Source organism: Alternaria postmessia (genome assembly GCF_024291825.1).
Source record: "Alternaria postmessia strain BMP 2775 chromosome Unknown scaffold_1, whole genome shotgun sequence".
Classification (NCBI taxonomy): domain Eukaryota; kingdom Fungi; phylum Ascomycota; class Dothideomycetes; order Pleosporales; family Pleosporaceae; genus Alternaria; species Alternaria postmessia.
The window spans coordinates 1-538,015 of NW_026260074.1; the positions used below are offsets into that span (position 1 = coordinate 1).

The 538,015-nt window shown below is 51.6% G+C and overlaps 187 protein-coding genes and 2 non-coding genes across 189 annotated transcripts in view; 82 read left to right on the top strand and 107 right to left on the bottom strand.

Moving 5' to 3' along the window:
- Positions 1-522: 522 nt before the first annotated feature.
- On the top strand, positions 523-1,370 carry J4E82_000001 (uncharacterized protein; the record flags this gene model as incomplete). The annotated part of the gene is made up of 2 exons (XM_051726325.1): positions 523-667; positions 724-1,370. 2 exons carry the CDS (start codon positions 523-525, stop codon positions 1,368-1,370), a joined length of 792 nt encoding a protein of 263 aa, XP_051593507.1.
- Positions 1,371-1,578: 208 nt separating this feature from the next.
- CRP15 (40S ribosomal protein S7) lies at positions 1,579-2,421 on the bottom strand (the record flags this gene model as incomplete). Its single annotated transcript, XM_051726326.1, has 4 exons — positions 1,579-1,945; positions 1,995-2,077; positions 2,205-2,282; positions 2,338-2,421. 4 exons carry the CDS (start codon positions 2,419-2,421, stop codon positions 1,579-1,581), a joined length of 612 nt encoding a protein of 203 aa, XP_051593508.1.
- Positions 2,422-2,878: 457 nt separating this feature from the next.
- On the bottom strand, positions 2,879-3,775 carry J4E82_000003 (uncharacterized protein; the record flags this gene model as incomplete). The annotated part of the gene is made up of 1 exon (XM_051726327.1): positions 2,879-3,775. The coding sequence occupies one exon, from the start codon at positions 3,773-3,775 to the stop codon at positions 2,879-2,881; it is 897 nt and encodes a 298-aa protein (XP_051593509.1).
- Positions 3,776-4,662: 887 nt separating this feature from the next.
- On the bottom strand, positions 4,663-5,241 carry J4E82_000004 (uncharacterized protein; the record flags this gene model as incomplete). The annotated part of the gene is made up of 3 exons (XM_051726328.1): positions 4,663-4,681; positions 4,731-4,956; positions 5,013-5,241. 3 exons carry the CDS (start codon positions 5,239-5,241, stop codon positions 4,663-4,665), a joined length of 474 nt encoding a protein of 157 aa, XP_051593510.1.
- Positions 5,242-9,224: 3,983 nt separating this feature from the next.
- Positions 9,225-9,943, bottom strand: J4E82_000005 (uncharacterized protein; the record flags this gene model as incomplete). The annotated part of the gene is made up of 2 exons (XM_051726329.1): positions 9,225-9,431; positions 9,530-9,943. 2 exons carry the CDS (start codon positions 9,941-9,943, stop codon positions 9,225-9,227), a joined length of 621 nt encoding a protein of 206 aa, XP_051593511.1.
- An 855-nt stretch (positions 9,944-10,798) lies between these two features.
- On the bottom strand, positions 10,799-11,830 carry ADK1 (adenylate kinase; the record flags this gene model as incomplete). Its single annotated transcript, XM_051726330.1, has 4 exons — positions 10,799-11,261; positions 11,330-11,484; positions 11,558-11,610; positions 11,668-11,830. 4 exons carry the CDS (start codon positions 11,828-11,830, stop codon positions 10,799-10,801), a joined length of 834 nt encoding a protein of 277 aa, XP_051593512.1.
- A 502-nt stretch (positions 11,831-12,332) lies between these two features.
- YME2 (mitochondrial escape protein 2) lies at positions 12,333-14,977 on the bottom strand (the record flags this gene model as incomplete). Its single annotated transcript, XM_051726331.1, has 3 exons — positions 12,333-13,905; positions 13,952-14,857; positions 14,919-14,977. The coding sequence occupies 3 exons, from the start codon at positions 14,975-14,977 to the stop codon at positions 12,333-12,335; spliced, it is 2,538 nt and encodes an 845-aa protein (XP_051593513.1).
- Positions 14,978-15,599: 622 nt separating this feature from the next.
- On the bottom strand, positions 15,600-22,296 carry GLT1 (glutamate synthase [NADH]; the record flags this gene model as incomplete). The annotated part of the gene is made up of 6 exons (XM_051726332.1): positions 15,600-16,886; positions 16,938-16,993; positions 17,047-18,553; positions 18,610-21,959; positions 22,014-22,054; positions 22,109-22,296. 6 exons carry the CDS (start codon positions 22,294-22,296, stop codon positions 15,600-15,602), a joined length of 6,429 nt encoding a protein of 2,142 aa, XP_051593514.1.
- Positions 22,297-25,713: 3,417 nt separating this feature from the next.
- CHZ1 (Histone H2A.Z-specific chaperone) lies at positions 25,714-26,162 on the bottom strand (the record flags this gene model as incomplete). The annotated part of the gene is made up of 3 exons (XM_051726333.1): positions 25,714-25,886; positions 25,943-25,952; positions 26,016-26,162. 3 exons carry the CDS (start codon positions 26,160-26,162, stop codon positions 25,714-25,716), a joined length of 330 nt encoding a protein of 109 aa, XP_051593515.1.
- A 506-nt stretch (positions 26,163-26,668) lies between these two features.
- ADE17 (bifunctional phosphoribosylaminoimidazolecarboxamide formyltransferase/IMP cyclohydrolase) lies at positions 26,669-28,560 on the bottom strand (the record flags this gene model as incomplete). The annotated part of the gene is made up of 3 exons (XM_051726334.1): positions 26,669-27,102; positions 27,152-28,489; positions 28,542-28,560. 3 exons carry the CDS (start codon positions 28,558-28,560, stop codon positions 26,669-26,671), a joined length of 1,791 nt encoding a protein of 596 aa, XP_051593516.1.
- Positions 28,561-29,168: 608 nt separating this feature from the next.
- On the top strand, positions 29,169-30,634 carry J4E82_000011 (uncharacterized protein; the record flags this gene model as incomplete). The annotated part of the gene is made up of 2 exons (XM_051726335.1): positions 29,169-29,680; positions 29,767-30,634. The coding sequence occupies 2 exons, from the start codon at positions 29,169-29,171 to the stop codon at positions 30,632-30,634; spliced, it is 1,380 nt and encodes a 459-aa protein (XP_051593517.1).
- A 1,935-nt stretch (positions 30,635-32,569) lies between these two features.
- J4E82_000012 (uncharacterized protein) lies at positions 32,570-34,405 on the bottom strand (the record flags this gene model as incomplete). Its single annotated transcript, XM_051726336.1, has 3 exons — positions 32,570-33,681; positions 33,735-33,855; positions 34,160-34,405. The coding sequence occupies 3 exons, from the start codon at positions 34,403-34,405 to the stop codon at positions 32,570-32,572; spliced, it is 1,479 nt and encodes a 492-aa protein (XP_051593518.1).
- A 3,905-nt stretch (positions 34,406-38,310) lies between these two features.
- On the top strand, positions 38,311-39,777 carry FAH12 (Oleate hydroxylase fah12; the record flags this gene model as incomplete). Its single annotated transcript, XM_051726337.1, has 1 exon — positions 38,311-39,777. The coding sequence occupies one exon, from the start codon at positions 38,311-38,313 to the stop codon at positions 39,775-39,777; it is 1,467 nt and encodes a 488-aa protein (XP_051593519.1).
- Positions 39,778-40,745: 968 nt separating this feature from the next.
- NUO78 (NADH dehydrogenase (ubiquinone) 78K chain precursor, 5-prime end) lies at positions 40,746-43,208 on the top strand (the record flags this gene model as incomplete). Its single annotated transcript, XM_051726338.1, has 5 exons — positions 40,746-40,863; positions 40,916-40,939; positions 41,000-41,382; positions 41,433-43,021; positions 43,079-43,208. 5 exons carry the CDS (start codon positions 40,746-40,748, stop codon positions 43,206-43,208), a joined length of 2,244 nt encoding a protein of 747 aa, XP_051593520.1.
- A 647-nt stretch (positions 43,209-43,855) lies between these two features.
- J4E82_000015 (uncharacterized protein) lies at positions 43,856-45,811 on the top strand (the record flags this gene model as incomplete). The annotated part of the gene is made up of 4 exons (XM_051726339.1): positions 43,856-43,973; positions 44,060-44,733; positions 44,788-45,279; positions 45,332-45,811. The coding sequence occupies 4 exons, from the start codon at positions 43,856-43,858 to the stop codon at positions 45,809-45,811; spliced, it is 1,764 nt and encodes a 587-aa protein (XP_051593521.1).
- Positions 45,812-46,173: 362 nt separating this feature from the next.
- On the bottom strand, positions 46,174-48,987 carry J4E82_000016 (uncharacterized protein; the record flags this gene model as incomplete). The annotated part of the gene is made up of 4 exons (XM_051726340.1): positions 46,174-48,487; positions 48,535-48,686; positions 48,740-48,897; positions 48,951-48,987. The coding sequence occupies 4 exons, from the start codon at positions 48,985-48,987 to the stop codon at positions 46,174-46,176; spliced, it is 2,661 nt and encodes an 886-aa protein (XP_051593522.1).
- A 418-nt stretch (positions 48,988-49,405) lies between these two features.
- J4E82_000017 (uncharacterized protein) lies at positions 49,406-50,996 on the bottom strand (the record flags this gene model as incomplete). The annotated part of the gene is made up of 3 exons (XM_051726341.1): positions 49,406-49,902; positions 49,950-50,734; positions 50,797-50,996. 3 exons carry the CDS (start codon positions 50,994-50,996, stop codon positions 49,406-49,408), a joined length of 1,482 nt encoding a protein of 493 aa, XP_051593523.1.
- A 1,077-nt stretch (positions 50,997-52,073) lies between these two features.
- Positions 52,074-53,579, bottom strand: J4E82_000018 (uncharacterized protein; the record flags this gene model as incomplete). Its single annotated transcript, XM_051726342.1, has 2 exons — positions 52,074-53,261; positions 53,331-53,579. 2 exons carry the CDS (start codon positions 53,577-53,579, stop codon positions 52,074-52,076), a joined length of 1,437 nt encoding a protein of 478 aa, XP_051593524.1.
- Positions 53,580-54,308: 729 nt separating this feature from the next.
- Positions 54,309-55,135, bottom strand: J4E82_000019 (uncharacterized protein; the record flags this gene model as incomplete). Its single annotated transcript, XM_051726343.1, has 3 exons — positions 54,309-54,493; positions 54,546-54,638; positions 54,694-55,135. 3 exons carry the CDS (start codon positions 55,133-55,135, stop codon positions 54,309-54,311), a joined length of 720 nt encoding a protein of 239 aa, XP_051593525.1.
- An 804-nt stretch (positions 55,136-55,939) lies between these two features.
- On the top strand, positions 55,940-57,512 carry J4E82_000020 (uncharacterized protein; the record flags this gene model as incomplete). The annotated part of the gene is made up of 7 exons (XM_051726344.1): positions 55,940-56,335; positions 56,408-56,488; positions 56,538-56,600; positions 56,650-56,746; positions 56,795-57,144; positions 57,204-57,305; positions 57,363-57,512. The coding sequence occupies 7 exons, from the start codon at positions 55,940-55,942 to the stop codon at positions 57,510-57,512; spliced, it is 1,239 nt and encodes a 412-aa protein (XP_051593526.1).
- A 350-nt stretch (positions 57,513-57,862) lies between these two features.
- J4E82_000021 (uncharacterized protein) lies at positions 57,863-58,535 on the bottom strand (the record flags this gene model as incomplete). Its single annotated transcript, XM_051726345.1, has 2 exons — positions 57,863-58,361; positions 58,411-58,535. 2 exons carry the CDS (start codon positions 58,533-58,535, stop codon positions 57,863-57,865), a joined length of 624 nt encoding a protein of 207 aa, XP_051593527.1.
- Positions 58,536-60,211: 1,676 nt separating this feature from the next.
- Positions 60,212-61,879, bottom strand: J4E82_000022 (uncharacterized protein; the record flags this gene model as incomplete). The annotated part of the gene is made up of 5 exons (XM_051726346.1): positions 60,212-60,864; positions 60,917-61,447; positions 61,499-61,601; positions 61,726-61,766; positions 61,855-61,879. 5 exons carry the CDS (start codon positions 61,877-61,879, stop codon positions 60,212-60,214), a joined length of 1,353 nt encoding a protein of 450 aa, XP_051593528.1.
- A 352-nt stretch (positions 61,880-62,231) lies between these two features.
- J4E82_000023 (uncharacterized protein) lies at positions 62,232-63,051 on the top strand (the record flags this gene model as incomplete). Its single annotated transcript, XM_051726347.1, has 3 exons — positions 62,232-62,522; positions 62,594-62,843; positions 62,891-63,051. The coding sequence occupies 3 exons, from the start codon at positions 62,232-62,234 to the stop codon at positions 63,049-63,051; spliced, it is 702 nt and encodes a 233-aa protein (XP_051593529.1).
- A 71-nt stretch (positions 63,052-63,122) lies between these two features.
- J4E82_000024 (uncharacterized protein) lies at positions 63,123-63,584 on the top strand (the record flags this gene model as incomplete). Its single annotated transcript, XM_051726348.1, has 1 exon — positions 63,123-63,584. One exon carries the CDS (start codon positions 63,123-63,125, stop codon positions 63,582-63,584), a length of 462 nt encoding a protein of 153 aa, XP_051593530.1.
- Positions 63,585-63,836: 252 nt separating this feature from the next.
- On the bottom strand, positions 63,837-67,571 carry RPC2 (DNA-directed RNA polymerase III subunit; the record flags this gene model as incomplete). The annotated part of the gene is made up of 3 exons (XM_051726349.1): positions 63,837-64,000; positions 64,052-67,508; positions 67,557-67,571. 3 exons carry the CDS (start codon positions 67,569-67,571, stop codon positions 63,837-63,839), a joined length of 3,636 nt encoding a protein of 1,211 aa, XP_051593531.1.
- Positions 67,572-68,199: 628 nt separating this feature from the next.
- Positions 68,200-70,013, bottom strand: J4E82_000026 (uncharacterized protein; the record flags this gene model as incomplete). Its single annotated transcript, XM_051726350.1, has 3 exons — positions 68,200-69,298; positions 69,350-69,868; positions 69,970-70,013. The coding sequence occupies 3 exons, from the start codon at positions 70,011-70,013 to the stop codon at positions 68,200-68,202; spliced, it is 1,662 nt and encodes a 553-aa protein (XP_051593532.1).
- Positions 70,014-70,851: 838 nt separating this feature from the next.
- On the bottom strand, positions 70,852-72,623 carry J4E82_000027 (uncharacterized protein; the record flags this gene model as incomplete). The annotated part of the gene is made up of 2 exons (XM_051726351.1): positions 70,852-72,483; positions 72,543-72,623. 2 exons carry the CDS (start codon positions 72,621-72,623, stop codon positions 70,852-70,854), a joined length of 1,713 nt encoding a protein of 570 aa, XP_051593533.1.
- Positions 72,624-73,004: 381 nt separating this feature from the next.
- J4E82_000028 (uncharacterized protein) lies at positions 73,005-73,999 on the bottom strand (the record flags this gene model as incomplete). The annotated part of the gene is made up of 3 exons (XM_051726352.1): positions 73,005-73,551; positions 73,603-73,762; positions 73,813-73,999. The coding sequence occupies 3 exons, from the start codon at positions 73,997-73,999 to the stop codon at positions 73,005-73,007; spliced, it is 894 nt and encodes a 297-aa protein (XP_051593534.1).
- Positions 74,000-74,825: 826 nt separating this feature from the next.
- Positions 74,826-77,907, bottom strand: PMA1 (plasma membrane H+-ATPase; the record flags this gene model as incomplete). The annotated part of the gene is made up of 6 exons (XM_051726353.1): positions 74,826-74,887; positions 74,942-75,481; positions 75,532-76,002; positions 76,053-77,456; positions 77,504-77,828; positions 77,899-77,907. The coding sequence occupies 6 exons, from the start codon at positions 77,905-77,907 to the stop codon at positions 74,826-74,828; spliced, it is 2,811 nt and encodes a 936-aa protein (XP_051593535.1).
- A 5,219-nt stretch (positions 77,908-83,126) lies between these two features.
- Positions 83,127-84,059, top strand: J4E82_000030 (uncharacterized protein; the record flags this gene model as incomplete). Its single annotated transcript, XM_051726354.1, has 1 exon — positions 83,127-84,059. One exon carries the CDS (start codon positions 83,127-83,129, stop codon positions 84,057-84,059), a length of 933 nt encoding a protein of 310 aa, XP_051593536.1.
- Positions 84,060-89,965: 5,906 nt separating this feature from the next.
- Positions 89,966-90,844, bottom strand: J4E82_000031 (uncharacterized protein; the record flags this gene model as incomplete). The annotated part of the gene is made up of 1 exon (XM_051726355.1): positions 89,966-90,844. The coding sequence occupies one exon, from the start codon at positions 90,842-90,844 to the stop codon at positions 89,966-89,968; it is 879 nt and encodes a 292-aa protein (XP_051593537.1).
- Positions 90,845-91,465: 621 nt separating this feature from the next.
- On the top strand, positions 91,466-92,530 carry J4E82_000032 (uncharacterized protein; the record flags this gene model as incomplete). The annotated part of the gene is made up of 1 exon (XM_051726356.1): positions 91,466-92,530. One exon carries the CDS (start codon positions 91,466-91,468, stop codon positions 92,528-92,530), a length of 1,065 nt encoding a protein of 354 aa, XP_051593538.1.
- Positions 92,531-95,085: 2,555 nt separating this feature from the next.
- On the top strand, positions 95,086-96,239 carry J4E82_000033 (uncharacterized protein; the record flags this gene model as incomplete). The annotated part of the gene is made up of 4 exons (XM_051726357.1): positions 95,086-95,743; positions 95,797-96,011; positions 96,063-96,155; positions 96,201-96,239. The coding sequence occupies 4 exons, from the start codon at positions 95,086-95,088 to the stop codon at positions 96,237-96,239; spliced, it is 1,005 nt and encodes a 334-aa protein (XP_051593539.1).
- Positions 96,240-96,378: 139 nt separating this feature from the next.
- J4E82_000034 (uncharacterized protein) lies at positions 96,379-98,270 on the bottom strand (the record flags this gene model as incomplete). Its single annotated transcript, XM_051726358.1, has 3 exons — positions 96,379-97,763; positions 97,823-98,061; positions 98,116-98,270. The coding sequence occupies 3 exons, from the start codon at positions 98,268-98,270 to the stop codon at positions 96,379-96,381; spliced, it is 1,779 nt and encodes a 592-aa protein (XP_051593540.1).
- Positions 98,271-98,815: 545 nt separating this feature from the next.
- J4E82_000035 (uncharacterized protein) lies at positions 98,816-100,228 on the bottom strand (the record flags this gene model as incomplete). The annotated part of the gene is made up of 1 exon (XM_051726359.1): positions 98,816-100,228. One exon carries the CDS (start codon positions 100,226-100,228, stop codon positions 98,816-98,818), a length of 1,413 nt encoding a protein of 470 aa, XP_051593541.1.
- A 2,013-nt stretch (positions 100,229-102,241) lies between these two features.
- On the bottom strand, positions 102,242-104,557 carry J4E82_000036 (uncharacterized protein; the record flags this gene model as incomplete). Its single annotated transcript, XM_051726360.1, has 3 exons — positions 102,242-103,707; positions 103,826-104,041; positions 104,101-104,557. The coding sequence occupies 3 exons, from the start codon at positions 104,555-104,557 to the stop codon at positions 102,242-102,244; spliced, it is 2,139 nt and encodes a 712-aa protein (XP_051593542.1).
- A 4,109-nt stretch (positions 104,558-108,666) lies between these two features.
- J4E82_000037 (uncharacterized protein) lies at positions 108,667-113,333 on the top strand (the record flags this gene model as incomplete). The annotated part of the gene is made up of 4 exons (XM_051726361.1): positions 108,667-108,675; positions 108,939-109,118; positions 109,234-110,547; positions 110,613-113,333. The coding sequence occupies 4 exons, from the start codon at positions 108,667-108,669 to the stop codon at positions 113,331-113,333; spliced, it is 4,224 nt and encodes a 1,407-aa protein (XP_051593543.1).
- A 551-nt stretch (positions 113,334-113,884) lies between these two features.
- Positions 113,885-115,121, bottom strand: J4E82_000038 (uncharacterized protein; the record flags this gene model as incomplete). Its single annotated transcript, XM_051726362.1, has 3 exons — positions 113,885-114,043; positions 114,143-114,650; positions 114,766-115,121. The coding sequence occupies 3 exons, from the start codon at positions 115,119-115,121 to the stop codon at positions 113,885-113,887; spliced, it is 1,023 nt and encodes a 340-aa protein (XP_051593544.1).
- Positions 115,122-115,568: 447 nt separating this feature from the next.
- J4E82_000039 (Delta(14)-sterol reductase) lies at positions 115,569-117,164 on the top strand (the record flags this gene model as incomplete). Its single annotated transcript, XM_051726363.1, has 3 exons — positions 115,569-115,642; positions 115,701-115,999; positions 116,050-117,164. The coding sequence occupies 3 exons, from the start codon at positions 115,569-115,571 to the stop codon at positions 117,162-117,164; spliced, it is 1,488 nt and encodes a 495-aa protein (XP_051593545.1).
- Positions 117,165-117,734: 570 nt separating this feature from the next.
- On the bottom strand, positions 117,735-118,637 carry J4E82_000040 (uncharacterized protein; the record flags this gene model as incomplete). The annotated part of the gene is made up of 1 exon (XM_051726364.1): positions 117,735-118,637. One exon carries the CDS (start codon positions 118,635-118,637, stop codon positions 117,735-117,737), a length of 903 nt encoding a protein of 300 aa, XP_051593546.1.
- Positions 118,638-119,238: 601 nt separating this feature from the next.
- On the bottom strand, positions 119,239-120,725 carry J4E82_000041 (uncharacterized protein; the record flags this gene model as incomplete). Its single annotated transcript, XM_051726365.1, has 2 exons — positions 119,239-120,066; positions 120,117-120,725. The coding sequence occupies 2 exons, from the start codon at positions 120,723-120,725 to the stop codon at positions 119,239-119,241; spliced, it is 1,437 nt and encodes a 478-aa protein (XP_051593547.1).
- A 665-nt stretch (positions 120,726-121,390) lies between these two features.
- Positions 121,391-122,007, bottom strand: J4E82_000042 (uncharacterized protein; the record flags this gene model as incomplete). Its single annotated transcript, XM_051726366.1, has 2 exons — positions 121,391-121,755; positions 121,809-122,007. The coding sequence occupies 2 exons, from the start codon at positions 122,005-122,007 to the stop codon at positions 121,391-121,393; spliced, it is 564 nt and encodes a 187-aa protein (XP_051593548.1).
- Positions 122,008-122,297: 290 nt separating this feature from the next.
- On the top strand, positions 122,298-122,897 carry J4E82_000043 (uncharacterized protein; the record flags this gene model as incomplete). The annotated part of the gene is made up of 1 exon (XM_051726367.1): positions 122,298-122,897. The coding sequence occupies one exon, from the start codon at positions 122,298-122,300 to the stop codon at positions 122,895-122,897; it is 600 nt and encodes a 199-aa protein (XP_051593549.1).
- Positions 122,898-122,976: 79 nt separating this feature from the next.
- J4E82_000044 (uncharacterized protein) lies at positions 122,977-124,044 on the bottom strand (the record flags this gene model as incomplete). The annotated part of the gene is made up of 4 exons (XM_051726368.1): positions 122,977-123,190; positions 123,252-123,397; positions 123,446-123,708; positions 123,756-124,044. 4 exons carry the CDS (start codon positions 124,042-124,044, stop codon positions 122,977-122,979), a joined length of 912 nt encoding a protein of 303 aa, XP_051593550.1.
- A 1,032-nt stretch (positions 124,045-125,076) lies between these two features.
- Positions 125,077-125,924, top strand: J4E82_000045 (uncharacterized protein; the record flags this gene model as incomplete). The annotated part of the gene is made up of 3 exons (XM_051726369.1): positions 125,077-125,266; positions 125,322-125,745; positions 125,861-125,924. The coding sequence occupies 3 exons, from the start codon at positions 125,077-125,079 to the stop codon at positions 125,922-125,924; spliced, it is 678 nt and encodes a 225-aa protein (XP_051593551.1).
- Positions 125,925-128,028: 2,104 nt separating this feature from the next.
- On the top strand, positions 128,029-131,262 carry J4E82_000046 (uncharacterized protein; the record flags this gene model as incomplete). The annotated part of the gene is made up of 1 exon (XM_051726370.1): positions 128,029-131,262. One exon carries the CDS (start codon positions 128,029-128,031, stop codon positions 131,260-131,262), a length of 3,234 nt encoding a protein of 1,077 aa, XP_051593552.1.
- Positions 131,263-132,861: 1,599 nt separating this feature from the next.
- Positions 132,862-133,899, top strand: J4E82_000047 (uncharacterized protein; the record flags this gene model as incomplete). The annotated part of the gene is made up of 3 exons (XM_051726371.1): positions 132,862-133,004; positions 133,057-133,492; positions 133,546-133,899. 3 exons carry the CDS (start codon positions 132,862-132,864, stop codon positions 133,897-133,899), a joined length of 933 nt encoding a protein of 310 aa, XP_051593553.1.
- Positions 133,900-134,684: 785 nt separating this feature from the next.
- J4E82_000048 (uncharacterized protein) lies at positions 134,685-136,295 on the top strand (the record flags this gene model as incomplete). The annotated part of the gene is made up of 1 exon (XM_051726372.1): positions 134,685-136,295. One exon carries the CDS (start codon positions 134,685-134,687, stop codon positions 136,293-136,295), a length of 1,611 nt encoding a protein of 536 aa, XP_051593554.1.
- Positions 136,296-136,898: 603 nt separating this feature from the next.
- J4E82_000049 (uncharacterized protein) lies at positions 136,899-138,850 on the top strand (the record flags this gene model as incomplete). The annotated part of the gene is made up of 2 exons (XM_051726373.1): positions 136,899-136,981; positions 137,245-138,850. 2 exons carry the CDS (start codon positions 136,899-136,901, stop codon positions 138,848-138,850), a joined length of 1,689 nt encoding a protein of 562 aa, XP_051593555.1.
- A 552-nt stretch (positions 138,851-139,402) lies between these two features.
- J4E82_000050 (uncharacterized protein) lies at positions 139,403-140,632 on the bottom strand (the record flags this gene model as incomplete). Its single annotated transcript, XM_051726374.1, has 1 exon — positions 139,403-140,632. One exon carries the CDS (start codon positions 140,630-140,632, stop codon positions 139,403-139,405), a length of 1,230 nt encoding a protein of 409 aa, XP_051593556.1.
- Positions 140,633-141,006: 374 nt separating this feature from the next.
- J4E82_000051 (uncharacterized protein) lies at positions 141,007-142,297 on the bottom strand (the record flags this gene model as incomplete). The annotated part of the gene is made up of 2 exons (XM_051726375.1): positions 141,007-142,120; positions 142,167-142,297. The coding sequence occupies 2 exons, from the start codon at positions 142,295-142,297 to the stop codon at positions 141,007-141,009; spliced, it is 1,245 nt and encodes a 414-aa protein (XP_051593557.1).
- A 252-nt stretch (positions 142,298-142,549) lies between these two features.
- Positions 142,550-143,101, top strand: CWC21 (RNA-splicing factor; the record flags this gene model as incomplete). The annotated part of the gene is made up of 1 exon (XM_051726376.1): positions 142,550-143,101. One exon carries the CDS (start codon positions 142,550-142,552, stop codon positions 143,099-143,101), a length of 552 nt encoding a protein of 183 aa, XP_051593558.1.
- A 1,023-nt stretch (positions 143,102-144,124) lies between these two features.
- Positions 144,125-145,861, top strand: J4E82_000053 (uncharacterized protein; the record flags this gene model as incomplete). Its single annotated transcript, XM_051726377.1, has 2 exons — positions 144,125-144,569; positions 144,732-145,861. The coding sequence occupies 2 exons, from the start codon at positions 144,125-144,127 to the stop codon at positions 145,859-145,861; spliced, it is 1,575 nt and encodes a 524-aa protein (XP_051593559.1).
- A 1,123-nt stretch (positions 145,862-146,984) lies between these two features.
- J4E82_000054 (uncharacterized protein) lies at positions 146,985-148,025 on the top strand (the record flags this gene model as incomplete). Its single annotated transcript, XM_051726378.1, has 2 exons — positions 146,985-147,149; positions 147,552-148,025. 2 exons carry the CDS (start codon positions 146,985-146,987, stop codon positions 148,023-148,025), a joined length of 639 nt encoding a protein of 212 aa, XP_051593560.1.
- Positions 148,026-148,459: 434 nt separating this feature from the next.
- Positions 148,460-150,953, bottom strand: J4E82_000055 (uncharacterized protein; the record flags this gene model as incomplete). The annotated part of the gene is made up of 3 exons (XM_051726379.1): positions 148,460-150,534; positions 150,586-150,755; positions 150,811-150,953. 3 exons carry the CDS (start codon positions 150,951-150,953, stop codon positions 148,460-148,462), a joined length of 2,388 nt encoding a protein of 795 aa, XP_051593561.1.
- A 309-nt stretch (positions 150,954-151,262) lies between these two features.
- On the bottom strand, positions 151,263-154,046 carry J4E82_000056 (uncharacterized protein; the record flags this gene model as incomplete). Its single annotated transcript, XM_051726380.1, has 1 exon — positions 151,263-154,046. One exon carries the CDS (start codon positions 154,044-154,046, stop codon positions 151,263-151,265), a length of 2,784 nt encoding a protein of 927 aa, XP_051593562.1.
- An 848-nt stretch (positions 154,047-154,894) lies between these two features.
- J4E82_000057 (uncharacterized protein) lies at positions 154,895-158,133 on the top strand (the record flags this gene model as incomplete). The annotated part of the gene is made up of 5 exons (XM_051726381.1): positions 154,895-155,903; positions 156,330-157,068; positions 157,116-157,272; positions 157,339-157,671; positions 157,741-158,133. The coding sequence occupies 5 exons, from the start codon at positions 154,895-154,897 to the stop codon at positions 158,131-158,133; spliced, it is 2,631 nt and encodes an 876-aa protein (XP_051593563.1).
- A 114-nt stretch (positions 158,134-158,247) lies between these two features.
- J4E82_000058 (uncharacterized protein) lies at positions 158,248-159,293 on the bottom strand (the record flags this gene model as incomplete). The annotated part of the gene is made up of 3 exons (XM_051726382.1): positions 158,248-158,610; positions 158,675-159,059; positions 159,124-159,293. The coding sequence occupies 3 exons, from the start codon at positions 159,291-159,293 to the stop codon at positions 158,248-158,250; spliced, it is 918 nt and encodes a 305-aa protein (XP_051593564.1).
- A 498-nt stretch (positions 159,294-159,791) lies between these two features.
- J4E82_000059 (uncharacterized protein) lies at positions 159,792-160,706 on the top strand (the record flags this gene model as incomplete). The annotated part of the gene is made up of 2 exons (XM_051726383.1): positions 159,792-160,041; positions 160,093-160,706. 2 exons carry the CDS (start codon positions 159,792-159,794, stop codon positions 160,704-160,706), a joined length of 864 nt encoding a protein of 287 aa, XP_051593565.1.
- A 656-nt stretch (positions 160,707-161,362) lies between these two features.
- J4E82_000060 (uncharacterized protein) lies at positions 161,363-165,882 on the top strand (the record flags this gene model as incomplete). Its single annotated transcript, XM_051726384.1, has 5 exons — positions 161,363-161,393; positions 161,452-161,727; positions 161,777-161,989; positions 162,037-165,794; positions 165,850-165,882. The coding sequence occupies 5 exons, from the start codon at positions 161,363-161,365 to the stop codon at positions 165,880-165,882; spliced, it is 4,311 nt and encodes a 1,436-aa protein (XP_051593566.1).
- A 415-nt stretch (positions 165,883-166,297) lies between these two features.
- J4E82_000061 (uncharacterized protein) lies at positions 166,298-167,460 on the bottom strand (the record flags this gene model as incomplete). The annotated part of the gene is made up of 3 exons (XM_051726385.1): positions 166,298-166,492; positions 166,542-167,376; positions 167,435-167,460. The coding sequence occupies 3 exons, from the start codon at positions 167,458-167,460 to the stop codon at positions 166,298-166,300; spliced, it is 1,056 nt and encodes a 351-aa protein (XP_051593567.1).
- A 374-nt stretch (positions 167,461-167,834) lies between these two features.
- J4E82_000062 (uncharacterized protein) lies at positions 167,835-169,645 on the bottom strand (the record flags this gene model as incomplete). Its single annotated transcript, XM_051726386.1, has 3 exons — positions 167,835-168,105; positions 168,154-169,009; positions 169,060-169,645. 3 exons carry the CDS (start codon positions 169,643-169,645, stop codon positions 167,835-167,837), a joined length of 1,713 nt encoding a protein of 570 aa, XP_051593568.1.
- An 839-nt stretch (positions 169,646-170,484) lies between these two features.
- J4E82_000063 (uncharacterized protein) lies at positions 170,485-172,018 on the bottom strand (the record flags this gene model as incomplete). Its single annotated transcript, XM_051726387.1, has 2 exons — positions 170,485-170,983; positions 171,042-172,018. The coding sequence occupies 2 exons, from the start codon at positions 172,016-172,018 to the stop codon at positions 170,485-170,487; spliced, it is 1,476 nt and encodes a 491-aa protein (XP_051593569.1).
- Positions 172,019-172,888: 870 nt separating this feature from the next.
- On the bottom strand, positions 172,889-173,678 carry YPT1 (GTP-binding protein of the rab; the record flags this gene model as incomplete). Its single annotated transcript, XM_051726388.1, has 4 exons — positions 172,889-173,083; positions 173,138-173,365; positions 173,420-173,467; positions 173,523-173,678. The coding sequence occupies 4 exons, from the start codon at positions 173,676-173,678 to the stop codon at positions 172,889-172,891; spliced, it is 627 nt and encodes a 208-aa protein (XP_051593570.1).
- Positions 173,679-174,469: 791 nt separating this feature from the next.
- Positions 174,470-175,580, bottom strand: J4E82_000065 (uncharacterized protein; the record flags this gene model as incomplete). Its single annotated transcript, XM_051726389.1, has 4 exons — positions 174,470-174,805; positions 174,858-175,283; positions 175,339-175,418; positions 175,466-175,580. The coding sequence occupies 4 exons, from the start codon at positions 175,578-175,580 to the stop codon at positions 174,470-174,472; spliced, it is 957 nt and encodes a 318-aa protein (XP_051593571.1).
- A 634-nt stretch (positions 175,581-176,214) lies between these two features.
- Positions 176,215-177,066, top strand: J4E82_000066 (uncharacterized protein; the record flags this gene model as incomplete). The annotated part of the gene is made up of 1 exon (XM_051726390.1): positions 176,215-177,066. One exon carries the CDS (start codon positions 176,215-176,217, stop codon positions 177,064-177,066), a length of 852 nt encoding a protein of 283 aa, XP_051593572.1.
- Positions 177,067-177,264: 198 nt separating this feature from the next.
- Positions 177,265-179,835, bottom strand: LYS4 (mitochondrial Homoaconitase; the record flags this gene model as incomplete). Its single annotated transcript, XM_051726391.1, has 2 exons — positions 177,265-179,730; positions 179,785-179,835. The coding sequence occupies 2 exons, from the start codon at positions 179,833-179,835 to the stop codon at positions 177,265-177,267; spliced, it is 2,517 nt and encodes an 838-aa protein (XP_051593573.1).
- Positions 179,836-180,255: 420 nt separating this feature from the next.
- J4E82_000068 (uncharacterized protein) lies at positions 180,256-181,714 on the top strand (the record flags this gene model as incomplete). Its single annotated transcript, XM_051726392.1, has 2 exons — positions 180,256-181,462; positions 181,644-181,714. The coding sequence occupies 2 exons, from the start codon at positions 180,256-180,258 to the stop codon at positions 181,712-181,714; spliced, it is 1,278 nt and encodes a 425-aa protein (XP_051593574.1).
- A 1,840-nt stretch (positions 181,715-183,554) lies between these two features.
- On the top strand, positions 183,555-185,821 carry J4E82_000069 (uncharacterized protein; the record flags this gene model as incomplete). The annotated part of the gene is made up of 4 exons (XM_051726393.1): positions 183,555-183,826; positions 183,874-184,037; positions 184,090-184,466; positions 184,514-185,821. 4 exons carry the CDS (start codon positions 183,555-183,557, stop codon positions 185,819-185,821), a joined length of 2,121 nt encoding a protein of 706 aa, XP_051593575.1.
- A 1,286-nt stretch (positions 185,822-187,107) lies between these two features.
- On the bottom strand, positions 187,108-189,030 carry J4E82_000070 (uncharacterized protein; the record flags this gene model as incomplete). Its single annotated transcript, XM_051726394.1, has 2 exons — positions 187,108-187,962; positions 188,011-189,030. 2 exons carry the CDS (start codon positions 189,028-189,030, stop codon positions 187,108-187,110), a joined length of 1,875 nt encoding a protein of 624 aa, XP_051593576.1.
- Positions 189,031-189,427: 397 nt separating this feature from the next.
- Positions 189,428-192,618, top strand: J4E82_000071 (uncharacterized protein; the record flags this gene model as incomplete). Its single annotated transcript, XM_051726395.1, has 2 exons — positions 189,428-190,039; positions 190,090-192,618. 2 exons carry the CDS (start codon positions 189,428-189,430, stop codon positions 192,616-192,618), a joined length of 3,141 nt encoding a protein of 1,046 aa, XP_051593577.1.
- A 1,670-nt stretch (positions 192,619-194,288) lies between these two features.
- On the top strand, positions 194,289-196,273 carry ATP2 (atp2, beta subunit of the F1 sector of mitochondrial F1F0 ATP synthase; the record flags this gene model as incomplete). The annotated part of the gene is made up of 9 exons (XM_051726396.1): positions 194,289-194,299; positions 194,366-194,518; positions 194,568-194,580; positions 194,644-194,730; positions 194,784-195,143; positions 195,193-195,401; positions 195,453-195,499; positions 195,551-196,144; positions 196,194-196,273. 9 exons carry the CDS (start codon positions 194,289-194,291, stop codon positions 196,271-196,273), a joined length of 1,554 nt encoding a protein of 517 aa, XP_051593578.1.
- A 2,652-nt stretch (positions 196,274-198,925) lies between these two features.
- On the bottom strand, positions 198,926-199,687 carry CYA4 (Cytochrome c oxidase polypeptide 5, mitochondrial; the record flags this gene model as incomplete). The annotated part of the gene is made up of 3 exons (XM_051726397.1): positions 198,926-199,024; positions 199,089-199,285; positions 199,465-199,687. 3 exons carry the CDS (start codon positions 199,685-199,687, stop codon positions 198,926-198,928), a joined length of 519 nt encoding a protein of 172 aa, XP_051593579.1.
- A 2,009-nt stretch (positions 199,688-201,696) lies between these two features.
- J4E82_000074 (uncharacterized protein) lies at positions 201,697-202,988 on the top strand (the record flags this gene model as incomplete). Its single annotated transcript, XM_051726398.1, has 5 exons — positions 201,697-201,708; positions 201,767-201,816; positions 201,872-201,935; positions 202,049-202,733; positions 202,786-202,988. The coding sequence occupies 5 exons, from the start codon at positions 201,697-201,699 to the stop codon at positions 202,986-202,988; spliced, it is 1,014 nt and encodes a 337-aa protein (XP_051593580.1).
- Positions 202,989-204,697: 1,709 nt separating this feature from the next.
- J4E82_000075 (uncharacterized protein) lies at positions 204,698-207,845 on the top strand (the record flags this gene model as incomplete). Its single annotated transcript, XM_051726399.1, has 9 exons — positions 204,698-205,307; positions 205,355-206,384; positions 206,433-206,544; positions 206,595-206,687; positions 206,736-206,827; positions 206,876-206,955; positions 207,008-207,123; positions 207,240-207,410; positions 207,615-207,845. The coding sequence occupies 9 exons, from the start codon at positions 204,698-204,700 to the stop codon at positions 207,843-207,845; spliced, it is 2,535 nt and encodes an 844-aa protein (XP_051593581.1).
- A 1,315-nt stretch (positions 207,846-209,160) lies between these two features.
- On the top strand, positions 209,161-210,461 carry J4E82_000076 (uncharacterized protein; the record flags this gene model as incomplete). Its single annotated transcript, XM_051726400.1, has 3 exons — positions 209,161-209,556; positions 209,605-210,269; positions 210,332-210,461. 3 exons carry the CDS (start codon positions 209,161-209,163, stop codon positions 210,459-210,461), a joined length of 1,191 nt encoding a protein of 396 aa, XP_051593582.1.
- A 1,172-nt stretch (positions 210,462-211,633) lies between these two features.
- J4E82_000077 (uncharacterized protein) lies at positions 211,634-212,946 on the top strand (the record flags this gene model as incomplete). The annotated part of the gene is made up of 2 exons (XM_051726401.1): positions 211,634-212,424; positions 212,478-212,946. 2 exons carry the CDS (start codon positions 211,634-211,636, stop codon positions 212,944-212,946), a joined length of 1,260 nt encoding a protein of 419 aa, XP_051593583.1.
- A 1,320-nt stretch (positions 212,947-214,266) lies between these two features.
- J4E82_000078 (uncharacterized protein) lies at positions 214,267-216,753 on the top strand (the record flags this gene model as incomplete). Its single annotated transcript, XM_051726402.1, has 3 exons — positions 214,267-215,073; positions 215,137-216,304; positions 216,356-216,753. The coding sequence occupies 3 exons, from the start codon at positions 214,267-214,269 to the stop codon at positions 216,751-216,753; spliced, it is 2,373 nt and encodes a 790-aa protein (XP_051593584.1).
- Positions 216,754-217,419: 666 nt separating this feature from the next.
- Positions 217,420-220,756, top strand: J4E82_000079 (uncharacterized protein; the record flags this gene model as incomplete). Its single annotated transcript, XM_051726403.1, has 3 exons — positions 217,420-217,744; positions 217,807-219,497; positions 219,548-220,756. The coding sequence occupies 3 exons, from the start codon at positions 217,420-217,422 to the stop codon at positions 220,754-220,756; spliced, it is 3,225 nt and encodes a 1,074-aa protein (XP_051593585.1).
- Positions 220,757-221,414: 658 nt separating this feature from the next.
- On the bottom strand, positions 221,415-222,485 carry J4E82_000080 (uncharacterized protein; the record flags this gene model as incomplete). Its single annotated transcript, XM_051726404.1, has 2 exons — positions 221,415-222,098; positions 222,165-222,485. 2 exons carry the CDS (start codon positions 222,483-222,485, stop codon positions 221,415-221,417), a joined length of 1,005 nt encoding a protein of 334 aa, XP_051593586.1.
- Positions 222,486-222,834: 349 nt separating this feature from the next.
- On the bottom strand, positions 222,835-225,132 carry J4E82_000081 (uncharacterized protein; the record flags this gene model as incomplete). Its single annotated transcript, XM_051726405.1, has 5 exons — positions 222,835-222,861; positions 222,915-223,881; positions 223,929-224,830; positions 224,881-225,005; positions 225,060-225,132. The coding sequence occupies 5 exons, from the start codon at positions 225,130-225,132 to the stop codon at positions 222,835-222,837; spliced, it is 2,094 nt and encodes a 697-aa protein (XP_051593587.1).
- Positions 225,133-225,750: 618 nt separating this feature from the next.
- On the top strand, positions 225,751-227,685 carry J4E82_000082 (uncharacterized protein; the record flags this gene model as incomplete). The annotated part of the gene is made up of 2 exons (XM_051726406.1): positions 225,751-227,416; positions 227,468-227,685. 2 exons carry the CDS (start codon positions 225,751-225,753, stop codon positions 227,683-227,685), a joined length of 1,884 nt encoding a protein of 627 aa, XP_051593588.1.
- Positions 227,686-229,461: 1,776 nt separating this feature from the next.
- On the bottom strand, positions 229,462-231,201 carry J4E82_000083 (uncharacterized protein; the record flags this gene model as incomplete). Its single annotated transcript, XM_051726407.1, has 1 exon — positions 229,462-231,201. The coding sequence occupies one exon, from the start codon at positions 231,199-231,201 to the stop codon at positions 229,462-229,464; it is 1,740 nt and encodes a 579-aa protein (XP_051593589.1).
- Positions 231,202-237,881: 6,680 nt separating this feature from the next.
- On the top strand, positions 237,882-238,628 carry J4E82_000084 (uncharacterized protein; the record flags this gene model as incomplete). The annotated part of the gene is made up of 1 exon (XM_051726408.1): positions 237,882-238,628. The coding sequence occupies one exon, from the start codon at positions 237,882-237,884 to the stop codon at positions 238,626-238,628; it is 747 nt and encodes a 248-aa protein (XP_051593590.1).
- A 197-nt stretch (positions 238,629-238,825) lies between these two features.
- On the bottom strand, positions 238,826-239,593 carry J4E82_000085 (uncharacterized protein; the record flags this gene model as incomplete). Its single annotated transcript, XM_051726409.1, has 1 exon — positions 238,826-239,593. The coding sequence occupies one exon, from the start codon at positions 239,591-239,593 to the stop codon at positions 238,826-238,828; it is 768 nt and encodes a 255-aa protein (XP_051593591.1).
- A 551-nt stretch (positions 239,594-240,144) lies between these two features.
- Positions 240,145-240,768, bottom strand: J4E82_000086 (uncharacterized protein; the record flags this gene model as incomplete). Its single annotated transcript, XM_051726410.1, has 4 exons — positions 240,145-240,228; positions 240,279-240,411; positions 240,467-240,694; positions 240,749-240,768. The coding sequence occupies 4 exons, from the start codon at positions 240,766-240,768 to the stop codon at positions 240,145-240,147; spliced, it is 465 nt and encodes a 154-aa protein (XP_051593592.1).
- A 417-nt stretch (positions 240,769-241,185) lies between these two features.
- Positions 241,186-242,618, top strand: J4E82_000087 (uncharacterized protein; the record flags this gene model as incomplete). The annotated part of the gene is made up of 3 exons (XM_051726411.1): positions 241,186-241,747; positions 241,796-242,454; positions 242,505-242,618. The coding sequence occupies 3 exons, from the start codon at positions 241,186-241,188 to the stop codon at positions 242,616-242,618; spliced, it is 1,335 nt and encodes a 444-aa protein (XP_051593593.1).
- A 2,136-nt stretch (positions 242,619-244,754) lies between these two features.
- J4E82_000088 (uncharacterized protein) lies at positions 244,755-247,415 on the top strand (the record flags this gene model as incomplete). Its single annotated transcript, XM_051726412.1, has 4 exons — positions 244,755-244,791; positions 244,869-245,068; positions 245,255-246,798; positions 246,851-247,415. The coding sequence occupies 4 exons, from the start codon at positions 244,755-244,757 to the stop codon at positions 247,413-247,415; spliced, it is 2,346 nt and encodes a 781-aa protein (XP_051593594.1).
- Positions 247,416-247,617: 202 nt separating this feature from the next.
- Positions 247,618-247,716, top strand: J4E82_000089. The gene has a single exon. It is a non-coding gene; the product is annotated as a tRNA-Glu (tRNA).
- Positions 247,717-248,970: 1,254 nt separating this feature from the next.
- On the bottom strand, positions 248,971-250,587 carry J4E82_000090 (uncharacterized protein; the record flags this gene model as incomplete). Its single annotated transcript, XM_051726413.1, has 3 exons — positions 248,971-249,211; positions 249,260-249,818; positions 249,870-250,587. The coding sequence occupies 3 exons, from the start codon at positions 250,585-250,587 to the stop codon at positions 248,971-248,973; spliced, it is 1,518 nt and encodes a 505-aa protein (XP_051593595.1).
- Positions 250,588-251,257: 670 nt separating this feature from the next.
- On the top strand, positions 251,258-253,470 carry J4E82_000091 (uncharacterized protein; the record flags this gene model as incomplete). The annotated part of the gene is made up of 3 exons (XM_051726414.1): positions 251,258-251,419; positions 251,501-251,902; positions 251,953-253,470. 3 exons carry the CDS (start codon positions 251,258-251,260, stop codon positions 253,468-253,470), a joined length of 2,082 nt encoding a protein of 693 aa, XP_051593596.1.
- Positions 253,471-253,828: 358 nt separating this feature from the next.
- Positions 253,829-255,167, bottom strand: HEM13 (Coproporphyrinogen-III oxidase; the record flags this gene model as incomplete). Its single annotated transcript, XM_051726415.1, has 2 exons — positions 253,829-254,848; positions 254,904-255,167. 2 exons carry the CDS (start codon positions 255,165-255,167, stop codon positions 253,829-253,831), a joined length of 1,284 nt encoding a protein of 427 aa, XP_051593597.1.
- Positions 255,168-256,233: 1,066 nt separating this feature from the next.
- ATG8 (ubiquitin-like protein atg8) lies at positions 256,234-256,703 on the top strand (the record flags this gene model as incomplete). The annotated part of the gene is made up of 3 exons (XM_051726416.1): positions 256,234-256,323; positions 256,384-256,616; positions 256,667-256,703. 3 exons carry the CDS (start codon positions 256,234-256,236, stop codon positions 256,701-256,703), a joined length of 360 nt encoding a protein of 119 aa, XP_051593598.1.
- Positions 256,704-258,794: 2,091 nt separating this feature from the next.
- J4E82_000094 (uncharacterized protein) lies at positions 258,795-260,322 on the top strand (the record flags this gene model as incomplete). The annotated part of the gene is made up of 2 exons (XM_051726417.1): positions 258,795-259,669; positions 259,719-260,322. 2 exons carry the CDS (start codon positions 258,795-258,797, stop codon positions 260,320-260,322), a joined length of 1,479 nt encoding a protein of 492 aa, XP_051593599.1.
- A 327-nt stretch (positions 260,323-260,649) lies between these two features.
- Positions 260,650-261,538, bottom strand: J4E82_000095 (uncharacterized protein; the record flags this gene model as incomplete). The annotated part of the gene is made up of 2 exons (XM_051726418.1): positions 260,650-261,403; positions 261,465-261,538. 2 exons carry the CDS (start codon positions 261,536-261,538, stop codon positions 260,650-260,652), a joined length of 828 nt encoding a protein of 275 aa, XP_051593600.1.
- A 1,181-nt stretch (positions 261,539-262,719) lies between these two features.
- Positions 262,720-263,214, bottom strand: J4E82_000096 (uncharacterized protein; the record flags this gene model as incomplete). The annotated part of the gene is made up of 2 exons (XM_051726419.1): positions 262,720-263,146; positions 263,207-263,214. The coding sequence occupies 2 exons, from the start codon at positions 263,212-263,214 to the stop codon at positions 262,720-262,722; spliced, it is 435 nt and encodes a 144-aa protein (XP_051593601.1).
- A 1,004-nt stretch (positions 263,215-264,218) lies between these two features.
- Positions 264,219-266,114, bottom strand: J4E82_000097 (uncharacterized protein; the record flags this gene model as incomplete). The annotated part of the gene is made up of 2 exons (XM_051726420.1): positions 264,219-264,298; positions 264,344-266,114. 2 exons carry the CDS (start codon positions 266,112-266,114, stop codon positions 264,219-264,221), a joined length of 1,851 nt encoding a protein of 616 aa, XP_051593602.1.
- Positions 266,115-266,728: 614 nt separating this feature from the next.
- J4E82_000098 (uncharacterized protein) lies at positions 266,729-269,416 on the bottom strand (the record flags this gene model as incomplete). The annotated part of the gene is made up of 5 exons (XM_051726421.1): positions 266,729-267,093; positions 267,152-267,470; positions 267,528-267,790; positions 267,866-269,225; positions 269,279-269,416. 5 exons carry the CDS (start codon positions 269,414-269,416, stop codon positions 266,729-266,731), a joined length of 2,445 nt encoding a protein of 814 aa, XP_051593603.1.
- A 457-nt stretch (positions 269,417-269,873) lies between these two features.
- J4E82_000099 (uncharacterized protein) lies at positions 269,874-270,740 on the bottom strand (the record flags this gene model as incomplete). Its single annotated transcript, XM_051726422.1, has 1 exon — positions 269,874-270,740. The coding sequence occupies one exon, from the start codon at positions 270,738-270,740 to the stop codon at positions 269,874-269,876; it is 867 nt and encodes a 288-aa protein (XP_051593604.1).
- Positions 270,741-271,510: 770 nt separating this feature from the next.
- Positions 271,511-272,461, top strand: J4E82_000100 (uncharacterized protein; the record flags this gene model as incomplete). The annotated part of the gene is made up of 1 exon (XM_051726423.1): positions 271,511-272,461. The coding sequence occupies one exon, from the start codon at positions 271,511-271,513 to the stop codon at positions 272,459-272,461; it is 951 nt and encodes a 316-aa protein (XP_051593605.1).
- A 384-nt stretch (positions 272,462-272,845) lies between these two features.
- J4E82_000101 (uncharacterized protein) lies at positions 272,846-274,222 on the bottom strand (the record flags this gene model as incomplete). Its single annotated transcript, XM_051726424.1, has 1 exon — positions 272,846-274,222. The coding sequence occupies one exon, from the start codon at positions 274,220-274,222 to the stop codon at positions 272,846-272,848; it is 1,377 nt and encodes a 458-aa protein (XP_051593606.1).
- Positions 274,223-274,489: 267 nt separating this feature from the next.
- Positions 274,490-275,349, bottom strand: J4E82_000102 (uncharacterized protein; the record flags this gene model as incomplete). Its single annotated transcript, XM_051726425.1, has 2 exons — positions 274,490-275,270; positions 275,324-275,349. 2 exons carry the CDS (start codon positions 275,347-275,349, stop codon positions 274,490-274,492), a joined length of 807 nt encoding a protein of 268 aa, XP_051593607.1.
- A 447-nt stretch (positions 275,350-275,796) lies between these two features.
- J4E82_000103 (uncharacterized protein) lies at positions 275,797-279,521 on the top strand (the record flags this gene model as incomplete). The annotated part of the gene is made up of 4 exons (XM_051726426.1): positions 275,797-275,843; positions 275,894-276,054; positions 276,115-278,773; positions 278,825-279,521. The coding sequence occupies 4 exons, from the start codon at positions 275,797-275,799 to the stop codon at positions 279,519-279,521; spliced, it is 3,564 nt and encodes a 1,187-aa protein (XP_051593608.1).
- A 2,702-nt stretch (positions 279,522-282,223) lies between these two features.
- On the top strand, positions 282,224-283,260 carry J4E82_000104 (uncharacterized protein; the record flags this gene model as incomplete). The annotated part of the gene is made up of 2 exons (XM_051726427.1): positions 282,224-282,809; positions 282,863-283,260. 2 exons carry the CDS (start codon positions 282,224-282,226, stop codon positions 283,258-283,260), a joined length of 984 nt encoding a protein of 327 aa, XP_051593609.1.
- Positions 283,261-283,983: 723 nt separating this feature from the next.
- On the bottom strand, positions 283,984-289,285 carry J4E82_000105 (uncharacterized protein; the record flags this gene model as incomplete). Its single annotated transcript, XM_051726428.1, has 2 exons — positions 283,984-284,742; positions 284,798-289,285. 2 exons carry the CDS (start codon positions 289,283-289,285, stop codon positions 283,984-283,986), a joined length of 5,247 nt encoding a protein of 1,748 aa, XP_051593610.1.
- A 761-nt stretch (positions 289,286-290,046) lies between these two features.
- On the top strand, positions 290,047-290,640 carry J4E82_000106 (uncharacterized protein; the record flags this gene model as incomplete). The annotated part of the gene is made up of 2 exons (XM_051726429.1): positions 290,047-290,073; positions 290,200-290,640. 2 exons carry the CDS (start codon positions 290,047-290,049, stop codon positions 290,638-290,640), a joined length of 468 nt encoding a protein of 155 aa, XP_051593611.1.
- Positions 290,641-290,866: 226 nt separating this feature from the next.
- J4E82_000107 (uncharacterized protein) lies at positions 290,867-292,387 on the bottom strand (the record flags this gene model as incomplete). The annotated part of the gene is made up of 5 exons (XM_051726430.1): positions 290,867-290,914; positions 290,971-291,048; positions 291,108-291,867; positions 291,992-292,167; positions 292,223-292,387. The coding sequence occupies 5 exons, from the start codon at positions 292,385-292,387 to the stop codon at positions 290,867-290,869; spliced, it is 1,227 nt and encodes a 408-aa protein (XP_051593612.1).
- A 5,274-nt stretch (positions 292,388-297,661) lies between these two features.
- Positions 297,662-298,378, top strand: J4E82_000108 (uncharacterized protein; the record flags this gene model as incomplete). The annotated part of the gene is made up of 2 exons (XM_051726431.1): positions 297,662-298,048; positions 298,103-298,378. The coding sequence occupies 2 exons, from the start codon at positions 297,662-297,664 to the stop codon at positions 298,376-298,378; spliced, it is 663 nt and encodes a 220-aa protein (XP_051593613.1).
- Positions 298,379-298,990: 612 nt separating this feature from the next.
- Positions 298,991-299,552, bottom strand: J4E82_000109 (uncharacterized protein; the record flags this gene model as incomplete). The annotated part of the gene is made up of 3 exons (XM_051726432.1): positions 298,991-299,197; positions 299,250-299,313; positions 299,362-299,552. The coding sequence occupies 3 exons, from the start codon at positions 299,550-299,552 to the stop codon at positions 298,991-298,993; spliced, it is 462 nt and encodes a 153-aa protein (XP_051593614.1).
- A 696-nt stretch (positions 299,553-300,248) lies between these two features.
- Positions 300,249-301,155, bottom strand: J4E82_000110 (uncharacterized protein; the record flags this gene model as incomplete). The annotated part of the gene is made up of 5 exons (XM_051726433.1): positions 300,249-300,454; positions 300,526-300,742; positions 300,806-300,881; positions 300,959-301,024; positions 301,079-301,155. 5 exons carry the CDS (start codon positions 301,153-301,155, stop codon positions 300,249-300,251), a joined length of 642 nt encoding a protein of 213 aa, XP_051593615.1.
- A 1,773-nt stretch (positions 301,156-302,928) lies between these two features.
- On the bottom strand, positions 302,929-304,203 carry J4E82_000111 (uncharacterized protein; the record flags this gene model as incomplete). Its single annotated transcript, XM_051726434.1, has 1 exon — positions 302,929-304,203. One exon carries the CDS (start codon positions 304,201-304,203, stop codon positions 302,929-302,931), a length of 1,275 nt encoding a protein of 424 aa, XP_051593616.1.
- Positions 304,204-304,723: 520 nt separating this feature from the next.
- J4E82_000112 (uncharacterized protein) lies at positions 304,724-306,895 on the bottom strand (the record flags this gene model as incomplete). The annotated part of the gene is made up of 2 exons (XM_051726435.1): positions 304,724-304,829; positions 304,884-306,895. The coding sequence occupies 2 exons, from the start codon at positions 306,893-306,895 to the stop codon at positions 304,724-304,726; spliced, it is 2,118 nt and encodes a 705-aa protein (XP_051593617.1).
- A 1,079-nt stretch (positions 306,896-307,974) lies between these two features.
- Positions 307,975-309,608, bottom strand: J4E82_000113 (uncharacterized protein; the record flags this gene model as incomplete). The annotated part of the gene is made up of 6 exons (XM_051726436.1): positions 307,975-308,142; positions 308,195-308,763; positions 308,809-308,989; positions 309,037-309,393; positions 309,451-309,506; positions 309,560-309,608. 6 exons carry the CDS (start codon positions 309,606-309,608, stop codon positions 307,975-307,977), a joined length of 1,380 nt encoding a protein of 459 aa, XP_051593618.1.
- Positions 309,609-310,719: 1,111 nt separating this feature from the next.
- Positions 310,720-312,531, bottom strand: VEL1 (velum formation- protein; the record flags this gene model as incomplete). The annotated part of the gene is made up of 1 exon (XM_051726437.1): positions 310,720-312,531. The coding sequence occupies one exon, from the start codon at positions 312,529-312,531 to the stop codon at positions 310,720-310,722; it is 1,812 nt and encodes a 603-aa protein (XP_051593619.1).
- Positions 312,532-319,466: 6,935 nt separating this feature from the next.
- Positions 319,467-320,084, bottom strand: J4E82_000115 (uncharacterized protein; the record flags this gene model as incomplete). Its single annotated transcript, XM_051726438.1, has 2 exons — positions 319,467-319,923; positions 319,978-320,084. 2 exons carry the CDS (start codon positions 320,082-320,084, stop codon positions 319,467-319,469), a joined length of 564 nt encoding a protein of 187 aa, XP_051593620.1.
- A 2,392-nt stretch (positions 320,085-322,476) lies between these two features.
- Positions 322,477-323,180, top strand: J4E82_000116 (uncharacterized protein; the record flags this gene model as incomplete). Its single annotated transcript, XM_051726439.1, has 2 exons — positions 322,477-323,082; positions 323,142-323,180. The coding sequence occupies 2 exons, from the start codon at positions 322,477-322,479 to the stop codon at positions 323,178-323,180; spliced, it is 645 nt and encodes a 214-aa protein (XP_051593621.1).
- Positions 323,181-324,180: 1,000 nt separating this feature from the next.
- Positions 324,181-326,089, bottom strand: J4E82_000117 (uncharacterized protein; the record flags this gene model as incomplete). The annotated part of the gene is made up of 3 exons (XM_051726440.1): positions 324,181-325,521; positions 325,576-325,765; positions 325,911-326,089. The coding sequence occupies 3 exons, from the start codon at positions 326,087-326,089 to the stop codon at positions 324,181-324,183; spliced, it is 1,710 nt and encodes a 569-aa protein (XP_051593622.1).
- Positions 326,090-329,742: 3,653 nt separating this feature from the next.
- Positions 329,743-330,816, bottom strand: J4E82_000118 (uncharacterized protein; the record flags this gene model as incomplete). Its single annotated transcript, XM_051726441.1, has 1 exon — positions 329,743-330,816. The coding sequence occupies one exon, from the start codon at positions 330,814-330,816 to the stop codon at positions 329,743-329,745; it is 1,074 nt and encodes a 357-aa protein (XP_051593623.1).
- An 894-nt stretch (positions 330,817-331,710) lies between these two features.
- Positions 331,711-333,218, bottom strand: J4E82_000119 (uncharacterized protein; the record flags this gene model as incomplete). Its single annotated transcript, XM_051726442.1, has 3 exons — positions 331,711-332,081; positions 332,133-332,934; positions 333,018-333,218. The coding sequence occupies 3 exons, from the start codon at positions 333,216-333,218 to the stop codon at positions 331,711-331,713; spliced, it is 1,374 nt and encodes a 457-aa protein (XP_051593624.1).
- Positions 333,219-333,737: 519 nt separating this feature from the next.
- J4E82_000120 (uncharacterized protein) lies at positions 333,738-334,600 on the top strand (the record flags this gene model as incomplete). The annotated part of the gene is made up of 2 exons (XM_051726443.1): positions 333,738-333,978; positions 334,029-334,600. The coding sequence occupies 2 exons, from the start codon at positions 333,738-333,740 to the stop codon at positions 334,598-334,600; spliced, it is 813 nt and encodes a 270-aa protein (XP_051593625.1).
- Positions 334,601-335,565: 965 nt separating this feature from the next.
- J4E82_000121 (uncharacterized protein) lies at positions 335,566-336,606 on the top strand (the record flags this gene model as incomplete). Its single annotated transcript, XM_051726444.1, has 1 exon — positions 335,566-336,606. The coding sequence occupies one exon, from the start codon at positions 335,566-335,568 to the stop codon at positions 336,604-336,606; it is 1,041 nt and encodes a 346-aa protein (XP_051593626.1).
- A 199-nt stretch (positions 336,607-336,805) lies between these two features.
- Positions 336,806-340,862, bottom strand: J4E82_000122 (uncharacterized protein; the record flags this gene model as incomplete). Its single annotated transcript, XM_051726445.1, has 11 exons — positions 336,806-336,975; positions 337,031-337,322; positions 337,387-337,482; positions 337,773-338,456; positions 338,510-338,968; positions 339,647-339,683; positions 339,737-340,409; positions 340,460-340,556; positions 340,613-340,631; positions 340,692-340,716; positions 340,769-340,862. The coding sequence occupies 11 exons, from the start codon at positions 340,860-340,862 to the stop codon at positions 336,806-336,808; spliced, it is 2,646 nt and encodes an 881-aa protein (XP_051593627.1).
- Positions 340,863-341,669: 807 nt separating this feature from the next.
- J4E82_000123 (uncharacterized protein) lies at positions 341,670-343,237 on the bottom strand (the record flags this gene model as incomplete). The annotated part of the gene is made up of 4 exons (XM_051726446.1): positions 341,670-342,776; positions 342,831-342,963; positions 343,019-343,083; positions 343,139-343,237. 4 exons carry the CDS (start codon positions 343,235-343,237, stop codon positions 341,670-341,672), a joined length of 1,404 nt encoding a protein of 467 aa, XP_051593628.1.
- A 1,154-nt stretch (positions 343,238-344,391) lies between these two features.
- J4E82_000124 (uncharacterized protein) lies at positions 344,392-346,634 on the top strand (the record flags this gene model as incomplete). Its single annotated transcript, XM_051726447.1, has 5 exons — positions 344,392-344,499; positions 344,578-344,923; positions 344,978-346,011; positions 346,061-346,265; positions 346,312-346,634. The coding sequence occupies 5 exons, from the start codon at positions 344,392-344,394 to the stop codon at positions 346,632-346,634; spliced, it is 2,016 nt and encodes a 671-aa protein (XP_051593629.1).
- Positions 346,635-347,401: 767 nt separating this feature from the next.
- On the bottom strand, positions 347,402-349,472 carry J4E82_000125 (uncharacterized protein; the record flags this gene model as incomplete). The annotated part of the gene is made up of 2 exons (XM_051726448.1): positions 347,402-349,366; positions 349,425-349,472. The coding sequence occupies 2 exons, from the start codon at positions 349,470-349,472 to the stop codon at positions 347,402-347,404; spliced, it is 2,013 nt and encodes a 670-aa protein (XP_051593630.1).
- A 474-nt stretch (positions 349,473-349,946) lies between these two features.
- On the top strand, positions 349,947-350,753 carry J4E82_000126 (uncharacterized protein; the record flags this gene model as incomplete). Its single annotated transcript, XM_051726449.1, has 3 exons — positions 349,947-350,008; positions 350,064-350,268; positions 350,337-350,753. The coding sequence occupies 3 exons, from the start codon at positions 349,947-349,949 to the stop codon at positions 350,751-350,753; spliced, it is 684 nt and encodes a 227-aa protein (XP_051593631.1).
- Positions 350,754-351,392: 639 nt separating this feature from the next.
- On the top strand, positions 351,393-353,397 carry J4E82_000127 (uncharacterized protein; the record flags this gene model as incomplete). The annotated part of the gene is made up of 5 exons (XM_051726450.1): positions 351,393-351,635; positions 351,688-352,065; positions 352,127-352,892; positions 352,943-353,125; positions 353,201-353,397. The coding sequence occupies 5 exons, from the start codon at positions 351,393-351,395 to the stop codon at positions 353,395-353,397; spliced, it is 1,767 nt and encodes a 588-aa protein (XP_051593632.1).
- Positions 353,398-354,104: 707 nt separating this feature from the next.
- On the bottom strand, positions 354,105-355,755 carry J4E82_000128 (uncharacterized protein; the record flags this gene model as incomplete). Its single annotated transcript, XM_051726451.1, has 4 exons — positions 354,105-354,442; positions 354,504-355,138; positions 355,188-355,533; positions 355,584-355,755. 4 exons carry the CDS (start codon positions 355,753-355,755, stop codon positions 354,105-354,107), a joined length of 1,491 nt encoding a protein of 496 aa, XP_051593633.1.
- Positions 355,756-356,298: 543 nt separating this feature from the next.
- On the top strand, positions 356,299-357,288 carry J4E82_000129 (uncharacterized protein; the record flags this gene model as incomplete). The annotated part of the gene is made up of 1 exon (XM_051726452.1): positions 356,299-357,288. The coding sequence occupies one exon, from the start codon at positions 356,299-356,301 to the stop codon at positions 357,286-357,288; it is 990 nt and encodes a 329-aa protein (XP_051593634.1).
- An 813-nt stretch (positions 357,289-358,101) lies between these two features.
- J4E82_000130 (uncharacterized protein) lies at positions 358,102-360,053 on the top strand (the record flags this gene model as incomplete). Its single annotated transcript, XM_051726453.1, has 5 exons — positions 358,102-358,635; positions 358,697-358,821; positions 358,868-359,016; positions 359,069-359,241; positions 359,289-360,053. The coding sequence occupies 5 exons, from the start codon at positions 358,102-358,104 to the stop codon at positions 360,051-360,053; spliced, it is 1,746 nt and encodes a 581-aa protein (XP_051593635.1).
- Positions 360,054-360,115: 62 nt separating this feature from the next.
- Positions 360,116-361,014, bottom strand: J4E82_000131 (uncharacterized protein; the record flags this gene model as incomplete). The annotated part of the gene is made up of 2 exons (XM_051726454.1): positions 360,116-360,603; positions 360,699-361,014. 2 exons carry the CDS (start codon positions 361,012-361,014, stop codon positions 360,116-360,118), a joined length of 804 nt encoding a protein of 267 aa, XP_051593636.1.
- A 1,255-nt stretch (positions 361,015-362,269) lies between these two features.
- Positions 362,270-363,436, bottom strand: RFC4 (replication factor C subunit 4; the record flags this gene model as incomplete). Its single annotated transcript, XM_051726455.1, has 3 exons — positions 362,270-362,401; positions 362,449-363,292; positions 363,345-363,436. 3 exons carry the CDS (start codon positions 363,434-363,436, stop codon positions 362,270-362,272), a joined length of 1,068 nt encoding a protein of 355 aa, XP_051593637.1.
- Positions 363,437-364,781: 1,345 nt separating this feature from the next.
- Positions 364,782-366,328, top strand: J4E82_000133 (uncharacterized protein; the record flags this gene model as incomplete). Its single annotated transcript, XM_051726456.1, has 2 exons — positions 364,782-364,853; positions 364,970-366,328. 2 exons carry the CDS (start codon positions 364,782-364,784, stop codon positions 366,326-366,328), a joined length of 1,431 nt encoding a protein of 476 aa, XP_051593638.1.
- Positions 366,329-367,491: 1,163 nt separating this feature from the next.
- On the bottom strand, positions 367,492-368,689 carry J4E82_000134 (uncharacterized protein; the record flags this gene model as incomplete). The annotated part of the gene is made up of 2 exons (XM_051726457.1): positions 367,492-368,524; positions 368,571-368,689. The coding sequence occupies 2 exons, from the start codon at positions 368,687-368,689 to the stop codon at positions 367,492-367,494; spliced, it is 1,152 nt and encodes a 383-aa protein (XP_051593639.1).
- A 614-nt stretch (positions 368,690-369,303) lies between these two features.
- J4E82_000135 (uncharacterized protein) lies at positions 369,304-374,231 on the top strand (the record flags this gene model as incomplete). The annotated part of the gene is made up of 6 exons (XM_051726458.1): positions 369,304-369,415; positions 369,462-370,899; positions 370,950-371,634; positions 371,682-371,773; positions 371,827-373,519; positions 373,569-374,231. 6 exons carry the CDS (start codon positions 369,304-369,306, stop codon positions 374,229-374,231), a joined length of 4,683 nt encoding a protein of 1,560 aa, XP_051593640.1.
- A 734-nt stretch (positions 374,232-374,965) lies between these two features.
- On the bottom strand, positions 374,966-375,967 carry J4E82_000136 (uncharacterized protein; the record flags this gene model as incomplete). Its single annotated transcript, XM_051726459.1, has 1 exon — positions 374,966-375,967. The coding sequence occupies one exon, from the start codon at positions 375,965-375,967 to the stop codon at positions 374,966-374,968; it is 1,002 nt and encodes a 333-aa protein (XP_051593641.1).
- Positions 375,968-376,262: 295 nt separating this feature from the next.
- Positions 376,263-377,847, top strand: J4E82_000137 (uncharacterized protein; the record flags this gene model as incomplete). Its single annotated transcript, XM_051726460.1, has 4 exons — positions 376,263-376,412; positions 376,462-376,542; positions 376,596-377,031; positions 377,081-377,847. 4 exons carry the CDS (start codon positions 376,263-376,265, stop codon positions 377,845-377,847), a joined length of 1,434 nt encoding a protein of 477 aa, XP_051593642.1.
- Positions 377,848-378,351: 504 nt separating this feature from the next.
- J4E82_000138 (uncharacterized protein) lies at positions 378,352-379,661 on the top strand (the record flags this gene model as incomplete). Its single annotated transcript, XM_051726461.1, has 2 exons — positions 378,352-378,682; positions 378,754-379,661. The coding sequence occupies 2 exons, from the start codon at positions 378,352-378,354 to the stop codon at positions 379,659-379,661; spliced, it is 1,239 nt and encodes a 412-aa protein (XP_051593643.1).
- Positions 379,662-381,824: 2,163 nt separating this feature from the next.
- On the bottom strand, positions 381,825-383,372 carry J4E82_000139 (uncharacterized protein; the record flags this gene model as incomplete). The annotated part of the gene is made up of 2 exons (XM_051726462.1): positions 381,825-381,876; positions 382,771-383,372. The coding sequence occupies 2 exons, from the start codon at positions 383,370-383,372 to the stop codon at positions 381,825-381,827; spliced, it is 654 nt and encodes a 217-aa protein (XP_051593644.1).
- Positions 383,373-385,975: 2,603 nt separating this feature from the next.
- On the bottom strand, positions 385,976-387,676 carry J4E82_000140 (uncharacterized protein; the record flags this gene model as incomplete). Its single annotated transcript, XM_051726463.1, has 1 exon — positions 385,976-387,676. One exon carries the CDS (start codon positions 387,674-387,676, stop codon positions 385,976-385,978), a length of 1,701 nt encoding a protein of 566 aa, XP_051593645.1.
- Positions 387,677-392,703: 5,027 nt separating this feature from the next.
- J4E82_000141 (uncharacterized protein) lies at positions 392,704-393,534 on the bottom strand (the record flags this gene model as incomplete). Its single annotated transcript, XM_051726464.1, has 2 exons — positions 392,704-393,414; positions 393,466-393,534. The coding sequence occupies 2 exons, from the start codon at positions 393,532-393,534 to the stop codon at positions 392,704-392,706; spliced, it is 780 nt and encodes a 259-aa protein (XP_051593646.1).
- Positions 393,535-394,508: 974 nt separating this feature from the next.
- J4E82_000142 (uncharacterized protein) lies at positions 394,509-395,697 on the top strand (the record flags this gene model as incomplete). Its single annotated transcript, XM_051726465.1, has 3 exons — positions 394,509-394,521; positions 394,621-395,585; positions 395,641-395,697. 3 exons carry the CDS (start codon positions 394,509-394,511, stop codon positions 395,695-395,697), a joined length of 1,035 nt encoding a protein of 344 aa, XP_051593647.1.
- Positions 395,698-397,302: 1,605 nt separating this feature from the next.
- On the top strand, positions 397,303-400,132 carry J4E82_000143 (uncharacterized protein; the record flags this gene model as incomplete). The annotated part of the gene is made up of 2 exons (XM_051726466.1): positions 397,303-399,675; positions 399,728-400,132. The coding sequence occupies 2 exons, from the start codon at positions 397,303-397,305 to the stop codon at positions 400,130-400,132; spliced, it is 2,778 nt and encodes a 925-aa protein (XP_051593648.1).
- A 258-nt stretch (positions 400,133-400,390) lies between these two features.
- Positions 400,391-401,431, bottom strand: J4E82_000144 (uncharacterized protein; the record flags this gene model as incomplete). Its single annotated transcript, XM_051726467.1, has 1 exon — positions 400,391-401,431. One exon carries the CDS (start codon positions 401,429-401,431, stop codon positions 400,391-400,393), a length of 1,041 nt encoding a protein of 346 aa, XP_051593649.1.
- Positions 401,432-402,224: 793 nt separating this feature from the next.
- J4E82_000145 (uncharacterized protein) lies at positions 402,225-403,001 on the top strand (the record flags this gene model as incomplete). Its single annotated transcript, XM_051726468.1, has 1 exon — positions 402,225-403,001. One exon carries the CDS (start codon positions 402,225-402,227, stop codon positions 402,999-403,001), a length of 777 nt encoding a protein of 258 aa, XP_051593650.1.
- A 2,582-nt stretch (positions 403,002-405,583) lies between these two features.
- On the top strand, positions 405,584-406,114 carry J4E82_000146 (uncharacterized protein; the record flags this gene model as incomplete). The annotated part of the gene is made up of 1 exon (XM_051726469.1): positions 405,584-406,114. The coding sequence occupies one exon, from the start codon at positions 405,584-405,586 to the stop codon at positions 406,112-406,114; it is 531 nt and encodes a 176-aa protein (XP_051593651.1).
- A 219-nt stretch (positions 406,115-406,333) lies between these two features.
- On the bottom strand, positions 406,334-409,460 carry J4E82_000147 (uncharacterized protein; the record flags this gene model as incomplete). The annotated part of the gene is made up of 3 exons (XM_051726470.1): positions 406,334-406,775; positions 406,831-409,198; positions 409,391-409,460. 3 exons carry the CDS (start codon positions 409,458-409,460, stop codon positions 406,334-406,336), a joined length of 2,880 nt encoding a protein of 959 aa, XP_051593652.1.
- Positions 409,461-409,927: 467 nt separating this feature from the next.
- J4E82_000148 (uncharacterized protein) lies at positions 409,928-414,816 on the top strand (the record flags this gene model as incomplete). Its single annotated transcript, XM_051726471.1, has 2 exons — positions 409,928-413,665; positions 413,716-414,816. The coding sequence occupies 2 exons, from the start codon at positions 409,928-409,930 to the stop codon at positions 414,814-414,816; spliced, it is 4,839 nt and encodes a 1,612-aa protein (XP_051593653.1).
- A 736-nt stretch (positions 414,817-415,552) lies between these two features.
- J4E82_000149 (uncharacterized protein) lies at positions 415,553-417,094 on the top strand (the record flags this gene model as incomplete). The annotated part of the gene is made up of 2 exons (XM_051726472.1): positions 415,553-415,755; positions 415,828-417,094. The coding sequence occupies 2 exons, from the start codon at positions 415,553-415,555 to the stop codon at positions 417,092-417,094; spliced, it is 1,470 nt and encodes a 489-aa protein (XP_051593654.1).
- Positions 417,095-417,253: 159 nt separating this feature from the next.
- Positions 417,254-417,567, bottom strand: J4E82_000150 (uncharacterized protein; the record flags this gene model as incomplete). Its single annotated transcript, XM_051726473.1, has 3 exons — positions 417,254-417,341; positions 417,393-417,502; positions 417,553-417,567. 3 exons carry the CDS (start codon positions 417,565-417,567, stop codon positions 417,254-417,256), a joined length of 213 nt encoding a protein of 70 aa, XP_051593655.1.
- Positions 417,568-418,009: 442 nt separating this feature from the next.
- On the top strand, positions 418,010-421,575 carry J4E82_000151 (uncharacterized protein; the record flags this gene model as incomplete). The annotated part of the gene is made up of 2 exons (XM_051726474.1): positions 418,010-418,144; positions 418,192-421,575. The coding sequence occupies 2 exons, from the start codon at positions 418,010-418,012 to the stop codon at positions 421,573-421,575; spliced, it is 3,519 nt and encodes a 1,172-aa protein (XP_051593656.1).
- A 590-nt stretch (positions 421,576-422,165) lies between these two features.
- BST1 (GPI inositol deacylase) lies at positions 422,166-425,617 on the bottom strand (the record flags this gene model as incomplete). Its single annotated transcript, XM_051726475.1, has 2 exons — positions 422,166-424,979; positions 425,027-425,617. The coding sequence occupies 2 exons, from the start codon at positions 425,615-425,617 to the stop codon at positions 422,166-422,168; spliced, it is 3,405 nt and encodes a 1,134-aa protein (XP_051593657.1).
- Positions 425,618-432,356: 6,739 nt separating this feature from the next.
- Positions 432,357-433,330, bottom strand: J4E82_000153 (uncharacterized protein; the record flags this gene model as incomplete). Its single annotated transcript, XM_051726476.1, has 2 exons — positions 432,357-433,205; positions 433,265-433,330. The coding sequence occupies 2 exons, from the start codon at positions 433,328-433,330 to the stop codon at positions 432,357-432,359; spliced, it is 915 nt and encodes a 304-aa protein (XP_051593658.1).
- Positions 433,331-435,789: 2,459 nt separating this feature from the next.
- On the top strand, positions 435,790-436,422 carry J4E82_000154 (uncharacterized protein; the record flags this gene model as incomplete). The annotated part of the gene is made up of 2 exons (XM_051726477.1): positions 435,790-435,828; positions 435,880-436,422. 2 exons carry the CDS (start codon positions 435,790-435,792, stop codon positions 436,420-436,422), a joined length of 582 nt encoding a protein of 193 aa, XP_051593659.1.
- A 952-nt stretch (positions 436,423-437,374) lies between these two features.
- Positions 437,375-439,717, top strand: J4E82_000155 (uncharacterized protein; the record flags this gene model as incomplete). Its single annotated transcript, XM_051726478.1, has 1 exon — positions 437,375-439,717. The coding sequence occupies one exon, from the start codon at positions 437,375-437,377 to the stop codon at positions 439,715-439,717; it is 2,343 nt and encodes a 780-aa protein (XP_051593660.1).
- A 683-nt stretch (positions 439,718-440,400) lies between these two features.
- Positions 440,401-441,867, bottom strand: J4E82_000156 (uncharacterized protein; the record flags this gene model as incomplete). Its single annotated transcript, XM_051726479.1, has 2 exons — positions 440,401-441,629; positions 441,684-441,867. 2 exons carry the CDS (start codon positions 441,865-441,867, stop codon positions 440,401-440,403), a joined length of 1,413 nt encoding a protein of 470 aa, XP_051593661.1.
- A 935-nt stretch (positions 441,868-442,802) lies between these two features.
- On the bottom strand, positions 442,803-446,510 carry J4E82_000157 (uncharacterized protein; the record flags this gene model as incomplete). Its single annotated transcript, XM_051726480.1, has 3 exons — positions 442,803-446,344; positions 446,400-446,444; positions 446,492-446,510. The coding sequence occupies 3 exons, from the start codon at positions 446,508-446,510 to the stop codon at positions 442,803-442,805; spliced, it is 3,606 nt and encodes a 1,201-aa protein (XP_051593662.1).
- A 2,670-nt stretch (positions 446,511-449,180) lies between these two features.
- On the top strand, positions 449,181-451,850 carry J4E82_000158 (uncharacterized protein; the record flags this gene model as incomplete). The annotated part of the gene is made up of 3 exons (XM_051726481.1): positions 449,181-449,285; positions 449,336-449,502; positions 449,549-451,850. 3 exons carry the CDS (start codon positions 449,181-449,183, stop codon positions 451,848-451,850), a joined length of 2,574 nt encoding a protein of 857 aa, XP_051593663.1.
- A 535-nt stretch (positions 451,851-452,385) lies between these two features.
- Positions 452,386-453,959, bottom strand: J4E82_000159 (uncharacterized protein; the record flags this gene model as incomplete). The annotated part of the gene is made up of 2 exons (XM_051726482.1): positions 452,386-453,550; positions 453,910-453,959. 2 exons carry the CDS (start codon positions 453,957-453,959, stop codon positions 452,386-452,388), a joined length of 1,215 nt encoding a protein of 404 aa, XP_051593664.1.
- Positions 453,960-454,164: 205 nt separating this feature from the next.
- On the top strand, positions 454,165-454,812 carry J4E82_000160 (uncharacterized protein; the record flags this gene model as incomplete). Its single annotated transcript, XM_051726483.1, has 1 exon — positions 454,165-454,812. One exon carries the CDS (start codon positions 454,165-454,167, stop codon positions 454,810-454,812), a length of 648 nt encoding a protein of 215 aa, XP_051593665.1.
- A 200-nt stretch (positions 454,813-455,012) lies between these two features.
- END3 (endocytosis defective- protein) lies at positions 455,013-456,280 on the bottom strand (the record flags this gene model as incomplete). Its single annotated transcript, XM_051726484.1, has 2 exons — positions 455,013-455,981; positions 456,041-456,280. The coding sequence occupies 2 exons, from the start codon at positions 456,278-456,280 to the stop codon at positions 455,013-455,015; spliced, it is 1,209 nt and encodes a 402-aa protein (XP_051593666.1).
- A 456-nt stretch (positions 456,281-456,736) lies between these two features.
- J4E82_000162 (uncharacterized protein) lies at positions 456,737-462,148 on the bottom strand (the record flags this gene model as incomplete). The annotated part of the gene is made up of 3 exons (XM_051726485.1): positions 456,737-458,114; positions 458,162-461,800; positions 461,850-462,148. The coding sequence occupies 3 exons, from the start codon at positions 462,146-462,148 to the stop codon at positions 456,737-456,739; spliced, it is 5,316 nt and encodes a 1,771-aa protein (XP_051593667.1).
- A 1,778-nt stretch (positions 462,149-463,926) lies between these two features.
- Positions 463,927-469,560, top strand: J4E82_000163 (uncharacterized protein; the record flags this gene model as incomplete). The annotated part of the gene is made up of 3 exons (XM_051726486.1): positions 463,927-464,207; positions 464,258-469,429; positions 469,479-469,560. 3 exons carry the CDS (start codon positions 463,927-463,929, stop codon positions 469,558-469,560), a joined length of 5,535 nt encoding a protein of 1,844 aa, XP_051593668.1.
- Positions 469,561-470,352: 792 nt separating this feature from the next.
- Positions 470,353-473,711, top strand: J4E82_000164 (uncharacterized protein; the record flags this gene model as incomplete). Its single annotated transcript, XM_051726487.1, has 3 exons — positions 470,353-470,820; positions 470,877-473,416; positions 473,468-473,711. 3 exons carry the CDS (start codon positions 470,353-470,355, stop codon positions 473,709-473,711), a joined length of 3,252 nt encoding a protein of 1,083 aa, XP_051593669.1.
- Positions 473,712-474,025: 314 nt separating this feature from the next.
- On the bottom strand, positions 474,026-475,248 carry J4E82_000165 (uncharacterized protein; the record flags this gene model as incomplete). The annotated part of the gene is made up of 3 exons (XM_051726488.1): positions 474,026-474,614; positions 474,663-475,034; positions 475,088-475,248. 3 exons carry the CDS (start codon positions 475,246-475,248, stop codon positions 474,026-474,028), a joined length of 1,122 nt encoding a protein of 373 aa, XP_051593670.1.
- A 1,889-nt stretch (positions 475,249-477,137) lies between these two features.
- On the top strand, positions 477,138-478,787 carry J4E82_000166 (uncharacterized protein; the record flags this gene model as incomplete). The annotated part of the gene is made up of 1 exon (XM_051726489.1): positions 477,138-478,787. One exon carries the CDS (start codon positions 477,138-477,140, stop codon positions 478,785-478,787), a length of 1,650 nt encoding a protein of 549 aa, XP_051593671.1.
- Positions 478,788-479,751: 964 nt separating this feature from the next.
- Positions 479,752-480,373, bottom strand: J4E82_000167 (uncharacterized protein; the record flags this gene model as incomplete). The annotated part of the gene is made up of 2 exons (XM_051726490.1): positions 479,752-480,254; positions 480,316-480,373. 2 exons carry the CDS (start codon positions 480,371-480,373, stop codon positions 479,752-479,754), a joined length of 561 nt encoding a protein of 186 aa, XP_051593672.1.
- Positions 480,374-481,967: 1,594 nt separating this feature from the next.
- Positions 481,968-482,456, bottom strand: J4E82_000168 (uncharacterized protein; the record flags this gene model as incomplete). Its single annotated transcript, XM_051726491.1, has 2 exons — positions 481,968-482,305; positions 482,393-482,456. The coding sequence occupies 2 exons, from the start codon at positions 482,454-482,456 to the stop codon at positions 481,968-481,970; spliced, it is 402 nt and encodes a 133-aa protein (XP_051593673.1).
- Positions 482,457-483,790: 1,334 nt separating this feature from the next.
- On the bottom strand, positions 483,791-484,887 carry J4E82_000169 (uncharacterized protein; the record flags this gene model as incomplete). Its single annotated transcript, XM_051726492.1, has 4 exons — positions 483,791-484,387; positions 484,434-484,515; positions 484,580-484,686; positions 484,834-484,887. 4 exons carry the CDS (start codon positions 484,885-484,887, stop codon positions 483,791-483,793), a joined length of 840 nt encoding a protein of 279 aa, XP_051593674.1.
- Positions 484,888-486,495: 1,608 nt separating this feature from the next.
- On the bottom strand, positions 486,496-488,464 carry J4E82_000170 (uncharacterized protein; the record flags this gene model as incomplete). Its single annotated transcript, XM_051726493.1, has 3 exons — positions 486,496-487,601; positions 487,649-488,226; positions 488,274-488,464. 3 exons carry the CDS (start codon positions 488,462-488,464, stop codon positions 486,496-486,498), a joined length of 1,875 nt encoding a protein of 624 aa, XP_051593675.1.
- Positions 488,465-489,286: 822 nt separating this feature from the next.
- J4E82_000171 (uncharacterized protein) lies at positions 489,287-492,319 on the top strand (the record flags this gene model as incomplete). Its single annotated transcript, XM_051726494.1, has 1 exon — positions 489,287-492,319. One exon carries the CDS (start codon positions 489,287-489,289, stop codon positions 492,317-492,319), a length of 3,033 nt encoding a protein of 1,010 aa, XP_051593676.1.
- A 1,101-nt stretch (positions 492,320-493,420) lies between these two features.
- On the bottom strand, positions 493,421-497,784 carry J4E82_000172 (uncharacterized protein; the record flags this gene model as incomplete). Its single annotated transcript, XM_051726495.1, has 3 exons — positions 493,421-495,270; positions 495,318-496,787; positions 496,839-497,784. 3 exons carry the CDS (start codon positions 497,782-497,784, stop codon positions 493,421-493,423), a joined length of 4,266 nt encoding a protein of 1,421 aa, XP_051593677.1.
- Positions 497,785-498,870: 1,086 nt separating this feature from the next.
- Positions 498,871-500,234, top strand: J4E82_000173 (uncharacterized protein; the record flags this gene model as incomplete). Its single annotated transcript, XM_051726496.1, has 3 exons — positions 498,871-499,087; positions 499,136-499,264; positions 499,315-500,234. 3 exons carry the CDS (start codon positions 498,871-498,873, stop codon positions 500,232-500,234), a joined length of 1,266 nt encoding a protein of 421 aa, XP_051593678.1.
- A 2,947-nt stretch (positions 500,235-503,181) lies between these two features.
- J4E82_000174 (uncharacterized protein) lies at positions 503,182-503,814 on the bottom strand (the record flags this gene model as incomplete). The annotated part of the gene is made up of 1 exon (XM_051726497.1): positions 503,182-503,814. One exon carries the CDS (start codon positions 503,812-503,814, stop codon positions 503,182-503,184), a length of 633 nt encoding a protein of 210 aa, XP_051593679.1.
- Positions 503,815-504,707: 893 nt separating this feature from the next.
- Positions 504,708-505,505, bottom strand: J4E82_000175 (uncharacterized protein; the record flags this gene model as incomplete). The annotated part of the gene is made up of 1 exon (XM_051726498.1): positions 504,708-505,505. One exon carries the CDS (start codon positions 505,503-505,505, stop codon positions 504,708-504,710), a length of 798 nt encoding a protein of 265 aa, XP_051593680.1.
- Positions 505,506-506,750: 1,245 nt separating this feature from the next.
- Positions 506,751-507,566, bottom strand: J4E82_000176 (uncharacterized protein; the record flags this gene model as incomplete). The annotated part of the gene is made up of 2 exons (XM_051726499.1): positions 506,751-507,369; positions 507,394-507,566. The coding sequence occupies 2 exons, from the start codon at positions 507,564-507,566 to the stop codon at positions 506,751-506,753; spliced, it is 792 nt and encodes a 263-aa protein (XP_051593681.1).
- Positions 507,567-508,815: 1,249 nt separating this feature from the next.
- Positions 508,816-510,447, top strand: J4E82_000177 (uncharacterized protein; the record flags this gene model as incomplete). The annotated part of the gene is made up of 1 exon (XM_051726500.1): positions 508,816-510,447. The coding sequence occupies one exon, from the start codon at positions 508,816-508,818 to the stop codon at positions 510,445-510,447; it is 1,632 nt and encodes a 543-aa protein (XP_051593682.1).
- A 227-nt stretch (positions 510,448-510,674) lies between these two features.
- Positions 510,675-512,478, bottom strand: J4E82_000178 (uncharacterized protein; the record flags this gene model as incomplete). Its single annotated transcript, XM_051726501.1, has 3 exons — positions 510,675-511,370; positions 511,432-512,341; positions 512,390-512,478. The coding sequence occupies 3 exons, from the start codon at positions 512,476-512,478 to the stop codon at positions 510,675-510,677; spliced, it is 1,695 nt and encodes a 564-aa protein (XP_051593683.1).
- Positions 512,479-513,789: 1,311 nt separating this feature from the next.
- J4E82_000179 (uncharacterized protein) lies at positions 513,790-514,959 on the bottom strand (the record flags this gene model as incomplete). Its single annotated transcript, XM_051726502.1, has 3 exons — positions 513,790-514,201; positions 514,250-514,749; positions 514,798-514,959. The coding sequence occupies 3 exons, from the start codon at positions 514,957-514,959 to the stop codon at positions 513,790-513,792; spliced, it is 1,074 nt and encodes a 357-aa protein (XP_051593684.1).
- Positions 514,960-516,300: 1,341 nt separating this feature from the next.
- On the top strand, positions 516,301-517,548 carry J4E82_000180 (uncharacterized protein; the record flags this gene model as incomplete). Its single annotated transcript, XM_051726503.1, has 1 exon — positions 516,301-517,548. The coding sequence occupies one exon, from the start codon at positions 516,301-516,303 to the stop codon at positions 517,546-517,548; it is 1,248 nt and encodes a 415-aa protein (XP_051593685.1).
- Positions 517,549-518,809: 1,261 nt separating this feature from the next.
- Positions 518,810-519,235, bottom strand: J4E82_000181 (uncharacterized protein; the record flags this gene model as incomplete). Its single annotated transcript, XM_051726504.1, has 1 exon — positions 518,810-519,235. One exon carries the CDS (start codon positions 519,233-519,235, stop codon positions 518,810-518,812), a length of 426 nt encoding a protein of 141 aa, XP_051593686.1.
- Positions 519,236-520,372: 1,137 nt separating this feature from the next.
- On the top strand, positions 520,373-522,775 carry J4E82_000182 (uncharacterized protein; the record flags this gene model as incomplete). The annotated part of the gene is made up of 3 exons (XM_051726505.1): positions 520,373-520,388; positions 520,438-521,191; positions 521,239-522,775. The coding sequence occupies 3 exons, from the start codon at positions 520,373-520,375 to the stop codon at positions 522,773-522,775; spliced, it is 2,307 nt and encodes a 768-aa protein (XP_051593687.1).
- A 776-nt stretch (positions 522,776-523,551) lies between these two features.
- J4E82_000183 (uncharacterized protein) lies at positions 523,552-524,976 on the top strand (the record flags this gene model as incomplete). The annotated part of the gene is made up of 4 exons (XM_051726506.1): positions 523,552-523,711; positions 523,760-524,174; positions 524,224-524,755; positions 524,812-524,976. The coding sequence occupies 4 exons, from the start codon at positions 523,552-523,554 to the stop codon at positions 524,974-524,976; spliced, it is 1,272 nt and encodes a 423-aa protein (XP_051593688.1).
- Positions 524,977-525,239: 263 nt separating this feature from the next.
- On the bottom strand, positions 525,240-528,578 carry J4E82_000184 (uncharacterized protein; the record flags this gene model as incomplete). Its single annotated transcript, XM_051726507.1, has 3 exons — positions 525,240-526,267; positions 526,317-528,299; positions 528,347-528,578. 3 exons carry the CDS (start codon positions 528,576-528,578, stop codon positions 525,240-525,242), a joined length of 3,243 nt encoding a protein of 1,080 aa, XP_051593689.1.
- Positions 528,579-529,221: 643 nt separating this feature from the next.
- Positions 529,222-529,293, top strand: J4E82_000185. Its single transcript has one exon. It is a non-coding gene; the product is annotated as a tRNA-Met (tRNA).
- Positions 529,294-529,641: 348 nt separating this feature from the next.
- Positions 529,642-530,821, bottom strand: J4E82_000186 (uncharacterized protein; the record flags this gene model as incomplete). Its single annotated transcript, XM_051726508.1, has 2 exons — positions 529,642-530,380; positions 530,445-530,821. The coding sequence occupies 2 exons, from the start codon at positions 530,819-530,821 to the stop codon at positions 529,642-529,644; spliced, it is 1,116 nt and encodes a 371-aa protein (XP_051593690.1).
- Positions 530,822-532,249: 1,428 nt separating this feature from the next.
- On the bottom strand, positions 532,250-533,809 carry J4E82_000187 (uncharacterized protein; the record flags this gene model as incomplete). The annotated part of the gene is made up of 1 exon (XM_051726509.1): positions 532,250-533,809. The coding sequence occupies one exon, from the start codon at positions 533,807-533,809 to the stop codon at positions 532,250-532,252; it is 1,560 nt and encodes a 519-aa protein (XP_051593691.1).
- A 493-nt stretch (positions 533,810-534,302) lies between these two features.
- On the bottom strand, positions 534,303-534,947 carry J4E82_000188 (uncharacterized protein; the record flags this gene model as incomplete). The annotated part of the gene is made up of 1 exon (XM_051726510.1): positions 534,303-534,947. The coding sequence occupies one exon, from the start codon at positions 534,945-534,947 to the stop codon at positions 534,303-534,305; it is 645 nt and encodes a 214-aa protein (XP_051593692.1).
- Positions 534,948-536,358: 1,411 nt separating this feature from the next.
- The window catches only part of J4E82_000189 (uncharacterized protein), a gene marked incomplete at both ends in the record, with an annotated part of 1,953 nt that continues 296 nt past the window's right edge, over positions 536,359-538,015 (bottom strand). Inside the window, one exon of the mRNA XM_051726511.1 lies at positions 536,359-538,015. This exon is cut by the window's right edge and continues 296 nt beyond it. Within this exon, the coding sequence (XP_051593693.1) occupies positions 536,359-538,015 (1,657 nt within the window).

Consider the following 538,015-nt stretch of genomic DNA (forward strand, 5'->3'; position numbering starts at 1 on the left):
GATAGCTTGCGATTAACAGAGGCTGTCTCTGATCGTGGCTGGGTACCGCGGAGGCGTCGTCGGAGCGTCGTTCGTGGAGCGTCGTATAGCATGGCAGCTTGACGCTGGCTTGTAATACGTTTCTCTTAAAGCGCACGAGATGCTAGAAGAACTCTACCTTTACGAGAAGTCTGTATAGAGCGTTGTTGTCGCGGCATAGTGGTGGTTGTGCAGAGCGTCGCGTCAGGTTAGGTGGGGTGGGCCACTTACTGGTGTGGGCCGCTTACTGGTGGTGCACGTTACCTTTGAACCAACCTTAACCCCACAATGACGCCAAACAATCTGCACGAGTGCCTCCAGCTGCAATGGCACGTAAAGCTGACATGGGGTACTCTCGCCCTACTTATAACCGTCCCCTAGGGCAGCAATTGCAGCTGCATGCTTCGCATTTCCTCTCGACTTCTCCGCACCCTCTACAGCTTCCACAAGCTACCTAAACACTACAGACAAGGCTCAATTGGGATTCGGTATCATACCACCACCATGTCTGCGAACAAGAAAGCACGCACCCAACCTCCGTACGAGCTGTTGTACTGGCCTGGCATTCCAGGACGCGGAGAGTTCATTCGCCTGGCGTTCGAAGCAGCAGGCGTCTCCTACAAAGACGTTTGCAATGAGTCTGAGGACGGTATGCAGCATAAAGCCACATCCCACTCTGTACTGCCCTAGCTAACAACTTGGTAGGCATGAAAATCATCGGCACCCTCACCGACCAGTCCTCCACAGGCTCCGATGGCAACCCTCCCGTCTTCGCACCACCTGCTCTGCGCGTTCCCGGCGAAGGCAAGAACGGTGCTGCGCTGGTTCTCTACCAGACGCCATCGATCCTCTCTTACCTTGGCGACAAGCTTGGTCTCAGTGGCGCAGACGAAGCAGAGAAGTCGTGGATCCTGTCGCATACTCTGACGGCGCTGGACCTCAACAACGAAGCCCACGATACGCACCACCCCGTTTCGATGAGCTTATACTACGAGGACCAGAAGGAGGAATCGCTCAAGAAGGCTACCGACTTCCGCGAGAAGCGCATTCCCAAGTTCCTGAAGTACTTTGAGCGTGTGCTCAAGGGCAATGAGGCGCAGGGACAGGGCAAGTTCCTGGTTGGGGATAGTCTCAGCTATGCCGACCCTACAGTCTGGCATGTGCTGAGCGGATTGGAGTTTGCCTTTCCCAAAGAAATGGAGGCAAGGAAGAAGGACTACCCACTCTTGTTTGGAACCTTCTATGACAGCGTCAAGGAGACCAAGGGAATCAAAGAGTACCTAGCTAGCGAGAGGCGGAAGGAGTTCAGCATGGGTATCTTCAGGCATTACCCTGAGCTGGACCGACAGTAGACAGATGAGCATGCCAAGGCACAGGCACCATCACAGTAAAAGAAATCAATTGCAAGTGGTATCTTGAAGGGGTGCCTAATACAGGCTCATATCATCTCATTCTCATTCCTTTTTGATGCCGGTACATGACGCATAACCGAAGCCCTGCCGTACTCCTGACCCATGTAGATATAACGAGATCGATCAAACCCAACGAACCCGCCTACATCTAGTAGTCGGTCTGCTGGCTCTGGGGGAACTCGAAGTTGACGCCCTTGCCAGTGAGGCGCTTGTAGACCTCGCTGTAGGTGTCGAGCCTGTAGTCAACACCACCGCGCTCCTTCTCGTCAAGGACAACCTTGAGGATCTTGCTGCCGTCCTCACGGGTACGGAGACGCTTGCCGACAATCTCGACGGGGAAGACGAGGTCGGTCAGGATGGCGTCGTGGACAGCGGTGAGAGTCCGGGACTGGGGACGCTTCTGGGTCTGGTTGGTGCGCGAGCGGTTGGAGCGCTTGGGGCGGGGGAGAATGCGGCGGGAAGCAACGATCAGGACGTGGCGGTCAGAGAACTTCTTCTCGAGCTCACGGGTGAGACTGAGAGATGTTAGTATGGGAATTCTTTCACTTCATAAATAGGACATACCGCTGCTGGGCCTTGTGCCATCCGGACAGAAGGGGAACAGGGACGAAGATGACAATAGCCTTGCGTCCGTGGCCAACCTCGATCTAAGAATCCTGGTGTCAGCTTGATGTTGCTGCCCAGTGCCCACCGCCTCTTCAATGTATGGGTATGGGTGTAGGTAGGTGTGTAGGCGACGCTCGATAGCGCATGGTGGTGTTCGGGTTTTCATACCTCGCGAGCAGAGACGAACTGGAGAGGGCGCAGAGAAGCCTTCAGGTCGGGGACATTGTTCTCGAGGTCAGTCAACGCCTGCCGTGCGTGTTAGTGCTGGCGTCGCCCATGTGCAATTGACGGGCAAACTTGCGCTGGCGATGCTGGTCTCGATCTCAGAGGGGTTCTGCCTCGACGGGCTGTTGGGCGCGATCTTGTTCAGAGAGTTGGCGGACATTTTGGCGGCTTGATGTCGAACTGGTCGGAGTCTGAAAGTTCGAGGTCGATTGCGAGAGACGAAATCACTCACGGCAGGTGGGCGTCAAGCGAGGCACTAGTCTTGTTTGGGCGCTTAGCGTAAGCTCCAAGTTCAGCAAGGCGCCATGGACGCAGTTGAACACGAACACAACAATTCATCGCCGACATTCCGAAATAAGCCCCACCTGCTTTGCTTTGCCATTGACAACCATCACCATCACTTAGCTGGCGCTTGATCAATAATATGTCTCTAACTTCAGGCTTATGTACAGAACAAACTAGCGCAGTACTTGATTTTGATATTGCTGTAACTACTGTCTATGTCCAATCCAAGGGGTATTGTTCATTTCGCTAGGCTATACGTTCGCAGAAGAACGCGTAAGAATCTTTCATGCCTTTTCAATCGCTTCTGCAGACTAGGTATACCTAGGTAGGTCTCAATACTCCTCGAGCACATCCTCGCAATTCGCCTGCTGCACAATCTGATTCCTGATCTCCTTCATGGCTTCCCAGCGTTTCGCTGCCTCCTTCTTGCCAGCGCGGGTCTTCATCATCTCCGGGTATCGAGCATGACGCTCGTCTGCTATATGTACAACCCGTCGGACCGTACCAGTACCACGTGGCTCAGTCACGCCTCCGTACACTGCCCCGCGTACGATGCCCACTGCGCCTAAGCCATCGAGACGGTCGGCGTCTTGAACGAGCTGAAGGGCAGGATAAGCGGCACATTGTTGGGCGACCATAACCGGATTTCGAATCTCGCGTATGAAAGATACCAGGGCCGCAACGTGCGAAGCAGGACCCCAAATGTACGGCGGGCACTCGGGTGCGGACTCTCTAATGAACGACTCGATAAAATCTCGCTGTTGCTCCTGATCAGCTTCATCGGTTTCCATCTTGACTAGCTCATCCGAGAGGTATTTTCCATCTCCAATATCGTGCACCATAGCCGCGACGTAGACAACTAGGGGATCGACGTTCCGGAACACTTCACGATCCTTCTCCGCATGCCAGAGGCGATGTGCATTCATGATTACGCGTTGAACGTGCTCGAAGTCATGAGAAGGGTCGTAAGCTGAGGAGTTCATCTTAGCGCGGACGGCGATGTTGATCTTCTCGAACCAGCGCCTATCATTGTCAGCTATCGCAGCACCGTCCATCAGCTTGTCAAGAGATATGAGTCGCGTATCACGTTCGTCGTTTCGACGCTTAGTATTGCTCTTCACCGAGCTCAGTGGCGATAGGCTATGGGAAGAAGGAAGCTGGTCCGCGACTGAGGACGTTGTCTCGTAAGGTAATTTGGGAGTCCCCGAGGGTTTTCCGAAGTTGGACATGCGACGGTGGATGTTCTTGAAGACTCCGTCTGTCTTACTGGTCTTAGTTTTGTCTTGAGACATGGTGACTAAATAGGAGTACACAGGGCTTGATTGACTGAACAAGTTGATCTTGGTGATCGATCCGGGTCAGAGTTGATAGTAAGGAATAGAAATTGCTCGGGAAATGTGGAGGAAAGATCGTCGGTTTTATTGTATGGAAGAGCTTGAACGTGCACTTGGGAGAAAGGCTACAGTGTAGTTTCACTTTTCTTCGTGTCTGCTGCATCTCAAGCTCCTGTTTGGTAAGTGAATTAACCTTTGCTGTTACGGCAACTCAGTTTGTGACGAGGTGGCCAAGCTTTGCAAAGCGCTCGCTATAACTCACGGGAAAGTCGCGTGGCATTGGAGTATGTAGACTCAGTGCTGCTGCATAAGTATCACATCTCGCGACTCGTGGTTATAGTCTAAATGCTACGTACACAATGCCTCGCATGGCTCTGCTGCCAACCACTTAGCTAGGTGACGACAACCGCTGGATTGCTGGCCCAGTGTATTGGCGAATCTGTTTGAACATACTACTGACATAGCCTGTAAAAGAGTCGAGTACACAGTCTTCAATATTATGATGTTTGTATTACTATTCCAGAAAGAGGTATGTCAACCGTCGAGTAAGAGACAAAAGAAACCCCTGGACAACTCCTCGCTGATTGGGGTATACATGAAAATTCATAATTGACAAGGATGCGATCAAACTTGCTAACAAGTTCTCCAGCATGGTTTCCGATAGCACAACTCAAGCATAGCCAAAGAATGGCTTGTATTTCTGACAACCCTTGTGTAAAGCCTTTCTCGTATAATGGGGTATGGTATCGATTGGATGGTTGTGGTGGGTGATAAAGAGACGCTTAGACTCGCGAGCCACGACTGCAGTGTTGTTAGCTAGAGCTTCACAAGATAACGACGAAAGACTTACCCAGCAGCACGGCCCCTAAGGCGATGTACTGTCAATATTCCAAGGATAGCAGTCGCCAACCAAAGGATCATGGACAAGAAGGAGAAGGCTTGAGCAGCGCGCCATTGACCGCATGAGTTGTTGCGGCTAAAGGATACACCGCTCCAAGCCCACGCACTACCACAGCCGCGGCCGTTGAACCAGCTAACAAGAAGTCCGAAGACAGCGGCCCAACCGGCTGTAAATACTGCGCAACAGTTGTTAGTAGTTGTTCCAATCATCGTGGAGGATCGAGGCACTCACTAAAGTCGGATGTGTAGCCGGTGATACTAGAGCTGGTGGGGATAGCCCAGATGACGGCGAAGAGAATGGAGAGCGAAGACCAAATTATGGCGAAGATCAAACGACCTAGAGGCCCGACATGATATCGCGATCTTTGGTAAACAAAGTATGCCGATAGACCCAAGACGATAGCAGCAAAGACCCATTGCGCCGTGCGCAGGATGATTGAGAGAAGACGTGTGAAGAGCATCCTTATCAGAGGAGTAGATCGGAATGGATAGTCGGTGTCTTTGGTGAACTGATACTGTGATGCTGGCAAGACTCGGTAGTTGAATTGATGCTTTGTGGTAATAGTATGTGTTGGCCTACTGCAGTATATATACATCTGGCACCCACGACTGTGCCTTGCTTCGTCAGAGGAACCACCAACAAACGTCAGCCACGACCATTGCGTAGCATTCTTGGCATCCAAGAACGGCCGACAGTCACACAACCGTAGGGTTTGCGGTTTCTCGGCCTCGTCAGCCACGCATGTTTTCTGTCTCTGAATAGTGTGGCTAGTGCAGTGGAGCCGCATAGCCGTGCAGATCGCTGGCTTTTAGCGCACTCGCTTTGGTATGAGATCATCGTGTCTTGGTTATCCCTGCCAGGACGCGTGGCGCATGCGAGTGTGGCGCTGCCATTTGTTGACGCTGTCGGATATTAAGAGCAAAAACCTTGCATCGTGATTGCCGATAACCGCATAGTTTTGGTGTTTTCTTGACTGTTGATGGCCTGGACCGATGACGATGAAAATTTGGACTCTGACCTAGGAAGTGTTGAAGCGACAGCAAGTTATTGCAAATGAGCACAGGATCGGCTCAGATGAAAAGCAACCACATGCCACGTACCCATGCGTTTCCTGGGGTGTCCTGCTGTGGCAGTTACTTCCTGTCTTCGTACGTCGTCAAGAGACGTTAGAGCCCAAAGACGACGCTCCATCTTCCATGTAGCGACCACGTAATAACCCGGTATCTTGGGAACAGGCACAGGACAGAGCCAATTGCTTTCGGAGTCGCAAGAATCAAGGAAGACAGTTGTCGCGAACCTCTGGGGGATCCTTGACTTCCAAAGTCGTTATGCTCCATCTAGTCGTGCGCTGCGTAGGGCTGCGCTGGGGCCAAGCCACTGCATTACGCATGATAAGGCCGAAGTGAACTCTACCTAGGTAGGGTCTCAAACCTGGTACCTGTCTCGATTTGGAAAGGAGTGACCAAGTTCTCCCATCGCGTGTACGGGTTGCAAAAAAGTAATGAGCGACCAGTACTCACCAGCAGACAGCTGTTAGTATCTCTCTGTCGAGCCTGCAATATGCGGTAGACCGACTGACAGCATGTATATAGCAAGACGATCGCAAAGGCTAGGAAGTTTAGGTAAAGGTTCTTGGGCCATCTAAAATCAGCACGCATGTCGATTTGATGTAGAACGGAGCCCGAAAAGGTATCGTGACCCTTAGAAGGGTCAAGGTTAGTTGATGACGCGCAGTCCCTCCTCGAAGCGAGCACGCGGCAGCTCTTCGACGCGTCTTCTTCTTCTCCGACATTCTCATCACCACACTCTTTCACCAACCGCGATCGTGAAACAGTGAAATCCAGTAGCTGTCAGGGCTTTGATCGTGTTCACAGTTGTACGTCGTTTAGGTCCGGTCCGGCGATGGCTCCGGTGACCTCTCAGGGCTCGATCGCCAGATGCACTGTCAAGCACTACATCCTATGATGCCTCCGTAGCAAATCGCGTAAAGAAGTCACTCATGAGGGTAGTTGATGCTTGAACTCATGATGTGTCGTGATGATGACCGGCCACAAAGGTGTGCCGGACCGCCATTGGGTATTGCCGCTCACAAATCTGAGACTCAGCCTCGCGCCACAAGCGCTTAAGGAGATCACATTACGCTGCGGTATTCAAACGCAAGTCGCAAGGTCGATGCGTTCTTGTCCAAACTCTCGAATCCTTAACTATAAGATGGCTGCGTGTCTCGCGATACAAAGGCTTAAGCGGCGGAGAGAAAACTCCTACCTGTACACCAATGAAGCGTCTCTATATGAGTTGGCCCAATGCGGGTGCTACTACTGTCGTGTTCTATGCGAGGCCAGGCCAGAATATGCCAGTTTAGACGAAGTGTATCTGGAACTGCTCGATACAGCCTTAAACGCAACATATTTCCAGGAACATCATGGAAGTAAACGCTCGCTGCTGAGAGAATTCTTCGTTTTGGATTGTGAGTATGAGAGCCTAGGATGGAGTCGTTCTAACAACAACACAGCTCAAGACGACCCCATCATTCCTACGGCAAGACACATACCAGGCAATACTGGCTCAAGACAAAGCTTCAAAACCATCAATGACTGGCTTGATACATGCATTAAAACACACCAAGGCTTGTGCTTGGCGTCGCGTAGCGAGAACGCTACATTGCCTGATCGAGCAATTGAGGTAAGCCTCAACATGCCACGTCGGATCCGCCTCGTCGATACGAAGAACAGAGAAGGGCGATATGCGTGTCTGAGCCACTGTTGGGGCGACAAGCAGCCTTTACGGACGACTCTAAAGCCATACACCCTCTCGATTCATCAGGAGAACATCCGGGAAGAAGATCTGCCGAAGACATTCCGGGATGCGATCACAGTCAGTTTGTCGATTGGGATTCAGTACATTTGGATAGATTCGTTATGTGTAGGTTATTTTCGGATCGATCGTCGCTGCACGTCTCCTTGCTGAAATTGCCTACAGATTATCCAAGATGATGAAAAGGACTGGCAGATCCAATCTGCAAAGATGGCCGCCATCTACTCCAACTCCACTGTAACTCTGGCAGCTACAGAGGCTTCAAATTCAGAAGAGGGCCTCTTTCGTAAGACTCCTGAGGCGCACATAAGCCAATCACTGTCCAGTTCTTGTCACATTTATGCTAGAAAGCCAGTTGATCACAGAATAAGTCAATCGCCGCTCCTCAAGCGAGGTTGGGTCTTTCAGGAACCCCTCCTAAGTCCACGGATACTTCACTTCGCTGAGAATGAGCTGATATGGGAATGTATGCAACATCAGCGCTGCGAATGTGGGTTTCTTGACTGGCGTCATCAATGCCAGCCAGCGGTATGGGAGCTGGACCTAGCACCCAAAAATCATTACCATCCAGCTGGATGGCGCTTGCTCAGGGGTAAACTATTAGGAGGAGATAATCCATGGACAATCGCCGCCTTCGAGTTCGCGTGTCTAAAGCTTTCAAAACCAAACGACATCTTCCCAGCAATCTCAGGTATCGCAAAAAGCTTTGAGGAAGCTACTGGCTGGACATATGTCGCGGGGATATGGAGAGAAACGATGCCACTTGGACTGTTGTGGCGCACATTCAAAAAAGGCCATCGGCCTGTTCGTTGGAGAGCACCGTCGTTCTCATGGGCGTCTATCACCTTTGACGACCTTGGAGTGGGCCGGGGAATATATCACGTTGGTCTTCAGAGCCCAAAAGTTTCAGCATTTATCAAGGAAGCCAAAGTCTCGCCTATAGGCAAGGATCCTACGGGTCAGTTGAAGGGCGGATACATTGTCTTATCAGGAACCTTGATACAGGCATTCATTAGTCATGTAGGAGTCGACGACAGGGACTGGCACCAAGCTTTCCTCACGCCGTTAGGTAGAGAACGTGAAGATTCATATCGCTTTGGCACCGACTTCGATCTGACACAGTCAGGTCATGTGGTAGAAGATGGCGAAGCTGTGTTTTGTCTAGAAATAGCTCAGGGGGAAGTTGAGTCTAAAGAAATGATATGGTATATGGTGTTGGTAAAGAGAAACCTACGACCGTGGAAGTTTAATGGCCACAGGTACGACGGCGAATTCGAGAGGATAGGTCTCTTCACGGAAATCATTCCACAGGACCGAGTTAATCGCAAGCCCTTCGAGGAAGCGTCACCAGAGTATGCAGTTGAGCGCAACGCTGTAGTGAAAGTCATCTGATACGCACCTCAGCCGGAGACGTGGTATATGGCAAGTTGAAGCGCATGTAGAGAACCGTGGTAGCAATGTAATTGAAGCGTCCAGACGATACTTTGTCAATCAAACGCCTTACACCATGCCAGATGCGACTCGATGCAATGCAAACCCCTCTTTCCCAAACGTTTCTTTCTATAGTCAATAGATCATCAACGTCAAGTATACGCCAGTCTATCTTTCCTCTTGTTCTGGCATCCCCCATTAACCTAACCACACCCACCAAAACAGTAACATAACCGCGGCAAAGAACCCAACCCAGGCTTTCCAGCCTACGCCCGTCTTTTGCGCCATCCTCAACATACGATTCATGGTACCCTTGATCTTATGTCTCGAGTTCTCAAACTGATCGTTCATTTTCTCGGCGAGACTAGTGGAATCGCGGATTTCATCGCCGATGAGATGGGTCAACTAGTAGATGTTAACACAACACTCTCCAAGTAGTGCGATTACAGGAAAGAGGAACAGTAGAGAAGAGGATGCAGAAGAGAAGAAAGAAAGCAACATACGTCCTTCAACATCTTGACCTTGCTAGTCAGCACACCAACATGCTCATCATTCTGGCTCTCCAACTCATCCAACACAGCCGCAGAGTACTGTCCCCTTGAATTCGGTGTCGCAGCCCGATATATGCCATCCCTTCCATCATCACTCCCCCTTCCGCCCCCTACACCATAACCCCCATAACTACTCCCTCCGCTCCCAGGATATAAGCTCCCATTCGCCTTACTCCCACCAGCACCAGGATATGCGCCAAAGCCTGGCCCGTCGGCGGAGGAAGGTGGTGTGTAGCCGTAGCCGCCAGCAGCATTGTAAGGGCTTGCGCGAGCTTTGTTTTTTGATTTCGAGGGTGAGGCGCTGCGGTTGTAGGAGGAGAAGAGGTCGTCGCGCGCGTCGGCGCGGCTGCTGAATCTACTTGACATGATTGCGATGTGTGTGAATGCGTGTGGTGTGGTACGCTATGTTGTTGGACGTCTCCCTTCTTAGTGTCCCCTTTCTGGGTTCAGGGTCGAGGGTCGAGGGGTTTGATATTCGGTGTCTCGTTTCGTGGTTGAGGCTTAGGGCGGCGCGTGCAGTCTGGCGATACGTGGTCGAATTGCGAATCTGGGGTAATGCGCTTGTACGGGAGCCTAGTTTGTGCTCCGGGGGTGGATAATATGTGGAGGGTTGTCGGGCACTTTTTCGGGAGTGAGAAGTTGCCCGGAGGTTAGAAGATGTTGGGCAGTGCTAACGCCGAGTGCGCGACTAGGAACACGTTGTTGGAACGGCGGCGGGTAGGAGCACGTGTTGGTGGCGCAAAGGAAGCTCCTAGCATGAGAGCGCACATGTGTATTCACAAGATCAATACGAGGTATGCGGGTAACTTGTAGTTATGAGTACGTCGTTAAAACATGTCACAGAATTGCGGTCAGAGTACAGGCCACATTTGTAACCACGGGTATCTTCATGAACATTTCTAGCATTTCCGATCTTGGTAGACTACCAGAAACCAGCTTGCAAGAGTCATTTGAAACACACAGGTGTCCCCACAGACTACCCACACCACCGTATGCATCTGTACAAGTACAAGGAACCCATCCAAACCATATGTGCATTCTTCATTCCAAAGCGTGAAAGTGGACTTTTCTCATACGTGGCTCTGAACATGACCAGCGACTCTTGGACATTGTAAGATTCTGCGTGTGCCTGGCGGTATGACACGTAGGCGTGACTCGTAGTATCGTTGAACAATATTTTCCAGCCTGGGATCACGCCCCTGCTCACACAAAAGGCCCAGTCTAGTTCTTAAGACCAACCTTGTTGAGCAAGCTGCCTGTTCGTCCAGCAACCATGGCCTTGTCGTCGAAGATCTTGAGCAGGCTCTTCCATACCTGGCCTGGCTCTTGACTTGCGTCAATGGGCTTCCAGATACCCGTCTTCTGGTAGTATGCAACAACGGGCGCGGTCTGGGCGTGGTAGGTCGAGAGACGCTTCTTGAGCGTGTCCTCGTTGTCGTCGGAGCGCTGGATGAGCGGCTCACCGGTTACGTCGTCGGTCATGGGGGCCTTGGGTGGGTTGAAGATCTTGTGGTAGGAGCGGCCGGATGCGGGGTGAACGAGGCGGCCAGTGATACGCGAGACGAGGAGGCCGTCGTCAATTTGCAGTTCAATGGCGTGTTGAAGGGGCTTCTTGGTCGCAGCAAGCATACCGTCGAGCTTCTCGGCCTGGGTTACTGTTCGTGGGAAGCCATCGAGGATGAATCTAGGGAGACTCCGCGTTAGCATGCCTTTCCGATATATCCAAAAGAGACAAATCGTCAGAGTACGCACCCCTGGGCGCACTCGGCGTTGCCCTCGAGCTCAGTCTTGATCATGTTGATCATGATCTCGTCGCTAACCAGACCGCCGGCATCCATAATCTTCTTCGCTTCCCGACCGAGGGCTGTCTTGGCCGCGACTTGAGCGCGTAGCATGTCTCCGGTAGCCTACAATCTGTCAGCCTGCCATTTCCGGCTTCCCATGCCGCAGCTTGGTGTCGTGGATAGCGGTAAAACGTACAAGATGGCATGCGCAGAACTTCTCCTTGATTCGCGGCGCTTGTGTGCCCTTGCCTAGACCCGGTGTAAGCAAAATGCCACATTTCGACCCTCTCGAGCGGAACTACGCACCAGCACCTGGTGGTCCCATCAAGATCATCCTGACGCTCTCCGCCGACGTTGATGCACCCCCACTCTGGCCAGACAGCTTGTTCTCCAGCTCAGCGATGCGCTTCTCGAGCCTGTTGACGGTGCTCTTGAGGTCATCGACCACGGTATCTGCTATTGGTGCCATTGCGCCGAAATGTGAGGAAAAGTTTTGGGGGGAATTGCAAAGGGCGATGAGAAGGACAAGAAGATGCGCGGGCCGCTGGGAGTGGAGAAGGGACAAGTGCGCAATGGCAGGTCGCGTTGTGGACGAGGTGGAGCTCACGGTCGTTCGCTAGCTTGCTTCTGCGTTCGGCTGCTTCGCGGGAAAATGCTTCCTCCTGCCCGATCCTCGGTCACGTTAGCCTTAGCAGGGTGATGTCAGAGCAAAACGTTCCTGAGCGCACGAGGCTAGCCGCACCATTAGCGGAATATTCTCGGAATATTCACTGCTGTTATTACCTGCCGACACTGCTATGCTTCGTACGAGTCGGGACATGGCACTAGAAGGGCCAATGCATCGTACGTAGTAGTGAACGGGTGGGGTCACAATGCCATTTCGGCACGGCTGCACGCATAGCACCTTGATAATGCATTCAGAGGGGATGGTATCATTGTATACGTTGCTCTCATCAGAGCCTTCCAAAATCCTAGTACTCATTTCCAAGCACCTTCTTCAGTCCCTTGATCTCCGTCTCGTACTTCTCCACCTTGTTTTGACTAGTCATCAACTTTGTCAACAAATAGTTGATACGCCCAGCTGTCTGTGCAGGCTGGTTCTTTAGCTTGCTCAGTAACAACAACTCGTTCTCGCACTTGTCAATCGTCGCGTTCTCAATCTTTGTCAAATGCGTCAGGATGGCAAGGTCCAAGCGGCTCTTCAGCACCTTGTCCTCAGTCAAGCGCTTGAAAGCGGGGTGGTAGACAGGCTTTCCTGGCTTGATGATAGATGGACGTCCATTCGCACCAGAGACGATGGAAATGAGCTCAGCCTGTTCGAGGGCGCGAAGGACGGATTCGCCGCCAGTCTTCAGAATGTCGTCGATGAGAACTTCATTGTATCTTAGACTTTCTTTCTGAGCGAGCTCCTTGATGAGAAACCAGGCTTGCTCGGCATTCCAGTGTCGGTTTCCGCCTTCATCCTCTGCGCCAAAGATGTACATCTTGAGAATCTCAGAAGCTGACTGGTCGATGATCTCGTGCACAGCTTTGGTGGGTGTCTCACCAGTCTTGATGCGTCGGGACAAGAACTCAAGATCGGTAAGGCGGCCACCCAGCAAATCGATACAAGTGTCGAGCTCATCAAGGTCGTTGCGGTGCTCAGAGGGCAGCTTCTTAGGGGAGCCGTCCTTTGGCGCTGGGTCATCCTCAACATCGGCGTCAAGATGCGTGATAACAAACCGCTTCGCTACCTCAGGGCTGCAGTCGGACAAAGAGATTTGACGGAACATACGGTCCGGCATGGCCTTGGAGAGCGATTTGCTGAACGCGACATCGTTGGTCAAGAAGATAACATGAGCCACATTTGTCGTTGTGAGACGGGCGGCCCATTCTGCGATCTTGTCATAGACGATACCGCCTTCCTGGCTTTTATGCAGGAAGTTGTCAACTACAACGATCGGCCTGCGCTCTGGGTGTGCTTCAAGCCACTCGTCGTCTCCCAAGTGCGCATCCTTGTCGTTCTTATGACGTGTGTCCAAAGCGATTTGTCGTAGTGCCGAGGTCGTAGTGTTCCAGATTTTGCTGAGTTGAGAGTCAAGAGTCTCGGAGAAGCCAGTCTTGACACCTGTAGCACCCTGGGCAGCCATGTCGATCATCCCGGATATACTGTTCATCCAACTGAACACAGGTCTATAGCCAACAGACAACGCTGCAGCATTGATGGTAGCGCTCTCGCCTCGGGCCTCCTGGATAGGTTTGCAGTCGATCACAAGCTTGAGCTTCTTATCCTCCAAGGCCTCGTCAACGACAAGTTCGCGCTTGCCAGAGCCCCGAGGACCCTGGACAATGATGAAAGTTTCAGCAGTCTCCATCAACCAAGTTCTGATTTGTTCAATGTCATCTTTCCTATCATCCCAGATAGCATCCATGCTGTCATCGTCGTCGCGCTTATTGCCACCGTGAATGATATCTGTGGCATATCCCTTGATCCACTGGTACCACTTGTTGTCTTCAATGTGGAAGTTGCGCGTGATGTGGGCTTTCACAAAAAATGTTCGGATACTTCGCTCTTGTCAGCTCACGCTATCTATGTAGAGGATGGACTTACGGGTCAAAGACGATGGCAACGGTACCAGCGATAAGAGCAGCTACAATCGGGATGATGATGCGAGGATGGCCAAAGATCCAGTCTCTGATATATCGAGGCTTGATCTTCTGCTCGTACTTCAACCTTAGGATTGTGCCCTTCTTGCCACCTCCTTCAGCTTCTGACACAAGATAGCCATGCATACAGTTCCTGGCCATGATAGCCTTCCCAATGCTAGAATAGTCCAGATATGCGAACTTTGGGAGTACTTTCGAGTCGGGAGGCTGCATAACGATGTCTGATAGCTTGCCGTATGGCCTGAAGAACTGGAAGAGCTGTTCTTGGCTCATTTCTATAGCGTCAGATGCCGGCACGCCTGCCTCAGCAGAGACAAACTCAACTCGCAGACGTGAAGCTGGGAGACGCATGAGATCTTCAACCCATGGCTTTCCCTTAACCATCTTCGCGCGCATCCTCTTCCATGGACTCCACCATGGTTTGACTGGTTCGTCTCTTAGGTACTCTTGAAGCACTTTTTCAATCTCAGAAGCAGAGGCATTTCCGTCGTGAGTGAACTTGACGAATGCTCCTCCTTCTCGCATCCGTGGAAGTACCTCCGTGCCAGTAATCTGCAAGTTTCGTTTCGCACTCGCTCTTTCAATGACGGCTTTAGGGTCGGTACCAGATATGTTCGGACTGATGAGGCGATCTAGTATCCCTGGCAACGGGAGACCTAGTACCTTACGAATCTGGATAGGAAATACATTGTTGAAGAAGAGGATGCCCTCGTTAGGTCCTGCGCTGATGTGACCGGTTTTGTCTTCACCAGCCTGTAGTCCAGTTACATAGCGAGCAGGGACGGTCCACGGTCTTCGACAACCTAGACTGCTTGGTTTACATGTCGCTCTAAGTGTCGGATGTACGATCCTGATGGCCTGTTAGTATATTTGCGATGATCGCCAACAAGGATCCAGCTTCGTAAACGCACCTTGTCGGCCCATGCAGAGGGCGACGACACGTCTGATGCCAGCCGGTACGGGGTAACATATTCACGACCTAATTGTCACCGGGGCATGGCGATATACAGAATACAACGAAGGTCAGTCGACTGATGTTCGCTGCCTGGAGTACCGTTCAAGACTAGCGAATCTAGAGATTAGAGGTGCGTGACGTCACTAATCTTGAATCTTGGCTTTGTGCATCTGCCGCCTGGCGAAGCGAAGTAATCAATGCCACCAATCGCGATGTCTAGAGCACAGGCGAAAAAAAAAGAGCATCCGTGTTCTGGATGCTATCGCAATGATTGTAGTCTCCATCATGCGACTTCCAATCTTGCGAACAAGGCAGGATGATTGATTACAGCGATAAAGAGGCGAAAGCGTTATAAGCATCACACAGCAAGTTGCAAAACGTCAATTTGAACATAACATTCGCCTATATATACAAATTGGGTGCGAAATGAATAGAGCTAAAAGACATTGTACACTGCAGGTGCCGCCCAGCTGACTCCGCATACTGAAAAGGTATCGTGCAGGTAAACGAGGGAAAATGCGCGTACATAAATCAAAACGCCAAAGAATCATGATATACCCGAAACCCATCTTTTGCCGTGACCATCTTTTCCATGCACCTTTACTTCATACAGTAACAATCATAATCATAGATTCATCTAAGCGGCGACAGTCACCAGCTTCTCGTTAGGAGCAGCACGGTGCTTGTGCATAGCCTCGTAGGGTGGGCGCTTGACGATACCACCAGTGACGGGCAGGGAAGTACCGTAGCCGGTAAGGAAGGAGTCGACGTCGCGAGCGCACTGGCGACCCTCGTTGATACCCCAGACGATCAGGGACTGACCGCGACGGCAGTCACCAGCAGCGAAGACACCTGCCAGGTTGGTGTTGTAGTGACCGGGAGGGGTCTTGATGTTCTTGCGGCCGTCAAGCTCGATAACGTCGCTCATGACACGCTGCTCGGGGCCCAAGAAACCCATGGAAAGCAAGACGAGGTCGGCAGGGAAGAATTGCTCGCTACCCTCGACGTGCTTCATGTCCCAACCACCGGAGGCGGACTTAGTCCACTCAACACGGACAGTGTTGATACCCTTGACCTTGCCGCTACCATCGTCGACGAAGTCCTTGGACATGACACAGTACTCACGAGGATCCTTGCCCATGTGAGTCTTGACTTCGTTGTGACCATAGTCAGTTCGGAAGATACGGGGCCACTGCGGCCATGGGTTGTCGCGAGCACGCTCAGCTGGGGGCTGGGGCAGCAGCTCGAAGTTGACGACAGACTTGGCACCGTGGCGAACGGAAGTACCAATGCAGTCATTACCAGTATCACCACCTCCGATGACAACAACGTGCTTGTCCTTGGCCGAAATGTAAGCATCGTCAGCCAATTCGGAGTCCAAGAGAGACTTGGTGTTCTTGTGCAAGAACTGCATGGCGTAGTGAATGCCGTCCAGGTTGCGGTTAGGGATGGGCAGGTCACGAGCGACAGTAGCTCCAGTCGCGAAGACAACTGCGTCGTACTCCTTGCGGAGAGCTTCGAGGTTGGTCTGACCCTCCTCACCAACGGTGACACCAGTCTTGAAGTTGACGCCCTCAGCAGCCATGAAGTCGACACGGCGCTGAACGACCTTCTTGTCGAGCTTCATGTTGGGGATACCGTACATGAGGAGACCACCGACACGGTCGGCACGCTCATAGACGGTGACAGTGTGACCAGCCTTGTTGAGTTGATCAGCACAAGCGAGACCAGCAGGGCCGGAACCGATGATGGCAACAGTCTTTCCAGAACGGGTCTGGGGTGGCGAAGGAATCATCCAGCCCTTCTCAAAACCGCGGTCAATAATGGCGCACTCAATCGACTTGATGCCAACGGGATCCTCGTTGATGCCAAGAACACAGGCACCCTCGCAAGGAGCCGGGCAAACACGACCAGTAAACTCAGGCTATATGGGATTAGTACACATCGCGTATGTAGCTGATACAGGAACACTTACGAAGTTATTGGTCATGAGGAGGCGGTTGAGGGCGTCGCGCCACTGACCTTGGAAGACTATCAAAAGATTAGCATGATGTATGCTCCAAAAGAAGACACTAAGCGCTTACCCAGTTCGTTCCACTTCGGGATGATGTTGGAGATCGGGCAACCAGTGTCAGACTGGCAGAAGGGTACACCACAGTCCATGCAGCGAGCAGTCTGGTACTTGAGTTCGTCCTCGTTCAGACGCTGGTTGAGCTCTGCCCAATCGCGAGTACGGGTCTTGGGGTTGCGGTACTTCTCAGAGCGACGCTGGTACTTCATGAAACCGCGAGTCTTGTCAAGGACGAGCGCCTTCTTCTTCTCAGCCTTTGCGTCGGTAACACTCTCTTCAATGTCGAGGAGGTCGCTCTTCTTCTTCTCCTTGGCCTCCGCCTCAGCTTCCTTATTGCGAGACTCCTCGTGGGCGTTGCGGACAGCGTTGCCAGCGAGCAGAGGAAGAGGGTATTCAGACTTCTTCTTCTCGGCAGCCTTTGCCTTCTCCTCCAGGAGCACGCGCTTGTAGTCAACAGGCATGACCTTGACAAAGCGGGGCAGTGCGCGAGTGAAGTCGAGGAGGATGCGAGCGGCAAGCTCAGAGCCGGTGTAGTGGTGGTGGTCCTCAATGAGGCCGCGAACAAAGGCAATCTCCTCTGGCTCCTCGATGCCGGAGAGCTCAACCATCTCCTGGTTAACCTTCTGTTCGAAGTCCTTGTGGATGTCAAGGACGTACGCAATACCACCAGACATACCGGCAGCAAAGTTACGTCCAGTAGAACCAAGAACAAGGACACGACCGCCAGTCATGTACTCGCAACCGTGGTCACCAACACCTTCAACGACAGCCGTAGCACCAGAGTTACGGACACAGAAACGCTCAGCAGCGATACCACGGAAGAAGCAAGTACCGCGAGTGGCACCGTACAAGCAGACGTTACCGATAAGAACGTTCTCCTCGGCACGGTATACGGCGTTGCGGGGAGGGTAGATGATCAAACGACCACCAGACAGACCCTTACCAACGTAGTCGTTAGCATCACCCTCAAGTTCAAGAGTGACACCAGGTGCCAGGTAAGCACCGAAAGACTGGCCAGCAGAACCACGGATGTTGACGTGGATGGTGTCTTGGGGCAGACCAGCCTCGCCGTAGCGCTTGCTGATGTGGTACGAGAGAGTAGCACCAAGAGCACGGTCAGTGTTGACGACATCGCACTCAATGCGGGCAGGAAGACCCTTCTCCAGAGCAAGTTCGGACTCAGCAATGAGCTTGTTGTCGAGGCGGACATGAAGACGGTGGTCCTGCTTGCGCACGTTGAACGTGGCAACACCTGGGCGAAGGGTGTGCGCGGGAGTCAGGATGAGAGACAAGTCAATGTTCTCAGTCTTCGCAGTGCGGAGATCGTCACGGATGCGAAGCACCTCACAGTGACCAACCATGTCGTTGATGGTCCGGAAACCAAGCTTGGCCATGATTGCACGGAGCTCGTTGGCGATGTAGTAGAAGAAGTTGATGACGTGCTCGGGTGTACCAGCGAACTTCTTCCTGAGCTCAGGGTCCTGGGTGGCAATACCGACAGGGCAAGTGTTGAGATGGCACTAGTGGTGGTTAGTAAATAGTTTCTTTTATGATATATCATGGGGAAGATATTTACCTTGCGCATCATGATGCAACCCATGGCGATGAGAGGCGTGGTAGCAAAGCCCCACTCCTCAGCTCCAAGCAGACAGGCGATGGCGACATCGCGTCCAGTCCTCAATTGACCGTCAGTCTGGACAATGACACGACCACGGAGGTCGTTGAGAACAAGAGTCTGATGAGTCTCGGCAAGACCCAACTCCCAAGGGAGACCGGCGTACTTGATACCAGTCCATCGAGAGGCACCAGTACCACCGTCGTGACCAGAGATGAGGATATGGTCAGCCTTGGCTTTGGCCACACCAGAAGCGACGATACCAACACCAGTCTCGGAGACAAGCTTTACGGATACACGAGCGCGGGGGTTGGAGCACTTGAGATCGTAGATCAATTGCTTGAGATCCTCAATGGAGTAAATGTCGTGGTGGGGAGGAGGACTGATGAGACCGACACCAGGCGTGGAGTGACGGGTCTTAGCAATGGAGCCAGAGACCTTGTGGCCAGGAAGCTCACCACCCTCACCAGGCTTAGCACCCTGAGCCATCTTGATCTGGAGCTCGTCGGCATCGGCAAGGTAGTTGGAGGTAACACCGAAACGTCCGGAAGCGATCTGCTTGATCGCAGAGCGCATGGTGTCACCGTTCTCCATACGCAAGCTGCGCTCCGGGTCCTCACCACCCTCACCAGTGTTGGACTTACCGCCAAGGCGGTTCATAGCAACAGCAAGGGTAGAGTGGGACTCCATGGAAATGGATCCGTAGGACATGGCACCAGTGACGAAGCGGCGCACAATGTCGGTCCAAGGCTCGACCTGGTCGATGGGGATGGGAGCACGGTCATCGAAGTTGAAGTCAAGGAGACCACGGAGGGTGCAGTCCTTGATGCGCTCGTACTCAGCAATAGAGTATGCCTCGTACGACTTGTCGTTCTTGGTGCGGACGGCATCCTGGATGTTGGCCATGGCAGTGGGGTCGTTGACGTGAGGCTCACCTCCGTCACGCCAATGGTACTCGCCAGTCTCAGCAAGACCGGGAACCTCGACGATGGCGCGCGATGGGTAACCCCTCTCGTGGAGAGCGAAAGCGTCGGAAGCAATCAACTCGAATGTCATACCCTTGATACGGGAAGCAGTTCCAGTGAAGCATCGGTCAACGACAGAGTCATCAAGACCAAGAACCTCGAAAATCTGAGCACCCTTGTAGGATGAGAGGGTAGAGATACCCATCTTACTCATGACCTTCAAGATACCACCATCGCAAGAGTGCTTGTAGTTATCGATGAGCTGTTCGGGGCTCATCTTCTTGCGAATGACACCCTCGCGGTGCATCTTCAAGATACACTCAATAGCAAGGTATGGGCAGACGGCATCAGCACCGTATCCAACCAAGACACACATGTGGTGGACCTCACGGGCCTCACCAGTCTCGACAACAAGGGCAGCGTTGGATCGCCACTTGTTGCGGACGAGATGGTGGTGAACCATACCAGTAGCCAAGCAAGCGGATACGGCAACACGGTCAACAGACGCAGCGCGGTCGGTCAAGACAAGGATGTTGTCGCCGGCCTTGATGCCCTCGGTTGCAGCCTCGCAGATTCGGTCGAGAGCGTTCATGTAGCCATCGAGTCCCTCGCTCTTGGGGAATGTGATGTCGATGGACTTGACGGTCCAGTCAGAGTGCAGAGTGTGCGTGTTGGTCAGCGCCTTGAACTCTTCGAGGGTCAGGATGGGCGATGGAAGAAGCAGACGGCCACACTGTGACTCGTCCATCTCTAGAAGGTTACCCTGGGGACCAACGTATGTCTCCAAAGACATGACAATCGCCTCACGAATAGGATCGATGGGAGGGTTGGTAACCTGGGCAAAAAGCTGACGGAAGTACTCGTACAGCAGACGAGGCTGGGTAGCCAAGCAAGCCAGAGGAGCATCGTTACCCATGGATCCAAGAGCCTCCTTTGAGTCGGCAGCCATAGGACCAAGAAGGAGACTGACCTGCTCAAGAGAGTAGCCGAATGCTCGCAGACGAGGGTCCTCATGTAGCTTGGTCTCGGTGAGCGAGTGTGAAAGATCAACGCCCTTTGCGCTGATCTGCTCGACAATCTTGGGAAGAGTGAGCAGGTTCTTCTGAATCCAGGAACGGAAGTCAACACGCTCTGAGACGGTCTGCTTCAGTTCGGCATCATCGACAATTCGACCAGCGACAGTGTCGACGAGCAACATCCTACCGGGCTGGAGACGACCCTTCTGTACAACGCGCTCTGGCTCGATAGAGATGGTACCAACTTCAGACGCGCAGATGATGCGGTCGTCGTCAGTAACGTAGTAACGGCAAGGACGAAGACCGTTTCGGTCGAGGTTAGCACCACAGTAACGTCCGTCGGAGAAAGTAAAGAGAGCAGGACCATCCCAAGGCTCCATCATGCAGGCAGCCCACTCGTAGAAGGCTTGCTTAGCCGGGTCCATAGTGTGGTTGCCCTGCCATGCCTCTGGAACCATAAGCATGACTGCTTCTGGGAGTGACAGGACACCGTTGATGGTGAGCAGCTCAAGGACATTGTCGAAAGCTGCAGAGTCGGAACCACCGTCCTCGACGATGGGGTAAAGGAGATCAAGCTCCTCGCCGAAAAGGCTGGACTTCATAACACCCTCGCGGGCCCTCATCCAGTTCTTGTTTCCTCGCAGGGTGTTGATCTCACCATTGTGAGCAGCCCATCGCAGAGGCTGAGCACGGTCCCAACTGGGGAATGTGTTGGTAGAGAATCGAGAGTGCACCAGAGCAAAGTGACCCTCGTAGTCAACGTTGAGCAGGTCGTGGTAGTACTCGTAGACCTGAACAGGAGAAAGTTGACCCTTATAGACAATGTTCTTGTTTGACAAGCTGCAAATGTAGAACCAGTTGTGGAGGCCAATGACGTGTGTAGCCCGCTTTCGCATGACATACAGTTGTCGCTCAAAGTATGCGTTGTCGTACTTCTCCTGGAAGTCAGCCTTGGGCTCCCGGGCGTCGCCGTAGGCGGTCTTCAAGACGACAAACGGCTGGAGAATGATGGGCTCTCGTGAAAGTGCCGCGGGTCCAAGAAGTGTGGAATCGCGGGGCACTGTTCGCCATCCGAGCACCCTCAAGTCAAGCTGGTCTGCAACGTCCTCAAACATGGTCTTGGTCTCATCCAAGATGTTGGCGTCCGGCTTGAAGAAAAGGTTACCAGTAGCATACTGGCCAAGCGATGGTAGCTTGTAGCCTTGTTCGCGCTCGAACTCCTTGAGGAAGAAGCGATGGGGGATGGAGGTCATTACACCGGCACCGTCACCATCGCGTGCGTCAGAGCCAACGGCTCCTCGATGTGTCATGTTGCATAGCAACGAACGGGCTGGATATCCGTTAGCATTCTCGTCTACTCATTCCTTGAGTTGTTCGCTCTTACCATCGGAGACGATCTTGTGGCTGGCCTTGCCCTTGATGTGACTACGCCATTGTCAGCCCTTGCATCTCCCACACAAACCAATTGCCATGACTCACGCAGCGAAACCGACACCGCAAGCATCCTTCTCGAGCTCCGGGTCATACAGACCTTGCTTCAAGGGCAGTGCGCCTGCCCAAGACTTGTTCTCGGGGCCATCTTGATAAGCAAATACCGTGCTTTGCTCCTCTTCGATCTGGGGTTCCTGGGGCAACTTTGTATCTTCGGCGAACGAGACCCGACCCATTATATCGGCGAAAGGCCGAAGTTCTGGGTTCGTTGGTGGTGGTAGTGGGGTTGCGGTATCGATATGGGAGAGTGGCGGGGTCGCTCGAGGCGTGAACTTGGGAGCTGTTGCTCTGGTATTTGAATCAAGTCTGGAGGCGGATATTAGTTTTCAGGTCTGGTAAAGAGTTTGTCGCTGACTGCGGGCCAAGGGTCGAGTGTCGATGATATTTTGGTACGGATGCGCCTAGGGCTCTAGCTCAAAAGCAAAGAATGTGGGTGGGGAACAGTTGGTGGGAAGATGGAGTCGCCGGTGTCAATCACGCCCAAAGCCAACAGAAAGATGGGCTGGATTCGTCACCAGCTTCACCCGGCCGGATATAGGCGATTGATGGCTATGACGTTCTCCCCCCATCTCCAGCGGCAACTGATAGCTGCTCGAAGCACAAAATCGGCAGATAAGGCAGGCAGCGAATAGGCTAACGCGGGGTGGCAGGCGCAGACCAGTAGGAAAGTGGCTGATGCCTCTCACGCAGGACGGGTGGTGGAGAAGCACAATGTTTGGCCACGGGTGGTGGATGGGTGCAGCGGGTGTACATGTGGGAGGCAGGGCTACTTACTTGCTAGAAGGGCTGGTGGAACAGGCCTTGTGCTGGGCTCGCGATGTTCCTGCAAGCAGCTTGTAGCGATTGTGTCGAGAGTGCAAGAAGAGACAGAGGGTCGCGGGAGGTTTCGCGGGCGTGCTTATGAATAAGAGAGCGGAGGGCTCCTGGTGGGGTGGATTATTTTCCCTATACGCTAACAACTTGACTTCACCTCTGTCCAATTACCGGTCTGGAAGCGCGTCGACGGAGGCGTTCGTGCTGTCAGTTAGGCCATCTCCGCTTGTCTACCGCTGCGAACTGGGAACTGCCCGGTCTTGGAGGTGGTCTTGGTACTTTATTTCCACGTATATCAAGTTGGGCATGTTGGAGTGGCACCTGACGCGCCGTCTCTCCGGACGAAACATGACGATTGCGTGTCTGTCGATGTGCAGTCGCGCTCACTCTACATGGAATTGCTCTTGTGATGTTCTTCTTCATGTGTTGCTACCAATGCTCGTATGCGTATGCGCAGCATCACTGCCTCCTGCGGCGTGTTGCGCATGGAAAATTGGCCTACCCCACGGTTTTTCTGCCACTCCATGACCAAAGGCCGGGGCATTATTGGCTATTTGGCCGTGACCGCCCTGCAGCAGTCCGGCCGTGCACCCTATCCTGGGCTCCGAAGGTCGGTTTGACATCTGATGACCAGGTCTTGCATGTGTTTCCGCTCTACCATAGCTCCACCGGCTAGATTGCCGCTGCAGCCCACGCCGCATCATCTGAAAAGCGACGTGTGCAATTGGCCCGGCGGCCTCGCCTCGGCAACACACGACTTCTTTGTCGTAATTTGAGAGGGTCATCTCAGGCCTTATCTCTCTCCAAGCGCGGCCCAGGGCGGACTGTCGCGCTACGGAATACTTCGTGTTGACGCTCACTGGACGGGAGATCATATAACCCCGCCATTTCGCAGCGGAGCGTCGCTGAGGCTTCCCAGGTGCGCACTCGTCGACATCATCGCGGACCCGGACTTGCAGTGATTATCCTCTGCTTAGCCGCAAACTCAAAAACCAATTCATCTGCCTCCCGCACAGCTCACCCTCGAGAATTGGGCGATTCTAGCGACCCGCCACGCCACGGCAGGCGACAATACATCAATGTCCTCATCATGCTTCGGAGAAGACCGGAACGCTCCTGCCTAGCTGACGGCAGTACGTAGCGGGAGACGAGTCACGAGAACAGGCAAATCCACGCAAATCCGTGTCGCGTAGCCAGTCCAGCCGAGCCCGTTTCTAAGGATTACTGGTTAGGCCGATGTCGCCTCTTTTGCTGTTCGCTGGCTGTGCAAAGCCCGCGGCGGATACTCCAGGCAGTGCGCTTCAAGACCCTGAGCTAGCAATCCAATCCGGTATGCATGCAACAAAAATTTCCGTAGGATTCGTGTACCTAATACATTCCGCGTTGGGTCATCAATGGCAAGAATGGGAGGCAACGAGCATTTCCCGGAATTAAGATATACAAAGTGTTACGTGGGTCAATTTCTAGGGTCTCGATGCGGTGCCATGGGGATCTGGGCAATGGAACCTTGCGACAAGGCATATCCGTAACAAGGAAGATCATCCTGAGATCGCTGGTCTCGTGACGCAACCAGATGTTGTTCCAGCGACCTTACATCTATCTGTAGGCAGTCTGGCTCTTCTAGAGGATCGTACTCACCATTTACCTCGCCCGTGATTGTAACTCGGCCTTTCTGCTTGACACGCCCCACAGAAAGATCTAGAGAAACAGCATTTTTGCCCGTCTGAGATGGGGTTATCTCGCTGGATGTCGGCGCCAATAGGATGGTTTCGGTGCAGGACGTAGTGGACATTACATCCACCACATCCTAACTTCATCGATTACAATCCCTGAACTCTCGCTTCTCTTTCCATTTCCTCTCGTCCTCAGTCGAGGCACTATTCTGGATATCTGATCGCTTCCTATGTATCACTATCCATCTTACCACGTTGCTTGTTGTTTTTAGTAACGACAAGCATCACTATAATCGCGTCCAGTATCACGTAAATTTCCCGAGGATCTGCTTCGCACGTCACCAACAACACTTTCAATCTAGCAATCTTCGGTAGTTTCCAGGCTCCGATGTCCGAAAGAGAATGTCACAGATATTGTATTGCATGCACACTGCAACTGGCTAGTTCATTGGACCCTAGATTCATGATCTAAGTGAGATACCTTGGTACCGACGTGTTGTTTTCGTGTCATCGCATCGGTTACCCTGCATGCTCGTGGAAGGGATACGAGATCTTCAGGGAAAGGCGGGGTAGGTGTGTGCTGAGATGTCTGGGTGCTTTTATTCTTCTTTTGCGATTTTACGTTTCGGCGAACGAAGCTATGCAGGCCAACGATATGATCAGCATGATCTCTGCTGGGGATTTCTTTCTCCTTCTGCATAATATGTGCCATGTTCACGTCGTAGATGCATGCAAGTCAGGTCAAAAGTATGGGTATTCTTGTTTTCATTCATAACGCATGCCAGTGCTGTGTATGCGCGAGGTATCCAGTCCACAGTCCATGTTACACATCCACGTGCACATAGCTCCGTGCCCAGCTACCTCAATCGCGAAAAGTCGCGCCGCGACTCCAACGTCGGTAAGAGTCTTTTCCCCGCTACCCAAATGCCTTTTGTGCGTATATCATAACCCTAGCCAGAATACGGAGCTCGCAAAGATTTGGTCGAACGCGCCGAAGAAGTCCTGTAACAAAGCGATTTGGTTAGCGGGGTTCATCGAGGACAAAGGGCTCTTCTTGGCTTGGCTGCAAACGTACCGAAAGACGGAAGTTGACGATACAACTCCACTCTAGTCCTTCATTTGGTCATCGGGGTCGACAAAGTCCTCGTCATCATCCTCTTCGTCCTCGTCGCCGAGTTCCTGGTTGGCCTTGGCAAAGTCGATGTTCTTACCGCGCGTGCGGCTTTGCAGGACATTGGACGTGTCAATCTCCTCCATGTTATCCTCATCAGGCTCCTCGGCTATTCTACTGTCAGTTTGAAAGCTCAGTCGCATGGTTTTCGCGGGAATAGCTTACGTTCGCCGGCCTAGACGCGATTGTGTTAGCTACTTGCGCATAGAGTTGTAGCGGTGAGGCGCGATGAACATACCTGGTCCTCAGCACCAGACTCGTCGCTGGAGTCGTCGTCCATGGACTCCTCGACAGTCTCGCCCTCTTGAGCCTTGCCCTTGCCCTTGACATCGGTAGCGGGGTCCTGGACGCCCTCCATCTGTTGGTTCTCTGGCTGAGCTGACATGTTTGAGATGGTGGTTGTTTGTGTAAGAGTCTTGTGAATCGCGGTAGCGAGGGGTAGTAGGTTCGGGTGCGATTGAGAGGTTGGTAAGTTGTTGTTTGTGGCAGCGGTGTAGAGCAAGAAGTCGAGGTGAAGCGCTGTCCATCTATTCCTTCCGTTGCGGCTTGCTGCAAGGGGTTTAGTCTGGCGATCCCCTAGCCAACCCTTGCTTCTTACAGCAAATAGCAAACATTAGCGCGCGTGGTCTCGACCATCAACATTTGCGCTCTATGAACATCCATTCGCTGTCCTGTTTTACTGTTGTTGATGGCATCTGAACACAAACGAAGGACATGCATTTGGCATCGCGGCACAAGATTGAAAAATAGCCAAGTTGGAATGTTGAAGTATCCACATTTTGAAGGTATCGTAATCTCGTGTCGTCTCATCAAGACTTTTCATGTAGCCAGTTCATTGCACATCAATGTCATCGCCAGGTATCATTTCCAAACTTCCTCGTCATCAATCTCTTAGTGGTGGAACAACCGGATGTGCTGCTCAACAAAGGTCATGCCCAACTTCTCGGCCGTCTCCATTACTGCGCCGTCGTTCTGACTTCCAGTGGGCGCAGCAATGTACTTGACACCACTCCTGTGCGCCCTGAAGACGTTGTCGATGAATGGGAAGAACGCATCCGAGCTGATAGCGACGCTCTCCATCTTCGAGAGCCACTCCTTGCGCTCATCCGCGGTGAATGGCTGGGGTACCTCTTCGAAGTTGGCCTCGAAGTCATCGCGCTCGATGCCCGCCTCAGGGACGAGGCCAGAGCACAGGAGGTCGATGGCGTTGGATTTTGAGGGGCGCTTGGTGCCCTTCTTGAACTTGAGGTTCAGCGTCTTCGAGTGGAAACGCATCCACCAGTTGTCAGCCTTGTCACCAGCCAGGCGAGTGCAGTGGATGCGTGCTGTACAGATATTAGTGACTATGCATCAAGCAAGATTGGTCGTACTTACATTGTTGACCAGCTCCAAGGCCAATGACCTGGCCGTTGAGCGCGTAGCAGACACTGTTAGACTGGGTGTACTTGAGCGCAATGGTGGCAACAGTCAAGTCTCGCTGAGCGGACTCGGGTAGAGCTCCAGAGTTCTTGGGCACAATGACAGTGTTGAAGGTATCGGAAGGAACGATCTTGGCGTCGTTACGGTGCTGCTTGAGCGTGATGCCGAAGACAGTCCTGGTCTCCTCGGGGCCTGGAACGTATTCAGGGTCCATCTGGAGAACCAGGTACTTTCCGCCCTTCTTCTTGCTAAGGATCTCCAAAGCTTCAGCACTGTAGCCAGGTGCGATGACACCGTCGGACACTTCACGGCTGATAATCTTTGCGGTCTGGACATCAACCTCGGCTGACAGAGCAATCATGTCACCGAAACTTGACATCCTGTCGGCACCACGCGCCCTGGCGTATGCTTGTGCCAAACCGGACTTCTCAATGCCCTCAATGTCATCGACCATGTATACCTTGCGCTCCACCTCGCTGAGAGGGACACCGATAGCCGCACCAGCAGGCGAGACGTGCTTGAAGCTGGCCGCAGCTGGGTAGTTGAGCGCCTTGGTCAGCTCCTGCACCAGGGGCCATGCGTTGAGTGCATCAAGCAGATTGATGTATCCTGGTGAACCGCAGAGCACCTTGAAGGGCAGAGATTTCTCTGGCATGGATACTGTCGCGGGTTTTTGGTGAGGGTTGGCGCCGTATCGGAGGGTGAGGAACTGGTCGCCGTCACCTGCGTACTTCTTCCTGAAGAACTCGGAGATGGCAGTGTCGTATGATGAAGTCTGCTCGAAAGCCTTCAACGCGTAACGTTGCCTGCTGTTCTCTGAGACCTCGCCATCTTTCTTGAGTTCGGTGAGAAGGTCATGGTAGTCGTTGGGGTCGCTAATGATGGTGACGCGCGCGTGGTTCTTCGCGGCGGCCCTGAGCAGAGTCACACCTCCGATATCGATCTCCTCAACGGCCTCGGGGATTGTAACATTGATACGCGCGACGGTCTCGGAGAAGGGGTACAGGTTGCATACGACGAAGTCGATCTTGTCAATGCTGTTGGCGGAGAGGTCTGAGTCGTCCGAGTCGAGGTTGCGCGCGAGAATGCCTCCGTGAACGGCGGGGTGGAGAGTCTTGACGCGTCCACCGAGCATCTCAGGCGCCTTGGTAATGGCAGAGACATCTTCAACAGGGAAGTTGGCCTGACGGATCATCTTGGCCGTACCACCTGAGGCGAGTAGTCGGACACCACATTCATGGAGTCCCTTGGCCAGATCAAGAAGACCGGTCTTGTCGTAGACTGACAGAATCGCTGTCGCAAACGATTAGTAGTAGACTGCAAGTCTCTTCAAATATTTGCTTACCTGTCTTTTGGCCTGCCATTTTGACTAATGTTTTTGAATTTCAGAAGTCAATTGAGAAGAAACAGTCAAACAAGACAGTGACCTGGGGTATAAAGCAATGGCGCACGACACATGTGGAGATTTTTTTGGCATCGCGGGGCTCACGGGTGACCTCATTTGCCTGCCCCTCCATGGCGAACACCCGATTGGCCAAAGCTTGTCTCCGCTATGCGATTGCGACGGCGAGGAAGCGGCTTCACTTATTGTCCGCCTGGTACACACGTTACTTCCGATGTGGGTTGCTTGTCTCCTCGAACTCGTGTTCTGTTCCGACTCTGAAATGGTCTCACCGATTCTCAGCTCCCCGACGTGGTGCTGAGCCATGTAGCCAATCGCTATAGCCATGACAATTCTCGCGCCTCGGTTCTCCGTTGCGATAGCGATATAACTGACTATGTGTCTCTGAATAATCACATCGTCTAGTGCTCAGACGTCGTCGCAAACATACGCGTTTCTTTTTTGTGTCATTTGTATGCAACGCAGCACCCGCGACAACTCACCTCTCACAACGTGCCGTGGGCCTCTCGTCCGTCATCATCGACATCGCATCGCATCGCATAGTCAGCGCACTGAGCCTCTGTAGAAACCATGACGGCGCACACCAATACCGAAGACCTCGCTAGTCATCTGCAATCCGTTCTCCTCGAGCTCAACGCGAACCCCTATCCAGATGTCGCGTGTCCACCAAACCTACCGAAACGCGCTTCAGTAGCGCTCATACTGCGCATTCAGCCAAGTTATTCGCATTGGCCCGATAGTGACGACAGTCCCTTACCAGCTCGACGCAGACGCTCCTCTGTCGCACAACCCAATGCCGAGTTCGACTTCGAGGCCTCGCTAAGCAACTTCTTTTCACAAGAATGGGTGAAGCATGGGGACCCAGAGCTATTGTTCATCAAGCGAGCTACACGAGTGGGCGACAAATGGAACGGACATGTCGCACTACCAGGTGGAAAGAGAGACCCAGAGGACGAGGACGATCAGGCTGCAGCTGCGAGAGAAGCCTTGGAAGAGGTCGGGATTGATCTGAGCCCCGAAAATGCTATTGCAGTCGGCAATCTACCCCAGCGGATTGTCACGACGAGCTGGGGTAAAGTACCGTACGTCTTCACATTCAACAGATACGAGATCCATGCCCTAGAACATGAAAAGTACCATTGCAAGGGTTCAGGCTGATCACAAGCAGACTCATGGTATTATGCCCATACATCTACCTCCTCACCTCCCCAGCCTACCCACAGCAACGCCTGCAGCCTACCGAAGTAGCCTCTTCACACTGGGTACCCATTCGCGCGCTTCTTAGCCCAGCCCTCCGTACACACGAATATGCCGATGTCTCAGCGCGTTTGGCAAAGTCTGAATTGGGCATCAAGCGCTGGTTCTTACAGGCCATGTTGAGCAAGATGATGTTTGCTGCCATACAACTCGTGCCAGCAAACTCGACGCACTGCGCAACCATCCCAGACTTTATACCCGTGGAAGCAGCGCCACACGGTGTGGTGGATACTATTAGAGAGGCATTGGCGGGCGCTGAAGGGAGATCAAAGGACCGTAGGCCTCCTTTGCTGCTATGGGGATTGACACTAGGTGTTGTGAGCGACTTCCTCGAGCACATGCCACCACACAATGCCCTGGAACTGTGGACGTACCCTACTTTCACCAACTGGGATGTGAGATTCGTGATGTGGGCAATGTCTTATCGTTTCCGCAAGCAGAAGTCTCTGGACATGAGCACAGCTGTGTCTAGCATAACAACGACGTCTCAAGACACGACCGAATTGCCTACGCAAGACTTCCCTGGGATTGGCAGTGAGGCGATCGGTTCTTTGGAAGAAGAGAAGCCAGGCGAGGTCGGTATAGCTGGCTTGGGCGTTGGAAGAGGTTGGGGACAGAGTGGGAGAGCGAAGATGATGGCTCGAGGAGCTGCAGTCAATTCAATGCTAGAAGGGTATTATCCGTTAGTCAGGAGAGCTGTGGCTACGGCACTAGTTGGTCGGATAAGTGTTGTGGCTTTGGCGGCATACCTGACATGGAGAAAGTTGAACACTAGATAGCCTATGCGCATACGAAGAAGCTCGTTTTGTCTAAATTGTATCTGAGGAGACCGTCATATGAAGGTCTTAGCTATGTCTTGAGTTGATCTGCGTTGATGCTGAGTCTACAGGGTACCTTGAGGCCATACAATCATCTTGGTATGACTCAGAAAGAACGAGCTTCTTCGGATGACTCTGACATCCTGTATACAATCATCAACCTAGCCACTCAGTCCATCCAGGCCTGGAAGTGCCAGTAGGGTCATAACTGAACTTGTAGTACAAGAGACCCGTCACTATTTGAAGCACAAAGAAATACCAAGCTGACACCTGCTCTACCTTCTTCCGCTGGTCCTCCTTGCCATCTTGTCTGACGACTCTTGTGGTTTTGTTCGCATACAAAAGCGCAATCGCGCCCCATACACCAGAAACCACCGCACACACGACCTCGAGCACAATAGCTGGTGTGTGTTCCGGGACGTATCGTCCAGCAACGATAAGGCTGGCAGGAATTCCGAGAACAAAAGGGAGAAAGATCCACGAATGTTTGACCTCTCTTCTGGTATCTGCCTCTTGATGTTTGTTCGCGTAGACCATGGCGGGAACAGCCAAGATACTTCCCAAGCCTAAGATCCCGATGCCACTCCAATATAGCAGCGTATGATCTGACTGTCCAGCGATATCTCTAAACGCTGATGATGCAAAATAAAGCATGAAAACGACAGCCAGCGCGATAGATGTATGCTCTTTGACAGCAGATGGGTTCTTTTCAGCATCCTCGATTTCCTTCATGTTTGCTACGGGCCAGACCACTAATAGCTCGATGAAGAGGAATGATCCCAGATATAGTGCAGCAATGACTTTGGTCCAAATCAAACCTCCATATCCAAGTAGCTTGATAAATTGTGAAACATTGAGCAAGAAGGCCAAAACTCGAAAGGCCTGTTCGTTGGTTCGGTTAACTTGAAATCCGGCGAGTTTGGCGTGCTTGAGTCCCTTATATATCTCGCTGTGAAATCGGCGCCGTATCACGTCCGTATGGGCGATCTGACACGATCTTTCGGCCCAAGGTGTAGTGAAGTATGTGTAGAGAAGTTCACAGAAGGCCAGAGACGCGTCGAGAATGCACATGATGGGTGAGCTTTTTAACAGAAACCCCACATCCGCGTCGGCGCCGCATACCATGCCTGCAGGCTGTGTCATGGAGTTTATGGCGAAGGCAACCAAGGCAAGATAGAGGGAAGGCCAGGGCACGGTATTCGGAGAAACAGCTTGTGGCGATACAGTGGAAGTCGTGTTTGTATCCATGTTGGGCTATGACGAAGTGTTGTTCTTTTGAGAGAATTAATAGTTCTGTAGAAGTGAGTATTGATCAGCGTTCGCCGCGCCTGAAGGATGTTTGGGTTCCATCGCGCCTGTAAATATATGACTTGAACACATATCAGCATATGCCAAGCAAAAACAACAAGAGTCCAGGCGCACCGAATGACGACAATGTGAAGCAAAAGAACAGCCTCGCACGATATGAGGCGTTCGTGCATGGTTCGGTGATGCTCAGCTCAAGCAGCTAGTGACACATGGCTGAACCTGTAGATAACATGTGCGAACTCGAGAATGGATTTGGTCTACCACAAGACAAGATTCTAGGTAAGGCAGGAGCCCAGCTTGAACCTAGATAGAACAGTGTTACACGAAACGTCTAAAGGCTGGAGAGCTGAAGCTCACGTACCGCGAGCGAGGTGTAGACACGCACCTACCATGCACCCCCACTTTGTTTACGCTAGACTATATTAGTGGCGTACATTCATGGGCCGTCCTTCCATGCATCACAAAAGGCACCGGCAAGCTTTAGATGCTGTAGAAGCTCGCCACTTCTTGATTCATATATATCGAAGAGAGGATATATAGAGCAACCACTCGGCCTGGTCGAATCCGCTGACCAACCCTCTCTACTGTCTACGACATACCTTGCAAAGCCCCAAGAGTGATGTTACCACAATGCGCGTCGTACTTCTCGGGCTTCGCAAATGTCACCTTAGCTTTGTTGTCCACGGCAATCTCGCCCCAGCTCTTCTTCTCTGGGTCGAAAACCGGCCACCCCAATTTGGTCAGCCCTTCCTTCGGATCCTCAGTAAACGCCGCAACAGCGCGCTGCACAAGTCTGACAGTATCTTTCTGAACCTGCGTTTCAGGAAGACCACTGGCATCTGCAGAGCCCCCTAGGATCATGTGTAGTTCTGTTCCATGGTATGCACCGGATGTAGGGTATAGACGTGTGTTGTCCCAGTCACCATAGTACCGGTAAACCCACGTGGGAACACCAGCATCGACACGTGCTCTAGCTTCGTAGGAGATGGGACAAACGAAAGACTCTAGGAGGAATTGACTGGCTTGCTGCTCCGTAACGTTTCGACCTTGAGCAAAAGCTGGTATGACGTAGTAGCCCTGCTCGTGATCATTATGGCCATGGAAATAAGGTAATTTGGCGAAGTGGCCAGATGCCGAGCGAGAAATGTAGTCAGCGAAAACCGTCTCGTTGTCAACCAGAGGGTAGAACGGTGGCGTTGAGCGGACTGGACTGCCACCCGGACTGGGAGCAATCTTGGTTACGGCTTTTGAGAGCGTCTCCCAGGGTTGGCTGCGCATGCAGGCCATTGTGTCGTTTGAGGAAGCGCAGCCTACTAGAGAAGTGATGTTGTCCCAATTAGACCTTTGTCGCTCTGGCGAGTTCATAGGGAAGCTGAACGTGTTGCCTGATGTGGACATGAGACCATGGACGATAGGATCCTCTTGATAAGCATAAGACCACCAGTCGACAGCTGCACCGCCAGAAGATTGGCCAGCGATAACAATCTTCTTTGCATCTCCGCCAAATGCTGCAACGTTCTTTTGGAGCCATTCCACCGCCAGACGTTGGTCACGCAGTCCAAGGTTAGTATCTGCGTTTGGTGCTCCAGGGAAACCGAAAACGTTCAGTCGATAGTTGACGGAGACAACAATGATATCCTCGTTGTTAGCGAGGTATTGGCCATTTGCGAATGGTGTGTTGGTGTTACCGCCAGCAAAACCTGTAGAATGAGCAAGTGAACGTGAGCATACTAGCGGGCGGTAGATGACTTACGTCCTCCATGGAATAGAACGAAAACAGGCTTCTTCGCCTTGACCGATTTTAATGTTGGCTTTGACCATATGTTCAAAGTGAGACAGTCCTCACTTCGAAGTGTCCCTGCACCAGCGGTAAACTAAAAATGCGGTACAGAGTAAGTATTTTATCGTAGATTCGTGGGATGTATGGTCACGTACTACAGAATGTTAGCTCAGTCTGTAGTTGAGAGCATACTATCCCGTACCGGCACTAAGTATAGTCAAGGCTTGATCAGTGAAACCAGGAAATGCAGGCTGGGTGGCAGCGATTTGCGGGCAGTCACTGCGCGCGTATCGTCAGCTCAATGATAAACAGGGTTACTACATGAAGCACCTACTATCCCTGTATCAATTGTCAGCCGCCTTTGCTCGATACAACGGTAATTCCTGTTAGGTACTTACGAAATTGGCTGCAATGTATGTTCCATTGCCCTTGTACCTCTGGGGTGCAGCGAATCGCAATGCTCCGAGCGGCGGTTGTGCATACGGGATACCCAAGTATTCCCAGACCTCGTTTGCCTCAAGCGAGCGATGGCCTGTGATACGTCCATTCTCTGTCTCGACGTTCTCGAAGGAAGATGTGTTCGGTACGGCCAGGGATAATCCAGCTGCGCAGAGCCATAACGATAGCGCCGCGAGACTATGCATCTTGAAATGGCGCCGTGGTGCAGAAGGAACGAGTCTCGATCGAAATGTATGAATGGAGGCTGGTATTCGCCCAGTCCATACACTATGACAATCTAAGAGGCGACGGGAATGCTCGCCGCAATCTCACCGTAGATTAAAGCCTTGCGGGAATTATCTAGATATTCCTTTGATGGGGCAATGTTCCGACCCGTCTTTGAGAACGGGTCGTATAACATACCGCACGGCAGCTCCCTTGGCGCTTTTCCGCGAATGGAAGGCCAATGTGTGAAGGATTGTCGCTTACATGTATCCATGGGGGTACACCAACACCATTGGGTTAGTATGTCCCGAAGACCACCACGAATGCCCCATGTGTGAGCCGTATGCTATGCTGCAACAGCCAGTGAAATTGTAATCGCGGAAACAACGACATGAAACATGTTATCTGGGTTCTGCAGGACGGGAAGCATGGTGGCAAACAGAAGCATGGAAAGTAGGCGCCTAGATGATGTTTCTCCACTCGGAACATTGACATAGCGATGCTTCTTGAACAGCATACTCATCTTGAGAGACACCAGATTTCTGAAAGATGTTCTCCACCATGGGGTTTCCGTCGAAAGATGAAGACAATCAAGGATGGAAGCTTTACTTGACTTCTCTAATCATGATCCTTGCCGCTGGACTTATCGTTATTGCCAGGGTCGTGATACGACTCCAGATCGGTGTGAAGTTACAACTTGACGATTATACAATTATAGCGTCCTTGGTGAGTCGAGCACACGAATGCACACAAGTGATTTCGGTTGACATGCCTCAGATGTTCTCCATTTTATTGTCCATCACCATCCAGTTGTCCGTAGCCCATGGCTATGGACAGCATAAGGTTGACCTTTCGACCGAAGAACTGCATACATGCCTCAAGTTCTTCTGGGTTGCGCAGACGCCCTATAAGATCGTGGTGTGTTTGAATAAAGTATCCGCTATATTATTGTACATGCGTATCTTCATCTCGCGTCACTTTCGATGGCTGTGCTGTGGCGCGCTCGCAATTGTTGTTGGCTCAGGGATCGCGACGGTTTTCGCGACCATTTTCCAGTGTGTGCCACTACAGCGGTCTTGGGATAAAAATGTCGAGGGAACTTGCATCGATAGCTCGAAATTCTGGCTGGCCAATGCGGTGCTGAATATCTTCACAGATGTGATCGTATTGGCACTGCCTATCCGCGAGGTCTCCAAGCTCCAGCTGAAACTTCAAGAAAAGATTATGCTGCACAGTGTATTCTTGTTAGGTAGTTTGTAAGTCTTTCCCGCATTGCCATATATGTCGATTGCGTTAACAGCATATGCTGTGCGTCTACTAACAGCCTCGTTAGTGTCACAATAACATCTATCCTACGCGTCACGGCTGTAGCCAATAGCGTACGCAACCAACAAGACCTGACATGGAATTTCATCGAGCGAGGCATCTGGACCATGATCGAAGCGAACTTGGGCATTATCTGCGCATGTCTACTCGTGTTAAAACAAGTGGTGAAGCGCTGTTTCCTGTCCGTGTTGGGAACGATTCCGAAAGTCAAATACGGTTATGGGTCTGGAACCAGCGGCACTGTAGGACCTGCCACTAGAATGTCTAAGCGAGAGACACAAAAACACTTTAGGCTCGACGATGCGGTGGACGACGAGCACACGTGTGGGCGCGAGATGAACGATATCTATACGTGGCCGGATATAAAGTCATACAAGATGACTTCCCTGGCATATCGGAGTGCATCAGAAGATGGACGAAAGAGTGATGAGAAGCACATCGTCTCCACGAAGGGCGTAGAGAGGGGCCCCAGCCAGAGCAGTGCAGCCAGCGCGGACAGGCCTGCCAATTGGCCATTACATCAAGGCATAACAAAGAAGATGGACGTCCGTGTCGACTCTCATTACTTGTCGTCTATTGATTCTGAGCGTTAAGGTGTAAAGGGCTCGGTGAGGGTGATGTTGTGCTTCCTCTTGGCAGTGAAGAGGGCATTGCTCCACTTCAATCGTGTAAATGCCCATGATGAAACAAATACCTCGGCCACATGTGACAGCCTTTTTCAAAATCCCGAAGTTTTAAAGACCGGTTTCCAGCACAGGTTCTTCTCGAGTGCACCGGATATGAGCACCGCCCACAACGGCAATTTGGCCATAGGTAGAAATTGTCCAAATCTGCCCTGTGGCATGCTAGTTTGCGCTAAGATTAAGGTTGCGAGTTCCAGGATCGATCAGAGGGGCCCGATACTGCGTATGAACGGGCTTTAGGGGCGATCCTCCGCTCTTTATCTTCCGTGATCCACTTCCCGGTGTGTGAATGGTGGAGTGGGGTTGACATGTGAAAGTCACCGACTACACAGGTCGTGTCGGTGCAGCGTAACCATGTTTTTCGGAAGAAAATGAACAGAAAACAACAAATTCTTCCGATCAATTGAAGTACCAGAGAAGAGAAACGTTTGAGAGGAGATTGGAATGCTAATTGTTCTCGGTTCGAGAGAAGTGAGACGTCTTCATGTAACGGGCCGAAAAGAAGTAAGAGTCAAAAGAGGTTAGCAAATGTCATTGAAACATACACAGTACCATGGGTTCCGAATGTAAAGATTGAGCGTAGTCGAAGTGACATTCTAGCCGCCAAGCCAACGGCCACTTGGGACCGTTGTGGTATGGCTTGCGAGTGTGTGGTAGTAGCGATAAGATAGACTAGCGTTACCAAAAGCGCCAAGCGATCTATCGATGGCAGTAGCCAGACGTGCGATGACGGTGGAAAGTTTGTTGGGACAGCGATGGACAAGGTATGTAAGCCGACGGTTGGACAGATGCTGCAGACGAGCGTGTAACGGCTGTCATGGCTTCACATGCCACAGACAGGCGTCTGGTAGCGATAGCAATGGGGATGCGAGGCTCGTGGCGTGGCCCAGAAGACCCCTCACGTGTGGAGAGGGTTCACGAGATGAGGGAGGAACCTCGGCGTCGTCTTCGGCGAATCAATCTGGTTGAATGGTGCCTGGCACGCTAAGCCAGACCCTGCAGCAGAGGGGTGCACCACCCTTGAGAGACATTCCGACTTTTTGCGACGCTGCACCCACAACGTTTTCGAGCCATTGCGGGTCTCTGTGAAGTGCGCGTTTCTTTTGCTGGTGGCGGGGGAGAGTGCTCGCTGTGCAGAATGCCATGTCGGGTTTGATTCGGCGCCATGTCACGCTATCGCCCCTCGTTCAAGCCCGGCAGGTGGCTACATGGTACCTGCGGGTTCCAACTCTAGGCGAGGTGCTGGAATGCGGGTGATGATGGGCACAAACAAGCGGTCTGGTTGCCGTACTTGTGCCTAGCGAAGCGCCAAGCCAGCGGGTGAGAGGGATCTACTGAAAATTAGGATCCTGGACGGCATCGATGCAATTGTGGACAGGCGTGCTGGTGGATATGGAAGCGTGTTCCACGTCGCAAGGACAGTGCTGGCTGTGTCCAGTGCGGTGGCAAGCGATTGCAATAGGCAGAGTAATTTTTCCCGAGTGGAGTGCGATGTACAAGTGTAGAGAGAAAGCGTGCTAGTGGGCTGAGCTGGAGCTGTCTGATTATCGAAGCGAAACGGCTTCTCGAACGCCCCTGGTCGTAGACTGCCCATTCCTACTTTGGCCGCATACCCAAAAGTCCAATTGACACCGCCTTGGAGTCCCTGGCTTAAATTCGCACCCATCCCGCACAAAATTCGCCCTCCTTCACCTGGTTACTCTCTCACTCGTCTCTGAGACTCTCACTCACTCACTTGCCCTCCCCGGCACACTCAACATCTGCAGCCTGCCCTGCATCTCAACAGTTGATAGCCCTTTGGTGCTGCAACTGCTCAGGCTTGCTCCCCACCCCAAACCCTCTTTTTCCCCTCCACCACACCTCAATTCCTCACCACCATGGCAACCTCAACTGCCCGCGCCCAGCAGCCTGTGCTGAGGAGGAACCAGACAGCCGACTCGGCTGTCAACTCAGTCTCGGCTTCGCCGTTTGACTCCCCAGCCGGCTCAGCCTCCAACACCTCGCTTTCCTCGCTGGACGAGCAGCCACAGACCAAGAAGGCTAACGGAAAGCTTCTCGACACATACGGCAACGAATTCGTTATCCCCGACTACACCATCAAGGAGCTGCGCGATGCCATTCCCAAGCACTGCTTCGAACGCTCCGCCCTTCGTGGTCTGGGCTACGTTGCCCGCGACATCGCCTTGCTCGCCACTACCTTCTACCTGTTCCACAACTACGTGACCCCCGAGACGGTCCCCTCTATGCCCCTCCGCACCATGCTCTGGGCTGGATACACTGTCTTGCAGGGTTTCTTCGGCACTGGTCTGTGGGTCATGGCCCACGAGTGCGGCCACCAGGCATTCTCACCCTCCAAGGTGATCAATGACACCGTCGGCTGGTTCTGCCACTCCGCCCTTCTCGTCCCATACTTCTCGTGGAAGATCTCCCACGGCAAGCACCACAAGGCCACCGGCCACATGGAGCGCGACATGGTCTTCGTTCCCAAGACACGCGAGGTATACGCTACCCGTGTCGGCAAGGCGGTCCACGAGATCTCCGAGCTGGCTGAAGAGACCCCCATCTACACCCTGCTCCACTCCATCGTCCAGCAGCTCGGTGGATGGCCCATGTACCTCGTCGCGAACGTCACCGGCCACAACAACCACGACCGCCAGATCGAGGGTAAGGGCAAGGGCAAGAAGAATGGCGTCTTTGGCGGTGTCAACCACTTCAACCCCTCCAGCCCCCTGTACGAGAAGCGCGACGAGCACCTCATCCTGCTCTCTGATCTCGGTATCGGTCTTACTGTCGCTGCTCTCACTGTCATCGGCAAGACCTACGGCTTCAACAACCTGCTCGTCTGGTACATCCTCCCCTACCTCTGGGTCAACCACTGGCTTGTGATGATCACCTTCTTGCAACACACCGACCCCACCCTCCCCCACTACGACGCCGACACCTGGACCTACACTCGTGGTGCCGCTGCTACCATCGACCGTGAGTTTGGCTTCATCGGACGTCATCTCCTCCACGGTATCGTCGAGACCCACGTTCTTCACCACTACATCTCCACCATCCCCTTCTACCACGCCGACGAGGCCACCGAGGCCATCAAGCCCGTCATGGGCCGTCACTACCGCTCTGACACCAAGGATGGTACCGTCGGTTTCCTCAAGGCTTTGTGGAAGAGTGCACGTTGGTGCCAGTGGGTCGAGCCCAGCGTTGGTGCCGAGGGTGAGGGTAAGGGTGTTCTATTCTTCCGTAACCACAACGGTCTCGGTACGCCACCCCAGAAGCTCGATGCTCCAGGAGCCAAGAAGGCTTCCAAGATGGAGGTCGGCCCTGAGAGCGACAACGAGTAAGCGACGATTACGACTGTTTATGTTTTAGAGCGGATTATTCTGCCACGGCGTTCGGGAGCCGCCCGACGAGGCTAGGCACTTTGCTTCTCGGTGTGGCGCATGGACTAGACGGGCCAGTCAAACATGAGCCTGGTGTAGTTTGTAGATTTGTTGTAGCAGACCCTTGAGGGTTCGAACAAGTTCAAAAGTTCATCATCAACCAGAGATAAACATGCTTTTTGTGAATGTTTGTGAATGTCAAGGAGTGAGATGGATAGCTTGGGTTTCCCCGCACATGGTGTCCGCGGTGACCCGGCGTAATCGTGACTATGCCAGAGCCGCATCTATGAACGGACGTGAGCAGCCTGTCGACGCACGCAGAGCGAGTTTTGCACATTTTAATACCAGTGACGTCGCTCTAGGTTGCTGTGGATGATAGCTCGTGTATCACTGCCAGATTGCAAGCTTAGTAACGTTGGAAAGCTCTGCTGCACGCACACACCGCCTAGATGCAGCATGGAGAATTCGACAGCATGAGAGGTATCACACGGCCAAAGAATGCGCATGGTGTATTCTTCAGCAAGAGCTCTATCGCATAGCAGCATCACAGCTTGTGGTGCGCTACCCAGGTACCCCAAGCTCCAGACACAAGCAGCTTCTTCAATCAAAATGTAGCGACGTTGGTAAGGAACAAGATATCATCAGAAAACCTCGTCTGCTCCAGCTACCTCGCACGGTGAGTCGTGCTATAGGGCACGTAATAGAGGATAGCTAGGTAGAGTGCCAAACTTTCCTACAATAAATTGTGCCCATAATGAGTGAAGAAGAGAAAGTCGGAGAGCGGCCGGCGAGAATTTTGTGGAAGGCGCGGGCGGCGCTTTGGCCAATCACGGGTGGATTATTCAAACGCCAAGCCATAGCGCTCCCATCGTGAACGTCAGTTGAAGCTCCGTAGCCACAAGTCCATCGCCATCGCTCAGAGCCTCACAATGCTGCGGCAACAGATGATCCGGTCGCTCAAGAGGCCTGCCTTCCGCGCAGCCCTCAATGGCAGCCGGGCCTTGAGTGCCTCGGCCCGCCGACCAGCAGACATTGAGCTCACTATCGGTTTGTGCCACTCCCCATTGCGGGCGGCGAGGTATGCTAACGGCCTTTGCAGATGGAAAGAAGGTGTCAGTCGAAGGTACGAGGCCGGAGCCAATCCCCTTGTGACGGCAGAAACAGTTCTAACGCGCTCTTACAGCCGGCTCGTCCCTCATCCAAGCCTGCGACCAGGCCGGAGTTACCGTCCCCCGATACTGCTACCACGAGAAGTTGATGATTGCTGGATCATGTCGTATGTGCTTGGTCGAGGTGGAGCGGGCGCCCAAGCCCGTCGCCTCTTGCGCATGGCCCGTACAGCCCGGCATGGTTGTCAAGACCGACTCGCCTCTCGTCCACAAGGCGCGTGAGGGTGTCATGGAGTTTCTGCTTGCCAACCACCCTCTAGACTGCCCCATTTGCGACCAGGGAGGCGAGTGCGATCTCCAAGATCAGTCAATGAGATACGGTGCCGACCGCGGACGCTTCCACGAGCTCGAGGGAAAGCGTGCGGTTGAGGACAAGAACGTTGGACCATTGGTCAAGGTAGCCTCTTACAAACTCTCTCGTCCCAAGAAGCATGCTCACAAAAGTAGACTTCCATGAACAGGTGCATTCACTGCACACGTTGCGTCCGTTTCTCCAACGATATCGCTGGTGCACCTGAGTTTGGATCTTTCGGCCGTGGCAACAACCTAGAAATCGGCACATACCTCGAAACCGCCCTCGACACCGAACTGTCTGGAAACGTCATCGATCTCTGCCCCGTCGGTGCTCTCACCTCCAAGCCCTACGCTTTCAAGGCCCGCCCATGGGAGTTGTACAAGACCGAGTCCATTGACGTTCTCGATGGCTTAGGTTCAAACATCCGCGTCGATTCCCGTGGTATTCAGGTTATGCGAGTTCTCCCCCGTCTCAACGACGACATCAACGAGGAATGGATCAACGACAAGACCCGTTTCGCCTGCGATGCTCTCAGCACACAGCGCCTGGTCAACCCACTCGTCCGTGTTGACGAACAGTTCCAGCCCGCAACCTGGGAGCAAGCGCTCGTCGAGATTGGCAACGCATACAAGAAGATCGCGCCCAAGGGTAACGAGTTCAAGGTTGTGGCTGGCCACCTTGTCGAGACCGAAGCGCTGGTCGCCATGAAGGATCTTGCCAACAAGCTCGGCTCAGACAACCTGGCTCTTGACCAGCCCGGTGGCAGCGAACCCATTGCGCACGGTATCGATGTCAGGTCGAACTACGCTTTCAACTCCAGGATTTACGGCGTTGAAGATGCTGACTACATCCTCCTTATTGGCTCCAACCCCCGATGGGAGGCTGCTGTCCTTAACGCTCGTATCAGGAAGCAATGGCTGAGAACAGACCTTGAGATCGGCTACGTTGGCGAGGACTTCCAAAGCACCTTTGAGTACGAGAAGCTTGGAAATAATGCCAACGACCTCAAGAGCGCTCTCTCCGGAGAGTTCGGAAAGAAGTTGGCCAACGCCAAGAAGCCCATGATCATCGTTGGCAGCGGTGTCACAGAACACGTTGATGCTAAGTCGATCTACGAGCAGGTCGGATCTTTCGTCGAGAAGAACAAGGACAAGTTCCTTACTGAGGAGTGGAACGGCTACAACATCCTGCAGCGAACTGCTTCCCGAACTGGTGCTTACGAGGTTGGCTTCACTGTTCCCTCGTCCGAGGTTGCCCAGACCAAGGCCAAGTTCGTCTGGCTTATGGGTGCGGATGAGATCAACGAGGCCGACATCCCCAAGGACGCTTTCGTTGTCTACCAGGGTCACCACGGTGACCGTGGCGCACAGTTTGCTGACGTTGTCCTACCTGGTGCCGCATACACCGAGAAGTCGGTCACATACGTCAACACTGAGGGCCGCGTGCAGATGACCCGTGCCGCTGTCGGCCTCCCTGGTGCTTCAAGAGAAGACTGGAAGATCGTACGTGCAGCATCAGAATATCTCGGTGCTGAGCTACCCTACGATGACGTTGAGCAACTGCGAGACCGCATGGAGGAGATCTCGCCTGCTCTCAGAAGATACGACCTTGTTGAGCCCGCGTCGCTACCTAGCCTGAGCAAGGTTCAGCTAGTAGACCAGAACCAGGGTGCACAAGCGACTGGTCAAGCGCTGAAGAACCCCATTGAGAACTTCTTCTTCACAGATGCCATCTCGAGAAAGTGAGTTACATCGACATTCCCCATCCGTCTTGTTACATCATGCTAATAACTTCACAGCTCACCAACAATGGCCCGTTGCTCGGCGGCGAAGGCCCAGAACAACCCAAAGACAAACTTCATGGCACCTGGCGAGCCATACCCACAAGTCGGATATGGACCTCAGGTAGCAGCGGCAGCGAACGTATAAATGTGCATTCGGTCACGGTAGAATTTTGGGCTTTATTGGGATTGTAAATAAGCATTGTGAAACGTTTTTCTCGAATTTGGCACGTGACCTGTGGAACGTAGAGAATCAGAGCGCTATCCGCGCCAAATTGTTCAAATTTCTGTACCGTTGCAACCAGTGAACGATGAGGCATTTAAACTCAGAATACCAAGCCTTAATATGGCCTTGGACAAGCCGTCAGCCAAGGCGCTACGCGTGTGCGACCCACGTTCGCCTTCCTTGTGAACTCTCCAAAATGTCAACGCTCCCCATATTTCCACTTATATGACTGCCTATTCACCTCTTGCGAGATTCAAGCTTCTCGTCATTATCAACAAGCTTTCGCTGCTGTTTGTCTTGCGGTGAAGGTATTGCAGACCGCCACGATACCATTGCGCCGAATCACCCCACAGATCAGCGGACCATCTGTACACCAACGACGGTTATCATCTTGAACGAAAAAGAAAAGGTTGCAGTCGCTCTCGTCGGCTCCAAGAGCTTCGTGAAGCAGAAGAGATATCTGTTAAGCTTTGCCGTCAAGCCTCGCCGAGAATTCAGCAGAACCAGCGAGGAAGCCGACATAGCCGTTAGTCGGGTTTGAGGATCCGATCTAAGGACGGTGGCCAGTCATGCCTACCTTGGCAGTTAACAACTTTAACATTGTCTGTGCATCTTTGGGAGGGTTTATCACGCTTTTCGGGCTGGTTAGTTATTTGCTGAAAGAAAAGTATTACCTGAGCGAAGCTTGTAAGTCGATGTCCTCCGGTCCTGCCTCGGGACATATTGGGTAGGCTATTTCACAATCACAGCGTGTACTAACCAACTTGTTACAGTAATATCACTCATCGCTGGAGTCGTTTTCTCACCACATGCCACGAATTGGATCAAACCAGAGGAGTATGCGTTGAATGATGTTGAAACACTTGATACCATCACCCTTTACTTTACGCGCCTGGTGCTGGGTGTCCAACTTGTACTTGCGGGTGTGCAACTACCGTCAAAATACCTAAAGACAGAATGGAAGAGCCTGTCTTTGCTACTCGGTCCGGGTATGACGGTTATGTGGCTCGTGACCAGTCTACTCGTCTTCGCTTTGGTCCCACACATCAGCTTTCTACATGCGCTGGCTGTAGGCGCTTGTGTCACACCCACGGACCCTGTCTTGTCGAACTCCATCGTCAAAGGAAAGTTTGCAGACAAGAACATCCCGAAAGAATTACAGAAGATCATCGTAGCTGAATCCGGGGCGAATGATGGACTTGGTTACCCGTTCCTCTTTCTGCCGCTTTACCTCATCAAGCATATTGGTCACGGTGGGCAAGGTTCCGACAACAGTACCAGAGTTGCTGTCGGACTGTGGTTTGGCGAGACGTGGGGATATACCATCATACTAAGTGTCATTTATGGAGCTGCAGTGGGATGGATCGCAAAAGAATTGCTTCATTGGGCCGAAGAGCGGAAATACGTCGACCGCGAAAGTTTCTTGGTTTTTGCCATCACTCTGGCTGTAGGTTCCCAGATCTGGTCTGTTATGTTCGAATTTCACTGACATTGCATGCAGCTCTTCATTGTGGGTACATGTGGCATGATCGGTAGCGACGACGTGCTCGCCTGCTTCATCGCCGGCAATACGTTTACTTGGGATGACTGGTTCCGCCTCGAGACGATGGATGACTCTTTCCAACCAACCATCGATATGCTGCTCAATGTCTCTATATTCATCTGGTTCGGTGCCGTTTGCCCTTGGCGCCTCTTTGCGCATTCTCCGGTCATCCCCATCTACCGACTCATCCCATTGGGCATCCTGGTATTGCTTCTCCGCCGGCCACCCATCATCTTCGCTATGCATAAACAGATCCACCAGATCGAGCAAAGGCGTCAAGCGCTCTTCGTAGGCTTCTTCGGTCCGATTGGTGTGAGCGCCATCTTCTACCTATACATCAGCCTCGAGTTTCTGGCTGAGATCAAAGTCGACGGTGAAGTCAGAGAAGATGCAGCATTTCTTATGGAAGTCATGAACGTGGTCATCTGGTTCCTGGTAATCTGCTCAGTCGTAAGTGCACTTTTCTCTTCAATACTTCAGTATTCCTTCTAATATCGACTAGGTTGTTCACGGTCTCTCCATTCCATTAGGCAAACTCGGCTTTTTCATTCCCCGCACCCTCAGTACAGCGCTCTCCTTTGCTCGTACTGGATCTACCTCTGCCGACGAACCCGAACCAGCTTTCCACATCGAAGGTGCCGATGGCCCTACAACTGACGCTGAAGTGCGTTTACGCCGCCGTCCTGGCTGGTCGCGCAACGGCGGCGATTCTCTGCCCAACCGGGTTGTACGCATTGGCAGGACTTTGATCAGTTCGGGGACTACCTCGGCGAGTACATCAAGAGCACCTAGTTCGGCACGCGCACCTAGCCAGATGCCATTGCCTATGGGAAATGTCAATACCGCGGCAAGGGATGGCGAGGATTCGCGAGTAGATGGTGGAGCCAATAGTAATGTGCCGGGTGCAGATGAGGGCGTCATCCCTGGACGTACGATTCGTTTCCATGATGAGCAACAGAAGGCCAAGATTGCGGAAGACTAGTAGCAAGCGGATAGGTGAGGTTTTTGATTGTACTGATATAAAATTATGTATGCTTTTGCATGTCGAGCTGCATTAAGCATATGTCTAGCATCTTAATAGCGAGATTGAGAGAATGCATACAAGAAAGAAACTAGACAGATACAGAAATAATAAGCTATACCCTGCAGCCTATAGCCTGCATTATCTTCTAATAAGAAAACTTACAAAGATTAGCAGTATTGTAGTCTTCTAGTAGCTCTGAATATGCTCTTTTATAGTAGGAACGAGCATTCTTAAAGGGGAAGTTTGTTTTTTCTCTTTGATACAGTGGCTATGCTGCTCAAAAGACATCGTCAAGAAGGTGGTTCTACTATGGTACTAGCCTAAAATTCTTCTTCATCATCTTCCCTAGCCAGAGCCTTCTTCTCAGCCAACTCCCTAATCTTCTCCCCAAGCATCTCACGCCCATACCTACTCGCCACTTTACCTGCGAGGTCCAGCATCTTGCCATTTGCATCCCTCATTAGACTAACAATCTCCAAGGCCTTCATGCCATGGTCCTCACCCGCCAGACATTCCAAGCCGAGCAACTGGAGCAACGCACGGTCAATCGCCACTTCCAGCGTGCTCAGCGCGGATTTCTGCGATGCTGTGGGACGGGTGTGCAGCAGTGTTGAAGAAAGTTGTGAATGCAACGTCGAGGCAAGGACAAAGGCTTGTTCATGATCTTGCTGCTTTTCCTCGTTACTCTGCGGCTTATCGTCGTCGTCATCTTCATCTTCCATGTCACTCTCCTCGCCTCTCTTATTCTTCTTGCTCTTGGCCTTGTCGACTACACTTGTGAGTGGGATTTCGAAGCCAAATTCGGAGAGATGCGGAACAGGAGCTGAAGGGTATTGTTCTCGCCCCTTGATGATCATGCAGTGGAATTTCGCGCCTGTACCATCAGAGGATGTGGGGGATGAGGCAACACCGACGGGCCAGTATGATTCTTCTTTTCCACCGCCGGCACGTCGCGAGAGAAGCTTTGTGTCGAGCATAGGTACCCATCGGGCTTGACCAGTATTTCTCCAGCCAAGGAGGGTCAGCAAGACGCCGTCAGAGTCATAGATGTACGGGTCGCCTTCCACAGAGAAGAAGACTGAGGTTAGCGTTGTGCCAGGAGGTAGAGCGAGGATGTCAGAGTCCTGGTACACGATGTCGTGCTTGATGTTCTCGATGGTGTAGAGGAGTTGTGTGCTAAGGTCGTTCTGAATGGGTCCGTTTCCAATGGTCAGGATGTAATCGCGCCACGCCGCACAGGTAACTGCTGGCGAGCTCTTTTGCCTGTAGACGCGTACCGGCAGGCCGAAGAGAGAATATATGCGTACGTAGTTCGCTGACGTAGTTACGCAGACATATGAGTCCGACAATGCAATGGCGGTGACAGACTCCCCAGTGGGGAGATTCGTCCGCCACTCGGTTCTTGTCGTCCAAGTCTCATGCGGCCGGTAGTATATGATCGCAGGGTTACCGTCCCCAGTGCTGTTGGGCTGGCAGGCAAATAGTGTACCATTCTCGTTGAGGCAGGATTTGTCATATAGGAAGATGTCGGTGAAGTGGAAGTTGCGGAACGTATGCTCGTCGTAAAACTTGACACTCACTGTATGGTGTTTCCCTTCCTGTTCCACAGTCTCGACGTAGCCAGTCAAAGAACAGCAGAGTAACCGACGATTGCCACGCCATGGTGTACTGCCTGGTTGAAAGGGCTCGTGGACTTGAGGACGGAATAGGGCAGAGCTGTATGCGCGGCGTTTGGAGGCTGGTTCTACGCCGCTGGTAAGATGTCCATTCGGACGTTTCTTCGCTGCCGTGACCGCGGGGACGTATCCAGCACCATCATCGTCGATAACAAAATCCTCCATCTCTTCGTCCCCATCCACTTGGGCTTCGTCATCTTGGAATTCAGGGCCCAAGATATCCTCTAGAGAATCTGGTGTCCCGCTTCTTTGCCTTGGCCGTCCGGGAAGAGTCTGTACATTGCCATTTGTGAGCTTCGCTGGTTGTGGAACACCAGCTCGGCCTTCTGACGGGTCGTGGAAGAAAGGCGCGGAAACGGTAGGTTTCTGCAGTAGAGGAAGATGTTCGTCGGGCACGAGGTCGGTATGGATGAAGAGTTCGCCTTCGTTGTTGGTGTATGAGAGAATGTTCTCTGTTGGATGCCATGCCATAGCCAGGATAGTAGCTTTGACATCGTCAAGCTTCTTGAGTTGCTTCTGTGTCTTGGTATCCCAGAGGCATATGCTCAGGTCGCTCGAGGTAGTCGCCAGCAAGGCTCCGTTAGGTGACCATGCCGCTGCCGTGATATCAGCTGTATGACCTGTCTTGAACACTCGCTGTCTCTCCCAATCGGCCGTTGACATGACCTGTATTTGACGCATTGCCGTGGGTGTAGCGAACGCTCGGCCATCTGGATGCCAGAGGACTTTGGAACTGGTCTCTGCATCTGCCTCTAAGCTTTTGATCATTCCCTCTACCTTGTTGACCATTTCAGGCTCATCGCCATCCAGCTTGTACATATAGAGGTGACCGTCGGTGCAGGAAACGGCGAGTTGTGTTCCGGTCTTGTCAAAGGAAACATGCTTTACGGCTCGTGGCTGTTCACGCAGTGTTTTCATGCTCTTGTCTTTGGTGTTTACGAGGTTAACGACGAGTTCACTGTGGCTGTTAGTGACAGAGGCGCATAGCTGAAGCCATATACATACTCGCTCGCAACAGCGATCCAGTTCCCGTCCGGACTAAGAGCAACGTCTCGTACCGGCAGCGTGGTCCTGACCAGTATCTCTTCGAACTTTCCATTCTCTAGCGAGAACCTACTTACTGTGCCGTCCTCTGAGCCTGTTATAAAGTAACCATTCTACGTGGAGAATCAGTGTATTGCCTCAACCCCGACCGTGCGATACTACGTACACCAGCAACCACAGCGGTGTTGTTCTCCTGACATTCATCCACAGTGACCGGTTCATCGTCGGATCCAGTAGTGAAGACGCGGCAGTAGTTGTCGACTCCGGCTGTGACGAGTTTCTTTCCGTTCGGTGTGTATGCGAGGTAGGTTGCGCCGGGGGCATCTGAAAACTTCCATTAGCGTGACGTATCTAGACCATGGATCTAGTTTACTTACGAGCCTGTCGAGCACGTAAGCGCTGTGTTGTAGCCATTGTGGTATTGAGTGATGGTTGCTACTCGGGAAGTTCACCGCGTTTGGGTCGACGCGACCGCGTAAAGTGGGTGAGGCTAGCGCGCTTTCGAGGCGCATCCCCGCCGTGCTCCATCATCTCTACCATCACGATGCACTACCTGCGACAGGACCATGCCCGATGAGCATTTAGTATCTACTGGTTCTGCATAGCTCAAATCACCTTGAAAGTTCATTACTAAGTGTGTATCTACGTCACTCATGCCGAGTTCGTGGCTGTCTCAGGTGTGCACCTTCCGATTCTTAGAAAACCTAGAAGACCTCAATACTACTAATCTTTATAAGTTTTCTTATTAGGAAACGTAAGCTTTAAGTTAGAGCTTGTTACTTCTATATCTGTCTGTTTTTTCTCTCGTATGCAATACCTGCTCGGTTATTCCTCAAGAGTCTTTCGTAAACTCTGAATGTTGTCGCCACTTCTCTCCAAATTTGAAGATCGACATCGGAATGATTGCCAAAGACAGGCTCAACGCGCCCAGGATGCTGAAACCCAATCCATATCCGAGAGCATCAGACAGTGGCCCGGTGGTCAGTGGCAGGAAAGTACCCATGAGACATCTGGTGACAATGACGCCAGTCATAGCCGAAGCAGAGTACATGCCACAAGCGTCAACGACGTAGGCAGATAACGGTATGACTGTAAGAAGGAGCGAGAATCCCATGAGGGCGACAGAGGCAAGAAGCAAGAGTACAGGGAGACGATGCTCAGCGATCCAGCCATACGCTGTTACGGAGAAGGGTAGCAGGATCGCACCGATGATGGAGAGAGGAAGGCGATATTCTGGCTTTCCTTTTGCACCATCTGGACCACGAAGCTTGACATATATCCTATCGAGTGTGAAGTTGCAGACTAGGACACTGCAGAAAGATCCAACGCCTGAACGTTCGTTAGCTACTGCGATGAGAAACATTTGGGCCACTTACTGAATGAGATGAATGTAGTACCAATCATGGCGAGTCTGAAATCATACTTCTCGATCAAAATAATCGGTAATGAAACACTGACGACGTAGAAGAAGCTGAACGCTACGGAAGCGAACAAAGAGAGAAGCATGAGTACGGTCGACCCGAACAGTACCGCGAAGGGCCGGGTCATCGAGTGCCATAGCTTCGCTAGATGCTCATGTGTAGTCTTGGATTCGGAGATTTCTCCGGTTTCCTGCATCGTCTTTGCTGCTCTCCTCCTCAAGATAGTCATCTTGTAGGTCTCTCTGAAGTAGACAAGGAACAGGACCTCGCACACAATGGCCAATGCCGCGGCAATGGTCAACATGCGACGCCACCCTAGCGTCTGCGCGATTGCGCCCGAGATGGCAGGGCCGATGGCCCCTCCAATTAATGGTGCAAGCATGACCAGAGACATTGCGGAACCACGTTCTTCGCTCTCAAAAATGTCTCCAATGATCGCTGGGTTGAGAACATTTGAGGCGACGCACAGGCCCGTGAGCATCCTGGCAGCAATGAAAACGCCGCTGTTCTGGCTTAACACTGCTAGAATAGTTGCAGCGATGAATCCGATGTTACAAGCGTTGAAAACAGGATATCTTCCAAAGATTTCTGACATTGGTGCGATGAGCAGAGGTCCGGCAGCTTCTCCGAGTTCCCAGATAGTAACGAGTAAGGCGCTGTTCGCAGAGCTTGAGTGCTTTCCATCGAGATCCTCAACAATCGTGCTAGCCACCGGCACAACGCCGATGCAAGTAAACGTGCTGCGAACATAGTCAGTCTCCATGCTTTCGTAACGACCACAATTCTGATCGGATGTGCATACACTGTAAATGCCATCAGGGCAAGCAGAAAGACGTTTCCCCATTTGAACGTTTTCGACCAATTCCTAGGGTTTTCAGGGTCCAAAGGTTCAAAATCAAGCGCGTCATTCCCGGCTTCTTCACCATCGCGCTCCTGTTGAATACTTTCGTATTCGTGTGATATAATTCTGAGCAGAGGCTGCTCTTCGTCCGCAAATACCATTGCGTTTGCTTTCCAGAGAAGTTCAAGATGAGATTGTTGCGAGGTTTACCAGGCCCAGGAACTTTTTTACAGGACGAGGCGGCGTATTGTGACTAATGAACGCCCTAAGGCGTGTTTAGGTATGGGGTACATTTTTAGTGTCGGTCGACTGTGATAGCGGAGAAGCTCGCATGTGTTGAGCCGTCCATGTCCGTGCATCATGTACCTAGGTATGTATCTGGGCTCGTATGGCGTGATTGGTCGGTACATAATTATCCCGTCACCTTACAATATCATTGGACCTATCTCATATTGAGATACAGTCAAGACGAGTGCACGCGACTCTTTGATTTACCATGACCGTAACTGTATCGAGAACTTCATATTTCTTTCTTTAATGTCTCAAACAATCCTTGGCCCTACTCAACTATGATTATGACTCCATCACTCAAACCACGCCAACAACTCCCTTTTCTCCAACCTCCCTCCTTGCAATATCCTCCACATCCACAACCGTCCCCTCCCGAGCACTCCTCTCCAACTCCTCCCTTTTGATCGCACACTTCGCACTATATGTCGCCTGGTCTCTCTTACACTCCTTTTCCCAGAGGAAGTTCTCGCCCCAGCAGGACACGCCGACCAACTCCAACACCAGCACAGACACAACCAAGCCCGTAGTCGTTGCTATCAACTGCAGACTATCGAGGTGCGCAAGAGGCAGAGTTATTATGACTATAGACACACAAACGCGGTAGGCGAGACGAACAGGTTTGCGGAGGCGTTGATTAGGGATCGTGCGATGAACATGTGTCGCAGAGATGATAGCAAGACAGAGGAGAGAGATACCCAGACCGCCGCAGTAAAACCATGCTAGGCCCTCTGAGATGTGGTCTTCGGAACGGGAGACGAAAGTTTCGGATAAGGAGTCGAGAGGTGCTGAAGATATGTCGTGAGCACGAACTAGGACGCCGAGGGCCGATGCAGATAGGACGAAAGACATGACGAAGGGTAAGTGAACGGAGAACCATGTCAATGCTTGTGGTAGTCAGCAGTGTCGCCAGAGAAAGATGGGTTGGGTTATGGGGAGAAATCGAAATCTCACTTACCAGAGTATACATGCCTCCGAATCGCATGCGTGTGCAGATTGAAAGAGTCCATCTCAAAGTAGATCCAGTTAAACACAAAGGCCTGTATAAGTCCCAAGACAGCTTTGCCGAAGAAAGCGTTAATACCCATCTCAACATTGCTCTGGTACAATAGACCCAGCACGCAAGATCCAAAGACCAACGTGACGAACGCGTTCGTACGCTCAATCCGATGCTCGATGTTCGTCGCTGGAAAGAATTCCAGACTTCTCTTAATCCAACCGGGAACGAACTTGAATACTGGCGATCCAGGCCGTTGAAGCAGCACCATGCCAAACTGGCCAAACAGGTCAAACACGATAGCCGTCCAGATGACTCCCTGTCTTGCTGGCTCCTCAACATGTATACTGCCAATCCATAGTGCCGCAGGAATGAGCATGATAATTCCATTGCCGAGCATGGTTCCTCTGACCATGGGAATGATCCACGCGTACCACAAGAAGCTCGTTGCTACAAACAATCTGGCTGCCAGATAGAACGCTACGAGTGGCGCGTACGTCCTCTCCCATGCTTCAGCCATATTTGTTGTGAACCCCAATAGGCAAGTGAGCAAGAAAAGCACTGAAAGCCGCCTCACAACGTCGTCGCTATCGAACCACGAAACCAGGACACCAATATCTGTCCAGAATTTCCAGCCCATGATGAAGGTGATGGAAAATCGGAGTAGAGACTGGCCTGTTGGGTGTTCAGCCGCAGAATCGCCGGTGATGGCAATAATCCCCACGTAGAAGAGGTCGATGAATAGTTCATACGAGGCGACTTCTTGGGCTTCTTTTGCGCGCCATAGAAGACCTTTGTGGAAGTACTGGCGTACTATAGGCTTTTGGTAGAGACGGATGCTGGCGCCGTGGTGGCGGTCTGCATGCCATGTTTCTTTGTCAAATGAGAAAGAAGAGGCAGATGAGTCTGTAGGGTCTGCTGTGTTGAAGTCTTCTTTGGTGCGAAGATGGGCCGAGTAACCGTATTTGGAAAAGTTGGCGTCCAATTGCACGGCGTGTGAGGTTAGCATGTGGAGTTCGGTAGATAGGGCGTCAAGATCGCGTATTACACGCTCAAATTCTTGGGCTAGGTCGCCGTGGTCCTGATGGAGTCGGCGGCGGTGCTCTGTGTGGTGGGCGTGTGTATGGCGGAGTGCTTCAATCTGTGACATGTAATCAGGCATCTATTGCTGTCGAGGAATGGTTTCCAATCTCTATCCACTAAGACTTACATGTTCGGGAGATCCATGGACGACGAGATCGAAATCTTCCTTCTCCTCCGCAGTGCTGAGTTTCCTCCTCATGTGGTTTGCTTCATCGGGCGAACTCGCAATGTGTACTTTTCTTCCATCGGGTCTGAGGAAATGTCTCAATCTCTTGCCTGTGTGGTGACCGTGATGCGAATGATGATGCTGGTGAGATTGGTGCTCTGCTGTCGTGCCTGCTGGCGTGTCGGTGCCGGTATGTGGAGTGTCTGCCATCTTACGAAGGGAATTCGTATCTTCTAGGTTATCCTCCCAAAATGACACCTAGTTACATGCAACCTCAAAGGCACTTCTGGTACCTTACGCTAGATATCTATTGAGATAGTAGTAGTGCATACCTCTGTAGGGTACAATCTGATAAAACGAGCTTCTTCGCGCTTATCACGAGGCGGAAGGGACCCTAGGGCAGTCAAATCAAACGACAAGAGAGAATCGACCCAGCGGGACTATATAGACACCGCGCCGAAAGTTTAATGATGCTGCCTCATTGGCACGGATGACTGATGCTTGCCTGTATCGGGGCTAACAACTACCCGATTGGCTAGGATGTGTACCAAGAGCGTGAATAAGCAGTCACCACGCTTGGGTAAGCTGCGGGGCGGAAGCCGATTAAGAGTGTTTTGCTGTTTCGTATAGCAGCTTGGACATCTAGCAAGAAGCCTCTGTGAGACAAAATGCTTCGAGTCTTGCGTAGGCGGTCCAGCTTACTAGTATAGCCCCGGGAAGATTAGTCATCGCTCATGCATTAGGGTGGCTGTTGGCTAGGCAAATGAGTAGACTTCATGTGAAACATGGTTTCCCCTATATTGTAGATTTGTCCCGTAGGTCAAGAAAACAGACCTGAGGTGATGATAGTGTGTATTGCTCGCTAGAGATGTACGAACGTACTCTGCCTCGGACCATCTAAGCACTTTGCTGCTTTCCGAAGCCATGCGTATCCGCCATCTATCGTTTCTTGGCTTGCCCGGCAGGGCTCTGTGTACGCGCGCTCGTGCTGCCCGAATCCGTCTTGCCCGCCATCCACGAAGCAAGGTCGAAGTTCTGTAGCTGCTGTGCGGTATTGGTGGAGCCGGAGCCGAGGACGCCTTGCTTTTGCATCTCTTCGAATTCTTCCTTCATCTCGGGATCCACTACATGATTGTCAGTAGGTGTCTGCATATAATGAACATTCCAGAGACTTACTGTTCTCCATCAACTTGGGCATGCCGAAGATAAGGCCCATGGAGACAACGGCCATAAGAATCATGGGGTTCTTCAAGAATGACAAGGGCGAGACTGGAGTATGTTAGCAAGGTCGCCGAGCAGCACGTGGTCACAAATGCCGACTTACAGCCCTGTCTCTCCTGGTAGAAGTACTTGGTTCCCACCGGGCGGGCCTCGACCACCAAGCCGTTTCCCCCCTCACCGCGACTCTCTCCCTTGTTGTCCCATTCATTGCCCAAGAAGGTCTGCCATGCCCTGATCATCTCCTTCTTCTCCCCGCTGCCCTCAACCGTCTCCTCCACGGTGACATCAATCCTCAGTGGCTCGAAGGCATAGTCGCGGCAATGCACAGTAGCCAGGTAGCTGCCGGCGCTCACGTTGTTGAAGTTGAATGTGTTGGAGCGCGTGAGGTAGGCGTCGATGGGCGGGCCAGAAGACTGGAGCGTTGCATGCGTCGTCGAGGGGAGGGTGGACGGGTTGACCAGGACCGTGTTTGGGATTTGAAGGAGCAACCGTGCAGCGCTTGTGAGGGTCGCAAACGAGGACAGTGAGGCGAGTGAAGTCTTCATTGTCGCGTGGGTTGAGCGGGTCGTTGGGTTGGCGATGTTGCCCTGCTGGTGGGCGTCCGCTCAATGCGCGAGAACCTCCGCGCACGGGCCTACGTACGTATGCGAAATACTACTCTACATAGGGCCTGATTTGGTCACTTAGGTCCCGCGTTTAGTATGCCCGTGTAGTAATAATGCTCGTCTTCTCGACAGTAGTGCAACATTCATCGTGGTTTTGATTAACATCCTTCTCTCCACCCGATCATCCTTTCATCGAATTGATCACCATATGTGGTCAGAAAGGGATAGAAAGTAATCGAGTCACCGCGTAGTTCGCTGCTCCGGATTATCGGCAGGGAACGACTCTGCCAAGCTTCCCCCGCACCCAGATTAAGCTTGAGAAGCATCGTTGCTGTCTTGTATGCCAACATCTAGCTCATCTCCGCGCTGATCCCATCGATCTTGAACTGGAAACTCCTGATGTCGTTGTCTTATACACCGAACGGCCGAACGGCTCCATACCATCCCGCGTATGCAAGGCATGTATTCACGCAGGGTGTCAGATCCTCCTAGTACACCGGGTTGGAGTTGAGGGCTCGAATCCGCAGGATCGTCATACCTGCATCAAATTCATATATAGGTGTGAACGAAGCTTAAGGACGGAACTCGTATTCCCTCTGTTCAACTCCAGTAATTGTCAACATGCAATCCAAGTTGTACCTCTTTTCAGTGTTTGCCGCATTCGCTGCGGCATCCACGACTAACAGCCACCATCTCCCCAAGCGGCCAAGCATTATACCTGCCCCGTATGACTCTGGAAAACCAATGCCGTGTTCACCGGCACGAGAACCCAAACGCTTCTGTTTTGTTCAGCCGGGAACAGCCCCAGACCGCGATGACGCAGCACATATCCTTGACTCTTTCCACAAGTGTAATGATGGCGGTACAGTCGTGCTCGATCAATCTTACCTTATAGGTTCACCTCTTGATCTGACCTTTCTCAAACACATTGACGTCGTCATCACCGGCGAAATACACTTCGACGCCAGTGACGTCTACTGTTGGGCGGAGAATAGTTTCAAGTACGACTTTCAGAATCAGTCTGTATACTGGAAATGGGGTGGTGAGGATGTGAATATTTACGGCGACCTGAGCAGGGAGAAGAGCGTTATCGATGGACATGGTCAACCTTATTGGGAGGAGATTCAGACCAACAAAAGTGTGAGTAAAGACTTTTCTTACAGTGGTAGAGGTATTGTCTTAAGGTTATGTTCTGACATTTGTATCTTGCAGTTGCGGCGACCTATGTTGTTTGCCTTTGATGGGATGGAGGGCGCCACCATGTCAAATCTGCGCATGCGAAATTCACCACATGTAAGGACGAAATCACACCTTACATCTCGTGCTTATTGACATGTCATAGTGGTTCAACATCATCGCAAACAGTAGCGACATCCTCATCAGTAACATGGATCTGCGAGCAGAGGTAAAGTATCCATTAAAGTTGCTCAGCCACTGGACTCACAACTCTGCAGAGTTTGAACGACGTCGAGATCGCAAACTCCGATGGCTGGGATACTTACCGCTCAGATCGCGTCGTCATCCAAGACTCATACATAATCAACACTGATGGTAAGAACCTTTGATTTCCTCCGACACACCCATACTGACCATCACCAGACTGCGTTTCGTTCAAACCCAACAGCACCAACGTTGTCATCCAAGGCCTAGACTGCACGGGTTCCCACGGGATGAGTGTAGGCTCTCTGGGACAATACGCCAACGAGACCGATATTGTCGAGAACCTTTACATCTACAACGTCTCTCTCACAAATGCTAGCGACAGCGCCCGTATCAAAGTGTGGCCCGGTATTCAAACAAGCTTCCAGACGCTGCTGAACGGCGGCGGCGGTCTTGGACGCGTTAGGAATGTTACATATGACACGTTTCGTGTTGATAACAACGATCGCGCGATTACCATCACGCAGTGCTATGGGCAGAAGAACCAAACGCTGTGTTCAGAACATCCGGTAAGCAGGGCAACAACCAAGCTGGAGATATCGTATCGAAGCTGATGAACTTCACACAGGCAAATTTAACCATCTCCGATATTACTATCAAGAACATGTATGGAACTACATCCGGTAAAGAAGATCCCGAAGCAGGTACCTTGGTTTGCAGCGCGCCGGATGTGAGTGCAGTCATATTCAGATCAATCGTGAAGCAGTACTGACGTATTTCATTGTAGCGATGCAGTAGCATACGTGCCGAGAACATCACCGTCCAAGTACCTAGTCGAGAGCCGCCGGTTTACGAATGCAGAAACGTCGATCCGAGCCTGCTGGATATCAGTTGCATGGCGACCAACGAGACGGAAAGGGACACCACGCAGGGCTGAGTCGAAACTGGTATTGTACGAAATGAGATGATGTCACATTGGATGGTGTCAAGAAGGCCTGTTGCTAATAGTAGCTTCACTTTACGCAAATGACCATCGCTTTGACGTGATTCATCTTTACACCGCGTCATGGTGCATGCATATTGACGAGAGAATTACAGTTCAGCGGAATTGATTGTGTCGTTCCAAGAATGTGAGGAAAGAAAACTAACAATAATAAGGAAATAAAAGTCCCCAGGACTTCATAACCACTGCTAGTAAAGCACCATGAGCAGCAACCCTACTTACCCAACCAAGACGTATGGCACTCACGTCTGAGAAGTGTGACGTGGTCCTCGACTCCCACCTCATCAAGCCCAAACTCTCTGAACACTAACCTTTGAACAACTCGAATCCAATGGCTCATTGGCCAGACCCATGTTCCACATCAGATATTTGGTACATATATACCAATTCGAGACCTTGATTGCCGGTACGGAGAAGGCAGGTGTGCTACCAGTGTCATTGAGACTGACGATAATGTACATGGTGCTGTAGCTGCTGTTTCTTTGTTCAAAGTACACATTCTGATGACTCGCCTTCCCAGGTGCAAAGATCATGCTCATAAGGTAGGGTGTGGCGGAATACTGGAAGGCCATGGCAGAAGACGCGATGCCCTCACCGTTGTTGTATCTCAGGGGCCAATTGAGGACACCTGCCGTATCGTTTGCGTTTTTGGGGTTGTCGTGGTTGTAAGAGGTTGTGTTGTGGTAAAAGGTAGTGGCATAACGAGCTGGGTCGATAATCGTGTCGTTTGTCAGACACAGGCTTTCCTCAGCTGCGCCTACATGACAAGGACCGAGTGCGTGGCTGGTATTCATTAGTTTGAAATGTGTTCAAGAGTGCCGAATCTTCTCACTTGTTATAGGCGGAGTTGTTGGTTGGTGATTTCAAGACGAGACGGAAGCCGTCGGACTGGACGTTGTAGGCTTGGGCAACCGCCTGAGCCAGCAAGGTCGCGAACGCTAGGATAGCGAATTTCATGATGAATATAGGTCTTGACGCTGAAATACGTGCTCGTGGCTGGATAGAAACTTGCAGATGTTGATAGTGATGGTATCGAGGAAGAGTCGAGCAAGGAGGAATGAGACATTCTAGAAACGACAGGCAACGTGTAATCTCAAAGAAGGTGCTGCGCACACAAATACCCAACAGAAAAACGCGATTCGGGAAACGACATATATGGATATGGTATGCGTGGCAGGTGCAAAGGTTTCATGAGCTTCAGGAGATCATCGCCGTCACAGTAGTTGTCGATAACGGCAGTACTATAAGGAATTCAGGTGTAGCCTGGAGAACTTCAAGAAATTTCCAGCCTCTGGAAGATTTGTGAAAACTAGGCCAGGAGATCCTTGGGGTTTCTGCCAGAGGTAACATCGGACTGATATCTAGGGCTGAAAGATACCAACACATTCACTCATGGGAGAACATATTGGTGCCAAAGCATTCCAGATTGGATTTGCTCTCGATGATCCTCCCGCATGTTGGGCATGACATCTGTTCCACAGTTCGACAAGTACCCTGTGCGATATGCCTTTCCAGATTTGCCATCTGCGCAAACTCCCTCTGGCAACCACCATATGTCAGCTTAGCACTTCTAGCCGCATCTCGCTTTGGTTTGCACGCAATTTCTGAATCTTGGTGCCTCTTTAATTCCGTCTTGTTGGCAAAGTTCAGACCACAGTCGTTGCAAGGGAACTGTGCGGTTTTCTTGGCTGTCTTCGCTCTTTTCCGTTGATACTCGTTGACGTGCTCTTTGTTCTCTTCATTCCATTGCCGCTTCACTTCCTTCCTATGCTCTTTATTCTCCTCGTCCCAAATCTTCTGTGTCGCTCTAATTTCTTTCTTGTGCGTTGCTCTGTAGAGATCGTGCTTCTCTTTGTTTCTCTTAGCCCGTTCTTGAAGTAGTTGAGCAACCTCCTCTGGCCTTGTTTCTTCCAAACTCCGACTCTCATACATGCAGCTGTGAGAGTTGGCGCCATCGTACTCTTGGTCCTCTTTCTTCCATAATGCAAGGCGTTCGCAGTTCTTCTAGGTGCCAACCATGGTCCAGAGTCGGAAGGTGAGAGTGTGTTCAACAGCAAGCACGAGAGTCTGTACAAACCCTGAAGTGACGAACTTTTCGAATCATCTGAGCGACAGCACTAAGAGCACTCTTTCCTACTACAAAAGAGCATATTAAGAGCCATATAGATGTAGATCAAAAACCTAGAAGACTACAATACTGTCAATCTTTGTAAGTTTTCTTATTAGAAGATAATGTAGACTGCAAGGTAAACCTTGTTATATCTACACCTGTTCGGTTTTTCCCTCCTATACGGTGTAGCGAAGACTTATTTGCCGATTGCCGATTCACGTAAATCACGTCAGTCATACACATATCGAAGTTCTATCAAACAATCATGTGAAGGTGCCATTCGACAATTTATTGGCATTACTAAAGGTAGTAGTAACATAGAAAGAGGACAATTGATCCCAAATCGCTTCATGTATGGAGAAGAAGGTACGCTAGCAGCTCTCCTTGTAAACGCCGTAGCTCGCTATTGTCAACCTGGTGTCTGTCTCTCTTCAAAAGCGAGGCTTCGAACAAGAAACATTCCAATCAACAATGCAGAGCCATACTGCTCCTCACAACGCTACAGAGTACAGTAATAAGCCGTTTAGTACTCTGCCTCAACACCCTCGTCGTCGCCGAGGCTGTCAGCGGCCACCTCCTCGTAGTCCCGCTCCAAAGCTGCGAGATCTTCGCGGGCTTCAGAGAATTCACCCTCCTCCATACCCTCACCAACGTACCAGTGGACGAAAGCGCGCTTGCTGTACATGAGGTCGAACTTGTGCGAGAGAGCAGACCAGGCCTCGCTGATGGCCGTGGTGTTGGACAACATGCAGACGGCGCGGTTGACGGCGGCGAGGTCGCCGTTGGGGACCATCTGAGGAGGCTGGTAGCAGATACCAACCTTGAAACCAGTCGGGCACCAGTCGACGAACTGAACGGTACGCTTGGTCTTGACCTGGGCGATGGCAGCGTGGGTGTCCTTGGGGACAACGTCGCCACGGTACAACAGGCAGGTAGCCATGTACTTTCCGTTGCGAGGGTCGCACTTGACCATCTGGTTGTTGGGCTCGAAGCAGGCGTTGGTGATCTCCATGACCGAGTTGGCCTCGTGGGCGGCCTTGGCAGCGGAGATGACGGGAGCATAGGCGACGAGAGGGAAGTGAATACGGGGGTAAGGGACCAAGTTGGTCTGGAACTCGTTCAGGTCGACGTTGAGGGAACCGTCGAATCGGAGCGAGGCGGTGATGGATGAGACGACTGAGTCATGTTAGCAGGCTGCATTTCTAAGCAAAAAGTTCTGAGAGCTTACCCTGAGCAATGAGACGGTTGAGGTTCTCGTAGTTGGGGCGCTCAATTCCGAGGTTCCTGCGGCAGATGTCGTAGATGGCCTCGTTGTCGACCATGAAGGAGCAGTCGGAGTGCTCAAGGGTAGTGTGGGTGGTGAGGATGGAGTTGTATGGCTCAACAACGGATGTGGCAACCTGGGGAGCTGGGTAGACACAGAACTCGAGCTTGCACTTCTTGCCGTAGTCGACAGACAGACGCTCCATCAACAGGGCACCGAAACCGGAACCAGTTCCTCCACCGAAGGAGTGGAAGACGAGGAAACCTTGCAGACCGGAGCAGTTGTCGGCAACGCGGCGGACCTTGTCGAGGACCTGGTCGATGAGCTCCTTTCCGACGGTGTAGTGACCACGGGCGTAGTTGTTTGAGGCATCCTCCTTGCCTGTGATCATCTGCTCGGGGTGGAAGAGGGAGCGGTAAGGGCCGGTGCGGACCTCGTCGACGACGTTGGGCTCAAGATCGGCGTAGATGGTACGGGGGACATACTTGCCCTGACCTGCGCAGAGTTAGTCTTCGGAAACGGCGCCTCGGGACGGATTGTGCGTACCAGTCTCGGAGAAGAAGGTGCTGAAGCCGTGGTCGTCGTTCAGGGCCTTGCGCTCCTCGGTGAGGAAACCATCAGGCTGGATACCGTGCTCGAGGCAGTAGAGCTGTGAAGGCAAGTCAGTATAATCGCGCACTGGCGGTGAGGTACCCGCAGCCCCTTGTTTTGCCGTGCAGTGCAATGCAGTACAGAAGAAGGAGAAGCCGGGCGTGTCCTCGTCTTGTACTCACCTCCCAGCAAGAGTTTGCGATCTGGCAACCGGCCTGGCCGACTAGACGCGTGAAAGTCAGTATCAACAAATAGTCAGGGATGTCCCGCCCAGGCGGTCAAGGCGCGTATCAGCGTATAAGGCGACATACCGTTCAGACTGATGACTTCTCTCATGTTGGATTAGAAGCAGAGTAGTAATTTGGGTATCGGAATGCGGTCTCGGGGATGGCTGGGCGAGGTTGAGGAGCTGCTGTCGGTGGGAGTGGAGCAGTGGGGGAGAGGTGCTGGTGTTGTCTGTGGAATCGAACTTTTAGGCTGTGCAGGCGCGGCCTAGCGCGGACAACGGCGCTAAGCAACACGTCCAATGCCGCTGCCTGGCCACTGCGTAGACATACACGACTCCAGACGACTCTGCCATTTGGACGGCTAACATTGCTGTTCCAATGCTACTGCTCTGGCCCACGTGAGGGACCATGAACTGCTTCCCACCCAGCTCCTCCCCATCCTCACGTGCTATCCGCCAAAGATGCGCCTCTCCGCCGCGCTGCTCTGCATCGTCTCACAGCTCTGGACGGTGAATGCCAACGTCGAGAAGACGATATTCCTCGGTCCCAAGCCTGTGACTCTCCCCAATGTCCGCTCCAGCTCGTATGACTTCGGTCTGAACTACTTGTCGCCTGACTTTACCATCCTCCCGATCCGTGTGCCCGTACGGTTTCCCACCGAGTCGGTGCCCCGCGGTCTCGAGTCCTGGTATCTGCTTCGCGGCCTGGAAGACGGGCGGAGGTACGAATTGCGCATCTGCTGGCCGGCAACTGTGAGTCCAATGCGCCTTCCCGTTGCATGTCGCGTGCATACATACGCGTTTGCTTGTACTGACATGCCCAGCAACCTACCGACTTCTGGCTCGACACTTATTCTGTCACCCAAATACTCGACACGCCTGAATTGACATCTTCGCTGGTACAATTCAACTCGGAGTTTCGACGCTACCTAGTCGACGACGACATCACCACCAAGGAAACACCGTCTGCAGCCCCAAAGTCGATGCTATTTCTGCGCCTCCAGGCTGCAGCATCTTACTACTCGACCAATCGCACATTGATGGACTACCCGCCTCCAGTCGATGCGGATCTCAGTACGTCTCCTCGCATGTACAAGTCGCATGAAACCTAACAGTCGCAGTACTTGATCCCTTTATACTGAACGTCTTCCCCCAGTCACTCGCTCCCGTCGCCATATACATTACCGCAGTCGCTGTAGGAGCCTGGTTTCTCTCTAGTTACATCTACCGTTGGTTATTGTCAGTCGCTGCCGACGCACCTAGCAAACCGCACACCGATTGAGCAAACGGTGTCCGCCCTTGAAACCACAGCGGCTATTTCCACCTTAGTCATCTACACTTCTGCACGCAAACATGTCTTCGGCTGCCGGACCGCCTCCACCGCCTCCACCTCCGCCGCGCAAGCCATCCTTCAACGGCAACCTCTGCGACAATCTGTTCGATCTTCTCCCCGCCGAATTGTTGCTTATAATCTACGAGTATGTGGGTAGTGGTAATCTCATGAACCTCGCTCTGGCCATCTACCCTACCCTGGAGCAGCACAGAATTGTACCACAGCTTACAGCCAGCACGTACCTTAGCATAGTACGCGGGGCACAGGGTGCGACGGCGGCGAGACGATCACTAGTCTTACCACCACCTTTGGATAGGATACCCATGGAGATTTGGCTCGTTGTAGCTCGGGATCTAGAACCAATCGCTATTCTATCAATGATGGTGGCTCTCGGCAGATACCCGCGAGAGTCGATGACCCCAGAGACGGCAACGCGCATGAGATCATGGTGCCGTAGGTCAAAGAGAAAGGATGCATCGTGATTATGATTGACGAGGACATGGTAGTGTATGGTGACATGGACTTCACGGTACACATGTCGCTTTTGCCGGCTACATGGCTTTGGGTGGTCTAGCTTTGGAACGGGACAGTATAGCCTGACGAATAGCATACTTATGATACGAGAAGTTTCCATAATTATGTACATTGGAATAAAGACGATCATGACAAACGCCACGCTATGCACCCAAGCCCAGTCCAGTCCAGCGCCAAACATGCATCGACGTCTTCTCCGTCTACGCATCCCTAGGGAATTCATCCTCCAATCCAATCGTCACCTTGACATTCATGCTACCCAGTTCCTGAATCAGAAGCTTAGCAGCATATGGCATAGTGATCTTGCGGACTGCCTTTTCACTTTCGCAGAGTTTACAGTAGCCGCTGTAGCCCATTTGGCCGCCTGTTGCATTGTTAGTAAAATATTGAGCATCCAAACATGGACAAGACTTACACTTCTCGCAAACATCAACATTGTGCGCATCCGAACTGATCATCAATCGCTCAAGCAGCAGCTGAGAAGCACCGTATGCAATCAAACAATCACGTTCCATCTCACCCAGACGCAGTCCACCGTCCCTCGCACGACCTTCGGTAGGCTGCCTCGTCAAGATAGCACGCGGACCTCGAGCACGCGAGTGCATCTTATCCTGCACCATATGCTTGAGCTTCTGGTAGTAGATCGGGCCAAAGAAGGTGTAGAACTGATGTGCTTCTCCCGTGATACCACTCGTCAGGTAGTCTTTGCCAGTGTACGAGAAGCCCTTCTCCACAAGAATTTGTGACATGTCTTCAACCGTGGACCCACCAAACGCAGTTCCATATTCGAGGGTGCCGTTGAGAACACCAGCTTTTCCGGAGAGCAGTTCCATCATCTTGCCGACTGTCATACGCGAGGGGAAACCGTGGGGGTTCATGATAATGTCGGGGCAGATACCTTGGTCGTTGAAGGGCATGTCTTCTTGTTGGACGATGAGACCTGTCGTACCTTTTTGGCCGTGGCGCGAAGAAAACTTGTCGCCGAGTTCTGGGCGGCGGGTTTGTCGCATGAGGAGCTTGATTAGTGTGGTTCCTGCTTCATTCTCGGTGATGCATGCTTTGTCGATGTAGCTGCAGTCGGGCAACTTGTACTTGTCGGGCTTGTCTTTGTAAACGTTTGTTGCGGGTCCTGCGGTGTCCTGGGGGATGGACTTTAGGAGGTAAGCATCGCCAGCTTCAATGCGGGCACCGACTTGAGCGATACCGTCTTGACCGATGGCTTGGTGGCTGGAGTTGTCTACGTCTAGAGCGCCAGCATTGATGCGATCAGAGGTACCGTTGGCATACGTCTTGAGAGGCGTGACGTGCTTCTTGAACACCTGGCAGCGACCGAAGCCGCGGTCGCAGGAGGCTTTGTTCAGAATGAGCGCATCCTCAATATCGTAGCCGGAGTAGGACATGACTGCGACAGTTGCGTTTTGACCGGCAGGCAGTTTGTCGTACTTAGTGAGCTCGATAGTCCGTGTCTTGACCATAGGCTGTTGGGGGTAGACCATGAGATATAGCAGTGTATCTATTCTGTTGAACTGGTTGTAGGCGATGGCGCCAATAGCTTGCTTACCCATAGCGCATTGGTAAGTGTTACGAGGGGATTGATTGTGGTGAGGGTATGGGATAAGACCAGCGACAGCACCCAGGATGGTGAAGGGTTCAATCTCGAGATGTGTGGTGTGCTGGTTGATTTCGGTCTCTTTCAAAGCGATGTTCGTGTCGTTCTCTTCATTTGTATCGAGATACTCAACTAGACCTCTGTGCAAGAAGTCTTCAAACTCCATTGTTCCCTTGCGAAGGGCTTTCAGGTACCTCGACGTAACTTTAGAGCGTTGGTTCTCAACAATAATCATTGGACGGCAAATTCGCCCTTCGTCCGTAGCGATGTGGACTTCGCAGTGGTCGTGGTCAATGTGAATGCTGGTGAACTCAGAGATGCGACCCATCCGCCTGAGTTTCCGGAAGCTGTTGAGGAATCGCTTTGGTGTATCGGTGACAGCGATAGGTGTACCGTTGAGACACACACTGTACACACCCTCCGAATGGATCTCTTCTCCTGTTTGCGAACAGATATCTTCAGCGCCTAGCATGAACACAATCTTGCGCACTGGATCGTCATCATCTTCGGTTGTGATATGTGTCATCAACGCCAAGTTCTTGACAAGACCGCAGGCTTCTCCTTCTGGGGTATCTGATGTGCAAAGCATACCAAATTGCGATGGCTGCAGCGCACGAGGACCGGAAACCTTACGCGTCTTTTCGAATTGTGAACTGATTCTCGTCATCATACCTAGCGCAGCGATATAACTCAGTCTGCTCAAGACGTGTGTAACACCAGCTCTCTCCATCTTGAAACGCTTCAAACTCCAGTTTCCAGTCGCAATGGCACGTTCGACACCCATGGTGATGTGATTCTTGTGTACACTGAAGTGGGAAAAGGCGTCAAACTCTTGCGCTCGGACCGGCTTCTTCAGGACCTTGTCGATACTCAGCTTGAAGTCGTGGTTGAAACGCTTGAAGTGGTCCTCGAAGAGAAGCGACAACATCTGACCAGACAACTCGAGACGCTTGTTTCCGACATAATCACGGTCATCCACTAGCTTTGGGTCTTGCATGGCCATCAGAACTCTACGCGCCATGAGGGCGACGTAGAGGGCCTTTGGTCGGTAGTTTGTGCCTTCGACTGGGACGTGGGGAAGTACGACGTTGGACAAACACTCAATAGCCTCCAAGTGATAGTTCCGGCTGCGAGACGTACCAAGCGGCTTCTTCACTAGTCGTACGCGATGGCCGATGTACTCAAGCGCTCGTTCCTGGGTGTGGATCTGTTCCCTTGCGCATGCCTCGAAGTTGATAGCAAAGTTGTCCTGATACGCGCTGTCCTCGCCGGCTATCATCAGCAGGATTTCCTTGTCGGAGTGTACGCCCAGTGCCTTCATTACGAATACGATCGGAATCTCTTCGGAGAGCGTGTTGTGTCGGAGGTACATGAGGCCCTTCTTCTGAATCACGTATGTCTTGGTTCGCCTTTCGTGCGTAGAACTCGTTACGCTGGCTTGCATGATACCCTTTGCGCTCTCAACAATGACTCGATTCTTGTTCAGCTGCTCTTGAACCAAGATGACCTTCTCTTGCCCTCGAGTAATGAAGTAGCCTCCTGGGTCTAGCGGGCACTCCTCCATGACTGCCATCTCGCGATCGTTCTTTCCTGCGAGCACACACTTGTTGCTCTTCAACATGATGGGCATTCGCCCAATTTTGATGCCCGTCCGCTTGACCTTGGCATTTCCGCGGGTGTATATAATGTCCACCACTATCGGCGCAGCATATGTCATGTCGCGCAACCGACATTCGTTGGGTGTAATGGTACTGCGGTGGTGTTCGAGGTCATCTTCTTCCTGTCGGTTCGGAGAAAGGACGCGAATGTCTGTGTACTCGAGGAGGAACTTGGGGTCGAAATCGCTGCGGACAAAGCGGTTGGCCTTGATGATTTTCTTGAGTTCCACATCGACAAAGTGGTTGTACGAATCGACGTGCTGCTTGACGAGACCCTTGGTCTTCAGGAACGCCGGCAGTAGGTTCCATTTGTCGCGCGCAGTATTGATCGGGTCGGTCAGGCTCTTTCCGTAGTAGAACGGCTCGAGGAGGGCGGCGAACTCGTCTTTGGCATGAGTAAGCGGCGCCCGTCGCTTTCGTGTCGCTCCGGCCGATGTTGAAGCATCAGGATTGAGGTCGGTCGCATCATCGCCCGCTGTTGGCTGAGGGTTGGCACCCCCAGTATCTACATCCATATCGCCGTCAACTTTCTTTACCGCAGGCGCAGCAGTCGCAGCATTCGCCTTCACGGCCCCGCGCGGGGCAGCTTTGGGCTTCGCGACTTCCTAAACTCACGTTAATCCTTGGTCGCCGTTAAGCATAGAGCTCCATACCTTCTTGCCTACCATTTTTCTGGAACAGCAAGGCAGTCTGCGGAAGTTGAGGCGACGGATGCGTTAGTTAGAACAGCTGCTGCAACAATTTGGCGTTCGGCGAGTCAGAACTGCAGGTGGGTGGAGAATCAATACTAGCCAATCGGTAATCCGCAGTACATCCAGCCCTCTGCGCCGGGTGAGTGACCATCAAACACCTTAAAGACATACTCTAGTACTTTCTCTAGAGATCTCTAACACAATATGCACTATGCACACCTTAAATGTGCGATGTGGGTAGACCGCCAACTCCAGAGAATAACAAGCCTCTTTTATGTGAAAGTTCGTTCCTTCGAGTCGTATCCTATCAACCATTTCATGATACTCACCAACACTGCACTAATACGAATAAAGCCGACTCAACGAACACAATGATAGGACAACATATTACAAGTTGCGAATAACAGTAAGACGTTCAATTGATCGGCACCTGATTGCTACCAACGTGTTCCACTCAACAACCGCTATACCTCCCAAGACCTTACTTCCAAGCCGAAAACTACCATTCGTACTTCCCAAGATCAAAACCGCCCTGAGCTGTCAGTCAGCTTCGAAACTACCATGTATATTCCTCAAGGTCATGAATTAGTAGGCACAGCCCCTCCTAGAAGGCATCACTAACATCCGCCTCTCCATTTATGTTTCGCAATGAACCCTCAGCAAGATCAACCCTCAGCTGGGCCGTTTCTGCCTCACGTTCAAGACTGTCCCATTCCCTGAGTTTCTGTCTCTTCGCGTCCTCTTTCTTATCAATCATCTCCCTCAACTTTTGAGCCTCTGCCTCGAGCTTCAAGATCTTGCTCTTGTCGTACAGTTCAGGGGCTCTCTGACCCCCGGGAATCTCCTTGGGGAGGTCGGAAAGATGGTCTCGGAACCGCATTGTACGAGGGTAGGTCGTAGCAGTCGAGTTGTTAGACCCGCGGAACGAAGGAGCAAAAGGTGCCGCTCCACCAGGGCCGCTGCTGGAACCGCGTGGGCCAGATGGCGCACCGCCGTAGTAGCCTCCTCCTCGCGGACCTGCACCCCAAGACCCTCGTCGTGAGGATGGACCAGAAAAGTCTCCTCGTCCTTCGTATCCTCCAAACCCACCACGACCACCACCTCGCGGTCGTGTTGGCGCTGCTAGCACAGGGTTGTTGCCCCGAGGAAAGGCAGGAGGTTGTGATGCCAGGCTTGACGGGCCAGCGGGAGGCGAAATCGCAGGGGAGGGATAGCTCCGGCTGGAAGGCCCTGTTGGTGGAGCTCTGGCAAAGTTACTGTCACCATTGCGGTATGAAGAGGAAGATGGTCCAGTAGGCGGCGCAAAGTCCCTATCTCCGCGCGGTCCCGTAGGAGGGCTTTCCCGACGGCGTGGAGGCGAACGCTCTCGCTCGCGACTGTAGTCCCGTCCTCTGTCGGGGAGGCGCTCACGGAACGGCGATCGCGGTGCTGAGACGGGCTCTCGAGCTGGTCGGTCTTCTACCAGTGCAGCCCGGCTAGGATGGATAGGTGGCGGGGAAGAGCGACGAGACGTTGCCGCAGAATCCCTACCCGATGCATCATTTGAAGCGTAAGTCGGTCGCGCAGGCGAAGGGGACCTACGACTTCTCCAGGTATCCGCAGTGTAAGGGTCAGGACGGTCGCGCCTTGGAGAGGGCGAGCGGCGTCGGTAGTCGCGTGTGTCCCGAGTGTCGCGGAGAGGGGAGTAGCGGCGAGGAGGGGGGCTTCAAACAGATTAGCAAGTGAAATGGCATTGCGCTGGGCTCAGGACAAACCTGTTTACTCGAGAGCGCGGCTCTTCGTACCGGCTCGAACGGACAGGCGAACGCACGCCACGGCTCCTGGCTGGAGAAACATCGCGCTCTCTGGGCGGTGGAGACCTCTCGCGTGGGCGTGGAGAGCGAGTGTACGAGTCGTACTGATCGCGATCTCGTCGCGGTGGCGGCGACCTTGCCCTGTAGTCATCCCGTCTAGGTTCGTCCCTTCTAGGTTCGTCCCGTCGCGGTGAGAATGCTCGGCGAGGTGGTGATCGAGGACGTGCCCTCCAGTTGTCATCGCGACGTGGGCTTCGAGATCTTCTTCGGAAAGCTGGCGACCGACTGCGAGGACGCGACGAGCGGCCACCAGGAACATATGTATCAGCCGATGCTATACCGCGGCGAATGGGTGAGACACGGCGAGGAGGCGAACTGCGACGGGGAGGAGGTGAGCGTGCTCGATAGCTGTCGCCGCGTGGAGAGCGTGGACGTGGGCCAGGGGAACGAGGACGGTATGTGTTGGAGTACCTATCATCTCTATGTGGGTGTTAGTAGATGCGCTCGTATTAGATCCCGCGTGTCTGGTAGGGTATTTGCTCGTCGCAGCCTAGGCGACAACTGGTTTGGAGTCGACAAACCTTCGGTCTCCTCGGTCTCTGTCTCGCTCACGATCCCTGTCCATCTCTGCAATCGAGGCGATATGTTTGGCCGATCGCAGCTAAGTAATACCAAGAGATGCGCTGGTAGAGATTAGTCGGGGTGGACAGCTAATAGCTACGGTTGCTGCGTGGTGGTGGCTGCTCGTGTGTTAGGTCGCAAAAAGTGAAGTTCAGAGCCAAGCCCTGCGACTGGACGCGTTCCTTTGTCACGTGCCGGAAAGCGTCCACGCTTCAGCCGCTGCTCATTCACAGTATGCAAACAGCGAAAGTGTGTCTTACCCTAGTTGCTCGCCGGACATAAGATCGAAGACGAGGGTAGCGAGTGCGGGTGTGCGGTAAATCCAGCGTTGTGTAAGTGGTACTTCAAAGAAGATTTGATGTCTTCTTTCCCTTGCGTATCCCACCATCGCTTCGTCGTCTTTCCATGGCCGGCTAGGTATTGACATGGAAGCCCACATCCAGCTCCTCAGTACGGACGTAGTCTTTCCGTGTCTATCTTTCAAACCTGAGGGTATGCCATCCCCAACTCACGCTTTCAGCTCGTGTCTTTCACATCCCTTGCTTTGTGTGTCGCATCCTTCGGGACTTTTGTTACAGCGAGGCGTACTACCGCCTTCGCAGTCAGTATGCAATTCTTCCATCAGTCTTGTCCTTGAAATTGGAAAACTCTTCATCTTGATTATGTTCAACTGCGGTCAGCCTTGGCTGCCGCATGTAACGCCGTATCCCAATGCTGAATATGCCGAAGCCCTACTGACCCTTGACATCCGTGACGCCCGCTCGCTCATAGAGCTCTTGAGAATGCAACCCGTAATCTTTTGTACAAAACACATGTCCTCTACGGACTCTTAATCAACAGACCTAGCGCTTGGTCTTTCGCTCATCCTCCCTCTTCGCACGCTTCCTGCTCTCCTGATTGATCATGTCCGCCAAGTCATCTTGATCGATACTCTGCCATTGCCCTTGTGCTTCGGCTCTTTGCCTTGACTCATACTCTTTCTTTAGCGCGTCCTTGTCAAGCTTATCGCTATCTGCCAACTGATCAACGTCGACAGAGACGTCAATGTCCCCAGCCTTACGCTTCCTCTGTGCGTTGCCGAGCGCATCGCGCCTAGCTGCGTCAAGATCATAAGCGTGCTCGCCGCCGAAGAACCCAGTCGCCGAAATATTCTTTTCGGGAAGCACTGTACCTGCGCTGCGTGGGATGCCCGGCTCTTCCGTCTCGATTCCTTTCCGCTGCTTTCGGAGCTGGAATTCTCCACCAATGCTCTCTGCACCTCCAATCTCTGATGGCATGGCGGATGCTGTTGTCATGGATGTCTGAATACCAGACGCGTCTTCGTCACCCCCCTCCTCGTCCTCGTCCTCATCCTCCTCTTCTTCGTCACTTTCCTCGTCTTCGCTCTCGCCCTCGGCTCGTAGTGCTCCCCAGATACCGCGCTCTACAGGCTCACCGACGTGTGTTGGTTGCTGCTGCTCTTCCAATATGGCTGTCCCGTAAAGATCGCCTCCAAACTGTGGCTTACCAGCATCGTCGATAGGGGGTTTGCCCCACTGGCCAGGCTGGAACCCCCAAGAAGAGCCAGGTGGGATAGGTGCGTTTACACCAGGGACGCGCATGTTGGGGTAGGATGGCGGAGGGCCGAAGCGCTGCATGTTGATGAGCCAAGGTGGCGGATGGCCTGGAGCCATTCCGAGTGCCTCCCGGAGCTCCTCACTCAGCTCACCAGGCTTGAGGTTCACCAGATTGGTCTCGAACTCCTTGCCCTCGTAGTAGACCTCGCCATATCGCGTCAACTCTGGCTTCGTTTGTCGCCTGAAGAAGGCATCGTATAGTTTCGCGTAGTCGATATCGAGCTTGCCGAGCTTTCCTTGCACGCGTTCTCGCTGCTTTTGCCTCATCGTCATGTCTGCTTGCTTCTCTAAAACCGCATCTCGCATCTCTGCAATGCCTGTCTCCTGGATAAACTTGGGCAGGGCAAACGGAGGCTTCTCGATACCACGTTTCGACGAGAGATATTCGCGTTTGAGCGACCAGTGGGTCGGAACTGGTATGACATTCTTCGCTCCCTTGATCGAGATTAGCAACTGGGGATTGGAAGATGACACATCCGTCCACTCGACCAACTCAGGCCTGGGAACCAACGACTTGAGTTGCGCGACCGACAACTTGTTCATCTGCTTCCTCTGCTTCTTGGAAAGCTTGGGCTTCCCATCGTCCTCGTCCTCGTCAGGGATGTCGTCGTCGGAGAGATAGATTTCTGGCTTCTCCTCGTCCTTGGTCGCCGCCTCCTCCTCTGTCGGCTCCCTGAACTTTTCGAATACGCTCTTGTATTCCTCAAACACGGGGTCGTCAAGGTCGTATTGGTTTGCGATGTCGTCAACGGTGAGAAGGTTCGCGGGCTTGACCGCCTGTGCTTCGTTATTGCTGTCGCTTTGTGGTGCGGGAGATTCGCTCTCACGCGCAGAGTCACCGGCTTCCGATGGGGTCTCCTGTGGCTGATCAGTACGATGGCTTGGGAGACGCGAAGCGATGCATGTGTGCTGCTTACAGAGCGCTGTTGCTTCTTCTTTGCCCGGCGATAGGCGTTCTTGTTCGCCTGCTTCTTGCCCTTTGCAGTTGCGCCTGACATGGCGGCGGTGATTGCGCAGCGCGACGCTTGGACTTGTGTTAGATGTGACGGTATGCGCGATCTTATGCGTAGATGCCAATCGCGCGATGTCGGTGGGCGTCAAGGGTGGATGCGCGACGAGTGGAGGTGGAGGTTGAAGTTGCTGAGCTCGCGCGGAAAGATTGAGCGACTGTCTTGGCGCCCCAAGTGTTCACCCCGACCGAGCCAACGGGCAGCAGTCTCGAATCACGCACACCAAGACCTGTGCTCATAACATTACATACTGCTCACATGGACATGTACAGCGATATGAGATACCCTGGTTAACCACTGCTTTGTATACTAATATAGGCTCAGAGCTCTGCGTCGGCCAAATCTACGTGCTGCTCAATAGAGACTCTACTACGACCGATCGTCACCCTTGAAGACATGGTTCCAGAATCCGCGGAAGTGCTTGTTCTGTCCGATCTCGTTGATGTCCTTGACCTCCCTTGGTGTCAACTTGAACGTAGTTGCCCTCAGATAATCACTCAGTCTCTGCTCCTTCCCGCTTGTCGTGATCGGCACAATGTCCTGATCCATGCACCACCTGAGGTAGATTTCATTCTCGCTTACCGCATATTTCTTCGTCAGCTTCTCCACGTAATCGTCCAGTGGGCCAGGCTTGGCCTTGGTAGCAGGAGTTAGAGGCGCGTAGGCGGTCGTGGCGATGCCGTTCTGCTTGTGGAATTCCAGAAGCTCCGGGCGTTGCAAATAAGGGTGGAGCTCGATCTGATTGCACACGGGTTTGACTTTGGCAGTCTTGAGAGTTGCGGCAAGATGGCTGGGAAGGTAGTTGGAGACGCCAATGGATTTCGCGAGACCAGACGCTTGCACGGCTTCCATGTCTGCCCATGCTCTCTGGAGGTCTTCGTCTGAGCCTGCGAACCAGGGCTGGTGAATGAGGTACCTATGCTTGTTAGCATTGAGTCTACCTATCCATTGGTTTTACATAACTTACAGATCGACGTAATCTAGTTGCAACTTCTCCAAGCTGGTCTTGATAGCTCCAGCAATGTTGTTGATGTTGTCATTGTTCACCTTGGTAGTAACGTACAACTTCTCACGCGGGACACCACTTTCTTTGATGGCTGTGCCGAGTTCAGTCTCGGTCTTGTAGACTTTCTAGCATCAGTAAAGCCCTCAGATTTAAGAATGGCGCTGTAATCACCCTCTGCACCGTCAAGATGAGTGTACCCCAACTTGGTTGCGATCTTGACTGAATCAATGATAGCCTGATCTATCTTGCTTTCCTCTCCAGTCTTGAACCAGGCGGTGCCGGTACCATAGCCGAGCATTGGCATTGAGGTTCCGTCGTTGAGTTTCAACTTAGGAATGGTGATGTTGAGGTTGGCCATTGTTGCGAATGCCTGTGTTAATGGTAGGAGGGGTAATCTTGGGCAGTGTGACGAAGTGTGATTGAGGCTGAGCTGACGTCGAAGGTAAGAGTTGATGCTTCTTGAGTATTTGAGCATCAAGTAGGCTATAGTGTGATATTGATCAAGTTAAGTTGTGTTACGTGATCCTTGATAGCTGCGCGTGTTTCAATGCCGAAGGTGGGGTTACGATGCTGGCAAGCGACGTCACCACGTTCGCCGTGCCCCGGAGCCCGATGTTTGTTGTGCATGTTGTTAGCCCACCTCTGAACTCGGGATTTGCATCGTTGTTGTAGAACGATTGTCAATTGCGTATAGCCGAGTATTTCCGTAACCTTGTAGCTAATCGCTTCCTAGGTGATACTCATGCATGTCAGACGCGTTTAAGCCACATCGCACTAGCCACAGCAGAGCAGCAACAAACCTAAGGAGAGTTTTCTACAGGCTTCAAAGGGAAACGGAATGCAGTGCAACTCTACCAGTGTTGCACTTGACCGTGCAATGCCCACGTCGTGTTGGATGTGTTAAATTGAGATAAAGTTGCTTGTCATAATCAACACGTCGCCCCTGGCATACAGGTGGACTTCCTAGATGTTCTACAATCCCCTGATGTTCGCATCTATCCTAAACAGGTATGAATACAAATATACTTCCAGAACCCAACCATGAACAGTGACTAGGAATCAGGAGTGCCGCCAAACGCCCTCTACTGACCCCCGCAGTGTTGCAGAGAAGGACCAAACCACGCTCACGATGGCGTAATGTTGGATCGCTAACGTGGTAGTGAAGGCCCGGTATGGTGAAGATGCTATGTCATCTTCTCATGCTGAATCTTCTCGTGCTGTGTTGACACCCTTTGCAGCGAAACAACTAGATGTGGTTAGCGACTGTCCTGTCTCGGATACAGAGAACCATCATGCTTACCAAAGTCTTCAAGGTTCCTCTGCTTTTGCTTTCTCTTGAGAAGCTTTCCGTGCATGAGGTTGTCGAAGCCTTGACTGCCTTGCAAAATGTAATACACTCCTGCCATAATACAAAAGATACCGAAGGAAAAGGCCCAGACACGGACCACGGCAACAATGTTTGTTCTTCCACCCACAAACCACCCGAAAATGGTAAAACACGTAGCAAGGATGTCGACAACCAGGATCGCCCCGGCGAGTTGCCATGAAGGAATCGATGACCAGAACGGGCCATTGGCGCGGGTGATGAAAATCAGCCAGTTCTCAGTCAATGTAATCTCGAGGAACAGGATTGGGTCGCGCTGGCCATGGTTCTGAACAATGCCACCTTCGACACGCTGCTGCTCGCCAGTAAGGTAAGGCAGCATGGTTGTCATTGTGATCCAAGTGCCTACAGCCAGAATGACGCCAAGGAGGATTGACATTCCCCAAAGTTTTGGCAGGTTCCATTTGACCGGAGTTCTGCTGTACGGTGCATTATCGTAAGCGATAGCCAAGGTCGCTGCAATTCAGTCAGTACATGCATACTAGAACCCAGGAAGCAAGTCTTACCAATATCAGCGAAGATAGCAATGAACACTACCAACTGTAGGTTTAGACTCTCGTTGAGGATAGCGATCCAAAGACCTAAGAATATCTCGAGGTGCAGTGACAGAGCGATGCGGTAGACAACGTAAGCGTACATGCGATGGAAAATCTGGCGTGACGTTTTGAGGGCGTCAATGATAGCAGAGAGGCCAGGGGCAAGAAAAACGATGTCGGCAGCGGAGCAAGCAGCGTCGGAAGCGCCTTGCACAGCGATACCAGTATCTGCTTTTTTCAACGACGGCGCGTCGTTCACACCATCACCGGTCATCGCGACAAGGTATCCTCTCTGTTGTAGAATTTCTACAACGTTGTACTTGTGCTGTGGGAACACTTCTGCAAAACCATCTGCACCTTCGACGAAGTCGTAGAACTCCGAGCCAGGCATCTCGCCACCTCCACTCAATCCGAGTTTTTCAGCATCGAATATGTTGGTACCTGCATCCAAAGTTAGTAATGGGCTACGCGTGACAAGTGTTTGTTCTTACCTAGACCAAGCTGGCGTGAAGTTTCTCGCGCAATACCAACGGCGTCCCCAGTCAACATCTTGATTGAAAGGCCCAAAGACTTCGCCTCGTTAATCGTACGATATGTGTCATGGCGTGGAGGATCTGAGCATGGCATGATGCCCAAGATTTCCCAACGTTCATCTTCCCGTTTGCGAGCAACACCGAGTGATCGAAAGCCGCGCGTAGCGAACTCTGCAACCTTGTTCTTGTAGGCCAATTCGACCTCGTGTGGGACGGAACCATCTTCTTCGACAGTCCGAAGCACAAAAAGAGGAGCGCCTTTGACGCATGTTATGCGTTCGCCTTGAGGCGACTCAACGACAGCCTGGACTTTCTTGGACACTGGATCGAACGGATGGAAACGGATGCATTTGTACTTGCTCAGCACATACTTGGCACGCGGATAGTGGCGTAGAGACTTGAGAAAAGCTTTGTCGATAGCATCGATGCCCTTCTTCTTTCTTGACGCTGCTAAGCAGGCAGTAAGCATAAGGTCCTCTGGATCGACACCTTGAACGGTATATGGCTCAGCCAGCGAGAGCTTGTTCTTTGTCAATGTTCCAGTTTTGTCAGAGCACAGGATCTCGACACCCGCAAGCGATTCGATGGCGGAGAGCTTCTGCACAATGGCTTGTTTCTTCGCCAGATACGCCGCTCCCACTGCCATAGTTGTAGTGACAACAGCAGGAAGGCCGACCGGGACTCCGACTATCGTGATCGCGAGTGTGAACCGGAGGATAGTGACGATGTCGTTGGATCGATAGAAAGAGCTTATCCAAACGACCAGCAATGATACAATGACCAGAACCAGAAGAATCGTCCCAATGCCGTGCAATACTTGTGTGAAGTGACCGGGTCCGCTGGAGGCGCTGGCAACAAGTGATGCCGCACGTCCAACAAACGTCGAGTCGCCTGTAGCTGTGATCACGACAAAAGCCTCGCCGCGTTTCACCGCAGAAGACGCGTAACAGGTATCTCCACGGTGTTTGTCGACAGCCAGTGATTCTCCAGTGATGGAGGACTGGTCAACCTGCACAAAGGCATTCTCCGTAACGATGCGTCCATCAGCTGGAACAATTACACCCTCCTCTACTTGCAGGATATCGCCGGGCACTACGTCTGGTGCTTCGATCTCAACCAAAGTGCCGTCGCGCAATACGGTAGCCTTCAAAGCTAATGTTTTCTTCAACTCTTCGACGATGGAGCCGGCTTGATACTCTTGGATGAAGCCAACACTTGCGTTCAGGAGGAGCAAACCACAGATGACGCCAAAGTCAACCCAGTCTTGGAGCCCTGCAGCAAGGATTGCAGCAGCTTCCATGACGAACTGAATTGGACCAACGAAAAACATCAGAAACTTTACCCAGTTATTTGTTGACTCCTCTGCACATAGTGAGCAAACGCGAATCAAGGGATAAGATAGTTGGTACCTTTCATCTTGTTCTCGCCGAACTTCTTGCGCCGTATCAGTACTTCAGCCGACGTCAAGCCAGTGCGTGTGTCGGTCTGCAAGAGTTCCTCCGGAATCAAACGCGCACCGCCTGGTTGTTGCGCTTCCTCCTCTTCGTAGTCGGCATTTTCGCCATCTTGTGACTCAAGGTCTTCGATAAGTTGATCTATATCCTCGTCTTCTTCTTCATCATCCAACTCGATGCCTTGCATGTGGATATTCTTTTCCTGAAAATGATACTTGTCGTACGTCCGGCCATTTGATGGATAGATGCCGTCGCGATCCGGGGATGTACCGGTCGGTGACTGTCCTTGGTCAGTTCTGATGTGGATGTGCGGCGTGGCAAGCTAGTCATGAGGCTGGCAGCCAACTTACTTCGGACATATTGAATGTCGAGCTAGTCGCTAGCAATGTTATACGTTGTGCGTGGTTTGCTAATATGAAGTGGTACAAAGAATGCTAACAAGAGGTCCCGGCCTGGCACAAGATGCATGAACCTATACTGCAAGTGCATCTGACGATACTGTTGAATAGTGGTGTAAATGGCCAATGCGCGTTCATCTGTAGAAGGAACTCCGAGGCATCGTTGCGCAGGCGAGGACTTCAAAGCGCGCAGAAACGACTCTGGACCTGGCTACGACACGTTATCGCGCTGGGAAGCACAGTCGCGATGGCGCAACGTAACTGTTGCCGCCGAGAGTGCCTGTGAAAACGGCCGATATGGGTTGGGACGACTCCAGAGTGTTGTGCGAACCCCACGGTCGTGATGAGGCCACAAGGACGCGCATGATCAGTCTAGCCTATTTAGAAGTTAAGGGTCATGGTCACGTCGAGAACCAGTTGCCAAGATAAAGTGGCCAAGTTTGTGGGATGGGAGCTGCGGCCGGGCGAGCTGCCCAGGTGAGCATCCGTAAGATTAGCCCAACCCCTTGGGTTAGCGCATTTGGCTTCGCAATCTGCCATCTGCACGTATCCACATTACGTTTGTTTAGACAACTCTCATCAGGCCAAAACTGCATCGCCTGGGAACCTCAGTCTGTACTGCCCTCACCGTGTAGGCGGCATCTGTGATGTTCTATCTTGGTAGTGGTTCTGGTCCTTCGCGAGAGGTTTCCCGCGGTTGTTTTTTAAACTCATGGCTAGCCTGGTCACTTCGCGTCACCAAATTGACCATTCCCGGGGATGAACTTCTTTACGTCACGTTTGCGGAAATCACTACGCACCCACAGATAACTTGCAAAACTCTGATCATTGATTTTGATATTTCCGGGTGTTTGAACAGTCCCCACCAAAGGGCGCAGCTCAATGCGCGCGATGACAATGCTGAGTGATGCGACAGCATCCTCTTCTCTCGACGCATCGCAATGGAGATTGGCTTCTCGGCCAGTTGCTGTCCCGTTTAAACAGACTCTGGTTGAAGAATGCTATGGTTTGTATGGAGGCAAAGTCAATATAGCCTTCGTGCTATCTGAATGCATGTCAAGTTCCGTTCATGTGTCAAATATCTAGTCATTCAAGAAAGCGTAGCCCAAGTCATGTCCCAGGGACAGCTCCGCCTATGCCGTGGAGACATGTTACCCGCTGCAATGTATGCGTGTCAGGCGAAACCAGTCCTTGACTTCTGCTGTAATCGTCCTTCCTCCGGGTAGAGACTTCTCTAATGGGCTTCAGCGAATATACAAAAGACTTTCTTGACCAAGGACTCCAATTAACTTTTATGTGGCTTTAAGTAGTCCGAAAAATGCTCCAAGGGAGCATCGAACAGAGTTGTCAGTCCTGGACTCTAAACCAAGCGTTATGCTTTTGTAGCAATCCTCAAAAGTGATGACAAGGTACCGGTCAATTCATCGTCAGCCCAGATTCAGTCATGATTCTATTGCTTGGAACCGAACCAGAATCGCTGGTGCACGGTCTCTGGAATTGGTTGCCCCAATCCGCCCTCAACACTGTAGCCTACCTGAGCCTTCTAGACAACATGAAGAGGCCCGTGATGCTCTCTTGTCGCTAGAGAAGGCTACATGACCAATGCGCTGTATGCAGCACATTATTGTCTGATCTTAGCTGTTAGCGACCTAGGGTTCCTGTCTACAGACGACGCACAAGATCGCTAAGAAAGCCCGATGTGGCCGGATGATCCGCCTGTCGAAATACAGTTCCTGCCTTCGTCATCGCGAGCCAAGGCGCCTCTCCACAAGAAGCGACTTGATCAGAGCGACTCCAGACTGCCGAGCATAACGTTTTTCACTGCACGCATCGTAGCCGATCTATCAGATCACTTACGAATATCTCAAAAAGAGCTGCAATGCTTACATTAGCTTCCTCAACAGCTCCTTAGCTCACGGCCGGGCGCTTTGTCGCGTCTCCTCCATCACGAACCAACGTTCGCGAATCGATGTTGTCACCGAGATGCAAGGGCATGAACACTGCGACCCCTCGAGGTGCTGTACGCGGCTCCCGCGTGACTTGACGCTGGCTCGACTGCTCAAGTTGAGGTTCAATTCCGGCGACTTCAAAGGTTTTCGGCTTGTCTTTGGACAGGACGTCCAAGTGAACGATAAGCAGTGATACAGTGGAATCCCTGCCTCAGTCTTGGCCTCTTCTACTTGTTTGCCGGAGATGCAAGCTAAGGACAGAAAGAGAAAAGGGGCTGTCCGAGTGAATTCAGCGAAGGTCGCGGATGGACGGCTTGGATACTTCGTACTGGGAATACATGATGCACAATGCACGCCTCACGAGGTTGCCGAGTATGTGTGCTCACCTGGAGAGTCGAATGGCATTACGGCCAAGAGACTGAACGCACTTAGTAAGTTTGTCAAGAACAAAAGAGATACTCAAAATCTGGTGGGGCGGTGCTCGTGCGCGGGCCGAGGACAGCGTGACAGCTTCGCGACCACGCGCCGACGCTTCTTCTTTCCATTGGAAACCTCACCAATCTGACAACCCAAGAAACCTCCAACTTTGATCCTCTGGCTCGCATCCCAACTCCAGCTATTATGCTGTTTAAGGTCTCCGAACTCTTCTCTGAGTTATGAAACCTGCCACGATTATTCACTTACTCTGCAGTTGCCAGCCACTCTTCATGGATCTTTGTAGGATGCCTCATTTACTCTGTTCTCCGCTGAAGAAGTCGTGATACTTGGAATAGTGTATCTTGATGCCAGTAGGTTTCTTCCTGTCCCTTATTGAATGTAACGTTCCGTAACTTTCACCCTTCCAATCAAGTCTGCGTCGGAACCATCCGCTTGGTTGACTATTACGTTTCTACAAGGGCTTTGTTATACTTTTTTGGCCATTACAATGCTCCAGGGGCTTTCGAATACCCGGTCAACGACGCGCTGCTCTTTAGATTCAATGATTATTGATCACACACTATCCGGACTGCACTGCTCCAACAAAGGGCTCCTTTGAAGCGCATGATCTTCCTTGATTCTACAAGCTTCACTGAAGAAGATGCCACATTCCTTAGGAACCTGGGCGAGTTCCGACACTTTGTGTACTTGGAGGCCAAGCAGTGCTTTGTGTTTCCCTCCAAGATTCGGGGCATCGGACAGAACCGCAAGGATCACAAAGCGCTGCTGGAACACTTCCTGAAGTCTCTCAAGACACTGAAACTCCATGGTTTTACTTGTACAATGGCGCTTATGGTTCTAAAGTTGGCTGCAAAAGGCCAATGCTGGCCTAAGATGGGTACTCTACAACTGACTTACCTCCCACGTAAGAGGAAGCTCTATCGCCTTCGCTCGGAAATGAGTGAACTTGTCAAGAGCAGTGAAGACTGAGGTATCGGTGTCCATGTTAAAGAGAACTAAAGTTGGTGGCCTGCAAGGAAGTCGTCTTGTAACTGATGAGATTTGAGCCCCTTAGTGGAGTTGCTCTTTAGGCATGAGAGAACGACGTGTCGCCTTCGCCACAATCTTTTCACGGGATTGAGAACTAAGCGTGCGATTGTCTTAGGTAAGCGAGGGATGTAAGTCTTGACGGTAATCAGGCAAGTTCTGGGGTAATTTTATCTGTTTATGCGACTTCGCGTCCACTGTTGCGACCAACATCGCCGGTAATGGGCATTCTTGTGGTAGGTAGTAGTAATTTGGCATCATCTCATGGTCCTGAGGCTATTCAGTACCACATTTTTCACTTGTCACGTAGAATGGACCGGGTGTGTTTTGTGACAATGTTACAAGGTTGGCCTACCATATCCTTTGGAGAAGCAAAACCCGGTCAAGAATTCCATTAACGAACAAGGTTACGGACGCCGACGTCATGGCTCATCATTGCAAGTGGACATACAAAAGCAAATACTAAGGGGTGTGCAGGGAATGTTGCGTTCTTTAGTTATGGCGATCTGGACACAATGGCAGACAGCATGAAGAGCAAGAACATCTTTTTTGACGCGCAACGCTTTTTAGAGAATGAAAGCGGGAACTGCCATTCATCTGGTGTTCAAGGGAAAAGTAAGCTTGTTGGAATGGCATGGATCTAGGAACTTGATGTTTTGTTTTGGAGTTTTCACAACGTGCAGAGCAAAAGTGTCGACACTCGGTTGAGCTAGGAGGTCTGAAGACACAGATAACGCATAGCACGCCATCTCACTACTGTTTAGTAAAGTGTTATCTTCTCCCACTGTTGATGCAAGTTATTCGGTGACTATCGCACGATAGTTAATGTGGAGATGTATCCATAGTATACTTCGAGCGAAGGTAGCATTCCGGCGGTTATTGCGGCATGTGGCCCAAAGCCGGGCCCAGAGAGCTTTTTGGTCGAACGTCGAGAGACTGCCGCTAGCATGACTACCTAGGTACCTATGTACCTAGGTATTGTTAAGGTTTCGTCAATAATCTCACAACCTGCATCTTCGAGTGTTTCTTTGGAAGCGAACAACGAATTCCTCTATGCGTAACATCGTCCGATTCCATTACGCCCTGCGCGCATCCCGACAGATCTGGGCGCATGTAGTATGCGGCTGAGAAGCAAGGCTGCGTGCTTGGCACGAGCTAGCACCAAACCAGCCACACCACACTCTTTCAAGCGCGCTACCCCTTCGCCAACACCATTGGCCCACCTGAGCAACAACCAATTCCGGCATCACAACGAATAATGCGTCGGAGACAGGTGTATTGCTGTGAACGCCATCGGAAGCCCCGCAGGCACCGGACGATTAACAACGTGCCGTCATCAAAGAAGGCTAATGAATCACAACGCCTGGGACACATGGTGTGGGGCGTAGGGCTGGCGTGAGGGTTCAATCAATGTTAGTCCAAAGACGATCTGGTTGGTAGCTGCTGACCTTTGCATGATGATAGCGCCTAGACGTTGATGTTGGTCCACAACAAGACTGTTGTGGCGTCGCTGGAAGATGCAATTGTTGACCTGAGAGCCTTGCTATGGCTAGCTGTACCAATTCTCCAAAATATCGGTGCGGTAGAGGTGCCGCTGGCAACGTTTTGGGCGCTTGATCCCTAGGTATATCATGCACCCATTTCTTTTGCCGAAACCTCCTGGCGACTGGACGATCTCCTAACACGGAGTTGGAAGCAAACGTTCATAGCAGGCCATCGGCACTCCACTCTCTCTTTTCGACAACTCCCTGCCCAACTTTCACTACCATGAAACTGTTCACCTACGAAGCCTGGGGTGTACCCAGGGCCGGCTTCGACACATCACACTCATTCGTTCGATCTCACTTCATCTCACCAATCACTCTCGCATGTATCCGCGCCCTACTAAGCTTATACTGCTTCACGACAATTATAACATGCTATTCCTGGCTGGCGCACGAGACAGCCACAATTAAGCTCAAAGATGTCAACATTGGATCCTACACCATCCAGCAAGGCGACGCAGCTATCGGACAATCATTCAGTTTCTTCACATACCTTACTTTCTGGTCACTTGGCTTTTACTTCCTCGTATCGAGCGTGCATACCTTCATGTACGCGTTCCGGCAGAGGACATGGCTACACGACTGGCCTAAATACCTGCAGCTGTTGCATAGCATGTACTACTCCACCATGACTTCGTTTCCGTTTCTAGTCACGATTGTCTTCTGGGGTACCATGAACTCTGGATGGCCAGCCGGACGGTTTGAACAGTGGATCAACATATCTGTCCATGGCCTCAACAGCGTCTTTGCTGCGACTGAGATCGTGCTATCGGCTACCGAACCATTGCCGTGGCACCATCTATCCGTTGTCCTTGGGGTCCTGTCGGTATACCTCGGCCTTGCGTACCTCACTCGATATGCGCAAGGGTTCTATGTGTATGAATGGATGAACCCAGCTCACGGCAACGTTAGCATCATTCTTCATGTCTTGGGATATGCCGGTGGAATGATTGCACTGTTTTTGCTAGCAAGATACGCAATGGTTGCGAGGAATATGCTCGCACAGAGACTACAAGACCAAGATGATACTGAGTATGGTGAGAAAGGAATCCAGCTCGATGATCGGTCTGACACTTGGTCGGCGAAGGTCGGGGTGGTCAAGCCGACGCCTATGCGCGTGCAAAAGAAGCCAGAGGCAATTGTTTCGGAAGTCTAAGAAAAGGGAGTTGAACTAAAATCCAAGTCTAATTACAACATGTTTCGTCAATTCGTGATAGCGTTTCGCGTAATAGTGTATCCTCGGCCCAAAATAAATTCGCATTGATGCGATGTCACCAGGCCGTCACAAGCTTACTTTTCTGTTACATTGCACACCTTTGTTTGGCGCATCCAATAACTGTCTAGCAATTAATTGGTACCATCACCCGGCTCAAGACCGTACAGATGTGTATGCTCCGACTGGTGTAGCGCACTGTAGCTTCACTAATTAGAAGGGTATGCCATGTGGAGGGAGGTTCTCAAATACTGGTGCGCAGAAGCAATGCTGCAGCTATGAAAGATCAAACAGAAGACATAGAGTGACAGGGAATCCAATGTGGAAGCAGGCGGCCTAAGGCCCAACGATGAGGGGCTGATGGAGAGTGATATACCCTTAGGCCGTCCACATTATGATCTTCCAACCTTAAATCTTGATCTGATGGAAGAGAGTGAGACAGAGATCAATACAACAACGTGTCGCATGCGACTGAGCCAGCGGCCATTGCGGCTACTCGCATGCACATCGCCGAGACGGTGCTGAAGGCAGTCCTAGGACCGTGTGTACTCACCGTGGCTTTGTTGTTCAGACATTATTCATGATATCGTTGCGCTAGACTTGCAGTCGCTGAACTACATGGTGGGCTACTACGCCTTGATGCTGCGACCTGTGACCGCCTACATCTGATCTACTGTACGTACTCAGGTATGTACGGAAGATGTGTTCGCTACTACCTCCATACTGACTGCACACATGATGGAGTGAATATGTTTCCAAATAAACAGCTCTTGTGGTCAACCGAAACGGTGATACACGATCGGGCAGAAGTATGCTATAAAGAGTGGTAGAAGTGTGCAGTGCCTGTGTCAGATTTATCGTAATCTCGGTGTTTGCGGATGCAGGCCCGCCACGGAAGCGAAGGAAGCGATCAGGCGAGCACCGTGACGCCCTGAGTGGGCGTTTCCAGGTGTTTTACATCGCAGATGACAATCTCAGGGCCATGGTTCCAAAGTAGAAAGCGATAAGAGAAGTCTGCCTTACCGCTGAATGTCACTGAGAACCATGGCCAAAGAGTCATTTCTCAATCGACAACAACAGGCTTTTGTGACGCTTCTGGCATATGACAACCTAATAGTGACAACAAAGGGGGTATCGATGCTGCATTGTTGTCACTGCAGCTGAAAACAGCACGAAACGATGGAATGACGGGCTGATGTCATGGGTTGTTTTAATCGATGCGCATCAGCACCTGTGCGTTTCTGTGGCTCAGTATTCACCGACCCTAGCGAAAAGCTAATTCTAGGAACAAACTTACTAGAGAAAAGAAATTCAAAATCGGAGGATACTCACCATGACCATTGACAAGGTGCAGTGTTGTCGAAGGCGATCCTGATGGTTGGGGATAGACAACGGTGGGCAAAGACAGGGTTGTGTGGCAGCCTCGGTTGCTTGCCACGTTAGAGTTTAGCGTTTCCTACATCTAAAATTAGGGGAGGCAGTGCACGCGTTCCGTCCTTTACCTGGTCCTTGATGATCGCTTCTCCCGTTATCCATTGCCACACATCCAACTCATTGCATACCCAGAGTAGGATTATTGCCGCTGGGCGCGTTCCCTCGGCACTATGATATCCCATGCGCTGAACGCTGAGGCGAGCGGCTGGCTGTACAGAGGTCAAGTGATCACGTACCGTCTTGAGCCTCACCGCTTGCAATTCGGTAACATTATGTTACCCATGCTCCGGGCGCTGAAAGGGGTCCTGATGTGCCGTACCCGTACTGAGCATGACGAGCCTCTCCGAAGCTTTGGCGTTTGGCCTGAAGAGTTAGGCCAGCAATCGTCTAAAAATCCTTTCAGATGATCCCAGATATGGACTGTCAAATTCACATCCATTTCCGTCGAGACCTGACCTTGAATTGGAATACTCTTGTATATTCGCCCCGTTGAGACGATTGGGACATGCACACTTCAAGCAGTCTGCAAATCCTTCTGTAAGGACACTCCCTTCCGACATCTACACACGGTAATCTAGCAACGGACGCCTTACCCCTGCGCCCGTTAACCACCGCCACCCTTTACCACGCCGCACTAACCTTTCCGACCATATACATCGCTCTTGTTCCACTGGTGATACCACCCGCCCGGGATGTCGGAAGCATAGAATAATTGGAGCTGTCAGATCTGCGAATCGGCTATCAGCATCGTTTAAACTCGCTCGAATACTACAGTCGTGCAGTAGCGCAACGCCATCAAGCCGCACTTAACCTCCACATTCAACACCAAGCTCTTAGGCCTGGCCTGCACACCCCTGCTTTCAGCCTTGGATACATTTGCATACGAAGCAGCTCTCTTTAGCATGCTACCCGACGCCCAGCTGCTGACGATCCCACCAACATCTTTCAACTATAAGCTTGCGGATTTACCGTCAACCAACAAGCTAGTCGCAGCTTCTAGTCCATTCTTCCTACACATCAACGCTAGCTCAACATACGTGGAAGATACAGAACATATGGCACACCACAATCACCGTTCCAGTCGAGTGCAGACCGAGAACGAGCTGTGGCTAAACATGCCAGCTTCCACAAGGCGACAACAAGAGCACGACTGTCGGCCAGAACGATCGGCGTATCAAACAACCTCGCAGCGGATTAGTGTATGCTCCAGCAGTGGAATCAACACGTCGATGATACCTGCTATCACAACCAGTTCGGACCTTAACAAACCACTCCCACCATCACCGTCCGGCCAAGATAAACGATCTCGCAAACCACCTTCCTTGCGCGGGTTTCTCCGACGCGAATCTTCAAGTCAGACAGAGTCAACCCATCTCCGACCCGGATCATCCCATCAAAACCGATACTCCACTAACCTAAATGTGGATACGAATGGTCATCATAGACACAACTACTCACGAAGCATGCCAAATTCTCCCTACGAGTTCAGCCAGTCCTCTCATCAGGATCCAGCAACCCTTCCTCGAGCACATTCCTCTGCGTCGGACTACTCAGACGTGGTGCAGTATCAGCCGTACTCTCCACTACCACAACACCAATACACTCGTCCTCAACAGCAGCGCGCGGTGTCAATGAACCCCTACTTTGAGACCACATCGCCTCCACGATCACGTACCTTTCCCGAAGCTACACTTGGCGTTACGACACGCGACAATTTTAACAGTCGGCCACGGCCACACACAACATGGGTGTCACCCACAGAGCCATTTACAGATGATTCTCAATTCCATCTATTTGCTGAAGCGATGACCGGACTGCCAAATGATGCCGAGCCTTTTTCACCAACCGGTCCACCACAGCTTCAGGGCTCACTTTTCGCTCGAAGAAGTGCTAATGACACCATTCCGATACCTCTGCAAAATCCCCAGTATTTGTCAAGAACACAACCGACACGACGGCCTCATAGAGAGCAGAGAGATGATTGGCAGAATTTTGAGCCACCACCGCATATCTCGTTACAAGCAGGGTCCGCACAAAATCATCCTCTCCCTGTTCAAAATCCGCCTCTCCACGCATATGAACAATGGCAACCACCATCACATATGGGTGCTATCACAGCGGAATTAGAGCTGCTGGGGCTGGAAGATCCTCAGGGTTCAGACGATGAACTTCCAGACTACCAACAGAGCCAAGCGGAGATGGCGGCGAAGAAGAGACAAGAAGCATCAGCAAGAGCTCGGGAACTAGAGGCAAGATGGCGAGGTACACGCAGATGATCATGGTTCTGAGTATTGAGAGCTATCTGGAAAAACACGAAAGCAGAATTGTATTCCATTCTGGATAATTCCCACTAGCCTAAACCAGAGCATGCGGATTGCGCTCTTGGAGGCCAGGGTTCGCATCTGGAACTCGTACGGTATTGGGATAGCCCAAAGCATACCGGTTTATGAAGCAATACTTCGGCCTTTTGGCCCCAAACCACCGTTCCAACCACCTGTTAATGCCACAATCACGATAAAGGACTAAGTGTCTGCATGCATGTATATAGCGAAGTGAAGCGGGTACGTACTGCGTATGCCCTGCAGTAGTACAAGCGCATTGACTCATTGCGGCACCGCCCCCACAACTCAACTACCGAGACAAGGTGTGTATAAACCGGCCGCTTTGATGTTATACCCAAGCGAGTTGTACAAGATGAATGACAGCCGGAAAGGGGGAAGTGGCCCCTGCATAGAGTATGATGACATGCGCCAAACGGCTGTTTACATTTGTGCATTTCCCAATGCAGCTGCAGTTGTCATTGTAGGAGTTGGAGCCGGTAACGCGTTCAGTGTACATAGGTATTGTTTCCGAAGCAGATATTGTAATGCACTCAATAGCCTAGAACAGCCTTTCCGCCCCAACATCTAGCGGATGGTCACACACCAGATGAACTCTCATGACTAGCTTTGCATCACTTGATCAGTCTGCTGCTAGCGAAGGAGAAGTTGTCAGGCAGAGAAGTTTTCATCTCCACGTGAGTAGATTAAACGACGCAAGTATGCCTTGTGGAAAGCCTTATACGGAGCGGAAATTTGAAACTACGCAACGTACCTAGGTACCCGGCCAGTGGTTAATCCATGCGACAAGGGTTTGAAATGATCACGTTCGGCAATACGCATCTATGAGCTCTGGCATGTAGTCTAGAATCTGGGCGCGAGTTTCTGATACTCCATCGTCTGCTTTACCTCATTAGCATTTGCTTCATCACCTGAGCAGATCAGAGAGGACGGCGTGACCGTCATCCTACGGCCAACTGCCACTTTTCATACTGCCAACTGACGAGCTCATACTTGATCTACCTATACCAGTGGTAGCATTGAAGTATCCAGAGACGCACTAGAATCCACGTAAGGCCTAAACGAAGAACACACTGGACGCGGGGAGTTTGGGGGCGGAAAAGCTTATTTCGCGGACGTTGTGCTACAACGGGCTGTCCAATACACCAATCCAGGGTTTCGAATGCATCGGATGTATTGATTGCAACAGAACACCTGGTTTCCCAACGTGTATCACATGAAAGTTTACTTTCCCAAACATGCGGTGTGGTATGTAAAGAGCCCAAGTGGCAATGCTATACACCAGACCTAGCTGCATGTAAGGCTTGACGCGAGAACCACCACGATTCACCTACAACAACCTTCCTAGGTAACACACCCGCTCCTTCGCCCAACTGTGACTTCAGGTGATCAGGATGCGCCAGCCTGGGCGCAACGTTACGTGGGGCAAAGGGACGGTTGCTCCTACCGTTATCAAGATTCACGGAGGATGATCATATCCGCCAACCCGGTAGTGAGGCTGTGCAAAACGCAAGTGAGATGCACATGCGGGCCGGAACGATCGTCGTATGTTTGAAAATAGAAGATGGTGCATATTGAAGGAAAGAAAGGAACAGGTAGTGAAGAGTATCATGGAATCTGCAGTGAAGATCACAATGCGTTGTAGAACAAAGATGAATGGGAAGGCTGGTCATGGGTCTAGAGAACAATGAGCGTACATGTGCAGCTGGGTCAAGGTCGCATACTACCTAGCCATCGGCAGCAGTCTTGACTTTGCAAAGATGACTGATAGATTGTCTGCATCATGTAGTGCTTTCGCAATGGCCTTGGTCTTTGTCCATGCAGTCTACTCCTGTGGTCGCACCCTTCTAAAAATGGCTGGTAGCTCGTGGTGATGACGTCATATTATCGCACCTCCCTAGCATGCTGCCCACTATTCCTCGACATCACTTTTCGTTTGCACCAAAACCTCGTTCATTCTGACAATATGTCTTGTTCATTGTAAACACGCTTGATATGCTATGGCTCTCAGCATGCAGATCACTGAACCAGTCGTGTGAGAGCAGGACCTAGACATAGAGTGAAATCTGACGTTCTTCATGCTTGCCAAATCTCCCTCTCCCACCCCATGCCGTCAATCCATCTCTCGCAAACCATATTTCCCTTTCTAGGCCGCTCTGTTGAAGTACCGTGCAGATATTGTGCTTCTCCTGCCATCCAATGCTTCTGGCTGTGTGTGCTAGATAGTTTGGGAAGATTATTCTTTGCCTTGGCTTCCCAGTCCGGATCGACATCTCCTGCTGGCTCTAATCCCGGCACCCAGAAGATGTCTCCCTCGGCTGGTATGCTTTTTGTTTCGAGCCACACCTTGTGTGCTAGCATAAGCATGTGCATGTCTTGTGCGTTCGTCACGACGAGGCCATCGAGGTTGTGGAAGCGACCGAAGCGCGCAGCAAAGTTTTCCAGCCAGGTACAGACCTGCCAGTGGTCGCGTCGAGAGCTACGCGACAAGTCCTCCAAAAAGCGAATCAGTACGCCACCACTGAGCACTCCATGCGGCCAATCATTAGTATCGGACTGACGTCGAGTAGGACCTGGATGGCGAATGTAGCCGGGCGGTGAGCTAACGTGTTCATCGTCGGAGCTATAGTCTGACGGACGCTTTGTAATGTCCACTACCGAGGACGAGGGAGAGGAAGAGCGACTTGGTACAGATGGTCTACGTGAAATGCGTATCTGAGCAGGTGGTAATCCATGACTTAAGGTATGCGAAGATGGATGGCTGAGCGTATCGGAAGACTGAGAACTTTTCTGGAAACCAGCCGGTGGTACAGTCACTTGAGTAAGAGGTGAGGCAGCCTCTTGTGACGCATCCTGCATCTCCATGTCAGTTGGAGATGGATCGATAAACATTAAATCCTCACTGGTAGTCTCCTTTCCGTCCTCACTCTTTCGAGATTTCAGCTTTGGCGCCATTCAATAACTTGTTATAGTGAATTAATTGCTGAGTAAGGGGTTCTTTGTGGTTTCAGCGACTGGAAGGTCGTGAACCCCCACACTATTTGAATCTAAAAGGTTTGCTATGCTAGACAGTTCTGCGTCACATGAAGACTCTCGGTAGACGCACGTGGGCTAAGAGACATAAGTTATTCACTGATCAGATTCACAAGATCATGTCGTTGAAACAACACAGACATGTCTAGGGGATTTCAAACATTTTGCATGAATGGCATTATATATGATTTGCGTCGCACATTCTGTCCCTTGAAGGTGAAATCGAAACGACAACTAGAACGTTGTTATCACTGTTGGCGTTATATATAATGCAACAGCGTTAATTCACTGTCCCTTAATCATGAAAACCCCCCAGTTATAAAATACATAGATCAAATCTAGCGCCTTTTTCGAGACCTGTATAGCTGCCAAATGCAACACAACCCTCTAGTTTTTCTCGAAGCTAGCACCCACTAAGACTGCTAGTAACTTGTTCTAACGAAGGTAGTTGTAAATTCGATGACAAAAATCTGCAAGAAGCTTTCCGTACAGTATCGTCGACAAGCAAGGGAAAAGTGGACAGTGATTCAGCGCCTCGGAACTATGGACGGAGGTCTTAATGGTGGCATAAGCAAAGTCCGATGCGACAACCCAAGCGCCAAGGGCATGGTTTTCATTGAAAAGCGATTCGGCAAAAGATTATTCGAATACGGCATACCTTCTAAAGAAATCCAGATTCTTCATCAGATTCAGGACCATGACTATATTACGAAGATGGTAGACCATTTCCGCGATAAATCTATTCTAGAGGGGGCTGTATACATGGAGTATTGCGACGTGGGAAGCATGGCAGACGTGGCACAAGGGGTTGCCAAAGGGGCTTATGTTAACGAACGCAAGATTTGGCATTGGTTCGACGAACTAGCTAGCGCGCTTACGTATTGCCACCGTGGCCCACAGCCGGAGATGAATGACGAACAGATCTTCCAATCCGGTTGGAGCAGAATCTACCATAGAGACATCAAGCCTGGCAATATCCTGCTAACAATCGCGAACGGCCAGGTAGTAGCAAAACTTGCCGACTTTGGCTACGCAGTCACTGAAGATAGCTTAGCAGCCTGCCCTAACCGAGAAGAAGCAATAGTGCAACCAGGAGGAACACCTGGATTCTTCGCTCCGGAGTTTCCATTCTTCAGCGGTGCTTCCGATATCTGGCAACTAGGACTCAGTATGATCTGCGCATGTACCGGTATCAAATCACCACGAAGCAAAGAGAATCCTAATGGTCAAATGTGGAATAAAGGACGACCGGCAGGCGCCAGGTACTCTGTTGAATTAAGTGGCGTGATCAAAATGTGCCTGGAGGAACACTATGCACGGCGTGTGCAAGCATATCCATTGTTGGTTTTCATCAATAGTTGCTACCAAACGATCAGGAACAAGCTCCCTATCGACAGATGGCCGGCGATGGTTTTCGATAGGTCTGAGGATCACGGCAAGGCGGTGTCACCACCGGAACATCGCCGGCCGAGACACCATTACACAGGATTGGAAGGCGCTGTGAACCCCGCGTATGGAGGCAACTATCCCGGACCACAGTTGCGTGTACCCGGTGGTATGATGCCCTTCTATGGAGCGGGATATCATGGCGATGGCAACGGGTGGTAAGGGAGAGGAGGATGAACTGATCCGGAAATGCTTGGTACTTCAAATGCGTGCGTTCTCGACGTCGCTAGGGTTCTCTCGGAGCACAGACAAGCATTAAAACCACTACAGAAATCCAGGTTGAGAACGTGATAGGCGTTAAGAGTTATGCCAGCCCCAGGATTCTTCAAGTTGGGCAATGGTAGCTGTCGGAGGAAAGCCATGCGACCGTTCGCAGGCGTACCACAAATCGCGAAGCTGCTCTTGATCTTCACGAAGCGTAAAACGATCACCAACTAAACTTGTTAGATGTACTGCTGAGCAAATGGTATACTTGATAGTAAACGCCCAAGTTATGGTGTGAATCGAACTGAACTTACCAAGTGCAATTGCGAAACAAGCAACAAATTTGCAAGGAAACCACTTGGAATTCGATTGCGCCACACCGCATAGTGTCCGGACGTTATCTTGTACCGTTCTATCGACAACAGCGCGTGATGCCTTGTGTGCTGGGCCAAGTTGGGGGATCGTCGGATCATGCACGATGAGGAGCATGTGAGCCAAGAGGTTGTACTGAGTGCCCATGACATGGGTTTTTTGATGGAACCGGATATCTGGGAAGTTCCTTCCGCTGCCATCCCGATCCTGCCGAAAATAGTACGGATCAAAGCTGTCAGGCCTACACTGTGTCCAAGATCTATTTTCGTCCATTAGTTGATTGTAGCGAGCAATGCTATTTCTACCTTCTCCAAACACGAAGTTGCTCACATCACCGAGGTGAGCGATGGTTCGTGTAGCCCAGATAGAATCGTTGGCCGGCTCGAGCGAACGATCAGCGGGGAAGATATGCAGCTTAAACGCTCGTTGCGTCATCAACGATATCCAAAGCTCTTGACGGAAGGCAGCCCAGTAAATGGCCTGTCGTCGATCAGGCCCGGAGGTTGCAGCGTATGACTGTTCGGCAGCGCGGATGATAGCTTGGGTACCGAAAAGATGGCCCTGAGGATCGGATCCGATAATCGAGATGTTCATCTCCTCCAGAAGCCGTAGTATGACAGTCGCCGCAAGGAGTGGCTCTTCTTTGATAGTGACGTTGTCGTTGAGCGCTGGGATGAGTGTGTCGAAGCATCGTTGATAGTACGCATCTGCAATATAAGGATCAAAGTCGGTGGTTCGACTAAGCTGACGAGCAGACAACGCTAGGATGGCATTCCTGAATGACAGCATTGGTCAGCCGAAAATCAATGTATCTCTGTGATACGTGTATTACATACATCAGCGTGCTGTTTTGTTTGGCCATCTGGACGATGTGAACCCCAAAATGATCTCTGGTATCGACCATGTCAAACTGGCAATGGTCAGTAGAAATTTTCTAATTTGATTTGAAAACTTACGAATAAGGCGACATTCTCAATGTAATGCTGGAGGAGCATTGCTTCCTGTTCATGTTCCAGCGGCCATAGCACAGGCTCACCAGGAGGTTGCTGATAGACAAAAGTACTAACACCTTCATCATGGTGCGGATGGTACGCACTCGTGTTTGCTCGGTGATCATGCAAGACTGGGGGCGCTGTTGTTTGTTGTTGCACCGGAGATTCTGAATTCAGTAACGACAGGACTGTAAGGTTTTCCGTTGGAGTAAATAGAGTTGAGCTTGGCGTCAAAGCGGTGCCCTGCGCACTTCCGGGAGTACCGCTGGGAGACGGCACGTGTACCGAAGGGCTGCCAAATGGAGAGTAGCCATCTTGGACATATTGAGAGCGAATTTCGCTTGATTCGTCCAAGAATTGAACTGCCAAGTGGTGTCAGCGAGAGCCGCAGCAAACATCAGCATATCCCTACTTCGTGGAGGGAATGAAACCCAAGGTTGTTCAACACTGAAGGAATCTGAGATCGACGAACGCCGGAATCGTCTTCCGCTCTCATACACGCATTCTTTCTTAGCATGCTCACACCTTCCGCACGCCGGCTGCTTGCCATCACCTGTTGCGCAATCGTCAGTGCGACAGTCTCCATAGTAGACTAATTGAGGCTTACATCGATAATGACGCGTGCGGCATCGGTTGCTATAAATGGTTAAGCGATGTCGTTCTGGCGCGCAAAGGACGCGAAATCTCGTACCATGGCATTTGCGATAGACCTCAACGTGGTTATGGGGTAGCGGAGGATTCCCGTGCGGGCTGATTTACGAAGCTGGGACGCGCGCGATAATGCTGCACGATGGAGTCCAGGACAAGAAATGCCCGCCGAGATGCGCAATGTGGTGTCCAACCACGTCTGGCCTGTTACTAAGGGCGGACGTTGATGATCGCTTCCGCGCAGCAGCAGAAAATCCGGAAAACGCGTCTCAGCGCCGCCCGGCCCCGCTCCTTACCCCACAGTTTAGCTGCGCCGAAAGGGGCAAGTTTCTCCTTGTCCACCTGTCATGTCCTAACAGCCCACGGGAGTAGGCAATAGTACGAGTCTACATAATACATGCGTTATTCGACAGACCTTGCGGATCTATTGTCGCTCGCTCTACATACTTAAAGACACTTGAAAGGTTGCTCAGGTGCTGCTATCTTGTACAACCCTCCATCATGCCTCATGCATTGACCCTAGAGCAAGACGTGCCGAGTTTCGACGGCAAGAAGCTCTTTGTGAACGATGGTTTGCTCCGACCGAGTCAAGTGGGAAAGCTGAAAGAGTCATCTCCAGATCTGCCCATGGAAGAGCTGCGCCGGCGCTACAATGAAGATGGGTATGTGTACCTAAAGGGCCTACTGCCAAGGGACAATGTCCTGAAAGCCCGCGAAGAGTACTTCAAGATGCTCGCGCCAAGTGGCGTCTTAAAGCCTGGTACCCAGCCAGTACAAGGCGTTTTTGATTCCGAAAAAGATGCTTCAGACTTCCCTGGCATTGGAGCTGGTGCGGCTCCAGGAAACGGGAAGCCTGGAGAAGCAACCGCAGAGAAATTCGTCGGCCTCGCGCTCGAGGCGCACTATGCAGATTGGTACAAAGAGACATTCTGCAAGCATCCTGTGCTGAAGGACTTCATCGCCCGCATGACAGGGTGGGGCGATAATACTCTAGGTGTTCGCAGGAGTTTGCTGCGCAACAACACACCAGGAAACAAAGCTATCGGCGTACATTATGATCAGATATTCCTCCGTCACGGTGAGCCTACCAGTGTCACCGCCTGGGTACCAATGGGAGATGTGAGCTTGACTGGAGGCGGTCTTATCTACCTGGAGAATGGTAGGCCATTTACTTTCCAATCACAGTCCAGGCAATGTTGATGATTATTGTAGGCCATACATTAGGTCGCGAAGTGGAAGCAGACTTCAACCGTAAGGCAGAAGAAAGTGGTTTGAGTGAGGAGGAAACAAAAAACGCATTCAATCAGAATATGCTGTCAACGGGATTGCTCGCCGATGGACCACGGGAGTATTCTGATAGCTTTGACAGGCGATGGTTGGTGACAAACTACGAAGCGGGGGATGTGGTACTGCACACTCCATACACAGTAAGCTTACCAAGGGATGACCATACTTGAACGATAGCTGATAGCATCCAGATACATGCATCCACGTTGAACTATGACCCGGACAACGTGATCCGAGTCGGTACTGACCTGAGGTTCGTCGACGGCAGCAAGCCTTGGGACACGGTAAGCAGAATATACTCATCATACGTATTGTACTGACTAGCATAGCGGTGGGACAAGGACTATGAGTTCAATGATGGTGTGTAGACCTGTTAGTCATGTATATTCATCATGAGCTTGATCGAGCTAGGCAAACGGCTCGTATATAGATAGCGTCGCAAATGAGTGTATTCTATAGCGTCCACGATGCAGGCACATCTCAAAGCTTCAATGCACCTCTTTGCCATCAGTACGGCACCTTGGCTGCCATGACTTTCCAGTATTCACATCGCTCACCTCTCCCGCCCTCCCAAGCAGTCGCATCGGCCAGACTGATCTGGTTGCTGACGCCCGGATCGCTATATGTGTAATAGTACAAATCTTCTGTTGCTTGCACAAAGGATGGAACACCTCCTGTAGCATTCAGGTTCAGCAATTTCGGCTCCTTCTCGTTCCACTTTGGCCACGGGACGTTTTTCTCACTATATCCAACTGCAGGCGTGATTGTGGAGTTTGCGACGCCACCCTTCGCATCTTCCACACTTACGATCGGCGAGTTCTTAGTGATAAAATTCCCCCATATCTTACGAAAAGCGTGCTTGAAACTCTGGCCGGGCGTCGGGTTTCCACTCCATAGCGCTTGCAGATCATACCCATGGTAACTTGGGGGCGCGCTGAACTGATACTTCCAACCTTCCGGAAAGGCGGCAGCAGCCCAGTAACTAGGGCAGACAAAAGCATACTCTGCGAAGACGTTGAAAACGCGTTGCTGGTTTCCTGTTCCAAACTCACTTATGTTGAGCGCCGTAGGCACGCCCGTACCAGAAGTGGCGAAGCGCGTAGTGTTGGGTTGCACGTCACTAGTATCACCAGGGAACGAGTATATTTCCTCCAAGCGACGCTTTTCGGAAGTAGAAAAACCGGGAAATGTCTTATCCACATAGTCACGAAAATCTTGTAGTGTACGTGTCGTTGGTGGCGCGAGTGGCACGCCTTCGTTCGCCATGTTACCGGATAAGACACGTTTTCCCTTAAGCGATTTGGAAAGCAGGGATTTAGAAAGGCGATCTTGAACAAATGTGCCATCCGTTACGGGCAGGAAGGCAAATGTACCGAAAGCTCCAGCCTCGGAAACCTTCGCGCTGGCATTCTGGAGAATGATGGTATCGGCTGTGCGAAGGCACTCAATGGTATTCTTTTCCAACGAGCACCCGGAAGCTTCGACGAACTTTGTATATGCTGTTCTCGGTACTTCGTCATTGTAATCGTGCTGATACGGTACCCATGGGCTCGCGGTGATGACGTTACGGAAGAGGCTCTCCCTCTGCTTTCCACCGTAGGCTTGGGCTTGGTACAAAACAGCGCCTGCTCCTGCGCTCTCACCTGCCATCGTAACCTTACGAGGATCGCCCCCAAACTTTCGTATGTTTGCTTGTACCCAACCCAGTGCGAAATTCATGTCGAGGAGTCCAGCGTTGAGCGCACCGTGGTCCTTCACCTCGGAGCTTGAAAGGAAGCCAAAAGCGCCTAGACGGTATTGAATTATAACGCTTATGAAGCCATTATGGTTCGTGGTCATAAAATCGCTCGGGTCTAATCCAGAGGCGCTAAATAGTCCGTAGCCTCCACCATCTTGATGCTGTTAGTGGTGTGTTGATGGTGATTTGCGCGTCGCAAACATGTTCACTTACGAATCCAAAGGAACACAGGCAGTTTCTTTGCGTTAGCTGGCGCATATACGTTCAGAAACAGGCAATCTTCATCTCCAATTGCAGAAGTGAAGCCATATTCAGATGGCGTTTCTGAGGAGGCACCGGTCTGTGGGCAAAATGGGGGGTCGCTGAGAGCTAATGTTGTCGTTCGATTGGGCGTTGGGGCCTGAGGAGCAGCAAACCTGAGCTTGCCTAGTGGAGGAGCGGCATACCGAATCCTATAAAAACAATTAGTTCTTGGAGTCTCGAGAACTCTGTGAGAAACGACCTACCCTTTGAAGATATTGATGCTGGTGTTAGCATCATGAGTCCCCTCGTAGACAGCGTAGCCTAGATCGATCTTCGGGGCTTTCACAGCCCGCTGTATCGGCTCGGCGCTAGACCCCACAACAAGCGCAATTACCAATCCGACTCCTTTGACACGCATTCCGTCTGTTTCCACAAGTGCTTTGAGGAGGAATGCGGACGAGATTGGGAAGCCAGGGAAGTTGCTGCAGCTTGTGTTGCATACCTAGGTAGGTACCTAACCTTGGAATGCTCAAAATGCTGACCCGAGAGTGTGGCAGGCAGCCAACGGTTGGCCAACGCTAGAGACGTGCACTTCCCGTGAGTATATCGCGTAGCCTGACGAAAAGCGAAGAAGCTCTGTTTGAGCATGGCTCCGTGAGTGCCTGACGGAGTTGATTGGCGTGCTCGTACGGACATCCTCCGTTTCGGTGCGTTTGCCGTCTCCCGCCCGCTGCAAAAGCCCCCTAACTAGCCAGGGTGTAATCAACTAGCTACTGAGCGGCGAGGCAGTCACTTTAGACTCGATTTTAACGTCCGAACGGGTTACCGATTTCTTGTGTTTTTCATGCCATCTGTGTATCGCGACAGGCATGTTTACCTTAGGTAAGGTCCGCCAAGGGCCAGCGCGGCATGGGATTTCCCTCAAGCAGTTTTTTGCGCATACACTCTGAAAACATATCCCTTCTAGCACGACCAATCTGTCTGAAAATCTTCGGCGTCTTCCTCTGTGTCTGCCTTCTTCCATAGCTCCTCCCCACCATCCACACCACTTACGTTGACGCTCCAAGAATCATTCTCAACCTGTTCCCACCAATTCACCAGTATCGCAGCAAGCGGTGTTCCATGGTCAGGCATGAAAGGATTACACACACCATGTCGATACAACGCGTCCTGCGCCGGTCTATCTACCGTTGACCCATCACCCATCACTACATGACGTTTCTCACCGAGTTGGAAAGGTAGAAGCAGAGTGCTGGCGTGAGCGTGGAGAACATCAGGTACAAGATAGAGGCCGACACGATCGTCTAGTATACTTTGTTTTCGCGGAGATTGCCACCGGTTCCGTTCATCTTGTGAGGAAAATTGCACACCTGGTGCGCGCCATGGGAACAGTAGAAAGGGTGGGCAGTCAGCAAGTTCATGCTGGTGAGTAGCAAGAGAAGTATCGGGATACCTTGCCTGCAGTTCAGCGCCTACACGGTGGATGAAAGCTTCATTTGGTACATCCAACTGCGGTGCAATGGAAGTAAACCGCGGTTTTTTTGCCCGAGACAGGAAGACGCGCGCAAACGGCGGTATGGCGGGATACTTGTTCGAGACTTCAGCAGGAATTAACCCAAAGTCTTCCGTTTTCCTCCTCTTCTTTGGTGGCGGTTCCTCATCGCCATGATCTTCTTTTGCATCAGACACTCCAACAGACTCCGGTAACCGCGCAGTAACCGCATCCACCAAACTCTCCCAAATATCAAGTACCTGCCGCAACTCTTTTTCCGTCCACTCCGCAATTCTCCAGCCCTGCGTAACAAGCCCATCCCTATTGCCGAACCCAGGATGCTCTGCATCAACAACGAACTTCCCCGACTCGATCGACCGTAGGTAAAGCTCCAAAACCGCATGAAGATCACCCCACATGCGTTCGCGGGGCTCGTCAAACGGGTCGCGCACAAAGCAGACTTGATGGGTAGTCCGACTGTAAACAAGACCACCGGGGTCATGCCCTATACCCTTGTACAGCAGAATAAAGTCCTCATACTCATCAATACCTTCCCACATGTCCGGCCGCAGTTCATTGGGAGCCGAGATACCAATGAGAAACGGGGTAAAAGCTAGGTGCTGATATTCTTCTCCAATAACGATGTCGATGCCGGATAGAAAAGCTACAAGGTCCTCGTCGAGTTCAATGTCGAGGCCCGGCGAGCCTGGATCCAAAGAGTGGGCGGCGAACCAGCTACGTTCTACTTTTGGCTGTTGGTGGAGTGGAAGCTTGGAACTAGCATGCGAGACGATGGAATTGTGTAGTTTAATGCACTTTCCAACGTTCCGAAGTTCATACCCATCTTGCACGCCAGGCTGCGCTGTTGCTTGCTGGACTAGCATCGATAGGTTGTGATAGAGGATATATCGTGGCCAAGAACGTACAGACAAAGATACTCCGATCTTCCAAGGCTGCCGCCTATGCTAATAGGAAATAACAGAGAGGTATACCATTAGGATATCCTGCAATGCAAGCTGCCTACGAATAGAGTTACAAAGAATACGCTAACAGGAAATATGAGTTTTTTCCAAAAGACCTTTTCCGTCTATATTCGGTTAGCCTCGCGGGTGATCAGAACATCAAAAATAATAGTCATTAGCTAGTAACGCCATGCAACTGCAACCTACCTAAGTACTCAGGCATGCTCACATGAGCACAATGGTGTTCTCAATGGCGCAATCAAAGACCTGAAGTATGAGATGCACGCATACAACGTGGTGCTTTGCCCGGTGCTTAGTATGTTTTGAAAAAAATTGTGGTGGCTGGTTGTCTCCGGGTTGTCGAGTTGAACGCGACTAGTTCTCTCAGTCATGACGTAGCTGACAGTTTAGCATCACAGTTGCTACCAGCTTAAGAGGGCATTCGGAATTCTGGAGAATTCTGCGTCAATACCAAGAGCTATCTTCAAGGAGACACGCAAAACATGCATCAAGTTGCTGTTGTCTGCACTGGAACGACATTGGGTCGATGGGTTTGATACCTACCTAGGTAAGTAACCATAGGCGCCGCGCGGGTGTCGGACTATGGACCTTGATGACTCTGTATCAAATGGCTACACAACCATTAACTCTCGCTCTGTTCAGCGTCATATTTAGCATATTGATACCTATTGCTAAACAAACATGGCGGTCTCTAAGAAGAAACTCTTGTTCTTTTATTTCTCTTCCTAAACATTAAAACTTACCCCAAAGGTATACGCACATCTTTACATCTCAGCTTTTGTAGAAAGTTAGTAGTTTATACCCTTGTAGTATTTCTTGGTTAGCAGGATAGGAAGTGGAGGAAAAGAAATTTTTCACAGGAGCAAGCTTGGAAGCATGCTAACTTCACCAATTGCGACTCCAAAGATAGACCGCTTCAAAGAACACATTGTGACTAAGATGTAGCAGGAGTTTTGAAGAGAGAAACACGGCACTGTGATTTCGCATCAAAACAATGCATTATCGATGAGCCACGCGCCATGTAAGAAGTGGCACTACGGGCACTGCCAAATTCAATGTCACCAGGGCAGCGATTGTGGCCTGCACTTTCCACCCTGCTGGCACATATCGTGCAAGATTAGAAAAGCTGTCCATGGTTATTATGCCACCTCACATGACGGTTAGGTAAGAAGGTCTACGTTCTCTAGATAATCACCAAATCTTCAAACTCAAGCACACGTCGAGGCCACGCCTGGTCATCGTGATAGCGAATTCGTCAATATAAAATCGTTGTATATAAACCTTTACGTTTTACACTTGCTTTCGCCTACATACTTGTATACAAAGCTTCGAATTCGAAAAGAGAACCAGCACTACCTGTTGACTTCCAATTACCAAATCAAGCAAGCATTCCTAGCCCGAACTTTCTAGAGCATCAAGCAAGAAAAGACTTTACCAACATTCCCAGATCAACATGTTTCCTGGTGGACGCTCACGCTACCCGTATCAAAACTCCCTCCAGGACCCTGACAATGGCGGCGGGTTTTACCCTGATCGCATGTACTGTAAGTTACGAGTTGCATAAGACAATGAGACATAAGCTGACCTACTCTACTCACAGCGCACACTCCTGGCGCATTGAGAGGCGAAAGTCGCTACAATCATGTCTTCGGGACAAGTTCAAGAAACTGGAGTTATACTGACAATGGAAGATATGGAAGATTTGAGCCCTACGACAGGAGGGGACCCCGAAGGTTGAGACGAGGATGGTGGGAATGAAGAGATGGCTGATGTAAACATCACAAGGATAACGTATGATGAAATGGTGAGAATTGATCAGTGTTCGTCTCCTGGACAGAGTCTGTTGTTTAGTCTATCCATACAATCACTACTACCAACCTACCCTGGAGAGCCTTCCCGTGCTCTCGTTTTCACTTAGTCCTGTTTCGCGAAAGCATATATCTGTCGGAACTGTGTATACGAGACTTGCCCCACACCAGGTCCAGCGTTATATTTGGCGTATCTCTTAATCATCTTCACCTCATCGCTCTCCAGTCGGTCTTCTTCAATAGGTAAGTCCATGCTATCGCCGTTACCTGTAGTTATACGGGCGAAATACTCTACTTGACCAGGCAGGTTTACGGATTTTGCGCTCTTGTTCATCGTCTCATCAGCGACCGATGCAGATGGCGGCGGCGATGGTATAGGTTGATAGGGCGACTGGTATGCTTGTGGGCGTGAGGATGGCTGAGGAAGTACAGAAGAGATAATCCTGCCCATACCGAAACTCAATAGATGGTTATCTGAGGTTCTCGGAGGCAATGAAGGCATCTCTGACATCTTTTCTTGGGTAGCAGGCGCATTTTCTTGAACTTCACCCATCTCCGTATCGCCATTACTTGTGGATAGCTTCTCTTGATTCTGTGGTAGCTTTTGCGACTTTTTCGAGGAATGAGTGAACCGTTCAACTGGTACGTCGGGTTGGATATTTGCTGTCGGCTTGCTGGATGTCAAGGTACCCAGATTTGCGGCAGCCGTTTGTCGAGTGGCTCGACGTGTAGTCATTTGAGGTGGGTCTTCAGCGTCGATGGCGGTCTCTCCCTGTGGTGAAGCTGTATCATGTTGGGATTCCTGACCTTTGCGCTGCTCAGACTTCCTTGGGCGGCCGACTATGCCACCGTGTTTCCCCCGCTTACGGTCTCCCGATTGAACAGTTGGCTCGCTCTTTCTCTTGTTGGACTTCCTCGAATTTGGAGGTAGCCTATCTAGATTTGAGGGGACGGCTTCAGCTTCAGCAGCAAGTAGGTACGCAGAGATAGGTCCGTGATGCGGTGCCGCTTTCTCTTCCTTGGCTTCTGGCTCATCGACGGCTGTGGGAGGTACTAGGGCATGACTAGCTAGAGATACGCTGGCCTCTTCCTGAACTTCATGCTGCCCCTCAGCTTCCTGGCTAAGCACTGCAGGTGAAGATGATTGGGTATCTGCAAATGGTCCTTCACCTTCGGCTGGTGCAGCTTCGGGTTCTTGGGAGATAACCTTGGGCACTGAAGATTCCCTTTTGTTTAGATTGCTTATGCTCGATTGGATTTTCCCTCCTTTTTTTGGCTTCTTTGTCTTCTTTGATCCGGGGGTAATATCGTCTCTGGGCATGTAGCGTCCGTTTGGGCCGCGGACCTTGCCGGCGCCCGCATCTCGTACTGGTGCCTCTGGTTCAAGGTCTCCGGTGGGCTGGGAATCGGAGTGGCGTAACATGGCGTCACCAACAGGTGCTGACAAAGAAGCGCCAAGTTTGTCTTGTGGCATATCGTGATCAAACGCTTCTTCGATTTGAGGTACGTCAGGCCGGAGCGATTCTGACTGGGGCTTTGCCTGGCCGTCTGAGGCGGGGAAAGAACCTTGCGCTTTGTTGTCAGTAAAGTACAATGGAAGAAAGCGGGAGCGAGACAAAGAGGTGATGGGTAAGTCAAGGTAGTCAAGTAAAGTTCGGCAAGCCTGGCGGTAATGAAATAGTAAACGTACCTCTGGACTCTTGAGTATTCTGGAAAGGAGCTACTGAAGATGAAGGATGCTCCAGCGCTACATGTTGCGTTTCTGAGTTCGGTGGATCAGAAGACCTTGCAGAAAGATTGGATGGAAGAGGAACAGAAGTCGAGTGGAGATGATCCTGGAACTGTGACTGATAGCGGGCAGGTGTGGTAAAGTCAAAAGGAGCTTGTAGCTCTGGTCTCGATGACACTGGAGTGTTGGACATTAACACATGTAAACAGATATCTGCGAATTTCACTTCAACTCACCATTAGACTTGGTAGACCCCTTGGACGACAGTCCAGTCAGGTGTGATTTCCTCTGCAGTCCGTCAATTGGATATATAATACCAGGAGCGGCTTCGCCGCGCGCATTGTTTCGAACCGTAGCTGATGACATCTCCTTGAAGTTTCTGTCGAAGAATGGCCACTTGTCCTGGGCTTTGTTGGTAAGAGATCGAACCCTGCGATAAGCCCTGTCCAATTTGCCGAATGCTTGGGCTGTACGGATCTCTGCTGTTGAGGAACCATTCTGGAGGCCATCGAGGTAGTTTTCCCACATCCATGCAGCCAGCTCAATGTCTTCCTGCAACTCGCTTTCGCAAAGGTACCGGTGAATATCCGTTAATGTTCCTAGATCGATATGACCGATTACTTCCTCAGGAAGCATTGAGTTTGGCTCGCCATGATCGGAGGGATTGTACAGGATATCGGGGTTGGGTGCCATGGTTGTAAAGCTGTTGTGAGATGAGTTGACGATACTGGGAGGAGCGTTGACTGTAAGGCGTAACACTGCCCAGAATTTTGCGGACGTTGACAGCCGAAGTGAACGTGGAATTGGTGCTGTTCAAAAAGTTGGTGTAATCATCCAAATTTTGTTATTGTCGCGCAACCAAGCAACACCAGCGGTGAGGATTTTGACCGGGCTGTGGCCGGAGTCGGATAGCACTTGTGGCGCCTGCGCAGCGCAAGCAACACGAGTGAAAGCTTTTAAATGAACCAAGAATGCCTACTGTATAGCACCTCGCAGCAGACTTCTTGAAGAGTTGGGCAGCTGGGTAGGTTTCATGCAAGAAGTAGGGAGTAAGATGGTGACGGCAAAGGTAAGGAGCCCGTGCCCGATGCTGGTGTTCCAGAAATCCCGTAGCTTCGATGGAAACTTCAGCATGGCACCAGCCCCATCATGTGATAAAAGACTCGCCACTAATAGCACACCATGCGGCAAGACTTCAATTAATGTTGAATGTTTTTCACGTTTTCTTTACTTCTAGTTTATCCTAAATGCAACCCATTGGTGTTCAAGCCTGGAGGTCGATGGGTGTGCAGAAGGTGCTGGCGATCGCTCGGAACATTTTCCGCCACTGTCAAACCTTGGAACACAGCATTGAGAGCTTGCGACGCGAACGATCGGTAATGTGACAGTAAACATCCTCATACGATGCTGCAGGTTAAGCAAGATGAAAAATATCCGAGCAGCTCACTTTGCATCTCACCTTCAGGCGTACCAAACACTCTGCCAGACTGCGATGACCATGACGTCTAGCATCTGAATATGTACATTCATGTTCAATATCCGTTACGAACACCAATTTATGTACTCCCAAGCTCTTCCCCCCAGTGTCCCATGTGGTTCTCTGAAATCTTTGCCTCCTAGCCTTATTCCTAGGTGAATTACTTCAAGAAGAGCATAGTTTTTGGTACACTGAAGAGCAGCGGCCAAGCCCTGTCCTCTAATTAATGCCACAAGGTATTCCATCATGTACAAGACTTTTATGTGTTTCATCACTGACTGAAAGCGCGTCGAGCTCATCAGCATGATCATGAAGTTGGAGGTAAAGGCGCTTGTTATGATGCCATACACCGCAGGTGATCCGAAACAACTCTCCTGGCTTAATCGGCCGTTGGCAATGACAATCCCGCTACCCAAGGACATCAAGCGGTCTGAAATCTGATTTATTCGCTGTGTTGTCTCGCCTGGTCCACCGCTTTCGCCCGAAATTTCACCTGTTCGATTTGATAGATCGCTGATTGGACCGAGGGACCATCTCTCAACCTTGTACAAGTCTGTTGCTAATGTGAAGAGTGTACGCATATCAAACGGACACGTATCTTTGTCTCCTTCGAACCGTTCTAAGATACGTGGCTTGCCAAAGAAATGATCGCAAGGACGGAGTAGTACGGGCGCATGGTGTCTTCCTATATAGTCTCCTCGGCATATAGGACAAGGACACGCTGCTGAGCATATCATGACGCGTACCAACTTCTCTATGCATAACTCGCGAGGGGGACGTAGTTGATTTGCGGGCATTTGACTTGTCTACGATCGCAGTTCTAGATGGGGACTTTGCTAGGTGGGATGTACAGCACGGAACAGGGCGAAGGATCTTACATCAAATGTTGCAGAAACGCCCACGGGGTGTGAGAAACACTCGTTAGACAGCGCTCGTGACTTCTGCAAATTGGTATGTGGTGTCGCGCTGGGTGAGGGTTCGCAACATGCTACACAGTTCGCGGTGTGGTTCGTTTGAGCGACATGTCTGAGTATATGTAGGTTAATAAACGTTCGATCCATCTTTGTAGGTTTCATTGAGCTTACAACCCTACAAAATATGTGGTATACACTCGGAATATCAAAAGGTTACCGTGCCTGTTGAAACATGTCTCTGGTCCTCAGGATTATATCGTTACTTATCGCTTGATGGCTTTGTTAACACGACCGCACTCCTGCCTTAGATCTATGCGCCGCTTTCGAGACATACAGAAACTGCTAGAGATAGTTGAATGGCATGCTTTAAGCGATTCTGATTTGGTTTCCAGCAGTGTCTTTGTTGGCTTGGAGCACACTGGCACGGTCTGAGTGAGGCTCTGCACATAAGTCGAGCTAGGCTGTAATCTTGACGGTCGACGTCGTGGGACTGGCACGTTATCTACCTGCAGTTGTGTCTTGTTTACAGGCTTCCAAAGAATCTTCGGATATCGCAAACGAGCGGCCTGTGGTGGTGCCGATACGGAATGTGAGTCTAACCTTCTAGCATGCCGCTTCCACTGCGAGTGGAGAGTTTCCAAATCTTTCTTAATTTCTGGGTGGTCACTTGCCACTATCCAGGCTCCATATTGGTTCGACGATTGGATCTTAAAGTGTATTGCTGGGGCTGCGATGGCAGTTGGCCCTTGCTCCGCAACAACGCTCCAAGTCTTTCTGCGAAACCATTGCGCTATGTAAGACATGGGGACATCGCAATACTCCTTACCTCCAGCATTGTCGGCCAAGGTTTGGTCTGCCCAGATTTTGCGCATTAGGAGGTGTGTGCCTGGTTTCGTCTTATCCTGAGGGTTCATAATGCTACCAAACATGAAATGTTCCCAGCCGTAGCCCCATTCTGTTTCTGGACAATCGATTTGGATATGTGGCTCGTTCAAGTTGCCTCGTCGCAATACACCTATAGCATGGACTATTTCGTGCACAAGTGTCGTGGCGAAGAGAAAATCGTGCCGAAATTGCGCACACCGCGATGCCGTTTGGTACTCACCAGTGGAATAGTAATCACGAAAGCACTCCGCCAATTCGATCCTGCAAGAATATTGCCGCTGGAACGCCGGACAACATGAGGTGGCATGACTCGGTTTTGCAGTATCACGCATCGTGCGGGCATATACTCGCTTCGCAGGCGGTTGAAATTGGAACGAAACGCTGTGTCCGATGCAATGCAATGCTTCACGCACTCCGGCCAGGTATTGACCGCATTTCCCTTTGGACGCTTTCGCCAAGGGATCTGAAAGATGGTTCTTGTGTGCGTGGCCGACAGCGACTGTTAGTTCGCGTCCGTACAACAGCGGTATGAAAAAGGTAAGGAGAGTATCGTGGCTGATGAAATGCGAGGCTAGCTGCAGCATTTGCCGCATAGGCCCTTCACTATCAAACCAATGGAACGCGGGATGAACAGAATTATCTAAGTTTCCAGGCAAAACACTATCGTCATCTAGAAGCTTGAAGCGATCGTTTCTGTTACATGCTGCAATGAGCCCATTTATTCCGGCACTGGTCTCTGGGGCGAAGCGTTTCTGCTGTAGTGGAGCGTGTTCCGTCATGGTTTGCGAATACAGGACCAGCGTCCGGCTACTTGTATTCGAGGAGGTTCAGCGTCGTATACGTCTCAGAGGTAGACCTATCTGGGAGAGTCAACTATAACACAATGACACAAAGCCACGATACACATAAGCGAGACAACTGGTGACTGGGAAAGATGTAGACTAGAACAATGCCGAAACAGCACATTGTGCCAAATTGTTCGAGAAGAAGCGCGAAGAGCTTCAGTGGCTGATCGTCAAAGGAGCCTGATCGTTGTGAAGTCCTTGGATGTTGACATGCAGAGTCGCGATATTGATTGGCGCTTCTCAATCAAAGCCCCCACACGCAGTATAGTCGCAAAGCTAGGATGATAGATGGAACGGAAATCGTTCCGCATGCACGCTGAGAGGTGAGCAGCCGAACTAGTCGCTATCCTGTTTAGCATACACGATGTTAAAATGTGCGACGGAGCTGATAAATTGCTCAGTAGACTTGTTCGTTCTAAATTTGAGAGGCTACAGGATAGGTGAAGATACCTTAGCAACCAATCTAGACGACATTTCAGGTAGCTATGATGCTGCGAGTAGCTTGAGATCACTTCGTGTCGGTTTGATAGTGTTGGTGGGTCGCGCCTCCGATAAGCAATGGGCAACGAAGAGATCGCATCAAAATCGTGCAGTAACCGATACAACAGGTCACAGAGGAGGGGTTGTGCCGATAGAGTGCGAGCCCGCTTCGTGCAGCAACCAACGTTCTGGCTTCAAATGATGGTGAAAGTGAGAAGTCAGACAGAGCAAGACGGACGCGTCATGTGCTAGCGCGACTCTACCGTGTTCTCGACGCGATTACCCCACTCTGTCCTTCAGTGCCGCCATTTGTTTACACTGCATCTCCCTGTCATTGTAATCCATGCTTTTATTTTTGTGATTGCTCTCTCAACAGCCCCGCTACCACTGTTCCACAAGCTGCATGTACCTGCAGGGAGCTACTGCTTGAAGCGTCAACTTCGCTTCTACTGTACATCAATACACATCCACAGCACTTCGCTCATGGTCGCTCTCTAGACATGGACTGGGACGAATTCCAGCGCCGGGCTAGGAAAGTGGTTCCTGAACAGGAGCTCAAAGCACGTCGGTGCTGGATTGCTGTACTCGATCATCGCAAGTCCACCAACGACAGCTTTGAGGAAGCTGATTTCATATGGATGATCGGTCATAGTGTAAGTTTCAGATCTGCGCGTATGCTTTATGTAGTGATGCACGCAAAACAAAATTGGAAGGCGGCGAGGTCCATTTCCCGCGCATGTGTCCACCAACCCACTTACATGATCTTAGAAAATTTCGATGCAAAAGATACGGGAAACATACGAAGAGAGACAAGGATTCACAGCCGTTCAGCTCAGTTTCAAAGGTCGCGTAGTCGATCAAAACGACGTTATCAAATCTCTCTTGCTGCCGGGTGACGACCTGGTAGTCTTCGTTGCTATAGACCCGACAAACGCAACGGTGCAGCATCAGAACTGCGAACCAACATTGCTCGAGGAACAACTAACACAATCCGGTGTCACAATACACGACACTGCGACTAGTGGTCACATCACACAAACGACAAACGGTCATGCCGGTCTCGGAACAACGGGAAGAGACCTACTACCTGAGACTGCCACGACTTCCCTCAGCCCGTCCCAAGGCGCATTAGGCCGTTCGACATCGCTTTCTAGACCAGTTCTTTCTCCATCATTGACACCAAATTATGCCAGTGCATTGAGTAACGTCCCGCCTGTGGGAGACCTGGCCAGGCACCCGTCATGGTACCAATCACGAATTTCTACTCTGCAACCTGTACAGGAAGAGTTGCCTTTGTCATCACAGCGATGTAACAGCGTATCAAACACACCGCATCTTTCAGCAAATGCGTTCCGCGAGACAAACTCGCTGAAAACTATTGCTGCAGGCATGGACAGCGGAACACCTACTGTCAAGATTGAGCATCTAACGGCAATGAGTGACAACGTTCACATTCAGGAAGAAAGACAATCTTCTGCTCCTTTTCAGAATACATCAGTTCTCCAAAATGGTAATGTTGAGCCGGAGAACAGCTTTGAACCTATCAAAATATTCAAGCGGGCGATCTCCCCAGAACTGAGTAGGAGAGAAGAGTTAGGTTCTATTGATCGTTACATTCGCTCAGTCATCGAGCTCCAGGATCCTGACGCCTTGGAGACTGGTGTCTCCACATCCCTCAAGATCCTGGCGCAACTAAATGAGAAATTCTCTCAATACTCAACCTCTAGCGCAGAGGCTGCTTCGTGGGTACAAGCTATTGAGAAGGTTCTTCCTCAGTCGGAGCGAAAGCGCACTGTGGTCGGTGTGGTAGGTAACACAGGAGCTGGGAAAAGCAGTGTCATCAACGCTATGCTTGACGAAGAGCGTCTTGTCCCGACCAATTGCATGCGCGCTTGCACCGCGGTGGTAACTGAAATGTCGTGGAACAACAGCACCGACCCATCATCCAGATACCGAGCCGAGATCAAGTTCATCAGCCCGGCAGAATGGGAGAAGGAACTTACGGTTCTCTTGCGCGATTTTCTCTCCGAGAATGGTACACTTTCGCGCGAAGCGCAAGATCCCAATTCCGATGCTGGCATAGTAAGGAACATCCTCGTGAAAACTGCATGTGAGACATACACTGACTCCGTACACGTACCTTCTAGGCATGGGCGAAGTTTCATTCTGTCTATCCTACGATTCCCAAGGATGCTTTGGGCGCGTGCGATGTCCCTTCGCTGATGTCCGAACGAGCTGTTGTCGAGGTACTCGGGACGACGAAAAGGATTCACGCAGCCGAACCGCAAAACTTCTACCAGAAACTCCAGGGTTATGTTGACAGCAAAGAGAAGATTTCCAAGAAAGACAGGAGCAAAGAAAAGGTATCCAAGAAAGACAAGAGCAAGGAAAAGGCATCCAAGTCAGCTGTTCAGATGGAGTATTGGCCGTTGATCAAGGTCGTGAAGATCTATACGAAGAGCGGTGCCCTATCAACAGGCGCCGTAATTGTGGATCTACCAGGTGTCCATGACAGCAACGCTGCAAGAGCTGCTGTTGCTCAGGGATATATGAAGCAATGCACTGGCCTATGGATTGTTGCCCCTATCAATCGGGCCGTCGATGACAAGGCTGCCAAGACCCTTCTCGGGGACTCATTCAAACGACAGCTTAAATATGATGGCGGCATCTCGAGCGTTACATTCATATGTTCGAAAACTGACGACATCTCTGTTACTGAGGCAATTGACAGTCTCGGACTCGGAGAACAAGTCACAGAGTTTGAGGAACAACAGGACCAATACAACGAGCAGATTAAGAAGATCCAGAGCAAGACTGCAGATTACATTGAGTCGCGAGAGGTCTACAAGATTGCAATCACAGGTGCAAGCGAGGAAATTGAGCTCTGGGAAACACTACTAGAAGAATTGGAGGAGGGGAACCCAGTGTTCACACCGCTGCCGAAGACCCACAAACGCAAGAGGGCTGGCTCAAGCAAGCAACCACGCAAGAAGAAACAGTTTCTCGATGACGATACATATGACGACACAGACGACGGTATTCAAGATACCGATCACAATGAGTCTGAGAGTGACGATGAAGTGATATTCCAGGCCGAGAGAACACGTCTATCCAAGGGTGACATCAAGGAAAAGCTCAAAGAGTTAAGGGAAACGGAGAAGAACGCTAGACGTGAAGAGAGGCAGATCAAGCGCTCTATCGACGAGTTGAAGCCTCGAATTCGCGAACTGAAAGCGAAAAAGGCTGAGATCAAAGCAAGCATTAGTCGTATCTGTATTGCGGGCAGAAACCATTACTCCAAGTCTGCTATTCAGCGAGACTTCGCCACAGGCATCAAGGAAATCGACCAAGAAAACGCAGCCGAGGAAGACGAGGACAATTTTAACCCTGAAGTAGAAATGCGCGATTACGACGAGGTTGCTAGGTCGCTTCCAGTCTTCTGTGTCAGCAGCAGAGCGTACCAGAAGATGTGCGGTCGCATGCAAAAGGATGACGGAGTGCCAGGGTTCGTCGATCCGCAAGATACGGAAGTTCCGCAGCTCCAAGCTCACTGTAGAAAGCTTACTGAAGGTGGGCGCATTCAGACCAGTCGCGCGTTCTTGACGACCGTATGCCAGATGCTGAACACATTCAGCCTCTGGACTTCGGATGACGGAACAGGCCTGCAGATGACAAAAGAAGAGACCCAAAAGCAGGTCATTCACTTACAGCAGAGGCTCAATGAGTTGACAAACGGATTGGAGGCAGCAATTCGTACTTGCGTCAGAGAGATGCGATCAGAGTTGCAGTCTCAAATCTTTGACAAGCTTCCAGAGCTCATCAATGAGGCTATACATACTGCGCCAGCAACGGCGTATGCTTGGGGTGACAAGGACCAAGGCGGTCTGATGTGGGCATCATACAAGGCTGTTGTTCGACGCGACGGCGTTTTCCAGTCTGCAGCCGCCGGTCATCGTGATTTCAACGCTGATCTTGTGAGTCCTATCAAGATAAAGTTAGCAACAGGTTGGGAACGAGCCTTCCAGGTGCGTCTCCCGAAAGCCGTTGATACGTACATCAAAAACTCAAGCACGCTTCTACATGGGTTCCACGAAGCTATCAAAGAGTACACGAAAACCAAGGGTGTCACTTTGGCCAACCTCCCAATCTTAGAGACACAGATCGGCAACTTTGAACAGCTCTTCAAAGATCTTGGAGGTGCCCTTCTTATCCAAATGACTGAGCTCCAGCGTGAAGCAAACCGCGATTTCACACCCTGTATCGCAAAAGTTATGCATACCGCCTACAGCGCGTGCACCGATGAGTCTGGCTCAGGACAATACAAGCGCATGAAAGAGCATATGGCAAACTATGTTGATCAAGAGCGAGACAATATGTTTCGTGAAGTGCTCGAAACTGTCGTCAAGCATCTCGACGACTTGTGCAAAGCACTGCAAGAGTCCATGGAGGCCAAAGCCGATGAGATCCTTGTTCTTATGAACAGGGACTACACTCGGGTGCTGGGTGGTGTGGATGGTAGCCAGCCCGTTTATTTGCAGTCGAAGGAAGCTAGTGAGCTCAGATCAGAGGTCAGAGAGATCTTGGAGGGCGTCAGTGCGCAGTTTGAGCCCATCGCCAATGCGGATATTGCACGAGATGAGGCTGCGAAGACGAACGACGCGTGCAGTGAAGGAGAAGAGCGCAGCAACGTCAATGCGCAAGAAACCCGGAGTATCTTCGATTCTACTCATGAAATTGTTGAGGATGCTGTCGATGGAGCAGATTCAACGAACATCCAGCCATCTGTTAAGAAGCAGAAGGACGACACGGTCACGAAACATGCTAATCTACGTGCCACAGTTGAGGACGACATTGATGAGGCGATGTAGATCGTCTCGCAGCTATGGCAACGTAGCGGCGTGTTAGCTATCAGTGACCTTACTGCTTTCAATCCGCTGCATTATACCCCTGGCGTGTGTCGATTTCTTGAGCGGGCGTTCAACATGGATATCAGTTCACATATCGGCGAGTTGATCCGATGGGTTTCACTTTTACGAGTTGCGGCCTCATGCGGAGAGTGCTGGAAAGTATGCTCTTTCGATGAGCGTTCAGGGAGCAGACTAGAAATCTTCCCTGCCATTTCAATCGGTGCTTCTCCAGTATGTTTAGTGTCGGCTTTGGCCACTGGCGAGCTCTCGTTCGTTGGCCGGCCAGAGACATGCCCATCTTGTAGTAGTATCTTACTGATGCATCTCTTGACTAATCTTTCTGACGGCTTGTGCACTTGTGAATGTGATCCCAAGCAGTGTATGCTGCATGCTGTACTTTCAGACCAAGTATGCTAGTAGTCTATCGTTTGTGCGCTCCTGAGCGACTAATTGTCCATTACCAAACCCCAAAACGCCGCGTCGTTATGCCGTTTACCAACGTACTGCCCCATTTAATCGTCCCACTCCTCATCCAGGTTGTCTATCAACCTATCCTCATCTTCGTTCCTGCGTCCTCTTCGCCCACTGTCCTGGCCAAGCGAGACACGGCTGTAGCCCCGGCGGGAAGGCATAAAGCGCGCACACGAGGAAGTAAGAATGATGAACATGTCCTTCACGATGTCAGCAACACCAACAAGACATTTGTAAATGTGTCATCACCACCGTGCGCTATTACTACTCCTTCTACGACAACATCGGAGTAGACTTACAGAGAAGAAGCGCCAGATACCTGCCCACATGGCGTAGTTGGGCAGCTGTCTCCATCCGCGCTGGTGCATGACTGTGCGCTGGTAGACGCAACCACCAGCAAAGTATACGAGCACGGCGATCAATACAATGACACCAAAGACACCACCAGGGCCTAGAGCTTGGGTGTCCTGATGTACACCACCGCATGCGAAGGGTGAGCGGCCCTCGAAGAAGTATGAGCAGTCGTCTACTGCAGCGACGAAGGATACACTAGTTTTCGCAAGCGGGTCGTTGTCACAAAGTAGAGAGATAATGGTGGTCTTGCGACGCTCGGCATCTTTCTTGGGTTTCTTCTTGTCGCCGCCATCCTTATCGTCGTCGTCGTCGCCGTCGATGATCTCGCGGGTGTCGAGAGAGGTGGGCTCGAGCGTGCGCTTGGACTTGGAGGACAGAGAGGGGCAGAGCGAGCCACCGGTGTAATTGAGAATGAGTTTGCGACCGCGGAAGATGGGCTCTGAGTTCTCGAGACTGAAAGTTGTAAGTTGTTAGCATTGCGCCTCAGTAAATGTTCCTGCCTGGTCGCAATCAAGCATCTCGACTGAGACCCCTCCATCTTTCCCCGCCGTATAGAATGCAGACTCACCCTATCGCCCATTGCTTGTCTCCTCTCTCGTAAAATGCACTGACGTTCTTCCACAGTCCCTTGTCTAGATCCTCCACCTTGTCCAACTCCTCAACTACCGGTCCACAGAAGTTGATTGTGAAGTTGGCATTGTAATCGTAGCCCTTGGCATGCCAGCTGCCCTCGTCGCCCTCCTTCTTGCTGTTCTTCTTGCCATCTGATTCCGATGGTGGAAGGCGCCGCATGGGGTTTAGGTCGAAGAAGCGCTCGGATGTGGGCGAGATGACGGTACATGGCTTGAGCTGTTTGTCCGAGGCGGCCGCTGCGAATGAGCCCGACGCTGCCAGAAGCAGGAGAGAGTAGATTAGGGATATCATCGCGTAGTTGATGATTGGCGCACTACGCAATGCGAGGGTCGAGGCGTGGTGACGGTGGAGGTGGAGATGATATGATTGTTCATGTTCGCAACACGTTGGCTTCCGGCGCCGCGCCCCCATGTCTGGGTGCCTTGCAGCGGCAGGAACCTCGGGCGGTAAGGCCGAAAGGGGTTAGACTGGCCAAGACAGCGTGTGCGCGTCATTACGGCTGCAATGCATTCCGAGATCTTTCCCATCGTCTGATGTGCTCAGCCTCAATCATCGCTATATAGAACACTGCATCCGTAGTCGTCTTTGGTTCAGGCGGCGCGACAATCACCATCGGTGAAGACAAGAATTGAGAGAAGGAATCCTTGTTGTGAAGACGCGACCGGACCCCTATTCGTCGACCTTGCTTACTTTGCGACTTTAACCGCGCAAGGAACGCGACAAGGCGCATTCGAAAACATGTCGAAAGCAAAGACTGACAAGGCGACCAAGTCCATTGCCGAGGAACCTCATGGTTATGAATTTCTAGGACCGTAAGTTTATCCACGCATGCTGCGAGCCTTGACGACCACAGCGCTGACCACATTTCAGCCCTGGAGCTTTCATCATCTCCTTCGGTCTTCCGGTTTTGGTCTATGTCTTCACATTCCTGTGCAATGACATCTCTGGATGCCCAGCCCCTGTTCTACTGCACCCGCACAGCTTCAGCCTTGAACAGCTGAAGAAGGAGGTAGGATGGCCTGGCTTCGCTGGTCTGATCAACACGCAAGCTTTTCTTGGTACCTTAGGTTACTACTTCTTGAGTCTGGCTCTTTATCGATTCCTTCCAGGCCAGGAAGTCGAGGGAACGGAGCTCAGGAGTGGTGGTAGGCTCATGTACAGGTTCAATGGTATGTTCATCCCATAGGAATCTTCTTTCCTCAAAGCTAATAAGATACAGCCTGGAACTCTGCTATCTTCATCATGACTCTCCTTGCCGCTGGCACCATCTCCCACGGTGCGGAGTTCCCCGTCTGGACCTTCATCACTGACAACTACGTCGGCATCCTGACAAGCAACATCCTCATCTCCTACTTTTTGGCCACTTACTGCTACGTCGCTTCTTTTAGTGTCAAGCATCCCAAGGATCCCAACATGCGCGAACTTGCTGCTGGTGGCCGTACCGGTAACATGCTCTACGACTGGTTCATCGGACGTGAGCTGAACCCCCGTATCAACCTGCCCATCTTTGGCGAGGTAGACATCAAGGCTTGGTGCGAGCTTCGACCGGGTATGCTTGGTTGGATCATCCTCGACCTCGCTTTTATCATGCAGCAATACCGCAACTTTGGCCGCGTTACTGACAGCATTATCATTGTCACCGTCGCCCACACTGTTTACACTTTCGATGCGCTGTACATGGAACCCGCTATCCTTACCACCATCGACCTTATCGCTGATGGCTTCGGTATGATGCTTTCCTTTGGCGATCTTGTTTGGGTCCCTTTCACATACTCTATTCAGACTCGCTACCTATCCATCTACCCAGTTGATCTTGGCCCCATGGGAGTTGTTGGCGTGCTGGCCGTCCAGGGTATTGGCTACTACATTTTCCGCTCAGTCAACAACGAGAAGAACCGTTTCAGGACCAACCCCGAGGATTCGCGCGTCAAGCACCTCAAGTACATCGAGACTGCTGCTGGTTCGAGACTTCTTGTCAGTGGCTGGTGGGGTATGGCGCGTCACATCAACTACCTCGGTGATTGGTTCATGAGCTGGAGTTACGTCCTTCCTACCGCGATGTCTGGTTACCTCATCAAGAACGCTGCACAGTCTCCCATCACTGCCACTCAAACCGATGCGTACTTTTTCAAAGACAGCTACGGCAAGTACGCGGTGCCCGGCGAGGCTAAGGGCTGGGGTATGATCTTCACCTATTTCTTCATGGTGTACTTTGCCATCCTGCTCATTCACCGCGAGCGTCGCGACGAGGAGAAGTGCCGCAGAAAGTACGGCAAAGACTGGGACCGCTATGTCGAGCTTGTTCCGTGGAGGATTGTTCCCGGTATCTACTAGAAGGTCCTTGTTCGGACTTTCAAGGGGATGGAAAGGGTGGGTGTGACGCTACCGTACGCTGCGGTTGAAGACGTGCATCCGTTACATTTTTGTTATGTATTTGTAAAAGAAAACTTGGGATGGAATGCTACCGCGAGATCGGTTGAAGACATACATTCACGCAAGAGTAAAGTATTGGGTAGGAGGATGGAATGCTACCGCCCAGTCGGTCAAAGCCATACATCCGCATAGGCTTAAGGGTAGGAGGGAAAGGGTTGCAACGCTATCGCAAGGACGATTGAAGACGTGCGCCGGAATCTTGAAGATACGTAGAGGAGCATGTAGCGCTATCGCTCTCGAGCGATCGAAGACGAACATGCCAATTATATAATGTTTATTACACGTCTCATAAGGAATAGTCCAAAGTGTAGAGGGAAGTTGAAAATTACTATACTAGTCGTCAAGATGTCGCTGACCAGCAGCCAGCAAACCAAATAAAGCGCCTTACACTATCATCTATAAACTAAACAAAAAGAAGGCAAGGCATAATCTCGTAGTGGAAACGTTGGATCATAATCGTCATCGTCGTCATCATCGCACTGCAGCACCCTTGCGATACGTCCTGGTCTTCTCATCCCATCCGTCATCCCCCAACCTCCTACTACCTCCATGGCTCCTCCTTTCCTTACTTGTTCCGTCATAGTCACTCTTGCTCCTCGTGTCAGCGTACTTCCGACCACCGTATCCACCTAGTAATAGCCCCGCTGCAGTGCCCAACCCAGGGAAAATCGCGTCCCCGATGATGGTGCCTGCACCTGCGCCGAGGAAGGTATCTCTGTTCTTATGCTTCTCTTCATGTGCTTTGTCATATGAGTGGGTTTTCCTAGGCTTGTGTCTACGGTGGTCGCGATCGCGGTCGCTGCGGTCGCGGTCGGAATCGTAGTCGCGGGTTGAGTGGCTGCGGTGTCGACCATGGTGTCTGCTGTTGCTGTGGCGGGGCGGCGAATACTCGTCGGAATCGGACATGGAGCCTAGACTTGTGCTGCGATCTGAGTCTTGGTCTGCGAAGCGCACACGTGCAGGTTGCGAGTGGCTTCTGTGGTGTTGGAGGGGAGCGCCTAAGTAACCGTTGTTTTGAGGGGGTGCTTGCTGTGGTTGTGGCATCGGCTGCTGATGAGGGAAGTAGCCTGCCGGTGGTGTTTGTGGGTATGGCGCTGTCATGGCTTGAGCGTTCTTCTCAGGGTAAGGCTGGTATTGTTGTTGAGGTGGATAACCATGTGGTTGTTGCTGCGGTTGCTGAGAGTATGCTGAATAGGACGGAGGAGGCGTATTCGCATACGCAGGATTATGAACGTTTGGTTGCGGGTAATGTTGCGCAGGTGGTTGTTGATATTGTGGCGGCTTCTGTGGCTGAGATGAATATGGGTGTGGTGGGTGACTGCCTGGCAGTTCTTGCGCAGCCTGCGTTCCGAGGTAATATTCTTGGGCCGCCATCTCTTGTGGTCTTTGGAGATTTCTTGCAAAGAGGTTTGTCACTGTCGGGAGGCGAAAATAACGGTACGACAGATGGTATTAGGTGTATGTGTTGGGAGATGTTGCAAACCGTAAGAGATGATAAGATCACAAGGCCTTGGCTAGATAAATACCAAGAGCGCGTGCATCTGTCACCAGTCCATACAGAGTACGCTGTTCATACGTCATTTGATCAACGGATCTACTTTGGGTTGCTTAGCATGCAGCTCGGCCTGTCCGGGGAGCTCGGCAAGCTTGTCGGCGCGAGGCTCACAGGAGGCAGACCTATGGCAAAATCCGGAGAGAAACGTCCACGAGTTTCGGTTGCGCAATAGACAGCTGACGTGATACAAAAACAATTGGAAAGCTTTGACTCGGAAGGAATTTGTGGTTACGCTAAGGTATTGGTAGATATAGTGCCCGTGGGCTGGGTATCTTGATCATGATGAAAATGCGTCTACCAGATTGTGCTTGACGCAACGCCACACTAACCAAACGCCAAGAAAGAAAGAGCAAACTCCCGCTCCAATGAGCGTTTTCAACGAGACTCTGCCTATGCAATGCAAGCAGCTGGGCAAATTTCTCAGGACTTCGTCGCCACGCCTGTAGTCACAAGCGGAATGTTCTGCGCTTCAGCATCGTCTTGCTGGAGCCCATAATCCCTGCGCATGGGCACGCCTTCGACCTTCTTAACGTTCTTGCCTTCGTGCCACATCATGATGCCTGCAATACCTGCCACTATGCAGCCTAGCGCAACGAAGAGGCCAGTAGCCCATGACGGCCTCTCAATGCGGTTGTAGTGCCACATGTAGAAGCACAGAACGATCTGGAAAAAAGTGTTCCATACATTGTTCCAAATGACGAAATCCATCTTCCAACTCTTAGTGGGCGGCGCGCGAATCGCCGTGGGGGGTGGGTCTGGGATCGCCTTGACGGGTATTGGTACAGCTGGATCTTCGGGATCGACAACGGTCGCATCTGCTCCGTCAGGCAACCGATCTGAGCCCGGAAGTCGAAACCATCCCCGATGTATCCCAGCAAGGCGTCGAATGCCCATCTCTTTGCGCTTCGATCCACCAATCCTCCAACATGCCCAATAGTATAGATCACGGAACCGCCAAGGTGCTAGACCAAATCCTGTAACGCAGAAGAGTGCATTCAAGATCTGTGAGTCGTACTCGACCCACTTCCGGCGCGGAGAGTTGATGTCGTCACAGGTAGGTGTACACATGGCAGGTGCGGCGTTGCAAAGAAGGAGGAAGAGCATGCCGCCCCAAGCGACAACGTTTAGGCTGTAAAGTGTAATGAGAAATCCGGCGGGGGTCAGGAACCACTTCCAGAAGCTTTTGAGACCGATCATAAACGACTGGGTCCATGGCAGCTTAGGTGGTGGTACGTAGCCGTTGGCGTACTGTCTGACTGTTAGCACGAACATGTATGAGAGAGCAGGAGAAGACGTACATGGCCTGAAGAGGTCCTTTTTGGCTGGTGCGGTCTGTCATCGTCGAGGTGTTCTGTCCCAGTTTCGGAACTATGCTTCGATTGCACGCCGGCCACAACATGCTCGTCATGTCCGTCGTACCCCGATGCTTGCCGTGTATCCTCTTCAGTCAAGGCAGGAAACGGCTCTGTGTTCAACGCATTGCTCGAAGAGACCTTGCGCTGACCACCGAAGTACGGGCGCTCAGATTGCTCGGTGGGGGACGCGGCATTGGTGGAAGTACGCGACCGCTGTTCGGCTTGACTTGCTCGTGAGCTTGCTCTCTTCCGTTGTGTATCCTCATTCCATCCATCAGAACCAAAAGAGCCCTTTCGGATGTCTGATAGCGAGGGGGCTTTGGCGGCTGTAGTTCCCGTAGCTGCCCACATGCCAGGCGGAGGGTTCACGTCCATAAGTTTTCCGGTCGCAGTACGAATTCTATTCGAGACGGTCGAGGCATTGGTCGAGGTGCGTTCGCGCGTCGTTGCAGAGGGTGACTCTACAGTAGGGCTCGATGCGTTGGGGCTGCGAAGGCCTTCGGGCTGAGGGAACGGCACCGGCGTTGGTACGCTACTATTCTGAGAAGCCATGGTTGCCAGAGGCAGGTCGCGCGTTTGCGCCTGTTTTGTAGGGGAGTCGCCCCGTTCAAGCTTGTGTGCGGCTCAACGTGTCAGCCAAGGTGGTTGATCGCTGGTATGGTTGGCAATGATGCAGTGCCTTGGCGGGATCCTTGCTTTCCGTCTAATATCACTTGGGATGGTATATGCGTATTGGTACGAAACCTGCTTCGAAGAATAACAGGAGTTGTATCATCAACGACATGGTTGCGAATGTGGGATTCCTTATAGTTGTTGACACCGGCGTGATGGGAAGGAAGTGGCCTAGATTGTCGCCGAAGCGGCTCCTGCCAACCCCAGACCCACTGACGTGCAGCGTCAAGCCACCCGCTAGATCGCTCTTTAGTATACGAATACGCGTAGAGGTGCTTCGCCACACATCATGGCGTCGCTGTAAACGCGTCAAGGTTAGACTTGCGAGATAACTCATGAAATTTGTGCAATGCTGTTTATTCGTTTATATTTTGTATCTAGTAGGTTTTTGCTCGGATGCTCCACCCACAACAACCCATCTGTTCGCATACTTTGAGTTTTGCCGAACGGAGTGGCTCCGACGCGACCCAACGCGATCATGGCACTGAATGCTAGTCTGGACAAGCCCAACGCCCTACAGACTACCCCTTACCCAAGCTCCATACTTACAGGAAAGCTAGCGCGCCAGCAATAGCGACCACAATTGGGAATTCGTGACCCATGGCCAAGGGCGCGGCAGCATTCGTCGTCTGCTCTGGTAAACCAGAGCTAGTTGCACTCGCGCCCGAACTGCCGCTCGAAGAAGCGCTAGGTTCAGGTGTCTCGCCCGCCGGAATCGACATGACACCACTAGACTCTTGAGGGGGAATTGACACGTCCGTTGCACTGGGCATAGGAACGGGAGTTGTAACGACAGACTCTGTAACGGGTGGAATCGATACGTCTGTCACGCTAGGCATAGGGACAGGGCTGATTGAGCCGACAGACTCTGTTTCTGTAACGGGTGGGATGCTCATCATGCTACCGGTGCCTACCAAGATTAGGCTTGTGCCAGACTGTGTTGAAGAGAAGGTATTTGCTTACATGGCGGGCATGGAGGCTGCACGCAGTCCATATAGCAAGACCATGGGTCCGGATCAGCAGAGGTCTGAATGGTAAAGATTGCCTCCGACTCGGGCGTGGGACTGACGAATGGCGAGGTCGCGACCGAGGGCGTCTCTTCTTGGGCTGCGGCAACGCTAGCCAGAAGCAGTAGTGTGGGGATGGAGATTGCTGCGAGCATGATGACGGCTTCTTGAAGATGATACCGGGGTTGAACGTTCCTCAACAAGTTCGAAGGAGTCTTGACATGAAAGCAGCCACCGTGGGCAAGGTATAAGAATGTGTGCTGTCTGCTGCCTAGGCCGCGTCGCCGCTTCCCATAGTTGCTCGGCTGCCCTCATATGACTGGTGGGGTGTCTTTCAAGATCTTCGCTCCTTCCGCAACCGAGTAGCTTCCTCTTCCCCCCAACGCCGTGCGCAACCTTGCACCACCAATAAACCCCCAGCACGACTCCGCGCCCAGCCTCCATCATGACGACGTTTTCCGTAAGACCAGACATGAAACATGCCATCGCGCCATCCCCGCTGCAGACTTTCGTATCAACGGGTGCCGAGTCAGCCGCAGGGTCAAGCCACCTTCCGAATGAGATATCGCTCGCCCGCCAGATACTGCACAACCTCCAGTACCAGCACTATTGGTCCGACCTCCACGTACACACGCACTCACCGACTACCCACGAGCCTCTTCCCCGCCCGCTGGTCTCTGGGCTTCCCCCGCAGCGCCTCTACGTCCACCCCGATGAGCAAGTCGAGCTACTGAAGAAGGCCGACCGCGAAAGGAAGGCGCGCGCCGAGGGGGAGGCAGGTGGTTTGGAGGTCAAGGCAGAGCCTGAGCGCGAATGGATACTACCCACAAGGCTGAATGAGAAATGGACGCTGCGTGGATTGGCCCAAACCTTCGATGCCCTCACTATGGTACCGCATACTCCAGACTCGTCAACCACAGTAGAGGAACGCCCGAGCAATCCATGGAGGACAACCAAGCGTGTATTATTGGCATCGGTAGATACGGACAGTACAGTTGTCTACTACATCGTGCACGATGGCGTCGTCAAGCCTCGCCAGAACTGAGCAAGAGATGAAGCATACTATTGTAGACGACAAAGCACTGCTCGCCCAGTCCACTGACACACCCAGCCTCTGCGCTCCCTCATGGGATCTCAGGAAAGATGAAGTCTCCCGGCTTCGGCATCTCGTAGAACCGGCTCATGTTCACCTCTCTCTCTGGCGGAAGCTGGTGCGCTTCCGCCCACTCTCGAACCGCCGCAAAATCTCGGCATCGATGCTTCGTGTTGAAGTCGACAAACGGCGTTGGGTTTGGCTCAGTGTCAGCCTGCCACCACACTTGACCAAGCACCCCGACACTGAACGTGGGTGTACCAAGTCAGTACATGTCTCACATGCAGTTCGCATAGGGATACTTACTCTGGATTGCACTGCAGAACCTGCCTCAGGATATCCAGGCAGTGTGTCGTGTGTAAGCGCACAATGTACTCGCTGTTGATGAAAGGGCCCTTTTTTTGAGACTTGTAGTAGTCAAAATTCCAATGCAGTGTCTTGCGGAGGAGGTTCTTCAAATTTCAGTGACATGTTACCAGCGGACCGCTTCTGCTGCTTACCAGACAGTGTAGGTGATGAAGGCCTTCGACGTTAGCTGGGAAGCCACCACCATACTCTTGGCTGACTTTGACTTGATCGTGGCGCAGCCCCGTCCGTTTAGCTTCGTCTTCGGCTATCACCACGCTTCGATAATTCACACCCAACGCGTCCCATGCAGCGTCAACCTCCGGGCCTGCCGGCTGTCGAAATGCGTTCTGGTGAAGGAAGCTCCCGTTGAACAACTGCGTATGCCAATTCGGTTGCACATCTCTGACAACCGGAGCTATCTCTATTAGTGTCCTATTCCGTCTTCGTTCGTCTGTTACATACAGTATCGCGAAACATGGTGAATGCAAAAGTCATCCGGGTCGGTTATCAAATTTGATCCGTTCACTGTGAAGGCTATCCACATCGCTGCGCCAACATACACAATGGTACACGCTATGAGAGTTCTGACTGCGACTTGTACATCGCGACTCGATCGTTCGTTTGCTTGGGACTTGAGAGTCAATGATGTTGACGAGGATGAGCCGGGCAAAAGAGTGTCGTCATCGTGGCTCTCCGAGTCGCGCTGCAATAGACGCTCGTGCCGAGGACGGTTACGAAGGATGTCGAACATGACGAGACTGTACAGTAGATGCACACGTCCTAGTTCCGGGCATCGATCAAGAACGATAAGACTGGAAGACAAGATCGAGACAGATATGTACTTGCAGCGAGGGGTGCAAGGCTCTTCAATTTCGTTCCCCCTACAATCTCCCGAGTACTACAATCGGTGCAAATTAGACGTCAGCACAGCAATTTCAGCCGTGTATGACAAGTAGTAACACTGTGATGGCCGTCAGACATGTCAAACACGTTAGTCGTGTGATGCGAAAAGCGATTCGTCACTTTTCTCGCAGTACCTGATCCTGTTATATGTTCATAATTGACGTTAGCAAAACTCAGTCTATTTCATTGGAGCATCTGTTACCTCACTCGTTACGATGGTACGGCACTATTGAAGAACCTGCGTAAAGGTATCTCAACACTAGCAAAATTTGACTGAATGACTTACTTCACCCTCTCATCATCCAGAGAAGTTCGGCGCTAGACATGAGTTGAGTTTGCGATGAGCAAGCCTGTACTCTGAACTAGCTGCTGCAACTGAGTCTAGGCATACAACGCTGACTTCATAGCAACGATACACAACTACCCTCATCTCCCGGATTCTACTATCCAATGAATAGCTGTCATCACCGGTATCACTTGTCTTGTTTACAGGGCATCGATGCAGCTAGCACTATAGAGAGCATTTGAACCATGGCTTCACGGAACTCGGGCCTAACATCTCTGTGCCAAACTCACCTCTGCGCAACCCGACGCAACACCTTCATTGCATCTGCGCAAGCTACTCCGTATGTGCGACTTCTCTATGCTTACGATAGATGTGAACAAACACAATATTACGCGCATGCGGATGGAACCTTACGCCATGTGCGCTACAGTCGACACATGCATCGAGGTTGTGCTGAATGCCAACCGCAAACGACATGTACAAAAGGGTGACTCCCGTGTTGAGGACAGGCAGTCATCTTTGACCTCCCCTTGAGATCCCCTTTCAGAGATCCATTGACACATTCAGTACTTATCCACCCGACCATCTTCTGTCATGCATCTCGTCATCGTCGTCGTGGGCCTCGTCGCCCTGACGGTAGCTGCGCCACTCGAAAAGATCAGCGATACCGAGATGCACCAGGCTCAGGATAAAGACTACACCAAATATGCCGGATACCACCCATACTACTCTTACGGGCCGTACTCCTCTGCAGCCGAAGCAGAAGCAGCCAAGACGCAGCAAGGTGCATCCCATACTCGTTCCCATCATACATCAGGACACTTCTAACCACTTAACAGGATCAGAGGCTGCAAACATGAAGCGAGACGACACACAACCCGTAGTGGAAAACTACGCCCAATATGGCGTCTACTACACTACCTACGACCCCTATCCATCAGAAGTGGAGGCTGCGGCAGCGAAAGATGACATGGAAAAGCGAGGTTATTCCTGCTACGAGACATACACTCCTTACTCTGCCGCTGTCGAGGCTGAAGCCGAAAAGGCGTCCATGGCCAAGCGTGGATATTCCTGTTACGAAACATACACTCCCTACTCTGCTGCGGTGGAAACCGAGGCCAGGAAGATGGATGCAAACATGGCTAAGCGCCATATGTTGAGCATGCCCAAAGATATGATGGATAATATCGCGAGCAGCAGTGTAAAACGCGACATGCCCAAGGAAGTGCAGGCTGCTGGTGATTCCTGGTACAGGTCGTACAAGTAAGCTTGCTGCTTCTCTCTCCCCACTCTCACTTCTTTCCGTGCGCACTCTCCGTCAAGCTTCAGCCATCATCCATTGCTTGCGAGCACACAATCTGACATGCCTTACGTACAGCCCTTATTCAGCTTATGGCGCCTACCACGGCGTTGCTGAGACTGAAATCGCCAAGACGGGATAGACTGACACCTACGCAAAATCGGCTATTGAAGGTAATAGGTGGTCGAGGAGGAAGAGGGAAAAGATGCACATTCGCAGTACTTGCTTTTGCATAGTCGCTGTCGCTCCTTTCTTTGTGCTAGAACTCTAGGTGCTTTTCAACGGAAGAAATAAAACAGATCGCTCTTTGTTCCTCTTTCAGGATTGTGCGAGAGGTTGTGAGCGGGTAGTTATTGTTGTGACCAGTGGTTAGGCTAGCGCTTGTGGTTACTTGAAGAACACCCAGTACCACGATACCGCTATACGTGCCATCTCTAAGATTCATAGACCTGATTCAGTTGACCGGTCGTCGCGTATGATTGTACAGACGGTTGCCCCATTCTTTCGCTACTGAGGTGTGCATAGCCTCGGGTAATGTTGTATGCGACTCTCACGGGTTTGCATGCACACATCATATCTCGTACTTGGGACAAACGGCAGCGGACGAGCGGATCAGTCGTGAACTGAGGGGACGACCTTGCGTCTATATCTGATGTGTTCGCTGTGATATACGAGTGGTCAAGTATACAGCACGAGATGTTGAAGGAATATGGATAAATCGACCACTCATATTGTAAGAATGACATGCAAGGATTAAGTGGAGAAGAGCGGCCAGCCAGGACAAATGGAATTACGAACGAGGAAAGATGGTTATCTCAAATCATCGAGCGATTCCAGGACCGTGCTCCCCGAAGCCAGCTAGAAGGCCTGTCATGGTTCAGTCCGTAACATCAAAACTGGGTGCAGGGGGTTGGTGTCTCCAAATCGATGACGTACCCACTCCAAAAGTCGACAGGCGCCCATCTCTGATCCCAACCGCCAGCATATATGTAAGCGCATCTATTACTGAAACGCATTCTTCCGGTGGTGGTGGTGGTCGCGTCGCCTACTTTGCAAACGGTCCACTCGCCCAAGTTACGTAGTAATCATTGTGCACAACCCTCGTGATGCACCCACCGTACAGGTCCAGGCAGCATCGTGGCATCAGGCCTAAGCGACTGGCGCACCGTTTTGCGCGAGAAGGCGGCGTCGGAGATTGGATACAAGTGGTCGAATCGGAAAATAGGACATATGGCTTATATAGAGGCGCAATGAAGAACTCATATACCTCGCGTGCGTCTAACGTGTCGTAACGTTGAACAGGGCGGGCGCCCCGCAAAATAGCGACCACCTGGCACACGACGGGTCCCGCCGTCAAAGTTGCCAGCCACAGTGCGCTCGTCTCCACGGAGACATCCGCGTGATATGCAAAAGCCCGCATCGAGTTATACAAGATATATGTGCTTATGAGGCGCCTCATAACGTTGTATGAAGATAGGCAGCGCAGAAGCCCAGGCGACGATCATTGTCCGCTCGCGGCTTGGAAGGCATCGCAAACTGCTTTGTGATGTCTGAATAATCAGCAATAGGTCTCGAACTGCAAGGATTGCCATGTGGGGAAGGGGCAGGATTGTGTGGCTTGCATCGGCCAACGTGCGGCCAGTGACTTGAGTGGGCCGACAAGCTTGATCGTGGTTTAATCGGACCTCGACGGGAGGCAAGCTGCAAGCGTGCGAATCGTGAAGGCGCCATTACATGGCTCTGGTGCCGTCCCTTGTGCAGGCGACATGGGGAATGCAGCCATAGTATCGGCGGAGGGATAGGCCGCAGCAGCCACCTTTTACAAGGCGTTGATACATCACCCAGCGTCATCATACCTCGTTTCTTGTCTCTTTCAGCCCCGAGTTGTGCCCGCCTGTTGCTCGCTGCTTTTTCGCTCCCGTCTCGCGTGCTATCCTCCTCCCCACATACACAGCCTGCGCTTTGATATAGAGACTAGCGCCCCCACTGGTCTCCAAGCAAGGGCCGTGACTATCCTGTGGAGAAGTCGGAGCTTACCATTTCCCTTTCTTCGGCCGGCGTTCCGATCCAAGCACACGACGTTTGAACGTCTCGACGCCTGGATACGCTTGAAATGTTGTTTTGGGGTTTGAGATGCAGGCGCATGTGAACCATTTGTTCTAATCTTGAAGTTTGGGACCTGATGTAAGACTGACTGTCTCGGCGCTACCCAACAGCACAAAAGACGGCAGGCAGTCGTCGAGAACATGGCCGACTCCGGCGCGACCGCAACCTCTTTAGCCACTCCCTCGCACGCGCGCTTCGACAACGACGATTCACTGATTTTGGCCGAATACGGCCTGCCTGAGCTTCGAGCTTCCCCAAACGCGACCGCAATCAGTCCTACCAACGTCATGGGCTCATTCTCCGACTTCGACATGACATTTGCGCAGAGCCAAGGATTCGGTTCCAATTTCGATGGGATACAACCAAAAATTGAGGCTGGATATGCGGATCACAGAGGCAGTGTTGGCAATATGAGTGAAGAAGGTATGAGTGGCGGCGGGAGTGCGCATCCAAATCGGATGAGCATTGGAGGAAGCCCCGGCCGCGACGGAAACAATACCAGTCCGGAGAGCGCGCCTGCCATGCGCATGCTCGCCATTGATCCCATGAACGAAGCTTCGGCCTTGGCCATGAAACTCAGTGGCAACGACGGCACAGACCATTCGACGACATCGCGCAGGAGTAAGGATGATACGCAAGATCCACCGCTTTGGAGCGAGATGAAAACAAAGGCTGGCAAGGAGAGGAAAAGGCTTCCACTTGCTTGCATCGCATGTCGCAGGAAGAAAATCCGTTGCTCCGGCGAGAAGCCAGCCTGCAAACACTGTCTGAGGAGTCGGATACCATGTGTTTACAAGGTTACTACCAGGAAGGCAGCCCCGAGAACGGACTACATGGCCATGTTGGACAAGAGACTGAAGCGCATGGAAGATCGTGTCATTAAGCTGATACCGAAAGAAAGCTTACCTTCTGTTGCGAATGTGGGCAGGTCTGTCGTTAAGCCCGCTATCCCCGGCGCACCACCGAAGACACCCACCACGAAGAAGCGTGCCGCGGAAGAAGCTTTCGGTAACGAGTTGGACGAATGGTCAAAAGCAAAAGTCGCAGACCCAGATACCGCTGGTTCGACGTCTCGTGGCAAGGAGTCAGATGAGAGCAAACTCTTAACAGAAGGAGCGGAAAGCTTGCCGTCAAAAGAGATACAGGAACATTTGGCTGAGGTATATTTCGATTATGTGTATGGACAAAGCTATCCCCTCCTCCACAAGCCAAGCTTCATGCGAAGGCTCGCAACTGGAAAGGTTCCGCCAGTACTAATACTAGCAATGTGCGCCATCTCAGCACGATTTTCAAACCACCCACAGCTACGCACAGAGCCATGTTTCTTAAGGGGCGACAGCTGGGCTGAGCGGGCACGCGAGATTGCGCTGAAGCGATACGATGCACCCAACATTACCATCTTGATAGTCTACTTATTACTTGGACTTCATGAGTTTGGCACTTGTCAAGGTGGACGGAGTTGGATGTTTGGTGGTATGGCGCAAAGAATGGCATATGCACTGCAACTGCACAAGGAGAACGAATACGACCCGCTCGTCAACGAGTCCGACAGGAAACCCTTAAGCGCTACGGATCGAGAAATACGGCGGCGGACTATGTGGTCTTGCTTCCTGATGGACCGATTCAACTCCTCTGGTACCGATAGACCACTCTTTGTACACGAGCAGTACATCGAAGTACAGCTACCAGTCAAAGAGCATCTGTACGTACACGAAATACATGCGCCAACAGAGAACCTGGAAGGCGCCGTGCCGAATCCCGTTCCACCTGACAGCGGTCAATTGGCGAATCCGCGCGACAATATGGGCGTCTCAGCGTACACCATACGTTTGGTATGCATCTGGGGTAAGCTTATTAAGTACATGAACTTGGGAGGAAAAGAACGCGAAGCAGAACCTATGTGGTCTTCCGATTCGACCTTCCATGCTATCAAGAAGGAGGCGAAGGATTTCAAAGCGGCATTGCCTGAGATGCTTGTTTACAATCCTGAGAACCTCAAAAGTCATGCTATTGGCAAGACAGCGAACTCGTTTTTGTATCTTCATATCTTATGGCAACAGATCATGCTGTTCATGCATAGATTCGCGTTGCCTTCGACGGCAGGTAGCAGACCACCGAAGGATATGCCACATGACTTCCTCACAGAGTCTGCTCGCTCTGCGCTCGACGCCGCGAACCAAATCTCGATGCTCATCAACGAAGCCATGGATCACAACGTCGTCGCACCATTTGCAGGCTACTCGGCCTTCTTCTCTTCGACCGTCCATGTTCATGGCGTGTTCTCGAAGAACCCAAAGTTGGAAGCGCAATCGAAGAAGTATCTGGCATACAATGTCAAGTACCTGACAAAGATGAAGAAGTACTGGGGCATGTTCCATTACATTGCAGAAAACCTCAAGGAGCTGTATCGTCAACATGCCGATGCGCAGCTGAAGGGACCGAACGCGACCGGCGACAAGAAGAAAGGTAGCATCTTTCAGTATGGTGACTGGTTCGACAGATACCCACACGGTGTCTCGAAAACCGACTATGAAGATGCGGCTGAGTCAAACCCAAATGAGCCAGGTACTGATGCCGTCCTGGGACACAAAAGCGATCTACAGAGTGTGGAAGAGTTCTTCGCATCTTTATCTCCGCCATCAAAATCTGATCAACAGCGCAAGCAGGCGCGCAAAAACAAATCAAAATCCATCTCGAAACCCGATCTTGCTTCGTCGAACAACCAAGATATGCCACGACTACAACGGCAGAATAGTCAAGCTCAACAGAGTCATACTGCCCGCTTGCAAGCACAACAGCAAATGAACCAAATGAACATGGCCTCGCAAGATGCAATAGACGCCGCCATCGCCGCTGGCTACGACCCTGCTGCTCTCTTTGCCCAACAACAGCAACATACCTCTCCCCAGCAATTTCTCGCTGATTTCGCCGGTTCTCACCACGCGCATCAACAACATGCTCACCATCCTTCTCTTCCACTCATCAATACCTCACCTACAATGATACACCCTTCGCACGCACACCAAATGGATCCTACAAACCTCTCCCCCTTCCCCGACCTAGCCAGCGACTTCAATAATGCTTTCTGGAATCTCGACGCCATGGGTCTGGGTGCCAGCGCCAACAACAACAATTTCTTCGATCCGATGAGCAGTTACTTCGTGCCATTCAATGTGGAGCCGCCGCCACAACACGGTCTAGGTGATGATGGGGTTTTCGCAGGGCAGGGCGCAGAGGCGTATGGTTTTGCGCTTGGTGCTGGGACGCCAGTGGATTTGGATATGATGCATGGTGGTGGAGCATCAAGGATGCATAGGGGGAGCGTTAGTGGGGGACGACCCACTTTGGGTAGAAGGGGGACGGGTTTGGAGTAAAAGGATACTTATTTCGTCTGACTGGCTTGGAAAGTTCGGGACGGAAAAACTAATGTGGTGATGATTATTGGGTATATACCATTGAACGGAGTTCTCGTCAATACGAGGCTGTGTATATGGCGTCGGTGTCGATAACAATTGGAGCGTCTCCAAGCAGCGAATACTCGCATTCGAAATGCGTTGCTTCACTTTTACTGCACTAAGATGCCTACATTTGACTAAAGAACAAGTTGGTCCTAAATTGGCCCTCGGTTTCTTATGTATATTTTGAGTACTTTGAGAGAGCCGTAAGCCGGCTTCAAATGTGATGGCGAATTTGGATCGAAGTATTGATTTGCTCTTTCAAACTTATGCGACCTTTGAGCCTATTGTTCGGTATGTACTGAAAGTGCCCAGTTATTTTGGTCAGCTAGCATATTCCGCAGCTTACGATTTTCGTATGGACCGCTATCACTTTGGGTGAGCCTATGAGATCAACATTCGCCCCACCTGCCACATTCTGATTGCTCCACATTACCATCGACACCTCGACTCGTCCACTTACCAACCATCACAGCCGCCATCAGCCTCTTCACCTCAGCCTCGGATCGCAGGATCCGTCGCATATGTTACTAGGTCTTGGGTTTTAGGAACAGGCAGTACATGTTTGAAGATCTACTGTATTGTTTGGTGAAACACTAGTGGCGACAAGCCCTGCAACATCATGCACCCACGGGTGGATCGCGGACACTAAAATTCGCCTAAGCTGATGCTGAACAGGATAGAATCGAGTAATTGGAAACTTATGATTTGAGTTGGTTGTTTTGTATGTTCGGATTCAATCGTTTTTGGTCTGACATGTCATGCATACCGCGTGGAGAAACCCTCCTCTATACAAGTTCCAAGAACGATACCAAAGTACGATTGCCGCTGTAGTGAAGCTCTCATGCACTAAAGATGTAATACTAATCATCATGGCCTTCAGTGGGAGTTGATAAATTTACGTGACGCAAGAGTTCCCATAGGTCAATAATCTGATGTGTTATTGTGTGAAACGCAGATGTGTTTGCTTGTTTAGTAGAATGCCGCAGTTCCGAGTACAGCGTTTCGCGAATTACCCTTCTTGCATTGAGGGTTTTCGCCTTGGCGCCTTTAGCCTTCATCCCCAGGCGCAGACGAAACTGGCGGTTGGAACGTTGACACCTCTCGACGCCTGGGAATTCGGCATTCCGCCATGGCCAAGCATCTGAGAGAAACGCCTCACCGCAGCCAAGCACAGTTGGCCTTGCCGGAAGACCTTCGAAAACGCATCTTGATACAAGAGCTGGCATGTCTCCATACTGGCCTTGGGATGCCAATGACGAGCGGGGTGGGGTGGGCGGCTAATATCCCAATGGAGAATACGATGCGAAGTAGATCGTCAACGAAGGACGATGAACCAAATGTATAAGACGACCTATGGAAGTCGAGTCTACAATCATCATCAGCTTCCATTTCTCAACTTCCCTATTAATACTTCCTTCTTGATTAGCCTGGTGCTTCTCGCTCTTCGTCTTCTCTTTCCAAGCAAAACCTTCTAATCCACCGAGTTGATCTCAACTTCACATACACACATACAAAATGCATTTCTCACCAGCACTCATGCTCGCCCTTGCGGCTGCTGTTTCTGCTCATGGTGTAGTCACCGAGGTTAAGGGCGCCAATGGTGTCACTATGCCAGGCTTGACCATCCAAGACGGCACCCCTCGCGACTGCTCTAGCAAGTAGGTTTGAACACCAATGATGTTTAGTAGAAACAACTAACCAGACTTCCAGCGGCTGCGGTTCTCAAGCCGATACTGCCATCATCAGGGACAGGGAAATTGCGAGCGGCAAGGCAGGTCCTCTTGGTCGTACACAGGGTAACGGCATAGTCGATGCTGCCGTTATGGTTGGTGCTTTCATGGGACAGGGTGCTGCACCCCCTGCGAACAACGGTGCCTCTGGAAGTGTTGGTGTCGAGGACAACATTCAGCAGCCCGGCCAGAAGCGTCAGTTCCTCGGTGGTCTTCTTGGTGGAGGCGCTGGCGGTGCTGGTGGCGGTGCTGGTGGCGGTGCTGGTGCCACTGGTATCGCTGGACTGCTTGGCGGGGGTGGTGACAAGGTCAACGGCCCACCAGAGGCACGCGTAGCGGCCGCAGTAGGACAGGGGGCATCGGGCGGTCTACCCACATGTGCTGATGACGGCACCGTCACGATGACCCTTCGACAGGTAAGCTTTTGAGTCCTACTCTTGTACAACTTTGTCTAACGAAGTCGTTTTAGATCAACCAGGATGGTGCTGGGCCATTCACTGCCGATGTCGACGGTACCTCAGGAGGTACTGACGAGGCCGCTATGCAGCCTGCTACCGTTACTCAGGACGTTCCTGGCCTCGGTGTTCAAGGTATCTCTCTCGCCACCAACACCGAGTTCGCGATGAAGGTGCAGATGCCGGCAGGCATGACATGCGACGCGACTGTCGCTGGTGTCAACAATGTTTGTGTCATGCGCGTTCGCAACGGTGCTGCTGCCGGACCCTTTGGTGGATCTGTTGCTTTCACACAGGGTGCCGCTGCCAGGAAGAGGGCCATCGCCTACAGGCTCAAGAAGCGCATGGAGATTGGTGGCAGGAACTAAGCTGGTTGTTCCAACGAGCTGGGTAGGAATACTACTTTACCTCAATGTTAATAAAGGCCTGACTGGTTCAGTGTCAACGATGGATGATAGATGAAGAAATCTGGGTACATATGGGTAATAGATTCTGTAGAGGATTACGAATGATAACAACGGCTTCCTTGACAAACAAACCCACAATCGTGACTGAGCCTTGTTCAGCTCATTTTGCTGCAAGTCGGGACAGATAGATTGCTTGATGATGCTGCAATGAGACGCACTAGGGTTTACCGATTCTTTCCATTGCAGGATTAAGCGACTAAGGAAATCCCATGTCGTGGTAACCGTTGTCGTTGGTCACGATTAGTGGATTTGGGATAGGTATTTTACCGAGAGAAGTGCCGCCTACGTGAAGGATCGAAAATCCGGTAAGCTAAGCCCAAGGTGGACCAAGCTTATCTCAACTGCTATTCTACCGTACGCCCCCGCCACCCGATTGCGATCCTGCTCCAGTACAAGCACCAAACACAGCAACAATTTCTAGGTTATTCGGAGGCGAGACACGGTGATTGAGAGTCTCGAAGATGATACTTTCAGATGCGAATTTCGCGATTCCGCCGTAGAGACACTTAGACCATCTTATCGCGCAATCCACTATGAAAATCGCAACATGCACCAAGCCGTAGTCTATTACTATTCGTCAGAGATCAACCGTTCCCACGCCAAGTGAAAGACTAGGAATTCGCTTATAATGATGACATGCCTAGTTTTGAGCGTCTATCTTCCTGACCACCATCTTCCGGTTCGACATGGCCGTCTTCGACTCGAAAGCTCACGCTGAGCACCCGTCACCCACGGCAAGTTTCAACGACAATGATTTCAACCGGATCGATCCTAGCGGAGTCAAGCGAGGTCTCAAAACTCGGCATCTATCCATGATGGCGCTCGCTGGAATTATTGGACCCGGTATTCTTGTCGGCACCGGTGGAGCATTAGGAGAGGGAGGTCCAGCGTCTCTGCTCATAGCTTTCTGTGTCATCGGATTCATAGCGTTCAGCATCACGCAATCCCTGGGAGAAATGACAACATTGTACCCAACAGGCGGTGCCTTCGTTACACTCTCCGATCGGTTCGTCGACAAGGCCTTCGGAGTAGCAGTGGGGTGGCAGTACTGGCTGGTCTGGGCATGCGTGCTAGCCAACGAGTACAATGTCGTCTCCTCGATTCTGGTTTTCTGGGGCCCACAAGTACCTCTCTGGGGCTATTTTCTGATCTTCTGGTTCGCATTCCTAGGCTTTCAGATGTTGGGTGTGGAATCTTTTGGCGAGGCAGAGTTCTGGCTTGCCCTCGTCAAGCTTGCAGGTCTTTGCGCCTACTTCATCTTTGCCATCATCTACGCTTCTGGTGGCCTCATTGGGCAGAACGAAGCACTCGGGTTCCGGTATTGGCATGATCCTGGTCCGTGGGTCGATGGTTTCCGCGGAGTAGCTACGGTGTTCGTATTCGCTTCGACTTTTTATGCCGGTGTTGAAGCAGTCGCTGTGGCTGCTACAGAGACCAGAAACCCTTCGGTAGCCGTACCGCTGGCAATTCGACAAGTAATTTGGCGAATCCTTTTCGTGTACATTGGAGTTGCTTTCTTCTTTGGTCTCACTTGTCCATCAAACGCGGACGGGCTAGCAAACGGAGCCAGCCGCGCACTCAAGAGCCCCATGACTATAGCGCTGCAAAACGCTGGGTGGGAAGGAGGTGTGCATCTTATCAATGCTTTCATCTTCATTACAGTCCTGAGCGCTGCCAACTCCTCAATCTACATTGGGTCTCGAACAATACTCTTCATGGCACAAGAAAAGATGGCGCCCAAGTTCTTGGGGAAGACGAATAGCCGTGGAGTGCCGGTTTATGCGATTGTCTTCACGAACTTGTTCGGCGCGATATCCATGATGAACGTCAGCACTGGAGGAGGTCAAGCGTACTCCTATATCGTCAATCTGTCCGGTGTCTCTACCTTCCTTGTTTGGGGCTCTATCTCTTTCACACACATCCGTTTCCGGAAAGCTTGGAAAGCACAAGGCCGAACTCCCGACATGTTACCATTCAGGTCGTTCGCCTATCCAGCCAACGCCTACTTTGGAGTATGCGCTAATGTCTTCCTTGCGCTTGTGCAGGGCTGGACAACACTGAGTCCGTTCGATGCGGGTACATTCGTCGACGCCTACATTATGCTACCAGTGTTCGTAATTATGTTTGTGGGGTACAAAATTCTTTTCAAGACGAGATTCAGAAGAAGTCAAGAGGTTGACCTTGACACAGGCATGAGAAAGGACTTGGATATGAGAGACGAATACCTGCAGGGAAATTCAGATACTGGGCCGCAGGGGAAGCAAGGTTTTGTACAGAAACTTTGGCGGAATTTCTAAGTAGCGTTATCAAAATGCTCAGTCGTCCGTGCGACGACATACTGATTGATGACAATATCATGCCAGTGAGAAGGCTTCGTTCAACATATAGATAGTGACAACCAAGGTCAATGCGTGTTAAAGACCTTTTTTTGACGGGCGATACAAAACCCCGAGACTCTGGGATTCGGTCGCTCCCACTTCTTCGGCCTGTACAGCATACCCGAACGAGGGACAAATCCCACATCGATCACTGTAGACAACGTTTCGATCTAATAATAACGGTTCACTAACGTCCAGATGGATGCTTTTCCGTCGACTTTTCTCGTCCTGTTACGCCCTGAAGGATCATAACCCTTGTCGGACTGTATGCTGATTGGCTATGTTCGATAATAATAGCCGTTGGCTTAAGGCCCGCAGCCAATGTCACTGTGGCCTAACCATTTAGACGACCGCGCCGCAATGCTGCATAATTTCATGCAGCCTCAAAAACAGCTTGTAAACCATCGATATCATTTGCGCGATCGTAAAATCCTTCGACCCGACACTTGCTACTTGCTCGCTCGTACACTCGGCTTCGTTGGGTCTTCTTTCATTGGTCAGATCGCACTTGCCCCAATCGCTATGACTACTGCGGCAACCGTGTCCGGTAAACCACGCCAAAGGGCTTGGAAACCTAAAGCCCGCTCAGGTTGCAAGACGTGCAAGTAAGTGATTGCGTCAATGGGCGCGCAAGTTCTCATAAACACGGTACGACTGGCTCTACATCAGGAGTTGGGTCCGTTTCTCGCGGTTGTCCAGCCCAAGATCCCGCAACGACCAGATCGAAAGTTGACCATCGACGCGACAACTTATCATGGAAGTATGAATGGTGCCACCAGTAGGTGTCATCGAACTCTGCACGTGGAGCGATATCATTTGTTCCTTTTGTAATGCTGCATATTCGATGGCCGTTTGCTGATCTGTACAGAATACGCAAAGTCAAGTGTGATGAGGAGAAGCCGCACTGCAGGCGATGCACTTCAACAGGCCGTACGTGCGATGGCTACGACCCAAATTTCAGGCCTGCGCAATCATCAACACCCTCTCCACCGGACTCATCACGAGGCTCGCCTCACTCTGGGTCAAGCTGGAGCCTTACACGAGCTGGATCGCCAGTATTCATTGCGCCAGCCATGCGGCTTAACAGCAAAGAGGAACGGGAGAGCTTCGAGTTCTTCACCTCCTACGCTGTCTCGAACCTGCGCGGATTTCTTGACTCGCCTTTTTGGCAGCGAGAATTGCTTCAGGCCGCTCACCATGAACCTGCAATTCAGCACTGCATCATTGCTCTGGGTGCCATGTATCGACGCTTCTCCGAAGGTAGCGACTCGCACCTCAAGGAATCTGCCATGCTGGACAGGTACTTGCAATTTGCTCTGCGGCAATCAAATCAAGCGATCCAGGATCTGTTGAGAAAACAGAAATCGAGCGAGAAGGTAGCTCGAACGGACAAGGTCACCCTTATGACGTGTGCTATCCTGTTCACTAGCATGTGCTGCCTCCAAGGCTACCAAAGAGACGCAATTGAGCACGTACGTAGTGGCATACGGATGTTGAACGAGGCAGATGAAGAGGAAAACGAGAAATTTGGTCACCCGATAGAACTGGAGTCCTTGCGCACTATCTTTGTGGGATTCGACACGCAAATCAGGGCGATAATGCCCACGCACCTTTCGCGCACATGGGTCGCAAAGCCCAAGACAAAAACCCTGAGCGCGTCACCAACTCATACTTTGAACATGTCTACACTTCATGCGATGCTAGGACACACGCAGAGCTTGATGAACAGCATCCATGCATTTAACCAGAGGACTAAGCTGCGCCCAGAGGATGAAGTCGACGAAGCATATAACGAACAGACCGAACTCATCATGCGTTTCCATCGAGGCGCAGCCGTCATGGAACATCTCTGGAAACAAACCCCTGCTTTCGGCGACGAATTTCTCCAACCTCTCACCGCTCTGGAGCTCACGCAGGCTCAGATGGAGTACCTCTTGCGTGATCCTAGGTCTGACCTGGTAGTCAAATTTCCCTGTTTGGGTAACTTTAAGCAAGCTCATGGGCCGTTTAAACAGCCGTTCGATGTCGCCGCACAGTTTGTACGCATCTTCGAACTCGCTGCCAAGCTTTTGCCACTATCAGGTGCTCTAACACCGATATTCCAGGCCCCAGTGGGACCAACGTCTGCGCTCTGGCTCATAGCAGTCCGCGCACCTTCGTCTTGTCAGGTGTTGCGGAAACGTGCTGTACGGCTCATGCTAAGCCATCCAAGAAGAGAGGGTTTTTGGGATGGTATGCTTGCAGGCCAAATCGCAGAAGAGGCTTTGCGGCTAGAGCAAGAACGAACGCGATCAGAGCTAGGTTTACCGGAGCACGACCTGAATCAAGATCTAGAAGTGCCGGAGCATCTACGCATCATTGCATTCTACCTAACTCATCCGGAAGATAGTGATCGTACTGTCAAAGTCGAGTTTTCGGATGCGCGAGACCTTGCCATCGGTATTCCGGGATCTGTCCGGTGGATTAGCTGGTAGTTGAACGGCTATTTGGGGCGTCAACCAAGACCTTCTTCCTGCGAATCCATATCAACTCATCTCGTCACTATAATCGAGATAACCGGGCTTATTTTCACTGTAAACACAGCACCTCGACGAACACGCCTGTCTCGCCTTAGAAACCACAGCAGGTACCTCAGCTGGCGACGCACAAACGGCACGTTCTCCCGTTGTTGAAGCCCCTCCGAGTACTGACTGAGATATCGCTCTACTGTTACATGTAAAGTAGAGAATTTCAGGGACAACTTCAATGAACTATACACTGCTGAAGAGCCAACAATCGGAAAAGTTGTTTGTAGCCACGAGAGGGCAGAAGAAATGTTCCCAGAAATGATGAAGCACGCCAAGTCCCAACAGACTATCTACATAGTCTGGCGAAGCGCTCGATTGGACGAACATGCAAATTTGAGCGTAATATACTGTACATAGAATCGTAGAAGCAATGGCCAGCACATCTGGACACAGCATGCAGTAACCGTGTCAGCCCAGCAGAATCTTCCCTTCCCTTTCAGTCTCAACCAAACTATGACCCTACGACTCCTCCTCGCCCATCAGGAACGCATCCAAATCACTTACACTCAGCCTACCACCTGCCCTCCTCATGTTCATCGCTCCGCCTCTCCCAGCAATATCGCCCTTCTTCCAATTCACCCAACTCGTGCTCACAATTCTGGTCTCGGGCTTTGGCCTAGCCGTCAACTTGAGTCCTGTCCCCAAACTGCCCCGCATGACCTTCATAGCAATCTTGCCGCCGCGTATACTGCGTAGGATGTGCGAGACAGGGCTGTTGTCATCACCCCAGACGGAGCCGTAGGAGTTTTCCCCGGGAAACAGAATGTGTGTTGTGAGTTTTGCAAGGGGCGTCGTATGTTTGGGGAAGAGTGTGGCGATGAGGTGGGCGAGGGCCGCGAGAGCTTCGTTCGACGTGGACGCGGAGAAGGACGGGAATATCCGAGGCACGTTATTTGCGTGTCGGGATTCGCGGGCGAGTGGAGGGTCAAGGCGGAGGCGCGGACGTGTGGGATTGATTGAGACGCCGTGGCGAGCTGATCGTGTCGAAGGGTTACTAGCAGACCGGGTGAAGCTTGTGGATGGTCCTGACGCTGGGGCGTTGAAGGATGATACGGCGAAACTACTAGAAGGTGTCAAGCGTTCATCATCGCTCATGTCTGGATCTCGAGGATCAAGCCCGTTTTCCGGGCGAGGGGTGTAATAACCAGAGATGTAGACTCTTCGCGCTTGTTTCAAGAGGTATGGGTACTGGTTCTTCAACACCAAGACACCGTATGGATAAGACACGTAGAGTGATAGTCCTTCTTGATTTTCTCCGTCGTCTTGTACCACACCATCGGCATCAACTGTAGAACGCGCCTGCGCGATATGGCTTCGTCTTCGCGTGCAATCGGTCAATTCGTCATTGATCAATCGAGAAGTCAACAACAGCGCCACCGGAGCGAAGAACCCCAGTCTCTCGCCCTCAATATCTTCCATATGCCCATTGTCAACAGGAATCGTTGGTGGTTTCGCGACCGAGAGGAGAGACGGATCGTAATAGCGTCGTGCCAGCGGCGCGAGATCGAGTGGTAGACCGGGGATTTCGATTTTGCGTGCGCGATCCTGGATTCTATTGCCAAAGCACGTAGTGTAACCAGCACTGACTGTGATCGCGTGTTCTTCGGTGAGGAGGTACTCGTAGATCTGGCATCGTATCTCGGTAGGTAACGATAAGAAACCGCTATAACTGCTGTCTGAAACACTCATGTTGTGGTTGTAGGAAATTTGCGATCTTCAATGTTGTTCAAAAGTATAGTCTTTCAGCAGAATTTATTGCATCAGAAGCATACCAAGAGCATAAACAAAATACTTCGAGCTACGTGTTGCTGTAAGGTTGGGTGAGAAAGATCGAAGATGGGATATGGACGAATCATGGATGTGGGGTGTAGAGCGGTGAAACACACAGATGCCCTGCATGAGCGAGTCACGGTGGCGGGCCGAGAGCCTCACGCGACGAGGCTGGCCACTGCTCAGGGCCATATGTCACGAATGCCCAATCACGTTTTTGCAAACGGCTGTTTGTTTACGCCAAGATGTATGCAGTTATGACTCTTCGATTACGCTACGGTAGTCCCTTTAGGTCAATCGTCCTCACTGTCCTCGGCTCTTTGTTGCTCAGCCAACTTCTGCGCTTGTTCCCACTGCATCGCAAACTCTCGCAGTTGACCCTCTCCGCCACTACTTGCATCCACGACGTCCTTGGGGAGCTTGTGCGCACTGTACTGTGGAGTCGAGAAGCCGTAAGCCTCCGGATCGTCTTTCCTTATGAGCCGGAACTCTGGCTGCCATATTTCCTCAATGTCGTCATCATCATCATCGGTATCTTCGTCTTCATCTACGTTGTTATCATCTGCTTTGATCGGCTCGCTCTTATCTCCTGGTTGGGCTATCTTCAGACGCACAGTCGTCTCTTCGAACGCAGGTGCATCAGGTACCTCCATAGTAAGGAGTTCCATCCACGAGAAGATGAGAGGGTCAGTCCGCACAGCCCACGGGTTGAAGTCGACCACCCAGACCTTGTCGTGCGGTGGCGGCACGTAAACGTCAAAGGTGAAGTTAGGGTCGGGGAAGGTGTCTCGCAGTTTCGCATCGAAAAAGTCTTGAATGGTATCGCGTAGCTTGTCCTGCATGTTGAACAAGAAGTCAAAGTGGTTCAGATCCCGCTGGCAAAGGGCAATCAGCCGTCGGTTCCGCACAAAACATCGAAACTCGACACTGGGGTTTAGTGTGATCCACTTCCTTAAGACGAGGTGGTAAGGAATCTCTGGGTCTGGGGTTGTAGACTGGTCGGCTGTGTCGTCAAAGGCGTGCGCCAAATCGTGGGTGACGAAGTCGCTGCTCTTCAGCAGTAGATAGATATCGTTCGGTGTACGGCATTCCATGCTGTTTGTTGCGGCTATCCAGGTCGCATCTTTGGGCGCACTCCAGTTCAACTTCGGCGCAACTTTGCCGCCCAGCTCCTCAATAGTACGCTCGATGGCCTCGTGTGTATCGCGCCAGTGCGCGCTTGGGTCTGGACTCTCGTCTTCATCAGCATCGTTGTTGTCAGCGCCTGAGAAGATGCCGCTGTCGTTGTCCGACCATGAAGGATCGTCGGTCTCCTCGGGGGGTAGGATGATGCCGTCTGAGCGAAGGTAGTCGAGGAAGGCAGACGGGAGAGGAATCAAACGCGCTTTTGGTGTTATGGCACGGTATCTGTTGATGTCAGAAACGTGCAAATTCTTGAGAGGGGGATACCAACTTCGGATGCCATTTGTGGTAGGAGCAGTTCAAGATGTGCTCCTTAGTGACTGGTGGGAAGGGCAGCTCTCGATACCCCACCTCTACTGGTGCAGAGGTGGTGTCGTCGCTTGTCGTGTCTTGTGTGCTCATGGTGGTTGGGACTTGTGTGAGGAGAAAAGAAGAAATGCGCCCCGAGGATATATATCCAGAAATAATGACTCCATCTCTGGGTGAGTCTTCGCAGTACCAAGGGAAAGTTTTGGTGGGGCAAGCGATTCCATGGTTGCGCTTGGACCTCACCTCCGAACTCTCCGCAAACCAGCCCTGATCCATCATCACTCTCGCGCCAGCCACACTCGCCCCAACCCAACACTCACCTTCACCCTCTACTCACCACACATCATGGCCGACAACGTAGGTCTCACTACACCTAGGGGTAGCGGTACCTCGGGTTACGTCCAGAAGAACCGATCCCTCCTTCGACAACGCGACAAAGTTCAGCCGTACCCCAAGGACTGGGAATCAGCCAAACACCGCCCCCGACAACCAGACGCCGAGATCCTCGAACACGAAGCAAAGCGCGACATCGAAGTCAAGGTCCTTGAGCTGCGCGACAAGCTTGAAGATGAGGGCGTTGACGAAGACGAAATTGATGACCAGTGTGAAGGCTTGCGTCGCAAGCTAGATCAAGAGCGCAAAGACGGCAAAGATCTTGGTCCAAACGCGAGGCGCTTGAAGTCGCACCAAGTTCACGACCTTGCCAAAGCGAAAGCGGAGGAGAGCGAGAGGCTGCGGAAGGCACTGGGCATTAGTGCAGACTATGAAGAAGGAAGTCACTGGAGGAAGCAAGAGGAGAGGATGCGCGATAGTCTAGCCAAGAGGGAGGCCGAAGACGAGGAGAGGACTGCCAAAGCCAAGGAAGCTAGGCGCTACGACGAGGGCGACTCCGACTGAGGTCCTGCGGGTTGGCTATCTGGTGTGATGAACAATCTGATACCCACAACTGCCACTGTGCGTCGCCTCTAGAAACGTAAGATGATGCCCGTAGCGGCCAACACTCATACACTCGTCTTTTGCGTATCTACGACAAGGCTCGAGTACCAAAGACAAAAAGTGCCCATCACTGATGCGGGAGCTTCAGGCACAGGCAGGTCAGCTTTGTCTTCTAGCGCTTAGTCTGTCCCTAGACTGACTTGGACAGACCATTCTTTAAACGAGCCTCCTGACTTTTGGTTCTAATGCAGGAACCCTTTACACCATGCCAACTGACTTGACTTGACTATCTTCGTGACCATCTCACTCCACTGATGCGCACCCAGGATGATGAGCGGCCTAAGAGCTAGTTCTGCAATGGCGGGCTACAGATCTCCACTTCGATGCAGTTGCCGGTACCTGGCGGACCGTCAAGAGAAAGAAAGCGTGATGCACCATGCGCAAGGTGCCTCATTATGGTTTCGTCTTCATCATACCTCGCTCGCTTTATGATGGTATACCGACATCTCATACAATGCATGCATATCGCCAGTTACTACAGCTGAGTGAGGGGCTTTGCCATCTGCAACGCACTGGTCAGGTTGGCATTTCTTATCGGCTTAGATGCTTACCCCGGGCGGTCCAGGTATTAGCCCACGTGGGCCACCTGAATGGCCAGTTTTTGACGGAGACGCCAAGCCCTCACCACGACTGGGGTCATGCCGTGCAACTTGGCTCTCAGACGTCGCACGCCGTCTTTTCAATTAACGCGAACGACAAGGCTTTTGGAATGCCTCCTCGTCACAGATGTGGGCGTCGCATACTCTGAACCTCCACGGGAAGCGGTAGCGTACCGCATGCGATAGCCTTCACCCTCAATTGGTCCATTCTTCAACACCACTGTTCCGGTATCGTGGACGTATAAACCAGGTCTCTCCGCATTTGCGGGCTAGTTGTTGCTCCCCGTAGCACCACCACTGCACCTTACGTACTCCGACTGTCACCATGGTCCGGCCTATTGCTGTCATTCGGGAAACATGGAACATCTACACGCCTGTCGAGCGCAGGAACATCGCCATGTACATCGCTGGCATAATGATGTACAAGTTCGGACTCGAGGCTTTCAACGGATCTGTTATTGCGCTCGCGACCAATCGATACGATGATCTTGGCGAGAGGACGCATACTTCCATCACATTCCAGCGTGTCGGTGTGTTGACGGGACTTAATCAGGCCTTTCAGTGTGTCGGTTCAATTCTAATCGCGCCACTTATCAAAAGATATCCAACCAAGAACGTTCTGGCTTGCGCGATGCTGATATTCGCCCTCATGAGCAGTCTTCTACTGATCCTGGATGCTGCAACTGGCGGCAAATTCGCGCCGCGCGGATGGCCGGAGGATGACTTTAGTTACTACGGTGACTACAACACGGACGCCATGATACCTATCTGTAAGTCTGTGCTTTCAGTTTACCTAAGGATCTTATTTTCAGGTTCTTCCCTCCTTGCTGTCTGCCGTCTGAGCCTGTTGCCCAAGAGGGCATCTAGACAAGCAGTGCTTTATATGTGCTTCCAAGGTTGCTGACAGTCACCAGATTGCGTCTGCGGTATAGTTTATGGCATGGTTGAATTGATCCGACGAGTTATTCCTCGAGATTTAGTTGGCGGCCACATTCAGAAGCTCCGACGAATGGACTCTCTCGTCCACATCTTCTACGAGATTAGCGGTACTGCTGGTGCATTCTGCACAGCACTTGCGCTCATTCCTCGCTTCGGCAACAACTTCAGCTTCATCATCACTCCCATCTTCTTCGCCGCCGCATCGATACTCTGGTACTTCATCCAAGAAGCTAGCATGCCGAAGGAGAATACATCTTCGACCTCAGAGAGCCAACCCGCTTACGTCAAAGCCGTGATAAACGGCTTCTACCTTTTCTTCGAGTCGATCGGAACTGGTGCTAAGATCATCTTCACACATCGCAAGTTTATCTGGCTGTTGCCTGGATATGCCGTTGCACTCTACGCGCACCGATATCTCGAGAACGCGATCGCCCCTGCAGTAGCACGACGCTACTTTGGCAACTCGGCCTGGTCACAGATTATAGTGGGAGGTTCAAACTTTGGCGAACTTCTGGGAGCCTTGTTCGTGTTCATGTTCACCAACTTGGTACACACTCCGATACCATGGCTGCGGCTAGACGCACTGGCTTTGCTGATAGTTTGGTACCTGCCGTACTGGAACCCCCCAAAGGACGATGTCGCCCAAGCTTGGATCGTAGCAGCCACATTCCTCCCCATCAGTTTTGGGTGGGCTGCCGGAGACGTATCGCTGGCCGCATACATCCAGGCATCGCTAGCACGCATCGAATCGAAGACACAAAACGTATCCGCACTCGGAGCCGTCATGGCGTTCCTATATAGCACATACATTGTCACTTACGCAATCGCTTCCGTTTCCCTCGGTACATACATCGACCGCGTTTCGGATCGCCACAATGACCAGATTCACGGGGCTATACTGAATGTAGGCGCCGTACAGTTTACCATAATCTGCGTACTGGTCATGACAAGCACATTTGTCCCAAAGGGCGCCTTTTCACTCAACCCAGAAATGCTGAACGAGGAAGACTTGGACACTGATCTAGAGGATGAGGATTTGGAGTATGTGCCTGGAGTTCATGCCAAAGGCAAACAAAGCTATGAAAGCCACGAGATGGTCAGTAGAGCGAACAGCGCAGAGTAGCGCTAAGTTGCGATGATGTAGATGCACTTTCTAGCAAATGTAACTTTCTATACACGAGAACGAAACGTCCATTCAACCGCATTCCATGATGCGAAAAGTTGATACCGATATTCACACAGGCAGGTACCTTGATGTCCAATCAGATAAGATTAGCATCTCCCCGCGGGGTAGCGTCCTGGACTGATAAGAATTAAGGTTACTTCGCCGCACAACCTCGATCATCATGATCTGTCGGTAAACGAGTGCATCGGAGGCCGGCAAAAGCCGAGACAGCATTTGCCATGGTGAACCTCCGACACGTGTCTTCCTCTTCAGCCCTCATTGATCCCCCGGCTTCATATGTAAGATGGCGGCTGTTTCATGGACGACTCCGGATGTAGAAGGTGACCTCCACGATGCTCCGTCGCGGCACTATGGAGTAGCTTCCGCAGCGGAAGCTCGAGCCTGCCATAGAAGGCATGTCACTTGATAACCCTCTTGAGCAGTAAGAGTGGCAACTAAGCACTCGGCGCTCCAGGTTTGAGACAGGGGCGCACCAGCATGCGTCAACACGCCAAGCCCATGTGCTCACGGGGCGAGGTTTGGTTGGCTCGACTACGCCTTCACGCACCTCCAAGTCAGCAACAACACCACGTCTCTGGGTTGCGCCAAGCAAAAGCTTCGCTCACAATCACTCGCGCTGCGGACGCCATTTGCTTTTAACGGCGCCGTGCAAGCATGAGCGGAATCTGTTCCAGATCGCGCGTCTACTACGCCTTCCTGCGACTGCTGCTCTCGACCCATGGATGAGGCCGAACTCGACGGCTTACGCACAAGCTCTCTATCCGCCTGCGACACGGCTGCGCGTGCGCAACTCAGCTAATCAAGCTCAAGGTCCCCAGAGTCTTGGACCCGTCAGTTCCTTACTTTCGCCCTGGTTTTTGTTGGCGTCGTGCTCACTACTTGGTCGTTGTTCTTGTCGCGTCTTGTGCGTGGTAGCCCAGTCTGACATATTCAGCCCGCGTTGGGCATACGTACCCTGGTGCACTACCGCTGCTACTATCACTGTTCCTACGACTGCCTTTTGAGAACTACTGGGTAGCACATACATCGCAAAGAGTCTGGTGTTGAGGTTCGATGAACGATGCAGCCATATCCACAGCCCAATGGACCATCCAATAACGACAGGAATGAGGGCCGGGGGCCGCTGAGTAGAACATGGCCACAGCTGTTCAAGAAGAGGAGGAGATATAGTCCGGTTAGAGAGAGCGCCCAGCAGCAGCAGCAGCAGCAGCAACAACAGCAACAGGTGCAACACCCACAACAGATGCAGACACAACCACCGCAAATGCAACCACAACAGCAGCCAGTACAGTTGCCGATACATCCTATCCGCCCCTTGAAATCACCATCAGTAGCAACACAATCAATCACATCACCAACAGTATCTTCGATAAGGTCTCCATCAATAGCGACAGACAATGCGAGTACGATTTCCTCAATATCACATGCATCATCAGCACCGCCACCAAACAAGGTCGCCATCGCGAGAAGAAGCAGCAGCATCATTCCGGCCGACAGCAATGGTATGCTTCTTTTTCATCTCTGTCGTCATGTCTCGTGACCAATCCGTCCTAATGAAGCTTTGAATAAACGGACATAGATAGCACACTAACTCATGACAGGAGCCGGAGGTGTAACAACCCCCCAGGCAGACCTTCTAGCCTCGAAATCAAACTACGAGCTTATCTCTTCTGGCCAACACCTAGAGATGGGTCTGCACTTTAGCACCGCCATGGCCACAGGCGTAATGATGAAGCGCGCCACCCACCGCGCTGCAGAACAAGCGCGCCGTGACAGGATGAAGAACGCCATGGTGGACCTTGCGGAATTTCTCCTCGATGGTGAAGTTACTTTTGGCAGTGGCACTACGTGTTTTGTTGTCATGCGAGGGAAAGATGGTGCGGACGGCAGCGAAAAAACCTCGGCAGACGATGCCAGTAATGGGAAAAGTGGGAAAGGTGTGCCGCCTGGGGATTCTGTGCCGGGAGAGAAGAAGACGGTCAACAAAGCGAGGTTGATTGAAATGGCGCTCGAGAAGATGAAGGCACAGGAAAAAGAGATTGAGATGTTGAGGAAGGAGATCGAGGATCTGAGGACAGAAGACAAGATGGATGTGTCGTAGTCATACTTGGAAATGGAGCGTGTGTATTTGTCGTCACAGAAGACGCTTTTAGGGACGGGGAGCTGGGCTTGAGCATTTCATCTTGAGATATCCATCATATACGGCGTTCACATTTTCGGCATTAGTCTCCGGCATACAGCTTGACTAGCATAGGCACAAAACACTTGCTGAACACATGGCAGAGTTTGCTGTGAAATCATCTACTACATCCGACGTTGTTGCAATGTACCCGTTGTGGCGTTAGACTAAGTGGAGTTGTACCTGGAGCTTGCGACCGTTGAAACTCGTTCACCTTGCAAGTCTATCCGACGATCCCAAGCCTCCGCGGACGATTTGATGGAAACGCCACTTGTTCGCTCTTACATCATGGTACGATGAGCGAACGAGAAGGGAATGTAAAAGTCTGTGTTATCAGTATCACATCTAGACATGTGCTAAGCTAGCAACGCGAAGAGGAGGTACGTCTTCTTCGCATAATCCGCTGCAGTCTTCCTCAGCCTGTTCACTGCGGCTTCATCCAGATCCGCTAGGTTTGTCTTCTTAGCAAGCGATGCGAACCTGTCATCGTCCTCGCCCGCGTTACTGACGAAGCGCTGGATATACAGAAGATCGAACAGTAGCTGCTTGACTCTCTGCTCCTTTGCCTCAATGTGGTTCGACGTTGATACGGTGAGTTTCGGTTTCTCAGTCTCATCTGTCGTTGTAGAATTTTCGTCTTCCTTCTTTTCCTCGCTCGTATCCTCATCAGGAGAACTCTGCTCTTTCGCATATACGTCAATGGCGTCAAGATGCTCTTGAACTGTTTCGACTATTTTGTCGGCCACCCCACTTCTCAATACCTGAACACTACCAGGTGCCCAAAGATCGCTGCCAAGGGCCCCCATATTCTTGTTCAGCGTGCGCAAAAATCTAAACGCGCTAGGTGACGGCTGGCTTGGTAGTGGTGGATGTCCTTCCCACAGGATATGGCTGTTCGTTCTGACTTTGAGAGAACCTAAAAGCGACGCCTTGTAAGCCTCTACAGTGGGCTGGGTTACACACAAAGCCAGCGTAGTATGCAGAGGCTGAAGACTTTCAGAAGTGAACGGCGATGCGAGCGGTGTTGCCTTATCCTGGAGTCTTAAACGTGGTATCCGATCGCCGATTTCTCTAACCACGCGAAGCATAAATGCCGCCTTTTGGGTTGATTGTTCGCCATCGGATTTCTTGACGATAGCGTTGAAGCTCTGACTCAGGTTCTGCATAGCTTCGCTCAAAGCTTCCTGTGTAGCTTCTTCAAGCAACTTCGGATCGTCGTCACTAAGTAGCGCTTGTTTCGAATCTCCAAGCTCATCGTCGGATTCATCGTCGACGTCATCTGCGAAGGTATCGTCCCATCGTGCTTCTTTCATGCTCTTGACAATGCCCTTGACTTCCAGGACAGACTCCATCCACTTGTCAAAAGCGGACGTCACACCAGTAACAGACTCGTCACGCCCTTGATAGGTGTTGAGTATGGTAGATTTGAAGATTTGCGCACCATTGCTCAAATCTGATGCTTTGGTGGTCGTGTCCCAGAGTGAAAGCGCCACGGCTTTGTCTGACGAGGACACTGCGTCCAGCTGATTCGAAAGCTCGGCAACGACATCCTGTAGCCCATTCGTACGGGATCGCACTATAGTCTCCAACTTGTCATTCATCGTGTCTCGTAAATCATCGAGAACGTTGGCTGACTTAACACCCGCCATTCGCGAACCAGACAGTATCCAAGTCTCAATCAACTCTTGTCTCAAGTCCGCAACCTCTTTGAGCCGTTCTTCTTGCTCTAATGCTTTCTGTATACCTTTGAGGAAAGCAGCGATGACGTCCTTGGACCAGCGGTGCAAAATGCGCTCTGCTTCCGGCCGCTGCAGCTCGTCGTGTCGCGGCCATGGCGTGTAGTTCCGAGCCTCATCGCCTAGCCATCGATCGTGTACGTCCAGATTCAGCTCGTATAGACCGCGAATGTCGGGGTCTTGTATCAGCGGGTGCGCCTTCAGCTTGCTCAAAGCTTCTGCTAAGCGTCGCGGAAAGATGGTTTGTGTATCGAGACATGTCTGTATACAAAGCTTGAGCGCACTAATGCCATGCTTCGCAAGTTCATCGCCCCCAGCCCTAAGCTCGCTGTTCATCTTCTCCAGCCGCATCTTATGAAAGTGGTGTAATACATCGGTCGGCGTAGAGCTCGTCGCAAGCGCATACGCACACATGCTTTCCACCAGGCTCGCCGTCTCGCCTTGTGTGCTCGACAGGCGCTTGTCAATCCTTCTAAGAAGCTTTCTCCGTACCGACAGCAGTCTCTCCCACAGCTGACCAACAATGGGCGCCTTGTGGCTGGGCTGACTGAGCAGCGACTTGTGGAGTAGTCTCGAGATGACCAGGACTTTTGCAATGAGCAGATATGATCCTCCTGTTTTCATGAGGCGCGTCATGACCACCGGCGCATTGCGCATGACTGAGAGCTGGGATGCGAAAGTATAGCGCTCCGCATCTATTGCCCGTCAACCCACAATCTCTTCCCAATGCATTTGTGTAGACTGACCGCGACTTCGTGTATGGGTATCCATCTTGCCCGCATTGTTCGTCATCTTGTCCAGCCTTCGCGAGTTGCAACTCTGCCCTACTCTTGAAAGCCTACTTTCGACCTGCTCCATGCGCACTTCCATGTCGATGATCGTTTCGGCCGTGTCGAGGAGACTGCGATAACTCGCCCTGTATTCCCGTCAGCCTCTTGGTGCTCCTCCCGTATTTGTCTGGTGCCTCCTACCCAACGAGGGACCGCAGCTTCTCCCGATTCTCGTCGGCATTGTTGCGGAGCTGCTGTTCGAGCTTGTGGACTACGGGTATGGGATATTGGAACGCGTCTTCCCATGACTCGAAGGTTCGTGGGTCTGGCGCGTCGGTCGCCATCGCGGTTATGCTCGAGGAATCGCGTATTGGCGTCGTGTTGCTACACGTAGAGGTACACGACGATGCTACGTTTCCCCACCAATCGCACGCTTAGTCATCGCACCTGCCTATCGTTGACTTGTCATCTTGAGCAGGCATGCGCTCTTTGGCAGTATCATGTAGTCTCAGAAAAAGGGGTTCAAAGTGAATGCGTGTGTACAGCAATCGTTGTTAGTGGTGTTGAAACCAGAAATGTCTATCTCTATCTCAAAGCATGGTATCACAGGTTAAGCTCAACAACTCCGACCTTCCAAACTCCTATCAAATGAATCATTCCACTTCCGTAATATCATCGCTCTCGCCAGCAGCGTTTCTTCTCCTTAGCTCGCGTTCCACTGCCCTCAACATGATCTGCGCATCGTCAAGCGTCAATTCCTCCCCACCCCTCATACTCGCCAGCAGCTCCGCAAACTCTGGGTCATCAGGCTCAATGATTTCGACCCTTCTGTTCTTTGTCTTCGGCTTCGGTGGCGGCAAAGGCATGAAGGCTCTCTTAGTGCTGCCAAATTTAGCAATCATTTCTTCAAATTCGCCTTGTGGAGTGCTTTGGCTGGTGACTGCTCCTCCAGCGCCGATACGCCAGACGTCTCCTTTCTCTTCACTTTGTTCGTCGTCAATCTTGATAGCAGTGCGTATGACGACGTTGAAGTCACCGCCGCCTCCGACGTCGAGATAACCAAGCACACCTGAGTATATGCCTCGTCTTGCGCCGTCTTCTACATCCTGAAGAATCTCGCAAGACCGCTTCTTGGGTGCGCCAGTCATGCTACCTGGGGGCAGACTTTCGACGAACGCATCGAATCCTAGGTAAGGAACGGATTGCTTGGCGGGCTTCTTGGAAGCGTATTCTACAGGATCTTCCCAATCTTCTGGAGTGGTGGGTTTGTAGATCCCGCTAGGCACTGCATCGACGACTGAGACCAGTTGCCAGAGCGTTTCGTATTCTTCAACTTCCATGAGCTGGCTTACTCTGACGTTTTCGGAGCCATATACGCCATGAAGCTGGTGGCGAGTAAGATCTACAATCATGAGATTTTCTGCGCGTTCCTTTGAGGATGAGAGGATAGCATGGGCCATCTCAGCAGTCACGCCAGGTTTCTTTTGAACTGTTCCCTTTATTGGTCGACACTGTGCAGTTTGCGACCGGTCCCAGCTTATGTATCGTTCTGGTGAGGAGCAGAGTATGTGTACGTTGTGCATCCTCATGTAGGCGCTGAAAGGCGCAGGGTTTTGGCCGGTCAAGCGCTTGTAGAGATTCCAGGAGTGTTCATTGTCCTCTGCGTGAGAGATTTTGCAGGCTGTTGGCTTGCGAGCACGGATTTCGTTGCGATGCGTGAGGCACAACTCGTAACTCTGACCGTCTGCTATTGCATCCTGGCAAGCACTGACCTTCTTGCAGTACTCGGTTTCGCCAACAGTGAGCTGAACACATGAGTCGATGTATTGGTGCATTGTGCCGTGAGCCTCAAAAGGGTCCGCCTGTCTCATTGCTGCAGAGTTTGGAGTAGTTTCACGCGACTTGAAACCTGCGTGTTCATACAGTCTCTCCGTTGTGTCAATAACCCAGTCTTGGTCGAATGGTCCGCGGATACTCTGGACATAGATCTTCTTGAACTGATGGTCAAACACGATACTTCGCGTTATATAAGCGAAGCAAATGTCCGGATACGAAGCTTCTTCGTGACCATGAACATCGATTGTCTCTAAGCCGGCCTCGTAAGACGCATAGCCCATAAGACCTCCCCAGAAAGGAGCCCATGTTGAGCCTTTTGGCGGTGTTGAAGGCTGAAGGCTCTTCATGACCTCCCTCACATAGGGCCATGGGTCAGACACAGTCCAATCGGTATGTACCTGACCTTTGCCGTCTCGGAGTTCCATCCTTCGGGTGCCTGCGTAATAATGTAGACGTAGAGTTTCCTCGGGAATAACGACACCTATGATGCTGTACCGACCCGTCCCCACAGCCATAGGCACCAGATTCGACTGTAACCCTGACTCCAACACTATAGCTTCGCCTCTTGTCAATTCGAACAACTCACAAGCGTCCGCTACTGTAAGTCTTCCGCTTCCAGTAGTTGCGCAATGTACGGTGCTCGGTGGCAAGTCTGGTAATGACTGTCCGTCTCCGTGTGCGATGAGCGAAGCAAGCTCAAATGGCGTTATTGTGTCGCTATCGAGTTTTGCGACGAAGTCTGTGTAAGAACGCTTGCTCTGTTTCCTGGCGTCGTAAACGCCCAGCTCTCGTCGGAAATCATCAGCAGTCATTGGCGAAGATGGCAAGTTTGGCATCAAACCATGCTTGGGAACGTTCCGGAACATACGTTTCCGGTTCCAGGATTGGGCGTCTTCCCACCAATTCCGAATGATGCGCTTGCCCTCGTCATTTGTGCAGATTGACTCTGGGTGGAACTGGACACCCCAGAATGGCTTCTGTATATGTTTGACGCCCATGAGCACGGCGCCATTAAGATCACTGTCAAAGTCCCATGCCAGCGGCTCCAGTTGGGGACAGGTTTCCGTAGGCTCCCAGAGTTGTGCAGGATACCGTACAGCGCGCTTGTTTTGGATGGGATGATCGAGTTTGACTTGCAAAGAATGATACTGGGTTGCCAGAAGGCTCTCCACACCTCGGAAGATGGATTGGCTCTTGTGTAGGATAGCCGTGATGATACCATGCTTTGGCTCGTTGAGTCTTTCGATATCAGCCCCAAATGCAAGGCAAAGCGATTGAAAGCCGAGACATATGCCAAGCACAGGGACAATCTGTTCGTCTCGCAGTCTCCAAAGTTCTTTCATCAAACCAACATCCTCGTCGCATTTAGCCCAACCAGGTCCTGGCCCAGCAATGATGCCATCGAAGCCCTTCAGATAGTCGGTAAATGCTGAATAGTCCCCGGAAGCTGATGGTTTTGCGAGAACAGGGTCGTCGATAAAGATCTTGACGACTTCTGCGTCTACATTCTGTTCGACCAGCGCGACTATATTGTTGGAAAACGAGTCATATGCGTCCAGACAGAGTATCCTTGGGCGCTGAGTCAGAATTGCGGGCGCCATCGCTCGATTGTTTATACGGAGGCCGGAACAGTTGGTCACTTTTGGGCGATGCCAGAATGTAGTTCGATTTACAGCCTTGTAGAAGCCTGGAAACAGCGTCTGAGCGACTGTTTGGTGTTTTATCGTGGTCGATGAAAAGTCTAAGGAAATGTCGATAGGGCTGAAATCTTATCCCGTGATAAGTCCGGCGGTTCGCCGGCGCGCGTTGCGGAGCCGCGGAAGAGGGCTTCTGTCCGGATCAAATCTGAGTAGGCAAATGGTAGAGGGGCGGTGTGAGAGATGAATGAAGATGATCGTGTCACGCAGTGCAAAATAGCGATCTTATGCCAGGACGCCACTTGGTTAGGTTCAAGTGGCTCCGAATGCAGGGTCCAACGGAAGCGGCCGCTTAGCTTCTCGACGCTTTCGAGGTGTGCATGTCCTCAAAAAGGAATGACAACCCTTCGCTAATGCTGTTTCACCTGGCAGATCGGACTCTTGCCACCTCCTTAAAACCCCCCGCCTTATATTCCAGAAGTCGGAGACGCGTTACACTAGTATGCGACACGCGACACAGCTGCGAAGCCGAACCCTCGCAACATCGTACATTTTCTTGAAAGTGTGTCTGCAGGTTGATACTGAAATGCAACTTGGTATAAGCTTAAACAGTTTCAATTCATGTCTCGAACACGACACAGGTGAAGCGTATCCCTCTGGCAATAAGGCGTTTGGATATGGTCACACCTCGGCATACTAGAGCGGGCAACGCGCATGGGCCCATGTCGTCATGTCGAAATTCTAGCTATCTTTGCATCTGCAACAAGCAAGAACATCATTGTCATTAGAGAAGCGCAAGCTCTACGCACGCCATGTCCTGGCTCAAGCGGCGAGCAGGTCCATTGATAGTTCTCGGAACCTCAGCCGTTGGGGGCGCCGTGTACCGCTTCACCAGATCCGCAGACCGATCCGACGCATCGCTGAACCCGCATGATTTCACGCCGTACACGCTCGTAGACAAGCAACCCGTCTCTTCCACCAGCGCAATCTTCACATTGCGCAACAGCAATGGCGTATCGGACACAGAGAGCGTAAAGGAGGTGTGGAAGCGAAGCGTCTGGAGCGTTCAGATTAAGCAACCACAATTACAGATTGCACGTGCATACACACCGCTGCCCCCTACGCCTCCCGATCAAAAGCATGGCGAGAACGAGCCGGAAGACATGAGGTTGCTCATACGGCAGGAACAGGGCGGCGAGGTTTCGACCTACCTGCACCGCCTACCCGAACAGTCCACGGTCGAATTGCGAGGACCGAATACCGAACTCAAGCTTCCCCGCGACATCATAGAGGTTGTCTTTCTGGCAGGCGGAACTGGCATAGCACCCGCAATGCAGGTTGCGCAGGCGCTGGCAAGAAGGACTGGAAGTCGGATGCACATACTATGGGCGAACAGACGCCGTGAAGAATGCGAAGGTGGCATCAGCGACGATAGAAGCACAACGTCCGCGCGGGGCAGAGTAGGCTGGTGGAAGAGCTTCTTCGGTTCCGGCGAGCCTGTTGCGCAACCACCGCTTGCAGACGACTCACCCGCTGCACCCAAGGGCGTCATAGTAAAGGAACTGGATGCGCTCAAGGAGCAGAGCGGAGTCGCCACAAAAGGCTTGACTGTCAACTACTATGTTGATGAAGAGAACTCGTTCCCAAGCCCGAGTGAGATCGAGAAGAGAATACAAAGGCAACCGGAGGAGAAAGGCTCTAGATTGATCATAGTGTCAGGGCCAGATGGCTTCATCGAACATTGGGCAGGCAAGAAGCTCTGGGCCAACGGCAGAGAGGTGCAGGGCCCACTGGGAGGCCAACTAGGGCGCATGCACTTAGGTGAGTGGAAGGTGATCAAATTGTAAGACAATGCATGTTGATCAGCGATACCCATCTCTGCTATTCTTCAGGCTTCACGTCTTCGTTGGTTAATCTTAGTATACTGTTGGTGTACTCCGCGGATCTATAGCGTGATCCTTGACCTGTTCGTTCTTTGAGTCGGTAATCGCTCGTAAACGTTCTTCCACGTCCAGCCCAGGGATAGCGCAGCCATACTTGCCTAAATAGCGGCTAGACAACATGCAACGCCCCATGGAGCAATTCCGCGCGCTGAATAATTTCATGGTTTACACTTTCTTTTGATCCTTATCAGATCTTGCTTCATCGCTCCCAGCGTTTTTAGATTATCTCTGCATCTGTTCGCTTCGTTTGCCTTGTGTTCTTGTTTTCATACATCATCTGCTAGCAAGATGGACGCTGATACAGATGCCGAACTCGCCACTACCCTCTCACAACCAATCAGCAACAAGGATCCCAACTCGCGACCAGACTGCTTCACATCCACGTTCCAAGAATGCATGTTTATCGTCTCGGTGACGATGGCTGTGGCCATGACGAGCTTTTTAACCGGCTCCATCACCGTCATGAGTTCCTTCGCAGGTCGAGATTTAGGCATGACGAACGCGGAAATCACATGGATGAATGCTGCGACGTCTCTTACAGCAGGTTCTCTCCTCCTCTTCTTCGGCAGCATAGCGGATCTTTTCGGTCGCAAGTCCATGTTCATCGGCTCGCTATTCTTCTTCTCCGTCTTCTGCCTCGGCGCCGGCTTCTCACAGTCTGGCATGACTCTCGACATACTTTGTGGCGTCCTAGGTATCTTTTCCGCTTCCTCTGTGCCCCCGGCTCAAGGCATGCTTGGCGCCATCTATGAGAGACCTAGTCGGAGGAAGAACAGAGCATTTGGGTGTTTTAGTGCAGGAAACCCCATGGGCTTTGTGTTTGGAACTATTCTGTCTGGACTATTCACCCAGGTCTTTAGCTGGAGGGCTGGTTTCTTCCTGTTAGCTATAGTATACTTTGTGACAAGTATCGTTGCGGCTTTTACTGTACCAAGGGATACGCAGCCGAAGCAGACGCTGGACAAGGAGACGTTGAAGAAGCTTGATTTGCCGGGTACTGCGTTGACTATCTTTGGGATCGGCATGTTTTGTGCGGCTTTGAGGTATGTTTTCGAACTAGTTGAGGAGTTACTTCGCTGACGTTGGCCAGTTTGGGAGGCGATGCGCCGAACGGGTGGAAGACGCCTTATGTTCTTGTCCTACTGATTCTAGGCATCATGCTAATTGCGGCTTTCATAGTGTGGGAGATCAAGTACCCATATGCTATGATCGATATGAAGATCTGGTACGACAGGGGTTTTTCTCTCGTAAGTACTGTCCTTCTCTCCTGACTCCCATGTCCCGGCAAGTTACTAACATATATACTAAATCAGCTCCTCGCAATCCTCTCATGCGGGTTTCTTGGGTTCCCGGTTCTATCCTTCTGGATCGCACTCTACTTCCAAACAGAGTTGAACTACAACGCACTTATGACCGGCGTACACATGCTACCCATGGTCGTTGTAGGCCTCACCGCTAATGCCGTCGCTGCCCTAATCCAACACAAAGTTTCCAACAAACTGCTCGTAGGCATCGGTGCCGCCGCACTAACCATATCCTTTACTCTGGCTGCTGTACAGAGGTACGGGGACTCATATTGGGCTTTCTCTTTCCCTGCGCTATGTTTGTGTGTGATCGGGGTGGACTTCCAGTTCATCGTCGCTAATGTATGTCTAATGGCCCATTCCGACTCGGCTTCCGCCACCTTTTTTATTGTTCGTACTGATTACGCGTAGATGTACGTCCTCTCCTCGATGCCTACCAACAAGCAGTCTATCGCAGGTTCGCTCTTCCAGACTTTGACTCGTCTGTGTACAGCCATCGCATATGGTATCGCGACTGCCATATTTGACGCTGTGCAAAGAAATCCTGCTACCTCTGGTTATTATGGCAACAATACTGTCGAGCCATTTGCAGCAGTGTTTTGGTTTGCGGCTGCTGTTTCTGTACCCGGTTTGCTTCTGGTGCCTTTCTTGAGAATTGGTACCCAGGGTCACAAAGGGGATACTGGACGGGTGAAAGTTGGTGGTGCAGAGAGGGGTTTGAGTGGGGACGATGGACATGTCGTTGCTGCAGTAAGTGAAAAGCATGGGCAGAGTGATGTAGAAGTGAGAGGGGGTGGGGTCTAAGGTTCCAATAATATGAACAGCTTGATTGTCTCAATATTTAGACTTGTTTGAAGGCTTTTTACTTGTGTGACTTGTGGCCTCGTGATGGTATTACTAGGCCGATCACATCTTCTTCTATTTATCAGGGTTGTAGTACTTCCGCCAGTTATGTTCCTCCTTGAATCCGAGAACATCTCTGATCTTGCGGTTACTCAGTGGCGCCTCCCACTCGTCCATCTCCCGTGTAATGGGTGTATTCGGGGCGTACTGCTCCAGGAACTGTTTCGTCGGGAACGTAGCGGTAATAGTGTCATTTGTCGCGTTGAAGACCTGGAAGCCTAATCCGTCTTTCGATACACACAAGTCGCATATCTGGCCCAAATCACGAGCATCAATGTACGCCCAGGCATTCCTCTTGCGAACCTCCGGGGACTTGATGTACTTTGGAAAGTCACGCTCATACTCGTGAGGCTCAATGACGTTACCAATGCGGAGCGCCTGTATATGGGTGTACGGAATTAATAGATGTCTCATACGCAGTTTGTACATGGAGATGACTTACATAGATGTCGGCGTCGAAGCGGCGTGCAAACCCGCGAGCTACGCGCTCACCACAGAGTTTTGAGATGGCATATGTGTCCATGGGATTTACGTCCATATCTTCGGTTAGAGGGAAAGCGGCATAGTCGAGATCTCCTTGGCCAAAGCAAACTTCGTATGTTGTCTCACTGCTGGCGATGATAATCTTCTTAACACCGAGTTTGCATGCTGCTTCGATGACGTTGTATGTTGACCTGACGTTGCCAGCGTAGCACTCATTGTCAGGTACAAGCATGTTTCGTGCATAGGCGGCAAAGTGAATGACTGCGTCGGGTGGACCAGGTACATGAGGGCCTTCATAGCCGGCAAAGTTGAAGTGGGTTGTGAGCGCATTGAAGACTTGGCCGCTGCAGAGGTGAAGACAAAAAGTCAGTGTATGTCACATAAACATTTTGTACAGTCACAACTTACCTGTCCGTAAGGTCAGTCTTGAGAGTAAAAACACCAGCGTCCGGGTCAGGAAAATCGGTTAGATCACAGTTGAGGATGGAATGCCCCTTCTTGATGAGTTCCGGGATGACATGGCGTCCGGCTTTTCCTGAGCCACCGGTGAAGACGATGCGCTTTCCAGAGGGGGCCATTGTGGAGAAGCTGGAAAGTTGAGGAACGTTCTTATATCTTCGTAGACTAACGATGGAGTTGTTAGTATTAGCATCGGCATGGGGTAATTGCGGGGTCGCTCTTACCGGCTGTAAACCAATTGATTATCTGGTAGGCGCTCTATAGAATCTGGGGAAAGGGGATTGGATGTTCATACACGCTGGGCCTCAGCAGAGGAAACTCGATCTTTATAGGCGTCATTATGCAAGTCAGGGTCGATAGTCCCACCGGAACATCTCAATGCGAACATGGGCGTGGCGAGGACGGTAGCATACAGCGGGAAGTACAGATTGAGATAGTCGCTAAACCTACGTCACGATCGATACCCCGGCATATGGGAATCGGGAGGGACCCACCCATGCACCATCCATTTCTTTTCCCGTGGTACGACTAGCGCACGAAAACACCGAATCCTCCGCAATTGGCATCTCACCACCTAGCATATCCTTACCTATGGTCGCATATCCCTATCCACACAGATGACCAGCGGTCTGATGCGGCGCTTTTCGACATCTGCCCGCACGCAACTTCTGACTTGCCCAGCACGATCGCTCACTGTGCCCCGGCTGCTGGGGCTCAAGCAGTACAAGAGGAACATCACAGCCGTAGGCGCGAAGCAAGCATCCGTGTCCAGGCACTGGTTTACTAGCTCGTCGCCATGCAAACACCCCGAGCCCGATGAGCGCGGGAAGGAGCGACTGAACGAGCGCAACTTGAAACTCGGAAACAGTAAGTTGGTCCTCTGTCGAGCAGCGCATCAGGCCACTGACACGACCACAGCCATACGGGTGCTCCACGACCGCCTGCCCACGCTCCTCATATCGCCCTTGCCGCAAGACATCCTCTCCCCGCACATCAGCCTCCACCTATTTCCCTCGACGCATCCTCATCTACCCACCGTGAGCGGAAGGTTCGCATACGCAGCTGCACTGTGGACAGCACCAGTCGCATGGGGCCAGGTACCAGTACTCGGCAATGTGAAGCTCGAGATATTATCTGAGCGCATGGTCAAGAACGGCGCCTCGTCAGCGAGCAACGTACGCAACGAGAAGCTTATAGTCCGATGGCAGACATGCAAATCGGAGAAGAAGGACAACGGCCAAGTCAGCGACGTTGTTGAAAAGATTACGAGCATCGTCGCAGGATCGAAACGACCCCACCAGGAGTTTACTGGGCTCTTCAAGTTTGAATTCGACGAAGAGGGGCGCATCTTGAATCACATCATCGAGCATACAGAAGAGGGCCAGCATTGGGACAGGACAGCGAAGGTCATCAGTGTCACTGACTGGCTGCTGGGGCGGGCGTGGGGCAGACGTGAGGAAGTCAGCCCTAGTCTGGCATTTGCTAGATGTTGGAGGGAGAAGAACAGCCGGGGTCGTGGTGAGCGGCGATGAAGATCTTGTTGTTCCACCCTTGGACTTTCACCACTCTTGTACAAGACATGTAATCACGAAGTAATGCCATTTGGATAATGTACAAAATGAATACAATAACAACGACAACAAACACGATGACACAACAGCATCGACTTCAGATGCGTATCCGCCATACTGATGACGACGTGGGTCAAAAAGCGCATCGGAAGATATTCAGAGGGGGCCATTGGCTGGTGGCATTCTGCAGATGCGGAGGCCGGCCATGTGCAGGCCACTGACTGGGTGTTGGGACATGCATGAGACAGCGTGGCTGATGCGCACAAGATTGACAGCTGCCGTGCTCCGCCCAATAAACAGCCATGAGCATCGACCCAGCACTAGGCCAGGTAGCTTCCGCCTAGTAGCGACGACGAGGATCAAGCTTCCGGCGCATCTCCCACACTCCAACAACATCAATACCCCCATCGCCTCTCCCTCCTTCCTCACCGGGCCATCTTCCCTCCTCGAAGAGGTTTTTTCGCGTCTAGCCGCCCACCGCTAGTTGTGCGACTTTCCCGTGCCCGGCCGCCCAAAGCTTCCCCGCTCCATTACACGACAGCGCCGGGAGCTTCAGCCTCATACACCCAGGCAGAAGCCCTATACCCACGAGTGCCGCCCGTTGCGCCCACACAGCCATGGCGGACCTCTCGCAAAGCGGCGAATTGAGTATGTGGTCACTTGTCTTGACAGACACCCGCCTCGAACCCCAGCTAATGCGGCGCAGACCAGCCCGTTCTCAACCTGACGCCCGAGGAGAAGCGCGTCTTCCAGTATCTCTTCCAGCAAGCCGACACGGAGAAGCTGGGCGTCATAACAGGCGAGATTGCCGTCAAGTTCTTCGAGCGCACCAAGTTGGCACCAGCCGTCCTGGGTGAGATATGGCAGATTGCAGACACAGAGAACCGCGGTCTCTTGACCATGGCCGGCTTCTGCCAGGTCCTGCGTCTCATCGGACACTACCAGGCTGGCCGCGATCCCTCCCCAGAGCTGGCTTTCAGACGTATGTTCTCGACGCTTTCCGCCATGACTTTGCGCTGACGCTCATCTAGCCGCGCCCCTGCCCAAGTTCGAGGGCTTGAACATCCCATCGGCAGCCCCTTCTGTTCCTGCACCTCCTAGCTTCTCCCCACAACCCACTGGTTCCATACAACCTCAGATGAGCGGCAACGGCCCCATCCGAGTACCTCCGCTAGTACCTGCCAAGGCTGCTGAATACGCAGGCCTGTTCGAGAAGTCTGGTGCCGTCAATGGCGTGCTCTCTGGTATGTCTTCCGACGACTTGTTAGCACACCTCTCTAACATATACCAGGTGAAAATGCAAAGGAGATTTTCGAAAAAGCGCGGTTACCCAATGAAGTCCTCGGCCGCATCTGGAATCTTTCCGACACCGAGCAGCGCGGCGCTCTCAATGTGACCGAGTTCATCATCGCCATGCACATGCTAGCCTCGTACCGAACAGGCAACATGAAGGCACTTCCGACTGCGCTACCCCCAGGCTTGTACGAAGCCGCCTCGCGACGAGGGCAACTCGCACCTCCCCCAGGACGTCCAGACCAATCAATGTCCATTCCACGCCAGTTCAGCGGCCAGCAAAACGTGCCACGGCAATCGAGTCCCCTTGGAAGGACGCCTTTTGGAGCACCAGCTCCACCACCTCAACCGACTGGCAGCGATTGGCTGATCAGCCCACAAGAGAAGGCTTCATACGACAACCTCTTCAAGACCGTCGACACCATGGGCCGTGGCTTCATTACTGGAGACCAGGCAGTGCGCTTCTTCAGTGACTCCGGGCTACCCGAAGATGTCCTTGCGGGAATATGGGACCTTGCAGACATTAATTCAGAGGGTCAACTATCCAAGGACGAGTTCGCGGTCGCAATGTATCTGATCCGTCAACAACGGAAAGGAGACCAGCTGCCAGCGACACTACCACCTAGTTTGATTCCTCCAAGCCTACGGACCGCCGCCAACCAAGCAGTACCAGTCGCTGCGCCCCAACCTGCACCACCCGTTCCTCGTGCTGCCAAATCAGCTGCAGAAGATCTCTTTGGCCTTGACGCCTTCACAGCACCGGCTCCTGCTCCTCAGCAACCGCAGTCGACAGGTGGCTCTGCTACGTTCAGCAAACCCTTCGAGGCCGACCCATTTGGAAGCAAGCCGACTTCGCCTACTTCACCTCACCCATTCCAGCCTCAACCGAGGAACCCTGCCTCTACGTTCAAGCCCTTCATGCCTAGCTCGTCGTTTGGTCAAACTCTTACCGCGCATTCTACGGGACAATCGGGTGCTTCTGGCCTGCCACAACACTCTACGCCATCCGCAATGGACGATTTGTTGGGCGGAGAGGATGTTGCTGAAATTAACAAGAAACTAACGCAAGACTCAACCGACTTAGCCAATATGTCGAACCAGATGACCACTCTGCGAAACCAGATGCAGGAGGTTCAGAACAAGAAGACCGCAACCGAGGGCGATCTGAACAGTGTCAATACCCAGAAGCGCGACCTCGAGCTCCGCCTATCGCAGTTCAAGACCCAGTATGACCAGGAGGTCAAGGCTGTCAAGGCATTGGAGGACCGACTGGCTAGCTCCCGTAACGAGACCCGGAAGTTGCAACAAGACCTTGCTATGATCGAGGGATCCTACCAGGATCTCCAGAACCAGCACCGACAAGTGGGAGGTCAACTTGAGGCTGACCAACGCGAGAACAACAACTTGAAGGAGCGTATCCGTCAGCTCAACGCTGAGATCGGACAGCTCCGACCTCAGCTTGACAAGATGAGGAACGATGCTCGCCAGCAGAAGGGTATGGTGGCAATCAACAAGAAGCAGCTTGCTACCAACGAGGGAGAACGCGACAAGATTAAGAATGAGATGAGCGACTTGACCAAGTCTCAGGAGGAGGGCACTCGTAGTCCCCAAGCCCAGACACCCGCCGTTGTCAGCCCTGCGGCTTCCACGACCAGTCAAAGCACGAACCCGTTCTTCCGCAAGTCCCCACAGCCTGCTGAGAACACCATGTCGCCGTCTGGCTTTGCCCGTGAAGGACCCCACAAAGACTTTGACAGCGTGTTCGGTAGCTTCGGCACACCCCAAAGCAGTGCACCTCCTGTGTCCTTCCGTCCCGAGAACCAGAGCCAAGGTCCTAGCTTCTCTGTCCCATCCGGCCAGTCGGTACAATCTTCGGAAGGACCTGGTGTTCCCACACCTTCTACATCGCCTCCTCTGTCGTCTTACCAGGAGTCTCCGCGTGGTGCAGACCCACCAGCTCCTCCGGAGTCGCGCCAGTTCGGCTCTTCATTCTTGCCTCTAAGAGAGGGTGGCCAACGATCCGACTCTTTCAGCTCCTCTGTACGCGGGACTGCTCCTGCTAGCAGATATGGTGCCACTGGCAATGAGACACCTACGATCTCACAGGCCTCACCTGCTAGTACTCCTATAGCTGAGAAGCCCGCCGTAGAGCGCTCTGAGACAAACAGGACCGAAACCGACAACTTCAACCCTTCCTTGTTCAACAGAAACTTCTCAGCCTCCCCTGTGGCCAGCGTCACCAGTGACACTCAGCGCTCAACCAGAGCTGAGGATCGCAAGGACACCTTCACGAACTTCGGAGCACCCTCTGCTGGTGTTGGGCAAGACATCCCTGGAGCCTTCCCTCGAGACGGCGCTACGCCTCTCCAGCAGAACCAGACTGGAGAGAGCAGTTTGAGTGGTCCAAACAGGAACAACAACCGTGCCGACCCCTTTGGCAGCACCTCCAATGAACAGCCCCGTGGAGGTAAGGATGATTTCGACGCGGCTTTCGCTGGCTTCGGTCCTAACCGTCAGAACACTGCCACCGCATCTACTACGAGCGCAACTGCGGACAACTCCAACAAGTTCAACAAGGAGTTCCCGCCGATTGAGGATCTTGCTCACGATGATGATAGCGACAGCAACGATGAGCGGGGCTTTGACGACAACTTTACATCCGCGTCGCCCAATCAGAAGCGTACTAGCACCGGACAAGAGCAGCGTCCTCAGCAACAGCAGCGACCGGGTACTGCGTCGAGCGATGAGCTCTACAGAGCCCCACCACCGACTACTCGCCTGGACTCCAACATTGGTGGCTTGCCCTCCCCTAGCGCGCAAAAATCACCACCTACCTACGAGTCCAGTGTGAACCAAACCAGAAGTGGATCGAACCAATTCCCTCCCGAGTTCGGCGGCCTGCTGCCCTCTCGCGAAGACCCTACATCGCCAAGCTCGCCTGATACAGCGCAGGGCCCCGAGAAGTCGTACAATCCCCCCGGTGGTCACGGAGCTGCTCTCTTTGGTGGCCCGTCCAAATCTGCGACAACATCGCCCCCTCCTCTAGACACTCCATCGTCGACCGTACCATCCGATCAATACCATTCTGCTCTGTCGTACGGTGCCAATGACAACAACAACAACAACAACAACAACAAGGGTCCCTCGCCGTCTACTAACGCGCCCCAACTTGGCAAGTCTGCCTTCAATGATGACTTCGACGCCGGATTCGATGACCTAGCGGATGCCAAGGAAGACGACAGGGCTGATGAGGACTTCATGTTCTCTTCGCAGCACCGTGAAGGTCTTGACGAATTCAACCCCGTGTTCGACTCACCAGCTGCCTCCAAGTCCAACACCATGGCTTCGCAGCAGACCCCGACCGGCAAGCCGCGCGGCGATGACAGCTTCAGCGACTTCGAGCACTTGTCGCAGACTTTTGGAGGACAACCTCAGCAGCCTCAGCCCGCTGCCTCTTCTCAGGACTGGGACGCCATCTTCTCCAACCTCGAGTCGTCACAGACCGACAAGGGCTCGCACTCACAGCAAGCATCCACTGACTTTGGCAAGTCTGTCTTTGACACCCTCGACAATGAAGAGGCGGCCGCTTCTTCATCCAAATCGCATCAACTGTCTCCTCAGATGCCATCGCTTGGCCGTGCAATCAGCACTGGAACCGAGCATGACGACCCCATTCTCAAGAAGCTGACCGGCATGGGCTATGATCGCAACGATGCCTTGTCTGCGCTCGAGAAGTACGACTACGACATCAACAAGGTAAGCGGTGTAACTATTCTCTCAGATAAAGAAGCTAAACTAACATATTTGACAGGCCGCTGACCACCTGGCCTCTGGCGGAAACTAAATATCTTTGTCGCTGTCATCCAGATCAACCGTTCACGTACCACGGATCGCTCTTTTGTATGAGTAAATATGTTTAGCATGGCTTGTCACACAAACTTCATACCCTTGAGCGTTTACTCTCTCATTTTCCACCACCGCTGCGACGCACGCCCTTTCCTTTGTTCCGTTACTTTTCTTGTACTAAGCTTACACCTTGAGACGGCGGCTTTGGTCAGTCTTCGTGCTGGCTAGTAGTAGTGTGGATTTGGTCTGAGCGATGCTTTGCGCATAATGTTCGTAACTAATCTAATTGTTTGCTTGTGATGATCAACTTGACTTTTGCGTTACTGCGTCTTGATTGTCTCTACTTTGTGGGTGAACCAGAATGTTTGTTCGCATAGCACATGTATTGTTGACATGATAGCAGGCAGTCACGCCTAATTCTCATACCCGTAACTGAATCCGTTGAGGGCACTATCCTTATCCCAACGCCTTTTCAGAGCTTTGCGAACTCGTTTTTCGAGTAAGTGGTCTTCTACTACTTCATCCGCGTTATTTGCTTCGTTTGCGGCTGTAGGCAGTGCAAGGATATAGTGGGATGCGGGATCCGCGACGGTATCTCCTCCCTTTTCCTTTTCCATGTTGTTAGTGAGGAGAGAACGAGAAAGTAACACAATTTACCTTGAGCCACTCCTCCTTGGTCATGTAGAAGAAATCAGCCTTGTGAGACATCTTTGAATTTGAAGAGCAATAACTTGTTAGATTCCTCTGTGGGATTTGCAAACTTGTCCTGTCCCGTCCATCCAAGTTTTCATGGAGAACCTGGATCGCATGTCCCTTGTGCAGTAACTCGTATACGGGCCATCTGAGTAACTCGAGGATATTGAGCATGATGCGCTCGGCTCCAACTGAATACCAGAATTTGGTGTTGTGATATGGTGTAAAAGACGTGGTGAGATTGACGTGTATGTCCATCTTGCGCCGCTTTTCAGGGATGAGTTGTAGAGCTTGTAGGTGAGTTGCGACACTGGCAAAGTTTACGTCACGGGGATCCTCGAAATCGAGCGTAAGGTCAAGGCGCCGGATATGCTCGTAGGGCTTTATACCTAGGGCCAACGGGTCGAAGGTCAGAAATGGATATAAGAACTCCTCCGAGGTAAGTGCAAAACGATTCAAAGCATAGTAAGCTTCCGCTAGCTCTTTTACTACATCGGTTCCAAAGTATGCTGGGTCCATAGCCCAGGATCTGGGTTGAATTTGACAACTTTCGCCAAACATGGATAAACTTTCGAGATCTTCGGATTGCCCAGGCTCGAAGAAGCCAATTTGAATGATGCCATGGATGTCAAAAGCGTACTCAAGCTGGGCTGACGGTCCCACGATGTAAGTGTAGATCATGTTTCGGAGCTCTCTAGGCAACACGGCGTGGAGTTCGTTGGCCAGCTTGCGGCATCTTCTCCTTCCTGCAATTGCTGCCTCAATTGCTATTTTTCGCTCTTGATTAGAGCCGATATATCTGTATATAGCTGATCGTTAGCAACAACGGCAATGTAAACAAAAGATCTGAACCTCACTCATTTCTCCTGACTATCTCCTCCATGTATGCAGATGTGGTCAAATCACGAGGTGGATCGATGCAATCGACAAGAGAATTTCGTTCCTCGATGGTTGTATCAACGCCAATCAGATTATTGTAGATGGGAAAGAAAGGAAGCAACCTTGTCCGCAGCACAATGCCCCGCTCTCGCAGCAGCCTAGGATGCCAAGTCCAATCATCTCGGACGAGAACTTGGCGATACTGCATCGCATATGTCGAGCTTTATCACATAGGGCAGAATTTAAAGCCAGATGAAGCGTAACGGAGAAATTAATTAAAGTAATACCAAAGCCCATGGGTCCCGTTATATGGAACATGCATCATACGCTCATGCACATTCTTCTCTTTATCACATCGCAACCTAAATCTTCTTGTCATTAAACCTTCGTAACACCAGCAGCAACAGATTCGGTTCTCACAGCAGCATCAACTTTTTCTTCGTAGCGGTCAAAAGCAGCAGTTCCCTGGATATGACTATCCTCAAACACATCGACAGATGTGCTCGCAAACTTGCGCGCGCTAATTCGCTTCTCGAAGAGCAGATCTAGCTCGGCGAAGGAGCGGCCCTTGGGCTCAGGAAGACGGAAATACGTGTAGACGATACTTAGGAAGCAGGACCCGGCCCAGAAGAATCCGGCGTAGTTGCCCCTGTAGTTCATTTAGTATGTTGATGAGTAGGGGACAAGAAGCACTTACCAGTTCCAGGCTCCTGGGTTGAGCATGTAGGGCGTGAGAACGGATGTGATGATGCCGATAACATTGTAAAGGTTGCGACCGAGAACAACAGTCTTGATAGCGAGGCGACGTGTGGAGAGCTCAGCAACGAGGGAGTAGCACACGGTACCGACAGTCAGCTGGTAGAACATGGCCCACACTATCATCATAGCTCCAGTAGCCATAGCACCCGTTTCGCGCTGAGAGTCTGGCACCAAGCCAAGGAAGCCCATGACGAAGAGCATAGCACATAGTCCACAGAGACCTCCTAGATAGAGCGTTCGTCGTCCAAACCCAACTTTCATAAGGTACCATGCGCCAAAGACACCGGCCATGTTGATACCATACTGGCCCATTGCGAAGTCGTAGGAAGTTGATGCGGGTAGGCCAGCTTGTTGAAGGAAGTAAGATGAGTATCCAGAGAAAGCATTTCCACTCAGGTTCTGAATCGCCCAGGCCATGCACACGATCTCAGTACGACGCAAGTCAGTACCTTTGAAGCAGTCCCAGTAGCTAGCTCCTTGAGTGATCTTCTCCTCGAGAGCAGTAGTGTGTACCATCATTGCTACCGTTTCATCGGCATCGAAATCGGTTTCGCGGTCGAGGCTGGTAAGTCGAAGCAGAGCCTTCTTCGCATCGTCGATTCTCCCCTTACGGACTAACCACCATGGCGACTCGGGTGCCAGGAACACACCAATGATAAGAGGAACTGGCCACATCCATTGGAGCGCGTAAGGAATACGGTACGACCACTCATCAGGTCGGTCGACCATGGAGCGAATGACACCAATGCCGATAACTTGGCCTAGGCCCCAGCAGAAGTTGACGTAGGTCGTCACTAATTGATGTAAGCTTGTGTGTTGGGTGGTAGAGTTTGGATAAACGTACAGTATCCGCGTAGAGCAACAGGGCAAACTTCGCAAGCGTACGTGATTGTAAGCGTCTGGAAGACACCCCATGGGATACCACAAAGAATCTCCGCAACCAGCAAGTGCACCACTGTTTGAGCTGTGAAAAAGATCGTAGTGAAGCCAATGATTAGAAGCAAGCATCCCATGACAGTGTATCGGTATCCAATAGCCTCACTGATCCATCCGTTGAGGAACAGTCCAATGATCTCGCCCACAATAACTCCGTTCGAGAGTCCGGCTTGCCATGCTGCTGGAATCTCCCATGAGCCGTCCGGAAGCTGCTCGCCATACTTTTGCTTGAATTGCGGGAAACCGAAGAAGTTGTTCAGTAGACAAACATCGTACCCTTCCATGACGATACACGTGCTGATGAGGACAGACCATCCAATCGCCTTGGGATAGAGTTTGATGCCCTGCATCAGGGTCATCTTCCGTTCATTGTCGGTAGCGAGTCGTGCGTCGTCAACAAGTTTGTTGGCAGCGCGCTTGTGATCAGCCTCATGATCGAAATCATGATCCAGGGGAGGAGCCATGGTAGGCTGGATATCCTTCTCTTCCGCCATGGTTACTGTCGTCAACTTTCTCCAAACCAAACGATCGGGCCGATGGCGATCGCCTGAACTGTTCTAGGACGATAGTGGGGTCTGCGACGCCGCTCCACTCACTCTTGACCAAAACAAAAGTAAAGAATCCGGGGAACTGCTACCGTGACATTGGGTGGTAGGACATGAGGCGGTCTTTAAGCATAAAATTTTGCGGGGTCCGAGTATCGTTAGGGTAAGCGTAGTTGTAGCGGCGAACCATGCACGCCAGGGTCTGGGTCGCGTGCAGACAAGTGGAGCTTTCATCTCCTGCGGCCGTGCTCGAGTATGATTGGGTATCGAAATATGCGACCTTCTTGGTGTAGTTAGCCAGCTCGAAATCAACGCTGAAGGGCTCGGGTAATTCATCGCTCACTTGATCTCGTGCACCCACTGTGCATGCCCAGAGGCCTGTCCTCGGCTAGATCGCCAGTGTCGACGATCGGAGAGTTGGCCGACTAGCTGACCATTGAGCTGGTCGCATCGTGCAGACAACGTGCATGTCTAGGTGAAGACTAGAACCCTCATGCCTAAGATCGGCAACGGGAAACGGTATGTAAGGTGAATGCTAACAACTGTGATGTTGTCGTGTTGACTTGACCTTGTAGGCGTACGGGAAGCATCTCTTTACCTAGGTAAGCCTAGGAAGAAGCTTGCCGAGGTAGGGCCATGTCAGCTTCCATCCGTACCTAGCGGTGTAGCTTCAACAATGGCCACATTGAACGCAGTAGATGCTATGAATCGTACCAAAATTTGGCTTATGCTAACGTCGGTCTACTTAACGTTTCTGGGCCTGCTCGGTCAACTTCCGTTAAAGTACATCAAGCCGTCCTCTGTACGTCCACTGGCTGTTCAACATTGTCATGCTCTTCGACGCCCCTGACTACTTCGGGTACAGGTTCCTCCTTCCGCGGTTGTACCCTTCCGCCAAAGAACGCGAGTAGCAGCAAATCGTAAGTCGCTTTCAAGCTACCCGCTGCAACGAATGCGACCCAGAAATGATTGTTCCCAGCAAGTACACCAGTGACACTTGGTCCACTGCTCTGAGACAGCGTCTTGAGTATGTTCACGACTCCCATAACAGCTGTGCGCTCTCCGGGTAAGACGACGATCGAGAGGAAGGCTGATCGTGGCGCTTGGTCCATAGAGTTGAGCACTGAGCGGCCAACAAGAAGACATATAGTTAGAGCAAGGCCTGAAGGAACCGGGAGTAGCGCAAGGAAGATAGAGGAAGGTAAGTGAGTAAAGACCATGGCTTGAATCAAGCCGAGACGTTTCGCTAGACTTGAAGCGAAGACGTTACCAAGTGTCGATACAAACCTGTTAGTTGATTAGTGCATGGTTCTGAAGTTGGAATTTGCTTGCAAACATGACTTACCACGTTGCAGACATGATGCCGCCTAACTTGCCCTTTGGCAGATCAAATTTGCGTTCCATGTAGTAGTTGATCAAACTGAACGGAACCATCCCAGAGCCTAAGGAATCTAGAAAAAACAAGCTGCATAGCTTGATGAGAGTGATGCGACTTGACTTGGAAATCTTGCTAAGAGAATGCCAGAATCTCTTGGACTTTTTAGGGGATGGTTCCCGTGCCGCAGTGCTTGAATCCTCGGTTTCGTGACCGTTCAGTAATGGTTCGGTCTCGGGCGATGCAGCGGGTTTGTTGCGTTCATCGTTCCAGTCGCTATGTTCGCATCTCTGGCTCAAAAAGAGTGTCATCAAAGCCTTGATACAACCAACACCGGTGTAGATCCAGAATATCGCACGATACGCATCCAGATCCGTCCAACCCTCGATAGCTTGCAAGTTGTCGACAGCCACTCCACCAACGGCCAAACCCGTTGACGTGCCCAGTACAGCCAGGACGACGTACCAAGTGTACACATCTGATCTCTTGTCCTCAGCCACCAGATGCGCCAACGTCGACTCTTCGACGGCTCTGAACGGCCCGATCTCGTTTCCGCTCGGACTGATAACACCGATGATAGCTGCGAGAAGCAAAGCAACATAGTTACTCGTTGTGGCGAACACAGCGCCAGATATGGCCATAGACACCGCTCCGAGGAGTAAAGTGCGACGTCGTCCAAGTGTATCGGCGACGAGGGTAAGAAGAAGGCTGACGACTACGTCTCCCAACAACGTCAATGACATGAATAGTCCGATCTGTTCGTCTGAGAAGCCTTGCTCTTGAAAGAAGAGTGCCAGGATGAGCGCCACACTGCCATATGCGAAAAGACGGATGTAACGCGCCAGGATGATGATGTACACATCTTTTCCGGCTTGTTTCATAGTCGCAAGCCCCAGTTCGCGACCGAGCCATTGTGCTGCTCTGACAGGCGCATTTTGTATAGACATAATCCAGAGTCAAGGGTTGGGTGTGTTCGTCTCGAATGCGCCATTCACGTGAATGCGTTGGGCAAAGCGAAGGGATGGCGTCTGTTTGAGGTACTCAGGTCGATACACCAGGGCCTTAAAGCATTAGAAAAGTTAGGAAAACTCTAGAACAAAAGAGTAAAGAAAAAGCCTTGGTCGAACTTGCTTTTGCAGGCCGATCCAGGACCCGAGTATTTAGTGTTGTCCGGAGGGGATGCCTAGTCGAGGCGCCAGCATACGTCAGCGCCTGCATTCTTCCGGATACGGGAAGGAGCGAAGGGTACGCGGCATGTCGTACACGCCGAGAAGGGCGCTTCAAGGGCTGATTTTGGATGTCAAAATGGTCGCTTGATCCTCGAGTTGGACAGTCGGTAATTAGGTATGTTGGTTGTAACGAGCTGCTGTCTGTTCGATCCGCGGTTGATCATATTTGTGACAATACTGGTGTCTTCACATCACTAGAGCGCAAATTTCAGTTTGTCGAGCGAGCACCGAGAGCTATGAGGTAGAATCTGATTGCCCATATTAAAGAACACCTAAACACACCAAGGAAAGAGACCTAGTGGCCACCACAAATTGTAATGCAGACACCAGCACATCCCAGAAATCCAAACGAGAGCCCCCATTCTATCCGATCGGGTGTCGCCATGCTAGCACACAGGTTCGGAGTGGAAACGTGGAAACGGTGACGAATGGGAGAGACATGGCGGTCATGTAGTCAGTGAGCATTATGGTAGTACCGCACCAATCCTCGCATCGCATAAGAACGGGAGCTTGTTCCACCCACGTTGTATGCCGCTCGTCCGTAAACACTGGTACGTTTCTCCGACACATAACGACTCTTCCTCTTCTCTAGCAGCAACCTCCGCCAGATCCGTTTTGCACACCTTGGCCCTGGCCAATGGGGACTGTGGGCTTGGTGTTGGCAGTTGTGGTACCCATGCGCTCCTTAATCTGGCGGGCCATGGTTAGGAAAGCTTGCTCGACGTTGGTAGCGCTCTTTGCGGAGGTCTCGAGGAATGGGATGCCGAGACTGTCTGCGAACTCCTGGTGATGTTGTTAGATACTGAGGGTGCGTGGCGAGTCACGGCATGAGCGTACCTTTGCTACAGTGTACTCGACAACCTTCTTGTCTGCCATATCGGACTTGTTGCCCACTAACAGCTTGTTGACGCCTTCGGTTGCGTATCGGTCAATCTCCTGCAGCCACTGCTTCACGTTGTTGAATGAGTCCATGTCTGTGACATCGTAGACGACGCAGATGCCGTGGGCGCCGCGGTAGTACGAGGATGTGATGGTTCGGAAACGCTCTTGGCCGGCAGTATCCCACTGTCATGGCTGTTAGTACCTGCTCCCAGACACTGCAACCCCGAGTATACGCACAATCTGTAGCTTCACGGTCTTGCCATCGAGCTCGATCGTTCGGATTTTCTGGTCCTTGTTAGTTCATCGCCGGTCTAGGCTGCAGGTGCGCGGGTGAACGCACAAAGTCGACGCCGATGGTCGAGATGTAGCTCTCGGTGTATGTGTCGTCTGCGAAACGGAGCAGCAGGCAGGACTTTCCGACACCAGAGTCACCGATGAGGAGAAGCTTGAAGAGGTAGTCGTATCTGTTGTAAGGCGAGCCGTCAGCGGGAGCCATCCATGGCGGGGACGGCAGCAACAGGACTGCAGCCGGGATAAAAAGTACTCTGCAGGTATCCAAGTTAGCATGGTCCTAACCCCAGATTTGGCGTCGCCGTTCCCCAGCCTGTGGCGGTGGGCGTCGCGCGGAGGTTACGTACCACTCAGGGTTCATGATGGCGGTGTTGCGGGGTTGAGAAGAAGGTAGAGACTATGGATGTAAGTTGGGGGGTTATCAAAGGCAGTAGTCGTGGGGGTATCGCGGGTCGTCGAGGCGGACGGTGTTAAGTAGAGGTGGACGAGGTGCAATGCGCGGATACCAGATGTGAATTAGCTTGGCATTCAGCCCAAATCCGTGGTCACAAGTTGCCGTAGCTCGTCGCGCCATGGGAACATCACATTCACGCCTGCTGGTCGGCCGCCTAACTTTCTCCAGTGAGATGCCTGCTGCGCTTTCTGACGTATGACACCTAGTCTGCCCCATTTCATTCCAGGGCTCTGAGACAGTGGCAGATCATACATCATAATCCAGCAGATGCCATCGGTGCACGCACGTGACAGTCACCAGGGTCCACGGGTGTCAGCCAGCCATGGCACGCATCATCATCATCACTTTCAGTCCGCAAAGGTGCCATTATTCGGCCTGAGTTCGCTTTTTCATAGAATGGAGAATGTGTCGTTCGTTCGCAGGAGTATGCGCTTCTTCGTACGTCGTTGCCTTTGACGTAGCCCAACCTGCTAGTTCTATAGCACCGGTAAACCCAAACCTCCCATATATTACAGACATCAGGATAAGTTCATCGCAACACATTACATTATCTTGCCAAAGGCAGGGATCAGCGTTTGGGCCAACCAGAAGGAAAACACGAGCTTAGGTCCGGTCATGAGCAGCTTAGGTGTCAGTCCCTTGAAGAAGGAAGTGAAGCCCTCGTGCTTCATCATGTTGGACACGATCCTGAATCCACTCTCGGGGTTCTCAAAGTTCCTGTTCTGAATACGGGTCTTGATGACATCGAGAGGAGCAGAGACGACGAGCGACGCGCTAGCTCCGGCGATGGAGGCAACAAAGTTTTGCGACCATGATGCCGAGTTGTAGTCGGAGAGCTTGTAGAGGTACTCCTTGGCGACGGCGGAACCACCGAAGAGCTGTGTTTACATTAGTATATGCTTTCTTTTTTCGTAGAGTGCTGGAACATACCGCAAACGAGCCTGGCGCGTTACGTGCTGCGGTCCATCCCCAACCACGGTACAGTCCAAATCCTTCGTCTGAGACAATCTTGACCAGACCACGGCCTCGGAAAGCCTCGGGGTTTGTTTGTCGCTTGATCTTGAGTACGTCCAATGGCAGGAGAACGATCTCACCAATACCGATAATGGAACCTGCAGTTGCGTGCATGATGGCCTTGCCGTTGCCCTTGCCGAATGCGCGGTCGAAGCTGTCACCGTGGTTGTGCGCGAGGTAGTCCCGTACAAAGGGCTGTCCGCCAAACTTGTATACTCGCTGGAGCACCTTGTATGCGGCAGCGTAGCCGAGACCGGGGAAGAGAGAAAGGAAACGACCACCGACCGAGGCGTTGGCCGCGTCCCTGAAGACGACCTTGTTAAGATGCGCTGCGTTTTCAATCTGCAGTTGCTCGAGTCAGACATGATCGTGGGGTAATTTCGTGGATATGTCGCACCTTTCCAATGTTGCTCATCAACCTCTTCGCTGTGGTGTCGACAGGGTGGAAGACCATAAGCTCTGCGATACCCGCACATCCTATCCAAGTCAGATGAGTGAAATTGCCTCAAGAATGCCATATGTACCTGCACCCAATACCCTAGCTGTGTTGGACTCCCTCTTGTACACCTTTGCGGACGAGTTGGTGCCGGCAGCGGCTTGCGCAACCTTTGCTACGGCTTCGGAAGGTGATGGCGTCATGATCGAAAACTTCGAGCAACGAGGAAATTGAGAATTGACAGACGTTAGAGGGAGCAACAGCGCAAGGCGATTGCGGTACCGAGCAATGAAGAACGGGAGCTAGAGATAAGATGCCCAACGATACCCGCTCCAAAAAAAAGTCGTCGGGGAAGCGAGTTCAATGTCCGGTGTCGCCCCGCCAAGCCGCGCTACCATGCATATCCTGGGGAGCCCTCCATCTTGACATTGGACAGAACACCGGCATTACCAGAGCTGAAAGTAGTCGTGTCGTATTGAACGCCCATCCTGAACCTTATACTCCTCCAAGTCATGTTGCATGCTTTAGGTAGACACATACACTATCTTTCATCTTGCTAGCCAAAAAATGTAAGACCCCACAAATATCTTGAGGGCAGGTTAAAACCGGTATCATGTGTACTCGGTCGTCATTGTTCACCTGCTTGAGTGGTTGGTTACACCCACAGGACTAAAACGGTCCGACCATTGGTATCTTGGAAGTTGCCATGAGGCTGTGCAACAACGACAAGACTTAAAGACATAAGGCGCGCAGTCAGCGGGTCTTGGGAGTCTTCCTCGCACGCAACCTAACGACAGAACATTCAAGTTCCAGGAAACCTCCCAGAGCCCCGCCAAAATGTTTGATAAACTCCGAGGCAAGTCGCCCTCCAGTCATTCCAAAGGGGAATCAATTGACGACACCCCCAATGATTTATCTGCACCCCCTCCACCTGCCTACACAGCAGCTTCCTCCTCCGGATCTGCATCATCAGCACCCGTGCAAACACGTTTCGCCTCTTTGTCTCTCCACAAGGAAGACCGTCTTCGTTTCCTGCGCTTTCCCGAACCCATCATCTCCAGCTGCCGCGCAACCGTTCTAAGAACCTGGCCTCAAGGTATCGACGAAGAGCGCCGATACGCAAACAGTCAAGAGATAAAACTCAATGGTTACCCCTGGCGCGGACATGGAAAAGAGGGGGTGCACGCACGACGTCTGATGAACGGTCTGTTAGCAACACTACACGCCTCAGGGTGGCTCTTAACACTTAACACCGATATAAGCAAGAGTGCTGTGGACAAAGATACCTTGCTCTTCCGATACCAGAGTCCACCTCCATCGCCGCACGAATGGTGTGTTGTGTCGTTCAGTCGGCAAGATCGGCTGCGCTTTATGGACGCACCTGCTTCGTTGTATAGCTCCCTCCCATCTCGTGTAGGAGCCAACTGGATTTCAGCATCCGAACAGCATTCGCCTGGGATCTGGGAATTTAAACTTAAAGGCTACCCATGGCAAGCTAGTGGCGAAGAAACAATGAGGGTCAGAGAATTGTTGATAGCACTGGTAGAGATGTTGGAGGAGGAGGGATGGAGTGTGTATGCTAGTATCGATCAGAAGAGTAGCGGAGGGCAGGGTGTGAGCGAAACGGATACTTGGCATTGCTGCAGAGCGAAGGGGTGGGAGAAGGGTATGCCCGTCTATCTTCGCTGACGTGGAGGGGAGCGAGACACAAGGGGTATTGCGCTGGAGATCTCTTAGGTCAGTTTACGAGTTTTCAATGTAGAACTACGTGTTTCCTGAACAATGTGTTGCTTGCTTGAAATAGTCTAAATACCACAACGCCGCTTATGCATATCATCAAGAGGGTATACACGAATGTTACAAGCTAATTTTCAAGCTCCATGACGCTCAAGAGGGAGGGCTGCCAATCTCCTTCTTTACCCAGTTCTCCAACCCACCAAGAGCAATGATCTCCTGCACATTGGGAGGCAGCTCGCCGACCTTGACGTTCCACTTGACGCCATTGGGTCCTTCTTGTACGGAGACAGTACTCCTGCGAACGTCCCACTCAAGAGTCCAGCCGGTGCGGCGGGTCAATTGCTTGGCTTGGCTAGGCTGAGCAGCAGCAGCCGGGGGTGGTGAATCAAGCGACTCACGGTTGTTTGAAGGCTCCTTGATAGCTTGCTGTGATGACGAAGCGTCTTGGGAAGAGAAGACTTCGCGGAGGCGGTTGGCCAACTTGGGGACCTCGACACCCATCAAAGCATTGTTGATGCTGTTGCGGCTGAAGATGTTACCGAAGCTACCAGAGACGACGAGCGGAATACCCTTTGCCAGGATAGCAGTTGCAGCCTGTTCGCGACTGCTACCGCAGCCGAAGTTGAAACCTGAGACAAGAACGTCACCAGCTTTTGCAATCTGGCCAAAGTTGGGGTCGTAGTTCTCCATGCACACTTCCGCCATCTTCTCGCGGGTTACATCGTCTTGGTATGTATATTTACCAGGGTAGATACCATCGGTGTTGATGTTGTCTGCGTCGCAGAAGACAATCTCGCCGCTGATCTTCTCGGGGAAACCAGGGAGGATCTCAGTCAAAGGCTCAGCTTCCGAGCCTGGTGTCGCGGGCGGATCCACGGATTGTGTTTCGGGCTCGGCGTTGCCAAAGGTATCGATAGCAGCCTCAGCATCCTTGATGGCCTTCTCGAGCATGTCTTCGATAGTCATCATACGCTCTTCCTCAGGAACACCATCGCCCTCTCCCCGCCGAACGCCTGCATAGCCTTCAGGAGCCTCGTACCATCCAGGACCTGAAATTTTGCCCGACAAAGCACTTGCTGCAACTACTTCAGGGCTAGCAAGGTAGGCCTTGGCGTCAGGCGATCCCATACGACCCTTGAAGTTACGGTTACTTGCGCTAATACCAACCTCACCAGGCTCAAGGAGACCCGTACCGAGTCCAATGCAAGGACCACAGCCAGAAGGCAATGGCTGCGCACCAGCTTCCAGGAGCGCCTGCCAGTCACCGGCCTCTTCCGCGGCTTTTTGTTCAGGAATTGACGCGGCAGCGATGTAGAAGTTGACATTGTCAGGGATTTTGGGGATCTTGCCGCCGTTCAGAACAGCAGCATCTTTGAAGACGTTGGCGGCGGCAGCGAGATCAGAAGCGCGGGAGTTGGTGCAAGATACGAGGTATGCTTTGTTGATCGGGATGTTCTGGCTTTGGAGTTCAAGCAGGGGAGTGGCAACCTTGACCGAGTTTGGGCCGGAGACATATGGTGACAGAGTGGACAGGTCAAGGAAGAGCTCTTTGGCATAGACGGCTCCCTTGTCCGCAGCCAACGCAGGCTTGAAAATGTGACCCATCTTCTCTCCAACAATGCCAGTAGCAGTGAACAGCTGATCAATACGTTCATGAATAAACTGCTGCTGGTGGTGATCCTTGGCTTGTCCCTCTCCCATGGCGGCTAGAGTCGCCCTTGCGCGAAGCCAGCCGTGGAGGGTGGAGTCGATAGGGAAGAGTCCAGTGAGAGCACCCCATTCAGTTGTCATGTTCGCAATGGTAAGGCGATCATCGATGGGTATGCTACCAAGGGTCTCATCGGTTCCGGTGAACTCAATGGCGTGGTTGAGCACTTCGTCCTTGTTAAAGAGACCTGCCAGAGCAACAATGACGTCCTTGCCAGTCACGCCTTGAGGCATCTTGCCATTCAGAGTGACCTTTGCGACAGGTGGGATTTGCCACCAAGTCTTGCCCGTTGCCCAAATACTCGCAGCGTCTGTTCGCACGACAGGTGTACCCAGACATCCAATACCGCCGTACATGTTGGAATGACTGTCGGAAGCCACAGCGAGCGTTCCTGGCCATGCGTAGCCCTCCTCTACCATGATCTGATGGCCGATGCCTCGTCCGGCAGGATAGAAGACGACATCCTGCTTCTGTGCAAACTCCTCGATTTGGCTGTACTTCTTCAAGTTCTTCTCCGTCTTGTTTTGCACATCGTGGTCGAGAGTCATGACGATTTGCTTTGGGTCGTTGATCTTGGTGGCTCCAATGCCCATGAACTTGAGAGCGACGGGCCATGAGTTGTCGTGTGTCATGCATTTGTGTGGCTGCAAAGTGACATAGTCGCCGGACCTGAGGACTTTGCCCTGCGCAACACCGACGGCATGTCGTTGCACAATCTTCTCTGTGAGCGTCTGCGGTGTCTTGGGCGTCTCGTTGAGCGAAGAGAGGAAGCTTGCCGCGGGGCTCTCTTTCATCGAGGGAAAGACATCCTGGGCCTCGCGACGGCTAGCGGTCGTAGCAAACGTCCGTGGCGCGAGACATGGTCGAGGCGAGAACGAGGCGGCACGAAGAGCCAAACCTGCTCGAGGCTACATTTGCAACGTTAGACGGGACGGAGCATGAGACCATGTTTTACAACATACTGCTAGTTGCCTGCGACCCAAGAGCCGCGCTGCCCGTAGCGACATTGCCATTGCTGGTACTTGGAGGATGGCAGCAATGTGGTGTATGCAATGGTGAATGCGCGCTTCCCCGGACAAAAATTCCCCACCGAACTTCGGCGCCAGTCATCCATTCCCTCGCGCTGCCATTGGACACAGCCAGACGCGCTCAATTGCTTCGCATAATGCATTCAACGCCCACGCGGGGAGCATGTAGCATCTGTAGCGGACCATACTTGAGTGCTCTGCATACGTGGCCCGCCATGTCCATATTGCATGCTAGCCCGAAGTCGGAAGCAGCTGTTGGTAAGAGGCGGGCAGTAGAGTCATTCTCCGTATGACGCGACGTGAGAAGACTTTCTGTACAAACCGCCCCTCTTTGCTCAATTTCTCTCATGTCACTTCGATTCTCCTCTGCACACAACACTACTAACCTCCAAATCCGTCGTCGCCATGGTCAACCGCTCTGACGTCAACTACTTTGGCGCTGGCCCTGCACCCTTGCCCACCGAGGTCCTCGAGAAGGCCTCGCAGGTGCTCCTGAACTACAAAGACAAGGGCATCGGTCTTTGCGAGATTTCTCATCGTTCGCCAGAAGCCAACGAGATTCTTGCAGACACCAAGAAGGCACTTGCTGACCTGCTCGAAATCCCTGACGACTACGAGATCCTCTTCCTCCAGAGCGGCGGTAGCGGCGAGTTCAGTGCGACCGTATACAACCTTGTCTCGATATGGGTAGAGAAGAAGCGCGCAAAGATTGCGGAAGAGGTGGGCGACAACAAGGATGAGCTGATGAAGAGGCTGCGCAAGGTCGTCGATGAGGAGCTGAAGCTCGACTACCTCGTCACCGGCTCTTGGTCGCTCAAGGCATCGCAAGAGGCAGCGCGTCTTGTAGGAGCGAAGCACGTCAACGTAGCCACCGACTCGCGCAAGGTCAATGACGGCAAATTTGGAAAAATCGCCTCTGAAGACCAGTGGAGCCTCACACCACGTTCCAAGGGTGGGCCTGCCTTTGTATACTTCTGCGACAACGAGACAGTAGACGGAGTCGAGTTCCCGTCTTTTCCTCAGAGCCTCGAGGGCGACGACGCGCCATTGGTCTGTGCCGACATGTCGTCAAACTTCATCTCCCGGAAGGTCGACGTGCGCAAGTATGCCATCATCTTCGGTGGCGCCCAAAAGAACATTGGCAACACCGGCATCGCGATTGTCATCATGCGGAAGTCGCTTCTTCCGCCACACTCCACTCCAGCTTCGCCCGACCTCATGAGAGAGCTCAACTTGTCTGTTGGCCCCATTGTGCTAGACTATCCCACCATCGCGAAGAACAACTCACTCTACAACACACTGCCCATCTTCGACGTCTGGGTGGCTGGCCAGGTCATGTCTGGGCTAGTCAACTCCTACGGCACTAAGCGTATCGGTGGTCAGGAGGAAGTCTCCAACGAAAAGGCCCGGCTCATATACGAGACACTTGAAAAGTACTCTAATGTCTATCAGGTCGTGCCCGACAAGACTGTACGTAGCAGGATGAATATTTGCTTCCGTGTCTCTGGTGGAGATGCGGACAAGGAGAAGGCTTTCCTTGCGGGTGCAGAGAAGAAGGGCCTGCTAGGCTTGAAAGGACACCGCAGCGTGGGTGGCATTCGTGCCAGTAATTGTAAGTGCCTCTATACTTCCCGCATTATTGATGGTGCTCCCAGTCATGCTTCGAGTCGTGACTTTACAGGGTACATTGGGCTACGCGGCTTGCAAGCCAACGTGGTCTAACGTGCTCAACCCAGGATCCGACCCAAAGCAAAGCTCTCCAACAACCTAGGCTAACTTCTTTGGTGCTGTAGACAATGCTGTCTCGCTAGATGGTACTAAGCTGCTTGTTGCGTACCTTGAAGAATATGCGAAGTCTGCCTGAGCAAGACTTTGCACGATAGCATGAACGTGTCTGCGAACTCGCCGTATGAGGCGACGTGTGACTAAAAAAAATACCCTCTTGTTATGTCGGTGTCATTCAACAGAACACTCGTAATCAACGTAGCCAACTTTTAGTCTGCACATTCTGGTCTTCCTAGTGTTGATCCCACCCACGACAACGGATCAGCATGCTCGCGTCCGCCCAATTCTTGATTTGCATTGTCGGGGATTTCTCTGAGGCATACCCTTGTATCTCGTGCTGTGTGGCTGGGGCAGTGTAAAGACCAGTGGCTTGGTCTTCTCGAAAGTTCTCCTCTTTCCATACGAGCATCATTATGCCTTGACGAACTTCGTGCACTACCTGTTATAGTAAGATTTGCAAGTCCTTCTCTACTCAGTCTTGGCTTCGGTGGCTTGTCACATAAGATTCTACAGCAGAATGGCAGCGGCCAGACCGTCAGGGTAGGTAGCACGATGCGAGTGTGACTGTACCACTATGTAGCCGCTGGAGTCTTGACTACAGCGGCTACGTAGCAGCCTGTGACAACGCACATACTGATCGCCGTGAGGTGGTGCGTACTTGACGAGGTACCGTCGGCTCGAACGCGATGCTTTTCTGCGCCACGATTGCCCATGCGGCTTGACAGGTTCAGTAGTCACAAAGTCTGTTCGGTGGAGAACCAAGCATACCCCATCTGAGCATCTCAATCGGCTCTTTCCGTGTTGCATCCGATGGACGCTCTCGCATCCTTCAATCTTACACTTATGTCTTCGAATCGTTCCTACTGGTCAACTATGCAAAACTGCCCCATCTACAACACTCAATATAGCATTGCCTCGTGGCTTTACCCATCACCCTCCGTTTTCTATAAGATATTGCTTATAACTTGCCGCTAGCCAAATCCACTGCGAACCGTGTCATCAGCTTGCGAGGTCCTCCCGGCGACCGTTGAGCCGACAGGGGTTCTGGAGTTCTCAGTGTCTCGGACAGGGTTGAAGCGAGGATCTGCGGCACAGTCTAAACCCAGCTCGCATCAGAACTCTAGTCCGACCACATCCACCTCACCACCACCGACTTTGCGCCACTCTCTACATCAGCGCTTCCGCGCTTGAAATAGCTACCCAGGAATCCAAGTATAGTGTCCAGCGTCAGAAGAAATTGCGCGCCGCAAAGTCAACGTGAAGAGTATCGTCGCGCTATGACGAGGGCCAAAGGGGTGTTCACTGGACCCTGGCGGATACGTCCACTAGGGCAACGTCAAAGCAATGACGTCTTACTGAACCCAAGACCTGTTCAACCTGGTCAATATTCGAGCAAGGCCAGAGCGAGAGGTTTTCCAAGGCGGCTGGCTAGTCTTCGGGGCAGCGGTACTAACACGGGTTTCGCTGCTTCCGCTGCCCAGGTTACCTAGTAGTATGTGGCTCGCATGAGGTTGAAACCCCACTCCCACCCATTGCGGGAAGATGCGACCTGTAATATGAACCGAATGGATCTTTGCTAATGCGGGTCCCTTCAGCCAATGGCCGGATAGACGCCTGAGGACCGCTGTTCCGAAACCGTGCGTTGCTGCTACCGCCCAGTGGTTTTGTCATATACCGTTTGGAGTCTCATACCCGTCTCTTGTCTCTTACGTCTAATGCTCACGCTCTTTCCCCTTCTTTCGTTGCTCTGCTGGCAGGCTTAGCCATTTCCTTCTTTGACACTGAGCTGGTTACTCGTTCGTTTACGTCAGTCATACGGTCTCCATGAATACCTAGTCGATTTCCTTTCTTCAGCCGCTGCTGGTTACCAGCGAGACAATATTATTCCTTCTACACCTGTTGTAACTGAAGCCGGCAAGATGGAATCATGGGCGGACCATTTCCCTCAGCTCGAGGCCCGATCGCACTTCAACTTGACTCTCAACACTTCGGCCGTTCGTCAAGTTCCCTGGACACAAACAAACACGACAAGAACCCTTATCGCAAGTCTACAGCTGCAACAAGTACAAACGCTCCGAACGACACATCTTACCCTGGGAGCGTTTAGCCTTGCTTTGACATTATTGACGGTCCATCGAATTGTCTCAGACGCACGACGCGCAGCAGCTCTTCAGGTCCTTCCCAGGAAGAAGTAGGTACGAATTGTTGGATAGTTGCATTATTACTAACAGATTATAGGAGATTCAATGCTTTGCACAATGTTCACCCTGCTGAAACTTTTCCACTCGCGTTGGCCTGCGGTGCCGTTCTACAACAAATTATCTTCGTATCAGTGCAGGGCACTACACTCCATAGTGTGTTTTCTAAGAGTTGTCGCGGACTGGCAATGGTCACATTCCCTGGTACGCTTAGCACGCTTTGCGATCTGCGGACAAAGAGACTGACGGGCGGTAGCTATTTTTCTGATCGGGTACATCACCTTGGTTTTCGGCATCGAAGTCGTGGTCAGAGCCTACAAACAAGACCGATTCGCTCCACGCGGCAAGTGGAACACAACAATATGTGTCGCCGTCGTATCGTTTATGCTTCTGCTCACCTGGATGCCAACTGTGGCCTGGCCATCGCCAAACACTTGCTTTGGTGGCCTTATCTGGTTTCCTATGCGATACGATCTTCTCATGTTGATTTTTCTTTCTGTTCTTGTCTTCCTCTTGCTCTTGGTAGCCGCTTTGATCAGTATCCAACTGATGAGAACACCCGAGATCGATCACAATGAGCGTATTTCAGCTTCACGCATGACCTACTTTCTGATTGTGGCTGCACTTATTTACGTGAGTATCCCTACTGCTCTCTTTTTTCCATTAGCTGACAATCGTAGACTCTCGTCATCCCAGTTGAAGTACAGTCTCTTCGACGAGAATTTATGGAAGCACTGGCCGCTTCTCGAATCGCAGAAATCTCGCTCTTCTCCTCAGGAATGGTCATCACCTTCTTCCATCTCTTCCTTCGTACGAATGCTACACGAATGGTCATCCGTCCCATCGAAGAGCTCAAGGCTCCTGCGAAACAACAACGACCAAAAATTCGATTCTTCGGTCCTAGCGATCTGGAAATGCAGATCAGCGGCCCGATGGCACTACAAACAACTCATCGTCTACACAGCCAACAGGGTCTGATCGATGTTGGGCCGGAGAAGAACCGTGGGGACTTTGATGCCGAGTACTTTGAACGACCCGAGCGGGCTTTGACGCCGGCATCGACCAAACCTGGAAGCCCGATCGATCTCACAAAGTGGCCTCTACCACCTGCTCTTGACAATGATGCTACAACACATGAACGCAAGCAAAGTTACTCTCTTTTCCCCACACGCGCGGAAGAGGTACCTCGCCTTCCTCCAACTGTCTACGATCCTAAAGCTACATCAGACGGTTCCTCGGTTTCTAAACTCGCCCTACGGCGCTTCACACGACGAGGCTCGGTTACCAACGTCAGCGATGCTTTCGACTTTCTCAGCAAGCCAAAACTACCATTTGCGGAACGGCACCAACGCATGCAAAGTACAGATAGTAGCGCAACAGTTCAGATTGGTCTCCGCTTCTCAGTAGCGCCTGCAACGCTTGCAGCAGCCAAATGTACGCGAGCCGAACGAGATACACCACCGCTAAAACGAGGGGTCACTGATTCAAGCGAAGATTCATTAGGCCTCCCGATCCAGAAGCCCTCTACGACAGGCATATCACCATCTGAAGAGATGCCTAGCCCGAGCACGTTTCCCCAACCACCCCCGCGTGGTGACTCGCCAACTCGGCCCAGGGCTAACAGCCCGGGACGGACCCCAGCCTTTCCTCTCACGCCGTCAGCTCAGTCCAGCGCCTATCTCCAGGCTCAGCGCGAGAAGTTGCTACCCTCCCCACCACCGAAATCACCAAACCCACCTCCACGCTTCGCAACCCCGACACAACCTGTCGTCCCCGCACCTGCATGCATAAGCGGACTGCGGATGAACCCTGTGACACCCGTTGCATCAGTTGGTTCACCCACTACAGCATCACAACCAGCAACGCCCGTGTCGGTTGCCAACCTTGCACGATCAAACAGTGGCCGTGCATCCCCGTCACCCACAGCCCGCATCCCACTTGGGGCAGGCACAATGTCTCGCACTCCGCGACCCAATGGCTGGATCTGAGGCATGAGAGTGCTTTTCAGGGTCTTTCTTTTCCTTTCTACCGCTAGACCGGGATCGGCGACGAGCCGCTGTACGATAAACTGGGGAGATGCAGGTTCCTGGATTTCTTGTTTCTTTGCTTCGGCGACTTGGGTGGTTCGCGTCTGGGCAACATACCCACACAGGCGTTACGGTTTCGGTTTCATGTTTGCACAACTCCTGCGACAGCGTCTCGCACAGGCCATCTTGGCTTTGTCGCATGAAGACTACGGGCTTACTGTAGGCTTCCAGGCCCTACCAGGCGGCCTTCTCCGTCACGTTGCTTACGATACGAACATTCATTCACGAACACCGGTGCTGCGCACCCTGCCACGGAATTGGGCACAGTACATCCGCTCTTTATACCCACACCCTTCCCTCCCCCTCCTACCTCCCATTTCCCCCAGTTACCTTTCTTCACGTCTCATCTATCTTCCCATTGTCTCTTCATTGAGCCTGTTAATTATCCAAGAAGGTGGTAGGCCTTGATACGTCGTAGCATAGTCAATCTCGCTAGTCCCATTCGAAAGTTGTAGAACTCTAAACAAAGTAAAACCATTCTCCATATCATCACGCGTCCATTATATGTCACGATGCCCACGGACCATTGATAGCCTATGCGAAGAAGCTCATTTCTTTGGTCGTATCAATCACTGGAAACTTAACCCAAAGGTATACATAGTGATGTAAACTGTAATTCTGAAAGAGAAACAACGGTGTATACCATTGAGGTAGGGTTTGGTGTTCGTACTACACGTACGTCCTATTGGTAGCTGTATCAACGTCAACAGACCTCACGATTAGTTAACCAGGAGTTGCAACCATTGATCTTCTCGATCCGTATACCCGTTCCCACTTTTCTCCTTTTCATCCAAGGGCTGGTACAGAATTCCAAATCTTGTGTTGGGCCGGAACCCGGGCAGCATTCGGGCGTGGATCTATGATTTTCTATTCGCCTTTTGTTTCGGGCAGACGAGTCGAACGCATAATGGTGTGATCACCACGTGGCTGGGCATTGCTGTCCAGTATGTGTCTACGTAGGGCTCCTTCGTCAGTAGTTCCGTGAACGATGCCAGGGTCTTGATCTGCCCAGCGGGGCTAATTAATGGATTTTCCATCCGTCATGACTTGGAACGAGATGCGTTGTTGTGCGATGACGTCGATGACAGAGACGATGCAACAGAACCCTTACGCATTATTATCATTTATTCATTTCTACGTAGCTTGTACAACCATGGCGCTTATACTACAGGACAGCATTATCTATTTCATCGTCTCCAACGTTGCCAGAACTTCCATCCTACCTTTTCATTGCCTTCTTCAGGCATCCGAAACTTGTTCTGCTCCTTCCCTCTGCGCCTTCCCACCCATGCAAACCATATCACTAAGCCCACTACCATGAACGCTACAACGAGTAGTGTCTGTAATGGCTCGGCAAACACGGCTCTGCTTAACAGGAAGAGACTAACGCAGCAAAAGATAATGGGCGTGGTGATCCAGGTTTTATATGGACGTTCCAGATCAGGTTCTCGGACGCGAAGGATGATGAGGCCAAGTACTGTTTGAAAATAGAACGCGTACCCTGCTACACCATAGAAGGTGACGAGAGTGTCGAAGCTGCCGACGACGATGTAAATGGCTGTTAGGACAGCATTGAGTACCATGGCGGAAATAGGCGTAAAGAAGAAGCCTGCGTCAGCGTCTGCAAACCAGCTCACTAGCTTCTTTGGTATCTTGCTCTTCCCTTGTGTTGAATTCATGCTGTGCAAGCGGATCGCCCTATGATTCTTTCCCAGTCCAATGTTCCCGAATAGAGATGGGAGATAACCTTCTTTGCCAGCAGCGTAAACAAGGCGGCCAGATGTGAATGTTGTCGCGTTCAGTGCACCGAAACATGATCCCGAGACAAACAATGCGAGTATGAGTGAGCCGATGGGACCAAACACTTGTGATCCAAAGGCTACGGCGACGGTGTTGGACGACTCGATGACGGAGGTGGGGAGTACGAGGAAATAGGATATGTTGGCTAGGATGTAGCAGAGTATGACGAGCGGGAGAGAGGTGTGGATAACGCGGGGGAGATCGCGGGTCGGATTCTTGAATTCGGCAGTCACGTAGTTGACCTGACGCCATTAGCAGAGGCTAGAGGAATTGCGGGAGTCTTGACTTACGTTGTCCCAACCATCGAAAGCCCAGAGTCCGGCATAGAGCGCTACAGCCCAATTGCTAACGTTTTCGCTAGTATCCTCGAACCAGCCTCGGTTCTTCCAGTCTTCATTCGCGTCACCCTTGTATGACAGCCCTGTCGCTGCAACTACGATACCGATTACGGTGACTCCTGTAAGCGCAAAGAACTTCAGAAACATGAAGACATCGGCGCTTCTGGTGCCCAGCTTGGTGGACACACAGTTCAGTAGCGTGACGGCCACAAGTCCCACCAAAGCCACGCCCTTGTTCAACCATGTGCTCGCGTCCACAGCTTCGGCACCAATTATAGCGCGCACTAAATATTCTCCAAAGATTATTGCAATGATGGCTGCTGAGCCTGGTTTCAGCACCACGACTGCACACCACGTAAACAAGAATCCTGCCCATTCTCCGAAAATCTTGGATAAATAGACTTGTGCACCACCATTGAGTGGTATAGCACCTCCGAGCTCCGCATAACTCGCGGCACCCGTCCATGCCAGTATTCCGGCCACGACCCAGACAATAAGGGACGCGCCTGGCGATCCAGCATTCTTGTTGACTTGTGATGGCGAAGAGAAGATGCCGCTTCCTATTATAAGCCCAACTACTAACGACAATCCATTAAGGTATGTCAAACTCTTGTTCTTCTCTAGTGAGCCGCCGTTAAGCGCGTTGGACGGGTCTAGGGCCGGGTTTGAAGGTGCGCCCAGTGCTGTGTATCCCTGCGCAGTGCTAGAGAGAGGAAATAGATTGGGTGCAAAGTCGAAGGCTGAGGATACGCTGTACGAGCGAGTGTGCCGTGGTCTGTTCGGATCGTGACCAGCAGGGTTCAGTTCTGACAAGGGGTCCTCATCGTCAAATGACAGTCTGCGCGAAGAAGGCGCACCCGAGGTAGAAGATTCTTCAGAGGTCCGGCGCGAGGGGTGCGAAGAGGAGGCCAGTGAGGCAAGTTCGAGTGAATCGCGAGTCGGCGGTGGGAGGTTGGAATAGCGACCGGCCATGATGCGGATGGAAAGGCTGCGCGCAACTCTACCTGCTAGCCATGGAGAGAAGATATGATATGATGAGCGGAGTAGCAGATAGGGGTAGTATCCAGCACCCCTTTGTCAAGCATTCACAGCTGCCGTGTATGAGTGGTGAAGCTTGCATGCGCTGTTGAAACCGACGGGCTCCTATGCCGTCATTGGACTAGCTCCCGTTTCGACGCTAGCCCTGGAAGCTACATCGAACTGGGAAAGCTCAAGTTTGCATCTGAATACTTACCGTTGAGGTAACCACTAGATTCTGCATGAATTTCTACGTGTATGAGGAATTGCGTATACCTCCATGGCATGTTATAGTTACAGCGTGGGTATACAATTTTCAGCTTCGTAGTTGTCAGAGATCCAAAGTGTTTGCATGATCCTCGTCTTATCGATAGGCCCAAAAATTGTGGGAGTCGTTCACAAGTGGAGGCTTGGCGTAGATCAGGTCGCGCATCCTTCCGACTATGAATACGACAAGTGTACGACATGCGCATACGACAAGGTGATGCGTGGTCTCAGTCTGCAATCCGTGGGCCGGCGACGCGCCCCACGTCTCCTTTTCCTCCGCCCGCGTATAGGTTTACGATGGGCGAGCACGTTGGAGAGGAAGTCAAGAGCTGAAGGAATCAAGGTCGAATCGCTCACTGCCAAATGGCAGCCACACTGGGATCGACTGTCATCCCAATGGCACGACTTGCGGGAGTCCGACAGAGGAAATGCATACGTGCTGCCCATGTTCCCATACCCCTCCGGCACGCTCCACCTCGGCCACCTGCGCGTATACACGATATCCGATGTTCTCTCCAGATACAAGCATATGCAGGGCTACAAGGTCCTGCACCCCATCGGATGGGATGCATTTGGCTTGCCGGCTGAGAATGCAGCGATCGAGCGAGGGGTACATCCGGAGAAATGGACGCTGCAAAATATCGATACTATGAAGGGCCAAATGAAGGAAATGGGTGGGCGCTGGGACTGGGACTCTGTATGGAAAACAGCAAATCTAGTCGAGCATGGGCTGATGAATGTATGTAGGAGATACGAACATGCGATCCCCATTTCTACAAGCACACTCAACGGATTTTTCTCATGCTCCATGAACGCGGACTAGCCTACCAAGCCGAATCTCTCGTGAACTACGATCCTGTCGACAAGACCGTCCTCGCGAACGAACAAGTAGACGCCAATGGCTGTTCCTGGCGCTCCGGCGCAAAGGTCGAGAAAGTGATGCTGAAGCAATGGTTTCTGAAGATCAAGGAGTTCCAAGAGCCTCTGCTAAAGGACCTGGACGCTCTTGCACGAGATGGAAAGTGGCCCGAGAAAGTCCTTGCAATGCAAAGAAACTGGATTGGCAAATCTGAAGGCGCGCAGCTTTGGTTCGATGTCATCTCGACTAACAGCGAGACGCGCTTTGAGCCCGTCGATGTCTTCACTACCAGAGCTGACACATTGTTCGGAGTGCAATACATTGCTCTCTCGATGCGTCATCCAATCGTCCAGCAGCTAGCTATCGAGAATTCAGAGCTTCGCGCCTTTGTGGAGCGAGCAAAAGAGCTACCCCTGGACACCAAGGAGGGGTTCAGGCTACGAGACATTGTAGCACGCAACCCGCTTGCGCATGTTAGAGGCACTACGGGACCTTCTATACCTATCTATGTGGCTCCATATGTTTTGGATGACTACGGCTCGGGCGCTGTAATGGGTGTTCCAGGCCACGATGCGCGAGATCATGCCTTTTGGCGAACGAATGTCGGTGATGAGCCAGTCAAGGTTGTTATATCTGCTAAGAAAGGCGCTCTACCACTGTCGCTTGTACCTTGTAGTGGCAAAGACATGCCAGTGACTGAGAAAGGTTTTATCGCTGCTGACATAGAGCATTTCGGTGGCATGACCTCGAAGCAAGCCGCGAACGAGGTTGTGCGAGCAATAACCGACACTGGGAAGCCAGCTCAAAAGACAGCAAACTGGCGACTCCGAGACTGGTTGATCAGTCGGCAACGTTACTGGGGTGCGCCAATCCCTATCGTTCATTGTGACTCTTGTGGAGCTGTTCCTGTACCTGAGAAGGATCTCCCGGTGGAATTACCAAACTTGCCTGACAGCTTTTTCGAGGGACGCAAAGGCAACCCGCTAGCAGAAGATGAGAACTGGAAAAAAACCGCATGTCCGAAGTGCGGCTCAGCTGCTGAGCGTGAGACAGATACGATGGACACTTTCATGGACTCGTCTTGGTATTTCTTCAGATTTCTGGATCCCAAAAACGAGCATGCCTTGGTCGACCCTACAAAGACAAATAGCGGCATGCCTGTAGACCTCTACGTTGGCGGTGTAGAGCACGCGATCCTCCATCTACTGTATGCGCGCTTCATATCCAAGTTCCTGGCAACCACTTCATCGTGGCCCAAGGGCCATTTGACGAATGGTGAACCTTTCACGCGCCTCATCACCCAAGGTATGGTTCACGGAGAAACCTTCACTGACCCCGAGAACGGTCGCTTCTTGCGTCCAGATGAAGTTGACTTAACGAATCCTTCCAAGCCCATCATCAAGGCTAGTGGTGTGACTCCAAATGTCAGCTTTGAGAAGATGTCGAAGAGCAAGTACAACGGCGTGGATCCAGGAGCTACAATCGCCAAGTACGGCGCAGACGCAACGCGCGCGCATATGCTCTTCCAAGCCCCTGTCAGTGATGTGCTTGAGTGGGATGAGAAAAAGATTACCGGCGTGCAACGGTGGCTACATCGAATCATCAAACTTTCCACAGCGCCCTGGATACCTGATGATGAAATGGAGAAGTTTACAGTACCGGAACATGTTGACAAGAAACTCCTCAACATCCTGCAGGATACTTCAACAAGCGAAGATTCTTTGAACGCCACACGCGAAAGCTTAGTGTCTATACTCAAGCAAGATGAAGCGAAACTTTGGATCAAGACGCAAGAAACCATCGCCAGTGTTACCGAGTCGTACTCGCAGACATACTCACTGAATACCATCATCAGCGATCTAATGACGCTAACGAATGCCATCTGGGACGCCCCACATGCGTCTCACATTACACCATATCTCAAGTGGTACTCTATGGCACACCTCGTCCGTATGCTCGCCCCTATCGCTCCTGGTGTTGCCGAAGAAGCTTGGCACCAACTGAACACCTGTACCACATCTCAAACGCACGAAGGCAGCGTACAAACCGTCTTCGCAAGAAGTTTTCCAACCGCTGATCTAGCTATTATACCACTCCTCACTACGACGCGCAAGTGTGTTGTTCAGATAGATGGTAAACGCAAATTCGACGTGGATATCCAGAAGCTTCCCGATTCGATCAGCCCTACAGACAGTAATGCTGTAACGAAGTTCGTTCTGCGCGAACTACTTCAGACAGACGAGGGAAGGGAGTGGTTTGATAGAGAAACAGGAAAGATCTGGAAGTTGAGTGCGACCGAGAAAGAGAACGAGGAGTTTGGGGCAGTACCCGAGGGATGGAAAGTTATTGCTGTGAACAGCGGCGCGCTATGCAATTTCGTTGGGCCAAAGAAACCCAAGATGGAAAAGAGTGGATGAAGACCTGTATACATACGATGACTTTACTCATAGCAACATGTACAATATATGCGACATATTCCAACCTTGGAGTATACATCACCTGCCTTAGCACAGCACAGCAATAGTTTTCGTAGCGAAAACCTTCAGGGTACGTTTTGGAGCACGCCCAGTTTTAACTATCTTCAAGTTACCGTGCTATAGCAGAGAGCTGCTTAGTGTCGAACTTAACCTGTAGTTAATGGTCAGCGGCCGTTGTCTTGATGTAACGAAAAGTTTTCCCATCTCTTACGTCTACGACAGCGCTGCCGTTTGTCAGTAAAGAATGCTTAATATATATCTTTATCTTTCTAGTCGTGCCCTAAGAACACATATCAACAGCTTAAGACCCTTCGTTGCCTTAGTTGTTGTCCCAACTTGTTGTGTAAGTAGTTTGCTGTCACATACCCTGCTAGCTGGCAATCGCAGGACAAGATACCACGTAGATAACAATGACATTGTTATTGTTGGCCATGAATATGTTGAATGTAAGGAATATGTCAATCACAAACATATTTCTTGCTTGAAGTTTGGAGCTTACATCTTCCTGTTGTGGAGGAGGCTGTCAACGAAACCCCAGGTGAATACCTTTAGGCTACGTTTTGGCGTAAAACACAGGCTGCACACAGCACAGTTGTACCTGACACGTGGAGAATATATCATCATATCGTTGTGTAGCACGGCGATGAAATGCTCAGTGAAGACCCTCAGGGTATATTGTGGCCTAAAGCATAAATCGGGTAGATAACGCACATTCATAGCTTGAGTCTTGACAGTATCATCATATCCAGGTACGTACCTAGGCAGAATTGCTGGGAGAAAGAGTTCAATTTACTCACACCGCTCGAAGTGTTTGATTCATACAGGGTTGGAGAATGTGGCATTACACACAGCAACAGTCTGCTTGTAGTCTCCAAACCAGAGTAAAGATCAAACCCCGGTGCACCATTTTTATCTGCGAATACCTTTAGGTTATGCTATCGCACAATGGAAGCCAGTCACGAGTAATACGACCCTCGTATCTGCAGTCGACTGGATAATAGTTTCGTCGTGTGTTTGAAACATAAATCTCTGGGTCAAGCCAGAAAGATGGAACGAAATGCTAATAATGATGGCAATTTATTCTTTCCTGCACTTGGCGAGGCGCCTTTTGTTGGTGCACAACCAGATGCCTGTTGTTGATGGGAATATGCCTTCCCTTTGCAGACGTGATGTCACTAAGAGTCCGCTATCTGTTCTGCTTTGGTGACCAAACGAAAGGCTTAGCGTTGCTCATAGCATAGGGATACCACATCAACTCTCTCTTTTTGTGGTTTTATTGTCCCGAGGCGGATATTCAATCGGGGCGAATCGGAAGGCGGGGAGGCGTCGTAACATCAACGGAGAGCATGGTTGTGTAAGATTGAGGTGCGTTCATGAGAGGTCGAGCACTCCCGAAGAACATCGGCAGGATAAAAACGTGTTTGGGGTATCGTGGGAGAGTTTACGATGCGATCCTGGGGTTGTCTCCTCGCCATCAACTAACCTCGTGGGCACTAGTCGCGCACGGATCTCTTGGAACGCCGTCCGCTTTCCTTTCGAGCTGTGAGAAGCTCTTTCCTCACCAACCCACCCTCTCTCCACTCACCAATCCGTCTACCACATATCTCACAATGCTGAAGAGGTAAGCCAACCGCCCATTGAGTCCAATTGATGATGAATTGAGATGGACTGACGCCTATTTCGACAGTGGGATCCAGCAGGCGCTCCGCGCTTCCATGCGCAGGCCGGCCATCCGCCGCAGCGCATTTTCGCCCATGAAGAAGAGCTTCGCCCCCGCGCTCTCCACCCGATTCGCCAGCACCGACGCAACAAAGGATGGCAAGATTCATCAGGTCATTGGGTAAGTCCTCTAGCATAACTCACAAGTATTCTTTACTGACAAAGGACAGCGCCATCGTAGATGTGAGCAGTTCAAGGAAAACTTTTCGTTGCATCAAGACAACGGCCGCTGACCATTAACTACAGGTCAAGTTCGACACCGAGCAGCTCCCTGCTATTCTCAACGCCGTCACCACCCAGAACGGCGACCAGAAGCTGATTCTCGAAGTTGCTGTAAGGACGCCAAGAATTGAAGAAGTGGGAACAGCATCACTGATTCAGGACAGCAACATTTGGGTGAGAACGTCGTCAGATGTATTGCCATGGATGGTACCGAGGGTCTCGTCCGCGGTTCCAAGGCCACCGACACCGGTGCCCCCATCAAGATTCCCGTTGGTCACGGTACCCTTGGTCGTATCATGAACGTCACTGGTGACCCCATTGACGAGCGTGGTCCCATCAAGGCCACCAAGTACGCTCCCATCCACGCCGACCCCCCGGAGTTCACCGAGCAATCCACCTCCGCTGAGGTCCTCGTTACCGGTATCAAGGTTGTCGACCTGTTGGCTCCTTACGCTCGTGGTGGAAAGATTGGTCTCTTCGGAGGTGCTGGTGTCGGAAAGACTGTCTTCATTCAGGAGCTGATTGTAAGGAGACACACTGTCTACTGGCTGAGCATTAGCTAACGGCAGGCAGAACAACATCGCCAAGGCCCACGGTGGTTTCTCCGTCTTCACTGGTGTCGGTGAGCGTACCCGTGAGGGTAACGATCTGTACCACGAGATGCAGGAGACTTCCGTCATTCAGCTTGACGGTGACTCCAAGGTCGCCCTCGTCTTCGGTCAGATGAACGAGCCCCCGGGTGCCCGTGCCCGTGTCGCTCTTACTGGTCTTACTGTTGCTGAGTAAGTCTTGAATTCACTGTGTTGACAACGTCGTGGCTAATGGGAAAAAAGATACTTCCGTGACGAAGAGGGACAGGATGTGCTTCTCTTCATCGACAGTAAGTGCTTGTACGAACTGCCTGTGAGACATACACTGACTTCGGCAATAGACATTTTCCGTTTCACCCAGGCCGGTTCCGAGGTGTCCGCTCTTCTTGGTCGTATCCCCTCTGCCGTCGGTTACCAGCCCACCCTCGCCATTGACATGGGTGTCATGCAGGAGCGTATTACCACCACCACCAAGGGTTCCATCACCTCCGTCCAGGCCGTCTACGTGCCCGCTGACGATTTGACTGACCCTGCCCCCGCCACCACCTTCGCCCATTTGGACGCCACCACTGTCTTGTCCCGTGGTATCTCCGAGTTGGGTATCTACCCCGCCGTCGACCCTCTTGACTCCAAGTCCCGTATGTTGGACCCCCGTGTCATTGGTCAGGACCACTACGACACCGCCACCCGCGTTCAGCAGATTCTCCAGGAGTACAAGTCGCTCCAGGATATCATTGCCATTCTCGGTATGGACGAGTTGTCGGAAGCTGACAAGCTTACCGTCGAGCGTGCCCGTAAGATCCAGCGTTTCTTGAGCCAGCCTTTCGCTGTCGCCCAGGTCTTCACTGGTATTGAGGGCAAGCTTGTCGACCTCAAGGACACCATCCGATCATTCAAGGCTATCTTGACTGGTGAGGGTGACGACCTTCCCGAGGGTGAGTCTCGACTATCTCCGCATTCATAGCGTATAACTGACATTTTCAGGTGCTTTCTACATGGTTGGTGACTTCGAGTCAGCACGCGCCAAGGGAGAGAAGATTCTTGCTGAGCTCGAGAAGTCATAGACGGACTTTGATGGTGGGTGAAGAGTCGGCCAGAGTGTCTAGTGCAATTCGCTGGTAGTCTCACTTTGTACAAAAGATATACCTCTGAAACTGTGGGACTTTTAAGCGGGTGCTTTGATGCGTGGCTTCCTGTAACTTATCGTGCATGAAGAGACCGCTTTTTCTTGTTCAACACACCTCAGTTTTTCCCTGCTCGTGATAAATGCTGTTCTGACCACGGGAATACAGTTTAGCATCTGTGTTCGTGATCTTCCCAACGACATCGTTCACTAGCTTAAAGAGAGAAATTGAACATCTCTTTGAGCAAAATACTTATGCCTACTACAATAAAGCGTGTTAAGACTTTCCTAGACATAGGTAGAGAATCTAGAAGTCTACAATGCTATTAATCTTTCTAGAATTTCTTCTTAGAAGTTAACGTAGGCGGTAAACTAGAGCTTGTTATCTCTGTACCCGATTGAGTTTTCTATTGTATACGGTGGTTCTTGGTCTAGGGAATGGCTGCGACTTGGTTCAGGGATATATGTTGATGCTCGTCCAGAGACATGTTCCAGGACATTATTCTTCACCGCTCGATGATATCAATTCGACGTAATAGCGTATTTTGAACACACGTGGTGATGTTACTCTATTGAACAACAGGTGGCCATACGTATAGTTCTTCTCCCCACGCCTAGAAACCGATTCTCAAGCCTAAGAGCAAACACTGAACTAAAAGCGGCGGGCTGCCGACGTTGGAAAAGAGCTTGGGCAATATACATACAGCTTGCGATCGATACAAAGGGTCTAAGTCGAGGAATTTGTCCATAGTGGTTATAGGTGTGTAGTAGCCAACGCATGTATGCTGTAACCCGATCAGTCTTAAGCTTGGGAGATCACCCGCTTTCGCCCCTTCCAATACAAGAATTGCTAGATGCCGGCAACACGCTGGGATCAAGCGACCAATGAGAATTGGTTCAAGTTACCATACTGTTGATAACAAGAGTCAACATTGCAACTTACCAAGGTACTAGGACATGCACGACCCAATATGAGGAATTGTGATAAATATTCAAATCTCACCATGGGCCTAAAAGTACGTGGACTCATCTGATGCGTACGACATGACACATAATCGTAGTAGTAGCACCGCATTTAAACCTGCTCCTTGAATCCAATATCCAACATTCTCCTGAAGTACCTCGCATATGGTCAAGTGTTTGTGTACATCATTACCATCTTTCCAGAGACGACCCTTACACTCATCCTTCCTTCAACCAAGTCAACGGCATGGATTGTCTTTCAAACAGTGGATGCGTAAAGCAGATCATCGTATTAGAATCAATACAACAGGCTTCCTAAGCGTGCGAGCAGTTTCGAGTGTGGCCTAACGTAGTCAAAACTGCAAGCACTAGCCACACATCTGAACAAACTCTCTCGTGAGCGGTCGGGATGGTATTGCCTCAGATATGTTGAACAAAGAGTGATACACATGTTGGCGATATTTACATGACTGGTTGTTCTGATTCGCAATAGATATTGACTGGCAAAGCTCCGATCGTCAGAAGACCTTTGGTGGCCATAGTCTATATTCTACTGAAACCAGAAAAGTATTTGGTGTTCAGCGGTAGCCATTTACATGGAAGTTGCAGATATACATGAGCACTACACGGGCTCAGCTCTTCAGCTCAGGACTCAGCTGGACTGCAAGTAAGCTTCGCACTCTAACGTAACCGCGGCCGCGGTCTCACCCTCTGTCCACGGCTAAAAGTATGCTATCACGAAGCTGACTTATCTTCATCCGGTGTGTGCTGCAAAGATTACCTTCGGCCGCGGATGTGGTCATGTACGCTCAATACCACTATTGTCAGTTGTGTAACTGATCGCCTCTGTACCATCGGCTCTACGCATATACCCATGCAAGTCCGAGTACGATTCTATGCTTATGCAATCACCACTCGATGTAGCATGGCATTAATGTGGCGTGTTGTTATTGCTTTTGATCTACTGCTTCCTTGTTGCACCTCTCCGGATTGCCACATGCATTACCCGATGTATATGCTTTATGGTCGGTGCTCTGTCATGTATGCTATCGTGCTGATGTCGTTTGCGAGGACGGTTTTGCAGGCGGCCGTGCATCAAGAATTCATTATCATCGATAGTATTGGGGTCTTTAGTTGGGAGACAGAAAGACGTGTTTATTTTCCAGATGGTGTAGTGGAGATAGCACAAGAGCCGTTCGTCGTCCAATATAGGCGATACAAAATGTCCAATCTCGTCTGTAGGCTGTGATACGCGTTCAACTGTATTCGAGGCATTCAGGACAAACTATATAATGTTGAGCATGTTAGACTGTGCATTTAGTTAGTTGTCACTTGACTATCGTGGTACAACCTGACGTGACGAGGGTGGAGAGCCTTGATTTGAGAGTTGGGCAAATCGTACAGCGTGCTTCCTACACGTGATCGAAGTTGAGAACCGTCAGGCAAACGCGAAAAGCCTCTAGATTTCTGTACAATGAGGACTATTATGACAATGGCCGATCGACAGCCGTTCGTAACGCTTTCGATCTTGTTGTATGTGACACAGACAGTACCAAACGGAAATTGACCCAAGGAAAATGTGGTATCGGTATTGGTATGGTGATTGTTGTGACTCTTCTATTCGGACTCTTTACTCGTCGTTGAGCTTCTGGCCCGCTGGGAGATCCTTCTCCGACTTGCTCTGTACCATCATTCCCTTGTAGCCGGTGATGGGCTCGGTTCCTTGCGACTGTGACGTGTTAGTACTGATACATACACAAGGGGCGCTTGATAAAAGCGTTGGAGCTACGCACCTTCATGTACTCCTCGGTGGCTTCTTGCCATTCCTTTGTCATGGTACGGGGTCGGATGGGGCTGGCGAACATGCGCGTGAAAGCGAAGACGGCAAAGGCACCGGCGATGACGGCAGAGGAGAGGAGGAAGACGTTGCGGCCCTCATCCGGAGGCGGGGGTCGGCGAGGACCGTGGGGGCCAAAGGCGATGAAATAGGCTGTATGCAGAGCATGTTGTCAGTGCAATGTTCATATCGATAATTTTCCGGTACGTCGCGATGACCTCGCGTAGCGCGCACCAGATGCCGCGGGCTAGCTCGGGTACCTCGTTCATAACACAAGATACGTCATAACAGCTCTCGCGACATCCAGATGCGCCTCATGGGATTGTACGCACCGGCCTTCTTCTCCTGCATGGTCAACTCCTTCCAGTCGGTCTTCATGCGGTCCCTAAGTGTCATCCACAGGTCGGCCTGCTCCTGGGGAGGCATGTCTTCCCATCGCTTCTCGATGTTGGCAAGGGTTGGGTTGGAGATGGCGTGGGCCTGGCGGGATTGCTGAAGCTGGCAGGCTACCGGGGCAGCTCTGGGGAGAGCGGTGCGGGTCGCGGTCGATGACATGGCGGCAGCCGAGCTCGAGGCCCGGATGATAGATGAGCGCAGCATGGCGGCGGGCGGAGTGGAGAGTGTCGAAAATTGAAAAAGAAAGGGAGAAGCTTCCCGTCGAGGGACCTACAGCTGCCAATGGATCGTGGTGGTGATGGAGTCGATGGTGGGCCAGGAGAGCTGTCTTGCAAAATGTGGTTGCGGGAGGAACGCCAAGGTGGTGGAACGATCAATCTTCTGTGGCCCGAGCGCCCCAGTCGACCTAACGCCTAGCTCCTCATTGGCCGCGATAGCCTTCTATCGTGGGATGTGAGAGCCTCATTCGGATTCAATGCAAGGGTTACCATGAGGCCAACGCTGTCTGATGGCGAGAATAGGACTACAATGACTGTTTTTGAAGCATGCCCTTCACTGGGCGGCTTTTGTACTCTACCGAGGTGATACACAGGATTCGGACATGTGTAGATACCGAAGTACGGTTGCAAGGAGGTCTTCTTGACACTCGAGCATTTCAACAGCATCTCCATATTCGTCTTGGCTCAGACGCGGCCGGCTAAGGGCCTCTGCTGGATGGGTGTGCTTGCTTTCTGTGTGAGCTGTTCGGTTGCCAGCATCACCCTTTGGGCCGAAGCAAGTATTATGATATCGCAACAAATAAGACAAGACGCTTCGGACGTGTTGACTCAGGCGCATCAAAAGACTTGGATTGACTTATATAACTTATACACATTCGCATCACTCCCCTATTTGGGTACCTGAATGAGCACGTAACTTGGAGCAGAATGCTCGCAAATTCCCTCAAGCGCGGGGTAGATCAGTGTTGCAAGGATCGGACAACGCAAGTCAATGGAGTCTGCGTACCTGCAAACCTCGTTGGAAACTATCAGCTACAAACACTGAACTCATCTTCCAATTTGCATGGTAGACGCGTCTGAATTGCTGTAGCTGTCCCGTGATCGGAGGGTCGGTGCACCCCAAACATGTCGGGGCCGGCATTGGCCTACATCGTCGTCTGTAACTCCGAGCTTGAGCTCAAGCTGTAGCTCGAGCTTTCCTTTGCCGCAACAGCTATATGCAGGTACCTAAGCACTTTTTTTAATCGCCGTAGGCCCTGGCGATCATGTGGCGGGCTTGAACTGCTTTATAACACAGCTCTGTCCATCATAGTGCCACCGTGCCGGCCGCGGATACGCCACGCCTCATCTCAAACCATACTCGACTTTGCCTGGCGGAGAGAATCTCGGTGGTGACACAAAACACTCGCCTCCCCACGAACCGGTGATCCGATCAGACTCTGCTGCGCGCTTTGCTTTATCTTATCGAATGACCAAAAGATCCTGCCCACGAGAGCGACAACGGCTACCTAACCCGCGCAGAGGTGTTTTTGATTGCTAGTCTGTGCTCCCGCTGATTACGAGATGCACATGTACTTCTTTCGTAAGAGTTTTGATAGAGTGATGTCCTGCGTGGCGTGCCGGGCCTGTATGCCCGGACAGCCGTATGCAGTGTCTATGCGAGGCTGCGAATACAGTATCACCAGAACACTTGGCGTTTCAGTCACGAAGGCGTCTGGAGACATTTACAGGTGCCTCGGTCAGGTTACCCTCAGGGTGGTTCTGCCCGAGCTGCCCGCCTTGCTCTCCGGTGTAGTCCGCGGCCTCGTGTGATGGCGATATGCGCCCCCCGAGGCTGTAGACAAACGTACTTGGCTTGTCAAGCAGGTAGCCGGCCGGAAGTGTGGGAGGGCGCAGAGGGTGTAATTGGGCCTAGGCGGCGCTGCATATCGGATTACAGAAAAAGAACTAAAACCTGTGACGTCCTCAAGCTGGTTGCTATTTAGCTTGCCCCTCCCTCACCTGGGCACCCCACCTTAGCCCAGACCCAACAAAACACTGCGCCCGACACAAAACTCTGTCTCTCACCACTTCTACATCAGCTTATATCCTATAAAAGAGTGAGCTCTGTTCAATTGCCTTCCTTCTTCCTCAGCTTATTGACTTTCGCAGCACTACACTCAGTTCATCATGGTTGTCAAGGTAAGCTTCATCCATTGTCCCGCTGGGTCAGGAGACAGCTGCTAACATGTCCTCACAGGTTGGTATCAACGGATTTGGTCGCATTGGCCGTATCGTCTTCCGCAATGCGTAAGTTTCGCCTAACTCGTCGATACAATCTACCAGAGCTGACCGCATGCCACAGTATCGAGCACAACGACGTCGACATTGTCGCCGTAAACGACCCCTTCATCGAGCCCCACTACGCTGTAAGCTTCCCCAAGCACCCACACTACAGCCGCGGCCATCCAAGTTGCGAAAACAGTCCTTGCGATGCGCTAGAGCTCCTCTGTGGTCGCAGAATGCAGGCTAACACATTCAGGCCTACATGCTCAAGTATGACAGCACACACGGCCAGTTCAAGGGTGAGATCAAGGTTGACGGCAACAACCTGACCGTCAACGGCAAGACCATCCGTTTCCACATGGAGAAGGACCCCGCCAACATCCCATGGAGCGAGACCGGCGCTTACTACGTCGTCGAGTCCACCGGTGTCTTCACCACCACCGAGAAGGCCAAGGCTCACTTGAAGGGTGGAGCCAAGAAGGTCGTCATTTCTGCTCCCTCTGCTGACGCCCCCATGTTCGTTATGGGTGTCAACCACGAGACTTACAAGTCTGACATCGAGGTTCTCTCCAACGCCTCTTGCACAACCAACTGCCTTGCTCCCCTTGCCAAGGTTGTCCACGACAAATTCACCATCATTGAGGGTCTCATGACAACCATCCACTCCTACACTGCCACCCAGAAGGTCGTTGACGGCCCCTCCGCTAAGGACTGGCGTGGTGGCCGCACAGCTGCTCAGAACATCATTCCCAGCAGCACCGGTGCCGCCAAGGCTGTCGGCAAGGTCATTCCTGAGCTCAACGGCAAGCTCACCGGTATGGCCATGCGTGTTCCCACCGCCAACGTTTCCGTTGTCGACTTGACTGTCCGCATCGAGAAGGCTGCGTCCTACGACGAGATCAAGCAGGCCATCAAGGAGGCTGCTGATGGCCCACTCAACGGTAAGCTCTCACGTTCGAATTCTATCTGAGCATCCATTCTGACGCATTGTAGGTATCCTCGGCTACACCGAGGACGACATCGTCTCCACTGACTTGAACGGTGACAACCGCTCCTCCATCTTCGACGCCAAGGCTGGTATCTCTCTGAACAAGAACTTCGTCAAGCTTGTCTCCTGGTACGACAACGAGTGGGGTTACTCCCGCCGTGTCCTTGACCTCTTGGTCTACATTGCCAAGGTTGATGGCAACGCTTAGGAGTCAGGACAGAGCCAGGCATTGCCTAAACTCTGAGTTCATTTCTTTATGACCGACTAAAAAGATCGGACTACCTTTGGCTAGGCGCGGACACCGCGGGGATGAAAATAGGGTTTGACCATGAATGCGTTATGCTAGACATGAATCAATGAATAATAATTGTCACAAACAATGCTTCCTTTGACCAACTGAATGTGAAGTGACATTAGAGGTCCTGTCGTCCGGATGCATGGCAGTGGAGCTGCCCCTGTTGATGCATTTTCTAGCGCTTGTTTACAAGCTAGTTCCCGAGGTACGACTCTCAGGCGAACATATACATGTACGCGGATCCCTTTTTCCCGCTTAGTTCCCGGTCTTTCGTTTACGTCCCGTAATCTGGCGAAAGATTTTGCGGGGAAGAACGGATGTTCAAGGTGGCTTCCGTATGCGGCATCCGTAGGCATGGAAGTGGTTACTATCGGCTTTGCGGTAAGATGTAGCCATGCTGAGAAGCCGTTCAGCGAATGCATATGGCCTTAAATTCTACAGGTTCCGAAACGTCAATTCTACTCTGCGAAGGCACACCACTTCTGGTCTGTGAAGGCACACAATGAAGCATCGTGGTATCATCGACAAAGAATACTGGGTAGACACGTGGCCTTGCTCTGCTAGCTTTCGAGATGATCGTGCTGAAAAGTGAATGGTAAGACTAGAGAATCACCTGTCACGGCAGGCTCCTTCTCTGCGAAGTCTTCTTCCATACTCTGTCCATGCTCTTGTGATATGCGTTCAGAAGTGAGAGTCGACGGATAGCGCTAAATACCTTGGCATCGCTTAGTCATATAATGGATCTTGACCGCGTAGGGAACTCGCATTGCTACGCTCCACCTTATCCTCTACTTTGAAGCCAAGCATCAGCTATTACAGAAAGCAAAAATCGGTTCTTTACTTTTAACCCACATCGAATTACTACAGCGTCAGCATCACGTAATTAAATAGCGAGCGTGAGTGAACCCTGTGGCGGTTGATGATCCATCTTTGACACGACGCGACCAACAATATTATGACGGAGCTCGTCTTTTCTTAGCTTATAACTTCATGCAGGAAAGGCTATCCCGAAATTAATACCTTTGTTATATTCTCAATTCAACTTAAAATGAAGTATAGCGATTAGCTTTAGGGTACTTTTCCTGCACGAGGCGACAACTTGAAAAAGACGAGCTTATCCATACCATGTCTATGCGTCAACGAACTCTGCTTACGGAACTGCAGGGCAAAATAAGCCTACGATATTGTAAACAGCGCATTAGTACTAAGGCTTTGTGCCTTCACCTGACAATAGCGGCGAAGTGCGACTCCAACCACATTCTACCAAATCATCAGCAACTTATTGGGTCTCAATGCGGTAGCAACCTTGCCAGTAAGTGCCTGCAGTCCTACCAGTATCAAAGAAGCATCTCAAGCAAACATGCAACTTCTTCGCATGGAGCAAGCATCTTTGTATACTAGGTTGCCGACATTCAACGTATTTCCTAGTGCTCCAACCTACTCGTCTTCTAGCATATCTGGTGACTTATCTGTTCAGCGTACTTTCCCCAAAGTCATGAACTCGTTCAGATAGGCCGTGTGACAATCGCGTGTGCCAGTCTCGTCGCTAACGAACATATATAGCTCTCAGCCGGCGACTGTAAGCGAGGCGTTTGACGTCCGCTTTACTCATCTGCGTAGTCATGGACGACGAAGACTATGCTATGGAGGAAGACACTATCGTCACTTCCACAGAGCTTAATGGCGATCATGTACCAGATACCATAAACCCGAACGAGCTCTTTCGTAACAAAGGACCAACATTGTCCAAGAGAGAGCAATTACCTTTCCACAGTCCATCGAAGAACACCTCGTTCCTGCAACCGGGAACCATGCAAAGCCAATCCGGATCGCACCGAACAACGAAGTCACCGAGTGGGTGGTCGGATAAGATGAGCATGTCGCGTCCCACTCCTGTTCGGCGCTCAAGTCCGCAGGTTCGCATACCCCCAAAGCCAAGATCTTCCCTCCTTCCGTATTCGACCAACAAAACAGGCCTTGTGTATGACTCTCGTATGCGCTTTCACGCGGAGCTTCCTGATATGAATCTAATCGACGATATTCATCCCGAGGATCCGCGTCGCATTCACTCCATCTACGAAGAACTCAGGGAAGCTGGTCTAGTGGCAACAAGCGATACGGATGAGGACCAAGAAGACAAGTGCTGGAGAATAATGACGCGCTTTGCTACGAGGCCAGAGATCCTCCTTATACATACAGCAGAGCATTACGCATTCGTGGAGTCGTTGCAGCGTAAGTTCACAACCATGTGTAAAGATCGCGACTGACCGTGTCATTAGATATGACTGCAGAGAACTTGAAAATAGAAGCTGATTCTCGTGACTCGATCTACTTCAATCATGCGACTTATGACTGCGCCAAGCTCGCAGCTGGTGGTGCTATCGAGGCGTGCAAAGCGGTAGTGCAAGGAACCGTGCGCAATGCAATCGCAATTATTCGTCCTCCAGGTCACCACGCGGAGACCAATCAGCCCTCTGGGTTCTGCATTTTCAACAACGTCCCAATAGCCACCCGCGTATGTCAGAATGACTACCCGGAGACCTGTCGTAAGGTCTTAATCCTTGATTGGGATGTGCATCACGGTAATGGTGTTCAGCACGCCTTCTACGATGACCCAAATGTCCTTTACATATCCCTGCATGTCTACAAGGACGGAAACTTCTATCCCAACTTGCCAGATGGCAATCTCGACTATTGCGGTGAAGGTCTTGGCGAAGGAAAGAACGTAAACATTCCGTGGGCTGAACACGGCATGGGTGATTCGGAGTATCTCTATGCTTTTCAAGAAATTGTCATGCCTATTGCTACTGAATTCGATCCAGATCTTGTCATAGTCTCGGCGGGTTTCGACGCGGCTGAAGGAGATCTACTGGGTGGTTGTTTCGTCACTCCGGCATGTTACGGCCACATGACGCACATGCTTATGCGACTCGCGAAAGGGAAGATCGTAGTATGCCTTGAAGGTGGCTACAATTTGAGATCAATAGCACGCTCAGCGCTCGCTGTAACGAGAGTACTCATGCTGGAGCCTCCGGATCGCTTGAGTGACGAACTCTCAGCTCCAAAGGATAGTGCAGTCTACGTTGTCGAGAACGTGAAACGCCAGCATTCAAAGTATTGGAAATCGCTCTACCCCAAACATCTGGACAAAACCGACCCTGGCTACAAGGATACGTTTCGATTGCACGAGGTCATTCGCGAATGGCAGAGCCAACGACTGTCTTCAGAGCACTCAATGGTCCCGCTTCCTACACTGCAAATCAACAAGGCAGGGTTGGCGCAGACCTTCGAGCACAATGTTATCGCTACGTAAGTTCATTGAGGCTTCCGCTAGCTGCTGATGCTGAAACCCTATAGACCAAACTTTATGGAACGACATCCTCTGCTCGTGATCTTCCATGACCCGCCGAGCTTCCACGACCATTCTGATCCGGTGACTGGCAAGAGAGAGTTACACAACACATGGCTTGTAAGTACATTTACAGTCCTGTACTGTGTAATTGCTGACTTTGGATGAAGACTGATGTTACGAAGAGGTATATTGACTGGGCCATCAACAATGACTTCCAGGTCATCGATGTCAATATTCCGAAAGTCGTCACAGTCGAAGATGTGAGACTGCAATATGCTTATCTCAGGAAAATCCGCTAATGACTTCAGTCGATCATCGGCTACATGAAATCCGAAGATTCTGCAGTTCGAGCACAGCAAACTCGCGAACTTGCAGCGTATCTATGGGAAAACTACATCGAGTAAGTTGCTTAGACAGTGCTCACGACTACTTTTTGACGTCATACCAGACCAAACGATGCAACACAAGTGTTTTTCATGGGTATCGGAGACGCATATCTTGGACTGGTCGACCTACTGAGTCACAATGGTAAGCGTCATTTCCCGTTTCTGGCAGTTTTTTCAGGCTGCTGACTCAATAGAAAACTGTACCGACCCCGATAGTCCGGTTGAGTGCTTGATCGGCTTCGTTGGAGAAACGACCATTCAATCGATAAAGCGAGCCACGGACGACACAATATCAAGCTGGTACTACTCAGTAAGTACGATCACGGATCACATCATAGAGACTACCACGGTGGTCCTCATCAACAACAAACCCAGCTAGCACCACAGCCTGACAGATACCATCGTGGCATCAGCTAACATTTGCAGCATTCCATGATCTTTGTGAAGAACAGCCACTTCGTCTGGAATCCAAGTCGCCAACGTAAGATGCGCAAGAAGCTTGGCAATCTTATCCAATCACCCAAAGATGGCTTAGACGACATGCTTGAGCAGCATCTGGAGGAGGTACAGAACCTCCTTCTGGAAAAAAAGGGTAAGGTAGTCACTTTGAAGACAGCTCAGACATCAGACTGACGTTTCAGCAGTACGTTCTTTTTCTCTTTTTGTTGCGTACAGTACCCAAGGGGAAATTAGCAACAGCATCTGGTATCCCAATGCCTACGCACGTAGCCTTGAGCAGACGTTCAATACTCCCCTGCCCATGTAGGAGGCAAGCGTACTATTTGGACTAACATCTAATAGGGCGAATTCGACGAGATGAATGACCTTTCCAGCCGTACCGACGAGGGACCACAGCACATGGCCACGGGATTGCGAAGTCCACCTTTACCAAGCGCGTCACAAACACCTAAGCGGTTCGACCCTGGAAATAGGCAAGAAGGTGCTATACTGAAGAGCCCTAAGATGCCACAAATGGGCTTGTTCAGTGCGAGTCCTGGTCCAAGGAGTCCTATCAAAAGGCCGCCTTTATGAGCTGGCATCAATTGTGTCCATTGCATGGCCTGGTGTTTCTGCGATATGTCGGTATGCGCTCGCGCTTTGGCGGAATCAGTATCTCTCTTCAATTGTACTATGGAAGCGATGTCTCATTTCATATGTGTTGAGTACGCGCTTTGAATTGCTCAACCTGTAGATATCGATAATACGCGTCTTCTAGAGGGCGACTGCGCCTTGAGGGCATGTGTTCGATGATGAACAGAGTGATGAGTGAAGATCTATTGACAATTCTGCAGATGCGATGCAAAATCTCGGTGCAATTGTCCGCTTCAGGATGTTCGGCCTGCCTCGCTTGCAAAGCAGCTAATCATGATGCCAACCGCTATCTAGCCCTATGCCTGGCATCCTTCCCTCCACGCTCGCATGATCCTTCACCCACCGTAGCAATTGCTCCGCACACGTAGCGCATGGCCATCTTCAATCAGCATGCTGCGCCCAAGCCATGAATGCGCCAAGTGGACGGGCCCAGGTTTTCTACTAGCACTAAGCTTACTCGGGGTTAGCGGCTCAAATGCTCGATGCTCATTCCTTGACGACAACTCAGCTGTGCTCCACCGTATGCCAGCTCGTGCACAAGGAAGAACTAGAAGGCATGGCATCTGCGAACAGCGCAAATCGTCGAATACACCCCGCGTAAAAGAGTTGCTTACCGCCCTTGGCCAACAGAACGCGCTCCATACGATCAGGCTGGAAAGAGATTGTTAATAGTCATGCACCGAGCGGCGCAGTCAAGGAAGAGTAGACACGGAAATAGCTCGAGTACCCGTGGACCAGCATCAGCGCTAGCTACCGTTACACATATCCAACCTCCCCTCAACCGTCTTTCTTATTCCCTGCTGACATGCTGATGGTCCGCCCCGCTGGTGAATCTACCAGCATCTAGCTGCGATAGCTGTACGCCTCAGGTGCGCCTGGACAAGGGCGTACCTGCTAGATCGGCATTGTGGATTGTGTTGATTGGTGAAAGGGGACAAACAAAGACTGCTTATGATGGTGGATACAGGAGGGTGGCCTATCGCCTGGTCCGCTATCCGCACCTGCGGCTGTGGGGGCTGAAAATGGCGGTATTGGATCTTGGGCGAAAGAGTGACTTAAGGTTGTCGGTCAGCCTGCTGTGTTGATCTCGCTCTGTTCCCCCTCTTTGAGCATTCCATTGCCAGCTGAACTGCTGGTATTATACTGCTTTCTTTTTTCCGACAACCAGGAACCCGGGACCGTGGGGAAATCACGACCTCTGCGCGGAAATCGGTTCTTGCTATTGTAATCGCCTGATCCTCGTACAATTGTCGCCATGAGACGCTCATGGACAGCAAGGCTAGCAGCTACGATTGCTGTTAGCCATAGCTTCTCTCAATTCGCCATCGCACAAGACCTTGTTTCATCAGTCTCTCAATCGCCATCACCAACGCCCACAGCTTCGGAGTCAGTAAATTCGTCGAGCGCAACACCAACCTCCTCTGGCGAACCAACAGTCCATACTATCAAGGCTGGCTCCGGGGGTTTTAAATTTGACCCACCAGAACTTCATAACGTCTCGGTCGGCGACATCGTGACATGGGAGTTCTATCCACCAGACCATTCGGTTGCGAGGGCAGAATGGCAGTCAGCCTGTGTACCGTATGAATACACTGGGAAAGACAAGGTTGGCTTTTGGTCGGAGACGCAATGGGTGAACAACACCAATGAGGTTTGTCTCCTTGTGGAAGACACAACGAATATACTGACAGGTCTTTAGCTCACATACTTCAACGTTACGATCAACTCGACGGAACCCATCTTTTTCTATTGCGCAGCACCAAATTCATGTTTGGGTGAACACATGGTAGGCGTCATCAATCCAAACTCGACACAAACTCTGGCATCGCAAGTTCACGCGGCGGCTGCGGCAGACTTTCAAGTAGCACCCGGTGAACCAATTCCTGCTGAAGCAACATCAACACTCTCCAATGCCCCCACATCAACTGGGACCACTACGCCAATTAGCGGAGGCAATGGTGGCGGTCATACCCTGTCCACTGGCGCTATAGTTGGCATAGCAGTGGGCGGGGTGGCCTTCTTAGCAATCTGCGCCGCTCTCTTCTTTTTCGTCGGTCGATCCAAGTCACTCAAGGAGGTCATCAAGCGACAAGACGCTGCGAACAACCACGACCCACATATGAGCCAGCAGTACGGCGGCTCGAGTTACGGTCATGGAGGGCTTGCGTCGCCAGGCTTCCAGCCGTCAACCCCAGGTTATGCTACACCACCACCAGGACACCATTCAGACTATGGGTTCAACTCGCCACCACAATATGGGCAGCACAGTGTAGGGGAGCAATATCCATCTGGCTGGTCGAGTCCTGGGCAGCAGCATGGTCATCTAAGTATGATGAGCAGTGTCAGTGGGATGTCGCAACAACAGTAAGTGGTCTTGAGTGTAGATTAAACCTGGCTCGGACGTGCAAGCTAACCACTGTGTTCAGGATTGACCAGTTAAAGTATGCACAGATGAACACGCAACCTGTTGTAGCAGAATTGCACAGCCCGCCGCTGGAACAACAGTCCTTCTCGGCCGAACTGGAAGCACCTGGGCGTGACAAGCCGAGAGGTTGAGTGGATGATGTAGATATGAATTATGATCCTGTTTCTGTACGCAACGTTCGTTGATACTATTTGAAATAGTGTAGTGCATTGCCGAAGAAAAAAGACTCGTGTGGGAAGCGTGATACAGCATGAAACGTTATAAGCAGAGGTAGTCCATGTTGCACACACACACCGACCTGAGACTAGACTGGACCCGGAACTCTCGGCAGCTATAAGATCGGTCTGGCTCACGGTGAACCATACAGCAACGAGCATATTCACGTATTGTATCTGCAATCGCCACACTATACGGATTTCGGCCCTTTTTCTGGTAAACCCTGCCAAGCGGCTCAAATGTCGTCGAGTGATGTTGTGGCATTGTACAACGTGCTCCGGCAGCCAACGGCTAGCGACATTGAGGTACCAGTTTATCGCAAGTAGATAGCAGCAGAGGGGCCGCGGATTAGCTAATATGAGGTTGCGAGTTGGACGAGTCGCGGACAGGTGGGTACCCAGGCGCGTCAGGATAGAATAGTTGCTTCTTGATGGGCCGCCATGCGTATGACCCTTGCCAGGCTTTGGGTACATGGTGAGATAGACGGGCAGCCTGTGTAGTCTTGATGAAGATATACGACGGCCGCGCTATGGTTACCCGGGCTTGGATGCTCCGATCACTGGTGCAGGTTGGCAAGAGCAAAATCTCTCCAAACTACTCGAGTCTAAACTAGCGAGCGCGGAAGCTAACGATCGGTCGTCATCTTCTGGAAATTTTGATGAGAGGATCTTCCCTCCATGTGTAGGGCTTAGTTGCGATTCATTGGCGGTCAGCAGCTCCGCACGGCAATGACGAGCATGCTGGCGCACAGGGCCGACGCCCTTACACACAACGGGCAGGGAAATGCGGTGAAAGTTGCTTGCGGGTGGGCAGAATAGGAAGAGGCAGCGACGGCGAGGTATGCAGTTTGTCAACCTTGGACGCGATGGATGTGCAAGGTTGGCCTGGTAGCCTACTAAAATCCCCGGACGTCACACGTGCTATCGTCGAACGCCCGCCAGCCAAGCCCTTACATCGCTGCCACGCTCACGCCAGATGAAGCCTCTTCCGCGCCCGTCCTCGATGGTTCCTTTCTTCCCCACGTTGCCAAAATGATCCGATATTGTCATCTTCCTCCACCCTAGGAACCGCTACCCGGCCCAACGACATGATCACTTCCTCACCCACAATCTCGCAACCTCCCTCGCCGAACACGACCTTCCACACGCCTAGCCACCGCCCGTACCATGCCTCAAGACGCACATCGGCATCCTCCAGCGCCCACTCGCCCCGCTTTGCCGTGACCACCGTACCCTCACGGCGGTTCGACGCGCCGCCCACCCCAAAGCCCGCCTTCTCGGCGCCGTCCCCAGTGCCCACCTTTGCGCCTTCCCCCCAGGGTCGCAAGAGAAGCTACGCAGACAAGGGAACACAATACTCGCCCTCTGGATTTCCCCCCACCTACCGGCCCCAGCCCAGCGACAACACCAGCGCCGATAACGGCGCCGACACTATCGCGCTCGACCACGACCACGAAGACCAAGAAGCCGGCTCGACGTCTTCGAGTGCTCCCGCAATTGCGCCTGCACAGCGGGGGGATACCTCCGCCGCGCCTGTCGTCACGGAGCCTCCCGAGCCCCAAGTGCGGGTTACTCCGCAGCCCGTGACGCCCGCCTACAATGTACAGCCCCAGGGTCGCCGCATGTCGCACGAGAGCGCGCATTCGGAAGCAGAGCCAGCCGCGGTGTCCAAAGAGTCCAGCACTGTCCTGCAGGTCCCGGCCTCGCCAGCTAAGAGAGCAAGGCCGCAGGAGCCCGACGTCAAGGTCATGCCTCTCCAGTATGAGACGTGCGATGTGAAAGACCTCGGCGTGCTCATCTCTGACATGCTCATGGAGCTGGTGCGCCTGAACGACGGCTATCCGCTGCGGGATGGAACGCTCACAAGATTCCATTCGAGGTGCGTTTATGCAAGACTGACTGAACAAATGCTCGCTGACATTGACCCCTTAGAGCCCCGCCTGGCATCTCAGTACGCGACTACCTTTCTCGTCTTATAGTGCATGCTACGCTGTCTCCGCCCATTCTCCTCTCCATGGTCTTCTACGTAGACAAGCTGTGCGCCATGTACCCCGCTTTTACAATCAGCAGCCTTACCGTGCATCGCTTCCTCATAACTGCCGCTACGGTCGCGGCCAAGGGCCTTAGTGATAGCTTCTGGACCAACAGCCTGTACGCAAGGGTCGGCGGCGTCAGTGTTCGTGAACTGGCGCTATTAGAGCTGGAGTTTCTGCGGAGGCTCGAATGGCGCATTGTTCCAAAGCCAGAGGTACTCGTAGACTACTACAAAGGCCTGGTCGACCGCGGGACTGGATACGTTATAGAGAAAGAGCCGGAATCAGGACCGACTGTCAGCTCAACCCAGATGCCCAATCCCACCGGATCTGCGACAGGCATACACACCAATCAATCAGGCGTATAATAACAGAGGCACACGATGGTTGAGCAGCATCATGCCACAATCCCTAGCCAGCTCACGAAGTTCTTCCAGATGACGTTAGCAGCTCGACTCTTGGGGCTCGTGTCGTTATTATGAGATCGCAGAGACGACGTCATGGGTTGTCTTATCTATTTCCAACACCAAGCCACACCGTGGCCGCCTTTGTGTGGAAGGTTCAGGAGACGACTAGCTGAATTATGATGAGCTGGCGAACCTGACTCGGCAGGGGAGTTATCTATCTCCTAGAGGGTCTCCGCCAACGAGGTGTCTCTTTGAGCTGTCGGAGGCACATCACTACACCATCTCAGGCTCGTGCCATCAACGAGCACCGTCATAGGCAGTTACCCGATGTGCCACCACCACGATTCGTTCGCTGCGGTACAAATGGTAGCTGCCAACAGTGGCCCCCAAAGCGACGGGGCAGCTTGGATTGCAGCAGAACATAGCATTTACGTGATCGCTTGTCTGATAATCGACTGAGCGCAGAACGCATGAGACGGGTGCAGGAGTTTAGCAGCACTTCTACTATTTTGAAAGTATTAGCAGAATCAAATAATCAAACCCCCATCCAAAAGCGTGCTGTTGTCCCGTGAAGAGCGTTCTGACGAGTGCACCACGGTCAAGCCGCTAGGAGCATGCATCGTGAGTAACGTGGACGAGTAAAATGCGGCGACTGGCACATCCCAGTCGTAAGACGCACGGCTGCCGAAAGAGTGAGGCTAACACTCCACCCCTATGGCGTAACTATACATGTCATCAAGCACCTTTGCTGTGACGACGGAGGTTCTTGCAAATGCCACGGCGCAAGGAGAGCCGAAGTATGGTATGCGCAACCTCCGTCAACATTGTCGGCTTAGTGACCCTGACCCAACAGCTGGAATGACCTGAAACCATCTGTCCTTCATTCCCCACCCCCACTACACACTCCACGCGTCTTCCTTTACGAGGTCACATCAGAGAGATCGTGTGCCGGCGCTTACCCCGAGAACCTCGCGATCCAGACGTGATCTTCACTCGGACCCGCGGTAGACGCGTCTTGCTCTCGAGACGGCGGCAGTAGCGCGACTATAGTACTATGAGGGTGAGTGTGTATATGTCACGAGAGCCTATGGACCCAATCGACCGCCTTGTGTTTCTGCTCAGCGTTGACTTCACTTCCCAGTCTTGTCTGAAACCATCGCACGTGCTCACGTTGCCCGTCGATAGTTCCGCCATGCTGCTTCGTCACCTCGCAATCGACAATCCACTGACTTGCACCAGAGTTTCAGGTAATTCTCCAACAAAGAGTGCTATGCGTAAGAGATGAACTCGGAATTCGCTCGCTGGGATGGTAGCAAACACCAGTACGACAGTCAATGGGGCGCGTCTCGCCCCGAGGCACCTCCAGCGCCGTGTGCCCTACCGTATGCCTTCGCCGAGCCTTTCCCACAACTCACGAACGGTTTCCAGCAACTGCAGGTTGGGAAGCATTCGAGAACACGAACAACACCCGTAGTTACTCGCACACACATAACTAGACATGGCTCGGAGCCAAACCCCATGCGACCGTTGTCTAGTGGAGGAGAAGCCCACATGGCCCCTTACCAGAGCCTCTCTCCGCCTCATCGTTCCGCATCGTATTCAAAACCGTCCCCTCTCGAGGACTTGCGCAAGTCAAGACGATGGCCGCCAAAGGGATACAGGTCGGAGGATGCAATGGAGCCTGAACAGGCGGAGGAGCTGATATGTGCTGGAGCGTCATCGTTCAAGGGATACTGCGATGCGATAGCGAACGCACCAGCGGGCTACGATCGCTTCTATGCCGTTATGGAGGCTGAACATCAGAGCCGAACAGATCGTGCAACCTTTCAACAAGAGGCATACCGAGACATTTCGCTCAACATGACGGGTGCATCTGACAGCCAGTTTCCATGGCTTGCTCATGAGTATCCTTGCATGGCGTACGCGTTCGGGAAGAGTGCAGGGACCACAACACTGAACTATTGGGTCAGCAAGTGCGGAAGCAGTAACCCTCCTATGCAATTCGCCAGCGAGGTAAAGCCGCGGAAGATAAAGCTCCTACAAATTTTGGACCGGTTGCAGAACCTAGAGAGTGGCCTAAATGAAGATGTCAGTCAACCGTCGTGCCCGGAGTGCTTTTGGTTCACATGGCCCTAACTTTTGGTTTCGCAGGATCCCGAGGAATTGTACCGCTACCTGTACGGCACGCTCATCGAAGATTCGGAGCAGTTTGACGAGGAACGCCGTCACGTTCGGACTGATCAGCAGATCACAGATCTCATCACAGTGCTAAGCAACCCTAAATGGATAGATTTCTCACACCCAAAGAATCAGGTTGTAGCAAAGTTCTTTGACAGCCCGGATCAGCGCAAGAAACAGGAGTTTTTTCACCAGCTGCTGCTCTCGGTCGAACTTTACCTTCGGATACACTCTAAGCACCATTCAGAGAAATCTAAGCGAAAGCTCATTCTGCAGCTTCCCGCCATCATTACCTGGGACCTGGCAGTGGCCCAACGGTGGCTCGAGAATATGGAAATTTCCAAAACGCGGATATCAAACACCCAGAGCACCTTCAGCTTTGATCTGAGGAGCAAAAGTAGACAAATCGAAGCATTGAGAAAATTTGCGGCGACACTAAAGTGGCCAAACATGGATGAAGTCGAGTATGTCCTGGACGAACAGGACTTGGACGAGAGAGCACTTGAGGACCGGTCCGCAGATGCCATGTCCTGGTTTTCAGGCATCATCCTGCCTGGTCGGACACTGCCTTGGCTCATTATGAACAGCTTGATAGACTGTGATAGGGATACTGGCGACGCTCTCAAGTATCTGACCCATATGCACCCAGCGTCCGGCTTTCAGTATCGAGCAAATACGTACTGGTCATCGCAATCTATCGTTGGCAAGGTACTAGGCGCCGCACGAGGGGTCAAACAGATTGCAGGTTGGATTGGACCATGCATATACACCCCGGACCTCAAACGCACTGAGTGTGTGAAGGTTAGACAACAAGAGTCACCGGATCCTATGTTGTTCTCGGTTGACGTAGAATCCATGGATCAACGCACCAATCCCTTGGGCGCGCCGGACGACAGCTACCCCGTAGACGACTACATAGTTCCTATGCCGGACACGGAAGACGTAACAGATCTAATACGAATGGAGAAGCTTCGCTTTATGCCTGTCAAAGAGCGGCCTGAAGGGACGAGGCACGCTGTCGGTCCTCCGATGGTCTTTGACGCCGCCATCTCATTCGCATGTGGCGGGGAGAGCTGGCCAATGAAGCTACGATATAATGTTGACTTCATCAACGCTTTTCCCTGCCACCAAGGCCCTCACGGTACGCATCTAGCTCTCGATAAACCACCGTTCATACGCTGACCACCATTAGTGCTATTCTACGATTTCAGCTTCAAAGCCATAAAGATTGACGAAGGCCTCGTCGACATTCAAGACTGGGGCAATCAGTCCGGTCGCATACCCCGCCCCACATCCTCTAAATCATCACCTGGCAAGAAAGCCTTGGCGCTCATGAACGAAAAGCAGAAGAGTGCTCACGAACAAGTTACCAATGTGCTCGTTATAGAGGCTCTAGGCGTGAGCGATAACGAAGTTTTTGCAAGAGCGTGGTGTGCTCATCATGGGCATAGTGCTATCGTGGCAAACATCAAGGAGACGTGTATGTCTTGCGCTATTCGTGAGGCATATGCGGCATGTGTGGCTGTCGTCATACTTACGGAAGGGGGTGTGGTGAAGGAGAATGACACTGAGGTTTACGGGTATGCGTAAAGAGTAGGAATCGGACATTGGTTATATGCATTTGCATCTTTCTGGGTCTGCTTTAGCATCCTTTTGTATTGATGGACACGATTTTCTTTTGTCTTGGGTTGGGATGGTGGCACAGGAAGGAGGCTCCAGGACGTGCTTGACGACTGTAACGGTACTCATGGGGCGCTAGTTTATGGTTATGTATCACGTCTGATGAATTGCACGCATTTACGCTTTTTAAAGGAGATGCAGGGCAAGTCCGCATGAGTGACCTCGGGAAGCTGGTGAATGAGCAATCACGTGGCGATAACCCTTATCGCGGCTGCTCTGACGTTGCGCCAACGGAATTGAGCGCGGCTATCTGCACTTCTTCGCTCGCGACCACTCTGTTGAGCATGACTGGCTTTGCAGACTTGGCATACCACCTGACAATTACCTGATTGTCGCAGCCTATATGCTGCATCGGCAGTAGCATAATCTCCTGTTGCGCCTTGCTCCGACGATACTCGCAACTCCCCAATCCGCAGTTTCCCAGTGAAGCTTCCATTGCGCCGCCCGTCATTGCCACACGCTTGTGCGCCCAGTACTGGACCTCTTCGCATGAGGCTGCACGACGACCGTTAATCTGCGCCAACCGGTTGTAGTACACACCCATTACCAATTACCCGCTTACCTTCCGTCTACGCCATGGGCCGGTCAATGATACCTCCGGCGCTCAACGAGCTCTCGAACCCTAGTACACCCGAGGCACAGGTCACAGCACTCCAGAACCTCAAAAACGAGATAGTAGGGCATGAGCAGAGGAAAGAACTAGCAGTGACACATGGCGTTGTGAAACCACTGGCGGGTCTGCTACGGGCAGAAGCTAGGAAGGGTAGGAAGAGGAGGAGGAATGTCACGAATGGACACAGCTCCGGGCTCTTCAACGATTCGAGGAAGGACATGGAAGAATGGACTACCGAGGATGAGTTGAGATTTCAGGCCACGCTCGTCGTCGGCAGCCTTGCGAATGGTGAGTGCCCAGTGTAAAGGACGCTTTGAAGGAGCATATTGGCTGATACATGAGACACACAGGCGGTCCAGCATTTGTCGCCCCACTTCTAGCAGGTCATGTCCTCCCTCCACTGCTCGAAGCGCTGAGGCCCAGCGAGACGCCCTCGAAACTCGTTACCACGACCCTCAAGACCCTCAATCAGATCATTGACGCCGTCAACCAGGAGAAACCTTGGCTCGACACGTCCGACTCATCCTCCCGGTCATCTCTCGCTTTTGCCGTTAACGAGTCGATATACACCAGGTCTGTCATTGACAGCCTCGCCGAGATATTGGCGCAACCAGCTGGGACGATGAAGGCCAATCAGCAGATTGAGGCGACGATCCGGCTCATCATGAAGACGTGCATAGAAGACAACCAGAAGAAGATGCTAGTGGATTCAGGAATACTGGATCTTTTGGCTGACAAGCTTGCTACTGTCGCTGCCATGGACGATCGGATCCCCGCAACAGAGTGGAAGCAGTCGAATCGCGAGCGGCTTCCCCGTGCCTGTCTGCCAGATATTCTGGAGGCAATCTCGGCTGTCATCAAGGACTCACACTTTTACACTGCTCGGTTTCTCTACTCACACTCAATACAGCAACTCTTCGGATGGCCGAAGGAACGCGCCTCAGCGTTAGACGCAAGTAATACATCACAGGCGGCATCCTGGGACAAATTAATTCCGCGGGTACAGACAATGGCGAGCAAATCAGATCCGTACATCAAACAATGGCCGGCTCTTGGTGCCTACGCCTCTGCCGCTGGGGATAGTTATTCTCGTCTGCCAAGTATGGAGTCGTTACAGCAGACTTCAAGTAGAAGTGTCATCACTGACGAATCTGAGTCGCCGTTGTTCATATGGCTCATGTACGTGGCCCGTCGAGGCGAAGGACGAGAGCGTCTTTCTGCTTGTTGGTTACTAGCGTTGTTGAAGAAATTTGGCGAGCGATGGCCTTTGAACGACCCTTCGAAGACCACAAGGGAAAGGCACTTCTCGTATCTGATTATCCCGTTGGTGGAAAAGATGATTGAAGACTCAAGTCCGACATCGGAGCAGACCAAGAAGGCGAGTACACTTAGTCCTGCGGCAAAAGACGAGTTGCGCTTTGTGTTGGAACGCTCACCAGTTGTGCTTGCTGAGCTTGTTGCTGGGAACAAGTCTCTTCAGACAGCGGCTGTCCATACCCGGACCCTACCGACGCTCATTCAGATTCTCAAGAAGTCGTTCGATGTGCCTGCTACGTCTTCGAAGCCCTTATGGCAACCACGGTCATCATCTAACGAAGTTAGAGATCCAAGTATTGACCCTGCGTCATCGACACTAGGTAGATCCGGACTAAGTGCGGATTTGTTGCATGCTTTCAGATATCGAGAGAGCGTTCTCCTGGCCTTGGCGGCAATAGCAGGAGATCAAGATTCTTTAAGGAAGATGGTCATTGAGATGGGCGCTGCAACGCACATCATCGAAGCTCTGGTCCCGTACCGAGAAACCAATGAGCAAGGGGCATCCTCTTCAGCAAAGGATGGCAACCCTGATGCGGTACTAATTGCTGCTTGCAAAGTTACACGGTCGCTTTCAAGGTCTGTCAGTGTACTCAGAACCAGCTTGATCGATCACGGTGTTGCACAGCCAATTTTCGAGCTCTTGACGCATCCGAACGTCAAAGTGCAGATTGCTGCTACCGAGGTCATAACAAATTTGGTACTGGATGTGTCTCCCATGCGAACTGTAGGTAGAATGTTGATCGTTTTGTGTTCTCAAGCTAATGTGAATATTAGGAGATTCTTGAATCTGGAGTATTGGGAACTCTGTGCGAGCAATGTCGATCAGCAAACTTTGACCTTCGTTTCGGCAGCCTTTGGGCACTTAAGCACTTGTGTCTGGGTCTGCCACATGCTATGAAGATACAGTGTCTCGAAGAGCTCGGTGTAGGCTGGCTCGTGCAGGTACTCAACGGGGAGCCATCCAAGCCTGCTATGGGAACACCCAATGCAGCTGGGGAACAGGTCGATATTCTCAACGCTGTCGACGAGCCTCACATGGATGTGGATGACGAGCCATCATCGGAAAATGATGATGACGATGCCATGACTGAGAGCATACCGTCTATGCGACGACATCAACGTCCTGGATCTCGATACACGAGTGCAACGAACATCCGAGATCGATTACAGCAAATTAAGAATGATGAACAGGATCATCGGCTGAACAGTGAGCGCGATGACATACGCATACAAGAGCAAGCGCTCGACTTCATTCGGAACTTCGTCTCCGAAGACAAAGCCTCTGGTGAAATGATTGATCACCTCCTCAAGACGTTTGGCCACAGCCGGTTCTTTGAAATTCTCGATGCTAAGATCCGGCCGAAACACTCTTCCTTGTCCACATCATCGTCCCAGAGTCAAACCAGTCCTAGTGCTCCCAGTTACTGGCCAAGCAACAGCCACCGTACACCCTTTTCTTCTTCCACGAACAACCCAGGGCAATCGAACTGGGCTACATATCCTGCCACCGAACTCATTCTTGCTGCCGTATATATACTCGTACACCTCGCCAATGGCCGACCTCAACACCGCTCCCTCCTTATTTCACAGACCACACTCATGCAACATGTTCTTCCTCTTTTCGCGCATCCTCGTCGCGATGTTCGCGTAGCTTGCTCGTGGATGTTGCATAATCTTGTTTGGGTAGAAGACCACACCGACGAAGCTGCGACGCGCGAACGGGCTATCAGTCTCCGCCAACTAGGTTTCGAGGAAGGTGCCAAGCAGCTGGGACGTGACGTCGACACTGATGTCAAACAACGTGCTATTGTAAGTATTGAGCAATTTGACAAGCTGCTCAACGGTGGCAGTGGTCATGGACGAGGTGGTGGCTTCGGCAGCCCTAGCGGATTCGGTGGTGGAGAGGGCGGGGTTGGTGGACTTGCAGGTATGGGTGGGCGCTTGTCAGCGATGCATGGCTGGAGACACGATTCTAGGGGTTGATTGTTTGGTAAGAGTGTAATAAGTGGGGAGTATATGGGGGCTAATTCTTCGGGTGCATTTTGGGCGTATGTTCTTTCAGCTTTAGCCTATGTGTTAGTTGTATGATTGGGATCGAGGAAACAAGGATATGGCATTGTTTCTAGCAAGCAAAATAACGACTATTCTTATACGTCTACAGTGCCAGATACTCAAGTAAAGGCCAATGTTATGTGTGCACACAGCTCAATCATTGGTCCAGGATGATTGAGGGTGCGAAGTAAGGAACACTCAGATCGCCATGTAATGGCCGACGTGCGAACTGCCTCTCAATCACAGCCCAATCCCAGAAGCTTCGTAATAGGCCCCAGCATTTTCATGGTCAAACTTAGACGGGTTTGGTCGCAGCTTATGTTTGGTCAGATACTAAGGTTTTTGAGGACCATGAGCCTGTTATTCACCCTATCCCTCTTTTTGTTCAAGTCAACATCGATACATCTTTTGAAACCGTAAACACCTTGACATCCACAGCCTTTAGTCTCTTGCATTGGTTTAAGAATGTAACTTTTTAGATTACTTCTATCCAGCGATGTCGCTGTAGTATGCTCATCAAAAGTCATCAGCCATCCCATCATGTGCACCTCCCAAGATACAAATCGAGTGAGCACATTCAAACCTCCACTTAGCCTCTCGCCCTAGCCTTTAGTCTCAGGGTCCCATTGTCCTCTTCTCCGCTATCTTTTTTCAGTTGTGTCTCGATCATCCTCCCAATATTGCCTCCGCCTTGAATGACACCCCCTCTCAACAACTCAGTGATGACACGTCCTTTGACTACCGTCTCTTCAACCACACCCTCAACATTCTCAGGTCCAATTCTACCATACCAGATGCCCGATCCCTTCAGCGCGTTGTCTTCAATACTGGGAGGCAGATAGATGATGACGTTTCCCGCGTATTTGTGCCCTCCAATGTGACTTATCAGGCCTACATCCGCATCTATGCGCCTACGCTTGAACTCGGACCGGAACGAGGATTGCAACAAAGGCCCAAGAATGCCGCATCGCTGATCGCGGCCGCCATGTCCGCAGATCAATACTGTGGGTTTCGTAATGTTTTCCGCCTCTGGTAGTTCGATTGCTTTCGACTCGTCGCGAAGGAGGTTGGCCTTTTGCTCAGCAGAGAGACCATCGTGCATAGAATGTAGTTTTCGAGCTTTCAGATACGCGGTCGCGAAATTCGAGAAGGCTTCGGGCGTGTGAGGAATATTCGGTATACGTTTGAAACTCGGAAACAGTAAAGCCGTTGTTGCGCCGGTCTTTTCACTCTTCGGTAGCGAAGAAGCAGTGATGAGGACATTGGTAAAAGGCTATGGGGCGAGAGCGTGTCAGTTTTCGACGTAGCAGAAGATGAACTCATCGGGAAACAGACCTACATCAAACCCAGGACCGCCCTTTCCAATTACACCTTTGAGCCCTCTCACAAACTCCCCAGTTTCACCCTCTTCCTGTTCGATGTTGCTAACCCAGTCTTCTTTTCCTGTACAGAAGATGACCTGTTCAGAGTATGCCGCCATGGTATTCAGCAATGGCGTTTTGCGATCAATGTCTAGATCAGGAGGCGCTGTTGCGCATTCACAGGTTGGTGACGGGCATGATGGAATATAGGGTATTGTAGATTGGAATCGCGCACGGGTTGTAGAGAAGGAGCGGAAGGCGTGCGGTATAGCAGCCCGAGGAATTCGAGTGAAAGACATGGTTGCTATGTTACAACGCCAGACGGGGCGACAGGGAAATTGTATGGAAGCTTCGGAAAGTGTTCCGCGATGATGACGCGAGGACAAAAGGTCGGACATAACGGAGTTCGGGGCTCGGAGAAGCGAGCTACGCGTACGAGGCTACCCGTATCGACGGTATGGACAAATCAGAGGTACACCAACCAGTATTCAAGAATGAAAGGCTCAAAACTAATGCGCAAATGTCTTCTATTATCTTATCGACACACATGTCGTTTTTCACACCATACGACACGACCACTTCACTGAGTGGGTCAACCCTTCAATTTAATCTTCAGCATCTTGCCTCGTACGCATCTTTCAGGGTCGCTTATAGAGTACTCTCAAGCGCGAGTACCTGTCCTTGGGTTAGCAAGCAATCAATGTAGATTCAGATAGTAGTCGACTTACGATAGCAGTCCTACTAGGAATGTACACCTGCAAGAAGTTCTTCCTCTCGTTCCACGCAAATGGCGTGGTGAAGAACCTCGTAGTCTCGTCAACGTTGCCGTGCCCACCAAAGGCCTTGTTGTCGGTGCTCAAAACGATGCGGTAGGTACCTTCCTGCTCAACACCAACACGGTAGTCAGTGAAGCTCTCCTGAGGATGGAAGTTAAAGATCCACAGCAGTCCAGCACGCTCAAACACAATGACCTTATCGCCCTCGTGCTTAAGGCTGACGTAGGCCTGAGGCGAGTGGAGCCATCCGTACTTCTCCTCTGTCCACTGCATCTTGCTGTCAAATTCATTGAGGAACCTGTAGCGGAGAAGCTCGTCGTCTGGAAGGTTGAACTGGCGGCGAGCGTAGTGGAAGCTGTTGTTGTTGCCTTCGCGTGGGAAATCGAGCCACTCGGGGTGGCCAAACTCGTTGCCTTCGAAGTTCAGGTAGCCCTCACCTCCCAGGCCGTGCGTGATCAGACGGATCAGCTTATGTAGGGACAAACCTCGGTTGATGACGGGGGTGAGCTCTGAAAGAATCGACATGTTGGTGTACATTTGCGCGTCGCAAAGCCAGAAGAGCAGAGTCTTATCTCCGACCAACGCTTGGTCGTGACTCTCTGCGTACGCAATGGTCTTTTCGCCGTGCCTTCGGTTTGTCAAGGTGAAGACAAGCGCGCCCATGTCCCAGTCAATGTCCTGCTTCTCCTTCAACCACTTGATGTAAAGATCGGGTACAGCCATGGCTAATCTGTAATCGAATCCTATTCCGCCTAATGAGAGTGCCACGCAGAGACCAGGCATACCGGACACGTCTTCGGCGATTGTGATGGAGTCAGGGTAGAGCGTGTGCAGAAGCTCGTTGGCGATCATAAGGTACACAACTGCCTCTTCGTCGACTGAAGGACCGAAGTATTCGTGATAGCCGCCTGAAAAACCCCTGATTCAATTAGTGTTTGAAAGTCAAAGTCTAAGTTCGTTACTCACGTTCCAATGCCGTGGTGGGTGTACAACATGCTGGTGACTCCGTCGAATCGGAAACCGTCGAAGTGGTACTCCTCCATCCAGAAGCGCAAGTTGCTGAGCAAGAAGCGCAGGACTTCGTGATGACCGTAGTTGAACAGCCTGCTGTCCCACAGCTCGTGTCGTCCCTTGGCACCCTCGTGGAAGTAGAGATGGTCGCTGCCGTCAAACATGTTGAGACCGTCAAGCACGTTCTTAGATGCGTGACTGTGTACCATGTCCAGCAAGACTGTGATGCCCATTCCATGCGCAGTATCAATGAGCTCCTTCAGATCGTCTGGGAAGCCATAACGGCTGCTTGCAGCAAAGAAGCTGTTGATCTGGTAACCAAAACTCGCGTAGTATGCATGCTCCATGACGGCCATGAGTTGTATAGTGTTGTATCCTAGATGCTTGATGCGAGGGAGGATATCACGTGTGAACTCCTTGTAAGTCGCTACCTTGGGCTCTGGGGAGGAAATGCCAACGTGGGCTTCGTAGATACGCGCGCTCTGGGGCTTGGGCGGTCGCTGGTTCTTCCAGACGTACTTCTGGGGAGGGTTCCAGAAGCGGGCGTCGTATACGGGGGAGACATTGAGGTCTTGGGTCACTCGGGTGATCCAGGCTGGCAGGCGCTCCTGGCGCGCATGGTCGTTGGGTACGACGAAGGATACCTTGATCTTGGAGTCGTGGGGGATGGTGGGCTGACCATTCTGGCCAGGCACGGTAACCTCGAAGACACCGAAGTCGTTCTTGGTCATGGGGGTCGCATCGCGGTTCCAGTCATTGAAGTCACCAATGAGGTAGGCGCGCAGGGCATTCGGGGCCCATTCACGGTACACGACGTCGCCATTGGACTGGACGTTGAAGCCGAACTTCTCGTAACCCTGCGCACGGTTAGCTACACGGCGCTCGTGGAGGCATGCATGGAGCTTGCCCGCGAGAACTTGTCAAGGCCGCCCTCAGTCTCTTCAATGGTCTGAATCCACTTCTGTGCTTTGGAGAAGCGGCTCTTCAGCGCGTCCTTGAAAGGCTCAAGGTAGCCGTCCATCTGGATGATGCCTGGAAGCAATTGGGTCAGTCAATTGGCAGCAGCAACAGAGTAGCGGTGTGTACCAGTTCCATCGTTTGGGACCTGCCCGGGTGTGTCGCTCAGGGTCGAGTTTGCTGAAGCCTTGTTGAGCTCCATGGTGAGGGATGGTGGGAGGAAGGAGCTGTGAAGTTTGCTACCAGAGATGGTAGCGAGTAGATGCAGGTTTCACAGAGACAGCCTGCCAGATTAATTGCAGAGATGATCTCGAATTTGCGGGGTCCCTAACCCGATTGCTGAGCGCAGCGCTCAACCAAAAGTTCGTTGCCAACCCAACAATCAACGTCATAGCTCCGAGCACGCTGTAACGGGCATCGCGCCCACGCCACTTGTCCCAACAGCGGTATCTACGCTGCGACGGGGGTGCGTGTCGGGAGGATTTGCGCTACAATTCGTCGGATCTGCATCCGAGCTGTGAATGCGATGCGCGAAGACCCTGACGGGGCATCACATGGTTTTGTAGACTACCTTTGGGTAGTCGTAGCACCAACGCGCGCGCGCGCGGTCGGCGGCAAGGAGGCCCTTATCGGCATCATCGGGAACCGTGGGGACCTCCCCGCATCTTCTAACGTGGGGAGCTCGCGGCGGCTCAACCACGGTTGCTTCCAAGCCTCGAGCACAGCCGGCGCCATCGTGAGTCCATTAAAGCCCTCGTGATGCCCTCGATGCCCGCGTAACTTCTGTAGTGTGAATTCCTCTGCGCTCTCCTCTTCCACCATGATGTTGCCACGGACCCTCCAGCGCGCGCTCCCCGTTGCCGTCTCGCCCCAGGCCCGCGCGTCCTACCTCGCCCTCTATAGCATCTCGCACCGTGCACCCTTGTCCCAGTCGCACACGCGCAAATCCTCCAGATTCAACCGTTCCGACTTCAGCGGCCAGGGCTTCTCTTCCTTCTATGAGCCCGATCAGCCCACGCGAGGCCCATTGGGCAACACCAGCAATGTGGGCGCTGGTCTCATCACGCCCAAGGTCCTGAGACAGCATCTGGACCAGTTCGTCGTGGATCAGGACCGCGCAAAGATAGTATTGAGCGTAGCCGTCCACGAGCACCATCTCCGAATCCAGGAAATCAAAAGGCAACATCATGAGCAGGCTAGACTCGAGGCGCAGGCGCAGAGGAGAGCATCTGTATACAGACATCCTGTAGAAGGTAGCCCCAAATCTCATTTTGATCCAAGCATCCATGATTTCAGCTCTCATCCCCAGACCTTGCCATGGCTGAGTAGCAGAGCAGACGAGTTCCCCGGTCAGCAGTCCACTGTAGAACTGCATAGTCACAGTGACCCTCTACCCTACAGCGAAGCACCTGCCTACAAACCAGCCTCGTCCACTGCCCCCGACTCCGATTCCTTGCTCGATACTAGCGAGCGCCAGCTGCAGATAGAAAAGTCCAATGTGCTTATACTTGGTCCGACTGGTGTAGGCAAGACACTGATGTGCAAGACACTGGCAAAGACGCTGGGCCTGCCCATCTCCATGTCCGACTGCACTACCTTCACACAGGCTGGGTATATTGGCGACGATGTCGAGTCTTGCGTAGCCCGCTTGTTCTCGGCCGCCAACTATGATATCGACGCAACTGAGCATGGCATCATCGTTCTCGATGAAATCGACAAGATCGCAGGATCCAAGATGTCATACGGCAAGGATGTCGGTGGTGAAGGTGTCCAGCAGGCGCTCCTGAAAATCATCGAGGGCACAACCGTCCAAGTGCAAGCAAAGCCAGAGAAGAGCGCAAACAAGCCCGGCGGTATGCCTGGTGGTCCTCAACCTCCTGGGCCTGGTGGAAACAAAGGCGAGGTTTTCAACATACGAACTGACAACATTCTCTTTATATGCACTGGCGCCTTCTCCAATTTGCACAAGATCGTCCTGGACAGGAAGTCAAAGGGTAGTATGGGCTTTGGGGCGTCGATACGGACATCGAATGCACATGCCGCCGCCGACGGTGTCATGCTCACTGGCCCCGAGGCTGAATCCTTCAAAAAAGACTCGCCATTCTTCGTACCTCCGAAGAACGACGTACCTAATCCCTTCGGCGTCAGGCAGATTCAGCGAGAGGAGAGGATCAACGTACTTGACCATGTGCAGCCAGCGGACCTGCAGAAGTTTGGCATGATACCTGAGCTCATAGGTCGGATACCCACAGTCTGCGCAGTGGCGGCCTTGGACGAGGAAGCTCTTGTTCGCGTTCTTACCGAGCCCAAAGACAGTCTAATACGACAGGAAGAGCACAAGTCGTATCTCAGGAACATCGAGCTGCGCTTCACCAACGGCGCGCTTCGTGAAATCGCACGGAAAGCGAGTCGGATGGGCACAGGTGCCCGTGGACTACGACACGTCGTCGACCAGCTCCTCTTGCAAGCCAAATATGAAACACCAGGTATGTTATCATTTCACCCCGAGGATAAATTCAGAAGACTGACCAAATCAGGCTCAAGCGTCAAGCACATTCTCGTAACACAAGACGTAGCCCTCCTCAAACGCGCACCTCTGTACTTCCACCGCGGCCAATCTGCCGCATTCGAAGCTGCCCACGCGCAAGAAGAAGAACGATTCGAGGAAGAGCTACGAAGCCAAGAAGATCCAACGATTGCTAGCGGCACCAGCAACTTCCAAGAATACAGGAAAGCTAGTGCTGCGGGCTTTTAGCCTACAGTGTGCTACGGGATCGCGCCACCAAGTTGCGGGAGCACCGCAGAAGCCCGCAGAAGAACACGAGGGGGTGTGTAGGCCTGTCTTTCGGCCTGCTTGCAGCGCCCAGTGGGCGCAGAGGCGTGCCATGCATACTAGGATATAGCAGACCCAGCTTATACGCAAGCAAGCGCGGCTTCGGGCCGTTGCAGCTCTTCTGATTGTGCATCCCGGTGCTCAAAATTCCGTCAAGAGCCGAGGGCAATAACATTTGCTATTGATACAGTCCGGTCCTGGTGTTTCGAAAGCTCACCTCAACTCTGTCTGGACTATTTGGCTCCCATTCGCCCCCAGCATGTGCTGCGAAGCCTTTCTGTTTTTAATATCTCTCCTTATTTCTGTATCTTGGGAGTTCGAAATGGTGTTTGGGGTTCTTACTTTTGTTTTCGGTTTTTGACTTGGTCGGCTATTCTGGGAAGGATTCGGATGAATTGAATGAATGCGTGTTGGTGACACAACATATAGTTTTTGGTACAACAATGAGATAATGATCTGCCTCTCGATGAGATTCTGCACTATTCATTATGAGAGCGCCATCATCCTGACTTGCATAAACGCCCCCGTCCCGAAGAAAGGTTGTTTAGACATCCATCCGTCCGAGTGTCGAATAGAAAGGGGTAGGCTCAGGTCATGCTATGCCTTGTTCATATTGATGGCCAAAAATCAAAGGAGCTCAATATACGGTCATGCTCGGGTACCTGCGACGTTCGCGTTGTGAACCCTGAGGGCACATGCTACTTAGCTTGCCGGCTGCTTCTCATCGATGTATGTGGTGCGCATCCCACACCATCCAATCTACCACATATTAACTTCCGTAGCTCGGCCGCTGTATACCAGCATTCCGGCATCGAACACGCTTTGTTGTAGCGAGCCGGGCGAATTGAAGGAAGGTGATGCGAGCGCGCGATAGGCCTTTGCTGTGGGAGTTGACTACTGTTGCTTGTTGGCGATAAGGGTGTGAAGGAGTAATTTTTCTCAGTAATTTTGTTTTCGGTCTTCATGTTGTCGTGTTCTGCCTGTCTGTATCCATTGGTCCCGTTCGATTCCATAATGTTCGTAGTGCTGTTGCATCGGATGAGGTGAAGTCAATATGCAAACTCCGGCTCTTGCAACCAAGCGAGCACTGCGAATGCTGCGAATTAAGATTCTCAATCAATTTTCGCTGTTCTTCGTAATCACACGTCTCACCGAAACTGTACTAGGTATGCATTGTTCATGCAATGGGGTGGCATTGATGAATATCCTGCAGATGTGTTGTGAGCTGGAATTAGCCAAGCCAGGACAGATATCATGATCTAGGGTGGTGCAACCCATAGCGCCTTCTAAGCCCTGTCCTGCTAAAGATCACGCACTGAGGCCTGCACGATTTGTATGCTGATAGTAAAATGATTCATTGAATCTACCAATCCTCGTGAGGGAACTAGTAGTAAGGAGAATTGATACAGGATCTGGTCTAGTAATTAAAGTTATAGTAACAGAACAAAGTCTATGGCGGATCCGCCCGTTAGAACGACATCTGACAGCGAAGAAAAGTACAGATGAGATTTCATGTGGAACAAACGCTTTTTCCAGAAACCAGAGTGGCCGAAGCTAGAATTGTTTCATGTCAGAAAACCATCCACCCAGATCATCATCAAACATCAAAGTGAAGAACTCCGAAAACGCCACTCAAATGCCCGCTGTACATGGCGCCGTATTTGTATTCATAATTCGTGCTTTCGTATCGTCAAGATCTCATTCCTCAAAGTCCTCATACAACATAAACCCAGGCTGAGCGCGCATCTTCTTCGCGCCCCTTCCTTGGTCCCATGTTGGCGATGCTGGCCGAGAGGTGGCACGTGATGGCGGCTGTGACGAGTACATCTGTGGATACGACTGTTGTGTTGAGAATTGAAAGTTGTACGCTTGCGGGAAGCTATCCAAAGAATGAGGGCGGTGAAGGGCGTAACCAGCCTGAGCCGACATCTGGTCTCCTGTGGGACTGAGCATTGTTGGTGAAAAGTAGCTTTGACCGCGCTGGTGAGTGGCATATTGTTGTGTAGGCGCAGGTGCAGGCATTGCAGCACCATAGAAGCCCATACCAGCCTGGTTGGAAGCCTGAGTCGCAGGAGTGGGATTCATCATCCGGGGGTACTGTGCCTCGCGTGGGAAAAACATGCTCTGCGAGTGCGGCAGTCCAGGAGCTTGTGGGACAATAGGCGTCGTGGGTAATGAGTACTGACTGCTGCAGACAGTCGGGGAGTATTCGGACATGGGAACAGTGTACTGAAGCGGCATCGAGTCATGTGGCCCAGTGGGAATGGTCAGGGAGCTCAGGGCTTTTGAGGGGCTTTCCTTGTTCTTGTGGTCGTCTGTGATTTGTACAATCTCGGAGATCTCCTGTGCGAGAACGTTTTCGTTGGCGTCCTTGAAGGTGAATATGACCCTGTAACCAACGGGTGATTTGTCTTCTTGATGCCTGCAGTAGCATGTTATGCGCATGACGAACTCAACCTTTTTGGCATTCAAAGAGTAATCAGGGTTTTCGTTGTCCTGCCACCTCTTGAACTCCTTCTCGTTAATCATGATGATGCGGTCGTCCTCGTAGTTGGACCACTCTTTTTCATCATCTGCCTCGCGCTTCTTTTTGCGGTTAAACCTCTTGGCTTCGCGCTCTTTGCAACCCTCACAGATGATGACTGCACCGCCATTTTGGGGGTGACACCGGTCATCTTTGGCGATGTCTGTGATGGCCACGCCACGTGGGCGCCTTGGGGTCGCTTCCTCGCCTCGAGCACGACGGAAGGCACGGTCCAGTCCTTCGGGCTTTTCCACGGCAGTCGCCAGAACGAGAGTAAGCTGCAAACGGGCAGTGCAATTGTTCTTCTCATTAGCTTCAACCTCTTCAGTGCTGGCCATCTGCTTTGGTTTGGCAAGGTTTTGGCGAGGGAAGCGAATCCACTGGAAGTGCGGAGCGAGCGGGTCCATTGTCACGGTAGTCTTGATTTGAGTTTCGGCCCGGTTCTTGTTCTTGTCGAGCGCAATGAAGATTTTGGCTTGCTCGACGGCCTGCGGGATGTGGATCGCAGGCCAGCTGTCGTTGGTAAGGGAATCATTGCAAGTCTCGGGGGAACTGGTCTGGCTCTGATCCCGGTTGTACTCGCCTGGGGAGTTGGCATTGCTAAAGATGAAGTTGTCGTGTGGTGAGGGTGTGTTGGATGTGGGTGTAGACTGGGCAGTGTTTACAAAACTGCTGAACTCGTCCTCGGCCTTGATGCATGGGTAGCCTTGGGTGGAGAAAGAGGTTAGGTCAAGTGCCGAGTCCTGTTTCCTGCTGGAGCGCTCGCTTGTGCCAGGTAGCACGCCAACAGCATCGTACGAGGGCGAGAAGGTGTTTGGGTCAATGCGCATCTGCCAGAACGAGTCTGGGAAGTCGCCATGGTTCTCGAGGTCCTGGGGATTGACAAAGGTGTTGTAGTTCTGCATCGTGTCCATGGTGGGCAGACAGACGTCTGGGTAAGGAATTGTGGGCCGGAAGAGGGTCCCGCGGTCGATCAAGATGTTAAACGAGAGTGGGCAGTGTGCAGGAGATGCGAGGACAGAGATAACCCGTGGGTCAAAGGAAGCGACAGTCTGGGACTATAAAGCTAGCAATGGGAATAGTGTGGGCGTGTAATCGGTCGTGGCCACTGCTGATGAGGGGTCTGCTCGCAAAACCAAGGGTGCAGGTCAGCGCTGCGTAAGTGATGAGCACGACCGGCTATTGTCCAATGAGACAGCGCGCGAGCCAAGTTGCGCACCGGAGGTGTCGGCGGGCGGGGAGACGCGTCAGGGGCAGCGGAGGACGATGAGACCAAGACTGCTGCAGAGGGCGAATGGGGGTGGGTGAGATGGAAGGTGGTGAGGGGAGTAGTGAGGCAGGCGAGCGGGGTGCGGAGGAGGGAGAAGGTGGGTTATGGGGACGAGTGAATAGAGGGCGGTATTTCTCTTAGCAACACCCCACTGAGGTTCGCCGCAGTCTAAGGCTACTACTAACCAACGTCGAATGATCCCTGCCCATGCGAACGACACCACCAAGAAACGGAGCGGGCGCCTTTGTAGAGGTACATCGATTCCATGACTGTCTGCAAGTGGCAGCGTCGTCGCCCGCCCGGCTACCCAGGCCGATCCACAGCTGTCCGACGCCCCAGAGCACTGGACTCGGCGCTACCCATTATGCCTCAATTTTTCAAACTCCACTATCCAAGGGTAGTGAATTGTCTATTCTTCCATTGCGAAACTCATGCGGTCCACCACGGGAGATGTACCTGAACCTCTGCGCCGTCGAGTGCACGACCCGTTAGCTGCAGATTCTTCATCACCCTGCAACACGCTGATACCGCCTTACTCGTCTGGGTGCGCTGCCTTCTGACAGGCGGCTGGAGTCGGCTTGCCGTGTAACTGCGCCGTTTGTGCTCAATCAAAACATTGCATCGTGTCCGACGCCTTGCAGCCAGGCCATGCGAATCATACTGCACCATTGCGTCGAGGCCTGTCCACCATGCACGCCTCAGATCCACGCCAGTCTGGGACTTGGCTTCTCGCGGAGTCTCATCCGACAGACCGAGCCAAGTCTTTCTGCCACCTGGGCGTCTTTCCAGACGCCTCGAATGGTGCCATCGACCGCCTACCTGACAGAGAGTTTCCAGGGCTGATCGACCACTCAGGCTCTCCAGGGTTCCTCGTCGCGCACGTCCAGCTGCAGCTTCTGTCCATGCCTGTCGACTTGTAAACTCTGCGTTCAGACACAAATTTCGTTCTGGTTTTCGGACGCAGTCTGCCGCAACACGTATCCATATCTGAGCTGTTGCTAGGCTGCCGTCATCCGCCCTGTTAAACCCCAGGATTTTAGTCCTTAGCCCCCGCTTCCAGTGGCGATGGACGCACACCGCTGGGTTTCTCGGAATGCAACTACTCGAGCTGCCATATCCCACTCCATGACACAAATTGATGCTTAAGCAATACGGATTTAACCCCGAATGTGTCTGTAACATGTCCAAAAAAGAGTACGATATTACGAAACGCGCAGGCTGCTACGTCGCAAACTCACCTACAGTCTGGTAGACTGACACGAATCTTTGCTACTTAATGATGCTTTTTGCTCGGCCGGGCTTCCGCGTGGCTTTGCGGATATTTGGTCATTGGCTCTCTGTCGGCATGGTACTCGCTGGTAGAGGTCCGACACACGCGCCAAGTCAACCTAGGAGCAGAAGCAGACCTTCCTAACAGTCGCCCAAGCTGACAACTATCAACTTTTGTTCTACGGTGCTTCGAATACAAGCACGGTCTCACATCCGGTGCTTCCTGTAAGTCGAGAGGATTGACCTCTGCTTCAGATGTGGTTGACATGCAAACTTTTTCTAAAATTCTGCACGTACAGAGTCCCTGTGTTGCGCCGTGCTATAGCAAAAGGTATTATACTACCAGGACAACTGGCACCAGACCACATATAGGAACAATCTTCCCCTGCGGGCGATCCTGCAGTATGGAGATTAGAGAAACCCCCACACCCTATCAAGCACACCGTGCCTAGCATAGTCCCAACCAACGTCTGCAGTCGCGGCCTGCGGGTAGATAGTTGTTTGATAAGATAGCGTTCCCGTACCGTACTTTACATATCAAGTCGACCATGGTACGTTTTGCAGTAACACAATTAGTATGCAGACCCCACCGGCATTAGGTAGGGACATGCAACTACCACGTTCCCAGAGTGTAAGATATTCCGTATACACCCGCATGCATTACACCTACAGTCAACTATGCCACAAGTGTGCTACTACCGTGCCACAACATCAGCCGCTTGACATCTCTAAACAACTCTAAGAGGGTCAGGCGTAGCACAGCAGCAGCGGCTTGCACCTGTCCGGAAGGAATCGGTAGTATCAGTGGCGACGGCCCGCTGATGCTCTGGAAGGCTATCCGTAATTCGTTGTACATACCGAGGGTCTTCATATAGGAAGGCTTCAGGTTTTAGAACTTTCTTGCATTCGACACTCTAATTTTACTGAGCCTGGGTATATCCAAGTGTAAGATAGCTTTAGACAAGATAGTTGTCGTCAGGCTTACCAAACTCGAAGACTGTGGCCATTCGTACATGTTGTGGAGCGTGGAATTGTTCAACGACATCGGTGAGCAACTCGACGCAAGACAGTCTCGCCACGATTGACAAGCTACACCAATGTACCACATATGCCCCTCATATGTAGCACACATACATGTACGATGAGATCTTTGTTACATATGAAGACGTTCGTATTATCTAAGGTATGACACCCAATAGCGGGACTGATTTGACTGTGAAGATATTCACTAGAACCAATGTTATGCTTGAAATACGTAAAACGCCTCGAATACTTCTACAGCACATTATGGCTACACTTGAGAAAGCACGAGCCTCGATATATATACTAGGAGAAAAACCCTCCCAAGATTTCGATACGTCATGCGTGACATGGTGAGACTGCAGAGCCACTGGTCAAGATACCATCTGTCCAACACTGCGATGAGTTGAAGCTTGACTCAACCAGCCGGACATTAATGCTCCAACGAAGAGAAACCGTTATGTATGCACTGTATTCGCAATCGTTTCGCTTACCAAACGCACGAATGAGCCTGCTTGCCAGAACACCACCTTTCGAGCCACACAAAACCCCTCAGGTGCAACACAATGCATGTCCAAGGCTTCGGCAATATCTGCGTACCCAATTTCGTCGTCTTCCCCTGCCCACAACGTCACGGACCAGGTCCATAGTAGCCTACCATTCTGCATTAAGATGGACGCCTTTTCTACATTGAGTATCCAGGTGGTGTGATTGTGGGCTCAGCGGCACGACACGAACTCAACGGTCCTGGAAACGGGCAGATAAGTGGCTCTGGTATAAAGCAGCCCCATGGGAAGTACTCAGTACATAGGATCCTTACCCCTCTCTTCCCACACGTGAACGAACTGCACCCTGTCGCTGTTGCTGACAATCTGCAGCATTCCCATGATACCGTTATCGCGGACGCGCAGCCAGCCACTCAGGTGATATTGCAACCCTAAAATGGCGCCTCTTACGTTTCCGTAGCAAAGTTCTCGACGCTGGACACTGCTAGCGCGCATGTTGGTGCAGTGCGCGTCCAGGTTGTAAGCGGAGCTTCGTTTTCCAAGGACAGGACCTCTCGACATAGCACATGAATAGGCTGGTCTCCACTTCCAACTCTCTCCTGCGTCGTGCCTTTTGCACTACGGCAATATGTTCTTAGCAGCAACCAACCCATACGGACGCCTTGTGGGTTACGGTACTGCCAGCCTCTCCTTAGTCGTAGCAAGATGCAACTAGAGCAACCCATTTTTCTTACCATAGCTATGCTTTGGGATACGTTCTGCTATTGCAGCTTAGAGAACGCCTTCTCTGTGAAATGCTGCACGAAGGATCAACATTCCCTTCCTCGATTGCATGCCTGAACCGCAGTTAGGCATTATTCCCGCTACCCGCTACCCGCTATCCGAAATCTCTTCACCGTGTTTCGTTCCGACGCGGCTTCTCGATCGTCACTGCCACACATCTCAGCCTGTTTACTTTCGCTTGCTCATGCCGCATCCTCTCAAGCCATGGGCTGCACGCTTGGAATCTCGACCCGTCCGTGGGCGGCGAAGCGGCTAAAATGCGCGATGCTAGCGCCAAAGTAAGCATTAAGCTTTAGCAGCCAAGCAACCGTTCTCGTGCGGCGGACGCGCCTCCGGGACTGCTCAATGGGGGATCCCCCAGCACGGCAGACGGATCGCACAGATGTCGCATCGTTAGCCATGCCATATCAAAATAGTCTTTTTGACGGACGCGGAGATTATGGTGATGAGATGCTTTTTTAAGATAGGCTACGTCTACATCGCGTCCGTACCTGCCCACTACCAGCCTCGTACCGGCGCGTGTCACGTCCTTGCGAATCGTTGGATCCGCGATTCGCGATGTCGGAGGCGGAGGTGACCGACAAGCCGGAGCAAAAGTGGAAGAGATCCATGGATGCGCCCGAAGTGGTGCCGTAGACGAAGGACGATTAATTCCAAGCGCAGCAAAGGCTGACGACGTTCGAATGTAACAGCGGGAATAGTAAGGTGGAGATGCGCCGTTCTCCTTCGATCTGGAAGGATGTACAGGTACATGTACACATCACGATTAGTGTCCGCGGAGGCTGAACATGACTCCATGCAGGGCCGATTGAACGATGATATGACAGCCGTTTTCGACATATTGCTGCCCGATTTGTAAACTGCATTCGCAAGGGATTTCCTCGTTGTAGTAGTATTCATTGCTACGAAGCGCTTACTATCGCTTTTTGCGGCCGACAACAAGCCCGACACTTGATCATGAATCCACCCCCACAGACGAAACATGATTAATATGTCAAATCTTTCAGCGCGCCTATAACAGCTTCCGGAGGTTCTGGGGCTCTCTTGTGGATCAACGTCGTACACAGTAGGTTTCATGTATTCCTTGAATCTTCTTGATACCGGGTATGGTACCAGTTGTCCCTGTTCGGGCCGATACAACGAATTCTTCAAGTCTATGCGGCTTTCATGAATGTGTTACGGTCTTGGTGATTGAGTCTGTCATGGTGAGTTTTCGACCGAGTCCATCGATGTTTGCATATGGATCTTGAATCGACCAATATGGAGTCCAGCGTCTGTCTTGTCTCTCTCTTTCTTTCTTGTTGAACAGAGCAAGAAGCGAGAAATAGGAGAGTTGGCTTGATCGTGTCTGGATCTCAAATTCTTAAAAATACTGCAATGTCTTTAGGAGTGGTATTACCAGTTCTAACTTACATGGCTTCCAGTTCTCAACTTCTTAATTTAGAAACGTAAGGGTGATTCATGACTTTCAGAAATCACCAAGATCATTGTAATTTTCATGTTGCTCTGATAGCGTCATGGTCTATCCAGAAAATAGTTGTACGTTTTTACACAGTCAGTCTTTAAGCAACCCAGGTATTGGATACTGCGAGCATGTGATGTAAACAAGAACAGACAACATAATATCCTTGCAGATTCATGGATCTCTTTAGTAACCAGGTGAAAAAGCAGCTCATGCATATAAAATACCACAGTATCTATTCATTTGTCTACACGGGAGTACGTACGTACGACCTTTTGGAATCGTAAGCAGATGCTCATAGCAATCAAGGCCAGAAAACATGTGCCACTCCGCCATCGTCTTTTGTCCAAAAAGTATTTGAAAACTAAAATTTCCTCCTGACCATAACGTCTAGGTTCCAACTAGGTCATTCTAAAATGAAGGCTTGGAAAATTGGTATGACTTCGAAAGTCTAAATGGCATGAATCTCAAGACCCTGAAGACATAATTTCGGTCTTGAAAGGAAGATGCGATGCTGATCGAGTAGAATTGTGGTTGCCCATGATAGAGGTACAGCTGACAAAAGGATCTAGCTCTCTGAATAGTCTACGGGACAAGGTAGATGTATAGAATAGGGTGGAAGGCAGTATGGAGAGCGTACGTGGAGCCCTGTTGGCGGCGACTTGGGCACCTTCCTGCATTAGGACGAACCGAGGTGGGGCCATCAGCTTACAGCAAGCACGAAGGAAACACTAAACGACGCGTCTCGACGCGCACAACTCGCGCCATTGTACTTTGGCGATTTCTTCTTTCCGTCCTGCAGCGTGCTGTTAAGGGATATACAAGCTTCAAGATGTTTTCGTTACCCATGATCGCGCCGCGCCCAGTAAGTACTTTTACACATGTCTTGACTGCTTCAACTGAAGATGCGAACATCCAAAGCTTCAGATCTAAGCAACACTAGAATTGAGTTGACGATATTCCAAGGATGCCAGCCTCTGGCCTTCCCACCACACCACCCACGCCGCCTTTGAGGATACCCACTCGCACTCTCCACCAGACACATCTCATGGCCACAACAGCCGGCGACCAACTTCGCACCACGGCCCACGTCGCCACCAGAACCATCTCCTATCCAGCCTGACTGCCGACGAAAACACAATCGCGCAGCGCAAACTCAATGTCCGCAGATTCGGCGCGGGTTGGCTGCGTCCGCCTGGTGTCACCAAAACACTGCAAGCGATTGACGACGAAAGGCTAGAGAAGGAGGAGCAAGAGATGATGCAGCGCAGAGAGCAAGTAATGATGGATCTAGCAGCCGCACAGCAGGATGCTGCAAACGAGGAGCAAAGGGAAAGAGGAGAAATGGAAGAAGATGCTGGGGAAGGAGAAGTAGAACGGGATCTTGACGATGAAGTTCCTGAGGCACAAAGCACACCCAGTGCATCCGAAGTATCGAGTGACGAAGAATCAGAGGAGGAAGAGGAGGGAAGTGAAGTCAGTGGCGACGTCCAAGAAGAAAGCACTGTACCCTTCAATGAGGATAGTTTCATAGAAGGCAGCATGCTCGAAGCAGAAGTGTCTCATATGCTGGAGATGGAAGAGGCGGAAATGGCAGGCGTGTTGCAAGACGAACGCGATCTCGATGACGATGTTCCTGAAGCTGGGAGCTACGAACACACGGATTCTGAACTCGAAGATGATAGCGATGTGGATACCAGCGCTCTTCCACCTGGACTCAGCTCCGTGCGTTCGAGACGCTCAACAAGGCGCCGTTCAAGTGGACGTCGTAATTCGAGTCGCAGAAGCTCGGGGCTGCCTGGTGGTATGTTGTTTGGGGGTGGACATCCTGCGGTTGGAAGGGTCAGTCTCGGGGTCGATCTGGGAAATGGAAGGAGTAGCTTTGGTATGGACGGGAGTAGTTCATTTCTTGAAGGTAGCTCTTTTCTGCGGAGTTCGCCGGCGGGGAATGCTGCGGCCAATAGGGGCAGCTTGAGAGATAGGTTCTTGGGTGCTGCGAGAGGTGGTGGAGGCAGCAGCAGGAGGGCTTAAGATTAGATGTGGTAATGATTATGATTGTATGATAGAGATACCCAGTAGCTCCACGAAGCCTAGATACCTGTATTGAAAGTGCTCGAATGGTAAAGACGTGTTGGCGGTGTGTATGTCTGGAGGCTTCATCCTCACCTACGCTCGCTTCCATCCATCCATCCTAAACATGACCTCGAAAGTCCCCACAACCCCCATGCCTAACCTACCATCTGATAGAATGCCCTGCCGAGGAAGCTGCCTGCCTCGTCGTAAACCTCTGCGTGCGCTGCCCTTTCTTTCTCAGAGTCCATGCCCAAGCAAGCACCGACACACCGAATCCAATCCTCCAAAGCAATCCTGCCTGTCATCAGAAGATGATACTCCAAACGTGTCTCTGCGGAACAGTCTCCATCGACACATTGGCCAGTGTAGTCTCCAGCGGCCATGCCGCACAGCTGATCGAGGCGACCCTGCCACTCGTCGTCGGCAATAGTGATCATCTCGCACATGGCGCGTAGTATAGACTCCAATGTAGACACATCGCTGTTATGAATGACCCAAAGTGCGTTGTATCTGGCGATGGTAGCGTCGACAAGCTCGATATTGGAGAGCAGATCGTGGGCGAGGGAGCGACGAGCGAGTTCTGGGCTCATGCACTCGCGGTTTGATTCAGCGACCAACGTGCATGGTTGAGGACGCCTGGTGCAGATGTGAGTGTCCCTAGAATAGGGATGACTGTCGATGCGAGTGGAAACAGCCTTCTTGTGGATCTGCAGATGGAAGGGGTATGTAAGGTCCTCTAGAGCCTCAAGTGGAGGATTGAAGACGAGTATATCGGCTGCAACCTCTTCGGGTCTCAAGACGCTGAGAAGATACACCAAGTTACGGCTATTCCAATCGATAGGCTCGGATATGCCATCGGAGATTGGCGAGGTGGGCGGAGTAGAGGCGTCGTCTACATAGTTATCGCAGAAGGGGTTGGACATGACTGATCCGATGACACGCGTAATAGAACCAGAGGGACAACCAGAGTAGTAGATACTCAAGAAACGTGCTACAAGGATGTTGAAGGTATGATGACGGAGAAGTAGATGGTGACTTTGGGTGAGAGAAGGGAAGCAGTAAGGAGTAGCTGCAGCCGAGATGACGAGAACTTAAAAATAATAGCTGCATTGTCGAACAATAGCAGGTGACAGTGAGGATTGAAGCGTTGTGGTGATGGTAAATGGTGAACCACTCGAATTCACTTACGCCAGAAAGTACCCTGAGGTATTCGCATAAAATCTAGCGAGCCACACATACAATAGAACGAATGTAGACATTTAGACTTGGAATGCTGGATCCCAGAAAGAGAAAGGCGGGCTTCTTCGTAGCATGGTCGGGAGATGCGCCAAGTGACATAATGGAACACAGTAGGAAAGAATGGGCTGCTGTCACAATACAAACAGTCATGCAGTGTTTTGTCATAGTCACACATTTCAGGTGATGTCGTTCATTTATCCTTGGTGTCCTTTCCGGCGGCAAATATGTACAAAGCTTAATGAGTCGCAAAGATGTTGCGTGTGCGCAGGTGGACTGGGGTCTCACCCTTGGGCGCATCTGGTATCGTCTTCTCCAATTTCTGAAACCGTGTTAGTGAAGGACGTGAGCGAAAGTAATATTCCAGCATACCAGCTTTTCGAACACACACTTGTTCAGCTTGCGCTCTTCTGACCGGCAGTTCCAGAGTTGCTGGTTGTGGTTCTCTAGGCATTGCCAGTGGGTGCGGAACTCTGCCAGGCAGTTCTCATTGATGTCCTTGATACTGCCACATGTGTCAACAACCAAGGTCTAGAAGGAAGCCTTCTGCTGGTACGTACACGCTAGCCGCACACCTGGTGACCTTACGGCCCTCCTTCATACAGTCGAACTCTCCCCGGCCGTTGGCCTCGGTCTTGCACATCATGTAATCATCGTTGTAGGCCTTGCATCGCGCGCCAATGAAGAACGAGGCACTTAGGAGGGGCGCAGAACTGGCTCCGAGCTCTTTGACCTTGGGGATGTCGTCGGGTAGAGGGGTGGTGTCGATGAGGGCTTGCTGGTTGAACCTGCAAATTATTAAGCGCTTGAAGCTAACTATGGGACGAGAAGAGAGAGTTTACCTGGGCTGGCGCGACGACATCTTGAGGGTGAGGTGCCAATGGCGGGCTATCTGCTTATGAATTGAAGATGATGCTCGTGAGGTCGTCGCGGAACTCGGTCTTGGCGGTTCACTAAAACTGGCAGGGATGCGATCGGCCGCAGCTTGTGCCTGTCCTTTGTGAGTGAGAGACAACACGCTCCCACCATTTAACCTGCACCTCCACTACACCTCTTGCACGGATTTGGGGTCTCTCGGCAATCAGAATGCGCGCGGACTGAGCTTGCTTGAGAATTATCCCTGCGCCAACGTCTCCGCGGTTTCCTCTTCGCGCACCCACGCGCGACCGAAAACAAACATCTGAAGTTCTTCCATTCGCGACTTCAGACAGCACCACTCGTTTACAACAACATCGAATCTGCCTAGGAGTATACGCGCATACCCTGGGCTTTATACAACATGTCATTCAGCTTTGGAAACACGGCTGGTGGGGAGAAGAAGACGGGTACTCTTTTTGGAAGCACTACAGCACCAGCTGGTGGTCTGTTTGGTCAATCGCAGCAGCAACAGCCACAGCAGTCAAACGCGACACAGTCTGGCGGCCTCTTCGGGTCATCGACCGCCCCCCAGAATAACAACAACACCAACAACAATGGCTTGTTTGGATCAACACAACCACAGCAGCAGAACTCCGGATCGAGCTTGTTTGGCCAGCCGCAGCAACAGCAACAGCAGCAAAATGCAGGCTCGAGTCTCTTTGGACAGCCTCAGCAGCAACAGCAACAACAAAACGCGGGCTCCAGTCTGTTCGGCCAACCCCAGCAGCAGCAGCAGCAGCAACAACAGGGGCAACAGCAACAGCCAAACATGGGCAACAGCCTATTCGGCGCCTCGTTGCAGCCAGCACCTGTTCTCAACAACGTACAGGCGCAAAGCGTTCAGCAACAGCGCGAAGGGCTTCCGCAGCTGCGCCAGTCTTCTGCACAACCTTTTGCTGGCTCTGCCTACATGACCGGTCACAGTATGAACCTTTCAACTCATTTGCTGAAGCTATGCTAACACCTATTAGGAGAGAAGTCGGTCATCGAGCAGATACGGATTCTCAACAACAAGTGGGACCCCGAGAACCCTGAATGCGTCTTCCAATACTACTTCTATAACTCGGTCAAGCCCGAAGAAGCGCCCTTCTACGGGCCCTCGCAAGGCGAAGACGAACGGAAATGGGAGGAGGCTTTGTCAAAGAAGCCAAGCCCAGGTGCCATCCCTGTGCTTGCCCGCGGCTTTGAACAGGTTGGAGAACGCATCAAGCAACAAGCAGCTGCCGTCACCGCGCTCCGGACCAGACTGCACGAGATCAACAACAGTCTGTCACTTCTCAAAGACGCGCACGAGCTGACTGTAGCTTCGCGCATCACTGAAGCAAAGCGGAAGCACATCGTTTTCACACAACGAACACTAGCCCTTGCAACCAAGGTCCAGATCCTGCGTAACCGAGGATACGTCATGGATCAGCCAGAGGAGGACCTGAAGAAGAAGCTCATCGAGTTGGAGAAGCAGACGTTTGATCCCGTACTTGGCGGGCGACAAGAAGAGATCTGGGCGCGTATGTCTGGTGTGCGCGAGCGGGCGCGTATCCTTCAGGAGGAGACCGAAAAGCTGGGCAAAACGATTGAGCAGCAACAAAACGGTGAACTCCTTACTGATGAAGACCAAAAGGCACTAGAGAAGGTAAGAAGCCAGCTTCATGACGCCTTGCATACACTAACAATGTACTGTAGCTACTCAAAGACTATGACCGACAACTCGAGCACCTCAAGAAGTGGGTCGACGACACTAGAGACGAGTACGATGAATGGGAGACGGCGCAGCAATCAAGGCCGACAAAGCGATAAGAGCATAATACGGTGGCGTGTTCGGCATGTACGATTCATAGGCGATCTGGAGGTTATATTTCGAAAAGTCGGGCGTCGTGAGATACCAAGCAGCGGACGGATGCATAGAAGGCGTACAATTAAGCGTTGCATAATATCTCATCTTCATCATAGTGTGCGCTGGAGCATTGGTGATCGATTCTTTTATTCACATAGCAGTCCTTTCTAGCTGACTGAAAGCACCAAGTTCACTTCTCCTGGCCACTCAGTGTTTTGTGTTTTGATATGATCATGCATATGCCAGTTGGTCTTCCGTGATTTCCCGCCGATTCTCAAGAAATATGTGTCGATAACATGTATACGGTAAGGGTATTTGTGTCCGTTCAATATGTAGAGCCTACAGTATAGACCAGTATAGTTATAAGCGCATCCCCTGCGCACATGTTATACAGAAATTTGCTGATATATCGCTGGGTGTCTCCAAGTTTATGCTTGTTTACGTCCAGCGTCAAGGTGTCGTGGAAAAGTTCATGATCGCAGGAAGGGTCGTTGCTTAGAAGAGCTTCGAGACGTATTCGACGAGATGAGGTGCTACAGGCAACCTGTTAGTCTTCCATCTGTATACTGCCCAGTCTCTGGTTGCTCTTACAGAAATAAAGCACAACAGCGCTGGCTGCTGTCCACTTGATATCGGTCATAGTCTGTGCTTCGGCCGCAGCAAGCTCCTGCTTGGATGGTTGGGGTGGTGCTGTCATGCACGTTAGTATCATTATCTGTGACTCTCCCGTCATAATTGTTAGAACCAACCTCCAAACATTTTCGTTATGTCTTGTATGATCTGTGCGGTGAATCACAAGAAGGGTTGTAGTGGTGTGCAAGATGGGTATCTCAAAGATGACGTTCACACTGCACTTCGATACGCAAAAGTTTGGATTGTCGGAGTTTGGGCTGCGATGTTTCCGATAAGATTGGTCACGTGCCCGCGCGTCCCTACCCAGATTGTTTGTTATGCGTCCCTCTCCTCCGTCAGCATGAAAGGAGCAATTTCTTCCTATCCTTTTTCTCTATATCGTTGCACGACGCTGATACCCTCATTTACGCAGTCTGCCCGACAGAACCCGGGCATCTTTCCAACATCCGGACATGCCGTTCTGATTGTCTATCAGAGACACCTGGTGGAATCGGAGTGACTTGCGCATCTCTCACTCCGTCTCGAACTTTTCGGCCCTAAGAGTGTCTCGGTGATTTGAAGCAGATGCATCATCCTAACTAGCAAGCCAAGCTTACTCGACTTAACGTGCCTTTGTACAGTATGCCACCCCTTGGATACCTAGCCCAAGACCATCTCATTTCACAGATCACTAAACAAGTACCCCTGTCTCGAACCTACACAGGGCACGGAACCATATTCATGGTTGTCATAGCGTCGTGGCGCCACACTGCCGCGGAGCAAGCTGCAAGCACGTGTTGAGACAGTCGATCCGCATCTCAATATTTGGGGGTGAGGTGGTGTTGAGTTCGTAGTGGGGCTGACACAGGAGACAATTGAAAAGTCCACTTGCATGCATGTCATCTGCAGCGCGTGGTAACATCATCAGCTCTTGTGCATAGTCACACTACATAAAGTGATGGCTCCAAGGCGCCTGGGCAGCCTATGCTCTCACTACCAGAGTTAACATAGGGCTGGCTGGCCCTGTAATGAGGCTTCGCGAACCGTTAAACTAAGTGTTTCAGCCCCCAGAAGTATGCCGTCAACATGTACGCCACATGCACCGCGGTCCAAGTCCGAGCTGAAGTGCACCACACTGCAGCACGGCTTGCGTGTCCAATCAGCCAAGCAAGTAGGCATGACTGATCGCCGCCGCGTAGTTCACTGTCGATCGGCCCTATGACAGCCATTACAGGGAGTCAGCTCTCGCCTTGATATATTAATATGTGGTGTACCGTAAGGCTAGTCGTTTGTCGACTTACTCTGTCTACCTTCCTGTCGCTCGTTATTCTTGCTGTTTTCTTATTTTACTAAGATGTTGGTTCCTACAACTTCCCTCGTGTTAGGGTTGTATTCCACTTGCGCACTCGCGCTGTCCGCTCGTTCCACCAACGGTTATGTCCACGAATCATCCAACTTACGCTTTGCGAGCCGCCACGCCCACCCACATGCTCAGCCTCGTCAATCTGCAAATCAAGATTCGTCGTGCGCCCCATACTGGCTAGAGGACATAAAGCACCAGGGCGTTGCTAGCTTCAATCCGAACCCAAACAATTACACAGTGTTCAGGAATGTCAAGTCTTATGGCGCTGTCGGTGACGGAATCACCGATGATACTGCCGCCATTCAGAAAGCGATTACAGAGGGAAGCAGATGTGCCCCGTCGTCCTGCGAGAGCTCTACCAATGAGCCTGCCATTGTATACTTTCCTGGCGGGACTTACTTGATCTCGAGCAGTCTCATCGACTATTACTACACTCAGGTATGCAGCCCGCAGAGTCCGAATAGCTAGATACACAAACGTGTTCTAGAGGCATACACCATCCCATCACTCGTTAGCAAGTGGATGTGACATGACGTGTATACCTCTCGCAAAGACGTTACGTATCAGGCATAACTCGAAACGATAAGCCTCTCCGTATGAGTTACTTTGACTAACCCCTGCAAGATCATCGGAAACCCAAATTGTCTTCCTACGATCAAGGCTGCAGCCAATTTTTCTTCCACAGGCGGTCTAGGATTAATCGATGGCTCTCCATACCTAGGCACTGGAACCCGACCTGGTCGAACTGGCTTTGGACCTACAAACACATTCTTCCGCCAGATTCGCAACCTTATCCTTGACATGACACACCTCCCAGCTAACTTTTCAGCTACTGGAATTCACTGGCCAACTGCACAAACTACAAGCATCCAGAATGTAGTGTTTAACATGAACGCCGACAACGGAACACTGCACCAGGGACTCTTCGTTGAGGAAGGATCTGGCGGTTTTATGACTGACCTTGTTTTCAACGGAGGAAACAAAGGGTTCAGCGTCGGCAACCAACAGTTCACTACTCGAAACCTCACGTTCAACAATGTCAACACTGCCATTGAGCAGCTCTGGGATTGGGGATGGACGTACAAGTCTGTCTCTATTAACAACTGCCGGGTTGGACTGAACATGTCTGCCGGTGGCCCTGCCGCGGTTAACGTGGGATCTATTACCTTCTTTGACAGTGAGATCAACAATACCCCGATTGGTATCGTTACCTCTAGGACTGCCAACTCTGAGCCTGCTGGTGCCGCAGCCTTGTACTTGGAGAATGTCAAACTCGATAATGTCGGTACTGCTGTACTTGGTCCAAATGGAACCTATCTGGCAGGATCTCCTGGTACTTCGGTCATTGACGCTTGGGCTGACGGACATCGATACCTTCCGAACGGTCCGGTCGAAGCACGAGGCGCTATCGCTTCCACTAAGCGACCAGCAGAGTTGTTGGACGCGGAAGGCAAATACTACGAGCGCTCGAAGCCTCAGTATGGCGAGGTTCCTCTATCACAATTTCTTAGCGCTCGTAGCCTTGGCGTTACTGGAGATGGCCGAACCGACGACACTGATGCCCTCAACGCTGCAATCCTGAAAGCCAAGGCTGAAGGCAAGATTCTTTTCCTTGACGCCGGTTTCTATCTAGTCACCTCGACGATCTACGTCCCACCAGGTTCCACTATCGTCGGAGAAGCCCTCGCTTCTGTCATCCTTTCCTCCGGTCCCTTCTTCAATGACATGTCCCTTCCTAAGCCAGTCGTGCAAATCGCTCAGCCAGGAGAACAAGGTCGAGTCGAACTTTCTGACCTCTTTGTCAGCACAAAAGGCCAACAAGCCGGCGCTGTTCTGATTGAATACAACCTTTACTCTCCTACTGGCGAACCTGCCGGCCTTTGGGATGTGCACACTCGTATCGGAGGATTCGCAGGATCAGACCTGCAAACCGAGCAGTGCGAAAAGACACCCGATCTCGTCACCACTTCCGAGAATTTGGTCGAAGAATGCATTGCAGCTTACATGTCGATGCACGTCACCAAGTACAGTTCAGGGCTGTATATGGAGAACAACTGGCTCTGGACTGCTGACCACGATCTCGATGATGCGCGTAACAACAACACCCAGATCACTATCTATGCTGGCCGCGGTCTGCTGATTGAGAGTCTTCAGGGAACTTTATGGTTGTAAGTTTGGAAATCGTCGTTGTTTCGTTAGCAGTAATTAACGCTCAGGTAGATACGGCACAGCAGTCGAGCACCACGTTCTCTATGAGTACCAGTTCGTCGACACACGAAACGTATTCATGGGTCAGATTCAAACCGAAACTGCCTACTATCAGCCCAACCCTGATGCTCTCATTCCCTTCCCAACCGTTCCAGCCTTGTCCGACCCAGTCTTCACGGCTACACCTTCGAATGGAACAAACTCAACATCGCCAAACACAGCTTCAGGCTGGGGTCTGCGTATTCTCCGCAGCAACAACATCCTCGGATACGGGGTGGGACTATACTCTTTCTTCGACAACTACTCGACAGAGTGCTCGCAGGTTGGCGCAGGTGCGGTGTGCCAGTCGCGCATCCTGTCGATCGAAGGGGATCGCAACACGTATGACATCAGTCTCTACAATGTAAATACTGTGGGTAGCACAGAAATGATCACGCGCGACGGGGTAGACTTGGCGAGCAATGTGGACAACAACAGCACTTTCGTGGACACCATTAACGTATTCAAGATTGATAGTTTTGGACTCAAGTTGTCCGTGGACGTTGGGGTATCGTTAGGCGACGTCTTGAGCAAGTAGATCTTGGTTTCACTAATTGAACATGTGGAGCTGGATGCGTAGTACTAGTAGCGGGGCCTTGGCCATTTGGTGTTCTGATTCTTTCATACCCATATTTTCATAGAAAATTTTCGAGGGCGAAATTGTATTTCCTTTTCAACATGCCGGTCTTTGTCCACTTCTTGGTATAATAACGTCTTTTGGTCCATTCTTTCCATCAAAATCCGATATGGTCTAGTGGCTAGGATTTGCCGCTCTCATCTGCAGAGTCAGTTCACTGTACAGTGCCGGCAAGGCCCGGGTTCGATTCCCGGTGTCGGAAAATGATCTTTTTGCCTTTTTTTCAGACTGAAAAAGAAAGATAGGCCCCCTTTGGCCGCTGGTCAGGTCTTTCTAAGCCGTTGACGACCTAGATCTGGACGTCAAGTAGCGAGATACACTCTCGTACCAGGCTGGTATAGAGGCCAGCGATTTTTTTTTGATCTAATGGGATGCAGTGGTTGATTGGGAGGTATGCATCTCTTCCCTGCCTCGGATGTTGGATCTTTGACTCAATACGAAGCTGGGCCTTGGAGATGCTCACTACATCTTGTATCAGCATGTTGTACAGATATTCTGTAATATATACTCTTCACTACCTTGTATAGCCCCCTCAGCATGGGTTTCGTACTATGAATACAGCTTGATGTCCAAATAATCGCGAGGTTACCTTCACTGTCCCAGATCCCGCCTTTCGTGACAGATATGCAAAAGATGAATTCTTGACACTGAAAATGTCAGCGTGCGCGATGCGGAGATTCCAACTTGGAGAACTGAATGTCTCATGTTCTAGGTTAATATTGAGTGGCAAGACTCGACACATGATATGCAAGGAAAGTCTCCTTGCGCTGCAAGAAGATCACTCTTGTACGCAACTCGTTTGCTGCATCCAGTATCTCGAGAAACAGAGGAGCTTGTGCAATCGTGAGATACCTAGTTACCCTACAGTCATGACGGACATCTACACCATACACTTAACTACAGATCGCGAATCGACAATTAGGAGCTTCCGGAACCGTCCAGCAACGACATGGCCATCGTTTGGTTCATTGAATACCCTGCTATCAGCTCGTGTTTGCGAGCCGTGACAGGGTACCCGAGCCCATGTCAAGCTTTAGCGTCAGTGAAGAGGCACACATGGTCGAAGTGCCGAAGTTGGGGAACGTTCTTTCTTGTAAGGTGACCGAGCTTCCAAGAACACCCTATGGAAACCATAGATCTTGTGAATGAACTTGGTTCTGTCTGAGTTATGCTTCACAAAAGGCACCTACAAGGTTTTTACTGCAAACTGTGTTAAGACACTTGCATGACGAAAAGCAGTACATATCAGAAAAGAACTGCATTGGTATAGTGTACAAGAAGCTGGCGGAATCCACACACCAACTCTAAGTTGCAAGTAACGCCCGCTATGCAATTTTAACATGCTGAACCCTCAAGAGTTTGTAATATTACCAAAGCGATGTCGAGAGCAAGCATCATCGGAAGTAATACTAGAAAGAAAACGCACCCCAAAACAAAGTGCGCTGTGAGATCCAGCTCAACGCCTGCCACCACTGCGACCTCCCCTGATCTGCTTCATGATATCCACATTGCTCGAACGGCTCCGTGCGTTCTCGTTGAACACAACGTTGCTCTTGGGCGCGATGGTATACGTAGTGGGACCAGACTCCATGCGGGCGCGCTGGAAGGCCTTGGGAGCTTCGAGCTGCTTCTTGCGGTTGGCTGCGATGGCCGCAGCTTGGCTGCTGGCAGCGGACCTGTCGCCAGTTTTCATTTGACTAGAGATTATCAGCATGCGTACTCAAGTATGCAAAAGTAAATCATACCTTGGATCGTAATCGGCCTGGGCAAACTCCTTTTTGCGGTAGTCGTCTGTCCGCCTAAGGATAGGGCGCGTCCAGTCTGTAAAGAGGCGCTCGGCTTGTCGCTTGATGGTCAACTCGGGCTTCTTGCTCTTGATGTAGAACATGATGACTTTGCCAATGCCAGATGCAACAAGTGTGTCCTTGTTGACAGGCAACTTCGCCAACGAAGCCATGAGATCCTTCTGGATGTCGTACGCAGGAAGACTACCATCGCTGAGGGGCTCCAGGAAGAAGCGCACCGACTCGAGCAGGTTCACCTCAGGGTCCACGATAGTATCCCTTAATGTGTTCTTGTTCAGCAGGGCTGTCACCTCAGGCAGAAGTTTGAGCTTGTGTCGCGCGGGCTCGTTGCGCTTTCGGCCTTCGTTGTCGGCTTCGGCAGCTGCTGCCATACGGCGGCGCATCTCCTCAATCTCCTGGTCGGCCATTTGTTCGAGGTCAATGCCATCCTTCTTGCGGCGGCGATTTGAGCTGGTGCTGACAATGCTGTCTATCTGGGCATTGAGCTGCTTCTTTCGTCCTACAATCACGGTCAGTTTGGCAACCTGAGTCTAGGTATCAAATTACGCACGCTCTTCTGGAGTGAGATGCTCGTCTGGATCGCCATCTGGGCTTGCGCCGCGGACTCTGCCTGCCTTCTTGGACCGCTTGCTACGCCTGTCGCCTTCAGGAATATCGCCATCATCGTCGCCGTCCTTGTTCTTCTTCCGGCGTGGCTTCTCGGCTCTCTTTTTCTTCTTCTTTGGTTCTTCACCCTCTCCCGCAGTGCGCTTCCGCTTGTGTACACCAATCTGCTTGACGTTGTCTTCGTCAATAGCCTGCGCCGGACGCTCATCGATAGCGACGTTGTTGATATCGAAGTCACCAAACTGCTCGTCCATTTGGTCGTCATCCAGGGCCTCGGAAAGGACCGACTCATTGTCTGACAAGCCGGCCTCGATGTCGTCCTGATCAGGCATCTCGCCAGGCCGGTCCTCTGTCACCTCCATATCTTGGTCTGGATCACCGATGGGTGGGTTTGGAGTAGCATTCTCCTCGTCAATCTCGGGGCGCAGAGGATCGGCTGGGTCGTCGCCAGCCTGTGGAAGCGGCGACTTGGAATGCGACCGGGTGAACTCGACGTCCTCCATAGTGACAATTCCGGCCTGTTCCGTTGGGATCAGGGTATCGATGGATAGGCGCTGAGGATGTGGAGTCGCTCGACGGTGGCCGATCGCAGTAAAGGTGGACGAGGGCAGAGGACGATCGCGAGATAGTGAAAGCAAAGTTCCAGGGAGCGCGACTGCCATGACGCGCGGTGATACGATTTGCCGTGGCCGGGCTTGGCAGTCGCAACCGCGCCCCGGCTTGTTCGCGACCTGCTGTCAAAGACCGCAGCCACTCCACCTTTGTTCGACCACTCACCCGCCTGACCACCATCCTCAGGCCCCCACCACCACGACACTTTGACGAGTCTTTGCGACGAGTTTTGCTACAGAGGCTGACTGCCGCTGCCTTTCTGCTTTTCAACTGACGAGCTCCAACACAGACGGCACCTTGCATAGGCTTCGGCACTGTCGCGGCGCCTGCGAGTGACTCCAGGTCTCTATTGCGACACGTCTGCAACCGCGCGTTGCCGCCTCACTGTTGGCTTGAAGGAGGAAGGGCATACAGACAGAAGGAGGATTGCAGTAGCTGGAGGAGAGCGAATTTGTTACTGCCTAGCTGTACCGGCGCAGTCTTCACACTGCGTCATTTGGCGCGGCCATAGCTAGTATCCAACACAAGCACTGTCATTACGTGTGTTCGTCGAGAAGCGAGGAAGCATATCGTCTATTGTTCATCTGGCATCGACATCGTCAGCATTGCGACTTCCCGACCGCAAAGCCAGCCGCTCACTCTGCCCCTTGCGCGCAAGTTTCCCTTCTTCTTCTAACAAAGCACATATCTATTCTTGTCTAACCCCAGTTCTTGCCCATCATGTCTCTGCCAGCTGCTGAAGTGGCTGCCGACTTTCGGGATGCCTTGCAAGATTTGAGGATGAACAGCAGACCTGAGATTAGCAATCTAACCCTCATCGCCAAGGAAAACACAGAATACGCGGAAGCTATATCCAATGAGCTTCAGAAGCATATCCAATCGGTAAGTCCTGGATACTGGCAGACTAACAATTGCATCAGTCCACAAGCACTCACTTTATCCGCCCATGACTGACATGTGTAGACACGCCCTGAATGGAAACTCCCAGCCCTCTATGTTCTTGATTCGATTGTCAAGAATGTCGGCACCCCATACACTGTCTACATCGGTCGCAACCTTTATAGAACCTTCATGGACGCCTATCTCGTCATGGACCAGAACACTCGCAAGAACATGGAAGGCCTTTTGAAGACGTGGAAGATGCCTGTGCCCGAGTCCATGGACCCACGTCCTGTATTCCAGGCCGACGTGACGCAGGATATTGAGAATGCACTGGCTAAGTTCCGCGCAGCTCAGCAGCAGATTCGACCACAGCACGCGCTTCCACCTCGTCCTCCGTCGCTCAACGTCGCTTGGAGAGGTACGTCAACGCCGCCTCAAACTGGCCCGCGTTATGCTGCTCCTAACGACCCACGTGCTCGACCAGTAAGTCTATATTATTATTGTCTGCAAACAACTGTTAACATTTAGTCCAGACACAACCTCCGACTCCTCAGTATGGGCCACCATCTCACACAGCCACACCACCTACATACCAACAGCCTCAGCAACACGCTCAGCCCATGTCATCGGTTGACCTTGCTGACTTGAAGGTGGAAGTAACTCAGCTCATCAGTGCAACACAGAACATGTTCGCACACAACCCAGCTGATGCTGCTCTACGCACAAAGTTGTCAGCACTGTTGTCCTTGAAGCAAATCCTAGATACACAGACATTACCTCCTCAGCAATTAGAGGCTGTACGCCAACAAGTTCGAGCATTGGCACCTCCACCAGCGCCAACACCGACATTTGCTCCTTCTACGCCAGTATATCCGCCACAACAAGCAATGCCTCCAGGTTATCCGCCCAACTTTTCTCCGATGGGTGCACCTCCGAGCAGTGCTTCACCAAACGTCGCGCAACTTCTTGCAGGCTTCCGACCACCGCAGCAATCAACCCCGCAACCTGCCTCAACTCCTAATACACCCGCTTTGAATTTGGCGGAACTACTCAAACGCGTATCTTCCCCAGCACAATCGAACTCAGTACCCGCCCCAGCTCCGTTTCAAATGCCCTTCCAAGGCTTCCCACCACCAGTCTCGACTCCAGTGCCAGCACCTCAGGCTCCCCCACCGACCCAATCCGCGACGCCCACTGCCAACCTTGCGGCATTGCTTGCACAATTCAGCAAACCTGGTGCGGCACCACCCTCAATGCCACCCACGCCCGTACAAAGTACCCCCCTTCCTCAATTACCACCTCAACCCCCAGCTGCTGCCCCTGCTCTAGGGTCAGCCGAATGGCTCCTAAAAGCTTTAAGTGGTGTGCCTGGTGGCATGCCTGCGAACTCAACTCCAGTTGCGTCTCAGCCGACCACGCAACAGGCACCAGCGCCTATTAGTTTGACGGACCAGATCGAGCTTACCACTGCGTCGATGAAGAAACCTCGTCTACATCTCATATCACGCCTCTACGAAGCCAAGCCCAACATCTGCGCCACATGTGGCCGTCGCTTTGAGAGCACACCCGAAGGCAAAGAGAAAAAGGCACGTCACATGGACTGGCACTTCAAGGTCAAGGATCCTGATGCTGGTAAGCGAGGTGTACACCGCAGTTGGTATATTCCTGAGAAGGAATGGATCGAGTACCGTGAAGTCGATGAGACTTCTCCGAACCACTCCAACGATGCCTCTTCCGGTAACGGTGCCGCTAAACCAAAGAAGCAGGCCAAAGATCGGTATGTGAGCGTACCACAAGACGTCACACTACAGCAGGCGCCATGCCCCATTTGTCAGGACAAGTTCGAGACGCAGTGGAACGTAGAGGCCAATGACTTTGTATGGATGGATGCTGTGAGTGTAGGTGGTAAAATATACCATGCTACTTGTTTTGAGGAGGTATATGGCAAGGGTGTTGGTATAGAGACACCAGGCACACCGGATTCAGTTCTCGGAAAGAGAAAGGCTGACATTGGCGCCAATGGCGACGGAAAGAAGGTTAGGGCCTATTGAAACAGGCTTCAACTTTCATACGATGGCTTTTCCTCTTCTTTTCCAAGAAACGCGGTGATCGTGAGCTTTTGCATGCATAGCGTGGCGTTATAGGGCTCATCACACCCTTCTTGTATATTTTGGCACCGCTATATGATGATGAGGGCCTGCATATAAGCCGTATCAATGATGGTTATTAGCGAATCCACTTTCAGGCCACCAGTTGTATTAATGTAAATATGTTTGAAGAAAAAGATCATCGTCTTCGCATGTGTGTTCATGAACAGTGAGGTGATTGGGAATCAGTGTTTTCATTTGTATGCACATAGACACCACTTTCCTTGTGGCACATGTATGTACAAGTCCGCAATGGAGCTCTCTACACCCACTCCTTTGGCTTTTTGAGCACCTCAAGCAACCGCTCTTCCCTGCTACCCTTTGCAGGCTCGTGCATGTACTGCCACCTCGCTGTGAGCGGTAGACTCATCAGAATACTCTCCACTCGGGCACCGGGCGTGTTCAAACCAAACGCTGTCCCGCGGTCGTGCACAAGGTTGAACTCTACATATCGTCCTCTGCGGATCTGCTGCCACTGCTTCATCTCATCTGTGTATGGCATGTCCTTCCGTCTGTTGATGATGGGCAAGTAGGAAGGCAGGAAGGCAGACAAACAATCTTGAACGAAGGAGAAGAGCTGTTCCTGGTCCTTCTCCGTCTCATCCAAGTCGTCGAAGAAGATGCCACCTACACCTCGTGTCTCACCTCGGTGCTTGTTGCTGAAGTACTCATCGCACCACTTTTTGAATCGTGGGTAGTATGCCTTATCGTGCTTATCGCAAGCTTGTTTGATAGCGCCGTGGAAGTGTATAGCGTCTTCGTCGTAGAGGTAGGAGGGTGTGAGGTCGCAGCCACCGCCGTACCACCATGCATTTGTGTTTCCGGTCTCGTCGGCAGTCTCGAAGTATCGGTAGTTGAGGTGTACGGTCGGTGCATTGGGGTTGTGAGGGTGAAGGACCATGGACAGGCCAGCGGCGAAGAACTCGAGCGAATCGACATTGGGGTCAAGGGCTTTGTGGTTGACGCGCATCTTCTGTATGGCCGCTTTTGGTAGGCGGCCGTATACGACGGATGTGTTAACGCCTCCCTTCTCGAAGACGTTGCCGTCCTGTAGGATGCAGGTAATTCCACCACCACCTTCTGGCCGTTGCCATGTGTCGATCTTGAACTTGGTACCATCTACCTTTTCCAGTTCAGCTACAATTTCCTTCTGGTGTTGCTTTATGAACTGTTCCATTCGCAGGCGCATCGGTGACTGCTCGGAGACGCCATTCTCGCGCTTGAGGAGGGCATCCTTCTCGGCGATAGAAGGTGCTTCGGTTTTGATTGTGTCGTCCGTCCACTGTGACATGGTCAATAAAGTTTGCAACACAAGGATATCACTGGTCTTGATGTACCATGGAATAGATCAGAGCCGCAATGAAGGGTACAAATAGCAACCGTATCCTGTTCGGCCATTTGCTCGGTGGAGGATTACGCCATTCTTCCAGAGGGTCCGGTTTCTCCGGCTTCTTGCCTGAGGGTAAGTCTAGCCGGCGACGTGGAGTACAGTGAAATTGCCTGTTGCGGATGTGATATGGGCGCAGAGTTCGTTGCGGCGCATAGTTGTGGGGAAGCTCGAGAGCTCTTGAGATGCGGAACGAGGATCGGAATGGACGCATGGCGGACAGGTGGGGTATGTAGGAGGGATTCACCATGCAGGAATCATGGGAGGAGTGTTGGAGTTGTGAATTGGTTTATATTGGGTGTGTGAGAGAGGCTAGATATTGCGGAAAGTTGTCGTGCATCACACCACGGTGGGCGCATCATCAGTGGAGCTCCTCGGTACTAGCGGTATCGGTACCTGCATCATACAAATACGGCAAACTTGCCCACTGTCAACCATAGCAGTGAGGAAATACCTGAGGTTCTCGCAGATACTTCCAAACATACTATTGACGCCTTACATCAAGTTGGGACACGGAAGGCGATCATTTGTAAGCGCGCAGTGTACGGTAGCGATAGTTCGCTGGCGGATACCGCCCGAGCAAATCAGTGACTGCTACTACTACTATGTCTTGAACAGAGTTGTACAGTCTATGAGGTATATCCATTCGCGTTTTGATACGTTAAAGAGTATTCGAAGAGACAGCCACGCCGCCATGAGCAGCAAGGTGCTCCTGGACGCGCTATGATGCCAGCGAACGCGCCGTCGAACGCGTTGTAGCGTAACATCGAACGAGGGAGAAGTGCAGCCTGCTTTAAGCCCGGGGTACTGTCACGGCACGTATCTAGAGTGGCGGTGCTTGGAGTCGCAAGATGAGTCAACAGTGGCATACATTCGGGTATTGCTAGGTCATGGGAGCTGAACAAGTGACAACACGGTAGGCGCGAAGCGGTCAGCACAGCCATAGAAGAGTCAGCTCGCCCTTGGTGGGCGAGAAGGGCTGTACTGGAATGACGGAAGAGGGTTGATTGCACTGTCTCAAGGCAAAGTCGCACCTGGCGGGCGCGTGAAGCGTTGGATGTCAGTTGCATGGTTCAGTGACTTTGGGCGTTGGTCAAGTACCAAGGTTATGTAAGGCAGTGCTGCAAGTGATTCGCCCCGCTCTGCTGCCTGCCCTTAAACTCCCACACCGCCCGCACCCTCACCGTCCTACATTACCATCCACACACCCGACAACACTTTCGCCTGCCCACTTGTACACACTCACATACAAATACACAGCACCCTTATCATCACCCAAGATGCGTTCCAAGTTTAAGGACGAGCACCCGTTCGAGAAGCGCAAGGCCGAGGCGGAGCGCATTCGCCAGAAGTACAACGACCGCATTCCCGTACGTTTGCCTCTGGCCTCTTCATCTGCTCTGCCACGCGCAACAGCTAACAACGCGTAGGTAATCTGCGAGAAGGTCGAGAAGTCGGACATCGCGACCATCGACAAGAAGAAGTACCTGGTCCCTGCCGACTTGACCGTCGGCCAGTTCGTCTACGTGATTCGCAAGAGGATTAAGCTGTCGCCTGAGAAAGCCATCTTCATCTTCGTCGACGAGGTCCTGCCGCCTACTGCCGCTCTTATGAGCTCGATATATGAGGAGCACAAGGATGAGGATGGTTTCCTGTACATCACGTACGTAGCATCCACAGCGCAATGCGAAGCAGCTGCTGACAAACTTCTAGGTACTCGGGAGAGAACACATTCGGCGAGGCCATCTAGAGAGCTCGCTCCATCCCGCATCCCCTTATCTATCGGCCATCAAGGCCGCGGCGAACTCACGGGCGTTATCGGATCACGGGTTTCTTTATCATTTCATGGCAACACTACATGGGCTGGGTGATTGATGGGTATTCTTGATGGGCGATTCGGTGCCACGGCAGACTCCCTATTACTCAGCGCAAGGCAAACACTATCTGAGAATGAGGCGGATCAAGCACAAGGCAGCTAGATCGGGCATTCGCTCGAGACCAAGCTCTACGAATATCAAGGGTGGCGGTCGGATAGATTGTCTTCTTCCCTTGCGCTGTACCTGTAGTTTGATCATCATATTTCAGCCCAAATGCACCGGATGTAATCCAAGACCATTATCTTCACATGACCCAATCTGTGACGTCTCGTATGTAGCGCGTGAAGCGCTATCAGTGCCTGATGGAGCAGCGTGACTTGCGGCTCCTCCGGCCTGAAACCCATGACGCCATCACCCGCCTCACAAGACATCGGGTCAGCCTCAGAGCACGGTGACTGCTTTCAAGGCTTGCTACATGGAAAACATGCATGGCAACGTAGAGTGCACTAGTAGCTTCTGCAACACTCTGCCATGTTTACATTAAGCGCTCCTAGAAGCGTGCTTGCTGGAGTAGTGCATATGGGGCAGCCGCGTGGGGAAGCTCCAAGCCGGCGGTAGGCACGGACCACAGCAAATGCAGGTGCAGTGGATCGTCGACGGATGTGATCTGGGAGAAGTTTATCGAGACTTCAACACGGAATCCTGCCCTTTCAGGAACTGCCACCTACGTCGGGTTCTCACATTTGCTCCATCTCTGCAGCGAACGAACAACATCCACACCACCACAAGCAGTCGACCGCATTGTTCCAAAAGAGTATCCAAGAACCCCACAATCATGGCGATCCAGTACATAATATCAAAGTGAGTCGATCACTCTCATCCAACCTGCTCCATGAGCTGACAGTCTGTGTAGACGCCTCGATCCTCTTTTCGCCATATCGATCGGTCTCGCTGCGGCCTTTACACGGATAAATCGCGAAGAGAAAGAGAAGGGCAGGTCGACACAGGAGAGTATAGATGTTTTGAAGAGAAGGTGGAGTCTTGCATGGCAGCAGGGCAATGAGGTAGAAAATAAGGCTTGAGGTCCATGACATGAGAGTCGACGGCAAGAGGAAGGGTTGTAAGACCAAACAGACATGGCAAGCAAAATGTACGGAATCGCACGCAAAGCACAGCGGCACCGAGAGCGAGCGATATGATACCCGGTCACGAAAAGACCATAAAGAGGGACGTGTGTTACATTCAAGAATACCAGAATTCAAAACATCATCAAAAGTTCTACTCCTCGCTTTCTACCACGCGTACTCGGCATCTTCATCTACTGCTTAACCACATGCATAGTCCGAACAAGCTCTAGGACATTCCACCAACCCCTGATTCATTGATTCTTCCCAACTGTAGAACAAGGCCGAACGGTATTTACCACGAAGACATAGTCCGTGTCTCAACAACGCTGGTTGGTCCGGATGTATGCTAAGGAAAAGCACGCCTATCTTGCCGACAATCGGCCCCTTAAAAACTCAAACCAACGCATCTGAGCAGGAACATGTAAGATATCTGCATCGCACTGTGGTATCCCGATTCCCCGAGTGGATGGGTGGGTCTTGATTGGCCTGATAGTCTTGCCTAACAAGCTCTGACGAATAGGAAGTCATGGCGGAGTAGTGCGCGGGAGTGGCAATGTCTGAAAACTTCCGGAGAGTACCACGGTAATGGCATGTCTACTACATATAATGACTGGCTGAGTATGATGCTACGAGTCATGGTAACGTTAAGGATCGTGAGCACCTGACCTCGGGACGTTACACCGCGTCACCGGCTAGATAAGGATCACCGTTTCTTAGGCTTCACCGACACTTGGATACGACAAGACGTCAGAAGGCTCAGACATCCACCGGTTAAGACATCCTTCCAAGTGCTTGTGTCAGAGCCGAAACCCGTTCATATGTACTGACATACCTATGTATTAGTATAAGTGTCGGGCATCCTCAGTTAGACGAGCATCATCAAACTACCTACCCATCATGGATCCGTTGGCCAACAACACGAACCCACAATGGTGGAAAGATTCTGGAATGCGGAGACTCAACTTCCTGCTTCTCGCATGCTACATTGGTGCCATGGCCAATGGCTACATCAGTTCTCTCATCTCCAATCTCATCGCCAACCCCAGATACTTTCAAGATATACAAGGACTTTCCCATCCCAAGTTACTCGGATTAGTAACTGCTGCTCAGTCTATGGGTTGCATCGCCGCTTTCTTCCCAGCGCCATGGCTATCCGACAAGTACGGCCGTCGCGTCGGAATTATCTTTGGCAACATTGGTATGATAGCTGGCTTTACGGGACAGATATTCTGTACAAGGTTCGATCAATTCCTTGGCATGCGTATACTCGTTGGATTCTCCAGCATCTCCAACACGATCTCATCCTCGGCTCTACTTGTCGAACTTGCGCATCCACGCCAAAGAGCTGTTGCTGGTGCGCTCTTCAACACCTGTTATTTCATCGGCTCGATCACTGCCGCTTGGGTATCTTACGGAGCTTTGAGAATACGGGGCTCATGGTCGTGGAAGTTACCCGTTGCTATCCAGCTGTTCTGGTCACTGGCACAGCTGAGTTTGATAATATTCTGTCCAGAGTCACCCAGGTGGCTTGTACGACATGGAAAGCAGGAGAAGGCCAGATCTATCATGATAAGATATCATGCCAACGGTCACGACGGAGATGAGCTGGTATCATCTGAGTTTGCGAGGATGTGTGCATCGACTGCGGCTGAGGCCCATAATAATACAACTGGATGGTTGGCGTTACTTTCGACCCCAGGCAACCGCAAACGCCTTGTTCTGTCTGTTGTCATAGCCGTGGCCACACAGTGGGTTGGAAACGGAATCATCAGGTGTGTACAAATGCATGTACAAAAGGATAACCTACTCATAATTTCACAGCTTCTACCTGGCACCGGTACTACGAACAGTCGGAATCACCAACTCTCTCCACCAACAAGGCATCAATGGTGGGCTTCAGATATACGTCTGGTTCTTAGCTTGCGGTGCCGCACTCCTATGCGAGAAGGCTGGTCGACGCCGCCTTTTTCTGACATCCACTGGCCTGATGCTAGTCTTCATGGTGCTGATAACGATCTGTTCGGCTTTATACTCAGCCACAGGCTCCACTTCTGCTGGCTATGCAGTGATCGTATTCCTCTTTCTTTTCTTCGGCGGTTACGTTATTGGTCTGACGCCCATACCGATCCTCTACGTCAATGAAATCTGGCCAAGTCATCTCCGAACAAAAGGCACCAGTGTCTTTTGGGTATCCCAAGCGGTATCAATTACCTTCAATCAGTTTGTAAATCCGGTTGCCATTGATAAGATTGCTTGGAAGTACTACTTGGTCTATATTGGTGTTCTGGTCGTCGTTATTAACTTCATCTTCTTCTATGTGCCAGAGACGAAGGGTCTTTCTTTGGAGCAAATTAGCAGTATATTTGATCCAGTGCAGGAAGTCGCTATTGAGCTACCGGATGTTAGTCGAGAGGCAAGGGCATGAGGAGTACTTTGCGTAGGCGTTTGTCTTCTTAGTTCAGAAAAGTTTCACGCATCAAGTATGAACGGAGAATTCTTCCAGTCCGCAAAAGTAAAGAGGAAGTCTGAAATACGTGGTGATAGGAATATAGCAACTAAACAAAGATTTGACGACCAGTAATGTAAGAGCTCTTTCTGAACTATATTAAGACGATTGATACAACATCTTACAGCTGATCTCCCCATGGAACCACTTTTGTCTCCTGATTATGTCTCTTTTCTAGAATCACTAGTGACTTTTCTACTAGCCCTCCTCTCATTTATAACTGTCTGATTTGCCGTCTTCCGCTCTTTAGCTGCGTTTCATAGGTATACTCTTAGGCGTGATTCTCTCATAGTAGAGAGTAGTAGCATTGAAGTCCCCTTGCATAGGATTTTCCGTAATTGCATTCGGATGAGCATCAGTCGGCGGCAGATCGGTAATGGCCGCATCATTGCAGAAGAATTGCGCTCTTTCGGCTCGGAATGGAAGCGCCGGGCCAGTGACGCCGGCTGTGTAGTGACCTGCATTGAAACTGGCACCGCTATGATAGGTGGCAGATACGAGCTTATATTGTACTGGATAAGGGTTCTGGATTGTTGCTGGGATGTCCATGTGCGCTGTCAAGTCAATGGTGTCAGGTATTGATATGGGGTTAGTATTCTTGACCACGTTCACAACCATTATGGGATCGCCAGTTTTTTTGTCCACCTTGACGTTGCCGTATTTATCCTTTCTTTCCTCTGAAACTTGTTGAACAAGATTGATTTGAACACGAAGGTACTCAGGTGCAGCTATAATCGTTCTCCTGATCGACTGAGTCGAGTACTTCTTGCAGGAACAACTGGAGGATGCTGAGATGGCTGTGGGATCACTAAAGTACCGGGAAAGGGCATTTTCGACTGTGTCGTCCATGATATTAGCATCTGGAATGATTCTAATTCCCAGCATCTCATTCACGTTGTCGGATCGAGTGGCATCACAACCATCGCAAGTGTGGACTTCACGAGTCCTGACGTGGAAAAGTGAATCATATTCAGCTTGACGCGCTGCTCCATGAATAGTACTGTTCAAAGTCAATATGTGATAACCCAAGAGATTGGAACTTGGAACGAAGATCCACTCACTGAGGATCGTAACTATTCTGGATGCCGTCAAATATCCTCAGTAAAAATTCGTCTGAATCTTGCTGAGCTGTCATGTAGGATAGTCTTGCTACACGAGTTATGCTTTCCTGCTCTGCCTGTGTAGCTAAGAGCTCGACTGTGTCATTGAGTCCTGGTGGATTCACACAGTACCAACGTTCAGCTAACGTATGTAACAGAAATATAGCCTTGTGTTGGTGCGGGAAAGGATTGGGTGCGAAGGTTGGTTGACCACCTATATCAATATCACTCCAATAGTCTATCATCAATCTCTTCAATAGACACGGAGTGCATCCTCTATATTCAAGGTCTTCTTCATCGTCCTTATTTCTCCCCTTCTTCTTTTTAGACTTGCTGATCTCATCTTCAAGCAATTGTAGCGTTAAGGGGTCAGAGGGGAGCACGCGGTTTGGGTCATTCGCGTGGCAAGGCCAGTGATTTCCTCTGTTATGTTTCTTGATCCAATTAACAAATCTAGGGAGATGAAGTAGAGGTTGTAGGGCTCCATGGCGGTAACAGTTGTTTCCCATATTAACAAGGCCTCTAGGGCGTTTGCTTTGGCGCTCGATCTTCCATTTCTTGCTTATGGCGTTGGCAACTCTTCGACGTCGCGCTTGATCCGGGCCTTGTCGAGGCGCCATTGCATAAGTGTACCTAGGTATCGTAATGATATTTTAGTCGTATGTGATGAAGCAGATAGATCGAATAGTTAACTTGTATAAGAGACCGAGAGTAGACGATATTCTCTTAAAATACGTTCGCCGTGGCATCATGCCATGAGGTTTTCGTTTCATTGTTCTTGCCAGTCTTCTATGCATTTGTTTAAGATGTGCAGAGAACAGCAGGTCAAAGAGAGAGACAAGAAGCGGCCTATGCATTGTTCTTACACGTAGACAATGCAAACTCAAAGCGAAGAGAACGAGATGCCTGCCCATTGTTCCCTTCGGCGAAGACACACATAGTTTTAGAACGCGTCCTGGAAGCTCAAGCAATTTGAGTTTCTTCATTTCGATTGTATCTCAGTCAGTCATACAGGTATCAATTCTAGGCAAACTTTTGCGCAGAACGTGAGATAAATGCTCTCAGCAACAAAGAGACTAGCCCTGGTTTTCCCATCAAAGAACAGCAAGATTGCGACTGATTGGTCGCTTTTGGTACTTAAGACCGCAATTAGGAGATATTCAGGTCGTTCGAATAGCTATGCTCCTGGATGTCAGGTGCAAGTACCCTCATGTTTCTAAACCTTCTTGCCCTTGCCTTTTCCCTCACTTCGGTTCTCACCATCATCCTCATTATCCTTGCTTGTCTCCTTCGCATCTCCATCGCTAGTACCGTTGCCCAGCATATTTACCGGTCTTTCCTTTTTTTCTTGGTTACTTAGACCTTGTTCCCGTCCTTGACGGTCAAGATTTTGCGCTTCCATGGTATCTTCAAAAGGAGCCTTCAGTGCAACATCGCTGGCGGTAGAGCTGGGCGTACTATCGTGACTTACTGTGACAAGATTATCTTCTAGATTATCGGAAGTGGTGAATTTCTTGTGACTGGTAGGGGGTTCGGATTCGGAAGACTCGCCTGTTTCGAAATCCGTTTCCACGTCTCTGTGTGGCGCGTCGGTAGGGTCTTCTTTCCAGTATGCGCCGGTGCTGATGTTCTTTGGAGGCATGCTAGAAGAACGCTTCGAATATAGTGGTGATATATGTTGCTTGCAGAGAGCACATTATAACATGACCATGATTGCTACGCATCGTAAGAAGAGATCACATGCAGATAACTCTCATCAGGCCAACTTTAAGCGTAGCAAGCGTCTTTCAAGCATATTACCGTTCATAGTTACGCTTGACATGTCGCCCTGATTGCTGTCGCATAACTGTACTACCAGGTACTTTCTCCAAATCCGTTTTAGCCCAGTGGTGCTGCAGATAGTCTGCCAGTAGTTCCCAGCCCATATAACACATTTGTCGCGCATCAACAAGAGATGAACACTTTAGAAATTACTGAGACCGAAAATATCCAGTTCTTTACTTTTCTAACACGTATAGTCGCCAGAGTATCAATGATCCCAGCCCTGAAAATGATATGGTTTCGGCCGAAGGGCCTGCGTATGCAATTGAATGTGCTGGCATTGACTGAAAAACTCAGGATCTAAGAAGTGTGGTATAGCTCGGCAATCAGAGTGCTCTTGCGTTTCGCTCTCTACAGTCTATGGTTTACGTTGTTGAGGCTCAACGAATCCTTGAGAATGTAAATGAGATCCTTACTAAATTTGACACATACGCTAAACGCTGAATACGTTGATGTTCCCTCGCGGTCTTTGGATAGCTCTGGAGACCGATCCAAGGTGGTAGCCATGATGCGCTATTGGTGACGTTGCGAGGATGGGGAGACGTGTGATTGCGGCACATCGGAACGTACTCCTCTTCTGTTTGCACAGGAGCAAACGTCCACAAAAGAATATCATGCGTTGATGGTTGAAGTAACAGAAATATTAAACTGAATTGCTTCAAAGAGGTCGCGACGTGTTCACATTAAGCAATGCGCAGGCGGGTAAACCTTGGAAGACGCATCGCCGCCCGTCGACCTACTAATAGGTGGTCACTCCACGTCATCGGTCAGCCTTCTGTCCAATCGACTCATTCTATTCTGGTAGAGCCAAACAAATATTGAAACTCCTCCTATAGAGCATCGCCTTACGGTAGCAAGAAACTGATCGGACTTCATAAACCCTGTATGACAGTATCACCAAGGTCCGCCCATACTCTGTGGATGTCCTCCACCACCGCTTCCACCGTGTCCAAATCCATGACGCGATGGTATAACTGCAGCTTGACCGCCTCCAAAGCAATGATTGCCATACTGTTGACCTCGAGCCTGCCCCTGACCACCAGCATACATACCTTGTGTTGGCATCTGGGAAGGCACCTGCTGAGCATACGATATACCCTGGACAGGACTAGGCAAAAGACCCTGTGGTAGTCCGGCCCCACAACCATGTTGTGGTATCTGCTGTTGCTGGGTTCCAGTATATGTCGAATGCGATCCCCTAGTCTGCTGCGTGCTCTGCCCAAACCCATACGTACGATTCGGCTCCAGCATCGCCGTTCCTGCATTGGTGTTGGTCGTCGCAGCGACACCTCGATTTTTGGGTGGATTTAGCGCAAAGCCCCAAGTTCCCTCTCTCAACTTTCCCTTGACGAATCCGACTTTCTTCGCCATACCCTTGGGCATATTGCTTTCGTCACAACCCCCAATCGCCCATTCACATGCCTTGACAACAGCATCCCACATTCCCTTCTCTGTGTCACTGAGTACTGGGTTGCCTTTCTCCTGCCTTACGCGTTCTAGGACGGCCATCATGAGTCCTTGTATGCGATTTGTGACTCTCTCGAGATCTTGAGAGGATTGTGGAATGAGGACGTGAAAAGTGGCAGGACTAGTAGGCCGAATCCTGACCTTAGCAAAAGCAATTTTGACAGGCGCTGCGGTGTAGTAGTCTTGTGTAGATGCGCATGCAGGACCAACCGAAAGTCGTGCAAATGCTGGTACCCCAGCACCAGAGGCTAGAAGAGCGAAAGGGCTATCAGCTAACTGAACAGCATGATGAATCGTTTCATCTTTGCCAGCTGCTCTGCATTTGCTCTTCTCGTAGCTTTCTTTGCTAACGCACATTTTGGCCCAGTGTCTCGCCTTGTTCGCATCGAGATGCTTCTGCACCATCTTGACTACATCACTACCGTATCGGCCTTCACTCGCACTTCGTAGCCTAAAAGCGAACGTGATAAGTTCATCTTGCGCTTTGTGAAGATGGGAGCGGGCCAACGAGTTAGGCAAAAAAGTGTTGATGTAGTAACCGTAGTAGTAAATATAGGTGCCCAGATATTCGAAGTTAAGTAGTTGGCTAGGTGCATCGAGGAAGACAACTGGTATGTCTAATTTCTTCGCGTATTGCTCTAAGCGCTCCAGATCTGGCAGTGTATTCGCGCGCCCAGCAGCGGAAGGCGCGATACATTCCGTGAGATTGAGAGATCCTGTAATGGTGATGGCAGATAAAGCAGATCGTAAAGAGGATGTCGTGATGTTGATCCACTGGAGCAAGAAGTGTAGCACAGCACCGTGATGCCAAACAATCTTCTTCAACCCACTCATTTTCAACACGCGCTCAACTGCCGTATTAACTCTCTTCACTGTCTTAACAAGCGCCTCTTCCTGTCCGGATAAAATGCTGTTATCCCATCCCCTCGCTACCACTATCTTGCTAAACACCACCACTGTACCTTCGAGATGTCTCTTGCCGTCAGCCCCAGTCAGATACTCCACCAATTGGCAAATTCGACCAAAGCCGTTCCGAGACCGGCTTTCTTCGGCAATGATCAGCATACTACCATCACCGTCATTGGCGCCTTTGTGCTTGCGCACCCCCAGGTCGCACAATTTAGCAATGACCGAAGTAAGTTGCAGAAGACCATCGGCATCGGAATTGGATTCCCAAATGTGGAGAACTTTCGGGTCACAGACCTTTTCCAGGGTAGACTTGGACGCATTGGCAAAAGAGGACTTGTACTGATCTGGCATCGACTGCACTGACTTCTTGAAGGTGTCGAGGTCGCTGGACCAGGGGCCGTTGAAGGACGCCATCTTCTCGCGGTGACGGTGCTTGCGCCGATGTTGAGATTGCGAACAAGAGCTACAATGACGAGGAGAGGTAGCAGGGCCGTTGGAAGACTGGGTAGGACGCAAATCGTTGTGCGGACGAATTGGAGAGTAACGATTGATGAAGTGGTTGATATAGTTCATTGAAGGTCTGGTACTACCGTATTTGTCGTCCTGTAGGTTCTAATAGGTGACGAATCGTGGTTTGCTTCTACCGTGTGGACGTAGTGTTGGCGATCGTCGGTGTGAAGCGGTCGAACTCTGTGTGAAGTGCAATATGCGAACTAGACATGTGAGTGCAAGGACTTACAATTGCAATCGTTCATTGTATGGGAAAACAAACATAGCAGCGGGTTCTATGAAGCATGCGTCGCCAGTATTGCTGACGGTGAAGCAGCATAGAGCATATCGTGTGTAGCCAACGTTTGAGGGGGAAAAACGACGTGAATGATGAACGTGGAGATGCGATGTTGCCGATCGCAGTTGTATCTAATCTTGCCAGTGCCTCGTTGAACGTAAGCAACCCTAAAAACCTCGCCAATGTATCCTACCAGACCGTAACGCCATTCAATAATTCCATAAGAGTATCCGGAGTGGGTTTACTTGCCAACGCCACCACCATGCTCCAAGATGGTCTGCTTGTCGAGCTTCTCTACTTTCCTACTCAGTAGTGCGCGTAGCTCAGGGCTGATGACTCTCGCCTCCTGCTCCTCTTCGCCGACCTGTTTTCCTTTGTCTGTGCCCGAGGCCACCGCCTGGTCTTTCGATTTCGATGCATTTGCCACCGTATTGGGTCCCGGACCGGCCACGACTGCAGCAGCCAACTTGCGTTGTCGCGCTTGTGGTGCAGAAGGGAAGTTACCCTTCTTGTCGATCGTCTCTACCGTTCGTTGAAATCTTTTGAAAAGTGACTCTGCGCGAACGAGCGTTGATTCGAGATCCATAGTACCAGATAGTTCGTTGACTACATTGGTGTTAGCATCATTCACAGCCAATATAGATCGTTTGATTTCGTAGCTTACCATACTTGAGCACCTCGTCAAAGTGCTGTAGATGTGCCATGATGACATCTCGGTGCTTTTCCAGAATAGCTAGTGCAATGAAGATGTGGAAATTGCTGCTCTGGTAATCGGTCCAGAGCGATTCCCACAACCGCAGTACATCTGCCCATTCAAACTCGCGCTTGTACCATACAAGCAACATGCGGAAGAAGAAAAAGAAGTTTGTTGACTCGGCAGACTGAAGATGAAGATACAACTTGGGGTCCATGAGCTGTACGAGGTGATCGAGAGTCATGAGCTGCTTGCGCATGCCCGACTGGTCTCGTAGAAAGTTGCGCTCCTGTATGCATGTTAACTGCTATGTCTAGACTGAAATTTCGTCCATCTTGGAACATACCATACGCTCCATGAATCCAACAAAGCCCCAGAATGCGACGGCGTCATCCTGCATGACTGCGTAGATGGGCGCAAGCAGGTCGCTCATACCCTGAACGTAGCCAAGGTCCTTATTGTACTCGTTGTATGTCAGTAACATATCCTTCATCTGCTCCAGATGAACATTGGTGCCCACGTCCGCGAAAGGCGAGTCGGGATCGGGATGAGGAATGTCCTCGCCGGCGAAGATTGGGATATTGCGGTCTGTGCGATGTACATCTTTCTCTACACAACGGACCCCATAGAATGGGACAAGTCAGCCAACTTCCAGGCAAGCGTGTAACGCGCAAGGGGACATACCTATCCTGTTCTTCTGTTCTCTCCACCACTCTTCTTGCTCTTCGTTCTGGTTTCCTTCAACCATGCGCTCCCACCAAGCACCCTTGAGTCGAATGTATTCATCTCGCCGACTGTTGACGTTCGCGCGTCGCTCTTCATCTGAGCTATCCCATTCGTATACTCCGAGAAGGAACAGCCATGCCTCCTTTCTTACGCCGTCATCAGGATCTAGGCCTCCGTGGAAGATTCGGTCTTTGACCTCGTCTGGCGTCAGTTGGAGCCGTCCCTTGGGATCGAAGAAGCCTTTCCACTCGGTCAAAGTGACTGGTTGTCTTCTGTCGGCCATGGTCATCTTGTCCATATCAAGAATCTCAAAGTCACCAACATCACTTTCTTCCATGGCCAGAACATCTTTCGCTGTCCAGATTCGCTGGTTTCGCTCACGCTCGCTTTGTTCCGCAATGCCCATAGCCCATCTTGCGAGATATAGCCGTGCGCTGTCAAACTCCTCTTGCAACGTCTGTACCTCGGGGTTCTGTATCAGGCGCCTAACCTGAGGAGGGATCTTGGGGTTGTCTGCCACGGCCTGGGCAGTCCTCCGCGTGAACGTTGTGACTTGGCTGAGCTTTTCGAGGAAGTTCCATCTAGCTTCCTTGAGTGCCTTTGTGACCGGATCCATTCCACCGTCTCGTTTGCCAGTCTGCTGTGAAGACGACGCGTCTGTCTTGCCTTCGGTGCTCTTCCTTGGTGCGACGTCTTTGCCAAAGGATTTCTTGTCGTCTTCTGAAGGGTCGATAAGGTATATGCTCGGATCGGCTCCAGAACGTTCAACTGTGACGTATCTCTTCAGCCATCTCAGTACCTCGTCGCCGCCCCAGAACATGCCTCCGCCATCGCCAAACGGATCGAAGCTTTCCTTGGCCAACTTCTTCCGCTGCATGATGGTAGACTGACACTCGCTATCGTGGAAGAAGAGCGCAGGAAAGCTGTCACCAGCCCGAGTGTTGATGACGACGCTTCCAAACCACCACCCGATGCTCGGTGGCCGTATGAGGACGGAGTATATCTCGCTGACAGGCAGCGCGAATGCATAGCCGGGAGTTCCGGCGTGAGTGGATGGTGTGGGAGGCGGAGGCACAAGGTATGACTGCCTTGGTGGTGACGACGAGTCGGACAGGTCAACTTTTACGTATGTATCGTATGCATCGCCGAGGTTTGACTCTGGTATCCAAGCGAGGAGCAGCGATGACGCGTTCACGCTTCGAGCGGACGAGGATGAGGTTGGACGCGCATCACCGGCGGTTCGGTTGGACTTCTGCTGCACTAGAGCGACAAAGCCTGGGATGTTGTCCTTTGAGGAAGGCGAGGGATGTACGTATACCTGCACATGTTAGGTTGACTGCATGGTGTCGCGTCAAAGTAGGTTATACATACTTTGCTCTTTGTGTATAACAGCTTCACACCCTTCCCACTGCTAGTATGTCGGATCGTGTTGTATTCGCCCTCTTCATCGTCACTCAAGTCGTAGAAGCTGGCCGACGGCGATGGCGGTCCAGGGGCCGAGGAAGTCATGCGGGGCTAGGCGGCGTCCTACAGACGCGGTGTTGAGGTTTAATGATGAGGTCAAAGCAAGACAGTCAGATATCATATGCAGAGAATATTCACGAGCAATATAGGTATAGGGCAGAAAACATGCGCGTAGGTGTTTGGCGCTTCAGATGTTGTAGGTGCGAGTGCCCAGGTGATTGATGCTCGATGATGACGCGCTGTGGCGGTGCAACACGCCACGCGGGGAACGCGTCGCCCCTCTATCGAATCAAGTAATGTGCTCTAGCTGCGACATGTGGGTAAAGCAACTCTGGACATACATGGGATTTCGAGGCAACTGTGAGTGGGTTGTATTTATATTAAGGGCTCATCTGTTATGTGACGGGCGCCATGCTGTCAAGTCTACAAAACCGATGCTGCCTACCCAGTAACGACCAAGACACAACTCCGTTGCGCCGTGCTGAATGCAATAAGAACATGATCAACGCATGCGCGGTCCGCTCGGCAGGCCCATACGTCCACCTTGTGGCCCGCGTTGCGGTGGAGGTGCGCCACCGCCGTATCCTCCATTCTGTGGCGCGTAAGGGTCGTCGTTCCCGCTCCATGGAGAATTCGAAGACATGCCGCCAAAGGAGCCCTGCTGTCTCCCACCAGCACTGCCAGTGCTTCCATAGCTGTTGCTTCGATCGTCAGGATAGGATGGGCGTCCACCCTGTGCCGACTGTGAGTTGGCGGACTCTGAAGACAGGCCACGTGGGGCAGGACTTTGTGATCGTCCCCATAACCTGGCCTTGAGCCTTTCCTGTGCCGATGTACCTGATCCTGCCCCTGCACTTGGTGGTGGTGAGGCTTCTGTCTGTGGACGCCCTCCCAACGAGCTTTGATAGCTCCCTGCTCTCTGACTGGGTAGTGGCCTCCCTTGTATTTGAGGCTCTGGTGTCAACGAATTGCCCATGGGCCGACTTTGTAGTGGGCGCGCTGCTCCACCCCGTCCTCCTGCTCCTCGTCGAAGTGACTGAGGCTCTTGCGGTGGTTGTTGCGGCGCAGGGTTGTCCCATAGATCGCTCAGTCCTCCTCCTCTGCCCGCTGGCTGTGCCTGTGCCTGCTGTCTAGAAGACGCGAACTGAGAAGATGCAAACTGGGCGGGCGCAGGCTGCGGCGCCTTTGGGTCCGGTGGAAGCCATTGTGGAAACGGTCTTCCTTTCTCCGTGTAATACGCGCGAAGAACTCTGGAAAGATGCGAGTCGTCTTCTGTATCGCCGTCTGCTTCGTCGGATAGGATCTGCCGTCGGAGGTTGTTGTAGCGCGATGTTGTATTTGTGAGGAGATTATTAAGATAGGACGACATAGTTATGTCGTTGTCCCAAATCGTATGTTTTGGCGACCGGTGTGAGTGTTCAAGGCCTTTATGCAGGCGTATGGGTGTTGGTGATTAGTGGTGGTGCGAGGCAGTCGGGTCGCGGTCGGGTCGCTGTTTCCAATTTACTCGGCGTTTGGGAGCGAGGACCCTGGAGTTACCAACCACCCAAACCCACGAACGTTTCTTCACCACACCCGATACGCTCCTCTACTATACGTGATGCTTTGTCTTCATGTTAACATGCGCAATATTTGTCAAAACTACAGACGCGTCTACCAACGGGCTCTCACTCGTGCACTAGACATTTGCAGGCCGAGTTTCGACAGGGGAAATTATGCACGCTGACCGACCGCTTCATGTAAAGCAATGTACCCGAGCGTCGTCCTGCATCTTGAAACATCGTGAAACTATACTTCTACTCAATTATGAAATACGGGTTGAAGTAAGACTTTCTCATCATTTGTGTGTAGCTTCTGGGCTGCCATACAAGCAATAACAACACCCTGGGCCGAAACTAATATAGCTTACTCACCTCCACTAACCTTGAACACGGCGGGGCAGTATTCGAAAAATCTCATGGCAGATCTCCACTGCATACGCACGTATGTGCATATCGCCACAAGCTAGCACCTGGAAACGGCATCCTGAAGGGCTGAAGGGCGTACTTCAACTTCTAAATTATATGTCTCCTGAATGATATCGCCGCTTCCGACATATAGAAAACCCCAATTCCCTCCCAAAAAAGATCTCGAATAAGGATGTCACCAGAAGAACAAAGACAGGCCCGAGAGCAGAAAGAGGAAGCTCGAGAGCGCGAGATTATCAACGCCATCACCAACGTGCAAGATGAAGCTACCCAGATCGACATCATTATGAAAAATCGAAGATGCTTTGCACCAGCCTTGGACGGAGATGGTAAATCCTATCCAATCGTGCAAGACTACATGAGCAGCAATACAAAGGCAGAATACGTCGCAAAGAAACTCCTTACACCCATCAACGACGCTATTCTACAGAACAGGAAAGACCTGAACTTCGGGAATCTCTGGATCTCAATAATCCACTCAGCAAAACGGCTCCCTTTCCGAGACACTGTCGGTCTCAACAAACTCGTCGTTCTTATGAAGGCTATAAAATCCAGCTTTCCACCTCCAACAGCCAAAGACCCAGATATATACACATGTCTACGCGGCTTTGGCTGGGATGCCCGCGAGACCATGAACGACTCCCCCGGCTGTGGCTCCGGATACCTTCTTCCCGAAGTACATGCCTACGCCAACATGCTCTATTTCTACGCTCTCCTGACGGTTGAGAAAGTTAGTAACTTCTGGATCTACTGTATCTGGGAGATGCGTAGTGCACTCGAGACCCCACATGAGGATGATGTGCCGAATGGAGCTCATCACCCAGGTACAGCGATACAGAAATACAACGCTACGATCCCTTCTGCCGCAGTGTGGATCTTCGCCGCGGGGAGGCAGGTTTATGAAAGGGAATACGATCTCACCCCCAAAAGAGCAACGCAGGGCAATCCTGGTAGCGGTGGACCGCTGTGGCACGGAAAACCAGAGTTTAGTAAGAAACGATGGGCGCTTTGGAAGAAGAGGTTCGGAGAACTTGCTGAATTGGAAGGTTTAACGGAGGAAGTGAAAGGCATTGCGAAAGAGGCTTATGAGGCTATGAACAGGATTGATAGTGGGTCGAAGTAGTTACGAAGCGAAATTTACGCTTACTTTACATTTCGGTATGGGACTACCAAATCCAGCAGCAAAGTATGATCAGGTTTCAGCATCCCATAAACTGCAAAGTTACAATAACTACCTGCTTGCATTTCACCCTTTCGGCCCTTTCTTATTTGAGCCCGATCGACCGGTATGCTGGTTAGCGAACGGACGGTCCCGTAGCCCGCGTTGTGGCAGGTATCGGAGTACTGTCCGCGAGCAAGATATGGCTTGTCGGCTATTGGGCGCTTACAATCATCCAAGCGCGACTCTCCCATCAGCATGAAGATGGTATGTAGGAGAAGGATCATTGATCGTGATATAGGGCAACGTTTTGTTTACCTTGGGAGAGCAATCGCCAGGGTTAGTCAGCTAGATGAATTTTTCGCCTCTCAAGCCACTGCAGTGTCCTTGCTCGTCCATCTCTTCATCAATCTTTACAAAATCTACAGCCTCTTCTGCATCGAGGATTGGTTCAGACATGTACACCACCTGCCTCACAGCCATGTCCTTGAAGGCCACATCGACTATTTCCAAGCTCGTGGCACGCATATCGAAATCGATATTTTGACCGCCAGATTGTAGCACCTCCATCTTAGGTTCAATATCCTGAGGTTCTTGCTCATCTTCTTCATCATCGCTATCAGGGCAAACCCACTCGTTTCCACGGTCAAAGGTGTAGCACTCAAGCCGGGGCCCATAGAGAAGCATGCCGTGACCGTTCCGGACCTTGCCGCCTCGGCATAGCGCGTCCGCTAGAATGTCACTGCGATGGACTGTGTTTTCCCTTGAGACGCGTGGGACTTGATCGAAGTTGTCAACCATAATGATGAGGTAGGTGTGTGGGTGCTGTTTGTACGTCACCATGCCAGTGTTCCCATCTCTGACTTCTAATTTACACATGACCACGAAAGCGGCGATGTCCTGAGGCGGGATATAGTCCCATTGCAGGTTCGCCATGTATGCAAATCCATGGTTGTACTCTGCTACCTTGGCAACTTGTTCTGCCCTTTTGGCCCTTTCAAGATCTCTTTTTGTCGGCGCTCGCCGTCGATTGGCCTTGTTGGTGCTGCTGGCCTTCTTCTTGCCCATATCCTTCCAGATGTCTGACTCGTCGTCGGCAGCCAGGAAAAAGTTCATCCCTGTTTTTGACATAGGTCCGGGTGAAGTCGGCACCACAGTGTAGCCTTGCGAAGCCGGGTGATAGTGCGTGAGCAGGGCAAAACCAAAGGCCTTGGCGTACTGTATGCGAGTGGCGTTTGTGGCTGTTGATTGGGGGCCATAGAGACTGAGGTAGGCCGTGCGTAGGGCTTGGAGGCCAGGTATATTGTCGACAGAAGTTTGTCTGAAATCAGGTACCTCAAAACTTACCAAAGTCCGCCAGAACTCTGATGAATACTCAGTCCCTTCTTGTTGTTGGGTGTTGGTGGCATGTTCATCCGGGACTTCGAAAACGCCATGCAACTGATCATCATGCGGTTCAAGATGGTCTGCTGTACTAGCAGGTGTCATCGGCCCTTCGTAGCCTGTACAATAGGCATCACACGGCACAGCATCGGGCATGACCGCATTGTAGCCAGTCGGCTGATGTTCTTGATAGTTGTAATGCTGAGCTGATTCTTGGTACATGTGGTTTCGAGCGGATGGAGCGAACCTGTCCTCAAGATTGGGATCTATGGGAACGTACTGCTGATCGAAGCCTGAAGGCATGTCGGAGTTCATGTTGTCTCGGACGTGGTTGTGATCCATTTTGGCAGTCCAAGTAAGCCGTGAAGGGCAAGTAAGTAGAAACGGTGAGAAACAGAGTAGATATAGTCGACGATTGCAGTAGTTGGCTAGCGTGAGTTAGACAGAGGTAAAGGTAGCCTTGTGGCTACGAGTGAAATACGTGCATCACTCGCACCATCCTGGTACCCGTCCAGTCGAGTGACTATTGCTTGCGACCAGCGTGCTATTGCATCTGATGCTGCTTTAACTGTGAGGCTGGCGAAACAGTGATGGTGTCCTTGACGCGCCTCATGTCGACTCCCCACCGACAGGTTGGCTCTCAGTCGCCGTAGTTTCCACACCATCCATCCCATCTGCGGCGCTTTCAGGAGCGCCATCTGCTGCCCTCTTGGCCTGCTGCTTTGCCTTCTGCTTGAGCTTCTTCTCTCGATTCCTCCGTGTGTTCTTCTCGCGCTTGGCTTCCTCCTTCTCCCGTGCAAGACGTGCTGCTTCGCTTTCCTTCTCCTTTGCTTCCTGTAACTTCTTTCTAATGGCTATGCGGGACTTCTTGCCCTTTCTTATGCGCTTGTTTGCCTTGTCTTGGACAAGGACCAGCATGGGAGGATGGCCAACCAGCACCTCTCTACTCATGCCAGCCGGTGATATCTTGCGTACCTTCCACGGCAAGGCGCAACCAGGCCATGGCTGCTGCGACAGCTCCAGGACGCTCCTTCCCTCTATGGCCGCCGCTCTGAACTCTTCCTCGGCCTCGCTTGTGGGTTCGTCGGCGAAATAATAGCTCCGTGGTTTCTTCAAAACCAGTCCTGGCTCTCCGCTATCGGCGTCTGGAGATGAAATTCGGATCTTATGCGACTGTGGAGCGGCATTTGCGGGCGCAGCGAAGAGACGCAACTCTGTCTCATCCTGGTCGCTTTGCGCGATATCGTTGGTATCATCGACATGATCGTCGGTGGTGGCGATGGTGTAGGTGAATTCGTTTTGTATTCTGGACCGCAGGAGCTGTTCGAGGTCTGGATCCGGCGAGGAGCGCGGCGATGATGTGGGAGAGTGCAGCTCGTCGCGGCGAACCCTAACCCTAAAGGTCAGTATGCGGACAACAGGGACACTAGCGAGTCGACCCACCGCTTCGCATCCGGCACTTCAAACATGGCGTCGTCGTGGAATTGTCGAAGAAGTTGTTGTCTCGAAGATTTGTTGCGCTGGGCATCGGCTGCAGGGCGGGAGATCGGCAATTGTCCAGCATGTGGCTAGGAGGTCGGCTAGCGAATGAAGCGATGCCCACGTCATGCTTTGATAAACGCAGGCTCATCTCGATCGCATAGTCCTCACATTCCCATGCCCAGGGCGCCACGGGCCAAAAAGGAACGCGTTACTTGCCTGTGGTCCGCGGCGCCAGGATATGGGGCGTCTAGCACCGATGCAGTTAACCAAGGCACTCAAAAGGGAAGACAGCGGCAGCCACGAGGAGCGTGACATGCCCCCGTCGCCGCCGCCAGTCAAAGACACCCCACCGTTGTGCCTCTGCCCTGGCATAGATTCTTTGCAGTGCCTCTCTGGAAGGACATGTTGAGCCTGCCTGCAACTATACGATAACAATGGGCTACTCGTGGCCCGAAGCAGCACGTGAGCGCGATCTCCACAGGTTTGGCTCGAGCGATACACACTCCTCGACTGCAGCTAAGGATCCACTAGATATTATCGTCCATGGCTCGATGCACAGAGCCTGGTTGATGCGGCCGACGGTTCTGGCAAAGGCCTGACCTACTCGGGCTACCAGCCTCAGACGTCGCGCGACCGCTCCCTGACTGCCTTTGCGCAGTTGGCGACACTGCGTCTAGACACTCGCCGTTGCAGTAAGTGTCTATGTGCGAACTGTATGTGAGATATACACTAACTTCGAACACCATGTTCAGTGGTCTCGCTGATCGACTCGCACCACCAATACATTCTTGCCGAGGCTACACGCACTCTCTCGCTGTTCAAGCCTGTTGCCGAAGAGCCCGAAGACGAGGTGTGGCTGGGCAACGCAATCTTGACCAAGACCGACGCTGTCTGCTACCACACCTTCACCTCGACGTATACTGCAAAAGAGGAAGATGGGAGCACGCTCACGGGCGAATGCATGGTCATACCTGACTGCAGATTGGACCCTAGGTTTGCCGACAAGGACTATGTCAAGGGCGAGCCGGGCGTGAGGTTCTATGCTGGCGTACCCATCGTCACCAAGGCCGGTCATCGCATTGGCGTCTATGCCGTGTCTGACGAGAAGCCCCGGGAGGGCATCAGTGCTGGCGAATTGCGCTTCATGCAGGATGTTTCCGCTGCCGTCATGGAACACCTCGAGCTGGCCAAAGACAGTGTGGACCGCAACAAGGGTGAGCGCATGGTACGCGGCTTGACGCAGTTCATCGAGTGCTCCTCTGTCCAAGATATCCGCGAGGATGGGAACCGCCCTACCACCATGGAGAAACAGACTGAGAACGCGCGCTTGGTAGCCCTTGACGAAGGAGAGGAGCAAGAAGGCTCCAACACGTCTCTTCCTGTTAGACAGGCCCAGCGCAAGCGCGATGCTGAATCTGACGCAGCCCGCATCTTCCATAGAGCCGCGCGCATAATTCGTCAGAGCACTGAGGCCGACGGCGTCGTCTTCTTCGACACTTCGGCCGCTGGGATAAGAACCCATCTCTACGACTACAACCGCAGCTCCGCTAGTAGCGACGAGAGTGCGACACACAACACCGACACTGGCGACTCGACTGCTTCAAGGAGGCCTAAGAAACAAACTGCCATCACTGCCGATGGAGCGCCCGAAGCAAGTGGAGGTGATAGCAAGGCTTGTCCTGTTGTAGGGTTATCGTTGCGTGAAGGAAATGCGGCCCTAGTACACACAGACTTCAGCTTCAACGAAGCTGCCATGGAACGCTATATCCATCGGTACCCGTACGGAAAATTTTTCAACTACAACGAGGATGGTATCGGCGTCAATTCTTCCGACGAGAAGTCAGAACGCTCCGAGACTGAGCAGTCGGACCGCACAATGGACGGATCTACCGCTAACACTAAGAAGCCGCGCAAAAAGCGAGAAAGATTCATCCCGACCGAATTCCTCAAAGTCTTGCCCAAGGTGAGAAGCCTAATATTCCTGCCACTTTGGTGCCCAGCCACGGAACGATGGATTGCTGGTGGCTTCATCTGGACGACCCAAGCTGGACGACTGATGAGCCCAGACAACGAGCTGCCATATCTGCAAGCGTTCGGCAATTCGGTGACCAGTGAAGTAGCTCGACTAAATGCGCAGAAGGCAGACCGTGCCAAGACTACCTTCATTGCTTCCATATCGCATGAGCTGCGTTCGCCACTTCATGGAATTCTCGGCTCTGTAGAGTTTCTACGCGAAACAGTGGCATCGGCATATCAGGAGTCTCTGGTTTCTTCCATCGAGACATGTGGCAAAACGTTGCTTGACACAATCGACCACGTGCTTGATTACGCAAAGATCAACAAGCTGCAAAAGGTCACTGGCCAGAACAAGCGAAGCCTGGGGCGAAACAAGAGACAGCCTGCTGACAATTCGATCCTTGGCGTTACCTCTGACTTCGATCTAGCGCAATTGGTCGAGGAGGTCTGCGACACTGTGTGCGCCGGTCATACATTCAGGAAGACTCATCACGTCCGAGGATCCGCCATCTATGATCAGGCTGAGAGCAAAGCTGCGAATGGCTCAATGCAAGGCGAAAATGGCAACAACGATGTGGAAGGTAGAGATACCCATGGGTCCGTTGCCGTCTCTTTGATTGTAGCCCCCTACGTTAGCTGGATTGTGCGATCACAACCCGGCGCCCTTCGACGTATCGTTATGAACTTGCTGGGCAACGCGCTGAAGTATACGGATTCTGGTTATATCGCGATCAAGATGCTACAACACAAAAGCTCCGCCAACTTCATAGACTTGTCTCTTAGTGTTGAAGACTCCGGCAGAGGAATGTCACAGGAATACCAGCGAACGAAATTGTTTTCCCCATTCAGCCAAGAGGATCCCTTCAGCTCTGGTACCGGATTGGGTCTTTCAATCGTCAAGCAAATCATAGAATCCTTGAAGGGCGAGATTGAGGTGAGGAGTACCCACAACGTCGGCACTGTCATCAAGATTGGCATACGTCTGCCAATTGGATCCAAGGAGAACGCACAGCAAGATCTTGCCCTCGTTAGAGCACCTCAGGAGTTAAAGAGCACGTCTGTCTCCATTGTGTGCGACATGACTGACACACAAGGTGGCGAACGGGGACTCAAGACCAAAGAGTCCATGGAAAACGCTTGCAAGAACTTTGACATGAAGATTGTTGCATCGAAGCGCTCGAGCACTGACATATCGGTCAACAATATCGACTTCCTGCTCATTGACTCCCCCTCTCTCTATCAGTTAATGCAGAACTCGAACTCTAGTCGTGCTAACAAGTCACCATTGGGAGTGGTTTGCGTCTGCACAGATACGTCGGAGAAGGCCGCCGTGGAGACCCAGCTCGCGAGGCAGGTCGAGGCACTTGGCTGGCTTATAGAAATAGTTACGCAGCCGTAAGTTTCTTGCAGTAACCTTTTGCGCCGCTTTACTAACAGTTTCGATAGATGTGGACCTCGAAAGCTTGCCCGATCACTTCTATCTTGTCAGAAGCGTGCCTCACAACACAACAATGAGCCATCTATTAGTCGATCAATGAGCTCCTCCCTAGTGCAGCCTGAATTCCAGTCCCTCGCCCCGCCTCGCGTTCTATCTCAGCGGAGTCTCAGCGACATGTTTCCACAAGATATCACGACGCGACAAGCCAGCAATGTAATTGGAGGCCCGTCCCCACCGCCACCGCGCCCTTTCCCAACCACCACGACTCCTTTGAGTCCTACCCCAAGCGATGGTGGTGAATACTTCAATCCACGAGTCCTCCTTGTAGACGATAACGCCATCAACTTGAAGCTGCTCGTCGTTTTCGCCAAGCGACAAAATCTGCGTTACGTCGAAGCGACCAACGGCTTCGAAGCATTCGAGACGTTCAAATCAGAAGCCACATCCTCTTCCCCACCAGCTCGTCCTTTTGACTTCATATTGATGGATTTGAGTATGCCCGTTATGGACGGGCTGACGAGTACACGCCACATTCGTCAATTTGAGAGCAAAAACGGATTACCAAGGTCGAATATCGTGGCACTCACTGGGCTTGCAAGTGCGCAGGACCAAAAGGATGCACAGGAGGCGGGTGTGGACATGTATCTCGTTAAGCCGGTCAAGTTCGCGGACATTAAACGTGTTTTTGGTGGGAAGTGGATGTAGTCAGGCATGGTTTGATTGGCGTTACTTGCGTTTTGACAGCTTTCTTTGGTACAAGGCATGGTATCTGTGCATTGCGAGGGTGTTTTGGATGGACTTTTGCATGGTTGTTTAGGAAAGCCAGGTAGACCTTCGTCCCAGGCGGGGCAGTCGTTATGAGATCTCTATGAAACGCTCCCTATATCACTCGTTCCTTACGTTTGCTGTCCGCTCAGTTTCAATCCCGCTCTTTGCCATCTTATCTTCCTCCTTACGGACGTTTCTTCCAACGAAGTCACGCGACCCACGGGCGCCGAACGGGACATTGATTTCAGCTCGTAAGTCATTTGATCCTGCAGGAGCATCCTAGCACACCACCGGCAATGGGCGGTAGTCACGATGCTTCCAAGCCGGCTCATCGGTAAGTTGGCCATAGTCATACCATTTGCTTACTACTGAATCCCAAGTTTATGTACGGAGGTGCATCATAAAGCACTAGTGCCGTGTTGTGCCTGCAGTTCGACAGTCCCCCTCATAGTTGATCCAGTATCGTTACCTTTTGCACGACGCTGCGTCTGATTGCTCGTAATATCTATTGATGGTCCTGGATGTGTTGTGGTATGATTGAAGGCCGCACCTACACAGTTGACACGAAGTCACGCGACTTCGCGTAGCGAGAACCTCTAGGGCTTTGGAGGATGTTGAGATGCGATCTAAACATTTTGTTGGAATTTCCTCGTCTGACTGTGCAATCTTACATGCTTGTCGACATCCACGAAAGAGTGCTGCGATAGCTTGCATTGTCAGCACTAATGCCGTCACAGAGATGCTGCTGCTTTTGCTGCGTCCCTCATCTCATCGCTCTTTCTTGCGATAACAGACACATGCCACCCCATCGGTATCGTAGGCGCGTCGCAATGCATCACGATTATGCTGTCCGACAATATCATCCAACTCCGTCACGACACCTGTTCGCTCGTTCCGAATTCTGATTGAGCAATTCGGCAGTGTGATACAAAAGGGCTCGGGGAGGGATGCACAGCCAAGCACAGGATGTGGCATTCGTCTCAGTGATGGAAGATTGCGCGTGGATGCCGGTCTCGCCTTGTGTGCGACGAGGGCGGATTCTTGAGTGGCGTTCAAACACCGCGTTCTGTGTCCGCGACCTCGTGGCAATAGTGCTGGCAACATTCCCACTGCTGCCATTAGCGCGAACGAATGGATATGCGGTACGTCGGTTGCGCCATCTCGGTCAACGGCTCTAAGCTTTTCGTTCCATCCACGATATCCAGCACCGGTCCAGAGAGCTTCAGTCGCATCCGCAGTAGAGTTCGCGAGGTTGGTGGGTCATGAAATTGCAAGGGTTCAACTCGGCGAGAAAGGTTTCGCTAAAGGGACCGCCCTCTTGGACTATGCTTATAGGGATTTCCACTTTCGGGTCTCCGACATACATGTCCGCAACACTATCAGCGCTATTGCGTCGTCAAACATGAAGCCGATGATTGCGTTCACGATCATTGGCTAGGGCATTCAAATCACATCTGTAACAGTTGACAAGATACGAAAAGGACCCTGCACTAGAGCTTCGGAGAAGTACCGAAGACCCTCTTCCATAAGAAGCCCAGTAGAGCGCACACCAACAGATTTCGCCATCTGCCTCGCCCGGTGGCCGCGATCTTCCGCATACCTCTTTTGAGGTCTTGCAGTAGGGTTTGCTGCCATGTTAGTATTTGGTTGCATACTTGCGTGGGGAAGGCGAAGCGAGCATGCGCGACACATACTAGCTTTGCAGATGCCTGGTTTCGAGTCGCTAAGGTTAGCCCACGATAAACCATTTCCATACTCTAACCCTCGCCCGGTAAGGCTCAAGCCTTGCCATGCGCCTCAAACGTACGGCGTCCATGGTCCAAACTGCGGGGCCGTGTTGATCCTCGTTTATCGGCACTGCAGCTCCTCCACGCTCGCTAGTCTGAAGCCGTCTTGAAACAATAAACAGCATCCCCACATCTTTCTTTAGAAAACTTTCGTTTCGACGTAAAGGGGTATCACTTTCCAAACCAACGGTCTGTTTGTTAATGCGATACCACTAAGAACGCATCGGAAAATTCGCCATTGAAAAGCATTATCGACTTGATTCGGGAAAATACAGTGCCGGTATCCTTGCACGACTGTCATCGTTCTAAGGCTAATTCACCACGCGAATGCCACACTGCATTAACTAGTGGGAATGTAAATGGCTGAGCTCGAGTATATGCAGCGTATCGCGTGAGCTAGATTGCTTGAAGCTACACTCCAAGTTCGAAGGTCATTGGCAAGTTCACTACTACCTGTCATGCTTCAAGTACGATCTATTCTACCGGTCACGTCGTGGCGTTTATCCGTCCTTCCCAAACAGTAGCGGTGGGTCTTTCTCACCATCGCCTTAGCGGCCTGTCACGTCTATTCCAGCGCTCTCTCCAACGCTTACCCATGGGAATCAGGGTTCGAGAGGCATCTGCTCACGCCGTGCTAAGCGTAAGCATGAGTCGTGGCTACTATTCTTACCAGTCTTCAGAAACATGTAGCAATGTATAAAGACAGAAGTTCATCGCTCTCTTACTACTATCATCTCAGGTCGACACAGTCATTCGCTCTTTCGCTTCTTAGCACATCTTGCCTGCCCTATCTTCTCATAATCCTATCAGTCCTCCATTCGATAGGTTTACTATCTTCTCTTCACATACATAATGTATATTCGTAACGTTCTCATCTCTGGTCTTGCGGCTGCCAGCACAGTCCAGGCCTACTCCAATTACACCATCCGAGAAGAGGAGTGGATCGTAGCACCGCCAGCACCGGTACAGGAGAAGCGCACCATAGGAAGGATCCTTGGTCTGTTTGGCGGCCTCTTCGGTGGTAACAAGGAGCCTGCGCAGGAATGTCCTGCCATCTGGACTCAAATCTCTTCCACCCTCACTCAGCAATTCCTCGGAGACGGGCAGTGCACAGATGCTGCCCGTGCTGCTATCCGATCTTCTTTCCACGACTGCTTTAACGGAGCTTGTGATGGGTCTCTCATCCTCGCACAAGAGTGCTCGAACACTGAGAACCGTGGCCTAGAACGCCTTTGCGGCAACCTCGCCAATGTTGCCTCCCAAACTAAAGTCGGTGTTGCCGATCTCATCCAGTTTGCTGCCGCACACGCAGTCAAAACATGCCCTGGTGGACCTACCATTCCCGTCAAAGTTGGTCGCAAGGACTCCAGCGAGGCAAACGCGCTCGGCGTTCTACCCAGCGGCTTCGCTAAAGGAGGAGACTTAGTCAAGCTCTTCGGTAAGCCTTCATCTTCCAGCTTGTCATATCCACGTAGCTAACACCGTTTCTAGCATCAAAAGGCTTCTCCCCTTATGACCTTGCTGCCCTCATCGGTGCTCACACTGCTGCCAAACAACGTGTCACAGACCCTTCCAAAGCCGGTGCCGCGCTCGACTCTACTGTCGGTACCTGGGATAACAAATACTACTCCGAGACCAAACGTGGCTCGGCTCCTTTCACACTCGAGTCTGACAAGAACATTGCACAGAACCCTCTCACCGCCATCCCCTTCTCCACCTTTGCCGCCAGCAAGGGCATGTGGGATTCGGCCTTCGTAGGTGCAATGGTCAAGATGAGCATGCTCGGTGTTGAGGACACGAACTTGATCGACTGCACCAGTGCACTACCTGGCGGCAGCAAGAAGAGGGATGTCAAGAGCAGCAACCTCTTCGACCGCCTCAAATGGTAGAGTGGACGTCATGCATGGTTTGGGCATTTTCGGGCGTTACGATATCTCTTTATCCATCATCTCCTTCTGGAACTTCACGACTCTCATTGATAGCACATGCTAGTCATGTTTTCTTGTTTATATCATATCTTATCTTAAGCGAAGGGAAAGGTGTCTGGTAGTACGCTCCATGACTTTTATGTTAGTAATAATGGAAAAACTCTACACGAATTTATCACTTCATTAGCACTGGAAAAACAAGATCAATGCAATAAGTCTTTGCAACTGACGCAAGAACAAAAACGTAAAGATGAATGAGCATGTAATCTGTCGACATAATTCTTATACCTTACCGTTTCTCCCCTAAGGATATCTAACCCATAACCCCATCCATCCGGCCTTCCGTACTCTCATCCAAACATGCCTATCCACCATCCAACACAACGGAAAAGACGCCAGCGACATCACACTGCGCAAGCGATGCATTAAGACCCTCCAGATTGTGGTACAATACAAACAAATGAGAAACGATTGGCAAGGTAAAGCCAAAAGTAAAGTTAAAAACTTTATAAATGCCATGACGTGTAAAAAAGAAAAGGCGATCGGGTATCGAAGTCGAAAATGTACTATCGCGAAATTATCACCAACTGGTCTCTTCCCCTTTCTTTCTCTCCACAACGGCAGTAGTAGCAACACAAGCCACTGAACATAGGGTGACAGTGTTTTGCTATCAACATGGACTGCTTAACCTTCCTCCGGCGGTGGCGTGGGTAGGTCCCTTCCCTTTTGTTCTGGACTTGGTGGGTGGACGACAGTGACTGGTGTTGTCGGATCCCTTGACTCCTCGCCTTCTTGGTCGACGATGCTATCGCCTTCTTCGGGTATGGCCGTGGGACTCAGAATGCCCCCGTCTTCGCTCTTGGCCGAAGTAGCTTGATTGCGTCGATTCCTCCTCCGTTGTCTTTCAGTGTCGGCGCTCTCTCTTCTTCGCCTAACGGAAAGCGAACCATCTTTGTTCAAGCCAGTGCCTGACTGTAGACCTTCCAACATGGCAGCTGCACGATCTGCGATGTCTGCTTCAGCGGTACCGACAGCGCCAGCAGCAGGGCCAACGGTGCTACTGGCCTCGCTCTCCGCAGTCTCACTTGCGGGGCTGAGCAGCTTGCTCTTCTCATCTTCTCCTTCGGCACCCTCTCCCCCGTCCTCCATGTTGACGCCAATTTCCGGAATCTTCTGGCCACTAGCCACGCGTACCTGGTGCCTGTCCTTTAAGCGAGCGCGACGACGGCGATCGCGTTGGTCTCTTGCTTCGGGCTTTGCAGCACGCAGCTTCTGGAGCAAGTCGTCCATGGCGCCGGTGGAAGCTGGAGATTTGGGCGCGTCGGAGTCTGAAGACAGGGCATTGGGCGAGAGAGGGTTCGCAGTCTGTGCTTGTTTGCGACGCATGGAAATCTCGTTGCGGCGGTGTTGTTCTTCGAGTGTGGTATTCTTCTCTTTGGATTTCTACAGCCAAGTTAGCAAACAAAACATTTGAAATAGGGGACTGGTAATGGCTGACCTTCCATTCCTGAACGAAGTTGGCCAACTTCGCAAAGAAATCCCTCCTCGCACTGTCGTCAGTTGGATCCTCGCCGTAGAACGCCATGATGTCGTCGTAACTCTTCTGCATATCCTCAAGGAAGACCTGCATCTGCTCCGCCTTCCTTCTGGCCTCCTTCATGTTCCTTTGCACAACAATGGCAACCTTATCTTCTGGATGGAATTTAGTTGGGTCAGACAGGTTACCAGAGTCAAGCGACATCTGGACATTCTTGATGTTGTCGATGTACTTCTTGGCATCGGTCTGCAGTTGCTCAACGTTGATCTTCTGCGCTGTTATGACGCCGCCAATCTCGTCGGTGAAACCTTCCCATCCCGAATATTGGTTGCGCACAATTCTTTCGACAACGTCGGCGAATGTGGATTCGTTCCTGTCATCCTTGAGCATACCTAGACGCGATAGCGTAGAGAGCTTGAAACCACTGGCTTGCTTATTGGCGTCGTTCATGAAGTTACCAATGTCCAAGATGAGACCGAGAACACTGATCAAGCTTGAAGAATCGCGCAGACTCTCGGAAACCCTTGAGATTTCCAACAGCTTGTTCGAAATCTCATCGTACTCGGTTTCGTACGTACGAGTCAATGCGAGCGCCCTCATCCTGCTCTTCCAGTAATGGTGCAGCTCGTAAGCAGTAAGAAGGTATATTTGATCTTCTCTTGTAAGTTCGTTCGGGTCCTGTTCACGTTTGCTTTCGCTAGCATTAGGTCCAGTCCAGTCTTTCGAGTACGGTGCCATGAGCTTGGCGGTATTGTCAGGGATATCGCAGAAGTCGTTCTTTTGCAGGAACTCCATAGTGACAGGGTCGTCCAGTATCTTGGTGTCGCAGTGGATGATCATTCTTACGATATCCTCAACTCCGTACGATGAGAACTTGGCCATGCTGATCTGGAAGTTGTGCATGAGGTCACGAGAGATGATCTGCTTCTTGTCATCCTTCTTGCCAGATTTCTTGCCGATCGCCTTGATCTCCTTTGCCAAGAACAGCTTCTCGACTTCCTCTAGTACACCCTTCCTAGCCAACTCCTGGTACTTCTCCTCCTTTTCTTCCGAAGTTAGACCACGTGTAGCCCAAACAGTGGTAGTGGGCTGGTCGACTTTGTCCCAATGAAGAGCCTTGAGCTTCTTCTTGGGCCGCGGTCCAGAGAGAGCAAACTGTTGTGCAGCGCCGAACCCAGGTGCTTTAGGCATAAATCCAGGACGTTTGGCACCTGGCATTGGTGGCGGCGGTGGCGGAGGTGGCATGCTGCCATCTCCAGGCATAGGGGGCGGAGCAGGAATTCCAGGCTTGAAACCAAGTTTGCCAGGTGGTGGCGGTGGTGGTGGCGGGGGCGGGGGACCAGCAGTTCCAGGCATAGGTGGCGGAGGTGGTATGTTGGCAGAAAACCCAAGATCGCCTGGAGGCGGGGGTGGAGGTGGAGGTGGAGGTACAGCGGCTTTGGGTGCTTCACCATCAGCGGGTGTCTTTGGTGAGTCGGATTCGAGGCTGGGATGTGATGGTCCTGTAGTAACGCCATCACCTTCCGCATCAGAGTCGTCGTATCGTTTGACGTTCGAAGTGATATCTGCCATGAGAGCATTGGCTGTCGAAGAGCTGAGCTTTGGCTTGTGCATCTGTACGAGACGGGGCTTCTCGATGACAACATCATCATCATCCATCTCTGACATCTCAGTATCCTCACCAATCTGACCAGGAAGACCAGGGAGGGGCTTTCTGCGTGGGACACCACTCTTGGCCCGGACTGATCCGAAGGAGCTCGATTCGAGGCCGCCATAGCCTTGTTCAGTCATACCAGGCATGTCGCCCTCCATCTTCTCTCGCAGTTCGCGGAGCTTCTCGCTGGGCTGCATCTGTAGGGTCTTGCCTTCAAGCGTCGCCTGTGTCCTGGCTCGCTGCAGTTGGATCTCCAGTCTGTTCATGAGCCTTTCGCGGTCCATGATGCCCTGCATTTGAGCAGGATCCGTGGCACCGAGTCCATCTTTGCCGGACTTCTTCGCTGCTGACGCTGCGACATCTTGAGCATCTCTAAGCATCAAGTATAGTTCACGCGTCTCGAGTTCGTTACGTTGCAGCTCTTGAGCTCGTATTCTCTGCATTTCTGCGAGTTCTGACTTCATCTGCTCTACCTGCCTTCCACGGAGCTCGATAATACGTTCTTGCTCTGCTAGCTGTTTCTGCAGCTTAGAAACTAAGCCATCTGCACCCAGCTCTAGCTGCGCTTTCATCTCATCGCGTTCCGCAATGGCCGAGTCTGCAATCTGTCGCGCTTCGACTGCTTCATCGCGTACCTGTCGAGCCTCGGAATCTGTGTAGAGTTTGTCAAGCAGAGACTGTACAGTGAAATTCAGACTTTGCTTGAGGTCCATGTCTGGCAGTCGGCGGTCCATAGCCACGTAGCTCAGCATTTGGTCGACCAATTGGAACATTCGCAATCGATCCTCGCTTTCAGTGTCGCGCATCAGTAGCAAGTGTTGCATGGCCGACGTGAAGTAGTCTTGGGCGCGGCTGCCATTAATCTTGCTCATGATGGCATCTGCTATCTGAACGGGGTCGTTGAGATCCTTGGTCTCGCCTTCAACGCTGTCAATCATGGAGCTGTTCTCCTTCTGAAGGAAATCCTCATAGTCAACAGCTTCGTTGTCCAGGTAGTGCTCAATCTGCTTGTCGATGACATCGTACTGGAAGCCTTCCATCTTGTTGAAGATGCGCTTGATGCCACATGCTGTGAACTGGGCTCGTACATGCATCCTGAGCTGCAGGTCGCGTTCAGGGGCATCCACAACCATATTGATCAGGAAGAGGGTTGCGATGGCATATTCCATGAGGAGGTTCTCTACGCCGATACCTCCACTACGCACTTCGTCTGAAGCGCCAACCATGGAGCCCATCTTACCACGGCCATCGACCGTGACTTCGACGATGCGCATCCATGCATCGAATCGACTGCTTTCACCGTATTGTGATTTGAGGTTGTCAAGTGCCTGCAGTACTTTCTCATGTCCACTTCCGTTGCCCCAATGGCACAAAAAGGTCAAGACATCTGAGACAAGTTTTCGTGTGTTGAGGCGCGAAGAGATCAAAGAGCCACACAACGCCTGTATGATGGACGGATGGTTGAGAGCGTTGTCGGCACCGTACTTGTTGTTCATCAATGCCTTTAAGCACTTGATGATTTCGTATTCGCGTTCCACATCATTTTCCGCCTTTTGCGCCATGACGCTGGGCGGAGGTGCAGGCCCCGTTCCCTTTCTGCGGTTGATCTTGGCCAATACATTCGTGAGGGCAATCTGACCCTGCGCCTCGATGAAGCCCCTGACCCAAGCAATAGGCTGCGTTCTCAGACTGATCTCCAGACTCGACATCTGTTTTATAGATATCGAGTTGTCCATAACCTTCTTGACATACCACTCGGGCGAGCCCTCCTCTTCTGCGCGCATGAGGATGTCCTGGCCACCTCCACCGGGGCCGCCGTAGGTTATCCGCTGCGTCTGACGCTTCTTTTCTTCGTGCTTGAACTCTGCAAGCTTGTCCTGGTAGACGAGCGTCCACTTCTTGTCGATCTTGTAGGCCTCCATCTGCCGCCTCGCCTGCTCTGGTAAGCTTTTCCATCCTCGTTTCACCATGAGATTCATAAACTCCTTCTCCACGACATGGTCTGGCGGTCTTTGTATGCTAAGTGTATTTTGGTTGAACGAGGTCTGCGACGCGGACGGCGACGAGGAGTTCATGTGCAGCAGATGGCGGTGCGAGTCGCGTGGCGTAGATACGGCGGTGGGGAGGAGACTGCCGGCATCGAGGCCTATGGAGGAGATGGTTGTCTGGGATGGGTTCTGGGGGTAGAAGATGTTGCTGCCGCGCGTCTTGGAGTCGTTGCTGTAGATGCTCGCCTGGTCCGACGAGGTGCGCGTGTTGTTGGACGAGTCGGTGCCGGCATAGTAGGAGTAGTTGCCGTCTCTGCTGCTGCCACGGGCACCCCACTGCTGCATCGACACACCGCGGTCGCCGGGGTTGCTCGAGGCGATGGTGGTGCCGAGCGAGTGCGGCGGTGGGCGCGGCGGCCCGGGGTTGGAGTAGCCGTTCTGGGGCATTGGGGAGGCGTTGAAGACGGGGTATTGATGGAAGTCGCCGCCGCCCTTGTTGAGATGGTGTGGCAGCGGTTCACCGGTCTTGGAGGCGTCGTCGCGCGGGGGGTCGATGGATGATACGGGGCCAGCTCGCGCGAAGATGCCCTCGGCGGTCATGGACACGGGCCGCTGGTCTATCGAAGCGCCGCCGATGGAGTGTCTGTGTGAATGGCGTGACGAGAGCGAGCCATGGGAGCTGCCCGGGGGGCTGTCGGTCGAGGAGGTGGTGGTGTGCTTCGCGTCGCTGGCGTGCTTGTCCTTGTCTTTGTGCAGGCGTCGTCCGAAGAACTTGCCGGCGGAAGATTGCCGACCCTTGCTGTCCATGCCTATAACGAGAGTCTATGCCCAATGCTGCCGCCCTGGGAGCGCGCCGCCCGACGTGTCCCCCGTTCCCCTCCTTCCTGAAGCAGCGCCGTCTCGCTTCGCAGTGACGGCGGGCGTGTGCGAGGGCGAAATTGCCAACGGCTGTCTCTACTCTTGAAACGGGCGTGCGGGGCTGGGGATGGTGAGTCTGGAGGGAATAGAAGCAATTCCTGGAGAGCGCGGTGGTGCTGCACAATGCGGCTGCAGGTGAGTTGCGGGAAGTTGCTGATTAACTAGCGCCGCCCGTGTGACTGCCGCCGGTCAGTATCCCAGGGAGAGGTATAGCAGGAGACAGGACACGGCCATGCTGCACTTGAGCCGTCACCGAGAGGTCTCGACGTTACAGCCAGACAGGGCCACCAGAGCGGGCTTCCCAGCATGCGAACTCGTCTCAGCCGCGTCCGCATTGGCTCCGACGTTCTCCTGAGACGTGCGCACGTCCGTGTAGTGGCGCCATCTGCCAGCCCATGAACTCGCTCGTAGCCGCGCCCTCACCACGTCTCCTCCTGACTAACTTCTTGTCCTGTGGCGCAGCAGGCACGACACCGAGAGTCCCGACACGTCTGGCGCAGTGCGTCTCAACACCACCACCTGCTACCCACACTGCCTGTGCTGCCCGTGCTGCCCGTAGCCCCAGCCCCCAGCCTCGCGTCAGCCCTAGGCGATCAAAACGACGCGCTCCGCCAGTTCACGCACCCTCACTAGCACATGCATCCACAGCCATGGCCGGCTTTACCCATTTCCTCAAGGTGAGTGATTGACAGCTGTCACGTACATGAAGCTTGCGGGCGGTGAGCGCAACAGTGGGTCTTGATGCGACCCCCAGAGCACACACCCCCAATACCCCATGTGGAGGCTGACGATGCCCTCGACAGACCATCCTCGTACCGCTATTCCTCGCTGCCATTCTCTATGTCCTCCTAGCCTTCATCATCCTGCCCTTTGTACGCCGCCATCGAAGCCGTTATAGCCAGTACCTGCCCATGCCCGCGACTGTGACCGACTTCCCTACATCTTGGCGGACCAACCTCTCCGATGCTCTCTACAACCTCTTCGCGCCCTCCACCTGGGTCAGACAGAGAGGTCTTGTAGATGGGAGCGGGCAGCATGACGACGATTTGTTTGACGACGAGGAGGGAGAGGGCATGGTCGGCTTTGATCCCATCGACGAGCGGAGGAGGGAAGCACTAGAGCAACGCAGGAGCATAATGGAGGAAGAGAGGCGCTTGGGGCGTGAGCTAGAGGAAGGCTTCAAGGATGACAGCGAGGATGAGCACGAAGACGAGAGGCGGCGGTCTCTATCGCGACATAGATGATCTGCATAATACCCTTCACATCGTTTACCTTCAATTTGATCACTTGCGTATGCATCACATCACCGGCGTAATTTAGACTTCAGGACATTGGAAATTGGAGTTCAAGTGGGATATATTCATATACATAGGTAGGCGGGAATACCCATCCAGCGCCCAACAAGTACCAAGGAAATTCGTGCGAAATCGCTCAAAAAGGACACCAAGTTGAGAAAGAAGGCTGCTTCTTCTACTTGCGCTGACCGTACGCCTTGGTGGCGTAGTCTCCCTTGTGGACCTAAGTGCAAAGTCAGTGCATGTCCCATATGCAGTCTGTACAGGGAGAGCTCTTACAATCAAGTCCTCGGGCCTGTAGTTCTCGCGGCCGGAGAAGTACTCGTCGAGGATAGCCTTGGTGCCGTCGGCGTAGCGCTGTAATTCATGTTAGTACTGGTGCTCAAAACATACATGTTCTTGGCTGTAAAACTCACCTTCTGGGCATCGATCGAGGTACCGGACATGTGGGGAACCATGGCGTTGCCGCCGCCCCATGGGTTCTGGGCGTAGCGGAGCGGGTGGTCCTTGGGTGCGGGCTGGGGGAACCAGACATCACCACCGTATCCACGGAGGTGGCCGTCCTTGAGAGCCTGGGCAACGTCCTCCTTGACGACAATGGCACCACGGGCGGTGTTAACCAACCATGAGCCCTTCTTCATCTTGGAGATGAGGTCCTTGTTGAAGAGACCGCGGGTCTTCTCGTGGAGAGGGCAGTTGATGGTGACAACATCGCACTGAGCCAACATCTCCTCGAGGTTCTCAACACGACGGCAGCCAATCTCCTTCTCCTTCTCGGGGGACAGAGGCTGGTAGTCGAAGTAGAGGAGCTCCTTGCAGTCGAAGGGCTTGAGACGGCGGAGCACACGCTCACCGATACGGCCAACAGCGACGGTACCGACAACCTTGTTCTCGAGATCGTACTCGTTCTTGGCGACCTCAGCGACGTTCCACTCACCCTTGGCGATCTGCTCGTGGGCGGGGACGAAGTTGCGGACGAGGGTCAGGATGGTCATGACGACGTGCTCGGCGACGGAGACGACGTTGGAGCCAGTAACCTCGGCGACAGTAATACCGCCGTTGGTCTTGTTCGCGGCATTGAGGTCGACGTGGTCAGATCCAATACCAGCAGTAACGGCAAGCTTCAGGTTCTTAGCCTTGGCCAGACGCTCGGCGGTAAGGTAACCTGGGTGGAAACTGTAGATCGCGATCTGTTAGCTGATGTTCGCTCGGATGGTGTTGGCAGCGTTAGCGCTTCCGCTTAAGGCTTGACGCGTGCTTGTGGGGCCCTTAGCGGCGTTGCGGGGTAGGCTTGACGTACGGTGTCGTGATGATGACCTCTGCGTCGACAAGGTGCTTGTCGAACTCGGAGTTCTCACCCTCCTTGTTGGAGGTGGTGACGAGCTCGTGGCCTTGCTCCTCAATCCACTTCCTGATACCTAGCTCGTTCTCGGTGGTTCCGAGAAGCTGAGGCTCCTGCTCGGCGTGGATGCCACCCTAACGCGCATGTTAGATGTGTCGGATGCGCCATCGGAACTCAATGGTCACTTACATCGTAGAGGACGAGAAGAACTTTTCCCTGTTGTGAAGCCGTCGCGGTCAGCGTTCTGAATGCATTTGGTTGTCGGAGCGACGAAGTCAATCGGGGTCCGGCGCGTGCGCTGAGGAGGGAGGAGGCAGGGCGCGCAAGGCGAGAAGCTGAGCGTAGAAATACCATTTTGACTTATTGAACTGACAAGAGAACAATTGAGGCTCCGAAGGAGAGATATATAGTAGAAACCGGCAAAGGTACAACGAATGGTACGTATTCCTGACGCAAGGATGTCAGCCTATCGTCCCAGCAGGGGGGGAAGTGAGGGGTGCGTGGGTCGGTATACCTTTTGCGGGCCGAAGTGACGTCGATGTATAGTAGAGAAGTCGGTAGTAAGACCGGATGCACAAGAGGATGTTGATGTGAGAGCAATTGAGGGGTTCGTGAGGGGCTTTTATAAACCGCCGAGTACCCGCAGATTTCTCTCATACTCTATTGAGACTCTGGTCCCTGGGTCATCAGGCTGACGATGTCGGCCGTCCCCACTTGGTGATGCCACATTCCCACACAGACAAGTGGTTCGTGGCCGTCTGCGGGTGTGACGGTCATGTTTGGAATTACTTCGCATCGTTGATAGTGCGGGGTCGCGTCCAATGGCGCGAACCAGCTTCAATACGCGCCAGGGGAGCTCTGCCAGCTGCTTACCCGTTTGATACTCACGAAGCTTCGCCGAGAAGCCCGTAGCGTAGTCTTTGGGCGTGGGTCTCCACTAGCGTCTGATTGTTTGACCCAAACCAGCAAGAATGTACGTAAATCGAGGCCGGGGGCTGGGGTCCAACAGCGCGTATGCTAAAGCTCTATCTGGAGAGCCTCCGAATAGCTTCAATTCGGGATTGCGGAAGGATCGATATGAACTACACGGCTGACAATGTGACTGTTTGAGGCATGTTCACGATGGTGGAGGATTGCTTCTACCCGTGGACACCTATCCATAGGGCTGTTGCTAGATCTCAGCTTCCGATCTACACATAGGAAAAAGCATATTGAGGCAGAAGTGTGGGCTCGCACGACACACCTACAACACATCTCAGGAGTAGTGCTAGCGATGGCAAATTCAAGGTCAAGTGGGCTTGCATCCGAGCAATCTAGATGCCGCTTTGTACTTTGTCCGCGGCATCGCAAGAGATGCGGAGCAGTAGCGGTTCAACCTCGCAGTCTGCGGATGCGAGATGTCGCCGTTGCTACTGACGAAACTCGCTGGAAAGCAGGGCTACGGTCGGCGCAGGGGGATATGTCTCGGTATACACGGTGATGGGCTGGAGATTGTTCTTATCTCTCGGCCGAAACTCGCCGGCTGAGCGCGCGTGAAGTTCGCGTTTCGGTATCTATGCAGTCCCACCTTTCAAGGTTCCAACGACCCCACCATTTCGACAGAGACCAGACACACAGGACTACGCATCCCTTCTCCCGATGTAGCTGGGAGTTCCGATGGCGTCAGTGTGCTCTCTGGCTGACATTTCAAGGAGGTATATCCCGGCTGTCAAGTCGATCTCTCATTACCGTGTCTATCGCACAGCTTTCCCCTTTGTCTCTGCTCGGTCACCTTCATAACAATTAAAGCCTGAAGTAACTTTTGCCATCTGTCATACGGCCATCTTTGCAGTCACCTAAGCCCATCGTAGCTCAAGAGACGGTACGATACCTAGGTACACACCACGGTGCTACCGCGTCGACACTCCTGGTGGGACTTTTGACGGCGGCAAGGTGGGGGCGGAACAACTTGCGATTTTGCGACACCACCTGAAAGTTGCGCAATCCCTCGAGCAACGTACGGTGACGTCGAGTGCGCGATGGATCTTACACTCGTCTTAGAGTTGTATTTCGCACGACGGCAGGTAGGCGGAAGAAGTACCTAGGTACTGATCTCGCGTTACTGAACTCGAAGATCCAAAGTTTTCCAATAGACGTACCGTACAAGTTGATGACCGAAAAGATTTCTGAACACATCCGATGATGCCACTTGATGCACAGCAATTAAAACTGTACTTCCATACAGAATTCCACTGGATGAAGGTGAAGGTGAAAGTGAGTCGGGATGAGCGGGGGTAAGTATAAGCTTCGGTTTATACCTCAGATTGCAACCTTCTTCTACTAGTCATGATCTTTATAGTGAACTCTTCATCACGACTCTTATTCTCGTAATTGAGCCTTCAACTTTAGTAATCTTCTCAATCACCGTCTCCAGAGGGAGAAAAGTTAGCACGCTGGCTACTTCAAGGAAGCGCAATTACGAAGGTGAGTAACCGCCGGTCAAAACAACTGTGCCGTGACCTAACATCAAGCCAGATTGTATTGCAATGTCGCCAGCCGGAGGCAATGCAGAAGTTATCGCCACGAAGGGCGATGTCATACTTCAACTAGGCAAAGTCGGAGTCGGAGATGGAGTACGCAATGTTCTTGTCTCATCCGTGGTTCTCAGCCTTGCTTCGCCAGTCTTTGCCACCATGTTCGACGGTCGCTTCTCCGAGGGTCAGAGTCTTTCTCCGGCTTCGCCACGTACAGTCCCGCTTTCGGACGACGATCCTGAGTGTATCACCATGATCTGCAAGATCGGACACATGCAGACGTCGCAACTTCCGACCACGCTCACCGCCATAGACTTGTTCAAACCTGCGCTCGTGTGTAACAAGTACGATTGTGTCGGTGTAGTCCGTGCGTGGGCTATAATATGGGTTGCTGCATTACTCGAGATGCCTGCAGCTCAAGATTTCGAGAAATTGTTTCTTGCTACACATCTGCTTGATCTGTCCGGAGAGTTCTCCAGAGTTTCTCAGAGCTTAATACGCGATCAATCAACAACGTTCAGTATCGTTAAAGCTATGGCTGGTCAAGAGTTTCTACCCTGGACTGTGTACCAGTGTATACTGCTTGGTCAAATGGCATATCGGCAGGAAATCAACAAGGCATTTGGTTCGATTGTCACCGGGAAAGAGAGATGCAGTGCATCCCAGCGGTCCACCTGCATGTTTCTCCACAGCCTCAAAAAATGCGGCATATGGCCTACACACGATCACTCGGTGCCGGCTATCAAGTCTAAGCTTGAAAACGTTGGCGAAGCTGCCTTTCCTGCCGACAGCAAGCGATGTGCAAGCTATCAAAATCTCTGTATCTGTGGGGCTGTTAGTTGTACGAAGAGAAACCTTGTATATGAGCTCGACAAGATCTACAACGCAGTACAGGGTCTTTGTCTGAAGTGTGTTCGACACAAAGCCTTTGGAGAAAGCCGAGCCCAGTGCGGCGCCCACCTGATATCCGGAGCTATGGTCTATCTTTGACCGTCCTACAAACATCGCCCCAGAACGCGCATGGCCCGGTCATCGTTTGAAGAACACAGTTGTGGAATTCTAGAAATTCCTCCAGTCCGTGTGTTTCACATCGACCAGAGGCGTAGAGCTTGACATGTTTCGATATCTTGCTGGTGCTGAGCTACAAGGTGGAACGGTTCTAACAACTGGTCCGGAGTCAACTCTTTCATCTACATTCACGCACACTGCGTCAACACTGGAAGCAATGCTATGTATGCACGAAGCTATACAAATCATACTAGAAAGCACTTGCCGAATGAACGAGCTAGCGGATATCCATGGTATTCAACCTCGGTGAATCTATCCCAGCATATTGCAATAGTTCCTCACTCTGAATGGTAACATATCCGTAAACAATTGACAACCAACTCCTAGTTTATGTATATACAATCCACCAAACGCTTATTGTGTTACTCGTGCATGCATTTGCCTGGCTACTGCGCTGTCCTAATGGAGACCACCTAGAGGATCCTCCGGTCTAAGTGCCTCTGAAGTGACGTGACGGAACTCGTCTGTATTACTAGATTGATAAAGAACATGATATCTACTAAGCTTGAGGGGAAGGCGCAGCAATGGTGGCGCATCAACGCACTATGAAGACAGCAACAATCCGGTGATGTTCTGAGTAAACGCCGAGTCCACCAATAGAGTACTTTCGATCATGTATACCGTGGCTCGTGTGGCGGCGGAAACAGGTAACGGCAGAACTTGTACGTGCGATGGCTGCATGGTGGCGGGCTGAAGTAGAACGATCTCTTCGTGGGAAACAATTTAGGCGCGAAAAGGGTTATATGCGCTACTTCCAAGATTCTCTAGTTGGGGTGGTGGAAGTGTAGACCAGCTCGGTCGACTGCAAGTCCGTTTACTAGAAATAGCTCTGAGTCTTCCGGGATATGGCGCTATTCCGGACTTCATGGGTGATGTGTAATGCTGCCGAAAGCGCTAAGCTGGGGTCAGCGGAGATGGCGCGTGAGCTTGCACGTATGTCGCGGGAGATCGACAGGAGCGGCCAGCGTTCGTTCATCATGTCGGACTTTGGTGTCGTGGTGTAAGGAGAGATATGTACCGAACTTCGAAAGCTTCTAAGAAATGGTCAAGGAGAGACATACAGCTTAATGGCGTCAAATATGTCATCTTATCGTCCTGCTTGCCTACCTAGGTACTAACTTCACCGCTCATGTATGTGTTTACATTTTGACCATTCTTACACTCAGATCACGCAGATACTGTGTTCTGCAAATTCGTAAACAAAGCAAACTGAAAGGCTCCGTCTTCTGATTTCATGTAGTAGTACAACGGGTCGATGTTGTGAGCGACAACCAGGTCCAACTCTCGACTAGCGCCTCGGCTAAATGGGTGCTCAACCCTCCTTCCGCTTTGATCTTTGAGTACTCTTCTCCCCACCACTCTTCGCTTACATGTGTGACATATCTACAGCGGCACTTCTGGCTAAACGAAACAAGCCCCGAGGCCGGTCAATGCCTGATCTTTTAGTTCTTAATATCTCTACTGGGTGATGATTCGCCATGTTTCAAGGGATTTGGCACATGGCGCATCCGCCCTGGTAGACCTGTGCACACTTGCACCACGCCTCGGCTCTTAGCACAATGCTGCATACGCACAAACTCTCGTGCTTTTAAGGCCCAACGTTTGATATTAAGTACAAGGTCACGCCGTGTGCTGATCGAGTAGCGTCTTCCTGTTCATTTGACACCACCGAGGTATTTGGGGTTCGTGTTCCTCAACTTGGGAAGCGAGACTGTACCCGTCATCACGAGGAGGGGATCCGAAATTGGTTTTCTGAGGAGATTAATCTATCGTGCAGCATACTTGGGATAACCTTCGCAAGGGCATGCCTCCTCTCCACCTACGATATCAGTTTCTGATCGTAGTGAGGCGGCGTGGTGATTTTGCAGGGTTAATTCATTGTTGGAAAGCGCGGCTTGCTGCGTATGAGCTGTGCGACGGCCGATCAATATAAAAAGTCTGGGTACTTCCTCTCTCTAGAGTAGATTTCATTTCGCTACGATACTACCGACAGAAAGCTTACATTTCGTCTCTCTTCTCTCGGAACCTGAGTCAACCCCTTCGTATCATGTTTGCCAACATACCGACTACGCTTCTTCTTTTTGTCGCCTCCTTCGCTCTCCCTACGTATGCTGGCATTCAGCAAACAGATTTCACTGGTATTGGCCACATTTACGTCCTAGCCTCTGACAACTGGCAGACGGCAACCCCAGAGTCTAGTGTGGGGTGTCTAGATGCACACGGGAAATTTGTCTACGACAGCGGCAGTGCTAAGGAATGCGGTGTGTTCAAGCGTCTAGATGACTATCCTTATACACTCAGCACTCAAAATGGAAACTGCACGTTCCAAGACGATAGCCAGGAAGAGAATGTCGATAGTCACTACGGGAAAGGTGATTTCGCGTGGAACTGTGGAGAGCGCAACGTTGACATCTATGATGAGCTATACACAATAGTACGTGTCAATTCCAGTTCGCCGCATTGAAAAACTTCGCTGATACGTATATAGACAGGATTTCCATACGTTTTCCTCTGCTTCGGCGATATAGCATGCTTCTACGACGCCAAGCGCATCCCTACCGCCAATGAATCCCTTTCACTATGGCAGTTTCGCTGGGGGTCACAGCAACTGGGCATCACGCCAGGGCACATCCAACTACAGCTCATGTGGAAGAAACTTGATGGTCTGCCTAAAAGGGAAAAGGCGAGCGATATACCGGGTCCAAGGGTACACATTAGTGAGGGCTCACAGATAACATTGTTGGGCAAGAAGTCGAAGGCGTAGCGGAGTCAAGACTATGCGATCAATGGCGGACTTTATCAGCGGAAGTGTTAAGCTTTCAAGTCCAATTCGTAGGTATCCTTATCTGCTACATGGATATGTTGCGTCAACTAGCTCCATGTCTCGTGATGCGTTACTTTTGATTGGCGGCAGATACTGATTATACCCTGCAGTCGATCAACTTGAAACGCGGCAGTAGCACGGATGTCTGTATTGTAATATCACATTGCAGCTGTTTCAGATCAGTACGTTGCAACCCTAACGCCGGAGCTTGTGAGGTGACTGCAAGTTCTGGATTCCAAGTGTCTAGCATAGGAGTGGATAAGATGTGTTCTTGTATTAGACATTAATTCATAGATCCGATCGTACACGCTCTCAAGTCTACACCAATACTGCGCCTAGCTCCAGTCTTACATATGGTTATCACATAGGCCTTCAGAGATGTTTCCAGAGATAAGCCCATCGCATGTTGTCCGACCAGTCTTGCAACCCCGACGGAACTGAACAAGTCAGGCTCATAGTTCCGTGGCATCAATGTTGAACTTTTAGCCAAGATAAAGATACTTTTTTTCAGAGAATCAATAGAACATACATGTATCTAAGAAGAACGTGAGTTCATACCTGACCTGAAAGGTCGTTGTTGGGGTCGTGAGGGGTAGTCTCGAGCTTAACAGCGCCGTGAAATCCGGGAGCGTTTGGATCAACAGAATGGCAGGTGTAGGAACCGTATTTGCTAGCTAGAGCAGGAGGGACATCATGGACATCGCCGCAGCCGACCGTGAAGACGGCTTGCTCACCTGATGTCGATCCGCAGCCAGTGTCCTGTCACTTGTCAGCCTACTTACTGGAGTATACTCCCATGGATATGACGCACTTTCCAGAAGTCGCACTCGATGGATTCGACGCATATCATGATAGACCAGATATTGTTATCGTCACTATGACGCGTCAGTGACTATCATGAGAGAATTGGCAGCGTTGCGTACAGCGGATTGCACTTAGGGATCTTCTTGTCCATGAGGAGAAACTCGGGCTTCGAAGCGTACCCCGGCTGAGAGTAAACCGCGCCGACATCACGGACATCGTCGTTGTTTACCATGCCGATGTGCGGGCTAGGAGCTGCGATCGCCGTGGCAAGAGCGAGGACAGTGACGAAGAGGAATTTCAGAAAGCTCATAGTTACAGTGGGTAGTGATATTTATACGTAGTAAGAAGGTAAGAAATCGTAGAACTAACGGGTTCTGCGAGTGGCGGTTGCAACTGTGCGGAGGTATATGGATACATGTTTGGGCGCGCGTATGCATACCTATCCTTATATACTATGATTACCACTCGGGCCAAGCTCAAAGTGCGTGATCAAAAGCGAAGCAACTGCCAAGATGCAGCAGTGAATCTTCAAGATTCGACTTTCCCTGCATGTGACTGCCACGTAAGGCGAGTACAGTGGCCTAGAGCGCGCTTTTCCCCCTAATACAGGGAAACCAGCAAGATAACGGTCCACTTATAGATGTGGTGCCACAATTTGAACGCGCAAGACATTGGCGAAGGTGATACCGTGGAGCAGGACTACTACGAAAGCGAGTTCAAGTATGAGGGTAATGGTGCAAATAAGCGCTTTCTAGCATAGACAAAACGGCGTCAGCATTGCAGTCTTGCATGGTAGTAGCGACATCTTGGTCGGGTGTAAATAGTGGGATATTGATGGACGGACAAGACATGTGTACATTGCGTTCTCGCTTCGATCTGCGTAGCATCTCTCCTGCTCGGTAACAAGTACCTGGAAACCTCCTCTAAAACTGACCTGTGCAGGATTTGGATTGACGTCTTCAGTATTACACCAGCACTATAAAGTCACGGTGTACCTGATGCCGTTCTAGTTACCGGCAGCCAGTCTCCAGCAAATGTTAATCAGTGCCGCCGTTGCAGTGACATGTGCAGCAGTCCTTGGTAAAGCTACATTGCTCAGATAAGACGGGTAATGCACAAGCAATTTGGCAATAACGTGATATCCCAGCAGATTCACTACCTGCGCGTCTTGAGGCGCGAGAACCTGTGCAAGAGCAGCAGCGAGTGCAAAAGCTACAATCAAATCTTCGTTAGCGACTCTCTTCACTGGCGGATTTGACAGCCTTCTTCAACCATCAGCTTACCTGGGAAGTTTTCCATGAGTGCATAATGCGCACTTCTCAACCTCAACGGCAACCCATCCAGCTTGTGAATATGTTTTCTCGAGTGCTCAATGTCCAGGCCCTCTTCTCGTCCCATGGCTTGCCCTGCCGCAGAGAGAGCACCCGAGGCGCCGAAAGTCCAGAATAGGTAAATGGCTGAGAGTGCGGGAATAGCGCGACCGGATGTTATTGCTGTTGTCTAAGGAGAATTATCAGTACAAGATGAAGAGAGAAGCTGAAGTGGGAAAAGGGGGAGGCGTACAGTAACTCCAGGAATTAACTTGATGAGAGCGTGCACCAAGGACTGCATCACGCTGTTTGGTTTTGTGAGGTATGAACTTCGCGACAACGATTAGTTTCTAGCTCGACTTGGGTGGTTGCGCTCTTGAGATGAGGCTCAGGAACTCAGACGCACGTAACAGGTATGGCAGCGAGGTACATTGGTGCAAAAGCAGCGATCATCGCACCTGAAGGGTTGACACTACAACTTATCAGCAATTGTTCCATCATTGGAAATCATTACGAGAATACTCACACGCCGTTTTCAGCCGCAACGCGCTTAGCCTGCTCTTTCTTTTCGTCCGCCATATTGTCAGACTTGTGTTCGTACATAAGAATCCTACTGGGAGGAAGTTGCAGGGCTATAACAGCATGCGAGAGACATGATCTGACCAACTATATATATTGCGCAAACAATACCCATTGTCGTATCTAGGCTGGCCTATCGATGACGTGGGGCGATCCGCGGCGCAGGGGTGGAGTTGTAGCGGAACTATATCCTTGTCTGACAATTGGCCGATGGACCTGCCACACCCGGTTAACCCGCACGACCGTGACAGAATGGGAACAGCTGCCGTACGTGCGGGGGTGATCATCCGTCAATGCAAGGTTATTTGGAAGCATTCAAGTGTATGAATTCAAAGAACAGATGGTTTGAATGTTCAAACTCCGTCATCCGAGGTGTCCTTTTCCGGACGGGTCTGTCCGCTTCTACATGAGTACGGCAGTGGCTCCGAATAGCTTGCTTGATATGGACGGAATCTCCACTTCTAGTTCAACATACCAATGCAGTCTCGATAGTATCATGAAGAAGAAAGGAAGATGGTCTAGGCCTACGTTCTATGCACCTCGTCGTTCTGGCCAGCAAAAGAAAACAGTTTGAAAGCCCCTCATACACTATACCTAACTGCTAACCTTACATCTTCCCGCTCATTTCTCAACTCTGCCCGATCATCATACTGCGCATTCCGCCGATGTTTCATCACCACCTTCCTCGCGCCGATAACAAGATGGTCGACCATCGCGTTCTCAAACTCATCTTCAAGGGGATTCGCATCATGTATCAGCATGATGAGTTGTGCACAAGTGATATTACGTGAACGTGGCGCATCAACCGGCGTTAGTGACATGCTCTCAGCCACGAGATTCCAGGTTCTAGCCCAGAGGTCGGGTACGAAAGTATCGATGGCGGGGGTTCTGGCAGAGGAGGCTGAGAGGGTATATGACGACGAGGAAAATAAGGAGGGTGAGCGGTGGCGGTGGCGGCGGGACCATAAATTGTGAGAGCGAGGTGGTGGGGTGTTAGACGAGTCTGAGGAAGACAACGAAGGAGAGCCAGAGAGAGATAGAGAGGCTCCTCTGCTACAACGTGCACGACCTCCATCCTCCGGTCTAGTTCCCTGCCGCTCCCGCATGCCTTCGTCTTCAACACCACTTCTTTCACTACCTAGGTATCATCACATTCGTACCTTCCACTATCACGCTCATCCAAATGACCACCCATCGGATTATAGAGAACAGCCTTGCAACTTGGGCATGTCTGGCCGTGTCTCAGATGGTAACAATGGAGTATAGCAGCTTGATCATATGAAGCATTGAGACATTTCGACCAACAACTCTCCTAGAACAGTATCGCAAGCTATCGGTTCTAGTTTCAAAAGTGAGCGCTCTTAAACCTGTACAATACCCAACTATGTTCCTACCTCGCGACTAGGAGTATGTACAAAAACAAGTATTATTTGTATTCGCTATTATGGTCGTGATATCGTCGCTTTCGTGAATAGAATGACTATACGAATGCCCAGACATGTAAAGAAGCTCCAAGTTTTGTAGCGAACAGAGATAGAAGAAAGATAGTACCCGGGCCCACACACAGTGTAAGGAAGAGGGAGATGCAAACGGAGTTGACAAAAGGGAAAGAGAAGAGAAACTAGTTGAGAAAGGGGGAACAAGAGCTCCGGCAACGCCTTCCCGTGCACGCCAGGTGCTATGCAAGATATTCCAAGTTAGAGTAGCCGACGTCCACTGTCGCCTTAGACAAGCTTTCGCCAACATGCTCTTGGTATGCAGAACCAGAAACTGGGACTCCAATCATCGGTGTCCGAGTCAGAAGATCTCGTGGCCCAACCCTCCAAATCCATCATCACTGATCTTGACCTTGACTTTCTTTCCCTTGCTCTCCATATCGTGAGGTATGATAGGCACATCAGGTACATCCATACCGTCGGGCACAACCCTGACAGGCTCCTCACTCCTCAAGTTGTTTCTCGAGAACCTCTTCACCAACCTCGAACTGGTTCTCCTGGGACTCTTGCCTGCAGGGCTCTTGACGCTCTTGGGGCGTTTTATGCTGCGCTCAGGCATCTCGGCTTCGGAGGCGGAGTGGGCGGAGAGAAGATCGAGGTCGCCCTCGGAATCGGTGTATATGGGTTTGTATTCGCCGTCCGAGTCGTTGACGATGGCCTTGCGCTTCTTTACAATCTTGCCGATGCTCTGAGGAGGTTCAGTGACTGGGGTGGCACTTGGCGATCTGCCGTCGTTTTCGCTTTGCGTGACGTCGGGTGTAGGTGGTGCGAAGTCGGGGATGCGTGGGACAGGTGGTACGTCGCTGTAGAGGACCGTCTGGAGCTCCTTGCGGGCGGAGGCGAGCTTGTATTCGAGGTCCGAGACGCGCTTGGTGAGCTTCTTCTGCTTGTACAGATCCTTCTTGCTCGGGGTGTGACGGAGAGTTGGTGTTCGTGGAGCTCGGATAGGTGTGGCTGCCTCGGCCATGGCTGCGGTCAAGCCCAGCTGCATCTTCTCGGCCGCGACAGGCTGAGATGGGGTGCCAACCTGCCGCGACTTCATGGCGGGTCGCACGTAGACCTTTGGCGTAGGGAGAAGACCGAGGTCTTTGGCCTCGTGGTACGCAATCTCGGCGGCCTTCTTGCGCTCCTCTAGTATCTGCTGGTACTGGTCCCTCTCGCGCTCTGCATCTGTGGCCCCGGCCTTGCGCTTGCCCAGGACGCTGCCGAACATGGACGCGAATGCGCGCTGGAGGCGGGCGTATGTCCCCTCGGACGGCGTCGATGCCGATCCATGTATGGTTGTCACGACGCCAGAATCTGAAGGCGTCGCGCTCCCGGAAGCTGCCCGTGAAGAAGACTTGACCAGGCGAGGCACACGATTCGCAGAGCTCTTTCGCGAAGTCGGCGGCTTCGAGTTCTCCTCATTGAACTGCTCAATCAGCTCCTCAATGCCAATGTCCTTCCATAGCTCGTCGGGCGGCGGTCGTATGCTGCCATTCGTGTTGGTGTGCTCCTTGAAGCGCGATGCGCGCGGCTGTGTCGACTCGTCGACGTCGTCGCTCATGGCCTGAGCTGCTGCGCGCGTGACGGGCATCCGTTTATCGTGCTCGCGGCGCCAAGATGCAGTTTTGTGATTGGGACAAGAGGAGGTGGAGCAGGTTCGAGGGTGGAATGTGGGAAGGGTTGCGATATTTTGTTTGGACTTGTTGGTCGAGAAGTTGCGCTGGGTGGTTGCAGCTTTGGTCGGACATAAACAATTACAAGGTATCGTATCCGAGGTGAGGAGGACCCTGTCATGCACGACTTGGCGCCCACTGATTGCTCGCTGTAGCCCGCCACGGCCCGTGACACGTTGTCCGCTGTCCTTCACCGCTTGCAAATTGCAAAATCTTCTTGCCAGCAGTTGAGCCGGCCACGTTTCGCAATCTTCTTGATGAACATGTTCTGTTTGTATTATCAACGCTACTGTACACTCGGTCGAGTCTTCTATATGCAGTTCCGTGGTACAACACTTGCACGGGTTGCCTGAGCATCCACGCGTTAGGAAAGCAACCATGCAATCTATCTAGGTATCCTCTTGCGGCCACCACACGCCAAACTTGCAAATGCTTCCTCTACAACTTCGCCTTGGGCTTCGACTCTTCTGCCAGCGCCTCCTCATAACAGTCATCTAGATGCTGCCTGAAGGCCTTGACCGTCTGCGGGCGCTTCAACTTCAATCTGTTTTCTTTGTTAGTCCGTCATCCATCTTGCACCGTGAAGTAGAGAACTTACGTTGGGGTCAAAAGTTGGTTGTCAATGGTCCATGGGTCGACAAACAACCTTACAGCCTTGACACGCTCATAGCTGTTGAACTTGTTCTTTCGTCCCACCTTGTCTAGCTCCTTAAGGACTGCCTGCTCGACCTTCTTGTTCTTGCACGCCTCCTTCAGCTTCTCAATGTCACCTTCCGGAATTTTCTCGCCCAGCACCTTGGACGCGAATTGCGGGAAGATGTCTGGCGCAACACCAAAGAGAGCCACAAGGAACGACTGGTGCGAATCGCCGTGCACATAGCCAGACGCGAGGTAGCTGCAGTTGGCAAGGTACACGTTCTCAATCCGCTCGGGTGAGATGTACTCTCCCTGTGCGAGCTTAAGGACGTTCTTCCTGCGGTCGATGATCTTGAAGCGGCCGAGTTCGTCAACAGAGCAGATATCGCCAGTATGGAACCAACCGTCGGCGTCAATAGCCTTGGCCGTCTCCTCCTCATTACGGAAGTACTCTTTGAACTGCGACGCAGAGCGGATCAGGAGTTCACCACGGGGATGCGGCTTGTCAGTAGACATGTACTCCATATCAGGCACGTCGAGCAGAGCACACTCTGTGTTGGGCCCAACGCCACCACAGTTGCCAGCCGAGAAGTCACCCTCATGCTGGACAAGCGCAACGGCATACGTCTCAGTCAGTCCATATCCCTGTGTGAAGTTGCTTCCAAACACAACACGGAGGAATTGATGCAGACTAGGATCAATGGGTGCAGAGCCACTGACCAAGACCTTGCAACGATCCAGTCCGAGACCGGCAGAAACCTTCTTAGCCCAAATGCGGTCGTAGAGCATGTGCTTGTTGGTTGGGTTTTGCTTGTCGTTGACGGCCGCCAGCTTGGTCGATACCACGTGTCGGGATAGTGCTCCCTTAATGCCAGTTGCCTGGACAGTCGCTTCCTTGATCTTGGCTCCGAAGCGGTTGTACAGCCTTGGTACACCCGAAAAGATGGTTGGTCGTAGCATCTGCAAGTCGTCTACGAGCTCTGCAATGTTTCCGTGGAAGTAACCAATAGCAGCGCCAGTTGCCAGCCCACTGTGTTCTCCCAACCGCTGATAGATGTGCGCCAAGGGCAAGAAAGAGCAGATAATCTCGCTAGGTCCGCTACCCATGATGACCATGGAAGTGCATGTTCCGGCATGCGCGTTTCGGTGGGACAAGACGACACCCTTGGGGTTGCCTGTTGTGCCAGATGTGTAGTTGATGGTAACAATGTCTTCGGGTGTAGGCGGGTTCATCGGAATCGGTTGCCTCTCACCCAAAGCCTCAACATCGCGGATGTAGTGGATGGCAACACCTTGCTCACTAGCAAGCGAATTCAGGAGGTCGCCCTTGGACTCGCCAGGGAGCTCGCCAGCTGAAAGTGGGTCGAGAACCACGATAATCTTGAGCGAGGGTAGTCGAGGCTTCAGCTTCAACAGTGCCGTAACATGGTTCATTCCAGCAACCACACAGTTCAACTCGGAGTGGTTGATAATGTATTCGGTCGTGTCCGGGCCTAGAGTGTCGTAGATGGAGACCGTGTAGAGGCCCTGGGACATGCACGCCAGATCAGTGATTTGCCATTCCGGCCTGTTCTGACACCACAGTCCAATACCGTACTTGTGTGCAGCAACGCCAGCTTGTTTATGTAGATGTACAAGACCAGCGCCGAAGTTGGTTCTCCGCTTGGCGATTGTCTCGTAGTCTTCCCAAACGTAAGGGCCGAAGGTCTTGGTAGCGGTATCATATGGGCGGTGTCCCAGGCATCTGTTCTTGGGCCATTTCGCAACCGAGTTCTCAAACGCTTCATGTGGTGTTCTGATCTCGGGAACCAGGTGGTCCAGCAGAGGCTTGTCTGTGAATCTCCAGTGCCTGTAGATAGCACTCCTTCCCTCTGCCTCCGAGCCCGGCAACGCTACACTGTAAGGCTGTCCCTTGGCCGGAGGCTCATGGAGCTCGGTCGCGCGATCGATCTGAGCATCTGTAGATCTGAACATATTTGCTCGCCTTTATATATACAGGTTCGATTTGATAGGCTTCGAGTGGTCGCTTCGTCCGGAACGGTCGAAAGATACGAGTTCGTGTCGCGTGTGGAGAAAATGCCGACGAGATAGTGAGAGCTTTCTACTTTATAGTATACATCAGCGAAGCTCTTGGTAAACGACAGTCGATGATGGAAGTTGGCGCATGGCACGCCTGAGCTTCCAGCTTCCAGCTTCCATTACGCAGGTGACCTCACATACCTATAGCCCTAGCCACTAGTATCTCTCCTCTTCTCTTCAACTGACAATTATGAACGGAAAAAGATGCAACAAGTCTAGACAACTGTAGTCGGTCAAACAGAATAGAGAAGATGAGACAGGACAGCGATTCGAAAGCAAGGGTTGATGCTACGAACTAAGCCAGAGCCCACAATTTCCCATGGCGCAAAACGTGCCTCGGCAAAGTCGTCATGACGCGCCTGTCCAATTGAAACGAAGATGAAAACTGGGCCAAGGCTCATGCTGCGCTCTCAGCACCGAGAGCCAACGTGTTGCCGGTCATGTGCGCCAAATGTAGCTGAGCCCCCGTGTCTCGGCGCCCGCTTTTCTCCAGACTTGCGCATCAGCGCCTCCCTTGCATGTGTTCGCGGGGAACGCTACGGGGCACTCACCCTTGGTTAGCACTGAGCAAGTTGCGCTGGCGTTGAGTGAATACATTCATTCGACGAGAGGGTATTGACGTGCAAATGCGCATGTGCAAGATCGCGCTTTCACATGCCGCCCCAGTGTGAGATCTTCCCCAGGAAACCACGCGGACACAACCCTTGTTCCGCGATGGAGCGGCCCTATTCTGATTGGCGGGGAAGATGCCTCGGCTTGCATTGTTGCGTTTTCGGCGGCTTTGACCATCACGCACCAAACTAAAGAACGAGCATGCGACCTCGTACGAGATATGGGAGAGACGATTCAAGGAACAGATTACAATTAGTATAAGGAAAAAGTCCGCAAGTCCGACTGCTCTCCCGGGCATTCACAACATAGCCTTCACCTCTGCCGTATCCAACGCCTCACAGTCTAGGAATCACTAGACACTCCTAGGTGGAACCAGACAATGAAGCAGAGGGCTCAGCACTGCCAGTTTTATCCGCATTCTCCGGCTGACCCTTCTCCTGAGGCTTCGTTGCCGACTTCGAGAACGATTGTTCAAAGTCTGCGATGATGTCGTCGATGTGTTCTGTGCCGACTGAAATACGGATGAGATCCTGTACCCTGTCAGCAAGTCATAATTGTGAAGTCAAGTGACGATTTGCCTACCTCGGTTACACCAGAGTTGATCTTCTCTTCGTCGCTCAGTTGCTCGTGTGTTGTTGTCCAGGGATGGATAGCCAGCGTCTTTGAATCGCCAACATTCGCTACGTTGGAGATGAGCTTGAAGTTGTCTACAACCTGGCTACCTGCTTCACCGCCTCCTGTAACACCAAAGGATAGTACGCCTCCGAAACCACGCGGTAAGTACTTTTTCGCTAGCTCGTGTGACGGATGACTCTCGAGACCAGGATAAGATACCCAGCTTACGTTTTTGTTGCTCTCAAGCCACTTCGCCAACTTTAGTGCATTGTATGCGTGTCTCTCTGCTCGTAAGGAGAGCGTCTCCACACCAAGGAGCAGCTGTTGGGCGGCGAATGGATTGAGCGCTGCGCCCAGGTCTCGCTGGATTTCGACACGTGCTCGGATGATGAATGTAATGGCTCCAAATGTCTCCCAGAACTTCAGTCCATGGTAACCGTCTGATGGCTCGACCATTTGCGGGAAGCGCTTGCCGTGCTTACCCCAGTCGAACTTCCCGCTATCGACTATCACACCACCAATCGTAGTTCCGTGACCTGTGTATTTTAGCTTGTGCCTACCAGAGAGTCGCAAACACATACCTCCAATCCATTTCGTTGCAGAGTGCACAACAATGTCAGCACCATGGTCAATAGGCCTGCAGAAGTATCCCCCGGCGCCAAATGTGTTGTCGACAATGACAGGAATACCAGCCTCGTGCGCAATTGCTACAATCTTCTCAAAATCGGGAACATTGTATCTTGGGTTGCCAATGCTTTCAAGCTTGCATGGGTTAGCCATTGTTCAGAGAGTTCTTCGCGTAAACTTACATATATCGCCTTCGTCTTCTCATCGATAGCAGCCTTGAAGTCATCTGGTTTGTCACCATTGATGAACTTAGTCTGCACCCCCAAACGTGGGAAGAAGACCTTGAGCTGGTTGTACGTGCCTCCATACAAGTTCGAAGTCGCTATGATGTTGTCTCCAGCATGCGCCAGAGCGGCTATGGCAATGAACTGAGCAGCTTGACCGGATGCTGTTGCCAGTGCTGCCACACCACCCTCAAGCGCAGCGATACGCGCCTCGAGTACACCGACGGTGGGGTTCCCTATACGACTGTATATGTTGCCAAATTCCTTGAGGCCAAAGAGATTCGCGGCATGCGCGCTATCATTGAAGGTGTATGACTACTGATGTTAGTCCGAGACTTGTTCAAGGGGAGTCTTTGTCGGTTCACAACGTACTGTGGTCGCGTAAATAGGTACAGCACGAGAGTTCGTCGCTGGGTCTGGTTCATGGCCTGTTTCATCAATGTTAGCAGCTATGGAAAGAGAGAGACTGGAAAATGCTTACCAGCGTGCAATTGAAGCGTCTCAAAATTCTTGGACAATTTCTCGGACATTTTGAGTCCTGGTCTTCAGATTGTATATTGTCGTAATGTGTTGAGCGAAGGAGCTTCAGGCGTTCACGGTGCTGTTAGAGGTGATCGAGAGACGGAATTTGGAAAGAGGGGAGGACTAGACGATTAATTGTGCCAAAAGTCGCGTCCGTCACGTCATCCACTCCCACGCGGGTGTGGATTACATTGGTATCCAGAGCATCGTAGTAGCTTCCTACTTCGGAACTGTGCTGACAGCCACAGTCACACTCGTACCATGTTATCATTGGCTAGTGACAGGTATTCCGATGCCCTTTTGGGTATAACTTGAAAACCCTTTGTGTATCCGTTAACCCATTATGTGTAAGAGACGGCCATACTGTATGTCTCGATTGCATAGCGCACGTCCTGGTAGGACACCCAGAAATTGCGTGATCGTGTTTATCTGTTTTGGGACGCGGGGTAGGTTGGAGGGGTACTCTGGAGATGGGCCGGTTCCGGACGGACGCAAGGCTGATGAGATCCACACATGGCTAACACAAAGGCATCATAACTAGGGGTTGACAACGCACAGCGTGCCATAGATTTAGCCTACGGAATGTATCCAAACTACAAGCAACCTCCCATGTCGCATAGCCACGTATGTACTTTCTTATCCCATTATCCAGGTTCGCAACTTGGAGCCTGTGGGAAATAGAATCACGAGTTCATCAACACATGCAAGGAAAGGACAAGGCTCTCATTTTGTTGAGCTGTATGTTCTGTTCAGGACTTCCAAGCAAAATACACGGTAGGAATAATAGAGAGAAGGAAATAGAGCAAGTGATGGCTCGCTAGGGGTATGGGTAGTAAAGTGATGTTTTTGTGTAACAGGAAAATAAAAGGAAAGGTAGTGTGCAGCTCACCAGCTGACGTATGGGCAATAAAGCATTGAAAGACAAAATACAGGTGTACGATGGAAAGCTTGCCGTGACCAGATCGCGCATTCGTCGTACTCAAGGGGGTATAGATGATCAGAGCACATTAGATCCGTAACAGCACACATAACGCCGTACTCCACCAACAGATCCCTATGCAACGTACAGGCTGAAGACCATTCCTACTACGGCAACACGGCCGTCAGCAGTGAACAACTTCAGTGACCGACTGCAGGTACATGACGTTGACGTTGCGTTCCGTCCGCACGCCGATAGCTCATGGCCGCTCGGTCCATTGGCTCCTCCATGTCCGGAGAGTCGGCAGTATCGTAGGTGTAGCCGGCACCGGTCGGTTGAGGCCTGCTTCCTGCAACCATGCGTTCATTCAGGTGACGAGAATCGAAGGTGCTCGAGAAAGAACGTTTGTTGCTGGACCCGGCCGACATGGGCGGAAGACCCTGTGCCTGTGGGTTGAACTTGGGCAGAGCGTAGTTCTGGGCAGAACCGTCAGAGTTGACAGACATGGTGGCTGAGAGAGTACCGGGAGGCGATTGGTAAGAAGGCGACACAGGCTCCAGTTTGTCGGCGACAATGGGTCGCAATGATGGCAGCGCCTGGTGACTAGGCGTATGCACGGCACTAGGGGTAGATGAAGCGTACGCCTGTGGAGAAGTGTGCAGGGGTTGCAGAGGCTGCAAAGGCTGGCTCATTTGCTGCGGCCGATTGTACTGATCCATGGAGCCGTACGATTGCATCGAGTGGCTAGGTGCCGAGTATTGTTGGGTGGACGGCTGGGTCACAGACGGACGGCGGTACTCGACGGGGTGAGCATACTCGGGAGGCACCTGTTCCTGACGGGCGGGAGGCACCTGCTCATAGTGCGCCGGCTGCTGGTAGTTGGGGTATCCATACTGTTGGCTCACAGGCATTGGTGGCTGAGGCTGGTGCTGGCTCGAGTAGCTGCTGTGTTGCGGGTGCTGTGGATGTTGCGCATGTTGTGAGTATGCAGTGGAGTGTTGAGGAGACTGCATCATAGGCGCTGTTTGTGGAGCTGAGTACTGTTGCGAGTATTGGTGCTGTTGGCTTGACGCGTATGACGGCATCTGTGTGTAGGTAGGGTTCTGCGGTGGAGGCATCTGTTGCTGGTAGCTATTGCTAGCCGGGTAGCCATGTGCCATCTCTTCCATGCTCGGACGGCGTGGCGGTACCAGTGAGTGGTTGCTAGCATTGGAGACGGAGCGAGGACGGTTATCGAGAGGGGCGTTGGATGGTGGATGGTAGTTGTCGGGGGTCGCTGTTCCTCGAGCGCGATCGTAGCCACCGCCCTCCTCATCGTACTCGTCCCATTCCTTTGACGACTTGTTCTCACGGCGCCTCATCCTCACGTCGCGACGGATGCGGACGCGACAGCCCTGCTCGGCGACCTGGCGGCTCAAAGCAGTGCTCTCGGAGAGACCAGGAAACTTCTTAGCGGAGAAGACGGTGAAGGGTGCCGACTTGACCTCAGCACGGTGAGTGACAAAGTGGTTGCCATCGTAGATGACGTCTGGGTCGCCGGGATCCAGGTCCTTGACCTCTGCCAGATTCTCGAACAGTGCAAAGCTCAAGCGGTACTTGCCCTCGTGGCGAACCGACAGGTCGGGGAAGATGAAGTAGCCGGCAGGTGTGGGGCGCTCGAGGTAGGCCATGCCCGCAACTGGGGTACCGGTGAGGACGGGGAAGCTGGGGCCCGCCGAAGACTGGCTGCGTCCGGCTGCGATGGGGCGCGCGTTCTCCAAGCTGGCGTGGAGGAAGAAGTTGGCATTGTAGGCGAAGGTGATTTCCTGGTCGTTCTCGAAGACGCGGAGCTCGACAATTGGGGGAGGGTCAACTGGACGGCGATCGGCACTCGACTTTGCGCCGCTACCACAGGCACGCGCGCGCTCGGGCTGCTGGATTACCTGCAGGTTGTAGCGGATCTGGCGGCCATCCTTGGTGGTGCGGATGAACTGAGACTTGGTCTCGTTGCTGACAGCAATCGTGTTCATCATGGATGCTGCGTCTCTATGGCGAGTCAGTATGCCGCGTGGTAGCAGAGTTGGGGCGAGTCGATCTCAGGGACTACCTCGCTCCACCCACCAGAAAGGCGCACTTACGTCGGCAACCACACAATTGGTACTCTGGGTTGGGTAGGCTTGAACAGCAAATGCGCTCTTCTCAACCACGGTATGCACGCAATCTGGCCTTGTCAGCACATGTCTCTGACACTGACTGCCATGAGCGCATCTCGTGGATGCCGCAGGGCCACGTCCGCATCGCTGGCTGACGCGTGTCCGGACTGTCGGCATCCCAAGAACACGGACAGGACGGCATGGGAAAACTTACCAACAGAGATGCGAGAGCACTGTCAAAATAATGCGCAAAGCGACAGGTCCGACGAAATAGTAGTTTCCAAGATGGGGGCGCGAGGAGACGAGCTGTCTTCTGTGCTGCGGCGGTCGATGGCTGGTGGTGCTGAGAGGGACGGGTGCTGGGGGGCCAGAAGAGAGGCGACGGCGAGGCTGGCACGTCTTATCCAAAGTAATCTATGAGCGAAAGTATCCTCCTACACGGGTCGCAACTCAATGATCCACCAGTCGTCGGAAGCCGCAATTGCAATGAGGGTGCAAGAGTCGGCGATGGATATGTGAAGAATGGGGAGAGCTGAGGGCACGCGGCTATGAGAGGGGACGGCTGGGAGGCCCACTCGATCAGGCTCATCTGCACCTGGGCACTGACAGTATTAGCCGAACTGGAGCGAACAAAGGGAGTTTAGTCTGCTGTAGATAGCGTGCAACCCATGAATGCTCCGCGGACGCCTCGCGCGCCCACTTGCAGCCTCTGCAGCTCTAGCAGCCAGAAGGGCATGGCGCAGTGCATTCTCGACAGAACCATGGCTCGCTGGATGCATACTTGCTCAGGCCCTTGGACAAGACTTCTCTCCACACCTTCTCTCTCTGCATGCACTGCATACGCCATCCACCAGAAGATGGCTGAGAGGCACCGCCATGACTCGTACGCCTCGAAGCGAGCACCAGGCGGGAATCGAAACATATTGGCCCGCGGCTTACCAAAGTTAAACTAACTAGGTGAGCGGCCCACCGATCACACGGTTCCAGCTCACACACCCGGGTCGTCGATGAACAGCACCAGTGTCGTTCCATCACATCTTTCTGGGAGCCCTGGCGCGCTGGGTAGACACCGAGGCAAACGGCATTGCCGTACTACGGAATCTTCCCAGCGCCACTGCTGGTTGCCTTCACGCTTCCCACCATGCTAATTCCAAGCGACGCTCAGCTGCGACGCCACGTCTGGGTTCAGAGCCGGTTTCTGTGGTAGGTCCGCTGGTGTATGGGGGATGCATGATACCACGGGAGATACCGCGAAATGCCAAGAACGTGCCGTGTGACGAAGCTGGCGCGCACAGCAGATTGAAATGGCCTGACGGATGCCCATCATCCGCACATCCATGTCAATGTACAGGTCCATCATCTCTCCATCGTTTTCCAGCGCCGAGTGTTTGTTTTTGCCTGATTGCTGACCGCCCCCATGAACGGTTCTCTAGCGGTGCTTTTTCATGCGACCGCTGCTGACAGACTGCCGACTGGAAAGCTGGAAACCAATGGCCAGCGAGGCGGATTCCAGCAACAAGCAATGGGCAAGAAACGGCCCACTCCCAAAGGATCATCGTGGCTGATTTGCCCCTGCTGCCCTTCTGCTGGATTGCGCCAAGTGGGATCCTTTACCCGTCGTTCCAGCCACCTTGATTCGCCCACTTTACCATCGGAAGCATGCAGCCCCAGTTTTCTTGTATCTCTCAACGGCTGGGATGCGCACTCTCCCGTTGAAGCCTCCCCCAGGGCCTGGGGCGATCAGATCCGCTTCACATTGTTGTCAACATCGTGAGCCCTCTGCAGTTTTGTCAAACCATTGTGGTAGCAGGACTCTGTCCTCGAATGTCCATGTCTAGCTTAATCCTGTGGCGATCACGTACCGCCGAATCATGCATGAGACCACCCGCTTTATCCGCCGCTGGAGCGACTCACAAAAGTAACATGCCATTAGAGTTTGCGGAAGGCGGAGGTTTCACCCTTCATTGATTGGGAGCCGCGAACCCACCACGCGCACATGTCAAACGCTCTGCTGGATGGAGGAGTGTCGCACTTAGGCTCCGACAAATCCTCCGGAGCTTAACCTGGCTGGACACAGCATCGTCTTTTGGTCTTCGCGCTCGACCCTGATGGACCTTGTTGATGAAACTCTGGTCGGATACTTTCAATAGTTTGGCTGTCTGGTCATGTCGGTCTGCCGCCCGTTACGTCTAAAGCGGTCGTCCCCGTACCCAAGGAGCAAGAAACGCTTGCAGGCCGGCATCGTCCCTGGATACCCTGGGCAACTCTGCACTGTCCCACTATAACTCACAAGAGTAGCCGCGTTATGGCCACAGTCGTACATGATTTGCAGCCTCTCGCGACTCTTCCTGCAAAGTATCTTCAGCCAGCTTGACCTGTCACTGTGCCCGCTACGAACAGCGCTTTGATCGCCCGAGGTCTGGATGTCCCACTCGTTTCACCTCAATAAAACTGCAGCCTTGCCAAATGGGCTGCATCCATGCCATCTCCATAACACGGAAATATCGCACGGACTTGCATACCTTGAATTACGCTTCGCAACGCCTATCGCGCAAAGCGTGATAGCACAGTACACCACAACTCCAGGCTGGGTGCATGCCTGTGGCTGACGTCTACGCTCCACTGTTCCCACCTCCTCTTGGTTGCACTATCACGATGTCAGACCACGTCTTATTAAATCCAACGCTCCTGAAGGTACTGCAGAGCCACGTTGCTCTAGACTATCCAATAGACGCGACAAGGCTCAAATAGTTGCCATAGGCCCAGCCAGCTCGACAACTGAACGCCTTCTGAACACGAATGTCACACTGAGGACAGCCACGCCATGACCCTGGGTCATCTTGATCAGTCTACCGCAGGCACGGCCTTGGCCTTAGATACCCATCTTTCCAATGGCCCGGCCCTAGGGATAGCCACCATGCACTCAAATTACCACACATGACGACCATCCTGCGTTCGAGTGGCCTGATAACAATAACCACGTACCTTTTCGTCCATGGCAACATACATGATATTCCACAGGGCTTGCTGTCTGCAATGCGATGGCATGCTGCACGCTCCTTCCGCTCTCTTTCGATGAGATCGGAGTGTACATCAAGCACCGAACGGCTTGAAATAGATCTACATGTGCATTACTGAAGGGCGGCTCCCGCCTTCTGGAAGCCACTGTCCTTCTAGAAGAACTCATCTGATCGGTAAAAGCATGCGGGTGTGGAGGGCCTGTTGGTACGTTGGCACCCTTACTTAATGCGGGAGGTTCAGCGGCTGCAGACGTTAGGTCCAGCGGCATTTTTGACGACTGCATATATACGAGGCTTGAAATAGAAGTGCGGATGCAGATCGTTTGTTGGTATCTGGTGCGCGCTGGTCAATCAGCGTCATAGGGAGTGTAGGGCGCTAACATGAATCACGGTCCTGTCTATCTGTTCGTAACAGCAGCCCCTCATGGCGACTGAGAACATTCCAACATCTGAACCCTGCTCCATGGGTAGGGCACAGTATACCACTTGACCTAGGATGGACAAGATAGATTATTCGGGTTTTACACAGCCGCGTCCGCAAACACAATGGTATGCAACACTGATAATACGGATAGTATCGGTCGTCAACCTTACATTCCGCCTTAAGAAGGGTAGGTATACGTCACCTTACGCGTCAACTTACCTGATTACGGTAGTAGTCTCGGTTCTGTGCCAAGTCAGCTCGCTTCTATCTGGCCACACGATCTGTAGTTGCGGCTCCTCATCGTCTATATTTGTGTTCAGACTCGACACGTTCAGTTCGTCAATACCGTGGAGTACTCATGACTTCAGCCGTCTCATTGTAATTTGTCTTGGTCTTAGTTTGTTGGTGCTCGACGGTCGGAATACGATATTTTTCATGCAGTTCTTTACCGGTACCAGCTGCCGTGGCCGTTGACTCCAAGTAACAGGATTCATGGATCCTGTTTCAAGTGATAGTCACATGCGAGGCATTGGTCAAAGAGCTTCACCTCGTGTACTTCGCTCTTTCGTAATTTAAGACTGGAAAGGATAGTGGCAATTTGCTTCGGAGGCTACATCTTTGCATGCTTTGGTCGACCTAGTAGATTATCATTTCATTCCCCACAGAGAAGAACTTGATGAACTTCGACCACACCACCTCTACGGCACTTTCCCATTCTACAACTTTCAAAGAATGGGATATCAGCCTTCGCTATTACCACAAGGTTTCCATTAGCTTCTTCTGAGTTCTACTGCTAGTCAGTCTCAATGCTTGTTGCTCACAGTGGTTTTGACGTACTGACCTTCTTCCACGATAATCAAGTCAAGCCACTCGGTCATAGGCAGGCACCATTTTCACATCCTCCTACGCACCAAATGAAAGAAGAAACAGAGTTGGTCTTGCAGTCCACTGACACATTCTTGCGGACACCAGACCATGGTTCGGGGTACACCGTACAGTAGCGTCCTTCACAGGTAGGTGCTGGTGCTGCAACTGCACTGGTGGCGGCGAGCGTTAAGATCGTGAAAGTAAAGCTAAGGAGCTTCATGATGAGGTCGTATGTCTTTGAAGATGTGAAGATTGTAGATTTAACGATTAGAATATAAGAAGAGACGGATGAGAATGGGAGAAAAAGTACGTGAGAAGCTTTATATACTTCTCTTAGTGCCATCCAGGCAAGCAGGCATTTCCTACTACCGGCCGCCCATTCCATGTGTTAACGACTCAATAGTACATTCTGTATCGTTGATTATGCATGTATGTGCATAATAACACACCGTTCACACGCGTTGCGTGCGGCGTCATGGTCCTTCAGGTGTAATCGACACGAAGGGACACCTCGCGCATCGCCCCTGATACGCCAGTATGTCGTAGCCCTCTTTGATACACGGTAGACACGCAATTCGATAGTGGATCATGAGATCTAGACTACCATCTAGCCGTCTTCTTCTTATTCAACGAGTTAAAGCGATGCGGCACAGGTGGTCCCTAAACACGTCCGGTGGACGACAGTAGCGCTTAGTTCCCGAGTATACGGTCACAAGTCTTCTTCTGGACCATACAGTCTACAGAAAAGTCCTTCAATCGATCTTTGGTGTGAAGTGTGGGCGAGAGAGTCAGCGGTTCGGACGCAAATTCCCCTTGCATAATGCGACACGTACCTTCCACCACTTGTAAATCATCACGACAGCTAAGATACGACAACAACCGCTTGACACGGAAAGAGAAAGAAAGTCGGGTTCTAACGCGTATTGCTATGTACTGAGAAAGTCCCTGCTCTCTGGTGAATAATTACGCATATTGATCATCTTTCAAAACCTGCATGTGACACTTGTTCTGTCATACTCTGTCCCTATGTCCCTCCATCGTTGTTCTCCGGTGGACATTTTACCTCATAAGGAAGATGATCTCCACCTTCAAAAGTGTTCCCAGCTACCTCCCTCTCATATGATTTGCTATTCTTCACTCACTAATTTCTTTGAATCTCCTCATCAACCCATCCCCGATACTTAAAACCGTCTCTCAACATTTCTTGCCTATCCAATACCTCCTTCTCGTTGTCCTTGTTACACTCCTCCATTACGCGATAACTCGCTTCTTTCTCCCTCAATCCAATGCCCCACCCCTCCACCATCGCGTCTTCGAATCTAAACTCCCCCCTCCCCTTCCTCTTAACAAACATTTGCGTAGCCTTCTCACGCCCAACATCCCATCCGTCCACATCCTTGTTTGCTAAAACCCAACTCGTTCCGTCTTCTCCCCTGTCTTCGTCTTGTGTTTCGATCCGTTCTGTTGCCCGCGGTTCCGACAAGATTTCTTGCATGCGCTCGCGAAACGTTGCACCGGATACAAGATTGGGAGCGAAAGCTGTTGTGGGTTGATTGGGTGCGGGAGGAAATGTGGAAGGTGGGTTTGTTGGGAGAGAGGCTTGGTGGATGAGACCTGTGTGGTTGGGTTTATGGACTGGTTGTGTTGGTGTTGTAAGATTGATGAAGATGTGGGAGATGCAGGAGAATGCCATTATTGTGAGTTTCACTTTCGTCTTCAGAGTCGTGCTTGATTGTGTGGATTGGTTTTTCCTAACGAGAAAATCGGTCTTGGAGTATGGTAAGATAACGTGTGGCTTGCCTCAAACTTGGTGTCTTTTCATGAACGATAGCAGGATATGTGCAACGAATGTAACCCTAGATGTTATTTTGATCATCTTCATTTATAAGGATGCTTGTTTGTCGAATAATGGCCGGACTTTGTTCCTTATCGATGCGCCTGAGACTTTCTCATTGTCAACACACGAGACAAGACACATGTTAGTTGTGGAGAGCGAAACACACTTCGTTTTGTCTTCAGGGAGCTACGTCTAAGCCCCAGCCAAAACATTCATAGGCAAATTATTATTTCAAAGAAAGAAGGTATGTTTGCTCTACGATCACACCTCAAAATCCAGTTTCCGTTTGGCCCATATGGGTGAACGTCTCGGAGGAAGCACAACTGCGGGACTCATCATCAACAATGTGACAAGAACTATGCTGAAGCGCACGATTTGGCTGACTCTCGAGTATGCTTTAGCAATCGACATGAGTCAATAGTAGAATAGTATAAGATATAGATTTAATCCAAGTCATCACGTATAGCAATAGACCGAATCTTAATTTTTAACACAGAAGTTTTTATCGTTCGATTCAGAGACAGGATATCGTCGTGAGTACCCGGTATCTTATTATGTACAGTGAAGTCATGTAGTCAGGATATGATGATCCGTCACATGTATATCCGCTCATTTGAAGGCTTGGATGCATTCAAAGGTCAACAAAACTGTCCAGGCTAATCCGCGCTTACAGGAAGTAAGCGGCAGCACCGAGAACAGCAGCAACCTTGCCAGCGCCAAGAGCGACAGCGGCGTTAGAGGTTTGCTCAGGGAGAGCGCTGGAGGTACCAGCGGCAGATTCAGCAGCGTCACCACTGGCAGTGACGGTAGCAGTACCAGAGACAGTCTCGGCGGGGGCAGTGGTGGGCTCAGCAACGCCAGCAGGGCAGTGCCAGTGATCACCGTGGGGCTCGCAAGTGCTGGCGGTGGCTTCATGGTCGTGGTCGTCCTCATCGTCGTGGCTGTGGGATGCGGATGCAGTGACCAGGGCAGATCCAGAAGTGACAACGGTGAGGGTAGTTGAAGCGATGGTAGAGGCAGGGGTAGAAGCAGCTGTATCCTCAGCAGCCTCCTCAGCAGAATGAGAAGCGAGTTGCTCTGGGGTAGGAGGGGTAGTAGGCTCTGGAACGCCGTCGGCGCAGTGCCTGAATGCTGTCAGTTTGAATCTGTAAAACATATATATGTTCATGTCTCCTTACCAGTGGTCGCCGTGAGGCTCACAATCACCACCGGCAGTCACAGATACAGTGTCCTGTGCCACAACGGCGGTAGCCGCAGCGAGGAGAGCAATTACTGAGAACCTCATATCGATGGATTTGTAGAAATGACCGTAGATATCTTGTCGAGCTGGGTGCGCGGTAACGAGAGTGCTACGAGGACTTGAATAGAATGTTTCGTGAGAGGCAGTAGGGTAAAGAACTCAAGCTGGTACTTCCGGGCTGAAGTTTTTGTATTCCTTACCTTTGGGTTGCTGCATCATAGCATACACCTACATGTCTGGGCACCGAGCCAAGGCGGCGGATTGACTTGGCGGTGGACATTGCGGTACTCAGTTTCCGTAACAGAAGGCAAAAACTTGCGCCGCAAGGTAGTTGATTGGTACTAAACAATCCTGAGTAGGCGTATTTACCGAGTGTGACGCTGGAGTAGTGTGCAAGAGCCTGTTGGGGGTGGCCCTGATGCTTGGCACATGGGATGTGGATGCGGTAGTGGAGTTGGTGTTTACCAAACAGGCAAACTGTCCGGTCAGTCATTCACGATGCGAAGAAGAGACTTCGGAAATAGGTAGATATCTGCTCATGTCGGCTTGAAATCGTATGAATGTCCCAGTATAGAGCACGAAGATGGTTGGTACGATGGAGAAAGCGAAGGCAGCACCAGAATGCGAATTCGAAGGACCGCATATTAGGCGAAAGCCGAGTCGGCCCTGGAGCTTCAGCTACCGAGAACGACATCAGAACTAACGCAGGTACCATCCATGGCCATCAATGTATCCGCCCACTGGTCGAACCAGCAGCCTGCTCGCGGCCAGTCTCGTTGAGTTGTTTGCCATATCAAGCAGGCTCCCTAGCCCAAGAATGGGACATCGTGTTTTTGCCAAAACATGGGTCATCGTGTTGTATCGATATCCCTAGAAGTATCGGCGTGGTACTTGTGTCTATACACTGTGCCAGTGGTTAGATGGATTGATGTTTTCTCGTTGAGGCTCACCCCATTCCTTCAGCTACTCGAGCAGCATGCCAAAGTGCAATCTATACTTATAGTCAGTATTTCATTCGAGTATCGTTGTTATAATGGGATTTCATAGACGTTCCCGCCCACAAATGGACATGGTCCTGGGCCACTTTAATACTCATGAAGTGCGGCTTTTCACTCTGGTGACGATCCCCATCTATTTCAGTAGCATACATCTTCAAAGGTTTAGCTTCTCAGCCTAATAAAGCTTCATCTTTACCGAAGCTTGCCTCCCCTTCTCCTACCACGAACCTCAACTGCTCTCAACATAAGTAGGAGACTCTCCCTCCGATGCCGTGACTGAATGTCCGCGAGTGGCTAAGGCACTATTGGTGAGTATCTTGCTCAATCCTTACGGGGGTCGCTATTCAGTGCCTCGGCATGCCTTCTTTCATTCATGTTGTCTAGCGAGATGTCCCCAATAGCAAGCATGCCCTTCAGCTCTTCCAAATCGAATATCGGCAAAATAACAAATCGTAACGTAACCTTGGAACGGCTGAACCAACATGGAAGAGCTGGTTAATGGGAGTCATATAATTGTTGCTGAAGATTTTCTTGTCTTGTTAATATCAGATATAGGCCTGGAAAGCTACAAGGCCATTTCGAAAACACTAGTTCGACCTACAGCAGTCCCTGAATCGTTGAGTCAGTCACTATTCGCACCGGAAGAGCGTTTCCATACAGTTTGACTCGATTGTGAAATGAAGAGTGCTCGTGGCTCTGGAAAACTCCGCCGTTGTTAGCCGGTTGGCGAAGATGGCACCTAAGTACCATCGCAATCGAAGCAAGCACGTCAGGAAAATGTTTGTTGTACACTTCGTCGACAAAGAACTTCCCTTCAGAAGAACTTGCGCTGTACGTTATCCTTCACGTGCCTAGGCAGCATCCCATGCGAAAAACAACGCACGAACAAAAGGTCAAGGAGAAGCGCTGCAGAATATCTCCAGAGCACGCATTTACTTACTTAGACCTATCTAGGTAACTGCACTCGTGAAAGACATGCATTGTCTATGCAGGTGTTGCGATAAAAGTTGGAAAAGGTTGAGGTACGGTACGGCCTGATCGCTGCAATGATACCCCGCCACCCAATCTCGCCAAGATACGCCCCGCATGAGAGGCAATGTTGCTTCAGTCTTGCTGTCAGTCTCAACGTCTAAAGATCTGACTGTACTGACATCCAGAATCAGCCATCAACGTGGTACTGGTTCGTGAGAATCAAATACCGTTAGCGTAGGATTACAGCGTGATACATAGGTACCACCGACCGGCATCAACAACTTCTCACTCTCTGCTACTTCTTCCTGGCATCGACCCTTAGCACGAAACTTATTTACCAACCCAACCATCTAGTATCTGTTTCAAATTCTAAGGCTTTAGTTGGTTGCTCGACTCTGATTCGTTGTTCCACCCACGTTCTTCTGAACCATACCTATCCCAACCCCACATCCTTGCTACGTATTTGTATGAAAATGCGCATCGCATCCACACTGCACATTGCGGCTCTGTTCGCTTTACCCTTTGTTTCAGCTCAAGACAACGATAGCGCCTCAATCGCATCCCCCAGTGTGGGCAACAACGACTGCCCCAAGATTGCACCTGGGCCGGTGAGCTTCAGCTATCTGGCGGGGCTTTTCACGCCTCAGACTCTCCCTGATCCAATTGCGACGGAATCTGTTCGTCAGACCCTGGCGCTCTATGCGCTCGCCATCGATGGTCGCAACTACGAAGTGTTGAGAAAGGTGTTCACTACTGACGCCCGTGCCAACTACTCTGACCCCATCGGTGTACTGAATGGTGTACAAGCCATCATTGACAACCTGGCGCCCGGTCTGAACAACTTTGTCTCCACTCAGCATCACCTCGGCACGCAACTGATTCACATCTGCAGTCTTACCAGCGCTGTGTCCGTTACATACTTCCAGGCTACGCACTACTTCACCCCCTACACCGGCGTTGCGAACCCTGTAGACAATAGCAAGGTCTTGATCGACAAGGCTCAGTATCAAGACACGTGGGCCAGGCAGAAGGATGGAAGCTGGAAGATCACCAACCGTAACTTGGTGCGGATGGTACGTTCCACGCTTTATGTTCGCGACCGTTTCGCCTTTGCTGACTGCATAACAAATAGGGACCTGCCACACTCGACGGCGGCTTTCCGACTTCGTAATTTGTATTAGTATGTGTAGATCAAAATGTCAAATCCAGCAGACAAGGGGACCACACAGTTTTGAGCCAAAATAATCTACGGCAATAAGCTTCTCTGCTGCTCGTAAGTGAATCGTCACTAGGCTCTTTGAGTTTGGCATAAGCCGAATTCCCTACCTTAGTTGGTCGTTTTGCTGTGCAGGAGGTAGGCCCATGAGTACTGTGTAATTACCGACCGCTTGCACAAACAAATCACCCAGGGATCGTCGAGGGGCAGTGACTCTGAGCTTCGTAGCCGGAAAGCACAAAGAAATGTACGTCACCGATCCACCTTTACTCAACGACATCATATACATTTGAGGGTAGGGTTACTTTGCTATTCACGTAGTCTGCCAGTGTGTGTATAGTTCAATGTGAGCACCATAATGAGGATACCGCATTGCTGGTGATTAGTAGGTAGTAAAGTCTGGGCATTGACGACCTCGGTATGCTCGAGAAAATTGACCCTGAAAGTAGCTAGAGGCAGCGGAGCTACCCGACAACGCCTACTGAGCCAGCTAGGTCGGAGATGAAAGTAAAGCAGATTGCTGCTCGGAGTCCATGAGTCGGGGGCTACCTGACTATACATATTTACCGAACTCTAGATGACTCGGTTGCCGCTTCTCCTGACTTGGCAGGCAGGACGCGCGCATCTTCGGCTTGCGAGACCAGACATCCGGTATCCACGACCGTGCGATGACAGACACGGGTCAGTCCGACCACGCGCCCCTTATTGCTCGAGTGAACTCTGACACATGATTCTTCTGTCATCTCACAAGTCGGCCTAAGAAGATCGCATGGGAGAAACATGCACAAAGAGTAGAATATGCAAATATCGTGTATATTGCTCGTAGTGTTCTTGATGTAGCCTCTTTTTCGCTAACTATGCACATTACAAAGGAGATAAGGTCTATAAGTCTAACACATCATCATGAAGCTGATACACACCAGCAAAAGGAAACTAGATTCCGCGCCTGCGCGTACTAATGCAACCCGCTCTCACCAGTCTCAGCCATGTGGTTCTGGCATTCGACCATGATCTTGACCATCTGCGAGATCTGCTCCAAGCGACTGATGACGACCTTGTTGCCCTCAACAAAGCCGTAGCAGTTGTACTTGACACCAGTCTTGGAGGAAAATTCGCGGACGAGCTCCTGGCCTCGGCGGAGGTTGTGGCGCGGCACACGAGGAAAGAGATGGTGGACGGCCTGGAACTGTAGACCGCCGTGGAACCAGTCCAGCCACGGTGGGCAGTCGACGTCCATGGTGGTTCGCATTTGTCGTTGAGGGAAAGACTCATTGGGTCCGAGATCCGAGGTGGGCATGCCCCAGTGAGAGAGGGTGATTTGTACGTGCAAGACCATGGTAACCATGTGCGAGACGATGACGAATCCGACACGAATCGGCCATGTAGGCAGTGTGATCCAGACAAGAAGGTAGCCGAAGAGGTACCAGTAGCAGCACATGAAGAGAATTTCGACATGTCGTGTCCACCATGCTGCGCCTAGTTGCGCAGCTCGCGGAGAGACTAGATGCAACCAGCCTAGGAAGTACAAGTTGAAACGAGCAAAGGCCATGATGGGGTAGTACAGGTACTTTTGGTAGGGGACCATAACATCGCACGCTGCATCCCATACAAACTGGAAGTTGTAGAAGGAGGACAGAATGGATTTGATGTAAGTAGGAGAGGTGGAGAACAAGGGGATGTTCTGGATATCGGGGTCGTGCTCAGGCATGTTGGTGACGAGGTGGTGCACATTGTGGCTGGACTTCCACCAGCCGATACTAAGACCGCAGCAAAAGTCTGCAATGAAGGCACCGATAAGTGTGTCTGCGACAAAGTTGCCAGTGATTCCACGGTGGCCGGCGTCGTGTGCTGTGAACATGATTTGCTGCCAGAAAAGACCAAGGAAGACGGCAGAGGTCATGTACCACTTGATGTAGAGGAAACCGCCAAAAGCAGCGAAAAGAAGACCGTATCGGATCGACTCTTTGGCATACTCGGAGTAGCGACATTGGTACAGGCCTTCGTCCTTGAACTGCTGGTGAAGTAAACGGTAGTTTTGGACAATGGCCTTTTGCGTCTCGACGTCGAGCGAAGGGTTGTCGCGGAGGCCCTCTTCTATCTCCCTCTCTTCTTGCTCAATGGCATACTGCTCCCTGTGCCTCTTCTTCTCCTCTGCGGCGGTGATGACGGGCGTCTCAGCCTCATCTTCGCTCTGGATAAGAGGGAGCTTCTCGGGATCACTTGCCGGACGGCTGCTGGAGCGGTAGACGCAAGTATCGGGCTTTCCGATCAGCTTCTTGCTGATGATGGCGGCAGCCTTGGTTCATGTTAGTAAGGGCAAATGGTGCTCGGGAGTGTGGGGTAGACCCACGGATCCTAGGTCGACGCTCCTCCCGCGACGAGACTTTTCGGATTCTGGCGCCGCGGCCAATCGTTTTCTCTCCTTGAGATTTATGTAGTAATCGGGGGAGCGAATTGGAGGCTCGAAGTTGGCCCAGGGCAGCTGTACACGACCGATGCGATGCTTTGTCATCATAAGCAGGGCCTTATTGGTGTGGTAGCTGTTGTTAGGTCAGTATGAGGTCAAGCTGGTGTGCTTACCCAGCGCTTCCGCAGACATCCGGCGACATGGTATAGGCGGACTTTGCCTTTTAGGGTAGAGTTGGTAGGGCTGGAGTAGATTTAGGCTCGTCCCGCATTACATACATATTGATCTCGTCTGTCGCATCTCTTCCGACCATGTGCAGGATAGCGAGACGACCACCCGGATGCCTATCGATCCATTCTCCGAGATGCAGGACGTAGCCCTCGTGGATCACAATCGGCTCGCCCTGGGCAATCTGGCGCTCGATCTCTGCGGGCGCGATTATTCGGTGTCGCGACATGATGATTGCTCGGGCTGGTTGTGAGAGGGGAGGGATGGCGGCGGCGTGTTAATCAGCGGGAAGCAGGATATATACGAAAGACAGGAGCACGGCAGAGGGAATACCTACTGGCACCGAACCTGGGTACTTTTTGGGGAGATTTCCCGCCTACGCCGTGTGCACGGTTCACGGGCCTGGCAAAATCTTGGAGCGTTTGCTTGCGAAGGGGGCGGAGCTGTTCAGGTACGTCACGTCTGTCTCTGGTGGCACGCATACGCACGCGAGAAGCGCGGAGGAGCCAACGACTGGAAGGCCAGCCAGGGGAGCTCGCAACGGTACCGCACAGTGGGCCGCCCTAAGGCCTGTAGCTCGCAATCCATCCGCCATTGTGCTCGCGCCTAGCCCAGCTGGTTCAAGCCCCGCGAGCGCCTGAGGGAGACGGGAGATCAATCTCGCAGCGCACCGTATAGATTAGCGGCGTCGCTGCACGAAGAATAGGGGAGTGGGTAACGGCTTCCTTTGCTCCAGCTGCCCACGGGCCCCTTCTAGGCAGGTGTAACGCAGGACCATCCTCACAATGCACGCCAAGCCCTTGGGTCCGCCACGAAACGAAGAGCCGAAGGCCCAGATTGGCGCTGCAAACGGCGTAGCGTGGACCCTGAGAGACCCCTTCTGCCCTTGCGGGACTGTCGCCCCGCAACAGGGAACGCCTCTGAGTGGCCATGGGCGCCTGGACGCGGACCCGCCAATGGGGCCTCGCTCTCGCCTGCCTGTCTCGAGACCCTTTTCTTGCCCTCTCTCCCTCTCATCTCTGCAGTCGGCCCTGCCCTCTCCACACCACCCTCGAACCATCTCAGGGAGCTGGCTATCGGTCCATGTGCGACACAACCAGCGCCGTCACCACTCTACAGCGGGTGACACGCTTGGCACAGCGCCACCGCGTGCTGTGCGCCTGAGCGCGGCCAACGGCCCATCGGTCCCGATTGTCTCAAGCGCGTATCCGTAAAAGCAGTCTCGAGAGCGCACCTAGATCGTATTGCGTATCGATCCCCATGCGCTATATCACCACGCTCCACATGTCTGCGCCGCGCGTACTCGCAACAATCACCCCCCGTACGCAGCTAGCAGTGCACATCAAACGTGCTGTGTGCTTTTCTACAGTAACAGCTCCAGTGCCCCCCTTCCACGTGCTTTTCCAATTACGACTCCTGGCCCCTCCTGCAATGGCTCGCCGCCTGCATGCATGCCCCTCCCTTTATTCACACCCAATCCCGCTTTCATTCTCAGTCTCCTCAGCGCGTCACCTACTCGTTATGTCACCGTAGTTGACCATTTCCATACCCCCGTGTACGAATACGTCGACGAAAAGGTTCTGACCGCCTGCCGTGTTGCGTCAGCATGGGCGTCATCGTCGTCGGGCACCATGAAGAGACCGACCCCGATTGTTGAGTTACCGGTTGCACCAGGTACAATCTAGATGGAACAGAGTCAGCTTACCGCCGAAGAACGACAACCGCAACATGATCGCCTATAACCCCTCATAAAACCTGAAGATTTGCTGAGCTTACTGCTCGGGCATGACACTAGGCGCCGAGATACCAGGGTTCAGTCAGTCATTGTAAACCTACAAGCCTTCAACAGCGCATGGTGGGCTGGGACACAATCACTCATCAACAGCCAGCAATGCGTCTGCCGAACGACCCGTAACTACGCTTATCAACATATCCGACCTCTGCTTCCGCGCCTCCCACAGCGACCTCAGCACTGTCTTGCAACAATACAAAGCAGAGGCTGCAGCCCACGAGTCCACCGTTGACGAGATGCTCAATTTGTGGCTTGGGAGCCATCCTAGTCGAGCCTGGAAGAGAAGCATTGAACGTAGACGCTGAGCCACATCAATAGAGATGGTCGGACATGTGACTATCCAAGTACGCATCCAATCTTGAACGTGAAACCACGAAGAAGCTTTTTCCGCAGGGTAAGTGTTGTTTTGGCAACAGTGAACGTTTCGGACAACAATACGTGCAGCGCGCCGAACACCGTCAAGGCCATAAAAAAGCTAGGGGCACAACACAGAGCCCGAGTTTTATGGTACAACAAACCATTCGCCCGCCCACGTGGTGAACCGTCATCAACCAATGTAATAAGCTTTGCGGCGCAACACAGCTGCAAAAGCAAGGCGAGTGCCGGAAAAGAAGTCATTGAAACAAATGTGACATCATAGAGGGGCTGATTAGAACATTGACGAAGCTCAGTTGATTTTGAGTACAGTTTGGCTGCATGCTGAACTCCGTTCGGACTCTAGTCCGACTGGTCATGAAACTAGCTCGACTGACCATGAAAGTACACAATAGCTCATCGGACTATGACCACGAAGTAAACTGGCCATGACCAAAATTTCATTCGAGCATGCGAGAAGCTCATTGGGCTGGAAGCCAAAACCGGAGGTCTAGGCTCTCGAGGTCAGTGCTCGCTCGGCTAATGAATGAGCCACCTTGACTAGACTTGAACCGATAATGACCATCAGTCCATCTGACCATGAGCACAAGTCAGCCCAGCTACCTTTTCCAGTCTGAACATGAGCGGGTTACCAACTCGTGTGCAGGTGCAATTGGCCCCGTGTTGGCTAACCACCGCTAAGCCACGACCATGTGAGAGACTCCTTCAGCATGTCTATTCTACTAGGCAATTGTATTATCTGAAGGCTTCGGTGTTCGCGGTGGACAAAGCTCGTGGCGCAATCTTAGGACGATAAGAATTGGAACGCAAGCTTTCCTTTTATGTACATGGTGCTGAAGATGCGCGATATTTGGTTAATGAGATTGGTGGCGTGCAGTTCTTTGCCGTTAAAAAGATCTCGAGTCATGCCGCTGTCTGCCGAGTGAAGTTTGTTGTTCAAGTCATCCATGGCAACATATAGCGGTTCGGAAGGTCATCTCACTAGCTGAGGCAGCTTGCTATAGCTGGGACATTTCAATTCAGACACTAAGATGGTGCTTCGATGTAGAAGTCACGGAATTGCTGCGTTGCTTCTACTGCACGGACTATGTCCAGTGCTCTATACTGCAAGATCTACCCTGTTGCGAACCCTGTCTATACGTCTTAGTACGACTCGCTGTACCCGGGTATGGAGTCTAAATCTCCTGTCTTGCGCGAGACTGCAGAACTTGTCATTCAAACCACTTCCCAATCTATATCAGTACTACCATGAGCTTGGGTCTTCGAACAGCTCACTTGCAGGATGCAAGAACTTGTACAGGCTCTTAAAAGCCTGTACAAGGCTACACAGAGCGTCGTTAAGCGCCTCCGTTGGACGTGTTGTTTTCTTCGTCTATGGCTTCTCAATCAGCAGACATGAGCTCCCGTTTGTCATCAAAGTGCACTATTGGATGTTGGCTTAGCTCGTCGACGAACCTCATGACGCCGGTGTCGTCCTCAGATGGCCCTAACATAAGAGCAGACAGCGTATGTGTTGTCATAGATCAGGCTCATACGACAAATTTGTCTACCAGGCTCAGCTATAGCGTCTTGAGTGATGGATATGGCATCAATCCATAATGACACGATCTGTGCGAATTGCGTGAGATGAACATCCGCTCGTTACACAATGAGACACAGGGATACTAGGCAAGATTTCAAAAGATGCTTAAGATCTGTGGCATAAGAAGACACGATCAACCAACAAAACCATTGTATGCTACGAAGCCGTCTCCATATGTACCCAAGCATGAACGTCGAACACTCTCCTCAAATGGTACCCAACCGTTTGCGCCAAACTTTCTCAACAACTCAATGGATCTCTGGAAATCCACAGTGGTACTCGGAATCCTTTTCCCAGGTTCGTCGGCTGGAAACATACGGTCCGGTGCTAGATTTCGGAACACACGGAGGAAGCTGTTGTAGTTGAAAGGAAAGGCAAAACCAAACAACCGCTCGCTATTGACCTCGTCAAATATGAGCGCCGCAAGATGCAACTTTGCAATGTCTTCAACATCGACTTGCCATTGTGGACTATCATCCCGCAGCTTTGCTACGTATTCCTCTTCGGAAGGATGGTCAAAGGCGTCACGCACCCAACGCGCGGTGCTTCCTGCGCCTGCAACACTGAGAGGCTGTAATATGATGCCAGACGTGTAGTTTGGAAGTACAGTGTTGAAGACGAAGCTCGGTTTTTGTTCTCGCACAAAAGCCCAAGCTGCACGCTCGCATGCAACTTTCGAGGCGGCATACACAGCGTAAGCACGCTCAGGATGGTACGGTGGTGGTGCCCAGGCTTCGTCTAAAATACCGTCGTTCCATGAACTTGAGTTGACATGTCTTGCCTCGTCCACCAAAGGTTTAGTTGCTGCATTACTGCTCGAGGTGTAGACAAACCTCTTGATGGTCGGTGTCGAATGAGCTTCCTCCAGTATCGCCTTGATGCCATTGACGCACCCTGTAATGACAACATTAGGGTCGGGACTGAAGCTCAAATCAGACGCGACGTGGGCGACGCCTTCACAATCAGCGAGAAGATCTTTGAAGGCTCCTGGCAATTTCATGTCTGCGACTATGACAGTTTCGAAGGAATCTTCTGCCTGATCGTGACGCGTTCGGTAGATGGAATGCATCATTTCTGCCTCATCCTGATTCCGTACGGCGCCTCGGACGCGATACCCGGCCCGAAGTAGATGATCTGCCACATGGGAGCCGATGAGACCGCTGATGCCAGTGACAAATACTCGACTTCCGGCGGTGATAATTGTCATGGCGCGAATGATTTTGGGCAATACAGCTCGAAGGAATAATAAAGCTGTCTTTGAGAAATCCCTGTTACGTGCTTGTTCACACGATCGTCCCCGGGCCGTCCTAACGGTTGCCGCTTCTTCCACCAATCATATTGCGGCTACACTGAAGCCACATATCCTCTCAGATCCATCAACAATACCATGCATGCCGACATCATTTCCACCTCTTCGATCTCTTGTGCGCGCCATGGTCTCTCATTTCAACCTTGATCGACGACTTCCACGTGCTCGACATTCTTCCTCCAAGGGTTGAACGTGCATCAAAATAGGCTAGCAAATTGATGTTGGCATCGAGCAGCCACAATATTGAAAGCCAATTCGTTCCAGGGGTCATGGCCAGGCTTGAAGGACGTTCAGGGTACTGAGAGTCCGCACCCATCTGTTTCCTCAACAACGAACCGTGTGGCTGCTCGGCCTCTCCTCCAGTCAGTTTCTTTTTCCTACCATTAGCCTCCAACCCATAGGCGTACTTTTCTACCATCGCCAACGGCTTTTCGCTCACAAATGTAGGCTCGGTTTGATGAAACTTGTTCCTATTGTTGCGTCAATGCCAGTGTTACTGCTCACACTTTGTATCCGTCTTGCTGGAATGCCGAAGATCGTAACGCTACAGTCATTCTACTCATCGCAGTGATACATGACAAAGGCTTCCACTGGACTTTCCAACGCATAGAAGTAACAAGATCATTTGTTGATCAGCGTTCGTGTCAATAGAACATGTATTAGTGTACGTTCGAAGACTGTACCACAAGCGGAATGACTACAGCGAATAACCGTTCGCCATCCTCATCTGCCATAACGAGAACCCAATTGCCCTCCCATTCGTCTCACATCATATCATAGCGACGCCTGTTTCTACAATTCCTCCTTGTCCTCCTCCTCGACCTCGGTATCCTTGATAGGATCCCTCTCTGCATCGCGAATTGCCTTTTCGAACTCTTCCGCTTCCTTAGGGCTGTTTGCAAACAAATGGTCCTTGACAAGCCTTTGCGGTGTCTCACCAAGCCACTGGAACAAGCTGAAATCCTGGTACTTGTCCGTACGGAAGATTTCCAGCACCTCGACGTCTTCGTCATCGGAGAGATTCTCGATGAAGTGTCCCATGTTACGGGGAATGACACCAACATCACCGGCTTGGAAGTCAAAAGTACGTGCTGTACCTTTGGCGGCGAAGATAGTCACACGGGCGCGGCCAGCGATGAAGAACGACCATTCGTCTGCATTAGCTGTGGAAATGAGTTAGTGAGACGTCAGGCATAAGTGGGTAAGTGACTTACGATGCCAATGCATCTCACGGATCGCGCCAGGTTGAATACTCAGGTGTGCTGCAGCGACAGTCTTGGAGATGGGAAAGTTTGTCGAATCAGTAATGCGGACTTGACCACCAGTTGTGTTAACGGGCTCCTGAGCCAGCATCTTGTGGGTGAACTGGATCTTGGACTTCTTGTATCCTTTACCCTTGCTTGGTACCTCGTCGTCAATGGAACCAGGCTCTGAGCCTTTGAAAATGTACTTCTCGCTCTCGGGGATGGCCTTGAAGACTTCTGGCGATACGCGGAAGTTCTCACCCAAGACTGACTTGGGTGTGAGTCGCATCCAGTCGGTAAGCAGAAATGTGGAGTCTTCAGAGAAGTTGCCGTCGTCAAAGACCAGTAGGAACTCGGTACCGTTGGGACTAAGACCTTGCAGGGAGTGAGGGTGACCAGAGGGGAAGTACCAGAGGTCACCCTTCTCCAAGTCGTCGACGAAGGAGCCACCCTCGGGGTCGAGAGCAGTAATGCGGACTTTGCCTTCAAGGACATAGGCCCATTCAGCTTCCTTGTGCCAATGAAGCTCACGGATGACACCTTCTTCGAGACGCATGTTGACACCGGCTAGCTCTTTGCTAGTACCCAGCTCGCGAACGGTCGTCTCACGTGTCCAGCCGCCTTCTTCGATACGGATATGCGAATCGGCGAAAGACCAGCGCATGTTGGGGATTGCGCCATGATCGGTGCTGGGTGGGCGGACAAGATCCGGGTTCTGTCGTTCGCGGGCGCGGTTACGAGGTCCTAACACACTCGCACCGTCACCATTGCGCTGCAGAGTTGGTTAGTGTGTGGGTTCTCTATAGGCTTGATGTTTGTTGTTCTGCGGAACAAGCATCTCAGTGTCGAACTCACGTATGGCAGTGGTTGAAGCTTGTCGCCTTGGGAGTCAATCTTCTTGTCGAAGGGGTCATTGTTGCCAGGCTTGTATGGATTGAAGACCTTGTTGGGCCCAGCGTGGTGTCGCGCACTACCAGGGAGTGGTTGTTGTTGCTCCAAAGGCGCTGCAACAGCACCACATACGCCAAGCGCGACAAGCAACGACGGAAAATGCATGATTGCTTCAATTGACTTGGAATGCAGAAGCTGAAAAGGAATCACAGCGTCAAGTCGTTGTCGACGCGGCAGACGTCGCCCTTTTGACGTGCCGCGTGCATTGCGCGTCGTCCAATGCCGTGTTCCGATGACGACAGATGCAGCCATTATTATTTATGATGCTTGCTTGACACTAAACCATCACTTGGTCCTTCCCGCGGCATCTCCGCTCGTCAATCACCATTTTTCCACGCACCATACCCACTGAAAACCGTTTCCCCGCACACCAAACGCATTGCAAAGCCACATCAGGAAGGTGTACCAGCCACATTTCCTGAGCTATCCTGCGATTTCCGTTGCCAGCATCCAAAGCTTGACTGAAGCTTGAGTCCAAGTGCCTGTCGATCTGCACGCTGGCACGCGTCTTCCCGGTTACGCTGGCGCGAAAATCTGCACCCCGCTCCAATTGACATAACTACCGGCCTTCGCAACCCTCCCAGGATTCGACAGCACGACCTCCTCTCCCTCGCGCCTGCAACCATGAGCAGCAGAAACGCCACACGCAGCAGCGCAGACGAAGAAACGCCGCTTCTCGGCCGAAATGGCTCCACCGGCGGAAAGTCGGATAACATGGGGACTGTGCAGCGGTTCAAACGGCACATGAACTGCGATGTCACCAAGAACTGGGCAGACCTTGTTTTGTTGTTTTGCTACATTATTACGGGCCTACTGGATAGCTCGGCTGTCTTCATATGGGGCTCTTTCGTGAGCATGCAGACGGGTGAGTAAGACGCGCCATCTTTCATGAACCAGAAGCTTACCAATAAACAGGTAATACCGTCTATCTTGGACTGGGTGTTGTTGCACCATCTGAGGGCATTCGTTGGATCAAGGCCCTAACGTCCATTACTGCATTCTGTGCGGGCTCGTTTTGTTTCGCGCGCTTTCATCGTTACTTCTCGCCTGCCAAGAGATGGGTGCTCATTGTTTCATATTCTTTCCAGATGCTGCTTATCGCCGTAGCGGCATTGATCGCGACGGTCGGAAAGGATACCAAGGAAGGCCTTCATTGGCAGATGCTTGTCCCACTTGCTTCGGTTGCTTTCCAGTCCAGTGGACAAGCGGTTACGTCGCGCGCCTTGAAGTACAATGGTCTCACTAGTGTTGTGCTCACCAGTAACTATTGCGATCTGTTTTCCGATCCGCAGTTGTTCAAGCTGTCGAACGTGGAGCGTAACAGGAGAATTGGTGCACCAGCGATGCTGCTTCTGGGAGCTTGCATTGGTGGTCTATATGCCCACAGTAGTGTAGGCCTTGCAGGTGCCTTGTGGACTGCTTGTGGGTTGAAACTGCTTGCAGTTTTTGCCTGGGTTTTTTGGCCGTCGGAAATTTTGGAGGAGTAAAATTCGGGCCTGACAAGAATTCAACTGGGTCCTGTTAGCCAGTCCCAACCATGGTACGAACGCCTGCACAAATTATACCCTACAATACTCTCCAATGTATACATAATCACCTACTTTGATCGTTCTGCAATTGTCATAACCGCAAGTCTTCTTGAATTACGTCTTGGTTATCCCTTCTTCTCTCAGATACCCTGTCTACGCTCTGAAATGAAGCCCAACAATGCAGGTTGCCCCGAACTTGTCAAGACCTGTGAAGACCAATTGCTGCTCAAGCCAGAGGTCTAGGAATTCGCTGGTTCTCAAAGCTGCCTTGCAGAAGCCACAGTAATAGCGTTTGGTATAGAAGGAGTCACTCAGCATTTCCAGTATCGGAATGTTTTCAGCACGGAGCAGAATGAGCTTGGAGTTGTGGTACTAAGACCCAGTACAAAACCATTTTGTTCCATTCTTGACTTGTATTCCTTCTATTACTATCACATCATCAAGGTTCTTGCTATCCAGACACGTGACCTATGAAGAGGTAGAGTTACGCGTCACGCGAATGATTCTACCAGAGACGTATCCAGTCGTCTAAACGTCTGATGGAGCACCTGAGAAACTACCTACAACTACTAACATCTGATACAATGATTCGGCAACTGCTTTCGAATAAGTGAGCGAATTCACCTGTACTCGGGTGGACTCGGGCTAATTTTCACAGAATACTCAACATCGTGAGTGAAAGTAGAGACGAAACGCAAATCCGTCACCACGCGCTTACAATGGCGGCCTAGAGCCTGGAACTACGCGCCACCGAGGCGTCTGTAGTCTCGCGTATTGTCACCACAACCCAGACATGCTCTCACCTGACACCGCAATATCGACGCAAATGGCTCTGTCCTTGATCCACCGCAACTTCTCACTTCTGACACAACTAAAACACGCGAAGCGCACATCTCCAGGCACATCAATTGCAATCACCAACGATGTCACTCAATCCGTTGAAGAGGTCCTTCGACACCATGATGGCCATGTTGAAGGTGAAGGAATTGTCAGAAGATGCCATCATGACGACCGATTCTCCCTCTCAAAGCTTCATGAGTACAGACTCTGGCGCAATGGACATCGACAATGAGAACGATCCGAAATACAGTGGCCGCGACGTCCATCGCCTTTCGTCATCTCATTTGGGAACGCAGTCTACTCAACATGTCAACACTTTCATCGTAGATCAACATGGCAGTCACGACTCCACCAGCACCACAGGCCAAACGCTGAACACCTTTCAATATTTCGCCGACCTGCCTTCCAAGGTACGCTTATTGATCTGGTCCTTCGCCGCTCCAGCAGCACGGACTCGTTTCCTCGAACTACACACCTATAACACCATTGACCACACCCCTCGCCTCCGCTATATACCTCCACTTCCGCCTCTCTTCTCCACAAACCAGGAAGCCAGGAGCTTCAGTATCGCACATGAAGGTGGAGAGATCGTTACTTTTACGTCAAGCACCTTCACCGATTTGTTGTCTTTTCACGGACGGAAAATTGGCGAACCAGAAGATGAAGAAGAGGAGGAAAAAGGATTCTATTTCAATTTCAACCTGGATATTATCTGGTTGAGTGTTAGATTTACAGCCGCATGTAACACTACCGAGACACTTCGTCTCACGACGCTATCTTCCATCCTTCCACCTACCACTCTATCGCGCATTCGACGTCTCCTAATCTCATACTCTGGAATCGACTCATATGCTCTGATCGGCCCTCTATTACGCCCATATTCACATCTCACGACGCTGTATCTGTGTATGAACGACGAGCGAGTTCGAGAGAATGTGAAAACGTTGCTGATGAAGGGTATACCGGCCAAGGGGGCGATGGCGGACAAGTTGAGAAGCATGATTGAGCAGGCTGAAGCTGAGGAGACGGACGATGAGGAGGAAAGTGAGGAAAATGAGAAGGAGCGGCTGGCGGTGAGGCAGTGGAGGAGGGTACTCGAAGTGGATACAAAACTAGGCGAGTAGTTAAGCTGGAGTAGTCTTGGAGCTTTACGCCAGTTGGAGGTATATTGGAAGCTTTGGAGCACTTGAGTGTCGAGTGCCGATTTAGGGATTTCAGAACATCACTCTGCGATCACAGCTTTAGTGCCATGAGGAAGTGGAAGCCAAGAGACAACCAAACCATTCTACACTTACTGATAGTCTCGATACAATATACGAAGTGCTAAACAACCATATCGCTCAAGGACGGTGACTCGTCCACTCTCATCCTCGACAGCTCAAAGCTCAATACGGTGTGATCCATGTAGTACATTAACAAGCGCCATCGCCTTGGTTGCAATGTCTCTTTCTCTTGTTCCAATGCTTCAGTGTCTCTTGGAACGTCAAACATGCCTAGATCAGACACAAGTTAGACACTGGATGTATAGATGAACATTCTGCATCGTACCTTGTATGGGTGCTACAGCTATACCAAGCAGTCGTCCCTGCGGCACTCCAGTAATTTTTGTCTGATCGCTTTTGTGGAAGGGCAACAAATACTCGAGCTTGAATCCATACCGTGGCTGTTCGTGGTCCTCGCGCTTAGTAAAACATAAGCTGAACACGCCAGCATGACCAATCGGAGATCCGACTATGAAGATGCCTAGCTCAGGTATCTGAGAAAAGAAGCAGTGTCGATCTTGAGAGGTGAGGGTCTCTACCCATCGGCCCGGATGTAGTGGTCGCTGCATAGCAGTAACCTGCAATATCGGTGTACGAAGTCAGTGCGTATCTCACCTGCATTTCGTAGATTGGAATTCTCACTTGATTGAGGGTATAGTTCATGGATGTCTTGTATGAGCCCTGAACAAGAAAAATGTCCTCCTTCGTAAAGATCAGAAAAGGAGCAATGATGGCATCCTAGTTTGGTCAATTTGAAGCGATGTGAGAAGGTGAAAATATATATCTTACAGTGCCACTGAGTTGTTTGAGCTGTCTTGGATTCTTGACTACGCGATAAGGTCTTTTGATTACGGGTTGGGCCGCATAAAATATTCCCAGCTGAGCTAACATATGCAGGTGAGACTCATGTTGAATGAGCGGTTGTGTAGTGTCGCCGTTATGAAGCTCGCCTGCCATCTAATAGCAAACATGTAGTTAGTACTATGTCGTTTGGCAAGAATCTCTTTGTGTGTACTTTGAGGGTATACTTTGAGCCGTGGCAACAAACAAGATGACCTGGGCTTCTTTGTGCACACGCTTTGACTTACAGCTTGGATCAATTGCGCAAAAGGTTGTGCGGGTTGTTCGTCATCTGTACCGTCGTCTCCATCATCTGCGGCCTCCGAATCGTATTCACTTTCGCTAGACTCGGAAAATGGAGAGGTGCGGTTCGAAACTCGGAAGCGTTCCTTCTGATTGGTGATGTCCATAAAGTCGGCCGTACTGGCAGCTGGAGTAAATTCTTCCGCTGAGGACGACTCATACGCTGATCGTATATCCAGTGCTATGGTACCCCAGGCGCCATGGAGTACATTCTGAGCGGCTGGGCATTCGCACAGAAATCTGTGGCGAAAGTAACGAGGCGGCGTCGAGAGATCGCTCGCGCTTGCGCACCAGCCCAGCTGAAACGTGGCTACCTCTTCTCTTGAATTCAAGTCCCACAATGCAGTTTTGCCATCGATACAACTGCTCAGAAGCCAACGCCCAGAATCACCATAGAACGACAGCGCAGGGATGTTGTTTGTCGCTGAGAGAGTAAAAACATCATCTTTTTGCCTGCTATATGGAAAATTAGGAGCAGGCGGTGAAAGCCCGTAGGCATTGTGGTCTGAGGTGTCCAATTCGCTACCAGAAGCGAGCGCATACGCGATTATGGTGATACGATGAGTGTTCTATCCAAGGTCAGAAGAGCAGGGCGCATGCGAGACTTGGAAATCATCATTACCGCACTAATTGCAATGATGCGGGCCTCCCGATGCACCGCTAAGCCCCATGCACTCGCACCAACGTTACGGTTGAGGAACACATGGATGCTATCGTCGTTGATAGGCTCTTGCAGATTGGTCCTGTGTTCGAGTGTTCGTTGGATCTCTTGAATTCTGTATCCGATAACGTCACCGTCGTCACAGGCCAGAAGAAGAATCTCTTCATTGCCGAGATAATCAACAAGGATACGGGTAATAGAGTGAGGGTTTGAAGGGTCAATCCCTTGTCCAACGACACCAGTTTTGGGCGGATGTAGGACAAGCTCAGCCTCGCTAGGTAAATTCTGATCGGGAAAACTGGGTTGATAGACATGAACTTCATCGACAGAGGCGAGGAAATAGAGATTATATCGATGCGAAAGTGCCGTCAAGTCGCAACGCCATCCTCTCAAACTTGGTTGTGCGACTTTGTCGGGAAACTATTCTGGGTCAACGGCCGTCTTGAGAAGCAAATTAGTCAACTCAGCAAATAACTCACCCTTTGGTCTCCGCGATGATATCCCGTTGGGATACAAGCGATACGTTGGTACATAGCGAATACCGCATTCTTGCCTTGAGGGAGGCGATACAGGAGCGAAGACGAGAGAAGGAACGTGGGTTGGTCGCACGCGTGTGACGTGAGCTAGCGTCGAGCACGGTCTCATGATTGGTCAATTCAACGTGCTGCGACTACCCCAAGGATATGGAGAAGTCTGATCTAGTGAGTGGTAACGCACACTCCAGTCAGAGTGGTATCCCATAAGACCACGCAGGCAAGACAACGTGAGAATATTAAGGATTTGTTTCACAAAGCAAAGCCCAGAAATGTCAATCTTCTTTGTGCTGGGAAACGGCTGTATAGGGTGCATTTTCACAGAATTTCACAGAATTTCACACATGGACGTAGGATCGAAAACAGATTTCCATGTCAGAGGCCTTTCAGCTTCATTGGTATTATAGTGTTATTGCGCGATATGAACATAATAGTCATATATATCTCTAGTCGTGTTCTCCCATACGAAGACGAGGGCCTTCGCAACCCGATTGAATAGATCATAGCTTGAACATCAAACCCGGTAGATTGAGACTCCGAACGCCATCTAATGCTTCGCAGTGACTTTGTCGCCGGTGAGCTTCTCAACAGCCTCCTTGGCACTAAAGATTGGTTAGCTTGTCTGCGAACATGTGGTAGTGATGGCAAAACTTACACATCGCCCAGAGCAACCATGCAGACCGTCTGCCAAACGCCAAGACCAATGCGGGGAGTAACACCACGGTAAAGACCCTTGATACCGTTGTTCGAGTAGATGTACTTGAACGCTGATGCAACGTTCAGGTTCTTGGGGCGGTTAGGATCAACAGTCTTGGACTGGAGCTCAACGCGGATGACCTCGATAGGTTGGTTCCACGCGCTCAAACCACCACCGAGAGCTGAAGCAGTGATTTTTTCAACCACTGAGAGCTTCTCGCCATGCTCTTTGTCCATGACCCTGCGAATACCTGTTTCCGCAACACGGGACAGACCAAAGCGAGATCCCCAGTTGGTGACCTGGCGCACCGCGACGGCGTTGACACCACGGTTGATACCGCGGAGACCCTCCGTGCGCCAAATCTGCATGAAGGTCTCAAGCGTACCCGGGGGCTTCGCGCCGGTGGCTGCGACCTTGTGCTTTGTGATCTCGACCGTCTTCATGCAAGTGCAGAAACCCATGGTGGCATAGGCTTGCGCGAGACCACCCGTCATACCACCAGAGATACCAGCAAGGAAGTCGGGAGCGCCGAACGACTTGGCGTAGTATTCGGCTTCTGAAGCGACAAAGAGGAGGACGGCTCCCTTGGTGGAGGCTTCGATCCAGGCCCATGGAATGAGACCCTGGTAGACTGCATGCTTGTTAGTGACAAGTGTTGAAAGTCACGCAACGTGTACTGACATCCGAGAACACCTCCACGCGCCCAGATGCGGCCAATAGCTCCCGAGAAGCCTTCAGACCTGTTGGCAGCCATGGTAGTCTTGACGACCTCCAACGGCTATTTTCCAGCGTTAGTGTGTTTCCAGAAAGCACGTAGTTCTCAGAATCGCGTACCTGTCCCAGAGTTGTTACTCTGTAGGGCTCAGTTAGTGCCAATCCTGTCCTGGGGTCGAAGTGGGCTGTGTTTACTTACTCAAACATGTTGAGACCAGCACCAACTGTGGTTTCAGTCAGCATACATCAAGACTCTTCATCTGCAGACAGACTCACGCAACAAGTTGCTGAACTTGACCGGCTTCTTCTCGAGCGTTGGCGGGCCGTTCCTGGCCATGCTGGGGACGCCCGTCGCAGGTGTGGAGCTCATTCTCTGGGGTTCTCTTGTCGAAGATATGCGGCCTGACCAAGGCAAAAGGGTGCTTCGTCGCAAATGTGAGTGGTATCAAGTGTGTGAGCAAAGAGAGGAAAGGGATGCATAGAAAAACGGTATAAGCTTGCGAGGTGGTCTGTGTTGCTCTGGTTGACCGCCGTCCGGGCGCGCTATAATTGGGGTTGTCCCTGAGGCTATCGGCCACTTGGCGGAAGAGCCATGTCCCGCTCATGCTTTCCGCACCTCTGTACCATGCTGGAGGGGTCTACCGTTGCTTTTGCAATCCATGTTCCTGTGCAGAGTCGCTCCCTCCAATGCGAGAGTCTTCATGCTTGCTTTTGCCATTTCTACGTACGACTCCATACGACATCAGTTGCACTGCAAGTTGTTGGGTCTCGGATTGGCGTCGGGCGCGCTGCACAGCTCAACGATCCGTATCGGTTCCCCATCGCTCAACGAAAGGGGATACCCACACCCCGACTATCCCGGTTACTTTTCTCACCGTTCGTTGCTTTTTGCACCGCTGCAATTGGGCCAAACTCGTGCAGTCGTATCATCTCCGGACGTGCTCATCGGCATTTGTCGTGCACAGAAACACAATATGGTGAACTTCATGGAGAGTAGATTTCTGGTCATCAAGACATGAGATTACAGCAGGTCGTCTACTGAAAAGTAGTCATATAGCGCCGTAACGCTCCCATTCCCTATCCTTACATTGCAATTCTACACAGGACAAGGTATCTTAGAATGTCAAACAAATTCCCCCACATTCTCCTGACTGTAGAGCACGTTGCAGTAACGTGCTTACAACTTTGCGCCAACCAACTTGGCGTAAGCCTCAGTGCTGAAAGACTTGGGCCTCTCAATGGGGGCACCGACGGCACGGTCGATGATGAGCTGGGGAAGGACACCGAGCGCACGGGATACACCAAAGAGAACAGTGTAGTAGTTCTGCTCAGTGAGGCCGTAGTACTGGAGGAGGACACCGGAGTGGGCGTCGACGTTGGGGTAGGGGTTCTTGGTCTTGCCGTGCTCGGTGAGAACACCGGGGGCGATCTTGTAGACCTGGCTGACGAGCTTGAACATGGGGTCGTCGGGCAGGTGCTTCTGAGCGAACTCGCGCTGGGAGACGTAGCGGGGGTCGGTCTTGCGGAGAACAGCGTGGCCGTATCCGGGAACGACTTGGCCAGCCTTGAGGGTGGACCACAAGTAGTCCTTGATGGCCTGGTCGCTGAGGTCGTTGCCAATAGCCTTCTTCATCTTCTGGAGCCAGACAAGGACTTCCTGGTTGGCCAATCCGTGGAGAGGACCAGCAAGACCGTTGAGACCGGCAGCCAGAGACAGGTAAGGAGAGCTGAGAGCAGATCCAACCAAGTGGGTGGTGTGGGCGCTGACGTTGCCACCCTCGTGGTCGGTGTGGATGGTGAGGTACAGGCGCATCAGCTCAACGAAGTCCTTGTTCTCGGCGAAACCGAGCTGGTTGGCCAAGTTGAACGAGTAGTCCTTGTCCTTCTGGATGGGAGCAACCTTGCCGTCCTTGTAGATGTTGCGGTAGATCTTGGCGGCGAGAGTGGGGAGCTTCGCGATGAGGTCCATGGCATCCTCAAAGGTGTGCTCCCAGTACTGCGACTTGTGCATACCCTTGGCGTAGGCCTTGGCGAAGTTGGACTCGTGCTCGAGAGCGGTGACGGCGAGAGAGAACTGAGCCATTGGGTGGAGGTCGCTGGGGCAGCGGTCGATGAGCTCCTCGACGAACTTGGGGACGTCGGAGCGGGCAGCCCACTCAGCGGAGAGGTCGCGGACCTGCTGCTCGGAGGGGACCTCGCCGGTCAAGAGGAGCCAGAAGAGACCTTCTGGGAGAGGCTCCTGGCCACCGGGGGCCTTGGGGAGGAGCTCCTGGCATTCGGGGATCTATCACATATGAGCAGCGGTTCCAGAAAAGCGGTAAAAAATGCTAGAACATACGGTCTTGCCGCGGAAGCGGATACCCTCCTCAGAGTCAAGAACTGAACCCTCCCAGACGAGGGACTTGATGCCACGGGCACCACCGTAGACCTGGTCGAGAGTGACCTCGCCGACAACAGTGTTGCCGTGCTCCCTAGGATATGATGTCAGCGGTGCATTGCGGCGGGCGCGGGCATGACAGCACGTACTTGCGGAGCTTCTTGATCTTCTCGATCTCACCGGGCAGCTTGTTGGCGAAGGTCTCCTTCAGCGACTGCAATTGGCTTGGTTAGCGTAGTTCCTAGCCTGGAGAAAGCAAGTGGGCATACCTGAGTCTTGCTGGAGTAGCAGCGGAGGCCATTGAAGGCTGTGGTCCGCAGAGGGGCGGCAGCGCGGAAAGCGCTCGACAGTCGTAGAGCAGATGCCATTGTAGTGATGTGTGAGGAAGGACAAGAGGGCGGGTGGATGGGTGCGAGTTAAAAGGCTGCGATCGGGACGATGCGAGAAAATATCGGTGGAGCTCGCACGGTCGTCATGGTCGCGCAACCATGCAGCGAAAGGAATACTACCCGCGCGGGCAACGTTCGGAAGTCCCTCAGTTCCGGAGCTGTGGGATCCCCTGGACAATTGCTGTCGAGTGAAGAATGCCTTCACTCAATGGCCCGCATGTAGCATACCGGGAGAACTCATGTTGTCGTCGTGCCCATGTCCACTTGTGCTTCGACATCGATTACGTAGCCGCTACTGCCCATGTCCGTGTATACAAGCCATGGTATGGAGTAGCTAAGCTTGGAACATGTAACAGGACATCTTATCGCCTCGGCATAGCATTAGTCGTGCTTGGAGACTGCAGCAAAGAACATGCAGACAGAAAATGCTCGTATGCCGTATGCAAGGCACAGTTTCTGCTGTGGGTCATACAACTGGAAGAGGCCACATGTACAGAAAGGCCGGGACATTGTTGGGTCAACAAATGCAGGGCTCCCAGATGCTGCAAGCGTCCGGCCAGCAGCCTTGGAAGTCCGGGCTGGGGTGGAGCACTCCATCATGTCGTCACGTGTCGGCTGCTAGCGCCATTTTCTCAAACTCGGCACGAAGGAGGCACCTAGCCATCCCTCTGGACTCCATCACACAGGTCTCACTCGCCTGCACTGCAACTGCGCCCTTGACGTAGATCAGCCTCAACTCTTGCGACCTATCCCCACTGCTTCTTTGAACTCTGGTTCGCTGCGAATCTCGTAGAAATCGCTGGCGCATCTCAATCTCTGCGCGCGGTCGCATTCTAGATTGAATCGCGCAACAGTCCGCTTCCTCACCCTACACAACACGTCAGCGCAATCCCCCCACTGCGCATTGCATCTCGCGCTCAGCTCGCTCAACTGCACTTTTCGTTCTCCAGTCATCGTACTACCTAGATCTGTCCGCTTCGGCTGTCATCTTGCGGGTTCGAGTAAAGTGCTTGCGCGTTTGCCATCTCGGTTCTCTCACCACCGCGCTGAACTCTTATAGCACGCTATCACCGACACGTCTCTTTCTTTCGCATCAAGTCTGATCTGGCTCGTTGAACCTAATCATGGCAGCCATGGACGAATTAGGCACGCAATTGCAGTCACTACAGGCCCTCAAGCCGCCCGGTGTCACACCAACCAAGATCAAGGCTATCACGCAGCTATGCGTAGACAACATCCAGGTATGCCAGTCGCGAGGACCTCCTACACATCTTTCGTGCACATGGGACACCGTACTAAGTATTTCAACTCACATATAGTCTCATTCCGTAATCGTTCAAAAGATCGCCCAACAGCTTCAGAACAGCGTCGCCACACACAAGCTAGGAGTACTATACGTCGTAGATGCAGTCGCCCGCCAATGGGTTGAGAGAGCTAAGCAGGCCGGTCAGACCGTGTCTAAGCATGCTGCCCAAGGAACATATGCTTCAGGAGTGCAAATGATGCGAGACGTGCTTCCAGCTATGATGCACAACTTGATTCAGTCAGCTCCAGAGACACAGAAAGAGAAGATCTCGAAACTTCTAGACATATGGGAGCGTGGCCAAACCTTCCCGCTCGACATGCTCGCAGGCTTCAAGCAACAGCTGAATGGAGGCCAAAATAGTAGGTCACGGCCCGTACTTCAGTCTCCATATAGCTAACCAGTAGGGAACGTAGATGTGCCAGCGCCGTCAGAGCCGCCTAAGAGCAACGGCTCAGCCCCAGTCTTCAACGGCCACACTAACCAACAGCCACCACCACCACCTGTAGCTATGCCCCAACCTCCGCAGGACCCAGGTGCTCTTTTCGCCGCGCTCGCTGGCGTTGGTCAGCATAATGGGCAAACTAACCCCCCACCTGCAGCAGCCTCTCCATTTCCTTTTCAGCAGAATATGGTACCGCCCCCACCTCCTGGATTTATGCCTCCGCCACCTACTGGAGTAATTGGGCAGCCTAACATGCCTGTTCCGCCTGCTGGTACGAATGAGATCGTGACTCAGATTTTAAAGGCCATGACTGCTGGCTCTATCCCACCCGATCAGGCAATACAGGCATTGAATACATTGGCTATGGCCCAAAATGGCGGAATGCCTATGCCGCCTCCGGCTGTTGCACAGACATCACAGGTTCAGCCTGCTGTACAGAACGGTAACCAGGGAGACAGATATGATCTGAACGATACTAGAATGCGAGATCGTAGCAGATCGCCTGACTATCAACGTCGACGATCGCCTGTGAGATCTCCACCGAACCCGAATCGGCGGGAGAGTCCAACATATGGTGTGTACGATCCCAATGCAGGTCCTGAAGGCAATGCACAACGCTTTGAGCGAGGTGAGCGCGGTCGTGGTCGTGGTAAACAGCGGGGAGGTCGTAATGATCGTAATGAATATCGCCAGCGTTCTCCGCCGCGGCGGCAACCGAGTCCACCTAGAGCGGCGTATGGCCAGTCAAAGTATATTGAGTGGGACGAAACTCTTCCGCGCGATCACATCAGGGTTCTCAGTCGTACATTATTCGTAGGTGGTGCTGGTGGGACGGAAGGTGAGATCCGAAGCATATTCGCTCGTTTCGGTAGAGTCCAAACATGTATTGTCAATCAGGATAAGCGACATGCCTTCGTCAAGATGTTGACCCGTCCGGATGCTGTTGCTGCCAAACAGGGTATGGACACTCTTCAGGATCCCGCTGCGCAGTCCAAAGCGCGCCAGGTAAGGATGTTGTTCTTTGAGTACCTGCCTCATTTACTAACGATACTAGACGAGATGGGGTGTCGGCTTTGGTCCTCGTGACTGTAGTGATTACACCACGGGAATTAGTGTAGTTCCCATTTCTCGTCTTACCGATGCTGATCGCAAGTGGGCTCTGACCGCTGAGCATGGTGGAACAGGTGGCCGGCCACTAGAAGGAGGCATGGTAATCGAAGAGCCTGACATCGAGATTGGTGCAGGTGTTTCTTCAAAAGGTATGCATACCGATCCCTCCTTCGTCACACGACTAACGAAACATAGCCATTAGCCGACGTGTACCGACTGATGCCCCTCGTGGTGGTCGTGGGGGGTTCGGTAATCGAGGTGACTTCAATGCCCGTGGAGACCATGGCGGACGTGGTAATTTCAACGGACGAAATGACTTCAGTGAACGTGCAGATTTCGGACGCAACGATCTCGCTGGCGGGCGTGGTGGTTTCGACAACAACGGTCCAGCCAAGTTTCGCAAGCAAGATCATCGTGCCGTCAACGACCCACGACACATTTCGCCCCGGCCTGAGCAAGGCGTTGCTGTCCCACCTGCAGTTCCTGGCTTCGGGTTCCAGTTGCCAGGGTTTTCATGACTCCCACAGGGATGACTTGCTTTCAACACAGTGATTGTGCCGGCACTCTGATTTAAATCACTTTTCTGTACACAACTATTTTCCAACCGACTAGCCTGCCAGAGGTGATAGTCTTTCAACACGGGTCTTTCTGGCCTTTGTCCTTTACGAATACGTTGTGAGCATCATCGGAACCGCGGTAAAGCATATCCACGGTGGACCGCTTGCTTTCCTAGTTCAAGAGCATTGCAAGGCGTTGCGGCTGCGATTGCGATTGCGACTACCTGTTTTCCAGTCCAGCACTGGCACACGGTGGGAGCGAAAATATCCCAAAGGTTTCCCAAATCAACCAGCCAAGTGTACCAATACGTTAATTTGCATTCACGCTTCGGCGGTATATCCCTAGTATCTCTGGTATATTCACCCTGGTTACTGGCCTTGTAATGAAAATACGATCTTCTATCTTCGCCCAGTTCTCATCCCGTGCATCTGCATATCACGCTTGTTTGAGTTTGATACTGACACATGACTAACATGCACGTACCCAACAGAGATGTGGCGGCCAGTGAGGAGAATCAAGCACTCTGGCAGGCTACAGGGTTTGACAATTGGTATTGCACGGATCAAGATGTCGAAGGGATAAAATGCATCTTAATAACAAGGCTTCTGATAATAGACATAGTGATAATAGTGATAATTTTCCTTAATGAGTTTCACCAAATCATACGATACTGTATAGCTATTAAGTTTCCTAAACAAGACCTATTGCCTCATGTTTAAGGAGAGCTCTATTTCCTCTTGGTAGCACCGCTCTTCTTCTGGCTACCTGTCGCCTGTGCTTCCGCCTTCTCCTTCTGCACCTTCTCCAGCTTGTCAGCGTCAGGCACCTTCAAGCTCTTATCGCCGCCAGGATGCGCAGCGAGTGGCTTGTTGGCATCCTTCTCCTCGACCTCCTCTTCATCACCACCCTGTCCAAACTCGTTGATACGGTTGTAATCGACCTTGTACTTCCAAGTCTGAAACAGGTAAACGAAGAAGATGACGTCGTCACGGAGAGTAGCCAGACGGTGCAGAGTAGGCATCTTGATAGTGAAAGCGAAGAGGTCGTCGATGAAGGTGTTGAGGAACTTGTATGTCATGGCGCGTCCGGGCATGTGAGCAACGGACTGCAGGCGGTAGTTGATGTAGAGAGCGGGGACCATCATGAGGAAGCCGTAGGCGTAGACGGAGCCGACGAGGGTGGTGATGATGAAGGAGTACCACGACTTGTGTGTTTCGTACATGAGAGAGTAGATCGCATAGGCGATGAGGAGAGGTACGGCGACCATGTAGAGATACTTGAATGCGATGGCGTCGTATTCTTCTGTCTTCTTCTCTGTATCGGAGAGGACGTGCTTGTCCTCGAACACGATGGTGTAAGGAAGCAGAGAGCCGGGTGCTGTTTGCCGAATGCGCACATTGACTGACTTGGTAATCTTCCATGCTTCGATTGCCATGCCCATACCCTGACCAAAGAGGATCATGTAAGACGTATTCTCGTTGTTGTCGATGAGATAGAGGAAGATGACGGCCTGCATGAAGACGTTTGCGAGGATAGTACGGACTGAAGTTCCAACATTGTCTTTCTTCTTGCGCCAATGCTGAACGTCGTTCTTGAAGGCGAGCATCTCGAAGATCATGTGGAAGACGGAGACGACTGCGGTGATGGCGAGTAGGTATGAATTGCTGTCAATGAGGATCTCTTTAAACATCTCCATCTCAGAGCCATCGCCACCTCCGGGGGTGGATTGACCGGCAGCGGCTGCCCTGGCGTTGGCATTGAGGTTTTCGTCGACTGCTGCGAAGATGTTGTATTTCCAGTGGGCAAGGTTGTTGAGCTTCACGTTGAGTGGGAGGGTTGTGACAGTGTCGTTCAGCTCAATCATGTGCTTCTTGAGCTGCCAGAAAGTGTTTGTGAAGACGATGGGATAGTACCAACTGTGTTGACCAGTCGGATCTCGTGCACCAGTGGCTTCAATTGTAATGAATCTCCTTGGACCGGGATGCATGGTGGCGTACTGCATGGTGCCCGCGTCGGGGATCAAAGAGACGGTGAAGTTGGGATGGTAGTAGGAAGCCACGATCTTTGGCGCATTCTTCTCTTCTTCAGTCTCGACGGCGTCTCTTTCGGGCATATCGCTCAGCAAGTTCCTAGTCTTCGCAATCTTCTTTTTGGGCTGGTATTGGGACAGTGGGCGGATAAAGTGATAGGCCTTGCTGGTGTCATAGCCTGGCTGCGCGGGATCGAGCACACTGCCGCTCTGCGCCACATAGAAGTGAGCAAGTAGAGTGGCATTATGTTGCACCTCGCGTGGAACTTTGAACTCAGTATGGATCTCTCTGTTGTCCTTGTAATCTCCAAATTTGAAGTTCTTCTCGTCAATCAATAGCGATTCCTTGGGCATCGACTTGAGCGGGGGCATGGCGACGGACGAGGAGATGTACATGGCGATGTCCATCTCAATGCCAGCAGGCCACATGGGCGCAACAGCATACGGGACAGGGCTCCACTGCGCGCCAGGATCGAGAGATTGTGGGCGCTGTTCCCACGCGGGAATCACGACATTGCCAGACGGCTTGACAGCAGCGACGGAGCCAGTTTGCGCGGCATCGTTGACGGCGGGGGCGGTCTGAGGGGACTTTGGCATGATGTACTTCATGCCACCCTGAATAAGCAAGAAGATGCCTACGCTTTGCGCGATCGACCTGAGGAGCTATTGTGAAGCCGTTAACTGGGTATCGCAAAATGGAGGGGTCTCGTTCGCGACATACACTCTTGCCCTCCTCAGGCGGTGCGGCGGCTGCTTGTGCCTCTGGCATGGTGGCAACGTGCGGAACAGAAATTCCGTCTTGAGCAGCTTGCTAGGTGTAGAAGGATGATGGGCTCGCGATGAGGTCTGAACAGATAACCTGGAGACTTCCCGAGGAATTGGCGCTTCCCAGAGGTCCGTGCCTGCCTATCCCGGCTCAGGGTCTAGCCACATGGGCCAGCGAGATCCCGGCCCAGGTGGCAGTGACGACATGCAGCTTACCGAACTGCATACCCTTTAGGGTCTACCGCTCTCCAAGGGACTGCAACCATGAGTCGGCAAGAACATTAGCCATCGGGTACAGCCTGACTCACTCTGACACCTTGGAGCATGGGACTGTTGCCTGAATCTTGAATTATTTGAACCATTCTTTGCAGCCTTGTGTCCCTGCCCCTCACTCGCCTCAACACGTCAATTGCTACTGACAGCTCTCGTTCCGATACTAGCTTTCTCATTCCGAACACTCATCATCCACGCAATCGACATGGCAAACGACGACGCGACAGCCAGCAACGGCTCTACCAACCAGCCCGTGGTCGCTGTGTTGTACGTCGAACAATAAAGAGCCAACCAGCATATCCATTTACTAACCGCAATACAGTTGCGGCGCCTCCAGTGGTACATCACCAGTCCACATGGAGGCAGCAAGGTCGCTTGCACATGCCCTCCACAAAGCAAACACCAAGCTCGTATACGGTGGCGGCACGGTTGGCCTCATGGGTGAGGTAGCACGAACCCTTGTTTCGCTGTCCGGTCCCGACTCTGTTCACGGCATCATCCCCGCCGCTCTCACTCGACTCGAGCAAGTAAGTTAGGGACTGTACGGAATGTATGTGAGACATACACTAATATCGCTGTCTTTGCCTTTGAGCAGAATCACGACCCTTCCAATCCTACCGGCCACTCCATCGACTCGGCAATATACGGACGCACTACTGTCGTCAAAGACATGCACACGCGAAAGCAGATGATGGCTCAAGAAGTCGTCAAGGGAGGACCAGGTGGCGGCTTTGTTGCTCTACCTGGAGGCTACGGCACATTCGAAGAGTTGATGGAAGTCACCACTTGGAATCAATTGGGCATCCACAGCATGCCTGTGATAGTCTACAACGTGGATGGCTACTGGAGCGGCCTTATTGAGTGGGTCAAGAATGCTGTGACCAACGGCTTTATTGCACCCACCAATGCCGGAATTCTCTCCGAGGCTCTTAGTGCTGATGAGGTGATGACATGTCTGAAGGAGTATGAAAATGCACCTGGACGGTTCAACCTGACCTGGGAGGAGCAGTAACGGAATGCGTTACAAAGTTAGAAGGAAACTTCAACGTTCCGCTAACCACAAGCTAGAGCGTAGCTGTGTCTTGGAGGAGGCCGGTTGGTCACGATTGAGCTCTCTCCTTTGGCCAAAAGCAATGCATGGAGAACAGATCGTCAAGGTACGTCTGCGCGAGGTAAACAGAAGAATATGAAGAGAGCCCTTATTTCCGCCATTAGATCCACATCAGTAGATCCACATTAGACTACATCTTAGAATTCAAAACAACCATCTCTATGCAGAATTTGCCGACCGGTTTGGTATTATCCGACTGTCCGCGTAAGCTAATGAGACATTGGGAAAGTCCTTGCACTGCCCGTAACGACTTATCATCGGCAATAACGTCGTGCGGCCGAACCGGTTAGGTCGCATACACAATACAGTGTGGTGCTGGTTCTGTACGAAGCATCTAGACCTATTGAGGCAGGAGCAAAACCATTGTCAGACGCGCGAGCCACTTTGATTCGATAACACCCGCCCAGGTCAAGATAGTGACCTCAACGCGCATGCGACAAGCTTTGACAAGCCTTTTCCAAGACTGCTTAAATACGCTAGGGTAATGTCGCTCCTGCACTTCCTTCATTGTTCTTGCGCAATTTGTTTGCAGCTGTTACAATGCTTACCAAGTCAGTAGCAACGCTTTTGTTGGCGCTCTCAAGTCTCACCTTGCAAGTTGCTGCTGTTTCTCACAAGCAATGGAGCAAGCGGAGCGATCATTTATACCTACCGAAAGAGACTAGCGACTACAAGACCGCTACCGCTCCGAACAATGTCACCATTCGATACAAGAACCCGGGCATCTGTGAGACTACTCCAGGCGTGGACAGCTACTCTGGATATGTCGATCTGACACCTGATGTATGTACTTTCATCACACATAGCTTCAAGGTCTGCTTCTAACATCCTTTAGGTCCATGTATTCTTCTGGTTCTTCGAGTCCCGCAACAACCCTGCATCCGACCCATTCACTCTATGGTTGAACGGAGGGCCTGGCTCAGATTCGCTCATCGGTCTGTTCGAGGAGAATGGACCTTGCATGATTGATGACAACCTTACAGCAGTATACAATCCTTACAGCTGGAACAATGTCTCCAACATGCTGTATATCTCGCAGCCTGTCGGGACAGGTTTCAGCTACCAGAAGCAGGGTGTAGGAAGTTTCAATTCGTTCTCTGAAGACTTTCATTACAACTCTAGCGAATGGCCTGCTACGGGGAGATGGCCCCTGTTGGAACCGCTAAACACCGGCACAATTGACACTACTGACCTTGCTGCAGTTGCTGTATGGGTGAGTTGAATCTTTACGCTGAACACCGGTGGCTTGAGCTAATTTCACCCGAAAAATGCAGCACGTCTTCCAGGCACTTTTGGCTACTGTTCCAAAATTCGATGCGAAAATCGGAGACCTGAATGCTGCAAGAGACTTCAACCTCTTCACTGAGTCATACGGTGGTCACTATGGCCCAGCCTTCTTCAACTACTTCTACAACCAGAACTTGAAAATTGAGAACGGCAGCATGCCTGGCTACCCGCTTAACTTCAACTCTCTCGGCATAATCAACGGTATCATCGACGAGTCCATTCAGGCTGAGCACTACCCGGAATTTGCCGTTAACAACACCTACGGCATCAAGGCGTATAATGATACTGTCTACTCGTACGCCAAGTTCGCGAACAACATGTACAACGGCTGTCTCTACCAGATCGATCTCTGCCGAGCTGCTGCCGAAGGCAACACCAGTTACTACCACGCTGATGCAAAGATCACAGAGGCAGAGTTGACACCTGGTGAGATGCAGATTTGCAACGAAGCGGCAGATATGTGCCGTGACAACGTCGAATCTCCCTACTACTACTATTCTGGTCGCGGAGTCTATGATATCCGGCATACTTATGAAGACCCAACACCGCCTTCTAACTACCCCGGTTACCTCAACCTAGGAGAGGTACAAGATGCTCTCGGTGTTACGCTCAACTACTCTGGTAGCAATGGTATCTACTACGCGTTCCAGAACACGGGAGACTTCATCTACCCGAACTTCAGGCTTGATCTGGAGTACTTGCTTAGCCAGGATGTGCGCGTCAGCCTGGCGTATGGCGATGCTGACTACATCTGTAAGATTCGCCGTCTCTAACAACATTATGAAATCTGCTAATATGGTTAGGCAATTGGTTTGGTGGTGAAGCCATCAGTCTAGCAATGGAATACACGCATAGTGATGAGTTCCGTGCCGCGGGCTACGAAGCCATGGTTGTAGATGGCACAGAGTACGGCGAGGTACGCCAGTACGGCAATTTCAGCTTCGCGCGCGTCTACGAGTCGGGCCATGAGGTTCCTTACTACCAGCGTAAGTGTTTTTTTTTTCAACTTCTTTCCGACCTGCTTAGTCGTACGATGGTGTTCGCTAACATGGGATGTATAGCTGTTGCCGCGTTGGCTTACTTCAACCGTACCCTCTACCACTATGACATCGCAACAGGCGAGGAGAAGGTTACTGCTAATTTGACTACGTCTGGTCCGGCGAACGCAACGCACACGAACTCGTTTGTCCCGATCACGTCGTCCTACATTCAGGCTTTTCCGTCGCCCATTTACCCTGCGACCACGTCGGTGTATTAAGCTACGGCACCCTATATAAGCTCGATACGACCTTGTGTGCGAGTACATGTGACGTAGTCACAGCTCTTCATGTAATGTGTATAGCTATCACGACCTATAATGAACACCATGTGTATGATACGTTTGTTTCGCACCGTATACGATGACCAACGAACAGTACTTATCGATTCTCATCGCACTAACACGTCATCTGATGTGTTGTGTTGGTAGAAAATATCTCAAGCCATGCGGTGTCACATCGAGCTAACGTGACACGCGTTGAATCAAGGATTCTTGACCTTGTTCTTGAATCAAGATATGACACTATAAACGAATCGTTATGTGATCTAGGATGCAATCTTGCGCACAACGTAAAACGAAAGGAGGCTGGTACATAGTTTTGCATGCGCTTTGATGACATCATCAAATCAGGGAGGCTGGAACGGACCTTCCAGAGCTTCTCCTAACTCGTCATGTCGAAACGTACAACGTTCATTCAGACTTCGAGAGACGCATTTTTGTGTGTGTGTGTGTGCCCGGTATTGGAATATAACGTGACAATGGCCCATGTGGTTGTGGAAAGCGTGCTGAGGTGAGAGCTCAGAGGTGGAATTATTGGTAAGAGACATCAAAAATGGAAATCAGATATATAGCTAATATCCATATTCAGGCCCTTCTCGAACTCCAACGGGTCATCGCGCCGTATAACACTGGTTGAGAGCGCGCATTCAGTAGCTATATCTGAAGAGAGCATCCTGCCACTCCGTGAGATCTGAATCGACACTTACGCCAACTTGATCTGAGTCTTCACCTCGGTGAATAGAGACATCTCCCGTCGCTGCATCTCTTTTCCTGTTGCTCGCTTTCGCTGTAAAGTAATGGACTACAAAAAGAACAATCAAAGCACACCAGGCGACTACACTGGTGATGCATCCCTTGGTATAACGGGGTGCATCCTCCTTTTGCCATAGCTGAGGTCCGGTGATACAACCAACTGTGTAAAACACGAAGAAAATCGCGCTCACTACCGACTTCTTGGTGTTTCCTTTCACATTCGAAGCCATGACTGGATATGCGTGTGGGGAGTTAGTAGATGTCTCACATGCAGTTCGTACAAGGACACTTACGGCCTACAGCCACGCTCAGCGGGGGCGCCGTAGAGCCAGCAAACCACGTGGCGACGACAATGCCCCAGCTGTTGCTAGCCGGCAACAGGAGGAGGAGTAGGGTTCCCATCAAAGGCATCAATGCGACGAAGATACCGACCAGCCAGCGGGAATTGGGAAAGTAGGTAGGGCCGAGGGCACCAATCCACACCAATGCGAAAGAAACTCCACCCGATGGCAATCCGACCAACATGGTGCGGAAAGAGGTGAAACCGAATCTTTTAATGACGAGGGACGAGAACTTGACGATGGGAGTTGGCAGCGTAATGCAGAGAGCCATGAGCGCATAAAGCCATGTGCGTGGGTCGATGAATGCTTCCTTCAACTGAGTGGTGTCGAAGGAAGACCTATCCCGTGTCGCACGATCGACAGCAAGACGTTCAGTAGCGATGGCGCGCTCACGTTCAGTGAGAAACCAAGCGGTGGTCGTGCTCCGTGGCATGAAACTGACAAAGAGGATACCGCAGGCAACTGTAAGTCCACCGCAGATAAGGAAAAGCACTCTCCAAGATGCCAAGGCAAGGTTTCCGTTGCCAATACCGTACATCATGGTACCACCGACGATCTGCGAGATACCGAACATAGAAACCCACGTGCTGTATGCATGTTAGTGGACGATGTAGACAGGAGGTTTAGGAGCCTTACGCGATACGGATCGGGTGCTCGCTGCGCTTGTACCAGCCACTCGTGATTATCATGAAAGATGGCGCGACTGCACCTTCGGTCAGACCGAGGAAGAAACGAGCAACAGCAATTGTTGTCCAGTTGGTGGTGGCGCCCAAGCACATCTCTGCGATACCCCAAAGAATCACTGTGATTCCGACGAACAATGTGATAGGAAATCTGCTCATCAGATACGCCGCAGGGTACTCGGACACGAATTGACCAAAGTAGAAGATGGAGATGGCCCACGAGAACTCTGAACCAGACAGTTTCAGATCTTCCTCAAGACCAAAGACGGCAGCATAGTTGATGCTTTGCTTGTCGAGGTCTTTTTGCTATGTTAGAAAAGGCCTGGTCAGAACAAGGGGAAGAGCCTACATTGAAAGAAGTAAACAAGAGCCATGAGAGGAAGGATGACACGGTCAAGCTTCCTCAGAACAGCTCTCTCATCTTTGGGATCGATGTGGTAGGTGACAATCAGACCGCCCTCGAGTTTCTCGCTTGCCTCCTCGACCATCTCAATGCCACGCTTTTCGATCGACTCGGACATGGTAAGATATCGCACAATGAGTGTACTTGTCGTAAGGTGTGGTGATCTCTTTATCGGATAAGAAGTTTGACTTGAGATGCTACCATGAAATTTTGACCCTTGAGATTCTTATAGTTCCAGAGTGTGGCCAACTCCAGACTCTGTTTGCGCTGGTGGAAAACCTCTAGGGATTTCCCCATGGGGCGCCATCTGTGTGCGGAGAACATAGGGCTCAAGTTCACGTCGGATGCTGAAGCCGCACGCCCCTAGCGTGCTAGACAATCGCCGGATGTGACAGCCGCACTTCGTAATGGCTGCTAAAGGACTCAGCACGCCTCGGATGCCGCACCCGACCACGGGCTACCTAGGTAATGACTAGGAGTGTGAAGCACATCTAATTATCCTAACATATAAGCCATGGAAAAAGTCACATTCTGAGTCGCGTCTCTCAAAACATTTACGAGTCTTTCATTATTTATATCGAGAAAGCACTTCTGTCAATTGCTTCTTGAATCGTACTTTCATTTTGAACTACCTGTATACCGGCTGATTTGAACTCTCAACATGGCACCCTCTCGAATTGACTACGCCGAGACCTCTTCAGACGACGTCGATAGATGTGCGGCGAAATCTAAGCAGAACATCTATCTCCTCGAAAATTTTCCTGAGGAGGCTGTCCGCCATAGCCAACGTCTCTTTACAACGATACTACCCGACGACCCCGAAATCGAAAACTGGCGCGACAACGCAGATGCCATTCTCGTACGGGAGAAGACGATTACGGCGGACGACATCGCTTCCACACGAAAGTTACGCGCGATCGGAAAACAAGGCACTGGCATTGACATCATCGACCAAGATGCATGCGAGAAACGTGGAATTGCCATCCTCAATACCCCTGGCGTTAACGCACAATCGGTCGCAGAGCTTGTCCTCAGTCTTACAATGGCAGTTGCGCGACAGCTACGCGTTATATCCACAAAACAGGCAGCAGGGTTAGAAGTTCGAAAGGAACATTGCTGTGGCATGACACTCATTGGAAAGTCCATAGGCATTGTTGGCATGGGCAACATTGGTACAGCCGTTGCTCGCATGTTCAGCGGTGCGTTTGGGGTATCAGTCTATGCCTGCGATCCCTTCGCGTCTACTGAAGCATGGGCTGATATTCCACATACAAGGGTCAATCAGTGGGAAGACATGCTGTCTCACGTCGATGTCCTGACTATTCATGTACCGCTCAATGCGAAGACAAGAGGCATGGTATCTGCCACTCAATTCAAGATGATGCGGCAAGGTTCGATTTTAATCAATGTTGCGCGAGGAGGTATCGTCAATGAAGATGACCTGGTGGAAGCTTTAGAGGAGGGTCACATTTTTGGTGCTGGTCTGGACTGCCATGAGGAAGAGCCTCCGACACTGCAGAAATATGAGAAGCTGTGGGCAACAGGGAAGGTTATCAGCACCCCACACATCGGTGCAACGACAGCAGAGACGCAGGTGCTCACATCTATAGCTGCACTCGACAACGTACACAAGTTTTTGAAGCTCGCGTAGAGCTTGCGATCTGCAACAATGGGTCGGAATTTGGTACTTGTGTTTTGAGGTCATGAGGCTTGATGTTCAATGTAACGGACTAAGGAACTCGGAGCAGATCCAGGTCGGGTTCAGCTAGCGGCCTTTACGTAAAATGGGTCTGCAGTAGGGCCTTGGGACTTCTTGTCGTGACAATGTCATGTCTAACCATAAGACTCGACCTAATACGTCCACTCTTGCATTCTTACTTGTGTCCTTTCCATCTGATCTTACCACAGCATGATGTATGAGCTATGACATCATTTGAGCCCGCAACCAAACGAGCTCGACTTTCTGCACCGGTTGAGGAAGTTGCTCGAACACCCCAAGCGTGCGTAGTGAAAGGTCTGCCATGCGCGCCAACTTGACACTCATAGTAAAGCAGGTGCGCGTCCTGCCGAGAGCGGAAGATCAAGTGCTGTGGCAATCAGCCATGTCGCTACTGCGCAAAGAGAAATCTCCAATGCACTTTTGCGGACAATGGGCGAAGGAAGCTGTATTCGGTGACGTGAGTGACCTTAGAGCCGGAAACGGAAGTGTCTTACGTGAATAGTTATGTTGAAGGATTGGAGAGAAAACTTGCATCTGCTACCGCGACCGCGACTGCAGAGAGCCTCGCCAACGGCACCCCTCCAGCTGCTACATCCCGCAGCACCGGTTCAGTGGACCCTACAGCACAAGCGAACACCGAAGAACTGGACCATAGTTTGGGTACATCATGTAGGTCTGACAGTCGTCCAGAGCATTGTGACATGGCCTCATTATTGCCTTCTAGCGATCGTCCTAGAGCCAACCATGTCTTCAAGCCTCAACTTCGGGTCCCGTATCAAAAGCCTACACTCTGAGAATGTAACGGATTCAGTCGGTTCTACCAGTATCTGCGATGCCAGTCCGGACAATGTTTACAATCTGGAGCCTGGGGGTCTTAAGCACCGAACAACATCCACCGACATTACATGGCCGAGCGAGGAACAGGCGCATGACTTACTCAATACAGTCCTCGCATCTATTGGAAGCTTGCAGCATCTGATCGATCCGAGATCGTTTTCTGACAAGCTCTGTAGCTTTTATGAAGACGACTCGAACCGAACAGGCATTGACGATCTTTGCTACATTGAAATCCTCATGGTTTTTGCCTTGGGTGAACTGTTACAGGGTAAGATGGAGGAAGGCTCAACATTCCCTGGTGCCACCTACTTCCTCGAGGCTGTCAGCTGCCTACCTTCGTTATGTGATCTACGAAAATCGGGTACGTTGGCAATCGAGATCATGGGTTTGTTCGCTTTCTTTCTACAATGCTCTGATCGGAAAGACGATGCGTACGTCTATGTAAGCTATTTAGATCTCGTCTCTTGAAACTGTTACTATCGTCCTAATAACACTATCGAAGGCTGGCGTGGCACTGCGGCTGGCCATGTCCAATGGTCTCTCTCGCGATGATGCCACAGTTCAGATGAAGAGATCTGAGAAGACGCATCGTAATCGCTTATGGTGGACCATATATATGCAAGAGAGGTCATTCATCCATCCTGGATACGTAGCATTTTCTGACTTGTCATAGGAGACTAGCCGCCGCAACAGGTAACCCTGTTGGTATTCTTGACGACAACATAACCACCAAATTGCCCATCGAATCCGCAGGTTTCTCACCGACACCGGCACTGAAGATCAATATCGAGATCGCGAGGTTGAGTGGTTTGATCACACAGGGTGAGTTGCTGGTCATCCTTCATTTCATGATCACGCAGCATAACGTCTCCAGGACTATATGGACTCAAGGGAAGATCTGAAGGACAATTCCTGCGCACTGTACACGATCTCCTTGGAGAGCTTAAGTCAGTGAGAAGAGACCTTGCAGCTGAGTTTCCATTAGAATTTTCGAAAGCTTTTACCGTTACAAGGACGGGTGCGACACTGTATCTGATGCTATTCCAGGTAATAGACGTCTGAGTACATTCGGAGCACGCTGACAGGTGCTATAGGCTATTATACTGACAACAAGACCAATTCTCCTCCATCTCGCTAAATCGAAGCTTCAAGGTAACGACACAGACCTTTCAAGCACCGCATCTTCCACTTTGCACGTGCTTGCAGCGACGTGTATAGAAGCTGCAGGTATGACTTTGGATGTTCTACTCTCGCTCAAGCAACAGGAATTGCTAGCTAAATTCGGATATTTTGATTTGGATGCAGCAATCTCGGCCGCTTTTATTTTCATACTTGTTGAAAGCCTTCAGTCTGTTGGATCACCTCGCTCAGGACTCCATGGCATCCGAAGTGCGACAAGCATACTTCGATACCTCACCAAGCATGGCAACAAAGCTGCTGCGAAACGCATGTTAGATGTTGAACATATCTGTCAGCACCTCGGTATTGGAATTAGTGTTCCCACTATTGCCGGAAGTCCTGCTGCTACTGCTGAAGGGCCATCGGATAATTTAGATCATGGAGCCTTATGTGATCGTCTACCGTCTGCGGAAGATACGACGATGTCCAACAAGTCACACGCAGCAGATACGTACCAAGAGCCTACCTTAGCCACTAATTGGCGGCAAGCTCTCTTCGAACTGCCAGATCATACTAGTCGCTTCTCAAACAGTCTGGGATTCGACAACGAATCGTACGATATACCCTCTATTGACGACATCGGCGATTTCAACCTCGATTTTGGTAACGACTTCATGCTGACAGGGGCCGACGAGATAGATTGGGAGGAATTCGAGCGACAAATCCCCCGCAATCAATGAGCAGATACAAAAGATCTCTGGAGAGAGAACAAGAAAAGATGAAGGAAGAAACCATTTTTGCTTTACTTTTGTAAACTTCTTAATAAAGCAGAGTTTGCCGTTCCGCCTTGCAACAACAACCCAACATCCTGAGCACCCACTACCCACTTTGCGCCGAACTCATTGATCACGCGCTCCAATATATCTGGCCTATGGTACAATCCCGCAATACCCATAATCTTGCCGTGTTTTCTCGCAGCTGCACCCACCTTTTCCAGCGCGGCTAGGAAGCATGGTGCGTCCCAATCGCCCAGAGTTCCGATTTCTGAAGCTAGGTCGTTGGAGCCGACGAGGAGTACATCGGCACCTGCTAGCGCGGCGATATCGTCGACAGCTGCAAGAGCGTCCGCCGTCTCTATCATAATGAAGACAGTAGAGCCGGTTGCGTTCATCTGCGCAGTCATGGTGGTGGTAGGTACGGGAGCGAATTCGAAGTGAGGGAAGCCGGCGCTGATTGATCGTTTGCCCATGGGAGGATATTTAGAGATGTTTATCGCGCGGAGAGCATCATCTGTTAACATCATATTTGTCAGCCATATTCAGTACCAGAAAGATGATTCTAGCGGGATTCTAGCCAAAGGGTCAGCGGTAATGAGGGAGACCTGCCGACTGTGTGAATATGTGGAACAATGATACCCATGGCTCCAACATCCAAGACCCGTTGTACGAACCCATTACCGCACTGGTGTGGCACGCGAACGAAGGGCGTGATCCCAGCTGAGTTTGCTGTGATGCATAGTTGATTGGCATCTTTGATTGTCATGGCTGTATGCTCCAGGTCGATGAACAACGAGTCATAGCCAGCTGCTTTGGCAATGTGTACTATCGATGTATCCGGCGTTATCTTGATACCAAATGCGGTGCATATCCTCGATTGCGCTGCATTACTGAGGAGGTTGTTGGGGGCGATTGAAGAAGCCATGGTAAGTTGCAAATTGTGAGATTCAAGCAGGAACAGTGTATAGGAAAAGGAATATTGTGAGTATCTGCTTCTCCGAGTCAGGACCTACCACGTACTTCTTCGACTATTTATTTGTCTGAGGCTTTATTCTTGATCCGAGTCGCATTGCACAGTGGGGTCCCTAAATGTGAAGTACCCCACGGATGTCGAAGCCGAAGTACGCTAGTCTCCTCATCTCGCCCCGGGCCTCTCCTCCACAGCTTACCTTGCCTCCAACATGGGATGGTACACGGGTGCAGAACACATCGTACTAATCAGCGCACCTTGTAGTCTTGGCCATCAATTCCACAACGTTTTTCCGACATCGGATCCCATTATCCACACTGTGCTCTCCCTTCGCGAACACTGAACCATAGCAGTCTTTACGTTTGGATGCGATTACCCTGTCTAGATGGACTCTAGTCTGCGTCGCTAAAAGCCTTCGCTATACCTGTATCAGATATTGTAATGCATGGTAGTCTGAATTCCACTCTTCAGGCTCAGAGTTGTTGTCATTAATGCTCAAGTCCTGTCGCAAGATATCCTGGTGCGTGCTGTCGAGGGAAGAATCTATCGGATTAAGGTTCTATGTCCGCAGTTCAGCTTATCGGTTTCACCTTGTGGAGTCAATTGACCTGCGCTGGTGGCGGCAGTGTGCGTTGTTGTGATGGCAGCGGGTCGCTTCTTCTGCTTCGAAGGCTGGGTCAGCAACCGTGCCAAACGGGTTGCCACAACAACCACGATAATGTTTGTGAAGAATTCGAAACAGGAGTCTTTGCTAGTAGGTCATGGACGATGGGCAAGATATACTATACGACGATGGTTAGCTTCTGGCGCAGTTGAGACATGATTGTGGGCACGGTTGACGAGCTGTAGTTTCTATGTGTGAGTAAAATAGTAGTGTAGGCCCGGGTAGTTGCTCGCTTGCAGAGAAAAACTGCATATAGACGAAACAGAGCAAATTTGTGTCAAACATGCTGAGAAGGTTCTGTTGCAATCTTGCAGCATGTAGGCAAGCACATGAACGTGTGTGCAATATCTCCGGTAAAAGACAACCAGACTCGGCGAAAGGGACTGAAAAAAGTCACAAGGCATGGAGGCGGGCGACGAGACAGGACTACAATTAGAAGTTCTCAGATGGCGTGTATACCATGATGCGTTAGGATAGGCCCATGTTTGGCCACATGTGAACGCCAAACTCCATGCTAAATGCTGCAGATGCTCCAAAGGAGTTGTTTTACTTCGACGTCGTGGGGAGGGCGAACAATTGCGGCTGCATGTTGATCTTGCACAAGCGCGCAACGCAGCCGGATAGCTGTAGAAGTGTTTGCACGCCTTCGAGGATGCGCATGTGGGTGAAGCCAATTTCCTGTTCCCCATCAGCCATTGTATTTCGTCTGAGTTAACAGCAATTACCTTGATGAACTCCAACTTCGCGTGCTCACTCAGCGTATCAATGGTCTTAGTAACTTTGAACATTGTGCTGATAATATCGTGGCATGAATATCCTAAATCCCAGAGCTCTTTCAACGACGCCAAGGCATCATCGATGCGCTGCTCGTGGCACGCCTTGATCATGGCTTGCACTTTGATGGGATGCGGGCTGTCGACCACTCTGAAGACATTGTCGCCGTTTACAAAGCCGAAACCAGCGAATGTCGACTGTAGGTTGTTGATAGCTTGTCGCATATCTCCCTCAGCGGAGAAGACGAGTGCCGCAATCCCATCGTCTGAATACTTTACGTCCTCGGCCTCGCAGATCTGCATAACGCGGCGCACGACTTGCGCATCGGTAAGGCGAGCGTATCTGAGTATGGCACATCTCGACTGCAGCGGCTCAATGATCTTGTTCGACTGGTTGCAAGCGAATGCAAACCGTGTTGTTGCACTGTAGATCTCCATTGTCCTCCTCAGGGCTTGCTGCGCACCGCTGGTCATGCTATCCGCCTCGTCCAGAATGACGAGCTTTTGCCTGCCTGGTGCAAGTGTGACTTTCTTCTGCGCGAAGCCCTTTATTCTGTTGCGTACGACGTCGATACCACGCTCGTCAGAGGCGTTGAGTTCGAGAACAGCCTCTTTGTAGGCGTCACCGAGGAGCTGGCGTGCGAGACAGAGGATGGACGTGGTTTTGCCGATACCAGGCATGCCAGAGATGATCATATGTGGCATGTTACCGTCTTTGGCAATGATCTTGAGGCGTTCAATGGTTTCAGTGTTGCCGACGACATCATCGAGGTAGACGGGACGGTATTTCTCTACCCTAGGTGCCTGTTAGTTTGGATGAGCTGCGAAGGGCGCGGGTAGTCAATTACCATGGCAGTTCATAGTTAGCACCACCAGCAGCGTTGGGATTTGGTTTGACACCATTGCTGGCAGCTGCTTTGGAAGATTCGGCTTTGGACATTTTGGGCTGTGGGTGTTGGTCTGGAGGGGTGACGCGAAACACGCGATGCTCTGCAAACGCGCTTTCACGGGTCGTCCTTCTTGGGACTAGTGCTCACGTGCAGCGAGGATCGACCCGCAGCCCATCAAGCCTTTCGCACTAAAGATAGGGCGATGTGCGTGCGCGGATGCGACGTCACCCTTGCAGGAATCGTAAGTAGTACGACCGATTTACAGCGACATACTTTTCTCATGTCGAGTACCAATGGAGAGCGAGAGTTCAACATGGCTCATCGGCTTTTTCTTCTTTACGTAGGGGCCGAGATAATTACTTCTCGGGGCTCTTCGCTACCGACGACGATGCTACGCCACATAGATACGATCCCAGGTACCGGTTCCTGCAGGGGCGTCAGGTTTCAGCCTCAAACGTCTTTTTTCTCGAGAGGCACAGCGCTTTCAGGCGTCTCTTGACCACGCGGTATCTCTTGACTCCGGGCGCCTGGGGATACCATCTGGGGACTCACCGGCCGCTAGGCTACTGGATTATGCATCGCATCTTTTAGTAGCCTTTCGATGAACGACGGCGTCAAGACACTGTGGTAGACCATGTGACGTACGCGGCTGACGGAAGCCCGGCCGAACGCGCAGCCTACAATACAAACTCAAATACCACGAGGTAGCTATTGTGAAGCAGCATTTCCCGACGTTTTCTCATGAGGCTATGAATGTTTTGCGGTGTTGATACTGTTTGCGCCATATTCGCCTACTATGTACTGACAAGGCGCATGCGACACAGCGGCAAGGCTTGTCAGATCGGCACCAAGCGCTTGGCTGGGCCATGGAAGCGGCGTCAAGGCGAATCGTCTCGTAATAGAGGCACCGCCACGCCCTGCGGATCTTCCACCAGGGCACACACAAGTCCTGTTGGCTGCAGGCTTTTAGCCCCGGAAATGTCGGCGGCTGCCCATGTTCGTTACGTGGGCAGCTGCACTAAGGGCCACAGGATCCGTAACAATTCCAGACTTGACCTCATCATACGCGTCGTCATCACAAGGCTCGAACGCCCCCTTCGCCGACTAGAGCCTACCCGCCTGCGCCTCTGCTACATATTGGCTTTATCCCTAGTCGCTCTCCAGTCGTCCTTCCCCTGTTGCTATTGTTTCCCTGTTGTCCACTATTCTCGTGTGCTTGTACAACGCTTCGCTCTCTGCGACTTCAACTGCAATCTCAAACACGATTCATAGCTGCCTTCTCTCAGCTCCGACCACTCGCGCGTCAGGTTTCACCAAGCCACACCAGAGACTGTTTGTAATCCGTGGTATACATCCACCGCACAGCCCTAGCATCGCATTTCCAGGAACAACATCATGAAGTACTCGACATTCCTGGCGGCGCAATTGGCGTCGTCGGCCGCGGCAGTGAGGCTTGCACCACGAGAGGTAAGTGCGGCTCTTGGCATCCCCAGCATTTCAGTCCGAAGCGAGATCCTCCCGAAGTCCTCCCATACAAGCGTATAGACGCGTCTCTGCGAGCCATCATACTAATGTACACCTAGAATCCGCGAGTGGTGCGCCTAGATACTCAGCGCCGGAACATCGTCAACCCCGTCGCACACGACCAGCTACGAAGACGGCAAAAGGTTGTCCAGGAGACACTGGACAATCTCGAGACGCTCTACTTCGCCAACGCAAGCTTAGGTACTCCTGAGCAAAACTTCCGGCTACACATCGACACGGGTAGCAGCGATCTTTGGGTCAACTCGGTCAACTCGAATCTGTGCAGCCAAGGCGGCAACCAGTGCGGCCAATCTGGCACATACAACGCAAACGACTCGTCAACATACAACTACGTCAACGGCGCTTTCAACATATCATACGTGGATGGATCAGGCGCATCGGGAGACTATGCGACAGACACTTTCCGCCTCGGCGGACAAACAATAAAGGATCTGCAGTTTGGTATCGGCTACGTATCAAGCTCACCAGAGGGCATCCTTGGAATCGGTTACACCATCAACGAGGTCGCTGTAGGCCGCGCAGGACTGGACCCATACCCAAACTTGCCTCAGAAGCTGAAGGATGATGGTACCATCAACTCAAACGCATACTCTCTGTGGCTGAACGATCTGGACGCATCTACTGGAAGCATTCTCTTCGGTGGCGTGGACACGGACAAGTACCAGGGCGAGCTTCAGACACTACCTATCATCCCAGAGCGAGGACAATATGCTGAGTTTATAATTGCCCTGACTGGAATGGGCCGCGATGGCAAGAATGGCTCCATCTTCGAGAACTCAAACGTGCCCGTCTTGCTCGACTCTGGGTCTTCGTTGATGTACTTGCCCGATAACGTCGCGAGCTCGCTATACCAAACCTTTGACGCTCAGTACGACGCTTCGCAGGGGGCTGCCTTTGTTGACTGTGATCTTGCAAACCAGCAAGGCTCTCTCGAGTTCAACTTCTCTGGTGTCCAGATCTCCGTCCCGCTCAACGAGCTTGTCATAGTTGCTGCTGTTAGCCGCGGACGACCCGTCTGCATCCTTGGTATCGGACCTGCCGGACAATCTGTCGCTGTTCTTGGTGACACCTTCCTACGATCCGCATATGTCGTCTACGACCTTGAGAATAACGAAATTTCTCTCGCCCAGACCAACTTTAACGCTACCTCTGAGAATATTCAGGAAATCCGGGAAGGCTCTGACGGTGTACCCAACGCAACCGGTGTTGCTGGTGCGGTATCAACTGCAGCAGTCGGCACTGGTGGACCCCGAGTCAATGGCCCTAGTGTCACAGGTGGTGGCGGTGGAATTGAAACTTCCACTGCCGCTGCCATGCCTGTTGCAACTACAAACCCCTGGATTGGCGGTGCAGCGATCGCTGGCGCAGGTATTCTGATGGGCTTCAACGGCTTTTGATGTGTAGATCACAATTTTCCTAATACCTGTCCAGCTTAATGAACTTTTCTTTCACATGCATACGTGCATTATTGGCGTTCTCAAGAGTGGCATGGAATCACAACCTCTTGGTTTCCAGGGGGACTTGCATATTAACCAACCTACCTGGAGTTAGGTATGGCGTCTATAAGAGTAAATAGCATATATGATGAATACTTTAACGTTAATATTTTTCCAGCGATTTGTCTGTTCTTGAAATGCACTGGTGATTGTAATGCTGCAGCGTCAGGCTGGATGGTGACGACGCCTAACAGGACGCGTGGTGCTTGCCGCGTAATAGTTTCATCGCCTGGAAATCACTAAGTCGACAGCTGCGCATCGTCACCTGCATAAAGATCTGGACCGCTCAAATCATCGTCAATTATTTCCACCAATAACTCAGTCTGCGTACAGTTGCCACCGTATTACTGATTTTGTAAGCGTTCTTCTTGGCTTGAGCCCCTACTAGATGACTGCCAAAAGTGGCCATACCCGCCGCATTCTGTCCCTTTACCCAAGCCAACTCACCACTCAGTCATACCCGTTACTTGAACCTTCAATTTAATCACGCCTCCCCAAATCAGCATGTAACCCTGACATTGACGACGTAAACGATTCCTCCAATAATTCCTCTATTTCCCTGCTCGGTTGCCACGGTTGTGAATGTTGCATCGGTGGGGCCGGGTTCACATGGAGTGCATGTACGACGCTGTTTGCCTGCTGTTTAGGTTGTGCTTGTTGAGATCTTGACTTTTGAATGCGGTCGTAAAGCCATGCTTCTGCTCCACATGGTGCTCCACATAGCCTGCCCCATCTGTAGCGTAGCCTGTTGGTGATGACAAAGAAGACAAGAAAAAAGGAAACATAGGCGTCCAGGTACCAGTGGCATGTCATGCGGAGCCAATCATAGCTGAGGCAGTATAGACTATGTCTGGTCATGGGAGGATTGAACGAGAGCGCCTACGGTCGTGTGACTGGTTGCTCTATGAGATACCGTCCATGTTTGTTTCAATAGCAGAGCATACTAAAGATTAGGAGACTACACAAGGAGAATGAAAGTCAAGGAAAGGATAGACCCGGATGAAAGAGGGCACAAAAAGTAGAAAAGATGAGTGTCCCTAACTTCTGAGAACCTCGTACACCTATCAAACAGTATCGTGCGTATCATTACCATTGTGCCTCAATCGTCCGGCGTGTATGTGCTGGGTCCCGACCTCGTTGCTCCTTGACCCGCTATTCAGGTCTTTCTTAAAGTACTTGCTAATGTATCCTCGCTCACCCCAAAGGTGGAAAGGATCCAACAAGCCCTTAAGCACACCCCTCTTCCTCTTTTTCTTCTCTGCTCTCGCTGCTTCTAACTCTGCATCACTCATATCCCAGAACTGCGTCTTCTTATCCTTCCCCTTAACCAAGCCCCAAAGGTCAAAGGGATCGAAGATGGTAATGATCCACGGCCTATCATCACCCCAGCCGGGCCCTTTTCGTTCAGTTACGCCATCGCGAGCCAGAAAAACGGTGTTGGAAGGAGGCAAGCGCTTTCCAGGGTGAAAGATATTGAGTAGAGCAGTATTGAGTGCCATGATGACAGCTTCGAAGATCCAAAAGTAGATTTCGTTCTGATAGATAGAGGATTCCCAGCCGAGAATGTATTCGACGAGGCAGTAAATGCAACGAATAGTAACAATAGAGGCACTCACGTACATGACGTAGAGTACAACTCGTAGATCCTTCTTGAGTATTCCGGCCTTGTTAGCACGTCGGTGGAACTGTGCTGCGAGAAGCCCAAAAGCACCGAAGAGTGCTGCTTGAAGACACAGCGACGCGGTGACAAGGTCTGAGCCGAGCTTCCGTTCTGCATCTGTAGAGCTGGAGTCGGCCATGCGCCAGGCACCTTGTCCGATAAGGATCTCACACACGCCATCGAGACCTATGAAAGTTGTTGCTACACGTCCCGGGTGAAGAGGCGCCAGGTAGGGAATGTAATAGAGGAGCCGTGACAGTATGAAGTAGTTTATGAGGGCGTACACTGGAGGTCCAGACATAATCAGTACAGTTGAAGCTATGAGATAAGCTAGATTGTCAGTGTCATAGGCACCAGCGAGTCGCACTGCGAAGCCGCTAATCATCAAGAGAGCGGCCCATGGAAGTAATAGTGTTGTTCGCCATGACTTGTGCTTGCTAGGAAAAGTCAGTATAATGAATCAGCAGAAACCGGAGTATTTACATTGTCTGCCAGGCATGTAGCGCTCCAGAGACAAAGAAGACGACGATGAAGACAATTGGCGCTGCTCTGTTTGGTGCGTAATACCAGACACTGCCAGGTGAATAATCTCCCATGCCCATCTTGAGAGCTGATGGTTTTGTTCAAAAGATATAGAAAGTGAAGTCCAGTGAGTGCGACAGCTGAAAGATGGGAGTCAAATGTTGTGTCCCAAGAAACAAGAAGCATGCGAAATAAGGCTTAGAAAGACCCGAACAGCGTTGATAACGTATTGCTCTCTTTCTAATATCGAACACTGCCTAACATTTATCGCATGGGACCTACGACGGTGCACAATAGAGGCGCATATGTCAGACCCCTCACGGAAAGACGAATGCGAAGAATGCGAAAACTCACGGGGCGCTCAAATGCCGCATCACGAGCCCACAAGGCATAGCGCAGGGCTGAACGAGCGTGTTCATCCACTGGTGGCAGGGTGAAGCGAGAAAAATCGCTGCTGACCGGTGATGGATTGAGAGGCTCGCACAACGGCCATAGAAGAGACGACCACACGTGATGTGGCGGAGACCTCAACGCCTGAGCGGGTCTTCGCCGAATTTGGGTTAGTCGCGCCTAGCGGTGAAGCCACCCAAAGCGCAACGTTCGTCTCGCGACGGCATCAATACCCGCGCACTCGAACAAACGTCATCAATCACATAATCCGCCGTCATACCGTATTCCTCATCGTGCACGTTTCATGAGTGTGGCTGGAAATGGTGCGCCAGCCCTGGGTGCCACAGAGGATGGTTCTAGGCAAACTCAAGTTGAACCTACGGTGATGGACGGGCTATCAAGCTCCAAAGTGACGGGTATGCACCCCTGTAAATTTACCACCCCTATGCTTATGCTTCGCAGTCGAGTACCATGACCCTTCTGGAGTCTTTTCGTTGATACAAGAGGACTTGGCTGCGCGCCTACCCCTTCGTAACTTGCACTGGAAAGCTCCTACACGGCCACTGAGATCCATCGACTCTCTGCATGTTGACCTTGTGCCCAGTAAAGAATCAGCACAAGCTGCAAGTGCGGCCTCGTCAGCTTCAGCACCTGGTCAAGGTACGCCTAATAGGAATATGGATGAGATTTTCAGAGCACCTAACAAAGAGAAAGAGCGGCGACATCAAATCCCAGGACTGCGTCAAACTCCTTATCTAAAGGTCTATCTTCTGAGATGTGACGATTCAGAGACTTATAAGGCGACTGCACGGAAGCAAGTCCGCGAGTGGGTGAAAGAACACACACCACCTTCTCAAAGCAGTACAGCGAACACTCAGGAGAACCATGATGCATACGAATGGTTGATTCTACATGTGGTCGTACCTGAGACGCCAGCAGCAAGTCAGCCTCGTGGGTCTTCAAATACCATGACTGGCGAGAAGGAGAAGACTGGGGCAGCTTCTAGATGGACGCGCGGGACGACGACCCTACTCGAAAAGCTTCGCGCAGACTTCAATGTCTCCTCAAAATCGGCACCTGATCGCGTAGCTCAGATACGGGTGCCAAAAGAAAGAGTTCCACAGCACATGCTTCCAGCTGCAGCGCCTGTCACCTCACCACCTATCACTGAGAGCCCTCAGGAACAAGAGCGTGCCTGGGCTGATGTCATAGCTAAGTTCAAGATGTTGATACTCCTCTCGTTTGACCTCCGGGTAAGTCAGTACGAAGAGGACATCCGGAAGAATGACGCTCAGCGCTCGTTTCCTGGCTGGAATTTCAACACGTTCTTCATCTTAAAGGAAGGCTTGGCAAGAGGCTTCGAAAGCGTAGGCCTAGTCGAAGATGCTCTGCTCGGATATGACGAGCTTTCCATCGGTCTAGACAGCGTTATACGTGATCAGTCAAGTGAGAATGCACAAGGAAGTGTTTTACTCAGCCACTCAGATGATCTGTATCAGATAGCGGCCGAGATCGCGCAACAGGATGGGAAGGACGAATCAGCATCGGCCATACACGACGATAGGCCAATCAACGCGCTAAAGAAAGACTACCGCGGTCTCATCCTCGCGAACAACATCTCAATCTTCGACTTCAGGCTGTACATCTTCGCTCGCCAGATGTTCTTGCTGTTAAGACTCGGAAATTCCGTCTCAGCACGTTCTGACCTCGCAGCTAAACTACAACCTCGACCAAATGCCAGCATAATTCAGCGATCGACTGACGACAGCGCTATTGGTATGAAGTCGGGGGGTCAAGTCAATGATTCGGAAGATCTTTTTTCTCTGGCTGAACTCTGCTCTCGCGCACTGAACTTTATCACTTTTGCCGGACGGCTCTTGCGAGATGACCTGATCAATGGGTAAGTTTAGTTCACGTCCGCCGATTCGAAGTACTTACTCATGAGTTTAGCGCGAAAGCTCACGATACCACATTGCCCGACAATCTAATTGAGAACGTTGTTCGTTCGTGGACATTCGCTGCGCTGGACCAAGTGCTGCGCGAAACCTCTACAGGCTCACTTCCATTTACTAGGTTCTCTAGAGATTCATCAACCGGTTCTTCAGGCAAGAGTCTTTCGTTCGGCGGCCGCAACAAAGAACAAAAGATGAAGGTCTCAGAGCCCAAGTCAATGATCCATCCATCTCGGTCAACATCTCTCAACCATGGACGACCTGCGTCAGACATGCCATATGCACAACCTGCGGCAAATGCACAGGTTGTGTTCGAGAACGGCCAATATCACGATCGACCACCGCCGAACCAACAAAGTGCGATTCCTTCTGCGAAGAACGGCTTGCAAGAACTGGCCGGTACTAGAGCACAACTGCTTGCTATCCAGCGACGCCTGCTCGAGCACGCAGGCAAGAGCATGGGTTGGAACATAGGCTGGAATGCTATCTTGGCGTCTCTGAATGCGAAAGAAGAGCTAGCTGACGTTAATTTGGAAGACGAGGAGGAAGAGGAGAGTGAGCTGAAGCAGGACGAATCAAACACCGAACCGAACACCGAAACCTCGAAGTCACGCCTTGGCATATCTGCTGGAGCACTAGTCACCGCAATGCTATCGATCAGGCAATTCCGACAGTTTTACGAGGTCGGTAAAGATATCGCAATATTAGACATACTTACTAATCTTTACAGACCTTGAGCGATCTAATTGTCAAGCACTACATGGCTGCAGGTCAGACTAAGTCAGCAGAAAGTGTACTTGGAGACCTAGCTGCACTTAGATTGTATGTTTTCTGGCCCTTGAGGTTTAGCGTGTTGGATGCTTACTTTATCATAGCGAGCTTGGTGATTTTGCGGCAGCTGCTATGTACTTCGGGCGTATGGCGTCGTACTTCGCAGAAAGCAGATGGAACACGGTCGAGACAACCATGCTCAAGATGCACGCACGCTGCTTAAAGAAGCTCAATCGCAAGGACGAATATGTTCGAACAGTACTTGATCTTCTAGCCAAGTCGGCAGCGAGCCGGATGGCGTTCAAGAATTCGGTCAAGCGAGCCAGCACGACCGATGCAGATGATATGCCTCGCGACTGGCTCAACGATGATAAAGTGGATACTACTGATGTGTTTCACGAGCTCATCAGCTATTCGCAGCAGCTACCGTACGATGTTACCGTCCAGATGCCGAAGTATTTTGGCGATATCTCCGTAGAACCCTACGTTCGCCACTACGATGACAAAGATGGCTTCCAGTTACGCCTCCAGTTTAGACACCACCTTGAGGATGAGATTGAGATCGGGGCAGCCAAGATTCGCCTCGTCAGTGCAGTTTCAAATCAAGCCAAGGATATATGGCTTGAAGAGACTGGAGCTATACAGTTGAAGAGAGGGTTGAATCGCATGTGGATCGGCTGCAACGTGAACACGACTGGACCGTACATGGTTGACAGGGTCGTCCTGGAAGCAAAGCGCATCGTCTTTGTACACGAGCCTTTTCAGAAAGCTGAGGCAACCACACCCCTTGGCATCATTACTTCGGTCTCTGCGCATTCTCTCAAAGCGGCGAAGAAAGCCCGGATTCTATGCTTCCCGCGTAGTGAAGCGTTCCAAGCCAGGATATATCTCTCGCATTTCATCCATATCGACAAGCCGCGACACATAGAGGTCGAGTGCTCGACTGGCTGGAATGAGGTGACACGTGCAGAGGTTCGACTCAAGTCTGCCTCAGCAGGTTTACGACTACGGACGGCAAATTCAAGTGTGGCCGCCGGAGAGATCACGATTGATGAGAGCAAGCCGACACCAGGAGTTATCGCTGTTGGTGGCATGCCGGCAAATTCCACAGCGACATTGAAAGTGCCCTACGATATGGAGACGATATTGCAAGACCTTACAGTCAAGATAGACGTTGACTATTTCACTGATGAAGGCCAATTCCAGTACACCTCAACCTTCGTTATTCCCGTCGAGTTGCCTCTGGACGTCAATGTCCATGACCACTTCAAAAGCAAGTCATTGTTCTCGAAGTTTAACATCAAAACCGCCAACCATGTGCCATTGGAGCTCCTGGATGTTACATTAGATGGGTCTGAAGAGTTCGATGTCCACGCGCCTAGGCGTCCGAAGGAGTCCGTACATGTGTTTCCGAAGCAGCCTGTCGCGGTTACGTACAAGGTTACTAAGAAGGCAACGGACGCTGCGAAAAAGCGACAAAGCCGAATCTCTACCACGGGTAGCCTATCCTTGACTGTTGAGTACCGATGCTTGAATGAAGATGTTCTCGACCGAGTGCGAAAGATGTTCACTGATGCTGTCGAAGAAAGCCCAGTGCACCGGCTGGCTCGTTTGCTTACCGATACATTCGCCAGTCGGTTGGAGCAAGACATCCTTCCACACCAGTACGAAAAGATTGCGTTGCTGCAAAGGCTTGACCTAGGTGCATTCGAGGACGTTGGCTGGGTAGACTGTCTGGAAAGTCTGCCGCTCATCATTCGTGATGATACGCAGATCTGGTTGCAGAAGTGGCATGAAGTAAGCAGTGGTTCCTATTATACGATAGTATATGCTAACATCCCTACAGAAGCATAGGACTATTCTGCTCACCAAGGATGATGTGTCAGACACGACGCAACATGCGATCGCTCCGCCATCGCCAAACCCACCCCGTCGGATGGTTATCACAGTTTCGATTCCTCAGACCCACATCCTACACACCGCATCACTGTCTTTCAACTCACCCTCTTCGTCTCTAGACTCCGTTATTGCAACAGTTGGTCAGCCTCTCATGACCACCTTACGTATCTCGCATACGCGCCGCTGGGCCTCACCATCCAGTCTACTCTCCGCTGCAAACCTTACTGAAGTCAGCGAGCCCATAGATTTCGTTTACACCATCGATGCAAACCCTGAAGTATGGCTCGTTGCCGGCCAACGACGCGCGCACTTCACAGCAAAAGAAGATGAAGAGCATGAATGGCCGATCATGCTCATTCCGCTCAAGCCTGGGAATACGCTATTGCCAAATGTGGACATACGGGCGAAGATCAAGCCTATAGAAGAGGAAAAGGGAAAGTCGGGGGTCGTGGAGGCGGATATATTGAATTGCGAGACCGATTATCTGAGTTATGGAGAAAACGTTGTGGTCGTTTCAGATGTCAGAAGTAGTACAGTAGGAATTGGGGATATGGGTGTGGGTAGTCCGAGAAGTGTTGTTTGGCTGGAGAGCAGTGGACAGTCAGTGTGATAGTCAGATGATGCGCTGAACATAGCGTCTCTGAGAACAAGAAGAATACTGACGGATATCTGCGATCTTTTGATCTGTCTTATAACGACTCAACTAGCGAAGACGATGCGCCCGTGCTGGTTTGTATGTTCCTTTGCTGGCAAGTTCCAGCGCCCAATCACGCAAATTATCGACATGATGCATGCAGTATTACCACCAATCAGCCCCTCTGCATGCAAAAGGACAGCAGGAATGTGATTATGCTTGGTATGTGAAAGCTCAAGACCTGAGCAAGCAAAAACAAACAGACAAAAACATACAACAGCGGGGATTCGCCAGTGGTCACCCACCTGACTACTAATCCGCCGTTTACAAGCTTGAGTACCGCTGAGCGAACGGGAAGCGCTATAGTCTTGAAACTATGGTCGTATGTGAAGGAGTTGCTTATCTAACTCTCTTGTATTGTGGATTAAACATGATGGCATCCTGCTTCGAGTGCAAGACGCAGACCCTGCCAGCCGTGCCACGACAAGACACGTATATCATCAGACAAAGGCACAAGAGTACCGGCGATGTTGTGAGCTCCATGTGTAATGAAATCGATTCTTCGAGCTGTTGTATCGTCTTGTTGAGGCACCCGTGGATGCACTTTTACCATAACTCCAGCGCTGAATATGCAATGCAAGTATTCCTCTCCCTTGTATTCCTCTGCCCAGTCATATGTGTGTCTGGTCCTCCTCTTCGCTTCTCCACTTTTAGTCCTTTGGTAGCATATCCTGCTCGCTACCATCCCTAGGCACGTAGTTGATGCCTGCACTCTCCACCAGGCCAATCACGTCGTCTGGGAGAATGCCTTCAACCTGGGTCGCGTAGACACCTGGCTTGTAGCCCTCAAGGCGCTGGTATCTAGCCACCCAACTCCTTGAGGTGTCGGCAACCGTAATGAGGCCTTCAAAGACTTGCGATGTGCAATCGTTGATCTGCTCGGGGTTGCCGGCGAGTTCGAGAATCTCTTCGCAATTCGGGCAGCCTTGGGTGAGGAACTGGTTCTGAGTCCGGACGATGGAGCAGACCATGCAGGCGCGCATGTTGCGCTGCTGGCCAGGCGCGATGTACGCGCCGCCCTGAATCATGTCTTGTGCCATGTCAAAGTAGTTGGGGTTGTCGATGTAGGACGGAAGGCTGGGATGCGAGTTTTGACCTGTTTGGTGGCGGTTCTCGGGGGTGAGACCGAGATGGTGAATGGGACTGGAGACACTGGCGTCTGTAGAAGCGTTGACGCGACCTCGACCAGCAGCGCGCGAAGGCGTAGCAGATTTCTGAAGTCGAGAACGGGGCTGCTGTACGGGCTCTTGATGCCGATGCGGAGTTTGGTGGGCAGATATGGACGTGGGCGACTCGGACGCTTCGACAGAAGGAAGGACGGCGTTGTTGAAGCTGGCAGGAAACAGTGCGTTCGCAAGTGTCCTACTTTGTTCTACGGTTCCGGAAGCTTGGCGAGGCTGTCGGCGCTCTGGCTCTGGACCTGACTCGGCCACTTTAGAGGGGTTTAGTGGCTCGCGTAAGGCTGCGGGATCGACATTCTCCAGCTCATGCGCAAAGTACTGATGCTCATCTGCTCTGCTGTTCTTTCGAGAAACAGTTCTATCGCTCGGAGAACTGGCAGCGGGAGTGACCTCCTCGCCGTCAGAATCGATGGTCATGTACCTATCTTCTCTGTTAGGCGTCTTGACCGTTGCGACACCTTTGCGCGCCATGATGTCTAGTTGCGAGCCGAGGTCGCTAGTTGGTTGAAGCGCTGGCGGAGGCGTTAGTGGCAAGGCGAGGCGAGAGGGCGGGACCGAATTGCTTGATAACTTTTGGCGGGCAGTGCGGGCAACAGTTCACTCTCTTTTCGCCGTACGTCACTTGTTTGTTAGGTCATCGTATTTTGCGCAGGGACGCAGCTTCCCTCTCCCGTCAATCAACAGGTGCAGCAACCCGTCGCGCCTTCTGCAACCACACCCGCGTGCCTCGCATACCCCAGTTTGTCCCGCACCGCATCGATACATCATGGGTGCCCCGACCGACGAAGCGACCAAGCTCAAGGATCAGGGCAACAATGCCTTCAGGAACCAGGAGTGGGACAAGGCTTTGGAGTTCTATACCAAGGCGATAGAAGCATACAACGCAGAGCCCTCTTTCTACACCAACCGCGCACAAGTACCGAGTCTCACCTGCTGCATACACGCCTCTGCTAACCTGCTCCCAGACATACATCAAGCTCGAACAATATGGCTACGCCATACAAGATGCCGACACGGCAATTGAACTGGACCCAAACAATGTCAAGGTACCATTGTCGCAAACCCACTTAGTCGACATGACGGCTTACCACAGCACCAGGCATACTACCGCCGCGCCTCAGCCAACACCGCCATCCTCAAGCACCGCGAAGCACTCCGCGACTGGAAGCTCGTCGTCAAGAAAGCCCCTAACGATGCGAACGCGAAACTGCGCATGGCCGAGTGCGACAAGGTCGTCAAGCGAGACGCCTTCCTCAAGGCCATCGAAGTTGAAGACGCGCCATCGGCAGCGGAGGGACTAGATCTCGAACACATGGCTGTCGACCCCTCATACGATGGCGCGAAGCTGGGAGACAAGATGACGTTGGAGTTCGTCGAAGACATGATTGAGAGGTTCAAGAACGGAAAGAAGCTGGCCAAGAAGTATGTCTACCAGATCATCATCGCCGTAATGGACATTGTCAAGAAAGAACCCACTATGGTCGAGCATGATGTTGCGGATGGTCAGGAGATTACAGTCTGTGGAGACACCCACGGTAGGTTGAGGAAAAGATTCATGGACTCGTTGTATACTGACAAGGCTAGGCCAATTCTTCGACCTCATGGAGATCTTCCGCCTCGCTGGCAAACCCTCCGAAAAGCACGCATTCCTCTTCAACGGCGACTTTGTTGACCGAGGTTCATGGTCTACCGAAATCGCCCTTCTACTATACGCTTACAAATGGCTATACCCCAATACCTTCTTCCTGAATCGCGGCAATCACGAGACGGACGATATGAACAGGATGTACGGTTTCGAGGGTGAATGTAGGGCCAAGTACACCGAGCGCGTGTTCAAATTGTTCTCCGAGTCCTTCTCCGCGCTTCCTTTGGCAACCCTCATTGGCAAGAAGTACTTTGTGCTTCACGGTGGTCTGTTCTCAGATGACAAGATCACACTAGACGACGTAAGAAAGCTTGACCGATTCAAGCAGCGTCAACCGGGACAGTCTGGACTTATGATGGAGATGCTGTGGACCGATCCCCAAACGAATCCAGGCCGTGGACCCAGCAAGCGCGGTGTTGGTCTGCAGTTCGGCCCCGACATCACGAAGCGCTTCTGTGAGAACAACGGCCTTGAAGCCATCATCCGGTCACACGAAGTACGCATGGAAGGTTACGAGGTCGAACACGATGGACGCTGCATCACAGTCTTCTCAGCGCCCAACTACTGCGACAGCACTCACAACAAGGGTGCTTTCATCAAGATTGGCCCCGAGTATAAGCTCAAGTTCACTCAGTTCGATGCCGTTGCGCATCCGAACATTAAGCCAATGGCATATGCATCAAGTGGCATGGCCGGCATGATCTAATAAGTTTAAGGTGAGTTGGTTCAGTCATTGTTCGCAGCGATGCATACTTCGGTGTTCTTCGGCGCATCAGCATACTCGGAATCGGTTGGGGCTGTGTTTGATCTTTCAGGATTGATTGGGACGGAGCGCTGGTATATGAATGTACTATAGAGTCAGGAGAAGGCACGATTCCGAAGTCGATGTACACGAGCAGCATCGAAATCATGATGAGAACAGAAATCTACGAGTAAAATACCATGTCCTACGCGTTTGGCACGCTATCACGGGTCGCGCGTGGTAGTTGCGTTGCCCCTCACACGCGGCCCCACGTGTTGCATCCTAATGCGGTTAACTCTGTTGACAAACATGGATCCTACTCCTTCCATCGCATCACGTCCTACCAACCTGCTAACAAAGCGCCCTTTACGCCTGATCTCGCCGTAGATCCACGACGCCGACACTCGGTCGCATCTTTAACAACCTTTGTATCAGCAATGTGAAAGCCTATCTGTCTGCGCAACCATCATGTCGCCATATCAACAAATCTTCTCCACCAATGCCGTCCTAAGCGTCTGGCGCAATATCCGCCATACCAAAGACAACAACGATCTCCTCCTCGCATTCCAGTACCACCAAGAAGATGCTCGCGGCCAGAAGGGCAAGAAATATAACAAGGGCAGTACCGTGGATAGCACGCAAGAGATCGCAGATGGAAAGGCAGTAGACAATGTCGGAAAGAGCATTGGCTTCGTCGTACCATGGCGGGCTATGCAGGCGCAAAGACGTGAACTGAAGGAAAAGGAAAAAGAGCTCGCGGAGGCGCTCGTTGCCCTTGCCGGAGAGGTCGCATTTACTGGTATATGCCCAACGATTTGTGATTTATGGAGTTTGTCCAGAAAGGCGCATATACTGACTCTCAACGATTAGACCTCTCTTCGACCCTTCAATGTTCTCTCACACAAAACCCGCTTATCCAAATCCGTCACCTTGCTGCTGGCCTCTCACGTCAAATGTCAAAGATCGAAATACAGATGGCTGACAATGCCCCTTTTGCACATGGAAAGAACCTATACACTGGAGGCGAGATAGCGCAAAGATTCCTTCCACCGATACAGACGCTCTTCGAACAACGACCCGTACCACAACGCATGATCTTCGAGCTGCTGATGGAATTAAAAGACTTGATCTACATGGGCATGGCCGGCTGCGAGAAGGAAGTGCTGGAGTGGGAAGTGGACGGAGCCGCGATCGGAGCGCTCGAGGAACTGGACGATGCGATGGTTAGAGCAGTCACACCGTTAACGCCGGCTATCGAGCCTGAGCAACGAAAAGAGCTGGAAACCGGACCCAGGCGCATACTCAGGCGCAAAGCCTCGAGTCTCATATCAAACTCTCTTACAGTCCAACAGCCAGTGTCGTTCCTCCTTGCAGCACCAGATGAACTTCTTTACAGCCTCGAATCGCTCGAAACGACAGCGCTCGCTCTTACCCATCTACCTCTTCCAATACCCGATCTCTGTGCGCACGCTGTCATAACTCTCCGTCGTCTCACGCCACGGCAGACCCTCACAGACTTCTCGCAACAAAAGAAACGAAGAGCCGGTCGTTGCGCTGAATACGCACGTTGTATGAAGTGGGCTGGTACGCAGTGGCGGCAAAATGGAGGCTGCAGAAGAGGCTGCAAGAATGAGGACGAAGACCCTGAAAACCTCCCTAGCTGGCATAGGAGTAGTCGCTGGTTCGACGAGAAGGGCAGTGGGACATTCATGGTTGGCGGAGGAAGAGCGACACCAAAAGACGATGGTTTTGGAGTCGTCAAGATGACGCCTTCGTAGGACAACACGGTGGGATCTTGATATTATTTTTATATGACGTTTTGGATGTACACGTACGATGGGACGGTTTTGTACGATAATCGGCGTAGTGATACCCTCTTCAATTTTTTAGTACATAGTAGGGTAGGGAAACCTTTTTTATGAAAGCAGTAGTTTCAACGAGGTCTTCTGACAGAACACAGGTTGTCGTTTGGTACATGAGCAAGGACTACGCTGGGCAGATACTTTTACGAGCTTTCAATCATCTCATAAGGAGCTCTAAACTTGCCAAATATGATTCACATCTTTCTTCTCTTTAACCGCTGATTTTCCTCTGGCTGATTTTCCTCTGGCTGGTGCAATGCCTTAAGAATATTCGTCACCCGCAGAAGTGTCGCATGCAAAGCTTCAGGGTGCTCGAAGCACAGGAACATTGAAACTCTGATCGCTAGTGCGAAGAAGTACCTTCCGAGCACCCTGTGATGACTCTCACTACTGGCTGCACCGGCCGTAAGAGCTATCCACAAAAGTACGCCTGCCATGTTGTCCCAGCAATTAGACATGTCCGACTTCTCAAGCGCATCTATGAGCTCCTGGAGGAATTTTGACTGAGAAGTAGGCTCTCCCAAAGTGGTCAAAGATAGCCAAGTCGACGAATAGCTTTTGGACGCGGAGATGGATGGGAGGGAAGAGAGTTTAGAGGCTTTTACAACAGATACTGCGGATGGCCTAACCGAAAACGCGAACAGGTCTCCATCCGTGGTCGTCATCTTGTCGTGAGGAAGAAACGGGTCACTGGGAAGCCGCGCAATCGAAGAGACGTCGGCTACGTACACTTTAGCAAGTGCCTCACTTAGTGGAATGCGTCTAGCGAGAGATGTGGCTTGGATGATTGATACCAAACGGACCGCTTCATATCTCCAGTCTTCGCACTTCATCTCTTCGGAAAGCTGTCGTTGAGACACTGGAATATACATGGTGGTGAGTTTCTTGTGAAGAAGATTGAAAGACTCAGAGGCTCGAGCCGCTGATTCCTTCTAGATATCAATTTTAGCGAAGATATAAGGCGAAAGTTGCTAGCAATATCAATGCTCACCTCGTTCATCAGACCATCAATCATACGGCGCATGTCTACTACCAATTGTAGTGTCTGTTCGTTACAATTGCCAGACCTCTGTAAAGTGATGTAATTGTCATGGGGACACCAGACTGGGGATTCTGGTATCGCTAATGTTGATGGGTACATCTTACTCGAGTGGGACATGCAGTACTCAAAGTACTCAGTAATTGGCTGTTTCTCATGAAGAATGGCCGTCTCCAACGAAAGCCATGAGACCATTGATGCCAATATCGAATCGAGTTTTTGCAGGCCCCCACGTTGTCGGATCATAGTTTGCAACCCATCCTGATGGAATTTTAATCCTGCGTCCACACCACCTATGACGTTTCCAGTGATAAGTTGCAGTACTGCCACAATGTTGTGATCAGCAACGCCATTTTCCCTGCTATTAAGGTGCTCAGAGACAAAATGAATCACATCTTGTCGCAATGCTGCAGTCTCAAGGCTCTCTGCTTTGCACTGACGCAGAGCATCGTGGTGTGAAGATGCGATGTAAAGAGTCCCGAGAAAAGTGTGAGGGTAATGAAGGCATGCTGGCATCCAAATGTTCATCATTCTCTCTGTCGCGAAATATTGGTGGACTATGACATATTAGCAGACTTCGTTTATCATAAAATTTATACCTACAGTGGTGTTTGAGTCCTTCTAAAGAGATGCGTTGGGACTGAGATGGAAACATGACCCCAAAAGGATCCACGCTCCTTCCTAGGGAGAATAGTTCTGGCACTGGATATAAGTCGAATGGATAACATCCTCTCATTTCTTCCATTATCGGGACAACGATGGGTCTCCGAGAAAGGGTGGATTGGTGTGCTACTTGTGAACCGGGAACGTTGCTGTCAGGCTGGAGTCGCTTATTGGATACCAAATCCTTCTTTTCACTATCGTTCTTCCGTTTGCTTTTGGGTAACTCGATAGATCGAGCTCTCGTGGCGCCTTGATCATCGCTCATGGTCATTTGGTGGACCTTCTCCAAGTAGGAACCCATGGCCGCTTGGCGAACAGTCACCATCTTAGATGTTGTTTTGAAGTCTTCTGGTTTGTTGCCGACGATCCATCTCAGTTTACCCATATCGTCGTATACTGGAGGCTTGCTCGGACTCAGCGGTTGTAGATCTGGATTACAGTGTTAGCCCCTTCCTACGTTTCCACGTCACTCTTGAAATACTTGTAAAGTCCAGCTCTCATCTGAGTCGAGTATACATACCTTGCCAGTCGGCAAGAGCAGATGTCGAAGCTCTCGAAGACTCCGCGTATACAGTTGTGGGTGGTGTAGAGTACAGCGAGGTGGTGCTATTAGGAGAATAGAGAATCGGTGTCGGAAACTTTTTCGTTGAACTAACACTGCAATCGGATTCGGGCTGAACAAACTCGATATCAGACTGATCCCTGCTGTGTCCAAACGGTCTCTCAAAACCCGAAAGACTTCTTGTTACTGCCTGTCTTTCCAAAGAAGACCTCTCATGCTGAACGGAGTCCGCACACGCTATGTTATCTATTATCAGTCAGTACAGCACACTGTAGATGTATGATAGATGCGTTGATGAGAGATACGAACCCTGCAACTCCTTTCTGTGACAAGAATCGAGAGAAGCTTCTATGCTCCTACCCCAACGAGTTCCCGATTTCTGAAAGACGTAGGTTGCTGGTGCGATATATACAACTTCTTTTAGAGCGGAGCTCACAACAACATGTCCATAAGGCTGACTGGTCACCGTGTCTAAGATTTCAACTCCACAATCACCCCACTCAAGAGCAGAGGCTAACGTAGCTTGGTAAACTTGTTGGAAACTGGTACTGTTTGGAAGTCGCATGTATGTTGCTGTATGAGACAACTGTCCATGGATAAGGCCTCGAGATGTATGCGCAACAACCTCTATGTTTTCCGTGCTGGAAATCAACTTCCCTTGAATACTTTCGCTCTGTACATCTGTTTTAAGTTGAGAGATGGCAGAATAGACTCCAATGTGACAGACGTCGATCACGGCCCAATCGAGGTCCACAGAATACGTTGTCAGATGACCTAAAAGCACCAAATCTGCCACGTCTGGAAAATCTTGATCGCTTTGGACCGATGGTACAGGTGACGTCGTCGAGGTAGACTTGCAAGTTGGCGATTCCGATTGGTCGTCAGAGCCTTCCTCTAATGAGCTGACACTCGCGCGCGATGTCGCATCCATACATCTGTCATCATCTTCGTCTTCAGTTCCACTTCCATAGTCAAATTCGCTGTCGCTGGCAGTAGACACGGCTGGTGGTGAAGATACGTCGCCGAAGAACACGTGTGAAACGGACAGATAGACACATCTTTCTCCCTCGAAGACAGCGTTAGCTGTAGCTTTCCGTAGGATATTACCGACCTGCTTGACGAATATTGGCATCGCGATGGCTTTGATAGGAGCTGACGGGTCGAAGTAGACATCAGATATCATGCCAGATCCTGCCGATTGCCGAATGTCTTCGGTCCCCGCTGCAGGCTGTATCAGCCTCCCTACCCCCGGTAGTTTGGCGAGGTGTCCAGTTCGGAATCCGGCGAGCTTTCCCAAAAGACCACCTTCGTCGATAGTCTTCTTGGCCCTTTTACGCGGCTCCTTCTCCTCGCAAAAGAACATGATTGTAGGAATTGCTGAATCCACTGATCGCCCTATCATATACAGATGAAATAGCACGATACTCGAGTAACGCTCCGTTAATACTGCGTTGAGTTGTTCCACAATTTCAGATTCGACAAGGCTGAACTGCTGCCTGGCCGGTCCCGCAGCATGCCACCAGTATCTATCATGGAAGATCCCAATTTCGGTTCCAATGCAGGCACAAACGTTTGGATAAGGTTGTTGTGCGGACTTCCAGAATCTGGCTCGGCTGAGATACCGTTCGCCCATGTTAACCTCGCATCCCGATCAGGACGAAAGAACGGCGTTGGGCATGCAGCTCAATACAAATGGAGAGGAGACAAAAATAAGAGTAGTTCGGACATACACCGTAGGCGTAGAATCAATCGAAAGATGCAGAATGAGGGCCTATGTTAGTTCAAGCAACGGGGCTCAGCCGTGCGGAGGCGTCGAGGGGCGCAGCCATTGGAGGTCGCGTGAGCCACACCGGTCAAAGCTGCAACCCCACGAAGAAGGCGTCGCAGAGCCTAAAGAACTGCTAACCTATAAATGAGCCTCTTGTGTACACACACGCAGGTCTGTGATTGAGACCGAGACAACCTGTTTATCCAAAATGTCAACACTCATCGGCCCACTTGACGAAGTTCTCCAGGACACCGTTACACCACAGGCTAGGGCGGAAATCATACAGCATCTATGGCGAGACAGAAGAGGGCTACCGTTGAAAAGATTCCATTTCGCATGGGACGCCTATTTTGCATACTATACTCGGGAATGCAACGCAGCCCTCACTGATGAAGGCGCCCATCTCTGCGCTAGATCGCATCGAAGTCTTTTGCGGCTTGCGCACTTGCTAGAAGACGCGGCTGACGAAGAAGAAATCAGAGAAAGGCTCCGTCAAACACTCACGACGCAAAGATCAACGTCAGACGAGAAGAAGATGTTGGACGGTTCTTTGAAGCTAGCGACTCGCATATTCACGATGATCAGCACTGGACCGCTTTCCTCCGAGATATCCGCGAAACATTCCTTACCCTGGAGCCAAGGCTGTTCGTTTGCAGATGCCGTACATGAATATTTCAATCAACCCCTAGATATTGAACTGGACTCGAAGGACGATGTCGTCGGTTCGGATCTTACGTGTTATAATATCGAGCGAATGTCAGGCATCGAGGTGATACTGACCGATAATTTGCTCGATCATTTGCGTCTTGTCGAACGAGACAAAAAGCTGTGTGTGTTCCATCATGCATCGTTCTTGAGAAAGATGATAGCCACGGAAAGGTGTGAACACATTGTTAGACCAGCAGAGAGCAGTGCTTACTATAGAGTCTCATAGTCCGATTTTTCCAGACGGCCTGATCGAAGAAACGTTGGACACGCTCGCCCTGCTATTTCCAGAGTCAGATCGCAAAACGAGACGATGGTTGTCAGAGAAGCGGCGAGCAAACTCAACGCAGACGGCGGTAGACAGCACGTTAGCACAATGTGGCCATTTTCGGCCTGGACATCCATCCAGACGTCTTGGGCGATTCCAGTTCTGGCGAGATCGATTGGTTCTGCTAGGGGAGGCTGTCGAGGAAGCCACGCCAACCTCCAAGGCATTGCTAAAAGCGCTGAAAGATAGTAAGAGAGGCGACCACTGGCTCAATTCATGGATAGCAATAGTGGCGATAGGCCTTACCCTCTTCTTCGGGTTGGTCCAAAGTGTTGAGGGTGCCGTGCAGGTATACAAAGCGTACCACCCAGAAGCAGACTCGGCATAGCGCCAAGATTCCTGGACTAAAAAGGAAGGCTGAATACATGTACCTAGGTATTCTGGGTGGCGCAACTCGGCAAGCTGGAGAAAACTAGAAGCGGCAAGATCTGCTGGAGAAATTCTAGTGAGCCCGCGCAGTGGGACTTGTACATTAGCGCTTCAACACAGGGTCCAAAATTCTGGGTCCCGTCCCAGTTTGGAGGGAGCAGCTACAGTACGCGAACTCCACTCCATCTCGCTGCAGTTGCCCCACAGAGGCGAATTTGTGTAATATTTGCGAAGACAGTGGGTACGAGCATGGAATTTGGTCTTGAAATTTGATCCTGTACGAGAGGTAAGAGCGCTGCAGGCCTCAGTAGATAACGCATGCTACACCAACAAAGCTCATGTTGAGGAAGCGTAGCGTGAAGATAAGGCTGCAGATGTAGCGACGCATCTGGGCACGGTGGCACCGACAATGATACGATGATCATAGTGACGTCATCGATCTCCGCGGTTATGCCTACGTTGTGAGGGTTTAGCAAGGCGCCCACATATCGACCGGAAGATGTTGCTCGCTCAATTGCTGCAGTATGTTAGACGCATGGGAAAAAATAATTAATTCGCGGATGGTCAATTATTGCAGTGCATCTGGAAATATCATGAACGATCAAATGCTATGATTAAAATGCTATATAAAAAACGCTTGCTATAACACTTTCTTTTTGAGGTCAACGCCAATGCTGCAAATGTCCCAACATCTATCATCTATATGCTTCGCATAAACCAATCCAAAAGACACAAAGTCTAGTATGGCGACGCAACGCTTGTCGCCCTGGGGTATCTCTTTTCTCCTAACGCACACTTAAGCGTACTTCTCAATCATGGCCAAAGCACCTTCGCGCTCCAAGCCCTCCAGTGCAGCCTTGAGCTCAGAAACGAAACGCTCGTCTTCACGGAGATCGTTACCGAATAGAGTCTTGATCTCAAGCTGAGCCAAGGGGCCCTCTGCGGCCTTGGCCTGGAGCTCCTCGACCATGGGGTCGTCAACCTTGAAGGCCTTGCCAGCGTCGTCGATACCGCTGTTGTAGCGGAACCAAGCAGCAGCCACAAGGGTGAGGCGGCGAAGAGGGCCCTTGGCGACAATCTGCTCAGCGATGCTAGGCATGATGAACTGAGGAATCTTGCCACTGCCGCCGAGGCAGATACGGGGAAGCTCGTCCTTGAGGGTAGGGTTGGAGAATCGGCCCAAGAGGGTGTTGCAGTAGTCGTCGACGCTGACACCAGGAATCTGGGGGAGAAGGGGCTTGACTTCTTGGTGCATCATGTTGATGACGAATTGGCGGTAGACAGGGTGTCCGATAACTTCGTGGATGTAGGTGAATCCTGCGAGCTGGCCGGCGTATCCCATGGCGGAGTGGCTGCCGTTAAGGAGACGTAGCTTGATCATCTCGTACTCCTCAACCTTGTGCACATCGGGGACGATCTGGACACCGGCCTTCTCGAAGGGAGGGCGGCCGTCAACAAACTTGTCCTCGAGAACCCACTGGTGGAAGGGCTCAGTGACAACGGGCCATGCGTCCTCAACACCAAAGTTCTCGGCGAGGCTGACCTTGTCCTCGTCGTTGGTACGGGGGGTGATGCGGTCAACCATGGAGTTGGGGAAAGCACCGTTGTTGGCAATCCAGTCGGCAATCTCGGGGTTCTGGTGACGAGCAAATGAGACCAACATGTTCCGGCTAATGTCACCGTTCTTCTGCATGTTGTCGCAAGACAGAACAGTGAATGGTCGTAGACCGGCGGCATGGCGCCTTTCCATAGCGGCGTAGAGGTAGCCGAAGACGGTTCGTGGCGGCTGCTCACCAGCCAAATCGGCGGCGACATCAGGGTGGTCAGTCTGGAGCTGGTGGGTGTTCTCGTTCATGTAGTAACCGCTCTCGGTGACAGTCATAGAAACAATGTGAGTGTCGGGGTGAGCCATCTTGGCGATGACGGCCTCGCTGCTGTCAGGAGCAAAAAGGTAGTCGGTGATACTACCGCAAACACGTGCGGTGGTACCCTCAGCAGCACGCTCAATGATGGTGTAGAGGTTGTCTTGGGGCTTCAGAGCATCGCGCATGGGAGCAGCAAATGGCTGAAGGTCAACACCGCAGATAGACCAGTCCTGGACGTTGAATTGCTCGAGAAGAGTGTCAACGTAGGCTGCGAGATGGGCCCTGTGGAAACCACCAACACCAACGTGGACGATGCCTTGCTTGACACCCTCACGCTGGTAGGTGGGGACGGTGACATTCTGGAGTTGCGAGAGATTCTTGCTGTTGAGCTTTAGGGGAGCTGCTGATGTCTGGCGCTGCGATGTGGAAGCGGTTCCAGCGGTGAACTTCTCCTCCTTACGTTGGGAGAATGCTCTGGGAGGGGCGTTGTAGACGTTGTTGCTCTCCTGTGTCCGTCGGACGGCCTCGGAGCTCTGGAACCTGACGGCAGCAGGGCGGGAGGGTCTGGTGGATTGGAAAACGGCGCGAGCGCGGGCAGCGCGCAGCAAGTTCCTGGGTACTTGGGGAGGCATGGTGAAGAATGTAAGATTGGAATGGGAATACAGGAATACGTGGATGAGAGAAGGCAGAGGACGTGGTGTTCAAGTATTTATAAAGCAGCAGCTCAATCCTTTTTGTGGGCACATGCGTAGAACCTTGAGCATGGTGCCAAAAAAAGTCGGATTAGGGCCCCTATTTTTTCGGAGGGTCTAGACATGGTGGATTATGAGTCGGGATTCGCAAGCTGATAGCCTGTGCTTTGGGAAACGTGGGTTGGCAAAAGGAGGCTGCGGCTTGCATTGTGTTGTGTACGTCGCGGGCTGGTGGTGCGTGCCAAAATGCCCAGATTGAGCCGCAACATCTGGGCGACTTCACGACACCTCGAATAGATTCAAACTTTTGGCCCTGACGCGTCTCTACACAAGACCCAGTTTTTAGACCGGACAGGGGTTTCAGACTTTGCGCTCCCGCTTCCGCTCGCAGCTTGGAGGAGCCACAATTGCGCCGTAGTGTCTGTTGTAAGGCGATTTTGTGCGATGTGCACAACTATTGCGTGCTAGGTGAAGGATGTTCAAGGGACTACTGAAAACGCTGTGGCTTGCGTCCACCAGAACCTCACCGCCGCCGGCTTTGCGTGGGGGTGCGGACCGCCAGGAACACCGAAGCTTGCAAGCATCTCGGCTGCATCGCCGACGCGAGGCTTGCATCGACCAGACCGCGTTTTCATCCATCTTGGCAATACATGCGACAACCCCCAACGTACATCGTGGCGACTACAAGCCGCGTGGCCTCAGCTGTCAAGTTTGTTATCTATGCACCTGGGGAAGCTGCGGGTGATGAGGTCGAAGCTCGGGGCTGGGGGTTATTCCGACGCACACGCGAATTAGTGATATCAAGTGGATCTCCATCGTATCCGTGATTAGACGTGCTATGAAGTCAGCAGCGCGCATCCGCCTCGCCTCCTCGTTTCCAGATTCTTCGATTCTGGATCCACCCATGACTCGTTCACCGACTTGTCCTTCTGCGAGGATCCTGTCCAACGGCCACCAAAACGATCTGCAACCTGCAGCTGAGCCTCATGCATGCTGTTGCAGCACGGCACATCATCCCCGCCATAGCTCTGCGTCGCAGCTATCAGATCGTCCTTAGCCTTAGCCCTAAACATACCGACCGCCCAACGGAACTTTCTTAGCTTTTCCGCGCTACCTGTACCGCGTCAGTAGCGTCTCAACTGCCAGCGGTAGTACTGCATTCGCACAATCCGAAAGCCCCATGGATGGCGACTTGTAGACGTGGGGATGCGATAACCTTGCAAACCGGTCCTAATCTCCACCGGAAATCGCACAATCACGAACAAGCCCGAAGATAAGCCTCATGGAGATCCACGTCCACGGTCCGGGCTGTCATGGCTAATGGGGGTTCCACATGCCGCATATCCTGGAGAGAGGCAAGAAGTAGCGATTTCTGAACCTGCTTCCCGGGCAGCCACCATGAGAACCAGCTGGTCCATGCCATGGGGGCAGTCCGGAGAATACCTCTGCCATCGCGGGAGATGAGTTCGATACGTGCTTAGTGTCCCGCTAAGCCCCATGTCAGCAAAGTACTCATTTACTTTTGGCCAGGTCATGGCCTCGTGACTGCTTCTAGGCGGGTGGTATCAGCGCCGAAGGGCCTGTTCACGAATCATATGACTGAGGCATTGAAACGTGGGCAGTAGTCCGTGGAGTGAGCCGTAACTCTTCATGACGTTACGTCGATGCACCCACGATGTGTTTTGTGTTTTTGCTTTGTTGAGTATTCAAGGTTTCTTGGAAGAAAGCTAGTCTATCCCACGAGTACGTGTAAGTTATCGAACGATCTTGGCAGCGCTATTGATGATTGCGCTAGCCTCGTTTAGAACAATGAGTCGGGTTTGATGAGATGGAAATGGGCAAGAAGGGGGTTAATAATCATTACTCCTAATAGTCATTTTCAGCAAGCACCATTTCATGATGTCGACGAGGTCAGCTGGTCGGACGACTGAGCTATTGTATTCATTGACAGATTTGCAGAGCCCAACAAGCCCTAGTATCTAGATAACGTTGTATACTCAAAACAACTACTAGGATGCAGTTCCAGCGCAGCATGCTCCGCATCTCCTCATATCACGGAGTTCCGTGTGCCGTAACCGGCTTCCGCCTCGGACTCGCTGCAAAGCCGTCCGGGCACCTAGGATTGTGTCCCATGGCAACATCGTTGAAAACCTCCGGGGATCTGTATGCGCGTATACAGATCGAACCCAAAAAACCGATAGACCCGTTGCCCGCCTCTGATAGTTGAAACATCTGGGTATGCACCACATGAAAACTTGTTGATATCTTTGCCATATGCAGGTGCACACTTCAAGAGGTAAGCCAAGACGGCATCCTTCTGGTAGGCTAGACGGAGAAAGGTATTAAGTCAGCGCTAGATTAGTATGATTGTAAGTCCAGGAGTTTATCGACTGTTCTTTCGCTGCTAGCAATAGTATCATTGAGGTGTGCTGTAGCACCAACAGAGGTAATCTGCCTAGTGTTAGTATTGGTGAAATGGGTGCTTGAGATATTGCGAAGGGATGTATATAAAGACAACTGTGGGGAGATCTCGTGCGAAGTGCGTTCTTCCACTTTCGACATAACCAACTTCAGCGCTCAGATGGATGTTACCGTGATCATCATACGTATCCGCAACACTCGTAACGCCCGATGTAACAACGACGCTAACGTTTTGTAGACTTAGGTTTCCCCATTCGTGGCATTGCTGCTTGTCGTAGAACTGAGGCAATGTGCTTTCGATCTGACTGTACAAGAGAGAGACAACACTACTCGGCGGTGTCACATCCTAAAGCAGATAGGGAAGACTCACCAAGGCGTCCACGAAGACATAGAATCTCCCAGCAGTATCAATATCTATCAAGCCACTAATTGGATGCACCTAACTCTGCTGTGGCTAGATGAACAAATACATGATCTGAATATTGAAGGCAGTCTCCATTACCACATTGGCTCCGGTCACAGAACGACTGATCCACAACCCTACCTTCGATACGATCGTGTGGGATATGTGGTTTCTGAGAAGAAAGCTCAAAGGCCTGGAAGGTAGGTTTAGTCTGTAAACTGAACGATACCGAGCTCGTTTGCGGTATGGTTGCATTTGACAACAATTAGAATGTCATGAGGTGCGCGCAAACACCGGATGGCCACGATATATAAACCTATCGAGAGACCTTTAGGCTCACGAAGTACAATCTCGTTGGTGTTAGTCAAAGTTATAGTCCCTAGGTTTGACTGAGCTACCGTAAATAAGCCATGAAGTCCGATCGCAGGTAAGACGAATTCGATATGCTCACGCATTTGCTAGAGAATCTTGTATTCGTTACATACAGTGCAGTTTATGCTGGGCTCCTGGTGCTGGCAATTGTAGTCGTCGTTATCGAGCAGTCCTTCGAGCTCGCCGGCTGTGGCTGAAAACTCGACGGAATTGCGCTTTTTATTCCGTTGGTCTCAGTTCTTCCAAAGGATTGAATAGTAATACATCGAAAAAGTGCTTGATGTAGTAGCTTCCAACCCAGTTGCATGAAGATCGTCAAGAGTCGTCTCAGTAGTCTTTGGACGTGACGCAAACTCATTCGCGACGTGTCTAGCTGTTTAATGCTTGCCTGTTCGGTTTTGAGTGATGTGTACAGCTGATGAGTCGACATGCATCTTGCCATACCTGAGAGACTTGAGATCTAATAGTGTCCAAGGAAACGGTGGGTTATGCTCCAGGTTCTACTGCTTCAATCTAACATGGACATACAGTAATGTAACTCTTGAATGCCACAACTGCTTCGTCTGTGTGACCGGCAGCGCGTACATCTTGTATTGAATTTTTTTGAAGCACTCTACAAGACATCAGCTAGATAATTCGAACTAAATGAGACCTAGGCTGGAACACGCATCTTACTAAGATAGCTTGGAAGAATCCTATCATGTGAGAAACTTTAGGGCTTCTTGAAACATCTTGACGCGAAAAATGACAACATGTGAAATCTACGCCTTTGCATGTAGCGTTATCTCAATTCTATGTGGACTCTCCTGCAGACGACAGTAAAAGCTCTTAACACTATCCCCATGCATATGGCTACAATGTTCTGCTTCAATCAGCCGGTGTAATCCTGCGCCCAGTAACAACTTCTTTTCTGATACGGAAATATTGTTATCAACCTGTCAGCCACTTGCATGTAGTAGACTCAACAGTGGGTGTTGAAGAGGTGAGAACGACAGCAAGAGGCAGATGTCGCCTGCACCAGCAGTTCCCGTCACTGACATTTTCTAGCGACTAATAGGTCCTTGAGAAACAACTGCACTGTAAATAAGTCTTGCTTAAAATGCTGTTGCATTTATGAACAAGGTGGGCATCGTTGGCGAGCTTGACGCTCGCTGTGCTTGGGGCGACGGCAAAGTAGTCGACTGGTTTCTTGACGTTCGAAAGAGGCAAATCCATGCGAGGCAATATCTGGATTTGTCTGATATAGCTTATTGAACGTCTGGGACTGGGTAAGTTGCCTGATGGCGCACCGAAGCTTAGATCATCTGTTTTGCTCGATCTATTCAGTGTACAAGAACCAGCGCGCCACCACGTACATATTTGAAATAATTGCCGGGAAGATTTGGCTCGCCTTGTTGATGTTCGTTTTGGAGGCTGGGCATGGTCAGCGTGTGTACATCATACAAACATACAGTGATAGAAGAAGAAGAGGCACTCGTGCCTGCCTCACAACATGTTCACTAGGAGATCTGACTGACGCTCATTGGGGAATACACCCCACTAGAGCTTATTTGGAAAGACGCGAAGAGTTCCAAATATGTCGCTCAGCCTCGTCACGCCGCTTTCGGTGGAAGGGCAACAGGATCCATCTAGTCTACCTGGCCGAGGCAACGCGTCGGCAGAAGTGATGATATGTTCATTACAATAACACTATATACGGGCAGAGTATGGCTCTTTGGACGCCAAATAATGTACGCCAACTTAATATACCCGTGTCGACGTGGACCGTAGTTCAACAACATCCGCCCCAGCCCTGCTGCTTTCCCTTTCTACTCGCATCGTTCAAGTTAACTCCCGCTCTATTCGCTCCACCTCCCGGGCCTTTGACTCCACTCCTCCGGTCATTCAAATCGTACTTTCCAGCTTCTATATTCTGGTATATCCTCTCTGCGACTTCCAAGAAGGCTCTTTCCACACCCTCTCCGCTCTTGGCGCTAGTCTCAACATACTGCATGACCCCGTTCGCTTTACACCATTCCTCGGCCTCTTCTTTTGTGACTTGCCGCTTATTTGCAGCGTCGGAGTCAGTTACGGTGGACGAACCTGCGAGATCGGACTTGTTGCCCACGAGCACTACTACAATGCCTTCCTCGGCGATTTGTCGCAAGTCATGCAGCCATGACGTGGCGGAGAGGAAAGTGTTTTTGCGCGATATGTCGAATACGAGCAGCGCACCCGATGCGCCCCGGAAGTAACTCCTCGTGATGCTCTTGTATGTCTCCTGTCCTGCGGTGTCCCAGAGCGAAAGCTTCATGTGTTTTTGCTCCTGCTTCTGTTTCGACGGCGATACGGGCGCTTGCGGTTGTGAGGAGTTGGAGGGGTTGTTGATGCTCAAGGAATGAGAGGCAGGTGGGCCGACGGGAACGATGCGCGATCCGAACTCTACGCCGATAGTCACGTCGTGGTGTGGTGAGAAGCGGCCTTCGCAAAGGCGGACTGTGAGCTGTGAGCCGTCAGTATGGGAGCGCTGGATGGCAGAAATGGTGTCGCATACGCTTGATTTGCCACATCCTGAGTCGCCCAAGGACACAATCTTGGCTATGTAGTCCCACGGCTGAGCCATGATGCTGCGCGAGGCCGTGCGACAGGAATAGAAGTTGATCTGGGGAGCAAGCTTATGTGACGATCACAGCAGAGGCAGTAGATGTATTCGAAGACGGCAGATTCTATTCCAAAGGTATGCAAGATAAGAGCAGTTGGCAAGTATCAGTTCTGTGTGGGTATGATGGACGGCAAGTTGTTGGATGATAGTGAGATAGGTGTAGTCAGGTCAGGGTTCAACAATGCGGTCATAGCTCGGCAGCTGCGTGAGCCGCAGCAAAGCATGTCAAGCACGTCTCATGGCAAAGTCAAAAGCACGCACAAATTGACATTGCGCAAGCTTTGGCTGTATGTCATGTTGCTTTTCTCTGTAGCCTGTATCGATCGTCTCTCCCGCACACCGGATCTGGCCAATATCGGGGTTGGCGTGACTCGGGCAGACACGGTCAGGACAAAAATTGCTCTCACGAAAAGGCGAGCAGACGCAGATATTTTAGGTCGACGGCGCCGTAGAGTCAAGTTTACCGAATGCTTTGCATATGGGGGGTGGAGCAGTGATTGAGGCTAGGAGAATAGCGCGTGCCTTGCAGGTTCACGAGGTACGGCAGGCCGACTATCGATAACCCGACGCGCTGGCTTGGCACGATGATGAGCAACCCATCCACGGCAGCTCGCCAACCACCGAACCCTCGACTCCTAGGCGGGCTCTAGCTCATCGCTGCCCTATTGCTACCACGCTGCCTACGCCATCTCGCCCATCTCCAGCTGGACTCGGCGCAACCTGCTGGCATTCCGCTGCATGTCTCTTAGGCTGCGTCATCCGCGGCTGCCTCTTGTACTCTGGTACCCTTGCACTCGACCGCCTCACGACGGCTGACCACCGACGTCGCACCTGAGCCCACCCTCGCTCCGGGCCATCTCTTGCGATAAGATATACCTAGACGCCATCTCCAAGTCCAGCAGGCATAAGGCCCTATATCGCCTACTCTATCCATCATGTTCTCCGAGTGTAAGTGACCTGGTGCCTTATCGGGGTACATGTGATAGACCCGCCGCCTCTGTCTTGGAGAGCTTGCCGACTCGCGTGACTGACGTGCGTGCTCCCCAGATGCATCCAAGTTCCTCTCCCAGTCTCAGTCGCGGCTGTCACTGGGTCAGCCCGAGTCGACTTCAAGCCGCAACGCCCCCGACAGGCAACGTCCGTCCTCGCGAGCCGCCCAAGCTTACCTCCAGCGTCGCAACATGCCGAACCCATACAACTCGCAGGCCATGAGCCGCTTCGCCTTCGCTTCACGGACATCCAACGCGCCCGCGCCGCTCTTCTACTCTGCAACCGATGACTTCCGCGAGGAGGACGACCATGTTGAGCACGACCGCGAGATGGCCGACCACTACGCGCTACAACGATCACGGCGGCAATTTGGCGCAAGCAACCTTTCTGAATCGTCCGAAGTCGAAGATGACCCGCAACGATCGGACCATACTATAGGCGCGGACAGGGACGACAATGAAGCGCCCGGGTACGGTCTCGGAAGAGGGATTAAGAGCTCCTGGAAGGGCGACAAGCCAGCACGCGGAAGATCAACCACCATCAACAACCCCGAAGATGAAGAACGTGAGTCAAGTGTACCGCTCTCCGAGACTACAGACCGCAGCAGTAGAGGAAGGGGCAATCTCGTCGATGTGGAGCTCGATTCTACAGATCGAGGCAGCATAGAAGAGCTGGACCGAGACGAGCTCTTGGGTCATCAGGACGAGCCACCACCACCATTCCAACAGTTTCGCAACATGCCGAGGCCGAAACGCGGTCGCAGTCCACTACGAAATACCCTACCAATACCACAGGAAACCGATGAGGATACCTTGCTAGAACATCCACGGCCGATAAGCCCAGATCGCCAGACCGTGCCCGATGTTGTACCAGAGAACCCAACGTCAGCGCCACGACATAACTTTTTCTGGGCTGAGCTGTTCATAATCGTGCAATGTGCCATCTTTGGCACTTGGTTCATCTCTCTGCTACAAGAGTCGCCCCCAAACAAGAAGAATCCGTTGGGCGACACGATATATACCGTCTTACATTCGTCTTTTCACCTCATCGGAGTATACTCGTTGGTTTCGGTCATAGTCGGAGTCCTATGGCTCTCGCTACTTCGGTCCTTCGCTCGGCCTCTGGTGCAACTGATGCTACTGGCAATACCCGTCGTATCGATTTCCTTCTTTTTCTACCCTTTTGTGTCAAGCTTTAAAGGGTCATGGCATGGTGATAGCGTGCAAGATCGGCTGATGCGTTGGCTCTCGTTTGGACCTCTATGCTTCGCGGGATTCTGGGTGTACACCGTCTTCAAGGCGCGACATTCCTTAGACAAAGCCACCGGCATGCTGGAATTCTCGAGTGAAATCCTGAGAGCGCAGTTTCCACTGTTGCTCGTGGGTATTGCGGCATTGGCTGCTGTGATCCTGTGGTCTTGGATCTGGATTCTCATGTTCACACGTCTTTTCCTGGGCGGCCACTTTGCTAGCAACAAATCCCGGTGGATCATCGACACCAGCACGTGGTGGCTGGGAATTGCGTTCTTCCTGGATTACTTCTGGACGTTGGCAGTCATTTCGGGTGTACAACGTGCTACAACAGCAGCTACAGTATCTCAGTGGTACTTCCATCGTAACAGCGTCCCCGCACCTGCTGCGAGAACGGTAGTCCAAGCCTCTCTCAGCCATGCGACATACACCATGGCTGGGACGATCTGCATGTCCACGCTTATTTCACTCATGGTTCGCCTACCACTTATCGTTCTCCCCAGGCGACTCGCGGGGATGATCGGCATGTGCGCATATTCTATCGTACCAACACCCATCGCGGCGCTGACGAATCCACTCACCCTAACCTTCGCATCCATTCACGGTCTACCTCTCAATCAAGCCGCGCGTGGCTTATCCCAATTGAACTTCATTTCCGCCGCATCGCCAACTACGACCCTCGGCCCAAGCTCGTTCAAAGATCATGGGCGACCGTCTATACAGTCATACCGCCTTGCAAAACTCCTTCTGCACGCTATTCGCTGGGTGATAACATTGTCTCTCGGGTTTGGAGGCTGGGTTTCTACTGCACGCATGCTCCAGATCGGCAACGACACGGTACCGTACAAGGGCAGTCTATACGCATATGTCGTCGGCATCATCAGCGCAGCGATTGGTTGGGGCGCTCTAGGTGCCATGGAAGGAGTCCTTGGAAATATCCTAGACGCAGTACTTGTTTGCTGGGGAAGTGAAGTAGGAAGAGACGGACAAGGAGAGGCTCGGTATTGTGTTGACGCCGGTCGGCTGTTCGGCAATGAAGTCACTGGGCAAGGGCGAGGAAGATATGAAGTTTAGATTCCGTTTTTTTTTTTTTGCATTTTTGCATTTTTGGCGTTCACCAGAGGGACCTGGGTACAGACGCGGAAATGGCGCTTGGGTATACCTATCATCTATCTATCTCAAATCGCTTTTGCTATCAGCAACAGCACGCATATAGCTTTATCCAACGGAGATCATCGTACAACTGAACTGAAAATGATTGAGTTAACAGCTGATAGGATGATTAGATAGTGAATTCCAATGTGAGCGAGAGGTCTGGCACATGTATCCAGGCAGAAGCTGCGTCATGGTCGTTTAGTGGCTAGCGCGAGTCGACGCGTAGTGGAGCGGGACCCGATCAACACGGCTACTGCAGCCCAAACATCAATTCGGCGCAGCGACAAGCAAGACAAAAGTGCCCCAGGCTCCATGGAGTGCCTTGCCCGCCAACATGTCCTCCCGCACCGTGCCGACTATGAAGTCCTTGTCCAGCGCTGATCGCCGCTCTGTCAATGCCAATTACACGTCGAGTGCGCGACCCCGCGTCGCTTCTGGAGAGGACCTCGACCGACGCAGCTCTACCACAGCATCACATGCCAGGAAACAGTCGGCTCCCATGCGCCCCGCAGGCGCAACCTCAGGCGAGCGTCGCGTCGAGAAGAAGGAGGTGCGCGAGCGGGAGACGGAGGTTAGGCGGACCAAGAGCCCGTTGAAGCATGCCAGCGAGAGTCGAGTCCATGCTCGAAGCCGCTCGGAGAAACAAGCGCGAGATGTCGAGAGACCGTCACGCAGCGCGGCCTCGCAAAAGTCGATACCAGAAGAGCCCCAGCCGCCATGGGAGCCCCAGGCTTCTTTGATACCACACACGACCGCCCCGCTGGCCACGCGCATCTCGATACCGCCGCTCGCATCCACCGCTCCCGTATCGCTGCAACCCACGCCGCTCGCAAAACTGTCGCTCGAGGCACAAGAGAAGGCTATACTGGAAGACTTGCTGTTTGTTTTCATGGGCTTCGAAGGGCAGTACATTCGCTTCGGCGATGGCTACAACCCCCACGAAGAGAAGGAGCGTTTGGTTGGGCCACAGTTTCGCCTGATGCCTGGCTTGGATCCTAGCCTGAGGGACCTGACCAAGTCGATGCTGAAGACGGCCACACACTACATCGCTGTCGAGACTTGTGTAGAGGTGTTGAGCCGGGAAGAGTACGGTGCAGTGAACCACGCCTTGTGCGCTGCCGTGCGGCGCTTGCTCAAGGACTACCTCATACTCATCGCCCAGCTTGAGAACCAGCTACTGACCAACGAGTCTTTCACGCTCCATGTCTTGAGCTTGCATACCAAACAGACGAGTCACATGCTTTTCCAGCTCTACACCACCGGAATCGAACTGCTCAAAGCAAACGGCATTCTCGAAGACGAAAAGGACGAGGACTCAGCGGATGATGACAGCAATGACTTTGAAAACATCCTCGAGTCGTTGCGCGAGGGAGGCAACGCGACCAAGAAGCTTTGCAAAGGCGGGAGCGTCCTAGGCCTCATCACTAAGCGATTATCTTCAATGTCAGGAGATCCTGCAGCTCGGGCACTGTTGACCACGCTGTTGCGAGAAGCCAGTAGACCGTACATGGCTATGCTGAACGAATGGCTGCACCATGGTGGCATCAAAGACCCTCATTCCGAGTTTCTGATCAAAGAGCAGAGAAGCATCAAGCGAGAAAGGCTGGATCAAGATTACACGGACGAATATTGGGAGAAGAGATACACGATACGCGACGCCCTAGTGCCTCCCCAGCTTGAAGCCGTCAAAGACAAGGTGCTCCTAGCAGGAAAGTACCTCAACGTGGTTCGAGAGTGTGGAGGCGTCGACGTTAGTAAAGTCGTGCAGGACGCGCCAACTAGCTTCGACGATCCACGCTTTCTAGACAACGTCAACTCCTCCTATGCCTACGCAAACTCCTCGCTCCTCAATTTGCTTCTCACTACACACCAACTGCCGGCACGATTACGTTCACTCAAGCACTACTTCTTCCTCGACCGCTCCGACTTCTTTACTTACTTCCTCGAAATGGGCGAGCTTGAGCTCAAGAAACCAGCAAAACATGTCAACGTCGGAAAGCTGCAATCACTGCTTGATCTCGCAACTCGACATGCTGGATCAGTTGCTGTGGAGGACCCATACAAGGAGGACATCAAAGTTCAGATCAACGATACTGGCCTTACGAATTGGCTAATGAAGATTGTCAATGTCCAAGGTCTCGACCAGGACGCTGCCACCGCTACCCTGTCCAACTATACACCTGCAAACTCGGCACCCATTACCGACGACTCCAACATTACCGGTTATCAAGCACTGGTATTTGACTACGCTATGCCATTCCCTCTATCACTCGTCGTTAGCCGGGTCACCCTCACTCGTTACCAACTACTCTTCCGATATCTACTCAGCTTGAAGCATCTTGAGACTGATCTGGCCAAGTGCTGGGGTGAACAGGGCAAGAACGCAGCCTGGAAACACCGATCAAAGAACCCACGGATAGAACAGTGGAAACGCCGAGCTTGGACACTGCGTGCGCGCATGTTGGTCTTTGTCCAACAGCTTACCTACTACTGCACGTCAGAAGTTATTGAACCAAATTGGGCATCATTAATGTCGCGGATAAGTGAGGAGAAGAAACAGGATGTGCGTGGTAAAGGGAAGACAACAGAGGATGAGAGCGGTGGTCCGCAAGTCAAGCGAACTGTAGATGAGCTGATGCAGGACCATGTGGACTTCCTTGCGACTTGTCTAAAGGAATGCATGCTTACTAACAGTAAACTGCTTCGGGTGAGTTGAGAAGCACTTCTTTGTAGCGAATTCGATTACTGACAACCTTCAGATCAACAACAAGATCATGTCAACATGCAGCATGTTCGCATCCTTCACCTACTCCCTCTCCCGCTACCTCGTCACCGGCGACCCCGACCTTGTCGCTCAAGTAAATGCGTCCTTCGCTCCTCCCCCTTCCAAGAACTCCAAGCTGCCCGCCGCTACACTAGTCGCTTCAACACATCGGCCTTCGACTCAGTTTGTGTACGACCCTCAGCGTGTCGACAAGATGTTCGACATGCTTGCTAAATACGAGGAGAACTTCACCCGGCATCTTAAGATTTTGCTGGATACGCTGAACTACCTCGCTGCCACTGAGACAGTAGTTTTCTTGAGCCTTTGCGCTAGGTTGACAAGTGCTGGAGAGGGTCTTAGTGGATTCCAAGTGCCAATGGGTATGGAGGGGATTGCTTAATGAGCTTTGGTCTCATCAGGGTCAGGCGTTGTGAGTTCTACTGCATTGTTCCGGGGTATCGTCATGGGTTATGGATCTAGTCTGCAAGGCGCCAAGCGAGCGATACCATAGTTGTTTGAAATGAGACGCAACGAATTACGGCCGCGAGGTTCTCTACTATTGGGAGTGCAGCATCACATGTAATGGGTGTCGTATAAGTGCATTGATCGGTTAACATCGTTCGATTAGACGACCTATACGTATTATGCAAGTGCACTTCTAATATAACTTGAATGGGCAACCTTTATCGGCGCTTGAACTTTTCGTCTTTTCCTTGACAACCTTCCATGTGAAATCCATCAGCTGCTCGCTCAATTTCTCATTATTCGCCAGATCACTACCCGGCTCCCGTATCGCGGGCGGGCAAATGTACTCGCCTGTACCCTCTGTCTTGGTCGCCGCAAACATGGTGCTCACTGCGCCTTCAAACTGTGTCTTCTTGAATGGTGCGAGACCGTAACTCATTGCATAGCCACCGAGCGGATAGGCTTCGTGGATGTGGTCGACTGACTGCCGTGTCTCGACGAAACCGGGGTGTGTGGCATTGGACAGGATGTTGGGGTGGGAAGATGATAGGTGACGGGCTAGATAGCGCGCGTACAGGATAGTAGCGAGCTTTGTGCGGCCGTATTGTGCCATTGGGCCAAGGTCTGTGTTGAGCTCATCGATGGACTCGAATTTGGTGTCTTTCGGTGCGTTCTCGTGTGCGTTGGACCCTAACTGTACTATCCGGACCTTGTCGCCCTTCTCGGCGGTGGATTTGAGCAAGGGTAGCAAGTGAGAAGTCAGGACGACGTGGCCGAAGTGGTTAGAAGCCATGTGTAGATCGACACCGTTCTTGGCCAGTTGGTATGTCATGATACCGCGAGCAGCGTTGTTGATCAAGATGTCGATCCTGTCTGTCTTCTGAGCAATCTCGAGCGCAGTTTTGCCCGTCTGTTCCCAGTCGGCGAGATCGCACTTTAGCCATTCGACTCTGCTGGCCTTGTCCTCTCCCATCTCTTCCTTGATCGCCTTCAGCGCATCCTCAATGATGTCTTCGCTCCACGATATGATGAATAGCTTCTTGATATTGTTCGACAGAAGCGTGTGCGTGCATCCATAGCCGATACCTTCAGAACCACCAGTTACAACGGCCACCTTTCCAGTGAGATCTGGCACTTCCTCAAGGGAGAACTGCTGGTCTGCGGGTGCGAGGCCATGGGCGCCTGAGACGACTTTACCGAAATTCTCGGCAATGGTGTTTTTTACTGCCTGCATAGTTGAGGAAGTTTCGACTGGGCCCTTCAAGCGGTCGGTATTGTTTGGCGGGGTCGACGAATAAGGTCGAGAGGTGGTAGGAATAATCCGAGTAATGAATGCACGTGGTAGGGTTGCTGTGATTATGGAAGATGATTTGCAGCAACGCAGGGAAACAGCATTCCTAAATAACTTTGTAGACTGCATGGTTACAACATAGGTCACAGGACAGCAGCAACGATCCCCTTAGGTTAAGAGATCTAAGACCATGGCGTGCAGTGACGTGCCGCTTTCTGGGAGGCACGGTAACCAATACCATTTTATCCTGATGTCAGCACTTATTTGTTTTGGCGCGTTCCTGAACGTTGTGGAGTTCGGATCGGGAGCGGATCGATGATGATCTGGTAATGACGCATTGATGGAGTAAATAGAGCTGTGACGTATTGGGGCTAGTTGGACGGCCACTATCGATACAGTTCTCGGGACGCGACATTAGCTCGACGCGACTCTGACATCTGAGCATAGTAGAGCGTTGTTGTCGCTCTCCACCACGAAATTATGGTAGGGTCATCAGTCGAGCGCAGAGATAACAGGCAAGTACGTTTTCATTTGCACTTAGTGAGTGTGTCTGTGTAAACATCACAGTTGCACCTTCTCAGCGAAGCCAGTCGCCCGTGATTGGGAGCAATTCAAAAAGCTGCGGGGGTCGATATGTTACACCAGATTATCAGAGCCTCAACACAATTTCTTCATCGATTTTGATGACCTATATCTTCCTGAATCACACACAGAGTGGGCCCGGAAAGATAATAACATGCGACAGATTGTCAATTCACCCCGTATTCATTCCGATCGGGCTGCCATGATAGCATCCGAAAGCGATTCGCCAACAGCCTCGCACCAGCAAAGCGCCCCAGATGCCCCTACATCAGAAGAACCGTCAGCGAAATTCACGCCTCTCGCATCCGAAGAGGCAGCTGCTCGCAAAGCCCGTATGAATGCCGATCTCATCGACGCCTTCAAAACCCCTTGTCCGCCTGGTACAACTCCATACGTAACAGGCATCGGTCTATACACCCACGTCGAGGGTCCGCCCCGGGCTCCCCTATATCATGGCGAGAAGCCGCAACCGCAGCAAGAGTTCTTTCCCGTGCGGATACCAAAGCATAGCGGAAGCCGCATCTCACAGCTGGACGAACTAGTTGGAAAGCTATGGGAGCAACTTGAAAAGGCTGTTGAAGAAGAGGAAGAGATTGTTGGCAAGACTGAGCTTGGGCTTAAGGAGCTCAAGAAACGATACGGAGGGCTCGATCCTCCAAAGAACTCGCGGCCACCAGTACAGTACATTCAGCAGCAGCATGATGGGTTACAGAAAGACACAGCGGCTCAAGGCGGTACAACGGCAGGTGCGGGGAATATGAATCCACCGCTATATGGGCGTATCCAATCGCTAGCAGGAGGAGTGGCCAGTCTCGCAGTGAGAGATGAGGATGTGAGCATGGGAGGCGCTGAGGTAGAGCGAGGCAGGCCCCAGACTACTCACTCCACTACGGCCTTTTACGGTCCAGATCCGCGCAGACAAAACCGTTAGTGACGAAGAAGGACACAGACAGTTCCACGACAAAGTGCGACATACCAAGCTCGACACACCGCATCTCGATTTGACATCTCCCTTGTGCGTCTTCCGCATCTGGGTGGGACTGAGCACATGACACACGTACTGGAGTTGCAGATTGAGAGTATGACCTATCATTGCAATTGTTTATCTATACCTTGGACACGCGAGCTTTTCCACTCAGAACTACCAATAAAGATGAGCACAAGAGATACCGATTCCGTACATACTCACTCGGATATTTACGACGGACTGATACAATGAGATTCGTTACCGCAACTCTTTTCAACGCAATGCCAGCGCAGCATTCCAAGGAAGAAGGATAAAAGGAGTAGTCCGGCTGAGAGCATTCATGGAGGTGAGCACGTCATGATGTACGACTCAAACAGCCTTTCCAGCGATGGAAATCTCAGAATCTGCATGTGAAGTATGTGATAATGTTCCATAGCTTATAACAAGCCAAGACTGCTTCCCAGCTTGAAACCGGGATCGTAGAAATGAACGATTACGCATCTCGTACTTCACGACAATAATGCAGAGCAGAACGAGTAACGTGACGGCTAGTGCTAACATAACAGCGAAGAAATGCTCAATGGATATTGGTTCCAGATCGCGAAGATGAGACTCCATATAGTGCTTGCTTGTATAGGGATTCTGATGATAAATGGGTCAAAAGGGAAATGTGAAACGATCAAGAGACCGAGTAGGACACTGATCTGTGCTTGCGACATTGTGGTGACGCTGTGTCAGCGAGCAGTAATATAGATATGTGGACACAGTGTTTACTCGTTTCAGCGTCGCATTGCCCATCTCTGCTTCTAGTTCTGATGCTATCGCAGCCGCTATAACCCGATCTTCCAAGCTTGTCACCCTATTGAGTCGGTGCAGCAGCTGAAAAGATGCAGATTGTGTTGCTGTCTCAGATCGTCACTGCTAAGAGCTGAAGTCATGTGAGATCACCGTCTCTACTAGAGTAACCTATGCTATCTGGTGAAACCAAGCTCAAAGATAGTAGTGAAATGTTGGAAGCCTTATTGATTCAGCGAAATTACCTTATATCGGTGTGGTATCGCTCCAACTTGAAGTATATACTGTCCTCAACTCATTTTCACAATGCTGTTTCTTCGGAGCTGCGAGCAGTTTCATCGACTGATGATAGCAATGTTACAAATGACAAGCTGGTTATTACAGAACATCGGTGCACTTATTCTCGCATCTCTAGTGTGGCTCGAGCTAAAAACCGGGCTTGTTCTTGGATCTTTCGGATTATTCGATAGACATCCGCATATTGTCTGCGCCAGTCTCTTCATTCTGGGCCTTCTTCTCTCATGCTGGCTTGTACGCAGGTTCCAGCGGCGGCGACGCGTACCGCAGCACACCGACCTCTTCAGCTCGTCACCATACAAACATCGGCGCACACAAACTCCTGAGTTCCCACCAGGAATGCAGTTCAACCTAGTTCAGGAAAGATGGAGGAAAAGGGGAATGGAAGAGCCATTCTTAAAGCGCCGGGCATTTGGAGCAAGTAGACCGATGGAAGTACCACCAGTGCGGAGACCGCTTCTCAGCATCCCGACAGTTGCTTCAAGGCTGCCGCAGTCAGATAGGAGTCCGATAAACACGTCATTTGGGAAGGTTGGATGGAGCTAGAATACTGGGTTTGGTTTGCCTCAAACAACTCTTTCTCGGGGTATTTCAATGAGTTTTCATAGACACAGCTCGATAAGAGCGACCTCTTTCTTAGATAATTGGAAGAAACGGTCCCAAAATCGGGGAAGAAAGCAGGCACTATTAGCGCTACCTTGCAACATCATCAACGTAGCCTTTTTTGCCCCTGTGCACCTTCACGAAGAATAATACGCAAGTGACAGGTCCTGGAGAGTTCCTTATGTGTGCATGGTTGTCTACGACGACAATACGTTTTGCTTCGTTCAACACAAGAGAAGACGTCAGAACAGGTATTCGTACCTGCCTAAAACGGTTAAGTGCATGTAAACCCTAAGGGCGCATTTCCGATCCATACTTTACGCTTCTGATCATCTCGAAGGTTCTTTTCCTACTTCGACTTTGGTCATTGCAAGTGACTCAATCTCGTTTCATTTCTGTTATATGAGCATATCATCCGCTGCATGTGCCGCAAAGTTTTGAGATATCCAGCGTTCGCAATTGTTTTCCGCGGCACAACATCATATCGAGCACCAACAACTCGGCACACCTACAAACGATTCACCATCATTAGCACCTCGCATATCTCGAGACCTCTCAGCATAATGGCAGACCCTCTTTCCCAAAGGACAGACCCGCTCTATCAAAAAGATGGCCAAAAATACAACCATACCTCACCCATAACCTCATTCCATCCACTATCATCTCTGTCTCCAGAAACCCAATCGCTCTTCAAGCCACCACCAGAAACAGAACCCTACGTCCTAACAACGCCTTCAACAATATTCCACGCTCAGGGCGGCGGCCAACCCTCGGATACTGGAACCATTTCCGCAGGATCCACAACATTCCACGTGCATCAAGTGCGAAAGGTAGATCCTACGATATTGCATATGGGAGTCTTCTCTTCTCCTTCAGAAAAGCAGTTCGAAGGAAAAGTCGACGCTGAACAAAACATCGATGTAGAAAAACGTCGTCTGCATTCCCGCATCCACACGGCAGGCCACGTAATCGGTCTCGCAGCTGCCCACCTCAGGGCTGCCGGTTCAATAGCTCCGGACGTGGTTGATGGAAAAGCATCCCATTACCCTGGCGCAGCCTTTGTAGAATTCTTGGGTCTCATTCCAAGCGACAAAAAGGCTGAGATACAGGCTCGAGTCGACGAGATGGTGGCTGCAGACATGGACGTCAAGATTCACTTTTGGGACGAAGAAAAGGCGAAGAAAGAGTGTACAGGGGTCATGGAGACTCTGAAAGGGGATGAAGAGGATGGGGTCAGGGTCGTGGAGATAGGAAGCGAAGGAAGCTACCCTTGTGGGGGTACGCACGTGCAGAAGCTGAAAGAGTGTGGGAAAATCGTGGTGAGGAATATCAAGAGACAGAAAGGTGTCACCAAGGTGAGCTACGAGGTGCAAGAAGCTTGATTAGATGCAGTGATTTGATCATGCACACTATGTGTGTGCTCCACGAAAATGAATTCAGCTTTGTTCCTTATTGAAAACTCCACCACTTTTTCTACCTGGTATCATATCCTAAATCCTAAAAAGCCGGCTCGGCTATTTTTCCACGCCCAACCCCATATGCAGACAGATGCATTTGTCTTCTCCGATGCCCTTAAACAACTCCTCGAAGCACATACAGCTCTAGGCCAAGTAACCAGCAAGAACCTGTTTGGAAGTGTCATCCAAACGCTCTTGCATAATCGTGGCGACACGGCCATTGTGACGGCTGTTAGCGTCCTTCAAATAATTTCCCACCCACTCCTTCACGTTAGTGATCTCCGGGAAGGGGTCTCGCGGCGCCTTCTTGCAGGTGTTTAGCTGGGTGAAACCAACGCCGAAACCGAGCTCGTCGACATCGGCATCAGGAATGATGTCGTCTGCAGACGTGGGTACAGGCGGGTTGACGAGAAGCTCAACCAGGCGCTGTGTCGTAAGGGCCCAACCCTTGGGGTAACGATCAACAAAAGCTTGCGAATCGCCCAGTGTCTTTGTAAAAGACACCACAGCGGTCTTGCGATCGGTCGGGCGGGCGAGCTTCTGTGTGTCTGGAAGGATGACAGTCAAATAGATAGGCTTGAAAATACTGTTATAACATTAGCAAGCGTTTCAATAGCTTCCGAAACATGAAAATAACTTACTCTTTCTGGATCTGATCGGAAACTTCGATGAAGAAGTCTGTGCCAAGTCCCTTGTCCAGTCGTGCCGAGACGAAGTGATAGAATGCGATGAAACGCTGCTGGAAGTTCTCAGTCTTCATGTTTGACAGCCTTGTCAGCATCAGCTGGAGAATTGTAGAGAAGTAGGGTTGCAGCGCGTTCGCTGGAATGTGTGCGACAACGGCTTCAATAAGCTCAAAGGAGTACGTCTCGTGCGCTTTGCTGGTAACAAGCTTCTGGAAAATACCCAGTATGGGCTCCAGTTGCTTGGTTGCAACGATGTTTTCTGCGTCGCGAGCGACCATTGCACTCAGTAGACGAGCTAGCGCTGGTACGTTACCACGTTGCTCCCAGACAGCACCCTGGATGATGACAACGAACAGGCCCCTGTAGTATTCGCTCAACCCACTTGAAGGGTTTGCTTCTAGCAGCGCAGAGAAGAGCTGGAAGATGTAAGGGGAAAACTCCTCGACATTGGCTTGCAGGCAAGCAGCGAACGGCTCGTAGAGCTTTTCCTCGAAGAACTGAGGATGTTTCGGCGCGCAAAATCGAACGAGTGCTCCTATGCCCTCGAACATGTAGTACTGGAAGCGAGGATTGCTAGGGTTGTGCCTTATGACCTTGACGATGTTGATGAAACTCTGTAGGATGGTCTCGCAAATCGGTAGAACTCCGTCACGGATAAAGATGAGTACTCGCATGACGCACTTCATCAGGAACTCGTTCTCTTGGATCTTCTCCGGCGCGGAGCTCTTTGTGATGAGCTTGAACAGGTGTGTCAATAAGTCTTTCGATGAACCGACAACGTCTGCCTTGGGAATGATGGGCTGTCGATTGCTGTCTGTCATGTACAGAGCACGCTCCACAGCAATAGCAGCGTATGTGTGAATGACGTAATTGTCGTTGCCCAACTGATTTACGAGCAGAGGGAACGCAGCCCGCCAGAGGTCTGGCGACAACTGGCTGCGGAAGACGTAGAGAAACTTGATAGCGTCAACCTTCAAGATGGGTGATACGTTTTGTGCCTGGAGGTCAGCTGCAATGTGTGTCTGGAAGAACTCGAGAATGTTGACATTCTCGTTAACGCTCATAACACCTTGGCCAGCGGTAGCGGTTCCCTTGGCGGCAATGGCGGTGAAAAGGTAGACTGCGGTATCTTTTGACTTCCAGTTGTTCTCGCTGTCCTGAGCGTAGTTTTGGAGGTAGGCATCGATATACGTTTGGGAGGTAGTTGTGACCAAGGTCTCGAAGCGGGTCATAAGTTGACGCAAGAAGTTGGTGGCAGCACGACGGCGAGTGTCGTTATCGGATCCTTCCAAGTCCCTCCTGATGAACTCAATTGGCTCGTCTTCGAAGAGCTCGACGTCGGACTCGCGCAGAGTGAGATTGGGCAAGATGACCTTCTCGATAATCTGAACCAAGACGGACTGATTGTTGAAGGCCTCAGCGTGTTGCGTAGACGCGACTGCCGTGAGGAACTGTAACGCCTTGCTGACGAGGATATCGTACTTTGTCTCGAGGCCAACCGACATGAGGAAACTCCATGTGCTCTCGATGAATTGTCCAAGCTGGGAGCCAAATACGTCCTCGTACTTTTGGATGTAAAGCATGAGCGCCTCGAAGATACCCGCGCGTACATATTCCTGTGGCCCTGACTCGGTGTCATCGTCGGTGTGTAATGCGGGGTTGTCGAAGACGAGGTACTTGTGGAGAAGCCCTGAGATGATGGCGATGTGGTCTTCGAAGACGGGAGGCAAGTCCTGGCAAGAAAGATCGTAGAACAGCTTGATAAGTAAGTCTAAGGTTGTGAAAGCGTTCTTGAGCACCTGTGGGTTGCCTTGGGAGTTTGTGATGAGGGTGTCGGTGTTCTCGAGCAGTTGGAGGAAGGGAGTGCCGAACTTGGACAGGACGTGGTTGATCTCGGTGAAGAGGTCGTCGGATCGGAACAGCGGGCGCCAGCGCTTGAAGATGGAGTGCGCGACTTGTAATACACCGTTGTTGACCACTGTGTTGTCGGGAGTGAGTCGTGAAATCAGGTCGTCGACCAGGGTATCCCATCGCTGCCAGAAGTCGCTGTCGGCAATGGCGCTAATGGCTTCACCCAATTGCGCTTGTAGGTTTGCGGGTACGGATACCATGAGGCCTATGAGTTCCCTCTTGATTGCCACAACCTCGCTCTCGGGCAGTTTGTAGTTGCCATCCTCGTCGACCCAATTCCGCTTTATGAAGTTTTTGAAGTATAGCGCAGCGGACAGGCGTGTGGTTTGGGGATTTGCGTCGGAGGCGACGATCTGGAGGAGGGCGAGGGAGAAGCCGGGCTTGGTCTGCTCTTGGGTGATTGCTTCTTCGGCTTTGAAAAGTTAGCATGTGGTGTTGAATAGTGTTGAGAGGCGGAGGGGCAAGTTGGCAAAATGCGCATATGTCGGCATGTGCAAGACAAACTGCTTTGGCGTCGGATATGCATGGAAATGTATGCATATCGTCTTGCACGAGAAGTGCAGGCTACACGACGTGCAGCACTGCGGTAAACAATGGTACTCACCCTGCTTGTTCTGCCGAGGGTCCAAACTGGCCTGGAGCAGCTGGGAGAGGGTAGCGATGTCGGCGGCCATGGTGATGGGGTGGAAGCAGCAGAGGATCTAGACGGGTGGCTTGGAGTGAGAAAGAGAGCAAATGTTTGGCAGATGGTTGCTGTTTGGGGTGTCCCACTTTAGGGCGCTAAGGCCTAGGAAGAGCTCTGGCGTGGACAGGGATTAGGTACATAACCCCAGATGATTTTCCGAGAGAGCATCCATGACACGACAAGATGCTGTCTTGCTCTCTCCTCGCCGAGCACGCCACTACTTCGTCTTCTCCCCAGGCGTAACCCGTCGCCGCCTCGTCCCGTGCAGCCGCGTTCCCTCCCCACTCCTAAATGGGCACCATAGACAGCCCCGCCTCTCCGCCGACCAGCACCCATGATAGACTCGATGCGCCTGCGCCACTCTCACAGCTCTCTTCTCTAGCCTTTGCAGCGGCAGTCCTGGAGCCTACCTACTAGACATTCACCCGGCGACGCTGATCCGCGACACCCAGACGCATGTCTCCGCCGCCCGACCATGTCCCCCACACGCCCGACCGCCGCTCCTCCACCCAGGCGCTCTTCACAGCCTTCCGCTCTCTGACGGGCGGCCGTCTGAAGAGCCCGACGCCGCCGCCCTCTGTCTCGTCTGCCACCAGCACGCCTGCGCGCACTCCCTCGCTGGGCACCATACGTCCCGGCTCCATCCCTAGCCCGCACTCAGCCGACGGTACCCTTCAGCGCATCAGCCAGGTCACAGGCCAGCGGACGGGCAAGCCTGTTACCGGCGGACCACCAGAACTCGACGACCTGATCGAGCAGCTGCATCGGAACCGCCCCTTCGCCGAGCGCACCGTGGCCGTGGACAAGATATGTGACATCCTCGAGGCGTATCCCGTGCAGAACATACTGGGGCTATGGTCTGTCGCAAGCGACTTGCTCCTTCCCGAACAGCCAGACGATGTCGCAGAGGCGGGGTACAAGCTCCTGAAGAGCTGTGCGTCCCTGTCTGACCTGGCCAGCATCGAGCGCACTCTCTTCTTCGACGCCGCCTGTCTGCGTAAGAACGACCACTTCTTCGACAGGAGACTTGAAGTCATTACCACCCTCACCAATCATGGGCGCGACATCGATTCGTGCGAGTCGGGCATGGTCTCCTTCATCCTGACCTCCTTGGACAGCTGCTTCCAGGCTAGTTGTGATGCCTTCCGCGGAATGAGGAGCAAAGCGAATGGGAAAAGGAGTACCGCCAACCCTCCCCAAGAAGCCGCAAACATGTTTCGAGCCTTCCAGTATGCTACCGACATCTGCAAGTTCAACGCCAAGGTCTTTACCGACGACGACTTGGATCTTCTCATACGACGGACCGTCGCCATCTGCAGGGCTACAACTCATCGACCTGATGTCGAGTGCGGTGTCAAGCTTTTCGACACCATCGTCACCTACGTTCATATCCCGAGGCGCTCACTTCGCATGTGTCTCGAGGTTTTGTGTGAAATCCACAAGAGAATCACCGAACTTCAGGATCAAGCCTGGAATACGTTGAGCAATTTGTTCAAGTCCCATGTTGGTCAAGCTGCTATATCCGAACTGCTGCATATGCTCCTGGACGGCCCAAGCCGAGAGACCTTGGAAAACGACGGGCTCAAGAGGAAGCTAGAGAGCATGTACAGGGGCACGACTCTGGTCTTGCGCCTTCTCCTCTTAGAGGACGGCCGAAATGAGCTGCCCAAAGTGCCCCTGTCCTTGCTCTTCCCAGCTTTGAACGCTTCCATCAAGATACCAGGCACCGACCAGGAGCAGATAGTCGTCAGTTTGATAGATGCGGTTCTAGCTCAAGAAGGCATGAGGGAGCTGTTACTTGCGGAAAGTGACTTGGGAGATATGCTACAAGTTATACGTGTATGTGCAGAACGTGACGACGAGCGTATTCGAACCAAGACGACTAGGTTGGCAGATCATGGGAGCGACACAAAGAAGGATGTCATTGAAAGACAGATGTCGCCTCATGGAGACAGCTCATCCAATGCTAGCAGAGCAGAGCATAGCAACGACGCTTCTGCACCCCACCCGGAGCTCTTTCGGCGTGACTCAGATGACGGCATATATCAAGTGTTGGTCAAACTAGATCACATGAGCGACGCACTCGACTTCATCCAACGCGAGGCTGTGATGGAGCTCTTCTTGCTAATCTCACACCGTATCAGTGATGCGACTGCGGAGAGGGTCATACAATACTTTGCCACCGGACGCTACCTCAACCCTTCGAACGCCGGGTGGCTTGATCTTTGCCACCGTCTGGTCTCTGGTATCTTCGACGATGCTACAAGACCGCGCTCACTTCGATTGCTCGTAATCCAGTCGCTACGGGAAACGCACGATGCTGTCGAGTTATTGTGTTCGAGCCAAATAGTATTGGAGTCCGAAGAACTTCTTCTCAGCCGGATCCAAAAAGAAGAGGACATAGAAGTCTTGCAAGAACTGGTGGACTTTGCGATGAACGTCGCTGATCAAGCATCAACGGCCCGGTTCTCACACATTGTTCTCATTTTACAGCGACGTCTGGACCGCCCACAAGCTTCCATGACGTCCTCTCTACCGTCATGGCAGTCTCACCCCTTTTTTCTCAAAGAAGATGGTTGTTCCCCTTGCAACATCATCGCAACTGCTTACGTACGGCTCTTCACTCGAAGCGTGACACATTCGGCGCAAAAGACACGCATTCTTTACGAACTACTACGGCAAATTGCTGGAAGGGACGCTTATGCGCATGATGCACGTCTTACTGCTCTCAAACTACTATTTCGTTTGCGCGCTGATGCCCGCCACGCTCTGATAGTCAGCTCTGACCCTGAAGGCCAGAGAATTGCCGCTGAACTTTGCCGCACCGAGGAAACAGCGGTTGCACCGGAAAAGATGGATGAAGGCTCAGCGGGTGACCATAGCAGATCAGAAGATACTCTCTCGTGGCGCGAGCAACGCAAGACTTCTGGTTCAAGTCCTCGGTCTTCCCTCAATCGACATACAGGCCGCACAACTGCTCCAGCCGGTCGTGTTTCGAAACCGATACCTCCCTTGTGGATGTATCCTGGTCCCAAAGGATTACCTGAGGAACCTCCATCTGACTCAAGCCGGGTCGTGTTCTCTCACATCGACGCGGCAAAATATCCCCTGGATGATGACATCTTAGACATGGAAATTACACTGTGGCTCGAGTTGATCATCTCACTTCTACAGAGACCACCTGATTGGGAGATCTATAGTTACGTACTCGTCCATCTTGGACCTCAACTCTCGAACCAAGCGCTGGTTCGCAGTTGTGTTGCTCAGCTCAAGATGCTGCGGAATGTTCTTTGTGAACAGGTGCGGAATGCGAGCTTCCACGAACCTCCGCCGCACACGCTTCTGAAAAAGGCTGATGTTGCAGTGTGCCTGTTTCACATACTGACTATCATCATCAGCTATCACGAGTATTTCGAAAAGAGCGAAGAAGACGATCTTGTTAAAGCATTCCTGCAGGGCATCGTACAATGGGATAGAACCTCAAAATGGTGTATTCACGCACTGTCGGTCTGCTGTTTCGAAATCCCGCTCTCGGTTAGCAAGTCACTTGACAGCATTATTCAGAAAATGTCGCAAATCATCACCAAGCCGGCCACGGCGATACACATCTTGGAGTTCCTCACTTCTCTAGCGCGTCTTCCGGAACTCTTTAAGAACTTCCGTGAAGATGAGTTCAAGTTGGTTTTTGGTGTGTGCTTCCGATACCTACAACACATACGCGACCAGCGTGACAGGACGGTCAATGGGCATTCGTTGCAAAGTGGGCATCGGACCCTGCGGCATAGTGGTGCATCACGAGACTTTGCGGCATCGTCAGATTCCATTGCAAACAAGCCAAGAAGTGTTGAGGACGACTTGCCCCAGTATCTTTACTCGCTCGCGTATCACGTCATTACATTCTGGTTCATGGCATTGAAGATGGAGGACCGTCCGAAGCAGATACCGTGGATCACAAAGAACTTATACTATACTGATAGCTCTGGGAGGCAAGTCATGGAAGAGCAAGGACAAGTCATTCTAGATATCATGAATATGGTAGCATATACAGATCGCGATGAGACGACGCGGGAGGAGAGCTCTTTCAAACCTGGCGATGGCGAAGTCTGGAAGAAGACCTGGATCGTTGGTAATGCTCTTATAACAATAGAGACTGCGGCAAGGACAGGTGCCTCCGTCGTCACAACCCGTCGGCCAGTACGTCATGCGAGTTGCTAATGGTTAATACATCTGCTAACGACTGACAGTGCGGTACTCGCTTCATCAAGGTGCGGCCCCTAATTACCTCACCGCCGCGACACCAGGTACCGATCACTATCGGCCTTGCCTCTGAAGCATTCTACTCCAACACCTATGTTGGAATTCTACCAGACGACATCTTCCAATCCTTCTACGCGCCGCTCGACCTCAGTAATCCGCCAATTCCTTTGCCCGATGACGAGCCGACACGCCGTGCTATTACTACGTTCGACCGAATCGCAACGGTTGACAACTATAAAGTGGGTGTCATCTATATTGGCGAAGGCCAAACGAACGAAAGAGACATCTTCATGAACGACATGGGGTCCCCAGCGTATACCGCGTTCCTTAGCGACCTAGGTACCTTGTGCCGTCTGAAGGGTGCAAAATTCAACACTGGTGGTCTGGACACTCGCGAGGATATTGATGGCGAGTTTACCTATTGCTGGCGCGACCGCTGCATGGAGCTCGTCTTCCACATTCCTACAATGATGCCTACCAACCGCGATGACGACATGACATACCCAAACAAAAAACGACATATTGGTAACGACTTTGTCAACATCATCTTCAACGACTCAGGGTTACCTTACGATTTTAACACATTCCCGTCCGCCTTCAACTACGTACACATCGTGATTTCCCCAGAGTCTAGGGCTAGTTTCGTTGACCGTCGACTGGACGCAGATCCCGACGGCAGGAATCGCTACTACAAGATCCAGACCATTTCAAAGTCAGGCTTCCCCGATATATCTCCTGCTGTCGAGACAAAGATTCTGTGTGGCAAGTACCTTGCTGACTACTGCCGCCTTATGGCCATCAACGCGGTCGTCTTCTCCAGTGTATGGTACATTCGTGAAGGAGGCGAGTCTATATCATCCTGGCGTAACCGACTTCGCGAGATCAAGCGTCTCCGGGAGCGCTACGGCGCAAATGATGCTCTGCCAAGCCACCCACCACCTTCGTCACCAGCGGGAAGTCAGGGTTTGTCGAGTCCGCCATCTCGCGAACAAAACCTAGTTTCGCCGTTCCAGCGCATGAGTATCGCGACTCATATTACCGATGGTACCAGTCGCAGTTCCATCAGCAGCTCCTCGCACGATGTTTGATATTATGTGCCAAAAGTCGATTGTTTCTGGTGTTCCAACAGGTCTTACAAACATATACCCAGAGGCTTGATTACCTCACAAAAGTTCTTCGAATTCGCGTTTGTTTGATATGACGACAAGGAGATTGAGTATGAGCATTGCGTGGCGTTGCTGAACGGCTTTGGCCTAGGGTAAAAGTTGTTACTTGCTTCTTCTATATTGTATAGGACGAAAGACTATGGGTGTCATGGCAATGCGCCTCTAAGAAAACGATGAGATGTGTTCTTGTACTTTATTTTAAACTATACGATCTTCACTTGGAAACCTCGTAACTTTATGCATAGTCTGTTTGTGCAAGATGTCACGCTATGAGTATTGCCGACTGTGATCCTTTATGTGGAATGAGTGTGGTATTGATGGGCTGCTCCAGGATGTTGTTGGTCGAACAAATGACATCAGACTTCACACCGCTTACAGCATCCCGCATGCCCAGCTGAGCTTGGTGAAGCTTCCCCCACAACTCAATAGTTCCCGCCGAAATGGAACGCAACGGGTCCGAACGACCTTCAAACAACAGCTTCCATTCGTGATGGCGATCAATTAATAGCTTTGGAAATTGCCACATGATCGCACTTGCATGACTCTATTCGATTAGCAGTCACAAGATATCTCTCTCACCCTCTCACAACTTGGTCGACGAGTCATTCCAACACCCACCCACAAAGCCACCCACCATCGAGCTCTGCAACACAGAGCCATGGCACAGGTTCAACGGCCTCTGATTATCCAGTCGCAGATGATACGACTGTGCTGTCCGCGTACGGCCAGAAAGACACGCAGCGCATTGTTTGCTAGAGGGAGTTGCTACCGGAAGCTGCATACCAAGACGGTTACCGACAACGACATCTCGCACTTGGCAAGCTTGCCGTTGCATCCGTTGACGCTCGCCGATCTAGTCAAGTGAGTACTGTCAGACGTGATTCAGAGTCCATCTACCAAAGACCCTGGCTAACGTTGTCGCGTGCGCAACAGACACGGAAGACCTCCGCTCACAACCCAACAACTCCTCACATCCGCCAACTTTACCCTCTCGATCCTGCCCGCCCGCCTCGCGCACCGAATACAATCGCTCCGCAACCTCCCGTTTATCGTTGTATCTAATCCTCATGTCTCCAAGATACACTCGAATTACATGCATAGCTTGTCGACGCTTTTACCATGGGCCGAGCAGGAGATAACGACGCTGGAGGAGGAAGTCAAGTTTACGGAGGTCATGGCAGACCTGGTACAAACACATGCCAATACTATTAGTATACTGGCAAGAGGGTTTTTAGAGGCTAGGAAGTACATCAGTCCCAAGGATGTGACGCGTTTCCTGGACGAGCATCTACGAGCGCGCATAGGCACGAGATTGATTGCAGAGCAACACCTCTCGCTGCATTTCTCCAGTCAACCGCATTGCGATGTGATGCACGACGTAGACGAGAACCCAGGATATATTGGTGTTATCGATACTAGGCTCAGGCCTGCGAGGATTGTAGATCATTGCGCAAACGTGGTGGGCGAAATCTGCGAGCTGAAATACGGCGTCCGACCGACCATTGTCATCAACGGCGAACCCGACTACGAATTTGCGCATATACCTGTTCACCTCGAATACATCATCACTGAACTGCTCAAGAACGCGTTCCGCGCGACAGTAGAGAGTGGCATGGAGCGCGAACCCATCGAAGTGACCATTGCCCCACTTCCGGAACTCGTACCTGAGGATAGGAGAAGCGAGAACGTAGAAGACGTTCGCAATAAGAAGATTGAAAATGAGGACCAGGGAAACGTAGACCAAGTCTCGCAGCGCTTCACAGGCAACAACTCGCCTACACCGCCTCCACCCGACTCGAACATCCTCCCCCTCAAGCACAGCACGCCGGGAGTAACAATAAGAATCCGCGACCGAGGCGGTGGCATCTCCCCCGACAACCTCTCGCATATCTGGGACTACAGCTTCACGACCTTCAACGACGCGCAAGCAACCTCGACCCTCTCAGGTGGTAATAACTCAGCCAACGGCATGGATGCGCTAAACGCTTTTTCAGGAGCAGGCGGTGATGGAGTGAACAGTCTGGCTGGGCTGGGCTATGGATTGCCGCTGGGGAGGGCCTACGCGGAATACTTTGGTGGGGGTATTGCGGTACAAAGTCTCTGGGGATGGGGTACCGATGTGTACCTTAGTTTGAGGGGTGTGGGGAGGGTAGACACTGTGCAGGAGGCCAAGGAGAGCGCAAGGAGGAAGCAGAAATGAAGACACCAGAGGGAGGAGAAGACAAGTTATCGGCACGGCTGTCAATTATCGCTATATACCCATGAAATCATGTGCTCATGCATCATGCCCCCGCATCGTCACTCACGGTATTACATTTGGATCTTTGTGGTACCCATCAGCGGTGGCTGTGTAGACGACCTATTGCGTACGGACCTCGGCGTCCTTCTCGACGGTGACGTGCTCGTTGGACTCGAGGGTTGAGACGGCGTCGTCAGGGATCTCAGCACTGTGACATGTCAGCCCTGTTGCGGGGAGATGTGGGCATGCCAGTACGTACGTGAAGCCCTTGATGAGGGTGAACTCGTTGACGATCTTGCCGCCCTGGTCGGTGACGTGCTTCTTTGCTGCCTCGAGCTCCTCCTTGGGAGCGTCCTTCTTGAGGGTGATCTTGGAGTGTTAGTACGATAACAGCGGTAGTGTGACTTGGTAGGACCCACGTTGAACTGAGCCATGCTGGAGACTTGTGTGAGGGGGTGTTTGTTTAGTTGAGGGGTAGTTTAGTGAGTTATAGTGGTGTTGTGTAGATGTAAGAAGGTCAAAGCGTAGGGGTGTCTTATATACCTCAGCTATCGTAGACCGAGGACCCTGTCAACAATCCCGGGAGCAGTCTAGAGCCTTGGATAGGCGGCGTCTGGGATGACGTGCGGCCGTCCATGCCCAACATGTGAGGCATGTGCCCTGTGCCCCACCACAGTACGTAGAAGGCGCGTCTGCTTATCGATAAGCATATCCCTGCAGCTGCAACCTTAGCGTTTGGCCTAGCGTCGAAAAAGTTGGGATCGCGAAGTTGCTTGCCGCCGGACCTTGACTTTGCGCGCGACGAGTCCCGACCCTCGACACCACTCTGACGACTTCTACTGAGGTCTGATAGTGAGACACGAACACCAAGTCAATATGGCGGACGCACAGAGCAACCGGCCGCATCGGCCAAAGAAAGAGAAGAAACCGCATACTGGAGACAAGAACCCCAAAGCTTTCGCATTCTCTGCGCCTGGTAAACTGAAGAGGCAGGCCGCGCGCTCCACAGAAGTAGGCCGGATTCCAAGTTTTGCGCAGCCCTTAGCTGACATGTACAGGTCAAAGAGAAGCGCCTCCACGTACCACTCGTTGACCGTCTTCCCGAAGAAGCTCCTCCAATCATTGTCGGTGTCGTCGGTCCTCCCGGTGTCGGCAAAACCACTCTTATCAAGAGTTTAATCAGACGATACACCAAGCAGACCCTCTCTACGCCCACTGGTCCCCTCACTGTCGTTACCTCGAAGCGTAGACGTCTTACCTTCCTAGAATGTCCCGCCGACTCGCTCGCCAGCATGATCGACATCGCAAAAGTGGTGGATATAGTCTTGTTGATGATTGATGGCAATTACGGCTTCGAGATGGAGACCATGGAGTTCTTGAACGTCCTAAGCGCAAGTGGTATGCCAGGAAACGTCTTCGGAATCCTGACACATCTGGATCTGTTCAGGAAACAAGAGACGCTCAAGCTGCAGAAGAAGAGACTCAAGCACAGGTTTTGGAGCGAGTTGTATCAGGGTGCGAAGCTCTTCTACCTCAGTGGTGTGGTGAACGGGCGATACCCGGACAGAGAGATAATGAATCTTTCGAGGTTTCTGAGTGTCATGAAGAATCCGAGGCCGCTGGTATGGAGGAACTCGCATCCGTACTGTTTGGCGGATAGGTTTTTGGACATCACGCCTCCAACCGATATCGAACAGAACCCGAAATGCGATCGCACGGTAGCATTGTACGGATATCTGCGCGGCACAAACTTTCCCGCTGGAGGATCGAGAGTGCACATACCTGGTGTTGGAGACCTCACAGTTACCTCCACAGAAGCGCTACCCGATCCATGCCCAACGCCCTTTGCTGAGAAAGCTGTCGAAAAAGCCTCCGGAAAGAAGAAGCGCACAAGATTGGGCGAGAAGCAGAAGATTCTGTATGCTCCAATGTCGGATGTCGGCGGTGTGCTTGTCGACAAAGACGCCGTCTACATTGACGTCAAGACTGCGACATTCGACCCTGAGGCTGACTACTCAGAGAAGGGACTAGGTGAGCAAATGATGATCGGACTGCAGGGTGGGCGAAAGCTCCTTGGCGAAGACGATGGAAACTTCAGGCTCTTCAAGGATGGCGAAGTCGTGGATAGGAAGGCTCTCGAGGATGATACCGCGGATACGGGCCGACGGTCTCAACGGAAAGCTAGAGCAGCAGACGCTGAAGAGGTCGACGACGAGGATCTTGAGGGAATTGATAGCGACGACGAAGAACTACAGCAAGACCATAGCGATGCGGACGACGACGAAGATGATACTGGGTTCCTTGACACCAACGGACCACCAAACGGCAAGCTGAAGGTCTCGCGCAAAGAGAAGGATGCAGATACAGTTGAGGATGTGGCGTTTGCAGACAGTGACTCTGATCTAGGTTCGATATCTGGTGATGAACCTGATCTGGAAGACCTTGAGGGTGACCTTGATTCGCAAGACTCCGATGAGGATGACATTGAAGACGGCGCACGATGGAAGGCCAATCTTCAGGAGAATGCTGCGAAACTACACGGACGAAAACGGCCGTATCGCGTCACAGATCTGGCGAAGATGATGTACAATATGGATCTAGCGCCAGAAGAGGTCATCAAGAAATGGAAAGGCGATGAAGAGGAGGAAGACATCGATGAAGAAGGTGACGAAGATGACGGCTTCTTCAGCAAGAGAACAGCCGACGACGCTGCCAATGCCGAGGACCGCTACATCCCCAAGTTCAACTACCAAGAGTTGGAGGAGAAGTGGGAAGACGAGGAAAACGTCGAGGCTCTCATGGGCCGCTTTGCTACCGGTCATATGAACGGCAAGGGCGGTGACGATGATGAAGAAAACGACGATTTTGAAGGTTTTGACGAAGATGATGAAGGTGACGGCGAGTTTGAAGATTTGGAAACCGGCGAGAAGCACGGTGGCGAGACTGAGGAAACTGGCGCCGAAGCTGAAGCAAACTCAATTGAAGCAGAGCGCGAGAAGAACGCACGGCGGAAAGAAGAGCTAAAGCTTCGATTTGAAGAAGAAGACCGCGAAGGCTTCATGAACGATAAAGCTGATGCACGGAAAGAAGGTGACAAAGAGGAAGAGTTTGGTGAAGACGACTGGTACGACGCACAAAAGGCCATGATTCAGAAGCAGCTCGACATCAACCGCGCCGAATTCGACCAGCTGGATGAGCTATCTCGCGTTCGCGTTGAGGGTCACAAGGCGGGTACTTATGCACGTATTGTGCTCGAAAAAGTACCTTACGAGTTCTCTGCGCATTTCAACCCACGATTCCCTGTTCTTATCGGTGGTCTGACCCCAACTGAAGAGCGATTCGGTTTCGTTCAGATCCGTATCAAACGCCACAGGTGGCACAAGAAGATCCTCAAGACTAACGATCCCCTCATCTTCTCCTTGGGCTGGCGGCGGTTCCAGACCACCCCAATCTATAGTATTTCCGATTCACGGACAAGGAATCGCATGCTGAAGTACACCCCCGAACACATGCATTGTTTCGGTACCTTCTATGGCCCATTGGTCGCCCCGAACACCGGATTCGTTTGCATCCAGTCTCTCTCGAATAAGACGCCCGGTTTCAGGATCGCAGCAACAGGTGTCGTACTCAACGTAGACGAATCCACCGAGATAGTAAAGAAACTCAAACTCACCGGCCACCCCTACAAGATCTTCAAGAACACCGCTTTTATCAAAGACATGTTCAAATCCAGCCTCGAAATTGCAAAATTCGAAGGCGCCAGCATACGCACAGTTTCCGGTGTGCGCGGACAAATCAAGCGCGCACTAAGCAAGCCAGAAGGAAATTTCCGTGCTACCTTTGAAGATAAGATCCTTATGAGCGACATCGTCTTCCTAAGAGCTTGGTACCCCATCAAGCCCCGCCGCTTCTACAACACCGTTACCAACCTGCTTAACCCCGCCACCCCTGACCAAGAAGGCGAAAGCACCTCCTGGCAAGGTATGCGTCTCACAGGTGTGGTACGCTACGAGAATGGCATCGCTACACCCTCTGAGAAGAACTCTGCCTACCGCCCGGTCGTCCGCGAGACCCGTGTCTTCAACCCACTCCGCGTGCCTCGCAAACTCGCCGCAGATCTTCCCTTCAAATCGCAGATCGCTACGACGAAGCCTCAGAAGAAGCAGACATACATGCAGAAGCGTGCTGTCGTCCTCGGTGGTGAGGAGAAGAAGGCTCGAAGACTTATGGACCAGGTCATTGCTATTCGCAATGACAAGGTGGAGAAGAGGCGTAAGAAGCAGGAAGAGAGGAAAGACCCGTACAAGAAGAAGGTGGCTGAGAATGCTGAGAAGAGAGCGGAGCGCGAGAAGAGGGAGAAGCAGGAGTACTGGGCCAGGGAGGGCAAGAAGAGGAGTCACCAGGGCGAGGACGGTGGTGGTGGAGGCAAGAGGAGGAAGTAGAATGAACAGTTAAGCTAGAGGCAGTTTATTTCAGTAAAACGTTGACGGGGTAGTAAAGTAGCATTTCGTGGCGTTCAAATGTGGTACTGTAGTTGATAAATCGTTATTTATTGTTCATGTCCCTTCCTCTTCCACGTATCCAAAAAAGCATGTCTTGCTCATCGTCTGTTATGAACAACTGCACGTGCGCAAAGGAGACGGGACGCATATGGGTGAAACTTGGTCTTCTTATTGTTGCATCCGCCATTACACGATATAATTCCTGAGGCTGTGTTGCCCCACCAGGTTGTCATTCGCCTACACGCGCGCAATGATTACATTGCTTATGCTGCGCATCTTCCCTTCCCATCTTGTTCTAATCCAGTGCTGCTCCAAACAGCCATATGCGCCAACCGTATGCAACGCAATCATGAAATAGAAGAGGAAAGGATTATATATGCTCATTGTCGAAAATGCTGATGCCCTGAGATGTGAAACGCCAGTAACATGCAGATGAAGGAAAGAACAGAAATGGGGTATTGAACGCCGAAAGTGTACACGTATTGTGTACGATGGAAGAAGAAAACGGAAAAATTGTATTATCGCTGCTGTCATGGCCGTTTCTTTGTTTCGCTATCCGGTTTTCTGCCCTCTATGGTATCACTCGCTCTTCTGGGAGACCATGCTGATGGATCAAAGTGAATGGCGACTAGCCAGGCACAGAGTATGTTTGCTAGGTGATGCAGGACATAGGCGTATGTAACACCGTAAACAGCAGCATATGCGCCGATGGAGAAGAGCAAGATGTTTGTGAAGAACGAGACACGGAACTCCGCTCGAGGAATCATGCGGCCGGTGCTCAGGGTTTCAACGAGCAGGATAAACGGCATGATGGAGAGGATGTTGTGGTGCGAGGAGAAAGGCGTCATCCAGTGGACTGCCAGGTTGCGCACCCAAACCACCAGTACTGGGAGATTGATGGGTAGTATCCAAAACATCAGAATGAAGATCGAGTGAGCGTAGTTGTAGAAGTTGTAGTTCGAGTCGAGACTAGACTCTCTCGCCAGTCGAAACGCGCGGACGCTAGTTGCAAGCTGCACCAGGCAGAGTACAACGTAAGCGAAGTGATATGGTATCACTGTTGAGACGAGTGATAGCAAAATGCATGTGGTGACGACGCGCTGCCGGTTGGATGTGACTGCGAAGGCTGATGGGGATCTCTTTGCTTCGTCCTTCCGAAGTCTGGTTGATATGACAACAGAGTACAGAGAGGCGAGCGTAAGTTCTATTAGAAGCACGGCGTAGTTGATAGCCACGCAAACGCCAATGCACATCAAACCAAACAGTGGGACAAGGAACCAAAAAAAGGTATCGTCCGAACCGAGGAGCAATTCGTTGCTGGCAGTATCGAGCAAGGATGTTATGTTGGCAGACTTCCCACCGAAAGACCATTGCTTTGACTGATGTTGAGCGCCTGCTAGCGCAATCGACAGAAATGTAAGTGCAGACAGAGCCAGCGGAAGTGAACTCTTCAGGCACTCATTTAGTCCCTGAGTAAAGCTCATAAAGACTCCACTGTCGTCGTACGTCCTGAACTGTTGGCGTAAAACCAAGGCAACGACCAGGATTGGGAATGCGGCAAAGATAATGCGGTAACGCATCCAGAGCTTTCCGAAACTGCCTAGTATATCCACATTCAAATTGATCTCAACACTGCTATCGCAAGTGGGGTCAGACCAAATCTGTAGTGATAAACCATTGGAAGGCTGCTTAGCGTGCAGAGCAGGTGGCATGTATGGCGATACACCATGTAGGTTGATGCTAGCATCCTTGACATTGACGAAGAACTTGCTTTCGTAGATGTCGGTAACGTACTGCCGCAGTAGAGGAGCGAAGAGCTCTCCTGCGTCGCACGACTGCTTGCCAATGTGGATGTTGTAGGCTAGAAGAGCAGAGTGCAAAGCTGGGATCTTGATGTCCGACATCAGTGGACGCTGTGCTGGAAGCCTCAGAGACATGCCAGTCGTCAGAAGGCGCTGTAAACCCACATCAACGACGATTTGAGATTCAGGGGCAGCGCTGAACTCGGCGACTACCCAGCCTGTACTGCGCTCACCAGCCTTGTCAACGACTGCTACGAATTGATGCTCTGCCAGATCTTCGAGATCATATTGGAGGTACGAAAAAGGGCGCTCGTCCATCTTGAACGGATGGGTCGAGTGACGCGTCGAGGCGGGAAGTGCGATGACATCTGAGGCGGCATTCTTGCAGGCAAGTCGTGTGGCACCGACACTGTCGCCCGAGAGATCCATGTTCATAGAAAACAGTGTAGTCGACTGACCGGGTTGCGATGGAAATACACTGCAGAACAGCACCTCAAGCAGGCCATGATCTCCAGGGTGGTCCAATGGTTCGCTGGTAAGAAGTGTAAACTTCTTTCCTGCAGCCTGTGGCGGTACGGGGATGAGGTGCGCATTGGGCCGCTGCTTGGACTTTCCAAGACTTCTGAGCACTAGCTTTTCGCCTTCTGAAATGATAGCACTATTCTCTTCGAGCGTGAGAAGTGTTTTGGCTTCTTTTTGGGGTAAAGTCTTCTCGGCAATATCCTCCAGCCCCGTCAGAAACCATCTCTTGAAGCCGCGCATGCGCTCCGCTCGTGGCACAGTCTGGGTTGCGCGTGACACATCAATGACTTCGTACAAGGCGCGTACGACAGCCTTCCTATGCTGGTCACACCAAGTGATTGCTAGGTGATCAATTCCAGTCCAAACGTTCGGCATCGACGTGGAGAATACAGTAAACCCATGAGTCTCAGGCACCAGCGACTCAATGCTGGCATAGTCGGAAGAAATCATAGTGTCCAAACTTCCTCCTGCAATCGAGATGAGCGTGACGTGCCAGAGCGGGTTGTCAATGGCCCATTTCTGCGAGTAGGCGCGTCGCCAGTAATCGTTCACACCCTTGTAGGTGCGAACAATATCTCCGTCAAAGGACACTGGCGGTCTGGCATGTGGTGCAGCAAGTGTGATGATGGTGTTGATCGAGTTGGCCTGGTAATTCGGCATGGTGAGCATAGTACGCGCGACAACACCGCCCATGGAATGTCCGACCACGATGACTGAGGTTGGATCCGGCAGGCTTGGGTCACGGAGAAACTTTCCTGGGGTGTGGTACAAGGATAGAATGTACGTAATGGCGTCGTTGAGGTACTCGGCCTGATCCAGCAATGTTTGGCCGTGAAAGGCGGTGATGTCCTCATTGAAATCAACTGAAAAGAAATCCAGCGGCCTCTTCCCCGCGTTGCCGGCATCGGCATCGTGTTGGACAGTGTTGTGGTAGTGGTATGCAGCTTCGGCAGCAAGGGAGCGGACTTGCTTGTAGCTGCCAGCATTCCCGGGAACGAAGAGAACTGGCACGCCCTTGACCTGAGGATTGTCAGTAAATTTCCCTTTACTCAAAGGGAAGCACATGCCCTGGTATCCTCGTCCAAGCCGCCCTCCCGATACAAGTACAACGAGTATTTGCTGGCAAAGCGCGTGTGTTCAGTGTCGAAGTTGCTGAACCTTGAGTAGGTAGGCCGCATGTAAGACATTCCACACCCTTTGACGTCCAGCTGCCTCGTCAAAAACGACTGGGCCATGAGAAACATGGCAATGAAGGCGGCCAGGGTGGCCAAGACGGTGTAGGGCGAACATGCCCAGGGAGAGCGTAGGCGTTGGCGCCATTTCTCGTTGTGATGCGCGACCATGGTGTGCGGCGGGGTGTCCTTGGCCAGCGCGCCGATGGTTGAGTCGGCGTTGTGGTGCGCCATGAGTGGAGGTAGTCGTGGAGCGGTGGGAGAGTGGAATACGGCGACTGGGTCCGTGGCCAGACGCTGTGCAGACCCGCCTGCCTCCTCCTTTGGCCTACCCTTGTTGGCCCAGCCCTGTACGTTCACTAGCGATGCCTCAGTCTGGCGGTCGAGGTTATCCTCATGTTCCGGAATTGGTGCGGGTGAATGGTCGGCGGTGGAATCGGCGTAGCCCTGCTCGGAGCTTGGGTCTGCGGACGAGCGCCGTCGCATCTAGCAGTGTGCTGGGCGGGATAATGAGAGTCGTGCCTGCCGTCTGGCGTGTCGACGAGTGCAGCCTCGAGCGCACCTTCCCTCGGCGTGGGTATACGACTCGGCAAATTTCCGGGAGGGATCTGAAGCGACTGTGGGGGTTCAATGGGCTCAAATATGGCACTCGTATACCGAGCTAGCGCTGCAGCAGTCCATGGAGGCTCCGTCGGTTTGTTGAGTGCAGAGAATGCACGGCGGGAGTGCTTGGGTGTTTGAGGAAAGGGCGTCGCAAGCTGCCAAGGAGAGCCGAGTCTAGTCGTAAATCGTGAAGTGACGAGCGACAGGATCACCGCAGGGACCCTACACGCACCCGGCTGCCTCGGAAGATCTGCAACCACCGTAGTGGCGATGCGCCAAATTCACGTCCAGGGAGGGGTAGAGCACCGCGCGCCCTCGTTATCTCAGCTGGGTAGCATGGTGGTGTTGATGCACAATCTTTGCAGCCGTTGGCGGGTCGCGAGGCTGACGACAGGGTTGATGCTGAAGATGCGAAATAATCATGACGCTAGATGCTAGGATATGCCGCCGAACGCCATCAGATGCACCACGCTTCCTAGCCCATCCGGTACAGCGATAAGACAAAACAAGACAGACTGCAGTTGAACACTGAGCTTGTCTGCACTTTCTTGCTCTCTTACTCTTTGTCTCTTCGCCTTACGCATCCTGTCGACTGCCGTCTGCGGGCAGACTATGACTGCCCTGGCTGTCGCTTAACGCCGCCACAGCCGTATGTCCGATCCGCCTTCCACTTCTCACCTTCTGCTTTGCATTCTTCATGATGCAATCCGCTGCATGGCCTATCGTGTCTACAACGTCACTGTAGTGCATACCATGGTCGACAACGTGCGAGTGACTTTGTAGTGCGACGTAGCGTGGTAGCCTCGGAAGGTTGAGCCGGCCACTCCAGCTAAACATCCGCTCGCTAGCAGCTAGCACCCGACATCACGAGAAGGCTAATGATCCTGCGCCATCGCGGTAATAGCTCCACAGTTGCATGGAGGTATTTTGGAGCTTTGGGTCGCCAACATCGATCCATCCATGGTAGTCACCGCTGACATACCCGTACATGAGCCCCACCTTGCTTCAGCAACAATGGCGGCTATCTCCATAGTATCGGCATTGTGGACTGGAAACGGAGCTCGGCCGCAAGTAAAATTTGTGTGCCCAAGCCTGTAGATGGGAAAGGCTTCGAGCAAGAAGTCATCGTAAGGTCAGGGGTTGCCGGAGACGTCGCGAGCTTGTTGAAGCTCCTGAGAGATAGTGTTGCTCACGACAAGGCGGTTGAAAACATCTCAGAGGCCATTTGCGAACAATTCAAAAAACATCATGGGTTTACGGACAATGTGCGCAGGTGTATAGCAAGAGCAAAGTGACTAACAGCATAAAAACACTAAACTCTAAGACAGCTGCTGGCATGGATACGCGGCCCTGTGTACTGGAATCCAGTGGATCTCAACAGTCTTATCCAGCTGTCGGTGCTTGTAACTTTACAGACGAATGGTTATGTCTCGATCAAGCCTCTTCCATAGAGCGAAACGCCTAACATGAGTCCTCATGACCCAAAAGAACACACGCGAAATTTGATCTTGAAGACAGTGCAAATTCCTATCGCCAATGATATCAGTTTGGTTGTGCACTATAGATTTCCATCCCGATTTGATAGTAAGTAGATGAACGCCAAATCGCCCAAGGTGCTACGTCGACCCAAGCCTAGGCGGGGTAGGCAGCATTGTTATGTTGCAGCGGTCGCGAGCTGACAAACTCTTTGGTGGTTCATTTCATGTTGAATATGTTTCAGCCCATTTGTTCAGGTGCAGACTGAGGGAAACTGGGGAGGCAGGGTGAATCCCAGGTGAGTTTGGCTGGAGTCGCGCATGTTGGCGATGCCTATATTGGGCGCAAAGCTTATCTAAACTTCTGATACCTCGTACATCAAGCAGTTCTTGGACGAGAGAATGATACCTTGATGCTATGCTGCGTGGGATTGTGTTAGAAGTGGGCTGTCGGTGAAGCACAACAGAGAGAGCCTTTTTAGAGAGCACTTGTCAAGTTTGCGTGATAGTTATGCATAGAGGTGTGTCATTGGGCTCCAGCGTGCAATGAAGGCTCTGAAACATCTACGGAAATCATCAATCAATAGCGATGAGTGAGTGCAGAATCCGAGGCAATCTCGATATGAGACCTTGAATCTTGACTAAGTGTCAACAGTGAGCCCCACATAGCATGACACGCGCTCCGCAACGGCGACATCATCACTAACCCACCGAATTCGCCGTCAGGAAAGTTTCAGTGCGCGTTTCCTACGCGTTCTTCGCATGTCTACGTTCTAAATGACTGATATCAATGACAATGACACAAAGGTCGCCTCTTGTTCTGCTACCAGGTGAATTAAAGAATCAGATCATAGACTACGTCTTCGTCCGCGACCCCGGCACCGCACCTCTTCCAGTGTGCAATTCTCCATTGGCACTGTCGTCGACATGTCGCCAACTGTACGAGGAATACCACGCACTTGCCTGGTCCGCAACAATTTTCAACACTAAGTGGTCGCCGGCAGACGAACTGAGCCGAAAAACTAGCGCCTTATCCCCAGCGTCCACATCAACTGTCCGAAAACTTCAAATCAGGCTTCCCTGTGATTTCACGGAAGCGTATACGGCAGACGTAAACCGTAGACGCGTCAAGAGCTTCGGATTTGCTCGTGCAGGTCTCACAGGTCTAGAAGAACTGTTCATCCGCTACCGTCCAGAACATCACGAGAAAGGCATTGGAGGCCCAGGCCGAGAGCTCATTGTTCAGTTACTGTGGCGAATCATGTGGGAAAGAGACATCAAGCAGTTGAACAGGATCTGTATTGTTCATGACGGCACACAACCTTTCCTTTCTCTTTCTTTGCTGTACAACATGTTGCAGAACTTTACGTCGCTTCAGGTGTCGAGGCGTTGGAAAGTCCGATCCGATCTGGAACATGGACGGTTGCAATTTGAGGAGTACAGGAACGGGAAGGTCCTGAGGCAGATTTCTGTGGTCGTAGGGTTTAGCTTCTGGGAAGCTGAGGAGTACGTGGAGGTGTGTGAGCATATTCTTGAGGTATGTTAGACTATCATATGTTGCTGCGTAGTCGCTTTGGTCTAACGCGACCATGTATAATCATAGGCAATGTTTGCATTAGGTAGCGAGAGCTGACGTTGGTACAGGAGAAGCATGCTCAAGTCATTGTGGCTCGGCGCACGACATGCGAATTTATCACCCCATTACAAGACATGACTGACGAGGCCGTAAGACGTGAGGTAGACAATCTCAACACTCTTTTTCCTGTATTAAGAGACGAGGAACCAGTACTTCAGCCACACGTTGATAAGATACGTGCTATCTGCCCCATAGATGGATGAAAACCATCAGGAAGAAACAGACGGGTACTACTGTTCACCTACAAAGGCTATTGAGGCGTCTTGACATCCTAGGGACAGTTCGGATACCAAAATGCGTTCCCGTGGTTCGACCAACAAGAGTATTGTTCCCCCGGTTTCCGAGGGGACAGAGCTTCGCTTGTATTCCGATTCTCGGAGTGGTTACTGCGCAGTCCTATCGCGTTTTGTCAGACGCCACACTTACTCTCACTCCTTCCTGAGCCCGCATTCGGCTACCGCTCTACGCGTTGTGGTTAAGTAACCGCAGCAGCCCTCTTCGCCACCACCTCTAGGTCTTGTAGATCAGACGAGCATAATGTCCAATCATCTCCTCGCAACCTTCTCAACCGGGTGAATATCGTATTCGTTTTCCGCGAGGTGAGTAACGTGGAGCGAGTCCTAGAACCAAGCCAAGGCGTCAGCATGTCAGGGCGATTACGCGTCGGTGGTGGGTCGTTCGGTATCTGGTCACACCATTATCGTGTTTCAATCACGCGGAAACACCGTTGACTAGGTACGGTTGAGCTAGTGTTGAGTCAAATGGCAGTCCTTGGGAAGTATTTGCTGTGGGAAGGAAGGGTCGGGACGACACGGGAAGGATCAAGATATTTGGAACGAGACGGCGTGGATAAGGCAAGTAGCATCTTACGAGATTTGCCTCAGCTGGAACCTGCAGCTAGGAGAGAGCCGATCACCCATCTTTGGTGGACAAAAAAGACTATCTGGGTGAAGACTTACCCTGTTATCCTCGGCTGAGAACACCTTACTCTGCTCTCGATCTCACCGGCCAACGCGGTCACATCGTTTCTGCCTTGCTACGTCGTCTTTTACTAGCAAAACCCCTTCCACAGACCGCACGATCGTGGTCCATCGTTGCTCTATGTGACAAGGGCTGTAACGGCCTGATCAAAGCGACTGGATCCCAGCGATAGACTTGGTGTTGATAGAGAGAGCATTCACCTTACCTACACTAGATTCCAATTCCATGTGCTATGGCTCGGCCCGAACATGTTCGAAGTGACTAATCCCTACCAAGCTCATGTCTCACAGACCACACCCACCTCTACCATCCTCGTTGAAACAGTGTCCGTGCCACAAAGGGGCTCTGTCAGTGTAGAAGTGCCATCTCAGTTGCCTATGTGGCCTGTTCCCTGTTCCCAGGTTGAGAAAAGCAAGGTTCTATTTGCTACCGGAGCGGTGGGAGTGATTTCTTGGCTTCTCGGTGAGTGGTGTGCTCAGAACTGTTGCAAACAACAAATGGTAATGCGTTGCCAGTGGAGGCGTATTTAGCTATGAACCCATTGTCCGTGCCGTAAGCGAGCATGTCTACGAAGCGGAGGAGGCGGGGGTGAGCACGGAAACAGCCAATAAGAAAGCCAAATATTTATTGAAATAGTAACATACAGCACACATGATGGCGGTGATCATGGCTTGAGAACATGTCACCCGTTCGACCCGGGTTGTATCAGTCACCCAAACCTTGTAAATTGACAAGGGCCAGCGGTAGCGAGACTATAGTCTTGCCTCCATGCGTTCAGGTAGTGCTTCCAGCGGCCGGAGGAACGGTTATATGACCCGAATGGCCTCAGATACGACCAACTGCTACCAGGTTGGTGGTTGCGGAATCCAGTGAGCTGGTAACATTTCCCATATGGTAGTTATCCCATTGATTGTGTGGGTAGCATGAGCAACACGAATCCTGTGCGCCTGTGCTTTTGAGTGTTCATCGTTCCTGCATTCTGACAGAGCACCCACCCATACACACACATAATGATGACACGAACGACGAAGGAATACAGTACCTGCAGTTGGGGATGACACTACCGACCGAGAGCAAGCCACCAGGAGGGGCGCGACACTGCCTGCTCGGAGGACCTACAAGGTTTGCTGTGATACGAAGTGACTTGAAGGATCAAGAGTTCAAGAAGGCCTAGACACGATACTGCATACCGCTAAATGGCGCCGAAACTGCTGCTAGGGATGGAATACAACTGCAGGATCTGCCGAGTAAGCCATACGCATCCTTTACGGATGAGCTGTGCCCGTGTCTGACAAGCGCCGTGGCGTTCTAGCCGCTGTGTGAGTGGCTACGGCACTGTGTTCGCAAGAGATGCGGCATGAGGCGTGAACGATGGGACGGTCCGTCAGGTTGTAGCGATTAGGCCTCCGCAACGGGCCGAAGCAGTGTTCAGAGTGAAAAGCAACAGGTTGCACTATGTACAGTAGTTCATCCTTCCTCATGAACGTCTCTAATGATGCCAGGGCGCATCTGAAGCTGTGACGCAGCCGTCCAACTGGGAAAAAACTTCCTCATTACGGCTGTGTGTTAAACCAGTGATCAGCCACTGACAGGTGCGCGTGAAACCCTGATTCGCTGTTCCCAGCCAGTCTTCTACATCTACCAATCAATGCGCGGCCCACTCATACAATATTCTCCTGGTTGCATAGCAACAAACTGAACCAGGCTTTGCTTGATTTGTGCCTCTTTCGCGTATGCATCTCAGATGTTGTGTCTAGGCACCATGCCTGCAGCTACGAGGTACTCATGCGCAAAAACGTATACGCATTTTGGTACCTTGCATCGAGTTCTTTAGCGTAGACCTTAGGAATTTGATGTGGTATACACACGTAAGCAATGCAAGTATCACCGTGGAAGGTCGCCAGTGATTCGGAGTGGCAAATGGGTTGTGAAGTCCGATGAAGACGAAAGGCTTGTCTAAGATATTCCGTCGGTGTCATATGATCAGCATTTGTGTGACCTCGGCTGCATGGTTGAAGATCATATCAGACAAACCATGGCTCTGATAAGAGTATGATAGTGGAGGCAGGGTGATCTTTTCGCGTGGGAGCAATGGGTAGCAGCGTTGTCATAGTGGGCTTGTGGTGAGGCGCAAGCTCGCTGGGGCTCACCCGATGCACGGAGAATCGGTGATGAGTAGGTGTGCGAGAACCAATCTTGTGAAAGAGATAAATTTAGCCGTTCAACCGCTCGCGTGGTAAGACTAACCGACTACACCTCTGAACGCCACGAGCCTGGTTGCATCACTTGGAATCGTGTACATACCAGGATCCTCGTGGAAAAGGTAGTAAACACGTTTCTTGGCTAATGCAGAAGGCCGCTCATAGCATGGGGCTGCAAGCAGAACGGACACTGCAGGTAGGAAGAGAAAACAGCGACAAAAACGGCAATTCTGATAGAAATATGTACTGTGTGATACACACATCGCAGAGCGCCAATGTACCGTGAGTGTGCATCGTCAAGTGTAACAATAGCATCGCTATGGAATAGGTCAGCCCTCCCAGACTGGTGCATAACTTGTCGCTGCATTCAAGTCGTACAAGAACGGTGCTGATGTGAGGACCGTCATGTCGGTGACAGTAGGTCTGTAAAACGTCGATTCAGGTTGAATTGAGTCCAGGTCATTTCCGAATTGGTACTGGGCTGAAGAGGCCATCGCGCCGAGATGTGATACTGATTCGTCCAGCTTGTATTGCAGTAGATCCGGGAGGTCATAAAGAGACCATGGTACCTGCGCTGTTGGCACCATGTTTGTGGAGTTTGGTACAACCCATCTCTCCGGTGGAAAACCCGCAGCACTAACTTCGAACTCAACTCCATCTAACATGTGCATTTCATTAAACCACGAATCATCGTACTGGTGATAATCCAGATCGTTCAATACGGATACGTGTTCGTAAAGGGTGACTGGGCTGGGTGTCTGTGGTGATATAGCGCCTAGGTGGAGATGATTGTCCGCATCCATAGGCCGCGCGAAGATGCTCGGGTCATACATGGGGCCGTCTACATGAGCATAGCAGTTGTAAGAAACTTGTGGCCCTTGCGATAGGATCGGGGCGAGCATAGGAAAGCTCGGAAGTCCTGACTCCTGACAACTAGATGTTGCGGTACTTTCGGAATCAACATAAGGTGTGGCAGAGGTAATTCCAGGCTCTTTGGAAACAGGTAAGCTAACAGACGAGACATGTAAGTGTCGATTTGAGATAGCTTTGGCAGCAGGATATCTCGGTAATCTAGGTTGTTTCTTGACGCTTGATCGACCGTGGTTGTCTGATGTGCGACGAGTGGATCTCGGTTGACATTTGATACCTTTAGTGATGCACCGAGAGCATGAAGGTAACTATGAAGTGTTAGTGTTGGGAAATTCGGTCAGGCGGAATATACGCGATTCTCACATACCGCTTTGTTGCACTTAGTCTTTGCTTTGGCGCATGTAACGCATGCTATCGCTCTTCTCGACGGCATTCTAGCGTACGGGTTGTGTTGCTGAGGCTGAGTAGATACGTGAAAAGACGAGCCTCGTGAAGCAATGGAGGTCATTACATCCATCGCGTTCGAATGTTTGGTTCGGTGGGAGAAATTGAACTGTTGTATGCCGCATGTGCCCACTGTTGTCACTGTACGCTTCGAGTCAACGTTGGAAAGGGACAGTCAACCGATCAAAAGTGCGAGCGTTTTGAATAAAATATGCTGAAGCTCAGGAATTGTTCAGGGGCTTGTCGACTGAGCCGTGTTGGACTTGTTCATTTTAGAGAGTCAGACAGAACGAGGATTAAGAGATTCACTCAATGACTGATCGTCTACGACGTTCGGCTTGCGTGATGCTAAGCTTCGGGCTAAGATATTCATCTTCTGCCGAAAATCCTACATAGCAAAGGGGCCGTTCCAGTACCAATGAGGCGTTGTCCACAGGGCTGGAAGCTGAGCCAGAGTATCTTGGAGTAGTTTAGCTAGATGTGGCTACTGGGAGCAGCTAGCACGATACGCCACCTCGGACGTGCCTTGGACGCATAGCCATGGTGGATAGTGCCTCAGCGGGTGAGTAGTAACAAGGGTGTTCTGCGTGCTGACAGGACCCGCGCTGTTGGGTTTCGGTATATCCACGACGACAGACCGTACACAACTTGTGGTGTGGCTCGAGCCTTACCAGTCCGGGTGGTTGGCTGAGTACGTATTCATCTCAAACGTGTGCCTAGTGCGATTCGTTGCACTGAAATCTGAAATAAAGCTCAACCATATGGATTGACTGGTAGTCAGTAGGCACATGTAAGCTGAAATCAAACAGGTTCGTATGCAATACCCCCTTGTTATCCTGGCATCAAAAACGTTATCAGCGATATCCCCATCCAGGCGCAAGGTAGTCTTGCGGACGCCTACATAAGGAGAGCGGATAGAGATCAGGGCTGGAAAGTCGGTGGCGAGGCGTCGTGGTGCCTCGTACAAGGCTATTGTTGTAGATATAAGCTAATGACCCGAACGGACTATGGGAAGTGGCGCATTGTAGCAAGGTTGCATCGTGTGCCCCCTGCTTTGTATGGAGCGAGGCCATGGCAGCCTTAAGACGCTTAGTGTGGCAGGCTCTTGCAAGCTGTTTCTTTGTGGAGGAGCGATATCGGCGACGATGTTGATCGACATGGTAGCAATGTATGGTGTTTCACTCGTGAACGCGGCGCGGCCGGGAGGCTGGGTTGCTCCACGTCATTTTCCGAAAGGTGCACGGAGCGTTTTTGAAAACCAACTCAACAGCTGCACGAGGCACGCCAGACGAAAACCTTCCCATAAACATAATCTCGAACAGAGTCACAATCATTTCCTAGAAGGCTTTGGTCTCTCATACAGATTCCCACAGATACACAAAAAAGGAAGTCGGTTCTTGTAGTGACAACATGTAGACATTTCCCCGATTTGTGATTGACACCAACACACGACCTCGGACAAGAAACAGAGCATCTACAGGATCGCGGATTTGTCCTCCAGGATTCAGGACTTGAAAAATTCCTGTTGTGGTTGCTCTATCATAAGCCAACTATGATTAGGATTGCTGCGCGTAAAGACAGACCTTTCCGGAACGATCGGCGTCCGGAAGTTCACTTGTGAGCAGTGCCCATAATACCCAGATGTAGTTATAGACGCAGATGCTCTATCGTTACGAAGGATTCGAGCGGTGAGCTAACAAGTGTCCGAAAGGTAAACTAAAGTTGACCAACATGGGGCCATTGCATGAGCACAGCTTGTGTGGGAACTTCTTTCCTAAGAGTCATCATCTTTAGACTTAGTCGCTTCTGAATACAATTGGTTGTAAATTTGCGACTCCCATGACAATGGGGTTTCATCGTGCGTTTTGCATACCGTTTTGCCAGCCACCATCAGAAACCTCTGCAGACCACAGCTTCCCATCACGTATAGCTGCAGGAACGAGCAGCGAGGAGCCGAGAGTGGAACCCAACACGTCATATATAGATGGAATTGTACGCAAAGAGATGCGGGTATCTATCGAAACCGTGGTAGCTATACATATCTGAATGTTAACGGTCACTAGGGGGTGCTCGCACGAGTAGAGACTAGCACATTTGCAGCTTAGTCGATCGGGCACATCTGCATCGCGCCTGCCTCTGCATCACGCACATCCTCCAGGGTCCGCAGTTTCAACCAATCTCATCAACTGCTCCATTCACGCTATCACCTGTATCACTACATCAATTTTTGAGCATCCTAGGGACATCAAGAGCATGGCAGGACGAGGGATCAGCGAGTTGTACCCTGCTAGATTTCTCGCGGAAAGCGCCCACCCCGAGAAAACCTCGAATCCTCCTGACCTTCTCATCTTAAATCAGCCAATAGCCCACTTCACTGCATTTTTACGTCTTTGGAAACACACTGGCTTTCGCATATGTGCCGATGGCGGCGCCAATAGACTTTTCGATATGCTGAAAGATGATTTGATCCAGCAGCGCGAACAATACGTGAGTAGAATTGTGGTTTTTAATGTCAATATCAGTTGCTGATATTTGTAGCTACCCGATATGATTCATGGGGACTTGGACTCGTTACGCGATGATGTACGTGAGTACTACGAAGCACGAGGTGTTCCTGTGTTACGAGACCGTGACCAGTACAGCACAGATTTTGGAAAATGCATGCAAAAAATTTCGTTGCGTATTACTTCCTCGGCTGTGCGAGATGTCATTGTTCTTGGTACCTTGGGTGGGAGGGTTGACCAGGGCCTTGGACTCTTGAACGAAATGTACAGGGAACAGACTCAACATACCGACCTGCGTTTATGGCTATTCTCCGAGTCCAATCTGAGTTTTGTGCTGAGGAGCGGAGAGACTCTGCTAAGAGGGATCCAAGAAAGTGGCACTTTCACAGAGAACGTGGGGTTTCTTCCTATATATGGGCCAGCGGTTATCTCTACCGAAGGGCTAGAGTGGGATGTCAAGGAGTGGGACACGCAAATGGGTGGCCAGGTCAGTACGAGCAACCACGTTAAAGCGAACGATGTAAGAGTCGAGACGGACGCGCCGATACTGTTCACTATAGAAACGGCGCCTTTGTGATATGTTGGAATATGTACGCGTACAGCATGCACGTTTTGCGGTATCGTGCTACATGCGGGCTTGACATGCTTGCGACTTATCAAAAGAGAAATGCACGTACGGGTTGCCTCGTGCTAAGTGTACAAGCACACCGTTATTGTGTAACGTCTCAAGTACCTTCAGAGGCTGTCCGTCTCGAGGATAGTGGATCAGGGCTGTCATGAGGTAAGCGTGTTACTGATCTATCGTGCCTTCCACGGTTCGAGCAATCGGAACAAAGTACGACATGCGAGTCGAATACATCATGAATTGGGGACTCTTCTCCGGTCGCGACGGTGATGGCACCTTTTCAGTCCTAAACAGCAGAGTTGTGCCAGCAACGGTCCGGGTGTGGTGGAAGCATGAGGAGAGTCCGACGCGCAACACAGCACAGGCGCAGGGAACGGTTCCTGCCTATCTTCGGGACTGCGACAGCTACATGTTGGCTACCGTTGGGGAAGCTGTGATTGGCTGTGTGGTCGTCAATCCGCCTTCACCATCAAAGCTGCTATAGGCTTGTATTCCCACTCAAACAATCAACGCGCTTGCCAGGCCAACATCGCTACTCACTGTTGCTACCACTGGACCCCTTGGAAGTTATTTCGCTCACGTTCACGACTTTCCCTCCCGCAAGCACCCCGCTCTCTGTGTTGCTCACTTACAGCTGCTATATCCACTCCTCACGTCCCACCGCGTCAAAGCTCTCCGACTAGCAACTTACCCTTCGACGTCAGGCACCGTACACTCGCGGCTCTTCGCCTCCAGATATCCTCTGCTCGCCCATTCTATACGATACATAGCAAAGCGTTCTATCGACAAAAACACTACTAACGACGTCGCAATTGGTGTGAGCTGCACAACATAGGGCCGGCTGTGGGGCAAACCGCCGGCGCGTACACCATTCGGTCGCTCGTTGCCCAAAGAAGCGGGGCCAATGGCGTCCATACGAAGGGTCGCTTCGCACACATCCTCGGAATACTCAGAATCACCACAAAGTCGAGATGAGCAGCCTAGACGGTCGTCGTCGAGCTCAGGTGTAGAACGGGAAGTTGCGTTTCCCCACAACACCAACACAGAAGGAGTATCCGAGCAAGCAGGAGCAGCCGAAAAGCCACTGATTAGCCATTCGAGCGGCAGTCAGAGTCCGGCTTCTGATCATGGCTTCGATTTCGGCATCCTTCCGTCGGCAGAGCGCTCCTCCTCCCCCTTGCCCTTCGCGCCTATTGTGCCTTCGCCGCTTGCAAACTCCAGATCGGCGAGCCATGAAAGCTCAGAAGGGAACGAGATGCTCTCGAGCGATGAGACGCAGACGAAGAAGAATCGACCGCGCACCACGGCGGGTCGGCTTCACTTGCGCCTTCCGCCCCGGACTCACCTGAGAACACCAAAGGCGAGGAGTACGACAGACTTGTCAAGCCAAGCACCTCGCTCTCCTGGCACCCCACTCACGTTACAAGATCTGGGCACCGACTATACTCGCTATTTCAATCCCTTCTCAGACGCCGCCACTAGTACTCCTAGCCGTAGTCGAAGGACTTCCTTGTCAGAACGTCGGTCTTACGGTAGGCTGGGTGTGGACTCGCGCACCACCACTCCGCCGCCCGGTTTACCGCTGACCAATCCGTTTCTTACGCCCAATGACTCTGCGACGGGACTCAATGAAAATGCTCATGACCTGTACGACACAAAGAAGAATGTGTCCTTTATTGACGATAGATTGACGGCGCCATACGAGGAAAAGGGAATGGCCTCTTGGCCACTAGTATGCGATCAAGAGGAAGCTGACGATGAAATGCACATGCCTCGCGATGATGATGACATCAAGTTCAAACCCAGGATACGCGACCATTTCACAAGAGACAGCATCATGTCCACCATCGGCTTAGCGTTTATGATATGTGGGCTACTATTTATATTTGTCGGACTTCCAGTGCTTTCCGCAGTAGGCATTATCGATTATAATTCAGCCTACGGCATGCCGCTGAGTATGTTTCCTAATCCATGGAGGCCTCAAATCTGGGCAACAGTCAACAACAAAAGATATCCACTTTTGGAGAATATACGTAAGGGCCTGATTGACCCGGACACACCCGACTCTGTGAAAACAAGAACTGGGGAGTTCGGCGACGAATACGTGCTGGTTTTCAGCGACGAGTTCAACGACAACAATCGTACGTTCTACGAAGGAGACGACCCGTACTTCTATGCACCCAACGTGTGGTATGGTGCGACGCAGGATATTGAATGGTACGATCCGGATGCTGTTACCACCCACGACGGCACACTCCAGCTGCGCTTAGAAGAGTTCTTCAATCACGGCCTCAAGTTTCGGTCTGGAATGCTGAACAGTTGGAACCAGCTGTGCTTCAAAGGTGGCATCTTCGAAGTCTCAGTATCACTACCAGGTCCAGCCGGTGTACAAGGACTTTGGCCTGGTGCGTGGACGATGGGCAACCTCGGCCGGCCAGGCTACTTGAGTACAACCGATGGCCTGTGGCCCTACACTTACCAAGCTTGCGACGCTGGCATCACGCCCAACCAATCTAGCCCTGACGGCCTGTCTCACTTGCCTGGACAACGACTGAACTCGTGCACCTGCCCTGGTGAGGATCATCCAACACCAGGGACGGGAAGAGGAGTGCCAGAGATCGATATCATTGAGGTGGGTGCCACATCAGGCTACCCAGGTCCAAATGGTCTTCCAATAGCGACACAAAGCTATCAAGTTGCGCCATTCGATATCTGGTACTATCCAAATTACAACTACACGGCGTTGCCAGACCTTCGTTACAGTGGACTCAACACTTACTCCGGCGGAGCCTTCCAACAGGCCATCTCTGCCACCACGATACTGAACAAAGATTGGTTCGATAACAAGCAGTATCAACGGTTCTCTTTCGAGTATGTTCCAGGAGAAGGCAAAGATGCTTATATATCCTGGAAAGTGGGCGACCAAACAATGTTTATCATGGACGGGCGCGCTATAGGACCAAACGGCAACATCCAGGCCCGCCAAATCGCGCAGGAACCATTATCACTCATTCTAAACATGGGTCTCAGTAATTCGTGGACCTGGATCGACTGGAAGAACCTGGTTTTTCCTACTACCATACGTTTCGACTACGTGAGGTGGTACCAGAAGAAAGGCGAGGAGATGGTTACGTGCGATCCCCCAGGCTTCGAGACTACAGACTACATCAAAAAGCATCCAAGAGCTTACAACAATCCTAACTTTACTGTACATATCTGCCTTGCTATCGTAAAGTCAGACAACTAACTTAAAGCAGTCATGGGATCAAACTGGTTACGACTGGCCAAAGCACAAGCTTAACAGCGAATGCTGACCTCTACGCCCTGAAACCAAAGGACGATAACGATTGACGAACTACCATGCGCACGAACCCCCGCAAGTTGCTTGGGGCATCTTCTGTTAGACCTTGTAATTGCACGACAGTATACGATTACTACGAAACGGCATACTCGAACCGCACAAATGTGTCGAGAACAGGCACATGGCTGTCGTATGGGGACACGCGAACGATAGTGTTTCTGCGAGGGACACAGCATGGGACTGGTCTTGGCCATGTTTAGGCTATATGTATCATCCCTTGCATATGGGAAGGTTTATCGATTTTCGGCGGCATCATGCCATTCTGCAATTTTTGGTAGGTGTTTATACATAGCGTAGCGTAACGATAACTTTGGATGGAACGTACCCAACTTCTTGATAGTGGAATTGTTCATATGACGCCTGCAGCAAACAGGGCTGACCAGTGCATTGCTGGACAAAACGAATTCACAAGATTGAGGCGTTGTTCCTGAACGTTACGAAAAGTTGCGAAAAGAGAGGGGAAAACACATCGGCCAACTTCTTCGTAAGGTGATTGTAATCAGCATTGCAGACTCCAAGGGTGATGTATATACAGCCCGTCCTCCAAAGGTCGATGCGGAACGCAATCCCTATACCTCCTCCTCCTCTACACAAGTAGCGTCCTTGCACTTCTTCTTATCGCAAACCTTGTGAAAGTCCTTGTGAGACTTTGCGCCCTTTCCAATGATTTTTCTAAACATTCCAAACTCGCAACTCGCACCGGGACCATCCTGGCAATCAGGAATTGGCCTTGGTGCAGAGTTAGCAATGAATCTTACATAGGTGCCTGGCTCGTCGCCATGAACGCCACCACGCTCGCAGGTCATCTTTTCCATACCAACGTGGCCAAGGAAGGGAATCAGGTCGCTCATCTTCCATGCACGCGTCCAGTTGATGTGGTCGGTGGGAAACTGCTCTGCGGCGTCGGAAGAGCTGTTGAATAACCCGAGAGCAGTGGCGATGAAAGGCGGGACTTCGCGATGAGTGAAACCGAGAAAGAAGCGCTGCTGATCGGGCCAGCCATCGCCGGGTGTGTCATGCTTTTCAATGTGTGCGAAAAGTTCAGATTGAGCCTGGAGCCACGGGAAACCGAGGTAAGGAGAGAGAGGGTTGAGAGGACCGACCATGTAGGCATATTTCAGGTCCCATGCGTACTCGTACGCCATCCATTCCGAGTCTGTGAATTGCTCGCAGATGGGGCTTCGCTCGCCCTTGATAGCAGACTCGTAACCACACAGCATTTGGAAGCCGACAACATCCTTGGGCTCAAGCTTGAACGGTGTGTAAGGCGAGAGGCGATGCGCGACGCTAGCACCATAGAGATCGATGACCTTCTTCTGCTGCTTCTCACCAGGTTTCTTGGAGAAGTTTTTGCACGACTTGTGTGGAATCAAGCTCTCCATGCTTCCATTTGTGTTTTCCGTAATCCTGACGATCTCGATGTCGTCCTTTTGCGGGAACGCCTTGACAAAGTTCTCAGCCGTGTCAAACGTCCTGCTCTTCTTGTCTGCCAATATCCTCTTCGTGTCTGGGACGAGGTGATGGTATCGTTGCAACAGATGCTTGCCTACCAGCTCAGCATCCACAGCGCCAGAGGGTGTCAGTTCCTCCAACCTATCTTCCAAGATTGGGGACTGCCACTTCTCCATGAAGGCCAATGGGCCAGTCCATCCTTGGCGATGTTGTTCGAGCTTCCAGAGGAAAGGCTTGATGTATTCCTCGTATTCAGCGTCGTTGGAGTAGATGGCACCGTGTCGGATGATGTACGATGCGGCGGTGACGTTGCAGCCGATGGGAGGTTGGTGCTCGAGACCAAAACCTGTGTATGGAGTCAGATTGGGCTTATCCTGCAGCTTCAGAGAATGGTACACACCGACTGCATCAAAGTATGGCGAGATACCAGGGAGATGCAACAAAGGATCAAACTTGTAGTTTTGCGAATGGTCCAGAGGCCGAAGTGGTGATTGAGCTTGACTCTGGCTTTGGAGGAATGTCGGCAATGTTAAAGCCGAGGCTGATCCTACCAGCGCGAGCGCAAGAGACAGCATATTAGACATTAGACTTGTGATGCGAGCAATTGTGAGGTGTTGTCGCGAACCGATAATTATACCAGGTCAATTGACCTATGATGAAAGGTTTTGACGGGGCATTTGCGCGGTTTTGACGTTTTGTTTTCAGTGACGTAGATGGTTCTGCAAGGTACGCGCTTCACTAGCGCGCCGCACCGATCGCGCATGCTAGGGGCTTGGACGTCGTCACTTATTCGCTGTTATCTATGAACGTGCATATTGTCTGTAATCACACGGGGGACCAGATGCACTCAAGAAGAGACGAGCATGCAGTGAGTTTTACTGCACACGAAAGCGGATAGAAAAGCATAGATTAGAACGATGACTGTTTCAATTGCTATAGCCACGAACGTTTTTTTGAAGCAATGTACTGCCAGTGAAACGCTCATTCCCGCCACGAAGAGCCGTCACGTTCCTTATCCTGCCATATGCAGTGGGTAGGACAAGACATGTCGTTTGATAGGCATGTAGACAGACGCTGATCCATTGTCGCTCTTCCCCCGGCTCGAGCGTCGCCTGTCGCAAGCTTCGTTGTCGGAATATCCATATGTCGGCGTAGCAGACTCACCTGCTCCAACGGTACTCGCGCGCAAACTAAGATATTTCTAGTTCGTCAAAGCTATCTTTTCGCTTGGAGGATGAAGCTTCGATACCGGGACGGTTGCTTGTCTTCAGGTAATACCTACCATTGGTGACATACTGTCGAAGTAGCAGTTGTAAGCATAGTGAGCTGTTGTGTCGTTCGTATTGGATGCTAGCTGCAGCATCATAGATGATAATCATGTCCTAGAAAATCAGTCGCCCACGGAGGGCCTCGTAGTTAGCCTCGTGAAGATGAAGAGCGCTTCCGAAATGGTCGCGGATGATCAATGTCGACTGCAAGCGTTGTAGAGCTTGTGAGAAGCCTGGACTCGCACATCGTCTCAACGCTTCGATGTGAACACCGAAAGCGGCGTATGCATCGAAGCAGACGTTGCACCAGGCTCAGGGCGACTCTGCCGGGGAGAGGGTTGGGAGTCATACCAGTTGACATCTGACAGCTGTAGCTTCCGTGCACGCTGATTGCTGCGGTTTGCACCAGCTTTATCAAGGCGCGGCTGCGCGTATGGGTTCGGAGTCTTGTCCAGACCTTGAAAAGTTTCAGTACGTATTCTATTGGTATTAGGCGAGAGGGTGTAATGAAATGGTGAATCACCAGTCGTGTCATCAGCATCATCGCGAGCTTCGTTGTAGTTTAAGACGAGGCTCTTGATTCGCTGTCGTTCTTCTGTATCTGCTTGCTGCTTGTTACGCATAGCGACAGCAAAGGTTGAGTCAGAGGGCAGGTCAATAGATCGGGTCTGCGTCCTGTTGCCGCGCTTGCTGAGCAACGAGAATTTCATCGTCTGCGAGGGAGCTGGTACGACTGGAACGGGTACCTCGCTACCAACGTCGTCAGCGCTCACCGGAGCCTCGCGAGCGCGACGCATTGGAAGTGGCACATCGAAGACAGGCTTGCGGTCATGCTTGCGGGACTCTGCACTTTCTGACATCAGCTTAGCAAGCTCACGATCGAACTCAGCATCAGCTTCTGGGTCGCGTTCGTCTTCCTGCCGTGTGACCACAATCTGCTCTTCTTCTTCGTCCGAAGATGTTTGTTTCATAGGCTCGTCATCGTCGGAGTCCTCATCTTCATCGCCAGATGACTTATCTCCTTCGCCGTCAGGCAATACAACGTCCTCGTCTTCGGCACCATCCAGGTCATCGTCCGATGCGGACATGTCGTCCTCGTCAGGCTCTACAGGCTTGTCGGCTGACGCTGTTTGGTAGTTCTGTTTGACGGCTTCTGCAAAGACACGTGAAGCTTCTTCCAGGTTGGTGACTATCTTCCACTGCGGTCTCACTAGGTTGAAAGCATCTTGCACGATGAACTCAACGTCCATTGGCAACGCCTCCTTGATGCACACGTAATACTGCAGGTACGTGAGAAAGAAGTCAAGCTTCTTCTTCGCCGCGCCTTTGTCGTAATACATGCCACAGGTCTCCAAGAGATTACAGACAAGGCGAATACGGAAATAGTCGTCGGAAAGGTCCAGAGGGTTGTATCCTCCGGGCCGCGCATACCCACCTTCCCATCCGTAATTCAAAAGCTTGTACAGAGTGTCGAAAATGAGAGGCGAGTCGACTAACCGGTAGATGTACAATTCACCAAGGTACTTGACTTCTGAAATTCGGCGTTGGTTGAACTTGAAGTCGTTCAATTCTAATCCGAATGTGATAGATTCGAGAAGATCATCGATGACTGAGATGGCGAAGTCTTGGTGAAACCGATGGATTGTCCCCAGCATAACGGCTAGCAAGTGGATATTGCTGTACTTGATCTTCCCCGGCTTTGCAAAAACCTTATGGAGGAGATTGACTACCTCCTCTTCCTCCCAGTGCATCTTGCGTACCTGCTTAATGGTTTTGTCAAGCGTACGACGAGTCAGGTCTTGGTACATGATCTTGCGCAGGAAGAGCTCGACTGGTGTCCGTTCTTTCTGTTCGATTGCCGCACGCTCTGGCGGGTTTACGTAATACACAGCGTTCTCGATCAACATGCGCTCTTGTTGACCAATAACCTGAGCACCCTTCTTGCGTTGGAGGGTTTCTAGAAAAGAATGCATACGGGGAGAAGTTTCGGGGTTCCGAAGCAGATAACGTCCGCAATTCTCTAATAGATTGCATATGATTTCGATGTTCATTCGTGAGAAGTCGTCAAGGCTGACTTTTAAACAGTGGAAGATGACATGCTCAGGAACGACACCGAACTTGGTCAACTCTGCAAGGTAGCGTACGTTCTGTGTTCGCACCTGTCCCAGGAAATCTTTCGACTTTCGCCGCTGCAGGCTTCTGAACTCGTCGTCGAGGTAGGATACCAGCCCCTGAGAAACGTCTGCCATGTATTTTCCGAGGGTTGCAATGAGTCTAGAGTATAGAGGGAGTAGATCGGATCGGCCCTTTGGAATCTCTTGTACGGCCTTGATGAGGCGGTTGCGGGAAGCTTTTGAGTTCAGAAAGCAAAAGTCCATGGCAGTCTGGTCGACAGCATCCTTTGTTGCAAGTTCTGGAAGGCGTGCCAATAGGGCATCGACCTGGGCTCCAACGGATTTGTTCGCGATAGCAGTAGATTGGTCCTCGCCATCGGCCGGTTTTGTGTCATTTATAGCGTCCGGTGCCTCCTTCTCGATTGCCTCAGGCTTCGCCTCAATTTTCTTGCCAACCTGTTCATCACCATCTGTCTTCTTCTTCTTGACTTCTTCAAGTAGGATACCAGGAACGCGGTCCTTCAGGTCAATCAGATTTTCGTAGAAACGGCGCTCTTCCTCGTCTTCCCAGATGCCGGCGCCATCGCTTTGGCCACGCAGATATTCGCCCGCCTTGACCAGGCCAATAGCACCATCACCCGTGTTTGCGGAACTGTCTTTCTCTTTGAGATCTGGCATCTCAACACCCAAAGCGTCGGCGAGAATCTGCGCATTTGTCACCAATCGCTCTTGGGACTTCATCTGCTTCTCGTAGTTGGACTGGCGATCCTCGAAGACCTCGCCAGACTTGACGTACGCTTCGGCGTTCTTCCGGCCCTGGCTGAGTATGTGTTTCTGGTCGCGGAGGAGGTGCGTCTTGACATCTTCGAAGTAACGGGTAAGGATGTTCATGAAACGCTGTTGCAAGTCTGAGGAGATTATGGGCGGATCTTGCTCCTCGTCTTCAGCGCCAGAAGCCTCCCCGTTTTTGTCTGCAGTTGTAGTCCCGTCCTCGTTCACAGTCTTGCGACCCTCTGCAGAAGATGGCTTGGCACCCAGTATATCCCAAGCAAAAGCCTTGACGAAGATGACGACGAGGGGTAGATTGACATGTTCGCGATCGTGTCCCAGCATGTCCTTTAGAACCTCGAGCGGAAAAGGCTCAGCGTCGGCATTATCAGCACGCGACTTTGTCTTCGTAGAGCCTTCAACGAGTTTGCCATTGTCTTTGGCCTTGCTCGCTTCCTCAGGTCGGGCTACGTCATCCAGGCTGCGCAGAACACCCACGAGCCAGAGTTCGGTGGCGACTCGTAAGAGGATGCGCTGGCGGGCCAGGCGCTCCTTTTCCTCACGCTCGCGCACTTCGGGTGCCAATGTCTTCAGGTGCGACTTGTCCGGTGTGGCTAGGCCCCTCCCAATATACCAACCAATGTATCCTGTGAACTCTGTCGGGCCGAAGCGTTGATGGAGAGCGCTGACAATTTCTACACCGGCAGCAATCTCTCCAGGAGTCTTGAGCTTGCACAGGCCTTCGTAACAGGCGGAGATAATTTCGGACAGATATTTATGGAGGGACAGGGCGCGGATTTCTTGGAGGAACTGCGCTTGAGCGGCTGCGTTTACGGCGGTTCGCAGGCGTTTGATGAAGGCCGTATTCTTTTTCATGGACGAGTCGAGGGAGGCCTGCACGGCGAAGATGTCTGTGTACATGGTCAGCATAAGGGCTGCGACTGCAACTATTCTTGGCCCATGTACCTTGGTCGCCATCCCATGCGCGTATGTTTAATTCACGAAGCTCGCCTAGACGTTTTTAGCATTTCTTTGCCGCACACAGCGTGGACACATACGCTTCCTATGCCTCTCCATGGTGGAGTAGGCGATGCCGCAGTGGTGGAGGGGCGGTAGATAGCACGGATCGGTTATGATACGCGCACATGGAAGGTGGGAAATATATCAGGCGCAGTTGCTGCTTGCATTTGTTCGGGCTCGGTGAGACAAGCTCGAGTGAGAGCGTGCGTATTTGCGACTCTGGCAATGCCGCTGTCGAGAGGCTTCTTGTCGACGTTGCGGGTGGTTTGGTGAATTGTACCTGCAGCGAGTTCGCTCACGCATCGAAGCATCCGTGCGTCACCAAATGTCCCGCGGTTCAGACGAGGTGAATGACTAAGCCGAAATTGGCTTCTCCACACCAGAGTGCCCCTCAAACCGACTTTATCTGTATACATCGAGACATTACCTGCTAGTCACGATTCGACAACCAGTCTAACATCACTATACATTGGTGTTCTGATAATGCGGGTTCCAACGATGCACTTTGCGCAGCTCGACAATCCGAGTCAGTCATCGCTGAGACATGAATTGTCGTACCCAGGTAGACCTTTTCGAAGATTCACCACCAAGATCAAGTACCGACACAAGCAATGAGAGTCATGCTGTTTCTCTACATGACATTCGATATCACACTTAGGCGAAGACATCTTCAATTTGAGCTTTACCCGTAGTTCAGCCCTGTGGCGCTTTTATAGATGCGGAACTGGGAGCGAAAACGGTTACCTAGCTTCAAACTCTAACAATTCACCCCTGAGAATCGTCGCATGGCGCATTCTTTCGTCCTTGACTGGTCAACAGACGCACTAGAAAGCAAAATATCGTAGGCCTCAGGTTGCAGCTCAGGGGTCCGGTACGAAATCGCATGTCGATATGCCGCGGCGCTATTGCGGAATGTCGGTAAGCGCACTCGTCTCAACAGCGGCGATTCATGTGCGACACGGGCGTGTAAGATTGACATACGAGCCATGATCCCAGTCCTTCCAGAAGGAATGTCGAACATGGGGCAGCTCAACCGCATGTGTACACCGCTGTAAACAAGTCAACAATGCTAGACGTGCAGATGGCGATCCGTAACCGTTGGGCCGACAGCAAACAAGATTGAACAGCGTGGTAGCGAAAAGGATCAGCGCCTTGTCGTGCTCGGGTCAGGAAAAGCAGGTCCGAAACTACGGGACGACGCCGGTGCGCAACGACATTATCGATTGCGAGCCGTCCTCAGCCTCAGCGGAAGTGGGTTGGCGAGATCTATTCAAGGAAATATGGCAAAGACTGGCTCCAGTGCTGCAACGTTGACGTTGCTATATGCGATATGACGAGCGGGCGGTCCACCAAGCTGTGGAACATGCAAAAATTCATGATTACCGGTACGGACGGAAGCGGCACAGGTTTCCTCCTGTCAGTGTCCATGGATGTTGGGGGCCGCCGTCGCCGTTTCGTGCTTTTTGGAGCGGGTCGGCCTGGCATACCCACCGTGAGCTCGTATTCTCGTCGAGTATTTTCCTAGCGCTCGCAGCTCCAAGACTTGTGGAAGGAGAGGGAATAGGAAATAGGGATGAGGGGATACGGCTTCTTTTTCGCGACAGCCACCAGCCATAGACCAATGTGACAACCAAGCCTCTACCGCGATGTTCTGGGGCCGCTCGTGAGGAGTACGAGCGGCATCAAGGGCGTGGTGCCATTATTGGTTGGAGATGTCTCTAGGACAGTGAGCGATGCCGACCCCTGAACGCCCGGCGTCCACGCGAAGCTACCAGATGGCTTGGCAATGAAAGGCCACCAGCTGCATTGCATTGAAGGCGAATTTCCAACCACCATGGTGCCACGTCAAGCGAGAGCTGGAGACTCATCCTGCCGGACGAGACAGACTTTGTCCTTGAACACGGAGGCAGCGACAGTGCCGCGGCTCTCGATGCCCTTGATTGTGCCTCAAACACGCAGGCCCAAAAGGCTCATCTATCTGTGATGAGAAACATGCGAAACAGAGAGGAACACCTTGCCTGCAGTCTTCAGACAGCTAACGGTAGACGGCGCATGGGGACGCCCAAAATAACCTGCGAGGCTGCAGGCATAGTGCCGCCGGCGCGTGGTTTGGCACGAGTCGGGGCCACTAAGACCAGGCGTAGGCCTGCAAGCAACTCGCTTTCGACATCAAAGCGCGGGCTGCTTGCCCGATGTGGTTGGAGTGCCCCTGTGACGATCGTGCATCTCGACTGCTGCCCAGAAAAGCCAGGTCAATTTGGGTCAAGGCTATGTGGACCGAGCGCGCCCGCTTTTCGTGCTTGTAAACCAGCTCGATCCCCTCGTAGCAAGTTCCTTCCCTCCTCAAGGCGCTCCTCCCACACGACTCCGGACTGCCCTTGTGTGCAGTATCCTGTTATCTTGTTGATGATCTTGATCTGAGCCCTTCTTGTCCTTCCCACCCTTACACTCGTTTATCTGGGCGCTGCGAAGACTCACCATCCGCTTACATCACAACTACTACTACTACCACCGCCAAACACCAATACCTCACCACTACTAGTAGTTTTCTCGGCTCTCCAACATTTCTGGATTTACGTTTTCCCCCTCTCCGCTACTTGGACTAGTCATCTAGCCTTGTGCGACTGTTGGGTTCTTTGTTACTCAACATCTTCCCCTCTACTCGACCCGCCTCACTCGCTATCCCGCCTAACGACAACTACGAATATACATACCTAATATCCCGCCATGGTTTGGCAGGAGATGATGGGCCTCGCCGCCCGCGCGGTGGTTGCCCGCGCTGAGGTCGACGGCTCTATCCCAGACATTACCGACCCTTGGCCAGCTAAGGATGTGAGTACATCGCCTGCCGATCGTCTCGGTACTGAAACTGACTGCAATAGATTGCCTATGTTGCTATCATTGGTGGTCTCATGTTGGCTGCTCTGCTCGAGTGGTTCCTTTGGGTTGCCGCTTTCCTGTACTGCATTGTCAAGGTCTTCCAAAAGGCAGAGACGATCAGTGTTCGCATCTTGTCCATTTTCTTCGGTATCCTCTTCTTCGCGCTCCGGTAAGCATTCTAGTCCTCGCATGACAACCAAGTCTAACAGCAACAGTGCCATCTTCTTGCCAATCATGGTCGTTACCCTGCCTCTTCCCTCGCAAGTCACAAAGTACTTCCCCCAGGAGATGGTGGATTTCCTCCAGTGGTTCGCGTTTTGGTCTTTCGCCGGTCTGTTGACTGTTCCGTGGCTGTTCTGTGTTTACCAGCTTGTCACCCACTCCGTTGGTCGCAGCCGCAGGATCAAATCTGTTCTCGACGAGTCATCCGCTCCCAAGGTCGTCATTATCATGCCTTGCTACAAGGAAATTCCCGAGATTCTTCTCCGAACCTGCGACTCTCTGGTAGACTGTGAATACCCACCTTCCTGTCTGCACATCTTCCTCTCCTTCGACGGAGACCAGGAAGACGAGCTTTACCTGAACACCATCGAGAAGCTCGGCGTCCCTCTTACGCTCGACACATACCCCAAGTCTATCGATGTCATCTACCGTAGCTGCCGCATTACCATCTCCCGCTTCCCCCACGGTGGTAAACGTCACTGCCAGAAGAGGACCTTCAAGCTCATCGACAAGATTTACTCCGAGTATCTCAAGCGAAACGACAACTTGTTCGTGCTCTTCATCGACTCCGACTGCATCCTCGACAAGACTTGCATTCAAAACTTCATGTACGAGATGGAACTCAAGCCTGGCAGCAAGAAGAACATGTTGGCTCAGACTGGTGTTATTACGTCTACAACTGAAAAGAACTCGCTCATCACCCTTCTCCAAGATATGGAATACGTCCACGGTCAATTGTTCGAGCGTTCAGTCGAGTCCGGCTGTGGTGCCGTCACTTGCTTGCCCGGTGCTCTCACTATGCTTCGATTTTCTGCTTTCCGCAGAATGGCCAAGTACTACTTCGCTGACAAGGCCGAGCAATGCGACGATCTCTTCGACTACGGCAAGTGCCATCTGGGCGAGGACCGCTGGCTCACTCACTTGTTCATGATTGGTGCCAAAGAACGATACCAGATTCAGATGAACACTGGAGCTTTCTGCAAAACCGAAGCTGTACAAACCTACCAATCTCTGCTTAAGCAACGCCGCCGCTGGTTCTTGGGTTTTATCACCAACGAAGTTTGCATGTTGACTGACATTCGTCTCTGGAAGCGCTACCCAATTCTCCTCATCGTCCGCTTCATGCAGAACACCATCCGAACGACTGCGCTGCTCTTCTTCATCCTGTGTATCTCTTTGATCACTACCTCGCAAAAGGTTGCCAACCTTCCCGTTGGTTTCATTGCCATTTCTCTGGGTCTCAACTGGCTTCTCATGCTCTACTTTGGTGCCAAGCTCGGCCGTTACAAGATCATGCTGTACCCCCTCATGTTCATCGTCAACCCTTTCTTCAACTGGGTCTACATGGTCTACGGTATCTTCACTGCCGGTCAACGAACATGGGGTGGTCCTCGTGCCGACGCCGGTAGCGCTGACAACAAGACTACGCCCCAGGAGGCTATCGAGGCCGCTGAGGCTACTGGCGATGACCTGAACGTGGTTCCTGAGACCTTCAAGGCTGCTGCTGAAGCACACAAGCACCGCCCAGCTCCTATCCCCCTCCAGCCTGGCGAGAACATCGAGGGTCGCTTTGCTGCTGCGGAACGCCTACCCAACGGATGGTACCAGCAGGGCAACGACTCTGGCCTTACGCTTCCCAACACAATGCCCCGCAACCCCAACGTTCCTCACGTGCCTCTCCACCCTCGTTCCTCCATGGACTCGTTTGCTTCGCAAGAAACTTCTGCCGCCAACTCCATCTACATGCCCCGCCGTGTCGAGAGTTTCATGGACCCCGAGGATGCGCGCATCTACCACAAGACTCAACAAACACAAAAGCCTGCCGGTGGAGCCTTCTACGAGGAGCCACGGTCAGGACCATATGAAGTCGGTGCGGGTGCTAGTAAGGGCATGTACAGCGAGTCGGTCGACTCCATCGATGACGACTCTGTGTACCAGTCCAAGGGCCCACAACGGCCTGCGCAGATGCGTACCAACAGCGACCTTGCTCACGCCCCTGTCCGTACATCGCCGCTATCCAACCAGCAGACCGGTCTTGAGTCGCCCAAGCCTTCGTACAACAGGACAAACAGCATGGAGCAGCGTCAGGGACGCAGTCCTCTTGCTCGCCAATACGTCCACACTGCACCTGGTGACGGCATTGAGCTCCAGGCCCCACAGCAAAGCAGCCTGATGCGTGATGTATCACCTGCCCCGCTTGGTCAGCCCACGATGCCAGCGTCAAACCACGGACGAAGCGAGTCAACCGACTCCAAGAAGAGGAAGCGTCTTAGCAAGCAGCAGCCCCGCAAGTAAACGCCTTTCTTCGTCTTTTGATCTAGCGTCTTGATCTTTCGTCCATCTACCGCCTAGAAGGCTTTGTCAACGACACTTCAGCATTAACATTTTCCTATCATTAAACTTCGTGCGCATTGGATGTCCCGGCGTTTTCAGCGAGCACCGCAACACACCGCGAGTGTCTTTTCTCGCAAAAACTTTTCCTTACTGTACATATTATCATATCATTACATGACGGTGGGGTGTGTGGCATCAAAAATTACGGATCAGCCACACGGCGTGATTGTTGGTTAGTTCATGACTTGGTTCGCTCTCAGATGCCTCTTGGTATATATGTTGTAGGAGCTATGTGATGGATCATATACACATCACCTTTTCTGCGTAATGTCTAAAATGAACGTTTGCACAAGACGCTGAATGGAAATATTATTTCTGCCATACTCGTGTGTTTTCGCCGTGTAGTGTTTTTTGTTGGAAAAGAAAAAGCAATATCATCCCCCCAATCTGACTTCTGTACCTGCCTCGGGCAGGTTACTCACAGGAATCGTCATTATTACGTATACAGCAGTCCCTCTACCTCCTCTGCGATGGCCAAACTACTAGTCAACCCAGGACTTTCAATGGCCAACAAGTTGACAAAACCCTCATACCCATCCTCTTTTTGAATAACAAAGTCCTGAAAGTCCTTTCCACTCGTCGCTGCAAGCTTTCCCAACTTCGGTCGTATGCCTACATAGTCCGGCTGAATGGCTTCTCTATGCACACCAGGTAGGTATGTTTGAATGTCATCGATAGCCTGCGCCATGTTCTTGGTGTTGGGCGCGTAATCGGTAGGCGAATCTGTCCACTCGACGTCTGGGCCAAAGCGAATGCGCCCGGACATGTCGAGGGTGAGGTGAGTCCCTAGACCGCCGTGGCCTGGAACTGGAGCAGGGTAGACAAGAGTCGAAGGACGGGGACGGGATACTGCATAAGAGAAGTAAGAGCCTTTTGCATAGAAGGCTTTTCGATGCCGATCTTTGGGTAGAATCATGTTTGAAATTTGGACGGCGAAGAGACCGGCAGAGTTTATCAAGGTGTCCGCTGTTATGGTGGTTTCTTCGCCATCTTCCCCCCTGGTCGTGACTTCCCAGCCACTATGTCCAGAGTCGAGAGGTGTGATGTGTGTGACTGGGGATTTGAAGGCGCAGATTCCGCCATGGTCCTCAAAGTCACCTTCGAGGTATTGCATCAAGCTGTGAGAATCTACGATCCCGGTACTGGGACTTTCTAGTACCCCGGCCTCGGCTCTGACATCAGGTTCTCGACTTTTCGCCTCATCTTTGCTGAGAAAGTGAATCGGGACGTTGATGCTCTTTGCGAAGTCGTGGACCTTCTGTAGAGCGTCCATTTGCGCTGCGTCTTGCGCGACGATCCATTTCCCGGTGTTGCGGTGTGGAATATCATTTTTCTTGCACAGCTCGTACAACATATCTTTTCCTCTAAGACATAATTTCGTTTTGAGGGACGTGGGCCCGTAGTAGAGACCAGCATGTATGACTTCGCTGTTCCGCGAGCTGGTCTCTGTACCGACGGAGCCATGCTTCTCTATCAAAACTGTTGATGCGCCATCTCTCTGTTGCAGTTTGCGGGCTATAGCTAGGCCGACTACGCCGCCACCTATCACAGCGTGGGTAAAGTCTGCATCTCGTTGTATGCTTGATGAGAAATGTCTTGAGCTTGAGAGTACGGTTCTAGTATGCAACGAAGATCGAGTAAGAACGCGCAACGATGCCATGATGAAAAAATCGAGAAAGAACGATGAAACTCAACGGACTTTGTTACGAAACAGACGGCGACGAGTGAATAACATGAGCCCAGACTAAGCAATAGCGACAGAGCTGAACTAGGTGCAGTAGCACTCTTGATAGGTGAGGCTTATCGGTGGCTTGGAGGCATTTTGGATGACGTTACGTGAATTGCCGTTCCTGACGCTAAACAGAGTGGGGTCTTCCAATTATTACCTCAACTGGCGTTGTGAGACTGCGCCTAATTCATATAACATACCAGGCTATATATTCGACTATCTCGAACTCACAGAGCAGGAATTAGAGGTTCTGTTGTCACAACTACGTGCTCCACTGACATCTGTGGTGCTTGTTGCCTTCGAACACGATAACGTCATCGGTACTCCAATAACCAATTCCCCGATACCGCTCAAAGGCCAATGTTGACGCCCCTCACCAAACGAACAATATCACGCGCAAGCACATATATCCTACCAAAAAGGTCTCTCCACAGAACGAGTCGCAGCCTTGCCTCGCCACTCGTCGACCGCGTCAACAAAGTCACAATGGCGTCTTCCACTGGCACTCCCAAAGTAACCTCGGTCGTTGACCTGCCCTCCTCGGATGCAAAATGGGTCAAACTACAAAAGGCCACATATGTCGACGCCAAAGGCAAAGAACGCATCTGGGAAATTGCCTCTCGGAAAACAACAGGATCCGCCGGCGTGGACGCCGTCGCAATGGGAAACATCATCTACCACCCCAGCAAACCCCCCTCTACAATCGTTGTCATCCAATTCAGACCACCCGTTGGTGGCTTCACAGTAGAATGGCCCGCGGGCCTTATCGACGCAGACGAGAAGCCTGAAGAAGCTGCCGTACGTGAACTCTATGAGGAAACAGGTTACAAGGGGAAAGTGATTTCGACTTCTCCACCTGTGGCTGCGGATCCAGGGATGACGTCTGCAAATCTGTGTTTGTGCATGGTAGAGATTCATTTGAATGAGGGCGATCCGGAGCCAGAGCAGCATCTCGATGAAGGGGAGGACATCCAGAGAGTGAATATCCCTATTGCCGAACTGTATGACAGGCTGGAGGAGTTTGCCAAAGAGGGGTATGTTATTGCGGCGAAGTTGTATCATTGGGCTGCCGGGGCACAGTATGCTATTGATCATCCAGAGCTGTTTGCAAGGCTTGGAAAGAAGGGCCAGTGAGGCCTTTGTGTATGGCGGTGTGTTGAGACTAGAGCTAGAGGCATTTGGAAGCACAGCTTGAACAAACTTGAAGAAGTATGCACAAGAATGTAAGATGTTGTGTTTCAAAGACGACTTGCTGTTCCATCAGCTTCGAAAACCCAGAGCTAAATATATTTACAACACCACCGGCTGACGCAGCACACTGTCTCCATAGCCCCTCACCTCGCCTTCTCATCATCAATCTGCCTCCTCAGATCCTCCAAGACACTCTTCCTGTTGTCGAGATGTCCCTGCAATCCCTCAACCTGTTCCCTAACCGTCTCAATCTCGTCCCTGATTCCACCAAGCCCCTTGACCGCGCCACCCTCATCATTGTCCAAATCCTTCAATACGTTCCTCTTGTAATCAAGCAAGAGCTCCAGCTCGCGCTTAACGAGGGCAGGCTTACTATCCTTGCTCCTGCCATGCCGTCTGTTCTCCGCCTCCTTCTCGACGTCGGCAATCTTCTGCTCGAGCTCGCGCAGTTGTTTCTTCAGCCGGACTTCCTCCCAGTCTTCTGTTGTGCGACCGCCGAAATCTGTGCCTTTGCCTCCTCGCGCACCGTAGTTTGCGGCACGGTCGCCGACACCCAGACGTGTGAGGTATGCGTCGCCAAACTTGGCTTTGCGACCCGTGGCGGTGTTCTCGTCGCGTGTGGCGGCCCATCGTGAGTTTGCGTTTGATTCAATGTCGTAGTCGATGTGGGCTTTCTCGAAGCTAGCCCGTAGGCTGGGTGGCACGCTGCGAGGTACGCGGAAGCCTTCGCTGCGCTGGTTGAGTATGTGGAGGAAGGCTAGTGCGGCGTCCTTGCCCACGCTTTCTCTTGCTTTTGGGTTTACCAAGTTCCACGCAAATCGCACGTCCGAGTCTGGAACATTGTCTAAGCTCTCGAATAGGCCGGCTAAGCTATCGAAGGTAATGTTGCCGTGGCCGTCGCGGTTCGCCGTGTAGATTTCCTCGTACTTGGCCTTGTCGGACGGCGACATGTACCAGTCGAAGCCGTCGCGCAGACCGGGGGTATCGTCGTCGTCGTGGACGGTCTCGTAGGCGGGCTGGGAGCCGGAGAGGGCGCGCGTGGCTTGCACGAGATGGGCTTTTGATTCGGGGACAAGCCAGTCGGGGAGGACTTTGGGTACATCGACCGATATCTAAGACATGTCCATCAGCGCTTGGGTTCCTCCAGACGGCACATCTTGAAGAAACATACCCCATTGATCAAGTCAAAGATGAGTCTCATGGCAACACAGAACTCCTCAAAGTCGAGCTTGCCATCGTTGTCCACATCCGCCAGGTCCCACACCCTCTCCAGCTGGTCATCGCGCAAATGTGAGTTTTTGAGGACAGGCGCTGCCTGCGCGCCGTCGAGGTGGGTGCCGCCATTGCTGAGCGAACTGAATATCTCCCAGTACTTCTCGATCTCGTCTTGCTCGATGCGGTTTGGCGCCATGTTTGGGCACTGGAGTGGATGTGGCGAGTATCAGGTTGGAGGATAGAGAGGTCGGGCAGGGCGGGTTTGTGTATGTCGTCGTGGTGAGATTCGGGCGTCCTGGTTACGGGATGCCGGCATGGCGGAGCTCTGGCCGCGCGACTGCTGGGCTGGGGTACGTAGCTACCTGACGCTAGCCGTGCAGCCACCGCTCCAGGCTAACCAACCAACCCCCAAAGTCACGCAAATGGGCAGAATAGTATTATATGCAACAACAATGTCCTATTATCATTACATCAAGCCAACGATGTAAATACAGCCTAGCTAGCTCCCCAGACACCCGAGTTTTCCCATGTAAATCTTGCGCCAGATGTAAACGATACATGATTTTCCAAAAAGGAACGACTAAATGGCGTTACTGCCGTGCAAACATATCCAGACAACACCGCTAAATGCAATCAATTCTCAAATTTCTTCCTATCCCATGTTGGCAAGCTCATGGTCAATGGCCTGCGTGAGGAAAATCTTCCTCTCGCCACTCAGCTGCATCTGCAGCCGTTGCTCCGCAAGCGCAATGATTTGCTTGCGAGTGACCCTGTCGAGGTCCGCGTCTTTGAGACATGCCTGAACGGTCTCGATAATCTGCCCATCCGTCGGCCCGTTCATCATGCTCTGGAAGTTGGTTGTGCTACCAGGTCGCGACATGCTTGCGCCGTAGCTGAGAGGACTGCGGCCACGGACCGGTGGTGTAGACGATGTCATCAGGTTGTCTGAGCTCTGGAAGCCGCCCATGCTTTGTCGTTGCCCATAAGGAGAAGCGTTGTTGCCATTGTACATGTCGCTCATGTTGCTCATAGACATGACGCGGTTCTGGTGCGGGTTGTCTTGGTAGCGCGACAAGTTCGAGTACGTCGATTGACGCGTTTGCATGCCTTGGTACGGACCAGGCGACTGCGGCGGCATGTGCGAAATGTGCTGCATGTTGGACATGATGGTAGAAGCAGGCTTGACCGAAGAGTAGACAGATTGCATGTCGTTCATCTCGTACGCTTCGTCTTCGTATGCGCTGAATCCACCCTTCTCAGTAGTCATACCAGGAAGACCGCGGCGGCCAGGGAGTTCGTTGCGCTCAGCGTACTCGTCCCATCGCATCATAGGAATGGCCTTGGGATCGAAACCTTCGTCATCTGTCGTGAGAACCTGCTTGGCACCTTGCTCGCCAATGACGACACGAGTGTTACCCCACGAAAAGTCGTCCTGCTTCCAGAAAGAGTACATAGGAAGGGCGAGAGAGTAGATGGGGAAGGCCAGGATGTAAATGATCATCCACCCAACGTGTTGCCATTGTCGCTTGATGATGAAGATGAGCGCCTGGAGACCGTAGACGGCTGCCAACATGACAATCGAGAACATGGGGAATTGACCCTTGCCCGTAGAGACGGTGTAGACGAGATACACCAGGTACGCACAGATGGATGGAAGGATGAGGGTACCGAAAAGGTCGATGAAGACAACGAATCGCATGGAGAAACAGCAAAAACCGCAAAGGTCCTTAAGGAAGACAAGTTCGGCCAAGTTGTGGATGGTTGAGTTGATCCATCGACGTCTCTGGGAAAGCAGAATGCTCCACGTGTCAGGGGCGGCAGTGAGGGCGTACGCATCGGGGATAAACTTGTAAGACATGGCAGGGAAGTACTTCGTCATCAGAGTGGTCAGGTAACGATCCTCACCAAGCGAGAGAAGGTTCTTCTTGTGCAGCGTGTCCACAACGCAGTCTGCGTAGTCCTTGATGATCTTATCCGAGATGATGAGAGGTTTGCCCTTGTCGGCTGTGCGTAAACGGTACATGGTGAAACTGAAGTGAGTTAGCACCATCTAATCGAGGTGGGATCAAGTACTTACCATCCAGGCAAACAGGTGACGCTACCAAACAAACTTTCAAAGGCCTTGGACAGATGATGCGAAATGTAGTACTCGTAAACCTGGATCATAGTCCACCACGAGCGGTCTTCATTCTCCAAGCTCGTCTCACCACAGATACCGGCGATCTTTGAGTCGTTGGCACAAGCCGCTACGAGACGGTTGAGAGCATCAGGCTTGACCATGGTATCAGCGTCGATCATAAGCAGATACTCGTATAGCTCTGGGTCAACACCGATGATATTGTTGATTTGGTGGAACATTTCCAACTCCAAGGGGTTCATAGCCGAACGGTGGTGGACGCGGTTAAGGAAGCTCATAAGCAAGATTTGGGAATCGCGCTTTCCTCGGTTACCTGGCTTGGACTTGTGCTGTTCCGACTCTTTGCCCATCTTGACAACGACAATGTACGGTACAACATTGCCTTCGAACTCGTATAGTCCCGAATAGACCTTTCCGTAGTTGAGCTGCTGGCTGCCTTCACCTACCGACCAAAATGGAAGCGCAGGAGGATCGACCTTGGGGTCAACGCCAAGGATATCTAGTACAATCTTGGGCGTAGGGCGATCGTTACCGCCACCGACAATCATTCCGTCGCAAATGACGCAGATGAGCTTTCGCTTGTTGTCGTAAGAAAGGGCGGTAAGAGAGTCTAAACTCTTCCGGAGTGAGTCCTCGCCTTCGGTATAGGCTGGCACTTGGCAGATGACGAACTTGTCCTGGTTTGCGGGGCGTTTACGAGAGCCCAGTTGAAGGGCGGCTAAGAACTTGATGACAATGACCGCGCAGAGAATGATAGTGAAGGCTAGTAGAATGTAGTCGTTGACCTGGCATTTGGCCGTCTTGCGGAAATCAGTTCTGCCGACGTAGAACAGGTTTTCCAGACATTGCAGGTTATTCTCTCGCGTAGTCTTGTTCAGGTTGTTGTTCCAGTCCTCCATCAGGTTCTGGCCAGCATTGCTCTTTACCATATCGATCAACTTGGCATCAAGGAAGTTGTACTGAGCCTGGTTTTGCATATAGTCGATTGTGGCGAAGTAGTCGGTCAAGTCGTAAATCTTCTCGTCGAGCCTGAACCACATGTGATTGTCATCTTCACCTTCATTCTTGACCTTGTCTTCTTCCCAGACGAGATCTCCTTTTCTGAATTCCTTCATAGCGGGGAGAAAGACTTTGGGGTACCATACGTCGCTCTTCAACGCGTTGCTGTCTGGCATATTTGTCATCGAACCAGACTTGTGGACGGCGATCGAGTTGAGATTCTCAGCCGTAGATTCGTTGAGAGTCAGCTGAAGGACTTTGTTTTGATCGGTTGGCTCGATCAGATTGGGGCAAGCAATCCATAGCGGGGGGATGACATATGGGTCCATGTTGGCACCAGCCATTTCCATCATTCGATCCCGTGTAGCCTCGGTGTTGGAGTCGCTGTGCTGCTTTTTCCAGAAAGAAGTCAGGTCGTAAACCACACCACGATGACTGACGTAGTAGTCGTCCTCGCCTTGGTGCGCTGATACTTCCTTGGTGTTCCAGACCTTGTCCTTGTTCGGACACAAGAGTTTACCGAAAGCGACAATATAGAAAACGATAGTGGCGTTTAGCAGCACGATTAGCATGACCAAGACAAGCTTCTCACGCCACGCCATGCGCACATCAGGTCGCTTCATACGACCAAACCACTTGAGAAGTGGTGAGGGGATCCAGAAGGTGAGGGCCCAAACAAAGGCGACCCAGAGCCTTCGGGTACCAGTGAGAGGGGTTTCAGTGACGACGGCATTACCACCTGACTCCATGTCATAGTAAGTGACGCCTTTGTTCTCGTCGCCCTTCATTCCGAGACCGTAATCACCGGGACCCGTCGTGGGAAGGGTGTGTGTAGTAGGGGCGATTGACTTAGCATCTGCAGCCCCCGGCACAGCCAGACTTGTAGAGCTCTGGAAAGGGTTTTGGGGAGTAGCAGACATGTCTGGAAGAGGTGGAAAGAAGGCGCTTGCTGTGGGCGGGAGTTGAGTGGGGTATCCATTCTCCATGCCAGCAGCTCCAATCATGCCACCAAGCATGTTGGGAGAACCGCCCATCTCTTGTGTCTTGAGGTCAAGCTGCGATTCAGCCTCCCACCATGTGCCCTCCCTGACCCAGACGCGCTCCTTACCCACCATGACTTCGCCGTTACTCCAGCCGCGTTGCAGAATCCAGTTTTGGATGCCCTCTTGGCCGTCCATGCAACCTAGTGGAGCATATCGGTCATAGAACTCGTGGTGGTCAAAATCGGCAGTGAAATCAAGATTACGGTTGCGGCGATTTGCCCACTCGGGTAATCGCCACTCACGGAGTTGTCGGGATACCACACCGGCCTGCCATGTAGAATTGAGATCCTGGTTCAGCGAAGCGGGGATAGAATCTGAGGGATGAATAGCCAGCTGGAACCAAACTCTGCTACTTGCGACTGTCATGGCCAGGTCGAAACGGCCGTGCTTGCCTAGGACTACGCCGCTGTTAGGTACCGGATAGAGCATCTGTTTCACGAAGTTATCCTCCTCTGGGATCTCGAGTGCGAGCTTGTCCAATACAGTCTCGCGCTTCTCCAACTCGGTCTCCTTCTCACGGAGAGCAGGTCCATTGAGGCCGAGCTCGACTGCACAGCTTTGCATGGCCTCGCGCATGGCCTCGAGAACGGAGTTACCAACAGGCGGCACTTGTACACCGTCGTCTCGCATCTCAGCATTGATGCCTTCGCTGTCGTCAAACACAGTACGCAGCGCAATCGCTTTGCCCAACGAGCGACTGGGAATCTCAACGACAGTGATGTTAACAATGTCTCCATCCTCGGACTCGTTAGGCGTCATCATTCCGCTGCCGTCACTGTCGTCCATAGCGAATCCGGACTTGGCACGGCGGATGTCCTCCTTGATCGAGGTGTTGGCGTGGGCAACAACGTAGTCGACGATGGCTTCATAGATGCCACCAATAGCAATTTCGCGCTCGTTGGATCCCAGCTTCTGGCGAAGGGTACCTTCGGGTAGATCCATGAGTGTCTCAACATCCTCACATACCGCAGCTAGCGATTCCTCATCCATGAAATAGTCGAGGGTGTTGCCGAGCTTCAACAGGCCTGTGAGACAGCTGATGAGGCTAGTCAGCTTTTGGCCCTTGATTCCGATTGCCTTGAGGTTGGAGCGGAAATCTTCAGCTGCGGCGGCATCGTCGGCATCAGGGAGGTAGCTAGGAGGGTCGTATGTTCCAGATCGTCGGAGGAGGGCATATTTGTCCAAGGATTGAATGTCCAGGTACTCTCTCTCTTGCCTGGATGCCGAGCTGGAGTTCAAATAGTAGAAGACGTCAAAGGCACGGAAGCCAGTCTGTCCAGGAACTTGGAGCAGGCCTTGTTGGACGTCCAAGCCGGAAGTGGACAGCTTGATCTCAGCTCCGACGACAGCACCAGCAAGATTGATGGTGAAGACGGCGGCCAGTGCTGAGTAGCGAGGAGTTGAAGGGTTCTGCGGAGTGACGCAGTGCGTGAAGGCCTTGAGGGCCTCGAGCGCGGTGTAGAAGTTGCCCGGCAGCGATAGAGGCAGGCTGGAAACGAAGGGAGAGAAGAGCGAAGGGCTCGAGTCATGCAGGGAACTATACCAGTCAGTCGGCGATGGTGAAGATGGGGGTGTTGGATACATACGCAAGGACTATGCAGCCATCCTCAGCTCTCCGGCGGGCATGCTCCCAGGCCTTTCGGCCCAACTCAAGGTCGACTGTGCCACCGATGCGGTCATCAATGATGCTCTTCGCATTGACCCATGTGTTGACAACCAGGCTGGTGCTGGCTTCGAGATTGTACGAGCGCCCGTTCTTGTATGCCGAGTTGAGAGTGTTGAGGAGGGTGGTGGTCGATATCTGCGAGGGCGAATTCCCCGGTCGCGATGCCGAGGCAGACGCCGTCGAGTAGACGGACATGCGGGAGTTGTTGACGAAACTCATGTCTGCGGGCTGAGGCGGGTCGCCCCTTCCGTGGATGCGAGTAGCAATACTATAGCGAGGGTAGATGAGGTGGTACCGTGTGTCAACTGCAGGTGTCGTCCCAGATGGTCGATGTCCGGGCAAAGGTGGTACGGGTAGCCTCTAGATGTAATTACGTCTTTCACAGCAACGGTGCGAAAGGGACTAGCGAGTGGACGGATTAAACGATTGTATGAAGAAGAACAAAAGGCAGGTAGCAAGAGAGGCTCGTGGAACGCAGACAGAGCAGCCGTGATGTTTGTTGGCTCAGGGCGAGGTGCATTCCCGCCCAGCTTCATGGGGGATGGTGCGGTATGATTAGGGGGTATTAGCAAGGTGACTAATACCGGTGCGAGACAGCTCAATGCATCAACGCCAGCCGGACATGGATGGCGAGTCTTGGTTTTCGTGGCCACTACCAGCAGCGGCGCCCACCCGATGGGCCTGTGATACGAGCGGGTGGCGCTGGATGCGATGGCAACCCCTATTTTTAGCTTGTTATTCATGGCAGCGATATTTCCACAGACTATCGAAGGCGATGAACAAGCAAGCATCGGAGAATTCCAATCACTCCATGGCCAGTCTGTAATCGATAAGACGGACGGCACACCGTCTGGGTCTGTGGAGATGGCTTCCGATGTCTGAAGCTTGTATCATAGCGTGGGCGCATCCCAATATCCACACTCGCTCCCTTTCATCTAGCTCTCATTTGTCTTTAGATCGCTGGTTTCAACCAGACCGAATCACGCCGGAACAATTTCAAAACTCGACCTGACGTCAAAGCACTAACCCCTCGTTGGGACCGATAAAATCAATCCTTGTGTCCCCAGCGCGGGCGCTACTCCAGGGTCTATCGTGAAGTCATGTAGACAGCACAGCCTTCCGGGTTCTAGGGCAGTGGGCCTCGAGGCCGTCTAGCCCAACGTCCTCACGCCAGCAAAACAAACGTTAGCTGACGGCTGGTGAGAGACGTGAGCATCATGGAGAATTGTCCGCGGTGGGAGGATTTCTCAGTCGCCGCGCAATCGATACGGGTTGAGCAGCTAGTGCATTGAAGCGTGCAGCGATGATCGTTCCCGGGGGAGCGCGACCACTAGCATGCATGGCTGGTAGTGGTTCTCTGCAACGCGCCTCCGGGTTCCAAGTCCATGCCTGGGGAAGGAAGTGCAACGTGGAAAAGAATGTCGACCATACTTGTTTCTCTGGTCCAGGCCGCGTCGCGTTGCCTCGTGCTGTCCGCTGTCTCGTGAGCAGTGCGAGGCGGAAGAGTGCGCAAAGAAAGTTCCCGTCTCATCAGTAAGCAGACGAGTGGAGCCGCAATGGAGATGTGAGGCAATAGGGCAGTTCAGCGTATTCTATTCTATTTTTGCGCCCCCTTTTCGTGATCGCTGGGTCTCCCAGTCAACACACGCCAAAAGGCGGCTGGTGCGGCGGCGGGCGAAGCTGAGCTAGAAGCATCGTAGCCCCATGCTCTCCAGCGCTCCGTCCAGAGCAGCCAGCATACTGTACCGGCCCCTTTGCACTGCAAGTCAACGGCTTTGAACATCCTTTACCTTCGTTTGTACACCCTTTACCACACTCGCTGATTGTAATTATTTCCGTGGCGTGTTTTTCTTGTTCTGTCTGCATTCTGAGTAGCCCTCCGGACGCAACACCAGCAAGAGACAACCATTCGACGAGCAGTTGCCATTCGACACGGCGTTGCTCCTGCCTGACTCTCCAGTCCCTCACTCGCTCCCACGGGGACGCGGCTGCCCATCATGGCTTCCAATCCGCTGCAGAACCCCTCGCTGCCATCACTGCCCCAGCACCAGCAGAACGACACGGGCTTGACTTCTGCCCTTGCCAGCCGCTACCACGCACATCTTCCCATCGCCTCCCTCTCGTCCCAGGGAATTGTCGCCATCAACACATGCACAGATGCCAGCCTGGGTGTCGACGGCGGCAAGGAGGGAAGTGCCCACCAGGCCGCCGAGGATCTCTCCCTCCGAGCCTACACGCGTCTTGGACATCGTTCTGAGGACCAGGCCATCGTCTTTCTGTGAGTGTTTGCAAGACTGGCATCTAAACCACCCCTCTAACATGCGACAGTGGCGAGTCCGGCGCTGGAAAGACGACTATCCGTGGACATATGCTGAGGTCCTTCATGTCCTTTTCCTCTACACCCCTGTCCAAGAAGATCGAACACGCCAACTTTGTTTTTGATGCCTTCACCACTACCAAGTCCCTCACTACCCCGCAAGCCTCCAAATCCGGTCTCTTATTAGAGCTCCAGTATAATACCACTACCGCAAACAACGCCACTCTTCTGGGCGCTCAGTTCCTCGCCCACCGCCTCGAGCGCAGCCGCATCGCTTCCGTTCCCACTGGAGAGCGCACCTACCACGTTCTCTACTACCTCCTCGCCGGCACCAGTCTCAATGAAAAGAAGCATCTCTTCCTTGACGCAGTAGGCGGAGACGGTAATGGCGGCAACCGTACCTCGCTCGGTTCCAACAAGAGATGGCGCTATCTCGGACACCCCACACAGCTCAAGGTGGGTATCGACGACACCAAGGGCTTCGCTGATTTCAAGGCCGCTCTGCGCAGGCTTGAGTTTGGCAAGGAAAGCATTGCAGGCATATGCGAGATTATGGCTACCATCATGCACATTGGTCAGCTCGAGTTTGAGATGGGTCAAAACACTACCCCTGCGCCCGATGAGAGCGGTGGTTACTCTCACGAGGGTGGTGAGTCTATCACCGTTGTCAAGAACAAGGAGTCTCTAGTACCCATTGCTCAGTTTTTGGGTGTCGCCATGTCCGATCTAGAGCAAAGCTTGCGATACAAGTCCAAGACACTTTACCGCGAGCGCGTCACTGTCATGCTGGATCCCAAGGGTGCACGAGCCAATGCGGATGAGCTCGCCCGCTCTCTCTACTCACTTCTTGTAACATGGGTCATGGAGCAGATGAATTCTAGGATCTCGGTGCCGTCTGAGCAGATTTCCAACACCGTTTCAATGGTCGACTTCCCCGGATTCGCCAACTTTGCAGCCACCGGATCATCACTCGACCAACTGCTCAATAACACTGCGAACGAGTCTCTCATCTCTTTCTGTCAAGAGAGCTTTTTCCAACGGCAAATCCAAGAGCTGGAAGCCGAGGAGATCTCTCTGCCACCTATGGCTTTCTACGACAACACCGCCGTGAAGACGGGTCTCATGAAGCCAGGCAATGGCCTTTTGAGCATCCTCGATGATCAGATGCGCCGTGGCAAGACCGATATGCAATTCCTTGAGGCTATTCGTAAGCGTTTCGACGGCAAGCACCAGGCTATCGTACCTGGTAGTCTTACTGTCGTACAACCCGGCAGCAACTTCCCCACGCCTAACACTTCGCCAACCTTCACAATTCGCCATTTCACAGGTGACATTGACTACAGCGTCGAGGGGCTGTTGGAAGAGAACGCAGAGCTTATCTCTGGTGACATGATGCACCTACTCAAGTCTGCGCAGGCTCCGTTCGTTCAACAACTCTTTGGACAAGAGGCTCTTCAGAAAATGTCACATCCCAAAGAGAAGTCAGCTATTGTTCAAGCCACCGTTAGCTCCAAACCCACGCGTCAACCTAGTCTGGCAAAGCGGAAGGCTGACAAGACGGGACGATTTGGACGTCAACTGAATGTATTCGACGAAGAGGCCATCAGTGATGCTGAAAGCAACATCTCTGGCACCAAGAAGCCTGGAGAGTCCCAGAAGCAGACTGGTGCTGCGGGTCAGTTCATCAGTTCCTTGAGGACCATTGAATCGACAATGCGGAAAGCCAACGCTTACTTTGTCTTCTGCTTGAAACCCAATGACAGAAGGATTGCAAATCAGTTCGACAGCAAGTGCGTTCGTCAACAGGTTCAGGCTCTCGGTATCGCAGAGATCAGTCAACGTCTCCGGGTTGCTGATTACAGCATTTTCATGCCTTTCGCGGAGTTCCTCGGACTTGCTCAAACTGACCTTGCCATTGTTGGTAGCGACAAAGAAAAGGCTGAGATGGTCCTTGATCAAAAGCCGTGGCGAGAGAACGAAGTTCGTGTTGGTGCCACTGGTGTCTTCTTAAGTGAGAAGTGCTGGCTCGAGATTGCCAATGTATCGAACCTCGCTCCTTATGCCCGTGGACCTGCTGATTCCAACGACAATCTGCTTACTCCCGAAGCTGGTCGATCGTTTGGTGACGTCCGAACCGGCCTTCTTTCGCCCTCGCCTGGCGCATACTATGACGACAAGAGCGGCAACTATTTCGGTCAGCGTGATATTGACGCTCGCTCAGAAGCGCCGTCTGGCATCACCAATGGCGACATGTTCCATGGCTTGGAACAGCCCAAAGCCATTGACGACGAGAAAGCAGCTGATGCAAAACTACAAGAAGTCGAAACCATTCCCACTTCCAGCAGTCGAAAGAGATGGGTGTTCATTGTCTACGTCATGACATGGCTCATTCCCGATTTTGCTATCCGATACATTGGACGCATCAAGCGCAAAGACGTGCGGATGGCATGGCGAGAGAAGTTAGCCATCAACATGATCATTTGGTGGAGCTGTGCGTTTGTCATCTTCCTCATGATTGGGTTTCCCGCTGTCATCTGCCCGAAACAACATGTTTACTCTTCTGCTGAATTGACTTCCTTCGACGGTAAGGATGGAAACGAAGCTTACGTTGCCATCCGGGGTATCGTCTACGACTTGGGAGAGTTCATTCCACACCATTACCCCAGCATTGTCCCACAGAAGAATCTGGAGAAGTACGCAGGAAAGGATGCGACCAATCTGTTCCCTGTGCAAGTCTCTGCTCTGTGCTTAGGCAAGGACGGAAAGGGGATCAACGACGCCGTTCAACTGAACTACAAGAACTCCAACTACACCGACTCATCCGTGAACAATCTCATCAGTACCACCGATCTCAACGCGCAATACCATGACTTCCGGTCTTTCACCAACGATTCTCGTCCCGACTGGTGGTTTGAGCAGCAAATGTTCCTCAAAGCCAACTACATGAAAGGTCGAGTTGGATACAGCCCTGAATATCTGAAAACGCTTGGAAACAAGGGTAATTCGATTGCCTACATGAATGGCCGCGTATATGATTTCACGGATTACATTCCAGGTGGTCGCGAACTCAAGTTCCCGATTGGTGAGGAACCCAACGACACAGGAAACATCGATACCGACTTCATGTCACGAGACGTTGTGGACATCTTCCGAGTTCAGGCTGGTAAAGACATTACCAAGTACTGGCAGAATCTCAACTTGGACGCTACAACAAAAGCGAACATGGAGACCTGCATGAACAATCTCTTCTATGTCGGCGATGTCGACACCAGAAACTCGGCCAAGTGCTTGTTCGCCAAGTACTTCCTTCTTGCGATTTCCATTATGCTAGTCAGTGTCATCGGTTTCAAGTTTCTTGCGGCTCTTCAGTTCAGCCGAAAGACAGATCCGGAAAACATTGATAAGTTCATCATCTGCACCGTTCCCGCATACACTGAAGACGAAGAATCCCTTCGTCGTGCTATCGATTCCGCCGCTAGGATGAAGTATGATGACAAGCGCAAACTACTTGTCATTGTCTGCGATGGCATGATTATCGGTCAAGGCAACGACAAGCCCACCCCTCGTATCGTTCTCGACATTCTGGGTGTCCCCGAGGCTACCGATCCCGAGCCACTCAGCTTCGAGAGTTTGGGCGAAGGACAACGTCAACACAACATGGGCAAATGTTACTCTGGTCTGTACGAGGTACATGGTCACATCGTGCCTTTCCTGGTCGTGGTCAAGATCGGAAAGCCTTCGGAAGTCTCCAAGCCTGGTAACCGTGGAAAGCGTGACTCGCAGATTATCCTCATGCGATTCTTGAACCGTGTGCACTACAACCTCCCCATGACTCCGCTTGAGCTCGAGATGCATCATCAGATTCGGAACATCATTGGAGTCAACCCTACCTTCTACGAATTCCTTCTGCAAATTGATGCTGATACCGAGGTTGCACCTGACGCCGCCACTCGATTTGTCGCAGCCTTCCTTCACGATACTCGCCTACTTGCCATTTGTGGTGAAACTGCCCTCACCAACGCCAAATCCTCTTTCGTCACGATGATGCAAGTGTACGAATACTTCATTTCCCACAACTTGACCAAGGCTTTCGAGAGTCTGTTCGGCTCAGTCACTTGTCTTCCTGGTTGTTTCACCATGTACCGCATTCGCGCTGCCGAGTCTGGAAAGCCACTGTTCGTCAGCAAGGAAGTCGTTGAAGCCTACCAAGAGATTCGGGTCGACACTCTACATACGAAGAACCTGTTGCATCTGGGAGAGGATCGTTTCTTGACCACGCTCCTTCTCAAATTCCACTCCAAGTACAAGACAAAGTACACAATGCGAGCACATGCTTGGACCGTGGCGCCTGACAGCTGGTCCGTCTTCATGTCTCAACGTCGTCGCTGGATCAACTCTACTGTTCACAACCTGATCGAACTTATCCCGCTTACCCAGCTTTGTGGTTTCTGTTGTTTCAGTATGCGCTTCATCGTCTTCATGGATCTGCTTTCAACGGTCGTACAGCCTGTCATCGTTGTTTACATTGGTTATCTCATCTACACACTGGTGTGGTCGCCTGACGTCGTCCCTATCACGGCGTTCATTCTTCTTGGTGCCATCTATGGTCTACAGGCCATCATCTTCATTATTCGACGCAAGTGGGAGATGATTGGTTGGATGATTATCTACATCTTCGCAACACCCGTTTTCGCCTTTGGTCTACCTCTGTACTCTTTCTGGTACATGGACGACTTCTCCTGGGGTAACACTCGTGTTGTTACAGGTGAAAAGGGCCAGAAGATTGTTGTCACGGACGAAGGCAAGTTTGACCCTGCCAGTATCCCTAAGAAGAGGTGGGAGGAGTACCAAGCAGAGATGTGGGAGCAGCACACCATCCGTGACGACCGCTCGGAGGTTTCAGGTTACACCTACGCTACCAGGAAGCCGTTTGGAAGCGCATCCGTCGCTGGCTCAGAGTATGGAGGCATGCCACCATCCCGCCCCATGTCGCACCTCAACCTCCCACGCTACGACAATCACTCACGAATGAGTCTTGCCCAGAGTGGCTACGGCATGGATAGCATGGAGATGGCGAACCTGCCAAGTGACGATGCTATCTTGATCGAGATCAAGGATATCTTGTCCAAGTCTGATCTCATGAACGTCACCAAGAAGCAGATCAAGGCCGAACTAGAGCAGAGGTATGTTCATTCACATATAATCACACGATCAACACTAACACGACGGCAGATTTGGATGCGATCTCACGCTCAAGAAGCAGTTCATTGGCTCTGCTGTCGAGTCCTTACTCATCAGCGGCCAGCTATACTAAGCCTTAAGGGCTGCAGTTAGTTTCTACTTGATCGATGCTTCACGATTCTACGCGTTGCCATAAAGATACCGTTTCATCATCAGTCACCTATATGGCCATGCTTCTGCATGTGGCTTTCATCGCTACTATTGTAATATCGTCGTTGCATTCTCTCATTGGGTCGGAGTTAGAGGTTCTGGCACGGCGTTAAACGTACTGAAATTTGTCGGAGCAGCACACTTTGTATTTGTCGTCCTGTAGTGTGCTTCGCAATGGAAGGGAAAATTTGGGTGTAGACCTGGGACGTAGGATGCAAGAATAGCTATGAAGAATTGCATAGTGACAGATGTCCATCATAACTTGCTCTGCATGCTTGATTCCTTGTTAGTGGACAGAGGTTGCTAATAAACGGCATAGACAAGGAAGCCATGGGCGCCATGTGTGGTCCGAGCGCCTCATACCCCTCCATAGCTAGCCGTTCGCCGCCCGCCGCCACACAGAACAATCGATAACTCCAACGGAATTTCGCAGAAGCCAGTGTGCGTTCGCATTTTCCTGTCACTCTTTCACGGTCCAGGCCTTTATTGGTTGATTCGGGACCTGTCTTCTTCGGCTCCAGTTTTCCCTCCTGCCACTTCCACCGTGAAGCGCGAGACCGCCTGCTGGACCACTTGCGATTTCTACAGTTGACTCCAAGTGCGACCCATCGAGTGCGAACTGTCGACCCGGCCACGCCCTAGCACAACACGCCTCTAGTGACATCTGCACATACGAGTCCACATACCACATCCGTAGCAATACACCATATACAAAATGCCGCCAAAGAAGAAGGGCAACAAGAAGGCGCAGAACGACGACTGGGAAGCCGAGCTCGGCGAGTCTGTCGCGCCTCAGGATGGCGCTGCATCAGAACCCCAGCCTGAGGATGCTGCCGCCGCCGATGAAGATGTTGCAGGCGGTGGTCTGATGGCTGCTCTTGCAAAGCGCGGCAAGAAGAAGAACAAGAAGGGCGCAAATCTTGAAGTCGAAGGCGAGGACCCACCTGTTGATGATGCAAACGGCGACTTTGACAGCAAAGCACCACAGGAAGGAACCTTCGACGACGATGACGACGATGTATTTGCTGGAAACTACGGCAAGAAGAAGGGTAAGGGTGGCGCTGCTGCCAAGACAGAGGAACCCGTCGAGGAGAAGACCACCGATGATGCTCCGCGTGTGAAGACCAAGGCGGAGAAGGAGAAGGAGAAGAAGGAGAAGGAAAAGCAGCGAAAGAAGGAATTGGTACGGATCCGTCAACTACATTGTCCATTGGATGAGTGTGTACTGACCAGTATTAGGCTGCGAAGAAGAAGGCCACTGGTCCTGCCAAAGCCGAACCTGCGAAGCCTACCGAGACCAAGCCAGCTGCCTCTGCCGCGCCTTCGGCCCCTACACCAGCTCCAGATGCCGCGCCCGCTGCTGGAGGCAAGAAGAAGAAGCTCAACCCTGCGCTGGCTGCCCTACAGAAGCAACAGGAAGAGCGCAAGAAGAGAGAAGAGGAGATGGCGCGTGCTGAGGCCGAAGAGAAAGCCAGGCTAGAGGAGCTGGAGCGACAAGAGGCTGAAGAGCAGAAGCGCAAGGAGGAAGCGAAGGCACTCAAGAAGCAGAGGGAGAAAGAAAAGATTGAGCAGCTGAAGAAGGAGGGCAAGTACATGACCAAGGCTCAAAAGGAAGCAAAGGCAAAGAACGAACTCCGCCTACAGCAGCTCCTAGAATCAGGTGGCACAAAGGTTGCCGGACTTGCCGACGAAGCCGAGAAGAAGAAGAAGCCAGTCTACGATGACCGCAAGAAAAAGAAGAAGAAGCAGGCCGAGAGTCAACAAGAAAAGGAGGCTCGAGAGGCAGAGGAGGCCGCCAAGAAGATGGAAGAACTCAAGCTGGCCGAAGAGCAAGCCGCCGCTGCAGCTGAGGCTGCAGAGAAAGCCCGGCTCGATGCTGAAGCCAAGAAGGGAGAGGACGGTGACTCTGCCGACGACTGGGAGGCTCAAGCCGACGAGTTGGACGGTGTTAAAGACAGTTGGGACGTCGATACCGATGAAGAAGAAGAGCGTAAGGCAAGTGAGAAGAAGGCCAAGGAAGAGAAGGCGGCAGCGGAGAAGGCTGTTGCAGACAAGGCCGACAAGTCCAAGGACGCCAGCTCAGATTCCGATTCTGAAGATGACAGCGAGGACGACTCGTCGGAAGACGAAGAGGGAACCGCCACGCAGCGAGCCGAAGCCGCTCGTAAGGCTGCCGCCGCCGACCGACGAAAGCAGGCTCACGAGGAGGCTCTTGCTGCGCGATCAAAGGACAACTTGCGATCTCCTATTTGCTGTATTCTTGGCCATGTCGATACCGGTAAAACAAAGCTGCTCGACAAGATCCGCCAGACCAACGTACAAGAAGGCGAAGCTGGAGGTATCACGCAACAGATTGGTGCCACCTACTTCCCTGTTGAGGCACTTCAGAAGAAGGTTGCCGTCGTTAACAAGGACAACGACTTTGTTTTCAACGTCCCTGGTCTCCTAGTTATTGACACACCCGGTCACGAGTCTTTCACCAACCTCCGATCTCGTGGTTCTTCGCTCTGTAACATTGCTATCCTCGTTATCGATATCATGCACGGTCTTGAACCTCAAACCATCGAGTCCATGAAGCTTCTTAGGGACAGACGGACACCTTTCATCGTTGCTCTCAACAAGATCGATCGTCTGTTCGGCTGGAAGAAGATTGACAACAACGGCTTCGAAGATAGTCTGAGCCTTCAAAAGGCCTCCGTTCAGTCTGAGTTTGAAGAGCGATGGACCTTTGTTCGCACTCAACTGCAAGAACAAGGTTTCAACTCTGAGATCTTCAACAGAAACAAGAACATGTCCAAGTACGTCTCCGTATGCCCAACATCAGCGCATACCGGAGAAGGTATCCCTGATATGATCAAGCTTATTGTCAAGCTTACGCAAGAGCGCCTTACGAACAACCTCATGTATCTTTCAGAGGTTGAGTGTACTGTGCTTGAAGTCAAGGTCATCGAAGGTCTTGGTACCACTATAGATGTTATCTTGTCCAACGGTGTTCTTCACGAAGGCGACCGCATAGTGCTGTGTGGTAATCCAGAACCTATAGTAACTAACATTCGAGCGCTATTGACGCCGGCTGAGATGAAGGAGCTACGTGTCAAGTCACAATACGTGCACAACAAGGAGGTCAAGGCTGCCATGGGTATCAAAATCGCTGCTGATGGACTCGACCAAGCCATCGCCGGTTCGCGTCTACTTGTCGTCGGTCCTAACGATGACGAGGAGGACCTCATGGACGAAGTCATGGGCGATCTAGCACACTTGCTCAGTAAGGTTTCCAAGACTGGTCGTGGTGTCTCTGTCCAAGCATCCACTCTGGGTTCGCTCGAAGCGCTCCTCGAGTTCTTGCGTGTCTCAAAGATTCCTGTGGCTACTATTTCCATTGGTCCGGTTTTCAGGAAGGACGTTCTTCGAGCCGGTATCATGTTAGAAAAGGCCAGAGAATACGCCGTCATGCTGTGCTTCGATGTCAAGGTTGATAAGGAAGCCAAAGCGTATGCAGAGGAGATCGGTGTTAAGATTTTCGAAGCTGACATCATCTACCACTTGTTCGACAAGTTCACAGCGCACATGAAGCAGCTTGAGGAGCAGCGGAAGGAGGAGTCAAAGATGCTGGCAGTCTTCCCTTGCGTACTCAAGCCGGTCGCTGTTTTCAACAAGAAGGATCCTATCATTATTGGTGTGGATGTTACTGAAGGTGCTCTGAGGATGACAACGCCCATCTGCGCGGTCAAGAAGAACGCTGTCACTGGTGCCAAGGAAATCGTCAATCTAGGAAGAGTGTAAGTTTGCTTTTCTTCTACTACCACACCCTTTACTAATTCGTTCAATAGCACTTCTATCGAGCGTGACCACAAACCCATGCAAATATGCAAGAGGGGTCAACCCTCCGTCGCCGTCAAGATCGAGGGTAACAATCAGCCCATGTACGGTCGCCACTTGGAAGAAGACGATATTCTGTATTCTGCTATTAGCCGGAAGAGTATCGATACACTCAAGGAGTTCTTCAGGAGCGACGTTAGCCAGGACGAGTGGAAGTTGATTGTACAGTTGAAGCAGCTTCTCGATGTCCAGTAAAGATGTGGTAGGGGTGCATAGTTTAGGACAATAGTGTAAGGATCGAGGTGTCATGGTAGTAGTGTATTATTTTCACGTCATTTATGTAGCTCGTCTGCTCTTTTGGCCTTTTCTTCTTCGAGGCGCAAACAATAGCATTGTTCGGCGTTGTAGTGCAACGTTTATCCACTATAACCTTGTGATTTGATCCCCTTTCTGTCATTTCGAGAAGGCAGCATGCCGGTCTGGAAAGAAATACCGCATTGCAACCGACGACTATCTAGGTTGGCAACGATAGGTGTCACATCTTTAGGCGACGTCATACGCGACACGGATTATTGCAGTCCTGGATGCGACTCCCCGGCAAGCCTTATCAAATTAAACCCCTTCTCTGCTTCCTCAGACCACGCATCGTCATCGCCGACAGGCCAGTCAACCCTGACCTCGAATACCTCTAGGTCTCTTCCCTTCCCAATCTCAGTCAACGGGGCGAACACGAATGACTCCTTCGTGATTTGTACACTTGGTCGTCTGCTCTCTAATACCACAATGAAAGCTTGCTCACACAAGGTTATTCGCAGTTTCTTAAGCGACTCCATCCGAGCTATTGTATCACAGACTGCCTGCCATTTGCGAATGTCTCCGGTGTCAACCAATCTGGTATCGATAGCACGCGATACGCGCGATATCAGCGACCTTGAGGGAGGAGCCAAGTGTCTAAACCTTTGTTGATACTCGCGGGGTAAGCCCCAAATGTAGCCTGTAAAATCTGCATATCGAGGGAGGTGGCTTGCGTTAAGGTATAGAGAGCGGATATTGTTAAAATGTCGCATCGGGATATGTTCCGCAGCAATGACGAGAGTGTCAAGGTCGTTGAACTGCCAGGTCCGGTGCGCGTAGAAAATGTCAAGCATCTCGTGGTATCTGTCAGTGTCAGTGCTCTTTCTTCTGTATACAAGTTTCAAGACTTACAGCGCACGACAGGTCAACATCAAAGCCATTACCCCTAGCTGGGCCTCTTGATATAGTATATCTACGTCCTCGTGTCGTTTGCCAATCGCAATACTTTCGGTGTTTAGAGCAGCTAAGCCTGAGGAAGCTCTTGTAAACTCGAGCATTTCCTCGCCTATACAAGGATGACCTTTGATATAATATCCGCGTGGCATCTTGGCATTCCAGAACACATTTGGATAGATATTCTGGGAAGAAACAAGACGGATATCAGAGTAGGTAGCATCGCGTGCAGTAAAAACGTAGTCGTATATCATAAGACGAATTTCGAATGGGAGGGTAAGGAGCTTGGAGCAGGGGACGGCTGCCTGCTGGTGCTTCTGCTGTATTCGCCTGCATGATGTTAGGCCAACCATAACCACTATGTATCCAGTGTAACTACTCACCTACTATCTAATGATCGTATCTTTTCCTGGAAGGCCACTACGCTATGCCTAATTTTGAATGTGATGCTCGATGTAGAGCTGAAAGAGCTGAAGCACGACGGTCGTTGCGCGCTCTTGTCTACGCCTCTGTCGCTTTGGCTTGAGATGTTTTGTTTAGCCATTTGTCAATTGTTAACTTTGTTGCGTTAGGATGTCAGGATTGACCTTGAAGTTTGGGAGGAATGGCGGTTGTAAGTGAGGCTATGTGTGCCAAGATATGCTGTATTCACTAGGCTGGACGCACAATGCGGTTGGCCGTTATGTGCCTCACTCTTCCTGTATCTAATCGATCGCAGTACAGTATGCGACGATCGTTACTCACAATACTCTGTCAGGTGTTGGATGGCGTTTCCCTCGACTCTTGTGTAGTCTCGATACTTCTATGATGTGCTGCAAAACATGTGAACCACGTTCGATTGGAATCTGAGAAAGCCACAACTAGTAATCGAACGACGTCTTCTCTTTCAACTTGCTCAAACCCTGATTTTCATCCTTTTCTTCGTCGGTGGAGAGAGGCGAGACCCACAGGTGGTAGTGGCGTAGCATGTTCGACGCACTCTCAGCTGAACTCAGGAGTCGTTGCGGAGATTTGCGTCGCTGTCGTAGATGAACAAAAAGATGACGATCGCCAACACCGTGTGTCAGATTTATTCATCTCGGTCAATAGAGCGTAGAAATTGACATCTTATGCAGTTTCGATCCCAATCCGGGGTGTCGCATCAAACTAGGGGGCTAAGGGCGCACATTCGCTTGACGACAATCGACGTGGTTGGATCTTGCAAACTGCTGGGAGGAGAGTGCGGGCGATCTCAAGTGATAGAGCCGAAGACACGCTGAAACTCCTCATGATTGCGACTGCTCCCACGAATGCCGAAGGCCGAAATTTGAGCCAGAATTGAGTGGTTGTTGCTGTCGCATAGTGATGACGGACTTCATTTCTAACGCGAAAAAGCGCGTAGTTATGCCTGACCGCGCCAGTTTCGCGCTGCCTGGGCTCGTTTGTAGAATGCGAACTGCCAAACCAAAAGAAGGTATATCGAGGCGACGTAGTAGCTCAGACGGTGCTGCGCATACTCATCCCCGCTTACCAGAGCTTCGTTGTAGAAGAGCTTATGCAGAAAGAAGGTGTTTGAGGGCCATTGGTTGGGTCGGCCATGCAATTAGCTGCGCAGCAAAAGTGGGGCGGATGAACGATCGTGCCAGCCCTGATGTACGTTGTCAGAGGTTAATATAACTGGCTCCATTTGTGTTTCTACCTGTGTTTCCATCGTTTTTGCATCTTGCAATTCTACGCCAGCACACTGAGCACGTTGGTGAGGAGAAACCAGCCGAATCGGGGCATTGCGCAACTGTTCAGCGTGTGAGCGCTTGCAGATCAAATTGCTGCCAGACGTTGCTGAATGCGACACTATCTCGAGCTATGTCTCTGATCGCATTGGCGCGCGATAACAGTCAGGTCGCCGGCTATCGATGAGCAAGTGCGCTAGTAGTGAGGCTCTTCGTATGCTTCTTCAGTATCCCTGAAAGCACGAGACTCACACTAGAGTAGAGACACGTTCTCCATTCACAGGCACCAATGACTTCTGGTCGACTTGGTGGGTTCAATGGACGTGTATGCACTATTGAGGTTGAATGAAAAAAGAAAGCAGTGTTCATCGTCATCAGACCCGCTTCAGATGCAGCGCCGGCACGATCCCGAACTCTAGCTTCACCCGATCCCTAGATTCAGCCGCTTCTCAACTCCGAACAAGCTCAACATGCCAATCTTTGGAACGATCGGAGCCAGGATCGTCCAGATGCACTACCAGGACCTACCAATCTAGTTTGCAGAATCGCATCTCATGCCAGATCTTGTTGTCTGTGCAGAAAGTCTTCTTATCGGAGTTTTACCATGGTGGGCCATACTAAAGTCATGGCGCAAACGCATTCGTCTTTTTCATGTCTCGCGAAAGCTCTGTCGACTTGTTGCCAGCTCCATTTTCTCATCTCTGTGAAGTGAAAGACTCACGCCATGGCCACTCCAAATGCTTCACGACCTGTTTCCTGGTCGGATACGACAGCAGCATCAACAAGGCCACCAAGTCCCGTCAATGTCGAAAAGCTTCCTGGTAGAAGTCGTCAGCCATCCACTGAGGTGGGCTTGAAGTCAGATTCTGATCCTGAGAAAGGACCTCAGCCGTGTTCAAATCAAGATGCAACACCAATCGCTGATGGGGCTTCATCGCAAGTTCGCCCTGCGACTCTCGACTGGGACGGCCCTGACGACCCTTTGAACCCTCATAACTGGAGTGCAGCCAGGAAGTGGTATCAGACATACACGATCTCCGGTATTGCGCTTGTGGGGACATTCGCATCGTCCGTCTTCACACCGGCCATCGAACAAGCAGCGACAGAGCTGGGCTCGACGCAACTTATCGCGACATTTGCATACTCGATATATGCCCTCGGACTAGCTTTTGGTGGACCGTTCGCTGCTCCTCTTAGTGAAACTTTTGGAAGACGACCCCTCATCTTCATCAGCTTGCCTATCTTTGCGCTCTTCATCCTAGGCACAGGTTTCGTGCAAAGTATGGCGAGTCTGGTGGTGCTGAGATTCTGGGCTGGCTTCTTCGCTGCGCCTAGTCTGAGTATGGGGTCAGGTACGTTGAGCGATATCTGGCCGCCTGAGAAGCGCTCTGGTCCGATGTCGCTTTACGTCGCAACACCATTCTTTGGCCCAGCATTAGGACCAATCCTGGGTGCTGTCGTAACCCAAACACGTGGCTGGCGCTGGACGTCATGGTTGATACTCTTCTTCACCATCATTCTCGTCATTGCACCAGCGCCATTCTTCCGTGAGTCGTACAAACCCGTCCTCCTACGTCGCCGCGCGAAGAAACGCAATCTTCCGCTCCCAAGATCACCAACCGAAGGCATGTCGTTGCCGAAGGTCGTCAGCACCTATGCCACCAAAACTCTCACTCGGCCCATGCACATGCTGCTCACGGAGCCGATTGTGGCAACATTCAACACGTACTCTGCTTTCAACTTTGGCTTGCTGTACGCCTTCTTCGCCGCTTTCCCTTATGTGTTCGAGACAGAGTATGGGTTCGATAGCATATCCACAGGTCTTACATTCCTCGGTCTGGGTGTCGGTGTCATTGTAGCTACCGTTTGCATTGTATCGTTCAGCAAACTTTTCTACCTGCCTCGCGTGCGGAAGGCGGTTGCAGAGAAGAGGCCAGCTCCGGCCTTTGCAACATCACGGCTGGCGCCTGAAAAGCGCTTGCCGCTTGCATTCGCTGGTGGGCCCATTCTCACTATCGGCTTGTTCCTCTTTGGCTGGTCTGCAGCCTACCGTGTACATTGGATTGTGCCAACCATTGCCGAAGCCTTCTTCGGCATGGGCAATATGCTTATCTTCATGGCATGCATGATGTATATTACTGATGCGTACGGACCACTGTACAGTGCCAGTGCCATGGCCTCGAATGCCATATTGCGGTACGTACTTGGTGGAACCTTTCCCCTCTTTGCAGTCCAGATGTTTCGAAGACTGGGCCCCCAGTGGGCTTGTACATTGCTCGGCTGTTTGAGCATCCTGGGTGCGTGTATACCGTTTGTCTTGGCTAGGTATGGTGAGGCTCTAAGAAGCAGGAGCGGATATAAAAGAAGTGGGTAGTTTGGGCAAGTGTGGGACATATCAATCTTAATTTCTCCATGTGGTGTCGTGCGTCCTCTGACATGTGATATGCTCTTGTGCCGTCCGTCGATTTCGCCTAGAAAATCAACGCCGCCGTTCTTTGACACATTCGTGAGTTTTCTCACCTTGGTCTGAAGCTCGCCGTTGATGAGTACGTGCGGGCGTGGTCGTCCTTGACGTTAACCCTTGTCACCGGCCAAATAATCTTTCTGTCGAGTACAAAGATGAAAGAAAAAGCGTACTTGGCCACGAATGTTCTTGTACTTCATCCTAATGCTCGCCGTTAATGGAGCATAGGCAGGCCAAATTGGTTGGTAAGATCGGCTGTGTTGTCCTCGACGTTAACACTTAACACCGACCATCTCTTTCTCGAGCGAAGGAGCAAAAACAAAAAGGAAACAAAAAAAATGTTTATTTTGACACGAGTGGGGTCTGATATCGGATTAGTATATGTCGCAACGTAACATTGTGCGGTATAACGTACTCGAACCCACGCACATTTCTGTAGTAGAGATCTAAGCGGGGCTTAAATCTACCGCCTTAGACCACTCGGCCATCGTGTCGGATGGAGAAACTGGACAAAATTTGGCATTAGATGATAAATAATAGAAGTCGATATCGAAAATGGGCGTGGCCTTCCTGTGTATCACGTAGTCGCTAAGTAGATCGTTGTGACAAGTGGTGACTCTTGTCTCGATGCGGGGTACAGCAGGGGCTGCGTCTCTGCTCCCAATTCGGGGCAACCTCCTCGACCAGAAGCAACAACATTATTCTTTAGCAAATATCAAAATCAGACCAAATGAATGCATTAGTGAGAATTATGCCTGGAGGTTTCTTATCATATAGAGTCAGTCAAAAGCACTAAACTATGTACACCCAACTATTACCTTCCGAATCAAATTGCTGCACCCGCTCATCACCTTGCCATCGAGACCCTCTTCATCTAAGCAATCCATCGCTTTCCAAGGCTCTGAGCTGCCTGGGCATCATCGGGGTTGTTCTGCGCGAGTGCTGCAAGAATAGATGCAACGTCGTCTTGACGCTTCTGGATGTTCTGGCGCGCAGCCGCGGCATCGTCGGGGCTGTTTTGCTCGAGTGCTGCGAGGATGGAAGCCACATCGTCCTGACGCTTAGAAACAGGAGTGGAGGTGGCAGTGGAGGATGGTGCAGCCTGCTTAGCGGCCGCGGCGTCGTCAGGGTTATTGGCCTCAAGTGCGGCCAAAATGGAAGCCAAGTCGTCCTGGCGCTTGGTGGCAGATGAAGACGAGGCCTGCTTAGCAGCGGCAGCATCGTCGGGGTTATTGGCCTCCAGGGCGGCGAGGATAGAGTCCAAATCGTCCTGACGGCGGAGCTTGACCTTCATGGCCGCAGCAGCGGCATCGGCGTCTTCCGGGTTGTTCGCACGAAGAGCCTCGAGGATGGACGCAACGTCATCTTGAGGGTTGGCTGAGAGATGTTAGATGGACGTTCGATGTTACATGCATACCGTAGAGGCATAGAAGCTTACCAGTAGCGAAGACTGCGCTGGAGAAAGCAGCAACGGCGATGAAGGCTGTGCAACGCATGTTTACTGGTTAACAGGATTGCAAGTGTATTGTAATAGGAGTTGTTAGAAGAGAAGTGACCGGCACAAAGATTACAAGATGATAGAACGGATGGAATAGTAATTGCTCAATTGACCTCAGGACGGCGTCCGAGGGCTAAATACCATGAGCTAGAGTGGTGACGCCAGCGAGACATGACAGCTAAGCTTTGCAGCGTCAAATGTTGAAGCTTGTCCCGAAACCTACTGTAGTTTCACGGTGTGGTACGACCCGAGTAAGAACATACATCATCTCGGTGTTCGAGAGCATTGCATGTCCCGCAGTCGGCAAGGAAGAGTTGGGTTGTTTAGTTTCCGATTTCGGTTTCTCGGAATCAGGTTGGAGCATTGTTGTGTCATGTTTCGGGAACAGCCTCACCATCTGCCCAAACGTAGATCTGAAACGATGCAGCCTCGGTCCCTCCATACGACTTGCGCAGCAGTCGTTGCTTCTTCTGTGACTGTATCACGTATCAGAGCAATCTGAATCCAGATACAGAGGCTCCCCAGACATGCCCCACCATCCATGTTGCGATGCGATTGAGTGTGTGAGTCCCATCATGAGGAGCCACAGCTTTCATTCCACCCGTGTCAAGTCCTTCGTTTGTGATGGCCACAGCCCTGTGATTCCACAGATGCGTCATTCCTCATTATCTCAGACCATGCGTATCCAACGTGTATTGTGATCGGATGAAGGACGTTGGTGCTGTAAGGCGGTCGTAAGAGGTCGAGCGATATACGTTTCATGGACGATCGAGTGGTGCCGACTGCGTTGTAATATTGATGCTACAAACTATCAGCGAGATCCATAACAGTATCGTTGTGATTTAAGTCCATACCTGTTTCCGTGACTTCCGCGGGAAACTACGGTTAGTATCATAACAACACCAGCAACATCGCAATCATGCTCGCGGCATAGCAGCATTCGTGGATATGGGGTTGTAATCGAACAAGTAATGCGTCCTTACTCCAGATTTGTATCGATGGTTCATCTACAGCTTACCCCCGGTGATGTGGGCCGTACCGAGGCAATCGCGGGGTTCTGGGGTAGGCCATCGATGTGTATACCTGTGACGGGAGGTAAGACAAACAATTCGACAAGCACTTAGTATCAAGTCGGACTTTACTATCGCTGTGGAAGGGAAGGCAGTATGAAATGTCCACAAGCTTAAAGCTGAAGTCGAGCAAAAAGCTTGGCACGACCAAGTTCCAATATCGGACAGCTAGAACAGCAGTAGCTCATCACGGAACGTGGCACGGGTATTGACAAGCTTCGGTATCGTCTAGGAGGGTCCAATCGAGTTCATTGAGCTTAACGTCAGTCATCCGCACATGTCATTACCATAGCTAGAGCTTCCGCACGTGCGCTGGGTAAGGAAAGCGAGCCGTGGTGGTAGCTTGCTCTTCAGATTGCTCGTCTAAAGTACATGTTTTACACAATCTGACCGGCCACTAGAGTAGGAAAAGAGGTAGTAGTCGTCCCTATGCACACACCCATCCGCAAGAAAAGTTTTCAACCTTGCGGCACCCCCATACCGTTGACCCCAAATGTCCGGCAGTCCATGCAATGCACACATCTATGCGACGTAGAGGAGCAAGAAGGACATCATGAGCGCGAAAAGACCAGTGGCCTCAGCGAAGGCGAAACCGAGAACGGCGTACTGGAAGAGCTGACCCCTGAGGGAGGGGTTGCGGGCAACACCCTGGATGAGACCACCGAAAACCGTTCCGATACCAACACCGGCACCGGCAAGACCGATGGTAGCGAGACCGGCACCCTGGATCTTAGCGGCAGCGACCATGGCGGCAGCGGTGGACTCGGCGACGATGCCACGCTTCTGGATGACGTTGCGGGCGGCGTTGTTGCGGAAGGCACTGCGGGCAGCGACGAGGGTGCTCTGCTGGGGCTGGCGGGCTGCGAGATGATGGTCAATGGCTGCTTGATGAGCTTGCAGAGCTCAAACCCAATGGCTTGAGCTGCTGCGGCAGGCGCGAGACATACCAGCGTTGGAGAAGCCGCGGGCGGCCACGCGGGCGGCGCCGAAGGAGCGAGCGATGGCAACCATGGTGATGGTGTTGACGGTCGGAGTGGAGATGAGTTGGAGATGAATTGGTCCTTCAATGGATGGGGAGTGGTGGGAGGAGGATGGAGGAGGTGGATGCAAAAACTCGCTGAAGGGTTGATTAGCCGCCAAGAGTCCGTGCGGGAGCTCACATCGGGTTAGCGCTCCCCGTTTACTCCCGATAACCACCACTTCGACCAATGTCTTGAAGCCAATTAAGGCATTTTGGAATTGCTGTGAAAGATGAGAGATTCTATGAGACTTGGTGCTGAGCTGGGAGATCTTGGAGACCATTCCAGCCTTCCGTAACCTACAGTCACCTCAAAACCACATTACTATCAACCGAAAGAACCGAGCCGACTGTCGACATCATCACGCTCAATGTGTCAATTGAGGTTCTTTGGCTTGAGTTTAGACATGGCCTAGATTTATCTGTTGACGAGGACGTTGCAGAAACCTTCTCTACTGTGATATGACTCTTTCTTATGCTCTGCACTTCTTTACATTGCAAACATGTGGCCCGAGTCGACCGTATTCCATGGCACAACAGACACCATACTTCCGGCAGGGAGATCTTTTTCCGATACGACTGGTAGTTCAGTCAAGCAAACAAGGAAAAACCTCAAGCTCATATTTGAGTATCGGTATCATTCACATATTTCGGAGTGCGAACAGGGTTCAAGAGTCATCATGATGAGATGAACTCAGTACAATCCTGACACAAGATCCTAATGCCACCCAAACTGGGATGCAATGAGCAAGAATCAGCGGGTGGGCTTGAACAAATCAAAGTGAACGCACCCAACAACTATATTTGCAGTGTGATGTTCAACGCAGCCGCCATGAATACGGACCAGTCGTCGTCTTGGTACTCAGGTGGTTCTGACTATAAGACCAGTGCGTGATCATATTAAGTTTGCACAAGCTCTCACATACAACATGAGACAAAGGCAAGTAAATGTAGTGCTCGCATCGCATTGAATAGCGACTAAACTAACCCCCATATAAGACTTTTGGTAAGCATGGCCCGTTCCCGCCTCATCCCATCCATCCCAGCCCGTCCCACCCATCTCGGCCGTAACAGCGCAGCTACATCTCCTCGCATCAACACTTGGTATCAGACTCAAAAGAAAGATTACAATACAATCAAAGCCCCAAGGGACAGTGATAAGAAGTGGTATTCAGACATTAGATGGTCGTAAAGACCGAGCACAAAGTAGGCGTCGACGCCCAACTCTCGTCGCAGGGAGATGACAGATGCAACTCGGTCTCTCCCCGCATGCATGAAACAGTCATTAGATAATCAAAGGAAACGCCTCATCAAGAGCCCATGGTGACTATTCAACCATAGCACTAATAGGCGTGCCAGCGCGGCTCTCGTCCACGAATTCGCTCATCTTCATCTTCTTGTGTCTTGGGCTGTCGGCTTCGATTTCGTCAAGCCGCCTCTTCAGGTCGGCCTCCCGCTGTTTGATCTCCTCAAGCTCTTGTCTTAAGGTTGATTCTGTCTGCCGCGCTGATTGCTCGCTCTGTTCGAGTTCGCTAACGCGGTTCCGGAAGAGATCGTTGATAAGTTCCATTTCCGAGACACGTGTCTTGAGTGCAGTGTTCTGTGCGGCGAGAGTCTCATATGGGAGAGGAGCTTCGAGATGGGAACCGTTAATCGACGAGTTAGCGGGTGAGGGAGCACGAATACCGAATCCTGGGAGCGAAGGCGAGTGGAAATCACCACCATGCAGCGCCTGCTCAAACAGGTGCGACGGTGCGATGTTGGAGGGATGGTTGAAGTTCGGGGTGCCGGTGCGTGAAATAGGCGATTGCGAGCGGTCGGATAAGCCTGAAGAGATCTTGCCTGATGCGCGGCGGTGCTGGGCGAGGGCTAGCTGGCCATCAGCATCGGGATGCGCGGCAGGAAGACCACCTTGGTCACTTGTCTGTCGTGTGTTAGTCGTAACAGTGACTACGAGATGACCTGCATACCCTCTTGCGTCCGCCTGGCCCGCCAGTCTTCACGCGGTTGCGGCTCTTGATGACATCGGTCTTGAGTGAGATAGGTCGTGGCCTGCAGAGATGAGGATGTCAAGTCAGTACATATCTCCTATGCATTTTGTACAGTCGCAACTTACCGGCCGTGCAGCTTCAGGAAAAGGCCACAGGCGTTGCAGAGAACAGCGCCCGTTTCATCGCGGCGCCACAAGGGGGTAGTGCTGGTGCTACAGTTCATGCACGAGGGCTAAATAAATCAGCACGAGTATCGGTAGGAGGTATGGTACGCAGGAGCTCGTTGCTGGGGCAAAGGGTTATCGATAGGTGAGATAAGCCCATAATGATAGAGCGAAATGCCTCGACCTAAAACACCAACGATCACAATCATACGTACCGGAGAACCAGCTTGTCCACCAGCGGTTGCGGGCGCAGAAGTTGCATAAGTCATGCTGAGTCCATTAGAGGGTTTGCTGGTTTCCATGTTAGCGGGCGAGTTGAAAAGTCCGTGGTGCAAGGCTTGGCGTTTGCGATAAGCCAGTCACGGCCGGCACCTGCAGCGCTGCACGAACGTTTTTTGTCAGTCGCATCTCAGCCATACCGCATCCTCAAAGGCATACACTGCTACTTTCTCGATAGGATTCCAACATAGATTGCCATGTTCACCTCGAGGATGTAGTATAGCTGGGTCGCGACTCATCAAAAAACGACCTGTTTCGTAGCCCGCCTGCCTTTCGAATGGAACATACCTAAGCGGAGACGGCATTTTCTTCTCGGGCGTCCCTTTCCTCATATTATCATTATCATTACTGTTCATGTTCGCTGCGGGGCAGTTCGATGCAGCTGAAGCTAGCGTCGCCAGCGAAGGCAGCTGGATCGAGGCATTGCTGCCATGCCGTTGTTGGGTGTATGAAGCCACGGTCGAACTTGAGGACGGGCGTGATATATCGTGGCCGATCGACGGCAGCTTGTCTTCGAAATTGGTGGTTGGCGTCTTGAAGGCGGGCAGGTCGAAAACCTGCAGAATCGAGGGTCTGCGAAACGAATCGTCGACCTGGGGCCGAGGGAGGATAGAGGTAGCCAGTGCGGAAGCCGTGATGAAGTATTAGGGTCGAGAAACGCGTGGCGCCCCTCGAGTTGCTGATAATGTACTGGATGGGATCGGGCACGCTTTGATGATACACACCAAAGAAGACGCGAACGGGTAAGTGGTGCTTCAAAAGAGTGTGGTATTAAGTAAATGAGCGACGATAAGGAGCGAAGGACAGAAGGACCACAGCTACAAAACAGTGTTGAAAGAGTGTCTGTTGAGAGGAACGAGCACGACAAGAAATTGAGCTGCAAGGTACAAGATACGTTCTCTGCGCGTTTGTGGGTAAGTACTAAGGGGTCATGACAGTGCGTATCGACCTATCGATATCCACCCATCTCATTTAACCCTAATCACCTGCATGACCTCAGAACTGCTACCCCCAAGCGCCCCTCCAGTCTCTTTTGAGCCGGGCCGTTTTACTGCTGTAGTACAAACTTCGCCGTCGTGATCTAGAGTGAAGGATTGCCTTTTCAGCAATCAGCCTTCCGGGATTATATCACAAGCAAGTTCAGCACATATCACAGGTTCAAATTCACTTTCATCAACGCCACGCCCCAACCTGCGAGACCCACGAACAGATATCGTTGAAACGAAACAACCGTCCCGTCAGGCGCGTGATGGTTCACGCAGATTTGGCGCTTATGCTATTGCCCCTGAGGCTCAAATCACACTAGTCCCACAACAGCCATGCACGTCTGTGCACATACCTTACACTAGACCAGTCACGGCTCACCTTGTCTCCAACTTGTGGCTGTCACGTAAATAAAGGGTTCAAATTGGACGGGCAGCCGTAGCGTGAACCATGTTGCAGTCTGGAGAAGGGCATGTTCAGGGTCTTTGATCGTGCTATATCACGTACCTGTCTGTACGGCTGTAGTTGAAGACCATTTGATCATAGTGGTAGCGTTTGAACGAGCAACCGTGATCCCACGGATACATCCCTGCGAACCGCGCGGCGATTGCTGATTATCTACCAAAGGAGAACCAACCCTTCTTGGCCTGCGGCTTCTCCTTCTTCTTCTCCTCAACCGGCGCCTTTTCTGGCTCTGGTTCCTGCACTTGCGGTGCGCGTCCAGGATACTCGACGTAGTTCCACGCTACATCGAGGAAGAGAGGCTTGACTGGTACAGGCTTCAATTTCGGAGGCCATGTAACAAGGTTCTTGAGATCAACCGAGCCTGATGATGGGTATTCGTTCAGTCTCTCAACAACGGGTGCGGCATTCGCCAGTCCGGCCTTGGACGCGGTCTCTGAGTTTGCAAACAGTTGCGAAAGCGCCACAACACCTCGGTAGTGCGAGTTCAGATTCTCCAGATTCTTCTTTAGCGTCTGTGTCTGTTCACCTGACACTTCCATCTTGGGTGCGCTCGAACTTGAAGGTGATTGGGATCTTGGAGCTGATGCCGCTTGGCTTGCCAACGTCAATGCTCTGTTGCAAAGCGCCAACGCTTGTTTTGGTGTCGACAAAAATGCATACGAGTGCGACAAGTTTAAACACTTTAGCGCTTGGAAATATGCGCGCTGTCCGTCGAGTTCAGAAATGAAGCCAGTATCGCGAGCAGCACCTCTTAGGTCTTTGACCGAGTCAATACTTTGCAGGATCGCATCGTACAGAGCGATGCGCTCTCGCAGACGTGCCAGCTTGCGGCCAGTGGGTTCCTCCCGTTCAACCCATTGCTTGCCGTCTTTACGCGGCCGTCGCGGTTTCTGCGGGGGATTCGCAGGAAACGTGAGCCCATCGTCTTTGCCAACAAGCACTCTGTTCCGCCCAACTCTCCATGATATCAGGTCATAGTTGACAGCCAGGTTCGTGACACGGAGATCCTGCATACGCGCATCGCCCTCGTCGACACCTTCCTTCTCAAGCTCCTCGATCGCCCTTCGTGTTGCATCAACCGCGTCCTGGCTTGCGATGAGGATATCGTCGTACGCGTTGGCTCGGTCCTTGGGGGATGAGGTGGAGGTCGCGGATTGGTCAAGAGCAGCAGAGGCGGTATCGACAGATGCTAGAGCCTGCCCAATTGCGGCATCCACCACGTTTGCTGTTCGGCCTCGCCATGTGATCTGGGTGTCTGTGTGACTGTTAGCGTTGCCTGAGTCATCGGATTCTGTTACTTACGAGATGAGGCTGCTTCCTCTTCCTTCAAGGCTGCCGAGTCAAGCTTCTGCACAGCCTGGACTAGCTCTGCATCGTCCTTTGGGAAATACTTGATTGCAACCGCCGGAACACCTACAGTACGTGGAATGCGACTCTGGTACGCAGCATAGCGTATGCTTGGGTCGGTGGTACCTGCCATGACATCCTTGAACAGGTCCTTCCTCGTAGCTTTCAACAAAGAGCTGTAGATGACGCGCGCCGCCGAGTAGTTGGTGAGACAGGGAGCCCAGCGCGAGGGCGAAGCATTCTTGCTCTTGATGCCCTCGGCTTGCTTCTCAAACTCGTGCGCTCCAGCCAGAGTGTATGCATATGCTTTTACTTCAAGCACATCCGTTTCGGAAGCGCCGCTCGCGCTCGTGTCAGAGATGAGATCTACAGCCTGCTTTGCATATTGAATGGCCTTGTGCAGGCGAGAAAGGATGTGTTGGCGTGTAGAACCAGTGATGCTCTTGTCGGCGTTGTCTTCAGAGTGAGAAGCCTTTGTGGCCATGGCCTGCGCCCATGCGCGTTCCGAGTTGAGCAGGAGCACGTGAAGAGCCCTGCTACAGTCAGTTTCCGAGACGGCATTTCCGCAAGGTGCTCCTACTCATTGTTGTTCTTGATATCCTCTGCCGTCACCGGGGCCTTTGCGGCATATTTGGCGTTCTTGGGTGTTGCCCGCCCAAGCTTCTTGTTCACGATTCGGAGACGGCGCGACAACTGGCCGTGGTAGGTATTGTAGTCGCCTATCAGGAAGGCCGACTCGCGGTAGTCGGTCACAAACTTGGTGATGTCCATGGCCCGGTTGGTGGTAGGGGAGTGCAACTGTGGGGATGCGGCTCATGTGGAGGGGCATCAATTGGCGAGCTATCCATGGCCCTGCCAAGCGAGTCGGAATCTCAGGTCATTGTCGCGCCGTAAACTTTTCGAGACATCATAGACGTCGGGCCCGCCATTGCCACGCGCACTACCCGGCTTTTCTGCTGCGTTCTTTGCTTTAGGCCCCTGCTTTTGAGTCGACGCTCTTTTTTTTCGTTTCCTGTCCTACAACCTTCCTCAGTAATCGCCATTGCACAGTTTGGAGGCATGCGCAAGTGTGGGCAAGCCCCAATACCAATTCTGTCACCACCACAACAACTGACTGTCCTAGTTAATAGGACACTTTGTAGCTTCTGGTAATCTGCGCTGGCACCATCTGCACTTTCCACAGTCCAGGTGATGCTCGAGCGTGCTTCGACATGCCTCGAATCCGGCGGACGCCAGCTCTTCCGCGCTCCGAAACCATGTCTACGCAGCCGGCGCGCGTTGCCTTCCACCCTTTGGCACCACGGTGCAGGCGATCTCACTCTTCCCACCTGGTTGGCCGCGGCCTCGATTACCCAAAACACAGGCGGTGACGTGGAGGATGCAGCGGCAAAGAAAACTATTGGGGACCCAAGACGGCAGGATGGTGTTTTGCTCGACTTTCTGTACCCAGAGAAGACACTTGCACTTCTTAGACGGCCACCCGTTGAACGGCTCAATGCACCAGAAACGAAGCTACGGCGGCCGTGTACGAATGGAGTTCGCTATTTCTCGACAACACAAGCGCAACCCTCAAGCCACGAGGCACAATTAGACATGGACGTGGTGGAACAGGCCAAGAAGGAAGCAGCAGAGCTATCGCAAGGCTCAGGTGCCCATAGAGCGCTTCGAAAATTTCTAGATTCGCCGCAACCTGGGAAGCAAGAGTTAGCATGGCAGCTGTACACTGCTGTTCCCGAACACCGCCTGGCAAGTCCATATGCAAGAGCGCGACGTCATCTCATAGATTACCTCAGCCAAGACGTCGTTCAGGATGGCAACTCTGCGGTACCGGAGCGAATTCTTCAGGTGTTTGGTGAGCTATCATCAGCCGTTCGCCGGCCATCAACACGTCAAGCAGCTATCAAAGCATATACTGCACTAGGAATGATTGGGCCAGCAATCCAGCTGCTGGAGGAGCCCGGACATTCGAGTCTTAATATGTATGCCGGCATGGACGTCATCCTTCGACGAGCCGTTCTGGACGAGCAGTGGGATCTTGCTTTCCGTGTCTTTAGGACGTTCAGACGGCGGACGCCCAGAATCCGTGGCATGTCTGTATACAAGGCGATACGCTTTGGAGATACGCTCCCAAGCCTATGGGGTGAGGTGGCACAACTACCAGAACTGCTAGAACACTTCCAGTCTTTCTTGCGATATGTCGACGAGTTTCAGCACGAACTCAGGTCTTCGCGACTATTGAAGCGTGACTTGGACTGCTTTGTCATGAGCTTCGTACCCCACGTAGTGGATCGTGTTCTGAGCACCGGAGAACTTGATGACGATTTTATTTGGAATTATTTCGTCGGGCTTTTCGACGACCTCCATGATCTTCAGCTCCCTACTCCCGCTTGTTATGAGTATGCTATTCGACGGCTACTGGAGCTCCCACGCTACCAACAATACAACAACCAGCGAAAGATTCCGCTTGAGCTATATAGAAGATACCGACAGCTATATCTCGACCAGACCGAACCCACCATCCAAGCAAGGCCATCAGTGAATCTGATAGAGTCTCTGATCTACCAGCATTCTACCAAGGGTGGCCTGGGACGTGTCCAAGACCATGTACAAGATCTGCGCGCTTGGTATCCCAATCAGCCGCTACGCCAACAAGTTCTTAGGCACTTGATTAACGTATATGCGGATGTTGGTGACACTGAGAAGGTGTGCAGATATGTCGATGAGCTTAAGTCAGCTTACAAAGACGAAGTGACGATCAAGGTCCTGTCATCACTCCTCTATGTGTACGCTCGAAGCGCAGATGTCATCGGCACGATCACGCAATTCAAACGTATACACGAGGAGTTCCACATGAATCCAGATACCGGCTGCTGGAACATTCTACTGCTTGCCTACGTCCGCGCTGAAGATCTCGACGGCGCTCTTGAATGCCTCGACAATTGCTTGGGCTCGGGTGTTGTACCAGATATCTACACATTTGGACCCCTGCTCGACTTTTGTGCTCATAGAGGTGACGTTGAAGCTTTTGAGACACTGTTCTCGAAAGCCAAGAAGATGGGTGTAAAACTCGACACGGATGTTCATGCAAGAGCGGGCTATGTTGAAGCCTTTGTGAATGCAGGGGATGAAGAAGGCGCCCAAGCAATTGCGCAAGGCATGCTCAATAGTTGGAAGGCGGGGAGACTACACGGACGACCTCTCACACACACTTGGAACCTGCTGATCCAACAGCGTGCTCTGGACCGCGACCTGGTGGGTAGCAGAGAGCGATACAAAGAAATGGTCGAAAACGACATCCCTCTGGACAGTTGGACCTATAGCAGTCTAATGCGAGCATTAGTTGAAGTAAAGCAGACCAATGCTGCTTACAAACTGTTGAGAGTCACGATGCCGGAACAGGGACTTCAGGTCCACGCACTCCACTACGCTATAGTCATGATCGGCTTCGTTAGGGAAAGACAGTATACCCAAGCGGTTCAAGCTTACGAAAGGATGATGGAACGCCAGGTCTACCAAACAGAGAGCTCTCGCCAAGCCTCAATACAGGTGCTCGGTTCGGCTGACCTTCAAAGGCTAGAGAAAAAAGGTGCCAAACATCCAAACTATAAACTCCTTAGGGTTGAGGAGGCACTTGAAAAAATGCTTGTTTCTGTTACAGCTCGAGAGGTCGCTCATCGACAACCGGGACTTGAACGATCGACTCGGATACACGACCCCCGTGCTCTTGTACAGTCCTACTATGGCCTTATGGTATCGCTGTACAGCGCTCGATCAGCTTACAATATTTGCAAGAAGCTTTTCCAAAAGGCTGGAGCGTTAACGCCCGACGTCAACAATTACACGACACCATTGACCCTTACTACGTCGATGATGGAGGCCTATTTCACGGCTGGCAAACATGCCGAAGTGGCCAGGTGTTGGAAATTGGCACGTGTCTCAGCCGCAAACCTCACAAAGACCTTTCACCAAGTCATGCAACAACCTGCTGCCGTCTCCGATAACCCTGAACCCCCCGACCTTCTTGATCAAGACTCTCTTGTCGACCCTTCAGTTCAACAACGCTTTCAAGAGTCGCGCATATCAAATAATCGTCGCGACATCCTCACTAAGGCTTCCCGCATCTACATTCGTAGTCTGCTCGCCCAATCTGAGGATCCCAACGCTCTGCTAGAAGCCCAGCGTACTATTCGCGACCTTCTTGTCAACGGTTTCACCATTGATACTTTGACCTTCAATGAGTTTATTCAACAACTCACTCTACGCGCTCGTCTCATCGACGCCTTCACCATTTGCGAAGCATACCTCATGCCACGTTTCCCTGGTTGGCGCGACCTTGTCCCCAACTACATCCGCAAAGACCGCCAGGGCTATCAGTGGATGGAGCTTCGCCACCACGAGATCAAGACGACAAGCGTACTTCCGCGGTACAAGACTTTGGTCTTGCTAGCCAAGGCCCTTGACCAAGTGAAGAGCGACGAAAGAAACGGTATAGGTTATGATACTGATGCGGAGGCTTGGATGACGGAGATTCTTGAGCGTAGCGCGCCATTGACTGTCAGGGCTATTGATTCAATGCCTAGGACATTTGATCCTTTACAGCAGAGGCACTTCAACGGTGTTTTGTAGGGAGGTTCTGTATATATGTACAATACGTAGTATATCACGATATGAACGAATTGCATATAAAACGTTTTTAGTAGACAAGTGAAATTTTGTCAAAGCTGTTCCACTTCTAGGTCTCAAGTCGCAAGAAGAAGCTAATCAGACAAGTAAGACGATACCACTACTCTTTTCTGTTAAGTCATCAATAATGTACCCATCTCATCACACTGATCTAGCCTTGCTGTCCTCCATCATATTCGTTATCGATCTAATCCATCGAAATCCCCCCCATCCTCCTTCTCTCACACTCTGCCTCGTCGTACCTTTCGCCATGCGAACTCTCGACGACACCATATACCAACGTTCGTACATAAGGATGTATGCCCTCTTCTTGCCGCTCAAAGCCTACGCCACTGCTACTTCCCGACCCAGAACCCCCTAAGGGGTGCGGCGATAAAGGTCGGAGAATCTCCGCTCGGTCTAGTTGCGACACTGCCGTCTCGTGAAAGGCCGAAGGAAGTTCAAGACGCTCTCTGAACCTCGAGACAACGGATTCCGCTCGAGAACTCGATGATTGAAGTCGCTTTGGAGCTGGGAATGACAGTGGAGTCGCAGGAGGAGTCACTAGTGGCTCAACAGGTTGCTTAGGGTGTAGTCGGAGGAAATTAAAAGACTTTTCTTTCTTCTTTCCCCTCGAAATGGAGATGCACAGGAACTTCATTCTGGTAATAGGGATAGCATGTTTGGATCTATATGATAGCTTAAGTACTATTGAGGACGTTCATCGTTATCTTTACGCGAAGCTTGCAAGACAGTGTTGTCTCATTGTTGACCAGCGTGACTGTGGAGATACAATGCGTGAGACTGAGTGAAAGTGTTTGAGCCGTACTTGGGAGGGTCGAGACATGTCATGACCGTTGCTTCATGCCCATGATCATTGTTCTTTTCTCTAGGCAGATGAGTCTATCTTTGTTGTTGATGCTACAGACTGTACTGTTGTCTTTTGACACATCAGAGTAACACAATTGTCCATCCCTGCCACGTATCGAGATGTTCCATCCAGTCTCATCCAACGTGACTGTTGTCGGTCACTGCTCATGTCCAACTCTTTCAATTGGTAACTGCTTACAACACCGGCATCAGCACCTCGCTCATCCATCTCTTCACATGTTCGCAAAGCCGCCTGTTCTCATGCTGATCAATCCCTTCGCCCCGATTCCTTGCCCCCCATCTCTGCTCTACATCGAGCGCTAGCTCCTCAAACAACCCTGTAATCTCTTCGTCCACATTGTCTCGTGTCAAAAACTCCAAATCGCCTCCTTCATGTAGCCAATGCTTCAACAAGTCGCCGTCAACATGCTTATTTTTGGGGCCTCGTTTCGAACTTTGTCCCAGATGGCGTGGATCCACATCCCTAACCAAGATCTCACCATGTTGGTTCCCAGTGGTGTTGCTCATAAGCACGTTGAAAATGTCACCGCTGCGGGGATTGATAGTATCGTGTTTGTAAGCGCCCGAACGGTTAGCCTTGATTTCGATGAGATTTTGTAACAGCCGCAGGAGCAGACCCGCAGGCTGAGAAAGGATGGATAACGAGAAGACCGTGCCATCGGTACAAGCACCGATAATATCATCAACAATGATGCCGGTAATTTGACCCGCAGTATTCGGACGGCGCCAAGGTGGACGGATATCACCGCGATCGAGACGAATTACTGTACGGGAAAGACACGCCTCGAATAGTGTCGGCGACGCATTGCTGTAAGTCATTACAGGCGGTTGGTAAAGACCCGTTACCGAGCTGCTTTTCTTGTCGGTAAGCAACACAAACCTATCACTGCTGTTGTCCTTTGCGTTTGGCAGGTCTACGACCAGATGTCGCGCGCAGTTGCGCATGCCGCTATCAGAGAATTCTCGGACAAACTCGAAAGTACCCGGGCGTGCTGCTTCAACCACCTTGTAGCAAAGGTGCGAGTGCTGGAGTGTCGAAACGTAAACAAATGGGCGAACGACCGACACATGGATACCTGGAGAATGCAGATCCGTTTTCCCGCGCTGAAACCATCGACCGGCTTCTTCATCAAAACGGTCGATAAACAAGGACCTCCCAACAATACTCACCGTGGTTTGGCTGTCCCAAAGCGCTATACCATAAACAGGTTCGTTGTATGTTGATTGTTTCTGCAAATCTAGCTTCGAGCCAGATTTTCCAGTGTTGAAGATCAGTCTCCTTCCATTGTGCTGAGTCGCGCTCGTCTGAATTCCGGTTCCAACGATGACGAGATTGTACTTTTTGCCTTCTTTGTTCACGAACTGCCATTCGACAATGGAGTATACCCTTTCGGCGTTCATCAGAGGACATTGGGCGACAACGAGTCGTTCTGTAGGCGCATCCATCTCTTGTTTGATCTCCATGTCATCGGTTGATCTGTCGTCTCGAACCCTCAATAACTTCATCGACGACTGCAGGACCCGTTCACCAAGTGGTGGCCCACGCCGCTCTTTTGCCTCCATAGTCGATACTAGTACTCGACGTAGCTTTTTCATGAACAGTACGTTGGTAGGCTTGGCACCTACAATGAGTTTCCGCGGAACGACCTTTGTGTCGTGCAGGGCTCGTGGGAGTATATCCGGAGTTGGACACTTGACGTCCGCATCGAGCTGCGAGAAAAGAAGGCGATCTCCAGCAACAGCGAACAAGAACCCGCCAAGGTTTCTCCCAAAGACATTCTGGTCCGGGAGGAATGGTAGCTGGAATATAGCTGACACTGGAGATTGGTTGTACTCAGGGTGACTGCGGTCAGTAAACCATATAGAGTCGATTTCAAGATGAGAGAATTCGCTTGGAGAGTAGCGTACTCGGCAAAAGTCTGATCCACAAGACACATATGCCGCTGAAACGTTGGTTTCACTAGGTGTTATCTTGGCTGAGGCTGCGCCCATTTGAACAGCGTTCCAAGATAGAGGTGAAATTCCTTCATGTTGTCAGCAACGCCAATCAGTAGCTTCTACTTCGTCTTACCACTATGATCAACTTCCAAGTGAGAACTCAGAAGAGTTCCATCCCGCATTGCACAGACTAGAACGTTTCTGCCCTCGTTGCTCAGAACTACAGCACTCTCACAAAGCTTTTGCAGGTTCTGGAATGTTTGGTGCTCTGTCCAAGAATCTTCCAAAGCTATCGACGTGCTATCATGCGAATACTTGAAGAGTAAAATCTTCGAGTCGAATGTGCTAACAAAGACATATGGGGAGCCGTTGATATCTAATATCTCTATACATGTCGGGTCGTGATCCAGCTGGTGCCTGAAGGATCTCGACCGCTCGAACTTGCCACTCTTGGAAATTGGTACGATCTCTAGTAATGCACGGCCACTTTCTCGCGACGCAATTGCAATAAAAGGGGATCCAGCGTGGGAAGCAGCCAACAATAGTGGAGTATCGAATGCTAATGACTCGATTTGTTTCAATGTCGGTCGTAGAAGTGTACGGACCTCTTGTCTCGTGATCTGAATCGATATATCATCAGACCAAGGACAAGCCGAGATGGTTTCCACTTCTCGCATCAAGTCGTCTTCGAGTGGATCGTCGTCGCTAGGCGTCTGGAATTTGTCCCAAGAGCCTTGCTCCCATGCTCCTGAAAAGTCCGCACGGCTCTCGGGTTGGGTACGAACGACACGGATCACAAGCGTCTCCGGCGGAAGTGTTATTGCGAATATAGCATAATGCTGACTCCTCATCGTGCCTTCTATTTCTGCCATATGGCTGCCATGGTCAACAACCCAGATACCAGCGCAGCCGTTGATACCACTGAAACTGTCATCCACAATAGCTTGTATTCCGCGCCTCAGCTCCGAGATCTCTCCATTTGGTCTGTTGCCGTTGGCGACAAAAATGGACGACCGTTGACGCTCATCTGGCGCGCGTGGACTGGAAAGCTGAGTTACTGCAAGGTCGGTGAGGGGCGTCCAGTTTGGTATCGTGTCGACGACAGAAAACTGACTTGTGCCTGCATAGTGTACTGCATATGAGTATTCAGCCGGCCAGGCACCAATTTTACAAAGCATACCGTCATTGCTCGCTCCGCCCGCAATCAGGAGATCCGGATATTGTTGCGAAATTTCGGAGCGATCGACACTGACACACGAGAAGGCAGTATCAATCCGGCACTGCCATTCGCCAGCTTCATCTATCTCTAGAGTACCCGAAGGACCCCGAACCACGTAGATGATACGCCCATCCTCCCTGGCCACGTAAAAGGCTTCTTTCTGATACTCGGGATTACGTGGGGTCTTATCCCAAGCCGTCCATTTTGGAGCTTGCTTGCTGTCACCTGGTAGAATAGACCGGAGTGTCGTATGATCGATTGGTACTATGGTATGCGCCGGGTCACCAGAGAGGATGTTCTTGTAGACGGAGATGTGGTCGTCTGAAACCAGAAGAAAATCGGGACTACGACGAAGAGGAATGAGCAGAGAAGGCACCATGTCCTCTGAATAGGTTAGCCGAGCCCATCTGCCGTGTCATGCAGTCTTCCACTTACCAAACTGGACGAGATAGCGCTCTGTCCGTGGGGTTGCTCTGCTAAGATCTTGTCTGCAGTCCCAATCGAAGCAAGTAAGTCTGGTCCTTCCTTCCAATACGACCACGAAAAGCAACACGACGTGAAAATCGTCATGCCCGCCTCCCGATGACAGAAAGTCCATATGCATGATCTGCCCTTCGATTGATATAATCCGCTCGTCTTCGATAGGCGCGGTAATCTCGTTGCCCTCTCTGGCCTGCCTCCTCCATTTCTCCATAGGCTTCGTCTTATATAGGATGAAGCGCCCTTCGTGCGCTGCAACTGCTATCGCGCGGCATTTGGGATCTATAGCGAGGAAATTTCCAAGACGATCGAACCGGGAACTTCCTGCAGGTAGCCTGACAGTTCTGTGGCTGAAAGTGGTAGTACCTGTCTTGCTGTGCTGTGCCCATAAAAACATTAATGATCGGTTGGAAAGACTGAGTACGATGATTTCCGGAGGCAGCATATTGCCTTCTTCTCCTGTTGTTGGCTTTCTTTCGATGTGCTTCATGTAGTTCCCATGTAATGGAAGACCAGTACCTTTGGATGAAGGTATTTCGCGAGGCTCACCAAAGACCTTGGCAGTAAGGATGCGACCACCGTTGAAGTTAGTCTTGGAAGCCACATGGTGAATATGGCCATAGTCACGGATCTCTTTGAGTTGTATAGAGTCCTCGCCAACCATGACGATATCTATGAGGTCCCTATGGCGTATGTTGGCCGGGAGAATGAGCTTGCTCAGCGGAGTCTCTACGACTGTCTGCGACAGTATGCCGTATTCGGGTATCTGACCTGATGACCTGGTAGTAGTATCCCGCATTTCAACGTCTTCCCGAGGAGCGTTGGCCATTATCTGATAAGGGTCGAGTGGTCTTGAAACCCACTCACCGTCGATGAGGCTGAGGCCTTGGGCTTGAGCCATTTGTGATCAAGGAATGCTCAGGAGACTGACGGCAAAATGGATCTTGACAATGCCAAGCAAGCGATTTCTGATGCCGTGCACAGTACGGGATCAGGCCAACGCAGGTAGAAGCAACGAACGCACAATGTTCAGAGCTGAGATAGATGACATAGTGCAGCCTGCCGGGGCAGGCTTGTCAGACACGTGATGAGGCAAGGAAAATCAGTAGTAGCAGCTGAAATTAATTGAAGCAACGGACAGCCCGTCGAATATCGCAGGGGCTGTAGTGGATAGTAGCAGTGTTGAGCAGAATAGCAGCAGCGACGTGAGGCAACTGCAGCCGGGATACCTTGGCTTACTGAGGCGGGCTGCTGCAATAAGATGCTGTAGCGCCTTTGGCACACTACAAGAATGCAAAAGGCTAGCAAGTGCGCCCACTACTAGCACGTGAGGCACGAGAGTATACCCGCGTACGTAGGTAGCGTGCCTTGAATGTCAAGATGGCTGGGGGATCTAGATCACCAGATGATCGTGCAGTATGGAGCACGATCTGAGTAGGCTCGGGATGGCTATGTGAGTGGGTTGCAAGCCCCAGCGAGGCGGCGCAGTAGCCGGCCAGGGTGTGAGGAGCCTTGGAGCGTTCGTTGGTGGGTGTGAAGGTGTCGTGTATGCAAGGAAGTGGCTCCAACACTACTCATTTGGCTGCACAGCAGCGTCTCGGGACTGGAAGGCTGTCGGCGAACAGGTCCAAGAGCAATTTCGAGTGGTGTTGTCGGGTTGCACGGCTGTCGTCTCACGTGCAGGCAGCGGGTGAAAGATGTCGATGGGCAAGACTGGAAACGGCATGTCCTAGTAGTTGACATTCACAGTTCCGTGGGGTGCCAAGCGCCTCGGCACGACAAGCAGGAAGGCGCGACCCGTCACGTCAACCTGGCACCAGGGACGCCGGCACGAAGCAGCATGTAATCCACCAGACAAACACTTTGTCCCCCTCTGCATCTTTTTCTGCGCTCTCCTGCGCATACGAGGCCCACGTTGGCCACGTCATCACGCCGTTGTTCCTTGTTGCTGAATATCGAGGGGACGTCTCGAGATGCGGGCATTGTCATGGCCTCTCGCACTCCCTCCGGCTCCGTGTCGCGCTCAGTGAGCTCTGGCAGCTTACCCTCACGACACGCCACGCCCGTCTCCCAACTCACGCCTACCGAAAAGGAGAAGGAATCTCTCGTTCGCGCAGCAATCGACAATGGCGACGTCACCGCCCTGGTAGACCTTGCTACGAGCCCGTCTGGCCTCATCAGCGACACCTTGCGTCGCGCTGCTTGTACGCCTCTACCCGCACAGATTTCCGTATTAGGCTGACACGATGTAGGGCCCCTCTTGCTAGGATGTTCTGATGACGACTTGGGGAAGGAGCCATGTGATCATCTTCCCGAGCACAAGGACGAGCACCAGGTTAGCTTGGACGTTAACCGCGCATTTGTCTACTACCCAAAGAATGGTAAACGCCATGTAAGCTGTTAGTACTTGTCTCTGTGCTAACATGGCCAGAATCCGAGAAGCAGCTTGATCGTCGAAAGCAACAGCTCTCCCAGGTCATCCTCCATGTCCTGCGCCGTCACCCCACACTGTGCTACTTTCAGGGCTACCACGATATCGTGCAGGTCTTCCTACTCGTCCTCGGGCCCGAAGATGCCTCCGCTGCCGTCGCCCGACTAAGCCTCCTACGCATTCGTGACTTCATGCTCTCATCGCTCGACCCAGCCCTTGCCCAGCTCGAACTACTGCGACCGATCCTCCGCGCTGCCGATCCCGTTCTGTACGACCATCTCCCCAAGAGCCAGCCTTCGTTTGCGCTTGCTGGCACAATTACCATGTTCGCCCACAATATACAGGACTACAAGGATATCACGAGGCTATTCGATTTCTTTTTGGCCCGACATGCTGTCATGCCCATTTATCTCTTTGCAGCCGTGGTGCTGTCCAAGAGAGAAGAGTTGCTGGAGTTTGACAAAGAAGATGAGGACATACTCTATGTTATGCTAGGCAAGCTGCCAGAGCCTTTCGACGTCGAGTTTCATATCGCTCGAACCGTTGAACTGTACGAGAGACTACCTCCTGCGTCACTCAACAGTTGGGAGTGGTGGCGCATCTCATCTTCCAGCGTACTCAAGTCGTCTGCAACAAATGCCAGTCTGCGTCATCTCACATTGGAAGACGGAGAGACGTTTTTCTTGCAACAGGAGCAGGACCTCCGCCGCGAGCAGGCTCTGAGGCGCGCAGCCAAGACGATACAGTACATCAAGCTGCGTATTTGGTACCACCGCCGCAGGTATGGAGCCGTTGGCCTTGCCATAGTGGTAGGTACCTTTGCACTATGGCTTGGCAGAAACGGAGAGCTCAGCACTCGATATCCACTCCTCGGACCGATGGGCGACTATTTGATGAGATTCCTTGGTGGTCCAGCATAAAGAGGGTGAACAAGGAGGCAAATGTACAACAAAAGTGATTTCGGAGCATAGCATGGAGCTGAAGAAAAAAGTCGGCGTACTGCACCTTGGAGCAACAAGAAGATAAAAGTTTGACAGAGACATTTGTCTCGAATAGAGGCGTCAAAATGGAATAGCCATCTGGCTATACTTTTACCGTTGGTGATACTTCCCTGTCAATTATCGTCTATCACTATTGCCACAGTTCCGATCGTGTAATTCTAACTTCCTTTCTATGACGCGTTCGAGGAACCGCTGGACATTGTACTCAAAGTCGTAATACCCACAACATGGACACTAAAACCTCGCTGGTCGAAGTCGCGCCGTTTTTCCCTTTTCAATTCTTGGGAGACTCGACACAACTTACTGCATCATGTAACGCGCAAGCCCATGTTTTACAGTACTGCAACTGTCCTGCTTCCGTCAACGCGGACTTTGCCTATGGCATCGTCAGTCATGATTCTTCTCCATCACGTGTCTACCCTCGTTCCTTATCTCGTCCCTGTTATCTTCATGTTTCCTTGTTGAGGCAAAAGACATACCTGCATGCAAGCCGCAACTTCCAGTTCGCAGATCTTCATACAGGGAATCTATGATAAAAGGGTCGCAAGTGCGGGGATTCTGACCGTGTTCTTGTAAGGAATGTAGGCCGTTGCCTTGGGATTGGTTGTCCGTGTTGATGCTATGACAGATTCAGGTGTCACTATTATGTTAAGATGCGAGTTCAGTGAGTAAGTTTTCAATTGTGGTAGAAGACTATATATAAGAATGCTCACCATGTATACCAGGCTGTTTGATATACACGCAGCACCTTCCGGCACACATCAGTCTAACGGCCATTCAGGCTACCTGGTGAGCAACTCAGAATGCTCCACAACGGCATATCACAGTGTGGGTGAGCCATGGATCAAAGTGTTTAGATCAGGCTCTAGCACTTCGCCGTACCCGAGGTGGTATGTGCAGCGATCGCAGTCTTTGCACTATCGTGGAGTCAGTCTTCTTTCTTCAGTGTCAAGAGCGTTCAACCTACATCCCAATCCTCGCACATGCTCGCACGGCACTTCTCCATGTCCTCAAGCTTCGGTGAGCCCTGTCATCGTGTTAGTCCATCCTCCGCAGGGCAAATTTACCCCCAGTCTGCCATTGTAGGAATGAGAACGTTAGAAAGTGGATAAAGAGAGTACTTACAGCTGAACAGTACATGTACCGCATAAATTCGCAACTACTGACGGTCTCACATACCCTGTTGTCAGGATAGAGATACTTCGGGAAGCCTATGCAGTCCATGTTCCCCTTGGGGTATTCAGGCGTAGGCCCAACAGGCTGGCAGGCACCGGCCCTGTGGCACTGTATCGGTTCTTGCCATGCGCCGTTGATGCAAATGAAAATGAACCGACGGTGGGTATCGCAGGCATAATCACCGTGGGTGCACTGAGTGCTATTGGTCTGACGCTCGAACTTTGGTGGATCTATGCTTCCTGTCCCACAGTGCGCTTGACCTGGCCTGTCAGTCTTGCAATCACCGGGAGTGGTGCATTTCTTCTCGGTGTGGTACACTCCATCTTTGCCGCACAGCTGAAGGGCATATGCGTCAGAATCGCACTTCCTATCTCCCGGCACGCATAGCTCTGGTACTACGGAGGGGAAAGGCAGTTCTACCCAGCATTGCGCGACATCGTCACGCTTGACGCACTTGGACGGATTGGGACACATTGTCGGTTTCCAGCTGTTCTGTTCGCACAATTGAAGAACATTGCCCAAGCAGCGAGATTCGCCAGTCCTACACCACTCAGGTATTCCCGTGGGAGAACGTAGAATGAGAAGTGTGGACGCAACGATCAGTTGACAACGAGCATCGTTGTATTCTACGCGACACTCTTCAGTATCGCTACAGCTTTCGATTTTGACCCAAGCGCTTTCGGTACTACACATCTCAACTTGTTTTCCGCTGCATCGCCTCTCGCCAGCAGTGATGCAATGCTCGAAAACACTTGGGGTACCTTTAGAGATGTATGACCTTGATTCAAGGTTTTTCGAAGGAGAACGTGTAGGCGGCATGTCGTTGATGAAGGGAGCCCGAGCAATGACCCGGTGTGAAGATCGTAGGCACGGTTCGACAACACAATCTTGCTCAGTACATTGGCCGGGAGTGTTGGGGTCATGGGCATCGATCGTGCAGAACTCAGTGTCGCTACATGCTTGGATAGGCACATAGTTGCCCAAAGGATCACATTCTTCCACATTGTTGTCATGACAGCGCTGAGTACCTGTCTTACACGGAGTCTCTGGAAGTAGGATTCTAACAGAGAAAACTGTTGGCAGAATGGTGACAACAGTCACGAGAATATCGAGGATTCGCATCTCTGGTGAACGTGTTCAACGAGGGGGGATTGGTAACGAGTAAAAGTTGGCAGTAAAAAGGCCAGAAAGAAGGGTGTGCAAATGGAGCTTGCTGTTCGAGAGAGCGCACTGATATAATCAAGGAGAAACGGAGAGAACGGAGAGAATGGATGGCGGTGTAAGGGTGAGCGTTTGTTGAGGCAGGTGATAGGTGGGTCTTAGGTTATAGGGAAAGAGCTCCTCAAAGACAATCAACGCCCAGATTATGACTCGATTAGGCTCATTAAGTTTCCAAATGCTGCCTATTAGGAAAGTTAGCATTTGAATCACACCATGCAGGTTCCCGCGCGAAACATGATTGTGCAGTTGTGCCACATCGTAACTCATATATTTGAAGTGTTTGTCGGCCTGCGACCTTTCTGTTGGGAGAACTCCGCCTAGCGCCTTGCATAAAGCTGATGTCATGTTGTAGGGAATTATACTAAGAGTTATAGCAGTCTGGCCTCTCAACTTTAGCCACTGCATGTTTTTCGGCCAGGTGTTGGCCCGCATGAACGCCTTTAGTCGAGCTTCAGACAATGTCAGCCTCTTATTTCGGGCCTGTGCCATAACCAGCATCGTTCTTGGGGTCCTCTGCCAACAACTCTGCGCTGTATACACGCTTGTAGTCCTGCTCACTCCAGCCCTGTTGTTGAGCGAGACCGCTTAGGCTCAGGCCTCGTGACCTAGTTTTCTTGATCGAATCTCCCTGCGGGGCACCGACGGGTGTTGATCCGTAGTTAAGCGGTACTACTCCCTGGCCGGGGGGTGGGAAGGGGGTTGTGCCTGAAGGCGACGCGACTGTCTGGCCAGCAGTGACGTTCTCGGGTGTTTCAGAGTCAGCAGAGAAGTCTGACGAGACGGATGCTTGTTGCGCTCGCTTCAGTGCGTTCTCGTAGTTGGCTGAGCTTGCTCTAGCCATACCGGGTCGGCGGTAGCCAGTGTAAGCCCTAACAGCTTCGGTTGGCCCATTCTCTGTGGTTCTCTCGTTTCCTCCACCAGCGCCCATCAGCGGCAGTAGACGTGGGTCGGGAGCTGCTGAGTCGGTCTGTGAGACGCTATTGGAAGTGAAGGCAGCTTCGGCTTCGGAACGTGTATTGGGTGTGAGGCCAGATGGGGTAAAGGCGCCCGATGAAAGGAAGGAGCCTTCGGTGGGCGGCATGAGAGATGGTCGTGGGCTCATAATGAAGATGGTGTATCACTGCGAGGTCTTGGTGTAAGCTGGCAGATTCCGCCCATTGGCTGCGCGCATGAACGTACGTGAAATGTGTACACTAAACTTTGGAAGATCTGGTAGCGCGTATCGCGACGGTAGTGTGATTGGTGGGTATTGCTTCCCTGTTCGTTGGACAGTTAGCAGAGTGGTTCCCCGAAGGACCGCAGAGGCACCGTACCGAACGCTCAGGGTTCTTGGATATGCAGGTGTAGTAAGAGAATCGTAATTCTTCGTTGCCGCCTCCCTTAAGCGACTGCTATCTATTTGAACAATAGCGGCTGATGCTATGCCATCATACCTTGGCGGGTGACGTCTTTTCAGGGTCCAGACTTGCGGGGCCCCTAACCGTACAGGGCAGCCGTCCGCGCTGCTCAATCAACGATGCTGTCGATTGCAACCAGCCGCGAGGGTTTTGCTGATCGCTTACCTACTTGATGTGGAGTGGCCTTTGTGCAATAGGCGGGAATGGTCCGGTTGCAAGCTCTGAGCGGAGAGAAGACGTGCACCATGCATGTCACGGTGCGTCAGGGCGTTGTTGACTTTCGGAACACGGGACATGGGTGAGTATTGATTCTATTAACCTCAACTGAATATCCACCCGCTATCTACCTACTCCCATTACTTTGAGATCGAAACCCTAAACCCTTGATGTGTTTAAACATTAACTAAGATACAGCATACGACCACTGTGCCGAGTAGCATAATCTTGCCCTCAAAATATCAGGACCGTCATGACGAAACTGCGAAGCCATGAGACAGTATCTAAGATGATGTCAGCGAGGAACTTAGCCAGCAACTGAGTCGAAATCCTTTAACATACAGCAGTACTTTGACCACAAAATCGTTCAACAAATGTTGACCTAAAGGTTGGAGTGGCAAACACCAACGGCCGACTCGACGGTAGCAGTAGCCTTGGAACTGCACGCGACGAGTTCAGAAATAGCAACCGAGACATCAATGCCGACCTTGGCTCCAATAATGGGGAGATCAATGTCGACGTTGGCTTCGATGGCGGCGAAATCAATACCAGCGCAAGTAGCGATAGCACCGAAACCTGTGAATCGAGCGGCAGTGACGCAAGTACCGCACGCCGCGTTTTGGGAGCAACCTGATCTGGCTGAATCTATGCGGGCATCGAGGGAGATCAGAAGTTGGCGTTCAACGCGACGAACGGATTCAAAAGCGTCAGTGACCTCGACTTTGTTGGTTACGACTGCCGGTGCAAGCTGGCGGCGTGCGGTCTCCGGAGCGATCATAGCAGAGAGCTCGACCGAGATGTCAGTGAAGACAATTTGTTTAATTGGAGCAGGCCAAGCTTCGACGACTCCAACAGGCTGCTGAAGGATAGCGGTCCAGTCTTCGACCTTGATTGTGGCAAAGTCGTCAGTGTTGAGTAGGTTGACTATCGCATTGGTTGGAACGTCGCATTGCTCGGCAAGGTCCTCAATTCGTACCGCCCCCACGGAGACGTCAACGTCGACATCGATATCGGCGGATGCGTCGATGTTGGCGGATGCGTCGATGTTGGCAGATGCGTCGACGTTGGCAGATGCGCCGATGTTGACAGATGCGTCGATGCTGGCAGATGCATTAACGCTAACAGCTGTTGCCATACTGGCAGTAGCCAGAAGCAGAATCTTGACAAATGAAGCAGTCATTGTGACTTGAATTAGTTAACGAGCGTTGTAATTAGGGTAAGGAGTGAAAAGGGTGGGTGAGATGCTTGAAAGAGAGTAGTAGTGAGATAGTGTTTAAAAGGTATGCGCTTCTCTCACCTTTTATAAGTCTCACGGCTTCACCAAACATAACTCGCCGTCCTCCGTGACTATCAGAACACAGCGTTCGATGTCGGGCCTGGAGTGAGTAATTTGCGACATAGTGCTAACCATCTCACAGAAATTCGTTCTATTGAGATCAAGATACGATGTCAGCAATGGTGAGAGCATACCAAGCCTACAATCATTGCCCAAGGAAGTAACAGCATCAGCCCTAAGGACGGAACGACTCATGTTCTCTCCGAAAGTGGCTCACTCCAGACAAAAGCAGATTTATCAAGCAATGGCATTCAGGCACCAAGCGAACAGACGATGCCAGAAGAGGCAATTGAATTGACCCCAAGGACTTGGACCACTAACCCGAAGGGCAAATAAACACCATACGTCAGCGACGGGTATGGTCTAGTCTCCCCTGACTGCCTCAAACGCTCCAGAACAGATCAGCCCAGTTGCCCACGTCAGGGGCGGCCCGAACAGACCGGTCCGATAACTCCGACCTATCCGTACAACTGGATCAGTTCGTCCGTCTAGATCTGTCAGACTGTCTAGGCCGGGCCGATCACGGCCTTGAGAAGTTTCCAAACCACATTGCTCCTATCTCTGCCAAGCATGCGACGTCGTACTTCACATCTTATATCTGCCATAGTATATCTGTATATCTGTGGTTGGATTCAACTAGTCTCATCTAACCTCTTTCTAGCTTGGTCAAGGTCTTCTTGTCACATTCTCAGCATTCTCGGCTTCATTTGCTCCAATTAGTCCTCGTCGTATTCGGTGAAAGGAACTCCAACGTCAGCATCTCATGCCTGTACGGTTTTAAGTAGGGTACCTGAGTAGTTCTTGAATGGGCTCAGGCTAATCAGCTCTTGGTCAAGTAAGCAACTAGCACCAAACCTTCTTTATGGATCGGTCGACGACACATCAGGAGCGATTGTTGTATTTCACTATCTATGGTAGGGAGCGACTATGATACCGGTAATGACTGGCTGAATAAGATATGAAAGATTACAATTTGGTAAGACACAAAGAGATCCGACATCCCAACAACCACTCTTAATGCGACAACGATCATTCTCAAGGTTACAGACCAAGCTGTGCGCGTCCAGTATCGAAGAAGGATATTCGAGTCTACAGGACCATCTTGTGGCCTTGGCGTATATGATCACGAAGTTTGTCCAGGCGGTAAAACTTCATGTCACAGTCATCGACAATGCACTTTAGTATAGGGTCTTGATGCTTCCGCACGTGGCGGCGGTAATCGCCAGGGCGGCGGAAGGTCTTGGTGCAGCCATCAACGGTGCAGCTGATGCGCGTCTCGGCAGTGCGGTGACGAGCGCTGGCACGTGCACCAGAAGGCTGGTTGGGTGGTGCAGCCACGTTCATCTGCGCAGCAGTAGCTGGAACGATGGGTTGGAAAACACGACCCGTTCCTGCTGCAGGGTACGAAGGCTGAGTCGGAAAAAAGTTGAGCTGCGGAGGCAGAGGCATCAAGAAGGTGTCACCCATGGGGGGAGCAACGGAATCATCGAAGGTCCAGTTGCCAAGTGCACTAGCATCTTCGGTGTATGCGTAAAAATCGCCGTTGGTGTTGTATATATCCAAAGGCCCAAGGAATTCTTGAGCAAGAGCCTCGTGCACAGAAGAGGTGCCAAGTTGTTGCGGGTACGCATGGCCCGAGCGCAGGTCTGTTGGCGCTACCAATACGGAAGATGGCTCAGGGTTTTTGCCCTCCGACGAAAAGGCATAACTGCATGGTGTTAAAAAAAATTACCTCTGATTGGCTGCACCACCGAATGTCTGTGCGCTCGCGGCTGCCGTTGACGTAGCTAGCTGAAACTCCTGCCAGCTGTAGGCGATTTGTCTACCTTCGTCGAAGAACTCCATATCGGGGTTGATATTGTCGCGCGATTCCGTAGGAGATGATTGCTGATGCTGGTAGTTCATGGTAACGAGGTATTTTCGTGAGTGGAATGACAAAGCCGTGGAGGAAGGCGCAAGCAGTGCACAATGGCTGGTTCGTGTAGGCGACGATGGTCGTCAAAGCGACAAACAGAAGCTGTGGATAAGAGGGAGTAGGTAGGAAGAGTCAGGAAGAAACTCGGATGAATAGCGCTAGGTACACACATAACGAAAGGAAACATGGTGCAGTTAAAGGGCGGCCAATCGCGCAACGCTGTTACGAAGGGCGCCTGTTCGCCGAATGATTGGTTGATATCCGTAAGCCTCAACCTGCACACCTTCAAAAGGTTTCATCCAAGGCTGTAGCTTTCGATGTGAATAGACATCTACGGGCTACACACAGAATTGATCTTCCGACTACCTAGGTATGGACTGGAGCGAAGTCTTTCGTTGCGATCAATGCTGTAAAGCTTTCAACACTTTAGGCCGCTACAAGTAAGCTTACAATCCACCAGCACCCTGCTCTTCTATTAAACGCTAATATAAAAACAGTCAGCATTTGAAGACGCACTCAAAGCCATTCCAATGCGGCGAATGCACTAGGAGCTTTGCCCTGCGTTCTGATCTTACTAGACATGTGCAGGCACGGCACCGACTTGGCGTAGCTCGACATGCATGCCCCGTCGTGGGCTGTCCATTTCGTGCTTCTCGCAAGGACAATATCCGTCAGCATCTCCAGAAAAGTCATCCGCAGGTTCATCTAGGTCCTAAAACATCTAAATTAAGTCGCCGCCGAGCAGGGCCTGAGACCACCTGTTCATCAATTACACTTCGAGAATCACCAAGCACTCAAGGCGACGTGTCGTTGGCGAATACCTCGACCTTGATGCAAGCCGCATTTGCAGGCAACATTGGTCTTATGAGAGTCATCATCCAACTAGGCATCAACGTCTCTACACAAGCTGATGATGGTTCTACTGCTTTACATTGCGCTGCCAGGGCCAACCAGATCGAGATGATACACCTTCTCATTGCCTTGGGAGCCCATTCAAATGTTCGAAACGATAAAGGAAGGACACTCCTACACGAGGCTGTATCCGGTCGTTGTATACCCGCGTTCAGTGTCCTTGTGGAGAGAACAGCGGATATCACGAGACAGGTCCTCTGCGAAACGATAGAGACAGGACAGCATGAACTTTTCCAGCAAGCTTGGGAAAACTGCCACAAGGAGATGCTTGGGACTATCCGCCGCAGTCTTTTCGATGTTGCAGCAAGCTCCACCCAGACAGCGACTATGGCTACACTACTGTTGCTACCTGATATCACACCAGAGTGGATTTTCAGCGACATGACTTCCACCATACGCCGGATCGTCCTGAAAGAGCAAATAGCTATGCTGGAATGTTTACTAGAATCTACGAAGTTAGATCCTATCATCAACAAACCTATCGGCAATGGGAGTTCTGGCAGTCTAATTCACTTTGCCGCCGCCCATGGGCACGCTGAGGTTGTTGGACTTCTTCTCAAGTACGGAAACATCGACCCAAATCTGGCACCAAAGCGGTATGGATTCATATATGAACTCTCACCTATCAATATTGCAGCTTCGCGTGGTCACTTCGAAACTGTGGAAAAGCTCCTTGGACACCCTGGTATCATTCTGAACACCAAGACTGGGTGGACAAATGGTACGACAAACCCTCTGCTTCTTGCTTCGCGAAAGGGGCACGTGGAGATCGTACGATTGATGCTCAAAACCTTCGACCAACGGGGACTTGGTGTGGATGATACCAGCGGATCCTCTTACAAAAGAACGCCATTGCAAGGCGCCGTGTTCTATGGACATACGGACGTCGTAAAGCTCTTGCTGCTTCGGCAGGATATCGATGTAAACCCGTCCCTTGGAAAGTCAGGCTTGAGCACGTGCCAAATAGCAGCACGGCATGACCATGCTCAAACCTTGGGTGTGCTGCTCGAGGATTCCAGGACTGATCTAAGCAATACAAAGAATGGCCGAGTTTCATTGCTGTTCGAAGCCGCCATGGAAGTACGTTGGTCTTTAGTTGAAGTCCTGCTCGATTATGACGAAGCCTCTCCGCAAGATACGGTACGTAAACTCTCCACCCGAACAAACATCGTAGGAAACCGTATCGATATCCTGGAGAATCTCCTAGTCGATGAAGGATTCCGTGAACACTGCACGAAACAAGGAAGAGCGAATCTCTGGCTAGTGGCCGCAAGAACCAATAATCTAGCACTCGCGATGCTCCTCCTTGAACACACTCAGAGGAACAAAGGAATGCACCATCCTGCTACGGATGTCAATCGTAGAGATAGCACGGGTGATGCACCACTACATGTTGCGGTACTATCTGCAAGGATTGGTGTTGTAGAGCTCCTGCTTCACCACAAGGATATCGACATCAATATCATCTCGAAAGGACGGCGTGGGGACTCTGCCGTACAGAGGGCAATAGAGTACACCAAGTACAGCTGGAAGCCTAAGGAAGCTCTCTCTTACATAATAGATCTTCTTTTAGCCCATGGTGCTCAGGGCGCATCGCGCAAACGAAACGACGACACGAACAACCTCGTTGTCCCGCCCTTGCTCGCCCGAGCGGAGGACTCAAACAATCTCGTACTGCCATCCTTATCCGGGTGTGCGGAGCACCAAGACTCTCGTTCAGCCAGGGTAGATGAGGATCTGAGACAAAGTACCCATGCGTCATGGGCTTCAATTGTTGGGATTCAAGACAATGGCGTTGGGTCTGGAGAGATGAATAGAGGCGACGATGTGTTGGGCGACATGACTCCAACGTCTTCGGACGACTGGTTGGAAGAAGATCCTGACGTAACTTTCGAGGAGTGGATGCACTTCGACGATGAGGAAATGATCGAAGATAATCGCTCAGAGATGCTAGATTGAACAACGTTCTGTAAAGCGCTTGTTGGATCTATCTTTCACCTAGAAGAACGCGTTCTGTAGTACTCGAAAGATGCCTTCGCTCGGGTGTGGTAGGTTCGTTCGTCCTACAAGATTCTGAGGAACAGCGAATGAATGCATGCATGCACAGGAAGACTGGTGAGGTACATGTCTATATACATTCTAGGTCAAATATCCACAGCGAAAGTAACCAAGCATAATCTATCGTCTCAACCCATGCGATCATCCCAAACGCATGCGACATCGCTCGTCTCGTCGCCCCGCCAGACATTTCCCGGGACATTCTTTGCCGCAACAGCAGCTCTTAGCTGTGTACCTAGATCAGGCGGGCCAGAGCCGATGACTTGGGTTCTTCCCTGTTCGACTGTCTCGCTTATGAAGGTATCGACCAGAGAAGGAACATCAGGACGCGCATTGTTTAGCCATGTGATTCTGAAGTTAGGGCACTGACGGCTCAGTTCCTCAACTCGGGGGTCGAAAGGAATGGTGTCAATAGAAGTTGCTTGAGACAGTGAATCGCTATCACCAAAATCGTTGCCTTTGTCCACAGGAGGTTGCCAAGAGGCTTGTTGATGCTGTCTTGGGTCAGGCCGAGTCACAAAGATGTTGATCCTGAAGCGCTTCTTTGCCTCAGCCGATATTATCGGCGCCTTCTCTAGCTTGTCCTCATTGTAGGGCGAATCTGCTTGGAATCCATCGAGTTGTGACTTCAGATATGCCAACTCAGAGGCAATCCATGCAAGATTCTCCAGGTGTCGCACAGTCCAGACTAATTCGATGTTGCGCGCGGGGGAAGCGTCGCTTAACGCTTTCATGATAACGGGCAGGGTGTAAGTGATTCCTGTGCCACCAGAGATGGCGAGGATGTTTGAGAAGTCGTCATTCATGATGGCGCTACCATATGGCTAAATGAAGGTATACGAAGTCAGTGTATGTCTTGCATGCAATTCTTACAGAAACACTTACGCCCATCATAATAACTGGGGTCGACGCTTCACGGCGTGGATAGCAGTTGGCGGCCGATTCAGCGAGAGCAGCGAGTTTGGCAGTTTCGCCTTTGCAAGCGCGTATGATATAAGTATGGCTCTGGATTGGGGAGGAGCTCGTAGGGTTGGATGCCGGGGTGAAAGGATGCGATTGCCAGATGTTGAGCGCAGGAAACGTGAGGTAGAAGTGTTGCCCGATTTCCCACGCTCTGTGGGGGTGAGCAAATGTCATCCTTACGACAGTCCCGGTTGGATCTCTAAATGTCTCCATGGTTGTAGGAATAGAGCGGAAGCCGAAACCAAGACCTCCATCTTTGTACCCAGTGTGTATGAGCCAGGTGCGAATTGTGCGCACCACGAGGTCGAACCCCATAATGGCCAAAGACGCGATCATCCAACATGACAGTTTCTCCCAATGGCCCCAGCAAGCCCCCAGATAAAGGCCAGCGACGACGAGATGTGATTTACGGAAGAACTCATAACCCGTCCAGCGGATTACTGGCCTGAGACTGAAGACGAATAAGAAAGTGATGAACCCTTGCGCGACACAGCCCCAGATCATGTACTTCTGACTGAACCATTCGTTGTACGTTGTTGGTTGCGGCTGGTATAGCTTTCCTTCAACAATGGTCCAGATAATGGCATGTACGAACGATTGGACAAGGATGATGCGGCCCGTCCAGCGGTGCAAGAAGTTAAAGCTCTGATATGGAATGCCGGTGAGCATACTGAGAATAGAGTCGCGGCTACAGAGGGCGATAGTCAAAGGAGTCAAAGCGAATGCAAAGGCACCAACGCGATCGGCAAAGCCGCCAATGCCGCTTCGGGTGTTGTGCAAACTTGTGCCTTTGACAGGTGTAATCCAAGTTTTGTAAGTGATACCGGCAAATCTTTTGAAAGTCAGTCGTATTGTATTTGTCATTGGAAACTTGACTCACGAGAAAGCTGTCAAATAAGCACATAGCAACGCCAAGATCAGAACCTGCAGCCTTGTAGTATATTTGAATACTTTCGAGCATTCAGGCATGAGGTGTCGGCGTATGGTAGAGGATCCCAGACTAACTAGGCGGTACAAGAGGCTCTGCTCCGCACCATCCCTTCTTTGCGGTCGAATCAGTCGAGACAAGAGCGTCAGAAGCAAGAGCGCGCCGAGTACAGCCCATAGAATGAAGGTGAAGATCATCGAGGTGTAGTGGTTGCCGTAAACGGCATCGAGATACTCGCACGATCCAGCATCGTTTGTACATGGAAAATTGCGGACCGCATAGCCCCAGTAGTCGATTGTATATTCAACATCAGAGTCGGTTTGTATGTGACGGGCGGCGAGCACGTTATCGGTCGAGTTGGAAAACATTGTAATGAGAGGACGCAGCACAGCTGCAAAGAAAGAAGAATAAGAACAGGAAAGAACGGTATGATATGGTCAAATACGCGGTGACATCGTGATGGCATAGATGAGGAGGATGTCCAGTTAATAAACTAACACTGTACCCAAATTTCGCGGGTTCCACTACGTAATTGGACCAAGCCTTGTCGTGCGGTTGGCAAGATGTGGGTTCCGCTGTCAGGTTCCTTCGAGTCGAACGTCCAATCGTATTTTTTCCGTTCCTGGCCCTGAGACAAAACGTTACCCACATACCCGTACTCATGGCACCGATTGTTTAGGAGCGCGGAACGAACACCCGGAACAACATGGAGCTGCCGATAAAAGGAAAGTCGTGGTAGACGGCTTTGGTGAAGTCGCATGAAGACCGTGATACTACGATGCGACACATGCGTCAGGCGGCTGACGGAAATATTGATGAATCTTTCGAGTGGATGCCCAATCTTGGTGAAGATAGCTAAAATATTGAGCATAGGAGCAGGCCATAAGTGGGTTTCTTCCATATCCCTTGATCGTTACAATTGCTTTGCGTAAGCACATGCCTTTGACACTTTGGCGCTTCTACCGTGCATTCGCATATCGCAGGGACCCGAATGTGCGCAATCCCATAGGAAACCCGGTGGTTGGTTCTCGGTTCGGCCACCATAGTTGTGACAGCGGCATAGTAGCGGGGCGATGCTGATGGTTTGACGATGGAAGGGAAACGTGAAACAGGCGGGAGGTGCCTGTGCCTGTGCTTCGGCTATCGGCAACGAACCGTGGCGCTACGGCTATATACGACTAAGTGTCGCGTCATCCATAATTTACATACCACGCCGCAGACACAGCTATTACACGCATCTCAACGTTGCAGTACTTTCATCTCATATAAAATCGTTACTGATATCCCGAGCTCATGTCGTGCTCACCGGCAGTATTCCTTCGCAACGTCTGTGGCTGCTCCGATGCAACGCATCAACTGCTCATACCACCATCCCTCTCTTGCCTATCAAGAGACTCTCGGTCACCTTGGCCTGCATCTCCAGGTATGGTTTCTTGCTGATCTGAGGCATCAACGCGGTGCTGCCGTCCCATCGGTCTGAGCCATAGGTGGCTCGTATCGTCATCTAGCCGCTCGAATCCATCATCGCTCACTACCCTCACACCAGCGGACTTCGATTCAGTGTTCGCAGACTTCTTCCCTGAGCCATAAGGTGTTGGTGTAGATCGGCGGAGGAGTGGATGCATCAGGGGAACACAGGCAAGAACCACGGCAAGACAGGGCTCTAGACAGCTGAAAATATTGGCTCTCGGGATTGTGAAGGTAATATCTGAAAAGTCCATACTGGACAAGACAGAGATGCGAAGGGCGCTGATGATGCACGTACTGTTCCCGTTAGACCATGGTTCGGACTGAAATCTTGCTGTAACTTACAAGATACCCAGGCCAAAAACGGTAACGAGGGCCACTCTCTTGTACATAGCCATCTGGAGGTGGTAAAGAGCGTGCATGGGTAAGAGAAGCACTATAACATCAGTGACGACGTTGATGACTCCACTGATCGTGAACGACATGACCTGGTCGCCGCAAGTTCCTCCAGGAATCGTTTTGTCCCAATTGAACGCGATAGGCCGGCAGATCAAACAGCCAGCAAGAATCGTTCCGATTGTCCAAGCAATAAGGATAGCCATGGTTATGTAGGAGCCCCAAACAACCCATCGAATTGGGAAAATAGAAACATACAGAGTAAGGATCGACATCTTGGTACAAGCGAGGCTGAGAACCCAGAGAAACTGCAAGGGTATAATGATCTGCGAGAGCTTGGTGATAGGTTCCAGGCCGTATCCTGCTACGATGTCCTTAACGTGCCCGTAGCCAATGCCAGCGTGGAAGACACCAGTGATGCTGATTGCTTGCAAGCCAACGGCGAAAATCTAGACCTGATTAGTGGTAGTCACGATTGCTAACTCTAGGCTTCTTACACAGGCAGTGATGATGAGATAGTCGGCGGGTGTCCATCTTTTGCGGGCAATCTTGTGAGCAGTCAAGCGCAAGACAACGGCGAGGACGGCAAGAAAGGAGAAAGAGAATGCCACACCTAGGACAGCCTTTTGGTCATGAGTATGGACAGGAAATGTGGCCATGTTGTGCAGACCCTCCAGAATAAGACTCTGCACTACCCGCAATCACGGGTGCGGTGTTGTGGTATAAAGGTTTTGGCGGTGGAACAAGAGGGCAATGCTGTCGACAAGGTAAGAACATGCTCAGCTGGCAATGTTTCCTTGTGAAGCTTGGTAATCCTGTAAGCGGGTCTCATATCTAGAGATGTTTGCAGTGCTAATCAAGAAAACCCTTGGCTTCTTCCCACAGGACTTCAACAAGAGCCTTGTGCGAGCTTGAAGGGCCGTTCCCTCCCCCAGTTTGGGCGCTCAATCTGACTAGTACATCACCTACACCACTAAAGGTGCGACTACAGGAGTCCCATCCGGCTAGAATCCTCTCGCATATCTTGTCAAGCGTCGTATATCTCATGCTGGTCGGATGCGCAACAGTTATCTCTTTGTGTAAAAGACCACAGATAGATCTGTGTATGTGATCCTGGTCGAATCTGCGCATTCCGCTCCCGGACCGGGAGGAAGAGACGGGCCTACTGCAAAGACGCCGGATAATGCGTGTGATGTGACATGAAGAGTCTCGCCATCCGTATCCCGAGCATGTCCATACAGGGGATTTTCTGCCCTATCTCAAATCACGAGATATCTAATGGCTGCTGATAAGTAGTCCCTAGATAGCCTAAGGTCTTCGGTATTCCCAAATTTCATTTTGGGAGCGACGGCGGTACCTGCAATGTCAGTCTAGTTGAATGTAAAGATATCCGCCATACGCGCTACCAGGGGCATTCCGCCGAGACGCTATTATCAAAACTCGATACTTTCGTTATCGCAATCTCGGATGGGCCGTGACATGGGTCACCGGGGATGTTGTTGCCGAATATTACTCTGCCTAACTTGTTCAGGATAAGGCTCTTAAAGCAGAAACTTGAGTAATGTCGTGCATGTTATCCGCCTTCTTGGGCTTTCAAGTAATTGCATCTCCCACAGCTTTCAAGGGTTGATCTTTCAGCCATGTCCAACCTTATTGCGACCGTCCTTTTGGCCGTGAGCGCCCTGGCAGCACTCTACCTCTACACCAACAACAAGAGCCAGAATGCATTCCAAAAGCCCCTCCTTAAGCTTCCCCTTATTAGTGATCTTCACAGCTCTCCGATCGAGAAACCACTGATAAACTGGAGCGCTTGGTCTAAACAACACGGGCCGATTACAGTTCCCAAGCTGTTTGGAATTGTACCCATTGTCGTACTCAATTCGTACGAGGCCGTCACTGAACTTTTCAGTCGTCGCAGTCAATGGTACAGCAACCGGCCGACTTCCGTAAGCATGGAGATGATTACGGGGGCCGCCCCAGGCTGTTCTCGATTTACGCTGATGCACGATTATGACGATCATCTCAAGCTGCATCATCGCATCCTCTCACCAAGCCTGGGTGCGCCTGCAGCGGCCAAATTCCAGCCGCTGATGGAACTCGAGGCCAAGCAACTGCTCTTTGACCTCGCTACTACCTTAAGGAAGTCCACAGACGGTTCCACAATTACTACGAAGACCATCTACCCTTTACTCGAGCGAACCCAGTCTAGCGTCATCCTTGCCCTGCATTATGGCCTCCGCATACCCAAGTTCGAAGAGCCACTTCTCCATGAGGTTATTGCCATCCAAGCGAAAGTCACTCACCTTGCCGCAAATCCTCAGCTTCCAGATCTTGTGCCCTTCCTTCGTTACTTGCCCGCCTTCATCTCCCCGTGGCAAAAATATGCTGACAAGCTCTACGCTTCTCAGGTTGATCTGTATATGCGCCTCTTTCGCCACGGTAAGGGCGCACCGGGTTGGAATGCAACAAAGCAAGCCATCACAACCGCATCAAAACACGCTCCTGTGGACTCACCAGTATCAGATCTCGACCTTGCCTTCACGCTCGCGACATCTATTCAGGGCGGGATGGAAACGTCACCGCGCCAATTACTCTGGCTCTTTGTCGCAGCTATGGAGAGTCCCGTTGTTTTGACCCGTGCGCATGAAGTTCTAGACCAGTTCGTTGGCCGCGAACGGCTTCCTAGATTCTCGGACCGGAATAACCTCGTCTACGTTGACGCTGTCGCACATGAACTGTTCCGCTGGCGGCCTATCTCTCCAGGGTCTATTCCACGGCGCGCGGACCGTACGGACGAATTCGATGGCGTGAAGATTGCCAAAGGCGTAACCACCATGGCAAACGCATGGGCCATTGGCCGCGATGAGGTGGTTTTTGACGCTTCACTTGGTGACGCACAAGATTTTGTCCCTGAGCGCTGGTTACGCAATGGAAAGCTTCGCGGCGACCTTCCACTTCCTGTGTTTGGCCAGGGTCGAAGGATTTGCCAAGGAAAGCGTGTTGCTACAGACGGAACTTTCATGAACATCGCGCATCTACTCTGGGCGTTCGATGTAGAGGCTCTAGAGGGTGAGGAGGTGGATCCGTGGGAGATGAGAGTCGTTGGCTTCATGACTGAGCCTAAGCCTTTCAAGTTCCGTCTCAAGCCTAGGGGGAAATGGGTGCTTGATGTGGTGAGTAAGGAATGGGACAGTACCGAGAAGGGTTTAGAAGAGGTGATGGGTATTTCTCATGACGTTGAGAAGTAGCATTGAAGTTCTCAAATAGAGCATAAGTAAGTATCATGTTGGGCATATGGATACTCCTAACGTGGTAGTGTCCGAGTAGCTATACAGTAGTTCAGAACAGGATGGTGGCTCTGCAAAAGAACTTGGAAGCCACCGACGGCCTATCGTTTGGGTCGTATCCTCCAGAGATACTGGCTGCCTCTTCCGTCGTTACTGTGACAGTACCAACTACAAAAAAGTCCCAGGAGCTATCTGGCGTAATTGGTAAATCTGGGGCAGACGAACTTCTTCGCAACAATGAGCTAACGACATAACATAAGACGCGACCAAAGTGCGAAGACGCCTAATAATGATGAATTTGTGTCAAAAAACAAGAGTATGATGTACACAAAGGTTAGATATACACTGGGTAGGCAGTAAAGTAATCAGCTTGTAGTGCTAATTGGGTATCGAGCGGTCGATAATAGGCGCGCTAGTGCGACGCGTTCTGAGAACCCGTTATGATTCAACTCCGACCGTCAACCTCGCATGTAAGCCTCGTGCTCAGACTTTCGTTTTGTGCCGCTGTGTTGAAACATGCAGGTGTTATCTGCTTAATAGCAGCGGGTTGTTGTTGCCGAGCGAAAGCGAATTCCAAGATTCCACGGTTCTCTAATGACGACGCCATCACGTGATGACGATCTGACGTGTGTTCGGAAACTCCGCATCTATCTCTGTATACTCTGCCCCTCTTCTGCACAATACTGTACAGTCGGCTCTAGTTGCACAGCTGAGTCGAGTTTCCTACTGCTTGGGCGCGTTCAAGGGCGCCCAGACCCACCCGCCTGGCGACACGTATGTCGAACGCGACGGCAAGGTTTCGTCAAGCGCATCAATAGCCTATCGCTGAAACAACCGGAAAAACCAACCATGGACGAGCGCAACTTCGCGGGTTGGGTAGCATCTGCAGCTCATATGCATATCCCCTGGTGATTGAAACCAGCCTCATTATTCTTTATCAAACTGCAACTTTCTACAGTCACTTTAGCCACCCCCTCGCGTGTTGTCGGAGATGTCAGAGCATCTTCATGTATGAAACAACTAGGAGCATCAAACCCTTGGGGTCGTTAACTGTATTGATAGTAGATCGCGCATTCCTCTGATAGAAGCCAGTGACCGTTGTGCTTTGTCTCGTTGACATACCCTGTTATATCAATGTCAGACCATCCATACACTGCGAGTACGCGGCGACTCACCTAAAATTCCATCCACCTCTAGCTACGCACGTGTACGCCTTTGCAGTTTACATAAAATTGCTCTCCTCGCCCATAAGTATTACCCGGGTCTTCTCCGTTATCGCAATGGTTTCCTCGTCCTCTTTAATCCGTTGTCCACCTGGACCGTTCATCACCGCTAGGCATTGCTGGACGTGCAACTCATCGCGGAAAACCATCTCTCCAATTGCATCCCAATCTACATCCTTAGGCGACCCGACCAGGACAACTGGCGCATCTGGATCCGCTCGTCCTCTGCTTGATGTGACAGCGCCCAACCGGTCACCAGCCCCAGTCTTGACGCGTGCTATGTAACGCAACCTTAGAGACTGCGGTGGATGCATCTCAAACACTTCTTTGATCAATGGTACATGCGTTTCTTCCATATAAGATCGAAAGTGCTCCGGAGTAACATCTGGACGGCGTAGATAGAAATAAATAACTGATATCGGCATGTTGTTGTTCTGGAAGGTAGGAAAAGAATCTAATCTCGGGATGCTGAGCGATCGTATCGTGGTAGACTGGAGTAAATGCGGTAGGAGAACACCGCACGCGACGAGAAAGCTAAAGTACGTTGCAGAAAGGGGGCGTCTTGGGGCATGCCTGCGTTAACAAATCACACAACAGTTCAAGCTTTTCAGGAGCTAGATGAGATCTGCTTATCATAATGGACGACGATACCCTACGAGTGGGACAACAACACACACTGACCGTGCGGAAGCCTTGCACGGATGACAAGACGAATTGGGCGACTGCGACAACGTTGCGCCCTGTTGGGGACAGTGGGTAGTGGGTCTGTGAACAACGTTTCGCGCCGGAGATGTCTCCGGCACCAGGGTCAGACTCCCATTCGCTTCTCATTGTTCTCCTTACTCTCGAATTCCCACATCTAAGTGGTGCTGCGGACAGACGTGCAGCCTCACGCAGTGCCGCAAAGTAAAGAGATGGTTCGGGAAACTTGGCAGGAAGTCGCTCTCGAGGATCAGTCCATCGTTCCTTCAGTGGCTAATTGCTTACGCGGTGCCTTGCAAGTTCCCCTTCACGTGCCCTTCGACAACCCTTGTGGAAGGTATCGTCGAAACTCTCTTTTGTGATTGCGCATGATTCAGGACGGGAAACTATTCCGATGCGCACTGCTCATGAAAACGCTCAGGTGATGGTAAAGAAGGTGCCGCGCAGACGCTACACGAGTCTTATAGCGGGAATTGGCAAGTACTTCGTGACCCTTGCACGCTCGAGTAGCCGGCTAAAAAGCAAATCGGAAATGATCAAGTCCACATCCTCCGCTGGGTACCATTTGCTTGATATGGTAGCTTCTCTGGAAGGGCTCTCAGTTGTTGATCGATGTAGTGTCTTGAGCCGTACCCCGCAGCGCGAGGGGCATCGGGCAATCTGGTACCGAACTGTCCGTCCATACAGTCCTCCACACTCCTAGCATCGCCCACGGGCCGGACCGCATATCCGAGTGCTATGATGGCGTTCTTGAATGTCTTGGGAACTACAGAAAATGACACCACCAGACGTGGCTTGAAGTCATCAATCAACTATTCTATAGGTCGTTCCAAGCATCTGTGTTCAAGGACAAAGCTAAGATGAAATTCCGCGATGGTATGAGTCTGTACGGCCCAAGTAATTTTCACTGCTTACAACTGCATAGGGATGTGGCTGGTGAACGACCGTTTCACAGTTCAACATGCGGAAGAAGTTTATACCGTCACGCCTCACGAAAACAACAAAGCGGTCACACTCTTATGTCCAAGTAGGAAGATCTTCACTAGAGGTGACACTTTGAATCTGAGCACCATCTCCATCGACATTGAGGCTCAATTTGATGGCGTTATTTCGCTCGAAGCCACGCACTTCGCTGGTGCCAGGCGTCTAGGTCCAAACTTTGATCTATATCCAGCAGGCAAACCCAACTGTACGGGTGAGATTAGCAAGACCGAGAAGGGAACTACGGTCGTTTCAGGCGGATTGAGCGCGACTGTTAGCTCTAACGAACATACGTTCGACATCAAATTCCATGCAACGGACGGGTCAAAGACGTTGACTTCACTTCTCAACCGAAGCGTCGGGCTAGCGTACTCGCCGGCCCTTAGCACACCCAAGCTTGTGGAAGATCTGAGTGCACATAAACATTATATGTTCACTCAGACTGAGTTGGGTGTTGGCGAAACTATTCACGGCCTAGGTGAACGTTTTGGTGCTTGGAACAAGATCGGTCAGAATGTCGAGGTATGGAACGAGGACGGGGGTACTTCAAGCGAGCAGGCGTACAAGAACGTGTCATTCTGGCTGAGCTCGAAGGGTTATGGTGTCTTCATCGATACACCCGACAAGATCGATATGGAGATCGGCAGCGAACGATGCTCAAGGTTGCAGACTACAGTTGAGGGACAGCGTTTGAAATGGTGAGCATCGTGAACGGCTTCGATGATTTGCTTGGCTAATTTCTAAGGTACCTTATCTACGGACCAACTCCTAAAGAAGTGCTGACCAAGTACTCCATTCTCACTGGCAGATCGAATAGAGTTCCAGCGTGGTCGTACGGTCTCTGGCTCAGCACATCGTTTACGACATCTTACGATGAGCAGACTGTCCGTCATTTCGTCGAAAAGATGTCTGACTCCAAGATACCGGTCGAAGTGTTCCATTTTGATTGCTTTTGGCTCCGTGCTTTCCACTGGTGTGACTTCATCTGGGACCCCGAAAGCTTTTCAGACCCGGCAGGTCAGATCAAGCGCATGAAGGACGACGGACTTATTAACAAAGTCAGTGTTTGGACGAATCCCTACGTTGGTCAGGCAAGCCCCGTGTTTAAGTATGCTGCCGAGAAAGGCTATCTGCTGAAGAAGACGAACGGAGATGTGTGGCAGTGGGATCTTTGGCAGACTGGCATGGGGATCGTCGACTTTACAAACCCGGAGGCTTGCGATTGGTTCCGCGAGTGCATGGAGAAACTCTTCGATGTGGGTGTGAACTCTATCAAAACGGATTTCGGCGAACGTATACCCACGAAGAACGTCCAGTGGCATGACAAAAACGTAGATCCAAGTCGTATGCACAACTACTACGCTTTCATCTACAACAAGCTGGTCTATGAGGCAGTGCAGAAACGAGAGGGTGAGCACGAAGCGATATTATTCGCGCGCACGGCTTGTGCGGGATCACAGCGCTTTCCGCTCCACTGGGGCGGTGATTGCGAATCGACACCTGCTGCACTCTCTGAATCGGTGCGCGGAGGGCTAAGTATCGGGCTTGCATCCTTCGCATTCTGGACAAGTGATATTGGTGGCTTCGAGGGAAGCCCACCACCTTGGATCTACAAGCGCTGGGTCGCCTTTGGACTGCTCAACTCCCACAGTCGACTTCACGGTTCGAACTCATACCGCGTGCCGTGGCTAGTCGACAACTCATCAGCGGAGCCTGAAAACTGCACTGAGGTCCTACGACACTGGGTGCAGCTCAAGCGCAGCCTCATGCCATACCTCTTCGCACAGGCCGAAGAAAGCGTCGCTAATGGCTGGCCTACTAGCGTTCGTGCGACAGCTCTTGAGTTTCCAGATGACCCAACATCCTGGTACGTGGATCGCCAATTCTTTGTTGGCAGTCAGATTCTAGCTGCCCCTGTCTTCGAAGAAGACGGCAGCGTTGAGTACTACCTGCCACCCGGTCGTTGGTTCAGCTTTTGGGACGGCAAAGAAGTAAAGGGTGGCAGGTGGATCAAGGAGAAGTATGGCTTCCTCCAATTGCCGTTGTTTGTCAGAGAAGGCACTGTGTTGGTGCTCGGACAAGCACAAGGCGAGGGCGGCTTTGGCTATGACTGGCTCGCTACTGGTGGTGAAATTAGACTGTATGGCGTGAGGGAAGGTGACAAAGCGACTCTGGTGGATAACAAAGGCGAACAGAAGGGCGTCCTAGAGGTCAACGCCGATGGTGAGCTCAAGGGTATGGATGTACTGGGTGGGGATTGGAAGGTCTCAAAGCTAGGATAGGCAGGCGGGCCGGCCATCATGAGGGGCCATGCATCCTGTACTTGCGATCGTTCGTAGTGACGGGCTTCAAACATGAAGTAGAGCCGCTGTAACGGTGCTACATCAGCGAAGCGAGCCGGTGGCAGACGCTATCCATTGGCGGAAATTCAACATACCTCCCCGCACGCTACTGCACCCCAACATCCTTCGACTTGTTCCCCGGGTTTTACTCACTCAGATCAGCAAATAATTTTCTACCAGCGGACACCTCTAAAGCTTGTGTATGAGCGCACAGTGGAAGCTAGGCGCGAACTTCCGGTTAAAATGCTTGTTACGCGAGGCTGCCCTGGAGACGTAACATGACCAGCATGCGTCGATGGCGCGAGTACATCATTGCTTGGGCCAATATATACCTGCTGCAGTAGCACGTTGATTTCAAGTGTTTTCTCAGTATTTCGTACCTCATCCAGTCTTCGTTGTGTCGGCAGACGAAGGCAGCAAGCATGGGTCTCATTTTCAACATCGCCCTTGCGATCTTCGCCGGCACGGGCAGCTTCCTCTTCGGATATGATTCCGGAGTAATGACAATTGTCATTCAATCCCCAAACTTTCTTGCGTTTTTCGACACAAAGAAAACATCTCCAGTTATTGGAGCCATCAACGCAACTTTCTCAGGCGGAGCGTTCTTTGGTTCGATGATGTAAGAGAACGGCCTTGCGTAAAGTTCCCGACATATATTGACGAATGCTAGGGGAGGATTCACGATGGACAGATTCGGCCGCAGAAAAACGATCATGATGGGTGCTTTCATAAACCTGATTGGAGCGATACTTCAATGCGCTGCTCAAGATCTCGCTATGATTCTCGTTGGACGAATCTTGGCTGGGTGGGCAGTAGGTTTGATGTCCATGTCTGTGCCGATTTACCAGACTGAATGTGCTCATCCTAAAACACGAGGTCAGTACTTTTGAATCCGCTCCGAACTCCAATCACTCATATGCTTAGGTCTCATAACTGGTCTTACCCAGCAAATGATTGGTGTAGGTTTCATCGTCTCGACATGGGTTGGTTACGGCTCCTCGAAGGTACCCGCAACGTCGTCGTTCTCTTGGCGCTTTCCACTTGCCTTCCAATGCATTCCGTGTCTCATCATTCTATGCGGTATGCTGTTCTTCCCCGAATCACCGAGGTACCTGGTCGAGATCGATCGTGCAGACGACGCTCTGAGGGTACTTAAGAAACTGCACTACGATGGCACGAACGGCGAATGGATCCAGAACGAATTCAATGAAATCAAATTGACTATTGACGCTGAGAAGGCGATTACAGCGCCGGGCTGGAAGGTCATGTTCACTGTCCCGGTATGGCGGAAGAGACTCATGCATGCTACCCTGGTCCAGGTGTTTACGCAGATGACTGGGTATGTAATTTGCAAGTTCGTCAACGTAATCATACTAACTTGCTGTTAGCATCAACGTCATAGGCTACTACTCCACCATTCTCTACGAGAATTTGGGCATAGTCGGAGACCGCAACCTTCTCGTCACCAGCATCTACAACGTCGTCGGTCCTATATTCAACCTGTTCTTTATCGTCTTCCTTCTCGATCGCGTAGGCCGCAAGAAACCGCTTCTCTTCGGCACGATTGGTATTACCATCGCCCTTATCTGCGAGGCAATCATCGGATCTCAGGTTGAAGGCGCTACCGGTTCCCGAAGAGATTCGCTATCTGCTGCTGGAGTCTTCTTCTTGTTCCTAGTGTCATGCATCTTCAGTATGTCATTTGGCCCGATTTCCTGGGTATATGCCAGCGAAATCCTTCCACTGAGTATTCGTGGACGTGGGTCTGCCTTTGCGACTGCTTTCGGTAACTGGCTTGTTGGAACAGTGTGGAGTCAGGTGTCACCGATTGGGCTGGGTGAGATCACGTACAAGTTCTACTTCATCTTCGTGGCCTTCAACGTCTGTGTTACATTCCCCACCATCTGGTTTGTGTTCAAGGTATGTGCAAAATCCGAAAAGCTTAGGGAGGAAATAATCGTTGACATGTATTTCAGGAAACCAAGCAGCTTACTCTTGAGGAGATCGATCTGCTGTTTGGTGATCGTGCGCTCGGTACGCTTCCAGACAACTTGGACGATAAGCAAAGGGAGATAGAGCTGGAGAGGATCAATGCCGCGAAGCAGAAGCTTGCTGGCTCGAATGTGACTGCCGTACACTAGGTGACATCATCTAGGCTCACTCTGCCAATCGCCCTCGATCAAGGTGAGGCGCGTATTAATACACTTGCGCCAGGAAATACTGGCAGTATACAACGAGGTCTGGCACATGGTAGAATATACTCAAGTATGAGAAATATGCACATCCCAGGCGCCTTTTGGGCCGAGAAAAGCATGAGCACGTACATCTGTGTCGTTCTCGGGTAGAGTCATGATATGTTTATTGTCATTCGTCGATGACACCTCTCCCGTGGCATAGAGTAAAACTAGAGATCCCTCATGATATCATCAATGGTAACAGGTTTCCTCACCGCATTCGAGAATCCTTCGTGGAAGGATACCCATATCCTCCCCACATTACCCTGCATCTCCCCACTATCCTGCTTCCTCTTCGCCTCTTTCCTACTCTTGTCTGTTTCGACAACCACCCTGCCAAAGAAGTCACGTTTTACGGCCTTCTTGTTGGCTTCTGCGACCTTCTCTTCAGTAGTCTGCTCTTCCTTTTTGTCAGCCTCTGTTTCTTCGTCGTTTTCGTCTTGACCACCACGACGTTTGCGATTCGCTTGTTCGCGGAGGGCCGACTCTTTGCGCCATTCTTGCTCCAAGACGCTGCGAACTGCATAACGTCCCTTGTCGTCCTTCTTGCCAGCCAGCGTCTCAAAGGTTGCTAAGACGTCTAAAGCAGGTTCCATTCGCCAGACGAAGCCAGCACTTCTGTTTGCCACGTCCTCAGTTTCGATTCTTGACTTTTCGAATCGAACACCAGTAGCTGCCATGGCTTCTACAGCCTTCTTGACAAGCTCTTTCTCCGAAGCCTTACGCACAGAGGCGGTAGCGAAGGACTTTGATCCCGATGCACCAGTATTGACGAGGACGGGTTTTACGTCGGGAGTTAACATGCGCAAGACGTAAGGTATGAGCTCCATGGCCATCTCCTCTGGACTCCTGAACATGCGCGTTAACGGCAAAGTCAGGCTTGTTTGTAGCGCCATCAACTGGCTTCTACTAGCCTTTGACTGTTCGAGGGCTGCAAAGCTTGCACCAGGTCCAGAGAACGGCGTTGGCTGTGCATCTGGGTCTGCTATAGGATTTACAGATGATCGAATGGGCGACGCGAAGAGGTCATGCAAGGCGAGAACAGAATTAGACAGGTATGGTGCCAATTCCCATTCTTGAGAGCCGTGAACTGCTGAGTTGAGTGTGTCATGGAAATACAGCCATTCATATGCAGCAGATGGCTTGCTCAGGAGGGTATCGTCTTGGAACGGCTTTTCGGGATAAGCAGTGAAGCAATCTGTTTGTTGTTAGCATGACATCAATGCGTGAGCTTGAATAAATCATACCTGTCACGATGCGGTCGCAGTCTCCACTTGTGTCAACCATCTCCCTTAGGCGATCCATAGCACGTCGTTTGCCTGCTTCGGCGACACCGATGACGCCGCTCTTGGCCCGCGCAGCTGCCGATTTTGCATCTGTCGTTTCAGCTTGCTTTGGAAAGCCAGCACCCTCACGGAATACACGATCAACAACATCCTTTGCGCCACCTCTTCCTAGGCTTCGAGCAGCTCCACCACCGTGGCGCAGGTCACCAACTAGGTTGTCTTCTATCCACTTCCGCGATAGATGAGGCCTCTCCTTTGACTTGATATCATGCGATGACCGTAAGCGAGCTGCTATCCACTCGCTGACTACCATGACTCCACGAATGTCTCCTTCACCGGTCCCGCTGCCTGTTCCGCCCTCTTTCTTCGTGCTGACACCCCATGTAGCTTCGCAGAGGCGGCGCACGCCGTCTGAATCGCACTGAATGCCCTCTTTTCCGAAGATCTCTTGCATGCGTGAAACGACCATGTTGAGAGCGGGTTTGCGGATGTGTACGATCTCAGCCATCGAAGACTGTCGTAGCGGCCGTAGCGAAGGGTGATAGAGGTCATTACAGATGAGAATGAGGGGTCGCAAGAGTCGGAATTTGTCCCCTTTCCTCTTTTTGGTACCGGTACTGGATTGGTGCTGCCCTAGTGCTTTCGTGTTGCGCTCGTCGAGATTGATCAGGTCGATTAGAGCTTTGACGAAACCGCCTTCACCTGAGCCTCCACTACCAACAACTCCGTCCACTTCATCCACTACAACGCATACTGGTTTCCCAGCCTTGCGCACCTTTCCATCCACAGTACTAGTATTGACCCCACGCACATTCTCAGTCCCAACCATATCCCGGATGCGGCCCTTGACAACAGCTCCGCTGCGCTCATCTGAAGCGTTGATCTCCTGGACTTCGTAACCGGCTTGACGAGCGCAAACATGAGCTAGCGTAGTCTTTCCGAGTCCGGGCGGTCCAGTCAGTAATAATATCTTGCGATGTCTCTGTTCATCGTCTTCGAATCCGTTCTTTGCTTTCTTGGGCTTCGTTTTGCTGGAGCCAGGAAATACGATCGGGTCCCACGCCTTCAACCAACGCAACACTGATCGGTGTGTACGCTCATCTCCTACTAAGTCTGTGAACTTCTTTGCTCGGTACTTCTCAGTCCACATGAGTGTGCGATTGGTCTTTGCGGTTCTGGCAATTGGCTGCTCGATCGACGGATGTGGTTGCTCATGAGTCTTCAGAGACGCATTCGCGATCTTTTCTTGATCGAGCGCTTTCGCCTCGTCCATGAGTTGGTGGATATTCAGACCATAATAGCTCGTCCTTGCCTTGCCTTCCACGGGTTCCGACCGTGCTGCAATAATTTCTTCATACGTCTGGTTTTCGCGTGCGGCCTTCTTGCTTATGTGAAAAACCTTCCCTGACGCATTACGGGCTACGGTGCCACGCGTGTGCTGCGCTAAAGTTGACTCTCGTAGCATTTGTGGTCGCTTTACTGGCGACTGTGATCTAGACTTGAAGCTGTAATTGTCGAGGTCGTCTACCGGTATCGATTCGGGGTCGGCGGATTCATCCTGGCTCGCAGGTGGTGTATAGTCTCCTAAGCCTTCTGGGACAGCCGGAAGATCCTTGATACTGCTCACTGCTCTTCTCTTCAGCGTGTGTTCCTTGAGCGCCGCAATGTCTTCTTCGTCGTCGGAGTCGTCCAGGAAGCCTCCAATCTTGCGTGTTGCGTTGTTGTTTGGCACATCCTTCAGCGGCTCTCGTGCATCTTCTGGACGCTTCCTTTTCTTCGGTGACGGCGCCTGTGGCATCGACGAGCTAGGCGGGTATGCGATGGGTGACGAAATGAGCGGCATTGTGTAGACTGGGGGCGAGGAAGGGAAGGTTGTGACTTCAATCGAAGAGTCGGTGGTCAAGCGCTTGGCTGGCGACTGCTTGTGGCGCTTCGCAGGTGTGTCTGGTGGGATTAGTGCTAGCTGCAGCGCGCGTTCACGCTCGTAGTACCAGCTGGACCTTCTCCTTCGCTCCTGAAGATATCTGCAACGTTCCAGGCGCGATGTTGTATGACGACGCCTGCACGGTTCTTCTTTACTGTGTCTTCGGTAATGCACTGTTGCAATGCGTCGAGTTCGTCGGAATGGGAGAGCGAAGTGGGCGCGTTATCGAGGAGTTCGAATTCGGAATGTAGTAGTGCAGGGTCGAAGGAGGTCGGTATGCCTGGTGAGTAGCTACTCATCGGTTCTGGCAGAGGTCATGATTTGGGTTTACGGGGATGCGTGCGTGACGGAGCGGAAGTGTCTAAAGTGCGAGGACGCGTCCACGCGGGTCGCGTTGAAGCGCGTTTTGCCGCTAGCCACATTCGCTCTCGTCCCAAGTCCCGTTGATCGAAGTGGCCATACTTGCGTCACCAAGCGGTTGTCCCGCGATCTCTCATCATGCAAGACTATCGAATCTTCGTTTCTTGCTGTGTACTGCAGCGTGCACCTTTTCTTCCGTCAGACACGTTCTTTCCGGTGCCCTCCTACGTTGCATTGTCACCTGGACACAGACTCTGAATGTGCCAGTTTGTGCGATGTATGCGGCTCACCATACACATCGATTCCACCATCATCTTGCACCTACTGCTTTGGCATTCAGAGAGCCTCACTGACGAAGGGTAGCTTGAGCGTTCGGGTAGTACTGCTACGTACCTGCCGCCGTCTCATGCACCATACAACCGAGGGGTACCTAAGTAAGATGCGATTCCCTTTACTCGGCCCCACCTTTGGCTCTACTGCCCTTGTGATCAGGATTCGGCGTACAGCAATGCTGAATAACAGCCCGTGGTCGCGTGACGTTGTATTCTCGTTAATTGCCAAACTTTCCACAACGAGCACCAAAGCTGCTTGGCGCAGCGGAAGCGCGCCGGGCTCATAACCCGGAGGACGCTCGATCGAAACGAGCAGCAGCTAGATCGTTGTATATCTTCTTTTTGCATTTTTTTGTGCGGGTGGGGTTGGATTTGAATTGGTCGGGGTTGAGCCGGGAGATATTTTAGTTTTTAACAGATTACGCTAACCAGACTTGCATACATTATTCACCAACATCATCACGCATGCACGCTCCATCCAAACCAACAGCAGTTAGAGCGATACGTCTTTTCATTTTGCGCTTTTTTGTGCGTGGACGCGTGATCGAAACATGCTCCATCTACAACTTTGTCAATACGTCTTGCACCTTTGTGCGCGGCACGCAGCAGTATCCATATCAAGCTCCAGTACAAGGGTTTTGAGCTGGCTAGAATTCCCTTTTTGTCTGCATCAAAGCGCCACATCCCAAGTGCACCCACTATCGTCTTCCCACTCCCTCCAAACCCTTCCGCAAGCCTTACTCCATTCCTCATCCCCAAGATCCCCTTCCACAAGATCGATTAGGCTCGTCTTTCTGCTCATCCATTCCCAATACCCACCCCCTTCAACTCCGCGCTCTCCGCCACAGCTCGCCAGCCAAGACCCAGTCTTTGCACCTTCATCCGTACCAACTGCGATATACTTCTCAGTTACTTTGAGAAGAGCGAAAGTAGGATTGGTGAACCATGTTTTCCAGCCAAAGGCAAACTTGGCAAATATTGGCGTGGATGTAAATCCAGGAGTAAACGCGTGTACTGTACGTTGGTTGTCTTGAGTAGAATCAAAACGGCGCTGAAGGATTGCGGCAAAGAGGACTTGGTGAGCTTTGGAAAGCGCATAGGAATGAAGAGTGCCAGTACCCATACCAAGGTACGCTTTCAGCTTTCCCAGCAGTCCTTGGGCAACACTGCCATCATCACCAGCGGTCTTCGTAGCTACACCTGCAGGCCTAGCGTGCATCACCGTCCCCGATGCACCATAATGTCCAGTACTACTCGTTAATACCACTCGTCCCTTTTCACTTAGATACTTCTCGAGGAGACATGTCATCAAAAAGCTCCCGAGGAAATTTGTAACTAGAACAATGTCCCGACCTTTCTCGTCTGTCTTCCTTGTGCCGACCGGGGGTTCTGGGATTCCTGCATTATGCCTAAATATTATTGCAAGCTGTCAGTATGTGTCTCACAAACATGTCGTCCAGGCACATCGCGTACACGAGCATATCGATCCTCCTGCCCTCTTCTCCCCATTTTTCACAAAACGCTCGCACGCTGTGCAAATCTCCGACATCTACCTTCCAGCAAAATACTCTTGTGGCTGCTTCGTGACCTAGCTGCGAAACGATAGAAGCAACAGCTGCATGGCCTTTTTCGACATTGCGGCAGGCAAGATACACGGTGGCCCCTTGTTTCGCAAGCGCAGTCGCGATCGAGAGACCGATACCGCTGTTTGCGCCTGTTACTACTGCGTTTTGACCTTTGAGGTTGCGATACGGAGGACTTTGGGGGTTATAGAGGCGTGCGAAAATGAGGGTGGATATTGCCTTTGCTAAAGAGGTGTAAAAGCTGATGTAGAGAGATAGTGGTGCCATAGTAAAGTATCCAAGATCACAGAAACAGGCCTTGAAAGTTCTAAACAACAGCAATGAAGAAGCAGAAGCCGATGCAAGTTCTTGCTACGTGCCATGCGTTGAAGTATTGGCAGGAGGCCTAATAAGGCTGTACCGCCAAGAGTCTCTAGATCATGACGTATGCATTCGTTACATTGGTATTAACTCGGACGACAATTACACCGACTGAGCAGGCATCTCGTTCTCGCCTGCGTCTGACCTTCACCAGACATGACACATGCTAACGAAGCTTTACAATAGGACACTCCTTTGCTGATAACGTCCGAGATCGAGGTCTGCCAATCGAGTGCACAGCTACGACGCATGCGTAGCTTGAGATTGTTCGCGAAAAAGCCAAGTTACCACTTTCGAAGCCGTTGGTCAGGGTGTGTCGTCTTTTGGGCGTGCTGAAAGGAGCATACCGCTCGTGTGTTGAAGCGATAGCCATACGAGATAGGACACTGCTATGCAGAATAATGTGCTGGCCAGGAGTGACGCAGAACCAAACGAATCTGGAGATACGGCACGACGTGAAGACGCTGGCATGTGAAGTTTGCGCGTCAAGTACTGGCTCATGATCGATCGTTATATTTGTATATTCATGACACGAACGACTAGTTGTGACGAACAGAGATACAAGCAACGCTGTATTAGGCGTTCAAGAGTGACACTGCGTTAAAAGCTCTTGGTGACCGGCATCCGACTTGCTTCTCTATCTCCTCGAGGGTATATCTAGCGAAGTGCTAGAGATCATGGTCACGCAAGCCGCATCAAGTCAAACAGAACACGCGGTAGCTGCTAGCCCCATAAACGTTTCCCAAGATCTTGATACAGGCATACGCAGAGCCGCGCACCAAATTCAGCTCATTGAGTATCTCGCAGCACACCAAAGATCGATCAAATACGCATCGTATGCTGTAGAAGAAGCCTTGCGCGGAAAACAGTCAAATCGCCTCAGTAGTGAGGATGTATCAAGGAGATGGCTTCATACTGCAGAGGAGGAGATTGAGATATGGGTGAAGCGGACGAAGCAGATGGTAGAAGAAGTGGAAAGCGCGCGGAAGAAGGGAGAGAAGTAAATTGACTATTGTGAAATGAAACAAACCACTCTAGAATGCCGATGATCCTAAGACCCGGGCTCATGATTAATAGCTGTTCAGCCATGCAATTACGTCGGCGCTTTCTCCAGTTTGCACAAACCTGCATCTAGCCATACGTAGCGTCGACCCTTCTAAGAAAATTCTAAACACACGTTCTATGGTGCATCTTGCAAAGCGTTTCCATTCTAGACCCAAAGACTACCTGATAAGCTGCTCAATGCCCATTTAGCTTAGATATCGCCTCAGACATGTTCATCGCAGTGAGGGCTAGATCGATATTCCCAAGATCCAAGTCATTGCATGAATACTATCATTGCCGCGCACATGGTAATGCTCGAGTAAGATCGCTATGATCATCTAGATCCAACTCTTCTGGGCCATTTCGCAGGATTGTGGAAGGATGGTAACGGTAACGAGCCTGCGGTAAGTATCGTATGGGATTAGGAGAAGTGTTCAGATCGTAAGTTTGATGTACGGCCATTAGTGCATCCACGGCCTCTGTGGCGCGTTGAGGATCTAGATGTGACCAGTTTTCCACAACGAAAGGACCTTTTTGATCGTCTGTCTCAAACTTACAGATGTCTGGGGTGTCCGGAAAGTCTACATAAGCCTTCTGAGCACCTTGAGCTAGGAGTTCTGATGCTATATTTGCAGCGGCTTCTTGCGAGTTCGACCGGGTTGCATGCGATATGCAAGGGCTGCTATAATTGGCACCACTCATAGCAGTTCTACCACGACCCTGATCTTGTGTTTGGTCATACATGAAGCTTTGAGCTATATTCGGGAGGAAATCTTGTGTCATTGGTGAATCATGGAAAGCAGCAGGCATTAAGGCACCCATTCCTGCTGGAGGTATATTTTCGTGGCCAGAGCTCAAAGCTGGAACGCTGGCTGCGGGCTGCATGTGTAGTTGAACAGATGATGCTCGTGATGTAGCTTCCAGCGGTGATCGGTGTGTGCCATGTCCTCCCGGGCTCTCTTGACATAACGGCGCATGATGCATTTGGGACTGATGTGCGCGATTGACGACGGCTTCGTCAGCAGCTTGTTGCTGGCGGCGCTGTTCTAAGAACTGCTTACGACGCGTCCCATCCGCATCTCTCAGAACCTGGTAGTAATGCCTCACAACAGTATCATCAACGTGGTTGTCTGTATTTCGAGTATGGCCAATATGATCAAGAATGGGCTGAATATCGTCTGGGAACATGAACTCCGTCGGTCGACCATGTTCACCAAGCTTCTGATTTTGCATTGCAAACTGCAGTGCGCGACTTAAGTCACCAGCATCATAACCCTGAGGGAGCTTCTTCAGACCAACTGCAAGGACAATGAAAGGAATAGATGCCGGTGTGACGTAACCAATCTTTTTGGCAGATTCCGGAAGATAACCGCTGACGGAGATGTTCAATTTATTCCAGTTATCTGGAATATTGTGTCCTGCTTTTGTCCACCCAGAAAAGTTTTCCATTTTACGCATCGTCTTCCGGTATGTGTCTGAGATATGGTCGCGGGCGCGTTCAGCTTCCTCGACGTTAGTCAAGCCAAGATGTCTATGCTGTTCTAGAATTGCAAAATGAACAGCTGCATTGATACCATTATTCATGAAGCGCCATGTGATGCCAGGGTTGCGGAACCATTGCGGTACGACCGCGATGAGATCCACGATTGTTGCATTGATTGGCATCTCCTTAGGCAGTTTGTACTCGTAGGCCGGGATGTCCAAGAGAAATTGCGCCCGCGGTCTCCCTCTCAGTGAAGATCTTGGCGTCGCTAGATCATCGCCCTTTGACCTATGATGTCTGTGAGGCCTCGAAATTGGGAGATGGTGCGTAGCATCTGGTATAGGCTGGTTTCCAAAGCCTGACTGCATACCGAGGCACCGCTCGTTTATGGACGATTTCAATGTTCTACTGACTGAACCAGTAACTGTGAGGCTCTTAGCTGTTGTTGAGTTTAGCTGGGAGGAAACCGATAAGGTCTGGTTGAAGCTGCAGTTGTTGCGATACGATATGAGCTGTCACGATTGTACTAGGAGAGAAGAGGACCTTTCTATGCACACGGACCTCAGGACAAATGAAGTGAATGATAAAATGATACCCAGAAGTCGGTGGATAAGCAATCAAAACGATCAACATAGTGAAGTTCGGTACTTTCACCACGACAGTTTGTTTATCACAAGATTCGACAGCAAATTCATTCCTGCGTCGAGAGAGGTTGCAGCAAAGAGTTGGAAGGATTTTAAAAGTGAAGCTAGCAGCTCTTCCGATATTGACTGATGTAACCGAAAACTGTCTGACTTTATCACATACTCGAAGGCTGAGCAGATTTGAGTAGGCTGTTTTTGCTTGACCTAGTATCCAGTTCTAGATTTCCCATGGTTGCGCCATAGTTCCTGGGGGGTAGTTCTCCACATTCTCGATACCGACACAATTCCTGAGTTTGCTTTCTCCAACGGTATCGTCTCCTGTCAAGTCGATTACCTCCGCGTTCCGCACAGCGCGCTTCACTCTCATGCGTTGCAAGTCTTGCTCATTACCGATGCATATGCCAGCTTGTTCCTTCTCCGTAGATCGGTTTGCTTCTGCCAAGCGCTGAGCAAGTACACCACGCGGTTCATGGCCTTGATCCCAGTGACATAGATATGTCGACTTCGTCTGCCGAGCGTGATTCCTTAGGTCGATATTTGCACGTCGGTTGAGGACGAGCAGTGGTTCAGGTGTTCCAAAATCATCTGGTTCTATCTCCCACTCATCGTGCCAGGCTTTCGTGGTGACGGCGTCTTCGTACGCTTCGATTCGGGCATCCGTCATAGACTGTTCATAATGGGAGCCCTTCAGAGTGTCTTGCGTCTTTCCTTTGTTGATTTGGTATCCATGGTAACAGCCTTGACTTCGAGTGCGTTGATTGTAGCTGAATACTGTATGTGTGCGTACGGGTTCATCCACACGGAAATTTCGTGTCAAGTGCGGGTTTCTTTGGCTCTGCGAGTATGCTGATGGTTCAACCATCGTGGGTGGGAGGACTGTGTAGCGATGTGTTTTTTTCTGCGCAAGGTTGGGTTAGGACAATATGTCATTCACGCGCAGTGCGGTCCTCTGCCTTCTGGTCGACCTTGGTTCGGAAGGTCGCTTTGTGGCCCTCAAGCCCACGGAGAGTGGCTTGTAGCTACGATGCTGTTGCACGCTGTGCCGTACAGTACTTCTCTCACTGTCTCCGTTTTCACCATGGTGATATGACTTTAGGCGGTGATAGGCGGGAGAGACAAACGAGACTGCTGATCCATGGTGCGCCATTGTCCATTCCAGCCGTGCTTTTGTTTATGCACAAAGGGTTTGCATGACCCTCGTCGGCAGGTGCGTGTTGACCGAGAGCTCCCATGGTTCGTATGTCACAGTAGCGGCCGTGGGTAATGACTTGCCCTGTGGCCAATCGGGTGTGCGCTACCGTTGGGCGCGCACCCGGGCAGCATCGGCAGCCTCGTGCCTGCAACCGCCAAAACTGATGAGCACATGAGCGTGAGAGTGAAGGTAGGATGTGAAAATGAAAGGTGAAGAAGAAGACAACGGCGTGTGGAGCAATGCGTGAGCAATGCGGGGTGGACGCGCGGAGTGGACAAAGTGTGTTTGACATTACTACTACGTGAATGGATGGCCCAACACAGGCTCTCATGTGCAATACGACATAGGCAGTTTACGAATCTTTTGCGGCTTATTGTACGTTAATTATCGAGACATGAGAAAAGTGCTAGAGTCGCCCATCACATCACTTACAAACGAGACAAGCCGAAGTTCCAGAGGAGATCGACTCGACGCGTCCAGACGCGTTGATGTGGTGGCTGGAGCACTAGGAATGCTAACGCGTTGGCTGTTGAGACCTAGCCTCCCACATCCGCCCAAATTCAGCATAGGGCACACGCTAGAACTCACATCCGTCTCGATCCTGCTGATCGTTATAACCAGATCGCAAGTTGCGATGGCGACAACTCGTAGCCTGAGACCCCAGATCTATGTGAGTCGATTAGATATAGTAACAAGCACTATAGGAAGGCCACTGCTGGAGCATGTGAAAACAGTTCGACTGACTTTGGCAGGACAGAGACAAGCGTTGAACAGGTTATCGCCAAAGCAACGAGCAGCATGCGCGACCATACTTACCCAACGAACAAATGCGCATCTACTACGTTTGCAGAGTCAGTGGAGGAGGCGAGACAGACAAGGAATGAGAATATGTCAACAGATCACGATAAATCTACGAGACTTGATCAAGTAAGTTGCTACGCTACGATTCGCCTACATCCATCACTAGCAGACATATTCCCAGGCACGACAGAGAAGAATCAGAAGCTATCACAAGAATGCGAGGGTACCAGATGCGCGTATAAGCTATTGCCGCGAACAGTGCGGGATATGCCATTCAGCGTTATGGTCGCTGACAGTGGTTGCGCTCGGTTCGCAAATCGAAATGGTCTTCGTCTCCAGAGGCGCCTTCTTCTGTCATTCCAATATTATCTTCGTCTTCGTCCTCGTCGACGGCATCACCTATATCCACGTTCTGTTTGCGGCCGAGTCGGCGCATCTGCGCTGCAGTCAAGAACTGCCTCTTCTGAGTTAGAGTGTTTTCTGCGCCATCAATCTCATCTTCCAGGCCTTTCTCTTCCTCATTAGCTTCTGGGACCTCTTCAGCGATATACGAGCCACTGAATGGTCGGTTGCGAGCAGAGGTGCGAGTTGCAACAGCGGCTTTCTTGTTCCACCTCTTAGGTACAGCGTAGGTGTCTCCATCAGACTCAGAGTCCAGGCCTTCGGGCAGGATCTCCTTGCGAAGGTGAGATGAGGACGGCTTCTTTAGACGATGAGCATGCGCTTTTAGTGGAGGCTTCTTGCTGCGTCTGAATATTCGCCTGCTCGGGATTTGTCCGTGATCTTCGTCATTTTCAGTAGTACGTTTGCGCTTCGATGACCCGCCAGTCTTCTGCATGAAATCATCTCCATCCGACATATCATCTTTGAAGGCACACTTGCGCTCGCCGCCCTTCTTAGTCGTAATTACTGGCTCATCATCGTCCTCGGTATCCAGATCCGAATCCGAATCTTCTAGACCCTCTCCAGAGTCTTCTTCAAACTCCTCACCCAAAGCCTCTTCTTCGTCGGAATCCACTATGAAGCCCTTTTTTTGTCTGTTGAAGTGCCCGAGATCTTCACGCTGTCGTGCGCCGGCTCGTTTAACGTTTATGCGCTTCTGTTCAGACATGTGTCTCAAGATGGCGGCCTCGTCTCGGTGCTCGCGATGTACAGCAGCAGCACCTCCGAGTAGAGCAACGAGTTTCTCGAAGTCTTGTGGATATCTCCAGCTTTCGTCGTTGTGCTTCACACAATATGCCACACATCGAGTAAGGTCTAGTGCATCGTACCCTGATGGCATAGTCTTGACACCATTTGCCATGTCGTGAAACGAGATGCTAGGCAGAGGTTGCGTTGTAGCAGCAGCAGATTGACGAGAGTTGAAATTGATAGGAGTGCGAAAGCCTGCTACGCTAACACTAAATGGATCAAATGCATTAGGCTTCTTTATAGCTGCGTGCTTGGCAACTGTCCATTTCTCGTAAGTCGGATCAGCCTTTGCACGATGGTCCATAGGTCCCTTCATCATGCGGTAGATGCTGTTGTTCCCTATAGGCCCATATGGCATGTGCCGGTATTGATTAATAAGGGTTGCAAAGGTTCCCGAAGTAGCGCCGTTGTAGAGGAAGCGGTCCATCATATCGTAGGATTTGATAGCGTGCGGAACAAAGGCAGTTATCTCTACCAAAGTGAGGTTGCCATGGGGAAGATCCAACCAGGCCGAGGGCGCATCCCTCAACTTGTCGTAGCTTGCAGAACCGAAACCGGTAGACTTCTTTCCCTTAGAAGGCGGCCTGCTCTTCGCAGTCTTACTGGAAACGACCTCTATGTGGGTGACAGACCCTTCTTCGGTGGCCTTGAATTGGTAAATAGGTGGTGCTGTATATTCTATACCGTGCTTTGCAACCTCAGCGCGTAGTGGAAACCATTCGAGCTCCTCTGGAATGTTGTCCTCT